At 45.3% G+C, this 569,387-nt stretch overlaps 29 protein-coding genes and 2 long non-coding RNA genes across 48 annotated transcripts; 19 read left to right on the top strand and 12 right to left on the bottom strand.

Moving 5' to 3' along the window:
• Nucleotides 1-5,544: 5,544 nt before the first annotated feature.
• Nucleotides 5,545-37,103, top strand: LPCAT4 (lysophosphatidylcholine acyltransferase 4). Of its 2 annotated transcripts, none has more exons than XM_081884676.1 (14): nt 5,545-5,865; nt 25,697-25,839; nt 25,960-26,175; nt 28,495-28,607; nt 28,706-28,766; nt 30,018-30,076; nt 30,503-30,537; nt 30,662-30,716; nt 31,413-31,495; nt 32,269-32,394; nt 33,283-33,424; nt 34,520-34,618; nt 35,435-35,591; nt 36,478-37,103. In XM_081884676.1, the coding sequence occupies exons 2-14, from the start codon at nt 25,701-25,703 to the stop codon at nt 36,633-36,635; spliced, it is 1,443 nt and encodes a 480-aa protein (XP_081740802.1). In that variant the 5' UTR covers nt 5,545-5,865; nt 25,697-25,700; the 3' UTR covers nt 36,636-37,103. The 2 variants fall into 2 exon arrangements, with proteins under 2 accessions (XP_081740802.1, XP_081740801.1); XM_081884675.1 differs by having other exon boundaries at nt 25,955-26,175.
• Nucleotides 37,104-38,754: 1,651 nt separating this feature from the next.
• Nucleotides 38,755-48,346, bottom strand: LOC309354710 (uncharacterized protein; the record flags this gene model as incomplete). Its single annotated transcript, XM_081884975.1, has 6 exons — nt 47,642-48,346; nt 45,856-45,984; nt 45,613-45,752; nt 43,720-44,009; nt 41,894-42,010; nt 38,755-41,067 (listed from the first exon to the last, which is right to left on the bottom strand). Exons 1-6 carry the CDS (start codon nt 48,130-48,132, stop codon nt 38,755-38,757), a joined length of 3,480 nt encoding a protein of 1,159 aa, XP_081741101.1. The 5' UTR covers nt 48,133-48,346.
• A 3,275-nt stretch (nt 48,347-51,621) lies between these two features.
• NOP10 (NOP10 ribonucleoprotein) lies at nt 51,622-53,275 on the top strand. Its single transcript, XM_081885409.1, has 2 exons — nt 51,622-51,784; nt 52,876-53,275. The coding sequence occupies exons 1-2, from the start codon at nt 51,731-51,733 to the stop codon at nt 53,014-53,016; spliced, it is 195 nt and encodes a 64-aa protein (XP_081741535.1). The 5' UTR covers nt 51,622-51,730; the 3' UTR covers nt 53,017-53,275.
• Nucleotides 53,276-60,360: 7,085 nt separating this feature from the next.
• SLC12A6 (solute carrier family 12 member 6) lies at nt 60,361-104,997 on the top strand. Of its 5 annotated transcripts, none has more exons than XM_081885383.1 (25): nt 60,361-62,312; nt 88,666-88,710; nt 91,499-91,596; nt 93,912-94,043; nt 94,739-94,885; nt 95,274-95,328; nt 95,814-95,944; nt 96,155-96,396; nt 96,717-96,931; nt 97,238-97,396; nt 97,824-97,922; nt 98,079-98,136; nt 98,892-99,066; nt 99,149-99,267; nt 99,344-99,442; nt 99,755-99,874; nt 99,988-100,092; nt 100,299-100,467; nt 101,012-101,207; nt 101,294-101,463; nt 101,565-101,696; nt 102,284-102,391; nt 102,472-102,671; nt 103,216-103,349; nt 103,480-104,997. In XM_081885383.1, exons 1-25 carry the CDS (start codon nt 62,066-62,068, stop codon nt 103,569-103,571), a joined length of 3,447 nt encoding a protein of 1,148 aa, XP_081741509.1. In that variant the 5' UTR covers nt 60,361-62,065; the 3' UTR covers nt 103,572-104,997. The 5 variants fall into 5 exon arrangements, with proteins under 5 accessions (XP_081741509.1, XP_081741511.1, XP_081741510.1 ...); XM_081885384.1 differs by having other exon boundaries at nt 60,362-62,312; nt 102,487-102,671; XM_081885387.1 differs by lacking the exon at nt 60,361-62,312 and adding an exon at nt 81,256-81,434.
• Nucleotides 104,998-106,717: 1,720 nt separating this feature from the next.
• On the bottom strand, nt 106,718-110,818 carry EMC4 (ER membrane protein complex subunit 4). The gene is made up of 6 exons (XM_081885408.1): nt 110,685-110,818; nt 109,080-109,171; nt 108,836-108,950; nt 108,509-108,662; nt 107,345-107,505; nt 106,718-107,010 (listed from the first exon to the last, which is right to left on the bottom strand). Exons 2-6 carry the CDS (start codon nt 109,163-109,165, stop codon nt 106,975-106,977), a joined length of 552 nt encoding a protein of 183 aa, XP_081741534.1. The 5' UTR covers nt 109,166-109,171; nt 110,685-110,818; the 3' UTR covers nt 106,718-106,974.
• Nucleotides 110,819-111,007: 189 nt separating this feature from the next.
• On the top strand, nt 111,008-117,987 carry SDR39U1 (short chain dehydrogenase/reductase family 39U member 1). The gene is made up of 6 exons (XM_081885404.1): nt 111,008-111,209; nt 113,336-113,442; nt 114,349-114,431; nt 114,754-114,875; nt 115,585-115,728; nt 116,371-117,987. The coding sequence occupies exons 1-6, from the start codon at nt 111,194-111,196 to the stop codon at nt 116,784-116,786; spliced, it is 888 nt and encodes a 295-aa protein (XP_081741530.1). The 5' UTR covers nt 111,008-111,193; the 3' UTR covers nt 116,787-117,987.
• A 28,100-nt stretch (nt 117,988-146,087) lies between these two features.
• On the top strand, nt 146,088-169,917 carry KHNYN (KH and NYN domain containing). Of its 3 annotated transcripts, none has more exons than XM_081885392.1 (8): nt 146,088-146,183; nt 158,440-158,736; nt 160,163-161,991; nt 163,698-163,828; nt 164,928-165,024; nt 166,834-166,941; nt 167,789-167,890; nt 168,953-169,917. In XM_081885392.1, exons 2-8 carry the CDS (start codon nt 158,518-158,520, stop codon nt 169,272-169,274), a joined length of 2,808 nt encoding a protein of 935 aa, XP_081741518.1. In that variant the 5' UTR covers nt 146,088-146,183; nt 158,440-158,517; the 3' UTR covers nt 169,275-169,917. The 3 variants fall into 3 exon arrangements, with proteins under 3 accessions (XP_081741518.1, XP_081741519.1, XP_081741517.1); XM_081885393.1 differs by lacking the exon at nt 146,088-146,183 and adding an exon at nt 154,135-154,638; XM_081885391.1 differs by lacking the exon at nt 146,088-146,183 and adding an exon at nt 154,136-154,598.
• On the bottom strand, nt 165,852-166,826 carry LOC309355031. The gene is made up of 2 exons (XR_014162405.1): nt 166,637-166,826; nt 165,852-166,590 (listed from the first exon to the last, which is right to left on the bottom strand). It is a non-coding gene; the product is annotated as an uncharacterized lncRNA (long non-coding RNA).
• A 2,334-nt stretch (nt 169,918-172,251) lies between the features above and the next one.
• Nucleotides 172,252-176,016, bottom strand: LOC309353940 (uncharacterized protein). 2 transcript variants are annotated; one of them, XM_081883550.1, is made up of 2 exons: nt 175,891-176,016; nt 172,252-173,628 (listed from the first exon to the last, which is right to left on the bottom strand). In XM_081883550.1, the coding sequence occupies exon 2, from the start codon at nt 173,509-173,511 to the stop codon at nt 172,498-172,500; it is 1,014 nt and encodes a 337-aa protein (XP_081739676.1). In that variant the 5' UTR covers nt 173,512-173,628; nt 175,891-176,016; the 3' UTR covers nt 172,252-172,497. The 2 variants fall into 2 exon arrangements, with proteins under 2 accessions (XP_081739676.1, XP_081739677.1); XM_081883551.1 differs by lacking the exon at nt 175,891-176,016 and adding an exon at nt 174,749-174,952.
• A 1,770-nt stretch (nt 176,017-177,786) lies between these two features.
• On the bottom strand, nt 177,787-181,013 carry LOC309354888 (uncharacterized protein). Of its 3 annotated transcripts, none has more exons than XM_081885149.1 (2): nt 180,945-181,013; nt 177,787-179,327 (listed from the first exon to the last, which is right to left on the bottom strand). In XM_081885149.1, the coding sequence occupies exons 1-2, from the start codon at nt 180,975-180,977 to the stop codon at nt 178,335-178,337; spliced, it is 1,026 nt and encodes a 341-aa protein (XP_081741275.1). In that variant the 5' UTR covers nt 180,978-181,013; the 3' UTR covers nt 177,787-178,334. The 3 variants fall into 3 exon arrangements, with proteins under 3 accessions (XP_081741275.1, XP_081741277.1, XP_081741276.1); XM_081885151.1 differs by lacking the exon at nt 180,945-181,013 and adding an exon at nt 180,809-180,944; XM_081885150.1 differs by lacking the exon at nt 180,945-181,013 and adding an exon at nt 180,800-180,903.
• Nucleotides 181,014-182,398: 1,385 nt separating this feature from the next.
• LOC309355631 (arylamine N-acetyltransferase, pineal gland isozyme NAT-10-like) lies at nt 182,399-184,394 on the bottom strand. The gene has a single exon (XM_081886594.1). It carries the CDS (start codon nt 183,857-183,859, stop codon nt 183,047-183,049), a length of 813 nt encoding a protein of 270 aa, XP_081742720.1. The 5' UTR covers nt 183,860-184,394; the 3' UTR covers nt 182,399-183,046.
• Nucleotides 184,395-187,690: 3,296 nt separating this feature from the next.
• LOC309354608 (olfactory receptor 2D2-like) lies at nt 187,691-191,320 on the top strand. Its single transcript, XM_081884841.1, has 2 exons — nt 187,691-187,751; nt 189,981-191,320. Exon 2 carries the CDS (start codon nt 189,982-189,984, stop codon nt 190,945-190,947), a length of 966 nt encoding a protein of 321 aa, XP_081740967.1. The 5' UTR covers nt 187,691-187,751; nt 189,981; the 3' UTR covers nt 190,948-191,320.
• Nucleotides 191,321-195,378: 4,058 nt separating this feature from the next.
• Nucleotides 195,379-196,323, top strand: LOC309356036 (olfactory receptor 2G3-like; the record flags this gene model as incomplete). Its single annotated transcript, XM_081887218.1, has 1 exon — nt 195,379-196,323. The coding sequence occupies one exon, from the start codon at nt 195,379-195,381 to the stop codon at nt 196,321-196,323; it is 945 nt and encodes a 314-aa protein (XP_081743344.1).
• A 4,116-nt stretch (nt 196,324-200,439) lies between these two features.
• On the top strand, nt 200,440-201,459 carry LOC309354599 (olfactory receptor 2D2-like; the record flags this gene model as incomplete). The annotated part of the gene is made up of 1 exon (XM_081884831.1): nt 200,440-201,459. The coding sequence occupies one exon, from the start codon at nt 200,440-200,442 to the stop codon at nt 201,457-201,459; it is 1,020 nt and encodes a 339-aa protein (XP_081740957.1).
• A 4,945-nt stretch (nt 201,460-206,404) lies between these two features.
• LOC309354600 (olfactory receptor 2J3-like) lies at nt 206,405-207,355 on the top strand (the record flags this gene model as incomplete). Its single annotated transcript, XM_081884832.1, has 1 exon — nt 206,405-207,355. The coding sequence occupies one exon, from the start codon at nt 206,405-206,407 to the stop codon at nt 207,353-207,355; it is 951 nt and encodes a 316-aa protein (XP_081740958.1).
• Nucleotides 207,356-211,571: 4,216 nt separating this feature from the next.
• LOC309355668 (olfactory receptor 2J3-like) lies at nt 211,572-212,645 on the top strand. The gene has a single exon (XM_081886656.1). It carries the CDS (start codon nt 211,656-211,658, stop codon nt 212,556-212,558), a length of 903 nt encoding a protein of 300 aa, XP_081742782.1. The 5' UTR covers nt 211,572-211,655; the 3' UTR covers nt 212,559-212,645.
• A 2,104-nt stretch (nt 212,646-214,749) lies between these two features.
• On the top strand, nt 214,750-386,546 carry LOC309355032. Its single transcript, XR_014162406.1, has 2 exons — nt 214,750-214,843; nt 384,827-386,546. It is a non-coding gene; the product is annotated as an uncharacterized lncRNA (long non-coding RNA).
• LOC309354887 (olfactory receptor 2D3-like) lies at nt 220,545-222,004 on the top strand (the record flags this gene model as incomplete). The annotated part of the gene is made up of 1 exon (XM_081885148.1): nt 220,545-222,004. One exon carries the CDS (start codon nt 220,545-220,547, stop codon nt 221,484-221,486), a length of 942 nt encoding a protein of 313 aa, XP_081741274.1. The 3' UTR covers nt 221,487-222,004.
• On the top strand, nt 231,720-233,424 carry LOC309353930 (putative olfactory receptor 2B3). Its single transcript, XM_081883543.1, has 2 exons — nt 231,720-231,794; nt 232,193-233,424. Exons 1-2 carry the CDS (start codon nt 231,736-231,738, stop codon nt 233,148-233,150), a joined length of 1,017 nt encoding a protein of 338 aa, XP_081739669.1. The 5' UTR covers nt 231,720-231,735; the 3' UTR covers nt 233,151-233,424.
• LOC309355024 (vomeronasal type-2 receptor 26-like) lies at nt 248,245-251,730 on the bottom strand. 2 transcript variants are annotated; one of them, XM_081885402.1, is made up of 3 exons: nt 251,467-251,730; nt 250,335-250,461; nt 248,245-249,538 (listed from the first exon to the last, which is right to left on the bottom strand). In XM_081885402.1, the coding sequence occupies exons 1-3, from the start codon at nt 251,482-251,484 to the stop codon at nt 248,607-248,609; spliced, it is 1,077 nt and encodes a 358-aa protein (XP_081741528.1). In that variant the 5' UTR covers nt 251,485-251,730; the 3' UTR covers nt 248,245-248,606. The 2 variants fall into 2 exon arrangements, with proteins under 2 accessions (XP_081741528.1, XP_081741529.1); XM_081885403.1 differs by having other exon boundaries at nt 248,245-249,388.
• LOC309356035 (olfactory receptor 2D3-like) lies at nt 283,449-284,384 on the top strand (the record flags this gene model as incomplete). Its single annotated transcript, XM_081887217.1, has 1 exon — nt 283,449-284,384. One exon carries the CDS (start codon nt 283,449-283,451, stop codon nt 284,382-284,384), a length of 936 nt encoding a protein of 311 aa, XP_081743343.1.
• On the top strand, nt 295,741-296,673 carry LOC309356034 (olfactory receptor 2D3-like; the record flags this gene model as incomplete). Its single annotated transcript, XM_081887216.1, has 1 exon — nt 295,741-296,673. One exon carries the CDS (start codon nt 295,741-295,743, stop codon nt 296,671-296,673), a length of 933 nt encoding a protein of 310 aa, XP_081743342.1.
• On the bottom strand, nt 298,998-321,407 carry LOC309355020 (ubiquitin carboxyl-terminal hydrolase CYLD-like). 3 transcript variants are annotated; one of them, XM_081885396.1, is made up of 15 exons: nt 321,311-321,407; nt 316,542-317,003; nt 315,383-315,712; nt 314,173-314,278; nt 311,029-311,426; nt 309,520-309,688; nt 308,623-308,767; nt 307,197-307,319; nt 306,491-306,582; nt 305,969-306,032; nt 305,473-305,605; nt 305,154-305,262; nt 303,671-303,789; nt 301,603-301,819; nt 298,998-300,633 (listed from the first exon to the last, which is right to left on the bottom strand). In XM_081885396.1, the coding sequence occupies exons 2-15, from the start codon at nt 316,968-316,970 to the stop codon at nt 300,449-300,451; spliced, it is 2,619 nt and encodes an 872-aa protein (XP_081741522.1). In that variant the 5' UTR covers nt 316,971-317,003; nt 321,311-321,407; the 3' UTR covers nt 298,998-300,448. The 3 variants fall into 3 exon arrangements, with proteins under 3 accessions (XP_081741522.1, XP_081741521.1, XP_081741520.1); XM_081885395.1 differs by having other exon boundaries at nt 321,331-321,407; XM_081885394.1 differs by lacking the exon at nt 321,311-321,407 and adding an exon at nt 320,994-321,172.
• Nucleotides 330,903-357,722, top strand: NFATC4 (nuclear factor of activated T cells 4). Its single transcript, XM_081885397.1, has 10 exons — nt 330,903-331,451; nt 338,485-339,472; nt 346,756-346,918; nt 349,786-349,985; nt 351,645-351,817; nt 352,769-352,909; nt 353,205-353,260; nt 354,202-354,328; nt 354,822-355,343; nt 357,160-357,722. Exons 1-10 carry the CDS (start codon nt 331,355-331,357, stop codon nt 357,225-357,227), a joined length of 2,535 nt encoding a protein of 844 aa, XP_081741523.1. The 5' UTR covers nt 330,903-331,354; the 3' UTR covers nt 357,228-357,722.
• LTB4R (leukotriene B4 receptor) lies at nt 335,566-494,744 on the bottom strand. Of its 2 annotated transcripts, none has more exons than XM_081885400.1 (3): nt 494,249-494,744; nt 490,252-491,955; nt 335,566-335,727 (listed from the first exon to the last, which is right to left on the bottom strand). In XM_081885400.1, coding segments are annotated over exons 1-2 (1,152 nt in total). In that variant the 5' UTR covers nt 494,251-494,744; the 3' UTR covers nt 335,566-335,727; nt 490,252-490,805. The 2 variants fall into 2 exon arrangements, with proteins under 2 accessions (XP_081741526.1, XP_081741527.1); XM_081885401.1 differs by lacking the exons at nt 335,566-335,727; nt 490,252-491,955; nt 494,249-494,744 and adding exons at nt 467,948-468,318; nt 468,359-470,843; nt 479,626-480,008.
• LOC309355022 (receptor-interacting serine/threonine-protein kinase 3-like) lies at nt 363,484-386,546 on the top strand. 2 transcript variants are annotated; one of them, XM_081885398.1, is made up of 13 exons: nt 363,484-363,764; nt 366,763-366,970; nt 368,636-368,993; nt 370,281-370,441; nt 370,829-370,878; nt 372,618-372,791; nt 373,896-373,978; nt 374,871-375,048; nt 376,786-376,871; nt 377,369-377,432; nt 380,315-380,397; nt 382,354-382,435; nt 383,462-386,546. In XM_081885398.1, exons 2-13 carry the CDS (start codon nt 366,825-366,827, stop codon nt 383,569-383,571), a joined length of 1,575 nt encoding a protein of 524 aa, XP_081741524.1. In that variant the 5' UTR covers nt 363,484-363,764; nt 366,763-366,824; the 3' UTR covers nt 383,572-386,546. The 2 variants fall into 2 exon arrangements, with proteins under 2 accessions (XP_081741524.1, XP_081741525.1); XM_081885399.1 differs by lacking the exon at nt 363,484-363,764 and adding an exon at nt 363,824-363,960 and having other exon boundaries at nt 366,759-366,970.
• On the top strand, nt 395,455-467,235 carry ADCY4 (adenylate cyclase 4). 3 transcript variants are annotated; one of them, XM_081885389.1, is made up of 26 exons: nt 395,455-395,644; nt 421,114-421,587; nt 424,716-424,913; nt 426,425-426,586; nt 427,869-428,018; nt 429,043-429,197; nt 429,340-429,451; nt 430,162-430,289; nt 432,897-433,055; nt 433,783-433,915; nt 434,364-434,546; nt 438,537-438,580; nt 439,689-439,775; nt 441,282-441,351; nt 442,358-442,455; nt 444,608-444,692; nt 445,894-446,031; nt 446,138-446,245; nt 446,503-446,687; nt 448,280-448,364; nt 451,918-452,076; nt 453,578-453,727; nt 455,881-455,988; nt 459,521-459,635; nt 463,444-463,568; nt 464,970-467,235. In XM_081885389.1, the coding sequence occupies exons 2-26, from the start codon at nt 421,417-421,419 to the stop codon at nt 465,120-465,122; spliced, it is 3,261 nt and encodes a 1,086-aa protein (XP_081741515.1). In that variant the 5' UTR covers nt 395,455-395,644; nt 421,114-421,416; the 3' UTR covers nt 465,123-467,235. The 3 variants fall into 3 exon arrangements, with proteins under 3 accessions (XP_081741515.1, XP_081741516.1, XP_081741514.1); XM_081885390.1 differs by lacking the exon at nt 395,455-395,644 and adding an exon at nt 415,467-415,912 and having other exon boundaries at nt 453,581-453,727; XM_081885388.1 differs by lacking the exon at nt 395,455-395,644 and adding an exon at nt 415,467-415,912.
• A 4,430-nt stretch (nt 494,745-499,174) lies between the features above and the next one.
• LOC309355027 (uncharacterized protein) lies at nt 499,175-507,639 on the bottom strand. The gene is made up of 6 exons (XM_081885406.1): nt 506,480-507,639; nt 504,424-504,462; nt 502,964-503,260; nt 501,708-502,004; nt 500,604-500,699; nt 499,175-499,613 (listed from the first exon to the last, which is right to left on the bottom strand). Exons 1-5 carry the CDS (start codon nt 506,508-506,510, stop codon nt 500,611-500,613), a joined length of 753 nt encoding a protein of 250 aa, XP_081741532.1. The 5' UTR covers nt 506,511-507,639; the 3' UTR covers nt 499,175-499,613; nt 500,604-500,610.
• Nucleotides 507,640-507,905: 266 nt separating this feature from the next.
• On the bottom strand, nt 507,906-517,069 carry LOC309355026 (immunoglobulin superfamily member 1-like). The gene is made up of 6 exons (XM_081885405.1): nt 516,828-517,069; nt 514,276-514,314; nt 513,548-513,844; nt 510,361-510,657; nt 509,405-509,521; nt 507,906-508,379 (listed from the first exon to the last, which is right to left on the bottom strand). Exons 1-5 carry the CDS (start codon nt 516,856-516,858, stop codon nt 509,412-509,414), a joined length of 774 nt encoding a protein of 257 aa, XP_081741531.1. The 5' UTR covers nt 516,859-517,069; the 3' UTR covers nt 507,906-508,379; nt 509,405-509,411.
• Nucleotides 517,070-519,228: 2,159 nt separating this feature from the next.
• LOC309354709 (vomeronasal type-2 receptor 26-like) lies at nt 519,229-528,556 on the bottom strand (the record flags this gene model as incomplete). The annotated part of the gene is made up of 5 exons (XM_081884974.1): nt 519,229-520,382; nt 521,553-521,679; nt 522,574-522,783; nt 526,037-526,214; nt 528,339-528,556. 5 exons carry the CDS (start codon nt 528,554-528,556, stop codon nt 519,481-519,483), a joined length of 1,635 nt encoding a protein of 544 aa, XP_081741100.1. The 3' UTR covers nt 519,229-519,480.
• Nucleotides 528,557-548,616: 20,060 nt separating this feature from the next.
• On the top strand, nt 548,617-552,270 carry LOC309354708 (vomeronasal type-2 receptor 26-like; the record flags this gene model as incomplete). The annotated part of the gene is made up of 3 exons (XM_081884973.1): nt 548,617-548,846; nt 549,356-549,482; nt 551,372-552,270. Exons 1-3 carry the CDS (start codon nt 548,778-548,780, stop codon nt 552,268-552,270), a joined length of 1,095 nt encoding a protein of 364 aa, XP_081741099.1. The 5' UTR covers nt 548,617-548,777.
• Between the last annotated feature and the right edge of the window lie 17,117 nt (nt 552,271-569,387).

The raw sequence follows: 569,387 nt of genomic DNA, 5'->3' as shown, positions 1-569,387 counted from the left end.
ACATAACTGGGCTCCTGAGGCTCAATGCAAGCTTCCCCACAGGGGAGCCGCAGAAATAATGTAGTTGGTCAACAGAGCCATGGACTCAAAAAGGTTGAAAACCTCTGACTTAAACTGAACTGCTTTGCATTTTCCTTTGGTCCCTGTTCCTGGCTGTTTTGCTTTGCTTTTTAAAGACTTATTTATTAGTGCTTCCTCCAGGAACCTCAAAGTGGTTTCCCATCAGCCTCTGGTACTTACCAGCCTGTGGATCCTCTAAGTGTTAACGCATCAGCAGCATCGCATCCCCTCAGAGGCCCCTTTTTACTGTTTTATTGATTGTACTATGCTCTCAGATCTGCAGGAGCAATGCATTATTATGGTGCCTTATGGCCGCGTGCCTGAGACAATATATTTCTCAGGTTGTCATATGGAAGATGTGATCTACATATGCAGCAGAGTCTGCATGTGAGGCCTGCTGGATCAGGCCCAAGCCCCATCTAGTCCAGCATCATGTTCTCACAGTGGCCAACTAGATCAATGTTTCCCAACCTTGCGTCTCCAGCTGTTTTTGGACTACAACTCCCATCATCCCTAGCTAGCAAGACCAGTGGTCAGGGATGATGGGAATTGTAGTCTGAAAACAGCTGGAGACTGAAGGTTGGGAAACACTGAACTAGATGACTGTGGGAAGAAGGACCTGAGCACAGCAGCACTCTCCTCACCTGTGATTCCTGGTGAAGGGTATTCAGCAATAGGCTGGCAATTGTGACTAGTAGCCACATTTTCAAAAGGAGAGAGATAAAGAATATTTGGGGTCATTTTTTGGAAATCACACCCCTTTGCCCTGAAAGTCTAATCCCTGGGTGAGTAAAGAAGGCTGTAGGCACTTAATACTGGCCAAAATTCACTCTGTGCATGCTCAGGGACATTTCATTTAAGCTGCTAGACAAGTCATCCCCCGGGCTAAGTACAGTCGTACCTTGGTTTTCAGAAGGAATCCATTCCGGAAGTCGGTTCGACTTCCGAAAACGTTCGAAAATCAAGGCGCGGCTTCCGATTGGTACAGGAGCTTCCTGAACTCAACCGGAAGCCATGTCAGATGTTCGGCTTCCAAAAAACGTTCACAAACCGGAACACTAACTTCCAGTATGTGGCGTTCAGGAGCCAAAATGTTCGAGTCACAAGGTATTTGAGAACCTAAGTACGACTGTACTGGTATTGAAAACCAGCTTCAGATCCTTCACCTTCCCCAGGCCACCAGGGTTAGTTAAGCCAAGAATTTGCCCCCTTCTCAGGGAGAGGGAGAGGGCTGGAGAGCCTGGCATGACACTCTGTGTAGACTGCAAAGGATTGGCTGTAGGCATGAGGATCACAGGTCCAGCATCTTAGGATTTAGCCATTAATTAATCATACATCTCCATTTTGCCCCCTGTGCTTCTGGGGCTGTGGGTAGGGCTGCCATATGTCCACAATTTCCTGGATATGGCTGGGATTCGTCTGGCGAAAATGGCACCTGGGCAGAATTTTAGAAAAGCAGGGGGGAAATGTCCCGGAAACCCTGGGTGTATAGCAGCCTATATCGGAAGTATTTATTTTTGGCTATTTGGTTTAAAACTTCCATTTGGAGGGGGGGAGATTTTGCAAAATCTTTTGTTACAGGATTTTCACTTTTTGAAATATGGCAACCTTAGCTGTGGGTGAAAAAGAAGAAGTGGGTAGTAGCAGCAACTACAGGAGAGAAGACTCAACTGCCTACACTACAGGGTTGTTGTGCAGCAGCTGGGAAAGGAAGGAGGTGTGAGAAGTTCTCCTGAGCATCCGTGCACACACAAGCACACACTGCACCTTTGTCTTTTTAAATTCTAAATAAATTCTAAATAAAGTGTGTGTGTGTGTGTGTGTGTGTATACTTTATTTAGAATTCAGCAATAACAAAGGAAAAAACCATTCATTACAATTAACCAATTTTAACAATATGGACAGATCGTGAAGCTAAGGCTCCAATACTATGGCCACCTCATGAGAAGAGAAGACTCCCTGGAAAAGACCCTGATGCTGGGAAAGATGGAGGGCACAAGGAGAAGGGGACGACAGAGGACGAGATGGTTGGATAGTGTTCTCGAAGCTACCAGCATGAGCTTGACCAAAATGTGGGAAGCAGTGGAAGACAGGAGTGCCTGGCGTGCTCTGGTCCATGGGGTCACGAAGAGTCGGACACGACTAAACGACTAAACAACATTAAATAGTAATAGAACAATTACACAACATCACTTTTAACTTACTGAAGTTTTCATATTACACTTTTATCTCTTTATCGCTTTCTTAACAGTGACAAAGGGGATGGCCTGTGTAGAAGAAGGAAATTCAGGTTTAATTTGTGTGGCAAGCTACACCTGTTGAATCTTCCCTCTTCTGCACAACTATTAAAGGTTCAGATCATCAGACATGCAGGAAGGAGAGAAGCAGGTGGAATGAGGAACAAACCACCAGACTTTTAGGGTGGGTGAAGGGTGTGAACGAAAAGCAGGATGTAATTCAGGAGCAAATATCATTAGGTCTTTTCCAAGAAACCTGTTTGAACGCTGGGACATTCAGCCAAGGCACATGAGTGATGATTTGCATGTGCTGAACAACATTTACCTTCCTGCTGCCCATATAGCACCTCAAGGCAAAAGAGATCAGGGTTTCTTCAACTTTCTTAGCTGTGTAAAGGACTCAAGTCCAACAGGTGCAGCTTGTAATGCAAGTTGCCACTTGCTGGCACTATTTAAAAGTGCAGGATGACTGGTTCCAGTATTGACTGGTTCCAGAATATTTTAATATTATCTAAAATCTGCATAGAATACAGTCTACTTTCGTAAGTAGTGGGATTGTTTCCAGATCTTTTAATTGTATTATTGTTTGCTTGTTTGCTACTGTAGGCTATTTTGGCAGGAAAGGCAAGCAAGCACCTTCATTACACTCAAGACCAAGTCCTAAAACACCTGCTCGGAATAAAACCCAGATTTATTCAAGACACAAAAAAATCTACTTTATGTAATTTTAAACAGTATTGGTCCAGTATACCTGAAGGAGCATCTCCTCCCCCATCACTCTGCCTGGACACTGAGGTCCAGTGCCAAGGGCCTTCTGGCAGTTCCCTCACTGCGAGAAGCCAAGTTACAGGGAACCAGGCAGAGGGCCTTCTCGGTAGTGGCACCTGCCCTGTAGAACGCCCTCCCACCAGATGTCAAAGAGAAAAACAACTACCAGACTTTTAGAAGACATCTGAAGACAGCCCCATTTAGGGAAGCTTTTAATGTTTAACAGACTATTGTATTTTAATATTTTGTTGGAAGCAGCCCAGAGTGGCTGGGGAAACCCAGCCAGATGGGTGGGGTATAAATAATAAAATTGTTGTTGTTGTTGTTGTTGTTGTTGTTGTTGTTGTTGTTATTATTAACAGCCAACATTGAATCTCATCAAACTGCCTCAGACTGAGATACCTCACCTGTAAAATAGGGTTTATAATTGGGGCTATCAATGAAATTTTGGGGAAGGTGGAAGAACTATTGTTCAGCACTTGTAAAGCTTTTGAACAACCGCCAGTCAGTCACAGAGTTTCCTTCCTCACAAGTGCTTAGTGTGGGGTGGGTGTTACACTCACACACAAGGTGCTTTCCCCCCCCTCCAGAGTCCATATGACAACATAGCAACAAAACTACAACCCCCCTCCCACACTACCCTTTGGGGGGGGGGCGGAATCCAGTAAAATTTTTAAAAAGGAAATTTAAAATGGGAAACACCTGATGCCAGCAAACAACTGCAATATTTAAATGGTGTGTTTGTAATATTAACACACACACACTCAGTTCAGAAGCACCCCCATTCTCCCCCATTGCCCTTCTGTTATTTTGCTATCTCCCTTGTGTCACTGCCTAGATTGTAAGCCCCTTGCAGGCAGGGACCTGCTCTCTCATTCTCTGCAAATAATAATGATATAACGCAGGGGTGGGGGAACCTATAGCCCTACAGTCGTTGCCAGATTCCAGTTCCCAACAACGCCAGCTAGAAGAGCCATTGACCCAATCCAGCAGTGCACTCCTATGCCCTTATGTACGCTAATTGCAGCCTGCAGGCTGTCTGCGTCTTTTATAGACTGAAGAACCCTATTATACATGTTGATGCTGCTCTGTGCATAACAACTTTAACCTCGTTTCCCCGCCCTTCCTGGTGCCGGCAACAAGCGCCTCTGCTCGTTCCTACCTTGCAAGGCTGTGACAAGGATCAGCAGATAGCTGCAATTAAAAAGCCGGCCTCATTACTTGTAAGAGGCATAGTAATGAGCTTCGGTGACCCAGAACTCGCAATGGGCACTGAGCAGCCTTCCAAAACGTGATTATTCCTAAATATATACAAAGGATTACAACTCCCAAAGCAGAAAGAAGAAAGTAGGAGGGAAATAGCCGTGCAAGGAAAAGAGCGGGGGGGGGGCAGAGAGAGGAGGTGCAGGGGGGGTCTGCATGATTTTTCCATGGGGGGGGGCAATGCAAGACATTAAAGTGAGGGAAAGCAGGCTACTTTCTCACATACACACAAATTGAGGGGAAATAGTGGCTGTGCACAGGGCCGAATTTAGGTTTGATGAGGCCCTAAGCTATGAAGGTAATGGGGCCCTTTATATGCCCAGCTGTCCTTTGTCAACAACAAATTCTCACTGGTTTTTGTGTGTTGAATATATGCTGTATGTAATTTATGGACCGAATAGGTATCGAAAGCCATTTGCATATAGCAAGATATGTATTTTATCAAAGTTTTCTTTTTCCTTTAAATTTTTTGGGGGCCCCAAAGAGAGTGGGGCCCCAAGCTATAGCTTGTTTAGCTTATACGTAAACCCGGCACTGGCTGTACATGTTGTTCCATGGGGAAAGGAATGGGTCTATTTGGGGGCAGGGGATCTGTATTGGTTTGTTACATAAAATCAGTTTGATCTAGATACATAATAGCGCGTGTGCATTCTGCCTCAGTTTTTGAGGTTCTGCAAATGCTACAACTTTAGTCTTCTCTGTGTGGGGGGGGGGCGGAATCTGAGGTTTATCGTTTTGGGGGTGGGGATTACAGGGACACACTGCTCCGTAGGAGCCCAACTCTTAGGGGACGAGGTCCCTTCGCCTCCCTCCTCCCCAATAAAACATTTGAGGGGGCCGCCCCAAAGTTGGTGGGCACTGCCATTCAAATAGTGTGCGTGTGCTGCGTCTTGTGGTCGATTATGTGGGGTGGGGCTTACCTTGCCGCCCCCCAATATGTTATACAAGTGAGCACCACTGCACTGCTCAGACGTCTCTGAGAAGGAGCCAATCGACGGGTGCTTCTCCCTTGCTTAAAACCCATCTTTTCTTGCTAGTGGGAAGATGCAGGTGCGAGAGAGAAAGAGGGAGGGAGGGACTGATGATGGAGAGATGGAGAGATGCTGGAGCCTGGGCCCTCTCTCTCTCTCCCTCTCTCCCTCCTTCCCTCCCTTCTCCATCCGGCCCCTCCAAAGCGAAAGTCCGTCCCCCAGCGGCGGTGTCGCCGTGACGACCGCGCCGTGGCCCCGCCTCTCCGCTCGCCTCGCATCCTGGCTCCCTCCTGCCGTGGTCCGGTGCCAGGGCGTCCGTCCAGCCGCCCGCCTGTCCCATCCATCCATCCTTTCCCCCCATCCTTTCCTCCCTGCCCAGGGCCCCGGGCTCCGGCCGCGGGGACAGCTCCCAGGCTGGAAGAAGGGCAGCCTGGAAGGGGGGTACGGCCATGGAGGAGGGGGCCTCGAGCCGGGCAGCCCCGGAGGAGGAAGAGGCTGCCGCCGCCGCCGCCGCCCCCAACCCCTTCGTCCACGAGCTGCGGTTGACCCGCCTGCAGAAAGTCAAGGTGAGCTGCGGCGACGACGAGCGAGGGAGGCTCCCCGCACCCAACGCGCGTTTTTCCGACGGGGCGGGCGGAGCGCAAGGGCGCGCCCGGGGGAAGGGAACAGCGGGGAGATGTAGCTGGACGTCGAGGGGTGGAAATATAGGGGGCCGCGGCGATCGGTCGGTTCTCTCTGGAAATGTGGGGTGCCGGGGGTGGCGTCGTCTAGGAAAGAACAGTCCCCTATTGGGGGACGGAGTTGCTGTGTGTTTTCCCCTACGGGTGGGGGCAGCGCTCCGTGGGTCGAAGATGTGGGGCTTTCTCTGAAGTGGCCTTGCTCGGCTGTGGGTCTCCTGGAAGTGAAGGACGCTTGGAGGGGAGGCCCGTGGGCCATCCGAGGAGACCCCTGGAGGGGGCGTTTTGGTAGTCTTGGCAGGGTTGTTGTTTTAAGACTGCGGACGATCTGTTCGTGCCTCCGTGGGCTGTCCTGTAGGAACTGCAGCGCATATGGGGGCTGGTGCGATTTCTTGATGGGTCTCGCAGGGAGTCTTCCCTCCCTCATCCCCAGGTAGCATTTTATTTTATGGAGCTTGACTTATCTTTTTTGGGGGGGGGGGGGGGTTGATTCTGTTGCTATGGTGTGCCCTTAGAAATGAAAGAGGGTTTTGCCAAGCTGCGGGTTGCCTTATATAGGTCTTCTGGAGTTGGGATGCCCTTAGTGGAGGGGGTGGCATGATGAGGGGGGGTACTATAGGGCTTTAAAGGTGATGACCAGTTGTATAAAAGGGTTTTTGTGCAGAGGACAAGGCATTTCTGGGTGGGTGGATGTGTGCAAGGTTTGCCTCCCAGATTTTTGCAGTTTTTGGGGTTCCAGCAGGAGTTTACTTTGAGCTGTGTGTGACACTGGGACCCATAGATTGCCGGAGTGTTTGTGTGTGTGTTTTTAAAGGGGGCTACTGTAGGCCTGTCATGATGATGGATGGGATTCCTCGAGGGACTGGAGTTTTAGCAGGGCGAGACAGCATGGAAGGGGGGGTCCCGTATAAGAGGGCCATATCGGGTTTATGGGACTGGAATAGGTCCAGAAGAAGCGCCAAGGGGGTCCAGAAGATCCTAGGGATTACTCTCCAGCAGGATCTCTGCAGAGCCTCTAAGCTGTTGGACAGGCGCTGTTTGTTTCAGAGAGGCAGCAGCAGATTCGGGAGTGCTTTATAGGGTCAGGAAAGGGCAAGGGCTTTGTGGGGGCCGCTGCAGTGCATTGTGGATGATTATGCAGTCCTTAGCGAGCGACAAGGTTGCTGTAGGGTCTGCCCCCTCTCCCCAAACAAGCAGGGCAAGTTTTACACATGCAGAAAAGACCCGCCCCCAAACCACGGGGGACAAAAAGTGGTAGAATAGAGGATTTCTATATAGAGCAAGTGCAGGGTGCCTCCTTATGAGGGTCACTTTTTTGGGGGGGGGGGTTCCCTCTTGGCTTTTGGAGAAAGGAGATGGGGGAGAACTAAAGTCAAAGTGATGACTCTCTGCTGCTTCCCCATTTTTTGCTTTAGCCATGCGGCATTGTTGAAAGGGGGGGGTGCGGAGGAGAAAAGGGAGGCAGTGGAGAATGGCTGAGAGGCCTATTGAAGCAGGAGTGCTGTGCGTCTTTCCAGGGGTTGCTGCACCGGGCTTGGATCTTGGTGCACCCCCATAGCGGGGGGGGGGGGGGAGAGAGAGAAGCCCGGTGGTTGGATTACACCGGCAGTGTGGCCCAAAAAAAGCAATACCACAGAGCGAAGGCAGCAGCAACTGATCTCTTCTTCCACCCCCACCACACACAGCCCTTGCCGTTTGCTGTCTTCCTAGTTCTGCTTCCGTGACTCTGTATTAGCTCTCGCAGTTGTTAAGACTCTCCTTGGCAACAACAGGGACTGTTTGGAGGGTGAGGGCAGGTGCCCCTCTTCCTCACATCCAGCCCCCTGCCCCTTCTCCCCTCCCCACGGTGGGTCGTATGCCCACTCCCCAGTATGCAAGCTCCCCCTGCCATCCTGCCCTGCAATAACTCTTTTATTATTCTATTGCTGAGTCCTCCTCCTCCTCCTTATCTCCTCCCCCCACTACCCGCCTGCCGCCTGGTGCTAAATATTCCCATTTGTGCTTGTCAGCTGGACAGATTTAAACTGAATTTTTCAGTTCCCATAGTGCTGAGAGTGCAGAGACACGATTGCCAAATTATATGTATAAACACACACACAGAGATCTATATATAAACCATCAAACATACATAAACAAACACACACACTTCCATGTATTTCGCTGTAGCTTAGAACTGTAGTTGGAAGGGCCCCCAAGAGATATTTAGTCCAACCCTCTGCAATGCAGGAATCTTCTGCACGGCATGGGGATCAAACCCAGGGCCCTGAGGTTAAAAGCCTCATGCTCTACTGACGGAGCTATCCCAGCTTAAGGCAGGGGAGGGGAACCTGAGGCCCCTGTGAGTCGGATGTGGCCCTTGAGAGATCTGTGGCCCCAGCTTCACACCCTGAGAGTCTATGTCAGGGCAGAACAAGTCCTTGATCTCTGTTAAGACCACTTGGTTGTCTGGATGGGAGATAAGAGAAGGGTTTGTTGTTATTTAGTCGTTTAGTTGTGTCCGACTCTTTGTGACCCCATGGACCAGAGCACCCCAGGCACTCCTGTCTTCCACTGCCTCCCGCAGTTTGGTCAAACTCATGCTGGTAGCTTCGAGAAGGGTATGTTTGTAGAAATCTGCCTAAGGAAGGGCAGTAATATTTACACTTGTCCCCACTCACTTTTGCTTCTGTCCCTGCCTGCCCGCCCAGTGGCATTGGTCCTTCACGTTGAAATGGGGCTGAGAGACTTCAAAGAAGTGTGACTAGCCCTAGGTCACCCAGCAGCTGCATGTGGAGGAGCGGAGATGCGAACCCAGTTCCCCAGATTACGAGTCTACAGATCTTAACCACTACACTGGCTCTCATTGTAAAAATGCTGAAAACTACTGTTTTTGGACTGCAACACCCACCAACCTTGACCATTAGACATGCTGTTCAGAGTCTGATGGGAATTGTAGTCCCAAACATTTTGAGTGGGGGCAAGTTGGGGAAGACTGGTCTGAGGTGCGGCAGACAGAAAACAGCAGAAGGGACAGGAAATGGAGGGACAATGTGCCATTATTTCAGTTCCCAGTTATTTGGCTTAGATTGCAATTGGGTATGAGGATTAGGAGGTTGTGAGAAAAGCTTCATGGAAAAAGTGGAATTTTTGAGGTGGAATTTGATAGAATATAGAGTCCAAAATTCTCTCTCCTCCCCCCACAATTAAAATACAGTGGTACCGCAGGTTAAGTACTTAATTCATTCCGGAGGTCTGTTCTTAACCAGAAACTGTTCTTTTTTTTTCTGGATAATATTTTATTAAGTTTCTTTTCTTACAAACACAAATATAAAGCTTAGAAGAAAGAAGAAAGAAGAGTAGATAAAGAAAGAAATATATAGATAAGATCCAACTTTCCATAATGTTTTTCACAATCCAATTGGACTTCCCCACATCCTCCAAACCCTGCGTTCCCTGCTGTGGTAGCGTAAATAAAGAAAGTTCTGTCCTTTTTTAACACTTTCTGGTCCACCATACCCAGAAGAATGGCCTCTGGTTTCTTGGGAAAGGTATACTTAAATACCTTTTTTAGCTCATTGTAGATCACTTCCCAGAAGGCCTTCACTTTTGGGCAGGTCCACCAGAGGTGGAAGAATGCCCCTTCAGCCTCCTTACATTTCCAACATTTATTGTCAGACAGGTGATATATCTTAGCAAGCTTGACTGGGGACATGTACCACCGGTATATCATTTTCATAATGTTTTCCTTCAAGGCATTACATGCTGTAAATTTCATTCCGGTGTTCCATAACCTTTCCCAGTCTTCAAACATAATGTTATGCCCAACTTAACCAGAAACTGTTCTTAACCTGAAGCACCACTTTAGCTGTGCCGCCGGAGCACGATTTCTGTTCTCATCCTGAAGCAACGTTCTTAACCTGAAGCACTATTTCTGGGTTAGCGGAGTCTGTAACCTGAAGCGTATGTAACCTGAAGTGTATGTAACCCGAGGTACCACTGTATAACTGAAATGGCAGGTGCATAAGGAATGCACACTGTCTTTCATGGCTAATCTCAACCAGATCAGACCCCCATTAGTGCATATGGGGCGGGAAACCACCGTGCCAACTTCATAATTGCGCATTGGTGGGGTCTGAGCAACTCTCTAGGAAAGTGATCTTGAGGTCATGGAGATCAGGCAATGAACGCAACAGCGAAAAGGGCAAATTCCCTGCTTGGGGATTATTAGAGAAAGATCTGAAAATAAAACAGGCGGTATTGTAATGCGTTTATACAGGCCAGCACATTTGGAACAGAGGGACAGAAATTATCAAAGCTGGGGGGAGAGAGAGATGGACAGAAAGAGAGAGAGACAGAGAGAGAGCACATCATTCCATATAAAAAGGGTAAAGCGTTGGGGCTTTTGCATTAGAAAAAAATGACTCAGGTGAAGGGAAGTGGCAATGTTAAGATTTCTAAGAGAGATAGAGTGGCCTGGTTTTCAGAGTGCCTTCCTCTAGCTCAGCCTTCCCCAGCTAGCACCTTCCGGATGTTGTGGGGTTCCCAGCTCCCATCAGCCCCAGCTAACGTGTGATCAGGGATGGTAGGAGCTGCAGTCGATCAATACCTGGAGGGCAACAGGTTCTGGGGGAGGCTGCTCTCTTTGCAAGTGGCTTCAGCATGAAGAGCAATCTGGTCCAAGTCTGGATTCAAGATCCTTAAGGAAGTGAGAGCAGGAGAAGCCTGGGCACTGCCCATCAGCAGCTAGCAGCAGACCGCAGATTCATGCAGGTCACATGGTCCTATGCCTTTTCCCTTACTCTTTCAAAATACTAGAACTAAGAGTCACCCAATAAAGTTAATGGGCAGCAGAATTGGGACAGACACCTTGCACAACACCTGAATTGTTTTTGTGGATCTCCCTGCTGTTCTGGATCCGTCTCAAAAGGGGAGGGTGCAAATTGGTTGAGGAGGGTTGGTCAACCAAAAGCTGCTAGCCAAGATGGCTAAATGGAGATTTCGTGTTCGAAAGCAGGCTACCTCCGAATACCTATTCCAGTGAGAGCCAGTGTAGTGTAGTGGCTAAAAGCGGTAGACTCGTAATCTGGGGAACCGGGTTCGCGTCTCCGCTCCTCCACATGCAGCTGCTGGGTGACCTTGGGCCAGTCACACTTCTCTGAAGTCTCTCAGCCCCACTCACCTCACAGAGTGTTTGTTGTGGGGGAGGAAGGGAAAGGAGAATGTAAGCCGCTTTGACAGTGGCGTAGCGTGGGTTGTCAGCACCCGGGGCAAGGCAAGTAATTTGCGCCCCCTAACCCGGTATGGTCAGAGAGCTGCGAGTGCGAGCGCCCCCCCCCCAGATGTTGCGCCCGGTGCGGCCGGCCCCCCCTGCACCCCCACGCTACGCCACTGCGCTTTGAGACTCCTTCAGGTAGCGATAAAGCGGGGTATCAAATCCAAACGCCTCTTCTTCTTCTTCTTCTTCCAGGGAGACAAAAAACAGGAAGGGAACCATTGCCTTCCATGTCCTGACTGGGTGTCATTGGGTTGGATCCAGATTTAGTTGTGTTCAGAGTAGACCCATTGAAATCAGCTGCCCTCTCCTACTATAGGTGCAGTACCATGGCATGACGAGGACCATAGCTCAGTGGCGGAGAATCTGCTTTGTATTACTGCGTTCCCAGGTTTGGTCCGTGGCATCCCTGGCTGAGGGAGAGCCCTGTCTAAAATCCTGGGCAGCTGCTACCAGCCAGTGTAGACAGTACTGAGTTAGATACACCAGTGGTTGAAAGAAAGCTTCATTTAATTTCAGCAGGTTGACACTAAATATGATGAGATGTGAATCCACCCCACTGTTGGAAGAGGGCGCTGGACTGGATCTTTGGCCTGATCCAGCCACTCTCTCCTTCTGGCCTTCATTCTTGCCTGCTTCATCCTGGGAGTTTTGATTTAATTTCCAAAATGAACAGCTGCTGGGATGCCGATCTGCCTGGGAGCCATTTATTGTGTGACCTGGAAGGTCCTGTTTCGTTCTAAATCCTCAGCCTGTCAGGCCTTCCTGTGGATGCTGTTCAGCACTGAAGGGTAGCAGGGCGGGGACTGAATTAAATCAGCGATTTAGATTATGATTCAAATCACTAAATGAGGGAGAAGCCGGTTTAAATCAGGTTTTCCAACGGTAATCCATATATATTCTTATTTTATTTTATTTTTAAAAAGACGCATATTGATTGGTTAATCTAATCCCTAAAGCCCGTTGACAGTTAAATATGCAGGTGAAATTACAAGGAGAAGGTGCACTGACAGAGAGCAGACTTCCTCTTTCATTTCTCCCATATTGAGTCACACTCCTGCTATGCAAACCGAAATCCAGAGTAGCTAAACCATAAAAAGAAACAACTCCCTGAAGCGTTTGTCTGTTTCGAGACAAAGGGCCCCGAGTCAAGGGGAGAGCTGCTTGTTTTATGCTTTCAGAAGACATAATGGAAACGTCCTTGTTTGCTTACGGAGAGTAAATATTCACAATTTAAGAACTGAGCAAATTGCAGGACATTTTTTTTAAAAAATGGGAGCATTCAAGTTCCACCTGGGCAGGAAATATCTCCCAGTGCCAGAAGGTGCAATGATTTGTGAGTCCCCAGTATCGAGCCCATGATAACAAAGCCCTATGTGATCAGTTCCTGTCATATTTAGAGTGCTTGATCTCAAGCCTGGAGAGTGTCTCACACCCACACTGTGTATTTAAAGCACATGGCTTCCCACAAATGAACCCTGGGAACTGTAGTTTGTTAGGGGCACCGGGCTTTGTGGGTGCATACTATAGTTCCCAGGATTGCTTGAGAGCAGCTGTGACTGTTGATGTGCTATAAATGCGCCTTAAATGGTGTGGATGGTTAGGTAAGGAAGTTCAGGGAGGAATATTTCTTTTACTGCACACCTTCTTTCTGACAGTAAGAGCTGTTCGGCAGTGGAACTGTCTCCCTCGGGAGGTTGTGGACTCCCCTTCCTTGCAGGCTTTTAAGCAGGGGTTGTATGGCCATTTGTCATGGATGCTTTAGCTGAGATCCCTGCACTACAGGACTAGATTACTAGCTGATCCTTGGGGTCCCTTCCAACTCTGCAATTCTAAGTCTATTATTCCTGCAGCCCTGAAAAGCCCTTCTGGAGGGTCTGGGGAGCTCCTGAATTGAGTGGGGTGGGGGGAAAGATCAGAAACCAGGAAGACCAAGTATTCTTAAAAGACTGGACTAACTTTTAAATTTGTTTGAGAGACCACTGTAAACAGCTGAAATCATTGGCAGGAACACGTGACACTTGTAAAGTAACACAAATTTTGTATTCTATGATAATATAATAGATACCGTATGTTCTGGTGTACAAGATGACTTTTTATCCCTGGAAAATCACCCCAAAAGTCGGGAGTCATCTTATACGCCAGGTATACATGTTGGGAAGGAGGAGAGGGAGCCGGTGAGCAGAGGCGCCCCTTCTGCCGTCGCTCCTCCTCCCTCCCCACAGAAGGGGACGCAGAAAGTCCTTCCTAGCGTGGCGCTCGCTCGCTCGCTCGCCTGCCCACCAAACACCTCACCTCAGGCTGCTGCTGCTGCGATGGCAGAGGCAGCGGAGGGGTGCGGGTTCTGCCCCTGGCGGCGCTCAAACTCTATAACTCTAAAACTCTAAAATTGAACAGCAAAAGTTGGGGGTTGTCTTATATGCCCAGTCACCTAATACACCAGAATCTACGTTAGATTAAAGTAAAAGATGCAGGAATAAAATTTAGAAATGGAACCCATGAAGGGAAGGGAAGAGGTCTGAAGCTTCAAAAGAACCCTTTTTAAAATTTTGAAATAGTTATGTTTGTTGTGCACAACTTTTATGTCAAACTAATTTAAAAAATATTTTTTAAAAATGAATTGGGTGGGATGGGGAATCAGGATCTATGTGGCGGGGAAGGATCAGAGGAGGCAGGAAATTTTCCTTCCTTGAATGTCCTTAACTTATTTTACCACCCAAGCCTGATTTTGGAACGATTTCTCCCCGAGCAGCAATCCCCATTCCATACCCCTCCTGCATTGTTCAGGAGGGCCCAGCCCCATAGTGGGCTAGAAAGGAGGGAAAACTTATTTCACTTAATGTCTCTTAGGACCCAAGCCATTTCCCCCCATGACTCTTTATCACATCCTTTGGCCCAGTGGCCTAATTTGGACATGCATTTGGACATGCATTTTCATTGCTAAGCCATTGTTGAGCACCTCCTCTGTGGCAGCATTCTGATCCTCCTTGCCTTAAACTACAGTTTCCTCTTATGTCCAAAATGGGGAACTCGGGTTTAGGTTGTGATTCTTATTTTCACTTACCTGGAATAAGTCCCATCGGTCTTGCATCTCAGCAGACGTGCATAGGATTGGGCTGTGAATGCATGTTTACAGCTTGCCCAGGTGAGCATTCCTCCTGGTTTGCTCACACAAAGTTGATGCGAAGGTTAGATTATATTCCATCTTTACTGATTAGTTTGCAGGGCGGTTATACAACAGTGAACACTGGTTCTGGGTTGTCCTCATTTGCTTGTGGGGCGCTCTTCCCTTTTGTCATTCATGGACCCCATACTTTTCCATGCATTTCGCGGTCGCTTTCCAAACACCACAGAGTCTGGTTCATTTTTTCAGAAAGTGAATTTGTTGCACTCAGGCGACATGGACCTAAATTTTTGGTTTGTGTTTGAATCCCTCCCACAAAATAGTAACAGTCCAAAGGGACTCATAGTCTCTGGTACAGTGGTACCTCGCAAGACGAATGCCTCGTAAGACGAAAAACTTGCAAGACGAAAGAGTTTTTCGTTTTTTGAGTTGCTTCGTAAGACGAATTTCCCTATGGGCTTGCTTCGCAAGACGAAAACGTCTTGGAAGTTTGTTTCCTTTTTCTTAAAACCGTTAATACCCAGGGAATCCATGCTTCGCAAGACGAAAAATTCGCAAGACGAAAAATTCGCAAGACGGAAAAACTCGCAGAACGAATTAATTTCGTCTTGCGAGGTACCACTGTATGAGAACATCGCCTTCGATCTTGGCCCAAGCGTGGCTTTGACTACGCATCTGTCCTTGGCCCATGGACTGAAATGCAACTGCTCCTACCTGTTTACCGCCTACCTGCCTGGATTCTTGCTAAGGCTTGAGGGAGGTTTTGCCATTGCTTGCTTCTCTCATCTTGTGGCAGTGAGTTCCTTCTATGAACTCTGTGATGTGTTAGGAAATATGTCTCAAAGCTCCCGTTAGTGAGTTTCATTGGATGGTTCCTGATTGGTTTGTTTATTTAGACAATTTATATACGGCTTAAACACAGCCATCTCTCAGCAGCATACAGGGAGTGCCATACAATGCAAATAAAAACCTGTCAAATCTATAAAATCAGAATTTGGTTTAGCATGCCCACTGGACTGGGGGTGTGTGTGTTGAGGTTTTGTTTGCTTTTGTTTATTTCTTAATTAATGGGTGTGATTCTTGCTTTGTTTATTATTTGAGTATGGAGTTTTCATTAATTAATTTTATAATGAATGATTTTAGAGTGTTGTTTGTGTTGTACTTTTGTACTGTTTTATTGTTGTTAGCTGCCCTGAGCCCGGCTTCGGCTGGGGAGGGCGGAATATAAATAAAAATTATTATTATTATTATTATTATTATTATTATTATTATTATTATTATTTGATGTTAAAAGATAAAGGGATCCCTGACAATTAAGTCCAGTCATGAAGTTCCAGGTCATGTGGCCAGCGTGACTAAGCCGCCTCCGGCGAAACCAGAGCAGCGCACAGAAATGCCGTTTACCTTCCCGCCAGAGCGGTATCTATTTATCTACTTGCACTTTGACGTGCTTTCGAACTGCTAGGTTGGCAGGAGCAGGGACTGAGCAACAGGAGCTCACCCCATCACGGGGATTCGAACCGCCGACCTTTTGATTGGCAAGCCTAAGCGGCACAATGGTTTAACCCACAGCGTCACCTGCGTCCTAAATTGATGTTACATTATATGAAACATTAATGTGTTATATGACACACACACACACTTTCCCCCCAAAGATATTATGTACTGTATGTCTTTTTCCTTTTTTTGGTTTATCTTCATAGTTTCCTTCGGGTTACAAGCAACTAATAAGTCGAATGAATGAGTGGGATTTCTCAAAAAGTTTTCAATAGATGCTGGAAGTTCAGCAGGCCTGCCGTGGAAGGCAATGCTGAATGCTCATTCTAGCATTATGAAGGAGAGAGAAAATGCCCAGTTCTCTTCTTGCTTCCCATTCCTGCCTTGCACATGTGGGGTGGAGCGGGAAGAAAACCACTTCAAAACAAAGGAATGTAGCAGCTTAAACCTGCTTGACTCACATCCTATTCTCTCTCCCTTTCTTGACCTCCCTGCAATCCAAACAGAAACGAGATCCCTGAGTCATTGTCCCTACCCACATTCACAGTTTACTGCTGCCTTTTTTTTAAAAAAAAAAAAACCTTTCTTTGGGATCTGTGCAGTGCCGGAAGGCATGAAATGAGACCTTATTTACCACCGGGGAGAAGCTGCGCATGTCAACGTTTTCAGGCGGTTTGGAGACCTCCACTTTAGAAATCCAGCTCAAAGCAAGGTCATTCCTGATGCTTTTCTGCCCATATATGGGACTATGGAAGAGTGGTGCACATTGGAACAGGCGCTTCCAAACCGTGTTCCACAAGCTTCCTTCAGGTGGTCTGAGGAGTGTCTGTGGATTCGTGGCTGAAGGCAGGAGAGAGAGCACACCCATTGCATTTAATATACATACTGATTTTTGACTGCTTCTTTTTTTTAATTTTGTTGCATTGAAATCCAAATTCTGTGGAAATCAATAAAATGCAATATATAAATGACAATAAAAAACACAGTTGAAAATCATACAGCATCTAGCACAGAACGTTATGATTTGCTACAACAGGCAAAAAAAAAAGAAGGAGAAATAGTTCAGTGGTCTGTGCAGAGACTCCACAATTTTTAGATGGGGTGTGAGGGGGGCAAGTTTGGAGACCACTGCTTTAGAATCCATTGCAGTGTTCAGGGGTTCCATAGCAAGCATTTGGGGGGGTTCTCAGGCTCAGAGACTGAATGCTATTTATCAGGCCCTCAGGATGCTTCCAGACCATGCCCCCCCCCCGGTCCTCCTCCACATCCCCCCCCCCAAGTGCTTTGGCCTGACTGAAATGTGTCCTTGAACTTTAAGTAACTCTTCTTGCTTTTCTGGATGGGAGGATAGGGACGGGTTTGTTTAGAAGAGAGAGAAAAGACATTTGTTTGCCTGGAATGTCAGCCGTTGCACAAAGCAAAGACAGAGAACCTGTGAGCCTTTAGATCAGTATTTCCCCAACTTGAGTCTCAAGCTGTTTTTTTGGACTACAATTCCCATCATCCCTGACTACTGGCCCTGCTATACATAGAGATGATAGGAGTTGTAGTCTAGCAAGACCCAAGCTTGGGAAATCCTGCTCTCGAGGTTGCTGGACTCCCAACTCCCATCAGCCTCTAGCCAGCATAACCAAGGGTCTGGGATGATAGGAGATGTAGTCCAACAATGTCTGTAGGGTGCCACGTTTCTCATCCCTGGTACACAGGTTAAGAGTCACATCCATTGTGCTACGCCCTGCCCCTTTGGCCCTTGGCTCCACCCACCACTGATATGTGCCCACTGTATCTCTTAACAATTTATTCCTTTTCTTTTTGTCTGCATCTGCAGTGGGTGTGCCTAGGTCACTTGGTCAAACCCAATGTAGCAGCAGCCTCAGGAAAGCCCATCCATGGAAGAGTCTGCCTGCTGCAACCCTGTATGAGTCACTGCCCTGGGCTCATCTCTACCCATTCAGGGGGCCTCACTCAGGACGCATGCAGAAGCACGGCTCCACTGAGAAAGGCAAATTCTTTCCTTTTCATACTCTAAAAGTAAAACCCTTAGGAGGGGGGCTGTTAAGCGTCCCTCTCCTTTTATTAAATAACAATTTCTGTGTGTTGTCTGACATTTGGAAAAGCACGGCTTTGTTTATCCTCCGCCCGTGCTGCTTCTGCCTTGCTGAATGCTTATTTGCCACCTGCTCCTTTCCAAAGATTGCTCTTCCATTGAACACACGCTGTAGATTTTACCGAGCTCCTCCTCTTACACACAAACACACCTGTCTCCTGCCAGATTTCTTGCTGCAGATCTGCCCACTGTCCTGCAGCCCTGGTACCATTCCATGCCTGCTTCTCCCGCATGCCTTCCCGTTGGCCCTCCAAGCTTCCCCTCATTTCCCCTTCCCACCCTTCAGCCCTCGCAGGCTCCTTCCCTCCTTCCCATAAACAACGCAGGCACTTCCCAGGGGAAAGGTTACTAGCGGTCAGTGCAGCGCGAGTTCTTTGGGGGGTATTTATGTCCAGAGAGGCCCGAGAGGGGAGTCCAGAGTTGGACCAGCTTCTCTGCAAGCCAGGAATTCCAGAGCAACGGCCACTGGGACACGGGGTAGGGTTGTTTCCTCCTGCGGCTGGTTTGTGAGATCACACAATATTAGCCTGATTCTTTTCATAGTGGGCTGGCCAGCCTATGCTAGTTAACGGATGGCTCATTTTAATTTGCAGACTCACAATTTAAGGCTGCTCCTTTATTTATTTATTTTAATTTTGGGGTTTCCCCACCCTCTCGCTGATTATCGTCATAGGGAAAGGAAAAGGCAATTCTAAAACAATATAGACTCCACAGGGAAGCTATTTTGTGTTCCGTTCCAAACCCTTCCCAAGGTCCCGTTATGAGGAGGTTAAAAGGGACACGGGTGGTGCTGTGGTCTAAACCACAGAGCCTCTTGGGCTTGCCAATCAGAAGGTTGGCCGTTCGAATCCCCTTGACAGAGTGAGCTCCCATTGCTCTGTCTCATATTCTGTCAACCTAGCAGTTCAAAAGAACGCCAGTGCAAGTAGATAAATAGGTACCGCTGTGGCAGGAAGGTAAACGGTGTTTCCGTGCGCTCTGGTTTCCATCTTGGTGTCCCGTTGTGCCAGAAGCATGCTGGCCACATGACCCAAAAAGCTGTCTGTGGATAAACGCCGGCTCCTTCGGCCTGAAAGCAAGATGAGCACCTCAAACCCATAGTCGCCTTTGACTGGACTTAGCCGTCCGGGGTCTTTACGTTTACCTTATAAAGAGGTTACTGTAATCTTTGCAACTGGTTGATTTTTAAAAAGAGAATTGAATAAAGTAGTCCTTGCCAACTTGCTCCCCCCACTCATTTAATTCCCACAACGACCCTATGCGGTAGGTTAGGGTGAACGGAAGTCACCCAGTGAGCTTCATGGCTGAGTGGAGATTTGAACCCGGGTCTCCCAAGTCCTAGTCTGCCACTCTAACCACTGCACTATACTGGCTTTGTTCAACTGTTCCAGACCTAGACCCACCTCTGACTCCCAACCTGAAACTGGAGCCCCCTTTCATGTTTTCACTTTTGATTCATACTTAATAGTGCACGCCATTAATCCCAAAACGGCAGTTCACTGAGCAACGTACATACTGTTACTTCAGCACTACTAAATGAAAACTAGTCCTGCAGTGTGTCAGTGCCCAATTTGCCCTAATGGACCAGCCTTCGCTGATTTCGGGCTTTCCCACCCTTCGTCCTGGCAGAATGAGGTGGTAAAGCAGAGCTTTCCAAACTGTGTGTCACAACATGTTAGTGTGTCGTCTGCAGTGTGCAGGTGTATGTTGCGAAGGCTCCCTGTGCTCCTCCCGGAGTTGGAAAGGGGTTAGTTTAACCTCCGGTTTGCTAGTAAAACTGAATTGCTATACAGTGGTACCTCAGGTTAAGAACTTAATTCGTTCTGGAGGGCCATTCTTAACCTGAAACAGTTCTTAACCTGAACCACCACTTTAGCTAATGGGGCCTCCCGCTGCCGCCACTGCACGATTTCTGTTCTCATCCTGAAGCAAAGTTCTTAACCCGAGGCACTATTTCTGGGTTAGCAGAGTCTGTAACCTGAAGCGTCTGTAACCGGAGGTACCACTGTACAGTGGTACCTCGGGTTACATACGCTTCAGGTTACATATGCTTCAGGTTACATACGCTTCAGGTTACAGACTCCGCTAACCCAGAAATAGTGCTTCAGGTTAAGAACCTTGCTTCAGGATAAGAACAGAAATCGTGCTCCGGCAGCGCGGCGGCAGCAGGAGGCCCCATTAGCTAAAGTGGTGCTTCAGGATAAGAACAGTTTCAGGTTAAGAACGGACCTCCAGAACGAATTAAGAACTTAACCCAAGGTACCATTGTATTGCGAAATGATGCGTGTCTAAAAAGTGTGTCACCAACACGAAAAGTTTGGAAAGTTCTGTGGCAAAGTCTCGAGGTTATAGAGTGATCTGTACCACTTTGGCTTTCAGGTGGAGAACTGAGTTTAAACATCCCCCCTCCCCCAGTGCTAACCTCTCCAGCAACAATTCCCTGCAAGCTGAAGAGAGAGAAACGCTCGCTCTGTCTTGTGCGGGCTTTCTGCTTATAGAGGAGTCTGTGAGCAGCGCAGGGAAGCATAAAAAAAATGTGACCTGTCAGCTGCAGTTTCAGTGGCGCAGTCCATTGTATCATCCTGCTCTGCTGCACGTGCTGAGCGAGGGCTGGATCCCATTGCGTTCAGGGGGTGCTTACCCTCAGGTTAGTGGTGCGGAGAACTGCAGCCTCAGGGCCAAAGCTCGACGTGACACTATTCGTGCAGTTAGCAATGGTGTCAGTGGCGTAGTGTGGGTTGTCAGCACCCGGGGCAAGGCAAGTAATTTGTGCCCCCTAACCTGTGGATTTGCGCCCCCTAATCCGTGGATTTGCGCCCCCTAACCCTAACCCCCAGATGTTGCACCCGGTGCGGCCGCCCCCCCTGCACCCCCCATGCTATGCCACTGAATGGTCTCTTTGTCAGTAGATATATCGGGAGAGACAGATCTGAATGGAAAGGTTCTTCTTGTTTTTAAGCAACATCCAGCCTGTTCCTTTTGCCCTCTTCCTTTCTGTTTCATTCTTCACAAACTTTATACCATTTGGCTGTTCTGGGACTTGGGTGCATTTGCGCCAAAACTGTCTCGCATGCCTGGTCACTCGGTTCATGCTCTGTGTCTGTATTGAGTGGAGTTTGTATGGAGAAAATAAAGCTACCGTATTTTTCGCACCATAGGGCGCACCGGACCATAGGGCGCACCCAGTTTTTTTGGGGGGAAATAAAGGGGGGAAATTATTTTTCCCCCCAGGCGCGGGGCTGGGGCAGGGGAAGCAACTCTCCGCAAGCAGCGGGAGCGCTCCCGCTGCTTGCAGAGAGGTCCGCGAAGCCTGGGCGCGCTGAGCTCAGTGCGCGCAGGCTTCGGCATGCAGGCAACTCTCCGCAAGCAGCGGGAGCCCAGCGCTGGGCTCCCGCTGCTTGCGGAGAGGTGTGCGAAGCTTGGAGAGCGTGAGGGGTCGGTGCACACCGACCCCTCTCACTCTCCAGGCTTCAGCGAAAGCCTGCATTCACACCATAGGACGCACACACATTTCCCCTTCATTTTTGGAGGGGTAAAAGTGCATCCTATGGTGCGAAAAATACGGTAATTTAGCCTGGGGGGCAGGGGCAGGGGCAAGGGGCAGGGAATCTGGATGCTACTTTGGCTTTGCCTTGTAAGTATATGTCTAGTCTTGGATCCCTGGAAAGCACACATTGCCTAAGATAATGACATACCCATCTTAAGTGCAATGCAGAAAAATACTTTCCTGGTTGCTCGTTCTGCCTTCTAGCCATGTGGGAACAAGGGACAACTGCCATGAAAACAAAGAGTGTCTCTGTATACAGTGGTACCTTGGGTTACAGACGCTTCAGGTTACAGACACTTCAGGTTACAGACTCTGCTAACCCAAAAATAGTAACTCAGGTTAAGAACTTTGCTTCAGGATGAGAACAGAAATCGTGCTCCGGCAGCGGGAGGCCCCATTAGCTAAAGTGGTGTTTGAGGTTAAGAACAGTTTCAGGTTAAGAACGGACCTCCAGAATGAATTAAGTACTTAACCCAAGGTACCACTGTAAATGCATGGAGCTAAAACTATATGTATATTTTATTTACTATTATTATTATGGTTGTCAGCAATGCATTCCAGAAGCAAGGGCTCCCTCCAGACATTCTTTCTGTTGTGCATTCATGATTATTTGTGCTCATGATAGTATCAGAGTGGCTAGACATGACCCTGCTTTCAATAGCATTTGGTCCTGCAGAGGTTTCAGGGAGGATGTGACGCTTTGCTTCTAGTCAGCGCATGTCCCCATACCTCCCTGCTGAATTCCTGTAACTTTTCATACCACAAATGCTCCAGTTTATTTTTTTTGTGGCGCTTTTGTTGCGCAATAGCACCGCAGGAGTGATCCTCTAGGCAGCAATAGTGCAGTGCAGTTGAGGAAGGATTGCAGAACAAGAAATAACAGGGAACACTGTGTGGACCCTCCAGTATTAATCCACCCCTAATTCACTACTATTGCAGATCGTCCAACATGGCACACAGAAAAACCGGGATGCTGTCTTCCGGGGCTGCACTCTTGTGTGAGATCGTGGCCCCGATAAAAGCACTTTTTCTGGGCACAGTGCCCCAAAACACACAGTTTGGGATGCTGCACAAGATTGTGGCCCCGGAAAATCACTTTTTTGGGGGGTGAGATTGCATCCTGAAATTGCACGAGAGCACAGCTCTTAAATTGGCCGTTGTTTTCTCATGGGGAAAAGCAGTATGTTCTAGTTTGCCCAGGACAGTTGTGGGGTATGCTGTGGTGCCAATGACATGTTGCAGAATACATCTGCTTTAAAAGCACCAGTTTAGAGGGCCCCAAGTCCTATTGGGCTCAAATAAATGTGCATGGGATGGTTGCCATACCAGTAAATTCTAGAGTGAGCCTATGTTTCCTCCTCAAAAGTAAGCTCCACGTGGGAGTTCACTTCCTAGTAAGTTTGCAGAGGATCACAGGATTTAAGACCTATTAGGCACAATCAAATATACTTCAAAGTAAACATATAGGACTGTAACATATAGGACTGCATGCTAAATCAGTTAAATTTGTTTACACTAAAATATTAATGGAATAAGCATTTTGTTTTCCCCCGCTTTGTTAATAAAGGATGTACGTATTTGTCACAGTGGGAGCTATCTTAGAAGATGCATGCCATCCTATGTGAAATAGGGTGTTTTCAGGGACGGGGGGGGGGGGGAATTTGCCTTTTCAGTGATGGAGCCTGCCACCTACAGATTTTTAAAGTTCTTTTATTAGAAACAATTATATAAAAAATGTGTTGCCCTTTTAATCAAGAATGCTTTTATCAGAGTTAATTGAAAGGGTTTTCATGGGGGTTTCATCTAGCCAATTAATTAGCTAAACATTCCACCCTGCACTGAAGTCTGGAGTTCTTGCAGAAATTCTAAATCCAGTTTTGCAGTGTTATTTTATAGCATTACAACAATCGCTAGGGACTCTACAGACTCTCTCTCTCTCTCTCTCTCTCTCTCTCTCTCTCTCTCTCTCTCTCTCTCACACACACACACACTCTCTCTCTCTCTCTCTCTCTCTCTCTCTCTCTCTCTCTCACACACACACACACACACACAACACCAACACACTAATCATTAGTTCCATGATTGTGCCCCTGAAGTGTGGAATTTGTTGTTGTGCATAGCAAATTCAACATCTTGGGAATCTCTGCCTTAAGTTTTGTTGCTGTTTTGTTAAACAGAAATAGGTCTCCAGACCTTAAGACTTCAGAGAAACACTTTGGAGTGTGTGGCTGAGCACGTATCTCACAAACTGGTAGCAGGAGGGCAGGTTGAGAAAGCAGATGCAGAATACATTTTAACACTAAGGAAATATCCTGGAAACTCTTCTTAAATTGAATAACTAAGACCGGATTTCAGAATTCAGCTTCTCTGTTCGCAAAATGTGGAATCGCTCGCTCAGACAGACAGTTTTCATGAGGCTCCGTGGATTGTCCTTTTGTCAGCAAGCACGGAATCAGGCCAAAGAGGAGGAAGGATTGAAATCCAGTCATTACCGGGTTCCAAAGGGACAGATGAAAAAAGCCGGGCTGGCAGTATGGCTCACCATCAGGACACTGAATAAATCTAGCATGTGCCCTGGCAGATGCCACCGTTTTGCCGGGGCTGTAATCCGTGCAAATCAGGGCTGGTGGTCCCTGCAGAGTACACGTGATTAGCCTAACTCGATGCCAACCGCACAGCCTGCCTGCAAGTCGGAGCATGAGATATTATTAGAAATAATTTCCTATGGCTCACAAAGTGAAACAAGGATGGTTTTGTTAATGAGAGGTCAGATGCCTGAGCTGGGCTGGCGGCAGCACCCAGCACCCTTGGGTGGCTGCTAGGAGCCAAGCGCCCCGGCAGCTGCCCACCAACACTGGCACCGGTTTGAACCTGCCTGCCTGCCTCCTGCCCCTTGGCTGGGAGCTCCTCTGGTATCAGCTAGCTGGGTCAGCCACTTGCCATTGTAAGGCCCAAGTTGTGTGTAATGCAAAGCCGAACCATAGTTTAGTGTGAGCTAGCAGGTTCCTGGAGAGGAGATTGTAGCTACTTTGTTTCTCCCTCCATTGCACTGCTCTAAGCCATGGTTTGCCTTCCCATGTTGACTGATTCTGGGCTCATGGTTCAGCTTTTTCCAGGCTACACATCATCCACCAGCTACCCTGCTTCAGCTGTCTTGTAAAGATGTACAGTGGTACCTCTAGTTGCGTTCCGCTCTTGTTATGGACTTTCAGCTTACGAATGCGGCAAACCCAGAAGTGTTTACTTTCAGGTTCGCCACATGTGCAAAAGCGAACTGTGCACTTCACGCATGCACAGAAGTGATCTGCGCTTTGTGCATGCGCAAAAGCACTCGATTGCGCTGCGCACATGCACAGAAGAGGCACTCTAGTTGCGGACTTTTCGGGGTGCAAACGGCACCGCAAAATGGATTAAGTCCGCAACTAGAGGTACCACTGTATCTTTTTGCCCAGGCTTTCCCTGGACCCACAAGATTTGACTCTGTTGTTATTGAATTCCTGTTGTTATAATGCTGCCTTCCTTTTTCCTTTTTGGTATCTCAGTGTTACTATACAATTGTCTCGTTTTATGTTGTATTTAAACAGATTTTTAAAATATTAAGCGGTGTGGAAACGATTATAAATAAAAATAAAAATAACTGAGAGCCCTCTTGGGGAAATGCCTTGTTTCAAAATGTGGCATTGAAATTCTTGAGTAAAATAAATTCAGAAGTCTTTTGGGGGGTGTCTTCTGCAGTTTGCTTTTAGCACCCTCTATATCCCAGAGGTTTTTGCAGTTTCTAATTCCTTTTTTTTTTGTTTTGCTTACTTTTTCAAGTGTATTTCACAATGTTGTATATTATCATATTTTTTATGTATGTAATCAACGAGCAACAGAGCAAAGCCACCCCCCAATAATTATTCCATTTTACAATTTTAAATCTGGAGAGATCTAAATAATAGATTTAATAAGCATATTAATATTACACCCCCACGCCCACCCTCATCTTTGTCCCAGACTTAAGGTGTTGGCTATCCCTGAGGTGGGTTCCTCATGCAGAGAGAAAGGCTGACCTGAGGCTGGTCTTTAGGACCTCTTGGTGTTCTCTCCGGTCTTACGATTTTCTTATATTCTCCTAAAAACAGCCCGACACAAGGGACTTGACCTGGGCTGCCTTCTTATGACGTGTCTCCCTCTGACTTTGCCGCTTTGCAGTTCTATGTGCTGGGAGCTGTGCTGGCCCCGATCCGTGTCGCGCTGGCCTTCGTGGTCCTGTTCCTCATCTGGCCCTTTGCGCTGCTCCAGGTGGTGGGATTGCCGGAGGAGACCCTCCAGGAGCCCTTTTCTGGTTGGAGAAAGTAAGTAGTGGGCCCCGCTCCGTGGGTTGCCTGGACCTTTGGACCCTGCTGTGCTCAGCTCTCCTAATGCCCCTTCCTTTTGTTTCCTGCCTCCCCATTTCTCCCCCCTTTTCAGCACAGTTTCTCACGGTTCTGTCTACTTCCTGAGCCGCCTAATGTTCTTCTTGCTGGGCTTCATGAGGATACGGGTCCGGGGTCAAAGGGCTTCGCGGCTGGAAGCTCCCATCCTGGTGGCGGCCCCTCACTCGACCTTCTTTGACCCCATCATCCTGCTGCCCTGCGACCTCCCTAAGGTGGTCTCTCGCACCGAGAATCTCCACGTGCCCGTCATTGGAGGTGAGTGACTCCAGCACAACAGACCAGGGCTGTGGGGAGGGAAGGGAATGGGGCGGCCTTGCAAGGCAGGAAGAGGTTGCTCTGCAGCCCTCTCGGAGCGATGCCTCTGAAACGAGGACCCCATCTGAACTAAACATTTGAAGCTGTACTATGCCACTTTCGATAGCCATGACTTTCCCGCAAAGAATTCTGGGAACTGTAGTTTGTTAAGGATGCTGAGAGTCATAGGCGCAAACTGCTAGGGACCAAGGTCCCTTTGCCCACACCCCAATAAAATATTTGAGGAGGCCTCCCTCCCCCAAGTTGCCATTCAAATGGTGGGTGGGTGCCATATCATGTGATCGATTATGTGGGGTGTGGTTTACCTTTGCGCCCCCCCATGTTTTATTCTGCACCCCTGCAGAAAGTTGTTAGGAGACCCCGATTCTCCTCACAGAGCTGCAATTTCTAGAGTGCCCTAAGAAGAGCGGTTGGCTATAGCACCACTTTGTGAGGGGAATAGGGGGGTCTATTAACACTTGATAAACTACATTTCCCAGGATTCCTTGGGGAAAATAATGGCTGTTTAAAGTGGCACGATACCGTTTCAAATGTGTAGTACAGATGGGGCCCAGGTCTTCCCATACCTAAGTCAACATTATAAATGCTACACCCATATCAGCTTTCTCATCTTCTAGCATTTTATTACCCAGGATGGGCTGAAGCCTCTTTTTTTCATGAAATGATGTGTATGGGTTAGCAGGAATAAACCCTATGTGCTGCCCTGCCCCATGTCATTCCTACTGAAGCAAATTTCTCCTCAGTCCGGCTAGCTTCTAGTCTCATTCCTGGGATTTAGGGGTGGGGGGAAGCGCTTCAAATTACAAAGCATATTCAGGTGAGGCGAGGAAGGTTGGTTTGGTCTTCCCAATCCATTTCCTGTTCAGGGAAGTGTCCAGAGAAAGGCCTTTAAATGTAAACACAGCAGATACGTGAATGAATGCATGTGGCTTCCCTGTGACAATTTGTTTGGCGCTCTCTTTAAGACAGTTTTGTATACTCATCTGATTCTCCCCAAATCTCAACTTTTTCAGGGTTTGGGGAGGGGGGTTGGCAAGGGGGTGGTTTTTACTGTTGGATAACTCCATGTTTGTGTCAAAGCTTTGATGGCAAAGACTTTACTCTCAACAGACTTAGGAGGGAAAGGTACTTGGGAAATCAAGAATGTCTCGTAACGTTTGTGTCAGTAAAGCACCGTATAATAATAACCAAGGGGCTGAGAAACAATGGTGGGTGGTGGACGTCCCTTTCCTGCCTCGTGGTGGGCTTTCGATGGGACCACCTCCATGAGACTCTCTAAGGTGTTGAGACCACACTGCGTGCCACTAACTTGGGAGGCTTGAAAAAGAGGATTGGACCAATTCATGGAGAAATTGGAGACCAATTCAATGGCTGTGCTCTGCCTCCACAGTCAGAGGCAGCAGTGCTTATGAATACCATTGGCCTAATCCAGGAGGCCCCCCTGATGTTCTTATAATAGACAGCTCTCTTGGCAGTTCTGCCACTGCCAGAAGCATGGGAAGTGGCGACCTGGAGAGTCCACCAATTTCCGAGGGAGACCGTTCCATTGTTAAACAGCTCCGGCTGTCGGAATCTCCTGCCTTGTAACTTGGAGATTACAGTGAAGTATTTACAGTGGTACCTTGGTTGTCGAACTAATCTGTTCGACTCCCGGAACCGTTCAGAAATCAAGGCGCGGCTTCCGATTGGCTACAGGAGCATCCTGCACTCAATCAGAAGCCGCATTGGACGTTCGGCTTCCAAAAAAAACCGTTTGCAAACTGGAACACTCACTTTTGGGTTTGCGGCGTTCGGGAGCTGATTTGTTTGGGAGCCAAGCTGTTCAGGAACCAAGGTACCACTGTACTGGGATGTGCTTCTTTTGTTGAATCTACACTATTCAGGTTGGAACAAGTTTATTATATTGTGTGTGTTTTTAATACATTGTTTTGCTTTTAAAGAATAGATATATGGCTGTGTCACCATGACCTCCCCTGGGACCTAGTGGCTAAGGGTGGGCCAGAGATCTTAAATAAGTTGATTAACTTAAAACAAGACTTCTGGGGAAGCTGGGAAGCTCTGCTAGACGGGCCTTTGGTCTGATCCAGCTGGGCTCTTCGTATGAAACACTCGTTTAGATCGCCACAGCGATTTCAGATTTAGGGAAAGCTTCCTTAGGCCAATTACCAGGATTGAAGTGTCTGGCGACGACCCAAGGATGCCCCGAAGTCCACCCTGCTCTTCCAAATCCCATTTCTCTTTCTCTTCCACCCCCACTAGCCCTGCTGAGGTTTAACCAGGCCATCCTGGTCTCGCGTCACGATCCGGCTTCTCGCAAGAAGGTAGTGGAGGAAGTGAAGAAACGGGCAACTTCCCAGGGGAAATGGCCGCAAGTAAGGTTTTTACAGGAGCTGCAGTTTGCATTCCTGAGTTACCGGTTTGGGTCCCTGAGTAAGATAATCTGCTTTATTTCCCCTTCTCTTGTTTGCAGGTACTCTTTTTCCCAGAGGGAACCTGCTCAAACAAGAAAGCCTTACTGAAGTTTAAACCAGGTAAGAGCCTGTGGGGAGTTGGGCAGATGAGCCTGTGGACAGAAGTGGGTGCAGGGCATTTTAGCTCTACTCCTCTCATTCATGCTGGGCAGGTAAAGGTAAAGGGACCCCTGACCATTAGGTCCAGTCGTGGCCGACTCTGGGGTTGCAGCGCTCATCTTGCTTTATTGGCTGAGGGAGCTAGCGTACAGCTTCTGGGTCATGTGGCTAGCATGACTAAGCTGCTTCTGGCGAACCAGAGCAGCGCACAGAAACATCGTTTACCTTCCCGCTGGAGCGGTACCTATTTATCTACTTGCACTTTGACGTGCTTTCAAACTGCTAGGTGGGCAGGAGCAGGGACCGAGCACTGAGAGCTCACCCCATCGCAGGGATTCGAACTGCCGACCTTCTGATCGGCAAGTCCTAGGCTCAGTGGTTTAACCCACAGCGCCACCTGGGCAGACAATCCAGCAAAAATGGGGGCACAGCCTGGGTTTACCTTCAGCCACCCATAGGATGACTTGCTTTTATTTTCATTGATTATAGTTTGTTGTTGTTTAGTCGTTGAGTCATGTCCGACTCTTCGTGACCCCATGGACCAGAGCACTCCTCCTGCAGTTTGGTCAAGCTTTTTGTCCATGGAGTTTTCTTGACAGTTTAGCAATTCTTTATTGTACAGTCGTACCTTGCAAGTTCAACTTCCAAAACGTTCGGAAACCAAAGCACAGCTTTTGAAAAGATCCTGCAGCCAGTCAGAAGCTGCGGAAGCCGCCCGATGTTCAGCTTCCAAAAATCATTTGAAAACTGGAACACTCATTTCCGGGTTTCAATTGTTTGGGAGCCAATTTGTTTGGGAGCCAAGTCATTTCAAATCCAAGGTACGACTGTAATCTTAAATGTAAACTGTGTAGGTGCAAATAATAATTTAATTTGCAGACATTTAAGTGTTAAGTGTAAATAATAACTTAAATTGCAGACATTTAAGTTTTCTGTTTACTGTTATATTCCAGTGGATTATTTAATATTGCTTTAATTGATATAAGTTGTTTATTTGTAAGTTACGTTTTTATTATATATATTTTTACAGTATTGGGTCAGATTGCTATGAGGTGTGTGGCCTTTGCTATCTATTTTGCTGTTTCTTCAGCTCGCAAAACCGCCTTGTGTATGGCAATACGAAAAGGCGGTACACAAATTAAAAGTGACTTGAAAAGAATGAAACGAAGGACACAAGAGCAAGTCTTGAGGGTGTGTGTTCTTCATCCTCAGGTGCCTTCATATCTGGTGTCCCCATCCAGCCGGTCCTCATTCGATACCCAAACTCTCTGGTGAGTCTACAAGAACATTAGGGAAGGGTGGGCAGAACATCTGGTTGGCAATAATAATAATAATAATACCCTGCCCATCTGGCTGGGTTTCCCCAGCCCCTCTGGGTGGCTCCCAACAGAATATTAACAACATGATCAAACATCAGACATTAAAGAGCTTCCATCCCTGACATCTCCAGGTAGGGCTAGGAAATATTCCCTGTCTGACACCCTGGAGAACTGCTGTAAGTTGGTGCTAAGCTTTATAGACCCCGTGTTTTGGCTTTGCATCGTTCCATTGCTAATGTTCCTAAAGGTACTGATGGTGAGGCAGCTGAAGAGGCTGTATTTCAGTTCCTCCGCACATGCTTACAGCTGCGCACCTGAGTTCGATGCCATGACAAACCTCCCTAAATATTATTTTAAAAGTGCTTCTTTTCTTTATAGGATTCGACGACATGGGCATGGAGAGGACCTGGAGTGTGAGTAATTGACATGGGGGCATCAAATCTGTGCACTGATGTGTGGGTTGGGGTGTGCTTGTTCTGCAGGCTGATGGGGGCTCAGTTTGTAGCCAAGCGTCACCTTCCATTTTTGTCCTTTCAGGTTAAAAGTCATCTGGTTAACAGCATCTCAGCCCTGCACAACAGTGGAAGTCGAGGTAAGGAAATGTCTCTTTTTCCTTTCCTTTCCTTTTTGCACCGCAGCGCCCCCTACTGTGCCACGCTTCCTAATGCAAAGTCCCAGATTGCCGGAACGCTTTAGGATTCAGAGTCAGAATCCATAAATTCAGATTCAGTTAGCTACCCACTCCACTTTTTGAAGGGACTAGTTTTTCAACACCCCTCATCCCCACCACTAACATGGTAGAATTCTTTTTATCATACACAATTATGGGAATTTCTGGAAAATTTGAAGCCGTAGAGAGAGAGAAATGTTTTGCTGCTGTTTTTTTCTAGGGAAAACAGGGTGGAACTTTAGAGGGGAATTGAAATATATGCAATACTCATTTGCCAAAGGTGAACTCATTTTACTACTTTAACAGCATAGAATGCACCATTTAGCAGCAGGGACGGCATGCAATGTACAGAGCAATCATAAGGATGTTTACTCAGACACAAGGCCCACTTTTCAGTGGAGCTCACTCCTAAGTAAAGGCTCCCTGAAATTTCTCTCCTACTGGAAAAATGGGGGGTGGGAAGTCCTAGCAGAGTGGGGAAAGAAAGTAGGGGAAAAGCTGTGGGTTTTTTTCCTTCCCAGGAGGTTTCGTGGACCATCACAACTCTTAATCACATATCAGACCCACAGCAAGCCATCTCTCCCCGATTGGGCTCATAATTCTTCCTGTCATTTTCAGTTCCTCCCAGTTTATCAGCCCAGCGCTGAGGAGGCTGTGAACCCCACACTGTACGCTAACAATGTCCAGAAAGTGATGGCCAAGTAAGTGTGGAGCGGGAGCAGGTCTTCATAGTTTTGGGGGAGTGAGGGACTTTGGTAGGCTGGGCATGGGGCAGAATCCTGTTTAAAGTTCTTGCTTCCCCTCAAAGAATTCTGAGAAGTGAAGTTGACCCTTCAACAATTCCTAGCACCCTTAACAAATCTTTGGAATTACAGTTGCCAGGAATCTTTGAGGGGAAACGATGTGCTTTCTGTGTGTGGCACAGATACGACCAAAGAGGCCCAGAAATGAGGAGGAGAGGCAGTGGCTGTGTGGAAGAGATGAGGCGGAAAAAGCTAGACCCAGGCCCCAAATCAAGGGCACTCCCCCCCACTACAGCCCCACAGATTGCATGGACACAATCCAAAGTCATCCATTCCACTTTATTACAGTGTGGAAACTTCTGCTGCTTGAAAGCTGTCAGAAGCAGCCGCAGGGACTGTGAGCATTTAAACCTGAGGGAAATGGGGGACGTGGTAGCTGTAGTCAGAACAAGAAGAAGTAGCAGGTAAAATAAAGAGAAAGAGAGAGGCTTTTCCGCTAGCAGGAAAAACCCCATCACCCTTAAGCAGCTGATTCAAGTCCCTGGTGGTTAATGTCTGGGGGAGACAATCAGGATGTTTGTGGGCAGGAAGTGTGCCTGCAGCATTGGCCCTTGACGCAGGTTGATGGGAAACCCCTCCTCTTATCAGGCGAGGCCTCAATTTGATACTTATACCTTTTTCCCCCTCTCCTTTTCTTTGCCTCTTGCCCCTTCTCCCTTTTTTTTGGCCAGAGCCCTGGGAATCCCAGCTACAGATTGCGAGTTTGTGGGCAACCTTCCAGTCACCGTCGTGGGGCGCTTGAGAGTGGCCCTGGAACCACGCATCTGGGAGTTGGGCAAAGCGCTTCGGAAGGCCAGGTGAGAGGCCGCATTTGTGTGCAGGAAGGTTGAAGGTTCAGCTCCAAGCATCCCCAGTTAGAAGGATCAGGAAGTAGGGGCTGGGAGAGATCTTGGCTGGAGATCCCGGGAAGCCACTCTGAGCCAAAGAACACTGGTCTAGATGAGTCTGTTCTCTAAAAAAAGAGGACGGAGGGGCTGGGAACACACAGGAAGCAAAGGAAGATGCCTCATATCAAACTCTTGGTCCATCTAGCTCAGTGTTGTAGACTGGCAGCAGCTCCCCAGTCTCTCCCAGCCCTGTCTGCAGATGCTGGGAATTGAACCCAGAACCTTCTATGTGCAAAGCAGATGTTCTGCCACGGAGCAAGGGGCGTGCGTCACTGGCAGTAGAAAGCCACTAGTTCAAGAGTGCATGAGAGGGTCCCACATCAGGGCCAGCCACAGCATGATGGTCGAAGCAGCTGTGGTGCCCAGGATGCCATGTTGCCATTTTCTGACGGCAGCTAAGTTTCCCTTCGGTCTCCTCTCGCGACGGGCAGACATGTCCCCTCATCATCTATGGCTGAGTGAAGCATGTGGGGAAATCCAAAAGAAGGGTACAGTGGTACCTCTGGTTGCGAACGGGATCCGTTCCGGAGGCCCGTTTGCAACCTGAAAGGAACGCAACCCATGTCTGTGCCTGCGTGGGTCACGATTCGCTGCTTCTGCACGTGACGTCATTTTGCGCCTCTGCACATGGACAAGCGGCAAAACACGAAAGTAACCCTTTCCGGTACTTCCGGGTTGCCGCGGGACGCAACCTGAAAACGCTCGACCTGAATCAAATGTAACATGAGGTATGACTGTACTTGTTACGGTAAATGTGAAAACCTTGCTTTCCTTATTGGTTCCCCGCCCTTCCTGCAGGTGCCCGACAGGGGGAGTCAAGAGCCAGCTGGATTCCTTGCCTGCTGGTGCATCAGGGCAGCTAGGGCCGAAGGAGCTGGCTCATTGGCTGGGGCTGGCCTGCCCTGAGGATGTCGAAGGGCTCTGCACCTATTTCCAGCAGGTAAGTGGGAGCAGGAGGGAAAGCACAGAAGTGGTTTGTGCAATCGCAAGTCAGTGTTTTAAACGCGAAATGTCCTTGAGGGTTTTGGCAGGGCGGCGGTATGCAAATGTAGCAAGTACAGTGGTACCTCTGGTTAAGAACTTAATTCGTTCTGGATTTCCGTTCTTAACCTGAAACTGTTCTTAACCTGAGGTACCACTTTAGCTAATGGGGCCTCCCACCACCGCCACACAATTTCTGTTCTTATCCTGAAGCAAAGTTCTTAACCCGAGGTACTATTTCTGGGTTAGCAGAGTCTGTAGCCTGAAGTGTCTGTAACCCAAGGTACCACTGTAAACGTGTTGGGGTTATTGTTTTTTGTTTGTTACTATGGTATTTTTTTTTTGTTTTAATACTGTAAACCAGCCTGTGATCTTTGGATGAAGGGCGGCATAGAAATTTAATAAATAATAATGATGCGTTTTACTCTTTGCATTTATATCCCACTTTTTCTCCATGGAGATCAAAGTGGTTCTCCCCCTCCTTATCTAATCCTCACAACAGCCCTGTGAGGTAGATTAGGCTGAGAGGCCATGACTGGCCCAGCGTCAGCTTCATGGCCAAGTGGGGATTTGAACCCTGGCCTCCCAGGTCCTAGTCCTAGTCTAACGCTCTAACCACTGCACCACACTGTCTTTCCAAAATAGAAAGGACATGGAAAGATGTGGTATTCAATGAATATCCTGAAACAAGGGGAGATGCTTTGTGAAAATGGCTGCAAAAATTCTAAATCACTGTTAATGTGCTCCCTGATTGGCTAAGATTGGCCATTGTGATCTGCATGGGAAAAGCCGCCATTGTCTTAGCTACGTAGGCCTAACTTGCCCTTTGTTTTGCCTGCACATAGCCAAAATCTTATGGGAAACAGAATGGGGGAAATAACAATGAAACAGGGGTGAGCTATGGCTGTGAACAGCTTCACAAAAAAGGTGATTTTAAGGTAATCCAGCTCCCTGCCCAATTTGTCGCTACTTTTTGAGGTTAAAGTTGAGCCAGGAGAACATCTGGTTCAGTGTGCAATGCATTTAGTCATCTCCTTCTTATATCTCTTCCCAGGATGCCGATGGCAACATGGACTCCCGGGAAGTGGCCCTAGCCCTAGAGGCATTGGAAGGAGAGCACAACCCACAAGAACTGACGTTTCGTGCTTTTAAGGTAACCATTGTGGTTGAGTTCGATGGAGAGAAAGTCAAGCTAGTGATTTGATGGAGACAGAGAAACCCAGTTCTCTGCTAAACATCTAAACAATGAGTTGGATGGCACTGGCTAGAGGGTATGTGGTGATGCCTAGCCCTTCTGGCTTGTTCTGGCTTGTTCTAGAGTAGTCCCTACAGGACTTCTGTCTACATGAAGCACAAGTGGGATTGTGAGTTTAGAAAGGGGTTAATCCGAGTGATGGAAGTCATGGATGCGTGCTTATGTGGTCTAAACCACAGAGCCTAGGGCTTGCCGATGAGAAGGTCGGCGGTTCAAATCCCCGCAACAGGGTGAGCTCCTGTTCGGTGCCAGCTTCTGCCAACCTAGCAGTTCAAAAGCACGACAAGTGTAAGTAGATAAATAGGTATCACTCCAGCAGGAAGGTAAATGGCATTTCCGTGTGCTGCTCTGGTTTCACCAGAAGCAGCTTAGTCATGCTGGTCACATGACCCGGAAGCTATCTGCAGACAAACGCCGGCTCCCTCGGCCTATAGAGCGAGATGAGCGCCGCAACCCCAAGTCATCCACGACTGGACCTAATGGTTAGGGGTACCTTTACCTTTAATCCGAGTGATGGAAGACATGGCTGCGTGTCTCTGTCGGTCTGGGTGGGCTATAGAACGAGAGGGGCCGGGATTGGGGCAAAGTGGACCGAACCAAAGGTTTAAAGGGGAGGAGCCTCTGCTGTGGCGGGAAAGAGGGCATTATATGCAATGTTGCATTCAGAGTTCATATCTGTGTTCCTGACATGCACACCCCTCTTTACAACGCCAGCTCTTCACGGAGACAGACGGTGAGACAGAGAACAGTCGGCTTTGCCAAGATGGATTCTGTGCCATTCTGCGCCTCCTGCTGGGCACACCAGGTGCAGATGGAGCCGAACTCTATAGTCGACTTTGTGGGGACCACAGCCAAGATGGACTGACCCTTGGTGAGATCCCTCATAAAAGTGGGGCATGGAGTGTCGTATGTCGAGTAAATGAAGGGCACGTTAACATCAAGTTTTGAGGAAGAAGGGCGTTGGGTTTTGAAGACTCCTAGGAAGTGGGTACAGATCAGGGTCTCATCCACACCATATATTTTAAGCATATGGCTTCCCCTAAAGAATTCTGGGAACTGTGGTTTGTTTGTTAAGGGTGCTTGGAATTGCACAACAACAGTGAACAACAGTTGCCAGGAGTCTTTGAGGGAAGCCATGTGCATTAAATATATATTCAAAAAGAAAGAGGTTGCTGATTGGGTAGAAATGAAATGAGAAGTGTGATGTGTTGATTTTGGTCAGCTCAGCTAGGGAAAATGACGAGGAAGACCCTCTGGAAATGTGGAGATTGAGGGTTATGGGAATGATTATGGAAAAGGATTGGGGACAGCTATGATTAGGGGCAAAAAGTAAGGAGGTTGATAAAAGCTGCAGGAAGAAGTGTCAACCCCAGGGTGTCCAACATGGCATCTGTCGCTGGCGCCTACAGAGTCATCTCCCTCCCTGCTGAACTTTGTTGTGAAAGATGCATTCTGCTGTAGCTGGTAGAATAGCTGCAATGTTTGTCAGCCCACAAGAGTTTCTCAGGTTTGCAAATGGGCTCATGGATCCCGAAAGGGTGTCAGCGCCTGGTCCATACTGATGCAACTTCTGATGCCAAGGGATTCTCCTAGGGCTACCCATACACCACTTTTACACTGATGTTCCTTCTTTGTGCTTTTTATCTCGTGGTTTTTATCTTGTGAACTGCCCCGAGATCTTTAGATGAAGGGTGGTATATGAAGCTAATCAATGAAGTGAAATATTCACCCTGCTTTCCTTTTTCTCTCTTACCCAGATGAGTTCCAAGACTTCTCTCTCCGCCACCCTGACTATGCCCGCCTCTTCAGCACGTACCTGCGCCCCCCTGTGGCGTGCACTCTGTCCAAGCCTGGCCTCCCACCCACCTATGCTAATGGCGTTCCTGCCTCCCCTCCCAAGAGCAAGGCAGACTGAAAGCCCCCTGAAAACTCTTTAGCCATGTGTATACAACGAAACACACACACAAACACAAACACACACAGCCATGCCACATCCTTGGCCACGCAGACCCCGCCCCTCCTGCTCGCTTGCTCGCTCTCTGCCGCCACGGTGGTTAGGCAAAGGGGGGCGGAGACACCCCCATCTCAGGGCAACCGTAACCGGGGAATCACAGCCGCAAGTTCTTTGGGGATTGGGGCTTCTCTCCGTTTATTTTAAAAGTTTTATTTTTGTTATGTTTTAATTATATCATTTTATCTTACGTTGTTGATATTCTGTTCTGTTCGTTTGTCAATGGGAAGGGAAGGACGGAAGGGTGAGATACTGTTGCTTTTCGTTTTCTTTTCTGTTTTGTAAAATATAAAAAGTGCTATTTTATATATAAAATAAATATCTATATCTCTATAATAAAAAAAAGATATATGTATTAAGTTTTAAAACAAAGGTGGTTCCTGATTTTGTTTGCTAAGACAACTTATGGAAGACTGGGGGAAGGAGTTTGGGCTGTGGGTGCAGATGATGGAGGCCACACCTTGAGTTTCAAGGTTTTTAGTTCAAGGTTTTAAGGTTTTTAGTTCAAACGTTGGAAGTTGGTCCATTTGGGCAAGTGGAACACTGACCCAGCATACACTCTCTCTGCTTTCAACCACCCCCCATCTGCCTGCCTTCTTACTTGCAACCATTCCAGGGAGTGGCACTGCCAGTCACTGCCTCAGCCACTGTCCACTGCCTCAACCATTGTCCAACGGCTGGCATAATGGGACACCATCACTGCTCACCTGATCTCTGGTTGGTTGCATCGCTACTGTATGCTAGGAGAAGGAAGGGCAGCACAACAGCACTAGCAACCACAGCGCTGTGCAAACACGCTGGCAGAGCCAATCTTGGGTTCCTGCTGGCACGTTTGCACCGCACCAACCTCCCCAACCTTCTGCCCTCCTTTACATCCCAGTAAGCAGTGGTGGTGAGCAGTGACATCCTACCTTGCTGCCTGCTACTGCTGTAGTCTTGGTGTTGCCTCTGTAGAAATCAATAGGGAGGATGGGGACAAGACTAGAATTAGTCGGCTCTGACTTGAAAATGGGTTTGGCTCCAGCTCCTGTGGGTCTCCTTGCCTTCTGCCCTACCAGCCCCAGTGGCCACCAGCCTCCGTTGAACTCAAGTGAGATATGCATGTTACGTGCCGAGGTTGGATTCAACTTGGCTATAAGACGAGAGCAAAAGGTTGCGCTGTGTCGCCAGCCTCTTAACAAGAGTGATTCTATCCAGGGCTCTGTCCAGCCTGAAACTGGACCATTGTAGCATTATTCAGAGACGGGGAAGGGGGTTAGATTTGGGACTGGCTGCCAGCCCTGAACCTGTCAGATAGCCAAGAGGTTCAGGACGATGAGAAAGGGCAGAAGTATCATGTTTTCTTCCCTTTGCTTCCTGAAGCCTGCCTGTGTAGTTCAAATAGGGGGATTTTTAAAAGCTCATGTCTCCTCCCTTCTCAACCTTAATGCTCGCCTCCAGGATGCTATCAGCTGAAGAAGGCAAATCCCTATCCCTGTTGTTTTTAAACCAAAGTGACCATTTCAAAATTTTATAGGCTTGGAAACCACTGACTGCAGGCCTGTCTCAGGCTGGGGTTGCTCTTCTGTTTTATTACACACACACGCACCCTATTTAATTTTATTTTTAAATCAAATGTATACGTTTCCACAGGTATGCAGAAACAAGCACTGCCTTCCTTTTCAATTCCAAAACAGATCGGCACAGGATAACATGAGTTCAATATTAGGCAGGCTAGTAGTCTCTAAGGTGGAGCTTTCAGAGCCAGGCTTGCAGCCAAGCAAGTTGGATTCAATATCTCTTTTAATTTGCTAAGAAATTTGAACAAATGCAGGGAAGGGGGTCTCTGTCAAGTCCCACGGGAAGCGTATCTAGGCAGATCGTGACTTGGTCAAGGTATTTTGGTGCAGTCTTTTTCCATGTTATTTTGAGTAATGGCAGGGCTCTGAAATCTCAGCACAGGTGTCAGCTGCCAAAATGGGGACTTTAAGAGACTTTACCAGGGTTTGCTAGAGTCAGCCTCCATTGAAAGAAAGGAGCTCTGCTACTGGTTGCGAAGGCGCTTGCTCCTACGTGTACCTGAGCCATTGTTCTTTCTCTTGTGACTGTGCTGGGCGGCTGTGCTGGCTTCTGGACTCCTGTTTGGTGGGGTGGTGGTATTCTGCGCCCTCGTGGAATGCCTTGTCTTAGCACCTTGCTTCCCAGCATCCGTGGATGAGGAGGACAGGGTGTCCCCTTGTTCCCTTGCGAAAGGTGCAAGGGCACTGTGAGGGGAGAGGCTGAGCTTAGAGGCAAGCAAGGAGGAGAAGCTAGATAGCTCCTCATCCTCCTCTTCGTCGTCTTCTTTAGCGCCATATTTAAGGATGTCTTCCACGCTTCCTCTGGGGAGTTCTGGAAGCAGGCCTTTTGCCACGGCGACTCTCTCAAGCAAATCTTCCCCTTCCCCCTTACTCGAGTTCTTTGTGTTACTCTCTGAACTGATGAGCCCCCTGTGGGCTTTAGAAGGGAGCAGATCACTAGACTCAGATCTCTGACTGGGCTCATCATTTCCAAGGCTGCCTCCACTGCTTCTTCCACCTTGTTGTAGTGGAAACGCTGCTCCCCCTTTGCCAGAACTGGCAGCCACAGGAGTGTGAGCTCCAGCTGGACTGCAGCTGCCTCCATCAGCTTCCACTGTGGCAACGTAGCCTGAAAGGTTTGGCGTGGGCTCTGGGTTCTGCTTGTCATCTGGAAGGTTTTCCACCCAAGGCGTGACTTTGCACTGATCTGTGAGTGGCCACTGAGACTTCTGGAATATCTCAGGGCACTTCTGGATGCTTGGAGATTGAGGCTCCAGTACTGAGAGGGTGAAATATGGCACATGCTCAGAATCTGTGCCTGTGGGCTGCTCTTCAAGCAACCCTATCCGACTAGAATTGGATAAAGTCAACTTCTGTCTGTTTCCCTGGCTGAGTTCAACATGTGACTTTTTAGTTCCTTCATCTGTTTCCAACACGGGTGAGTCAATGGACTGTTGGCCATCTTGTCTGGTGGAAATTGGTTGTTTGTCTAATGATATATTATCTGCAGGCAGCTGTACACAGACTGATGCTGTTGTCATTTGCTTCCAGTTAGCCTCTGGCTTCTTCTGAGATTTGACTTGTGTTTCTTGGCCATTGAGGTGATTCCCATGTCCAGAGGGGCTCAATGCTAGACTGTCTTGCGCTGCTGAGCTTTTCCCACATGGCTCGATGCCTCCAAACTGAGTTACAGTTACATTAGGGGTAGGTTTTGCCCCTCTATAAATGCCTTGGGACTGGAGTTGATCTTTGGCTACTTCTCCTTGACAGCCATTTAGCTTTTCACATTCAACCTGCAGGAGTTCCTGTTTTATCTGGTTGTCTGGGTGAGATGTCATCTCATTACCTTGACAGTCAAGTTCTCTTCTACTGGAGATTTCCTTCGGCCCCCTATTACTTTGAACTAGGAGTTGATCTCTGGCCTTTTCTGCGGAGTCAACATTTTGTCCCCCATGCCCATTCAAAGTCATCCTAAGAGTCCTTTCTGCTGCTATGCGATCTCCTAATAACATTTTGTTTAGGCCTTGACGATCATGGTCGGTCCCTTTTGGATCATCTTCCTGTATTTTCCAGACAGCATGAGCCTTCTTTAGACATTTGACCTCCCCTCGTTGGATACCATCTTGTTTTCCACATTTATTATGGGGTGGTTCTAGATTATTCCAAACCAGCTCCATCCCATTATGGAACTGTCCTTTGACAGCAAGGCTGCCTTGCCCTGTAGCATGCTGCTTGACCTTTCCTTCTTGGCCGCCATCTTGTTTTGAATGTTCCAAAGCATGGGGCCTTGCAATACCTTGCTTGGCTTTGTTGACCCCTTCAGATGTTAAGTTTCCAGTAATGCTGGCATTTCTTCTTAGACCAGGAGTAGCTTCCAGTGTGGCCCACTGGCTATGAGAAGAGCTTCCATGACTTTGATCCTGGCCTCGTCCCTGTGAGTTCTGGGTTTCCTCTTCATCTGTGCTCTTCAGGGAGAGTAGCAGGTTTGCTTCTTGAGAGTCCTGGATGCCACATTTGTGAGAAGAACTCTCTGCTTTTGGCGGAAAGCCTTGTTGCTGCGAATGATGTGCCAGTGGGGAACTGGTGGCTGGCACAGGCAATTCTGGCTGGTTGCTTCTAATGACTTTGCTGGTCAAAGGCCTCTTCAGGGCATGGCACGATGCATCTTCTCCTTTTCCATTACCACTAACCTCGTCCTCTTCCTCAGACTGTGAGGGGGTGGAGTCAGAATGGGATGTAGGGTAGACAGAGGGCTCCCTTTCTTCTTCCGACAGCGCCAGGAGTCTCTTCTCTGTCAGCTGTAGACAGAAAGGAAAAAGGAACAATTCAGAGTAGCTATGGGGAAAGTCTTGCCAGTACTGCCTCTCAGCCCAGCCCTGTAGTGGGATAATTCTGTGCCTCCACAGCCATGTGCAGGTTCAGATCCTCCAAGTGTCCCTATTTTCCAGGGACAGTCCCAGATTTACAGAAACCATCCTGGTTTCTGATTTGACCCCAGAATGTCCCACTTTTCCTTACGATGTCCCTATTTTCATTGAAGGCCATTAGAAGACATATTCCCTTTACAGGGAAGTTTTTAAATGTTTAATTATGTTTTAAATACGTTGAAAGCCACCCAAAGTGGCTGGGCCAGTCAGAAGAGCACAGTACCATCATCATCATCATGAGATAGGATGTGCCTATTTTGGAGGAAATGAGTTCTGGTCTGCCAATGTCACTTTATGGGCACTGATGTGGCAAAAATAGGATTCCATGCATGATGGGAAATATGCTATGTCCCCATTCAGTGTTATGGTCAGTTTCCAGTTGCATGGGTAGTAACCAACACAAAATGGTTGGGACAGTCTTGACAGTGGTGAAGGGGAGGAGATAGTCCTCCAATTTGCACCATGGCCGTTCTGACCAAACAGCGGCTTTCAAATGGAAACAGAAAATGAGGCCTCTTTGTCTTTTCCACATGTTTCACATACCTCTCTGCACAAGACTTCCAAACCACAGGCTGCTATGGCTAAAGGGCACAGTGGCGAAGCTGACATAACCACGGCTGCCGTGGTCTGAACTGGCCACAGCCTTGAAACTCCCTGTGTGTCCCTATTCCTACCCCATTCTCATTCCATGTGTTACCTGATTTGGTGTTAAGTTTAGCTCCTCCGCCAATTCCTCCATCAGATCTAGAGGATCCTGGCTTTTCTCTGGAGACAGCAAGTCAGCCATAAACTGTGGATGAATGACAGCTTCAACCTGTCGGGGAGAGGAAGGGGAAGCATCATGGCTTGTGGTATTGAGCCTGGCTGAAAAGGAGCAAAAGTCTGCATGCCCAATCCTCACCCGAGAGATAATGTAATAACTCGTTTGTTTAAAAATACTGTTAAAGATCTGGGTTAGGGGAGAGATCCCCCTAAAACCTAGGAATGAATAAATGCTAGGATATTGATTCATTGGGAAATGGATTAAAACATAAACTGCAAGGATTTCCTGGGCTGGCTTATGCAAACCAACCTTGTGAGATGAGATACAGCTAAAGGTCCATTAACTTCTTCCCCCCAGGTGTGAACAGAGGGATTGGAGAGGCTGCCAGGGTAATGCTGGGGGAGGGCAAAGGGTTTTATGGGATGAAGAAGGGGAGAAAGGAGCTGAAATCGATCTTGGAGAGAGGTTTCCTGAAGGTTTCCTGCGCTGCTGCCTATGGAAATGTCTATGCAGTAAGATCTGGACTCCCTCCACACAGACTGGAGGTGTAAATAGGTGAATAAATCATATTTCTTTAGGCACAACAGCCTCCACTGTGTCTTCTATTCTCCAAAGGGACACAGACCCTGTATGTGTGCCCGGGACCCTATGGGCTCTTACCATCACTCAGCAGAGAGAGGAGTAAGATGCTGGCTTTGGGGAAGTGAGGCTTTGTCAGCAGAGGAGTTTCCGACCTGCCATGGATGGATAAGACCAAAGTGGATTCTGAATTCTAAAAGGGGAAGGGTTAGTGGAGCTAAGGTGAGGTTCAGATGGTGGAGACATGAAGCAGGGAAATGAAGTGGCTTGATGAATGGATAAGGAAGACAAACTCAGCATATGGAATGCTGTGGTCCAAGGCACGGGTGTGGATTGAGACTAGCCTTCCCCAACCTGGTGCCCTCCAGATGTGTAGGACTCCAACGTCCATCATCCTCTGACAGCATGGCCAGTGGTTGGAGATGATAGGAGCTGCAGTCCAAGAATCTCTAGAGGGCAGCAGGCTGGAGGAGGACTACAAATATCTGTTTATGATAAAGATTAGTAATAAAGGGAGGAGTAAAATACAAAGCTGCTTTGGATAATTGCTTAGCAACACTCAGTAGTACGTTAAAGCTGGGCTTGTGCTGTTATAGCTACAAGACACAAAAGTCAAAGTTGGTGGTGGATGCTAACCATGTGTTGTGTGTTTGGCTGCCACCTTTTAAACATCAAGTAAGATTTACCCTGATGATAATGATCATATTATGGCCCCCTCCAGGCATACTTTCTTATGGTGCATTCATGATAATTTGTGCCCATGATAGTATCAAGGCACTTATACATGATTCCGCTATCAATGTTGTTTGTACTTACAAAGGTTTCTGGGTGGACATACTCCTTTATCAGTACATGACCCTCCTGAAATCCTGTAAATTTTTCATTCTACAAATATTCCGGTTTGTTTGTTGTCCTTTCGTTCCGCTACAGTGCAATAATGCAGTAACACAATAGACAGCAATAATGCAGTAACACTGGGGAAGGATTGCAGAACAACTAATAAATCAGAATGATGTGTGGGCGGTCCTGTATCAATCTGCCATTAATGCACTATTATTGCATTAGTGACTTGTTGCAGAGTATACATGTAAAAAAACCAACAGCCTGGAGAGGGGCTGAGAGAAGGGCTGCAAGATTTACATTTGCTCCATTCCCATGAAGCAAACGCCACTGCTGTTTACCTTACAAACAAATTCTTCATCATCACATAACTGATCGATATACTGCAGCAGGGCAGGATCTGGGAAGGCCCCCTCTTCCTGCTCTTGGGGGTTGCTGCACACCCCTTGTTCTTTCTTCTCGTCCTCTTCCTCCTCCCAACTCGTGTCCAGGCCTTCCATGATCTCAGCATACTGGTGCACCGCCTCGGCTGGGATCTCCCTGGGCGCTCCTGGGGTGGAAGTGCTGGGCGGACGCCGCTGGCGACGCCGAGGCTGGCGGCTCTTGGAAGCTGACTTCTTGGGGATGTAGACTTTGGGGGAAGCAAGGAGATCATGGAGTCAATCCTACATGAGTACACTGGGCTAGGTGAACTCGAAGGGCGTGTGCAACTCATTGCTGACCTATCACAGTAGTTCAAATGGAGTGAAGGCATTTCCTGATGGGTCCAAATTTGCTCCACTTTTGGGAGGAGATGGGCTGCCATCAGGCCCCGCTTTCCCCACCCACCCTTTTTTGCCTTTGGGTTGGCAACTGGGAGAACAGCTAGCACTCCGCCAAGAGGGCCTGCAGCAGCTGATCTCTGCCTAGGCCTGGAATGGGGAGATGGTACCCCCCCAGCATATCCTTACAGGCCTAAAATGGATGGTGACCCCTGCTCTCAGTATCTTTTTGCTAAGAGGAAGTGCTCAAAAATATGTTGGCAATGCCAGACGGTGTCTCAGAAGCCAAGGCTCATGGGGAGAGAAGCATAAACAAGAATTTGTGGGCTCAGTGCTGCTGCATTGATTCCGGGAACCGGAATCAATTGCACAGCAAACAGAGTTAAATGTATTGAAATCTGCATATATATATATATATATATATATATATATATATATATATATTTGCTTTCGTAGATTTTCACGGGTACAGGAATGCAGGTTTTGGTGTCCTCGGGTGTCTTCCCGTGTAAAAGTTGGGGTGTCTAGGCGACGTTTCGACGAGGTCTCACTCGTCATCTTCAGGCTGGTGCTTTCGGCTTCTTGTTACTGGAAACAAGCTCTGTTCCAGTAACAAGAAGCCGAAAGCACCAGCCTGAAGATGACGAGTGAGACCTCGTCGAAACGTCGCCTAGACACCCCAACTTTTACACGGGAAGACACCCGAGGACACCAAAACCTGCATATATATATTTATATATATATATGCAAATAAAATGTATTGAAATCTGCATAAAGTCAGGTTTTCTCGTAGCAGAAATTGGCTCAGAGTTGCGATTTTAAAACAAACACCACACAGTCTCCTGGGCATAGGGAAGAATTAGCACATGGAGACGGTGTGTAAAATGAACCAGGAAGTCTTTTCCATGTGGGGTTTTATGATCAAAGGCGTACTAGCTGCCTGGGGTGAAAACATGCCAGCCGGGGAAGCAATATAGAGTGGCTGGGGAAACTCAGCCAGATGGGCGGGCTATAAATAATTAAATTAATTATCATTATTATTGGGAGGAAAGAAAAGGAGCTCATTAGCTATTTGCATACTAGTTCCCCATCAGGTCCTCTTCCTATTGGCCTTGGATGCTGATCCATTAGGTCAAAATGGGGCACTGCCCCACCAACCTCTGTCTGCCTTCAGCCAGCCCTCACCTGCCTGCCTTCTGACTTACAATCAATCTAGCGGGTGGCTCCAGCTGCCATCTTCCTTCTCCTTAGCCCCAGAGTTGCCCCTTGTAGAATTCAGCAGGGAGGAGGAAGTGGAGAGGAAGACACTAGAATTGGTTGGTTCTGCCGTCTTTGGTTCTGCCTCCACCTACCATTGAATTCTCTGCCTTCTGCCCGACTAGTTCCTAGGAGCCACCCCTGTTGGCCAACAGTTGGTCTAGATGGGTAAGGGTTTTGTTCAAAGTGCAGAGGATTGTGGGAGGAAGACACTACCTTGCTGCTGCCCAGACTCAGGGGCAGGGGACGGAGGTGGCTTGTTGGGTTTGGGAGCTGGGGCCTGGAACTGAGAGCAACTGGCCAAGAGCTTCATCTTCTGGATCTGTTGCTCCTCTTCTGCTTCGAACTCCATGAACCTGAGAAAGGGAAGGGCAGAAGAGGGAGGGTGAAGTCAAAATGAAGGGACCCTCTTCACCCGCTAGCCACCCATAAGCCCATATGTGGGTGGGGAACTCTTACTTTTCTGCCATTTCGTAGAAGATCATGCGCTCAAAGTTGCTGCTGTGCTCCCATTCTTGCACGGCACGGGGAACCCCATCCTCCAGGGTCATGTCGGGACGCAGGCGTGCCAGTGAGCGGAGGACGGGGCTGCAGGGACAGGACGATGATGTCACATCAGTGAGAGCAAAGCTTCTAAAATGTGGACAGCAACCCTTGCCTCTATGGTCACACCCACACCAAAAATCTAAAGCACATTTAACACACATGGCTGTGGCATAACCGTCCTCATATAACCAGCATGCTTAAGTCAAATTCATGAAGGGGTTAAGACCATAGAGTAAGATGTGCTGTCAAGCTTAGATAGGTCACGCCCCCTCACCTTGGGGAAGGTTTATCAAGCTCAGATCACATGGCTCAAGCAAGCCATCTTTGTGTTTCTATGCAAATAAATTAGAATCATTCACCACTTTGGAAACTAAGCTTGACAGCCTGTGTTTTCTTACTGCTGTATGGGAAAGCACATGAATCTGACCTTTGAATAAGTAAACTTTTTTAAACTTACCATACACGTGGTCTCTTTCTATGATAGAGGGGGATGTTGGAAGCAATTTAGAAGGGGATATTTTAAAGCAACCTATATTTCCACACTTTTGTGGTTTTAAATTTCTCCAAACCTGGATCTAGGCATCCAGGGAATTCTTCTTTTTATTTACCATATCTTTTGCTTCCCAACAATGACTTTCTCCAAAGAATCCTGGTAACTGTAGCTTAGCCCTCACAGTACTACAATTCCCCACACCCTTAGCAAACTACAGTTCCCTAGTTCCTTTGGGAGAAGCCGTGTGCTTTAAATGTGCTTTCACATTTGGGTGTAGTTCATAGCCGTTCACCACCACAACCACCCACAACTTTGACCATCATGAGATTTATGGAGCCGTCTCTAACCCCAATTTAGCTCCTTAACCTCACTTGACAGTATAGGCAGTATAGCCTAGTGGTTAAAAGAAGATGAGGAGGAGACCTTCAAATAGGTGCCAAGGAGTGTTGTTGTTACACTGGTACATGGGTTTGAATACTTTGGAAAGCACCCTTTCTGCCGTGGAGGAACCTTGAGCGGTTGTAGCAACCCCTGATTGCAATTTGTCAATACTTTCAGCTTATGAAATGAGCAGAATTAAGTGCTAAAGCTACATCACCCCACTCCCTGGTTTTAATTATACCACTTCAGGTTGCAGGTCCTGGATTGCATGTCTACTCTAACTGAAATGTGTTTTTCACAGGGGAAGGGGCATGCATATTCAAGGGCAGTGTGGTCAGGTAGGGGGTTACTTCTTAATTCTGCTGATAAACAGGAAAAACTAGCCCTTAAGATGATGGCAGTGTGAGTTGATACCGCACTTCAACAATTTCCCCAGGGTATAAAATGGGAATTGCCATGAGGTCCTGGGTTGACAAAGTTAGGATTAGTGTTCAGATTTCAACCAGGGCTTCAGGGTTCATAAAGAGAAACATTCAGAACTCCCAAATCCTTATTTTGTGTGCAGAGTTCTGCCACCAAACTCTTTTTGCTTATGACTCAAGGCCTTCCCTCTAACTTCAACCATTCTGTGTGCTGGATTCAGTGCCTTTAGAAAACAGTGGGATCCCACATCTCAGTACCAATGCTTTTGCTGTCTCAATCAATAGTAACCCAGGGCTGACCAATCCCCCTGTCAATCCTCACAGTTTGTTATCTGCTTACTATCCCCACTCTAGGTCACCCTTGTCTCCCAAACCAAATGATCCTTGCCACCAAGACCCTCACATGAAAAAACAGGCGAGAGCTTCGGCATCAGGCGTGGCAGGGAAATGGCGCCTGGCCAAGGCCTTGTAGCGTTGCCAGCGCCGATAATTCTCATAGACCCCCTTGGAGGTACAGGCAAAGGAGGCATCACTGGGAGGGGGCGCTCGGGCAGATGGCATGGCCTCTGGCACTCTCTGTTTTCTACCACCTGGCTCCTCGCCAGCTTTGGCCAGCAACACTGTGCGGATGCCAGGGCCTGCTGGCCCATCCCGACGCTGGGTGGCCCAGCCCAGTGGCATCCCTGTCAGAAAGAAAGTCTGGGTCCGGGGTATTTCCTCGGCGCCCCCCATCATTGGGCCTTCTCTTTTTAACTTGATGATCAGCTTGCTCCCCGGGGCATCGGCTGAGGTCACGAGGAGAGCCGTCCCAGGGAAGGCGGGCAGGAGCAGCGAGGGGGCGCTGGGTGGGCAGGAAGGTGGGGCAGGGCCCGGGGTGTGGGCCTGAGAGGCCATGGCCCTATGGGAGAAGGAATATGGAGCAAAGAGAGCTGTTCAAAGGAACTGGGGCCCTGTCTCTGTTTGCTCCGTGAAGTCCTCTTGTGGGATCGTTGACGGAAACGAATCGGATACAGGTCCTTCTGGGAGGTTCACAATGATGCCATTTGGTTTCCAAGAAGATCCATCATTGTTGACTCAACTCTAGGTGCGAAGGTTGAAGGATAACAATTCCAGAACCTAGACACCTTGGGGGTTCCAATAAGGGGGAGGAAGTTAAAGTTCTAACCTGCAGGTCTGATCTCTATTCTGCATGCTACGTCTGATTTCATCTTCATACTGTTTCCTGAGTATCCGCATGTGCAAGGGCTGTTAATGGATTCCACAAGGAGCAGGTGTTCCACTCAATCTTAGCATTACCTCCAACGTGGGCTGTCAACCTTTCTATTGGCTCCCGCTCCTGGGTCTTTAACAACAGCAGGATCTGCAGAGATAACAAAACAGGTGACAATCTCCATGCTGCAAAACACTTCTCTTGATGATGTCTCCAACCCATCCTATTATTATAAATAAAAATATTATTGTTGTTGTTGTAAAGATTGGGCATGATTTTTCTTGATTATCAATTGCTCACCCTACCTCTGTCTATAAACATTTGAAAATGAAAAAGCAACAGGGGGAATCTGACCAGCATCGGTCCACAACAAAGATACACACCTCTCCCAACCCACATCCCCAGAAATGATGCAAGAGGTGCTACCTGCCCAAATCCAGCCCAAATTAAAATAGCAATACAGTAGTTGTTTGTGAGGTGCCTGTTGACTTGTTTTGTGTCTACTCTGACATCGGGCAGCAGATGCAAGCACAGGGTTATGCCACTTGAGGGCAACAAGCAACAAATCTTGACCAGTTTGAAACTGTTTAACTGCCATGGCTTCCCCTGTGGAACTTTGGGAAATAAAAGTTTTGAGAAGGTACTGAGAATCTGAGAACTGGGGAGTTGGAAGAGACCAAAAGAATTCTCTCTCAGGTGTGATGATTTGACAGAAGTTTCACCTAGGCAGTGTATGTGTGTGTGTGTGTTTTCTGCTTTTTTCTGCAAAGCAGGAATTGTATCCAACCAAGTTCTTTCCAGAGCAAACCCTTAGAATTGACCCATAGAGAAGGTGTCACAACTGAAAAGGCTGTCTTCCTGGTTGCCTCAGTAAAAAATCTCTGCAGTTTACGCCACAACCAGGAGACCCTCCCCTAATGAGATTCGTGATCGGGTAAGCAAATATGGACAAACAGCCTGGTCCAACATTTGGGAGGATTTTATTAAGTCAATGCTAAAACCTTAAACCTGCCCAGCAGCATATTATTATTGCCCAGCACAGCTGCTTTAAGACTGGAGTAAAGTCGGTGTCATAGGATGCCCCATTCTTCAACCTAGCTGCTGCATCCTCCTGCACTTCTGGATTAGCCTTCAGGGCAGCCTTACACAGAGCATGTTACCACAGTCCAGCCTTGACATTAGCAACCCATGAGTCACAATGACAAGGCTATCCTTGTCTAGGCTATCCTTATCTAGGTCTGGAGGCCCTCCTAGACACTGTGACCTCTTGTGCCTCCAGCAATAAAGATGGATGAAAGAGTACTCCCAGACTATACCTTCTCCTTTTGAAGGAGTGCAACCTTATCCAGTTCTGGAAGACCTTTCCCATTCCCAGACATGTGAACTACCTGCCCATAGGACTTCCATTTTGCTGGGATTCAGTTTCAGTTTATCTACCCTGACTGCATCCAGGCAATGATTCAAGAATTGCACAGCCACACCTGACTAAGATGTAAAAGAGAAGCCCAGGCAGGTATCACCAGCAAACAGATGCCACCATGCTCGAAATCCCCAAATGAGAGCTTGATAGATCTTCTTAAATTATCGCCTCCTGTTTTATCTCCCCTCTTAATTCTTTGGTTTAACTATTCTATATGGCTTGGCTCTGAGGCTTATTAGAACCCCATTGACATACAGCCATCCCCACAACTAGGCCTATCTCTTGTCCTCTCCTCTGCATGTAAAACTTTGTTTGGCCATCCATGGGCTCCTGCTTGTACTGCATGCTTAACATCTGGTTTGAATCAAAGAAATGTAGAATTGAAAGTGACCACGAGGGTCATCTAGTCCAACCCCCTGCAAAGCAGGAATCTTTTACCCAACATGGGGCTCGAACTCACAACCCTGAGACCTCAGCACTTCAGAAACTCCTCCTTTGCCCTCTCCTGCTGGGATCCTGTGCCTGCTTCTTGACCACTTAGAATCAGGCTACTCAGCTTGCCTTTGGGCCCTTCGAGATGTTTGTTTGTCATGACAGGGAAATGCAGAGGAAAGGTTGGGAACAGCAGTTGCTTGAAGCAACATGATCTAACCTCCTTGCAAACCGATCAGGATGAATGCTCCCAAGGCGCTCCTTGTCTCAGTAGGCCACACCTGTCCTCGCTTAACACCCTCTTTGTGATTTCACCTGGCAGGTATGTGTCCTTGAACTCTGACGATACCTGGAGGGAGGATAGATCAGGGTACAAAAATAATTCTACTTTAAATATGCAAGCCTTACATTTATTATTCTGCACACTTTTGACTCGTGCCCTGACCACTGATGGCATATGGCCCCTGGAAGGCTGCTCACAAGGTAATGTGGCCCTGAGCCTGAAGAAGTCCATGCAGAGCTTGTCTGAGGCCCTGGGCAGGAGTCCCCAGTCAGCTGGGAGGCACAGAGCTTTTTCGGCATGACAGTGTTAAGTCCGGCAGGCCTCTGGCAGGGCCCTCTGGGTACCTGCCCCACCCCTAACCCCCAAGCATGTTTACCCACCTGCCCACCCCCTTCTGCAGAGGTACAGGTCAACACATTATTTGTAGAGGTGCTTTTAGTATAGTAGAGAAAGATGCAGACTTTCAACAGGGAACTCTGGGTATGTTTAGCTTGGAAAAGAGGAGACTGAGAGGAGAAAGGATAGCTATCTTCAAATATCTAAAGGGAAGATGGAGCAAGCTTGTTTTCTCCTGCTCTGGAGGACTGGAACCAATGGATTCAAATGGCAAGGAAGGAACCCCAAACTCAACCTTAGGAGAAAACTTTATGACAGTATGAGCTGTTTCACAGTGCAGAGGTCTCCCTTGGGAGGATGTGGGCTCTCCTTCCTTGGAGGTTTTTAAACAGAGGTTAGATGGCCATCTGCCATGGATGCTTTAGCTGAGAGAACTGCATTGCAGGGGGTTGGACTAGATGACACCGGGAGTCTCTTCCAACTGTACAATATAATTCTAGATTTGACTCTAGTGTGTGTGGCTAGAGCAGATAGACTACAATTCCCACAATGCATTGAACCAACAATGACTCCTGGAGCGGAGTACTGTACAGTATGAGACTCCGGAATTCTGAAGCCGAAAGACTACAACTCCCAGAATGCCCGGTTTCTTTACGAGCTCCTTCATTGGCAGATTAAGGCATCCTGCTGGAGAGGAAGCGGGTGGGGCTAATGCGCACGTGGGTTGTATGGACGCGCGTGTATATCGGGAGGAGGAAGCTCTTTTCATCCGTCTGCAGGTATAGTGCTAACGCTTTCATAACCCGCAGCAATGTTTCTGCAGTACTACCTCGATGAGCAAGGAAATAGGGTCTACACTCTCAAGGTAAGGATTTCACTTTAATGGCGTTTGTCTCTCCGCCCCCCCCCCAAATTCTTAGTCCCTTTCTTCTTCCGGATGCCCCCCAAATCCAGATGCTATGCATATCAATTCTTGTTATGCTCCATCTAATACTAATACACTAATAATTTGATTATTTATACCCCACCTATATGGCTGGGTTGCCCTAGCCACCCATATCTGGCTGCAATTAATCTTCTTTCCCCATTGTTTCTTTTAAAGATCGTCACTGGTTTAAATGTGGAATTATCTGTGCAAAATCTGCATGCTACTTTGATACCCTGGTCATAATTTAACATTGTGGTAATTGCATGGCTTTCGTTTGTGTATCCCCCCCCCTTAAGTTAATTAAATACTTGGTTTTGGTCCTCGTGAATGGATTGGGGAGAGGTGTAGGAGGAAAAAGATTGTACGGGTCTAAGTGGTCTGTTGAAATCTTAAGAAAAGAGACATGTGTGAGTTCTCGCGATCATGAAAAATTGTATTTTTATTAACTTGTTTGTTTCTTAGAATATAAGCACGTGGGTAGGCAATGCCTTGTTTTGATTTCATGAAAGGACATGAAGAAAATAAAAGTGATTTTAAGATGGAATGTGTAGCTTTTAGGGCTGGTTTGGTTTTTCTAGGATTGCAGTTGCTCACATATAGACTGCCAATATTAACATACACATTTAAGCCAAGATTGGTGGGATATTGTTGTTGTTGTTCTTAATGTCAGCTGACAATGTTTACACACATACATATACAGTGGTACCTCAAGTTAAGTACTTAATTCGTTCCAGAGGTCTATACTTAAACTGAAACTGTTCTTAACCTGAAGCACCACTTTAGCTAATGGGGCCTCCTGCTGCTGCCGTGCCGCTGGAGCCTGATTTCTGTTCTTATCCTGAAGCAAAGTTCTTAACCTGAAGCATTATTTCTGGGTTAGCAGAGTGTGTAACCTGAAGCGTATGTAACCCGAGGTACCACTGTGTACACACACACACACACACACACACAAATACACACACATACATATTTAAAACCAAGACTTGTATGCTCACAAATTGCTGTGCCTTCTCCTCCCTGCTTTGCAGAAGGCGGATCCCACTGGCCAGCCAACGTGTTCAGCTCATCCTGCCCGCTTTTCTCCAGATGACAAATATTCCCGACACAGGATCACCATCAAGAAACGCTTTGGAGTCTTGATGACCCAGCAGCCTCGGCTCGTTGTGTAAACTGCTTGCCATCCGTTCTGGTAGGGACCTCTGCAGCCCATGGAGACGAGACAAGCTTCCAGCTCCAAAGCAGCCTCGAAGACGTTGACACAGAAAACAAAAGCACCAGATCTGCATTTCTTCATTCCACTTTATCACTCGGACTTCTAGAGAGCCACTAATGATGTGCGAGGAAACTCCTGCAATCTTCAAATGAGCTTGAATTCCTTCAGTTGCACCTGCTTGCCCCCTTGATTCTGGAAATAAAACAAATGAAATATTTCATTTCATTCCTTTAACATAAGAATGCTGGTGGTGTTGTCTGAGTAGGAAACCTGGAATCTAGCAAAGCATCTGATATTGGGGGGGGGGGGTCATGTTGTGTAGTGAATCACAAAGCAGAGGGGGCTTCTCATCTGAAAAGGGAAGAAGCACTTGTATATCTCAGAAGTGGGGAAACTAGTGCTCCAAGTGTCCCAAGCAGTGGTGTAGCGTGGGGGTGCAGGGGGGAGCGGCTGCACCGGGCGCAACATCTGGGGGGGGGCATGCTCGCTCTCTGCCCCTACTAAAATCCATGGGTTGGGGGCGCAAATTACTTGCCTTGCCCCGGGTGCTGACAACCCACACTACGCCACTGGTCCCAAGAGGAGTGCTCATGTTCAGGGTCTCTCCTAGGAAGGCATTCCACTCCTCTTTCTGTTCCCTCTTCCACTTTTCCAATCTCCTTTCTATAGCCACTGTTCCTCATTGGGCTCTTTTGGAGAAGATTCCCCACCCCCTTAGTTTGTTTAAAACAAAATGTGCTTCTGCAAACATCTGGGTTCTCTGAACCATGCCAATAGCTCTGTCTTGTTTCTCATTAAGATTGCTTTGATTACAGTCCTGGCAGCACTCACTAGCTGAGTTTGCTTGGAGAAGGAGCAAACTGATACTGCCTCACAAGCAATTCAAATCCATCACAGATGTTCAGTGTAGGATATTAGAGCAGGGGTGCCCAAACCTTTTTCAAAGAGGGCCAGATTTGATGAAGTGAACATGTGTGGGCCGACCAAAGTTGTTGAGCTCTTTTTTTTAGGATTGAAGTTGGTTTTTTTACAATTTTACTACCCCACAGTTTTCGAGCTTTCTAGGATTGGAGTTGCTGGGCTTTTTAAAGGGATTTCCCCCCAGGACATATACTGCCTCAGGGGCTGGATTAAATCAGATTAGGCCCCCAAAACAAACTTTAGACATGCCTGTATTAGGGTAATATTTGCCAACCTAGCACCATCCAGATGTTTTTGGCCTACAGCTCCAATGTGCTACCTGAGGCTGATGGGAGTTGCAGTCCAAAATACCCTCAGGGTGTTAGGTTGGTGATGGATGTACTAGATGATAATAATAATAATAATAATTTATTTGTACCCCGCCCATCTGGCTGGGTTTCCCCAGCCACTCTGGGCGGCTTCCATAGAAACCAGAAAACACTAAAATATCATACATTAAAAACTTCCCTGAACAGGGCTGCCTTAAGATGTCTTCTGAATGTCAAGTAGTTGTTTATCGTTTTGACATCTGATGGGAGGGCATTCCACAGGGCGGGCGCCACTACCGAAAAGGCCCTTTGCCTGGTTCCCTGTAGCTTTGCTTCTCGCAATGAGGGAACCGCCAGAAGGCCCTTGGCACTGGACCTCAGCGTCGGGGCAGAACGATGGGGGTGGAGACACTCCTTCAGGTATACTGGGCCGAGGCCGTTTAGGGCTTTAAAGGTCAACACCAACACTTTGAATTGTGCTCGGAAACGTACTGGGAGCCAATGTAGGTCTTTCAAGACCGGTGTTATGTGGTCTCGGCGGCCGCCCCCAGTCACCAGTCTAGCTGCCGCATTCTGGATTAGCTGTAGTTTCCGTGTGCATGACAGACTTTTTTGCCCCAACAGATGAAGACAGAAGAAATGAAGCACGCAACCCCAGAACAAGATGGCTGGGTTTTTGTGTGTGTGTTCTCTCACGCCTTCTGTTCCTTAGTCTCATTTTCTTTTGGTAGTGCTTTTAAGCAAGTTGTTGCTCTCCACTTCCCTCTGGGAGGCAGTATGTAACCAATACTAATTAGCATTGGTGTTCTGTGGAGGAGAGTGATGGCTCAAATTTGAAAGATCAAATACAAGCTTATTTGCCTGACAGAGAAGAATAACGACACCAATTCCTACAGATAGACAATACCAGCCTCTTTAATGAGTGGTTTACATGGCTGGCAACATAACTGGGCCTAATAGCGCACCACAACCTATGTCTGTCAAGGGACTAAGCCCAGTTTGCTGTCTGCCTGGGATTGCAGATAGGTTATGAATCACCTGGCAGGTCACTTACATAGCTGCTAGGCAACCTTGGGTTACAGGCTGGCTGTAAGCTATTGTGTTTCATTTATCAGTCACAGTGGGGAATCCAGCAAGGAGATCCAGTCTCCTAGCTCCCTGTGTACTATTGGACACCGCTTTCTAATCGGAGGATAGGAATTCTTGCTGAACAGAAAAGTCTTCGGAAAGGAACATGTGCAGAAAGGGAATTATTAGGGTCAGAGCATCTGGTCAAGGATCTCTCGGATGGCATTTTAATCAAGAGGTCTTAGAACCGCTTGCCTATAGTGATTGTGATGACTGGGTTAATTCCTAAGATAGCAGGCTTCAACTTTTCCAGACCCAAGATCACCTTTAATCCAAACATGCATTTTGGGACCCATTTCTTATTTTTTTACCACCTATTTCTATGGCTGCTGCTGTAATCAACCTTCAGTTTGGCAACGATACAGTAGTGGGTGTTTATTCACCAGTTGAAGTCTAATGATGTAAATTAAGCAAGAATTGGATGCTTATTAGCAACCAGACTAAATTCATGGTGCTGGTATCCAAAGCCCAAACAACTTCAGACCAGGGTGTCTAAAATAATATTCTTAATCATTTTTCCCTTTTTTGCATTTACTCTCATTGATTGCTTGGGGGAAAAACCCTATTTTATTTTTGATTTTACAGCACTCAACAATGAATATAAATCTACACAAATAAAATTTTCTGCAACTTCCCTTCCTCCCCTTATGCGGATTTTTATTTTTTTGTCATTTTCTTACTGCATATCTAAATAACCTTTTTACAAATTTATCCTTTATAATTCCTTTAAATTTCTTACTGCTCATGTTTATATTAATCCTGCTAATGTTTTTCTTTGTTTACAATTTGTTTTCATATATTCAATAAATCCCCCCCCCCATTCTGTTACAAAAAGTATCACTAGATCTCTTAATCTTCCAGCAAGTTTCGCCATCTTTGCGTATTCCATCCATTTTAATTGCCAATCATCTCTTTTGGGGGTCAGTTCCTCTTTCCAATTTTGGGCATATATCATTGGGCAACCATGTCTGCATACAGAAATAGATTTTTTCTGTATACTAAGAAGAAAAGCTACTGTTTTTTAACAGATTATTTTCAACATTACCCCCATTCATTATGGATCGTTTCCCATAAGGCTTTTGCAATCTTACAGGACCACCACATATGAAAAAGGTCTCCTATTTCTCTTTACAATATTCTTATACCTTATATACCCAGCTGATCGCTGCACTCTGCAGGAGACAGCTTTTTTCAGATAGCATCCAGGGGTTCATTCAATATGATATAGGAATAGGGCCTTTAGTGGAGGAACCTACTCCTTGGAATTACCTCCTGTTAAATATTAAACTGGCACCATCTTATTGTCGATTTGGCATTACTGAAGACTACCTGAGGAATAGCTCAATTGGTAGCTCATGAGACTTCTTCATCTCAGGATTGTAGCTTCGAGACCCGTGTTGTGTGAAAGATTCCTGCATTGTAGGGAGTAGGACTAGATGATCCTTGTGATCCCCTCCAACTCTCTGATTCTAAGGTTCCTCTTTGAAGAAGCCTTTTAAGTAGATTGATTTATAAAAATATTTACATATACTGTTCATTTAAAAGATCAGGCTAGTTTACAACAATCATTTTCATAAAACCATGCAATTAAAAAAAATATCAACTAACACTTGCAGAATGATATTTTATTAATTGTCAGCATAAGCTTGGTGGCAGTCTGTAGACTACATGGGTTGGTGGCTCAACCCATATAGCCTGGGTCAGGTTTCCTGCATTGCATCCCTTGGCATCCCTTCCAACTCTATGATTTTTAGATGTTTTCATTGCACTGATATGTTTGCTGCCCTGGACTCCTTTTGGAAGGAAGGGTGGGATGTAAATTTAATAATAAGTAAATTTGCCTGAGAGTGGGATGCTGGAAAAAATATTCTATGAGTAATTTTGATGAGCTCCTCTCCCTTGTTGCTTGTGATGTGTCTTGGACGTAGCTTGGGGGAATCTGTGGTCCTCCAGATGTTGTTAGGCTCATTTTCCTTCAGCTCCAGCCAGCATAGCCAATAGTCAGGAATGACTGGAGTTGCAGTCTACCATCCTCTATATGGGCACAGATTAGCCACTCTTGGTTTACCTACAAATACACAGTGTCCCTTTCTCATCACCATCCTTAAAGCCATGCTAGCCCTTATGGTCAGGGTTTTGTCCTAAGAAAACGGAGTAGCGCCTTTTTCTTAATCCCAATGTACCTTAATTTGTTATGTGACATCATTCAGTGACCTATAGAAGCTGCAAAATAGTTGAACATCAAAGGTGCTTTGGTAGGGCAAGCCCTGGCAGCTGCCAATTCGGGGTATAATGAAAGGGCAGAAAATTGTTTATTAATACTGCATTTTTTGCGGCAAGGGAAGGGGTACTTATGGGCTTTTCTGTGTCAGGTGCCAAAATAACTTGTCTTACTGTGCATTTTAACCTTGGGAAGACCATTTGCTGTGAAGCCTCAGGTAGAAAACCACCTAGGCTTAGGCCCTGTGCTTTGGGGAGGCAGTTAGCCACATGTTCCTGCTGAGACGCATTTTCTGCTCCTGGTTAGCAAACATATAAGCAGGAATTCAGAGGGGGAATATTAAGATTTCTCCCTCATTATAAATTTTATGCTCTGCCATTGTGTTACCTCACTCTATTTCCCGTCTCAAAGCCGAGATGTTTACAGCTGGTCAGAGCCCAAGGGCAGCTCTTTTAAATGCCTCTTGCTCGCTCACATCCTGCCACTGAAACCACAGCAGAAGTAGGGGAAACCAATCAAAAAGCTGTAAATGGAAAGGCTTCTGTTGTTTGTTCTCAAAAAGCAGAAGGGCTGAATGGAGGCTGTGCATAACGAGTTAACAATTTCCAGATCAGCCCCCAGCCTTGCAGTTTTCTTGTGCTGTTCAGGCTGATTCAGCCATTTTGCTGGCAAGGGTGTGTAAATGGAAATAATTTTGTGACCTCAAGCATGCATAGCGTGAGCTTGGGATGTGCAAGAAGCAGAATGCACATGACTGACTTTGCTGGAGGGTGGGAACCACCATAGTCAGGAATATTCCTTAGGCTCATGTAACCATGTCCAAAACACAGAATCCCTCTCCATGTTTCCCCTAACACCCAGTTAGGGTTATACTCCAAGGCAATGTGGTGCAGTGGTTCGGGGAGCATAGGACTCCATTGGGCAGGACCCAGGCTCAAATCCCCAGCCAGTCTTAATGCCCACAAAGTAAGTTTGGACCACTCTCAGCTTAACCCAGCTCACAGAGTAGTTGTGAGGATAAAATGGAGGGGAGAACTGTGCTGCTTTGTGCTCCTTGGAGAAAAGGTAGTATAAATAAGCATGATAAATAACTCAAAAAGTCAGTTTGTTATTTAAGATGTTTTAGGGCTTAAAAGCCCTGCTCTGTGTCTCTTCTAGATATATTTTTTATACAAGTTGTGGTCATTCTGTGTTCAGAAGAACTTTTTACTTTTTACTCTGGCAATGAAAGCAGAACATATCCCTAATTGCTAGCTAACCTTGATGGCTAAACCACTTTTAAAGCCATCCAGGTTGGTGGCCATGCTTAATTTTCTCCCCTGCCAGCTTCTCATATCCCTCCTATGAAATACTGCCCTCCCTCTCCCCACTTATACTTTCAATATAGCAAGGAAATCCTATACAGGTCAACAACTGGATATGGTTGAACTTCTGACAAGGCGATATGACAATGCAGATTATCAGTTTTATGGGTACTGGCGCTCATATTTTACATTTTCCAGCGTGGGTAGCTGTACTAAGCAAATAACAAGCCAACCATCAACTGTATTTGCAGTAGCAATCTATCCTCACAGGGTTGTTTGGGATTACATGAGGTGGGAGGGAAAAACCAGGTACACTGCCTGGAGATCCTTGGGAGAGGAAAAAGGTGCAATAAATATTAATTAAATGAAAACTGGAAAGTGCCTTGTGGCATCTCAACGACAGACAGCAAAAAAGAATATTTTACAGCATAAAGCTTTTGTGGTGTGCAGCCCACTTCCTCAAATTCACACAACTGCAGCAGTCCATGAAAGCTTATGGCACAAATAAAATACGCCACTTGCCTCTAAAGGTGCCAAAAGCCTTATATTTCACATGTGGAGATACAGTGGTACCTCAGGTTAAGAACTTAATTCGTTCTGGAGGCCCATTCTTAACCTGAAACTGTTCTTAACCTCAAACACCACTTTAGCTAATGGGGCCTCCCGCTGCCGCTGCACAATGTCTGTTCTCATCCTGAAGCAAAGTTCTTAACCCGAGGTACTATTTCTGGGTTAGTGGAGTCTGTAACCTGAAGCGTCTGTTACCCTAGGTACCACTGTATGTATGTATGTATATATATAATAAACTATATATATATAGCGTTGGGGTGCTTTTTGTGTGTGTGTGTGTGTGTGTGTGTGTGTGTGTGTATAAAGGCGCAGTCTTGCCCTGAAGCCACACTGCACGGGGCCAGCCATACAAAAAAATTATTTATTTATTTTATCATAATTTTTATTATTTCTCTCCCCGCCTCTCTCCCGCCCCCGGTTCTTCTGAGGAGAAGATGAAAGCCCAGCAACAGCAGCCGCTGCTCGCTCCTGCGCACGCGCGGGGAATCAACTGCACGGACGAGGAGGAGGGGCACGGGGGAGGATGAGGACAAGCGAGGAGAGTTACACGCTTCGCCAACCCCACCTCCCCGCCCCCGCCCGCCCGCCCGCTGCCCGCCTCCTCCTCCTCCGAGCCGGCATCTGAGATAGCGGCAGTGGAGCTGCGCGCGCGGGCAGGAGCTAGAGCTGCCTGCAAGCTGCCGCCGGCGTCACCGCAGCGGCGATCGTAACAGCGGCGGCCGAGGTGGCAGCGCGCGCACGCACGCGCGCGAGGGACCCTTCGGAACGTTCCGAGAGCAGCAGCGGAGCGCGCGCCTGAGGTAAACAATTAACGGTCACTTAACTGCCGCTTCTTACTTTCTCGGGGGGCTCCCATCGACCCAGGGGCTAGTGGTGGCGGTGGCGAAAGAGACAGGGCTGCGCACGCGCAGTTTAAACATCACCCCCTCCCCAATTTCTGCACAGTGACCGGGGCAGGTGTGGAGCGCACACCTCTTCTGCACCTCCTTTCCCTCCCCATCTTTTCCAAGAGTTATTGTACCTTCTCACAGTGGCTCACACTTCAGCTTTTTGGGGGGTGGGGGGCTAATAATTTATGTGGGGCAGGCTTGCTTGCTAGGGTGAGGGAGAGCTTCCTCGCCCCGCCTACCCTCGCCCTGCACACCTGGCGCAAGCTGGAGAGGTCTTTGCATGCTGCCACTCGCACCGTTTGCCTCTCTGCCCTTGGCATTGCTCAGCCTCGCACCACCCTCTCGCTTGCAGTCCTTGGGTGCCTTCTCTGATGCGCTTGCCTCTTCGGTTGATTCGCAGAGCACCCCCCCCTTTGCCACCTCAGAAGACGTGCACCCCTTTGCGCTCTTGAGGGCCGTGCCAAATTGACACTTCCTCTTGCCTCTGGAGTTGCAATGGGTGGCGCATGCATGCTTCCAAACTTGGCTCTCCGGGAACAGTCTTGCCAACGCTGTCTTGAACCTGCCTCCGATCCCTTATGGCATAGCATGTGTGTGCCCAAGTGTGGGAACTTTGGGGGATTGGCGCAATACACACCACGGGGTCCCTGTGTGGAAATGACTCATCCCTGCAGTTTCAATTTTGTGTAAGACACTAGACTTACATCTATATCCACTCTTGTTTCTCCAGGACCTAAGAAACGTAACGTTCTTTTTCATGCTGTTGGGGAGCTGCAAACCCTTGTATAGGCCCCATCCAGGGGTTATCTTCTCATACCAGGACCTTTGAAAAGCCACCAGAAGCCTGTCAAGTAATTGTGCATTACTTTTACAAGGGACAACATCATAACAGCTCTTTGTGTTTGTTTTTGTTTTCAAAGTTCTTGCACTGGGACATTTCTTCTCCTTGGACTGAGATATGAAGGTTCTTTAATAATTGTTTCCAAGCCGGAATTCTAAGGGATATTAGCAATGAAGAAAACCCTCTTTCCTTGCATGTCACACTGGAAAACAAGTGGATTATTATTGAACTTTCACAAGGAACCCTCTAGCCTTTTTGTGTGCTTTGCAGATCTTTGCACTGAGATTTTCCCAGGCGGGAAGAAATTACCTCTATGCATTTTGCTGTGCCAAAAGATATTTGCCTCATAAACAAAACTTAACCGGGATCTGTGCGACAGTCTGTTACAACTCACGTTAATTCCAGGAGTTTGGCAGTGCGACCCTTTGGTAGACAAAGATTACAGTCACCGTTCCTTTAGATCCATAGGCTCCCTCTGAACAGGAAACTGCCTTACTTGCCTGATAAATGGGAATCTTCAGACTAATCACTCATGAAAATTGTTTTCTTGACAAAATCTTAGGTAGCATCTTCACTAAGTCTTCAGCTCTGCTTGTGGAAAATACATCTGATAATCATTGATATCTAGATACAAAGTTGTGTCTGACCATTTGTGAATAAATGCGAGACATGAATCTTTCTCTTGAGAGAGCACTTAGTAACCCTGTTGGTGTCTGCTCTTTTGGGTGGTCTTCTTCCTCTTCCTGCTTAGCACTCCGGGCAACTCTTGATTAAATTCACCAAGGAAGTAATTATTTCCCCCCTTCCATTCCTGCTGTCAAGATGGCTTCTGTCCGGTTCATGGTCACTCCCACTAAAATAGATGATATCCCAGGCCTGTCAGATACCAGCCCAGACCTCAGCTCCCGCTCCAGCTCCCGCGTCCGCTTCAGCTCCAGAGAAAGTGTCCCTGAAACAACTCGGAGCGAGGGTGCCAGTGACTTCTCTAGAGCAACCAGTTCACTGGCCACTGAAGCAGCTGAGCCGGCCACTGACAAGACTACCAATCCCCGCACAGATGCGGCTGAAGGTAGGTTGTCTTTGGCATATTGGGTGGGAGAGGGGACATCTGAATGGTAGAGGCAACCTTGTTAATGGAGAATTCTACCTATTACCACCTTGGGGACTTGATGGAGGTGCACAAAGCTTAAATAAGTTTTTACAGCTTAGAAGTTCCAGAAGGGACTGCTCAGATCTTGGCTGTGCTGCAGATACAAAAGGCTATCTTCTGTGATTTGGGTTATGCAAGGTGGGAGTGAAGGTAGAGGGGGATCTCCTGTGGGTCTGACAATTCATGCATGCGTTTTGAATCAACTGTTTTCTAGCAGATGGTGTTTTCAGACACGAGTGGATTTTTTTGATTCACCTCTCCAAAATACATAACCTTGATGTGGCCCCTTCTTTTATGTCAAGGGCTTGGCTGTATTGCAGACACTACCAAAATTTCCTCATCCCTCTTGCTGGGAACAGCTCTTGGCTTCCTATTTTCTAAAATGGGGAACATGCAAAGTAATTCCCTCCCCCCAGGCCATAGTTTCTTTCTGAGGGTATCTGTGCTTCTGCTTTGTCCAGCTTTTCAGATTATCTGTTCTTCAGTTTTGTTGTTGTTTTTTTGTGCCAGGAATTGCTGATCAAGACTCATGGGAAATGACTCTGGAGAATTTCAGTTCCCCTAATCTTGTTGATTTCCTTGTCTCATGCATTTTAAAACGACAGAATATGTCTGAGGTCAGACTGGTCTTTGCTCTGTCACCACTGACTTAGTCACATCTTCTACTGTGGAGTTTATGAATAGCAACATTAAACTATCAACAGTCTTTGTAGATTCAGCCAGATTCTGATCTGTAAGATTTACTAATCTTGTGATAGATACTTCAGAGACACTTTTTTTTTTTTTTGGTTTTTGAGATACGTGCACATAAAAGGGCATTGATAGGACACTCTATTCATTTACACACACCACACACACACACACACACACACACACACACACACCAACCTTATTCTGGATTGTGTTGGTTGTGAGACAGTAGCATGATCCTGGCCCCACCCCCAAAAAAACCGAAGATGAGAATGAAGAAATGCTTCACTAGATTGTGAAATAATAAAGTTGTTTGCAGTTGATATAAATTGGGATGGGAAAGTTTTTGAAAATGATATACACCCAGTAAAATGTACCATAGGTGGAGGGAGACCTGTAAATATCAATTTGCTTGCTCAGCTGTGATTAGCAAGAATGACCTCAGGGCAGTTTGGTAGGAAAGCTTCTGTAAATTTGATTCCTCTCTATTTATCCATATTTAGCTACCCAGCTAAATGTCCTAGTTTATTGCACCTATTTTCTTGATTAAGGCAGCAATCATATCAAGATCTACTGGAATGAGCAGATTTAGGATCCAGGGGATCTGTAGTTGAGTCAGGAGGTTCCCAGGACAGCTGGGCTATGCTGACATTGCTCCCCATCCTTGGCTCAGCCAAAGGTATATCTCCCATCCCAGCTCAGCCAGGGCCCAGCTCAGCTGAGCCAGGCCCAGTGGATCTTAAGCCAGCATAAGCCTTTAAAAAAACGAGGCATTCTGGGGTAGGACTAGGGGGTAAGGGGGCACTTAGACTGGAACATAAACCTGTTCAGCTCAGTTACATGACCTGGCTACCCAGCATAAATTAAGCTGACACAAGGGTGATGTAATCAAACACTAAACACATAATTTATCCTGCCTTAACTTTACACCAGTTTATTGTGTGTAGGATTACTTTCTTAGGGAGAACTATTTCCCATAGCTATCCTTCCACACCATAGTCACACTTCTTCCATAGACGTACTTGTTATTCAAAGAACAAAAACAAATTCCCATTCAAATACCCTCTGTGCTGTTTCCTTCTTTTCTACAGAAATGAATGCAGTACATGTCTTATATGCAAAAAGCCTGCACTCTACCTTGCATCTGGCTTCTGTAGGCAAAAACCAAGGGAATCTGTGACTCTGCTGACGCATGGTAATAAGATCAATGGTTATAAAATTAACTCACAGGAGTCAATACTAAAGAATATTTAATATCTGGTGGCGTCCTTGGTGCTATTGCCTTGCCAGTGGCCACCTTTTTTGTTTTACTGATTGTGCTCTTGTGCCTTTTAAACAAAGTGGACAGACAGAGATATAAAACAATGAAGGGTGTTATTATGGCCCCTTAAAGACAACAGATTTACTGTTACAGGACTAGATGGTTGGACAGTGTTCTCGAAGCTACCAACATGAGTTTGACCAAACTTCAGGAGGCAGTGGAAGACAGGAGTGCCTGCCGTGCTCTGGTCCATGGGGTTACGAAGAGTCGGACATGACTAAAAAACAACAAAAGATTTCATGAACTACAGTATATTTTACCAGAATAATTGTAGATAGGTGTGAGATTGGCTCTTCTTGAGCTGATGACTTCTAGGCTCAGGAGGATTCTAGTCTGTCATGTGGCTTGGAATCCCTTCAGTTCCTAATCTTATCATGTGTCTCTGAGGGGAAGGGAAATATGGGAATTAGTGTCTCAACCATGGGACTTTTACTTTGGGCTCTACAGTAGCATCCTGACTTGGTTAGTCACACCCTTGCCTATTATTAGAACTGATATTCCCCCAAGGGGAGCATCACTACTTTCAGGTTTTAGTTTCTGTTTCTTAGCAGTTAGGGCTAAATTATACATTGCTTTAGTCATGTAGTTTGGCTTAAATGCAGGATTTTTCTTTCACAAATAGCCACTGGAGATGCAAGCAGATTGGGGCCTTGATGTGGGAAGATAAATTACCCTTTGCCCACCGCTGTGGGTTAAGGCCTCTCCAGATGGTCCTAGGCCAATGCTCCACATAACCCAACCAGGGGTCCATTGCTACCATAGAGATAACAACATGGTCAAAAGTAGGGTGCCCATGGCTTGAGTTTTGAAAAACAGGGTCTTCAGGTAATTAGGAACCATTATCCTAGGCTGATTGATGGCTCCACCATGCTTGTGAAAGAAAAAACTTGCACTTCAGGGCAACCCTTGTAATTAATGCAACCTGTAATTTGTCCTTTGTATATGCCTGCCAATTTTGCTCCTTTTCTGCCACTATACGCTACCTCATCTCTACGCATCAGTCTTTGTTTTCTAGTTTGCTTTTTTACATCTTACCTGCAAAAAAGCAATTGATCTAAAATAACCTCAGGAAACAATTGGACTCATTCCCATCAAATCTAAGAGTTGGCTTACATCATAATATCAAAATAGTATGTGGGCTTTCGCTTCACCTCTCCTTTGGTTTTAGGGCATTACTGTAAGTCTGGAAGCTTAGTTTGTAGACCTACGTGCATGTATGCAGGTTCATGTGCATGCTTTAGTAGGTCTTCCATAGCTGATGGTGTTTTAGGCTGTGACTCTAAGCTCAGCCTGCACAGCTTGTGACCCAACAAGCTGGATGCAGCTCACTAGGCGTGTATTGTGGCCTGCCATATGCTCAGTATCTTCTTCCCCACTTTTTGAAATCCTAGCAGTAGAAACAGGAGATTAATGACCCCCCTCAATGCATAACTGGTGGGCTGTGTTCAGCTTGGTGGCTCACAGCTTCTGCATGTGTGTTTTAAGGACAATTAAATGAATTTAAATCCCATTACTTGCTCATTTCAGTTGCCTGATGCTCTTATACTCTTTTGCTCGTTCTTCTTCTTTCTTTATTGGGTTAAAACATTGTGTCATAGGTTGCAGGGGCATTGACATGACCTGTAAATGGTCCTGACTTATATTTGAAGCATTGGACAAGGTAGCATTTAAGGTTTTGTTTATTTATTAGAAAACGTGTACCTCACCTTCTATTGCAGTCAGAACGCTGAGGGCACCTTTTCCAGTTTATTGCAGCCCTGCAATAATTGCAATATCTTTGGGATTTCCCCCCACAGGTAAATGCATTTAGGTTAGGGCTGTAAACAGTTTTGAGGCATGTTAACAAGTGAAAGTTGGTGGACCAGCTTTTGCTTCTATCTTAGCTGAACATTAATGTGCATATTTTCTCCCCTGCATATTGTCAATGTCTCAGAAAGTCTAACCCTTCAGGTTTAAGGAATCATTTGCTGGTACTACATCAGCCAATCACTATTTCCTCCCCCACTCAAACACTTGATTTTCTAGGCATCAGTTTACAGCAGTCATTTATACTCCTACCCCCTCTTCCTTTCAGATCATGTTGACATTATATGCAGACCCACGCTGTAAATGTAGGTCATCCTGCAAAAAACATGTTTTGCTCTTTGGATTTCCCCCCAATGGACAGAGTGCCTGCTGTTTTGTCATTTTTCTCTTCTGGTTAAATGCCCTATCATTGGAGACCCAACCCTTCTGAAGTTGTAAATGAAGCCAGAAAGCCTTCTCTCCCCCAAACTCCAAATGCACATGTATCAGACTAGATACGTTGTATAGCCAGCCAGCCAGTGCTTCAGGGACTCCATGTCCCTGCCGCCTAGGCTGGTTTATCTCCTCAGAGATACCGGCTGTCGTTTTCAAATGGGAAACTGCTCTCTGCTGCTGTGTCCTTGTTGTGAAAATATTTGTGATTTGTAGAGGTTGGCAATGATGGTGATGGCTCCTCAAGTCAAGGATGTGTGTAAAAGAAAGCCATATTCTATGTAGGTGGGAAAACAAATTCTTTAGTCTTGGTTGAGTATTGCTCTCTCCCCCCCCCCCACACCCCTGCCCCAGTACATCTTAATTTACATTTGTCAGCTCCACCCCCCATATACTCTTGGGACTTATTTACATATGCAGAATTTGGTTAACATATAATAACTTATATAAGCATATGTACTCAATTAGGGAAGGTGTGCACATGTACACACAGACGTTGCAAAGCTTGGTTTTCAGGACACAAAGACCCCCAGGTTTCCAGACGCAGGTTTGTAAATTTGTATGTAAAGGTTGCTTTGTTTACTTTTGTTCTTAATTTGCACTTAGGTATGGCCCTGGATATTTCTATGGGCATTTTTCTGTCATGAGCAAACACCTTAGCCTACCATTGCTCACTATTTTTTGTATTCCGGTCCATAATACTCCCCATTTTCTCTGCACAAGATGGCTTGTGTTCAGGGTTAGTCATATTGGAATACTCTGAGGACCCTGTTGTGCTTCTAAGAGAGGCAGTACTAATTTTATCCTGGTGGACACCTTGGGAAAGAATGGAGAGTGCCATTTCCAGTAATATGTCTCTTTGGCAGATAGGTGCAAACAGATAAGTGCTAAGTTTCTTTATTAAATCTGAAAGCTGGAATTCTGCTTTTTTGGCTAGCTCACATGTTAAATGCCATTTTGTCTATGACCTAATCATGTCCACACAGATTTCCCAGACAATAACATCTGGTGTCCGTACTTCTTCTGTTCTTTGTTTCTACCAGATAACAATCTGCTTTCCTCCCCCATTTTTGTTTTCTCCCCCACTTTGATCCTGTAACAAGAAGCTCTTTGGCTGCTGCTGCCTACGCCTGTTTCATTTCATATGCTCAGCAGAACCCCAGAGTGGAGAAAGCTGTTGTTTCTTAGATGTGCACTTTAGCCCCCAATCCCTACCATTAGATCAGAGAGTTCACATGCCCCTTTGGTGCTGCCTCTTGTGAGGGGAATGCCACATCCCTGTGAGCTGTGGATAAAGAAGTATTCAAAGCACATGAAAGGTTAGCCCATCAGCCTGTAGTAACTTGGAGAATATGTCCTTAGAGTTTTATGTTTGTTTTATTCTCTCTCTTACCTATCTTACACTTCTTAGATGAATGGATGCCTTTTGTGAAATATGAATATGGTGCTGTTGAGTAAATGTATGCAAGTTGCAGCATAATTTCACTTTCCCATACATTGTCTATCATTGGATATCATCTAGATTTTCACAAAATAACTAGTTGCAAAATTATGGAATTGAAACAAGTCCAATAGACTGTATGTGGATGTCCTATATACCTAAGGAAGAAGGACCTACAAAATCCTTGTTCTTGAAGCTAGAAGATGAGTATGCAGGGACAAAGCTCACACTCAGCTGAAGATTCCTAACTATAGGATGCAAAGAAGTGATGATGCTCCTGGGAGGATTGCCTGGGTGGGAAAACACATGTAATTTGGAGGGCTGCTTTTCTTTATACTTGAACCTGCTCAGTTAAGGGTTGTCTCTCTAGTAGTAAGAACAGCGCCTCACCTTTTTGGCATGTGCGTATCATGTGTTTGGATCCAGGTATAGTTAAGAAATTGTTCTTAATGTTAGACTTAAATCAGTCTTAGAATATTTTATGGCTTTTTGGCTTTTCCCACCATGTTTTGAATGAAAAATGAATCCCTTCCCTGAGAACTTATTAAATATTTGTTTTGAGGATTCAGCATACCTTCTCCCCTCCCCAACAGACAGACTTTTAGCCTTTTCTCATACAATCTACTGGGTAGACCCTTATTTTCATCTTCACAGCTGAATCTTTTTCAATTTCATAATACTGTAATAAAACTGTAGTATAGGCTTAATGCTTTGAAGGGTATCCACTGTCAAAATATACTACCTTAGGGGCAGGAAATCCTTTTTATTCCAAGTGCCACATTCCTTCATAGAGAACCTTTTGGGGGGGACATACCAATGGTGTATAAGGCCACAGGTAGTAGTGGGTGGAGACAGGGATAATAATAATAATAATAATAATAATAATAATAATAATAATAAATTTTATTTATATCCCGCCCTCCCCAGCCTTAGCCGGGCTCAGGGCGGCTAACAACAATAAAACAGTACAAAAGTACAGCATAAACAACACTCTAAAATCATTCATTATAAAATTAATTAATTCAAGCCACTGGCAGCCATTGGGTCAGAGCTCCGTGAAGATTGCCAAGGGAGGGAGTCAGGCTGTGCCCTTGCCAAAGGCCTGGTGGAACAGCTCTGTCTTGCAGGCCCTCCAAGATAAAACGCAGGCAGACCAATTGTTGACTTTTGTATAGCAGGCCACATTCCAGCCACACAAAATTCAGAAGTTTCCACACCTAAACACATGCACACATCTCTCCATCCAGGCAAGCAAGATACATTATCAAGTTCAAGGACTCACTGCAGCTAGGCGAAAGCACCTGAGGGAGGGCTCAGAGCACAACTTGTGAGCGGTGTGGTTTGGGGAGGAGGCATGGCCTGAGGAAAGTGCTCAGAGTCAGATAAGGAGACCTAGAGGGCTACATTTGACACCCCCCCCCATTCCTGAGCTTTCTCCTTTTCTTACTATCTTGTCTTTCTGTTTTGCCTGCCTCAGAATAGCAAGCTGAAATCAATTAATTGGATTTCCTTGTACCAGCTCCATTTGTGGTTTTTTGGTCCCCCAAATTACTGAATTGGTTGGAATGCATTTGGAGACCTAAAGGGCTTTACATTTGATGCCTCTGCTCTAATGTAACTGATGCTGATGCACTTAGACTCAGGGAGTTCATTAGTAAATGAGTTACTCTGGACTTCTCCAAGAACCAAGATTACGTTCTGTCCTGGTTTTGCCTTTGGTCTTTGTGCTCCTGGATTTAGCCAGATTTAGTCAGAGTGGGAAGTTGGAAGGGCAAAACTGAAACTGGACACTTAAACATTTGGTGGCCATCTATGTATTTACTTTAGGAAGCTAGTTTGTTGAGCCATTAGGATTCCTGTGGGTTAGTAAGAACAAAAAGCTCACCTGTTGCAATCAGAAGTAAATACAGGGCCCTTTGTAGTAGTCTGATGCTTTCTGTAAAGACTCTTGGAGAACTAAATAGATAAGACAAAGAGCTTTTTAATATTCTGAACAGTAGTAGTGTTGTTTCATCATTAATAAATGGGCAGCTATAAATCCAAATGCTTTCTACAAACAGAAGAATGACCCTACGCCTACGCCTAAAATTCTAGTATCTTAACTAGAATCACAAATGTACCTGCAGTTCTAGGATAGCGTGGGCTGGGGATGGAAAACAATACATGAACAATGTAGTGGCTGTGAATCTCACTGCTTGACATCCTTTGGAAGTAACTGTTAGCCTAACCTAATTTACAGGGTTCTTCTGATAAACAACACTCTGAGCTAATGGTTACAAATGAAACAAATAACATGATAGCTTATGAATTGGTACAGCAGTTTTAGTGGCTTGGCTGATGTGGATCAAATGGAAATGTTGCAAATGTATATGGAGAAGCAGTCATGCAAGTGTCATGGTTCAGTAGAGTGAGTGAATCCCCCCCCCTTGTTTGTGTCACAGACTGATTTCACTGCCCAGCACACAGCAGGTACTCTTGAATGTGTCCATTTTGTTAACATGTTGATGTGTGAGTGTTCCTGTAAATAGGCAAAATGACAAATGACAAGACTGACTTCAGTAGACACTCAGGAAATTGTAATGGGCATCTCTTCTTTTTAGCATTTCATCCTGCTTAATCTCTTCTGTGGCCAAAACTTACAGAAAGGCTCTAGTCCAGTGTTTTCCAACCTTTTTCTGACCATGGCCCTCTTCCAACCTTGTTTCTTTCCTGTGCCCCCAATAAGTACAAATCAATACAAATCTGAGATTCTGCCCCCCCCCCCCACAACAAAAATCCTGGCTATGCCCATAACCTGCCCTCCACGTCCAACTGGAAGAAAGGTAGCTATTTAAATGTTTTGTTTGTAAATAGAACATGCTTTATTTATAATTTTATAATTTATACAAAATACAATAACATAAAATTCTAGGAACATAATGAAATATTGTTGAAGCAGAAAAACATAAAATCATGGAGCTGGAAGGGACCCCAAGGGTCATCTTTCTAGTGCAACCCCCTTCAATGTAGGAAAGTCAGCTAAAGCATCCATGACAGATGGCCATCCAACCTCTGCTTAGAAACCTCCAAGGAAGGAGAGCCCAGAACCTCCCAAAGGAGATCCATTTTCCATATGTTATAAAAAGTAAACCACTTATTTGACCCCAGTTATTTGACACAGAGGGGGAAACGTACAGATACAGTCCAAAAGGCACACAGGAAGTTCTGTATATATGGGAGAATTTTAAAAAGCAAGTGGTCCTCACTGACCTGGTGCAAAAAGATCTTGTCATCTGGAGGAGCCTAGGCTGCCTAGATAAAACACTATAGCCCCACATATCCATACCTGGGAGTAAGACCCACTGAACCCAGTGCGGCTATCTTCTAACTAGACACTGTGTTATTTACTAGATGCAAGTCAGCAGCACCAAATGACCCCGTTTGGCTAGGCGCTGGGGTGGATTTCCCCCTGCGCCTTGCAGAGCCAGGCCAACGATGCCGATGGGCCCTGTGCCCCTCAGCAACATCCAAAGGCGCTGATCCACTAGGCGCTGGAGTAGATTGCCCAACGGGCCCAGCAGTAGCGGCAGCAGCAAGCAGCTCTGGCTTGTCCAGCCCTACCCATTGCTACCACACTACCGCACTTGCCTGACCTGGGGGTTCTGGATCATGGGCTCTACTGATCAAAATGGGAGCCTCAGCGATCACCCTCTCCCGCTGGAAACAAACCAGGACTGCTCAAAGAAAATGCACATGGCAAAAAGGAGTGCTAGGCCCTGGTGGGCTAGCCCCTTACCCACTTGTGACTGGCCAAGCAGGTAGCCACCAATCAGGATTCCCCCCCCCCCTCACTTCTCACTTCCCTCTGTGGCCTCCTAGCCTCTTGCCCCCCATTTACACACTTTTCACCTGGGGCCCCCTTAGTATATCCCGGGGGGAGGGCAGAAGGCCATATGGCCCCTAGTTGGGAATCACTGCTCTAGTCTTTCCTCATATTAATCTAGCCTTTCTAGCTTTCCAACATTTGTCATCAACTGTAGCAGTCCAAACTGCTCTGGTTGTGGTTTAATAATAAAATTAATCCTAACAATTGTAGACTCTGAGAGATTTAGACAAGCTTAGTAATTTTGTGTGTGTGCATAAGTAACTTGGGAGGCATTCATCCAGTATTTTTGTATGTGAGTGCCGATAGCAGTGAAACGAAAGAGAATTGTGACAAAGGAGGAAGTAGGTATTGATAAAATGTTGCAAATTGATAAACTATTTTTATAACGGTAACATGTTTGGATAGGTGTGTTGTACAGTGCACATTTGACAGGAATAGAGGTAAATGAACAACTATCAATAACTTTTCAACTTAAGAGAATAATACCCTTTTCATCGTTGGAATTTAACCTTTGTGAAGATGCCAGTTTTAAAGTTCTGTTATATTCATATCTAATAAATGAAAATAATAGAAAATAGCTCTATGCACTGGTGAGTGTATGACATACAGTATCTCAATTATCAATGAAAAATTAATGACTACATTTCAGGACTTTAAATGTTGTCAGGAGATGGGATGTGTCAGAGCTGTTGAGTCTATACCCAGGTGAAGAAAAGAAAATGAAGAAAATAGTAATTAAGAAAGATATGTAAGAGAAGATGAAAATAGTTTGATATTCTGCTAAACTGCGGCAAAAAACTGATTGTGGCTACAGCCCTCTATCTACATACTTGAGAATAATTTCCACTGAGTGAATGTGTAGAATTGGACTGATGATGGTCCAATTTTTAAAATGCCAAGTATTTCTATAGCAAAAAATGAACATTCTTCTTAAATTTCTTTTTTTTTCTAAATAGGTTAGTAAAAGTAGCACGGAAGGATGTTATTTACCATATTTTTCGCTCTATTGTACGCACCGGACCATAGGACGCACCGGACCATAGGAGGGGGAGAACGGGGGGGGGGATTTTTTCCCCCTTGTTCTCCCCCTCTAAAAACAAGGTGTGTTCAACGTGCGTTCACCTGAAGCCTCCGGTGGAGGCTTTGGGTTCCTTTCAACCTGCTCTTTGGGCCTGCTCCCCCCCCCGCCAGCCTCCAAACCAGGTCGGGGAACAGTGGGAAGGCGGCGCTCTGCCTCCCCGCTGTCCCCCGAACGTCTGGGGCTGGCGGTGGGGAAAGCAGCGCTTCTCCCCACCGCCAGCCTTCAAACCAGGTCGGGGAACAGTGGGAAGGCGGCGCTCCGCCTCCCCGCTGTCCCCCGAACGTCTGGGGCTGGCGGTGGGGAAAGCAGCGCTTTTCCCCACCGCCAGCCTTCAAACCAGGTCGGGGAACAGTGGGAAGGCGGCGCTCCGCCTCCCCGCTGTCCCCCGAGCTTGTGGGGCTGGCGGTGGGGAGAAGAGCTGCTTTCCCCCACCGCCAGCCTTCAAACCAGATCGGGTTTGGAGGCTGCTATCTGCAAACCTTGGGAGCCTGGTGGGAACTCCCGCCGGGCTCCCAAGCCTTGAGGATATCTGCCCGAAGCCCGGTGCGACTGTGCAGTGCTCCCTGGGCTTCGGGCTGCAGGCTGCTATCCGCAAGCCTTCGGAGTGCGGCGGGCAATCCTGCCACGCTCCAAAGGCTTGCGGATAGCTTCCTGAAGCCTGGAGAGCAAGCGGGGTCGGTGCGCACCGACCCCTCTCGCTCTCCAGGCTTCAGCGAAAGCCTGCATTCGCTCCATAGGACGCACACACATTTCCCCTTCATTTTCGGAGGGGAAAAAGTGCGTCCTATAGAGCAAAAAATACGGTAATCCATTATACTGGATATAGTATTTTTCCCCATATAAAACAACAAATCTAGAGTAAAAACAAGTAAATTGCAGCAAAATGTTAAGGAAGGATAGCTGGCACATGTGAATATTTCCATCTGCTATATTAACTGTGCCAGGTCATTAGTGGGAGTAAAATGATGATAATGCTAGGTTGTGGAACAACCTGGCACATCTACGTCTTTAAAGGTACTGTCCTATACACACTTACCTGGGAGTCTCACTGAACTCAATGGGGCTTCCTTCTGGGTAGGCAAACGTGTAGGATTGTAAGAAAATATTTTTGATATGGGGAAGAAATATCTGGGATGGATGTTTTAAAGAAGTTTTTTATCATCAAGACTTACCGGTAGTTATTGCCAGGTATGTTAGTGTTCTTAGGAAGTGGGAAAGTACCATCAATACGAGATTTTAAGGATTTTATTTAAAATAATTTACCTTTCATTGTAAAAACAAGTCAGTTTACAAAATAAAGTCAATAAAATAACAACAAACCATACAAAGAGCTATCCAAAGTTCATTAGATCAATACTAAGGATCATTGCTTGGGAGTGCCAACATGAATGAACACCTGCACCATAAATAGGTGCCTGCTGTATTACCAACATATAGGATATTAATTTATGACACTGCATTCAGTATTTGCAGATACAGTTTTGATGTTACAAGAACATTAAACGAGACATATTAAACATAATAACCAGAAGTGAGAAGTGGTTGTAAAATAACTAATTGTGAGCAAACATTTCAGAGTCTCTTCTCAAAGGTTTACACTATTTATGGTTACAGAGATATAAATACAGAAGGCAACGGGAGAGAAACTTGCAGACCAGCATTCCTGCTGCACAGTGGAAATATATTTGTGCCACAGGGGACTTCAGTTTCAACAGATGCAGCAATAAAGACAAATGTTTACAAAACAGTAAACAAGAACCATAATTAGGAGTTTTAAAACAGAACAGCACATTAGAACATTTTGTTATTTTTGAAGCCCACTGTTTTAATTTTTGCTGAACTCATGGTTCTTGAGCAATTGGAGGTAATGACATAAAACACGGTGGTGACTCTGTATTTAATTTGTAATTAATAAAGAGCAGGATCTGGCCCTTGCTTCCTTGAGTCCTGAGAGTTAAGAGGGTCACTGAACTCCATACCGTGGCAGAACTTACTCAGACCTGTATAGTATAGCTCCCCTCAGCATGTGACATGCTGACCTCAGTCTCCTTTCATTCCACTTCGGGGCATTAGCTTGGACCCACATGCTTATAGAGCTGGAGTAAAGATCAATGGAGGAATAACTGGAACAGCCAGCACTGAAATAGTAGAAGAAGATACAGCCAGATTATAATCAGAGGGTATATGTAGTGATTTGCAAATTGTTGGTTAGAATAACTTGCCAAAGGATCACAGGAATTTTATGAGTTCTGAATAAAGAACATTCTTTTTGGAGATATATTTTGGGCTCTAGTCTCCAAGCTGGACTTCTGACTCCTTTATGCTTTCTGAGGATGACGTTTTCCTCCAGTTCTGATGAGCTCTGTTTTGATCTTGAACAAATGCTTACATTTTATAAGAAGAGGGGATGTGTGGGATTCAAACCTGTTGAAGATGCATGGCACTGATATTGTAACCATCATAGCGTCAGAGGGGATTCTTATTTGCAGGCACACTAGATTCCAAGGATGTTTTGAAGTGTGCAGTGTACATGCAAGTCTACGGACCTCATATGCAACCTTAACGCTTAGTTTTCTGACCTTTTGACGTTGAACCTCGCTGTGCTCTGGAATTTGGCTCCCGAGGGTTAATGCAGTAAAGGACAACAAAGATAAAATTCAAATATTTTATTATATCAAAAAGAGAATTAGAATACCTATTAAAAAGTGTTGGCACATGCTTTCATAAGCAACCCACCAATAGGCTAGTTTTAAAGATTTAGCATAAATAAAACATTGCATAGAAATACATACCATAGCTGGAATGAAGGGAAATTGTTTAGGAAAATTGATAGAAAACCAGCCAGAATTTTCTCTGAAACTAAAATATGCAGAAAACAAGAAAGTGTAATGATTCTAAAAGCTGCTTTAAGAGCACAACCTCCTACAAAAAAACAAAACAAAACAAAACAAAAAACTACAGGTGTGCATGTGTGTGTGTGTGAGTGAAGGAAGGAAGGAAGGGGGGAAGGAAAGAATCCAATTTGGTGATATTGATAAATGAACAAAGTTCATTTATCAAGTGAACAGGGAAAAGGTCTGGCAAAGAGTTGGCTTCTGAAGGTGTTAAAGCAGCTTGCAATGTGAGCTTTTTGACTTTATAGGAATAGTGGAGAGAGAAAAAGTAATCGGCTGAGGCAAGGGTAAAGAAATAGTCTTTGGCGCTGGTGAGAAGTCCAGTGAAAAGACATGAAATGGACTGTGAGCACATGAGAGCCAGTGTGGTATAGTGTTCTTAGACTGTCAGGTTAGGACATGGGAGGCCAAGGTAAAATCCTGTCTTCCTGATAGTTGCATATGATGGTATTCAAAGTTTTTTAAAAAAATACTACCAGCCAGGAAGTGCTTGTTCTAAATTTTTGATAATTGGTTTCTAAAATACATCTTTTGCCTGCTGTCCAGCTGGCTGGCTGGCTGACTAGTTGAAAATACATACATGCATACAGGCATCATTTTATTTGTATGCTGCCTTTCCATTTAGAACCATGTACAAGGTGGCTTGCAACATGAAAAAAACAAACCACATAATTACTAATGTAACAAAAGTAGGCATAAACAATAAATAAAATATCAAAAAGTACACAACCAAATTAAACAGTTCCCACCTAAACCATAAGATCTAAGATAAAGATACAAAAAATGATATCAATAACAGCAGCAGCATTACCCCCAAAACAAAACACCCTAAACAATACTCCACCCCAAGAGACTGTTTTGCAGCCTCAGCTTTGTAGCTGGAGTCAGTCAGTCGGCCCCAACCACCCAAGCCAGGTGGGAAAAGTCCTGCAAGACAAGGAATCATATCTTCCAGGACTCGCCAAGTAGCATATATTTTGCCTCAAGCCATTGAAACATCTTGGCTAGTTGAGGGAAGAAGGAAGGAGGGGTTTCCATTAACATTTTAGCTGATTATCTCCTGGCTTAACACTTCCAGAAGGAGTTTACAAGTGATAGGGGGATGACAGGATGGCAAAGATTTTCAGAGGAGGAGACAGCAATCAGTAGAATTAGCAGGAAACTGTAGCCTGTACCTGAGAAAGGAAGCTGGGTTTCAGCTTCAAGAGGCAGCGAAGGAGCCTTCCTTATGGATTTCAAGTTCAAGAAAGCATTGTACCAACTGTCACTTCTGTACTAGAGCTTGAATTCCATAATGGAGGCTCCTTTGCCTCTTGAGGCAGAAACAGAGCTTCCCTTTTCAGGTACAGACTACGTTTCTTAAAGCAAAAGCTAGATTTTAAGAGTAATTTGTAGCAAGGGATTTGCCCTGAGTAATTGCATTCTAACATACAGTTTACTGGAATGAATTATGAAGCTCATTGTTGCAGTCATTAACTCAACCTTTAGGACCACCAGCCTCCATGTGTTCCTCCCTGCATGCTCCTTTAATAATCCGAGGCCCTTCTCTGTATTCCTCAACTCCCCAAGGCCTGGCAGATGGCAACAAAAAGTAGGGCACACCTTGTGGAATGCCCTCCCAGTTGAGATTTGCCAAATCCTGACACTTTATGGTTTTAGGCATTGGCTCAAACCTGAGTGTTTTTAAAGGACCTCAGCTAAAAAACTACTTTCTCTGTGCCTTCACTTTGGGTCTTTTTGTTTGTTTGTTTCATTTTTTTTGAGGGTTGGGAGTTATGAGTTGCTTTTTGTTGCTTTTGGAAATTTTGGGTTGCCACTATGCGGGGGTTTTCTGATGGTTGTCTTAGTTCATTTAATTAATTTGATTTCATGGTGTGTATATATATGCTGTAGTAAGTTGCTTTGGAGGGACGCGGGTGGCGCTGTGGGTAAAACCTCAGTGCCTAGGACTTGCCGATCGCTTGGTTGGCGGTTCGAATCCCCGCAGCAGGGTGCGCTCCCGTCGTTCGGTCCCAGCGCCTGCCAACCTAGCAGTTCGAAAGCACCTTCGGGTGCAAGTAGGGATCGCTTACCAGCGGCGTTCCGTGTGCTGCGCTGGCTCGCCAGATGCAGCTTGTCACGCTGGCCACGTGACCCGGAAGTGTCTGCGGACAGCGCTGGCTCCCGGCCTATAGTGTGAGATGAGCGCACAACCCTAGAGTCTGGCAAGACTGGCCCGTACGGGCAGGGGTACCTTTACCTTTAAGCTGCTTTGAGTTTCTTTCTTTCTTTCTTTCTTTCTTTCTTTCTTTCTTTCTTTCTTTCTTTCTTTCTTTCTTAGTTTTTTTTTTGAAATATTAATAAATAAACCTGGTTCATTGTGTTCACCCCTGTCACCTCAAAGGAGGTGACCACGCCACACTTCTGACCAATGACATCTGGCAAAGACAGTGCTCTGCTCCCCACTCCGACCCCCACTCACTGGGTGGCATCTTTCAATTTGAAATATTTCTCTCTAAATCCATTCTGAAAGCCATGAGTGATGGAGATGATTCCAGTGTCACTGATCCTGACAAGCCTGTGCTGGGTTGAGTGTTTGCAGTACTGGCCTCACATTCCCAGTTTAGCTGTCTTTTAAGCTGATTATGGCATTGGTCCTAATCTCAGCATCTTGAAGGTATAAATAGCTTGGGTGAGATTTCTGAAAGTAGAACTGGAACAACTGGACTTTTCTAGATTGGCTGCCTGCCTGAATTATTTTAGCCCACTAGAGTGTGGCTACTTTTACTAAATGAGTATTTAGAGCAGGGGTCAGCAAACTTTTTCAGCCTTGGGCCGGTCTACCATCCCTCAGACCATGTGGTTGGCCGGACTATATTTTGAAAAAAAATATGAACAAATTCCTATGCCCTACAAATAACCCAGAGATGCATTTTTAATAAAAGGACACAATCTACTCATGTAAACACATGCTGATTCCCAGACCGTCTGTGGGCCGGATTGATAAGGCGATTGGGCCGGATCCATCCCACGAGCCTTAGGTTGCCTACCCCTGATTTAGAGTGCTAAAGGCTATATATAAAGATATAAAAGTATTGCAGTCTCTGTCCAGTAGACTTAAAATGTACATCAGTTATACAGAGCAGGTTGTGAACCACAGATATGGCTGCTAGGTGGTTGTGTGGAGTCAGAAAAGAAGAATTAAAAAAAAATTGCTGAAAACTTGTATCTTGAAATACAGTGGTACCTCAGGTTACAGACGCTTCAGGTTACAGATTCTTCAAGTTACAGACTCCACTAATCCAGAAATAGCACCTCACGTTAAGAACTTTGCTTCAGGATGAGAACAGAAATTGCGCGGCAGCGGTGCAGCAGCAGCAGGAGGCCCCATTAGCTAAAGTGGTACCTCAGGTTAAAAACAGTTTCAGGTTAAGAACGGACCTCCGGAAGGAATTAAGTTCTTAACCCGAGGTACCACTGTACCTGGGAAGAGGCAAAAATATCTTAACCTTTCACCCACCCATTCCATTATCTTCATGTTTTTCAAACTTAGGTCTCCAGCTATTGTTGGACTACAACTCCCATCATCCCTGACCACTAGTCCTGCTAGCTAGGGATGATGGGAATTGTATAACAACAGCTGGAGACCCAAGTTAAAGAAACACCGCTTATCTTTCTTCCTCTTCTTCTCTCCCCTCTATTCTTCTTTTTCTACTCTTTTCCGAGAACTGGAGGTTCTACCCAGGATTTATAACTCCCAGATATTTTTTTCTTGGTTGAACCACCTACCGTATTTTTTGCTCTATAACACGCACGCGACCATAACACGCACATAGTTTTTAGAGGAGAAAAACAAGAAAAAAAATATTCTAAATGAAACAGTGGATATATGATTTTTGTGGTTCATGCTGTGGCCACAGACATGTGATCTGACAGTGAGTTTGGAATAGCCCAATGCAAAAATCCTGAGGATCCTTTGTAACCACGTTTTAAGTGGGGAGGGAAGGAAAAGCACTCAAGGGACAAGGAGCATGCGTGGGGTGGGTGGAGAAGGATGCTGCTAATAATGAAGAAGAGGGGTATAAGGGGAGAAGGCTCCTCTCCTCTCCCGCTTTGCTCCTTTAAAGCAAGCAGGCTCTGCTTTTCTCCCTCCTCCCTGCTCATCCCCGGCTTAGCAAGCTGAAAAACTTTGCTGCTATTTAGCTAGCTGAGTGGGGAGGAGAGAGGGACAGAGAGCCTGCTTGCTTTAAAGGAACCAACCGGACAGGAACCGCTTACACTTGTGTAAGTGGCTCCTCTCCTCTCCCGCTTTGCTCCTTTAAAGAAGCAGGCTCTCTGTCCCTCTCTCCTCCCCACTCAGCGGTCCTTCTCCCGCTTTGCTGTTTCAAAGCGAGCCACGGAGGAGGGAAGGAAGGGGAACCATGGATCTTCTGCTCACGACTGCAGCAGATCCCCCCCGCGGCCCGTAGGCATTCCCTCCATAACACGCACAGACATTTCCCCTTACTTTCTAGGAGGAAAAAAGTGAGTGTTATGGTGCCAAAAATATGGTAAATGCTGTTCCAGGAACATCACAACACCAGCTCCGATTCTCTACTGCCCACAATTCTTCTATAACCTGGGAGGATTTTCTCCCTGTACTAATTGCTCAATGCTTCTGGGAATATTTAAAAGCAACTAGGGACCCCTCTGCATTCAATTGCCATTGTCATGCAGGCATATGCACTGTGAGTCACATTATGGCTTTGGGCGAAGGCATTTTGCCCAGATTAGACAGTCTTCTGGTAGGGAGTAGGCTTGCTTTGCTGAAGTGCTTAAATTTGTTTTGTAGAGTACATTTCTTGTCCCACAGGCACCACTAGTATGGCTACACCTAAGTCACTCCTATTCTTTGCTTTATAATTGATAATTACTCATAGTTGGATTCTTCAAGTACATGCTGGTTCCTGGCCCTCTGTTACATGACCTTTACAGCTCCTCCCAGCTTCATCCTTACCTAGTACCCTGTGTGTGGTGTTTGTAGAGTTGCCAACCAGCTCTCACGCCTGCAGGCATGTTGTATTTCCTCCCCAGCCCACAATGGAAATGTTTCTCTGTGGCTGTTACTTCATTGCTCTAGCTTAAAGGTAGCTGCAAATCAATGCTCTGGAGCTGTCTGTCTCCTATCTCACTGAACTGAAGGCAGCAGTAGAGGAGGGTATAATCCTCTTAGCACCAATGTGGTAAATATGCTTTCTGGCATGCGTACACCAGGACGCATCCACTCACATACTGGTGGAGGTGTGTCTTTCTAACACGCACACAAACCAGCACACACCCTATCCCTCCCATTCCTCAGGGGTTGCCTGTCACCTGATCTACCAACGATTTCAGTTCTTCCGTTTCTGGCCTGGGAAGAAAGTTTTGCATTGAACATGCCTCAGTTCACCGTGACAAAGGTAGAAGATGATGATGAGGGGGAAGTGCAGGAAGGCATGCAGAAAAGAGCCAGCACAGGGCAGATCTGGAAACCTAATGAGACTGCCGGGTCAGGTAAGCAAGTTAGCTTGGATCTCTTTCTTTGAGATTTCTCCCTCTTCTCTCTCTCCCCCCCCCCCAACTTTTTACTTGGGAAGCTTTGATACGGAGAAGTAATGTTTAGTCCATGTTACTAGACTCTCCCTTTCTTGTCTGCTAGTAGGCAGCCTTTGTGACTTCTCGAGTTTTGTTTCCAGCTCTAGATATTGCCAGATTTCCCTTCATCACCAGTAGCATTCCCAGTGTCTCTGTTACTTTAATTCACATTCCTCCCACCTGACCTTCTATAATCCAATGGTAGACTCTTTGTTAGAATTCTCTGGTTTGACCTTTAGTCAAACAATAACTGAATGCCAGGGGGCTGATTACTGATGTGGAACAGAAATATAATCAAATGGTTAGAGGAGGCTATTGAGGTTTGGCGCCAGGTCTGAGCTCTCTGTCCCACTTTCGGAAGGAAATGGGGATCCACGCAGTAGTAACAAAGAGCCAGGACGCCTAGGTGCTATTTTCAGCTCTCGGATAGGAAAGCTGTCTAGAACAATGGAAAACTATATGTTCTGATTCCCAAGCAATCTTAGGAATATCATCTAGACGTTAGAGTAACGTTGAATTAGGCAACAACATTTTCTAGTACCATAAAAAACCCTTAAAGCTGCTCTGCATCTCACCTTCTGAGCAAAGTTTCAGGATATCTCTTTAGGCTTGCATTCATTCTAGCATTCACAAATGTTGCATGTAGCTGGTGGCCAAATATCCGTTCCAAACAGGTGATACCTGTGTAACATTTTCTCCTAGAGTAGGTTTCTCCTAGAGTAGGTTTGCCAGGCACCTTGCTGTCTTTACACTCTTTTCTATCCTGCACTGTCTTTCTGCTTTCCAGTATCAATTTTCTTGTGATTCCTGTTTAACTGTATGAGTAGGAATTGCAACCACACATTTGCATTGTGGAGTGCTTCTGTTTGGGGTTCCAGGCAAGATAACTCTGTTCTATTACCCTTATTGACTGGTGGTTTTCCATCCCTGCCCCTCCAAGAGTCAGCCAGCATTCTGTGACAACTGAGCATGTCATTGTTAAGCCATTTTGGGTGTGTCCCCCCATTCCCATTTTATTTATTTATTTCTGCAAATCTTGGAGTTCTGCCAAGCCTGCAGATAGCTCCCTCTGAAGAAGGTGCTGTTCTAGATACATAAGGATCCACATGTTTTGTTGTTGCTTTGAGTCTTGAGATATAAAGAAAGGGCTTATTGGTCCCAGCTTAAGAGTGGTTGTATATCTGTTCTTTTCCATTATCTTCTCCATCCCATTATTAGTAAGGCCTTGCTTTTGCCGGGTGGGAATTGGGCTGAATAGTTTATCTTCAAAGTGTTATCCTTCTCTCAGCACCAGCAAGACCTTTGATTTGTTAAACTAAAGTTTTTTCTCACAGCTTTGTCTCTTATTTGTTCTGTGGATTAAAACCACTTTATGTGGATTAAAACCACTTTGTAAAAGTCTCACTGGTTTTGGCTGTGGTTTTTACTTCTGTTAGAGTGTAGTTAGAGTGTTGGACAATGACCTGGGAGACTAAGGTTCGAATCTCCACTCATCCATGAAGCTTACCTTGGGTTGTCTCTCAACCTAACCTCACATGTTTTTTGGTGAGGATAAAATGAGAAGGAAAGAACTATGTTCACCACTTTGCGATCCTTGGAAGAAAAGGTGGTATATAAAATGGATGAATAAAAGAATGAAAGGAATCTTACACGAAGTGGATGTGATGATGTTAGTAATACAACAAGCATTTATTTATCACCTAATATTGCTGTTGGTCTAGAAATGGTTAACATTGATCTGTAAAGTGGTCTGTCTCATTCTTCTTTCTCCCTATCACCCAAAAAGGTAACTCAACTATTATTCCCATTTATTGGGGCTTATTGGGTTGTTGTTTTTATTTTGATTATGTACTTTGTGGTTTTATATTCTGATTTTATCCTGTGAACCCTGAGACCTGCGGGTATAGGGCGGTATATAAATTCAATAAATATTAATTATTTTATAAACTTGGACAAACGGCTTGCTTAATGCCACCCATTGATTTTTCTTATACTAATAAAGTAGGGATCTGAACCCAGAATGAAGCAGGACTCCAGGCTGCAGAAGATGGAAAATTAAGAACATAGACTCCTGGGCATTTTTCTTACTTAGGAAGGAATAAAGTGGCAAGTAGATTTGTCAGTTAGGAATTTCTTAGTTACAGGATTGACAATAGGCAGCAACCTACTTTAACATTCTTTGTGTGTTCATCTTTCCTCTGTATGATCAAATGTACTGTACTTGAATTATACACAGTTGCAATTGGAAAGTGACATGTGAACAAGAGGTGGTACCAGTGCTACTGATCTGCCAGCTACATAGTTGGATACCAGCCCTATTCATGAAAATATCATTCAAATTTTGTCAATGACTATGGTAATGAAAGGCTGTGCATTTTGCTGTCTGCAAAACCAGCTGCTGTGTTTGAGAGGCCTGGAAATGGCATGTGCTTTTGTGGTTTTGCTCTTAGTACTGACAGTGGGTAAGGTTCTTGTGCTGCATAATGGCCCAGATGATTTGATTTAGGTTCTGTCTGAGAGAGTTGACTGTGATCTGGCAACCCAGGTTAAATAAACTCTTGGTGCCCACCCTATTCATCTTTCTGATGCTGCCTCACTCATCAAAAGGCATGGTGTCTGTGTGCTCAGTCCCTGTCTACATGCGCAGAAATAGCTACAACCATGGGATTGTTCAGTTTACTGTTTTTTTTATTGGGGACAGGGTGTTACATCACACACTGTTCCCCCAGTGAATGCCATTTAGCAGTTCCTTGTTGAAGAATCAGCAGGGCATAGTCTGATGCCTTACGCTTCACCCTCTAGCCTGCCAGCGCCTTGAATTCCTTCCCAGCCCCTTCGACCTTCTGGGCTTTGGGTCAAATTGAAACTCCATTCAGGCCCTATCTGCCCCCACCTTTCCTCTGCAGCTAGTGGGAACTCTGAACCATCCTGCCAACAGCTGCACCTTTCCCATCTGTTCTCTATCTGGCTTAGTTCCCAACTGTTCTCCACCGGCAATCTCTGCTGACCAAGGACCTGATCCTGCATTTCCAAGGAGGGAGGGAAGTGTAGGTGAGCAGTCCTTCACATTGGGGAAGAGACTTTTCTTTATATGCCAGCTTATTCCAAGAGCTCATAGTAGGTTGTAGCAGCTGCTAAACGGACACAAGAGAGTCATCCTAGGTGTGCTGTTTTCACTGCCTACTTAGCCTCCTACTTGGCCTGCTATTCGTACACCTCAAATACCTTACACACATCTCTCTATATAATTTGGCTTTGTATACATAATAATAGCCATAACCAAGCAATTTCATTATTATTTCTGTTGAAAGGAGAGAGAAAAAAGAATAAAAAAGTGAAGACAAAAAACAGAACAAAAATAAGGAGAGACAGAGAAAAATCCCCTACCACATTAGCGTTACATAACGAAAACAAAAAACAGATTATCCAATTTAACTAGTTTTGAAAATAAAAACAGAAAAAATAATCCAAATGGAAAAAGAAAAAGAATGACTTCCGGAGTGGGCTGAGCTCAGTTTCCTCCTCCTCCTCCTTTCTTATCAGCTTGACTCTGACTTGTTAATATTTTATTCAAAAGCGGTGGAGACTTTTGCTGCTTCACTAGTCAATAAAGTAGATACAGAACAGGCATAGGCAAACTCGGCCCTCCAGATGTTTTGGGACTACAACTCCCATCATCCCTAGCTAACAGGACCAGTCTCAAAACATCTGTAGTCTCAAAACATCTGGAGGGCCGAGTTTGCCTATACCTGATATAGAACATTCTCTTGTTGATTTTCACTGCTGACTGTTTGTACTCCAATCTACTGGCGGAATGCCCATACTAGCAAAACAATATCTTCAACAGTGTATCCTCTTATTAGTTAGTTAAGGGAGTAATTCAAAGCTTTGTGAGTTTGACCTGAATATGAAATACAAAACTTTGCCGGGAACTGAATGTAGTATTTCACATTCTTTGTCCTAGGAGTGCGCTTAAATCACATCCTTGGAAAAGTCCAGAAAGAAAGATATATTCTTCTGTTTCCTCTTCACTGGGGCTTCCATTGATTTTTGGCAGAATTTGCTCAAGAGCTCATCTGTATATTGAACACGCACAAACTTGACAATTACTATATTTGAGGGAGCCCACGTCCTTTGCCTTTTCACTGGGATTTTGAAAACGCGTTCTATGTCAAACTGATGTTGAGCTGGCAGAGAGAGCACCTCTTTGACCTTGGGCAAATAACATTGTTCTGTCCCTCTAAATAAAATAAGAATCATAAAGACCTCCTTTCACCACGCGCACAGAGAGGGAGAAAATGTATACTCTTCAAATCACTTTTTTATTTTGGATGTAGTGGTTCTGAATAACTATCAGCCCTTGGATCCATAATTTTTGCCATTTGCACAGATTAAGGTTGTCGTTCCACACAAAACTTTGCTTTGAGAAACTCCCTTTTTGTGGCACACCTTAAAGCATTTTAATGGTGTCTTTCACCTCTTGGTAAAATGAGTCAGAATTGAAGGGCAGGGCTTTTTGAAACCTGGAAGTTAAAAACTACTATGGATTTTAGGGGCTAAGGTTAACCTTGGAATGGAATATGAAGGGCAGAAACAAGCCTCTTAACATTAGACCTCCCAGGCTGAGTAATGCAATCGCATGCCCTCAGCATGACAATCCTAAACTCAAACCCTTTTTCTGACCCTCCAAAATACCAGAGTCTCAAAAGGATTTGCTCATTATTGTGCTGCTATCAAGATGGAAAAAAACAGAAGTGCACTTCTAGTCAGACCTAGGCTATGTACACACATCCTTCCTGGTCGGAAATGTCCAAATCCCAGGATTCTCCATATAATCTCTATTTATCCCAGGCAGTTTGAATCCCTTTATCCAGACAATGAACAGAAACAATGCCTTCTGTGTAGGGCACTGAGTGCAGACTCAACAAACAAAGGGTGCTTCTGCTGCTGGAAGTTGAGTGGTGCCAACAGGACTGGGGAAATTGCCAAGACTGGGGTGGCTGACAAGAGCAAAGATAGGTTGTTGAACAGAAACACATCATTTGTGTTTGATCCCTCATCAACAGACTTTGCTTCCATCTGTCTGTTCTGAATGATCTGCTGTCTACTCTGGCATCCCCCACATGTTCACTTTGCAGGCCTTGATAGGTGTGATACACTTCACTTACCGTATTTTTTGCTCTATAAGACTCACTTTTTCCCTCCTAAAAAGTAAGGAGAAATGTGTGTGCGTCTTATGGAGTGAATGCAGGCTGTGCAGCTATCCCAGAATCCAGAACAGCGAGAGGTGATCCCTCTTGTTGCTCTCGCTTCTGAGATTCAGAATATTTTTTTTCTTGTTTTCCTCCTCCAAAAACTAGGTGCGTCTTATGGTCTGGTGCATCTTATAGAGCAAAAAATACGGTAATTTGCTGGCCTCCAGCTAGACCCATGGCCTCCCCACCCCTTTCTCCTCTTTTAAAAATAAATAGTTGCTTCTAGCATACCTTCCCTTGTTATTATTTTTGCACCTTTTTGCCAATACCAGGCCCACCCACAAGGCATAAGGTGTAAACATGCACAAACAGTAAGCAATATAAAATATCAAAATAATAAACAAACTAAGCTGCATCAGCACACTTGTATTAACAAAACTTATTGAAACATAAAAAATTGCAAAAGTGAGTCGGCCTGTGTCCTCCTTGGGAGAGCAAGTTGGGAGTCCCTTCAAATTACTTTATGAATGGTTTTGTGCTGCTGTACACATTCTGCAAGTACACAGAATGTGTCAATGGATTGGTGCAAAAGCACTGCAACTATCCCCTAAATTGAATTGCTGGGTCTTCCTTTAGGATTCAAGTCAATTTTAACCCATTCCCGATTTTTCATATACTTTTTGGAGATGAAAACCCTATTCCTACCGTAAAACGCACTGTGCTGTCTCTAGTCTCCTTCCCTTGGTTGTCACAATCCATTATTAAGGTAGGAAAATGAAATGATTCAAGCAAATCAGTTTGTTGTGATTTCCCCCCTCAAAAATTCATTGTTAAATGGTTTGACACTGCTACACCTATATATTACCAAATCTTTGCCTTCTGGGTCTGGAGTGTTTGCATTTTTATTACAAGAAACCTCTCTAGAGAATTTAAGGCTCAATTTGTCACAGAGTCAGGCAGGGAGACAGTGTGGCATTCCCTAAAGGGAATTTGTTTTATTTTATTTTATTTGTTTTATTTAATTTAAGGGAAGACTTTGGAAAGTAAAACCAAAAGTAGGGAATTAGTCTCCTGCATTATTTACTGTGTCAGGTAAGGACAAACATACATAGAATGATGTTTATCTGAATAAAAAAGAGGGTGGGTAGAGATTCCCCCATAGCCCAGTCAACAGTAATAAAATTCAGAGGTGGAGAAGATATTGGGGAGAAGTCAACACCCATCTTGCATGTCTAAACTGTAATAAGAGTGCTGTTGATCTTTCCCACCACCATTTTCACAACATTGAAGGACCCCAGAGTTCCGGCCATACTACTCCCTACCCCTACAATCTTATCACTCCAGCAGGCCAGCCAAGTCATAAGCTATAGAAAACCACTCTGTCCTGGGGAGGGGAGAGGATGCTAGCTAGTGACCACAAGTGACAACCACTATGCACATGAAACAAAGCTCATTCACAGAGACTGAATCAACATATCTTAATAGTGGTAGAGGGTGGGGGGAGATATTGATATGATTCTGTCCTGTTGATTTTGCTGGCTTCCCTTCTCAACACAAAAAATTACTCCCTTTCCCCAGTTGTCCATTACCATAAAGCCTGAACAAAGCCTGGTGGGGGAAAAGCCCTCCTCTCCCCTTTGAGTTACAGAGTGTTTTCAATGGTGTGTGCAAGGGAAAGGAGATAAATCCTTTCTATGCTACTTGAAAGGCTTATGAATATTCTACATTTCATCCCCCCACCCCGTTGCAGCTATTCTTGTTTTGAAATCACAGCTTAATACTATTATTTTTTTACTCCTTACCATTTTTGTTGCTGATTGTGATTGCGGGGGAAGAAAGCCATTTTTGAATCTTGGGGAAGTGGGAGAGAGAAATTTTAGCCCATCATTTTATTCCCTCATTCTCCCTTTATTTTGCTATTCATTTTCTTTCCCGATTTCTGTTTGATTTTTCAGATGTGAGTCAAACTTCCGTCACAGGGGAACAGTATCAGCTCTTAGGTACAGTATTACAGGACTTCCGTGTGTGTGCAGTATATATGTCTCCTGTGTCTATCAGTGTTGCCCATTGTTAGACAAAGGTGTATGTGCCCCATTGCTAGGGGACAGGTGAAAAATAAGTTCTCTGTGTGAATGCATGTGTGAGAAAGAATGACCAATAACGAAAATGGTATATGGTGTAACCATCTTATGTTGAAGGCACAAATGTCCCTGTGTGTGTGTGCTCTAGGGCAGACCTGTAGATAGCCACTCTACTGGTTGCCTGTGGCAAGTATTATCCAGATGAATAGGGCACTTCACAGAAGTTATTGTTTAAAAGCCATAAATTGCTAGCAAGTACAGACTTGCTGGTAATTTTTGTAGGCTGTTGAAAAACTGCTTTAGGCAAAAACCTTCCTGGAATGCTCTTGTTCAAACTAGATTTTTATAGCATTTAATTTCAGCCTAAATTCTTTTCACCAAGGGATGGTAGCCGTCTCTCTGTTTACAGTGCTCTTGTTTGAAGATCAAGGTGACATTGAATTCAGACCTGTATCACATCTAACACTAAGAAGTGTTGTCCTAACAGGGATCTGCTTTACTTGATTGTTCCAGAATAACAACCTTTGAACTCACTGCTGTATTTTATACATTTGAGGAAGTGATCCTTGATGGTTTAAAGACAGCCAATGATCTTTGTAAAGATCAAGGATTCTTGACTTGGAATAGCCGATTGCATAAGTAGTAGCAGGATTGTTATCTCTGGTATGTCATAGTTAGTGCATTTAAGGTACCCTGGAGACATAGTAAGCAGGGGTAAGCTGCTGAAGTACTCAGGAACTCCTTGTTCCTATACACTGAGGATGCTATCTAATAATAAAAATTCAGAGAAGCCTCACACTTGATTTGAATAATGGATTCTGCATCTTTTTTAAAGAAAACCCCAGAAATAATTTCCATTAATTTCATTTGCCTTTTCCCATACACAGCTGGCCTGTTGCCATGATTTGTATGAGTGCTTTCTCACTCCTGTAGCCAGAACTGGATGAAACATCTCCTGAGCTTTATTATCCGCTTTGTTCTGAAAGTTGAGGGGAACAGGGTGGGGTGTTAATCCAGCACAGCCAGATGCCAAGATTCCATGCCTCAGGGTTGTTGGGTAGGCCCCAGTAATAAATGTTGTGGTTCCTTGCTTGCGGACAAGCCTGTCTCTATGATTTACTAATTTTTTGAAGAGCACCCAGCCCTAGAGTATTCACTTACATATCTGCATTCTGTGAGATGGAGCTGGAGGGGAGAGAGGGATGTTTTCTCATGTGGCCCAGATAGATTTAGAGTTCAGGGGCTAGCATATGCTGATGGTTTAGAGAATGGGCACCAGGTCTCTGCGGTTCTGTTTCTGGATATATGGATCTGATGGGGTAGGAGAGAAATGAAGGCAGCTAGTAAAGCAGGGTACAAGTAGAGATTGGAATTCCTTATTCTCAAACTTTGAGACAGTTGGTATAGTTTTTAGCTTTCATGGTTGCACATAAACTTTGGAAAGTATGGTAAAATTTCAAAAAGGACTGTAAACAAATAAAGAGGCAGCTCAGCTTAGGCTACGTGTACAACATACATGTAAAGCACCTTCCACACACACAAAAATAATCGGAGCCATAGGTTTTAAGGATGCTGAGACTTGTAGCTCTATGAGTGGTAACCTATAGTTCCCAGGATTCAGGGTGGAGGGTAGCTTTAAATGTGCTTTAGATGCATGATGTGTACATAGACTTTGTTAGCATTTAAAACTGCTGTGATTTTTAACCTTCATTCAAGGACTGAGTACAGCTTTTCACACCTGAAGCACTTATAAGAACCTTACAGGAGGACTACAATGTGCCCCTCTTTAATTTGGAACACACCCTGTTCTTGAAAATTACAGGCAAACAGCTTTCAAGTACATGCAATTTAAATATGCAAATTGCCATTGCCGTGGTGCTTGTTAGCCTTTTCCTTACTGGTGAATTCAAACTATTGCATTTGAGGGAACTTTTCCTCCATATGAGGCTGTAGCACAACCATGCATGTAAGTTTGCTAAACTTGGCTGCTTGCCTGTCCGTCTGTCCTTCCAAACACCGGGGGGGGGGGGGGGGGAGAACCTCCAAAGCTGTATGGGACTCCCTTGCCTATCCCCTCTGTCTTGGCAATGGTATAAGGCAAGGAGACGTGAATGCTTCACAGCAGTATTACCCAGATGATCTTTCTAGCCTCAGATTCCTTATGTCTGTGTAGCGTATTTCTCCCCTAAACCCCTTGCCTGCTGCTCACCACAGACCCCACTCATATGGGGACAATAGTAAATGCCCTGTGGTAAAAATTAGTGTCAGCAACTGAGCAGGCAAGTAGCTCATGATCTGAAAAGATCTAGGGTAAAGAGGGGGGAGCAACTTTTCATACCAAGTGGACTGCAAGAGTACTTTGACAGGGAACCCGTAAGCCGCGTACTGCCTTGTGCATGGTACCTTCCCAAGGCCCGCTAAGTGAGGCTCTGGGCTTTGGAAAGGGGACACAAAGTCCTGTCAGAGTCCTTGAACCTTCACTCATCCCTTCCCAAAGCCCGCCACCTTTCTTACCTGCTTTCTGAAGGCAGCGCAAGGGCTGTGGCTGGGTGTAGGCCACCAAAAAGGCTGTGATGGACCGCCTTGATATAGGGTGTTTCTCTTTTCCCACTGCCCAGATAGAGCTCCAATAATCTAAATGTATGCACAGCACTAACTCTTTGCTGGACTACTCCTTTCCTTCCATTTGATCTCTCTTTTGTTGCAGATCCTGGTCACAAGAAGGATCCTCATAATGCCTATCTCAACAATATCAACTACGAAGATGGCGATGAATTCTTTGACAAGAATTTGGCACTTTTTGAGGTAAGATCATTGTTGGTGGGTTAGTTTTTCCTGCCTTTTGCCTTCCTTCCTTCCACTATGTGTGTCCATATATGTATTAATTGGTGTTAGAAACAGATATGAAAACTAGGAGCTAAATGGTACCTTAAACCTAGGTTATGGGCGCAACAATGGAATGTCTAGGCACAATTTTTCAATAACAATAATACAAAGCTGAAAATTAATAAACTGCAGCTAAAATATTATGTTCATTTTTCACATGGTCTAGTCCTTCCCCTGCCCACTCTCCTAATAATTCTTAAGAGGGTCTCTGCTCCAGTTTCCAGAGAGTGGCTGGAAGTGGGGAGGCAGAAAAAGGTCCTCTTTTCCTTCCCCTCAGCAATTTTAATCTGAAATCTTAGGCACAGTGCTGTGCCTAGAGCTCAGAAACTGCCTGCACTAATGAAATTCCCTATTGGAAAATGCACCTAGAACAATGGGAGTTTCAAACACTGGTTTAAATCATACCTTATAGCCTTTCATGATAGCTCTGCTCTGTTTCCCAAGGCTATGCATGGTTGTTGTTTTTAATTTCGCAAAAACGCAGAAAAAGTTGCAAAGGTTTGGGAAATGTGACATGGGAAACTGCATCTTGGAAATCTTACGTCTCTTTTTTATTTTTTAAAGGTTATTTTTTAACTCTCATAGCTGCAGCGATGGACTTGAAAATGTATAGGCAGGGGTGAGAAATCTCTGGCCCAGGGGTGAACAACCTGCAGCCCACCAGATTTTTCTGGACTACAACTCCCATCAGCTCCAGTCAGCTAGCCAGTGATCAGGGCTGATGGGAGGTGTAGTCCAACAACATCTGAAGGCCTGCAGGTTGTGCACCCGTGCTCTGGCCCATGGGCCAATCTTGACCCACAGGGGGTCCAATTTGGCCCATCAGACCTGTTCCCCCAAGCTGCACCTACTTGCCAATCAGCTGACATTACTGGGTGATGAGGTTCAATCCTGATGGAGGCTGCTTGGCTTTACTGCAGTGAATGCACTGGCAATGCAGACTTCTCACCCCACCCCTGTGGCGAGTGAGCTAGCAAAGCAGGCCCCTGCAGAGAGCAGGATACAACCCTTTGCTCATCAACTGGTAATCAGAGTATTGAGTCCTGCTGGACTGAATGCATTGGCAAAACAAATGCCCCTCCCCACCAGCCCCCAGCTGATTTTGACAGGTGGGTAGGATGGCCTTGTTAGTATTTTTACTGTATTTGTTAGAAGATGTGTTTTACAAAAAATAAATTGTACTGGGGAAAGAAAACCAATATACAGTGGACCTCTGGTTACGAATTTAATTCATTCCGGGGGTCCATGCACACCCTGAAAAATCCATATCCAGAGGTGGCACTTCTGTGCATGTGCGAGTGGCGAAACCTGGAAAAATACTTCCGGGTTTGCCACTTTCGCAATCTGAAGTTTACGTTACTCGAGAGTAATGTAACCCGAGGGTCTACTGTAATGTAATGTAATGTAACAGCTGCAAAATCTTGTGACTCCAATTAAGGTCACAGAAACGCTGAATCGTTGATTTGTTAATTGGTTAACTCCCTTTAAAAATGAGCCTGTATGTGTCTTTGGTAGTGATAGGAGGGGTGGGAGTTGAAGGTTGGTTGCTTTGCTGAGTGTGGAGACTCCAACAACATACTGCTGGAGGAGTGGTAAGGACAGAGAAGCTATAATTTCTGCACTGCTTAAAGGAGTTTTAGAAGCAAGAAGAGCCTCTCATGGGTTCAAGAGAGTGAGATACAATGCATCCAACTCCGTATATATGTATAGTAACTTGTAATAGTAGCCATCCTGCCAGTAAAGAGTCACCTTCAGAGTATTGTGTGTGGAGTCTACTTCATCCCTAGGGCTTTGAGGGTGAAACCTCTGTATCACTCTGCATAAATCAGAAAAATAGCTAACAACCCCACAGCATCACAATGACAGAAGTTCGACAAGGGTGGCCCTGCTTACCTGTCAAGGTGGGCCCACGGGGGTGGGGAGAAAGTTGTCCCACCCCTGTGGCAGAGGAAGGAGGTACAAATTGATCAAAGATTGCAAATTTGCCTAATTTAGCAAAATGTACTATACAGATTGCAGAATTCAGAATTTCTTGGCGTATAAGTTGTGGGGTTTCTTTTTTTAATGCTAAGGTTATACCAGCCTGCTTGTACCCAACCCATTTCTGTCATATTCTGCTATCCTATTCTTCATTCCCACACTACTATAACCATGCTAATGACTAGTGGTTTTTTGCCTTAGGAAATTTTTCATATTAAGTTTTAATGTCTACTGCCATCCTTTCTACTTTGCAGGAGGAGATGGACACCCGGCCCAAGGTGTCCTCCCTGCTCAACCGCATGGCCAATTACACCAACTTGATGCAGGGAGCCCGTGAACATGAGGAGGCTGAGAATGTCCCTCCAGGCAAGAAAAAAGCTATCAAGGTAAGGAGCTTCGTGATAGTGAGATACTAAGGCAGTTAGAGGTGGTAAGCATTTGAAGGTAGTGAATGAGTTGATATCCAAAACTGAAAGGAGTTGATGCTTTCGCCATGGCTGCCCTACAACTATGGGGCTTCCCTTTCCTGGAGATTTTCCAGAACAAAAAACTGTGCTTCTTGAAGTTTAAAACACCTTTTTGTTTGAGATGGATTTTAGCCACTGGTCTTAAGGCAGCATGAGGTAAACCTCAAAAAATATTTTTGATTTCTTGACATTTTTTTGAAATTTGTAGGAGTCAGTTAAAAAATAAATACATCAGATCAAATAAAAGCCCTGCTCAGAGTTATGCAAAATGTTCAGATTCCTAAGCCACCAAATCAAGCTCTGAGGTATCTGAGTAACCAGGTACCCAGGATTTTCCCCTAGTCCTATGAGCAGGGCTTTAGTTTTTATGTGTTGCCTATTTGCAATTGATTTTTAATATGACTTACTATATGTGCAGTTTAGTGCTGTTACCTGTTCTGCACTTGGGGGCTGGGTTTGTCTGGGAATTCAAACAAAGGGGTGGGGTTGTCAAAGAGAAAGATATCTGAAGGCCGAGTAGCAGAGAAGTCACAGGTATGCAAAGGATGAAGAGCAAGCTAGGGGCAGCAAAGTGGAGTAGGTTTGGTTTTGAGAGCTTGTCCTTTTCCTTCCAGTCTCCACAGATGGGCACATTCATGGGAGTCTATCTGCCCTGCCTGCAGAACATCTTCGGGGTGATTCTCTTCTTACGGCTCACCTGGGTGGTGGGTACAGCTGGCGTGTTGCAAGCCTTTGCCATTGTCCTCATCTGCTGTTGCTGTGTGAGTTCCTCTCTCCTACTGTCTGAATCATGTCCTGGTTTAGGGGTTTTAATGTCTTAGATAAGAAGATTGGAGTGAGTAGTCTGGATCACAGCATTGAGATGGGGGCTAAATCATACTTTGTGACTTTAGCAGGCCACAGCTGAGATCCTAATGTAAAAGTCATAAGATTACCCTTCTTCCCACATGCATCCAGCTGTGTCATGAGGCCAGTGATAGATTTTATTTCCACAACTTGTCAGATTTTCTTTAGCTGTAGTTGTATCTTATGGGAAATTGCCTATTGTCCTATCTAACAAGAGTATAATTGCACAACCAAATGAATGAAAGCCCTTTAAGATTGTGTGTTTTTCTTCTAAATCCTCCTGTGGTCTTTTCTCGTCCTCAGACTCTGCTAACAGCCATCTCCATGAGTGCCATTGCCACCAATGGAGTTGTGCCTGGTGAGTACTTAATATCTAAAAAGCCATCTTCTCCCACACTTCACTGCCCACCAAATACATTCATCTTCAAAAGCAGCCCTGAGTGCTCTCGCCATCAGAACTTAACCAAGTAACTACTTGGGAAAGGTCCTTTTCTGAGGTGGTGCCCAAATGGTGGAATTCTTTCCTTAAACTTGTTCACCAGATACCAATGCTGTCTATGTCAGATGACGTTCATCTTGTCATAAAAACACAATGCCTCCTTATAGTATTTGAGATCCACATAAATCACTGCTTTGTTTTGTGCTACTCATCGGCTAACTCAGTTGATCATAACCTTTTGGTTTGTTTAATTTCATTTGGGTGCTGTCCTGACAAAATTCTAGAAATAAAAAGTTCCTCTACAAGCAGATGTTTAGGATGTGTAGGAAGTGCAAATGATAACCCTTTTCCCTGTCTGCAAAGTCTCTTGACCTCCTACCCACTGCTTTATTTCCTCTTCACAGCTGGGGGTTCATACTTCATGATCTCACGAGCTTTGGGGCCTGAGTTTGGAGGAGCTGTTGGACTCTGCTTTTATCTGGGCACCACCTTTGCTGCTGCAATGTACATTTTGGGAGCCATTGAAATCTTCCTGGTAAGTGTTCTGCTCCCCTAAAATTAATGATATGTGGTGCTCCATAGTTGTGAAACAGGTGCTATTCCACATAGCTGTGGCCACTTCCAAGCAGCCTGACAGCCTTGAGCGGAGTGAGTACTTCTGCTAATCTTGCAAAATCCATGTTTTTCCCCTCTTATCTGCTGACCTTTCTCAAAGTGACATGTGTCTCTTTCCTCCCTCTCTCAGATGTACATTGCCCCTGAGGCAGCCATCTTCCATAGTGAGGATCCCTTGAAGGAGCCAGCAGCCATGCTCAACAACATGCGGGTGTATGGCTCAGCCTTTCTAGTGATTATGGTTCTGGTGGTGTTCGTGGGTGTACGCTACGTGAATAAGTTTGCCTCTCTCTTCCTTGCCTGTGTCATCGTCTCAATCCTGGCCATCTACGCTGGTGCCATCAAGTCCTCTTTTGCACCTCCCGACTTCCCGTAGGTTATCAGCATACTTGGATATGATTCATTGTGACTTCTCTTTTAATCAGTCTGGGATGTCGCAGATCCTACGAGAAGTTGTTGGAATATGTAGTTTTGTGAATGTGCATAGAGTTGTCTGTTCTGTGGAAGGATTAGGGATCTTTGGTCACAGTTTTTTTACAAGACTGCAACCATCTCTCCATAGTTAGATAACTTCAGTTTCCCATGCCCTTGGGCAGCTTAAGGGTTGGGACTCTCAAATTTGTTTCTGCATGCCTTGGCCTCTTTATAGCCTAACGGGTTTGTTCATCTTTTTGTGTCTCCTCTCCATTCAGTGTGTGCATGCTGGGGAACCGCTCTCTTTCCCGGCACCACATTAATGACTGTGCCAAGACGGTGGAGCGTGACAACATCACCCAGCACACTGTCCTCTGGGAGTTTTTCTGCAATGCTACCAAGCACCACAATGCCTCCTGTGATGATTATTTTCAGCACAACAATGTCACTGTTATCCAGGGTATCCCAGGGCTGGCCAGTGGCATTATCACTGGTGAGAGATACCTTTCCTTCCCTGTCAACAGTACACTTGATTTTCCCCATGTTGGGACAATCCAAGAGGTGTCCTACACACTGTCTAGATAAACAGCCATTTCCATTCCCTCCCTAATTGAGGGTCTGTGTTGTGTAGTGGCCATATAAGCAACTGGGTGTCCTTGGGGCAGTCACCACCTCTTAGCCTAACCTATCTCATAGGATAGCAAGAAGTTTGTAGACCACTGGAGGAAGGGTGGGATGATGATGACAGCAATAATTGTGGTGGTTCTGGTGGTAATAATAATGATATTGATAATTGCAGAGAATCTTTGGAGCAGCTACTTGGTGAAAGGTGAAATAATTGAGAAACCATCATTGCATTCAGCTGACGTGTGGGGAAGCCTGAATCAGCAGTATGTGCTGGCTGACATCACCACTTCCTTTACCCTTCTTGTGGGCATCTTTTTCCCTTCAGTCACTGGTAAGAGCTACATTGTTGCTATGTATTGTTCAGAGGTGTCTCCAGAGGCAAACCGTTCCAGAAGTGTAGATAGCCAACTTTTAATCTGGGATGCTTATACTTAAAACACAGGTCTTTCTATGGACTCTTGCAGTTCTCAGCAAAGCACCCTCTTTCAGCCTAGGAGTAAGGACTTAATATTGCCCCAGCTGTGAGCTGGACTGGATGCAGTTTTGTTGCTGCTGTTCCCCTCTAATGGCGCAGTTTGATGCAATATCATCTTTCTTCATATTGCCCAGCATAAGATCAACTATTTTCTTTTACATCAGGGTAATAGATCATATGCAAAAATTATTCAAAGGTTCAGTATAGTTTCTTAGCAGTACCTCCTTTGGTCACAGAATTTTGTTTTCTTGCCCTCAGAAAATCTATTTTTTTGTCTTCACAGGAATCATGGCTGGATCAAATCGTTCTGGAGACCTGAAGGATGCCCAGAAATCCATCCCCATTGGTACCATCCTGGCTATTCTCACCACCTCCTTTGTGTGTATCCTTCCTGGCAAATGTAGGGTCAAATAAGCAAGGGATGGATAAGGGTGGGATGGAGGAATTTGGTGCCTGTGTGGGAAGGATGGCTGCCCTTTTGCATCCTTCGCTTTCTTGCAAGAACATCTTACTGCTCCTTGACCATTTGACACATCAGATCTTAGCAACGTAGTGCTGTTTGGGGCATGTGTGGAAGGTGTCGTGCTCAGAGATAAGTAAGTAGTAACTTTCCCTAGTGCCACACTATATTCTCAGATATAAATCAGATGTGAAATTTCTATTTTGGATTCAAATTTTAAGCTGTGTTCTTAAAAGGCAGTTATGGCTACTTACCTGGATGGCTTTAAAAGCAAATTAGACAAATTCATAGAGGAGAGAGCTGTTAATGGCTACTAGCTACTATGGCTGTGCTTTGACTCCACAGCTGTAGGCATTAGTGCTTTTGAATACCAGTTGATGAAAGCCACAGGATGGGAGATTGCTCTTGTGCTTGAATCCTGCTTGTGGGTTTCCCACAGGCATCTGGTTGGCCAATGTGAGAACAGGATGCTGGACTAGATGCGTCATTGTGACTAAAAATGTGGGGCCCTTTTTAGGGGCAGAGTCTCAACCCTTTGGCACATATTTCTGGCCCACTCATTTCTCAGCCATGCTGGGTACATGCTGTTAGCCTGGATCCAACCCACAGAAAGGAAGCTGGAGAGAAAACTAAGGCTGCAATCCTTTATCTGCTTTCCTGGGAGCAAGTCACATTGAACTGACAAAACTTATAGGATTGTACTGTTAAGTTAGTTGCATCTATTCCTTTTGAAACCAATGGAACAAATGCAACTAACCTAGTTTGGATCCAATCCTGCATCTTCTGATTTCTCTGTGTGCTGGACCATTTGTTTCTGCTGGATCTTTGTACTTCTCCCTATTAGCCCTTAGACAGATACCTAATGGCCTCACTTTTGCTTCCATTGGATAGGTTTGGTGATACAGTGAAAGGGAATCTGGTGGTCGGGACGCTGTCCTGGCCCTCCCCTTGGGTCATTGTCATCGGTTCGTTCTTCTCCACGTGTGGAGCTGGCCTGCAGAGCCTCACCGGCGCACCCAGACTGCTACAAGCCATAGCCAAGGACAACATTATACCCTTCCTGCGGGTAAGAGTGACAACCGCTTATTGACTTGCTGCTGAAAAAACCTTGGTTTGTCCCAAGTAACCTGTTTCCTTATTCACTCTAGGTATTTGGCCATGGCAAAGCCAATGGAGAACCCACGTGGGCCTTGCTTCTGACAGCAGGCATTGCAGAACTGGGAATCCTCATTGCCTCTTTGGATATGGTAGCACCCATCCTTTCCATGTAAGTGCCATATTTATCATGGGTTAGAGTCTCTAGGAATTGTACACAGCTGAGACTATTTTCTGTTCTCCCCTAGGTTCTTCCTGATGTGTTATCTCTTTGTCAACCTAGCCTGCGCATTACAAACTCTGCTACGCAGCCCCAACTGGAGACCCCGCTTCCGATACTATCACTGGTAAGAGGGCCACACTACCTAGTGAGTTGGAGGAGGAGGGACATTGGCAAGTTCTACAAACAGAGGGGGGAGAGAGGGTGCAAATACAGACTCCCGAGTTCTATGTCCTATTGTACAAAATGGGTTTAGCATAAAATGAGGGAATTGGGGCTGGACTCCTGGCCTGTGTATTTGGTATGTCTGCTGACAAGTACAAAAGGTTCTCTTGAATGGAATCCAGCACCCTGAGACTCTGGGCTCACATTTTAAACAGCAAACGAAATAAACAATAGTCTGCATGCTTTCCTCCCTTCCCCCTTTCTCTTCTTGTAGGGCACTCTCCTTCATGGGCATGAGCATCTGTGTGGCACTCATGTTTATCTCCTCCTGGTATTATGCAATTGTTGCCATGGTGATAGCTGGAATGATCTACAAATACATTGAGTACCATGGGTGAGTGTCTGTAACCTTCCAGAGCTCTAGCATTCTAGCCCTCTGTATCCAGCCCACTGAGTGACTTGGCTCTCCTTGAGCTCATTTGGCTGAACATTTTCTGCGTCCCCCAGGGCCGAGAAGGAGTGGGGCGATGGCATCCGTGGCCTGTCCCTCAGCGCAGCCCGCTTCGCCCTGCTGCGTCTTGAGGCGGGGCCACCCCACACCAAGAACTGGAGGTAGGAAGAGACTTGATGCTTCTTTGTTTTGCCATGGGCTGTGTGTGCCACATGCAGAGACCTTGTGCATGCATACCTGTATTTGTGTGCATGTGCTGTGGAGTGCTCCAAACATGCACACAAATACGCTCTTCTGGGTGGCAGCCTGAACCCACCTGCTACTTTGCTCCTTGTATGTGCATTTTGGACTTTCTTTTCTTTCTTAGGCCACAACTGCTGGTGCTGCTAAAGCTGGATGAGGATCAGCACGTGAAGCATCCGCGCCTGCTCACCTTTGCCTCTCAGCTGAAAGCTGGAAAGGGCCTCACCATTGTGGGCTCCGTCATGGTGGGCAACTTCCTGGAGTGTTACAGTGATGCACTGGCTGCCGAGCAGGTGAAGCCCACTGCTACTCACTGGATTTCATAGGTCAAATAGGAGGTGTAGGCACTGGGGTTGATCTGACAGTCAGGCCATCAGACTTAGAAGCCCTACTTCCTGATCCTAAATGAAGAGGACAGTTGTGGTCATTCAGGCATAATGAAATGGGATTATTCTTTTCCAGTATTCAGCAGATGCAAGAAATGTAGGAAGCTGACTTATACTAGTCAGACCATTGTTGCCTCTAGCTCAGTATCATTCACACTGACTATAGCAGTGACTCTCCAGAGTTTTAGACAGGGATCTCTCCCTGCTTTACATGGAAATACCTAGGATTAAACTCCATTGCCGTATTAATTCCTGCTGCAGAAACCTCCAGTATTTTAGAGACCATTTTCTCAGTAATATCCCGTCTCCATAATGCCTTCGACCCTGAAGGACAAACTTTTAAATACTTAACGAACTTAAGTGAGTTGGAGTTCAGCAACACAGGATTTCACTGTGGCAAAGCATTCACCATGCTAGTGCCCTCTAGCAGCCTTAATGTTTCTTGTTTCAGACTATCAAGCACCTGATGGAGGCAGAGCGGGTGAAAGGCTTCTGCCAAATCGTGGTGGCTGCCAAAGTGCGAGAGGGCATCTCCCACCTCATTCAGTCCTGTGGGCTGGGTGGCATGAAGCACAACACGGTTGTCATGGGCTGGCCCAACGCCTGGCGCCAGAGTGAGGATGCCCGTGCTTGGAAAACCTTCATTGGTAAGGCCTCTCCCATAGGGAGGTGAGAGCGAGGGCTTCCTGGTCAAGGGATCCATATTGCATTACTCTCTCTTTCTACCCTGCAGGCACTGTCCGAGTGACTACAGCTGCTCACCTCGCCTTGCTTGTGGCAAAGAACGTGTCCTTCTTCCCTAGCAATACAGATCCTTTCCCCGAGGGGAGCATTGACGTCTGGTGGATTGTTCATGATGGTGGGATGCTGATGTTACTCCCTTTCCTCCTCAAGCAACACAAGGTGCTGGCGGCGGGGGGGGGGGGGTATCACTGGGGGAGATGAATCAGAGGGGAAGGTAAATCGGTAGATGGGGCTGCTAACTCTCTTTTCCCACTTTAAAGGTGTGGCGTAAATGCAGAATCCGCATCTTCACTGTAGCCCAGCTGGAGGATAACAGCATCCAGATGAAGAAGGATTTAGCAACCTTTCTCTATCACCTCCGCATTGAGGCAGAGGTAGAAGTGGTGGAAATGGTGAGAGACAAAACAGGCAGAGAAAGCCAGGAGGGGTTAGGGGCATTAGTTGGTTTTGTTTTTCCTGTGGTCAGCAACTTAGGCGTCACACAGTCAAGGGCAGGACTTGGAAGATTGATTGGTTAATAGAGAAATGAGGCAAGGGCTTGGACATATGTTGGATATAAGAAGCTCTTCCCTACCTACTAGAAACCATACCCTGATACCCCCTGTTTTTTTCAGTGTTCACCTATAACTTCAGGCAAATTGTGAATTGTCTTCCTGTCATCTCTCCCCTCCCCTCCCCTCCCCTCCCTAGCCACAGGGCATAGCTACTCAGATCTTTGTTTTACCTGTTCTCTGCTTTTCAAAGAAACTACTAGTTCTTGCTTTGTAAGCCACAAAATTCTGTTGCTCAGAGCATATCTACAATTGTGCAGATTCCAAAGAAAGGCACACAGACTAATGCATGCATCCAGTTCTGCCATTTTGTTGCACTAGGAAGAAATCTGGGCATTTTTGTGCGCTCTGAATGTACCAGAGCTGGCCAGAGGACAGATCGCCTTGGCCGCACTCTGTGTATGAGTTTACACTTTGTCTCCCAACAGCATGACAGCGACATTTCTGCCTACACCTATGAACGCACGCTGATGATGGAGCAGCGCTGCCAGATGTTGCGGCAAATGCGTCTCTCAAAGACGGAGCGGGACCGAGAGGTGAACTGGGCTGGGACAAGTGGGAAGGGAAGGGCTGAAAGACTAGCACTTCCTAGTTGCTTCTTCACTGATCTTCCTAGGTGCTCCCCACACAGGCGCAGCTGGTGAAGGACAGAAACTCGATGCTGCGGCTGACGAGCATTGGCTCAGATGATGACGAAGAGACTGAGACTTACCAGGAAAAGGTGCACATGACGTGGACCAAGGACAAGTACATGGCATCCCGAGGGCACAAACCCAAGACCTTGGAGAACTTCCAGGATCTGCTCAACATGCGGCCGTAAGAATCTGCCAAGTCCCAGGACACTTCAGCCCATTTCTGTTCACTTAACTCTTTCCTGAAGTTCCGTCCTGCATTTTATAGCTTCCTGAATCCTCTTGGATAGTAACAAATCTTATTCTTTTTTTTTTGTTCAATCCTAGCATGCTTTGGGGTCACACTTCTGCTTCTCTGTGGCAAGACCACCTTTGACACTTTTCTTTACGGTTAGGAGTCAAGAGACAAATGTCCTTTCTACTTCTTCACAGCTCCAGCTGCTTCAATAACCATACCATCAAATGTTACATTATTTCCACTGCTTCTATTTTGGCAGCATAAGGTCATTCAGTTTGTTTCCCATCTCCAGTGTGGTCCAAACCCTGTTGGCATCTTAGATTGCTGCAGCTGCCATATTGTATCCATTCCCTCCTCCAATCCATATGTGTCTTAGTGCTTTCTCCAGTTTTCCAGAAGCCAGATCTCTGAGCCAAAACTTCCTGCAAGTGTACATCCATAGGCATGCCTGGTCTTAGTGACAATTTGTCTCTTCCTTCCTACGACCCAGGGACCAGTCCAACGTGAGACGTATGCACACAGCTGTGAAGCTCAATGAGGTCATAGTCAACAAGTCCCACGATGCCAAGCTGGTACTGCTCAACATGCCAGGCCCACCACGTAATCCTGATGGTGATGAGAACTGTATCCTTTTCTACAGGGTCCTGTCTTATGCTGGGATGCAAGAAGGATTGGAGGTGGCAGCAGGACTAGGATATGTGTGTATAAGAGAGAGAGAGAGAGTGCTATTTCCTTGACTGCCTTCTAACTGCAGATATGGAATTCCTGGAGGTCCTAACAGAGGGGCTGGAGCGTGTGCTGCTTGTGCGGGGTGGTGGCAGCGAAGTCATCACTATCTACTCCTAGGGGAACTAGGAGGGCTTCCTCCTGATAGACTCTGTTCTGTCAAATTGACATCTGCTTCCTGCCTGTCACCACCTGCAACTTGATCTCCTAAGGAGAGCAGCTATCAGTGTCACACCTCCTATGCTTTCTTTTCCCTGTGGCAGTTTGGGGTTCTTCAAATGGGGTGATTTCCCCTATTTGGAGACTAGAGTTGACATTTCCCCACGCCTTCTGTAAAGGTACATGCCGGAAACTGCATAAGCTTGTCACAAAAGGAGATTAGACTGGATTGGGCTGGAAGATGGCTGGATCTTCCCTTTAGAAAGCGTAGGACTAGTGAGGCAAGTATTACTTTGGAGGGATTAAACAGAGCAAAAACGTAGGTTGCTTCCACCTTAAGAGTTAACTACTGCTTCTGCCCTCTGGTGGGCATGACAAAAATGGAGCAACAGGGTCCTCCTACTGCAGAGACTGTTACATTTCATTGTTGAATCAAGAAGAGGAGAAATGATTGCTGCTTGGAGGACCTAGAGGGAAGGAGATGCAGCCTCCATTGTGCCACTTTCTTCTGGTCAGTGCCAAAGTCTTTCTGCTTTATTTCCCTTGAAATCAAAGGGAGGGACAGCATTTAGGAAGATGGAACTGACTCTTACAGTACTTATCTCATACCCTAATCCCTTGAGGGATTCCAAAACTCAAACTAATTGTTGGCTGGGTGTGGGGGGAAGAGTTGACTCTTAAGCCAGGCTGCAGGTGGCATATTGATGGAGGGACATACATAACTGTTCTACTTTCTTTTCTCTATGGTCCTCACACTCCTATCTGGGCAAGGAAGCTAGACCAATTTGCCAGGTCCTTCACTGTAGCATCTGGTTGCTGTTACAGGTTGAGAGGAAAAGGAGACGGCAGCCTCTCCTTTCTAAACCATAGAAAGAGAAGTAGAGCAGCAATATCTCCTGACCTTTGTAACATGCCCTCCCTGCTCCCAAGTGGCTATCCTTCTCTTCCCTCAAGCTTGGGCCAGAGAAGGCTATTGTGACCCTACCTGTGTCTATACTGAGGACCCACAACTTGCTGTATTTTGTGAGTGTTGGGAAATAAGTCCTTCCTACCCCTACAGAAGCAAACACTGGAAAAGGTGCTGTGCTGTTTTGTCCAACCCAATTTCAATGACGGATGTCTAATTCTCCTCCTCCTCCCACCACTTTGCTCAAGTATAGTATGCAGGGACCACTCCTCTTGGGGGTAGCCTTAAAGCAGATTCAGCTCCAGCCTCTCCTCCACTTTTCTTTTAAAAGGGAAGTTCATGTTAAGTTCCTCACCTCTTATTTTGGGGGAGGTCTTTTAATTTATTGGGGGGGATGACCTTGTTTACATACAGCATCAAGTTTTGGGGTGTGATTTTTTGCTTCCTGAATTATGTAAAGAATAAACTTTTTATATATAATTCTTTTTTTGAAGTTGTGATGATTCATTATGTCGCATTCATTCAGTCTATACTCGCTATTTTCGTGAAAATGTTAACTGATTAGCTTCTGGTATATAGACCTATACTTGGGTCCATTCCAGTCTGGCTATGGCACTGAAACTGCCTTGGCTGCCCTGGTTGATGACATTTGCCAGAATAAAGGCGATGCATACAAATGGCAGCGGCAGTCAGAGCAATTGTAGGCATCCCCCCCCCCCACAATAGCCCAACAACTCTGGGCAATCTCCCATTTACTTAATTTGGGGTCCCAAAAAATAGGGGTTGTCTTTATACAAGGAAAAATACGGTAGTTATGGGAGGGTACTGTTTAGCACCATGGGAGGTGTCATGTGGTGTCTCACAGAGTTCTATCTTCACCTGCACGCTGTTTAACATGTATATGATGTTGGTCATTATCAGGAGAGCTGGAATGAAGTATCATCAATATGCAGATGAAACCTAGCTCTCTTTTACAACAAACAAAAAATTTGGATTTGACATCCCGCTTTATCACTACCCTAAGGAGTCTCAAAGCGGCTAACAATCTCCTTTCCCTTCCTCCACAACAAACACCCTGTGAGGCGAGTGAGGCCGAGAGACTTCAGAGAAGTGTGACTAGCCCAAGGTCACCCAGCAGCTGCATGTGGAGGAGTGGGGAAGCGAACCCGGTTCACCAGATTACGAGTCTACCGCTCTTGACCACTACACCACACTGGCTCTCACAGTTATATATTTATTTATTTATACTCCATCTTTTTCTCTGACGGGACTCAAGATAGCATACAGCTCTCTCTCCCATCAGGATGAGGCGGCAGCTGAGGTATTAGACTGGTGCTTGGAACGGGTAACAGATTGGATGTTGAGCAGTAAGTCGAAGCTTAATCCTGAAGACAGGTGTTGTGTCCAGAGTTCTTATGTCATAGGAGGTGGGGAGACTGTCTATTCTAGACAAAGGAGATGCAGGGCCATGCCTCTGGCAACACAGAGACCCTCCCAATATTGCTGTCAGGTTAGGGACCCTTTCTGCACAGGCCTCTACATGCATAGCTTTCTCCAGAAGCTGGAACTATGCACAATTGGCAGGCAAAGGTGGAGTGCTCAAAGGCATGGTTTTTCTACATATTTTACCTTTTCATCTGACTAATATTTGAAGGGGCCCCCTGTGTGCTGTGTATGAAACAATAGTGCCCAATTGTGAATATTTTCAAGGCATTTAAGCGTCACCTCTCACCCCAAGTGCCTCATGCCCTTTTCCAGACTATTTTGGAATCTTAAGAGCCAGGAGCACCATATTTACTTGAATGTAATGTGCCATTGAATCTAATGTGCACCCTCATTTTCATGACATAATTTGGCAAAAAAGGTGTGCATTGTTGTTTAGTCGTGTCCAACTCTTCGTGACCCCATGGACCAGAGCACACAGGTGCACATTACATTCATGTAAATACGGTATGTGGAACAGAGGAAGCAGCCTTCCTTATACCAGCTCTGTACTAGCTACTGTCCTTGGCTCTCCAGCACTAGAGTTCACCTGGCACCTGCTCTTTTTCTAAATGGAGAGTGTAAGAACCTGAATGTGTGCCATCACAAAGTATGATCAATACATGTACACATTATGTAACATGAAAATGAATGCTGAATTTATCAGCATGTAAAGTGTCCTGTCCCCATTTTCAAGAAAGCGGTGTAAACATTGAAACACATGTGCATAACATTTTATTCTGCTTTCACCACAACGGGGAAGGTGAAAAGAACATGTCAGGATAAGCCTTCTGCTCCTCCCTCGGCAGAGAACATCAGTCTTTCACATTCTGTCTGCATCTTCATCTGCTATTCCACATAACACCACCACGTAATTAGGACCCAGCAGTCTTATTAGGAGTGATGGCAGACGAGTATTCTACAGTAGCGATCCAGACATCTAAAGCAGCAGTTGGTTTCTGGAACTGGGTTGGGTCATAACACTAGACCCCCACCCGTGAATTCCATGCGCTGGCCATAAAAAGAAGGAAGTGTTGTCAATAAACCTGAGCAAGCATCATCATAGCTTCATGGTCCTTAAAATAAGGCCCCCAAGCACTGGGACAAAGACTATGTTAAACATCCTACCATCACTGCTTTAGTTTTAAGCACCGATATTTTGTAGCAATAAGAATCCAGAAGGGACTGAAGTGCTGTTCCATGGACATTGGTACAAAACATCCCCACCCCCCAGCCTTTAGAGTACACCATGGACAGTTAGAACATGTCATCTGAGTGGGGAGGGAGAAGATCACCTCCATTCATAAACACATATTCTTCAAAATGTCAGACCCTCCATACTCACCTCGGGTGGCTCAATAAAAGCTAGCCAATCAGAGGCGTGAGTTGGCAGCAGCCCCATTGATTGGCATTTGTAAACCGCCAAGGCCAACCCTAAAACGTTGCCAATTAGGTATACCAGGCCCTGCAGGAACTTCTGGCTTGAACTCTCAAGTAATTTGAAGGCTGTGGGGACAGCAGAAAATAAGTCAGAGGCAGACCACAAACATGCAGCACAGGTCCAGCTTGCTAGCCTGTTTTCACTTCTGAATATTTAGTCAAGCAAGGCACAGTACTGTACTAACTACAACAGAATTAACATCTGTTAGCATGTTAGAAAACTATCCACACCGAGACAGAAAAGATACCTAGCCATGAATTTCTACCCTAGAGGGTTTAACCGTTCAGTCGCATGACAATGGATGAACCCAGTTAAGCATTTCCTACTGTTGAGGAAAGTTAGTGAGCAGAAGGTTCATCAAGCATTAGGTATTTAAACTGAAGAATCCACTTCTGAACACCCACACTTCAGATGAAACTGGCTGTGTATGAATTCTCCAGGCCTATGTATAGCATTTTAAAACAAACTACACAGTGCATAGCATTCTCCACTTCTATTGGCGCTAGATGATTGCTTAACTTCAATAATAGATTTGCAAGAACCCCTGAGATCTGCACCTTTTACCTGGTAAGTCCAAACCACCACTACAAATGTACATTTATACATTTTTGTATTACTTTCTCCTAATTACTTGTTATCCTCTAGAGGATCGCAGGGCCATATACTGTATATAAATTCCCACCGCATTTATTCTTGCAGCAACCCTGTGCATCTCTAGTGGATAAATTCATGCACACATACCTCATTCACACAACTGTTCCTGGGTGACCATTTGGGGATTGTATGAAAAAACGGGAATAACCATTGCTTGCACCAAACCACCATACCTTGCCCCTTATGTCTAGCTATGCATGTGCAAGAACCCTCCCTCACTGGAGGAATCCTTCAATTCCTCATGTACACTGATGCAATCCAAACTGGGAGCAGTTTTACCATCCCTTCTGTTGGTGTGTACAGGACTATTTTGCATTTTCCTCAAATTCCCAGAATGCAGTCTTTTCAACTGGGATCACAGACAAATCCCATGAGGCAAGAAATGAAGAAAGCTTGGGATTAAAACACACTTACTGGCAGAGATGGACATGAGTGCTTGGATGGGCCTCCAGGCCATCATACAGACCATCATAGTGGGGAAGATGGAGATTGTGTTGCCTGCCATGTACATGATAAATAAGTTCATAGGGATTTGCTTCAGGGGGCCCAGAGCGATATCCCAGCAGCGCTGAAAAGGTGGAAGAGAAAAGAAAGTAGAATCAAAGAGCAAACTTTATTCACATTCACCTTGCCTTTTTCAAAACTCACATGAAGAGGGTATCTGGCTCCAGTGTTCTGCTCAGCACAGAAAACCAAGAGATCCAGTGGCCACCCCACCCCCCAATTATTGCACTGCACTACCTTTTCTACTAGGATGCGATCCGTTTCCTGGACGCTTGTGTCTGGCACCTGCTTGTCTGAGTAGCCGATGGGATAGAGGGTGTCTCCCTGGCCACTGCTCCGATCACTCCGGCCTCTGGCAAGAGAAAGGCATGGGTCATATCTGAGCTAAATCCATATACCTGCCACAGACAGAGCTACCCCTGGAATCACGCTAACTGCTTACACCAGGAGACGATATAGAGATCTCCAGTTCAGTACATACCTGCTCCCACTGCCTGGACCACTCAACTCAATGGCCCATTTGAAACGCCGTCCGCGGTTGGTAACTAGCCCCCCAGGGGTGCTCATCGCTGCCTAAGGGAGAAAAGAAGGCGTAGACAGATACTAAAAGAGAACCTCAACCAGAGGTTGAAGACCTAAGCAGCTTGACCCTTCTACATACTTCCAGTGACTCCCAGGAAATCACAAGCTTCTCCAATGCACCCTGCCTCCTTCCAGCTCTGATAAAACAATCATTTCTCAAGTTAGGGGCTAACACTGAAATGGAACCCAAGAGGACCCTGGGTTTGTAGATCATGTCAGCTAAAGATTCCCGGAGTGGTTTAGGATGAATTGCAAGGTCTCAGCCTCAATTCCTTATCTCCAAAACAACGTGAAGTGCATCATATAGAATGCAGGATGAAATGTCAACAGCAGCCTAAGACACTCTTCTCTGTCCCAATCCCACACAACTTGCACACCCTGATAAAACTATCCATTTCAATTGTGTAATAGTATTTCTGATCATCTAACAAATCCACCTTCACACTTCCCTGCTTCTCGTTTACCTATTTCTCTGTATCCTCAAATCAATTTGCCCCTCACAATCCACATAGGAATCTTACCAAATAGCCCTTTAAACCAATAAATGCCCTGTCTCCCACCTACAGACCTGATAAAACATTCAGTCTGCTCTCCCAAACTACAGTCTCTGAGCTGTCATGGGGCCTCCCCTGACACCTTCGAAGCACCCCCATTCTCAGCTTCCCTAACAGTTATGAAAGTCTGATCCTATTCCTTTCTCAGGATTGTCAGTACCATTAGGCAGAAGTAGCTTATTGTCAGCGTTGTGGCAGCCCATTGTTGTTGATATCTGCTGTACTATTATATGCAATGATTATTGGGGACGCAACACGCAGGGTCTGCTAACAGATTTATTATTATGAATTATTATTATTTTACTGATTGCAGCAAAACATCTTAGGCCAGCCTGGCCCTCCTTTCAATCCAACTCATGCATCCCATGACTGCATTCTTTTCTCCTTCTCTTCCCTTGACCCACAGACCCCATCGAAGGCTTGGGGAGAGGACACTTTCCACCGTCAAGCTTTCCTAAGCCACCGCTGCTACGTATTCCAAATAACGTTCTTGCTGGGTTGATCACGTATCAGCTTTTGCTCACTGTCAAGCCTGCTTGGAGGCCTGGTGTCAGGTCTAAAGGCAGGGTGCTCCAAGCACGAAGAAGAGCTCATTTTCAGCATATAATCGGCATTACATGCAGCACATTGTTTGGACCGACGTGAGGGAGAATCAAAGTAATAATGCGCATTGTCTCTTCTCCCCAGAATAATAATAGTAACAACAACAACAACAACAACAACAATAATAATAATAATAATTATTATTATTATTTTGAGGGGGAGAAAAATATAAAGGAACGATATAATATCTGGACTCGTTGGTGTTGTCACTAAGAGGGGAACTGCAGCTTCAGGCGAAGGAGCCAGTGGGGAAGGACAAAGATACCACCCCCTCCAAATCAGAATCGTCCTTCCCTGCAACAAAACCTGCTGGGCCCTCGGAACAGCCCCTGAATAGGATCGCCTACCTTTGACGTCCTCGCTGCCTCTTCGGAAACACTCTCGCCCCGCTGCCTCTATGGCCCGGGCCGCTTCCTGTTCCTGTTTCCGGTGACGTCACCAAGAGTTAAAGCCATGGCAACCCCTCTCCCCAATCACATCGCCCTTTAGGAGAGAAAACGATTCTCCAATAGTAAAAATAATTTGCTTTGCATACGTGTGCGTGCGTCTTTATAATACGCTTCGGGCCCCCCCCCCCCCGGATATAGAGAAAAGGAAAACACAAGCCCTTTTTCACTCTTCCGGGTTGACATTAACCCGCTTCCCTCGCGTTCCGCGGATGCCACCATAGAGGTTCCGAAGAGCAGAGCGGCACCATTTGGTTACCTTTCGGAAGCGAGCCTTTGCCGGAAGTGAAGTCCGGGCTGCTCGTTTGTCTAGCCGCTTGCCTCCCCTCCATCTCTATGGTCTTGATTGATCCGTGGGCTTGTTGAGCGTCTTTCCCCGCTGCGCGCGCGCGCAGCCAGCTTCTTCAGCTATGAGAGTCTTAGTGGGTGAGTTAGGAAGGGGCCTGGGCGGGGAGGGGAGCGTGGGTGGGGGTGGTCCAGAAGACCTTGTTACTGTTACTGTTGCTGTTATATGATTATGATTATGCAAAAGAGGTTTGACTAGCTTTTGTTGCAAAGGAAACCGGGAGTTGGTTTGCTGTTTGGAGGTTGCGATTTGCAGCCAGCTTTGAGTTGCTGGCAAGCAGAGTCCAGGGGCACGAGCACCACCAAACGGGACCCAGTGGAGAGCGTGTCCTTCCTCCGGGCGAGCAGACCCCTGAGCAGAATCTGTGGGTTACATGCCCATTATCTCAGGATGTTGCTGGCTCTCCTTCCTGGTTGGTTTTTATGCAGAAGTTGGGTGGCCATCTGTCATGGATGCTTTAGCTGAGGTTCCTGCATTGCAGGCGATTGGACTAAATTCAGCGGTCAGCAAACTTTTTCAGCAGGGGGCCGGTCCACTGGCCCTCAGACCTTGTGGGGGGCCAGACTATTTCTTTGGGGAAATGAACGAATTCCTATGCCCCACAAATAACACAGAGATGCATTTTAAGTAAAAGGACACATTCTACTCATGTAAATTCCTGGACCGTCCACGGGCCGGACATACAGTAGAAGGCAGTTGGGCCGGATCCAGCCCCTGGGCCTTAGTTTGCCTACCTATGGACTAAATGGCTCTTCAAATTCTACAGTTCTATGATCTGGCTGTCTAATTTATCGTTATGCTTCTTCCAAAGAGGTGGTGGACATGGTCCTCTTCCTCACAGCAACTTTGCAAAATAGCTTAGTCCAAAAGACAACTTCTGGCCCATGGACACCCTGGCTGAGTGGAGATCTGAACCCACAGCCCCATGCCCAGAGTTCTTGACGATTTCACCAAAGCCGTGTCGCCTGAATAAAGGGCAAGCGTCTTTACCCGGCAAGTGAGGAACAATAGGGTCTTCCACCTGCAATGCTTGTTTTAGAGGCTACCACCTTTCCCACCCAGCTTCTGAAGGAATGAAAGGGACACGATTCCTTTACTTCTTAATTTATTATTTATGTATTAAATTTGTTAGTCGGCCAAAGGGATCTACAGTGAAGGAAACAAGCAGACAACATCCTCCACACCAGCCCCATACAATAGATACATTAAAACCAAGAGGAAAAAGAAATGCATCTCACCCACTTCAAAAAGGTCACAATTAGTTAAAGTCCAAAGCTTGGTTATAGAAGAAGGGGGGGGGGGTTTGGTTCTGGTCAGCCTGAAACAGACACATTGCACGGGGTATGTGCAGACATGTTGGACTAGATGACCCTTGGGTCCCTTCCAACTCTATGATTCTGCAGTGAAATATCTCCATTGCCCACCTGGCCATTGGTTTGCCTCAGATTCTCAGTGATATTGAGCATCACTCACACAGCTAGTGCATTCATCTGTAATCTTATGCATACATATAAAGTTGGAGGAGGTCCTGTAGAACATTCCCTTTATGGTTCATCAGAGGCATCCCCACACTACTTCACAAGCTGTTACTTTTTAGGGTAGGAGGTACAGTGGTGCCTCGCAAGACGAAAAGAATCCGTTCCGCGATTCTCTTCGTCTAGCGGTTTTTTCGTCTTGCGAAGCAAGCCCATTGACAGCTTAGCGGATTAGCGCTACAGCTGTCTAGCGGCTTTTCGCGATCAGCTGTTAAGCGGGTTATCAGCGGAACAGCTGATAGGCGGCTTAGTGGCTTAAGAAAAGGGGGGGGGAGCGGGAAAAAACCCGTGGGGACGCGCAAGATTTTTTCGTCTTGCGAAGCAGCCCCATAGGGAAATTCGTTTTGCGAAGCGCCTCCGCGACGGCAAACCCTTTCGTCTAGCGGGTTTTCCGTCTTGCGAGGCGTTCGTCTTGTGGGGCACCACTGTACTCTGTACCTGCCTAGGACTGGGCCACCTAAGCACATCTACTCAGCAGCAGGTCCTATTAAATTCAGTGGGACTTACTCTTTGGTAAATGGGGTTGGGATTACAGCCTTACTCACTTTGAATTACTCACTCTGATTGCCTGGTGAGCTGTCCCATTATCTCTCTGTATATAGCCATTACTTACAAAAATAAAATCCTTTATATAAAAAATGCAATTACATTTTTTTCCATATTGAAATTAGGTGGTGGGACTGGATTTGTTGGCAGAGCCTTAACCCAGTTGCTGAGGAGCCGAGGGCATGATGTCACCCTGATTTCCCGCCATCCCGGAAAAGGGCGGACTACCTGGGTATGTGATGAGGGCTTATTTTAAGCATGTGCAGAATTTCCACAATTCCCTGGCTCTGCTGCTGTGCTTTTAACCAGGGGGTGGCTAACCCTTTTCATCTCCGAGGGCCACACCACCACCTTCCAACTCCTCCAGGGGCCAAATGCTGGTACACTGGACGTGACCAAAAAGGCACAAATTACACTGCCAAATTACAAGTGGCCTCCAGAACAGGCTTCAGAGAGGCAGTAGGAGGGGAGCCACAATTAGCCATTTGTTGTTCTTTTAACTTAAGGGTGGGTACCTCAGGCCAGAAGCCCAAATGTGGCCCTCTGAGGTTCTCTCTTAGGCCCTTGGGTTTCTCCCGAGGCCACATCCTCTCCCAGACACACATATGCTAAAGGTAAAGGGGCCCCTGACCATTAGGTCCAGTCGTGACCGAGTGGGGTTGCGGTGCTCATCTCGCTTTATTGGCCGAGGGAGCCGGCGTACAGCTTCCGGGTCATGTGGCCAGCATGACTAAGCCGCTTCTGGTGAACCAGAGCAGCACACGGAAATGCTGTTTACCTTCCCGCCGGAGCGGTACCTATTTATCTACTCGCACTTTGACGTGCTTTCGAACTGCTAGGTTGGCAGGAGCTGGGACCGAGCAACAGGAGCTCACCCCATCACGGGGATTCGAACCACCGACCTTCTGATCGGCAAGTCCTAGCGCCACCGCTAGTCCCAGGTAGTCCTAGGTAGCTGTAAAGTATTGGGGCCCGCAGTCCAAAACAGAAAAGACAGTTTCACTCCTACCCCTGGATGCCGAGTTGCATATCGGTAGAGATAACCGATCAGGAGTGGGATGGGCAAATTTGAGTGGCAGGGGAGGCGCTTGTAGCTAGAGAGACTAATGCTACACATTCCTCCTCCTCCTCCTCCTAGGATGAAGTTTCCCGCTTGGGGCTCCCTCCTTGTGAAGGTGTGGTCAACCTAGCTGGAGAAAATGTCCTTAACCCCCTCCGTAGGTAGGTCCCTGGACGAGATCACTCAGGGTGATTAATACGACTTTGCATCTGACCCTGATACCTGTATTCCTAGCTGCAGTATCAAAGCTGAACCGAGGGGAAGGAACAAGCGGTTGACAGGACAGGGCCAAGGGACAGTTGTCTGAGGTCTAGTGGACAGAATCAATTCCACCTGATCGGTGGAGGGTGGAAGGGATTGCTCCCACTCAGGGTGGTCCAGACTGTGGGCTGCATGTGGGGAAAAACTTAGCAAGCTGCTCAGAGACTTGTGTAAAAGCCATTATGTATAGAGATACAAGGATAGTGTCTTCCAATGCTGCAGGTGGAATGAGTCCTTCCGCCAGGAAGTGGTTGCCAGTCGGATAGAGACCACAAATACTTTGGCGAAAGCCATTGCAGGAGCTGAGCGCCCACCTTCTGCCTGGATCCTTGTCACCGGCGTAGGTATTTACTTCCATGCTAGCTAAAACTGTAGCTTCACTTGGTGGTTTCTGGTAGCGAAATAACTGTGGGGGCAGAGTGCATTCCCTGAATCTTGGGAGCTTGTGAACATGCAGTGTCTTATGACTCCACAAGCAATTTTACAAATATGAAAAGAAAATGGTATGCCAACACCTAGGAGTCTGAGGAAGGATGCCGGCTGCAGCCTGTTTCAATGTTCAGGATGCTATGGAATGCCCACAAACATTCTGTGTGCTCAGGTGAATGTGTCAACAGTAGAATGACCGACTGAGAAGTATGTAAGTGGGTGAAGAATAACTCCTCAGAGGACTTGGGGACAAGGAGGGGTGATGTGCTGTTGGCAGTGGGGGGAACACATACGCAGGGAAGCTGGGAGGTCCCATGAGGGCAGGAAATCCAGAGCTGGCTAAAGGCAGAGTGGGCTTACCAAGGATTTAAAGTGATTTTTAGAAGGGCTTAAGTGAAGGATGTGTCAGAGAGATAGAAGCCTACGAGAAAGACATGAAACTGGGAAAGAAATAAAAGGAAACAAAAGGGCCCTTCAGGATTGTCACTTCCGAAGTTAAAAGCAGTTGGGGAATTTAGGAAGCCTTAATACAGGTTTATTGTGACATAATTTTTCAGGGTTGGCTGGTTAGGTAAAATCTGGGTATAAGTCACACTATTGGTAAAAGGTGTGTCCCAACCCCAGGTTACTACAGACCCAGCCCCACCACTGAATACACAGAAGAGAGTCCTGGCGGAGACTTTGATTTCTTTTCTCGCCTGGTGACCCGTTGGGAGGCAGCAGCGAAAATCCCCGGTGACGCCACACGCCAGGTGGTAGTGAGATCTGGTAAGTTGGGGGGGTAAGGGCCGTCAATGGAGAGAAGGGCATCTTTGGAGACATGGGGTCAGCTTGGATGTGGCTTGTGAAAGCCCAGAGACATGAGAGGCCGAGGGTGAGATCAAAGCTCTCATAGCCTCAGCGTCTGTGTGTCCGACTCTTGAGGCTGATATTCCTTCATACAATGTGGGTGAGAGTAGCAGGCGCTTACAGGCTCCTGTGCCCCAATTCAACTGTCAGAACTCTGGTCTGAAGGCACGATTTGCAGCGATCCCACTGAAGCCACAGGCTTGAGACCACATGGCAACCCCACCAAAACCACCATTCCCCTTTCCCAGATTCTGTTAAGGATTTGCCACGAATGATTGTACACTTCGAGGCAGATGGGAAGGGCAAGCATCCTGTTCTTCTTGCTGAATCAGCCATCTGGCTCCAATAGGGCCAGCACGCTTTTCCTCTTTGCTCACTGTGAGTGTGATTTAACTTCCAGACCTGTGTAAAGCCAAGCCCAGGAGATGCTTCTGTATAAGCTTGTACAAGCTATAACCCTGTGCAACTCACCTGCATGGCTTCCCTATAAGTGCTTTTTGCCAGTAAGCTTGCACTCCCTGAGCAATAATTTTTATTTGTTCTCCCTCTCTTTGCCTCCAGGCGTGGTGCTGGGCAGAGAGGGCGGGGCTGTTGCCCAGATGTTGTGGCCTTTTCGCCTCGGCCTGGGAGGCCCCATCGCTTCTGGCCGCCAGCCTTTTCCCTGGATCCACGTGGCCGATTTGGTAGGCATCCTGGCCCATGCGCTGGAGCGGGAGGATGTCCGAGGGATCCTGAATGGCGTCGCACCATCCGCCGTTACCACCACCAATGGGGACTTCGCCCGGGCTATGGGGTCGGCCCTCCATCGGCCTGCCTTCTTGCCTCTGCCAAGCTTTGCTGTGTCAGCCATCTTTGGCCCTGAGCGGAGTGTCATGCTGCTTGAAGGACAGCGCGTGGTACCCAAACAGACTCTGGAGAGCAACTACCGCTTTGCGTTTCCTGATCTTCCCTCTGCCCTCCAGAATATTTTAACCTGACCCAGGAAAAAGTGTGTCTAGTAGTAGTAGTACCGTATTTTTCGCTCAATAAGATGCACTTTTTTCTTCCTAAAAAGTAAGGGCAAGTGTCTGTGCGTCTTATGGAGCGAATGTGTCGTGCCTGGAGCCAAATTGCCCAGGGGCAAAAAGCAGATCATGCTTTTTTTTCTTTTTTTGAAAGAGGGAAGTGGGTGTTGAAACAAAGCCTCTGATCGTTTGCCGATCGGGGAGAGAGATAAGCGACACTAAAGATAAAGGAGGCTGCCTGGGAGGGGGGAGGTAAAGACAGCTAACTTGCAAAGGGGGGAAACAGGAAGACTAAAGCAATAAGGAGTGAAATTAGAAGAAAAAGAGGAGCAAAAAACTTCTCCAGCTACGGAAAAGACACTACACTAAGGCAAACAAGAGGGAGGGGAGTGTTGAAAGGAAACAGCTGATCGGTGGGATCGGAAGAGAGATAAGGGATGCTAGCAAAGGCTGCCTGGGAGCAGGGAGGTAAAAGCCCATGGATCCTTAGGATTTTTACATTGGGTCACCCCAAATTCACCATCAGATCACATAGCATGCCCATGGCTACAGCCTGCACCCAAAAAATCATGCACACACTGTTTCATGGGGCCACAATGGCACAAATATGTGGTTACAAAGCACGGATCCACATGGATCCTCAGGATTTTTGCATTGGGTCACTCCAAATTCACCATCAGATCACATGTCTGTGGCCACAGTATGAACCACAAAAATCATACATCCACTGTTTCGTTCAGAATATTTTTTTTTCTTGTTTTCCTCCTCTTAAAAACTAGGCACATCTTATGGTCAGGTGCATCTTATGGAGCGAAAAATACGGTAATTCCTTGGTAGATAAAATCTTCTGGTTTCCTCCCACCCCGCTGCTTTATTAAGTTTCGGTTCTGTTAGTTTTTGCTGACAACGCACACAGGAAAAAGAAGCTCGTGGGCACCTTAAATATAGATTGTTGCAGACGCTTTTGTTAAGTTGTTAAGGTTCCCCCAGATCTGTGCATGTGTGTGTGCACATTGTAATAAGCCGTTCAAAGGCTTTTAGGTGCCTGTCTCCTTTGGCAAGAGGGGGTTCAAATGACAAAAGGCACAGCCACTTACTCAGGGTGTGTGTGCGAACATGCACAAATATAAAATTTGTTTTCTTTTGTAAGAATAAAAGCTGCTGATAGTTGGAATAGCATTGTGGAAAGAGGATTTGTTTGCACTGTTGTTTGTTCTTGGGTGGAAAGTCTGCCACACAGCAAAACAATGCCCCCCCCCCTACCTTCCCACAGACACATTTAAAAGGCTGTAGAATATTAAGCAGCCCAAGGCCTGGATGAAGAGGAACACTTTCGTCTGGCAACTAAAAATAGATAATGAAGCGCCAGGCGAGCTTCCCTGGGGAAAGTATTCCACAGACGGGGAGCCACTACAGAGAAGGCTCCGTTCTCATGTTGCCAGCATTCGGACCACTTGAAGAGGAGACAGACGAAGGAGGGCCTCAGACGATGAACGCAGAGTCTGGAAGATGGGCGGTTCTTGAGGCACTGCAGTCCTGAGCCGTCTTAAGGCTTTATAGGTCAAAACCAGCACTTTGAACTGGGCACAGAAGCTAACTGGGAGCCGGTGCAGACGGTGAGTTTTTTTTACCTCTGCTGCACAGCAGTTGCTGAAATCTCAAAGGTGGACTGCACTGCTGCGCTCAGGTCCTGAGGACCATTGTGAGAACAGGACGCCGGACAAGATGGGCCCAGGGGCGCCGGGTATAGGGAACGCAAGGGGTTTCAGGCCCCTCAATATTTTGAGGCAGGGGGCTGAGCCTCCCCGCCAATATTGAGGGGGCCGTCATCCCCCGCCGCCTCTGGCGAACGCCAGCACTGCTGGGCAGTTTTGGGGTCCCCAATGTTGGGCCCAAGTCGGATAGGCCTTGGGTTTGGTGTGTGTACGCACACACACACACACACACACACACACACTGGGCCAAATTCCAAGTGTTTATCATTAGTACACGAATCTCTTAGCAGCTTGGACCCAGATTCCTTAAGGGATCACCATGTTCCTTATGTGCACATTGACATTGAAGCTCTTTGGTCAGCTGAACATGTCCTTTTGCAAGTGCCACGTCATGTTGCTCCTCGGGAAGTCGATCTTGCGTGGAAGCCCATCTTTTGGGACGTCCTGCCGTCCAACCTTGGGCAGGTACTTTATTATATATTTTAAGTGGCCTCCACTTGATATATCAATATCAACAAGTCTATATGGGCACACAGTTCAGTCATGTGTAATTGCTTGGAAATTATGTTGATTTTACATGTATTCTATTGGATAATTCATGTCTGTTTCACGTCCGTGATGTGGAGATTTTTTTTGAAAATTAAGCGTTTCATAGCATTTCTTAAATAAATAAATAGCTTGTGTCAGCATTGGATATACAAGACACACACAAATATTTCCCCACCTCTTGAAATGATTTATTAAGTAAATATAAGTAGAGAAATAATTAATAATTGCAGTTGTACCGTACAATTCAAGGAACAACGAACATATTAGCATATCTTGTAGGAATCAAGAGTTGTCTCCAGCTAAGTTTTGCTCCGAGTGACCGCATAGAAATTATTGGACCTAAGTCAGTCATGCCCATTTATTTCATGGGGCTGCTCTGAATCGGGCTAGCATATATATGTGTGTCTTTCAAAAACAGAAAATATCTTACTTCACTTGCCCAACTCAATTTTACCACTTGTGTTACTTTTTTTGATAATAAACTAAAAACCAAACGTGACTACATCTCAAGTCTTTACCAGCACTTCCCATTTTTTAAAAAGAATAGTACCGATTTCAAGGCATGTTTTCCCTCTGCCAAGCTGAGCCTTGCTTGCCAACCAGGAGCCCACTTCCTTATACTACTTTAGATATATCCTAATATTACCCCGACAACATTGGCTTCCTGTGCAAAGGATTGCCCTGTTGGAGTCAGCTTCCCCTGTTTCTTTTATTCATTTTTAACCAATTGTGTAAACCTAAAATTTAGTATTTGGGGTTTTTTGCCATTCATTAGCAGAGGCCGTGAACTTAAGTTTGTTTAAATCGAGCATAGGCTCTGGCCTTGCCATTCTCCATCCTTGGGCTGACCACAGTAGCCAACTGACACAGTAAGAATCCAGAAAACTGAACACCCCACATTTAGCTGATGTTAGCTACTTCCAGACAACAGCCTTGTGTTGTCTGAAACCTTTGAAGGACACCCAGAGATGATTACCGTATTTTTTCCGTGTATAAGACTATGTTTTTGGCTAAAAAAAAGAGGCAAAAATTGGCTGTCATCTTATACACGGATAGTGAATACGGGGGGGGGGTGTCATGTGATTAATGGCAGCAGCAAGCAGGAGATTGGCAGCGGCGATTGGGCAGGCGATTGGTGGATATTGGCGGCTGCGGTGAGGTGTGTGGTCAGCAGTGGCTGTGGCAAGCGATTGGCAGTGGCAGGCAGGCGGGTGAGCGATTGGCAGAAGTGACCTCCCCCACCCCCCAAAAGCTAAACAATGTCTTAATTTGGGGTTAAAAAAAATAGGGGTCGTCTTATACATGGGGGCGTCTTATACACTGAAAAATACGGTAAATCCCGCCAGGAATTTTAGCCCTCCATGGGTCAGCGCCAGGCAGTATCCAAATGTCTGGATATTTATGAAATGCCCACCAAATATTTGCTGCTTGTATTTGGCATCCTGATGGCACCCAATGTCAGTGAGTTGAGATTTGCCACTAGTTGACCTCCAATGGCATTTAGTATTTTAACACCCGAGAGTTTATGGGATTTCTAGTTTGATTTCACTAGGTCATGTTCCTCCTTGGATCCCTTGCTTGGCTTCCCATCCCATATCCACCACAACTTCCTTCTACTTATATTTGCAGCAGGGGTTGGGAACCTCTGGCGCACCGGTCCAATAGAAACCTGAGCTGTGTGAGCAAGTTTCCTAGGGGGAATGGCTCACACTGCAACTCAATCTCTGCAGAAGGCAAGCTTTGGGTCTGCTGCCTATCAGCGGATGAGTAAACAAACAAACCCCTGTGTTGCAAAATATGAGTCAGTAATATCCAAAGCAACACGATGGCCAGAAACAATAACAATGTGAAAAACTTTATGGAATAATTGTTGTTGTTGTTTAGTCGTTTAGTCGTGTCCAACTCTTCGTGACCCCATGGACCAGAGCACGCCAGGCACCTCTGTCCTCCACTACTTCCCGCAGTTTGGTCAAACTCATGCTGGTAACCTCGAAAACACTATCCAACCATCTCGTCCTCTGTCGCCCCCTTCTCCTTGTGCCCTCCATCTTTCCCAACATCAGTGTCTTCTCCAGGGAGTCTTCTCTTCTCATGAGGTGGCCAAAGTACTGGAGCCTCAGCTTCACGATCTGTCCTTCCAGTGAGCACTCAGGGCTGATTTCCTTCAGAATGGATGCGTTTGATCTTCTTGCAGTCCATGGGACTCTCAAAAGTCTTCTCCAGCACCATAATTCAAAAGCATCAATTCTTCGGCGATCAGCCTTCTTTATGGTCCAGCTCTCACTTCCATACATCACTACTGGGAAAACCATGGCTTTAACTATACGGATTATGGAATAATATAAAACATCAAAACTAACAAACTGAAGTCTCTGAAAGTCCTTAAATGAATCATGGTGCCAGACTTTACCCGGCAGAGAGCAAGCTGTGAAGCTTTGTATAATCAGCAAATGTCCAATTCTGATGCCCAGCTCTGAACTCCGCTGAACAGTGTTTCCGGCTAGCAACTACTGTTTCGCTGAATTCTTCAACAGCCAACAGTGATTACATAATTGCATGATCACTGTTCCAGAGTATTTTTATTATATCTATTCGAAAAAAGATTGGTTAATGAAGAAATTACATATCTTTCTACTTACGAGTCTTGAACTAATTGGCTGGTGAAGAATTCAATGAAACAGTAGTTGTTATCCGGAAACACTGTTCAGCAGAGTTCAGAATTGGGCATCAGTTGGTTTCCTCACCCCCTGCCTCCTTGCAGAAAAACATTTGGTCACTTTGGGGGTCAAAATGGTTTCAGGACGGTCTTCCTGTGCTGCTCCAGACATGTGGTCCACATATCTATGTACGTGCTTGGTTGGCTGGTGTGAGTTGGAACAGCATCATTTTGGCTACCAGAAGATTAAAGCTTTATTCAGGAACCTGGCAACAAATTTAGAGCCCATGCATGGTTTAGCGGTTTGTTCTAGAAAAACACTGGTATTTTATTTATTTATTTCACCAACTACAGAGACGCAGAATGTTATTCATCCTCACAACAGACACGAGTTCAACCGTAGTGCAGCCTGCTCGACAGCACTTTTTGTAGAAACCACTGTTTGGTGGTCTTCTCTTTACAGCTCTCTTGGCTTGGGCGTGTTGTTCCACTTGCTTTCCTGCACCTCCTTCATTAAAAAAAGAAAACAAAGTAATAGCATAAGAAATACACGAGGTCATTTCATAAGAACTTTGAGCAAGATTCTGGATTTGATCCAGCAGAACTTCTCTTAAGTCGGGGGTGTCCAAGTCCTGGTCTTCCCACCTCAAGAAGCGCTGGAAAAGGTTTCCAAAACGATCAGTAGGGTAGAACAACTGCCATATGGAGAAAGCTCACAACCTATGGGGCTGTTTAATTTAGGGGAAAGGAAACTACAAGGAGATGTGATAGGGGTTTAATTTTTAATTTTTTTTAAAGGTAAAGGACCCCTGACAGTTAAGTCCAGTCGCGAACGACTCTGGGATTGTGGCGCACATCTCGCTTTACTGGCCGAGGGAGCCGAAGTTTGTCTGCAGACAGTTTTTCCGTGTCATGTAGCCAGCATTACTAAGCCACTTCTGGCGAAACCAGAGCAGTGCACGGAAAGACCATTTACCTTCCCGCCGGAGCGGTACCTATTTATCTACTTGCACTTTGAGGTGCTTTCGAACTGCTAGGTTGGCAGGAGCTGGGACCGAGCAACGGGAGCTCACCCCGTTGTGGGGATTTGAACCACCAACCTTTTGATCAGCAAGGCTCAGTGGTTTAGACCACAGTGCCACCCGCGTCCCTACTTTATAGTATTATGCATGGTGTAATAATATCAGAACTTGGGGACATCGAATGAGGCTGAATATACCCCACCTTGAGCTTCTTGCAGGAAAGGAGAGACATAAATGCAATGAAATCAAATAGAAACCACATATTCCTAGCTAAATTAAGCCCTGGTCAACCTGCCCTTTAAGAGAGAAAGCACTGTTTTGGGTTACCGGAGACATCTTGAGAGTCAATGCTCAGAAGGTGCCTCTGGAGATGGACTCTATGGCAACATTTGAAGACAGCCTTCACGAACTCTCTCCTACATAACTTCACAGGCGATTCTTCTGTGATGGAAGACACGGCCATCACAAGGCATAAGAGAGAGGAACCCAGCTGTGGCAACTTTCTTTGTGGTTCAGAAAGAGTGGTGCTGCAATCAGAGTGTTTGCAGGAAAGTGAGCAGCTAATCCACAAATATAGAGCTGCACTTTCTCCCCCGCTATAATAGATACAGGACATCCACTCATTTCATTAGATAGGCACCATGGTCACCACACATTTATTACATCAGCTTTGCCTTGTAATACCTTTCAATAAACACACAAGACGTAACCAGATGTACTTTTAAATAAATAAGGTATACTTCATAGTATCAAATTGTAGATTTCAACGGAAGTGTCTGTTCATAGAATCCAATAATTCACATGAAGAGTTGTTACAGTTCCACAGAATCCTTTCACAGAGTCTAAGACAAGGTTTTCCGGAATATTGACCTTGTTTCGCCATCCTAGGCTTCATCAGATCCACTATCCTGTAATATTACATATGAGCCTGTACTACTGATGAAGCCTAGGATGGCAAAACAAGGCTAATATTCTGGAAATCCTTGTCTTTGTGGAAGGATTCTGTGGAACTGTAACAACCCTTCATGTGAATTATTGGACTCTATGAACAGACACTTCCGTTGACACTTCCATGGTTCCTGCGGGAACCATGAGCTACATCCAACTAAGTTTTACTCAGAATGAACCCATTAAAGTTAATGTACCTAAGTCAGTCATGCCCATTAACTTCATGGGTCCGCTCTGAATAGGTACAGCATTGGATGCAACCCAATGTGAGTATTATTTACATATTTTTTATTTATTTTTAATGTCAGATTATTATTATTTTATGTGTGTGTATTCCTTAACTTGTCCCCAACTTAATCTTGTGTTATTTTTTTCCATAATAACTGAAAACCAAACCTGATTATACCACACCTCTTACAAATTATCACAGAAGGCTTCCTATTCTGATCATTCATGCTAGTATTAATTGGTATTGGAGCTTTTTTATTTATTTAAATGAAATCAGTATTTTCTTCATGTGATCCATTCTACCTGTCTCCCCAACAGTACTAGAGAGGCCACACAGGCTCTCCAAATGTCCCTATTTTCCAGGAACAGTCCTAGATTTATAGAAGTCATCCCAGTTTCTGATTTGATCCCAGAATGTCCCGCTTTTCCTTAGGATATCATCGGAGAAATGTTGGAGGGTATGGAGTTATGAGACCCCTGAGCTAAGGAGATCAGCAACTATGCAAACTCTTGAAGACATCTGAAGGCAGCTCTGTATAGAGAATTAAAAATAAAAATGTTTTTGTGTGTGTTTATATATACTCCCTACAGCATTAATGTCTCACATCAAATATAATTGATCTGTAGGAAGATTTTCATGATCTGAAAACAGAAACGATGTATCAGGTATGTGTTTTGGTAACCTAAAAATCTTTAATCAAAACAACAACACAGGGAGTGAAGAATATAGTCCCACACTTTATAACTGAATCACATTTTCATCTTTAATGCCGGGCATTGTTCAAAAACTTTCCAATGGCACCCACCCAATATTTCTTGCTTGTCCTTGCAATAAAATATTCTCACTACATGCAGGAAGTCCCAGGTTCAAGTCCCAGCAACTCCAGACATGGCTGGGAGAAGCTTTTGGCTGAAACCTTCAACAGCCGCTGTCTCCCTGGGCAAGCAATACTGGCCTAGATCGGCCAGACACAGTATAAGGCAGTTTCTTATGGAGGTATTGTACAACACATAACACCTCTTCACCAGAAAACCTCCCTTCTGCACCACCTGTGCAAACAACTAACAAAATTACGGGCCCATTAGAGCACACATTTCCTTTCCCCCGTTCACAAATCTGTTATGACTAAGATGTCCACCTGGCTCATGAAACGGCTTTTGCATCTTCTATTGTGGTTTTATGAAAAGCCTTCTGCATTACTCCCTCCACAAGCCCTTTTCATTACTCGTAACACTGACGCTTCCCCCTTTGCATGCACTCGCTCATGATAAGCACATTGAACGCCATGAGGACGGCCCGTCTTGGACGGGGAAGTTTCCGGGAACGCAAAAACTGGCGGTGAGATGTCTTTGTCATAAACAGAGGCATCCTTTGCTATAAGCAAATAATAAAACTTCCTCTATTTCACATCAGCAAATGGCTGTACTGCCTACTTTGCTCACAGGCAGAAGAGACTGAAAGCACCCTCAATTCTAGACCCACTGGATTGGGGAAGAAGAGGCAGAGGAAAATCCTTCTGTGTCATGTCTGTCCCATGAGTGGTTAACTTTTGACCCTCCGGGTATTACTGGACTACAAATCCCATCACCCCGATCACTGGCTATGCTGGCTGGGGTTGACAGGAACAGGAGTCCAAACAATATCTGGAGGGCCACAGATTACCCACCCCTAGGCTGCCATTCCATATTTCCTACATTGCTCCTGTTTCCTTGTCTTTTTTTAAAAAAAGATTTTTATTTATAATTTTCATTTATAACAATTAAACATTTCAAATGGAATAAAGCAATCCTTACATATAATACCTTGACTTCCCTCCCCGTCTTTCTGCGGTTCCTTAAATTTACTCTGGTCAAACGCCATTAATTGGAGAGTATTACCCGCAAGATCGTAGATGAGGCAGCAAACTATTCTCTCGTCACTTTTTGATTTTGGGTCTATCAACAGCAGGGAGGAAAGTATGGCTTGTGGACAAGCCTCCCTGTGTTAACAGTAGCACAATTAAGGGCCCATCCAGACATAAAAACAAGATTCCAAGGAATCTCCTGGACTTCCCTCCTCCCCTTTGTGGATCTTATTGTTAATCATTTCCTCCTGCATCTTTTATAATAATCCAAATCTTTTACCTCTCCATTGTATCTAAAATTCACCATTAAACTACAAGTGATATTCCAACTCTACTAACAATTTTAACTGTTTACAATGGTCTTTAAGATAAGTTATAAATTTCCCCCATTCCTTATAAAAATTTCGGTCTGCCTGATTTCTGATTGTTCTGGTCATTGTAGCCATTTTGGCATAATCCACCAACTTGAAATATATATAAAAACATAATAAAAATATCCAGTAGCACCTTAAAGATCATCTAAGTTTGTTCTTGGTATAAGCTTTCATGTGCATGCACACTTCTTCAGATACCAACGGAAGCTTATACTTCGGATATGCACACGAAAGCTTATACCAAGAACAAACTTAGTTGGTCTTCAAATGTTTTCTGAATGTCAGGTTCCATAGTTGTTTATCTCTTTGACATCTGATGGGAGGGTGTTCCACAGGGCGGGCGCCACTACCGAGAAGGCCCTCTGCCTGATTCCCTGTAGCTTTGCTTCTCGCAATGAGGGGAGCACCAGAAGGCGCTCGGCGCTGGACCTCAGCATCCGGGCAGAACGATGGGGGTGGAGATGCTCCTTCAGGTATACTGGGCCGAGGTGGGTGGCTTCTTCCAACAATACCAACATGCTCACTTCACGCACAATGGAGGAGTTTTCATTTGTGACGTGAGACACACACAATAAAAAACCCATTTATCGGCAGCAAATATACGTTAACGCCACCGCCTAGGTTTGCACCCTGTAAATTCAGAAATCTGTTGCGATTCCATCATCGTAAGGGCTGAACAAATACACTTTAATGATCATGGTAAAACCAGCATGGGGGAGGGGGGAAATCCCCCAGCACTAAAGTTATTACAAGGAAAAGCTGATGTAATACATGGTGACCTTCGAAGTGTGGTGACCATGGTGAATATCTAATGGAGTGAGTGGATGTCCTGTATATATAATAGCTGAGGAGAAAGTGCAACCCCATATTGTGGGTTAGTTGTTCACTTTCTTGCCACACTCTGATTTGAGCACCGCTATCTTTCTGAACTATGAAGAAGGTCACTGCAGCCGGGTTGCTCTCCCTATGCCTTGCGATGGTCGTCTCTTCCATAGCGCAAGACTCGCCTGTGATACTGTGTGGGAGAGAATTCGTGAGAGCTGGCATCGCTGCTTGTGGTGGAGTCCGTATCCAGAAGCGCCTTCTGGCCATCTACTCTCGAGATCTCTCAGGTAACCCCAAAACTGTGCTTCCTCTCTTAAAGAGCAGGTTGAACAGGGAATCAGGCAGAGGGCCTTTCTGGTAGTGGCACCCACCCTGTGGAACGCCTTCAGATGTCAAGGAGATGAGTAACTATAGAACCTTTAGAAGCCATCTGAAGGCAGCAGCCCTGTGTGTTTTATGTTTTTATATACGTTGGAAGCCACCCAGAGTGGCTGGGGCAACCTAGTCAGATGGGCAGGGTACAAGTAATAAACTTATTATTATTAATGCTTAATAATTTAGCTAGGAGAATGTGATTTCTATTTTGTTTATTTCATTACATTTCTATATTCTCCAAGGAGCTCAGGTTCCAGTGTAATGAGAAAGGGAGAAAACAATCTATCCTCTTTTTCTACAACATGCAGAATTTTATGCACCTCCATCATGTCTCCTCTTACTTGCTTTTTCTCTAAATTGAAAAGCTGCAAATGTTGTAACCTTTCCTCATAAGGGAACTCTTTTTGGTCACCCTTTTCTAAACCCTTTCCAGTGCTAGAATACCCTCTTTGAGCTGAGGCGACTAGAACCCTTCGCCCTTGACTTAAGAAGAGTTCTGCTGGGTCAAGCCCAACACTCTGTTTGAAGTTCTTATGAAATGACCTTGTGCTTTTCCTTGTGTTTTAATGAAGCAGATCAAGGAAACCACCTCCAGAATGAAGATGTGATTTTTGACCAAGCCAAGGGAGCCGTAGGGAAAAGAGGGCTTCATTCCATGGAAAGAAGAGAGAAAAATCCCTCTACCCTCTCCATAACGTGCTGCACTGATGGCTGTACTTTAGATGATCTCCGTTTGCTGTGCTGACATCGCATGCCTCTGTACCCAGTGAAATGAAAAATCAAATAGCATTGTTTTCTTGAACAAACTGCTAAACCATGCGTAGACTCCAAAATTTGTTGCTGGGACCCTGAATAAAGCTTTAATCCAGGGCTAGCCAACGAGCTGCCCTCCAACTATTGTTGGACTACAACTCCCATCAGCCCCTGTTGACATGGCCAATGGTCAGCAACGATGGGAGTTGTAGTTCAGCATCATCTATGGGCTCCACATTCCCCCGCTCTACCTAAATCAGTTTCATTCAATGAAAGCTTTAGTTGATTAACCCATGTGGGACAATTTTAATCAATGAAATGATAAAATTAAGGGCTTCCTTGTGTTTTGTGTGTGGCTATTTTCATCCTTGTGTGATTGAAATAGGTGAGGAAACTAATACAGAATATTAAACAAAGCTTGGCCTCCTGATTTTTGCTTTTGATAGCTTTTGCTTGTTAAGTCTCTGTGTTCAACGTGGGTCGAAGTTGGCTTAATTCTTCTGAAACTGTTAAACCATGATCTCCTAGTTAAGGAGAAAATGGTAAACCATAGTTTACGGAGGGCTTCCTGGTTTATCGCTTCCTGCTGCAAAGGGCAGAGAGGTCAATTTATATTTCAGTCTTTTAAGACCTGGATGTAACTCATGCTCAGCTTCATGTGTATATGCACCTCTGCTCCCTGAAGGTTGAAAGTTACAACATGACTCAGGATGTAGGACCAGCCAGCAGTCTGGGATCCATGATCAAGCGGCAGATAGTTCAGTATCCTAGAGGACATAAGAGGGAAAGAAACAGACAGATAGACAGACAGACAGACAGACAGACAGACAGAGGAGATACTAGCATAGGTCCAGGGCATGGAGAAGTCTAGTTGGACAGGAGACTTTCAGGACCATGGACAGATCACTGGGCCTGAGCAACTACAAACTGTCACTATTTTCCAGGGCCATCCAAAGTTCTCCTTATCCCTCCACTTTCCTCCAGGGAAATCCAGTCTTTACTACTGAACCAGAGCAAATGCCAACTAGATTTTCTCTGGATGGATGTTTTGCACCGATTTATCACTGAAAAACTGGGTTTTCCCAGGGAAAGCTGTGAGGAAAGGGCAAACTCTGGCTTAGAAAGTGAGGGGCAAGTGGGAAACTGCCTGAACCCGTGCTCTTTAGACAAGGGGCAAGTGGCAAAACACTGAACAGAAGTTGATTTGGCACTCTTGAGCAACAACCTCCCACACCAAAGCTGGACTTGAGTGAGGTTCTTGTTTTTTTTGTTTTTGTTTTTTGTTTGTAAGTTTTGGGCGGTTTTAAATTTGGAGGTTTAAGTACATATATGTTGGTATGGGAAATTGTCGTGTAACGGGCCAATGGCCGTAATAAATATCAAGTCAAGTCAAGTGAGGTACGTAAGGGGGAAATGCACCAGGAAATGTGGAATAACAGCTTCCTGAACCTAAAAGGTAAAGGTAACGGACCCCTGACAGTTAAGTCCAGTCACGAACGACTCTGGGATTGTGGCGCTCATCTCGCTTTACTAGCCAAGGGAGCCGACGTTTGTCTGCAGACAGTTTTTCCGTGTCATGTGGCCAGCATTACTAAGCCACTTCTGGCAAAACCAGAGCAGTGCACGGAAACACCATTTACCTTCCCGCCAGAGCGATACCTATTTATCTACTGGCACTTTGAGGTGCTTTTGAACTGCTAGGTTGGCAGGAGCTGGGACCGAGCAATGGGAGCTCACCCCGTTGTGGGGATTTGAACCACCAACCTTTTGATCAGCAAGCCCAAGGCTCAGTGGTTTAGACCACAGTGCCACCCGTGTCCCTACTTTATAGTATTATACATGGTGTAATAATATCAGAACTTGGGGACATCGAATGAGGCTGAATATACCCCACCTTGAGCTTCTTGGAGGAAAGGAGAGTCATGAATGCAATGAAATCAAATAGAAACCACATATTCCTAGCTAAATTAAGCCCTGGTCAACCTGCCCTTTAAGAGAGAAAGCACTGTTTTGGGTTACCGGAGACATCTTGAGAGTCAATGCTCAGAAGGTGCCTCTGGAGATGGACTCTATGGCAACATTTGAAGACAGCCTTCACGAACTCTCTCCTACATAACTTCACAGGCGATTCTTCTGTGATGGAAGACACGGCCATCACAAGGCATAAGAGAGAGGAACCCGGCTGTGGCAACTTTCTTTGTGGTTCAGAAAGAGTGGTGCTGCAATCAGAGTGTTTGCAGGAAAGTGAGCAGCTAATCCACAAATATAGAGCTGCACTTTCTCCCCCGCTATAATAGATACAGGACATCCACTCATTTCATTAGATAGGCACCATGGTCACCACACATTTCTTACATCAGCTTTGCCTTGTAATACCTTTCAATAAACACACAAGACGTAACCGGATGTACTTTTAAATAAATAAGGTATACTTCATAGTATCAAATTGTAGATTTCAACGGAAGTCTCATAAAGTTCAACGAAAAAAGCAGAAGACCCAGTGGATCAGTTCATTCTCTAGCCAGTTCATGCATAAGGTCCACACATGTATAAGCGTCTATTCCACCTGTGTGTTCATAGAGTCCAATAATCCACATGAAGAGTTGTTACAGTTCCACAGAATCCTTTCACAGAGTCTAAGACGAGGTTTTCCGGAATATTAGCCTTGTTTCGCCATCCTAGGCTTCATCAGATCCACTATCCTGTAATATTACATATGAGCCTGTACTACTGTGAAGCCTAGGAATGCAAAACAAGGCTAATATTCTGGAAATCCTTGTCTTTGTGGAAGGATTCTGTGGAACTGTAACAACCCTTCATGTGAATTATTGGACTCTATGAACAGACACTTCCGTTGAAATCTACAATTTGATACTATGAAGTATACCTTATTTATTTAAAAGTACAGCCGGTTATGTCTTGTGTGTTTATTGAGTATGTTTCATGTAACCATAGGTTTGTTGTTGTTTTGTAATACCTTTCCCCATTTTTTGTTTTCCTCAAACAGCCATTGAAGTGTATTTATCTGGCCCTTAAGACGATGGAACCACAGCAGATTTATGACTTTACAGGGTGCCAGCAGAGGTGTTAGTGCATATTTGTTGCCAATCATTATTTTACTTTTATTTTTGTATTGTATGTTGTGTGTGTCTCACGTTGCAAAATGCAATCCCTCCTGCGTGAGAGAGGAAGTGAGCATTTGGGTGTTGTTGGGAGAGGCTATACACCTCTGTTTTGTTGCTTGGACCAAAATTGTAACCAGGAAGATGTTGTGATGGTTCTTTGTTTATTTTAAAATTCAAGCAAGGATGAAATCTTGCCTGTATTAAGAGCCCCTCCAGACTAGTGGGGTTTTCTTTGTGTGTGGCTGCATCCTGCAACATGTCATTGATACAATAATTGTGCATTAGTAGTGGATTTATACCAGGCAGCTGACACAATATTATTTACATTATTGCTCTCTGGATCTTGCTTTGTAGAAGAAAAAAGAGGGATGAAACAGACGGGGGGATTTCTTATTTTGGGGATTCTTTTTTTTTAAAAAAGAATCTGATATGAAAAGAAAGGCTGTACAGCACAATCAACAGGCGGTGAAAAGGCAGAAATTTAAAGGTCTGAAATTGTAGGTCTGCCGTTGTAGTTGTACAGTTTAAGGGACAGCTTTTTTTCCAACCGGAACTTGCCGGAACTCAGTTCCGACACCTCTCAGGTGGGCACCGTTGCCATTCTCAACTCTTCCTAGAAAAATGGCACTGGTTTAAGGACTATTAAACATACCAAGTATTAGCCTATCCTGCGGGAACCATGAGCTACATCCAACTATGTTTTACTCAGAATGAACCCATTAAAGTTAATGTACCTAAGTCAGTCATGCCCATTAACTTCATGGGTCCGCTCTGAATAGGTACAGCATTGGATGCAACCCAATGTGAGTATTATTTACATATTTTTTATTTATTTTTAATGTCAGATTATTATTATTTTGTGTGTGTGTATTCCTTAACTTGTCCCCAACTTAATCTTGTGTTATTTTTTTCCATAATAACTGAAAACCAAACCTGATTATACCACACCTCTTACATATTATCACAGAAGGCTTCCTATTCTGATCATTCATGCTGGTATTAATTGGTATTGGAGCTTTTTTATTTATTTAAATGAAATCAGTATTTTCTTCATGTGATCCATTCTACCTGTCTCCCCAACAGTACTAGAGAGGCCACACAGGCCCCCCAAATGTCCCTATTTTCCAGGAACAGTCCCAGATTTATAGAAGTCATCCCAGTTTCTGATTTGATCGCAGAATGTCCCGCTTTCCTTAGGATATCATCGGAGAAATGTTGGAGGGTATGGAGTTATGAGACCCCTGAGCTAAGGAGATCAGCAACTATGCAAACTCTTGAAGACATCTTCAGGCAGCTCTGTAAAGAGAATTAAAAATAAAAATGTTTTTGTGTGTGTTTATATATACTCCCTACAGCATTAATGTCTCACATCAAATATAATTGATCTGTAGGAAGATTTTCATGATCTGAAAACAGAAACGATGTATCAGGTATGTGTTTTGGTAACCTAAAAATCTTTAATCAAAACAACAACACAGGGAGTGAAGAATATAGTCCCACACTTTATAACTGAATCACATTTTCATCTTTAATGCCGGGCATTGTTCAAAAACTTTCCAATGGCACCCACCCAATATTTCTTGCTTGTCCTTGCAATAAAATATTCTCACTACATGCAGGAAGTCCCAGGTTCAAGTCCCAGCAACTCCAGACATGGCTGGGAGAAGCTTTTGGCTGAAACCTTCAACAGCCGCTGTCTCCCTGGGCAAGCAATACTGGCCTAGATCGGCCAGACACAGTATAAGGCAGTTTCTTATGGAGGTATTGTACAACACATAACACCTCTTCACCAGAAAACCTCCCTTCTGCACCACCTGTGCAAACAACTAACAAAATTACGGGCCCATTAGAGCACACATTTCCTTTCCCCCGTTCACAAATCTGTTATGACTAAGATGTCCACCTGGCTCATGAAACGGCTTTTGCATCTTCTATTGTGGTTTTATGAAAAGCCTTCTGCATTACTCCCTCCACAAGCCCTTTTCATTACTCGTAACACTGACGCTTCCCCCTTTGCATGCACTCGCTCATGATAAACACGTTGAACGCCATGAGGATGGCCCGTCTTGGACGGGGAAGTTTCCGGGAACGCAAAAACTGGCGGTGAGATGTCTGTCATAAACAGAGGCATCCTTTGCTATAAGCAAATAATAAAACTTCCTCTATTTCACATCAGCAAATGGCTGTACTGCCTACTTTGCTCACAGGCAGAAGAGACTGAAAGCACCCTCAATTCTAGACCCACTGGATTGGGGAAGAAGAGGCAGAGGAAAATCCTTCTGTGTCATGTCTGTCCCATGAGTGGTTAACTTTTGACCCTCCGGGTATTACTGGACTACAAATCCCATCACCCCGATCACTGGCTATGCTGGCTGGGGTTGACAGGAACAGGAGTCCAAACAATATCTGGAGGGCCACAGATTACCCACCCCTAGGTTGCCATTCCATATTTCCTACATTGCTCCCGTTTCCTTGTCTTTTTTAAAAAAAAGATTTTTATTTATAATTTTCATTTATAACAATTAAACATTTCAAATGGAATAAAGCAATCCTTACATATAATACCTTGACTTCCCTCCCCGTCTTTCTGCGGTTCCTTAAATTTACTCTGGTCAAACGCCATTAATTGGAGAGTATTACCCGCAAGATCGTAGATGAGGCAGCAAACTATTCTCTCGTCACTTTTTGATTTTGGATCTATCAACAGCAGGGAGGAAAGTATGGCTTGTGGACAAGCCTCCCTGTGTTAACAGTAGCACAATTAAGGGCCCATCCAGACATAAAAACAAGATTCCAAGGAATCTCCTGGACTTCCCTCCTCCCCTTTGTGGATCTTATTGTTAATCATTTCCTCCTGCATCTTTTATAATAATCCAAATCTTTTACCTCTCCATTGTATCTAAAATTCACCATTAAACTACAAGTGATATTCCAACTCTACTAACAATTTTAACTGTTTACAATGGTCTTTAAGATAAGTTATAAATTTCCCCCATTCCTTATAAAAATTTCGGTCTGCCTGATTTCTGATTGTTCTGGTCATTGTAGCCATTTTGGCATAATCCACCAACTTGAAATATATATAAAAACATAATAAAAATATCCAGTAGCACCTTAAAGATCATCTAAGTTTGTTCTTGGTATAAGCTTTCATGTGCATGCACACTTCTTCAGATACCAACAGAAGCTTATACTTCGGATATGCACACGAAAGCTTATACCAAGAACAAACTTAGTTGGTCTTCAAATGTTTTCTGAATGTCAGGTTCCATAGTTGTTTATCTCTTTGACATCTGATGGGAGGGTGTTCCACAGGGCGGGCGCCACTACCGAGAAGGCCCTCTGCCTGATTCCCTGTAGCTTTGCTTCTCGCAATGAGGGGAGCACCAGAAGGCGCTGGGCGCTGGACCTCAGCATCCGGGCAGAACGATGGGGGTGGAGATGCTCCTTCAGGTATACTGGGCCGAGGTGGGTGGCTTCTTCCAACAATACCAACATGCTCACTTCACGCACAATGGAGGAGTTTTCATTTGTGATGTGAGACACACACAATAAAAAACCCATTTATCAGCAGCAAATATATATTAACGCCACCGCCTAGGTTTGCACCCTGTAAATTCACAAACTGTTGTGATTCCATCATCGTAAGGGCTGAACAAATACACTTTAATGATCATGGTAAAACCAGCATGGGGGAGGGGGGAAATCCCCCAGCACTAAAGTTATTACAAGGAAAAGCTGATGTAATACATGGTGACCTTCGAAGTGTGGTGACCATGGTGCATATCTAATGGAGTGAGTGGATGTCCTGTATATATAATAGCTGAGGAGAAAGTGCAACCCCATATTGTGGGTTAGTTGTTCACTTTCTTGCCACACTCTGATTTGAGCACCGCTATCTTTCTGAACTATGAAGAAGGTCACTGCAGCCGGGTTGCTCTCCCTATGCCTTGCGATGGTCGTCTCTTCCATAGCGCAAGACTCGCCTGTGATACTGTGTGGGAGAGAATTCGTGAGAGCTGTCATCGCTACTTGTGGTAGAGAACGTATCCAGAAGCGCCTTCTGGCCATCTACTCTCGAGATCTCTCAGGTAACCCCAAAACTGTGCTTCCTCTCTTACAGAGCAGGTTGAACAGGGAATCAGGCAGAGGGCCTTTCTGGTAGTGGCACCCACCCTGTGGAACGCCCTCCCATCAGATGTCAAGGAGATGAATAACCTTTAGAAGACATCTGAAGGCAGCAGCCCTGTGTGTTTTATTATGTTTTTATATACGTTGGAAGCCACCCAGAGTGGTTGGGGCAACCTAGTCAGATGAGCAAGGTTCAAGTAATAAAATTATTATTAATTGTCAGGGGCTCAGGAGCAGAGGCGCAGGGGAGAGAGGAAATGGAGAGCGAAGAGGAGGAATCTGAGGGCAGCGGAGGGCAGAATGACAGTGACCCGAGAGATTCCATGAGCCTCTCCAGTGAATCAGAAGATTCCGAGAAGGGGGCGCCGATGGCCAGGGCAAGGGGGGGTCCCAGGGGGGACACACCAGAAGCAGGGGGCCAGCGGAGACTCCCAGAGCAGTGGCTGGAAATCAGGACCAGCTTCCCCACCGGAGCGTAGTGGAGGGGAAGAGTCCCATAGGTCAGGGCCAGCGTCTCCTCCAGCAAGCAGGGAGGAGGAGTCGAGCCCAGCTAGCATTCCCGAAGAGGGGAGCAGTGACAGGAGCAGCATAACGGTCAGAAGGAAGGTGGCAGGCTGGGCGCGCGCGCAAAGTTCAAATGTGCAGGCGAGCGGGACAGCAGGAAGCCAGGATTGGGAACCAGGTCCTAAAGCTCTCTGGAGGGAGGGGGAGGACTCGGGAGAGTCAGCGTCGGAAGAGTCTAGAAAGGGGAAAGCCCCGACGGACAGGCGGACCCAGAGGAAAAGGGAGCAGAGGAAGAGGTGGAGCAAGGCTAGGGTCTTGAACTGGTGCCTGGGGGGAGGAGATTCAGATGGAGCTTCGGCGGTCTAGGTTCAAGACGTAGAGCTGCGCGCCGTGGGTGTAAATGAGAGACTGAACTTTAATAAAGACTATTTAATATAACAACGGACTGGCGTTGGTCCTCTGTGAGCTGGGACCTGAGGCAGCCCTGACATTAATGTTTAATAATTTAGCTAGGAAAATATGATTTCTATTTCATTTTTTTCAGTACATTTCTATATTCTCCAAGGAGCTCAGGTTCCAGTGTAATGAGAAAGGGAGAAAACAATCTATCCTCTTTTTCTACAACATGCAGAATTTTATGCACCTCCATCATGTCTCCTCTTACTTGCCTTTTCTCTAAATCGAAAAGCTGCAAACCTTTCCAGTGCTAGAATACCCTTTTTGATTTGAGGCGACCAGAACCGTTCGCCCTTGCCTTATGAAGAGTCCTGCTGGGTCAAGTCCAACACTCTGTTTGAAGTTCTTACGAAATGACCTTGTGCTTTTGAGAGCCAGTGTGGTGTAGTGGTTAAGAGCGGTGGACTCATAATCTGGTGAACCAGGTTCTTGTCTCCGCTCCTCCACATGCAGCTTCTGGGTGACCTTGGGCTAATCACACTTCTCTGAAGTCTCTCAGCCCCACTCACCTCACAGAGTGTTTGTAGTGGGGGAGGAAGGGAAAGGAAAATGTTAGCCGCTTTGAGACTCCTTCGGGTAGTGATAAAGCGGGATATCAAAGCCAAACTCTTCTTCCTCTTCTTTTCCTTATGTTTTAATGAAGCAGATAAAGGAAACCACCTCCAGAATGAAGATGAGATTTTTGACCAACCCAAGGGAGCCGTAGGGAAAAGAGGGCTTCATTCCGTGGAAAGAAGAGAGAGAAAACCCCCTACCATCTCCACATCGTGCTGCACTGATGGCTGTACTTCAGATGATCTCCGTTTGCTGTGCTGACATCTCATGCCTCTGTACCCAGTGAAATGAAAAATCAAATAGCATTGTTTTCTTGAACAAACTGCTAAACCATGCGTAGACTCCAAAATTTGTTGCTGGGACCCTGAATAAAGCTTTAATCCAGGGCTAGCCAACGAGCTGCCCTCCAACTATTGTTGGACTACAACTCCCATCAGCCCCTGTTGACATGGCCAATGGTCAGCAACGATGGGAGTTGTAGTTCAGCATCATCTATGGGCTCCACATTCCCCCTCTCTACCTAAATCAGTTTCATTCAATGAAAGCTTTAGTTGATTAACCCATGTGGGACAATTTTGATCAGTGAAATGATAAAATTAAGGGCTCGTTTGTGTTTTGTGTGTGGCTATTTTCATCCTCATGTGATTAGGTGAGGAAACTAATACAGAATATTAAACGAAGCTTGGCCTCCTGATTTTTTGCTTTCGATAGCTTTTGCTTGTTAAGTCTCTGTATTCAACGTGGGTTGAAGTTTGGCTTAATTCTGAAACTGTTAAACCATGATCTCCTAGTTAAGGAGAAAATGGTAAACCATAGTTTACGGCAGCTTCCTGGTTTATCGCTTCCTGCTGCAAAGGGCAGAGATGTCAGTTTATATTTCAGTCTTTTAGGACCTGGATGTTGTTGGGATACTGCCAGGGAGACAAAGGCCATCATGCCCCCACACTGTCTCCGGACAATCCATCAATCTCCCGTAGAAACACAGTATCAGTCAATTAGCGACACAAGCCTCAGAAATAGCTTTCCACATTCCAAGGACTGGTGCACGCTCTATCAGCAGAGTTCGCACAACGAAAGATGCACTCAGGAGAGCATATTTACAACTTTATTCAGCGTTGGTCAGAACAAAGAAAAAACATGACTGCCTGTCTGTGTGTTCAGGCACAGAGAGAAAACAACAGCTAGATACAAAACGGTAACTTCCTGTGACTCAAACAACAGCCTGCTCCCTGTTTAAGGTGGAACGGAAATATCCTAACATCCTCCCCCTTTCCGTGCAACCTGTAGTACCTGTGGTTCAACCCAATTTCAACCTCTGTACATAAACCTTAAGTTGTTCTCTGTTAACAACCTTAGACAACAGATCAGCAGGAATTTCATTTCCTGGCATGTAGGACACCTGAATGAGTCCTTTCTGAATACACTCTCTTGCACGATGTAACTTAATCTGCAAGTACTTGGTTCTTTGCTTGCAACTCTCTGAGTTCAGCAAAGCCAAACAGGATCTATTGTCTTGATACACTTGTATAGGACATTTCACAGAAACTCTGATGTCTGAAACCATTCACAATCCATGAGTGAAAATGACAGAGCATTGAGTTCTGCTTCACAGGAACTTAGGCTAACTGTCGTCTGCTTCTTGCACAGCCAGTCAAACAGACAGTGGTTGTACATGTAGCATACTCCAGAAGTGCTTGTACCAACCGTGGTGTCACTTCCAAAACTAGCATCTGCAAAGATTTCAAGACCTCCAGTCTTCTGACTGGTGAACCTCAGCCTGTAGTGCAAAAGTCTCTTTCAAATAGCGGGCTATGCGCTTCAGAGCTTTCCAATCCTGAACAGTAGGATTGTTGGCATGTCTGCTAAGCAGGTTAGTGCTTACAGCTATGCCAGGTCTTGAGCATCTAGCAATGAAATTCAGCTTGCCTAGAATGCATCTGTACAGCGTAGTGTCAGAAAACGCTTCAGCAGTACTATCTACCTGGTAACCTGTCACCATCGGTGTGTCTGCTGGGTTTGCATCAACCAAATTCAACCTGGTTAATACATCAGCAATTTTCTGTGTTTGGTGTACCAGAAAATTACCTGCTTGGTCCCTCTCCACCTGCAGAGAAAGATAGTTGGATACCTCACCAAGATCCTTCATGTCAAAATGCTCCTTCAGCTGAGCTAGGGTGCTTTGGTACAAAGCCTGATTCTTCCAAAACATCAGAAGATCATCAACAAAACATAAACAATACAGTTTGTTTTGCCCCTCCTCCTTGACAAACACACATGGATCAGCTTTGCCTTGGTGAAAACCTAGAGAAAGCAATGTCTCAGTGAGTTTTGTGTTCCAACACCTGGCACTCTGCTTGAGACCATATTAGGATTTCCGAAGTTTACAGACCATTCCCTTCTGTATCTGCATCCCGTCAGGTGGAAGAATATACAGCTCCTCCCCCAAAACCCCGTACAAAAAAGCTGTATTAATGTTATGATGGGAAACGTGTAGTTTCTCCTCTGCAGCAATCTTGAGCATCAGCCGAATGCTCTCATACTTGACGGTGGGTGAGTAGGTCTTGTGGTAATCCTGTCCTGGTACCTGTGAAAAACCTCTGGCAACCAATCTGGCTTTGTGTCTGACAACCTTGGCATTCTGGTCTGTCTTGGCCTTGAAGACCCATTTGCTGCCAACCAGTCTCATTCCTGGGACTACCGGTACCAGCTCCCAAGTTTGGTTCCTATTCAAGGAATCAACTTCAGCCTTCATGGCATTAAGCCAAGGCTCAGCATCTTTAGAGGTTAACTCCTGAACCTCTTTGAAGCTTGAAGGTTCCCACACCTTCTCTGAGCTACTAAGAACAGCAGTTGCCATCTTAGCAAACTCATCAGCAAATCTCTTTGGAGGTCTGCCTTTGGTGGCCCTTTCAGATCTGCATACTATACGCAAGTCTTCTTCACTCATCTCCTCCTACTTAGGAGAAAAGTGACCAATGGTGAACAGTGGTTCTTCCAGTTCATTGTCAGACGCATCAGATGGTCTGACTGAGGCCTTTGTGCTCTTGTAGTCTGCTGAGTCATCACTGTCGCTGACACCAGCAGCAGCGCCGCCCACTGAGCTGGAATCCGAACTCTGATCATCATCATCATCCTCAGCTTCCTCTTCTACCTCAACATCAGCTGCCTTTTTCACATCTTCTTCATCTTCCTCTGGGTAACTCTGGAAAATTCCCACATTTTCCCCCCATTTAGGATTGTACTCAACACTCTTTGTGAACTTAATGGACTTAGAGTCAGTCATCCATATCCTGTATGAACCTTTTTCGTACCCCATGAACAAACCATGTGCCCCACGCTTCCCAAGCTTGTTGCTCTGTGGGGTGTGTACCCACATGCCAGAACCAAAGATTCTCCTGTGCTTGACGTAAGGTTTCTTACCAAACATCTTATAGGGAGTACAACCAAGAGGTGATGACAGTCTCCTGTTAAAGGTATAAACAAACGAATTCAAAGACTCCCCCCAAAACTTCTCAGGGAGATTGGCATCATGCAACAAGGTTTTCATGCCTTGAAGCAATGTTTGCTTTGCTTGCTCACAAATCTCCCATGGAGATCCAGGACTTGAGAGGCTATGCTGGATTCCCTTCTCGGTCAGGAAAGCTTCAAACTGCCGAGAAGTGAATTCAGCCTCTCGATTAGTAAAGAAACAGCCAATGTGTTTACTGTGAACATTCTCCAACCATGCACAGAATGCCTTGAACCTAGGAAATGCTTCCGATTTCTGCTGGAGCATAAGCACATGAATGTACCTGGAAAAAGAATCAATTAAAACCATGAAGTACCTTGATCCACCCACAGAGGGCGCAAGTGGACCAACCAGGTCTGCGTGGACTAGCTGGTAGGGTTTGGAAGCCTGCCTGCTAGACTCCTTGCCTTTTGGGGCAACCTTCACCTTGTTCTCTGCATAAGATACACATTTCATGTGAAACTTACAGGGCTTGATGTTCAAACCCTGAACTAATCCAGGCATCTTGGCCAGCGCCTGCCAAGACATGTGACCAAATCTTCTGTGCGCCCTGTGAATGCATCCTGCATGAAGAACTTTGTTAGTTTGTGCAACACAACAAGAATCAACATTAGACACAGCAACACCATTGTCACCATAAGTTATACAGAACAAACCATCTATAAATTTTGCATGCAAAATGTCCTCTTTGCCTTTCCTGATGACACAGACGCTCTTCTTGAAGGAAATCTCAAAGCCATGCCCAGTCAGCTGTGAGACACTGAGCAAATTGTCTGCAGAATCTGGAACATAAAGTACATCTCTGATGGTTGTGTGCAGACTTGCCAGTCTCACATTCCCAACTCCTGCAATTCACAACGTCTTTCCATCAGCCTGGTGGATCTCACCATCTTGAGGCGTGAAGGAGATAAAAAGATGTTTATCTTTCGCCAAATGCCGTGTGGCTCCCGAATCTACAACAAATCTGGCTTTGGCCTTTGGAGCAGCTTTTCCAGCAAGCAAAACCTTGTCTTCCACTGGCTTGGTCTCCTGCTGCTTGCCACCCTGCTCCTGGCCATCAAACTTGCCTTTGGCTTTTGGTGAAGCAGTGCCAGCTTCACCCTGCTCCTGGCCATCAAACTTGCCTTTGGCTTTTGGTGAAGCAGTGCCGGTTTTCCACCGGCGTGGGCTTTCCACCCCCCTTCCGCTTTGGGCCATCTGAAGGCATCTGTCTCTGTTTACTTCTGGCCTTCCGGTATCTGTGAGGATGACCTTGGCTCTCATGAGAAACAGAGCTCTCAGCTGCCGACTCCTTGGCTCCCCCTGGAGGCTGGAATGCTGCCTGGGATGACATCACAGTCAGCTCCCCCTGCAGCTTGCAACCGGTGCCCTCGGCATCCCTGCAATCACTCTCGATCTGGGAAACAGCCAGAACCTCCAACACAGTCAAACTCTGGGCTGGGATGACTGGCAGATGGGCTACTTTCAAAGCATTCCACATCTGACGTGCTGTGGTGTTGCCAGCCAGTGTTGCTATTTCCTCCAGAGAGACGGACAAGACTATTACGTCTATGGCCTTTGAATCTTGGGCCTTCCATCTATCTGTCAGAAGAACTGGAGGGGCTTCACACACAGTATGCCACACTCCAAACTGTCGCAGCAAGCTCTCACAGCAACTTGCCCAAGTCTCATAATTGTGCCGATTTAACTTTGGGCACTGAGTGCCTTCAGAGGCTTGGAAAAACTCCATTCCAGCTCTTCACTTGAGCCGTGAGACTTATTTCTTTCAAAGGCTCCTTATCTTGGCAACTCATAAATCTTGAAGCCTCTGGCTTGGCTCCCAGGCTAATTAGCCGGCCGGAGTTCTTTGACTCTGCCGCGGCAACAGAAAAGCCTTACTTTCGCTTTCCCCCACATACCTCACAGCAGTCTTCCGCAGTCTTACTCTCCTGTAAGTGCCGTGAATCTGGGCCCGAAACCTGTTGTTGGGATACTGCCAGGGAGACAAAGGCCATCATGCCCCCACGCTGTCTCCGGACGATCCATCGATCTTCCGTAGAAACGCAGTATCAGTCAATTAGCAACACAAGCCTCAGAAATAGCTTTCCACATTCTAAGGATTGGTGCACGCTCTATCAGCAGAGTTCGCACAACGATAGATGCACTCAGGAGAGCATATTTACAACTTTATTCAGCGTTGGTCAGAACAAAGAAAAAACATGACTGCCTGTCTGTGTGTTCAGGCACAGAGAGAAAACAACAGCTAGATACAAAACAGTAACTTCCTGTGAGCAGGAAATACGCAGACTGTGACTCAAACAACAGCCTGCTCCCTGTTTAAGGTGGAACGGAAATATCCTAACAGATGTAACCATGCTCAGCTTCATGTGCATATGCACCTCAGCTCCCTGAAGGTTGAAAGTTACAACTTGACTCAGGATGTAGGACCAGCCAGCAGTCTGGGGTCCATGATCAAGAGGCAGATAGTTCAGTATCCTAGAGGACATAAGAGAGAAACAAACAGACAGATAGACAGACAGAAAGAGGAGATACTAGCATAGGTCCAGGGCATGGAGAAGTCTAGTTGGACAGGAGACTTTCAGGACCATGGACAGATCACTGGGCCTGAGCAACTACAAACTGTCACTATTTTCCAGGGCCATCCGGATTTGTCCGTATCCCTCCACTTTCCTCCAGGGAAATCCAATCTTTACTACTGAACCAGAGCAAATGCCAACTAGATCTTCTCTGGATGGATGTTTTGCACCGATTTGTCACTGAAAAAAGTGTGTTTTCCCAGGGAAAGCTGTGAGGAAAGGGCAAAACTGCCCAGACCCCGGCTTAGAAAGTGAGGTACAAGTGGGAAATTGCCCGAACCCGTGCTCTCTAGACAAGGGGCAAGTGGCAAAACACTGAACAGAAGTTGATTTGGCATTCTTGAGGAACAACCTCCCACACAAAAGCTGGAGTTTGGGGAGTGAGGAACGTAAGGGGGAAATGCACTAGGAAATGTGGAATAACAGCTTCCTGAACCTAAAAGGTAAAGGTAACGGACCCCTGACAGTTAAGTCCAGTCACGAATGACTCTGGGGTTGTGGCGCTCATCTTGCTTTACTGGCCAAGGGAGCCGACGTTTGTCCACAGGCAGTTTTTCCAGGTCATGTGGCCAGCATGACTAAGCCGCTTCTGGTGAAACCAGAGCAGTGCACAGAAACGCCGTTTACCTTCCCGCTGGAGTGGTACCTATTTATCTACTTACACTTTGACGTGCTGCTAGGTTTCGAACTGCTAGGTTGGCAGGAGCTGGGACCGAGCAACGGGAGCTCACCCCATCACAGGGATTCAAACCGCCAACCTTCCGATCTGCAAGCCCAAGAGGCTCAGTGGTTTAGACCACAGCGCCACCCACCTACCCTCCCTGTAAACAGATCTGAACAAATGCTTGGTCTAAGCTCTCTGCAAACAAATGCCCAAAATGAGCAGGATCTCTAGAACAAACCCCAACCTCAAATTATGCCTCTCCTTCCAGGCCCTGACTGTCAACTTCTATTGGTTTAGGGGTGAAACCATAGAAGGGCAGCCCTCAGACTTGGAACTGAGCACTCTGTCTCCTCTATTGCCTGCCTATTATAAGAACAGAAGAAGAGAGGCCTGCTGAATTAGGCCCATGGCCCATCTAGTCCTGCATTCTGTTCTCACAGTGGCAGACCAGATTCCTGTGGGCAGCTCAAAGCAGGACATGAGCACACCAGCTCTTGCAATTCTCTGCAATGGACGTTCAGAGGCATCCTGTCTCCAACAGTGCCCATTAGGGCTGGGTGATATCTGGCTTTCAACATGGTGATATATCACCAGCTAAGCATCACGATATACTGATATATCACAGTGTCTGAAATAAGGATGGTGCTATAGAGAGGCATTGGCTGGCTTCGCGGTTTTCCCCACACTGTGATTTTTGCATAGTGCACGCACCCTCACAGACATCGTGATTCATGATACATTGCCAGGAAAAACTATGAAACCAATATGACAATGTGGATTTCAAAATGGTTTGGGGAGGAATACAGCCGTACCTTGGTTGCTGAAAGCCTTGGAACTCATACGTTTTGGCTCCCAAACAATCAGAAACCAGAAGTGAGTGTTCTGGTTTTCTTTTCTTTCTTTCTTTCTTTCTTTCTTTCTTTCTTTCTTTCTTTCTTTCTTTCTTTCTTTCTTTCTTTCTTTCTTTCTTTCTTTCTAAAAAGGTAAAGGGACCCCTGACCATTAGGTCCAGTCACGAACGACTCTGGGGTTGCGGTGCTCATCTCGCTTTACTGGCCAAGGGAGCAGGCGTACAGCTTCCGGGTCATGTGGCCAGCATGACTAAGCCACTTCTGGCGAACCAGAGCAGCGCACGGAAACGCCGTTTACCTTCCCGCCGGAGCGGTACCTATTTATCTACCGTATTTTTCACTTTATAGGAAGCACCCGACCATAGGACGCACCTTGTTTTAGAGGGGGAGAACAAGAAGAAAAAATTCTCCCCCTCTCTGCTCAGCGCCCCTTCAGCGAAGCGGCAAGAGAAATGGAGACCCTTCCATTTCTCCTCCCGCTTCGCAGAAGGGACGCTGCGCAGCTCTCCCTCTCTGCTGAAGCCAGGAGAGTATTTCTTTCCCGGCTTCAGCAAAAGGAACCTGAAGCCTTCGGAGCACAGCGCGAGTTCCTGCTGCACTCCAAAGGCTTCAGATGGCTATCCCTGAAGCCTGGAGAGCAAGAGGGGTCGGTGCGCACCAACACCTCTCGCTCTCCAGGCTTCAGCTAAAGCAACACGTAGCCTCCAGAGCGTGGAGGGAGCTGTCCCTCTGCGCTTTGGAGGCTTCGTGTTGCTATTGCTAAAGCCAAGGAGCCTGCATTCGCTCCATAGGACGCACACATTTTTCCCCTTAATTTTTAGAGGGGGGAAAGTGTGTCCTATAGAGCGAAAAATACGGTACTTGCGCTTTGACATGCTTTGAACTACTAGGTTGGCAGGAGCAGGGACCGAGCAACAGGAGCTCACCCCGTCGCGGGGATTCGAACCGCTGACCTTCTGATCAGCAAGTCCTAGGCTCTGTGTTTTAACCCACAGCACCACCCGTGTCCCTTCCAAGTGTTCTGGTTTTCAAATGATTTTCAGAAGCCAAATGTCCGGTGTGGCTTCCAAAGCTTCTGATTGGCTGCCGGAGCTTCCGGCAGCCAATCAGAAGCCATGCTTTGGTTTCTGAACATTTTGAAAGTCAAATGGACTTTCGGAATGCATTCCGTTTGACTTTCAAGGTACAACTGTATTGATATATCACCCAGCCTTGCCTTCCATTAACTTGTCTAGCTCTCTTCTAATCACCCAGGTTGGTTCCCAACGCTATCCCTTGCCAAGCAAATTCTATAGCCGAACTATCCACTGTGTGGAGAGGTACTTCATATTGTCTTGCCTTGAATTTCTAACATCTTGCTTCACTGAATATTCTTGAGTTCTAGTTTCATGAGAGGCTGGAAAGCATTTCTCTATCCACTCCCCCCCCCCCCCAGCATGCAAAATTGCACCGTACGAAAAGTTAAGGCAGCTGTGTTGGCACGTGAAGGGAAAACAAATTCAAAACCCCTCTTGCGTGAAATTGGTCACTAGGTGGCACTAGAGTTTCGGACTTGCCTGGAGCAAGGTCGGGTGGGTGGGCAGTGAGTTATGAAGGGGAATTTCCCACAGAAAAGGAACAGCGTCAACTGTCAGCCCCACATCTGCTTCGGTTTGCCGCATTGCCAGTGCGCAGAAGAGAGGGGATCCCAAAGAGACCTCAGCTGTCGCTGGTAAGAACGCTGGGACAGAAAGTAGAAGACCCAGAAATCTGGGGTGATGGCAAAAAGGGGGGTGGGATTTTCACTCCTCATAAGATTGGCTGTGTTTACGGCTGCCCGAATTTGATTCAAGGCTTTCCCCAAACCTTAGCTTTGGGGCCTGTTTCCAGCGGCCCTGGAGTGAGAGGAAGCGAGGGAGCTTCTGTGCATGTGCAAAGCACTTGGGGGGGGGGCGAATTCAGGGAGGAAAAGGTTATCAATGGCTTATGAGCTTTGCCTCCACAGTCGGAGGCGTTGATGGTTCTGAATACCAGTTGCAGGAAGCCACAGTGGTAAACAGTGCGCTTGCCCTGGGGTCCTGCTTGTGGGTTATGCACGGACCTCTGTTTGGCCTCTGTGAGAACAGGATGCTGGACCAGATGGACCACTGGCCTGATCCAGTAGGCTCTCCTTACGTTTCGTTCCCTGGTGACAAATCCCAGAATAGTAGCCTTGTAGGGATGCGGGTGGTGCTGTGGTCTAAACCATTGAGCCTCTTGGGCTTGCCGATTGGAACGTCAGCAGTTCGAATCCGTGCGACGGGGTGAGCTCCCGTCACTCTGTCCCAGCTTCTGCCAACCTAGCAGTTCGAAAGCACGCCAGCGCAAGTAGATAAACAGGTACCACTGTGGCGGGAAAGTAAACAGCGTTTCCGTACAACCGGGCACTTGTCACAGTGTCCTGTTGCGCCAGAAGTGGTTTAGTCATGCTGGCCACATGGTGCAGAAGGCTGTCTGTGGACAAACAGTGCCTCTCTCAGCCTGAAAGCGAGATGGGCACCGCACCCCATAGTCACCTTTGACCATGGGTGTAGCCAAGGGGGTAGGGAGATAAAACTGTCCTCCCCAATCAATAAAAATAAATAAAAATAGATAGGAAATTGAGGTCCTTGCCTCCCCCAAAGGCCTCCCCCCTCTAACAAAAGGCCTGCCCCCCTCCCCCAAAAATCCTGGGTACAGCCATGCCTTTGACTGGACTTAACTGTCCAGGGGTCCTTTTCCTTTTTACCTAGTACAGTGGTACCTTGGGTTAAGAACTTATTTCGTTCTGGAGGTCTGTTCTTAACCTGAAACTGTTCTTAACCTGAGGTACCACTTTAGCTAATGGGGCCTCCTGCTGCCGCCGCGTGATTTCTGTTCTCATCCTGAAGCTGTTCTCATCCTGAACCTGAGGTACTATTTCTGGGGTAGCGGAGTCTGTAACCTGAAGCGTCTGTAACCCAAGGTACCACTGTAGTCTTGTTTTGTCTGTCACAGTGCAAACAAAAGAAGAGCCTTGCAGGACTTTAAAGCAGAGAAGGAACCTCAGGCGAACTGCATTTCCCCGGGGCTTCTCTATCCAGCCCTCAGGACTCTCCTCAGGATACGGCCCCCCTTCCCCGTTGGTTCTTCTTCAAACCCTCCTTGACTGTTGTTGCCAGGAGAGAACGAGTCCTTGAACTCAGATAAGGCTGCTTGGTTGCCTGGATGGAAGAGAGGGGTGTGTGACTGTGTGTAGAAACAAAGGAAAAGTTCACATTTGTAGTTCCTCCCACTGCTGGCACCAGGCCCCTGGGAAGGTGCCTGGGAAGGACTGTGTCCCCTGTGTTGATAAAGGTTCCCAGCTTCTGCTTTAGAGATTATCAGCTTTGTTGTGAGAAAAGCCTTTGTGGGATAGATGCCAATGTTGTGAGAGCCTGCGAGTGTAGATCGAGTAAGCCTGGTTCTGTGTTTTTAGGCCTCAATTCAAGCAAGGCTTTTTCCTTCCCATTACAGGTGTAAAGTTAGCATATAAGGGGACCCTGTTAACACGCATTCTTGCTGCCGTTGTGGGTGATCATTGCACTTATCCAGTAGCAATCTAGGCATCTAGGCATCTCTCACCTTCTCTGCCTGCCTGCCTATATCTGCTATGCCAACTGAACAGTATAGGACTTAATTTTAAGCAAGCATGCCGATGATTGGCCTGTTAGCTCTCAGAAGTCTCCGGGCTTAGCCACACTTAACTTTTGCCCTGTTTTTTCTAGGCGGAGGTCTGTGTTTGTTTGTTTGTTTCCCGTGAAACCCAGCTCTGTAAAGCTGAATCAGAGCAACCATCAATTTGAATTTTCCGTGGATAGACATTTGTTCCGATTTAGCTTTAAAGAGCGGGTTTTCACGAGGAAATCTCCGAAGCAAAAAAAGAAAAGAAAAGCAAAAAGCAGGGGGAGCTCAGATATGGATCTTGAAATCGTGTAATGTGGTTGTGGATAAGCCCTCAGAAGAGTTTTTCACCCAAAGCATTTTATTTAAAAAATCTGATTAAATTTTTTAAAAAATAGATCCTATTTAAATTAAAAAATTTGATTATTATTATTATCCACCCTGCACAAGAGATAGTGATGGCTGCCAATTCGGATCACTTTAAAAGATGATTAGATGGATTCATGGGAGACAAAGCTATCAACAGCTGCAAGCAAGAATAGCTGTGTTCCAGCTCCACTGTCAGAGGCATTATGCATCTGAATACCAGTTCCTGGGAATCTCAAGTGGGAAGGATGCTGTTGTGTCCAAGTCCTGCTTTTGGTCTTCTCATTGGCATCTGATGTCAGATGGGTCTTTGGTCTGATCCAGCATGGCTCTTGTGTTCTCAGATGAAGGCCAGAAGTAAACCAGTGCCTAAGGCTGTGTACACACCATAGACTTTAAGCACATTCTCCCCACTAAAAAGAACCCTGGTAACTGTAGTTCAACCACAATGGAGCTACATGTCCCAGCACCCTTAACAAACTACTTTCCCCAGCATTCTTGCGGAAGGGAGGAAAACGTGCTTTAAATGTATGTTGTGTATGCAGCTTCGGCTAAGTTTTTGTGGTAAAAATGGGGCTGTTTGGGTGCTGCACCAGGGGCAACAGCAGGGACCCTTGAAATCTGTTTGTGGTTTACATAAACAAAAGTGAGAGGCTCCCCATAAGTAGCCGAAAGTGGGGAAACATGAATGTGCAGTACAGGGACTGTTAACGGAGAAATCTGAGGGCTCCCTTGGACAAAAAAAACAAGGACACCAGCCAGGAATACCAGAGCAAAACAGCAGCCAGCAGGCCTGGTTTTTACTGAAGACTGTCGTGACAGGACTCCCACCTGCCACCAAGTGAAACAAGATGGAAGCCCCAAACAAAAAAGAACCCAAACTTTTATTAGCTGCCAATCCCAATGTCACCCCCCCCAAACTACATCACGGTTACATCATGAAAGGGGAGGGCTGGTGGCAGTAATCTGAGCATCCTGGACCCTGCCCCACGGTTCCCCTTGCCCTCCACCAAACACCCATCAAGTGTAACAAAAGAGTTTCCCAGCCAGGTTAATCACACCCTTTTGTCTTCATCTGGGTTTGTTTTTTCTGGAATGGCTACCTGTCTGGCACTCAGGTATCAGGATGCCAGGAATTATCACTCAGGCAGAGGGGCTGCTGAGTAGCTGAGCTCACATGTCTATATGAATTTCTGAAGTTTTCCCAGTGAGCCAGTACACAGATATATTTATCAGTGAATTGTTACATTTGGTACAGTGGTGCCCCGCAAGACGAACGCCTCGCAAGACGGAAAACCCGCAAAACGAATTTCCCTATGGGCTTCCTTCGCAAGACGAAAGCCCATAGGGAAATCTCTGGGACAGCGGGGAAGCGCAGCACGTCTTCCCCACTGTCCTCGGACCTCCTCCGAAGGCTGCTCCGAAGGCTGGCGGCGGCAGGAGGTCTCTCCGCCCCACCGGCAGCGTTCCGAAGGCTGCTCTGAAGCCTGGTGGCGGGAGGAGGTCTCTCCGCCCCACTGGCAGCCTTCGGAAGGCTGCTCCGAAGCCTGGCGGTGGGGCGGAGAGACCTCCTCCCGCCGCCAGGCTTCGGAAGGCTGCTCCGAAGCCGGGCGGTGGGGCGGAGAGACCTCCTCCCGCCGCCAGGCTTCGGAAGGCTGCTCCGAAGCCGGGTGGTGGGGCGGAGAGACCTCCTCCTGCCCCCAGGCTTCGGAAGGATGCTCCGAAGCCGGGCGGTGGGGCGGAGAGACCTCCTCCCGCCGCCAGGCTTCGGAAGGATGCTCCGAAGCCGGGCGGTGGGGCGGAGAGACCTCCTCCCGCCGCCAGGCTTCGGAAGGATGCTCCGAAGCCGGGCGGTAGGGCGGAGAGACCTTCTCCCCGCGCCAGCCTTCGGATGGCTGTCCTGAAGACTTGCGGTGGGAGGAGGGTTTTCCTTCCCACCGCCAACATTCAGAATGCTGTTCTGAATGTTGGCGGTGGGGAGGAAAAACCCTCCTCCCACCGCAAGCCCCGGGAACAGAGGAAAAGCGCTGCGCGCCTTCCCCTCTGTTCCCGTACCTGTCCTGAAGGCTTGCGGTGGGGAGAAAAGCCCTTCTCCGCACCGCCAGCCTGGCAAGTGGTCTCCATAGGAATGCATTAATTGATTTTCAATGCATTCCTATGGGAAACTGTGCTTCGCAAGACGGAAAACTCGCAAGAAGAAAAAACTTGCGGAATGAATTAATTTCGTCTTGCGAGGCACCACTGTATTGTGCAGCAGAGGCCCTTTGAATAGATGGGAAGAAACTGTGATGAAGTGTTTTGTGGGGACAAATCACAAAAGTGACAAAAGCGATTGTGCTGATTTTGGTAGTGGGCTGCATGTGCATGATATCTGCTGGAGGGGCACGCCCCCCCCCAAAGACCCCTATACATGAATTCCTGCAACAGGACATACTTTTAAAACAGCAGCAAGCTCCAAGCTTAATGTGTCAGAGTTTCCTTTCACTGACTTAAAAAAAGAAAAGGAAAAGACTGAGACAATGGTTATGACGAGAGAAAGAAAGGAAGGGGGGAAAAACAACAGCCCTCAGCCAGCTGAGTGTTACTGCTGGAGCCACACCTACCTCTTGGCCAGAGGATTTTGCAACCTGGAACTTCCCCAGTGAGCTCTGGGTCTGTAGGGCAAAGGCATGTATCTGCGGAGGTGTGAGTGTACATGGGTGGAAGCCCGGAGCGAGAAGAAAACAGTCCATGGAGAAATTTAAAGACTATTTGCAGAAATATTGTAAAATTAATGAATGTTAAAATGATGTTGGATTGAAATGAAACGGCTTTAGCAATAAGGTTAAAAAGAATATGTAAAAATGGATTGATAATTAGATGAAAATACGAAGTTATAATATGTTAAGATATAGAATTAAGATAAAAACAAAGAGGGAAAGGATTTGCTGAATTAACCATGTGAACTGGAATACAAAAAAGGGAGGTGTGAGGAGGTCAGGAAACAAGTAAATGAAATATAAGATATGAAAATACTGATTTGGTTTTTTTTTTTACTTTCTATGTATTTTGTATTTTTTCTGTTGCATTTTTATACCTTTTATTTTTTTCCTTCTTACTTTTTTACTTGCTCCTTTTTAATTTTGTAACTCATTTTTGTCTGTAAAATCTTAATAAATATCTTTTCTTTTCTTTTTTTAAAAAAAGAAAACAGTCCATGGAAAACAGCCCGTGCTTACTCCTTCCAATAGTCTCCAAGAGCAGGGCATCCCTTCCATGTTCCTTTTATCGGCCCCCGCTATTAACAATGTCCGGGTGCAAGAGACATTCCTTCTGTAGCCAAAACAGCACCACCCACGTACAAGGGGGCAGGTAGTGGCACAAAACCTTAAGGTTACAGAAGGAATGAGGGGGGAACTAAAACCCACCTAGAGTACAGGCACTGTTTTTCTAGAAAAAGAGGTGCCAGAACTCACCACGAATGCCTCCTTTGTTAAATGGCAATGGCATCCATCTGAGAGGTGCTGGAACTGCTCAGTTCCAGTGAGTTCCAGCTGAAAAAAAATCCCTGAATACAAATTGAAGGGAGGGGAAAAACCCAAACATTGCCCAATGAGGACTGAGTAACAGGGGTGCCCAAACTTTTTTCAAAGAGGGCCAGTTTTGATGAAGTGAACATGTGTGAGGGAGTTGTTGAGCTTCATTTACAATTTTACCCCAAAGTTCTTGAGCTTTTTATACAATTTTACCCCAAAATTCTTGAGTTTTTTTTTTTTTTTACAGTTTTACCACAAAGTTGTTGAGCTTTTTGGGGGATTTTACCCCAGGAAATAAACTGCCACAGGGGCAAAGGAGTAAGACAAAGGAGTTGACTAACTGTTGGGGACAGGTGGGGACCGGGCCAGAGGGGCAATGGAGTGCCGTGGATATTCAGGAACAGCAGAGAAGGGCACTGCACCCTGCAACATTTTATTGCCGTTTCCTCTTGATATTACTTTCTCCACACATTTTAGCTGGCCTCAGTAGAGGTATGGTCGTCAGGGTCCTTCTCCTTCCTGCAAGTGTGTGTATGAGTGTATGCAGGGGTTACCCCTGGCTCTGCATTACGCCTCAGGAATTTCATGTTCAGAGCTGGGGAGGGGAGAGTGGTGGACCTTTCCCACAATCACAGGCATGCTTTTGAGAAGTGCTGCCCCTATCCCTAGCAGCATAGTGCCAGTGTGCGGGTGATAATGCCCCCCCACCTGACCCTAAGACAAAGAGGAGGCTTGTCACATGGCTGAGATTTGATTGGGGGGGGCACTTAGCAGGTGGCTCTGCCCACCTAAACATTTCCCATCTTGCCCTTTTGCGACCACAGGGCAGGAAAAGGGGAGCAGCCGGCAGAAGCCTTGCAGGTCTTTTATGTTCAGAACTCAGGAATTAAACAAGAAGAAGAACTTTCTGGGGGCAAGAGCTGTTTGGCGGTGGAACGGACTCCCTCAGAAGCTGGTGGGCTCTCCTTCATGGGGAAACTTTTAAACAGAGGCTGTGTTACGAGTGTGTACCTGGATTCACACATGCACAGCTGACACTCATGTTTATTCATGTGCACACTGCTGAGAGGTCTAGGATCTCCTGCTGGAGTTATGATGTGCGCTTCTTGTTATGGATGTGTGCGTCCACAAGGAACTCTCACACAAAGAAAGAAAGAAAGCTTGGTTTATTATAGAAAACAGGAGTGACAAAATATATAAAACTGCTGCTTTGGATGGCAAAGTTGCAGTCTAAGCAGGTAGCAAATTGCAACACATACACACCTCGATTAAAGAGTAAAATATTCCCTAACTATTCTAAGAGGTCTACAGAAATGTGGGCATGAACTACAAGACCTGTCCTTAGCGCTGGGATAAGCATTGTCCTGTTGGAGCCAGAAGAGCCAAATGATAACCTTTGAATCTAATGGCTTTTAAATATCTTTTTGCCAGGGCATGTCAATGGAGAGGGGGAGGGGGGCTGTGAAATGAGCGGTTCCTACAATTTCCATAATCCCTTCCAAGACTTTCCTGCCTTCGTTCTCACCTTGACCATCTTCAGTCATCCTGTTCTTGCTTGCTTAAAAAAAAGGGGGGGATGAAAGACTTTTGATAATGGTAATGGCAATCCCTTGTCTGAGACCTGCCTTCAAATCACCATCATTGTGGGGATGGGGATCTCACTGAGTGTCCTGTACTACTTGACAACTCAATTTGCATGTGTCAGATGTGTGTGTGAACTCAGGATATTCCTGAATGCCTTTCATCTCTCTCTGGTTTTGGTTGCCTGCCTATTTGTTTCTGGGTTCGGTGTAAGAAGTGTTAATGATCTTAACCATTTAGAAGATTAGAATTTTAGATTCTAGTCCAACTCCCTGCAATGCAGGAATCCTTTGCCCAAAGTGGGGCTCGCTCATGCTGTAGCTTCAAAGCTATCCCAGCAGAATTTAAAGCCCTGGTCCCTGGTTTGGGACCAGGTTACATGCACAGAGGCCTTTTTGCAGTATTTAGAAACATAGGTAGGGCGTTGCTTGAGTTGATAGACCATTGGTCCATTCTATCTTATGCCTGCCAACACTGACTGGCAGGGGCTCTCTGGCGTCTTTCAGACAGGCTATTTCCCCCCAGCCCTAACTGGAGGTGCCAGGGACTGAACCCGAGATCTCTTGCGCGCAAAGGTCGTGCGCCACCACTGAGCCACGACCCCTTTCAGCAACGGTCCTTCCTCCTCCAATAATTTCTGGTTGCGCAGAACTCTCCCCATACTCAGAGGCCGGCTATTCCTCACAGCTCCCTCTCCTAGGGAAGAGAGGAGGAGGAAGACCCCCCCCGTCCCTGAATTTCGCAAGTAACGCACTTCGCACTGCAAGGGAGGAAGTTTAAAAACTTGTACAGGAAGCTTTTTGCAAAGTGAAAGCCCTCCTTCCTCCCTGGACCGAGACGCGCCGCCCAGCAGGGAAACTCCGCGGCTGCTCAGGCGTTTCCGCATCGCTCCAAAATGGAAGCTGAAACTCGGGTCGAGAAGCGATGAGAAACAAAACCAAAACCGAGACGAGGCGAGAGATGGGATTGGCTGGATCCTCACCCTCGGCCCGGCGTTGCTGGGACTCCCTCGCCGACTCCAGCGGGTAGGAGACGGAGGAGAGCTGCCAAGTGTCGGGGAGGCGGGTGAGGAGGGGTCAGGGGGATGGGTGTCCCGGGATCGAGGGAAAAAGGAGAAGCGGGGCAGGATCCTTCTCCCTGTCACGAGTGGGAAGGATCAGGCGCGGAATCGCCCCTCTGCCCCAAAATGATTACATGGTGTAAAAGGACGCGTAGCTATGAATTTTAAAAAGGGGTGTGTGTTTTGGAGGGGGCGCATTCAAGAGGAACTTTTTTTTTTACGCTTAGGGCGCAACAGGCGCTTGGTCAACAGTGCGCAGATTTTTAGGCTGGGAGGGAATCGGTTGTAAACAGTGGGCGCTGTCAAAGGCAGGAGAGGGTTTTCCAGGAGCAAAGCTCGTTCCGTTGTTTGCAAGGCCCTTTCTGCGTGAAAAGGCATGTCACGGGGGTGTGAGCTTTTGTTTACGTACATCCGACTGTTTCCTGCCTCGGTGTTTTGTCTCAAAGCTTCTTTGAGAGAAACCAGCGGTGTTGTTTTGCCCGATGGATGAGCTGCAGGATTTCACTTCGCTTTTAAGGCTTTGCTGTCCGTTTAAATATTCGAGCTGTTCTCTTTCCGCTGAAGGATAGATTTCACGTTTATTTTACAAAATAAAAATGGAGATCTATGTGTTTTTCCCAGGGAGAATAAATTGTGGCTTTAAGGTGCAGCAAGGCTCTCTCTTAAAGTTTGCCTACAACAGGCTAACTAGCCTTTTGCTCCGGGTAGACATTGATCCTTTTGATATTGGTTGCATTTATGTCCTGTGGCGGTTCAGATGTTGTTGCAATCAACTGTCCCCATCCCTGACCATGGGGTAGACTTGTTGGGATTGTTGGGAGGTAGAGTTGAGCAACATTGGAGGGCCACAGGTTTTTCCCCTCCTTGACTTAGATGTTGTTTCATCTTTTAGCAATGTTTCCTTATACTGAGTCACTCTATTTTCCCATTTAGCTGACTCAGCGATTCTCCCGCTTGTTTTAGACAGGTGTGTCCAGCCCAACCTGGAGAAGCCGGGAATTTAAACTGAGACCTTCTGCAAACAAAGCAAATAGCTTCCATTGAGCTATAGCTCTTCAGCATTTATTTGCGAGCACAACAATTTCCTATAACCCCTGTCCCTCTTATGTTTTCCCTGCTCCGCATTAAGAAAACTTTATTTATTTGCTCCATTTTTGGCTCTCACGCTTCTCTATTTTATCCTCACGACAACCCTGTGAGGCAAGCTAAGCTAGGAGTGACTGGCCCTAGATCACCCGGTTAGTTTCGTGACTGAGTGGAGATTTGAACCCGGAGCTCCCTGTCCAAAACTCTATACCACACTGGCTATAGGGACGTGGGAGGTGCTGTGGTCTAAACCACTGAGCCTCTTGGGCTTGCTGATCAGAAGTCGGTGGGTCGAATCCCTGCGACGGAGCGAGCTTCCGTTGCTCTGTCCCAGCTCCTGCCAACCTAGCTGCTCAAAAGCATACCAGTGCAAGTAGATAAATAGGTACTGCTGTGGCGGGAAGGTAAATGGCGTTTCCATGAGCTCTGGTTTCCCTCATGGTGTTCCATTACACCAGAAGCAGTTTAGTCATGCTGGCCACATGGCCTGGAAAGCTGTCTTTGGACAAACGCAAGCTCCCTCGGCCTGAAAGCGAGATGAGTGCCGCAACCCCATAGTTGCCTCTGACTGGACTTAACCATTCAGGAGTCCTTTAACTTTACCTTTACCACACTGGCTCTACCAATAACAATTTTCTAATCAATTCTGTCCAATCCCTGGCTTCTTTCTAGTGTAATTATCTGGCCTGCCCTCACTACAGCCCTGTAGGGTCAATCATTAATGAGTGTTCCCTGTTTACACAACGCAGAAATGTGAGAGCAGGTTTATGCCTTATTAAGAAATTAGGTACATTACTGCCAGTACATACCCCCACCCTGTTCTTTTTAACAGGACTAGAAACTTAATTTAAAAAGAAGAAAAACCCCAAAAATTCAGGAAAGAAGCCCAGAATCTATCTGTGGGACAAAGTCCGAATACTGTATTGACTATTAGTTAACTTACTATATGCACATCCTGCATTATTGAACTGGCTTAGGGCTTGCAGTTCATTCCTTCCTTTTCCACCTGTGGCCTTATTCCTAATACACAAATGCTGATCAGGGTGGCACATTAGAATCAAAGACACCACTGGCCCAGGCTGCTTTCCCTATATTTTTTCAGCTTTCACTTTCAAATAAATAGTTTTTCGCCCTCTGGATTGCGGAGAAGTAAGTAAAGAGGTATATATAAGCTGAGACCCCCCTGTTAGTCCTGCCGGCCAATGTTGGGCCCATAAGTCCAAAGGCACTGGATTGGTTGACAAAGCCCTAGGTGCCTATTTTTAATTTTTTTATATATAAACATAAAGTTGATTTTATGTATGCATTTGTTATTGACTTAAAATGCTAGGTGCCCAAGAGGAAAAGTGCTTGGGTCTCTCTCTTTGTATGTGTATTGTATAGTACTTTTGACCATGTTTATTTTTTGGTCGGGACGCGGGTGGCGCTGTGGGTTAAACCACAGAGCCTAGGACTTGCCGATCAGAAGGTCAGTGGTTTGAATCCCTGCGACGGGGTAAGCTCCTGTTGCTCGGTCCTTGCTCCTGCCCACCTAGCAGTTCGAAAGCATGTCAAAGTTCAAGTAGATAAATAGGTACTGCTCCGGCTGGAAGGTAAATGGCATTTCCGTGTGCTGCTCTGGTTCGCCAGAAGCGGCTTAGTCATGCTGGCCACATGACCCGGAAGCTGTACGCCAGCTCCCTCGGCCAATAAAGCGAGATGAGCGCCGCAACCCCAGAGTTGGTCACGACTGGATCTAATGGTCAGGGGTCCTTTACCTTATCTTTTGGTCACAATATTTCTGGCTGTGAACCTCTTGGTTTTGCTTCTACAATATGCAAAGCAGCCCTAGTACATGTTGCTTCCAATTACGCTCTTCCCCATGTTTTAAAATAAAACCAAGCACCAGACCTCGCTATCTCATAGCCCAGGGCCATGTCAGCTCCACGCTAGAAACGTATTAAAGGACTCTAGCAAAAATGCATGCTTCAGGTAGGTCAAAGGATTTGGCAAGTCATGCACTGCCTAATTCCTCTTGCATTGCATTTTTAAACAATCCTATTTTTGCGTGATTTTTTTTTTACATTTTTAATGTAGTTATTTTCCCCCCACAATTCATTCTGAATTTGCTAATCTTGGAATGGCGTGAAAACGTTATTCTGCAGCTTCTTGGGCTTTTGTGGGCCTGGCCTGGCTACTTCTTAACTAGGACCTTGGTTGCTTTATAAAAAGAAAATCAAGAAGAATTGGAAATAAAGGTCTTTAAGAGGCTAAGTATTGCTTTGCAATCAGTTCCACATTCTGTGGATTTTCTGTGTGCTGCTGAATTGCAGCTTGTGTTTTAGCTCCTGTGAATCTTGTGCTGATGAGCCAGTGTGGTGTAGTGGTTAAGAGTGGTAGTCTCGTAATCTGGGGAATCGGGTTCGCGTCTCCGCTCCTCCACATGCAGCTGCTGGGTGACCTTGGGCTCGTCACACTTCTCTGAAGTCTCTCAGCCCCACTCACCTCACAGAGTGTTTGTTGTGGGGGATGAAGGGAAAGGAGAATGTTAGCCGCTTTGAGACTCCTTCGAGTAGTGATAAAGCGGGATATCAAATCCAAACTCTTCTTCTTCTTCTCTTCTTCTTGTCTGCTGTCTTCTTTTACCTGCAGAAGTTGCATCTTCTCCCTTGCTGCATTTCAAATTCAGGTTTCGTCCAGAAGCTTCATCCCCCCATTCAACCTGTGCTTTTGTTCTGCAGTTCGTTATCCACGTAACGGCCTGCCTCATCTCCGGAACGGAAACGTGGCCCTGCGGCCGGTGGTCGTGATCTCCCGCCATGACGAACAGTGGCAGGACCCTGGACGAATTTGCCGTCTCCGAGGAGGTGCGGGAGTTGGTGACCCAGCAGCGCCCCAGGATCGAGCAGCTCTTTGGGGTGGAGCTGAATGTCCTGGGGGTCCTGGGGTCGGCACAGAGCCCCAGCGAGGACCCCCAGGGAGAGAGGAAGATCTGGCTGCAGCTGCAAGGATGCAGAGAGAATTTGCAGAGGGCAAAGGTGCGAGAGGGCAGGAGCGGGAGGGAGGGAGACGGTAAGGGCTTCTGTGGGTCTCCATGAACTAGCCCAGGTGCCAGCAAACTTTTTCAGCAGGGGGCCGGTCCACTGTCCCTCAGACCTTGTGGGGGGCCGGACTATATTTTTTGGGAAAAAAATTAACGAATTCCTATGCCCCAAAAATGGGACGCGGGTGGCACTGTGGGTTAAACCACTGAGCCTAGGACTTGCCGATCAGAAAGTCTGTTGTTCGAATCTCCATGACGGGGTGAGCTCCCGTTGCTCGGTCCCTGCTCCTGCCAACCTAGCAGTTCACAAGCATGTCAAAGTGCAAGTAGATAAATAGGTACCGCTCTAGCGGGAAGGTAAACGGCGTTTCTGTGCGCTGCTCTGGTTCGCCAGAAGCGGCTTAGTCATGCTGGCCACATGACCTGGAAGCTGTACGCCAGCTCCCTCAGCCAGTAAAGCGAGATGAGCGCCGCAACCTCAAGTCGGTCACGACTGGACCTAATGGTCAGGGGTCCCTTTACCTTATGCCCCACAAATAACCCAGAGATGCATTTTAAATAAAAAGCACACAGTCTACTCATGTAAAAACAAACTGATTCCTGGACCATCTGCGGGCTGGATTTAGAAGGCGATTTGGCTGGATCCAGCCCCCGGGCCTTAGTTTGCCTACCCATGGAGTAGCCTTTGGAATCCAGGACAGAGACGCCACCCACTGGCCCCTTCTGCTGTTAAAATAAGCACCTAGCACATCTGGAATATACGAGCATAGGAAGCAGCCTTATGCTGAGTCAGCCCATTGATCCAGCTAACTAAATATTGCCTGCACTGGTGGGCAGCAGCTCTCCAGGTTTTGGGGCAGCCCTATGTGGAGATGCTGAGGACTGAATCTGGGACCATCTGCTTGCAAACGAGATGCTCTCCCACTGAGCCACAGCCCTTCCCAAAGCACGTGGCTATATATCACCATATGAAGTAGCCTTTTACTGCCTTAGACCATAGATCTGTCCTGCCAAGTAATGTCTTTTCTGGCTGGCCGGGGCTTTCCAGGGTCTCACATGGGGGTCTTCCTTTGCTGCCTGCCTTCCAAGATCCTGGAGATTGTGAGGAACAAGTCTGGGACCTTCTGCATGCAAAAGCAAATGCTCTGATGTTGATCTATGGCCCCTTGTAAAGAGCAAAAGTGATCATTATACCCTGCATGGGAATGCCACCATGGCAAAACTCCCCTGCAAAGGTCATATCTTCCAGCACCATTGTATTCTTATGTACACAGGCCTTCAGCTGCTAATGACAGGGAGTGGAGAAACTCACTATGTCATAAAACCACCTTGCATGGTATGTGTTCCCAAAGGTGGTGGGGTGGAGGGGTTGCTCATCATGGGGATACCAACTGCAATATCACATATGCTCTATTTTCCAGGAATACATCAAAGGTCTCTGTGCGCCGGAGCTGAGTGAAGAGGTTTACTACCCCAAAGACATGCAGTGCATCTTTCTGGGAGCCCAGGGGTTGTTCCTAGACTGCCTCACCCAAGGGACATCTGCCAACCTTACTTTCCTTCGCCCTGGCACTCTGTTAGTCTCCGGCTTGGCTGAATCCTTCGTCATGGCGCAGAGCCGGATCCAGGACTTTGTGGAAAAGCACCAGAAGAACCTCAGGCTGCCCGAGGAACAGGAGACCCGAGTCAAACGGGCCTTTCTGGAGCTGGTGGAAACCTACAATGACAAACATGCTATGGACCTCTTGATCCTTCCCACCTCGGTCAAGGAGGAGTTGCTAAGTTTGGTGAAGGAGATTCAGGAAGAAGCTGGGGTGCACAGGCAAAGGAACGGATGTTGGGCACCAAGCCTCGGGCAAGACCATTTGGTGGGCTGGGAAACTAACATGGGTGGTGGCGGCAGGCCTCAGTCTCCAAGTAAAAATACCTTTGGCTTGCCCATGGGACTCAGTAGAATCCAAGAACAGAGTAGAACTGGAGACTCTACCATTGATTTGCCTGCAGGCTTTGCTAGGCCTGAAGCATCTCCTCACAAGTCCCCACAAGAGGCTACACAACCACAGTACTCTGTCAGGCCTCGAGATGTTAGGACTGACTTGCCTGTCACGGTTGGTAGGCCTCAAGACCATACTCTACCTCAGGTGTCAAGGGTTGACTTCTCCAGAGGCTTTGGTGAGCCTGAATTCCCCAGTAGGCCTCAGCACGACCTGTCTTGCTTGAATGGTCCTCAGGGTTGGCCTGAGGTAACAGCCCCCACGAGGCCAGTACTTCCCAAGAGTTCCCCTAAACCTATTCCAAATGCACAGGCTCGGTTTCTTCCTGGTTACGGAGGCCAAGCTGAGTCTTTGCAGGATCGTCACGAGGGGAAGGATGTTCTTTGTGCAAGGGACTCGAGCCCTGCCAGCTTGCCTGAGGAAACCAGTGAAGAGGAGCCATCGTCAGATGTCCTGTTGTCATCGTGGACGGAGAAGGAGTTCAAAATGAGACTGAACTTCTTTAAAACCATGGGCTATGAGGAACGGGTGGTCAAGAAGATACTTTTGGAGGGTGGGGTATGTGAGGCACCTTCAACTATCCTGGACAGGGTCCAGATGGCAGAGGCGTCCCAGAAAGAAGGGGTTGTCCTCCCTCAGACGGAGCCTGGGGGAAGAGAGCGCTCTCTTTCTCCACCAGAAAAGAACCAGGATGAAAATGAGTATCTCCGGGAACTCATCAAAGCAGCTGCTGCCAACTGTGGCCACTCGCCAAGCGAGATCCCCACAGAGATACAGACAGGAGCCCCATTGGCAGGTCTGCTGAGGCGGCTCAATGAGAAGGGGGAACACCAAGAGGAGGCTGAGGCTGCAATGGGGGCCTCAGCAGCAAAGCTAGAACATGGAGGACACCTTGGTGCCCGGAGGGCAGCCATCTTGAATCACAGGGAATCTTCTCCTCAGAGGCCTCAGGAGAGAGGGGGGAACAGTGGGTCCCCTTTCCACGAGGGCATCAGTTTGTCACCAGTCAACCCAGAAGTTGCTGCTTTCTCTCCTTCCCCCAGTGGTCACCTGTTCTCGACATCGGATTCTGAGGGGAGCCAGTCGGCAGAAAGCAGCAGCTTAGGGCTCCCCCACCAAGGCTTTGTTCCTACAGTAACCGGAGCCCAGCGCTTTGAGGAAGCCCTCCAGACTGAGTTCAAGCTCAAGTTGGCCAACACGCCAGGGAAGAAGAACCTACGGATGATCATCATTGATGGCAGCAATGTGGCCATGATGTGAGTGGTGTGTTTGTAGGGAGCCTGGGAATGGGCTCTTCCTATTGGTATGGGCTGTGGTACATGAGGTTGTTACAAACGAGAGGTGGACATTTTTTCAAATGTTATTGGGTTCTAGTACCTGGCCATCCAAGCCAGCCTGGCAAATGGTCAAGGATGATGTGAGTTCTAGTCTAGCAACTTCTAGAGGGCATGCTGGGTTGTGCAACTCAATCATTTCTATGTTGCTCCTTCCTTTTCTTTAAGCACATAAACAAACCAAGGAGGGATATAGCCTAGTGTTATGTATGAACCTGACATGGTGGTTTGTTTCCCTTTAACAAGGCTTAAACAATGGTTTGTATTGGTCTATGGGTTGTGGTTTGTTGGAGGGTCCTAGGTTCAGACAGAACGTTAAGAGGTGGAGAACCTGTAGCCCTCCAGATGTTGCTGGACAGATGTTCCCCATAATCCCTGGCCATTGACCATGGTGGTTGAGGTTGATAAGAGTTGGAGTCCAACAACATCTGGAGGATGCAGGACCTCTTATCTCTGGTTTAATCCAAGGAGATTGTCTTACCATAATGTGTGACCTCAACCAATAAGAAAACGAATAATGGTGAATTTGTTGGGGTGTCTTTTAAACCCCATCTGCACATAACTGCTTTAAACAGTTTCTCACAAAGAATCCTGGGGACTATAATTTGATAAGGATGTTTAGAGTTGTTAGGAGTCCTTTGTTGCCCTCATAGAGGTATAATCTCCAACGTGGCTGTGGTAGAGTATACCATCCTGAAGGCCCCTTGAGCCCCTGTTGGTTGCTGTGGCTTTCCAGATGTTAAGACTCCAGCTCTCCAACTATTGGTCATGCTGGCTGCTGCTGATGTGAGTTGGGAGGCCCAACAGCATCGGGAGAACAGGTTCTCCATCTTGGAGATACACACACACACACACAGTTATAGTAAAAAATGTACCTTCTAGGAATTCTGCCTTGGCTGCCCAAGGAAAGACTCATCTACATTTGTAGCTCACCAGTTCTCTAAAACAGGGGTTCCCAAACTGGTCCATGGACTACCTGTGGCCTGTGAGCTTCATTCAGTTGGATTTGTGTTTAAAGATGGGAGATGGCACATCCATCATATTAAATATTCATATTGACTTTTAATTGTAATTTTAATGCTACTTTTATTTCATATATATCTATATGAGAAATAAAAGTAATAAAAAATAGAATTGAAAATCATACCGCATTTAGCATAGCACACTGAGTGGTTCTCCAAGATCTTCAGCAATTTTGATGTGATCTGTGGGAGGAAAAACGTTTGGAAGGCACTGCTCTAAAATACACAATGCTGCTAACCCCAGGGTTATCCACGCTTCCTCTTCTCCCACTGCTCTCCCTTGAGAAAACAGCTCTTTAGTATTCATTCGGAGCAAATAGCATTTTGGGTTTTCCCCGGATTGCCTTTTGTTCTGATCTGTCGCTAAAGAGTGGTTTTTCCCTTTGAAAGGAGCAGGGCAAGGGGAAAACTGCTTGGATCTGTGCCTAGAAAGTGTGGGTCAAGCGGAATACAGCTTGGACCCATGCTTTTTACGCATGGCCCAAGCAGAAGTTTTCCCTTGATCTGCTGTGTATCTTGCTTCCTTTGCTGGGATAGCCAGTGGATTCACCTAAGCGATTCTTCTTATAGTCCTGCCATTTTGAGTGTCATCTTCTGTCCTCGTAGGCATGGTCTGAACCAGTTCTTCTCATGCCGGGGCATCGCTCTGGCCGTACAATATTTCTGGGACCGTGGGCACCGGGAGGTGACCGTCTTAGTACCTGCACATCGGATGGAAGAAGACTCCAATGTGAGAGGTGAGAGATGGCTGGCTCCCACCTATTGGGTGAGAACTCAGACGATATTTTTTGGGGGGGGGGCAGTGCTGTTGCTTTTTAAAAGCCATTAACTGATTATTTGGATTGATCTGTGTGTTATTAAGAAAGATAGGGTGATCTGGTTTTAATTGATTCATAGACAAGTGGCCTCAGGCCCCCTCGCTGTCAGAGGGAGTGAGCCTCTGAAGACCAGTTGGTGAGAATCCTAAGTGAGGAGAGTGCTGTTGCATAGGGCTTCCTATGGGCTTCTGGTGGGCCACTGTGAGAATAGGATGCTGGACTGGACGGACCTTGGTTCTGGTCCATCAGGGCTCATTGTATGTTCTCATGTTATGCTCCATTCTTAAAAGAGACATTCCCTGCTATTTCCAAGATCAACTAGAACACCTCTTCTAAGATGGTGCCAGATGCATCCATTGTAGCTTTAAGTGTGCATAAGTATTTTCATTAAAAATAATTAGGGATGGGAGAAACCTATGGCCTTCCAGATGTTATTGGGCTCTAGCTCCTATCAGTTCTGAATATTGACCACCCTGGACTGAGTTGTTGGTGGCTGGGGTCCAACAACATTAGGCGGTCTAGAGATTTCCCCAGAACTCATGCCAGCACGAGAGTTTTAATCTATCAACATAGAATCATAAAATTTGAAAGGGACCCCAAGGGTTGTCCAGTGTCCCCCCTGCTATGCAAGCATTTGGAGGGCACTAGATTAGGGAAGCCTCCCCATACTTGGGGGAAGAACATCTGCCTTGCATGAAGAAGACGACTCCAGCATTCAATCCTTGGCATCTCGAGGTAGGACTGGGAGAGAACCCACTGAGGTTGATGGACCCAATGGTCTTGCTCAGTTTAAGACAACCTCCTGTGTTCCTCATGAAAGGCCACCTACCTACTGAGGAGTAAGTCTTAACTGGAACCAAGGACACTTACTTCCAAACAAACATGGATGAGATCAGGCTGCAACTGCCGCAGCCCCAATAAGAAATGAGGAGTCATTGAATGTGATGTTGGTGTCTCAGCTTCAATGCAAGTATCATTCCTCTTTGGTTTTTTTCCTCTCCCTTTTCCCCAACCACAGAGCAGCACTTTTTGATTGAGTTACAGAACCTGAGCATCCTCTCCGTCACGCCGTCACGCAAAATAGATGGGAAGGGCATCGTGCCGTATGACGACAGGTCAGCAGAGCTCTCTGAACTTACCATAAAGGCAATTCAGCGTTTCTCTGTATCAGACATAACACAGGTTCGCCTGTCGGCACCGAGTGGCTGTTCCCTGTGTGAGCGATCTCCCTGATCTCCCCCTGCCGTTGGTCTAACTCCTGCGAGATCATGGAACTTTCAGCTAACATTTTAAATATTGGTGGGGAAGGAGTGGAATGCTGGAGCTCAGTACAGCTCTGCTGGAGAGACGAAAGGTCTGTTTGGTCTGAGAGTTTAGCCAAAGGTTGGACAGAATTGAGGACCCACTTTTGTTTTTGGATGGAACACCAAGGTCCACCCAAAAAAATCAAAGGAATGACATTGGGGGCGGAGCCAGATGCAAAGTGGTGCTGGGTGGTGGTGGAGCCAATTATCTGCTACAGAACAAGAATTCAAACTGGCCGATTTGTGTGGGGAAGAGAACTCTTAACTCAGGCATAGGCAAACTAGGCCCTCCAAATGTTTTGGGACTACAACTCCCATCATGCCTGACCACTGGTCCTGTTAGCTAGGGATGATGGGAGTTGTAGTCCCAAAGCATTTGGAGGGCTGAGTTTGCCTATGCCTGCCTTAACTGTTGTTAAAACAACTGGGTGTCAGAAACCTTCAGCCATCGAAACTCCTTCCTGCCCAGACCTGTTTTAGTCAATCAGAACATTTCTGTGCGCCTGTTTAGTCGGTAGAAGGGTTTGATCTCTTCTAAACCGATCAGTCAATAAAACATTGCTGTTTCAGTTTTTCGCTTTCTTCAAGGCGAGCGGTGGTGGGTTTTTTGCGCGTGGCGGAAACTGATGAAAATATCCTCTCTTTTTTTTTTTTTTGCTTCAACTTGGACCTTCCCTGGGATTTCCCCCAGGTTGGGCTTTCCAGATGTCAAGTCACCGGATATCGCTATGCTTTGATGAGGTCACAAGTACAAGGGTTTGGGGCAGAAGTAGGAAATGACTCTGCCAGCAGATGGGCCCGGGGTGGGGGTGGCAGGCATGATTTTTTAGTCATGGTGTAACTGACAAGATATGAAAGGGTGGTTATCACAGAAAGGAACTGAAGCATGTTGTGGCTACCAAGACACAGAGTGAAATTCTGAAGTGATGTCAGTCACACCACAGAGAGTGATATTCCAGAACCAAATTCTCAAATGTGTTCCGTTTCCTTGGTATATTTTTATCCTTTTTGTTCCGTTATTTCCTCACAACAATCCTGTGAGGTAAGTCAGGTTGAGAAAGGGGGCTAGGGATGGGGGAAGCTGTGACCCTTCCAGTGTACTGCTGCACTCCAACTCCCATCAGCCTTAGCCAGCATGGCTAAATGGATGATTGTAGTCTGGTAACATTAGGAGGGATTTGAACTCTGGTTTCCCCGGTTGAAATCTAACACACTAGCTACTGTGCCATCCTGGCCTGGAATGGAAGATGATGTCATCGCAGTAGGTTTTCATTGGGTTCCAGTTTTTGTGTAAACTTGTAGCTTTATCAGTAAGGAGATCAGTAATGGCAGACAAGGTTCCTTGAAAGATAGCATTGTTTTCTTTTTGTTGATCTGCTACACACGCACACATGCACACGCGCGCGCGCGCGCACACACACACACACACACACACAAAGTTAGGGTGAACCCTTGGTTTAAGAGAGACAGCCGATGTCTAACAGGCTTTGCCAGTGACAGCATTAAGCCCAGCCTCTGTCCCAGAACCCTTTGCAACATGGCTGTGGTTCTGTGGCAAACCACTAAAATTTAAAAAATATTCTATTTGACAGGTGTTTTCTTCCCTTTCTATGCCCGCAGGTTCATGCTCAAACTAGCGGAACAGACCAACGGCGTCATCGTCACCAACGACCAGTTCCGGGATCTTGCGAAAGAGTCAAAGAAATGGATCCGAATCATTAAAGAAAGGTGCTGTGGGAATTGGTGACAGAGTAGCCTTCTTCTCTTTCCTTTTGACCCCTCTCAATTGTGCTGGGCTTTCACCCTCAGTTGAGCAGGGCTGGGGAGGGTGGGAAAAGGATGGGGATATCGCCCACCTTCTCTGGAGAGCTTTGGTTGCTATTTGATCTGTGGCTTGGGAACTGGGTAGATGGGGGAAGTTGAAGAATTGTACTCTGGCCCCTGGGCTTAAGCAGAAGGGCTGCAGCTTAGTGGTGACAGATTCACTCCCTGGCATGTCCAGAAATTGCTTTGGGGGAAAACAACAACAACCTGCCTGTTGTTGTGTATTTTACTTACGTATTGGTTTTTTAGTTGCAAACTACCATTTTGGCACAGAAGTGACCTGTTAATTAATAAATGATAAAAACAACACCAAGGTAGATGAACCAATAGCCTAAACTTGTACACACCACACATTTAAAGCACGTGACCAAAGAATCCTGGGAATTGTAGTTTACCTCCTCACACAGCTACTTTTCCCAGCACCCTTAACATTGTTCAAACAGCTGAGCTGGCCTCCCAGAGCCACAGTTCCTGAAGTTCCCTAGGAAAGAGGGATGACGGTTCAAACACTGGGAATTATAGCTCAGCACATGTAATGAACTACAGTTCCCAGGATTCGGGGGGGGGGGGTGAGACCATGACTAATGAAATGGTGTGTAATAATGAACCGTGCAGATGTGGCCTGAATGCCACTTCTTCCTCTAGGCAATAGGAAGTGCCTGTCAAACTGGTTTGGATTAGGGCCCCCTTGCCTTAATACATCCCATCCATCTTTACCCTTCTTGACTCTCTCTTTTTGTGTACCATCCAGCCTTCTGCAGTACATCTTTGTGGGGAATATTTTCATGGTTCCCGATGACCCCTTGGGACGAGACGGGCCCACCATAGCAGAATTCCTGAAGAAAACCCCCAGGTATGCACCCACACGTGGAACAAGTGATCTAGCTTAGCTGACTGGAGCCGGGAAAGGCATTTAACATGTTAAAAAGTCTCCATGGACCGCAACAAGCAGCTGTCCCTAGGAAAACACCCTTTGTTTGTGTCCCCCGCTTTCCAACCACAAAACAGAAGTATATATATTTCAGTGCATGGGGACACTGCTCCATCTTGTGGCCAGAGAAGTACGTGGGATGGAGCTAAAACAAACCTGGGTGAAAATTATACTGCTGCATATCCTTCCAAGTTCAGCTTGGTTTGCAAAAGGGTTCAAACGGCAGCTGATATTTTAGAATAGTAGCATTGAGATTTAAGATACGAAAGGGAAAAAATAGGGAGTGGAAGGTAAACATAGTCAGGTATTGGATATTTTATATTGCTGCATAATGGCCAGGGGCAGCTCTTGGGACAAAGTTAAACCAAATGGCAACTGGTCCCAGGGAGGTTGATTCCGTGGGCCTCGCTTTCTCACCTCTCTGCCTGAGGCAGTTATGAGGAATGGTCAGTTATGGAGGCAGTTCTGGGAGGAGAGGAGCTAAATAGCAGTTGGGTCTCAGAAAAGTCAAGGCAGTGGGCCTTGCTTTTTTCTTTTTACCTTGCCCTCAAAAGCTGCCTTGTTTAATGGCCAATGATGGAGGCAGCTCTGGGAGGAGACGGTCAAAATGGCGGGTTGGACCCTGTGGCAGAGAACGCCTCATTGTCTTGCCCTGGTGCCTTCTGCAACATGGGTTTCTCCCCCCAAGACTTGAACCTTTTACAGTGGTACCTCTAGTTGCGGACATGATCCGTTCTGGGGTGCCATTCGCACCCCGAAAAGTCCGCAACTAGAGTGGTGCTTCTGTGCATGTGTGAAGCACGCAGAACGTTTCTGCGCATACAGCGTAACCCGGAAGTATACACTTCCAGGTTTGCCACATTCACAAGCCGAAAAGATGCAACATGAACCTAACGCAACACGAGGTATGACTGTAGTTAAAAGGATTGTCTCCACCATCTAAACCCTTCCTGAAACCTGCTTTATGTCCCTTCACCATCGCAGGACCAAGGCCCCAAACTGCCACTCCTTCGCTGGCCGGTCTGTGCCTGTGCCTGTCCCCGTGGGCCGTGCCTCGCAGACGGAGGTCCTTCAGCTTCGAGACAGGAAGCCACCTGGAGGGTTCCTTGCGGATCGAAGGAAGAGCCATAAACAGAACTCGCCAGAGGAGCAGCTCCGGCCCAAGGACGAGACCGAGCAGCTGAGGAGAGATCTCCTGGAGATCTTTGTGGGCCAAGACAAGAAGGTTGATTTTGTGCTCATGCGGGAGCCCTGCTGCCATGACCTCAACAAGCTTTCGGAGGCGATACTCAGCCTCAATTTCTGAGCCAGAAAACTTTTGTTGCCTCCCAAGGGGGTTGTGCATTTATCCATGCAGCTGCATCCAGAATGGGCTCGCCCTCGCTGGTATGACTGGTTTTTAGCGCCAGCTGTCTGTTCCTGAGGGATACAGAAGAACCTTTTGCTACCTAACACCGTGTGGTAGATTATTTTCCCTCAGAACTCTCTTAGTACGAAAATCACAGAGCCATTGGTGGTTCTCCTCATTAGCCAGTAGCAATAATGATCAGTTCAAAAAGCACCTAACATTAAGGTAACTCAGGGTTTAAGATGCATGCCGGGGGGGGGGGTAGCCAACAGTCCTGCTTACTGGATGTTGTTGGACTCATCCCTGACCATTAGTTGTGCTGGCTGGGGCTGATGGGAATTGGGAGTCCAACAATATTTAGAGGGCACCATGTCGGCAAGTCCATATGGCCAGCCGAAGCTACACAGAGCAATACGCCCCTGCCCTTCAACCTTCATGGTTGGGCAAGTCTTCACTGTGAATTTAAACTGCTTTAACTGTCATGGCCTCCTCACACTACCACAGAATTGTGGGAAATGTTCCATGAGGCAGATTCCTGACAGGATTCTTAAGCCTCCACACAATATTACATCGCCTAGGAGTCTGTGGGATAAAAAAATAACATGGCAGTTATATTAATTCCAGACCAACTTACGATGTCTTAGGGTTAGTCCAAGGACAGCTCCTTGGAAGGCCCTTGTACACCTTCCAAGTTACGGAAGAAATCATAATACGACACGCAAGGGCACTTATTCATAAACTGGAACTGTTTTAGATGATGTCTTGGGCTGAATGAAATGCCTTTTTACCGTTTAAAGAATCTGTCCCATAAACATTCTTGAGCACACTTCCTAAATTTTAAGACAGTAAATATATATACATATATAATATATATACTATATATATATATACACACACACACACACACACACACACGTTCTGAGATTTTAATTTCTTAAATTTAAACCCAACATGTAGATTATAGTGTGCTCTTTCAGTTTGAGATAACAAATTATTATTTTCATATATATATATTTCCTTTGAAAGATGAAATGAAAATTCTTCTCCGTTACTTAGAAAATGGCAAAATATCCATTTCCATTCCCAATCAAGGAAAAGAAGAAATTTTGTTTTGTTTTCCTGGGATGTTTTGTTTTTACAAACAAAACTGGACTGTTTTTAAAAGCTAAAAAAATAAACCTGTTTTCTTGACCTAGCTACATGTTTGTTGGTCATGGAATGACAGAATTTGAAATTTTACAGGATTCATAAAAATTATTATTAAAAAAATAATAAAATACAGTGGTACCTCGGGTTATATATGCTTCAGGTTACATACGCTTCAGGTTACAGAGTCCGCTCACCCAGAAATAGTACCTTTGTTTCAGGATGAGAACAGAAATTGTGCTCCAGCGGCATGGCGGCAGTGGGAGGCCCCATTAGCTAAAGTGGTGCTTCAGGTTCAGAACAGTTTCAGGTTCAGAACGGACCTCCGGAACGAATTAAGTACGTAACCAGAGGTACCACTGTATAGACACCTAGGATCCCTCATACCAGACAATGCTCAGGAATTCTAAGAAAAACCTGTGCTTAAGATCAGGGCAGTTTTGAAAGCTTCAGCCTACCATCTTCATTCAAAATGTCAAATTTTATCCACACATAGCTGACAACCCGCTCCTTGATTTCAGGAACAAACATGCACAACCTGGTTGTGTTATCTTAAGGGGAGGTGCCCAAATGCTTCCTTCTACTCTTTTGTCTGGCCCAAAAATATTTATCCTGCACTGGCAATCCCTGGGTCAGATGCAGACAAGTGTTCTTCCTTCCTTTGCTTCCTGTTCATCCTGCGGTCATTGCCTAAGAGAATGCCAGCCACCGGGACAGTTCTTTAGCGGCACATTGTCCACTATTAGGGACAGCAAGCAAAAAGCGTGAAGGGGGAGCACCCTAGAATTCCTCAGCACAACACAAGGGCACCATCGATATGCTCTCCACCCACAACTTTGAGGGCAGGGGCCATACTGCATGCTGCATTCGCTTTCCATGCAAGAGGCCCCAATTTCAACCCCCAACAGCATCTCCAGGGTCAGGAGAAACCATGAAGAGCCGCTGCCAACCAGCATCAAGAGTACTGAAGTAGATGGACCAATGGTCTGGCTTGGTATAGGACAGCTGCCTGCTTTCCTCCTCTGAACAGGGAGCTTCTGAGGCGGCCTTCTAAGAACGCTGTCTCAGAAGCTGCTGCCCCAAGACCTTCCTCACCCCAGTGTAGGAAGGTGGAGAAATCAGAGATGTTTCAGGGCCACCAGATCCTCAGCGTTCTGTAGCTTTCCAGTAGGAGTCTCTGTAACCCAGAGGGGGTCAACAGGAGCAGCCACATACCTGGCCCCATGGGATTCTGGGTAGCCTCCTCCCAGTACTGCATTCGCTTCCCGTCTCCTGCAGCAGACCCCGTTTCTCCAAGCATGGATGATTGCCATCACCTACACCCGGTGTAAGCTACTTGCTTTTGAAGGACAGTGACCTAAGCCTTCTCCTGGGGAGAATGTAAATTGGGGTTGAGGAAGCTGGCAGCCTTCCATATGCTGGCTCCCAACTCCCATCAGCCCCAGCCAGGATGGCCAGTGGTCAGGGATGATGAGAGTCCTCTGGAGGCCCCCATATCGTCCATCTCATGTAAAAGAGTTGGACTGTAAGGAGCCAAGTGCTGCACTTTAGCACACACAAACATCTCCTTCCTTGGAGGTTTTTAAGCAGAGGTTAGATGGCCACCTGTCATGGATGCTTTAGCCGAGATTCCTGCATTGCAGAGGGTTGGACTGCATGACCCTTGGGGTCCCTTCGAACTGGACAATTCTATGGTTCTAAGACGTTCTGAAAACAAGTAAGCAATCTGGTGTCATCCTCTGAAGAAGCGAAGCAGAGAGTGAACAGGGCACCAATTGAGCACCAAGACTTAATGTTGTTATCATTTATTATTATTTGAACAGTAGTGGTTTCATGACCTCCACCAAGTGTGACACAGGCCCCTTCTACATCAAGAGAACCCCAGCAACTTGTTTTACCGCCTGTGAAATGGGTGTAACAATGAAATAAACAGGAAGCACAGCTGGGGCAGGGCAGGGAGCAAGCAAGCAGCGCTCTTGTTTTATGCACAAGCCCAACCAAACAAACATCAGATTCTTGTCGCTTAGTCCTGGCATCAAGAATCAACCGGTGGCAGAGGTATATGGGTGGGTGGCGAGGGGCTGCGGGTGACCTTCAGGGACCGGCAGTAGAGGAGGGGCTCTTTGCCCAACCCCAGCTGGTAATGCCACCAGTACAGCTTCTGACGGGGTTGCAAGATCACCCGCAAAGCCTCTCCTTCCTCAGCTGCCTCCTCCCACTCTTCCTGCTCCGTCCGAAGCCCCAGACCACCGTAAGCGACGGGGAGGGAAAACTGGTGCTGGAGAAGTGAGGCGGCCAAAGACTCCGGATCTAGAGATCCAGAGACGCGGTATTTCTGACTGAACGCCAGTTTTGAGGAACCAACTTTGCGGGTGATTTCGTGGCTGCTGGGCATGGGCAGGTCTGTGGCGTTGGAGATCAGCTTGAGGCATTCCCAAGCGCCAAAGGCAGCCCCGTGGGTGTGGCCCAGCCCCCCAGGAAGGAAGGAGACCACGTCAGGGTGGACGGAGAAGGTCTCCTTGGGCCCCGCCGCTGCAAAAAGGTAGCCACAAAGGCCGTTTTCTTCATCCATCCTTAAGCAGGCGAGGTGGCTGGCGTCTGCACCATAGTAATACAGTCCGTTGAGAAGTGCTGGCTCCAAGCAGATCTCCTTAGCGGTGGCCCCAGTGGCCAGGTCGGCCACGGATAGGACCACTCCACGTGTCAGGAAAAAGATGAAGAACCGGCCCTCGCAGAAGGCATAATGGTTGCCTCCTTGGCAGCTGGGGTGCAGCGGGAGAGTACTGGAGGGCGGCTCGGAGCTCAGGTCAAGCACTTTGCAGAATGAGTCCCCACGGAGGAGGTAGATGGCGGAGCTGGTGGGGTCCCCCACGTAGTGGTCCGCACCGCGGCAGGCCGGGTGCAGATCCCACACTTGGAGGTCCTGCCCCAAACGGAAGTCGAGCGCTTGGAGGAAACAACCCAGGTCCGAGCGGACGACAAAGAAACCGTGGCGGGTAGCAAAGATGTCTGTGCCACGGGAGTCTGCCCGGGGCACAATGGCAGCCATGGATGTCCCGGGGCGGGGAGATGCGGAAAAGGTTCTTATTGACAGGTGTTAAGAAATACAGGTTTATGGAACCTCCAGGTCCAGAGGCAATCGATCACGGAATGTGAGTTGCTGTTGCTGGTAGAGAGGGAAAGGGAAATGAGAAATACATGTTCAGTTATACAAAGCAATGAGAACATCTTATTTTGCATTATTTTCTGCCCCTTTAAAAAGCAACAATGATATAGCATAATTTGTTCTGATTTGGCTCTAAGGTGCTGTGCAGAGCCCAGTGAAATGCCATTTGATTATTACCCACCTGAGATCTTGGATTTCTTCTGCCTGTGTGCTTTCTCAATGAAATCTTTGCAAACCTGTGGGCCACAAGCTCATGTGTGTTTGCAGTTACACTTATATGTAAAGCTGAAATTCTCAGAAAGCTAGATTCTGCACCTGAGCCCACCGTGTAAGGCACCCTAACGTTACGGCAGATTCAAGCGGGAGATCATTACCCTACATTATTCAACAAGTTCCTACTGAATACTTGAACAGCCTGCTTTGTCCCTAAGGTAATCTTGTGTACCCCTGTGTCTAGTTTGATTATGAGAAATAGGGCTGGCGATCGAATCTCAAATCCAGATAGGTGTGCTTTGTTGTATCTGCAAACACTGTGCCATGACAGATGTTTTAATTTCATTTTCCTTTGGAAGTCAGCCATAGTTTTTTCCTAGGGCATTTCCACTGTTTACATAACTTTAATATGCATTTGTGCCCAGGGCCTCATTTCCCAGAGATTTGGCTTGTTAGCAGCACCTGACTGGACAATGTTATATGCATATACGTACTGTTAAACGTTCCCCTGCCTAGATTCATAATGCTGTTGTGGCAATTTGAGTTGCAAATACTGAGTACGCTAGCGATTATCTATAAATCTCAACAAGACAGCTCAGTTGGTACAGCATGAAACTCTTAAGGGTCGTGGGTTTGAGCCCCACATTGGGCAAAAGAATTCCTGCATTGCAGAGGGTTGGACTAAATGGCCCTTGTGGTCCTTTTCCAACTCTACAATTCTGGGATTTCATAAGCAAATAGTGTGTACAAGCTGAATACTGGGAAAGGTCGCAGCTCAGAGGCAGAACATCTGCTTTGCATGCAGAAGATCCCAGGTTGAACCCCAGCATCTCCAGGTAGGAATGGGAGACAAGCACCAGTATGAAACCCTGGGGAGGTGCTGCCAGTCAGTGTAAACAATACTGACCCTGACAGACAAATGGTCTGACTCGGAATTAGACAGCCCCTTGTGTCCCTGTGAGACTGCGCTTTTAAGAGGCACAAAACCGGGGATCAAGGAGTGTGGTTTGCAATTCAGGCCCCTTGGGGTGGGATTATTCTCAGCTATGGAAGACCAATGACCACTGGATGTTTACAGGCGCCAAGTGTCCTATTAATTTATGAGATCTGGCACAAGAAGCAAAAACATAACAGGAAAAGCTTTCCCCGTGCTGTAGGAGGTCGGGGATAACATCATTGCCATTATCCTCTTCCTCCTCCTGCCTCTCTCCATATCGCAAAGAAACTGTGCCAGAATATTAAGAGAAAGTGGCAATCTTAAGAGAGTGTGGGGCATGGTTTCTTAAGCTGCAGAAGGCTAGGACCCCCCCAGGTCCAGAATCCTGTGGCATTTCTGCAGGCCATAGGAACGGTGCATGGGGAATTCTATTCCTGCAGGGTCACTCCTTGTGGGCGGAACTGGGCCAGGAACCCAGGAATCCTGGGCTTCTGTCACAAGGCCTAAATCCCAAGCCCAAGGCTTTATTTTCCACAGAGCAGGCTGAAACACAAGCTGTGAGCACAGAGTAACTATCACAACAAGTTAATAATCATCACAGCCCTTCTTCCACTTCCCAATGCAAAATTAAGTGTAGTGGAGCTTCAAGAAGGAAGATATTCTTCTCCCCTCTAAAGCCCCATTCCAGTCATTCTGCTGGGAGGGAGGGGACGGGGAAGGAAACTAACGTGCTTTTAGGAGTGATCTAATATTTTTTAGAAACCACCTGAAACTCCCCCCTTTTTTTTACAATCAAGCCAGGGATAGCTTTCATGAAAACAAACAAACAAATGACATCACCTCTCTCTCCTTCTCTTTCTTTGCCCCCCCCCGACTAATTTTCAAAAAATTAAGGATTCGGCCTTTCTAACTCACGGTTCTTAGCACCGCCGCCACCATGCCCCCCACCCCCAGGTAAGAACACCTAAAACTTCTCACACACCCCCACGGCACCCCGCTGCGTGGTGGAGGCAAAAACAAACACACAACACAGCATGAGAGGAAGCCTGCAAGCGAGTGACAACAAGCAGCAGAGGTCGGCTGGAGCAAATGCAGCTGCAGAAAATCCTCACCTGGTTTGCAGGCTCTCGCGCCAATTTCACCAGGGCGCAGCGGCTTCCCGGACTGCAGTCGCTGACAGTCGGGCCACGGCAGCTTCCCGGAAGGGGCTGGCGGAGAAGGCCGGGCTCCTCGGCTCCTCCCTCCCGAGGGGGAGGAGACCCAAAACCAAACACTGTAAAGCATGGGTAGGCAAAATAAGACCCAATCGCATTCTAAATCCGGCCCGGGAATCAGCATGTTTTTACATGCGTAGAATACGTCCTTTTATTTAAAATGCACCTCTGGATTATTTGTGGGGCCTGCCTGGTGTTTTTACATGAGTAAAATGTGTGCTTTTATTTAAAATGCATCTCTGGGTTATTTGTGGGGCATAGGAATTCATTCATATTTCCCCCCCAAAATATAGTCCGGCCCCCCACAAGGTCTGAGGGACAGTGGACCGGCCCCCTGCTGTAAAGACAAGGAAAGTTTGTGCGTAGGCGGGTGGGAAGCGGAGTTTGGATCAGGGAGGAGAGTTCTTTGTGCATCGTTTTGGGGGCATAGGGCAGGTGCCAAGGACGGCCTCTATTCCGACAGCTTCCATCCTAGGGGGGGATGTAGGGGGAGATCTGCTCCCCCTTCAGCAGATCTCCGCCTAGATCTGCTCCCCCTTCAGGATCTTGGCGTGAAGCGAAGCCGCGGAGCTGTCCGCGCCGAGCATAGGCGCAGGGGGGCGTGCAAAAAAGTTGGCCACCCCCCCGGCCACACCTCCCATCTTTGGGCGCCGCCGGAGAGAGGCGGGGGGAGTCTACGTAGTTCGGCTTGCGGGGAGGGCGGCAAGTTGGTATGTGCCATTGCCCGGTTGTGTGTACGTGGGCAAATTCAGGTGGCAAATTCAAAAGTGCAGCGTCCCTTCGCAGCCACGCCCCTTCTGAGGTTATACAACCGGCTGAGATTATGCAATGACTATTAGGCATGTGTATTGCAACAAACGAGACAGATCTCCACGCTGCCTTTCAGTTAGAGCTGTTATTTTCGGTGCAAATATACGGGTGAAAAACTTGGAGCTCCCTTTCGCATGTCTTAATTTGTGTTTTCACCGCGAAGTTCCACCACACGCAACAGAACTTTCACTCGATGCTCTTGAGAACGGAGCACTCCCTGTTTTGAGGGTTCCTGAGTGCTTAGCTTTGGAGCATGCAGTGGGCAAGAGACTCCATGTTAGGGTGCTGGAGACAGTGACCCTGCGGCAGAAATCCCAGGCTAGAATGGGGCCATAGCGGCTGGCTCAGTTTCCTCCAGTGAGCTTGAGGGCCCACACGAGTTCCTCCCCACCCACCCCGGTCATCCTATATTTGCATCTATGCAAATAAAGTTGCATATGCAAACTTGTGTCGTGAAACAATACCTCAAGTGTTTTACATACCAAGCGGCATCCCCTTGTTTTAGCTTTAGAAATGTGCAACTCAAAGGCTGGAAGACAAGTTAGCCCCACACAATGCTCTGTAACACAGTCATAGACCACAAATTCATTATTGTATGGTAAAACACCGGCATAGGGACAGTCTCCCCCCCCCTCCAATAAAAAAAAAGAAAGCCACTGTCCCTTTCTCTGGTGGTTTTGCTGTTCCAGGGTCCCTGGAGTTCATTTGACCCCTTGATGAGCTTGTAAACCAAGAAAATCTTTAATTAAAAAATACATTAAAAATAAATAAAGCTGTCAATCCCCAACCCAGATTCTTAAGAATGCATATGAAATAAAGCCAAGGAACATCATTATATAATCAACATTTATTAATCATCATCATCACTTAGGAATCATAAAACACAAAAAATAAGGAATACGGCTGTATTGTGGAATCATCAAATGCAGAGGTTCCTCACTGTCAAGGGAGGTGCACTCTGCACATGTCCATGTCATGTAATTAATTTTTGTGTGCTATTCCTCTATTGTTTTCTACGCCTGGGCCTTTACCAACCACATTTCAACCTATAGGTGTTTATTCACCCTCTGGATAAACCCGCCAACCCTAGAGAGTCAGGCCTGTCACTCTGGACAACTCTGCTCTAATTCCCTGCATCAAGGCTGGAGGGATGGGGAATCTATTTATTAAAACAACCACAGAAGGAATTCTCAATCTGTAGTGAGATTTGATGGGCCCTCTATTCAAGCAAGCATTAAAAGCATTTTATTAAGCTTTTGTACACACACACACACACACACACACACACACACGAGCACCCCCAGGAATTCTTTCCAATCAGGGATGAGGGACTTTTAGCCTTCTAAACACCCATCAATCTTGACCACTGGCTGGGGTTGATGGGATTTGGTATCTACTAACATTGCGAAGGCCACAGGTTCCCCCATGCCTGATTTGTTTATTTATTACAGCATTTATCAGTTGGTAGTGTACAGAAATACATCTAAGGGGAAAAGGGTGGAAAGTAATGGGGAGCTGGAGCCAGATGTTATTTAGGATGAAGAAGGCAGGGGGACCTTAGTCGGTGGGTCGCAGCCAAGAGTGACCTCAATATCCCTGCAAAACAAGATGACCTCCTTCCCTAGCCCTAGCTGATACTGCCACACATAGGCAACATCTTCAGGCTGTAGTATGAACTTCAGGGTTGTCTCCACCTCACGGGCTTCCCCCCATTCCTCCTGCTCTGTGTTCAGGCCCACACCGCCATATTCGGTCGGTAACGCAAACTGGGCCTTGGCCAGCGCCATGGCGACGGAGCCAGGCTCAGGAGAATCTGGCAGGGCTGCTGCCACCCAGCTGCACCCAACGTCAGCCAGCTTTTCTGTGGCGCAGCCCACTTTCCGGGACACTTCCTGTAACCTGGAGACAGGGATGTTGGAGTAGTTGTGGAAAATGTTCAGCAGTTCCCAGGCCTTGAATGCGTCCCCTTTGCTGAGGCCGAGACCTCCCGGCAAGAAATTGAGAACGCTGGGGTGGAAAGAAAATACTTCTCCGCTGAAGTTATCCCACAGCTGCCAGTAGAGGTAACTGCGATGGCTTCCCATCTTCTCGTTGGACCACTGATGGTGTCCTGGCTGTGCGTCTGGATCTGGTTCCCCTGTGGTCAAGTCCTTGACTGCCGTCATGGTGCCCGGGCTTAAGATTATGCCAAAGGAGCCACCAGAAACAATGAAATAATGTTGCCCAGTGCAGCAGCTGGGGTGCAGGCGGCGGGGCTCTCCGCTGGGCTCGGTGTGAAGGTTTGGGGTTTCCAGGAGTTTGTTGTCCCGGATGACATAGATGGTGTTGTGCCAACGGGAGCTGAAATAGTGTTCGCTGCCGCGCAGGGAAGGGTGCAAGGGCCAGAGCTCAGCGCAGGGTGAGGTTGGCAAACCGGAGAGGAGCAGGTAGCAGTTCAGATCAGGGCGAAGAATCACATCTCCTGCCCTGGTGCTGAAAATGTGGACTTTGGGGGCTTCCTTCTGCAGAACCATCGCAGTCAAGACCTTCAGGGGGCAGAGAAGGAGAAACGGGTAGAGAATGAGAAAGGAAGTGACTTCGTTTTTAGAAATACTAATACTACTACTAATAATAATAATTTATACCCCACCCCACTGTGGCTCCCAACAGAATTAATGATGATGATGATAACAACAACAACAACAACAACAACACATCATACATTAAAAACTTCCCTAAACAGGGCTGTCTTCAGATGTCTTCTAAAAGTTAGATAGTTGTTTATTTCCTTGTCATCTGATGGGAGCGCATTCCACAGGGTGGGCGCCACTACTAGGAAAGTCCTCTTCCTGGTTCCCTGTAACCTCATGTCTCGCAGGGAGGGAACCACCAGAAGGCCCCCGGAGTGGGACCTCAGTATCTGGGCTGAACGATGGGGGTGGAGATGCTTCTTCAGGTATACTGGGCCAAAGCCATTTAGGGCGTTAAAAGTCAGCACCAACACTTTGAATTGTCCTTGGAAACATACACCTCTCTGTGTCTTGATTTAATCTATTCCAAAATAACTTATACAATTGGCCCACTTAGCTCAGTGCTCTCTACTCTGACAGGCAGGGGCCCTCCAGGGTTTCAGACAGGAAGTCACTCCCAACCCTTCCTGGAGATTCCAGGGATTGAACCCAGGACTTTAGACATACAAGGCCGGTGCTCCACCACTGAGCTACCGTCTAAGATTGTGCTCCCTCCTTTTCACACACAGTCCTCCTGTTACAAAAGACCCAAACTGCACCATACTTTCACATGACGTGAGCAAATTCATCTCCCAATAAACCAAAAATTTATTTGCATATTGGATGTTACACTAATGGCCCAATGAGCAACCACCTCCAGGTTTGGTGTGTGTTGCAAAATTCCCATTAACAGCAAGCCAGCAGATCTGTCGCCTTGTAATCTAGTTTGCCCAATATGCATTTGAAATATCCACCTTTCCCTTCTGTGCAATGAAGAGTTCTGTGAAACCAGGAGGCCTGCATATTCCTACCTCAGTTAAGACAGTCCAATAGAAAGATTTTGCCCACCTCCAATTCTTTGCAGACCAATACAGTACAGCCCACTAGGTACTTAACAGCCACACTTTCCTGCCACAGATTCATAGTTGGCATGAAATAAACCCCTCTATTGAGGACAATGCATATTTTATTTTGCCAATAAAGGGCTGAATGCCCTCATTCCCAAAAAAAACCACTTTTTTTTTTCATGGCAGGGCTTCTGTATGTCTCCGATGCAAGGCAGAAATTTAACAGGTGCAGCATTTGAAGACAAAGTGGTTGGGGAAAACATCACCTGTTCAGTTTTTGCCTGGCATGTAATTGTTTAAAACACAGGCAACCTCCTAGCAGCAAACCCTATGCAATCCTAGCCCCACCCGTCTGAAAATTATTCAGTATATTCTATAACACCCCCATCTCCCCTTCCTTTTCTATATTCCATCCCCTTTCCCTCCATTCCATATGCTCACAGCTCTTACGCCAGGCGAGTTGCAGTCGGGGAAATCCTGGGTTAATGCAAGTCAAAAAGGCTTGTTTATTTCTAAGGGCTTTGGCTCCTCCCCTCTCAAGTGACCCCGCCTCCCGAAGCCTCTCTATGCATGAACTCAAAGCTACCTCAGCATTTGTCTCCCGCAGATCGTCACTCATTCTTGCCTCCCCAACTCCACCAACTACGAAGCGGTGACTCCCTATAGGCTGGCTCCAAGATTCCCCCTTCCCTCACCACCCAATTTTCTTGAGAATAAGGCGGACCTCCTTATCTGCTTCATTCATATGCCAGAGGGTTGCTATCAGAGTTTTGCACAGAGCTGGTCTGTTGTGACTCTGATGTGTGTGGTTTTTGGCTCATCCCTCCCATCCCTGAGCCTTGTTGGTCTTCGGTGGGGACCTGCTAGTCTGGGGCTGATGCAGCAAATCTCTCCGTTTCTATTGGAACCCCAAACTTTGCCTAGGAGTGTGTTAAGTTGTGGGTGAACATATCAGACGACACAGCAATTCTTCAAACAGCTCTTGTTTATTCACAGGCCAGAACAGAACTGAACTGAAGGGTTCAGCCAGCCTGCTCCACTACAACGCAACTGTAACCACTTTCTGTAACTATCCAATCACTGAACGTCACTTTCAATCCCTATTTGCTTATGTGGACCTGAGTGAAAACTATCTACAATATCTCCCCGCTGGCCCAGGGTGAGAACTTCAGTACATAACAGAGTGTGTTAAGAGGCATATGAACAATCTATAAATGAAACACACAAATTTCTAATGCAGGGAAATGGATAGTTTCAGATTATGACCAAGAGGAGGCACAAGTTCAATAAGCCACTCAGTCACGCAACTCTCTGGTTGAACTTGGGCCAGCTAGGGTCTCTCAGCCAGGCCAACTTTGCAGGATCATGGCAAAAGAGAGGGGTGACTCTACCAAGCTCCCACCTGCAAGGATTGTATCATCAAATTAGTCATCTGAGGGAAGAACTGTGTGTGGCAGCAACTGCCCTGTTCTGGATGTTGTTGCCTCCTGGGCTCTAGGTTCTGATCTGGGGCAGGGAATAATATTTTTGAGGAGAAAATGTTCTTTATCAAGGGGAATCAGCCAGAACTGCCACTGACGTTGGTTGCAGCTTTGAAAACTTGTGATCGAGTTTGCTTCCTCCCTCCCACTGCTTTTTTCCTCAGGTGTCATGTACGGTATTTTGAGACTGAGCCTGAGAGCAGGGACCATCTTAAAACTGATTTTTATAAGCAGCTCTATGAGCCTCTTTTGGCTAAAGGTCATGGGAAGCAGGTTTGTTGTGCAAGAACTCCAAACTGCACAATCTGTTGTAATAAATGTAAAACTGCCCTTCTTCCCTTATGGGGGACACAAGAGCCCTTATAGAGTCCTTTGCAGGTTCTCTATCGGTCGGAGAAAGTAACAGAGGCCAACCAGAGAATATTGAGAAGCAAAGCAGATAGTAAACTTGATCTTTATTGAACCGTGACAACAGGGTGCCCCCTTCACACGCAGAAGGAAGAGGACCCAGAACCAAGGTGTGCCCGCCCTTATATATTTTAAATTGCCCGCCCTGGAGTCCAAGACCACCCCCTGACACATCATACCTACATCACAGAAAGGGCAGTCTACAACAGAAATCTGAGTGCGTTGTTTACGTCCTGTCTGGCAAGTTACCTGTTAATGCTTACTTGATTGGATACCCTGGGGAGCCTGGCCAGTCTTTTGTAATGATAAATAATTAGTTCCTGAGCCAGGTCACAGGCTCACCCTATTCATACACAGACATACATTTAAGACAGGATTTGTGAATGAAAAGACAATGGGGAGGCTTTTCCATTTTCCTTGGCCTTGCAGATAAATCATTTGGTCAGTTTGGGAGTCAAAATGGTTCTAGGGCCGTTTTCCTGTGCTGCTCCAGACATGTGGTTTATATATTTATGTACGTGTTCGTTGGTACATCTATGAACATTTATTATATATATAAGACCTTAATTTTTTTATTTCACTGCATTTGCAAAATAGCAAGAGTGTGGAAGTTAACAGACAGGTCCGGGATTGGAACAAACAAATGAAATTTCCCCTTTCTTTGGAGATTAGAAGGTTTGTGATGCTTCCATGACATCACGGCACTTAACCAATGGCTAGGAGCTGCACCCTGAGAAATTATTTACGAACCATCTTTTAGGCTATTATCTGGATTGGGAGCAATTTCCACCATCCCTCATTAAGCTTCCTCAAGAGGTGGCAGGATTTCTTCATCCTTTGGCTTGAAATCCCCGCTCAGATTGATCCCAAATTTCTCACGGAGCACCACTGGGATCTCGTTGCTCTGCAGGGTGGTCTCTGTACGCTCCTCTCCCTTCCTGGAAATGAGACGCCAACCCATGTAGGTGAGGCGCCCGCCATTTTCTTTCTGCAGGGAGCAGAAGGACTTGCAAACGAATATGGAGCTGGGCGAAGTCTGGTGATACAGACACATGCCCGTAAAATCGTCCAGTTTCTTCTCCTCAAGGGTGAACTGATATAAGGGCCTCCCCTCCTTCCCAGAGACTTCTCGGCGTTCCAGCACCCAGATGCCCCCATGGAGGCCCAGCCAAAAGATGCCACCTTCCTGGACTTGCTCCACAGAGGCCTTCAGCTCTAATGGCTCTATGAAACCTTCACCAAAACCCACGTCGCAGAGCAGCTTGCGCCCACCCAGCTGCACCAAAATCACCATGTGGTCCAACGGGGGGCCGTAGCAGCCGGTGAAACGGTTCCGGACACGCCCGGCCGCAGCTTTGGCATCAAATCCCAATGCCTGCAGCAGCCACAGGAAGAGGCCATTCAGCTCAAAACAGAAGCCACCCCGATGGTGCCGGACGATCTTGTTGTAGAGGGAGGACACTTCCAGGACGATGGGCTCCCCGGAATGGATACTGAGGCTCTCGAAGGGCACGGAGAGGAGGTGGCAACGGTGGAGGCCACACAGGGTCTCCAGAGAAGGCTGCATGGGGCCCTGGTACCCGATCCGTTGCAGGTAATGTCCAATGTCCATTCTGGACTGGACTCAGGAAGTAGATGAGGAAGGATGAGGAGGTAGATCGGGATTCCTATTCTTTCTGCTCCCAGAGTTCACGGGTGGGAGACCTTTTCCACACAGAGGATTATATTGCCTTCCCTGCAACCTTCCACATGTGTAAGGTGGAAAAGCAAATGTGAGCAGAGCCAGAGATGGAAAGGGGCAGAATTTATTTCGCTGGCTGGTTTCTGCACACACTCCTCTCTCTGTGTGGCAGCCTCACATGCAAGAAAGAGGTATTAAGCAGAGTTCAAGGGAACATTCCAGCGAGGTTAAAACCCGGGGAGGATCCTCACCCCTGAGCTGCCATGAATGGATCTTCCGATTCTTCACATCCTGCTCCGAACCCCATTTCAAGCTCAGGGAACCCAGGAATCCTGGCTCTCACCACATTCCTGCTTGCTGGCCTGGCTTAGCTCAACTTCTCTGGAAAAGCACCTCGGTTAGCTGTCTGTCCTATGCAAAAGCCAGCAGTTGTTTAGCTATGTGGAAAGAGAGAGAGAGAAAGGAAATGAGGGATATCATGTGACCACACATTCACAAACACACAAATACAGAGACAGAGCATCTCCCACTGGCTCCTGTTTCAACTCTCTGGCAGGATCTTAACCCTTGCCAGCCTTTCTCCAATTAAATCCACTTTAGGAATTAAATCAAAAGTATAGCATAGCCATGAAAGTGGTGACTCTCTTTTTCTCTTTTTCTCACCCCACTCTCCACTTAAAATATTTTCCCCACTTCTGTTTCAGCCTTTAGATGACTGTAGAATTAAATGCAGGCAATTAAGAAAACATACCTGAAAACGATTTACAGATGCTATTTAGCTCTGAGTAGACTTGTTAAAATGTATAAGACTGAATCAGATAATTGCTGGAGATGCAACGAGGCTGAGGGTACATTCTGTCATATGTGGTGGACTTGTAAAAGAGTATTGGGAAATAATTTATAATGAATGTTTAAAAAATGTTTAAAAGTTGTTTCCCAAGAGAACCAGAGTCCTTTTTGTTGGGGATAATTCAGATGGAAATTCCCAGGTGTCAAAAAAGATTATTTATGTATGCCACTACTGCGGTCCGTGTTTTGTTAGTTCAAGAATGGAAAACAAACAACGAAGGCAACTTAAGCTGATGGAATATGCGCAGCTTGCAGACTTAACATATAGAATAAGACAACAAGAAGAACATACGTTTAGAGAAGACTGGAAAATGTTTATTGAATATATGGGTGAAAATTGTGTACATTTGAAAACGTTGGCAGCATTAAGATAAATTCAACAGTGTAAATAAGTTTTGATGGATGTAATAATGGAATATTGAATGGTTTAGTTTATGTAAAATATGCAGGGATTTATGGTATGCAAAATGAACCATGAAAAGAGGAGAAGGGAAGTCACTGATATTTTAAGGTTGTTTAAATGAATATTCTAAAATGTAAAATAGAAAAACTTAATAAAAATATATATATAAAAAAGAAAACATATTTCTATAATGCTTGATTGATAGTCTTCAATTTTAATTTTATGTGGTTTTTAATTATATACAGTACATGCATTTTTATGCACACTTTACCACAATAGCTGCCATTTTGTACACAATACTTGGCTTCAGACCTGCACCTGTAAAATTTGGAGGCTTGAAAATTATGACGGGTGGCTGTGTTTTGGTTTGCATATTGTTTCAGAAAGTTCAGATTTGGTAGGTTTGCCTTCAGCGTGAGCTGAATCAAAATTCTCCACTATCCCTACTCATGGCTAATTAAGCTTCTTTGGCCATGGGTGCATCTAATCTTTGCCACAGTCGCATCATCTTTCAAATACGTCCTGAGCATAAAAAGCAACATTCCCAGATGACAAAGGCAAAAGTCACACGCAGGGGGATTTAAGTGCAATAATTGGTTGTTTATAATCCAGATGGAAATAGGGGAATGGTCTTTGGGGGCAAGTTGATGGATCCCACACGGAGCAGAACTAGAAAGTTTATTATCGCACCGAGCTCTTAAATAGATGAGAGTAATACATTAGGCAAGGAGCCATGGAAAGAAAGCGTTCATTCTGTTCTAAATTCATGGGTCAACAATGGGCCAGTAGAATCCATGACTGGAAACAGACGGTGGTCTCCATCCCTTTAGAAGGCTTTAAGAACTCGTCATAGAGATATCTTGAAGGAGCTTGAAGCTTAGCGAATCCTGGCAGTGCTCGGCGACATTCTCCAAGGTGCAAGGTGTGGTGGTCTCAGGTGGGCTGATCCGAATGCAGAACTTGAATGAAATAAAACAGTGCAGTGACTGCCTCTTGATCCTTACGTTTGATCACCTCTCTCTGTTATATGTATGCTTCTCTTCTATGCCACCCTTCTTACAAAAATGGCTAAAAGTAAAATTAGTTTTGTGGCTAATGTCCAGGGCTGCGCCACAGTTTCTGTTCTGGGCGCCACAGTTTACACCTCACAGAGCAACAATTCCATTAGCAGAATTCCAAGGGGGGAAATGTGCTTCGTAGTCTAAGGCACCACCTTTGAGGATTCCGGCCCATCCTTCTTTAGAGCATTTCAAACTGTTGAGTCCATTGTATCTCCATCCTGGGTGGGAAGACACATCTCACGAGTTTTTCTCTCTAGTGTGAGGGATGCAATTGTCTTGCAAGGAACTGGGATTGATCTGAAGTGCAGCTTTTCAAACTGTGTGCTGGAAGAACCCTGAAGTTCTTGAGAAGCTTTGTGAGGTGTGTGTGTGTCTATTAATGGGAACATCTGTCAACAGCAGATGAGGTTCCCTGAAAACGAGATTTCCCAACAACGCTGCTGATCTTCACCTTGCAATGTGTCACGTGCATTCTTGGTTCTACTCTCAGGTCATGGGTGGAAAGGGGTAGCGGTGAGGTCCGAACGGGTCTGCTCAGTGTGCCTGGCATGAAGAGGGTGTGCACATGAGAACAGACATCTTCAGCCCTTTCAGGCTCGTTTTTAACCCCAATATGCACTTGGGAACAGATTTCTAAGTCATTTACCATATATCTGCATGGTAGTAATGCTCGAACCACCACAGGGGATTGAACCCAGGGACCTTTTGCACATAAATCAGAGCTACAGCTCTTCGTCACATCAATGTAGGAAATACAAGTCCAAAGTAGGAAGGATTCCCTGAAGGTCTCATTTCAAGCAACATCTGATGGGATTCTTACTGAGTGTAAAAAGTGGAGAGTAGAATCTTCTTGGGTTTAGCCCCCTCCTCCATACTGCTGTGCAGCACACCAGCCCTCCATATGTGTGGTTTGTGAGACTCGCGTGATCCATTTACAATGGGATCCAGGAGGAACCAGGATCTGTAAATCAGGTCTTTAATGTGTACTACAAATCCACACTCAATCCAGACAGTTGCTATTGAAGCATCCTTTGGTTACTGCTTATTCCCTGCAAGTCTTACTATCCAAGGCAGGGTTATATAGGGAAGGAGCCAAACAATACCTGAGGTAGGGAAAACCAATATGGTGCCTCCAGATATTGTTGGACCACAGCTCCCACCATTCCTGACCATTGGCCATGCTGGCTGGGGCTGATGGGAGTTGTAGTCTCGACAACATCTGGAGGCCATAACACTGGCTATCCCTGAGTTAAAGGATCACCTTAGAAGTTATTCCCCATTTGATTAAACATGTTCTTAGGCTCACCCCTAGGTCCCTGAGGAACAAGAAGTTCCAGAGGTCCATTGCTTAGACCAGGTTAAGTTTCCTGTGGAAATAGATCACTGAAGGCTTATGGGATTGAGTAATGATTGTGTTTATTTACAGAGTGAACTTATTTACAGCTTGAACTGTCCAACAGCACATCCCAACTAGAGAAGCAGTCAGCACTCCTAAATACACTTTCCAGAGGTTACAGAGCCTTATATGGATTGCTTCCACTTGGCCTATTGAGCATTTGTCCTGATTTGTTTGCACAAAGTTTGCAGGGAGGTTAAATGGCCACAGCTATTTACTGAGCATTCGATCTGTCTTGTCTGCGGGAAGTTTGCATCAAGAAACCACATGTTTCTCCCTTCACTTCCCTGTTTGCAAAAAGTCCGTTTTGCAGTGAAGCAGCTTTGTTGCACTGGTGATAAATCATCTTTAAGTGAGCAACCTGAATTTGCCAGAAACGGCAATGGCCTGGGAATGCCCTCAGTCTCACTTCCCCATTCAAACAGCTGTTTCTTTAAAGAGAGAGAGAGACCTAGATTATGCCACCCTTTTGACTATGTCATACTTGAAAGGGGAACATATGCCTTTATGTTCCATTCAGAAGATTTGGGGAAGTCCTTGCTATTGAGATCAATCACCAGCAGCTTCCCTAGCAACAGATGTACTTGGCAACTTGGCAACATACAATTAACAAAGTTCCATCTGGCTGTGTTATGCCTCTGCTGTCCAGATTCCCAGTCTTACAACAATACCTTTTCCTCCCCAGTAGAACCGAACTCTAGAAATGAGCATCAGGGGGTGCGAGCGGCAGGAGCGGGGAAAATACCCCACAGCCCTACAAATTTGCAGCATATCCTATGATGAGCACTGCTGGGCTAGCTCCCATGACGTCAACTAACCATTCACGGCTTCTTTGCTCTGGAGCAGTTCTGCAATTTAACGAATGCCTCTGGCTTTCTCCCGCTGCTCTGGCTTTTCACTGATTTGTTTGTCTGCCATAGAAGCTGCAAAACCTGGAAATGCTAGATTCACATCATGGATGAAGAACCTTCCCTTATGGAGAAGGACCATGACTCCATGTGCTTTGCATGCAGAAGTTTCCAGGCTCAATCCCACCTCTTTTGGGCAGGAGAGCTGTTGTCAGTCACTGCAGGCAGCCCTGAGTTAGATGGACCCAGACTCTGATTCGGTGTAACACAGCTTTCCATGTCCCTGTAACTTCTGTTAACTATAAAAGCCCATATTTTTATCTCAGCTTGATTAAATGATCTGCCCTATTGGGACCACACATGGTCATGGATTTGGGGGTGGAAACGTTGCTTTCCGAATTCTACACACATCATAAAAGCCCTAACTTCCGATGCTGAGTGGTTTCTGTGGAATTTCAAATTCCACTGCAAGCCATCACTGCTTCTTCATCACTGTGAGAGCCAGTGTGGTGTAGTGGTTAAGAGCGGTAGTCTCGTAATCTGGGGAACCGGGTTCGCTTCCCTGCTCCACCACATGCAGCTGCTGGGTGACCTTGGGCCAGTCACACTTCTTTGAAGTCTCTCAGCCCCACTCACCTCACAGAGTGTTTGTTGTGGGGGAGGAAGGGAAAGAAGAAGAATAGCAGCATTGAGACTCCTTAAAGGGAGTGAAAGGCGGGATATCAAATCCAAACTCTTCATCTTCTTTTTCTTCTTCTTCTTGTGGGAGTGAGTTCTGTCGTTCAACTAAGGGCTTGTCCACACTTACCCCGGGAAAGCCTGCTGTTTACCACTGTCAAGTGGGTTTTGCACCAGACTGATGTTTGCTTCAATTTAGCACTAAATAGTGGGTTTCCCAGGGGGAAGCAGCAGGGCAAATGGAAAACCACTCAGACCCAGGGCCCCCAAAGCATGGGACAATGAAAAACCACTAAGGACAAGCAGAAGTGTAGATGAGCCATATGCATTGCATGAAGAAGTACTTTTATGTGTTCTGGATCTTCCAACATTCAGATTCCTTGGACGTCCAGAAGATCTAGAGTTATGAAAGATGGAGAAAAACTTTTCTATACCCACTTCATTCATGCCATGTATAATTTTCAGCGCATTTCTTCTTCACTTTCCTAATCATAAAAAGTCTATTTTTATTTTGTAAAGTAGATTTTGTTGCTTTAGAGCAACAAAATTTCCTGGTATGTGTTTGAGTCCCTTTTGCAAAATACTGACAGTCTGGAGGTGACCCAAGTATTTGATATCCAATTGGCCTCCCACTTTGTGGGTGTCATTTTTCTTGTCCTTGGGGCCCTGCCATGGAGGAAGGCTGCCCTCAAAGCTGGTGGAATGTGGAGGGGCAAAATCAACCAAATACAACACAAATATACCAGCCAATCCTGTCCAGTTATGGCATCTGGGAACTTGTTAGTTACCCCCCCCCCCGTTTATCTTTTCTCTGCAGGATGCAAGACAGAACATTACCTGGGAACTACACCATGATCACCCAGGTCTACCTGGTGGGACTCACCAGCCACCGGAGAACACAGCTTGCCCTCTTTGTGATTATCCTCGTTGCCTACCTGATCTCCATGGCGAGCAACCTCATCATCATCCTGCTGGTCCAAATGGACTTCCGCCTCCATACCCCGATGTACTTCTTCCTCACCAACCTCTCACTCTTGGAGATGTGCTTCACCAGCACCGTTGTGCCCCAGATGTTGGCTCACCTGCTCGCTGGGGATGGGAGGCTTTCGTTTGGGCGCTGCGCCTTCCAGATGTACATGGCCTGCTCTCTGGGTTGCACCGAAGGCCTCTTGCTGGGAGCCATGGCCTACGACCGTTACATGGCGATCTGCTGCCCCCTGGTGTATGCTGTAGCCATGAGCCGTGCACGCTGTTTGATGCTGGCGGCCATCTCGTGGGTAGGAGCCTTCCTTCTTTCTGGGCTCATCACAGCTTTTATCATGCAGCTCCCAGTCTGCGGCCCCAATGAGATCAACCATTTCAACTGCGAGTTTGTCATGGTGATAAGGCTGGGATGCACTGACACGAGCTTCACAGAGGCCATCATCTTAGGGGTGGGGGTTTTCATACTAATTGTCCCTCTGGTCACCATCTTGATCTCTTACGGACTCATCATGGCAACTGTCGTGCGCATGAGCTCGGGCGAGAGCCGGAGCAAGGCTTTCTCCACGTGCGCCTCCCACCTGATGGTGGTCACCATGTTTTATGGCTGCCTCATTGGCCTGTACATGAGGCCTCGGTCAGGGACAGACCCCAGCCATGACAAACACGTTTCCATCTTTTATGTTGTCATCACCCCTCTCCTCAACCCGATCATCTACACGTTGCGGAATAAGGATGTCCATGCCGCAGTGGCTAAAGTCTTCAGGATAGAGCTGATAAACACAAGGCCTGAGTGGTCTTGAGAGGCAGCATTGTGTTTAGCAAACTGTGGTTGTCCAAACAAATCTATGATGTTGAAGTATGAACAGGACAGAGTGGGGGAACTCACTGAAGCTCATAGATTTATAGGACCTCAGAAAATCTGATAGAAAGTATCTCTTGATCTCCAATATTTAGCAATGACAGGATAATTCAAGGACCTGAGGGGAGGAGCAGGGGTTGGGGTGGTGATGGTGAGAGTTGCATGAAGAGCTGCCTACCATTTAGTTTCTGGTGTTCCAATTGAGGTGGGTCCTTTCATTCCAGACTAGCACCAAAGGGCTTCTTAAGAACTGACCTGCCTTAAGCAGAGAAAAGAACTGGCTTTCAAAAGAAGAAGCAGCAGAAGAAATTCCTAGTTGGAATCATGTCTTTACCATCGTATTATATAATTGTTATTTATTCTCTCTCTCTTTTAAATGTAATGTGTTTTGTGATGTTTGCCTGAAACACAGGTATCTACACCAAACTTTAGAATGCACCTTTTTTCAATGGTTTTTATTGGATTTTACATTATATTTAACACAATTTCCCAGTAGTTTTTAATTATTTTACAATTCCACCACATATGAAGAAATGTACCTTCCTTTTCTTTACATTTCCAACACTTATTAGAGCTTGTTCTATACATCTTTGCCATTTGTACAGGTGTAATATACAATTGGTACATCATTTTCATATAATTCTCTTTTAACAATATACAGTCAGTAAATAGTTTTCCCCAGTAAATAGTTAATAATTTTTAGGTTTTTTTAGTCATTAAATAGTTTTTCCCAGTCTTCCATTTGTATGTTGTGTCCTATATCTTGTGCCCATTTAATCATTACAGATTTAACCTCTTCATCTTTGGTCTCCCATTCTAACAATAGATTATACATTTTCTTTAAGAGTTTATTATTATCATCTACAATTTCTCTTTGGAATCTTGATATGGTATAGCCAAATCCTTTCTTTTTGTCTTCTTTAAAAACCTCATTTAATTGACAATGTTGCAGCCAATCATAAACATATTCTCTTATCTGACCATAATCCTTAAGTTTTAATTTGCCTTCTCTTTCTACCAAAAGCTGTCAATATGTAGGCCATTTTCCTTCTATATTTGTCCTTTTAATTGAAATTACTTCTGTGGGGGCCACCCACCATGGCACATTTTTTTGTTTTAATAGGTCTTTATATATTTCCCATACTTTTATTAATGATCACCTAATTGTATGATTATGAAATCCTTTATGTACCTTCCCTTTATTATACCATAAATATGCATGCCACCCAAACTTTAGAATGCACCTGGTTCTGGCTGCAGGCCAGAATAATGTTTGGCAAGTTATGCTCCTTTGTTGCTGGAAAGTTCTCTCAATTTTCCTAAATTAACCTCTCGAGACCCAAGATGATGAAGTAACTATCGACAAACTGATAATGATCCAGAGGTAAACTCCGAAGAGATGAAAGCAATCCCTATGGTGTGCATCCACACTCTTCATTGCCTTACTGTCCCTCAGAGCTTTGGCAAGTTACAGGGGGAGAAAGCAAATCTGTTGTTTATCTTCTTTTGATAAGAATAGACAAGAATGGTTGCTTTGAAAGCTTTATAGATTTGCTTGGTAGAGCTTATGTCAAGGTGGTTGAAGAACCAGCACTTAGTGACAGTGTACTAGCATTGCATCCGAAATATCTCCAATATCTATAGTTAAAGGACCTGCATGAGCAAACCTGGAAGGGCATCTATGTGAGGCTCCAGAAAGCAAGACCCATAGAGCTAGACACAAACGGCTTTTTAACTAAGAGTAAATTCAGGGCTTTTTTTCCAGCCAGAACTCACCAGAACTCAGTTCTGGCACCTCTCAGGTGGGCACCATTGCCATTATAAGAGAACAAGGAAGGTGTTTATAGTGAGTTCCAGCACCTCATTTTCTAGAAAAATAGCACTGAGTAAACTAGCTCCAATCCCTATACTATACTAGCATCCAGGGACTTCACTGGAAGATGCCAGGCATGATTATTTCCTTCCAAACTCTTCCTAATTGAGACTATAATGGGCAAAAATAACCAGCTAAGATGTCCATTTCCAACCAATACTACAATGGCTCATTGTGTCTGTGCCCATGCAAAGTCTATAATTAGTTCAGGATGATATTGGGACCTGGACATTTCACAGCTTGGAAAAGCTACATGGTTCCAGATTTCAACTTCCAGGAAGAAGCCATTAGACATTTGACTATGAAGACCCTGCCTTGGGTGCGGAGCTTTCCAAATCTGTGTAGAGAAACATTCCATCAGCTGCCCTCATTCGAAACACAGGTTTTCTCCTGAAGTCACTGACAGTCTCTAGGAACCTTCTGTATGATTTCCCAACATTTTGCATTAGAGAACGGCCTTAATTAATCCAACTCCTAATGCACACCTTCCTATAAGGCAGTGCCACGCAGGAACTCGTCAAGAAGGAACATTTTGGAGAGGCACAAAGGTAAGATGATATTCTGTAATAAGGGTGTTAGACAGGAGCTCTAACCCACCCAATTTGCACTTCCCAAACCAATTTCCTTCAAAAATCATAGTTCTCTGAACTGTGTTCATCCTCATCTTCCAGTCACTGACACTGTGGGCATTTACTATTTTGAAAAGTTACAGATTTTAACACATTTGGTCACATGTGCAGAATATCAGCAATTCTGCCTCTTCCCTTTTAATTTGTTTCTAGTTTCTTGTCTGATGTATCTAATCCTCCCCCGGGAAGCTTAGGGAAGTTCTGTTGGTCTACAGCAGGGATGGAGTACCTTTGACCCTCTAAACATTGTTGAATTTCAAAGTCCATCAGCCTCAATATGCATGGTCAATGGCCGAAGAGTTGTAGTTCAGCAAGGACTGGAGGACCAAAGGCTCCCCACACCTGGTCTACAGTAAAACCTGGCTGTACACAGTGCTGATTGTGATGTGGGAGAGTGTGGAGAAGAGAAAACAGGACCTCCTATTGGCATAACTGCAATGTTTAGTTTCAGTGTAGATCTTAAATATATATTGTGTAGCTAAACCTGCTTGGTATCCTATCCAAGTTGACAAGTTGCCTCATTGGTGTTTTTTTAAAGGCAATATTTTATTCTTTAGATTTCAGGTCTTTTGGCAATTCCCTCAGCACCTCTTTTCCAGCCATTGTTGCCTTCTCTGGTGGGTTAAACCCTTATATCTCATGCACACACCTGTCCATTCAACAGTTGCTATGAACAGGGAGTCCTGTTAAAGTTCATTTCCTTTTTGCTCAAAACATTTGCTCCTGAGACGCATCTGGAGAGACAATGCCAAAATTGGTTTAAATGGCTTCCTACCACAGCCTAGAAACCTGGGCAGAACTATTGCAGATATTAATACTGTGAAGTTTGAAATGACTGGATGCATAAAAAACTGGGTTCTTTTGGAATGAAACATTGTCCAGACCCATTAAAATATTATTCAAAATTTACTTGCAGAACATTATTCAAAAACAGAACAAAAGCATAAACAATATGTCCATACAACATCTTCTGCTGTCCAGCGCAGGCTCAGCATCTTAGAAATTAAGCAAACTTATAATCAAAGCTGACAAATATAGCTCTGTTTCTCACACACAGGCTTCATGGCCTGCATTCCAGTCCCCAAGACTGTGTGCCCTTGGAGAGCAAAGAATCCGGCCACCACCATTCCAAGATGGTGAATTGGCAACTCAATAGCCTCATCACATGATCAAAGGTTGCATTCAGTTTAGAGAACAACCAACAGGTAATTATCAACCCATTAAGAAATTCAGAGACCACTTAGAAAACTACTGTGGAAAAACCACAATGTTAGCAATACACATCTCGCCATTCTCCACGTTAAACCTTTGTTTACACACATAGGCATTCCCATTTCAGCATCAATTAAACAACTATACTTAACAAAAGCATCCAGAAATAGCCCTGTTTGTCATGGGGTCTCTTGCTGCTGGAGGTTCCCCAATCCTGGTTTAAGAATTGCATATTAATGAAGTAAACGTGGCAAAGGCAGTTTCCTTGCCATTTTCTGCTTCTTGGCTTGTAAGGTGAGAAGCAGATGGAGCTGTTGTCTCTCTCTAGCTGGGACTTGTATGGTCTGTTCCATCACCTTGGGCTGAATAATGGAAGAAAGGCAGGTTATAAATGGAACAATTGAAATAAGCAGTGCTTATGTGCTTTGAGATAAAACCTTCCAGAAGTTGTAGTTCCAGCCAGCCTAGCAAATGGTCAGGGGTGTTGGGAGTTGTAGTCCATCAGTATCTTGCTGCTGAGATGATTATGCAAAGTTGATTGGTTTGGGATTTATTCTAGTGTTGAAGGAAGTGAAACATCACCTGTTTTTAAAGTTGTTCCTATTCCCAGAGAACATCTCTCTAAATGTTGCCCTTTCTCTTCAGGCAGGAGACTGGGATGGGCTTGGCGAACCTCACCACTATCACAGAGTTCATCTTGGTGGGACTAACCAGTCACCGCAAGACACAGATTCTACTCTTTGTGGTCATCCTCATAATCTACTCCCTCACCATTATGGGGAACCTGGTGATCATTATGCTTGTGTGGGCTGACTCTTCCCTCCACACGCCCATGTACTTCTTTCTAATACAGCTGTCAGGCCTGGAGATCTGTTACGTCACCAGCACCTTGCCTCAAATGTTAGTTCACCTCCTTTCCGGCAATGGGACCATCTCCTTTGCCCATTGTGCTATGCAGATGTACATTGCACTGGGCATGGGCGGCACGGAATGCCTTCTCCTAGCTGCTATGGCCTATGACCGCTACCTGGCCATCTGCCACCCCCTGCTGTACACCACTGCCATGGGCAGGTGGCGTCAATTGCAGCTTGCCTTAGTCTGCTGGATGGGTGGCTTCCTCCTGGGTTCAATAAACGTGGCCTGCACCTTCAGGCTCCCCTTTTGCGGTCCAAACCGCATCAACCACTTCTTCTGTGAGCTGCCCGTGGTGCTGAAACTTGCGTGTGCCGACACGCACCTTACACAAGCCATTCTTTTCGTTGCATCTGTGCTGGCCCTGCTAATCCCCGTTTCTGTCATCCTAACATCTTATGGACTCATTCTCTCCTCAGTGTTGCGAATGCGGTCAACTGCCCGACGGCACAAGGCCTTCTCCACCTGCGCCTCTCACCTGGTGGTGGTCACCTTGTTCTATGGCACTGTCATGTCTATGTACATGATCCCCCAGTCAGGGTCAGCTCCTGACCGGGACAAGCAAATTGCAGTCTTTTATGTTGTGGTCACTCCCTTGCTCAACCCCATCATTTATACTCTGCGGAATAAGGACGTTCATGGGGCAGCAGCCAAGGTGCTGGGAAGATGGAGCTTTGAGCAGCGAAACTAAATGTTGCTTGTGATATGAATGGCGTGGCTCAAGTGTTGGTATTCACCACATAGTTACACAAAGAGGTGGCAGATATTTCTCCCGCCCCCATCCCCTAAGCAGTGGTTAGATCTTTCTTAACATCTCACATTGATTTTAAATGATTAAATTGAATTAGCTCCTCCAAATTTTGAGTGGTCCCCTTATGGGGACTTCTATCCATGGAATTTGAATTTTTATTCTCCAGTGATGTGAGCAATTCATATATCTAAATATGTTATGAGAATTCTCTATGGAAATTCCACCCTACCCCGTTATGTCCTTTTGATTTTGGTATGCGGTATCAAATCCATTCTGATTGTTGTAATTTTATTTTATAACCTTCGAATTTGGCAAGATAATTTAAGTAAATTTAAAGCAATTTCAAATGGCTCACCAGGATCCTTTAGTATTAATACATCATTTTCACATACACTTCCACCCCTAGAGTTTTCTGTTCTTTTCTAATTGCTTCTACAGGTGGATTTGGTGAGAAGCCAGACAGTACCGGAAACCATGATAATCCTTGCTTTGTGCCTCACAAACATAGCTCCAACTGAGAATTGTAGAATTGCGGAGTTGGGAGGGTCCCAAAAGGCTCATTTAGTCTGCAATGCAGGAATTATAGCTAAAGAATGTCCATGCAACCTATGTCTGAAAACCATCAATGAAGGATAGTCCACAACCTTACTTCTCTGATAGTACCTTATTAATGCAGATTGTAGCAGTTAGATCAGAATAAATCAGCTTAACCCACAAGATTAAGAACTGTAGAATTCAGAACACTTACACTATCAGCATTCTAAACTGTGCAAGTAGACTTTGCGCATGGAGCAAGCTCCATGGTGAAGACCTTTGGACGCCAACATGTAGCAGGTGGTGGGACCAGGCAATGAGGAGTGACAGTGGGGGGACGACGACACAGGATCAGCCAATAAAGAAATACCAAAATTCTTAAATAAACACCAAAATTAATACAGTAGATACAGCCATGGACGTGAGTTTTACCTTTGTACAATAAGTTAATTTCTACACATGCTAGTGTGCCTCTCTATATCCTATTAGGCTATCTGACGTTATGATTTTTTATTATGTTTTAATCATTGTTGCTCTGTAATGTGTTTTTGGGACACGGGTGGTGCTGTGGGCTAAGCCACAGAGCCTAGGACTTGCCAATCAGAAGGTCAGCAGTTTGAATCCCCGTGACAGGGTGAGCTCCTGTTGCTCGATCCCTGCTCCTGCCAACCTAGCAGTTCGAAAGCACGTCAAGTGCAAGTAGATAAATAGGTACCACTCTGGTGGGAAGGTAAACGGTGTTTCCGTGTACTGCTCTGGTTCGCCAGAAGCGGCTTAGTCATGCTGGCCCCATGACCTGGAAGCTGTACGCCGGCTCCCTCGGCCAATAAAGCGAGATGAGCGCCGCAACCCCAGAGTCAGCCACAACTGGACCTAATGGTCAGGGGTCCCTTTACCTTTGCCTTTACCTTTACATTCTTCACTGTCATCAATAAACTGTTGGCTATGAAAGGCTACAGTTTCTGCTCTGCATCAGAAGTCCCAGGTTCAATCCCATATATTTTCAGCTGTGCCTGGGAACGTTCCTATTCTGAAATTCTGGAGAGCTGCCGACGCTCAGCGTAGACTTGACCTAGATGGACCATTGGTCTAACTCACTATAAGACAGGTCCCCATGTTCCTATGAGAATACCTTGCATCATAAAAGCTAAATAAAAGGTAAAACCTATGGATGTGCATTTAGATATACTCAGTTTGCATGCATTCAAATAATAGAATGAGGAATGTACCGGTATTTTGTGTTTTTTTTTAGATTAGAATGCATAGAACTCTATGTTGAATCCAGCATGGACTCATCTTTCCATATTTCTATGCTAAGAGCTTGAATCCCCATGAGGTTCAGGAAATAAACAACTATTAATGGCTCAGAGAAAGGCACCAAGGGAGTCCCTGTGGTGTAGTTGATTCATCTTAATAAATCTCAAGCAACAGAAAAACAATGCAAAAAATCCTAGAGACAATAAAAACGATGCTACGCTGTATAGCTTTTAATGTTGGGATTAGGCAGGCAGTTGGGCAAACCAGGTTGTGGTGAACCTCACCTTAGAAGGCATTGAAACTTGGTTGGAGTATCATCCACAATCTGGTAAAGCAAGCAAGACCTTTGTTTGTGGTCCCTGGCATCTCCAGTTAAAGGATCCCAGTTCATAGGACAGGGAAGGACAACCACCGATGTCCTGCCAACATACATACAGCTTTCTCTTCAGGATGGAAGGCAGGGAGAAGATGCATTTTCCTGTTTGAGATGACTCTAGATGTTCACAGCACTGACTGGACTTTGTATCAGTCATAGATCAACCTGCCTCGCTTGCGCAGAACAGGGAGGCACAGCACTGATTGGTTGGGCCATGTGTCGATCAAGAGGTTGATTTCCTCCCCAACCAATCTGATTCTTTAAAAGTGGGAGAAATCTTTAACAAACAAGCACTAAATAAGGCCAGAAGATTGCGTGTGTGAGAGAGACAGAGAGCAAGAGAGTGAGAAAATTCTGTGGCCCAGCAGGAAAGCCAGTCGGAGAGAGGAAACAGCTTTAATTTAGGAGCCAATTGTCAGCATAGCAGCAAAAGCAGGAAGAAGCAGATTTTGGCAGAAGGCAAGAATGCACACAGTGGCTCCTGTTCTTTTTCAGTCTGTACCTTGCATTATCTAGGAAAATCTACCTCCTTCTTGTTCATAATTCTGGGAGGAAGTAAACTGCAAGGCATTAGTCTACTGAGTACCCTGCAGCAAGCAGTTTTTCAAAGCAGCTCTTCCTCAGTGGAAGCCCCTTAGGGAGAGGTAGAGCAGGTTTTTCCTTGAGATCACTGAAAGTTCATTTGGTTGTTCAACGTCTCACATGAGAAAGCTGATTGGAGCCCACTCAGCTATAATTCACAGTTGCACAAGAATGAAAAACTCCTTTGAGGTTGCTGAGGAGCAAGAAAGTGAAGTGCAAAGGTAAGATCATATTCTTCAACTTGGAATTGGGATTTTGCCTGTGTGTGAATGTTGCGCATATCTATCTATCATCTCTATCTATCATCTATCTCTCTGCTAAAATTTATCCCCATATGAATAACCAAAATTAAAATGAATGTGTGGCAATGTATGATAAATAATAAAATGTGAGAACAGAAAAACACACACCACACAATAAAAATTGGTTAGAAATCTGGACAAAGAAAGCAGTACTACCAGCTTTAAGGAAGTAAGTAATGATCCATACCTCTCAAAATCACTGTTTTGCCACAGTCATATTTGATCCATCATTTGATAAAAAAGAAAATGGTCACAGTCAGGAATTGACAAAGTTGTCGATCAAACTGACGACACCCAAGTAAAGAGGGTTGACTGAATGAGGCGAAAAATTACAGATATAAGACCTGTGTAATCATGCTTTACTTATCTTAACCCTGATTGCACATTATGGGTGAAATTCAATTAACTTTTATTCTGAGTACCTATATTGATATTAATGAACATGGCCAAGTTAGGCTCATGGGTTTCCATAGGTCAACAAAAAACTAAAACAGCACCAATGTTTGGCTGTTACCTCTAATGTGAACTCATGATTTAGACTATATTTATCATGGGTAGGCAAACTAAGGCCCGGAGGCCGGATCCAGCCCAATCGCCTTCTAAATCCAGCCTGCGGATGGTCCGGGAATCAGTGTGTTTTTACACGAGTAGAATGTGTCCTTTTATTTAAAATGCATCTTTGGGTTATTTGTGGGGCATAGGAATTCATCCCCCCCCCAAAAAAAATATAGTCCAGCCCCTCACAAGGTCTGAGCGACAGTGGACCGGCCCCCTGCTGAAAAGGTTTGCCGACCTCTGATATTTATAAACCAAGCTTTGCATGAACCTGGTTTAAGCATTGCATGTTAATTGGTTGACACAATTTTATTGCCTTGGAAGGTACAAGCAGATGGAGCATGTGTCACCCAATTCATGCCTTGTAGAAAGTTTTGCGTTTATTTGAAATGAGACACGTATGCACACGCGGGGTTGGATTGGTTGGTTTGGGGATTAACTGACATTGTGATGTGCAACACATGGCTTTCCTTAGACTCACTGTTGCCCTTTCTCTGTAGGGAAGAGGTTAGGATGGGGGACGAGAACTTTACTTCGATCAAATATTTTGTATTGGTGGGACTGTCAAATGACCGAAGGACACAGATTTTACTCTTTGTGGTGGTCTTCATCATCTACTCCCTCACCATTATGGGGAACCTGGTGATCATCATCCTTGTCCGACTTGACTCTTCCCTCCACACACCCATGTATTTCTTCCTGACACACCTGTCAAGCCTGGAGATCTGCTTTGTCACCAGCACTTTGCCCCAGATGCTGGCTCACCTGCTGTCTGGAAACGGAGTCATTTCTTTCACCCACTGCACTCTTCAGATGTATATTTCATTGTCCCTAGGTGGTACCGAATGCCTTCTTCTCAGTGCCATGGCCTATGACCGCTACTTGGCTATCTGCCACCCTCTATTATATGCTAGCATCATGGGCTGGGGGCGCCAAGTCCTGCTTACTTCACTCTGTTGGGCAGGTGGCTTCCTCCTAGGTTCTATAAATGCAGGTAGCACCATTCGCCTCCCCTTCTGTGGCCCCAACCGCATCAACCACTTCTTTTGTGAGCTCCCGATAGTGCTGAAGCTTTCATGTGCTGACACGCACCTCACAGAGGCTTTCATATTTGTGGCATCCGTACTATTGCTTATAATTCCTCTGACGATTATCCTTATATCCTATGGGCTTGTTCTCTCCTCAGTATTGGAAATGAGATCAACCACTGGACTGCGCAAGGCCTTCTCCACATGCGGCTCCCACCTGATCGTGGTCACCTTGTTCTATAGCACCGTCATCTCTATGTACATGATTCCACGGTCAGGTTCAACTTCTGATCGTGACAAGAAAATTGCTGTCTTTTACATTGTGGTCACCCCTTTGCTTAATCCTATCATTTATACTCTGCGGAACAAGGACATTCATGGTGCAGCAGCCAAGGCGCTGAGAAGACTGGCTATTTTGCAAGAGTTGAGAGTTGCCTACTAGTATGAATAATGTTCAAATGTTGCCCAAACATTATGTGTGTTGTAGCTAAAAGCGCTGGCAGCATTAAGATAAATTCAACAGTGTACACAAGTTTTGATGGATGCAATAATGGAATACTGAATGGTATCGTTTTTGTAAAATATGCAGGGATTTATGATATGTAAAATGAGCCATGGAAAGAGAAGGGAAGTCATTGACATAAGGATGTAAAATGAGTACAGTGGTACCTCGGGTTACATACACTTCAGGTTACATACGCTTCAGGTTACATACGCTTCAGGTTACAGACTCCACTAAGCCAGAAATAGTACCTCGGGTTAAGAACTTTGCTTCAGGATGAGAACAGAAATCGTGCTGCAGCGGTGCGGCGGCAGCGGGAGGCCCCATTAGCTAATGTGGTGCTTCAGGTTAAGAACAGGTTAAGAACAGGTTAGGAACGGACCTCCAGAACAGGTACCACTGTATTTTAAATTGTAAAATAGAAAGCTTAATAAACTTATATACAAAACCCCCAACATTTCACTTGTTGTTGTTGTTGGCTTGCATAGTCTTTTTTCCAATTTTTTTTCATTTTCCAAATTATTACAAATTAAACCAAATTAATTTATTTAAATATTTTTTAAAAAAACCCTATGAGCATCATCTCCTTGCATAGCCACATCATTTCTTATTTAGAGTCCAGTTGACATCCTTCACTTGCCATTAAACCATTCTTCCAGTTGGTCGCTTTTTTTGTCTTACAGACAGCACCTCTGTTACATCTTATGTGTAGTCCTTCATATACATTATTTTCATATACATTATTCTTTGCAGACAATGTCACATTCCATTCCTCCCGCTGTTTACAGACTAGTGTATGAGCTGCATCCATAAATAACTGACAGAGTGAATATCCAAACTCCACCATGAAAATTTCACTCTGGAGTTCTTCCTCAGCAAACAAGATCTTTCCTCAAATTCAATCTCTTTGCCAGATCTGTTCAGCAGCAGTTCATACTTTTTAAACAGTATTTCTCCAACAGCACGCCTAGTCCATTCAGCCTCAGTTGAAGGGGGAGGGCATAGTAAAACCTTGTTAAATTCATTGTTGAGCATAAATCAAAACCCTTCCCCCTCTTCTCTGAAGTAAGAAACAGAATAACAAGGGAGGACAGGAAAAAGGAGACCATTTGAAAACCATAAGAAAGCACAAAGCACCTTGTCCCCCCCTTCTTTCCTGTCTGTTGTAAGGATTCTCAAGCTTCAAGGAAAACATTCAGATACCTTCAAGGAGCCAAACCCAGTCCTTTTGGCAGCTGACTGATTGCAGCCCATTAGCATATGTTGGTTCAGGAGCGCCTCTTGATTAATGCCAATTGTCCAAATTATGGAGCAACCAACCACAAATCATGCTGGAGATGGAAGCTCGTCTATGGGAGGGACACATTCCCAGGTCACACCCGCTCTGCCTTTCAAGGTGGCAGACACAGGCTTGAGTGACACAGCAGGATGCAGTGAGCTCCCCAGACCCCATTCAGGCACCTGCAGGCCTTCTTCACCAGCTCACAGTCTAATTTCCCAAGGCCTCCTCCTTCACTGGTCCTACTCTGCACCCTCCTATACTTCCTTTCCCAGCCTGGAATGCATCCTTAAAGTGTGATGCAACATCCTCCTTGCCTTATATTGCTGTACACAACTCTGATAGTTTGCAAGAAAGCTTCAAATAAGTCTTTTAAAATCAACACATAATATGGAGTCCTGATATAGGGTTGTTTTCAAACCACATTTGCAGTTCTATACCTAGTTTGTTCACCTCTGATGGTGGGTGCAGTATCATTTTCTACATTACCAGTGTTTGGGGTATGAATGCCAATAATTATTTATGCAAAATGTTGCTTCCCATAAACATGAGGAAGCTATTGACCAGCTTGTGGAAAATCCAGCTCTTGCAGGAATCCACATATTTTTTTGTGTGGAAGGGAAACAGGGGTGGGGGATGGGAACATAAGCCCTAAAAGAACCTGACACGGAGAGAGCATGCTTAGTTTTCACAGACTACTGAGTATTTGTTGGTGGCAGGAGAGAAAAGATTAGGTGGAATGCAGTACAGTCATACCTCAGGATAAATATGCTTCAGGATAAGTATTTTTGGGTTGTGCTCTGCGGCGACCTGGAAGTAAATGAGCGTGTTACGTCCGGGTTTCGCCACTTGCACATTCGCAGATGGTGAAAATGATGCCACGCGCATGCACGGAAGCGGTGAAATGTGACCCGCGCATGCACAGGCGTGCTGTCACATCTTACGTTCTGTTCAGGATGCGAATGGGGCTCCAGAACGGATCCCATTCGCATCCCGAGGTACCACTGTATTCTAGTAGAGGACATGGCATAGCTAGGTTATTAGAATATTCAATTCCATTCATTTCTTGGGAAATCTTTCCCTTGTGTCTTGTTAATCGCTATGTTAAAAGTTTCAAGCCCAAGTGGCTGAAGGCAAAGGAAAATAATTGTTAATGAGCTGAGGGACCAGAGATACAAAAGAAATTGGAGCAGATCCAGTGTGGGAGATTCACAGTCTTTATTAACTTAATGAATCACCATGCCTTTGTAAAATGGCAGGGAGAAATCATTCACCACTGCTGTCTCTGTTTTAAACCTGAGAAGAGTTAGGTAGTGAATAAGCTAGGCTGTGATTAACCCTCATTTTGGAAGACTTTCCAAACTTGTTGGGGCAGCACCCAAGAAAAGCGCTGACCATATTTATATTCTTTTCCCCATAATTGATTAAGCTGTCTCAATCTCTTGCCTCAGGAGAAGCTGGATTTTTGCAGGGCTGAATGGCTGATTGGCCAGGACCTTGAGCTGGTTAGTAAGCCACCCCATGTTCCTCACATTACTCCACTTCCCCAAGACAATGTGAATGTGCAAATGAGAGGTGGGGGGAATCTATATCTCTAAAGTGCCCAATGAACGTTTAGTCAGATAACCATAACAAGCACTTGTGTACATACAGAGAAGACTACTGGAAGTATATCAGAAAAGAGATGCAAGCAGCTGCTGTTCCAGAATCTGTGTTCCTGTAAAAGAAAGAAGGCAGGGAGAGGCAGATCTTACTCCAAAGCAAGAGCCCTTTCGCTGGCTCTCGTTCGTCTGCATGCAGCCCCAGCTGAGTAAGATGGTCTTCCATAAACACGGTTTTAACAATGAGTCCCTAAGTGACTGTGGAGGCCAATTCTGGATCCATATGTCCTTCCACAGTGAGGACATTGGTTTCCAGGTGGGAGTTGATCACGGTGTGGATTTGCCAAGTGTACCTTCCTCTTGACATGTTTCTCCCTTGCTTCCTGAGTTTGAGTGTCTTCAAAGCCCATTAACCACCATTCATCCTCCAACCGCCTACAGACACTCACATAGGACATTCATTGGTTTTGTTTTAAAGGAGAGGTAGAACTGGGTATCATCTGTAAAAGAGAGAAGGCAGAGAGAGGCAGATCTTACTTCGAAGCAAGAATCCTTTCACTGGCTCTCATTTTTTTTTGTTCATCTGCATGCAGCCTCTGCTAGGGAAACCAGAAGCTATATGCAGCTTTCCTATGAAGTCACCAGTATTATAGTGAACTTCCTTGCCGTTTTTTTGCAGCCCTCAAGAGAAAACTATTCAGCTTTCATATGCCTTAAGAAAACACTGCTGCAAGAGAAATTTCTTAACAGCTGCTGGTGAACCCTGTGCAGCATACAAAGGTCAGATAATATTGAGTAATTTGTAAGTCAATTGGTGGTGGGGTGGGGAGGAAACCCCTAACGTTTGTGGGTACAATCCATTCTTGAAAAGTTGCTCTGCTGTATGCAGAGAATTATATGTAGTTTTGGGTCTGTAGTTTCTTCTTTAAAGGGGTTCCTCTTTCTTTTTTCTTTCTTTTTTTAAATTTCTCAAAGGCATCACTCTGAAATTCATTTATGCTGTGTTTGGGAGAACAGCAGCCATGAAGACTGGTCAGTTAGTTGAGTATTTCTATTGTTTTATTCTTCCTCCCCCTTGGTTAGTCTTAATGTTGTCCTTGTAAAACTTATCTAAGAGGAGGTTGGGGACAAAACTAGAATCAGTTGGTCTCCTATTCCTGGTGCCCCTGCCTTCTACCTTATTAGACCAAATCACCACTACTATGAATGAGGAACCATTTTCTTTCCACTCATACCCTTCCACATAGCCCAAATAGACCCTCAAAGAAAATAAAACTCTCATGTGTTTCTTTATCTCATTTGCACAGTTCTTTTCGTAAAAATAATTTGTAAGTCAATAAATAAATCCCAGGGCAGTTCTTGCAACCATATACCACAAAAAATAACAAATGCACAGAACTAAAGTCAACGTATCAGCGGGATGTTGATGTCACAAAATAAGATGGTGTCCCAGCACTATGATTCCTGTAACACAGGCACCCCCCAATCTCAGCCCTCCAGATGTTTTGGGACTACAACTCCCATCATCCCTAGCTAACAGGACCAGTGGTTAGGGATCATGGGAATTGTAATCCCAAAACATCTGGAGGGCCGAGTTTGAGGATGCCTGCTCTAACATAAATAAGTAAATAAAACCATGAACATCAAGAAATATATACTTTTATATAAATTTATACAGCATTTATTGTAAGAAAACCCAAAGTGGTTTACCAAAAAAATAAAACAATAAAATTATCTATACTTCAATAGATAAATAAATAGTTAAATAAAGAATAAACAAGCTGTTCTCACAATCACAATGACTCAAAGACATGCAGTAGTGAAAGGAAATTTCAATTAATGGGAAACTAAAGACACTTGCTGGGATTTTTTTAAAAAATGAAGTTGAGGCTCAGGGTTGTTCATGGTTTAACCCCAGTCTTGTAGGGCCCCAAACAAGGCTATACTTATAGTTCTCAGATAATTTCTCTGGTCTCCCCTGTTGCCCTTTCTCTGCAGGAAGGAGATGAGAATGGGGAAAGAAAACGTCACTTTTGTGAAAGAGTTTATATTGGTGGGATTCTCCAGTGATCAAAGGACACAGATTCTTCTCTTTGTGTTAGTCCTCATCATATACTCCCTGACCATTTTGGGGAACCTGTTGATCATCTTGCTTGTGTGGGTTGAGTCTTCACTTCACATACCAATGTACTTCTTCTTGAGCAACTTAGCAGGCCTAGAGATCTGCTATGTCACCACCACCTTGCCCCAAACGATGGCAAGCCTCGTGTCTGGCAATGGAGCCATCTCCTTCACCCATTGTATGGCACAGATGTACATCACATTGTCCCTTGGATCCTGTGAATGCCTTCTTCTAGGTGTAATGGCCTATGATCGCTACCTAGCTATCTGTCATCCTCTAATATATACTAGTGTCATGGGCTGGTGGCGACAATTTCTGCTTGCCTCAGCCACTTGGGTTGGTGGCTTCCTCCTTGGTTCTCTAATGGTTGGCAGCGCCACTTCTCTCTACTTCTGTGGCCCAAACCGTATCGACCACTTCATCTGTGAGATGGCAATGGTGATTAAACTTTCATGCACTGACACCTACATTACAGAGGCCGCCATCTTTTTGGCAGCTTCACTTGGGGTCATACTTCCTCTTTCAGTTATCATGACATCCTATGGGTTTGTTATCTCCTCAGTATTGAAAATGAGGTCAACTGCTGGATGGCGCAAGGCCTTCTCCACGTGTGGCTCCCATCTGATTGTGGTCACCTTGTTCTATGGCACTGTCATCTCTATGTACTTGATTCCCCGGTCGGGTTCAACTTCTGATCGTGACAAGAAAATTGCCATTTTCTACCTTGTAGTCACCCCTCTGCTTAACCCTATCATTTATACTCTTCGGAACAAGGATATCCATGATGCAATAGCCAAGGTGTTGCAAAGATTGGACATTAAGCAGAAGAGTTGATCATTGCCTACTAGTATGAATAATATGGAAATGTTGCTTGAGCATCAGGTTTTGGCACAAGAGATACATATCTCCTGGGACATGGAGCTGTTTCTGGAGCAGGAGCTTCTAAGAGAGTTGTAGAGCAAGTTTATGCCATTGATTTATTTATTTTATGCCCAATTTTTCCTCCAAAGAAGTCAAGGTGGCATAGATGGTTCTTTCATTCCCCATTCAGAACAACTCAGCATCCTCTGCAGAGCACCATATTGTCTTCCCATGCCCTAAAGGACCAACCCAAGAAAACTCTAGACAGCATGGAACTCTTAGGCCAGGAAAAATCAAGGAGAACCGAACAGCTTCTGTTCTCGGTGCCAGCTCCTCGACTTGCTAGTCCTTTCACAGGTCATTGTTCACAGCCAAATCTTTATAACTTCTCTCTTTTCTGGAGCCAACACTGCTGCTGAGGAGATCTGAGCACCAAAGCCTCATGGAAGGGAGACAGGGATGCTGGGAATTCCCACCAGATCCTCCTTCTGACTTCAATATTTTTCTCCCCCCACTACAACGAAAATAATTTATTGGAACACCAAAGCCAAGGTACGGTAGCCAAGATAGAGGGCTGTTTTCAGATTTCATTTGCAATGCTATACCCACTCAGGGCTTACTCACACTTCTGCAAGTCCCATGCCTACAAAGCACAGGTTTGGAGAGTTATTAAGGCATGCTTTAATATCTTGTTTGTGACCCATCCCAGGCCTGCAGAATTGCATTGCTGATGCCCTCTCTTGGTTCCTGTTGGAGCTATTCTGGGAGCTGGAACCCAGTGGATTCTGTGCGTTCTGTGGAACTTTGGAATTTGACATCCCAGTATGCCATCACTTCTGCCCTAGTGGGTTTAGGGCACTAGGTGATCTTACCAGCAGCACCTGCAGAAATTCAAGTATTTTAGGGCCAAGCTAGATCTTCCCTTCACAGTAGTGAAGTTAGCAATTGAATTTAGGTGTGTATCTTAACTTTTGTCTCTTCAAAGAAGAGATGAGGTATAGACATTTCTCCCTTTTGGTACCAACTCAGTCTTCTCTTTAAAAAATAATCTCACGCTTGTATTCCCAGGTAATTAAATATATTTGCTTCAACTCTACAATTGAATACACTTGATTATATTGCCTTATTTTTGTATTCCCTTGTCAGGTGATATATTCTATATGTGATTGATTAACCTTATTTCCCCCCCTCTTCTGTAACCCTGAACTATATTGGCTTAAGTAAAGAAATACATTGGCTAAAAATAAGATACCGAGACTCTTCGCTAAACCCTCAATATTATGTGTGCTGATATGGAGGGTGACCATAGACAACCCCCTCCCCCAACATGGTACATGATTCTGGGATAATCTAAGATGCTACGTCAACCATTGAACCAAAGGTTTTGATACATAAAAGATCCTCTTAAAGTTTTATCCGGAAAAGGGCAATGTTAGTCACAGATGCCATGCCAGATAGGACATTGTGGATGGAGCTTAAGAAAATAGTTTGACCCTCCCAAAGGGAGAATTTCAACTATAAGTGCTTGCATAGAAAGGGAATTTATGGAGAACCAAAATAACTCAGAATATTAATAAAAGGTTCATTTTTGGAGAGCAGCACTGACAAGGAGAATGTCATATTTCTGAAGGCATCTGGGGAGACTGAGGGATGCGGGTGGAGCTGTGGTCTAAACCACTGAGTCTTGCCGATCAGAAGGTTGACGATTCGAATCCCCGCAATGGAGTGAGCTCCTGTTGCTCAGTCCCAGCTCCTGCCAACCTAGCAGTTCGAAAACACATCAAAGTTCAAGTAGATAAATAGGTACTGCTCCAGTGGGAAGGTAAACGGTGTTTCCATGCACTGCTCTGGTTTTACTTAGTCATGCTGGCCACATGACCGGGAAAAACTGCCTGCGGACAAACACCGGCTCCCTCAGCCTGTAAAGCGAAATGAGCGCTGCAACCCCAGAGTCATTCGTGACTAGGGTGCCTTTACCTTTACCTTTACCTTTAGGGGGATTGGGTTGAAGGAGAATGCTTACACAGTGGCAGAATCTACCTTCACAGATGCTTTAGGAGGAAATCTGGACCCTCCTAAATTAGAATTGGGTGAATGCGAAGGCGATACTCATGCCATACCTGTCTGGCACAAATGCTTGCAAGGCCGACAGGGAGTTATAGTTGGCAGTAGCAAATCATAATGGAACATGCTCCCACAATGGTTTTAAAGGAGGATTGGACAGATTCATAGAGGATAAGGTTATTGATGTCTGTATTACGTACATCTCCATTGTCAGAGTCACTGTTCCTCTGGATACCAGTTGCTTGGGAACTGCAAGTGGGCACAGCATAATTGATAAATCTGGATTGGACTTGGTCTGGTGTGCAGCCATTACAGTTCACCCCAGAGCCAAATCTGGATTGCAACCTGCAAACTAAAAATTTCTGAAAATGTTCCCTTTCTGAAATTCTGGAGAGCAGTTGCTACTCAGCATAGGCGACCCTGAGCTAGTTGGGCCAATAATCTGACTCAGTATAAGGCAGCTTCCCAAGAACATACCATGCGCCCTAAATGCTAAGGAAAACATGAAACCCACAGAGACGAATTCAAATATACTCAGTTTGCATACATTCAGATACCAGAATGTGAAATGTGCTTTTTTTTTTATTACAATGCATACAATTCTGATTCAAAGCCAGCATAAAATTATTCTTCCATATCTGTGGTATGTTAAGAACATGAAGCCCCATGAGGTTCAGGAAATAAACACCTATTAATGGCTAAAGAGAAAGGCACCAAGGGAGTCCCTGTGGAGTAGCTGCACTGTCCTCATTATCGTAATGAATAGCAAGCAAGGGAAAAAGAATGCAAAAAGTCATAGGGAGAATACAAATACTGGTGTGCTGTCCAATTTCTAATGTTGGGAATAGGCAGTTGAGCAAGCCAGGTTGTGCTGAACCCCACCTTAGTAGGCATTAAAACTAGGTTGGAGGTTCATCAAGCATCTGGCCAGGTACTTGAAGAAGCATATCAGAAGGAGAGCAAGATTTTTTCTGTGGTCTATCTGTGGTCCATCTCCAGTTAAAGGATCCCAGTTCACAGGACAGAGAAGGACAACCACCTGATGACCTTTAGGATGAGAGGCAGGGAAAACATGCATTTTCCCGTTTGAGATGAATCTAGATCTTCATAGCATTGATTGTTTGGACCTTGTGTCAGCCCTAGACGCCCCACTTGCTCAGAGCAGGGAGGCACAGCACTGATTGGCTGGGCCATGTGTTGTTGAAATTCCCCCACAACCATTTTGATTTCAGAAAGGTTAGCAGAAGCAAACAGCAAGTAAACCACAAGGCATTAGACTACTGAGTGCCCTGCAACAGGCAGTCTTTCCAAGCAGCACAGAGCTGCCCTCCCTCAGCAGAAGCCCCTTTAGGAGAGATGCAGCAAGTTCCTCCTTGAGATTACTGACAATTCCTTTGATTGTTCAACGTCTCACGCTAAGACAGCTGACTGGAACCCCCTCAGCTTTCATTTACAGTTGCACATACCAGTGACATGGATAACTATTTGGGGGTTGCTGAAAAACAACAAAGAGAAGAGCAGTGGTAAGATCACGTTCTTCAATTTGGAAATGGGATATTTTTGTGTGTGTGCGCGCGTGCACACACACACGTGTATGTGTTTGTGTGTGTGTTTGTGTGTGAATGTAGCCTATTTTCTTGTTTTATTGGATATTGTGAAGAAGGGCTACATACATACAATGGTGGTCTCCCTTAAAACATCTATTTTATCCCAGTAAACTATTCTCTCCAGGGGTGTCAACTGGAATAAAATATTGGGGAGGGGAGGTAAGCTCCACCCTTCATAATTCATCTCATGACATGGTTTATACACACTATTTGAATGGTAATGCCCATCAACTTAGGGCTTGTTGTTGTTTAGTCATTTAGTTGTGTCTGACTCTTCGTGACCCCATGGACCAGAGCACGCCAGGCACTCCTGTCTTCCACTGCCTCCCGCAGTTTGGTCACACACAAATGGGGTGAATATCTCTCTATTCATGCTCTGAGGGAAGGTTTTCATCTGTTTGGAATGAGACAATTGTGCACTTGCAGTCTTAGATTAGCTTGTTCTGGGATCAATCCGATATTGCGATGAGTGGAACACAGCTTGTTTGAGACATGCCCCGTTTCCTGAGTGTGCTGCTGCTCTTTCACTGTTTCCCTTTCTCTGCAGGGAAGAGGTCAGAATAGGTGATGAGAACTTGACCTCTATCAAATATTTTATATTGATGGGATTCACCAATGACCGAAGGACACAGATTCTACTTTTTGTGGTCATCTTCATCATCTACTCCCTCACCATTATGGGGAACCTGGTGATCATTATGCTTGTGTGGGCTGAATCTTCGCTCCACACACCCATGTACTTCTTCCTGACAAACCTTTCGGGCCTGGAGATCTGTTATGTCACCACCACGTTGCCCCAGATGCTGGCTCACCTCCTGTCTGGCAATGGTGCTATTTCCTTCACATGCTGTATGACACAGATGTACATCACATTGGCCCTGGGTGGGACTGAATGTCTTCTTCTCAGTGCCATGGCCTATGACCGCTGCTTAGCTATCTGCCATCCTCTATTATATGTCAGTATCATGGGCTGGGGGCGTCAAATCCTGCTTGCCTCGCTCTGTTGGACAGGTGGCTTCCTCCTTGCTTCGATAAACGTGGGGAGCACCCTTGGCCTCCCCTTCTGCCATGCCAACCACATCAACCACTTCTTTTGTGAGCTGCCGGTGGTGCTGAAACTTTCATGTGCCGACACACACCTCACAGAGGCTTTCATATTCTTGGCATCAGTAGTATTGCTATTAATTCCTCTGACGATTATCCTTATATCCTATGGGCTTGTTCTCTCCTCAGTATTGCAAATGAGATCCACCACTGGACTGCGCAAGGCCCTCTCCACATGTGGCTCCCACCTGATTGTGGTCACCTTGTTCTATAGCACCGTCATCTCTATGTACATGATTCCACGGTCAGGTTCAACTTCTGATCGTGACAAGAAAATTGCTGTCTTTTACATTGTGGTCACCCCTTTGCTTAATCCTATCATTTATACTCTGCGGAACAAGGATATTCATGGTGCAACAGCCAAGGCACTGAGAAGACTGGCCATTTTGAAAAAGAGTTGAGAGTTGCCTACTTGTGTGAATAATGTGCAAATGTTGCTCAGACTTCATGATTATTTGCATTGTCTACTGGGTCATGAAGTTACTTCTTTGTCCATGATGAGGAGCTGCTTCTGGTTCACGAACAGGCAAGAGAGTTCTAAAACAAGTTTATATAACTTTTGTATTATATTTCTACCCTGACTTTCCTCCAAAGAATACAAGGTTTTATATTGCATAATACAAGAATATTTAATGTTTTTGATATTATACAACAATAGCACAACATAATATATTAGGAAAGATCACAATAAAATAAGGTGGGAGAGGGAAGGAAAAAAGAGGGAAAAGAAAAATACTGTTATCATTCGTTTTCTAATGAAGTTCAATAAATTGAGTGTAGCATGCAATCTCAAAGCCTCCCAGTAATGCATATGGATTTATATTTTCCTGCACCTTACTACCCCAATATACAATAATAATAATAATTTTTTCAACAAACTGATCATAATCCTGTCTGCCTTCTCTCACTTAAATCATATTGGTCAATTGGTTACATACTTTATTTAGCCAGTTGTCTCTTGTATGAAACACTGGAGATTTTTCTAGTTACAGGTGAATGTTGTGTGAGTTGCACTCATTAAGTAAAGAGGCATCTACCTGCCACCCATTAAAGCTGAATCTTTGACACAGACTAGCAAAAGAGTTAACAAGCTGACTTCAGTCTTGGGGTTCAGTGGAATGAAGTAGGGGAATCAGCAAAGGAGGGAGATTTCAGGATGTGGCTAGGGGGACAGTAGGTAAGAAGTTCATAAGTACAGTAGAAGACTAGAGTACAGCATTGGTGACCCACATGCATGGGCGATGGATGAGGCCCTCCAAGGAGCTATTGGTTTTCTTGAAAAGCTGGGAAAACCCAGCTTTTGCGTGCTTGGACCCAGAGACCTCCCCCCTAAATAAATTCACGATGGTGGTGCAGCTGGGCGAGAACGATTTGCTGGAAGCTCCCACTTGAGCCTGCGGACTCGCATGCAGGAGGACTTGGAAGAGTTGAAGGCAGCTCTTGCTGGACTCAAAACTTTTTGGTCGCAGTTGCTGAAGCGACGTGTGTGGTGTGGTAGCCGATGCCCAGCTGCCACCGAGAGGACCAGGAGGAGCTTCCAGAGCATTGTGGTCAAGAAGGTTCTGGCTTTGGGCGGGACGGTGATGCGTCCCTTTACAGACTTGATGGGGTTCATCTGTCTGTAATTGGGAATGACTTGTGGCTGACCTCCATGTCAGCGGGGATTGGTTGCAGGTGGCGAGCACGGTGCTCGTGTGGTGGATAGGCTCTGGTTCAGATGATAGGAATGGGAGAACGCTCTCGCCATCCCTATGTGAAGGTTATTCTGTTAAAGGAATCCAGGGACTCGATAGTTGGTTAACACCTGAAAGGGGGTTGTGCCTGTGCCTGAGTCCAGGGGGGACATCTGGGTGGTGGAGATAGCCTGTTCCCGGCTTTCTGCTTATCCAGGTGTTCACCCTAGGTTGATCTATGCTGGTGCCCTGGGTCTGTACTACCGGCAACGGTGCAGGGAGCTAGTTGAACCAGAGCCTACGCAACCACTCACGTGCTGTAATTGATAAAGTTGTGGCAAAAATTCTGTCAAAAACCAAACCAAAATTTGAGTTTATTTAAGGGGAGGTTTTAAAGGTCTGAACACACAACAGGTCCAAGTTATGCTTTTCTTTGGTGTATTTTTATGTGTGTCCAAAGGACTTTACAACTAAAAGGTGTGGAAACTCAACACCATATCTGTATTCTTTCCCCCATAATTGATTGAGTTCTCTCCATCTGCTGCCTCAGGAGAAGCTGGATTTTTGCAGGGCTGGATGACTGATAGGCCAGGCCTTTGAGCTGGCTAGTAAGCCACCTTATGTTCCTCACATTTCTCCACTTCCCCAAGACAATGTAAATGTGCACATGAGGGGGAGGGATCTATATCTCTAAAGTGCCCAATGAACATTTAGTCAGATAACCATAACAAGCACTTGTGTGTATAGAGAGAAGACTATTGGGAGTATATCAGAGAAGAGATGCAAGCAGCTGCCATTCCAGAATCTGTGCTTCTGTATAAGAGAGAAGGCAGGAAGAGGCAGATCTTACTCCAAAGCAAGAACCCTTTCACTGGCTCTCATTTCTTTGTTCGTCTGCATGCAGCCCCAGCTGAGTAAGATTGTCTTCCATAAACACGGTTTTAACAATGAGTCCGTAAGTGACTGTGGAGGCCAATTCTGGATCCATACGTCCTTCCACAGTGGGGACATTGGTTTCTGGGTGGGAGTTGATCACGGTGTGGATTTACCAAGCGTGCCTTCCTCTTGGCACGTTTTCCCCTTGTGTCCTGAGTTCGAGTGTCTTCAAAGCCCATTAACCACCATCCATCCTCCAACCGCCTACAGACACTCACACAGGACATTCATTGGTTCTGTTTTAAAGGAGAGGTAGAACTGGGTGTCATCTGCATACAGGTGAGCACCCAGCCCACCCACCCTGATGATCTATCCAAACAGCTTCATATAGATGTTGAAAAGCATGAGGGAAAGGACAGAGCCCTGAGGTGCTCCACAAGTGAGCACCCAAGGATCCGAATACTCATCCCCCAACATCACTTTCTGGATGTGGTCCAGGAGGAAGGAGCAGAACCACTGCATAACAGTGCCTGCAGCTCCCAACTCCTCTAGACAATCCAGAAGGATACCATGCTCAATGGTATCAAAAGCCACTGAGAGACCCAGCAGAACAAGGAAATAGCTTTCTCCTCTGTTCCTAGCCTACTGAAGATCATCAACCATGGGGGGAGAGATCACCAGAGGGTTTGGTATAAGTGGGATTGCACCAAAATAGATGGGAGGAGGCATAGGGGTGAAAACAAGGGTGTGAAATGGGGCTACATAATGTAAGAGGGCTACATAATGTATTGGGACGCGGGTGGCGCTGTGGGTAAAACCTCAGTGCCTAGGGCTTGCCGATCGTATGGTCGGCGGTTCGAATCCCCGCGGCGGGGTGAGCTCCTGTCTTTCGGTCCCAGCTCCTGCCCACCTAGCAGTTCGAAAGCACTCTTAAGTGCAAGTAGATAAATAGGTACCGCTTTATAGCAGGAAGGTAAACGGCGTTTCCGTGTGCTGCGCTGGTGCTGGCTCGCCAGAGCAGCTTCGTCACGCTGGCCACGTGACCCGGAAGTGTCTCCGGACAGCGCTGGCCCCCGGCCTCTTAAGTGGGATGGGCGCACAACCCTAGAGTCGGACACGACTGGCCCGTACGGGCAGGGGTACCTTTACCTTTACCTTTTAATGTAAGAGAGAAATGGCTCCAGAAATGGAGTTGGGATGGTGAAAAGTGAGCTTAGTAGGAAGCTCTAGGGCACCGGTTCTCAACCTGTGGGTCCCCAGATGTTGTTGGGCTACAACTCCCATCATCCCTGAGCTCTGGCCTTGCTAGCTAGGGGTGATAGGAGTTGTAGTTCAACAAGTAATGTTAGTTGCAGGGCTAAATGTGTGGCTCTGCTCCTGAGTGACTCCGAAATTGCCGTACACATGAATAGTGCACAAACATGGCTCATGAACAGGTATGGAAGGGGAAAGTGATTTTGAGAGGAGATCCAGGGGAAAGCTGGGAAGATGGCTCCTAAAAGTGAGGGGTGTGGCTACCACCCCACGTGGGTAAGTAATTTGTGGTGACTCTCTGTAGAATGTATATTTGGAATGGTGGACCCCTCCCTCCTAGACTCATATATTACTATTTTATTTATATTAGTCATTATTCTCTTTCATATTTGCTTTTGAACTGCTAAATTAGGTTAGCATATTTCTATTGTTTTGTTTGCATTGTACTGTTTCATATAATACTGTATGAATTCATTTTATTTTCATACTTATTGATATTATGATTTTCCCTATACATTCCTAATATGAATGGTTATACTAATTGGTCTGCTTTAGGCACAATTTTGCAGGAAAGTGGCGTACAGATCAACGGATGAATGAATTGTGTGTTACATTCTTCATCACAACTTTCTGTGTTGAAAAGTTTGAAGAATGTTTCCCCCCTCCGCATTTTGCTATGTTAATTGCTTTGGGACCCAGAAGGCCCAAGAAACAACAAGCTGTTAATGATCCACAGGAAACCACCAAGGGGATTGCAGAATCTGCAGAGTATCTGCAGAGTAAAATAAACATTTTTATTTTCTCACTGGAACCTCAGACCTTTGATAAATTGCAGGGGGGGGGGGGGAAGCAAGGGTGGTGTTCGTCTTCTGATACCATAAATATAGGCAGATGGAGGTGGTTTTGTCTAACCACAGAGATCTTCAAAAATTAGTCGGCAGAGCCCTGTACAGGTAGCTTAAGTGTAAGAGCACATGTTTTGCATGTCCAATGCATCTGGCATTAATAAAAAGAAATCTACCTGAGGTCATGGACAGCTGTTGCTAGCCAAAGATGGAAAGATTTCTAGGCTAGATTGCCTATTCATCCAATTCAGCAGAAAGGCATTTCTTTCCATCTCAATCTTATAGACTAAGGAACTCATTAGAAATGTGGACTGTCACATGCTTTTAGGGTGCATGGGATGTTAGTGGAGGGGTGTTAGGGGAGGTGGGGGGACACGTTGTGTTCCTTCTGGGGTAGTTTGTCTACCTTTGGTCCCCACCCTGCACTCCGTTCCCATCTGTGGCTCCTAGAAGCTGTCACTGTCATGTGACAGTGGCTACAACCCAGGAATGGATTCAACTGGCTATAACAGATGAGGATCGCCGATGGGTCTCATGCCCTCAGTGCATTAGGGGCTTCCCCTGCACTTGAAGACAGGCTCTGGTGGATTGAACATACAAGGCCAATTATGGGTCCAACGGTCAAGAAAACACTTACTGCATGTGCAGCAGAGGCAAAGAAGGGGCAGATGGGGCTTGTCAGCCTGGGAAGGCAGCTCATCTAGGGGAATGAAAACTCTGATCTAACCTGCCACTGCCTTTCTCATTCATAAGAAAGACTTCCGGAGTAAACCCGAGGAAAAATCCATATTCAATGCCTTGCAGGACACCTTTGAGAGAAGTAAAGGCTAAGGAGTAAAGCCTGCAAAAATTTGGAGTAGAGTCCATAAGACGGCTGGATGACCAGGTCCCTTGTATGCCTCCTTCCGGCAACTCCTGCAGCCTAGCTGGTGCTAAATTTATTGCTCTGCTTCCTTTGGACCACATCAACAAGGCCAAGAAAATGGGGGGTCTTCTAGTTTGGGCAGCCCGGGACCTCCATACACACTGCCTGGGCTTGTGCCCTAGGAGGTCTCTTTAGTGCTGCTAACACAGTAAAACCATGCAGCAAGCAGGAGTTGTGAGTTACCAGCCACAGCAGGTGCTGTGATTCTCCAGGAGTTTGACTTCACCCACGAAGGCACAAGAAGAACAAGAACAACAAGAAGCTTTTTGCTCTTTAAACTGCAGTGTGAACACCCCTTTCATCAGAAGCCTAGATGTGATCACAAGCAGACTTTGGAATACCTTACCCAGAGAGCTCCACTTTTCCTTTTCCTTGATGCTTTTCTCGCATGGTGTAGACACTTCCCTTTGTTGGATAGTTTTCAGTTGTTAGTAAGGTGAGGCTAATGAATTTTTACTGCTCTTCTTACATTTTTGACTTTGCTTCCTTGTATCTTCTGTTATGTAATAACGTTTTCATGATTTATTACATTGTGATTGTATCTTTACTGTATTCTTTATCTATAGGCATGTTTTTGTTTCTTCATTAAACCACCTTGATCTTTTTGGAAAGGCAGGATATAAATGTTCCCCACTCCCAGTTTTGGTGGTTGGGATGAACTTGTGTTCTGTACGTCAGGTGTGAGGAAACCTTTGGCCCTCCAGATGTTGCTGAACCACAACTCTCATCATCCCTGACCATTGGCCATGTTTGGTGTAGTCTTGGTGTAGTTTGGAGCCAGTGTGGTGTAGTGGTTAAGAGCGGTAGACTCGTAATCTGGTGAACTGGGTTCGCATCTCCGCTCCTCCACCTGCAGCTGCTAGGTGACCTTGGGCCAGTCACACTTCTTTGAAGTCTCTCAGCCCCACTCACCTCACAGAGTGTTTGTTGTGGGGGAGGAAGGGAAAGGAGAATGTTAGCCGCTTTGAGACTCCTTAGGGTAGTGATAAAGCGGGATATCAAATCCAAACTACTACTACTACTACTACTACTCCTCTTCTTCTTCTTCTTCTTCTTCTTCTTCTTCTTCTTCTTCTTCTTCTTCTTCTTCTTCTTCTTCTTCTTCTTCTTCTTCTTCTTCGGCTCATATAGTTCAACAACATCTGGAGAGCCAAAGGTTCCCCACACTTGACCTAAGACAGAGAGGGAAGTAATATTGTCCAGGATGAGCCACACATCCTGTAGCTCTGGGGAAGCCAATGTAATGCCCTCCATTTGTTGGACTAGAACACCCAGCATTCCTGACCATTGGCCATGCTCACTAAGGCTGGAGCCCAGCAACATATGGAGGGCACCATGTTGGCTACCCCAACTGTAGGTGATATATATCAAAGAAGTTTCAGCTGAGAGCTATAAGTGACATCAAGTGGTGTCATGTGACTTCATCTATTACAGTGGTACCTCGGGTTAAGAACTTAAATCGTTCTGGAGGTCCGTTCTTAACCTGAAACTATTCTTAACCTGAGGTACCACTTTAGCTAATGGGACCTCTCGCTGCCGCTGCGTGATTTCTGTTCTCATCCTGATGCAAAGTTCTTAACCAGAGGTACTATTTCAGGGTTAGTGGAGTATGTAACCTGAAGCATCTGTAACCTGAAGCGTCTGTAACCCGAGGTACCATTGTAGGTCTCTCTTGTAGCAGACTGATTATTTCAGTCTTTCTTTTTAATTTGTTTTTCATGTTCTTAGGTTGGTACTGCTGTCTAAGAAATGTCTGGCGTAAACCCTGTTGTGAATCTCTGTCTGAAGGGTCAGGATAGATGCTGTTGTATTGCATGACTTACCTGTAGACAATGGATATTGTGGTGTGTTCTGGGTGGAAACTGGATTCATAACAGTATTACAGACTTCCAATAAGAAAGTTTCCAATATAAAGTGGTCGTTACAGTGGTAGCTTGGTTCTCAAACATCAAAAAACCCGGAATTAAGTGTTCTGGTTTTTGAATGTTTTTCAGAAGCCAAACATCCGATGCGGCTGTCAGCTATTGTTTCGGGGGCACCTGCACTAATCAGAAGCTGCGCTTTGGTTTTCGAACATTTCAGAAGTCAAACAGACTTCCGGAACGGATTAAGTTTGGCACTTTTGTTTTTGCTATTTGTTTTGCGGTTTTGTCTTTGATACTTTTCCAATTAATTTGTTTTTGTGACTGTGTGGAACCCAGTTCAGCTACTGGTTGATTGATTGTGTGATTGTGGAAATCGATTAAAAAAACTACCCATACAAATAATGACTATCATCACTGCAGGTAAGAATTTTTTTAAAAAATATTTTTTTATCATCTATGTACGATACTTATTTATTTTGTAGTAGAGTACATTGATTATTGCTTTCATTTTATGGATCGTTAGATAGTAAATTTCATGTTAAATTGCTGTTTTAGGGGTTGTTTTTAAGTCTGGAACTGATTAATCCATTTTGCATTACTTTCTTTGGGAAAGTGCGCCTTGATTTTGGAATGCTTTGGTTTTGGAATGGACTTCTGGGATAGATCAAGTCTGAGAACCAAGGTACCACGGTATAGGTCCATTACATAGTCTCACAATAGTATCTGTTTCCAGAAATTGCACCTGTTCTTTAAACTGGTACTGGCTCAGGTTGATAGTGGGGATGAATACTGTTGGTTCCTGGTGAAACCAAGTATGTGTATCTCATAGGAGAAAAAACTACACCATCACTGTTTTTGTTATTTTTTAGAAAATGACTGCATTCATCCTAACTGCTCTTTCCTTATTCCATCCATCCATCCATCCATCAATGTAGGTGGAGAAGCCAGAATGGAGGCTGAGAACCTCACTTCTATTACTGAATTCATCTTGGTGGGCCTCACCAGCCACCGCAAGACCCAGATTTTGCTCTTTGTGGTCGTCCTCAACATCTATTTGCTTACCATTGTGGGAAACCTGGTGATCATCATGCTTGTTCGGACTGACTCTCACCTCCACACACCCATGTACTTCTTTCTGACTCACCTTGCAGGGGTGGAGATATGTTATGTCACCAGCACTTTGCCCCAGATGCTGTTCAACCTCCTGACCAGAAATGGTGCCATTTCTTTAACATGTTGTGCACTCCAGATGCACCTGGTATTGACCCTGGGTGGCACTGAATGTGTTTTGCTTGGTGCCATGGCCTATGACCGTTACTTGGCCATTTGCCACCCCTTGCTTTACGCCATCCTCATGGGCAGGTGGCGCCAACTGCAACTGGCTTCGGTTTCCTGGCTGGTAGGCATTCTTCTTGCAACGATCAATGTGGGCTGCACTTTCAGCCACCTTTTCTGTGGCCCCAATCGTGTCAACCACTTCATCTGTGAGCTTCCTGTGGTGCTGAAACTTGCATGTGCCAACACTCACATCACTGAGTTTGTGGTTTTCACGACGGCTGCTATCATCCTCCTGGGCCCTCTTTCTGTTATTTTGACCTCATATGGGCTCATTTTGTCCACTGTACTGAAAATGCAGTCAAGCTCTGGCAGGCAAAAAGTCTTCTCAACATGCACCTCTCATTTGATGGTGGTCACCGTGTTTTACGGCACTGTCATCACTATGTACATGAGACCTGGGTTGGGCACAGCCTCTGATTTTGACAAGAAAATTGCAGTGTTTTATATTTTGGTCAGTCCCCTGCTCAACCCTATCATTTACACCCTTAGGAACAAGGATGTCCATAGGGCAGCAGCTAAGGTTCTGCAAAGATGGGGTTTGAAACACAAATGAGTGTCACCACCTTGCTTAAAGAGTCATGTTGACTAGGAGCTGCCAGTTGCCTTTTGGGGCACATGGGACTATTTGCAAAATGGGGAAGCTGTCGGGTAAACCAATAAGACCATCTTATTGCCGTTGCATTTGATTCTCAGAAAATTTGGAATTGAAATTTGTACCACTGCCTCCGTTTGCCAGATCCAGCTCTCAGCCCAGAGGAGTAGATTGAAATGGAAAGACTCACATAGACCTTAACTACAGCTGGGGCAGAACTGATGACACAATCTAAGGATGGATCTGTACATCCAGCAGAATGAGATGGAGAATGGGATTTGGCTTATACTGGGTCAGTCCAATGGTCAATCTTTATGTATATGAGATCCTGGTCAGGGACAACTCCAAATCATGACAAGAAAATTGCCATCACTTCTCAACCCAATCATTTACACCCTGAGAAACAAGGATGTCCGTGGGGTAGTGGCCAAAATGCTAAAAAGAGGGTCTTGGAAGAAAACAGTATGGCTGTTGATGTTCTGCTTCAATGTTATTTAAGGGTTGCATTGGTCTGATTCTTGCGTTTGGCATTAAAACAACATATCAAACCTCTGTTCAGCCTTGAAGTCCAGAAAGTGGCCTCAGGTATTGTCAGGGAACTGACATCGGAGCTAGGAGTGGAGGCAGGGCTCCCAAGCGATGCCGGAGAAGGGCCCAGCAGGGAGAGAGGAGATTCAGCAGCTGGGGAAGGAAATCAGCGTAACACCAGGGATAAAGGGGGGCGGAGGGGGGAATCGGAGAGAGGGCTCCAGGACTCTTTGGCGGAGACCAGCGGGGAGAGCACAGGTCTTCCGCTACCCACACCCACCCTGCGCAGAAGACTTCCGCGCAGGGAAAGTAGGTGTAGACTTGGCGTCAAAGAATTTCTTCTTTGCTGGAAGAAATTCAAGAAACGCCCACTGACGGATTCTGCTAGCGACTGAACAGCCACGAATTGAATTGAATTGATCTTTATTACGGCCATTGGCCCGTCACACAACAGTTTCCCATACCACCATAATGTACTTGAACCTCCAAATTTAAAACCGCCAAAACTTACAAAAAAAAAAAACAGACAAGAACCAAGCAAAACAAAAACAAAAGACCAACATCATACATTACAACAAATTTGTAGCATAAACATCGCCCTCTGCTCATAAATTGATAGAAGACATCAATGGTGATATCACCTAATTACATCCTAAAGCATAGATCATGGTTTAAAGGGATTATCCGAGCCACACAGGAGTCCGTTTCTCTTCTTTAGGGATAGGACGCTGATCAAGAATCTGGCAACCATGAGTGATCTTAGGGGGTCATCATCATTTAATAGATATCTCAATTTGGCTTCAGTCGTATCATCGGCAATTCCCTTAAGATATTGAGCAAGAAACTTGCTCCTGGCCGATAAGTGAAAAGCACAATCAAGAATTATGTGATGCAACGATTCTGGTGCCCCACAATTACAATCACATAAGAGCGATATCTGTCCATTGGAGAATCTATTTCTCAGCACGTTCGATGGGAAGGTGTTGAATCTTGCCTTTACAAAGGCATATCTATGAGCTGAGGAAGTTAAAGAATTCAAATAGTTTGGGAGCCTTAAGAGGGGTAATAAACCAAGATTTAGAGGTGAGCAGGTACCATTGCCCAAGATCATTTTCTGCTGCAAGTCCATCTCCTCTAGCTTACAGGTTACTGTTCTTTTAGCTGGAACTATATCCTGCTCTAGTAATTTGGATGGGGAGATTCCCATTGCCATTATTTTCAGCTGTAATTTTTTTACCCATGGGCTCTGGAAATCATCTCTCCACATACATTGTATCAAGTACAAGTTTGGGAGATTGTGCCATAGAGATAACCAGTGACAAAGTATGTGCTTCCACAGAGCATTTTCCAGGGATACAATATTAAGTTCCATGCGTAACGCTGTATTACTTACACAGTTGGGCAGTTTCAATATCCCTCTTAAAAACTGATTTTGAATGACCTCCAGGTGAGATAGGTTGGCAAAAGTCCCCCAAATTGAGATGGCATAAGCAATCGTCGGGATCACCTTGGCCTTGAAGACTTTCAACGCCGATGGGATATGAAGGGCCCCATCGGTGAAGAAGAATCGCAAGATCGCCAAGGAGATAGATTTGGCTCTATTTGTAACATAGGCTACATGGGCCTTCCATCTGAGGTTATGTTGTAACCAGACTCCCAAATATTGGAATCTATAGACTTGTTCGATGACTCTCCCATCAATTCTCCAATTATGGAGTTTCCGGCTCTTTGAGAAAATCAGGATCTTAGATTTTCCATAATTAATTGTAAGGGAATTTGCGTGACAGTATGATCCAAAAATTTTTAGGGCCCTCCTGAGACCTACTCTAGAAAAAGAAAGAATGACTGCGTCATCCGCATATAGTAACAAGGGGCAGCGATAAAGTGCTAGGCGGGGTGCATGAATCCTTTCTTGGGCCTCTATCAGGGGAGTCCTCATGTCACTTATGAACAAATTGAACAGGAGTGGAGCCAATATACAACCCTGTCGGACACCTCTGTTAATGGGAATTGAATTCGTGAGATCACCCTCCGGGGTGAATCTCACTCTGGCCGCTGAGTTCTCATGGAGTTTGATTATTAGCCAGAGAAGCCTTCTGTCGATGCCCCAGCGGGTGAGTTTTTCCCAGAGGATGCTCCTGGGGATACTATCGAATGCTGCCTTCAGGTCAATGAATGCCACACAGAGTTGGCCACCTTTTGGGGTGGAATATTTCCAGGCAAGATGCTGTAAAATTAGAATATGATTAATTGTTGACTGTTTTGGGCGGAATCCGGCTTGTTCGGGCCCAATTAATTTTTTCTCTTCGGCCCATTGGATTAGTCTGTTCAACAGGGAGCGGGCATACAGTTTCCCCACTATTGAGAGCAGGCTGATGTTCCTGTAGTTCCCCGGGTCATCTGGTGAGCCCTTTTTGTGGATTGGAACGATAACAGCGTCCTTCCATACTTCCGGAATCATTCCAGAGTTGTTAACTGCATCGAAGATGTTCGCCAGGACCTTGGCCCACCAGTCTGCGTGGTATTTTATAGCTTCTGCTGGGATCAGGTCTGGCCCAGGCGCTTTCCCTGTTTTAAGGTTGACGATCAGGTCATGGATGTCTTTCGGATCGGTAGGGGGCCAGAGGGGAAGCTGATCTTGAAATTCGTCTCTTGTGTTGACGATACAGTCAGTTGTGGCAAAGTAATTTTTTAAATAAGATTCCCAAACTGGGGCGGGAATAATAGTTAAAGGGTATCTTTTAGTTCTTTTATTTACCAGGAGCCAAAATTGTCTGGTGTTCCGTGATGATGAGGCTTCTATAATTGCCCGCCATTGATTCGCTTGCCATTCCAGTCTGGCACCCTTTTGAATTTGCTTGTAGGCCGATTTTGCTTGGAAATATTCTTTTGGCAAGACCGTTGCCCCAGAGGCTTTATACTCTTTGTAGATGTTACCAAGAAGTTGTCTAGCCTGTTTACAAGCACTGTTGAACCACAATGCACCTGTCTTCCTTTGTGTTCGATTTATTATATGCGTCGGGACAGAGAAAAAAGACGTTAGATCTTCCGACAGATTCGAGAATAGTCTTAGGGTTTGGTCGTAATCATGATAATCCTCAATTAATCCTGAATATGCTTGTTTTAGTCCTAGTTGTAAATATGCTGAGAATTTTTGAGCATGAAGTTCGGACCATTTTACACTTTTGACTTGCAGTACTGGGTTCGTAACCAAATGTGTTGGATGTCTGTCTCCATCTGGGGTCCAGTCTATAGTCATTGTGGCGACCAACGGTAGGTGGTCGCTCAGTTGAATATTTTCAACTTTAAAATGGGAAAATTTGGGGAATATATCATGAGATACCAGCATATAATCCAGGACACTGTTTGCAGAGGGGCTTATGTATGTGAACTCACCCGGTATGTCAGGTGGGCAGTTCCCGTTTAGAATCACTAAGTTTAGACGTAGTACCAATTGGTAAAGAAGGGTTCCTGCTTCATTTACCCTTTCGTCTTTGGAGAGTCTTTGATTGTGGAGGGAGAGGTCATTAATGAATTCAGGGGTTATCCACCATTTGGCTTTGGTTAAGGACTCCCAGTTTGTTGCAATGCGAGCATTGAAATCCCCTGCTATAACATTGGGTATATTGGGGTGTTTGGAGTGACAAAGAATAAGATGTTCCTCCAGGATTCCCCATTTATTGTATAAGTCAGCAATGTTGCCTCCAGGAGGAAGATAAACATTTGTTATAGCAAGTTCGAAGTTTTTCCCCGTAATCAGGGCTGTAATTGCAAGGGTGGAAGCATTTACAAGCGTGAGTTTTGCCCGTATTTTCAAGGAAATTGCTATGACTAATCCTCCACTAGGCCGGCCTCCTTTAGTGGACGGGCATGCTGGTAATGATATAGCATCAAACCCATTAATATTTACTCGAAGTGAAGGGCTGTCCAGCCAGGAAAGGTTTAACCAGGCTACCTAGCCAGGAGTGGCGGCAACTTACGCACGAGCAACCCCATATAACCATTACAGGTATGATGGCTTATATCTCAAGTTGGGGACCTTTACTGGGATGATAGCATACTCCAACCTCTGCTCTTTGGGAAGTGTTGGGCAAAGAAGGGAAGGATATTAGCACAGTGGCAGTAGCTCATGTTTTCCACACACAAGTTCAACCCTGGGTATTTCTAGTCACAGCTGGAACCCTTGAGAGCTACTGCCAGTATGGCTTAGAGCAGCCTTCCCCAACCTACCACGCTTCCGATGTTTTGGAGTCCAACTTCTATCAACATATCCAATGGTAAGGGAACTGGAGAGCACCAGGTTTGGTAAAACTTTCTGCAAAACTTCTCCCTGATGGATGTGGCAATCCTTTAAGTGCTGCCTGTCAATCAAAGCCTACCTGGGTTAAAGGTAAAGGTAAAGGGACCCCTGAACATTAGGTCCAGTCGTGGCCGACTCTGGGGTTGCGACACTCATCTTGCTTTATTGGCCGAGGGAGCCAGTGTACAGCTTCCGGGTCATGTGGCCAGCATGACTAAGCCGCTTCTGGCAAACCAGAGCAGCGCACGGAAACACCGTTTACCTTCCCGCCGGAGCGGTACCTATTTATCTACTTACACTTTGATGTGTTTTCGAACTGCTAGGTTGGCAGGAGCAGGGGCCGAGCAATGGGAGCTCACCCCGTCATGGAGATTCGAACCACAGACCTTCTGATCGGCAAGTCCTAGGCTCAGTGGTTTAACCCACAGCACCACCCTCGAGAACCTTTAAAAGATGGACTGCTGCCAACACTGCCGCTTGTCCCTTAACCTTCATCTGACACACAATGCTGCTTTTGTTTCTTGCGAGGAGACCAGTAGCCTGTTTGTAAGGCACTGCAATAGGATACATAGACATGAAGTAAATTGTTTTCTTTATGTTCTTAAACCATCATTCTCCCAATTCCCTTTTGGAACGTAATAAACTTCTTCACATTGATAGATGTGGTTCTCTGTGGTTTTTGCAAGGCTGAAAGGGCCATTACCCTTTCACACAACTAGTATTTGGTTTCATACTTCATATCCACATCAGTGGGGAAAATCAAGCTACCCTTAGGCTGCAGTGACTGGCAAGTGAGCTGAGTTATCTCTCTTATTCCTCTCATAGTTGTTTGCCTTGGTCCCTCAAATTACACTTCTGTTCCGGATTAGAGGGCTCTACCTTAGAGCCCTTAAATGGGTGGCCTTCAGAGACTGGCAGTTGTTGTTTTATACCTTCATTTCAGCTTAGAGATAAAAATAGGAAACACTGAAAACATAGAAATCACAATCATTTAAAAACAATTAGTGGCAAGAGTTAAAACTATCCTCTTCCATTTCCATTAGAGGTCTATCCACCTTATCATCTCAAAATTCTACCACCTCCTTTTGCTCTCTGCATATATAAGACCAATGTGTGCAGCAATGGAATCCAGTAGATAACATGCTGCCTGCTGTAGGCATAGGAGGCTCATGTCCAAAATTCTTCCTTCCAACCATCAAGCTAATCATAGCATCATAGAGTTGGAAGGAACTATAAGAATCTCTAACCCAACCACCTGCAATGCAGGAATATTTCATCCAACGTGGGGCTCAAATCCATGACCCTTATATTAAGAGTCCCATGCTCTACTGACTGTGCTACTGTTGGGTAGGAAAGTGGAGACTTCAAATTCAAATCTATCCTCACCTATGAAGTCTGCTTGATGGTTTTCAGCAAGTCTCTATGACTCCTCTAGACTGGTGTGCAGGTGCATTCTGCTACATGTTCTTGAAACAATAAGTTGGTGGTGGTTTTATTCTGCTTTAGTTTGTTCTGAGATGTTTCTTTAATTCTACCACAGTATTGCTGTCTGGAGGGGCTATAGCACAACAAAAGTGGGCAAAAATGAAACCAGAACATTTGTGGCATAAAATGTTATAGTTGCTGACTGGAAGTTAAGGGTTGTGCACTGATCGGAATGGAAAGTGTGGCTGTTGTAAAAGTTTGGCAGGCACAAATGGTATTGAAAGCGGGACATATGTGATCACTCCAATAACCTCATGAACACAAATTATCATGGATGTGACATAAAATGATGTCTGGTAAGGCCCTAACTCATAGCTTAATCTACCTCACTGGGTAGTTGGTAGTTCAAAAGAGATGAAAAGTATGAAAATGAGGCTGAAGATTCTGCCTGATTAGAAGAGAATCCTTATGGATGCAAATAATGTATTTATTCCTCTTCATGCTCCTCCCCTATTTGCTAAGAAATTATTAACTATTTCTGTATATGAAAAACATAAGAAATGCACTGTGAATACTTTTCAGTATGCATGCAACATAATTTGCTTAAAAACAATGATCCCTACTCAAATGCTTTCCTGCTTTGGAATGTACACAACCTCACTTGTAGGCTACAAAAATGTAAATTACTGCCTTTATTTCCACCATCTTTGTTACCTGTTTCAAAGAGCCTTCTTTCATTTTTGTATTTTAACTGCTTGCAGCCCAAGAGATAAGGGACTATTACAAATCCTGAAGAAATCTCCAAAGGAATCTGAGGAGTCTCTGTGGAGTAGACTCACAGTCTTCATTATCGTACCGAATCCTCAGTCTCTTGATGTGTTCAAGGGGAAACAGCAACAACAGCCACCACCTAACACTTAGAACAGGGAGTTGAACAAGCCAGATGATGTTCATTTTCCCATTTAAAGCATTAAAAAAATTGGCTGGGGGAGCACCTGTCCAAATGGATTGGAAAGCAGGAGTTTAGCAGAAAGGCACATGCCTTGCAGGTCTAAGATCCCTGGCATCTCCTTTAAGTGGCAATAGGTCATTTGTCTGGAGATTGGCTGCCAGTCGAGATACCCAATGCTAGACTTGAGCAGACACCTCCCAGGTAGGGCAGTAGAAGATGCTTCAATCAAATTTGCAACACCACAGTTATTTGATGGACCAGTGATCTAACCTGATACAAAACAGCTTTTCTCCCAACTCTAGAGTTCAGGGAATCTACTTTAAAAACCTGGACATCACGATTTCCTTCCAACCTCTTCCCAGCAGAGACTCTAACAGACAAGAAGCTAAGGGTCAGTAGCATCCCTGATCTATGTGCTACATATGTTTCTTTCATGTGCCCCCCAGTGTACTTAAAGATCAGAGTATCTTCAGACAGTTCTTGCCACTTCAAAGCTAGTAAAATCTAGATTTTCCCTGCCTCTTCCTACTGGAGGGATTAGCCATGAGAAGTATGGCCACCACGATTGTGCCACAGGCATCCATTTCAAAGCAGCACAGAGAAGACCTCCACCAATAGCCCCTTGACACTGCAATATCCATCTTTGTGAACCTTCTATATGTGGCGTTAGAAGCTTGACCCTGACTCAGCCAACTGTTGTACGACTTAACATAAACTCACCACATCAGGAACATCTGGGAACACCATGAAGGTAAGATTATATTCTGTAATTGGAGGGGGGAAAAGGAACTCATTTCACTGCTTAAGGTGAAATTTACCTGCTTGGTAGTACTATCTGCTTCAGAATTCTATGATTCTAGTCTGTCTTGTATGATCTAGTTGTGATTCCTGCATTTCAGGGGGTTGGAATCTCGTGGTCCCTTCTACCTCTGCAATTCTATGATTCTTTGGTATGTCACTAGTGTTAATATTTTCCACCTTGAAAGCTTGTTACTTTCAATTAGTACTGAATGAAAGGGGGGTGTATGATTTGTTTGGACATGCAACTTTTCATCTTCCCTTTTGTTTTCACCTTCAGGAGGGTTCTAAAAAGATATCCTTCTATTCAGTTTCTCAATTTTCACTTATTTTCACTTCTTGTGAGAGAGACAACGTGCCTCAGTGCAAATCTCAAGGAAATTAACTTTGGAATTTTCTCATATTCCTGTTTTGTTTTCACTTCTCTTTTTCCATGTGAGAAACTGGTGATTGGTGCCCATTAAGACTCTTAGGGTAGAAGGTAGGGAGGGCAATGGTATATGGAGCCAGGGCCAATGACAGGCAGAGCCAACTAATTCCAGTTTTGTTCCACCCTTCTCTCTTCTGCATTCAGGGAAGAAGCTGACAGGTAGTGAAATCCGCTAGGCTGGTTGTAAGTAGGCAGGCAGGTGCAGACTGGCTGAGGACAAAGGAAGGTAAGCTGAACCCTTGGTAGAATTGTTGAGTTGGAGGTACAGCTTTGCCAAATGCTTTGGCACAGGTTCCCCCCCCCCCCCCAGAATTTCATGATAGGTCAGGGGTTGGACTAGATGATTGTTGTGGTAGGGTTGCCATATTTCTAGAAGTAAAATTCAGGACATAATGCACCTTTTCTTTTTGGAAAATGAAACTCAAAGTTGTTGAGCTTTCCTTAGGCAAGCAACCTCAAAATCCTGGACATTTCACCGATTCCCACCCCCACCCCACATCTTGTGGGCCCTGCCAATTCTGTGATCTATCATTCGATGTTCTTGGGGCAGTAGGCTTATATGAAACCAATGAAATTTTTCTACCCTTTAAATCGGGGTTGGGGAATGTGTGGCCCTCCAGATAGACCCAGGCATGGGAGTAAAGGCTCTTCGGAATCTGAGAACTATAAAGGGGACAATGTAGCCATGCAGTTAAATAAATCCCACAGAGATATACTGTATATGTGCTAATGCTTGTCCCAGTACTTTAGTACTCGAAGCCCCACCACTAGGGAAAGTGTGCTCAGGCAGCACATTATGAGAGTGGTGATAACACCCATCACCCTTTTTCTTCCAAGTCACTGAATCAGTGTGTGTGTGTGTGTGTGTGTGTGCGCGTGCACGCACGCACGCGCGCACACACAGACACACACACACATCATATACATATATATGAATGAGTAGGCTATGAAGAGCAATCTTGGGTAGATCGACTCTAAGAAAAGCACCACAGAGTTCAGTCAGATTTGGTCCCTATGTATATTATTTCAACTTTAGAACGGAAGAAACCAGGGACAGATGAAAACAGGAATTGGATTACCCAAATCTGGAGGGCCCCCAAAATAGAAACTGTTAAGTGGCTACTCACACCTCACAGTGGGAAAAAGAGGGGAAATACATCACCCCCAAAAGGACACATGTTTGTATTGGCGTTATATGCTGAATAAGTCTTGCCCATGTGAGCACTGGCTGCTGAATTCTGCACCATCTGAAGTTTCCAACCTATCTTCAGAGGCAGCCCCACATATAACATGCTGCAGTAATCTATACTAGAGGTTACCAGAGCATAGATGGTAGAAGTTAGGCTATCGCCTATCCCAGACAGGGACACAGCTGGACCACCAGCTGAAGCTGATAAATACACTCTGTGCCATGGAACATAACAGGCAGCTCAGGGGGTTAAATCTAAAACAATTCCCAGTTATTTGGTTTCCATTTTTCAGGGGGGTTTTTCCTGCGAAAACAGGCAGCAGTCCTTCCTCCAGATCTCCACTGTCCATTATGGACTGGTATTGTATCTAAAGATTTTTGGTCTGTAACTTAAAATCTTTACATTATCTTTGTTGACCTTCCATATTGCTGTTTCTTTATCTTCAATATTCCCCCCCCCCATACTTCATGTGCATTTAGAAGCAGCCCTGGAACTAAGTGTACGTCAAGTTTTGTTATAGGTGTCTTGTTTGTTATTATGTATTTTTGTTTACCTGAAATGTTTCAAGTGAAATAATAAAAGGAGCAATGCTAGCCATGCCTACTCAGATGCAAGCTCAACAGAATAAAGTGGGAATTACTCCAAGGTAAGTGGGGTTGGGATTGCAGTCTAAATCTTTCTCTTCACATAATCAGCATCATGGTCCAAGTTGTATTACATGGTACCTTGGTGCACAGAGCTTAAACTATCTAAATCATCATGCAAAAGAATAATACCTAAGAATATTTGAGAGTCAAATGGGGGGTGGTCCTCACAACTAAGAGCATTCACTTGATATGTTGTTGTTGTTTCAGTTTCAAATTATATACCACCCTTTATCCCAAGGATCCCAAGGCAGTGTACAACATTAAAAACACATTACAGAACACCAATGATAAAACATATTATTTAAAAACATATTAGAACCTTCTGCTTTGTGGGAGAGATGATAGTTGATGGTTGTCCCATTGTGCCTGGTCTCTTACATTTGTCCTTTCTCTACAGGGAGGAGGCAAGAATGGAATCTGAGAACCTCACTTCTGTCAGAGAGTTCATCTTGGTGGGGCTCTCCAACCACCGCAAGACACAAATTCTCCTCTTTGTGGTCATCCTCATATTCTACTCATTTACCTTTTTGGGGAACCTGGTTATCATCATGCTGGTGCTGGCCGACCCCCGCCTCCATACACCTATGTACTTCTTCCTGACTCAACTCTCTGGCCTGGAGATATGTTATGTCACCTGCACTGTGCCCCAGATGTTGGCTCATCTCTTGTCTGGGAATGGAGCTATCTCCTTTGCCCGTTGTGTGACCCAGATGTACCTTGGGCTGTCCCTGGGGAGCACTGAAGCTCTTCTGCTTGGTGCCATGGCTTATGACCGCTATGTGGCCATCTGCCAGCCCTTGGTCTACGCTGTTGCCATGGATAAGTGGCACCAGTTGCAGCTTTCCTCGGGCTCCTGGGCAGGTGGCTTCTTGCTCTCCCTGATAAATGTGGCTTGCACTCTTCGCTTCCCCTTCTGTGGCTCCAACCTCATTAATCACTTCTTTTGTGAGATGCCAGTAGTGTTGAAACTTGCATGTGCTGACACCCGTGTTACGGAGGCTGTCGTTTTTGGAGCAGCTGTGATTATCCTTCTAGTGCCCCTTTCTGTTATCCTGACCTCTTACGGACTCATTCTGTCTTCTGTGTTACAAATGAAGTCAGCTACGGGTCGGAGCAAAGCTTTCTCTACATGTGCTTCCCACCTGGCAGTGGTCACCTTGTTCTACGGCACTGTTATTTCTATGTATATGAGACCCAGGTCAGGGACAACTCCAGACAGTGACAAGAAAATTGCTTTTTTCTACATTGTGGTCACCCCACTTCTCAACCCTATCATTTATACCTTGAGGAACAAGGATGTCCATGGGGCAGTGGCCAAATTGCTACAAAGGGTGTCTTGGAAGAAGAAAGGATGAATGTTGCCATCCTGCTTTTTGGCTTGGATGTTATCCAAGGGCTGAGAGGGATTGATTTTTACAGCTGGCATTCACATGTCATATCAATTCTCTGTTCAGCCTTGAAATCCAATTAGTGGTCTGTTGGGCAAAGAAGGGAAAGATAGTAGTTCATGTTTTGCATACACAAGGTCACAGGTTCAGTCTCTGGTATTTCCAGTTACAGCTGGGTTCTTGTCTGGAACCATGGATTGCTACTGCCAGTATCGTGTAGAGAGCCTTCCCCAGTGGTGTTTTGGAATCCAACTCCCATCAGCCTCAGCCAGAATGGCTGATGATTAGGAATAATGGCAGTCTAAGTCCAAAACATCTGGAGAATACCAGGTTTGGGAAACCTTGTGCAGATGACAGATAGATAGGTAAATGATCAGACTTGGTGGAATAAGAAACAAGTTTTATAATATTGCATAAAAAGTTTTTTATAGCAAATTATTTGTAATAACAAGAGACTTAGAGGGAGGGGTGCACAATGTCCTTGGTCCCAACACCTTTATCTCAAAGCTGGGCTATGAAGGATCTCCATCTGAAACAATGGAGAGCCATTACCAGTTAGTGTAGACAGTACAGAGTCTGATGAACCAATGTTCTGGCTTGCTATAGGGCAGCCTCTTATTTAATGGCCATCAAGAAGAGGCCATCAAGTCAAGGAGGCCTTAAAGTAGGGAAGACACTGGCATAAAAGAAGAAAAGTTTTGCATAGTTTCTAGTTCTATACATGGCATGAAACTGGGCAGAATTTCTAAATCAGGCTGTTGGCAAAAGAAGGAGGTTCAAAAAGCAGACAGAAGCTTCCAGTTCCATAGAGTAGTCAGTCCATAGAGTAGCCAGTGTGGTGTAGTGGTTAAGAGCGGTAGACTTGTAATCTGGGGAACCGGGTTCGCGTCTCCGCTCCTCCACATGCAGCTGCTGGGTGACCTTGGGCTAGTCACACTTTTTTGGAGTCTCTCAGCCCCACTCACCTCACAGAGTGTTTGTTGTGGGGGAGGAAGGGAAAGGAGAATGTTAGCTGCTTTGCGACTCCTTTGGGTAGTGATAAAGCGGGATATCAAATCCAAACTCTTCTTCTTCTTCAACATTTTCCCCATCTTGTATTGCCAACTGAAAAAGGTGGCATGTTTTTCTTCAGCTTTGCAGAATAAAGTTGTAAGTTGGTATCCTTCCTGGTGGATAGCCAACTATCTTGGCAAACTCCACACCATAGTACTTTTATGGGGAAAGGCAAAACAGGGTCTTCATGAAGATGTCATGCTAAACCATGTCTTGCTTTTTTTAAAAAAGAAAACCATCTGTAATGCACGTCCATGTGTTCAGCAGCACCTACACAGCCTTAGAAGCACCCGACTTCTCACCCAGGGCTGAGAGTGACAAAAGGAACCTCTGAGTGTGGTGCCTGATAGTACAAGTGTGCCCACCAGTAGCTCCAGTGGCAAACAGAGGAAGTATGAGTAAATATTCCCTGGAAAATCTGCACTGCTGGAGAAATTGATTTCAGCTTATGTAGTGTGAGAACAAGGATAAGGTGCTTGGAGGACATTTGGCCCTCTTGATCCTTTCATAAAATAAACCACAGGAGACTGGCTGAATAAGATCAGGGTGTGCTTCCTACTCATCATAGCAAGTGGTGCTAGGCACCTTGAAAGTGATAATCATGCACCCAAGGCTTTGGGTCCGAGGTGTCCTTAAAATATATGGTGACACTTGCTCCATTTCTCAGTGTTAGTTTTGCTTTCAGCAGGGGTCGATCGCAATGTGGAACTCCCCACCCAAAACTCAGCAGTTCAGCCAATACCAGCAAGCTTGAAGTCAGTGCCTATCAGCAGATCAGGACTAATTTGAAGCTGGTAATATGGACAATATGGATGGATATAAAATATAGATTATGTAATAATGTGTACAGTGGTACCTCCGGTTAAGTACTTAATTCGTTCCGGAGGTCCGTTCTTAAACTGAAACTGTTCTTAACCTGAAGCACCACTTTAGCTAATGGGGCCTCCTGCTGCTGCCATGCCACTGGAGCACAATTTCTGTTCTTATCATGAAGCAAAGTTCTTAACCTGAGGTACTATTTCTGGGTTAGCGGAGTCTGTAACCTGAAGCGTATGTAACCCGAGATACCACTGTAGTTGAAAATGTTCACATTTGGACCCATGGAAGGGATGAGAGGTGTCGTGAGATTCAGAGAAATCTCTTTATATGGATATGTATTTGGTATTGTTATAAACTCATTTTTGTAAAATCTAATAAAAATCAATTTTTTAAAAAAGGGCTAATTGGCAGCTATAAATGATAATGTGAAACAATGATTTGAATTGGATTGAAAAAAATGGGGTGCATTACCAAGATTTAAACATTGCATGTAGATTCAATAAAGCATAGCTAACACAATCTATCTTTATCTTTACTGTATACATGATAAAAAGAAGAAGTGGTTCTCCCTCAAAACCTTTCACATCAACAGAATAGGCCTACAAAGTTCAGGAGGCATTTCAAGCCCAGCAATAACTAATATCACAATTAGGGGTTATTAGTTTCTAATGCCTGAATTATTTCTTCTCACCAGTTGCTCCCTGTTGTTCAACTCAGGTTTAACCAAAATGATATAGCATTTAGGGGCAAAAATGCAGCCCAGTAACCCAGCGCCAGAGGCCAAGATGGAGAAGATCTCCACAGCCACCATGTATTTCCCTTTTGTGCTAAGGTAAGTTGGGACAAAGGTCACCCAAACACTGTAGAAGACCAACATGCTGAAGGTGATAAACTTGGCTTCATTAAAACTGTCAGGTAACTTCCTGGCTAAGAAAGCTATTGTGAAACTGACAGTGGCCAAGAAACCCATGTAGCCTAGGACAGAGTAAAACAAGATGGCAGATCCTTCATTACATTCCAAAACAATCTCTTCAGCCATTGTGTGCATATCTACATCTAGGAATGGAGGAGAGGTTGCTAGCCACACAGTGCAAAGAGTGGCTTGAATGAGGGAGCAGGAAAGAACAACAGAAGCAGCCAGTCTTTTCCCTATCCATTTCCTCATAGTGGACCCTGGCTTGGTGGCCATGAAAGCTAGAACCACAATGATGGTTTTGGCCAAAAGACATGAAATTGCAACGGAAAAGACTATGCCAAAAGTGGTTTGTCGAAGCAGACATATCACTTTCTCAGGTCGGCCAATGAATAGCAGAGCACAGAGGAAGGAGAACAGGAGGGACATGAGGAGAGTGTAGGTGAGGCTCCGGTTGTTGGCTTTGACTATGGGAGTGTCTTTGTGCTGAATGAAGATTGCCAGCACCAAAGCTGTGATAGAAGAAAGGAAAAGAGTAAAAGCAGCTAAAGCGATCCCCAAAGGTTCTTCAAAGGACAAGAAACTGATATTCTTTGGAATGCATAAATCTTGGCCTTTGTTTGGATATTGACCATCTGAACACATCAAACAGTACTCCATGTCTAAGGAAAGAAATATTTTTTTCATTGCAGTGAAGTTTGCATTCAGTGCACTACAGAAACATCTCTTTGAAACTGAATGAGAACTGCTAGCTCAAAATCAGTTCACATAATTTTCAAGCAATGTTACTTTTTCTTTTTTTAAATATCGACAAAAAGCAATGATTTAAGAAGAATCCAGAATTTAGGGGTATGAAGACAGGAAAGGTAACCTGAAGCTCGGTAGATGTCTGGATTTTGGTTTTTTTTAAAAAAAATATATCTAGTTTTTCACCAAACTTTTATTAGACATTACAAAAAGAATTAGCATAACCTCCATTCTGATGTTTGGATTTTTTGCAATTATTTTCATTTGATTTCATTTTGTCCTGGTGAAATTGGGTGCTGTGCATGAGAGCACACTTGCCATATTCACTTGCCATATTATACTCTATCCACTGAACTATTCCTTTTAAATATGAAGGAAATGGGGGTCTGTAAACACGAATGTAAAACGAATGTAAAACTACCGGTATGTCCTAGAGGGAAAAATAATATGGGCATGACTTCTCTTACCTGTCTGGTTTGAAATCTTCCCTTCTGGACATAGAAGGCAATCATAGCAGCAAAATGGCTTCCCTTCCTTCTTTCTCTTGCTATAACCTGGTTGACAGACATCATTACACCATGAAATGGGTTGTACCTGTACAGAAGTGAAATTGGTTAATGTCTCAGCATTTAGGCCATATATTTCTTTGGTACTGGCATGGCAAACTGGTAATACTTTAGAGAGGCCTCCTGACAAAGCTTTCATTAAATCATGTCCACATATCAAGATGGTGTTGTCTAGGGTTTCCATATGCCCTTTTTCCCCAGGACAAGTCCTCTTTTTCATGATAAGAGTCGTCATAGTCAGTGGTGTAGTGTGGGGGGTGCAGGGGGGGCCGGCCACACCGGGCGCAACATCTGGGGGGGCGCGCTCGCGCTCGCAGCTCTCTGCCCCCTGCTAAAATCCACGGGTTAGGGGGCGCAAATTACTTTCCTTGCCCCGGGTGCTGACAACCCACGCTACGCCACTGGTCATAGTGATCCAAAGTTACAAGTAGAAGTTGGCAAATGTGTCCTCTTTTTTGCTCTTCAAAACATGACAACCCTAGAATGCCTGTACGGTGGTACCTCGGGTTACAGACGCTTCAGGTTACAGACTCCGCTAACCCAAAAATAGTACCTCAGGTTAAGAACTTTGCTTCAGGATGAGAACATAAATTGCGTGGAGGTGGTGCAGCGGCAGCAGAAGGCCCCATTAGCTTAAGTGGTACCTCATGTTAAGAACAGTTTCAGGTTAATAACGGACCTCCAGAACGAATTATGTAAGTTCTTAACCCGAGGTACCGCTGTAATCACAATTTTTGGTACAAATGGCAATCATTTTAGTCACATCCAATTGATGTGTGATTGATGATGCACAGATCCTTTTGGAACCAGAAGGTGGCAGAACTGGGGCAGAACTGGGGATGTAATGGGGCTGGGCACACTTATATGCACTCCACTGATGCACATGGGGGCCTAATGAAATGGTCTCAGCCTGTATATGAAAATAGTTCTCAAGGAAATATTTCCACTCCCTCTGTGATTTGGCCAGTGTCTTTCCATCAGAACACTTGACAAACAGAACCTCACTTGACAAATTTCTGACAGTGTGTGAACGAGCATGGACCCCCCTCCCATGTTTAGAACCGCCCACCAGCATGTGGTCCCAAACCATGAATCATCTGTACCTGGTTAAAAGCACTAGGCCATCTGATGCTATTAACAGAAACGTTCAATTCTTTCTCTTTGGAAGCAATGGGGTCTATCTCTGCAACCTTGACTCTCAGGAAGGACAGGTTTGGAAATGTGACCCAGCTGATAATATCAAATCCAGTGGCCAAGTATCCATTTTGGTCAAAGGAAACTTCATCCCCGGCACTGTTGTTAAATGAGACTCCTTTCAGATAGTGCTGAAGCTGAATCAAAAGAATAAAGAGAATACCATTTCCCCCCCACAACAGTCCCTTTAAAAGTCATGGTGTTGCTACTCCTGCAGCCAACACAGACACAGCTTAGCCAAGAACACTTTTGTCCAGAGTTGTGGGGGGTTCTGTCTTTCAAAAATATATATTTTAACTTCCCTCTGCCATTTTGTTGTACAATTTTTAATCTATCCTAATTTGTGTTGTCATCATCACAGCCAATGGGTGATCTCTCTCTTGCCTTTGCACCATGGCTTTCTGATGGGGGAGCATTCCACTAGGCTTCACTGCCACGGGCAAGTAGGCAGGAAACAGGGAAGTGCCTTCAGAGAGCCTTATTGGAGGGCTGCCCCTGCCAACACCATGCATAATTTTACACACACCTACCATGTCCCCACTTTGCTTGCCTCACCTGACCAGCACCAGATCTTGTAATCAGTGCTATTTTTCTAGAAAAAGAGGTGCCAGAACTCACCATGAACACCTCCATCACTCTCTTAGAATGGCAATGACGCCCACCTGAGAGGTGCCAGAACTGAGTTCCTGTGAGTTCCCCCTGAAGAAACACCCTGCTTGTAGCCTTTACTTATAGGGATGTTGCCCCAGTCCCTTGACCATTTTGGCAGTCCTTTTCTAAGCCTTCTCCAGTTGAGCAATATGCTTTTTGAGGTGGGATGACTGTAACTGTGCACGACATTGCGAATGTTTATTTTCCATCTAGATGCCTAAAATAGAATTCACCTTTTCTTCACAACTACAACCTGTTGGTTTCTCCCCATTTATCTATGAATTCATAATGTAAGGAGGGAATTTAAAAGAAATGAAGGTCATATACAAAAAAACCTACACACTCCCTCCTTATATTCTCTCTCTCTCTCTCTCTCTCCACAAACGCACACACAGTGTCTGCATGGCTTCAGGACTGTTGTTCCTCACACAGATATTGTGAGCCAGTGGTAGCTTTGAAAGAGCTCTGAGCAGCATGCCCTAGGGTATCTACAGCATCATCCTGGTTGGTGTCCCACAAGGTTAGCAGATTTGCTATGCATGTAAAATGGGAAGTAGAACAGCACTGTTAAGACACCGATGAAGTAGTCAACACCATCTTAATTTTCCAAGAAAATGTTGGGGTCCATAAGCACTCAGTGGAGCTTAAATTTATTACTGCAGCTGCTTTAGCCAATGCTTTTTATACCATGTTCTACAATGTACAAAATGAAGCAAAGCAAGAGAATGAACACTCCTATATTTTTTGCTGCAGACATTACCTGCCATGGTTGTTGATTCGGAAGCTTCCATCTCCTTCTTTCCACTGTCACTCTGTTTTTTAATTTGGAGGACCGCATGGATTGCAAAGCATGTGCCACAGCATAGACTGCATTGTACATGCTGTAACTGTGGCCAGTCATGCTCATGTCAAAAACAGATCCAGGAAGTGCTTCCAGTTTCTCATCCCCAGTGCAGAGGTGGGGAACTCACAGTTGAATGCCTTCTGCCAAAAGATCTTGAGAAAACCATCTCCTTTTTCCAAATTGGGATTTTTCAACTGAAGAAATGTCTGGAATCCTGACACCTCCTTTGAGTGAATCGCCAAGGACATAGCACCGTGGATTACGTCTATGTCGAAACCTCTTTGAAAGGAAAGTGAAACGAACTCCATACGACCTATCATAATCCAGATTTTACCTGCTGTCTTCATTGCTGTGTCCACAATGCCTGAAGTAACAGGAAACATTCTCAGAAATATCATGGTTTGAATTTCGCCATGTACAAGCACAACAGTGGCAGTGCTCCTCAAAATAACCATGTATGTTTCCATCGTATTCTCCAGAATTTCTCCAAAGTCAGTTGCAAAATGTGCCAGTTTGTGATAAAATTCAATAAATGCAAAGCAGATGCCGCTCTGGGAAAACTTGGGAAGAATGGCCTGGACAACCCTTTCTCCGCTGTCAGCATGTAAAGTAACTATCCCAATCCAGGTCCATTTGAAAAACAGCAGCAACTGGAGAATCCCAAAATACTGGTGGTACCAATCAGGGAACAATTGCAGAAAGAACGCTCCTTGTTTTTGATCATTCGTCACTGAAGCAGAGCCATATCCAAGCTACATGGGAAATAAGCAGAGAAAATAGCAACAATCTACTTCCAAAACTCTGTTCATTTCCATTCATTCATTTTTTTTGTTTTTTGTTTAATGCTTTTTATTCGATTTTTCATTTGTTAATCATTTACATATTCCAATCCTTTTTTTATTTTTACATATACTGTATACATAGTTAAACCAAACAACATCCATAATTCTTCACCAGTGACTTCCCACCACCTCAATGCAGCTTCTTCTCTCTTATTTTTCTATTAACAATAATGTTGTTTATCTTTATTATCTTTTTATTACATAATATAAAACTGATCTATGTGAATTTTGACTTTGTGAAATTTATTCGAAACATATCAAGGGTATGATTTGCGAACAATGTTTTTCCAAATATTCTTTTGCACTTTTCCCACTTTTTAAAAAAGTTTTTGGTTTGGTTGTTGTCTAATTGCCGCTGTCATTTTTTGCCAATTCCATATACTCACACAGCCTGTTTTGCCATTCTTCCCTTGTTGGTATCTTATCCCCTATCCAGTTCCTAGCAATCAACATTCTAGCGGCAGTTGTGGCATACCAGAACACCTTTTCCTTATCACTGCGGATACTGGTTGTCAGAAGCCCAACAGAAAGGCTTCAGGGTTCTCCCCTGAATGTTTGTCTTAACATTTTTTTAAACTCATCATAGACAGTGTTCCAAAATTTTATTTGTATTCTGCTTTGCCACACACTCAAATAATGCTCAAAGTGGCATGCAAGAAGGAAACGGAAGCATTTCAAACAAACACTACAGAAACTACAGTATTTTTTGCTCTATAAGACTCACTTTTTCCCTCCTAAAAAGTAAGGGGAAATGTGTGTGCATCTTATAGAGAGAATGCAGGCTGCGCAGCGATCCCTCTTGCTGTTCTGGCTTCTGAGATTCAGAATAATTTTTTTCTTGTTTTCCTCCTCCAAAAACTAGGTGCGTCTTGTGGTCTGGTGCGTCTTATAGAGCGAAAAATACGGTATTTCATAATCCAACATAACATAGCAAAACAGAAATATGGTAACAAACAACCCCTCCCCCCCTTACATTTCAACGCATTAAAGACAACAAGATTTCTTAAACACCAGGCAGTATCCAGAAAAAGGGAGTTTCACCTTTCCTAGAAGCACCCCTCCCATGATGTTGCTCACAGTACTTCTTCTGCAGCAGCTTCTTATAAGTGGCAGGTCAGAACTGCCTCTAGTTTGCTACTTTCTGTCTCCAAAGCCTGGCTAAAAGGCAAGGGAAGCACAGCTGGTTTGTTAAAGTCTTATGCTCCATGCGCAAAACGTACCTGTGGAATCTTGTAGATGCACAGAATGTCTGCCATGAAGAAACACACGTCTGAGTTAGGACCCCCAATGACAGCTACTGCATTACCCTGGAGATCACAATTGTAGTTTGGGATGAATCTGCCCCATGTAGAGAGAAGTTCCATAGAGGCCAGATACATCCTACTTGCCAAGAATTGACTGTTAATAATGTGGAAGCCCAGGGTGAGGTTGGATAAGATCCTACCATTTTCGTTGATCTCCGTTACAGCAAATGTGAGGGCCACAATGTGCTGGTATATCTGCGTCATAAATCTGCAAGGTATTTAAATCCACTCTCAGAATTTTTGCTTCAGAATATGCCATGAGACGTATCTACAATAGATGTTTCACTCATATAGTGAACTAAAATATATTTTATTGCCCTCAGTTCCAGGAAGTTTGATGGAACACTGGCACTTTGACCAGGACATTTGTCATATGAACGTCACTTATTTGGAAAGTATGCACGGACACTTCTATGCAACGTTAAAAACCCAACTTTAAATGTTTAGCATATTATTGAATCTGGCTTCAGAGGCCTTTCTTTGTGTGCCTCCCTGAGACATTTGGAGGACGGCAACATGAGAAGAGGCCTTTAACATCCCCCCTGCCATCACTCCCCATATAGCAATTGGGGCTTTAAACAAACAGCTCCTCATGGTGCCAATGGAAGCTTTTTTTATGTCTATTTGCAGCATCTGCAACAAAACATGTCTCTATCTTTCTGTACAGCCACAACAGGCACTGTAACCTTCCAAGCATTTGACCACACCCGCAAAGGCACACTCTTCCATTGTCTCCTGAGACAGATAGCATGGGGTTGCGGCTGAGGAGAGAGGGGTTATCCTTCTGTTTCCCACATGTTGTGATTTCCCTCCCCTAACAATTGTTTCCAGTGGAGAGATGAGGTAATTTGAGAGGTGAGAATGAGAGAAAAATGGGGAGAGGTGGGAAATCAGAGAGGTGGTGTGGGGCAGTTCCACCTACTTTTGTCAGCAGACACCATGTGTGGTGCCCAATAGATTTATCCCAAAAGATTATGGCTGCGTCTATCCAATTGGAAAGGCTCACTTAGATCTCCTTCCTCCTTCTCCTCCTTTCAACCTGCAGGGTGAACATTCTACTATCACTAAAGCAGCCTCCCTTTCTCCTTACATATAATTAAATGGTCAGTCCATGAGCACTTAGAAAAGGATGCTGTGATTACTAAGACCCAGCATAGGTTTCTCAAAAACAAGTCATGCTGGACAAATCTCATTTCTTTATATGATAGAGTTACAAACTTAGTGGATCAGGGGAATGCTGTAGACATAGTATATCTTGATTTCAGCAAAGCTTTCAACAAAGTCTCCCATGGGATGAAGTCACTGTTAGATGCACTTGTAGCTAGTTGACTGACGCAACCAGCTGCACAAATATAAGATAGGAACACCTGGCTTGTCTGTAGGACATGTGAAAAGGATCTATGTGTCTAGTACAACACAAGCTGAACATGAGTCAACAGTATGATGCAGCAACACAAGAAAAAAAAGGGGGAGCTAATGTGATTCTAGTGAAGTCTAGTGCCCCAATCAAGGGAAGTCATAGTACTGCTCTATTCTGCCATGCTTAGATCACACCTGGAGAACACAATTTAAGAAGGATATTGACAAACTGGAATGTATGCAGAGGATCACAACCAAGATAATCAAAGGTCTGAAAACCAAGCCTTATTGGAAAGGAAAAGTTGAGGGAGTTGAATATGTTTAGTCTGGAAATAGAGAAGACCAAGAAGAGATATGATAGTCTTTTTCAAATATCTAAAGAACTGTCACATGGAAGATGGAGTAAGCTTCTTTTCTCCTGCTCTGGATGGTAGGATCCAAACCAATGGCTTTAAGTTACAAAAAAAAAGAAAGAAAAAAGAAATTCTGACTAAACATCAGGAAGAACTCCCTGATGGTAAGAGCTGTTTGACAGTGGAACAGACTCTGACAGAAGGATATAGGTTTTCCTTCCTTGGAAATTTTTAAGCAGAGCTTAGGTGGCCATCATTTGTGCATCATTTCATTGAGATTTCTGCATTGCAGGGGGTTGGACTAAATGATTGTTGGGGTCCCTTCCAATGCTACAATTGTATAATTCTATGAACTCAGAGAGAATGTTCAAGGAAAAGGCCCCCTGAATGTGACACAAGAACATCTTAAACACTAACCATTTATTATGGCACATAAGCTGGGGTGGTCAACATGGTGTCCTCCATGTGTTAGACTACACTCTCTTCCTTCCTGACCACTGGCTAGGCTTGCTGGGGCTGATGACAGTTAATGCCCCACAGGGACATGGTTGGTGCTGTGGTCTAAACCACTGAGCCTCTTGGGCTTGCTGATCGGAAGGTCGGCGGTTTGGATCCCCGCAATGGAGTGAGCTCCCGTTGCTCTGTCCCAGCTCCTGCCACCCTAGCAGTTTGAAAGCACGCCAGTGCAACAAGATAAATAGGTACAGCTGTGGCAAGAAGGTAAACGGTATTTCTGTGCGCTCTGGTTTCCTTCATGGGGTTCCATTGCACCAGAAGTCATGCTGGCCACATGACCCGGAAAGCTGTCAGTGGACAAACATCGGCTCCCTCGGCGTGAAAGTGAGATGAGCACTGCAACCCCACTGGACTGGACTTAACTGTCCAGGGGTCCTTTACCTTTACCTTAATGCCCCACAATACCTGGAGGTCACCATGTTGTCTACTCCTGGCATAAACGTTTGTGGACTAGAGTCCACTTCAGAAAATGCTAAGCTTTTACCATAATTAATCAGTCATTAAGCTGCCACAAGACTCCTTATAGTTGCTGCTACCCCTCTGGAAAATGATATAATTAAAAATCCAGTTGCTTACATGGGGTCATCAATAAGTTCATGAAGTGGGTGCCTGTTGAAGTCCACAGAGCTGGACAATCTGTAGCTCTGGGAAATAATGGCAGCAATGTTGAGGTCTCCTGAATGATAATACTTCTGATTTTCTGGAAGAGCACCACTTATATTACACCGAGCAATGGGAACTGCACACACATCTTGAAGCAGTAGTAGTAATACCAGGAGCATGAATAATATCACCATGCATGAACATATTTTTTCTCGGAACCATTTCACCTGTTTCCTCATTGTCATTCAAATGTCCCTGAGCCTGAATTGAAAGGCTACTCAACCAACTTATTCAAACCCAGTATTATGTGAAGTATTGGCAGGCTGTTTAACCCTGCCTGTCTTTAAACCCTGATGTGAATTTCACAGGTGACCTTAATAGAATCTGTTTTTCTCAAGTCATGGTTTTCTTAGTGGTTACAGAAGCTCCCTTGGGATCTGGAGAAGTAGTAATCATGGACAATTTTGATACTTACAGGGGAGATAGTCACTTATTCAGAATTAGAGGTTCTCCGCAACATTGCAAAAGAAAACAGGTTGATTGCACTTCCATCAATCCTTTTCTCTGATCCTCTGCAGTGTGAAAGCAAATTATGTGTAATAGTAAGATATTTAGGGGGAGGAGTCTAGCTCAGTGGGAGAGTACATGCTTAACAAAAACAATGTCCCCAGCCAGAAATGCCAGAGCCAAGGAATCAAACTATTTGTTCTACTCCCAAATGAGAATCAAGGCTACACCTAGAGAAGTTGTTTACTTCAATTGCAACAAAGAAGGACATGTAGCCACACTTTGCAAAGCCTCAAAATTGGGGGATTCCCCTGCATTTAGGCAATCAAACCAAAATAAAGGATACAAAGAAAAGTATTTTTTTTTTTTGCAAGAAAAGAAACTATCTGTTAACAATTATGGCACAAAGTCATACAAATAGTTAATTGATTCAGGAGTGTCTTCTCACAGGAAAATTCAGTTGAAGAAAGTAAGTTTAACTCCACTGTGGAAATGAGAAGATGCATATTAAAGGGTGCAGCTCACAGGACTGCCAGCGACAGATCTTCATTGTCTCCCAGTGCATTTCCAAACACAATGCAAAGTGTTAGTGTTGACCTTTAAAACCCTGTATACCTGAAGGAGCATCTCCACCCCCATAATTCAGCTCAGACACTGAGGTCCAGTTCTGAGAGCCTTCTCGGTAGTGGCACCCGCTCTGTGAAATGCCTTCCCACCAGACGTCAAAGAGATAAACAATTATACAATTTTCTGTAGACATATGAAGGCTCCCTGTTTCAGGATGTTTTTAATGTTTGATGTTTCACTGTTTTTTAAAAAATATTCTGTTGGAAGCTGCCCAGGGTGGTGAGTGCAACCCAGTCAAGATGGGCTGGTTACAATTAATAAATTGGCAAATAGAAGGGGAAGAAATGGTGGCAGTGAGAGATTTTACTTTCTTGGGCTCCATGATCACTGCAGATGGTGACAGCAGTCACGAAATTAAAAGACGCCTGCTCCTTGGGAGAAAGGCAATGGAAAACCTAGACAACATCTTTAAAAGCAGAGACATCACCTTGCCAACAAAGGTCCGTATAGTAAAAGCCATGGTTTTCCCAGTAGTGATGTATGGAAGTGAGAGCTGGACCATAAAGAAGGCTGATCGCCGAAGAATTGATGCTTTTGAATTCTGGTGCTGGGGGAGACTCTTGAGAGTCCCATGGACTGCAAGAAGATCAAACGTATCCATTCTTAAGGAAATCAGCCCTGAGTGCTCACTGGAAGGACAGATCGTGAAGCTGAGGATCCAATACTTTGGCCACCTCATGAGAAGACTCCCTGGAAAAGACCCTGATGTTGGGAAAGATGGAGGGCACAAGGAGAAGGGGACGACAGAGGACGAGATGGTTGGACACTGTTCTCGAAGCTACAAACATGAGTCTGACCAAACTGTGGGAGGTGGTGGAAGACAGGAGTGCCTGGCGTGCTCTGGTCCATGGGGTCACGAAGAGTCGGACACGACTAAACGACTAAACAACAACAACAACAACATTATAAACAATATATTGTTTCCTAAACATTATAAACAATATATTGTTTCCTAGAATCTAAACTCAATTCTACATCAAGGGGAGTCCACAATCTCCTGAGGGAGTCTGTTCCACAATCATCCAATTTTAACTGTCAGAAGGTTCTTCCTGATGTTTTGTTGGAATCTGCTATCTTGTAACTTGAAGTCATTGGTTCAGGCCCTAACGTCAAGAGTTCCATCTTCCATGTGACACCCCTTTAGACATCACATGTCCTCCAGAGGTGCCAACTTGAATAAAATAATGGAGGGAGAATAAGCCCTGCTCTGCATAGTCAATCCCATGATGGGGTGCAAGGACACCATTTGAATGGCAATGCCCATCAACTTTGGGGGCCCCAGCCCCCTCAAATATTTAATTGGGGGGCCAAAGACCCATTGGCCCTAGGAGTTGGCTACTATGATCTCCTCTCAGTCTCCTCTTTTTCCAGGGTAAATATATTCAACTCCCTCAACCGTTCCTCATAAGGCTTGGTTTCCAAACCCTAGATCCTCTTGGTCACCCTCTTCTACACACATTCCAGTTTGTCAATATTCTTCTTAAACTGGGGTGCTGAATAGAATAGTACTGTGACTTCCCTCGGTCAGGACACTAGACTTTTGTTGAATCATCCTAGAATATCATTAGCTTTTTTGCTGCTGCATCACACTTTTGATTCATGTTAAGCTTGTGGTCCACCAAGACCCATAGATCCTTTTCACATGCAAGCCCAGTGTTCCTCGTCTTAGATTTGTGCACCTGGTTCTTCTTGCCGAAGTGCAGAACCTTACATTTGTCCCTGTTGAAATTCATTATGTTAGCTAGCTTGCACCCAGTTCTCCCATCTGTTAAGATCATTTTGAATCCTGATTCTGTCTTCTGCAGCATTAGCTACCACTCCCAGTTTGGTGTCATCTGCAGATTTGATGAGCATCCTCTCAGTTCCTTTGTCCAAGTTGCTTATAGAGACATTGAACAACAACTGGCCCAGGAGAGAAGGAACACTCTGCACCATGGCACTTTATCCAGTTCCAATGCAAATCTTATGTATGCCTCTATGTATGAATAAAAGAAGGTTGCTTTATTCATGTAGCTGAATAAATGAAGCTTCTTAATGGTCTTTTTATTATATTTGTTTACAAATTTATAAGCCACATTTAATAAGAAACGAAAATGCAGAATACGACATAACAATTTAAAAAATCCATAAAAATGAGCAATTGGCCGCCAAATTCTGCACCAGCTGAAATTTCCAAAGGATCTTCAGAAACAACTCCACATATAACGTGTTGCTGTAATCTAACCTAGAAGTTACCAAAGCATAGACAACCGAAGTTAGGTTTCCCCTGTTCAGATAGTGGCAGCGCTGGGCCACCAGCTGAAGCTGATAAAAGGCACTCCATGCCACGGAGGTCACCTGTGCCTCAAGCAAGAGCAAAGGCTCAAGAAGTAGCCCCCACCTATTTACCCACTCCTTCAGAAGGAATGTAATCACATCAAGAGCAGGCAACCTCCCATCCATGCAGTCTAGGGAACTGTCCACCAAAGGTCCCTCAGTCTCATCTGGAATGAGCTTGAGTTTGTTGGCACTCATTCAATCCAACTTTAACTAGATTGGGACTTTCCAATTTGTGATTTGTTCTTTCCTCTCATTAGCTGTCCCCTGTTGTTCAACTCAGGCTTAATCAAAATGATATAGCATTTAGGTGCAAAGATGCATCCCAGTAACCCAGCGCCAGAGGCCAAGATGGAGAAGATCTCCACAGCCACCATGTATTTCCCTTTTGTGCTCAGGTAGGTTGGGACAAATGCCAGCCACACACTGCAAAACACCACCATGCTGAAGGTGATGAACTTGGCTTCATTGAAACTATCAGGCAACTTTCTGGCTAAGAAGGCCACAGTGAAGCTGATACTGGCCAGGAAGCCCATATAGCCCAGGACAGAGTAAAACATGATGGCCGATCCTTCATTGCATTCCAGAACAATCTCTTCAGCCATTGTATGTGCATCTAAATCAGGGAAAGGGGGAGAGATTGCCAGCCATAGAGTACAAAGAATAGCTTGAACTAGGGAGCAGGAAACCACAACAGAAATATCCAGTCTTTTCCCCATCCATCTCCTCATACTGGACCCTGGCTTGGTGGCCATGAAAGCTAAAATGACTGTAGTCGTTTTGGCCAAAATACAAGAAACTGCCACAGAGAATATCATGATAAAAGCAGCTTGTTGAAAGAGACACATAACTTTATGCGGCTGGCCAATAAACAGCAAAGCAGAAACAAAGGAGAGCAAGAGGGAGATGAGGAGAGTGTAGGTGACGTTCCGGTTGTTGGCTTTGACTATGGGAGTGTCCTTGTGCTTAATGAATATCCCATGCACCAAAGCTGTGATAAAACAAAAGGAAAGAGAGAAATTAGCTAAGATTATCCCCAACGGCTCTTTGTATGACAAGAAGCTGATCTTCTTTGGAACACACAAATCTTGTTCTTTGTTTGCATATTGATCTTCTGGACATTGAATGCAGTATTCTGCATCTAAAAAAGGAAACAGATTTTGTTTTATACATGGATGTACTTCTACGTACAGTACATTGCTGAATTCAATAAAACTGAGTGAATTTTTCTGTGCTATTTCTGGGTAGGGAAACGGAGCAGAGTGCATTTTGTCATATATTCTTTAGTGAGATAAAATTATCCAACAGTTTTTCTTTCCATGAACGAAAAAAATAAGTCAGAAATTTTGGCTCACTGAATACTAAATAAAATTCTATTTTTAGCTTTTATTGTTGGATGAAGAGTTGGAAGTAGTGGAGGCATTGCCCATTTCTTCTTCCATGAATAAAATGATTTAAAAGAACATTACTCTTAAAACTGGATCCAAAAGTGAAGTAAAAACTCATTGACCTCTCAAAGATTTGTTAGAAAATTCTTTTAGCTCAGGGATATTTGCAAAGCTCTGTATGGTGATACCTAGCTCAAAACCAGTGTACACAATCTCAGTTACTTTTGCATGACTATGCGCATAGCAGATCCCCTCACTGATGGTATTTTAATTCCTGGAACATCACAAAGCAAGAGTTTTTGTGAACTACATGTTCTTCTTGTCCTGTTATGCTCAAATCCTGTTTACTTCTAAATTTCCTTTCCTTTCCTTTTCTTCTGAGAAGCTGAACGCTATGCTAAACAACAAAGGAATGCTGTGGGTATCACCACCGGCACTAAATTTGGAATATTTAAATATGAAGTAAATTCTTGTCTATAAACAGTGTTGAACAAGTGATTGATAGCAGTTCATAACCTGAGGAAAATGCTATGAATAAAATGTATTTACCTCTAAATTTAGAAATCCTCCCTTCTGGACATGGAAGACAATCATAGCAGCAGAAAGGTTTTTCTTCCTTCTTGCTCTTGCTGTAACCTGGATGGCAAGCGTCATTGCACACTGAATGCGGCTGTACCTGTGCATAAAGGAAATTAAAAGGTAAAGGTAAAGGTACCCCTGCCCGTACGGGCCAGTCTTGACAGACTCTGGGGTTGTGCGCCCATCTCACTTAAGAGGCCAGGGGCCAGCGCTGTCCGGAGACACTTCCGGGTCACGTGGCCAGGGTGACAAAGCTGCATCTGGCGAGCCAGAGCTGCACACGGAAACGCCGTTTACCTTCCCGCTGGTAAGCGGTCCCTATTTATCTACTTGCACCCGGAGGTGCTTCCGAACTGCTAGGTTGGCAGGCGCTGGGACCGAGCAGCGGGAGCGCACCCCGCCGCAGGGATTCGAACCGCCGACCTTTCGATCGGCAAGTCCTAGGCGCTGAGGCTTTAACCCACAGCGCCACCTGCGAAATTAGTGGGTGTTTAAACACTGAGATCCAGCTCCAAGGGCCTTCTGGTGGTTCCCTCACTGCGAGAAGCGAAGTTACAGGAAACCAGGCAGGGGGCCTTCTCAGTAGTGGCACTCGCCCTGTGGAACGCCCTCCCACCAGATGTCAAAGAAATAAACAACTATCCAACTTTTAGAAGACATCTGAAGGCAGCCCTCTTTAGGTAAGCTTTTAATATTTGATGAATTATGGTATTTCAATATGGTAGCTGACCAGAGTGGCTGGGGAAACCCAGCCAGATGGGTGGGGTATAAATAATAAATAAAGAAATCATCATTACCATCATTATTATTATACATTCAAATTTTGGGGAGGAGAAGGGAGTTGTATGACAATCTCTTGCAATAAAGATAGAAGCAAGGTAATTCTTTATAACCAGCAGTAAAGTATTGCACTTATGTGAAAGGAGAACCTGTGGCTACTTATCCCCTGCCCAGTGGGTCAAAGTAAGGATGAGGTACTTTTGGGATCAAAATTAGAATTTTATTTATGTACATTTGATGAGGGCTGTAACTTGATATCCACTCTCACAAGGCACAATACTTTGTATGAAATAAGCACACTGTACAACTGAAAGGTTCTTACAATTCTAACTTTAAACATGCCTCAGAATAGACTGTTTTCTTCTAGAATGGCCATTGGTCTTACACTTCGAGTAAAACACTTCCAGCCCCATCTAGGATCTTCATTTTCCCCTAAGGGAAAACAAACTGGATTGCCATGTCTAGCTAACTCCTAATTCAGACCTACTATCTGACAGTTTTAACCTATCTAGTATCTAACCAGGCTCTATCCAAGCCCTTTCTAGGTACTTTCCAAGCCCTAAAGCAATCCTATCTCCACTAACTGTCAGACAGGCCCTATTTGACCATTTAACTGTCAAGTTCTAACTTCAAATTCCCTACTGTCTCTCCTGATTGGGTGACACTCAACCCATTGTCTGGATGCTCAAGTTCCATGCATCACAAGTTATATTTCTCCAGTTCTCCTATCAAAAGGATTGTGCTACCAAAACGATGGATGGACAATTATTATTTTATCTTTATTCTTATATATTTATTTATACCCTGCCTTTCCCCCTGACATGGACTAAGGGCTGCTTACAGATGAAATGGGAACAGTTAAAAACCGGCTTGAGGGGAGGTCATAAAAACAATTAAACATTAATAAAAATAAAACTATACAGAAGCATAAATTATCTAATAACAATGTACAGATAATTAGAATACCTGTTTAAATGCAGTTGGCCATACAACGTCTTCCACAGAAACACTCAGGATTTTGTCTTCAGGAGCTAAGGGATCTATCCTTCCAACTTTGGCTCGGAGAAAGGAGCGGTTTGGAAATGTCACCCAATTGATAACATCAAATCCAGCAGTGATATCGCCGTTATGATTAAAGGAAACCTTTTCTCCAGCACTGTTGTTAAATGAGACTCTCCTAAGGTAGCGCTGAAGCTAAATTGAAACAAGAAAAGGCAAATAATATGCATATATAAGATGCTTCAAATAGACTAAAAGGTTTTCATTTCCCACAAGCTACTTTTGGCTACTTTTTATTTTATTTATTTATTTATTTATTTTATTTTATTTATATACCATCCTATATCTGCAATGTGCATACTTCTCACAGTGTTGCAAATTTCCTATGTCCTCATAACTTTTGCAACCAATCTATTGTCATCAGTAACAAACACAAGTCAGATAAACACAAGGCTGGACTTGACACACATATAAAAAACCGTTCTGAAAATGCTTTTTAAAAAAGCGTGTGTGTTTTTTTAAAAAAATACATTGAATTTTCCCTAAGGCTCACCATGGCCATCTAGTGTCACATTGCATATTGCACTTAAAACACACTTACAAGGTTTTATTTGCAGCTGTCGAGCTGAGTCCAAGGAGAAAGAGATCCAAGAGGCAAGGGCAACACAAGGTTGTTTGCGGGATTGTAAATAAATGCAAACATTACAAAATACCAACAAGCCTCTAAGGACCTCGTTCCAAATAAGACAAATATAGGGTAACCCCTAGAAGGCCCAGCATGATTCTTCTTAGGGGTGGGGTCTAAAACGGTTTTTAAAGTGAAAGCAATTAATTTTTTTGTTTGTTTGTTTTTAATGAAGGAAGTCATTTGAGCACCAGCCCTTAGTGGCCTCTCTGGGGCTGCTGGATCTGGGCATTTACCTGCCATGGCTCTTGATTTAGAAACTGCTGACCTCTTCCTAGCACCATAGTTCCGGGTTTGAATATGAATGAGTGCATGGGTTGCAAAGCATGCGCAACTTCATGGGGGAAACAGGAAAGCTATTGCTAACATTCAAGGCAGATATAGACATTCTCCAGAAAGAAATGCATCATGGGGAAGAACAGGGGGAGAAGACTATTGCCAGAATGTCCTGTTTGATGGCTTCCCCAAGCTGTCTGGTTGTCTGCTATAGGAAGGCCTTTGACTGAGCCAGCAGGATCCTTCCTTTGTTCTTAGTGTATTCAGGACATTACCTTCCATAACTCTTGATTCTGAAGTTTTATCCCGTCATCCACTATCACTCTGCCTTTGTATCTAGATGGATGCATGGCCTGCAATGCATGTGCTACAGCAAAGACTGCGTTGTACACACTGTAGCTGTGGCCAGTCAGGCTCATTTCAAAGACAGATGCAGGAAGTGTCTCCAGCTGTTCTTTCCCGCTGCAGATGTCTCTATCGTCCCTTTCTATATCAGTTTTAGGGAATGAACAGTCAAAAGCTGTTTCCCAAAAGACCCTAAGAAAAGCATCTTCTTTCTCTGAGGTAGGATTTCTCCCCTGAATAAATTTCTGGAATCCCACAATCTCCTTCGAGTGAACTGCGATGGATAGTGCACCGTGTATAATGTCTATTTCCCAATCTCTTTGAAAGGAAACGGATGTGAATTCCATCTGTGCTGTCATGATCCAAACTTTTGTCTTCATTGTTATGTCCTCCAGTTCTGAAAGCCGGGGAAACATTCTCAAAAATATCACAGTATTTATTTCACCTTGTAATACCACAACGTTGGCAGTGCTACGAACAATAACCTTGTATGTATTGACCCACTCGGTCACCATATCGTTCGTGCCAGTGGTAAAATACAGTGTTGGCAAATTTTGTATAAAGTCGAAGCAAATACCTTTCTTGGAAAATTCAGGAAGCACAGTCTGTACAAACCTCTCTCCATTGTCGCCATTGATAAAAACCACCCCAATCCATATCCACCTGAAAAGCAGCAGCAGCTGGAGGATTCCTGCAGCCTGATGCTCTTCGGCAGGAAACATCCTTTGGAAGAAGGCTTCTTGGGTTTGGTCATTTATTATTGGAGCAGAGCCATATCCAAGCTATAAGAAAAATAAAAGAAAATCCAGAGATATGAAATGTTAAGAGTTATTTCCAAAATCCTGTTTACTCTTCACCCTCTATAATGACATTTCCTAGACATGGAAAGTCTGATGCCATCCTTTTCATTCATAAATATAAATATAAAATATGAAAAGCAAAATTTTATCAGAGGAGAAAGAAAGAGTAACATAATTGGTTTGTTTCAATCCATGGATACACATTACCTGCGAAATCTTGTAGGTATATAGAGTCATTGCCACGAAGAGACACACATTTGAATTAGGACCCACAATGAAAGCTACTGCATTATCATGCACATCACACTTGTAGTTTGGGATGAATCTGCCCCTTGTGGAGAGAAGTTCCATTGAGGCCAGATAGGTCTCTCTTGCAGTGAAATGGCTGTTATAGATGTGGAAGCCCAGGGTGAGGTTGGAGAAGATCCAGAGATTTTCATTGATCTCATTTACAGCAAATATGAAGGACAGGATGTGCTGGTAGGTCTGAGTCATATATCTGCAATCAGATTTTCATGCTGTGTCAGAGCATCTCTGCTTCAGAATATATGCATCTCTGAATTTTACCCTAATCTATTTTGAATCCACACATACACATTCGCCCTGCTTCAAATCTGCAGTGATATCCACTTTCATTTATGGATCTGTACGTCTCTTCTGCTAATATTATTCTAGTAATGCCTGTTACACTGATCTGCTCTCACAGGGTGGGGCGACTAAATTGATTGGAGGAATTTGCATGTCTTAGAAAATGGATCTTTGATGGGCAGGTAATCTAAGTCATAGTGATTTGAGGAGAGGTCTGAAAGGGAGATGTGTACTGCCTTGTGAACAAGATCTTCAGGTGAGGGAGCTGTGTGGTCTTTCACACATTGGAATAAAGGTGCATACCCTCCAACATTCTTCAGATGAAAAATGGGGACATATCTCACTCCCCCAACTAACCCTTCCTTGACCCCCCATTTCTCTCCCCCCCTCCCCGCAGAGTATTTTCTATCAGGAGAAGCAAGTGACACCACCACCACACCAATGGGACACAGCACACACCCTCTCCGCTGTCCTGAGAAAACCCCTCCATCCTGATTTCATTTCATTTCATTCTTTGTTAGATTTATAAAAAGAAAAAAACACACCCCAATGAAGAAATTTTAGAAAGGGGCATGCATTGGGTGGTTTTCGTTTAAAACCAATACTCCTTGCACTCTACCAGGGCCGTCTTAAGCATATGCGGTGCCAGGGTGCAAAGATCCATCCGACGCCTCTAGGTTGCCCAGAGTTGTCGACCTTTTTTTATGGAGAGAACCCCCAAAGTTGTTGTAGACCTTTTTAGGAAATAGTTGTTTACCTTTAAAACAGTTGTGGGATGCAGGGTCTCACAGCATCAACTAGCCGGGGTGCCAGCATACAAAGGTGGCTGTGGGTTCCATGGGGGGGGGGAGGATGTCAGGTGGCACAGTCCCTGCCCTGTCCACCTGCTGCCTCCTCCCTGCTGCATGGCGGCTAACTGTTTTGGCTGTGCGCACAGCGCCCGGAGAGCCGTAGTAGTAGGCACTGTGCAATGAATCCTGTAGCTTGCGCCAAGCTGCGGGTTTCTTTGCTGGGTTTTCCGCTGTCAGCACATGGCCCGGAGAGCCGTAGTAGTAGGCACTGTGCAATGAATCCTGTAGCTTGTGCCAAGCTGCGGGTTTCTTTGCTGGGTTTTCCGCTGTCAGCACATGGCTCATCCTCCTCCCCAGGTTTGGCAATGGTTGCTGCTATTATTATTGCAATATCCATAAATATATACATGAATAGGTCTCAAAATCTATCCACAAATCTAAACTGTGCAGAGGTGGCTAGCACCCTTCAGATGCTGCCGTACTGCAACTCCCAACATCTCTGACCGTTGGCCACCATGGCCTGCGTCAAATGGGAATTGAAGTTCAGCAACATCTAGAGGACAATAGCTTAGCCACGTCTGTCTTAAGAAAGCGACTGAAATGTAGGCATCATTCATCCTAATCAACACTCTTAAAAATGAATGAGAGTTGGAAGAAGATGCTTTGGATATAAGCACCGGAACTAGACAATAACACCACCACCACCCACTACCACCAATGCACATTGAGATGTAGAGAGCGATGGCATCCCAGTAATTTTACTCCTAGTTTATTCTAAGAATCTTACCTGGGCAGAAAATGGTTAAAACCTCAAACTAACAAATGTTTTATGGCATAGAAGTTTTTGTGCTTAAGTGCATTTCATCATAAGTAAACTCTAACCCATGAAAGCTTATGCTAAAATAAGAGTGTCCCCCCCCCCGCCATTTCTCCTTTTTTTGCTGCAACAGAATAACACAGCTAGACCGTCTGGAAAATGATATGATCAAGAAATCAATTCCTTACACAATTTCATCAAGGAGTTCGTGAGAGGGATGTTTTTCGAAAGTTATAGGGCTGGAAAATGTGTAGATCTGAGATATGATGCCAGCAATGATGAGGTCTCCTGACTGATAATACTTGTGATTTACTGGAAGAGGGTCACTGATACCACATTGAGCTACAGTTAGACTCCACACAGCCTGAGGAAGCAGCAGCCACACCAATAGCATGAAACATACCATCTTGAACACACATCTGTCTTAGCGCTTATTCTCATGTTCCCTGAGCAGCACTGAATGGTCACTATTTTGACTTATTCACAGCCAAGACTATACACTGCAGAGTATCAGCAGTCAGAGTGACCACCACCTGCCTGTCTTAAGCACCTGCTTTGGATGCTACAGGGAATGTTAATAGCACCCATCTGTCTTGGGCCTTTGTTTTTGCTGTGGCTAATGGAACTCCCTTGGGACGCATTGAAGAAGACGAAGTAATCATGGTGAATTTGATAATTATTTGGTAGCAGTGCTATTTTTCTGGAAAAAGAGGTGTTGGAACTCAACGTGAAGGGCTCCCTTGTTCTCCTAGAATGGCAATGGCTCCCACCTGAGAGGTGCCGGAACTGAGTTCCAGTGAGTTCTGGCTGGAAAAAAGCCCTAATAAAAAAGCCCATATATATGTACTTTGTAGCAAAAAAACAACAACAAACAACAACAACAAAAACCAGGTATGGCTTGAACAGTGAGGCTGTATTTAAACATACCATTATGAGGACCATCTGCACTATGCATTTAAAGTAGCAGCATACTAATTTAAATAGTCATTGCTCTCCATCCCATTTTTTTTTAAACTGCAGTTTATTAAGGGTCCTCATGGATGTTAGGAGACCCCCTCTCCCCTCACAGAGCTACAGTTCTCAGAGAGATTGATTGCTATACCACTCTGGCAATTGTAGCTCTGTGAAGGGAATATTACAGAGGACCAGAGTTTTATAATCTTCTCTTCCAGGTCGATCCAGGTTTTCATTAGCTCCTGATATAATGAAACTCGGTTGTTTCAACTGAAAAACCCCATAAGACAGAGACCAACTGATTTTATATAGTTTCATTTTATAGGTAATCTAAGCTTCTTCTTTCTTTCCCATATGGTGGCACTGTATGAGACAGTTCTTCAAGTTTCCAGAATGTAATGTCCTTTTGATATACAAGCTTTCAAAACAGAAAACCTTCTCTTCTTTCATTTGTGGACAGGTGCAGCCCCGTTCTGTTTGTAATGATAAATGCCCTTTGGGTTACCATAAAGCAAAGAAGGAAGGGGAGCCATTTTGTTGCTATGACTGCATTCAATGTCCTGAAGGGAAGTTTTCCAACCAGATGGGTAAGAGACATCATGCACAGAGCCTTTCAAATGAAGCGTCACTCAGGTATTCAGAAACCCATTTCCCTTGTGCGGAGAAAATTCTTCAGAATTCAGTGAAGGATATGGTTCTTGATATGAAGATATAGCATGATATACTCAACCATTGCAGTCCTAAGTCATTGAGAGCTGGTCATTATCTACACCAAAAAGTAAAAAAACCGCCACTACTCTCTCAGAAGAAGTTATAGTGTTTATTCAGAGAAAATCTGAAGATTGCAGAGTTACAATTTTGGAGGGAAAGTTAAAGTTATAACAGCCTTTCCATCTTAAGGAAAAGGCACAAAGAGGGCTCAGCATGCTCAGTTACCATAGAAAAGGCCAAGGGAAATACAAAAATAACTTTCAACTCATATTTATTATTTTGTTATTTTAATATTTATTATTTTAGTAGAAAACAAATTGTGCTGCACTGCATAGAACCTTGAATTTTATTTTTCAGACATGGATGACTGCCTTCAGTGCCCACAAGATCAATATCCAAACATGGAACGGGTTTCGTGTATTCCAAAGGACATCAGTTTCTTGTCTTATGGATCTCTTTGGCAGTTCTTGCTCTTTCCCTTTCTTTCATCACAGCTTTGGTGCTTTGGGTCTTCATTAAGTACCAAGACACTCCCATAGTCAAAGCCAACAACCAGAACCTCACCTACACTCTCCTCATCTCCCTCCTTCTTGCCTTCCTTTGTGCTTTTCTATTTATTGGTCAACCAGAGAAAGTGACGTGTCTCCTTCAGCAAACAGCATTTGGCATGATCTTTTCATTGGCAATTTCTTGTGTGTTGGCCAAGACAATCATTGTGGTCCTTGCTTTCAGAGTCACCAAACCAGGTTCCAGGATGAGAAAATGGGTGGGGAAACAGCAGGCCACCTCCATAGTTCTTTCCTGCTCCCTGATTCAAGCCGTTCTTTGTTGTGTATGGCTGGCAACGTCTCCCCCATTCCCAGATTTGGATATGCACTCTGTGTCTAAAGAAATTGTTCTGGAATGTAATGAAGGGTCAGTCACCATGTTCTATAGTGTCTTGGGGTTTTTGGCCTTGTTGGCTGTTGTCAGCTTCACAGTGGCCTTCCTAGCCAGGAAGTTACCTGACAGTTTTAATGAAGCCAAGTTCATCACCTTCAGCATGCTGGTTTTTTTGCAGTGTGTGGCTGTCCTTTGTCCCCACTTATCTGAGCACAAGAGGAAAATATATGGTGGCTGTGGAGATCTTCTCCATCTTAGCCTCCAGTGCTGGTGTCCTAGGCTGCATATTTTCCCCAAAATTCTACATTATTGTGTTGAGACCTCAACTGAACTGTAAGGAGCAACTAAAAAGAATAAAGGATTGACATATCTGATATTATATAGCCCTTATCCATCTTAAATCAGCTTTGATAAAGCAATCAGATATTTACAATCATGTTGGTTATTATCCCGTTCCTTTGATAGTCATCATGTCATATTTTGCAGTTTTATCTCCTCAGTAAAATGTAAATGCCATGCAAATTGTTATTCTTTATAAATGTTTGATATATTTCTGTTAAATATATGGTTGCTGTAGAGAACCAGGCCTCCAATGCTGGGTTACTAGACTGCACATGTTCCCCAAAAAGTTTTATTTTTGTGCGTGAATGGAACAACACAGAGCAAAATAGCTGAATAAAGAATTGACACAATAATCTTGTTTATTATCATATTCAACTGGGAACCATCATCATGTTATATGTTTATTGGAACTGAGGTTTATGATACAGTTTTGATTTTTTGTGTTATTTGCTGGACTTTCTTTGTGCCTTGTTTGCAGGACAATTGCTTTGTCCTTTCAGTAGGCTCAACATTTAACTTGCATTCTTGTTGTGAAGTGTATGAGAGTGTGCATGTGTGAATTCTGCATTCTGCTCAACCTTTCCCCAATGCTGTGCAGCCTCCCTAGCCTTCCAATTCGATCCCAAAGTTCTTCATCTAGTTTCTCAACCAAACGTTTCCCAACTTTAATCATAGTGTGATGAGAGGAGGAGAATGTGTCTATTATGACTATTTAGGTCATGTACTGCCTGATCACATATACTTGGCTGTTTTAGAAAGTGCATGACCTGCACATCCTAGCCAGCTACAGCATACAGTATATCTAAGACCAGAATTTCATTGGCATGCTTAACAAAAAGCTCTGTCATCTGTAATCTGGGTGAGTTACTTTAGTATGCCACAGCTGGCTGAGTGATCATGGAAAATGCAAGAGGAAGAAGGAATATTACTGAGCAATGACCACTCAGGGATGCTGGGCTCTGAGAACACCCCTCACTCAAATGGAAAGGTTTTTCCTTTGGAAAAGCATTGGGCTCAATATTTGTTCTAACATGGGAGACAATGTGGGGAAAGTAATAATAGAAAAATGAAAACAGTGGGGATCTAGTAAAAAAAAAAATAGATGTAATGTAATAAAGCATAGAGAGAAAACGGTGGTGGGAAGGCCCATTTAAGAACATCAAGTACTAATAATGATACTAATCAGTGCCCGGACCCACACAGTCAATCCTCTATGATATGCCAAGTTGGGCCAGGGTCAAGGGAGCAGACTTATTTAAGCAGGTTTTCTACATGCTAAAAGGAATAGTAGAAAATGAAAACAATTGGGATCTAGTGAAAAAATTATGAGTTATTGATAGACGTAACAAAATAAAGCATAGAGAGAAAACTGATGGGAAGGCACAATAAAAACAACACTGGAGAAAAAATTGGGATCAAGTAAAAGATCATTATTTAGTCTATCAATTTGTAATGGTACGTCAACAATTGCAATTTGTTTTACATGTGAACAAGTAAAACAGTTTAAAAGATGTAAAAATTAAAAAAAAAGTTAGAAAAACAATACAAAATAAACATCTAAAGCTGAGACCATTCCACCTGGCTGAAAATGCTTGTTGAAAGAAGAATTACTTCCATTATTCCTGGAAAGCACCAATGGTGGGTGCCTGTCATATCTTAACAGTGCAGAAATGTTTCTTCACAGGTGGACCAGATGAAACTTCTTAAAAAACACACAATAGGCTTGTTTGCACCTGCAACTTGCAAAGAACCTCTAATTCTGCATCCATGATTATCTACCTAAGAATTATCCAATTGACCATGATTACTTCAACTTTTTCTGTAAGTCCCAAGGGAGTTTCAGGAGCTAATATGAAAACAATGACCCAATGTGGATGGGTGTGATTAATATCCAGTGTGTTATTCAGAGCAGGGCTTAAGACAGGCGGGGGACCATAACTGGTATTGTAGTATTGGCTGCCAAAAGGTCAACTGAGTGGCCATTCATGTTAGGCTGTGTTACTTAAAGACACATAATTGAATAACAATGAGGGCATAGGAATATCGATATTCAGATAGATTTCGTGCAAAATGAGGGGTCTTAATGTTGCTCAGTGTAATATGAGTGAACCTTTCACAGTAAACCACAACTATTATCGTTCCGGCAGCCTAACCATTGCTGCCATTATTTCTCAGATCTACACACTTTCCAACCCTATAAACTTCAAAAAACATCCCTCTGAAGAACTCCTTGACGACATCTTGTAAGAATTTGATTCCTTTAGAATCAAGAAAATGTACCTGTGGTTTTTTTTTTGTAGTTAGAACAGCCAAGACTCGATGACTGGCCATGAGCTTAAGACATATTTTAGAGCTGTGACTAGATTATTATCAACCTTTATAATATTTTGCATCAAACATATTGCAACTTATGCTATAGCTGTTTAGAGTTACCTTTGTCACTCAAAATTATATATTGTCAGGTGTAAACAATGTTGTTCTTGTTGTTAAAAATCCATATGTAGAATCCATACAAAAATTATTTAATATATAGAAAGACACCACAAAAGAGTGATCTGATTATAAATGAAAATGGAATTGTATGCACATCTTTTCACAATTAAATAGGGCATTTTAAATCTTGAACCAGCTTTCTCCTGGTAAATAATTTTCTTCTATATTCACAAGAGGTTTGCTGAAACTGGATTTGCTATTTACGTTTCACCATAATTGTGTTGGATTTTCTGGACTGGACCACCCCTCCACTGCAGGTTCTATGGTTTCCTATTTAACTTTGCTTTGCCTTCAGGTTTCTTTATAGTCTTTGATCAATTTTAGTAGCATTTATATCATTGTCATCTCACCCTTTGAGAGCTGATCAGTCTAGTAGAAAGTATAAGAATATATATACTCACATCTGCATAAAACAAATTTTTATATCAATAGCATTTACATGTATGAACCTGGCTTTTGAACATGAATGCATATGTCTGGTTTCTGAATAAAGTAAAAAAGGTAAAGGTAAAGGACCCCTGAATGGTTAAGTCCAGTCAAATGTGACTATGTCGTGCAGCTCTCATCTCACTTTTCAGGCTTAGGGAGCCAGCATTTGTCCTCAGACAGCTTCCCGGGTTATGTGGCCAGCATGACTAAACCACTACTGGCACATGGAGGACTGTGACAGAAGCCAGAGCACAAGGAAACCCTGCTTATCTTCCTGCCGAGCGGCACCTATTTATCTACTTGCACTGGTGTGCTTTTAAACTGAGACTGGCAGAAGCTAGGACAGACCTCAGCCCGTAACACAGCACAGAGTGCCACCCACTCTCTAGCTTTTAAACATTGCACATGAATGCATATGTCTGGTTTCTAAATAAGAGGCATTTATTGGGGTAAAATTCAGAGATTTGTTGAATAGAGATGCACCACGTCCTGTATTCTAAATGTGAAACACTCTGACACAGCATAAAAATCTAATTGCAGGTTGATTACTCAGAGCTACCAGCACATCCTGGCCTTTGTATTTGCTGTAAAGGAGATAAATGAAAATCTCCAGATCTTTTCCAACCTCACCCTGGGCTTCAACATCTACAATAGCCATTTTATTGCTAGCAGGACTTATCTGGCTTCACTGGAACTCATTTCCACATGGGGAAGATTCATCCCAAACTATAAGTGTGATGTGGGGGATAATGTTGTAGCTGTCATTGGGGGACCTAATTCAGATGTTTGTTTTTTCATGGTAACCATTCTCCATATCTTCAAAATCCCACAGGTAAGATTTGCTCCTGAAGTCCTGGACTTTAAGAATTCAGTCATGCTTCTGATGCCTGTTAGGGGGACTTTACTGATTCGGAGATGGAAAGCAGCATGCTAGAGAAACTTGTTCTAAAGTTCTTATTTACAAAGGAAATAAATAAAATTTTTGTAAAACAACATTCTTTATGCATATTTATAGGTCGGATATGGCTCTGCCCCTGTGATTAAAGGTCATGCTCAAGGAGCTTTCTTCCAGAGGATGTTCCCAAATGTGGACCGACAGAATGCTGGGATTCTACAATTGCTCTTGTTTTTCAGGTGGACGTGGATTGGGGTGGTTTTCATAGATGATGACAATGGGCAGAGTTTTGTCCAGACTGTGCTTCCTGAGTTTTCCCAGAGTGGCATCTGCTTTGACTTTGTAGAAGCTTTGCCATCACTCTATTTTACTGAGGATGTTGATGAAACGTTCTTTGAGTGGATTAAAACATATAAGATTATTATAGATAGCACTGCCAACGTTGTGATTCTACATGGTGAAATTCATACTATGATATGCTTGAGAATGCTTCCGCAGGTTTTAGAAATAGAGGATATTACAAGGAAGACAAAAGTCTGGGTTATGACCGCCCAGATGGAATTCACATCAATTCACATCCAAAATACTTGGGACATAGACATCGTCCATGGTGCTTTATCCATTGCAGTTCACGCCAAGGAGGTCCTAGGGTTCCAGAAATTCATTCAGATGAGAAATCCTTTCTCTGCAAAAGAAGATGTATTTCTTAGGATCTTCTGGGAAAAGGCTTTTAATTGTATATTCCCCCCAAGTGAGGTACAATGGGAGGCTGGAGAAATCTGCACAGGGGACGAGAAGCTGGAGACACTTCCTGCGTCTGTCTTTGAAATGAGCCTGACTGGCCACGGCTACAGTGTGTACAACGCAGTCTTTGCTGTAGCACATGCTTTGCAATCCATGCAGTCATTCAAATTGAAACATGCAACAAAGATGGATGGAGGAAGAGGGAAGCTTCTGAATCACGAACCATGGCAGGTAACTTCTTGAGCCCAGAGATTCAGGAGAGTTCATGCATGCCATCATCAGCACATCATAAGTTCAGGGTTGATGCTGGCATACTTTTGCTATTGTTTGGGGGAAATAATGGTGTGTTTCAACTTGTTACTTTTAAAAACATTTTGGAACCCAACTCCAAAAAGAGTTCACATGCACAGTGTTTACCTAAGGTTTGGCAAAATACCACTAGATCCTTATTCATATATTAAAGTTGTTGAAAACCACTCCCAGCCACTAAGGAAACCTGCTTCTCCAGCAACACAGTTTGATCTAGGAGCACCTATAGTCTTCACTTTGTCCTTCAAGAACAGGGAAACTGAATTCACACCAGATAGCTGACTGCTTTCTCAACACTTATGTCACCAGGTCTTTCCCTCATGTGATTTTTTATGACATGACAGATATCCTGATGATGGGGATATAGCTCATTAAAATCTGATGGGTGATGATGATGAAGATGTTAATATAGGGTAATCAGATTTACTACATTAGCAGGGTGTTTTACTATGATTATGAGTGAATATGAACTTTCAAGGGGGGCCGCTAAAACGTAGTTTGTTGACTTCCCTGTTGTTTCAATTTAGCTCCATGACTTCCTTAAAAGAGTCTCCTTTAACAACAGTGCTGGGGAAAAGGTTTCCTTTGATGAAAATGGAGAATTAACAGCTGGATTTGATATTATCAACTGGGTAACATTCCCAAACCACTCCTTTCTTCGAGTCAGACTTGGCAAGATAGATGTCATTGCTCCCAAAGAGAAAACGTTGAACATTTCTTCTAATGATATTGTATGGCCTACCAAATTTAACCAGGTATGGTCAATACATACCTAAATAACTGGAAGGAAAATTACTTTGCAAAATCTTGGACTCTAAGGCTCTCATTCTGTGAATACCTACTTAGTGGTTAGACCCATTTAATACTAAACTATTAACCTCCAGTTTTGAATGTCATTGGATATTTTAAAAATATAATGAAAGATTAATCCACAAGTACCCACACAAAATGCCCCTTTGACATAGTGGATACAATTGTCTCAGACTTTCACTGATTTCATGTCTGTACAGGCACAGCCCCTTTCTGTATGTAATGAATTCTGCCATCCAGGCTCTAGGAAGACTAAGATCGAAGGGAAACCATTTTGCTGCTATGGCTGTGTTTCATGCCCAGAAGGGAAGATTTCCAACCTGACAGGTAAGGGATGCGAATTTTAAATTGAGAGCACAGAGGAATGTAAAGCGATGAATAAGTGGTAGAGGAGGCAAGTCATGAAGAAGGAAAAAGCAGATTGGTTTTACTAAAGCCTGTTTTTCTCCCCAGACATGACTGACTGTTTACAATGTCCAAGCGATCATTATGCAAACCGTGAGCAGGATTTATGTATTCCAAAAAATATAATATTCTTGTCTTATGGAGAACCTTTGGGAATAAGTTTGGCCATTGTTGCTCTTTGCTTTTCTTTCATCACAGCTTTCGTGCTGGGAATCTTCATTAAGCACAACAGTACCCCCATAGTCAAAGCTAACAACAGGAACCTCACCTACAGCCTCCTTGTCTCCCTCCTGCTTTCCTTCCTCTGCCCTCTGCTATTCATTGGCCAACCCGAGAAAGGGACGTGCCTCCTTCGACAAACTGCCTTTGCCATTATCTTCTCAGTGGCAGTTTCTTGCATTTTGGCCAAAACTGTCATAGTGCTTTTAGCCTTCATGGCCACCAAGCCAGGGTCCAGCCTGAGAAGATGGGTGGGGAATAGACTGGCCATTTCTGTTGTTCTTTTTTGCTCCCTGATTCAAGCCAGTCTGTGTGTGGTGTGGCTGGCAACATCGCCCCCGTTCCCAGATGTAGACATGAACACAATGGCTGAAGAGATTGTTCTGGGCTGCAATGAAGGTTCAGTCATCATGTTCTACTGTGTCCTGGGCTTCCTGGGCTTCCAGGCCACTGTCAGCTTCATTGTGGCTTTCCTAGCCAGGAAGTTGCCAGACAGTTTCAATGAAGCCAAGTTCATCACATTCAGTATGTTGGTCTTCTGCAGTGTTTGGGTGACCTTTGTCCCAGCCTACATGAGCACTAAGGGGAAATACATGGTAGCTGTGGAAATCTTCTCCATTTTGGCCTCCAGTGCTGGATTACTGAGCTGCATCTTTCCCCCTAAATGCTACATCATTCTGCTAAAGCCTGAGCTGAACAGCAAGGGGCAGTTAGTAAGAAGAAGGAATGAACAAATCTGAAAGTACAAAGCCCCAGTTCAGCTGAAGTTCATGCTCATTCGAATGTGCCTCTTTATTTTCTTAGCCCCGGTCACCTTGGGTACAATCTCACTTCTCATGGAAAGAATCAATGCCACTTCCCAAGTAGGAGAACTTGGGTCATCTCAATCCAATTTTCTAGAGGACCTCTCATAACCACCCACAAGCTGTGCAGTGGCAAAATTGTACAGCTATATATTTTTCCAGCTTACTACCTCTTCAATTTAGGCAGAGACCTTTTCGTTTTCTCCTCTTCCCCTTTTATCCATCTTTTATACTTTCTACGAGTTTGTTAGGACCAGGAAGCACAATTCTTCAGAAGTGTACCCCTACAAGGAAATATATTTTGTTTTTAATTGGGAAGTCTCTCTCTCGTGAAAATATTTCTACACACACACTTTCTTGATTTATTGCAAGGAACCCCAAACACAGCTGCAACTTCAATCTCTCACCCAAAAGTTACTGTGAAACTCTCGTTCTATTACTCTTCCACCCCCAGGAGAGGAAATTTTTAGCTTCCAGTTTCCCCCTCCTATCTGTACCTTTTCATTTCCCAGTTGTTTCCATTTAGCCATGCACTGCAACTCCTGCACTGCCCTAGTGCTTGGTATGCTATATATATGTAAGGCAGCTCTGCACGGCAATTCTATCTCTGCATTAGTATCTGTATATAAAACTCTTAAATATATCCTAGGGGGAACAACCACAACATAAATAGATTTTGAATCACTTTCTGCCAATGTTCCCCATCAAGATGGATTGCAAGTTATATCAAGCATTGTTCCTGAGCAAGCACCCTATTGCTACTACCAGTACACTGTCAAGCTTCTTCATTACTAACTTTATATCTTAAATTCACAGTCACTTTATACCTCTAAGCCATGTTCCGCACCCAATAAGTGTGTGATGCCTTTGCCTGGCAGTGCTGGTGGCCCATAGATTGCAGCAAAATGCTGGGCAAGGTTTTGCCCAGTACCTTCTCCGTGCAAAAGACTCATGGGGAAAAAATGTCCCATGAGCCCTTGCAAAGGGAAGGGAAAGCCTTTATAATGCTTTTGCTGGAGATCAGGACCAATCAGACTGCTGGTTTTGAGGTATAAAACCTTCAATGGATCAGAACCACAATACCTCAAAAACTGCATTTCCTCGTATGAACTAACCAGGACCCTGTAATCATCATCTGAGGCCCATCTTCACGTTTCTCCTCCATGAGAGGTCCAGAGGGTAGCAACACGAGAATGGGCTTTTACTGCTGCAGGAGCTGCTTGTTTGTGGAATGCTCTCTCTAAGGAGGTGGCAGCCCAAAATTTTCTTCCATAACCAGGCCTTTAGCCTTTAACTATTTGTGGCCTTTTAGAAGTGGGCGGGATGTTTTAAATGTATTTCTGTGTCCTCTTGGCTTCAATGTATCTATGTGCGGGAGTGGTAGGCTGACTGTTTGTTTGATGGTCAGTACTACTACTACTACTACTAATAATAATAATCAGTGCCTGGTCCCACACAGTCAGCTCTCTATGATACGTTCTAGGAAGCCAAGTTGGGCCAGGGTCAAGGGAGCAGGCTTATTAAAGCAGCTTGTCTACATCCCAAAGCTGCAATAACCTAAACAAGCATGGGATTTCATTAAACACTTTTGATTAGGGTTATAGCTTAATTGTTACTCTGAAACACTTTGTTTCTGCCAAAACACTTTACAGAGACAATAACTTAAAACTCTCATTTTAACGTGTTCGGGAATAAACTGATTCATATTCTAGGTTGCCCTGCCTAACTAACCCCTAATCTCATCCCAGTTATTAGCTGATCCAACTGCAGTCCTGAAAAATCTTCTGACTCTCTGGTAGTACTTTCTCAGCCACGTTTGTGCTAGTTGATCTCTACACTCAGTGCAATAAATAAATATTATATATGCTTTTGTGTTACGTTTTGTCCATCTACATGAAAATGAATTGAATTGAATATTGTATGGATAGGAATTTAGGGTTGGATCTAACTAAATTCTGCTTCAATAAAATTCCCGAAAATGCATGGAGCTTATTTAATCATGACTATTCATTTCAGTTGATCTAATACGGGTTTGGCTGATGTTAGAGACAAACTGAATTTTGTAGTTCTTAGAATATGCAGACCAAGTTATTTCTATCTGTAAATATTGCCGAGTTCCCCCATTCTCTCTCACTGCTTTGGACTCAAAATCTGCTGAGAAGAAAGGGTTTGGAATAGGTGGACTTTGGAATGCTCTTGCTGAGCTCTGCCAGAACAATATTCTCACCCCAGATCAGTCAGGGCTATGTAGTGTAACCTCCTCAACCTGGTCAGCTACCTCAACTGGGGACCCGGAAGCAGATGATTGTATAAGCTCGACAACATACAAATGTTTTCAGAAAAAATAAAAAAATTACAGACTGTGGAAGAACTATTGAGGGAGGGAGGAGTTGGAAAACTGGGTAGGTTAGGAACATGTTGGAAAGGAAACTCGTGGTTGATACTAATAATATAAATCAGTTCCTAGACCCACAGTCAACCCTCTATGACAAACTCTAAGGAGCCAAGAAGGGCAAGGGTCAGGGGACACACTTATTTAAGCGCTTAGTCTACATCCTAAGGCTGAAATAATCTAAACCAACCTGGAATTTCATTTAAACAAACGTGGTAAGGGTTATGACTTAATTGTTATTCTGATAAGGCACTACATTTTGTTTCAGTCAAAACTCTTTACAGAGATGGTGAAGAACACTACTTAGAACTCACTTTTTTAAAAAAAAATTATTTAATCATTTTTTCGATACAAACCACTGCAAAAGACACATAAAACAAAAACCATAACAATAATAACACAATTTGACAATTAAGATTTGAATACACTGTTATACCTATGACTACACCTTTTTAACAATATTTTCCTACCTCTCTCTCCTCCCCCTACTTCCGACTACTATCCACCTTATCGCTTAAATATTCATTCCAGATTTCTTCATATTTATCCATTTGTAAAGTCTTATATTCCACAAATTTGTAATTTTCATCAATTAATTGATTCAATGTCAAAATACCTTTTTTATCCAATTTTGTCAAATTATTGCTTGATTTCCAATTTTTAATTTTGGGTTGCCCCATATTGTTAATTTCTCAAGCTGATAGGAGTCATCCTTATTATTTTTATTTATATTAATCCAAATTTTTATAGGTGCTTTAATAGTCTCCAGGATAATAGGATATTTCATAAAATTGGAGCCGAGTTTAGTCCACCCTTAAAACTGTCACTTGAAATGTTCAGGATTCAACTGATTTCTCATAATTTTTCTCTAGTATGCTTCATGAAGCCAGGAACCCACTGGCAGCCCCTTCTAGGAACTTTCATAATCGATGTTACCCTGCCTAGCTTGCCCCCAATAAAGCCCTTTTGAGGCTCTAATTTAATCCCTGTCTGAGCCATATCTGACCTTTAAGCTCTGTCTAAGTGCTCCCCAATTCCTATTTGACAGTTTAACTGTAAGGGTCAAACTCTAAACTCTCCACTCCTTCTCGATTGGTTGATACAACACTCGGCTCAGCTTGGAATCTGTGTCCTGAGGGCTTTAAAACTTTTTGTTTCTACCCCTTTGTTTTGTTTCTATGTGCCTATATGCCTTCTTTATTATTGCAAAAATAAAGATGGAATAGTATTAATGAATAAATGAATAAAATGTCAACTTTGAAGCCAAATGAAGACTTCTCTTGTGGTACTATCTTCTTCTGAATATCTCATTATCCGGAAGGCCTTTTGTTGATGTGAATCAGTAGACGCCTCAATATCTCTTGCTATCCCGGGGAGATACATGGTTTATTCTGCAAGGTCTCACAGAAATTGTAATTCTGAATAGGCACTTATCTCCCTTATAATTATCTAATTAATTTTGATTACATGCTGCTACTTCTCCGAGTCTCAAGGCAGTTGTAGTAACCATGACAAAAACTACAAGACACAAGGATTCCATAACTATCCCCCATCCAGTTTGGTGTGAGGGTTTTGTAAATCTGATCATGGACATATTAGATGACACATCATCCTGTGTGGGGCCTTTCAAATCAGGCTGTGGGACTCAGCACAGAACCCAGTTAAGTATAATGTGGAGGCAACAGAATGGGTGTAGTGAAGGAATTCTTTCACAGAAGCTACTGCCATTGGCAGTCCTGGTCTTTTTGCCTCTGGTGGCATACAAGACGCCTGACATCAAATGCAGTGTCAGCAACTCTCTTCCTATTCTCCACAAGTTCTACCAACCAGGAGACTACATCATTGCCAGCATTATAGCTCAGATATATAGATTTTCCATTCCAATCTCTTTCAGAAAACTGCCTTCTAATGACATCTTTGAAGACAGTGTGTAAGGCTCTCTTTTTTTTAAGTTCCTTTGTAATGCCATGTATCTGAATGTCATGTTTCTGTCCTAGCTATGCCACATTGCCCTTCAGCATTGAGATGATAATACTGCTTAGGAGTATTTAAGAATTTCCAGGTTGTAAGGAAGAAACCGTGAAAGAGCAGTGACTGGAGATGAGGATTATTTTTTGATTTTGGTCCTTTTTTCTTACTATGTTTATTGCTTTCTCTGGAATGTTTCTTATTTGCTGTGAAAGTATTGATAAGTGGAAATTGCTGTCACTTCAACATAAAGCATCTTCATTGTCCAGAGGAGGTCACTGTTTCAAATCCCTGACATCTTGAGGGAGGGGAGAGAAAATGTCAGAGACCCATGACCAGTTAGTGTAGACACTTCTGAGCTAGAGGGCAGCTTCCTATGTTCCTAAGTTATTTTTCATTATGTTTGATTTTATTTATATTTAACCCCGTTTTGAAGAACAACACTAAAGGTGATAGTCAGCTAAGTCATATTCAGAGAAAACCCATTGAAATGAAGGGAACTGGGTTACTTAGTTATTTCAGTGCGTTTACTCAGAGTATGATTTATGCCGGATATCATGGTATGTAATTAAATACCTTGAAAATTTACAGAGCTATTGGACTGTGAGGAATCCCCAAGATGTTCTGAATGCTGTATCAGCATTGTGCTGGTAAGCACAACTGCATGTAACAATAGTTCCTCATGCATACTTAGATCTGAACCATTATACTATAATGTATTCAGTAATAATGCATGGAACCTAAGAGAAGCATATGTTATATTTGGCAGCAAATCCACTCTCACAGTGCTAGTAACTCTATTTGCAGGGTGATGACTCACATCTACCAACATATCCTGGCCTTGATATTTGCTGTCAAGGAGATCAATGAAAACCCACACATTTTACCAAATGTCACCCTGGGATTCCATATCTATAACAGCTATTTTGATGCAAGGTGGACCTATCATACCTCACTGGAACTCTTCTCCACACTGGGCAAATTAACCCCTAACTACAAATGCAATAGACAGAATAATCCAGGAGCAGTCATTGGGGGACCTGTCTCTGAAGTCTGTCTCCACGTGGGAGATATCCCAAGCATCTATAAGATTCCACAGGTAAGATGTATGAATGCAGTAGAAAAGGTGAACAAGGCATTTGCTCATCCATTTACATGTAAACAGTTTCCTTTCCGAAGTTTTATTTGCAATGTTTTGTCATGTGAGGCTTCCAGAAGTCAGAGTATTAAAAAACTCCTTCTGCATCAAGCCAGGAGCCTATCTAATCCTGCATTCTGTTCTCAAAGTGGCCAATCAAATGCCTTTGGGAAGTCCACAAGCAGTACATGAGCACAACATCATTCGCCACACTTCACAGCAACTGGTATCCAGTATCTAATTCAATATCCTGTGTGATTGTGCATAAGGATTTAACATTTCAAGGTATGACCTTGCATAACGTCAGACATATAAAATAGATAATTGAAAATGAGATATTTCATGCAACACTGTCAAATAAGTAACAAATTCCAACATATAGTAAAAAAGATTACCTAACTCCAAATGATCAGCAAATATATTGCTTTCAGTCAACTTGTGTCCAGTCGAGGTTGCAAGTGTTCAAAAAATAAAATAGAACATTAAGAATAACAAGGAACAATATCCAAAGGAACTTAAGCGGAATTCCAATGTAATTATTGAATCCTGTAACACAATAATTAAATTGCGGTAGCCTGTAAAGGTACAACAGTAAACTGAAGGTGAGAAAGCCAATAATAGATGATAATTTTGAAACTGCCCTCCTCTGCATAGTGGAAGTAAATCATATTATTTCTATGGATTGCAGGATGAAATAACTGCATTATATAAATAACATTTTGTTATAAATTTGTCAAAGCAAAAAACAATATCAGGAGAAAATACTGCACTTATTTTGTTTGGAAGCTAGACTGCTATGAACAATTTCTATACAGTATCTTACTGTAATGAGGACTTCTGGAATTTCTGTTGCTCATCATGTTATTAAGAATTTTTTTTAAATCTCCTGTTTTATCTTCTGTAGTGTCTTAGAATATTAAATCCAATGTCTCCTCCTATTTTCTTAGTGATTAAGGAGGTCAGTTAACTCTTTGTTAGTTTGTGGAAGGATTTTCTTTTCTTTTTCATACTCAGTACCGTAGCTTCCTTTTTGTTTTTCTCTAGATGGTTTTCAATACTGTCAAAGGCTTTTTCTCAAATGCAGAGTGTGGATTTTGTACTTTGTCATTAACTGCTTCCTTCATCGCTGTTGCAGAAGTGACCTCTGTCTTCAAATTTCTCTCCATTGATGGTCATTCTGTGTTCATTGTTCTTACTCTATTTCTCTGCGTAAGATTGCAGCAAATCAGGAGGAGGAGATGCATAGTTATTTTGTCTGATGCATCTCTTTGCAAGTACAAATAAATCCTTAGAATCAGAAGTTCTGTTTAATTTGATCAAATCAGTTGTAAAGACAGGGGTCAGAGCTGCTTAGCTAAAAGCTAGTAATACTCAATTTAAATTAAGGGGGAGATCAAAGGAGAAGGAATTCCTTCTCCATCAGACAGCTTGTTATACATCCTCTATGTACGACCCATCAATCCTGCTCGATCAGTCAATCACAGGGTTGATCTGGGTCGATGGCGGCCCCAAGGCAGCTGGAGCACAGCATGCTCCTCAACAACCAGAAAGACAACGGCTCCAAAGCTGGGCTTGAAAGAGCTCTGCAGCCCAGCTGCTTTGAGAAGAGACAGAGAGAGAGAGAGGTCCTGGGGGGGGGGGAGCGGAGAGAGGTGAGAAGGAGCCAGGTCTCTGATGAGGGAAAGCGGGATCAGGACCAGCAACAGCATCACCTGCACAGAGATGGAGGGAGGCAGGAGGAGACGACAGGCTCTCTTTTTAAAAAATATTTTTATTGAGTTTTACATTATTGTTTTTTCCATAATCACATCATGACAAATAATAACTAATTAAATTCCCTGCATCCCCCCACCAGACTTCCCTCAACTTCCCCTTCTGGTTTATTACATTTAAACTTGTCTGCAATACTTTCTTGCTTTTTGAAGCCTAAGATTTTGGGGTGAAGAAGGCCTACCCTCAGTTTCCCATCACTGCTCTCATTAATCACCACTTTATTACATCTGTCAAGAGCTCATGACAGATGCAACCAACCTGCTATGGCTTCTCCAGGACCTGGCTCCAATTCCAACCTGATTGCTTCCTGCCAACCACCATGCACTCCTCAAAATAGATCTTAAATAGCTGGAAGGAAAGTGCTAATATAAAAATGAAAATGTTAAAGTGTCATCTAAAGTATCATTCACACTCTGTGGCCTGGTGGAGCAGCAACCAGTAACGGCAGGGTCAGATGGGGTGCTTACCTAACCTCCCTGAACTGATGTCATTACAGTGCTTCAGATGGGGAGGCAGGAGTGTCAGAGAAGTCAGCCTGATACAAATGCAATAGTGGGATTGTCATATTGACATCAACAGTGTATTTGCACTACAAAGACCTCACTTCTGCATCACCACTCCTACATGCCTTTCCAAAACACCACAGAATCTCTGAACACACCTGACTGGTCTTTTTCTCCTCACATAACTTTTAAAATTTCCATTAGATCATATACGGCTCTCCGGCAGTGATAGATAAGAAAACCCAAGCTGCTTTCTATCACCAAATGTTCCCAAATTTGGAGCATCAATATGAGGCAATTGTCCGGATACTGCTATATTTCAAGTGGACATGGATTGGAGTAATTTCTGGGCAGGATGACAATGGAGAGAGATTTGAACAAAACGTGATCCACAAATTTGCCCAGAGAGGTATCTGCTTTGATTTCATAGCGAGAATTCCCAAAATGTCTTTTACCAGTGATATTGAGAAGATGGTGGAAGAAGGATTTGCAATGAAAGAAAGCATTATGAGGAGCTCTGTCAATGCATTGGTCATGCATGGTGAAATTGAAACCATGCTCATCCTGAGGGCATTCTCCCATATTTTAGCACATGAGCTTCCCTCAACAAAGAGAAATGATAAAGTTTGGATTATGACAGCCCAGATGGAGTTCACTTCCTTTACTTTACAAAGAGATTGGGACCTAGGCATCCTACATGGTGCTATATCCTTTGCTGTTCACTCCAGTGAGGTTGTAGGATTCCAGAAATTTCTTCTGTTGAGAAACCCTTCTTCAGAGAAAGAAGATGGCTTCCTTAGGGTTTTCTGGGAGCAGGCATTTGGGTGTCACTTCCCCAACTCTATGGTAGACCTACAGGATAAAGACATCTGCAGTGGAGAAGAGAAGTTGGAAAATCTTCCTGCATCTGTTTTTGAAACGAGCATGACTGGCCACAGCTACTGTGTCTACACGGCTGCCTTTGCAGTAGCACATGCATTGCAGGCCATGCATTCATCTAGATACAAAGGCAGAGTGATAGTAAATGGAGGAGTAAAACTTCAGAATCAAGAGTTGTGGAAGGTAATGTCCTGAATACACTAAGAACAAAGGAAGAATCCTGCTGGCTCAGTCCAAGGGCTTCCTATATCAGACAATCAGACAGCTTGGGGAAGCCATCAGGCAGAACATTCTGGCAATAGTCTTCTCCCACTTCTCCCACTTACTATATCTACGATTACCGGGCATAAAGTTTTTCAAGAGTTTTGGAATGAAGCGGGAATGATCCACAGCCTTTGACATATCCATTGATTGTTTTTTTCTTTATCCCTGCTTTCTTTAGCTTAACCACTTTGTTAAGAGAATAGTATTTAATAACACTGTTGGGGAAAAGGTTTCCTTCAATGAAAATGGAGAGCTAGAGGCTGGATTTGATATTATAAACTGGATCACATTTCCAAATCAGTCCTTTCAGAGAATCAAAGTTGGAAAGATAGACTCCATGGCTCCCCAAGAAGAAGTGTTGAGGATTTGGGAAGAAGACTTTGTGTGGCCCAGCAGTTTTAACCAGGTGAGGTCCATTCGTATTTTGCACCATATCCATTACTTCCAGAGTTATTCATAGTTCCCAATGTTGACATACAAGCTTGCAAAAGAGAAAACCTTCTCTTCTTTCATTTGTGGACAGGTGCAGCCCCTTTCTCTTTGTAATGATAAATGCCCTTTGGGTTACCATAAAGCAAAGAAGGAAGGGGAGCCATTTTGCTGCTATGATTGCATTCTGTGTCCACAAGGGAAGTTTTCCAACCAAACAGGTAATGCATATCATGCCTAGAGCCTATCAAATGTACCTTCACTCAGGTATCAAGACATTCATTTTCATTATGTTGAGATAATAGTTAAGAATTCAGTGAAAAATGTGGTTCTTGATATGAGGTAAAGTCTGATAAAGTTAACCATAGCAGTCCCAAGTCATTGAAGTTGTTATCTGCACCAAAAAGGAAAGAAAAAACCATCACCCTTTCAGAAGAAGATATCATGTTTGTTTGAAGGAGAAACTGAAGATTGCAGAGTTATGAAAAAGAACTTTTTGGAGATAGCTAGAGGTGTATTGATCCTTCCCTTTTATTAGTATTATTTTTAAATACTCTATTGACAATCTTATACAACAAATATAGTCGAAACAAAATAATAAAAAAAAATCCTTCCAGTAGCACCTTAGAGACCAACTAAGTTTGTTATTGGTATGAGGTTTCGTGTGCATGCACATTTCTTCAGATACTGAATTTTTTAACAAACAATAAACTTAATTTATATTTCTACTGTCTCTTGTTTTCTTCTTTATTTATTAACATAGATTTAAAAAACCACCACATAACTGGACTTCCTATCATTTTCCTGTGTATATTTTCTGATTGTGAATATACCTAACATTATTAGCTTATCCTTTGTTTCCTTTCTAATACATTCTTAGAACAGTACTTAACCTTTCACTTATTTCATTTATATTTCATTAATCCAGGATCAATCAAATGCTGCTATAGACTTTATACCACTGTTGTAATTTCATAAATATCTCTTATATTTTCCCCATTTTTGCGCAAATGCTTGCCTTGTGTTGTCTCTCAAGCTGTTAGTCACTTGCACCATTTCTACATATTCCTGTAACTTGTTTTGCCAATCCATTATAGTTGGAGAATTTTCTCCTTTCCAGTTCATTGCTATCAATGTTTGGGCTGCTGCTGTTTCATATAAAAATATTTCTCTTACATTTATCGGAATGTCATTGCCTATGATACTTAGTAAAAAGGCCTCTGGCTTTTTTAGAAAGGTTAACCCATTTTTTTTCCTCACTTTGTCATAAACAAGACACCAAGTAGATGTTTACAAATTTGTACTCTATATTAAAAGAAGTGGTTGGAATAATGTGTGGGTGGGAGCAAAACTAAATATAGAATTTTTCACTTCTCTGACTATGAAACACAGTACTCACCAGTTTAGACCTATCAAATGACACTTTTTGACAGAAAAACAACATATTCCACAATTATTTTTAGGGATCAATTGATCAATTATTTCTAGTCAATGAAAATCTGGCATATATGCAAGTAAAGAGCAAGTAAAATTCTCAAGAATTTTCATGTTAAGTGATAACACATAAACTGAGTTTCACCCAAAAATCTTGCATTGAGGAGTGTGAGGGGAGAAGGGAGCAAATCGTCACTGAATGTGGCTAAATCTTGCTTACAGGAAAAGGAAACAGAAGAATCTTTTGGATTATACCTTTCAAATCATGTTTAATATTTTGTCATTATTTTGGATTATTTTAGTAGAAAACAAATTGTTCTGAAATGCATAGAAGCTAGAATTTATTCATTTTACAGACATGGATGAATGCCTTCAGTGCCCACAAGATCATTACCCAAACATGGAACAGGATTCGTGTATTCCAAAGGACATCAGTTTCTTGTCTTATGGAGAACCTTTGGGGATCACTTTGACTGCTTTTGCTCTTTCCCTTTCTTTCATCACAGCTTTGGTGCTTTGGGTCTTCATTAAGCACAGGGACACTCCCATAGTCAAAGCCAACAACCGGAACCTCACCTACACTCTCCTCACCTCCCTCTTTCTCGCCTTCCTTTGTGCTTTGCTATTCATCGGTCAACCTGAGAAAGTGACGTGTCTCCTTCGACAAACAGCATTTGGCATCATCTTTTCAGTGGCAGTTTCTTGTGTGTTGGCCAAGACAGTCATTGTGATCCTTGCTTTCAGGGTCACCAAACCAGGTTCCAGGATGAGGAAATGGGTGGGGAAACAACAGGCCACCTCCATTGTTCTTTCCTGCTTCCTGATTCAAGCCATTCTTTGTAGTGTTTGGCTGGCTACGTCTCCCCCATTCCCAGATTTGGATATGCACTCTGTGACTAAAGAAATTGCTCTGGAATGTAATGAAGGCTCAGTCACCATGTTCTACAGTGTCTTGGGCTTTATGGGCTTGCTGGCCATTGCCAGCTTCACTATAGCCTTCTTAGCCAGGAAGTTACCTGACAGTTTTAATGAAGCCAAGTTCATCACCTTCAGCATGCTGGTTTTTTGCAGTGTGTGGCTTTCATTTGTTCCAACCTATCTGAGCACAAGAGGAAAATATATGGTGGCTGTGGAGATCTTCTCTATCTTAGCCTCCAGCGCTGGTTTACTAGGCTGTATATTTCCCCCAAAATGTTATATTATTCTGATGAGGCCTCAGCTGAATAGTAGGGAGCAACTAAGAAGAAAGGATTGACAAATCTAACATTCTGTAGCCCATATCCATCTTAAGTTAGTTGTGATAAAGGAACCTGGTATTTCCAACCATTTTGGTATTATCCCATTCAATTGATAGCCATCATGTCATAGTTTAATCAGAAATGAGAACTATGTAACTTTTGCATTTTTCTTCCCTCAATAAAATGTAAATATAATGCAAATGGAGGAAAAGATACATTCAATGCTCCTTGGCCACCTCAAAAATAAGCATTAAAAAAATACTCACACAGCAGCTGAGGATTACTGCATAACCTCCCCCTCCCTTTAGATAATTTTTGAATGCAATTTATTTTCTTAAGACAGAATTCTTGAATAATTTGCATAATTTTTGGAACAAAACTAACAGCTTCCTTCAGTCTTCTCCTGCTAACTGGGATCATAGCCACATTACACACCCTTTAGAAGTTTATTTTAATTGCTTTTAATCTCAGTTAACAATGTAAACATGCAAAATGATGTCATTATTTCAGTGAAAGGGAATACAGAGCTTCAGAAATGGTTAAGGTAAATATCAGCTGGTGCTTATAGTAATGTTTCAAAGTGTTGTTGTTTAGTCGTTTAGTCGCGTCCGACTCTTCGTGACCCCATGGACCAGAGCACGCCAGGCATTCCTGTCTTCCACTGCCTCCCCAGTTTGGTCAGACTCATGTTTGTAGCTTCGAGAACACTGTCCAACCATCTCGTCCTCTGTTGTCCCCTTCTCCTTGTGCCCTCAATCTTTCCCAACATCAGAGTCTTTTCCAGGGAGTCTTCTCTTCTCATGAGGTGGCCAAAGTATTGGAGTCTCAGCTTCAGGATCTGTCCTTCCAGTGAGCACTCAGGGCTGATTTCCTGAAGAATGGATAGGTTTGATCTTCTTGCAGTCCATGGGACTCTCAAGCGTCTCCTCCAGCACCATAATTCAAAAGCATCAATTCTTCGGCGATCAGCCTTCTTTATGGTCCAGCTCTCACTTCCATACATCACTACTGGGAAAATCATAGCTTTAACTATACAGACCTTTGTTGGCAAGGTGATGTCTCTGTTTCAAAGTAGGCAGGCAATTAAAGCCGTCCTATTTTTAAAACACTTTCTCAGGTCTTCACTGAGGCTGAACCAAAGAGCAAACTATTTCAAATTTGATCCCAAAGTTGTTCAACTATTTCCTCTCCAAAACTTTCTTCCACTTTAATTGTGTTGTGACGAGGAGAGGAGGAGCCCATTGTGTGAGAACTTTGAATATTTGAGAAATAATGTCCTTACCTAGAGGCTTGGACCTTTCAAGAAGTTGTTCAAATCTATTTAGGTTACATAGTGCCTGAGCTCATATACTTGTTTGGTTTAGAACATGCATGACCTGGTATATCTATAGCCAGCTACAGGCTATGTCACTCAATATAAAGTTAATTTCTGAAATAGTAAGAGGTTTGTGATTATTTTCTTTAAAAATCAGTTAATTTGTAGAGTCCCATTTGAGTGTGCTGATGCTGAGTTTCAACTTCTTGTATTTTATGAATTAAGTTGCTATTTACTATATGTTTCTCTTTTAAAATTCCATTTCTATCATTTATGAGTGTTTTCCCTAAGAAAACTGGAAGCAGATTGTAAGGGTCAAGTTTCCAAGATTTTATTCCAATCCTTGGGGAAAATCTGTGTGCCAATATCTCGTTCCTATATCTTTTTAAGCGGTCCCATAAATCCCTAAATTGCCACTCAGCAATATAGTGTACACTTTAGAACATGGGTAGGCAAACTAAGGCCCGGGGGCCAGATGCGGCCCAATTGCCATCTAAATCCAGCCCATGGATGGTTCAGGAATCAGCATGTTTTTACATGAGTAGAATGTGTGCTTTTATTTAAAATGCATCTCTTATGGGGCCTGCCTGGTTTAAGAATTTTTTTAATTGTGTTAATGACCTTAGAGCTTCTGGTTTTATATGTTTGTAAATAATAAAACTAGGAATTGAAAGAAGAAAAAATCAGTTTGTGTTATGGTTTGGGGCGAAATTCCTTTGATCAACAGATGCACGTTGATTGAAATTCCTATTTCATAAGGTAACCAATTTTATTCCCTCCATATGATGTTGGACTACAACTTCCATGACCCCTGACTTAATGACCATGCTGCTTAGGGTTGGTGGAAGTTATCAGATTCGGTATGCCTCTCAATGCATCATCCTTCCTGTTCTGAAAAAAGAAAGCCCCAAAGGTGTATCCCCATATATTTCCCCTCCAGTACAGCACCCTGGGGTGCACCTTGCCTCTGGGCAGCTCAGGATTAAGAGAGCTCTGGCAACCCCTGCTTGCTCTCGCTCTCGCTCTCCCCTTGCTTTTGTGTTCATTGACCCCCCTGAGACAAGAGGCAACAACAACAACAGGTTGATAATGATGCAAAGGGAAGCACCAAAGGGGGTTGGAGCAGTCCCCATGGCATAGGTCCCCTGCCTTTCATTATCTTACTGGATCCTAAACCTTCATACAATAAGAAGGTCAGAGAGAAAATAAAAACAGCCTGCAGCCCATCTCCATAATTAATTCCAATGGGTCTTCAGTAGGAAGCTGAAGATACTTCACACTTCTGTGCTGAAGAAAGAAACCACGAGGCACAAGGCTGCCAAGATCCTGCCACAAGCCGTCTTTTGGTAGCAGCAAAGAGATCACTGCCCTCCATCATTGGTGCACGTTTGGGCAGAAAAAATGGCACAGGTCTCACTGCATAGTTACTGGTAGTTTGACAATCAGCTTTACTGTTCAGTATCCTGCTTTGGAAAGTGAAGCGAAGCATGAAGGTAAAGTCCTGTTCAGCCATTTGGAATTGAGATTGGTGTGCATGGGAGGGAGGGAGGTAGGTCCATCCCTATCATTAGGCGTAGTGACAATGGGCCACAGATGCTGGGGAGCAAACAACAGTGGTGAGGTGCTGGAGAACAGCTGTGTGTCTTGTGCCCCCTTGCATTGCTGTCCCATCTCTAATGTCAAAATCAGATTCAACCACTGGTCTAGTTGATTTCAGTACATGGCAGTACACTTAATTAAAGAATTTGTCACTTTTTAATATATAAAAGTTCTTAAATAGTTTATATAAAATAATACTAAACATTCCGATAGAAATACGTATACAATTTACCAGCCTGATCTTTAGCTGATTGAAATTTGATGTTCAAGAGAGCCAGTGTGGTGTAGTGGTTGAGAGTGGTAGTCTTGTAATCTGGGGAACCGGGTTCCCATCTCTGCTCCTCCACATGCAGCTGCTGGGTGACCTTGGGCCAGTCACACTTCCTTGAAGTCTCTCAGCCCCACTCACCTCACAGAGTGTTTGTTGTGGGGGAGGAAGGGAAAGGAGAATGTTAGCCACTTTGAGACTCCTTAAAGGGAGTGAAAGGCGGGATATCAAATCCAAACTCTTCTTCTTCTTCAAGAGTCCTGAACAGTGGTGGAGGAAGGGGGCAGTCTCCTCCACATTTACTTCTGTTTCTAAAAGGGGAAATGTGAGGGGACTTGGAGCAGCAGTGCTTGGAGCAGCAGTGCAATAAATTCAGGGTGGGCAGGGGAAGGGGAGCCAGGGAAAGAACTGAAGGTTTCAGCTGCGGTGGAAAAATATTGTCAAACGGCAAGTCTGCATTTCACTGATCAGTAGGTCTGCCCATCAAGAAATAACAGAGTGGGAGAAATATGATTCTCAAAGGCAGTCAATATTCAGCTTAACAGACATGGTCCAGGCCTTGCCACCACATTTTGTACTTTGCTGCATCTCTCCTGGAAAAAAAAAAATCTTGCAGATGCCCGAGTTCTTACATAGTCAGACTACTGCTGATCCCAGGTTATTATCATCCAGACTTTGAAATTTTTCATATATACAAGAGCAGGAACCTTTTTTCTGATCTACGGAGAGTGAGGGAAAGATCAGTCTTCTCCTTTTGGTTTCATCTTTGTAAGAGAGAATCTTGCCAGTTAAAGGAGAAAGAACATTCTCTCAAGTCAGTGGGCACGACCACCATGCGTACAGCCTTTGCGTACAGCCTTTGGCTGAGTGGGAGACTGAGACTGGAGTCACAGGGCGGTGTTCTCTGAACAAGTTCTCTCCTTCAGTGGACAGCCAGATGCCGCCTTTCATTTAAGACCAAGGCACACTGGTTTGGGGGGGGAGGGGTGCCCAGGTGATTTCTGTAGCCCAACTGGTTTGAGGGGAGAGAGAGAGAGAGAGAGAGAGAGAGAGAGAGAGAGAGAGAGAGAGAGAGAGAGAGAGAGAGAGAGTGGTTGGGGGAAGAGGAGGGAGGCGAGAAGGAGCAAAGTGGGATCAGGACCAGTAACAGCATCGCCTGCACGGCTTTCATTGGGGGGGGTTGGCTCTCTTTGACAGATTTCAATTTCGGGGGGGGGGATTCCACACCGGGTACCACCTAACCTTGCTATGCCTCTGGTCCCGGGGAAAGGCTAATTGTTCAAAATATGTTGGGCCTTAGTGACATATAGAAATACAATGGTACCTCGGGTTACATACACTTCAGGTTACAGATGCTTCAGGTTACAGACTCCGCTAAGCCAGAAATAGTACCTCGGGTTAAGAACTTTGCTTCAGGATGAGAACAGAAATCGTACGGCAGCAGCGGGAGGCCCTATTAGCTAAAGTGGTACCTCAGGTTAAGAACAGTTTCAGGTTAAGAACGGACCTCCAGAGCAAATTAAGTTCTTAATCCAAGGCACCACTATATAGATAGATATAAATAGTGCTTTTTCTGGGGGTACACATGGGGTACACATTACTGGTACCTTCCCTCCCCCCCATGTTAAAAGTGTACCTACTGTAATATCTTCATGGTGAGTACCGGCACCTTTTTAATTTTTTTAAGCTCTGGATATAAATCTCAGTGTTCTAGCAACCTCACCCCTCTAAGTTCCCAAAGAATGCTACAGTTTCTCATTGTCACTGCTTTCCCTACCATTTTTTTTTCTGCCAGTAGGAGACCAACATGGGGAAGGAAAACATCACCTCAATCACTGAGATCGTCTTGATTGGACTCACCAACCACCGAAAGACGCAGATTCTGCTCTTTGTGATCATCCTCATCATCTACTCCCTCACTCTTATAGGGAACTTGGTTATCATCTCGCTGGTGTGGACCGACTTGAGGCTCCACACACCCATGTACTTTTTCCTCACCAACCTCTCCTGCCTGGAGATCTGCCACATCACCTGCACTTTGCCCCCGATGCTGGCAAATCTCATGAGCCAGAATGGGACCATCTCTTTCACATGCTGTGTGATCCAGATGCATGCCATTGGGTGCCTGGGTGGCACCGAATGCATTCTCCTGGGTGTCATGGCTTATGACCGCTACTTGGCTATCTCCCACCCACTGCTATATACCATCCTCATGGGCAGGTGGCGCCAGATGCAGCTGGCCTCAGCCTCCTGGGCTGGTGGCATCATTGTCTCTACAACAAACATCATCTGTGGCCTCCGCCTCCCGTATTGCGGCCCCAACCACATCAACCATTTCATCTGTGAGCTGCCGATTGTGTTGAAGCTGGCATGTGCCGACATCCATTCCACAGAGATGATTGTTTTTGGAATGTCTGCGGTGGTGATCCTGACCTCTCTGGCTGTCATTCTGGCCTCCTACGGGCTCATTTTGTTCTCTGTGCTGAAGATGCACTCAATCACTGGACTGCGCAAGGCCCTCTCCACGTGTGTGTCCCACCTGGTGGTCGTCACCCTGTTTTACAGCACAATAATTGCCGCGTACGTGAAACCCCCGTCAGTCACAGACCCCGACAGCGACAAGAAACTCGCTGTCTTTTACATCGTGGTCACCCCTCTTCTCAACCCAATCATCTACACCCTGCGCAACAAGGATATCCATGCAGCAGCAGCGAAAGTCCTGCGCAGAAGGGGCTTGGAATAAGATGCTAACGTCTTGTGTTATTAGTCCAGGTGTTGTCCAGTTTCTGCCAGTTCCCCTTGAATGCTGGGCTAGAAAGGCTAATGTGCTTTGTATTTGCATATCAAGTCTCTGCTCTGCCCTGAAGCCTAGTCAGAAGACTTAGGTTTTGAGCAGTCTCCCTTACTCTTTTGTTCCCATAGAAGCAAATCACAAGCCTTATTTGTATCTTCAAAAGGTTGTGTGGGGGCATACAGGGTATCAGGGTCATAGCTCAGTGGCAGAGCATGTGCTATTCATTCCAAAAGCCCCAGGTTCAAACCCTGGCATCTCCAGGTTGCATTAGGAAGGACTCCTGCCCGAATCCCTAAAGCGCCAACGGCAATACACCATCAGCAGTACTGATCTTAGTGGACTAATAGCTTGACTCAATACAGAGGAATAGTGGAGGGGGGGAGGTGCATGATTTTGAGGGGGAGTGAACCAGACACCCAAACACAGGGATCCCCATCCTGCCCTGCCTACCACTGGGCGTCTCTGGGCCCCAGATCCCAGCTTTGCCTTGCCACCGCATCCCTGGCCTCCTCGCTGAATGGCTGCCTGGCAAGCCTCAGGGGGATTCACCTGCCAAGGGCTGATTTGACTGGCCAAGCTCCCCACAGTGTGGGTGGGCAGACATCCAGTGTGGATCCACATGGCACTGGTGGTGGGTCTGTAACCCAAAGCATCTGTAACCCTAGGTACCACTGTACACTTTAGAACATGGGTAGGCAAACAAAGGTCTGGGGGCCGGATCCAGCCCAATCACCTCCTAAATCCAGACTACAGATGGTTCGGGAATCAGCATGTTTTACATGAGTAGAATGTGTTCTTTTATTTAAAATGCATCTCTTATGGGGTCTGCCTGGTTTAGGAAATTTTTTTATTGTGTTAATGATTTTGGAGCTTATAGATTTTTTATGTTTGTTGATAATAAAACTAGGAATTGAAAGAAGAAAAAATCAGTTTGTGTTATGGTTTGGGGGGGAATTCCTTTGATCAACAGATGCACGTTGATTGAAATTCCTATTTCATACGGTAACCAATTTTATTCCCTGTACATGATGTTGGACTACAACTTCCATGACCCCTGACTTAATGACCATTAGGAACATTAGGAAGAACTTCCTGACAGTAAGAGCTGTTAGACAGTGGAATTTGCTGCCAAGGAGTGTGGTGGAGTCTCCTTCTTTGGAGGTCTTTAAGCAGAGGCTTGACAACCATATGTCAGGAGTGCTCTGATGGTGTTTCCTGCTTGGCAGGGAGTTGGACTTGATGGCCCTTGTGGTCTCTTCCAACTCTATGATTCTATGATTCTATGACCATGCTGCTTAGGGTTGGTGGAAGTTATCAGATTCGGTATGCCTCTGAATGCATCATCCTTCCTGCTCTGAAAAAAGAAAGCCCCAAAGGTGTATCCCCAAATATTTCCCTTCCAGTACACCATCCTGGGGTGCACCTTGCCTCTGGGCAGCTCAGGATGAAGAGAGCTCTGGCAACCCCTGCTTGCTCTTGCTCTCCCCTTGCTTTTGTGATCACTGACCCCCCTGAGACAAGAGGCAACAGCAATAGCAGGTTGATAATGATGCAAGGGAAAGCATCAAAGGGGGTTGGAGCAGTCCCCATGGCATAGGTCCCCTGCCTTTCATTATCTTACTGGATCCTAAACCTTCATACAATAAGAAGGTCAGAGAGAAAATAAAAACAGCCTGCAGCCCATCTCCTTAATTAATTCCAATGGGTCTTCAGTAGGAAGCTGCAGATACTTCACACTTCTGTGCTGAAGGAAGAAACCACGAGGCACAAGGCTGCCAAGATCCTGCCACAAGCCATCTTTTGGTAGCAGCAAAGAGATCACTGCCCTCCATCATTGGTGCACGTTTGGGCAGAAAAAATGGCACAGGTCTCACTGCATAGTTACTGGTAGTTCGGCAATCAGCTTTACTGTTCAGTATCCTGGCTTAGAAAGTGAAGTGGAACCCACTTTCTTGAGGAGGAAGATCAGAAAGAAGCATGAAGGTAAAGTCCTGTTCAGCCATTTGGAATTGAGATTGGTGTGCATGGGAGGGAGGGAGGTCCATCCCTATCATTAGGCGAAGTGACAATGGGCCACAGATGCTGGGGAACAAGCAAAAGTGGTGAGGTGCTGGAGAACAGCTGTGTGTCTTGTGCCCCCTTGCATTTCTGTCCCATCACTAATGTCAAAATCAGATTCAACCACTGGTCTAGTTGATTTCAGTACATGGCCAAGGAGAGACACCATCATGTTCTTTGCCTTAGGCAGCAAAACGTCTTGGTCCAGAAATGCCAGAGGAACAGAGGAGCACATCTCATTGTTTTAGCAGAACTTAACTAATTACTATGCCTCTTATTTAAGTTGCTAATACTGTGGGCCTTTTGCTCAAGGAAAGCTCACCCATTTCAATTCAATTTATAGATTGGGGATTAGAATTTGTATGGGTTCAGGGTTGTCCCAATCCCAGAGAACGGAGGACAGAAAAGTGGGACGGAACCAATCCTATGGAAAGGAAGGGGGGGAGCCTCTAAGTGCCTAGGAGTTCACTGGAGCTTTCTCCATCTTTGTGATTGCAGGACCCATCCTCATGGTCCTCCCAGTAGTCTTGGCAATATTTTATAATGTGCAAAAAATGTCTTTTTTAAAAAGGGAAAATCATTTGTCTTGCACATAACCATCTGACATGGTACAATGCAGGGCAGCTTTAACTTCTTGACTTAGTAGGTTGTAAAAACTGTTCAACAAGCAACCTGTGAGCTAGGTGGGATTAACTGCTAGGGGGTGAGGAGGTGCTGGAAATAGTTGCAGCAACATACAGATACCACATATTAATTTTATTTAATGTCACTTAATTAAAGTTTATGGCACTCACACTCACACACACATTCTTAAGTAGTTTATATAAAAGAATACTAAACATTCATATAGAAATACTGATAGAATTTACCAGACTGATCTTTAGCTTATTGAAATTTGATGTTCATGAGTGTCCCTGAGAAAGGAAAACTGTTCAAAATATGTGGGGCTTTAGTGACAGAGATAGCGATAGACATGGAGATATATATACAATGCTTTTTTAGGGGTACTCTCATTTTGACTCAAGAAAATCACCGTTTTATAGTTGAAATCAGGAAAAATAAATACAGTGAATGGAGAAAAGTACAAAGATTCACAAAATGTTTAGAAGTATGCATACCCCTGTCCCCCCCCAAAAGCACTGGATCTATAGATAATATAAAGTGTTTTTACTGGGGATATACATGGGGTGCACAGTACTGCCACCTTCCTCCCCTCAAAATGTTAAAAGTGCACTTACTGTAATATTTTCATGGTGAGTAAAAAGGTAAAGGGACCCCTGACTATTAAGTCCAGTTGTGGGCAATTCTGGGGCTGTGGCGCTTTACTTTCCGAGGAAGCCGATGTTTGTCCGCAGACAGTTTTTCTGGGTCATGTGGCCAGCATGACTAAGCCACTACTGTCGAAACTAGAGCAGTGCATGGAAACGCCATTTACCTTCCTACTGGAGTGGTACCTATTTATCTACTAGCACTTTGGCGTGCTTTCGAACTGCTAGGTTGGCAGGAGCAGGGACTGAGCAACAGGAGCTCACCCTGTTTAGACCACAGCGCCACCCGCGTCCCTCTTTCTTGGTGGGTACCAGCACCTTTTAATTTTTTTTAATTTTTAAAGCACTGGATAAAATCTAAATGTTCCAGCAATCTCACCCCTCTCAGTTCCCAAAGAATGTTGCAGTCTCTCACTGCTGCTTTGCTTCCCCTTCCCCTTCCCCTTTCCTATTGCTAAAATGAGTTGTCATTTTCCTGCCAGTAGGAGGCCAGTGCAGGGATGGAAAACATCACCTCGGTCACTGAGATCGTCTTGATTGGACTCACCAACCACCGAAAGACGCAGATTCTGCTCTTTGTGATCATCCTCATCATCTACTCCCTCACTCTTATGGGGAACTTGGTGATCATCTCGCTGGTGTGGACCGACTTGAGGCTCCACACACCCATGTACTTCTTCCTAGCCAACCTCTCCTGCCTGGAGATCTGCCACATCACCTGCACGTTGCCCCCAATGCTGGCAAACCTCCTGAGCCAGAATGGGACCGTCTCTTTCACACGCTGTGTGATCCAGATGCATGCCATTGCGTGCATGGGAGGCACCGAGTGCATTCTCCTGGGTGTCATGGCTTATGACCGCTACTTGGCTATCTCCCACCCGCTGCTATATACCATCCTCATGGGCAGGTGGCGCCAGGTGCAGCTGGCCTCAGCCTCCTGGGCTGGTGGCATCATTGTCTCTACAACAAACGTCATCTGCGCCCTTCGCCTCCCATATTGCGGCCCCAACCGCATCAACCATTTCATCTGTGAGCTGCCGATCGTGATGAAGCTGGCATGCGCCGACATCCATTCCACAGAGATGATTGTTTTTGGGACGTCTGCGGTGGTGATCCTGACCTCTCTGGCTGTCATTCTGGCCTCCTACGGGCTCATTTTGTTCTCTGTGCTGAAGATGCACTCAACCACTGGACTGCGCAAGGCCCTCTCCACATGTGTGTCCCACCTGGCAGTCGTCACCCTGTTTTACAGCACGGTCATTGCCGCGTACGTGAAACCCCCATCAGTCACAGACCCCGACAGCGACAAGAAACTCGCTGTCTTTTACATCGTGGTCACCCCTCTTCTCAACCCAATCATCTACACCCTGCGCAACAAGGATATCCATGCAGCAGCAGCGAAAGTCCTGCGCAGAAGGGGCTTGGAATAAGATGCTCACGTCTTGTGTTATTAGTCTGGGTGTTGCCCAGTTTCTGCCAGTTCCCCTTAATGAATGCTGTGCCAGAAGGCCTAATGTGCTTTGTATTTGCGTATCAAGTCTCCACTCAGCCCTGAAGCCTAGTCAGAAGTCTTAGGTTTTGAGCAGTATCCCTTACTCTTTTGTTCTCACAGAAGCAAACCACAAGCCCTATTTGTATCTTCAAAACATCATGTGTGGGCTTTGGGAATGTTCAGGGTGGCAGGATAGGATATATTGTTTATTAATATCCTTCCTAACTTGCGCTAGCAAGTTCCTTTACTTAGCAGAGTGCATTCCTCTTTACACAGCAGAAAACTAGTTGCAAACTCATGTGAGTTTCTTAAGACAAAATGCAATTCAATCTGGCTTGTCCAGATTGAAAGATGTTTGAACATTTTCCTGGTAAGGTAAAGGTAAAGGGACCCTGACCATTAGGTGCAGTCGTGGCCAACTCTGGGCTTGCGGCGCTCATCTCACTTTATTGGCTGAGGGAGCCGGCGTACAGCTTCCGGGTCATGTGGCCAGCATGACTAAGTCGCTTCTGGCGAACCAGAGAAGCGCACTGAAACAGAGCCCACTTTATTGGCTGAGGGAGCCGGCGTACAGCTTCCGGGTCATGTGGCCAGCATGACTAAGTTGCTTCTGGCGAACCAGAGAAGCGCACGGAAACAGAAGCGGAAGCTGTTTACCTTCCCGCCGGAGTGGTACCTATTTATCTACTTGCACTTTGATGCGCTTTCAAACTTCTAGGTTGGCAGGAGCAGGGACCGAGCAACGGGAGCTCACCCCATCATGGGGATTCGAACTGCCAACCTTCTGGTCCTAGGCTCTGTGGTTTAACCCACAGCGCCACCCGCGTCCTGTGGTAAGACCCCCTTGAATTCCTCCTAAAAGAATGAAGATGACAGTGTCTTTATTCATAATCAATAAAAAGAAAGCTTGCTCACGATCAGGCAGAGCAGATCCCTGAAGGCAGGCTTTAGGCTTAAAGTTACAAACGTATAAAAACAGTTTTACCCCATGAGGGAGATTTACCTAGTGACTGCAGGCTAGCAGTCCAGCAGTTCAAAGGACGAAAGGAAGATGGAAAAGACACACAGTGGCAGCATGCCTTGGCCTTTTACCAGGTCTAGAAAGGTCACGCCTACCCACTAGTCACCTGCCAAGGGCTGATTTGCCTGGCCAGTGTGGGCGGGCAGACATCCAGTGTGGATCCACGTGACTCTGGTGGCGAGGGCTGGGCTGGAGCAGTGGACTCTGTGAACGCTTCGTGCCCTTCCCTCACTCGGTGCAAGGTCTGGGCTAGCATGATGGGTTCTGTTCATCCTCTGTGCTGCACCCCACCATGGCACTATCCATGTTTAGGATAACCTCCATTTTTGGACATGATTTTTGAGTCAAAAAACCTTGTCTAATACACCAAAAAATACGGTATTTAGACTTTTTTTTCATAATGATGACGTACCTATAGTTTTCAGCTCAATTTAAAACGATTTGAGAAACATTTTTGCATAAGATTATACCTTGTTGCTTGCTTTCATGCAAAAGGGTAACTTCTAGAACACAGTTCCCTAGAACAAGTTATTAGTGGAAATCGGCAGTTTGACATTCTGCGTGGATTTTAGCCATGTGTATTGTTGTAGGATTAATGATCTCTTCACTGTATGAAAGCCTAGGGAGAGCATTCTCTATCCAAACCTTTCCAGTTATGTAGCTAGCTTGGTGTTAACATTTTTTAGTTTAGAAAAAGACCAAGATCTAATGTGTTTTTAAGGTGTTGAAATTAAACATTAGTGCTTATTTTGGAAATGCATTGAGTGCTCTATTCCTGACAGCTGTTCAGATGAGATTGGATTTCATCAGTCCATATCATTTATATATATATATATATATATATATATATATATATATATATATATATACCCTGTACTCATTACTCGTCTGTCAGTTGTTGTTTTTCTTGGATTGAACTGTACTAGAATTCAATGTGACATTAAAAAAAATGCAGATTTTCTATTTAAAAGAAAAAACATATACAGTCAAAACACAATTTCATATTTTCTCTTATTTTTTCGACTTCCCACCCCTTGCTGTTTCTCCCCTTCTGCTGCACCCCATCTATCAAATCATAACCACAATATTATAATCTAATTATTTCTGCTGCGCATAGCTCAAATCCTGCTCTCCAGTTCATCATACTGCAATATTTATTTAAATAGTCTAAAAAAGGCATCCGTTCTTCCATGAAACACGATTAATTTTGCTGTTAATTTTGCCGGTTCTGGATAGTCCATTACTGCATCTTACTTATCCATTCTTCTTTTGTTGGAACTTCTTCTTCCTTCCATTTCTGTACATAGAGAAGCCTAGCTGTTGTTGTTTAATATTTATGGGGAGACTTCTGCTCCTTTAATCCCTGACAGAAATGCTTTGAGCTTTTTTGATATACTCATTTTAAACATCTTTTTTAAAAAAAATCTTATCTCTCTCTCTCTCACACACACACTCACACACACACAAAAGGTTGCCCAGTAAGGAATGCATCTCCACCCACCAGGGTTCTCTTCACCCTCCACACATCCCAGCATGTTTTGCCCATCTGCTGCCCCCTACTTGCTGGGCAGCAGGGGGAATGCCACCCCTAAGTATTAGGGGGACTTGCCCCCTGCTCAAATATATTGAGGGGCCTGAAGCCCCTTCCACCCCCGATAGTTGGTGCCCCAGTTCCTTGGGGGGGGGAGCCCTCCTCCCACACACAGTACACATATGCACTGAGTCCCAGCCTGCAAAACCAATAGCGATTTCAATTTATACTTGATTCCACACATCAATGCATTGTCTTCATTTGCAATTTGTTCCCACTTTGCACCATGGGCAGGTGGCTCTCCAGATGTTGCGTGTCGAGACCCCAAAACCACCCCTCCTTTGAAGAATAACCCACACTAGGACACAGACATTAAGTTAATGTTATTGGGCAAAATTTGGCCACAACTTTATTGAATGATTACAGAATGTGAGCGGTATTGGCTTAGGCATTGTTTGGACCCAACTATATCTGACTCCTGCCCATTGCGCACAGAGTTCAGTAAGGGTAAACCACTGGAAGGGGGAGCCCTGTCGGTGCATACCAACTCGAGCTCCCCTGGGTGTTCCCGTCGGGGTTGTGTCATGGCTGTAGCCCCGCCCCAGGCTTCGGACAAGATCCACATCCCCGGATTTCTTTAATGGAATGCCCTTAAGCTTGGAGGGGCAGGTGATGGCCACACCTCCCCTCCCCCATTATAAGGTCAAACAATGCCTAACCACCGCCCTAACAAAGTTGTGACTATTGCTACGAGGTAGGCGAAAACCAAATGGCTTGTGCCAATTTGCCAAGTGGAAAAATTCCTACCAGGCCCCTCAACAGCAACCAACCAAGCTCCATAGCAAGGCCAATGACATGACTAAAACCTGAAAAATAGGGAGGGAGGATGGGAGATTGAGGAAGCAAGCCAAGAGGAAGCCCCTGGCTCACGCCTCAGCCTAAATGGTCGTGGCCACACCCCCACCAGCCTGCGGATTGGCTGGCTGGCTGGCCGCTGACGTGGCCGGGATCCCCGGGCAATGCGGGACTTCGTCCCTGCCTCCAGAGGAGAGTGGGTGGCCACGCGCTCCACCACAACTCCTCTCCATGTTGAAGTGGAGTGGATCTGTCAGACTGGGTTACTGCAAAGTTTAAAAGAGGTAAAGGAATGAGTCTCATTGCACTCAATTAAACGTAACTCAGAGTAGACATGTACAGGACTGCCATGCAAGCGATAGAATTTAATGACCAGATTTGAATGGACGCTCTATGTATTAAAGGGGCATATCAACCGTGTTTGCAGGCCTGCGTAGTGTTGGGGAAGATGTGCCACAGGATTCTCCTCATCCCAGCAATCTTTTGTTTGAAAGTTCAACGACTCTTTGTGTGGCAATCCTGTTGCTCTTGGGATACCCAAACAACATAACAAAACAACACACTCTTAATGAAGCAGAGGAAAGCCCCAAAGGGATTGGAAGAGTCCTTGAGTGATAAAACCCACAGCCTTTATTATCTTGCCTTTATTACTATATCCACAAACCTTTGGGAATCTGGGGAGCAAAAACCTGACAATTAAACCATGCGGTGACTGTGGCCTTAAAAGGCTTTGAAGATTGGAAGTGGTATTGTTGTCAGGAGAAAATGCTGTAGCACTAGGGCTTTTTTCATAGCAGTTGAACCAGAGAACCGGAATGATGGCTCTTCCCTGCTTTGGCAAGTATAGTTTTATCTTTGTTTATGACAGAATGGTGTACTATGCAGGAAGTCAGAGAATTCAGTAGCCCTTGAGTGTCCAGCACTCAAATAAAATAAAAAATCACTACTTGGGGGAAACCACTGATCAGAGGAAGAACAGAGTTTTTGCACGTATGAAGTCTGTGACATCCCCATTTAAGGGACCACAGGTTAGAAGCCATAGAAGGTCATCTGCCCAAGACTGGAGAACAGTGATAGAATTTGTTTCCATGCAAAGCAAGCATCTCACAATGTGGCTTGTTTACTATTGGGAAGTACAGTAAGATTGTGGAGCAGTGCTTTCGAAACTGTGTCATGACACGCTAGCGTGTCAGCTGTAGTGTGTAGGTGTTTGCGCAAACCCACCTCCTGGGGCTGGAATGGGGTTAGGTTAACCTCCATTTTGCTAGTAAAGCTGAATCACTGTGTTGTGAGATGATGCATGTGTAAAAAGTGTGTCACCAACATGAAAAGTTTGGAAAGCTCTGTTGTGGAGGAATGGGCTCATCTTGTTTTTGTTTGTTTTTTAGCTCTTATTCTTTCAGACTGGTGGAACCTGGACTGGTACCTAGGGTTGCCACCTCTGGTCAGGCAAAAGATGAGAAACGTAGAGGGAGGAATTGGGCTGACTAAAGATTACTTTACCTAGTGCAGAATGTAATGACTTAAAAGCAAACCATTACAAAGGGTTGTTTCCAATACTGGTCATACTCATAGAGTAGACCCAATGAAATTTATGAATCTAAGTTAGCCATGAACATTAATTTCTATGGCTCTCATCCTCTCTGCCTGCTGAATTTCTGCCTGTTAGAAGAATGGTAAATGTAGAAACCCAGTCAAAGAAAGAGGTGGAGATAGCAACAAATTCTGTTTCTCTTCCTAACAGAGCTTTCTCTCTACCATCCCTTTCCATATAGCTGCTAAGACCAATTCATTCTCTCTCTCTCTCTCTCTCTCTCTCTCTCTCTCTCTCTCTCTCTCACACACACACACACACACACACTCAGACAAATTCATCCAAGCACTAGGGTTACATCTTTTCTTGTCACATATTTGAGATGTTTTAAAAAGAATTCATCAGTTATCTATAGGCATTCCTAGAATCGTACAATTTCTAGAGTTGAAAGGGACCCTGAGAGGTCCAACCCCTTGCAATGCAGAAATTTTAACTAAAGCATCATTTAAAGCACCGTTATATCACTTTTATACCCCCCCCCCCCAAGAATCCTACTTTGTTTGGAGATCACCTATTCCTCTCCCAAAGATATAATCCCGAGTCTTCTGGGAAGAAGGGTTGATTGCTCTACCACTGTTCTTTCTCAGGTAGCAAAATGTCTTTGGCCAACTCAGCCCTGCCTATTTAAACAGACAGGAATGGCTTCCCTGAGCAGGTCACGGTTTGGAGTTTCAGCATTTGCCTAGAGGACAGTCACAAAGTTCTAGCTATTTTGCCAGTCTCTGCTTCCTCCCTCTGCATTTGTAGTGTAAGAGGTCACAAAGTTGGCCTGCAGGGATATAAGAAGTGCCAGGGGGAGGGAGGGAGAGACTTATAAAAGAAAAACCACCCACAACCAATTCTAACAATTGTAGGTGGCATGCGCCATCATAAAATAAGCATTTAATTCAGTGTGTAAGAAGCAGGGGGGAAGCATCTTTCAAAAACAGTTACGGTAATTGGCTGCTGCTTCTGGGACAAAACAATAATAATAAATAGGTAGTGGATCAAAACAAAGAAATCACCTTCTTGACCATTTGATCTACTATTGGTCCCATCCACTCAATCCACCAGAGCCTGTCTTCACATGTAGGTGAAGTCCCTAACTTACTGAGGGTTTGAGACCCACCGGCAACCCTCACCTGGTTTAGCTGTCCAGTCGAAGCCATTCCTGGGGTGTGGCTGCTATTGAATGACAGCTTCTAGGAGCCACAGGTGAGAACTGAGTGCCCAAGAAGGTACCCATCATATCCCGTCCCTAACACCCCACCCCAGAATTATAAAGTGATACTAATAGACATAATTCAAGACACTAAATGTTAACTTGCAGTAATGGAGCACTGGAAAATGAAGTCTTCTATAGGAACCAAATTCTCTCTCTCTTATCTTCATAGATTGCTTTGGGATTCATTATGCCCTTTCAGGAACCAAAGAGTAACTTTTCATTGTTAAGGTTATCTCCAAGAAAATCGGACTGTCACCAGCGTCTGCAGCTAAGCAGAGCAGAATGACACCTGAAAACCAAACCTCCGTCCGAGAGTTCATCTTGGTGGGACTCAGCAGTCACCGCACAACCCAGCTTCTCCTCTTCTTCATGATTCTCCTTGTATATTCACTTACCCTTATGGGGAACCTTGTGATCATCATGCTTGTGCAGGCTGACCCTAGACTCCAGACGCCCATGTACTTCTTCCTGACTCACCTCTCCGTCTTGGAGATCTGCTACACCACCAGTACCGTGCCCCAAATGCTAGCTCACCTGCTCTACGGAAATGGAGCCATCTCCCACACTCGTTGCGCAATCCAAATGTACACCACCATGACGCTAGGCGGCACCGAGTGCTTCCTGCTGGCTGTCATGGCCTATGACCGCTTCCTGGCCATCTGCCATCCACTATTATATACCAGCGCCATGGACAGGAGCCACCGATGGCAGCTTGCTTCCGCTTCCTGGATCATTTGCTGCCTCATTGCAGCACTGAACATAGGCTGCACATTCCAACATCCCTACTGTGGCCCCAACCACGTCAACCACTTCTTCTGCGAGCTACCATTGGTGCTGAAGCTCGCATGCGACAACACCTATGTAACAGAAACCATCGTTTTCTGGACCTCGGTGGTGGTCCTCCTCTGTCCTCTCTCTGTTGTCTTAACCTCCTATGGACTCATCCTGTCGTCTGTGTTACAAATGGGATCAAGGGCTGGTTGGCGCAAGGCTTTCTCCACCTGTGCCTCCCACTTGGCTGTGGTCAGTTTGTACTACGGCACCCTCATCTTCATGTACTTGAAGCCAGCCTCAGCCAACGCTCCCAACCAGGACAAGCAAATTGCTTTCTTTTACATTGTGGTCACCCCCCTGCTCAACCCGGTCATTTACACCTTGCGTAACAAGGATGTCCATGGGGCCGTGGCCAGGGTGATGAAAAAAACCAAACTTTAAATTGCAAAGTATAGCACTGGTGTCTTTCTTAATCAGTCCTGCCGTTGTCCCAGGGGTCTGTCCGTCACTTGCCATGACGATTACATCACAATTGCTGGATTGAGAGGGTATTGATTCTCTGCTCAGATGTTCACACACTGGACTGGTGACAGTGCGGTATTATAATATTATCCCTGACTTACCCAGGTGGTCACTGCCTTCCGCAGGAGGGCTTCTCCTTAAATTCTCCAAAATGCAAGAAATCCATTCCACAGTAACTCAGAGAAGCATTCATAAGACAGTGCTCCTTTGCAAAAGGAAACAAAGCTGGCTAACTCTTATCATATTTGTTAAAACAGAAACAACGTAATAATTTGGTCCAAAAAATTAAGACCAATGAGGGTAAGTTGATTGCAAGATCTGAAGATGTTGCAAATGATTTTTTTAAAAAAATCTGAGAAATTATGAAAAAATATGGAAAATTAAATTTCATGTCTAACCTAATCTGAATCTGATAAACTCCAATCTCATATAACAATCTCTAAACACCACAGAGTGGTCAATAAGCTTTAAAAATGCAAAGTCCCCAGATAAGATAGTTTCACAGCTGAGTAGTATAACTAATTTTTGAATGAATTAAAACACTCTTTGTCAGAGACATTAAATGAAATTATGGTAAGTCATGTTTTTGCTAAAACATGGGAAATGGCAAGAATAGTGGTAATAAATAAGGATCCTTCTAAATCCAGTGGTACTATCATATAGCACTCCTGAATCAGGACTTTAAAATATGGAGCTCAATTCTAGGAAATAAATTAGAATCATAGAGTTGGAAGAGACCACAAGGGCCATCGAGTCCAACCCCCTGCCAAGCAGGAAACACCATCAGAGCACTCCTGACATATGGTTGTCAAGCCTCTGCTTAAAGACCTCCAAAGAAGGAGACTCCACCACACTCCTTGGCAGCAAATTCCACTGTCAAACAGCTCTTACTGTCAGGAAGTTCTTCCTAATGTATAGGTGAAATCTTCTTTCTTGTAGTTTGGATCCATTGCTCTGTGTCCACTTCTCTGGAGCAGCAGAAAAACTTTCTCCCTCCTCTATGTGACATCCTTTTATATATTTGAACATGGCTATCATATCACCCCTTAACCTCCTCTTCTCCAGGCTAAACATGCCCAGCTCCCTTAGCCATTCCTCATAAGGCATCGTTTCCAGGCCTTTGACCATTTTGGTTGCCCTCCTCTGGACACGTTCCAGTTTGTCAGATTAGATACAGTAATGCATAAATAGCAGAAGATAAAACCCGGTTCATTAGGGGACATAAACGCTCTTCAAACATACATGTGTTAAATATTCATGCTATATAAAGAATGAAACCAAAACATTCGGCAACTGAGCCATTTCCAGATCCAAGGTACGACTGTAATATGATGCCACAATGTTACCACACTTACTATGATGGTATCATCCAGATCGTTCAACTGTACTGGAACGGAGTCTACAGAGTTAAGCAAATGCATTGTCGTATTGCTCAGAATTAGACAAAGGCATAATTAAAACCAAGCATTGTACCAAAATACCGCTTGAAATTTGGAAGAAATTCCAACCTATGAAAACCTGCAGAGCATGACTGAGAGGCAAGGGTGAGTTGGAGAATGGAAAACTGGGTGAAGGGAGAAGTCACAGCAATCAGCAACACCCCAGACTGCAGTATGTATGGGAAAATCCAACCGGAAGACCAATTATATATCGAGGAGGTAGTGATTCTAACATGGTTACCCTTCCTGCCTCTGCTCCTTCCCCCTCCCTTGCAGTTGCTAAGTTTTTGAAGGTGTGAGAACCTTTTCTGGTGTCAAAATCAGTTGAGAATAGCTGAAGCCCCACTCACAGCTACCTGAATCCGTTTAGGAAAACAATGCTGGGAACCTTCTCTGATGTCAGAAATTGTTACCGGAGGGAGGGCATTGAACGGAGGTGGCTATAAAAATCAGATGGTTTGAGCAGAGAAACTTAGAAGGTCGTGCACGGACTGATTGGCTGCAGGGCAATGCAATCCAAGGCTACCTGAGGGAGTCACTTCACCACTTCTTTGAGGGCTTCCAAGTGACAGATAGAACTGCATGTCCTGGTATGTATATATATATGTATTGCTTGCTATTTAGGAATAAAATCCTCTTCTCACCCACTTGTGTTTCGTATTGCTTCTGAATCTTAAACAAAACAACCACCTTGCATTTGGCAAGATGCATTCTTTGTATCACACTAGTGATATCACACTAGTTCTATTAAATACTCATGAGGAAACAGCCACAGCCAATTAAATAATAGAAATACTTCAGAAGGCAGAGACAGCTATGTGTTTATTTTAAAGCTTATAAACCACCCTTTCAGCAAAAGCTCTCAGGCTAGCGTGCCTTGAAAGCAATGCACACAAATACATTGAAATTCAAATGTACAGTACAAAAATGTTGGCCTTTACACAACGACAATAAAAAATGCACAGAAACCTGAAACCCCAGCTACACAAAATGCTGGAATACCTGCACAATTCTGCCTCAGCCTAGTGCTGGGAGGACAAAAGTGGTATCAGGCAAGCTTCTTTGGAGAGGGAATTCTAATTATGAGGAGCCACAGGTGAAAGACGCCCTCCAGTCAGTTCTCATCTGAACTTCAGATAGTGGGAAGACTTGGTCAATGTCCACCAACTAGGACAGCAAGGTTCACACATATTTGTGTGGCACGAGGGTGTCCTTCACAATAATTCAGGATCAATGAATACATACTATTCAAAGTGGGCAGGAAGGAGGAGAGCATGGAGGTGGCCACAGGTAACATAAACAGAAGTCACTGACACACAAAGTGCCGCTGTCAGTGGAATGTTTCAAGCAGCTGTGAGGAACCTGTGTGGCCCTCCAGATGTTGCTGGTCTCAAACTCCCATCAACTCCAGCAAGTCCATGACTGGGGATGAAGGGAATTAGAGTAACAACATCTGGATGGACCACAGGTGCCCTGTTCCTGGTCTGAAGGGATGACAAGCAGTTTTTCTGTCCATGTGTAGTAGCTACCACCAATACTCTGGAGCGGGGGGAAAGACTCCAGTGATGTCTTGTCTAAATCAGAAGGGACAGGACTCAGGCCCAATGGCTGAATGCGTTCCTCTGGTCCTGGCTATATGGCCCTCAAGATGCCCCCACCAGGCCGTGTCTTTTTCTAAGGCTGCATTACATCTCCCAAGCCACAACCCTCATTGGCCAGGTTTCACTCCCTCATGTGCTTCTTACTGTCTGGAATGCACTTCTGAATTTCTCAGGCTGCTTCTCACATGAGTAGTGTGAGTTATGTGTGTAGCAACCTCCCAAGGCATGGCAAAAAATAATAATTTGTGAATGAGAAAAGTGCTCCAACTACTTTTGCCTAACCACAGACATGTGGCCCCAGAAAATTTGCCCATGAGGAAATGTAACCCTTGGGACGAGAGAGAAAACACCGCCACTCCCAACCTAAATTAAGAAGTTTGCATAGGCCTGTCTCAAAAAACCAGTGTGCAATGCATCCAATCCAGGTAGGGATTACTGCAAGCCAATCAGGACAGAGAATGTTCCTGAAGCAGGAAGTGGGCTCTGTGAAGCTATAGCGCACATTTCCGCACTGTTTGTTGCGGGCTGGGAATCTGCACAACTCTGGTTTGAGACTCAGGTTCCCAGCCACATCTACAGCATAACCTGTCCAGGCATGGGAATCCTAGAATTCTGTATTTCCATCTCCTGGAACCTCACATTCTTCACCCTGTATTATTTGTACAGGCCAAGGGAAGGGCTGTGGTAAAAGCACATGTAGGCATCACAAAGCAGCCGGCGGGCATACGTGGGCAAGGATTTGGGATCCAGGCCTTGGAGTGCCTCAGGGGGCATTGCCAAATAGTCCGCTACTTCCGAGCAGGGCGTGACTTGGGGAATGTTAAAGCCATTCAGCCCACCTGGAAAAATAAGGAAATTAATAGGGTTAGGAGGAGGGGAAGAAGATAAGGAGAAAAAGAAAGCAAAGGGCTCCCCAAAAAGTGTATCTACATGGGGGGAAATAACTATTAATTCGTTCAGTTTACAGTGGTGCCCCGCAAGACGAACGCCTCGCAAGACGAAAAACCCGCTAGACGAAAGGGTTTTCCGTTTTGGAGGCGCTTCGCAAGACGAATTTCCCTATGGGCTTGCTTCTGAAGGCGGGTGGGCGGCAAAAGTCTTTGTCCCCCCTGCCTGCCTTCCCGGGGGCTTTTAAATCGCCCCGGGACAGCGGAGAATTCCTCCGCTGTCCCGGGGGCTTTTAAAATGCTGGGGGACGGCAGCGAAGCCTTCGCTGCCCGCCCGCCAGCATTTTAAGATCGCCCTGGGACAGCGGAAAAGTCTCCGCTGTCCCGGGGGCTTTTAAAATGCTGGGGGACGGCCGCCCGCCAGCATTTTAAGATCACCCCGGGACAGCGGAAAAGTCTCCGCTGTTCCGGGAAGGCAGGCGGGGGGGGGAGCAAAGACTTTCGCCCCCCGCCAGCCTTCAGAAGAGGTCGGGGGACAGACTGTCCCCGGACCTGGTCTGAAGGCGGTTTCCATAGGAACGCATTAATTGATTTTTAATGCATTCCTATGGGAAACCGTGCTTCGCAAGACGAAAAACTCGCAAGATGAAAAGACTTGCGGAACGAATTAATTTCGTCTTGCGAGGCACCACTGTATATCCCACCCTTCAAGCAATACGCTCTGTTGAAAGCCGCTCGGAGTGGCTGGGGAAACAAGTAATAATAACAACAATAACAATAACAATTATTATTCTGATCAGCAGGCCCAAGAGGCTCAGTGGTTTAGACCACAGCGCCGTGCCACCCACACCCCTTTTTCCGTGTCTATGACAGGAAGTAGCTCTGGGTGTTCTTCCAAACAGGCAGGATAAGGCCACTCACCCTCACGGTCAGCCATACTGTCAAAGAAGAGCCACTGGTGGACATCTGGGCCATGGCGGGTAAACGCTACGTAGTGGCTGGTCTCGATGCAAAGGACGCCGAAGAGCTGCATGGTCTGGCGGGGGATGAAGTCCGGCAAGGAGGCCAAGCGGGAAAGCTCCTCGGGGAGATGCAGTTGGCGAGGTTGGTGGCTGCGCCGGGCATGGTGTTTGTGGACCTACAGAGGGCAGGAAATGAGGTAGAAAAAAGAAGGAAAGTCTTCTCCCTCACTCATAATGCAGTGGTACCTCGGGTTAAGAACTTAATTCGTTCTGGAGGTCTGTTCTTAACCTGAAACTGTTCTTAACCTGAAGAACCACTTTAGCTAATGGGGCCTCCCGCTGCCACCGCTGCGCAATTTCTGTTCTCATCCTGAAGCAAAGTTCTTAACCTGAGGTACTATTTCTTGGTTAGCGGAGCCTGTAACCTGAAGCGTATGTAACCTGAAGTGTATATAACCTGAGGTACCACTGTACTAGAAACTCGGACATCCAGCGAAGCTGCATATTGGAAGTTTCAGAGCAGGCAAAATAAAGTGCTTTTGCACACAGAACGTGTGGATATGAGATTCCCGAAACTGCAAGAAAGGAGAGTGTTCTTGTGCTCAGTTCCACAGGCAACTGGTTGGCCACTGCAGGAACAGGAAGCTAGATTAGATGGGTCATTTGCCTAATCCAGCAGGACAAATTAATAATAATAATAATAATACTAATACTAATACTAATAATAATAATAATAATGTATTTATACCCCACCCATCTAGCTGGGTTTCCCCAGCCACTCTGGGTAGCTTCCAACAGAATATTAAAAGCATGATAAAACATCAAACATTAAAAACAGGGCTGCCTTCAGATGTCTTCTAAAAGTCAAGATAGTTGTTTATTTCCCCGACATCTGGTGGGAGGGCATTCCACAGGGTGGACGCCACTACTATTATTTAGGATGGAGCCTGAGAGGTGGAGGGTCACTGAGTTTTGGCGTTGCACAGGGCATAACTGAAATTAGAGACTCCAAATTCTATCCCCGACCCCAAGCTGGCACTCTTTTATCACACCGTTAATGTGGTGGGCTGAGAATGCTAGTGATAACTTAAGACTGGAGCATTTGAAAGTTTTCTCAGGAGAGAGAGGGGTGGCAAAGAGAGGCAATTTAGCTTCTTTCAGAAGAAGCGGCGACATGCTGAATGGCGCACTGGCCTGTTGGGAGGGAGAGCATGGCTGACTTCACCCTAAACAGGAACACTCCTGCTAGGAAGCGAGGGTGTGCTGCAATATTTTGTTCATGTTGATGGATTAAACTCATCCTTAATCCACTTGGCTGCCCAATCCCAAGATAATAAATAAATAATATTTTGTTTGTTTGTTTGTTTATACCCTGCCCATAATAAAAACACAATCAAACACCAGTCATTAAAAATTCCCTTAAAAGGGCTGCCTTTAGTTGTTTTCTAAAAGTCAGGTTTATTTCCTTGACGTCTGATGGGAGGGCATTCCACAGGGCAGGTGCCACCACGGAAAAGGCCCTCTGCCTCGTTCCCTGTAACCCCACCTCTTGCTGTGAGGGAACCGCCAGAAGTCCCTCAGCGCTGGACCTCAATGTCCAGGCAGAACGATGGGGGTGGAGACGCTCCTTCAGGTATACTGGGCCGAGGCCATTTAGGGCTTTAAAGGTCAGCACCATCACTTTGAATTGTGCTGAGAAACGTACTGGGAGCAATGTAAGTCTTTCAGGACCGGTGTTATATGGTCTTGGTGGCTGCTCCCAATCACCAGTCTGGCTGCCACATTCTGGATTACATTCTTCAACTACCCAATACATATTTGGGCTATGGATTCCCAGGTCTCAAAGGGTTTGAGGCGACTGGACTACAATCTCCCACTCCCCACTATAACTCATTTTCGCTCAAAGATATTGCAGAATTCTCTGTGAACTCCTTAAAAGACCATTTTTGTATAAGCGGTATACAGATAACATGAAATCAATGAAATTCTGTCTTGCTTTGATAAGCTGGTGACCAACCCCACGGTACCTGCTGACTGCAAAGCTTGCAAAACTGCTTGATGTGGTGAGCCCCAAAGCTGTGGTCCCTGTAGCAGTCCAGACACTCAGTCACAGCCAGCCCTTGGCAAATGCAGCACTCTCGGGGGCCTGCAATGGGTGGATTGGACACATTTGGGTCAGTCAAAGAAGTGGAAGTCTTGGGTTAAAGACACAAATAGCCTAAAAAACCACACACACACACACACACACACACACACACACACACACACACACCAACTATAGTGATGGTAAACTAGAAGCACTTCCACTGCACACATTCCCAAAATGCCTCCCCCCCCCCCAAATTGGAACTCTTGAAAAACCTTTCTGTTCTGCAAGTTTGACTAAGAAGCCTTTTCCCCCTAACAGATAAAGCGAAGTCCCTTCTTCACCCAACTTTATTTCTAGAACTCAATTATCAGCAGTGTGTGTTTTCTCTGCTGGAGGAGACTCTTGAGAGTCCCATGGACTGCAAGAAGATCAAACCTATCCATTCTTAAGGAAATCAGCCCTGAGTGCTCACTGGAAGGACAGATCCTGAAGCTGAGGCTCCAATACTTTGGCCACCTCATGAGAAGAGAAGACTCCCTGGAAAAGAGCCTGATGTTGGGAAAGATGGAGGGCACAAGGAGAAGGGGACGACAGAGGACGAGATGGTTGGACAGTGTTCTCGAAGCTACAAACATGAGTCAGACCAAACTGCGGGAGGCGGTGGAAGACAGGAGTGCCTGGCGTGCTCTGGTCCATGGGGTCACGAAGAGTCGGACACGACTAAACGACTAAACAACAACAACAACGTGTTTTCTCCAAGGAGTTCAAAGTGGCTGAAATATAGTGAGGGGGTTGTTGTTGTGGTGGTGGTAATGTTTCCTCCTTCTCCATTCCTGTCCACTTGTAGTTTTCTCCCTACAAAGTAGACCTCTTTATTTCAGGGGCTGGAAACCCATTTTTCTAACCCAAAGGCCACGTTCCTTTGAGTAACCTCCCAGGGGCAAAAAGCCAAATGCCTGTGGCTTTATTCCCCACCAGCCCTTCAGTGACTTTCTTTTCCAGGGGTAATACACCTTCTTTGTTCTTTTAACCACCAGTCTATTCATTTATTCTCTCTCTCTCTCTCTCTCTCTCTCTCTCTCTCTCACACACACACACACACACACACACACACCCTTCCTTCCTTCCTCACACTCATGCACCAGCCCCCAGGATCTTGCCCACTATGGAATGTGTCCCTTGGACTAAAGAATGGCTTCTCATCCTTTCTGTAAATTATTGCTTGGCTTCCAGAGGGCATGGAGATACAGCGTTGTTTTTTTTTAAAAAAAGGACAGGTTCCTCAAATCCATCTTCATTCCCACTCCTCTTTTCTTTCTTAAACACTTTCTGCACCATCCCCTCTGAGACAGTCCTCTAAAAAAACAAATCATCATCACCCTTTTCCCTCTTCACTTCTGCCTCTCATCACCACCACTTACTGTCTTCCAGAAGGTCAGTCAGGTCAAGTTCCAGGCTGGGCTGTATGGTGCGAAAGGCCTTGAAGTTCTTCCCATTCCGCGGCATCTGCAGGATGAGGCAAGAGGGGGCCTGCCAGGGAGTAAGGAAGCACGGGGAATGGGAGGAGGAAGAATGGATGGGAGTTATTGATAGGGCCCTTTCCATAACATTCACCACAGAAATGAGGTCTCCTTAAACACAGGTGACCTCCATTTTTGGAACCTGTTTATGGTCTCCTGCAGGAACATGCATGGTGGTGGGAAACTTGATCCCAACCATCTTTCCAGTCCTTGAACTCACCTCTGTGAACTTGAGGTCCCCAGTGACCAGAGACCCCTCCAGAAGCTCCTGAACCGTGGGCACGGCCCGAGTCAGGTGATCCTCAATAAATATCTGGTAGAAAATGCAGCCGTGGGGGTCCTGACCAGCAGAGCTTCATGGGAAGAGGATAAAATAAAGGTGAGAAGATATCAACATCTAACCGAGCCACCTATCCTATCTACTCATAGTTCACTCAACCCTTTCCTCCAATCTCCATCCCTTCACAATTCACCCACAATTCCCTTTCAAAGGAGGTGGAGAGCTAAAACACTGTGCAAAGTGTCTCCCCACCTTCCAGTCATGCCTGGGCAACAGGCCACCTCTGCTGCTTCTGCCAGTTGGTGCTTATGCTGGAGTTGGAAGTGGCCACTTACTGACAGCCATGTGAGCTGCAGCATGACAACAACCTTACATTTTTATGTCTATAAGAAGATATATACACACATGTAGCACATGGATGGTAAGCCTAACTCACCGAATCTGGAAGAGTGGCTCCATTTTCAACACTCGGAAGAGCAGGGTGAGAAATTCCTCTGGGTCTGTGAGGGGAGAGGACATGAAGTAATCAAGCCCCACCAGCAACACCTTTTATTCAAACATATCAGTTTCCCACCCGTCACATCAATATCTTAAAAACAAGCAAAAAAACCTAACTAATCATGCTGCCTGAGTTATCAAGTTGAGAGTTAAGATCCTCATCCTTTCTGACAACATGTTTTATACTGCAAATTGAGAACTGGATTTTAATGTAGCACTTTGAGGGCTCGTTTGTTTGATGCACAAAGAATGGGGATCTGAAGAAGTGTGCATGCACACGAAAGCTCATACCAAGAACTAACTTAGTTGATCTTTAAGGTGCTACTGGAAGGAATTTTTTTTTTGTTTTAAAGAATGGGGAAACATTGCTCTGAGGTTCACAGAATCCATCTCCCTTCCTAATTCATTATACAGTTATCCAAAGTCCAACACACAAGCACACCACAGGCTGCCATCAAACCTTTTTCTTCATGGGTAAAGCCAGAGGAATGTCCAGCCGTCTCCAGAACCTTCCGCAAGGCCATAATTTTGGTGGCACAGACATATCCATTCCTGTCGCCGCAAAAAAACAAAACAACAACGATGGTGTTATCACCAGGTTAGATTTGAAAAAGAAAGTGGTGGTGGTGGGGAAATGCAGCAGCAGCAGTATGTAACACATGCTTAAAAGCAATACTACATTTTCTGCAAAATCAATTCTACTGAAATGGGAGCATTTTAACGAAATACAAGGCTCAGAAGAAACCCAAGTAGCTCAGAGGCTTGGTCAAAGAGGCTTCACTTACCTGTACTTATTTCTTAAGGTTTACAAAGAAATGGATAAACAATCTTCTGGAACTCCCCCGCCCCCCATTTTCTATTTATTTTCCATTACATGTTCACCAGCAGAAAATGTAATGGATTTCTTGGGAAGCGACTCAAAGTGTGGGAAAGTGAAAAAAGCAAAGAGTTTTTCTGCAAGACCCATCAAATTTTATATATCTTAATGTAACTTTGCCTTCACTTCCCCTCAGCGATGTCATCACAGAGCCAAATCCGATTAACTATGCCATATTGTGACATTATCCTATCCGTTACATACGGCTCCTGATGGCATAGGCCTGATCCAAGGAAAAGGAGGAAGTAGCCGAGGCATTTTAGCCATGGCTAGGGCGACACGAACTTACTTGCGCAAAGGGTTGACGATCTCCGTTCTCAGCAGATCCCGTGTTTCAGTGTAAGACGGACCATCGTTCTTGTCTGCTGGGCGCAGCAGCATCGAATCCAGCACTGAGGTAAAAGTGAACATACTGAAAGCGAGAAAAAGAGAAAGTGTGGTTATTAAGATGTCTGAATTCTGTCCCTGCCACCTCTTAGGAGCAGCTTCTAGCATTTAGTCCAGGGAATGAGAATGGAGAAGAAGATATGTATGTCTTGTAAGCCCAAAAGAGGACAGAACCAGCCTTTTATATCTACCTACCTACCTCTCTGTGTGTACAAAGTTAGTAAAGCGGATGTGGGTGGCACTGGGGTCTAAACCACTGAGCCTCTTGGGCTTGCCAATCAGAAGGTCGTGTTTCGAATCTCCATGACAGAGTGAGCTCCCATTGCTCAGTCCCGGCTCCTGCCTACCTAGCAGTTTGAAAGCACGTCAGTGCAAGTAGATAAATGGGTACTGCTGTGGTGGGAAGGGAAACGGCACTTCCATGCACTCTAGTTACTGTCACGGTGTCCCATTGCGCCGGAAGCGGTTTAGTCATGCTGTCCACATGACCTGGAAAGCTGTCTGCTGATGAACGCCGGCTCCCTTCACCTGAAAGAGAGATGAGCGCTGCAACCCCATAGTCACCTTTGCCTGGACTGGACTGGTCCAAGGCTCCTTTACTTTTACCTAAAGTTAGTATATATGTTCCTGTGATTTCAGCAACAAAAAATCCCTCATTCAGTTTTCTTAAAGAGGAAAAACATTTCAGCTTCTGCCTTCATCAGCCGCTCTAACAAAAATGAAATATTGCTTCCAATCTGGCAGTTATAGAGCTTTGCTGAAGCTCTTTACCACCCTCTAAGATAAGATCATGCAACATTTACATGTCCAGTTATGCAGAAGTTGCTAAAATTGTTGGATCTGTTGGCATCTCTGCAGCAAATACTGTGGTTGTCAGAACGGATATGTTTAATCAACTTGCCAAGCCACGTTTTGGTCCCAAGTGACAGATTTGCGATTTCTAAAACATGTGCGTATATTCTGGCATGTCCAAGTCCCAAGAGACTGTGATCTACTCACAGTATAAAAAGACTGACTGTGATCTACTCATTGTAATTGCCAGGAGTTGTTGAGTTTTTTTTATGGGAGGGTTGGCCAAAGGTGATCACTAAACTTCATTCCGCAATCTACCTGCAACACCCCCGCCAGTAGATTGTAATCTGCCTGTTGGACATGCCTGTATCTACATGAAATAATTTTTGTGGGGTGATATCCAACACTCATCCTGTTCACACAAGGAATTTCCCTTCCCTCTCCTCCAAGATCTGTTCAGAGCTTCCACCTGCTCCAGTCTTAGGAAGCTAACTTCTTGGTCTCTGCATCACATCAGCTCCCTGCTGCAACCTTACCAGAAGAGAGTGGCATCCAGGTAGCAGGAGTTGCAGTGACCTTGGATCCCCTTCTTCCATCCCGAGAGATGCTCCATGGCCTGGTCACCCAGCGGCGGCGGCGGCGTGTCCTCTTCCACTCTGCTGCTGGCGTACCCATGGAAGTCTTTGGGTGGATGGGGAGAAAGGGAGAACAGGTGAGGGACAACACAGGGCCTCCTGGCGTCTTGCTTTACCCCTCTGCCTGGTTGCTCACGGATTTGACCTTGTGCTTTATAAGCAGTGGAGATGCCTCTGGGGTTCCCAGTGAGCTGTCAAACATTAGAAGTGACAGGGAAAACAGGTCGGTCTTTTTCCTCCACTCCCTAGGATGAAATCACTGTGTACACATGGGAAGCTGCATGACACCAAGTCAGTCCATCGGGCCATTTAGTTCATTATTGTCTACACCAGTGTTTCCCAAACCTGTTGTTGGACTACAACTCCCATCATCCCTAGCTAGCAAGGCCAGAGGGTCAGGGGTGATGGGAATTGTAGTCCAAGAACAGCTAGAGACCCAACACTGGTCTACACCAGGCATGGCCAAACTTGGCCCTCCAGATGTTTTGGGACAACTCCCATCATCCCTAGCTAACAGGACCAGTGGTCAGGGATGATGGGGATTTGCCGTGCACGGATCCCAAAGTTTACGTAACCAGAGGGATACATAAACGGAAGTACAACTGTAGTAGGAAGACTGGGGTTTGAATCTCCACTCAGCCACAAAGCTCACTGGGTGACCTTTGGCCAGTCACCACCTCTCACCTAACCCACCTCACAGGGTTTTTGTGATGATAAAATGGGGAAGAGGGATAATCACATGCTCCTCCCTAGAGGAAAGATGGAACATAAACATATTTATAACGATCTATGCCATACCCAAGGGGTTGCAACGCAAAACGGGGTTCTCCATATTCTGCAGAGAGCCGAAGCGCGAGTCGGGACGACAGTGGCGCAGCTTGATGAAGAGTGCTTTGTTGGGTTGGCAGTGGAAGTAGCGGGCCCCTCTGTACTGGCCGTCTGTGCATCCTGAAGGCAGTGGCTCCTCCTGGAAAACATACAAGGCCCATCCTTAACAAGATTCTGTAGCTGTGGCTCCTGCATTGGGGGCGGGGGTGGGGTAGATGAACCTTTGGGTTCCTGCCAGCTCTACACTTCTATGATTTTATGACTTGAACCCTTCAGCTTGCGATGGCACACGTCATCTTTACATACCAGCTGGGCCTCCGTTTTTAACCGATAGCAAGACAAGACTCATCGCACCTAAACAGGTAGTAAATGAGTACCGCAGAGCGGTTAATAACAGTGCTGCAAGATTTACCGTATTTTTCGTCCTATAGGGCGCACCGGCCCATAGGACGCACCTCGTTTTTTGGGGGGGAAATGAATTAAAAAAAATTATTCCCCCCCCCAGCCGCGGCTGTTGCCCCAAGCCTTGCACACACCTGCCCAAAGCACGGGGCACCCTCTGGAGGGCTCCGCGTGCTTCGGGCTGCAGGCTGCCGCCCCAAGCCTCACGCGCCCAGCGGGACCTACCGCCCCAAGCCTCGCGCGCCCGGCGGGACCTCCCACCGGGCGTGCAAGGCTTGCAGACACTCGCTGGGGCTGCAGGCTGCTGCCCGCAAGCCTTGTGAGCCCGCGGGAACTCCCGCCGGGCTTGCAAGACTTGCGGATAGCTTCCTGAAGCCTGGAGAGCGAGCGGGGTCGGTGCGCACCCATGCCTCTCGCTCTCCAGGCTTCAGCGAAAGCCTGCATTCGCCCCATAGGACGCACACACATTTCCCCTTCATTTTTGGAGGGGGAAAAGTGCATCCTATGGGGCGAAAAATACGGTAAGTTCAAGCACATTTCACGTAAAATGTTAAGATAAGCCTGCTGGATCAGGCCAGAGTCCAATCCAGCATTCTGTGGCTGATCGAATGCATGTGGGAAGTCTGTAAATTGGACATAGGCACAACAGCACCTGCAATTTTGAGCAAGTGGCGGATCCTTCATCCATTACAGCAATGGTTCAATCTTCCAGTGCTGAAGCACTGTTTGTTTGGCTGGCCTTGCTGGATGCATGAAGTGTATAAATTCATGGCTTTTGGCAATTTCCAAAGGGAAGGAGAGTAACGGAGCAAAACAGGTGCATCTTTGAAATGTGAAGCCTCCAAGATTAAATTAACGATTACCAATAGTTCACCCTAACAGAGACTTGCAATTAGGCGGCTCAACATCAAACAGATGACGGACCAGCGTTCTGGCCCCACAAACGAAAGATAACTATTTTTGGAAGAGCATATGGAAATTCACTGCACAGATTTTATACTGAAGCCATCGTGTGCAACAAAATGAGCACGTGATTCAGGTGGCACACCCCCCAGCCTGCCACAACCTTGTTCTCACCAGCTCCAGCCCAGCAATAGCTTCATCTTCATCAGGGGGCTCCCCGATCCATCGGATCACCCCGTAGATCGGCGGATCGTTCACCTCCACCACAGAATTGATCTCCAAGAGGTGGTGGTTATACTGCTTGTCCTCCTCTTCCTCTTTGTCTTCCTCCTCCTCATCATCATCATCTTCCTCCTCCTCCCCATTTTTCTTCTTCTTCAAAACTCCCAAGTCTTTGGTCTTGTGGTCCCCCAGTTCTCTGGAAGGAGCCAAGCTTCGGGGCTCCTTAGGTGAGCACTCTTCCAGTTTGGGGGGATACCTGATGGATGAGGGGGACGGGCAATCTTCAAATTCATCTGAGTTGGGTGAAGAGGAATTGCTGGGCAAAGTCTCAGGGAGTCTGTCAGCTTGTTCTTTAGAGAGGGAGAGAGAGAGAAACAACAGCAGATTACATAATCCAGCACCTCAAGCCTAAAAATATGCTTCCAATTTGGCCGCTAACCCTCCCAAGTGCCAGTTCTGGAGTTCAGGAGAGAATCTCAACTTTAAAACGGAGGGGCAGGGAAACCTGAACAAGTTTCTAGCCCTTAAGGGTATGCAATTGGTAATGTGGGGCAATACCTAGGAAAAATTTCGAAGGCCAACAGGAAAAGGGGAGGGGGCTGGTCTCATTGCCTGGTCCCTCCCACTAGCTAGAAGAAGAAGAATTTTGCAAAAACACAGAAAACTATCTGGATTTGCATAAAATTCATAAACTGTCATTGGTTAATTTTGAGAGGTGTTTACATAGCTTTACTGAGTTCCTGTGACTTCCGGCTGCCAAAAATCCCCATGTAAAGCTATACCTTTGCTTTACTATTGGCTGGGTAGCAATATATACTTTTTAAAAATGATGTTTGTTATCAAAATGTCATAGAACCTGAGCACCTGATGCTTTTCATTGTTCTATTTATTACTACTACTATTATGCAGTGGAAGACAGGAGTGCCTGGTGTGCTCTGGTCCATGGGGTCACGAAGAGTCGGACACAACTAAACGACTAAACAACAACAAAAACTACTATTATTATGAAAAGTTGTCAAAAATTGAATAACACTTCTTAAAATCCTTTCTTAATCCCTCTGTAGCCAGCCAAGTAGTTACATGTGCCTGCTAACAAAGGAGGAGGAAGAGGAGGAAGAGGAAGAGGAGAAGAAGGGAAACCTCAGGCCCAAGGCTCCTCTATTTGGCCCTTGAAACTCTGCCCTCACTGGTCCCAACCTGCACTCCTGTTCAATGCCTTTGCCTGGCTGGAATTTGTCCTTGAATTCCGATTATGCCTCTTTCTTTTCTGGACAGAGGATAGGGAGGGATTGTGAGCATGTGTAGAAACCAGCTTGCTACGCAAAGGTAAAATTAAGGTTCATTGGCCTGCCCACATTTGCCTCTCGCCCCAACCACCACTGGGATTTATACGTATGGCTAAACTACTATAAGTGGTAGTGGCGGCCACAAACATTTGACAGCCTTGTCTTCCATGAAATTGCCTAATCCTCTTTGAAGTTAGTGATCACCCAGTTCTTTCTCTGCTGGTGGAGGCAGCATGTTTTGGGGATTGCTGCAGAGCAAGGCAGAGATTGTTATCTATGTTTAGTCTTTGTGTGAAGCAAGGTCACTGGAATGAAGCCGTGCTCATGCGCAGCTTCTCTGGGACTGAAAAGTGAAATTTATGTTCTGGAAGAGGTTTGTGACTAGCTGAAGAGTGGATCAGTGAGATCGCTGAGTAGCAGTGGATCAGTGAAGCTGTGCAGAAGCAAGGACACTCTTGATAGACTGTGGTTCTTTTGGGACAGAGAGATAGTAATTCTGTCCAAGTGTGTCTTTCTCCAAGGAAATGTTTAGGAACCTTGTATATACTGCAACCAATTAAGCTGTAACGTGGGTGACACTGTGCGTTAAACCACAGAGCCTAGGGCTTGCCGATCAGAAAGTCGGCAGTTCGAATCCCTGCGACGGGGTGAGCCCCCGTTCCTCAGTCCCTGCTCCTGCCAACCTAGCAGTTCAAAAGCACGTCAAGTGCAAGTAGATAAATAGGTACCACTCCGGAGGGAAGGTAAACGGCATTTCCATGCGCTGCTCTGGTTAGCCAGAAGCAGCTTAGTCATGCTGGCCACATGGCCCGGAAGCTATACGCTGGCTCCCTCAGCCAGTAAAGCAAGATGAGCACCGCAGCCCCAGAGTTGGTCACGACTGGACCTAATGGTCAGGGGTCCCTTTACCCTTACCTTTATCCTTCATTTCTTGTATTTTTAAATTGAGTGCCAGAGCTATGGCCGTGGGACCCACCTTGCCTCTATCCTCACTGAGAAAAAGGCAGCCTTGGTAGCCAAGCACATTGCCACATACCAGAAAAATCCAAATAATGTCTTGATTGGGCTCCAAGATCCCCGTCAGGTGAGTTGTCTTCTCTTATTCTATTTCAGGCCATTGTCAGTGACGTAGGAGCCAACTCCTAGGGGCTGAGGTCCTAATGGTCAGGGGTCCCTTTACCTTTATGTCTGAGTGCTGGTCTGTCATGTGGATTAATTGTTTTCCATCTGTGCTTCGGTATTCCACCCACACAGAGTCTCTGCTACCTGGCAACTCTGCTGGACTAGTGCCCACTGGGGAACCATTACTGGACCCACTTGGCAGTGGGTTATGATGGGTTAAATCATAAACCCCACAGTATGCTGGAATAACCTCAGTCAGCAGAGCAGGAGACCCTTCATTTCAGGGCAAAATGTTGGGCAAAAGATTCCTGCATTACATAGAGTTGGATTTGATGACCTTTGTGGGCCTTTCCAACTCTACAGTTCTATGAATACTAACTGATGGGACTCACGAGTGTGGAGGACGCTGCTGTTTCCAGGCATCCTGTTTCCAGGTTTCCCATAAGTATCTGGGAAGAGCACCAGACCAGATGGACCATTCAGGGGGGTTGGACTCGATGGCCCTTGAGGTGTCTTCCAACTCTATGATTCTATGATTCATTCCTGGGCTCTTTTTATGCAGCCTCCAAAAGTTTGCACAGGTGGAAATGAGGCCCTTGGGCTGATATAGGTCCCTCAGACCTGCTACATAAAAAAACAAACAAAAGACCAGACAACATCCAAGTATTTTCATTATTGTACAACTCACCTTTGTGTACTTTAGAGATGGGCAGGAGCATCCCATACTCAGGAGATGGGATATGGCACAGGACACGGTTTCTGAAGAGGCCATCCCAGGACCCGACTGGTTTATCCTAGAATGAGACAGTAAAAGAGAGTCTAGGGTCTCTGGACTGTCTGTTCATCCCCGTCCCCTAATCACAACGTGGCACGGCTGGGGTAGGCACTAAGGCGGACATTGCCAGCATCTGCAAAGGGCCCACACCTAACAGAAAGCCCACGGATTTGCTGCCGTAGGGAGGTAGACTTATGGAAGGGCTTGCTGAATCCATGGAGAGTGTCTTGGTCCTTCAAAACCTGGACCCCACATTCAGCATACCCAGAACAGTAGGTTGGAGTGAGGTGTGGAGGCCAGGGTGGGGAATTGAGGGAACACAAGAATCTGCCTTATTCAAGTGTTCCTCTTCCTTTTCTGCCTCCTTTCCCTTGTGTTCCATGTTTTGCCTGTGGGTGAGGCCTGTCTTGTTCTGACAGCACATAAGCTGCTCTGGGAGCCTTTTTTAGTTCAACAGCAGGGTACAAATGCTCTAAATCTGCGGGGAACCCTGTTTTTTCAAAAGCCAACCCATGGACCCCCTACTATTGACAATGTTGATATTTCTATGGTAGTTTTTGTTATGTGAACGGTGCCACGGACCCCCCTGGGTGGGTTATGCAGTCGCCCTGCCATCCATGGAGCACCGATTGGGAGCTACTGTACTAAATCAATCCATTAATACTGAATCAGAACAACTGGTCCATTTAGCTCAGTATTGTTTGCACTGACTGTGCTTAAGAATTCCGAACAGGGAATTTTTCCCAACCTCACCTGAAGATGCCAGGAATTGAACCATGGATTTTCTGTATGCAAAGTAGATGCTCTACCACTGAGCCAGGACTCAGGGGCGGACGAGACACAAGAAGCCATCGCTAAACATGTTTCCTGAAGCACCAGGAGATTTAAAGCACGTTGGCTGGCATTAACATGGGAATATCTAACCAACAGCATTTTTAAGGCCACAATGCCCATCATCCCTGACTTTTAACTCACTTTGGGGGATCTAGTACTCAAAATGGGTGTGAGATTAAATATTGCTTGCAGTATGGAGAGTGGGTTCCTTCAGCCTGACCCCCACACCCCCAATTCTTCCGTCTGCCTCTCAGCAGAGGGCAGTAGAGAAGGGTTGACACCTCCTTACCAAGTGTATCCCCACGAACACCCCAGTCTCCTGTTTCTTGGGGAGGTAGTCGCAGTAGACCACCGTGCCGGTGGGGGTGCTGTCATCCATCTTGAAGAAAACACGGTCCCCAATCTCCAGTTCCGGAGTCGACAAGGGATCTCCCGTCGTCAGCTGGATCCGCGTGCATTCCCTGATGCTGCCTCTCGGGGGCGCTGGTGGGCTGCCTTCGGGCAAGTCATCCGGCTCAATTCGGTTGACAGGGACAAAGACTCCACAGTTCTCCCGGCAGGAGAAGAACTTGTGGCCTTTGAAAGTGCCGTCGGTGAAACCCTTCCCGGCTGCTGAGCCCTACAAAAGTCAAGGAACACGGCTCATCTCAAAGGTGCTCCCTCCTTTATTTCTCCCCACCCCTATTTTATCCTCACCACAACCCTGTGGGGTAGGCTAGGACAACAGACCAGGACTTGCCCAATATTACAAAGTGAACCGTGTGGCCAAAGAGGAATTTGAACCCGGGTCTCCCCAGTCTCCATCCAGTGCTCTGAACACGTACTTTCTTCAATATAATTCCTTCAGAGTTCCCTACACCATTTTTCTTTCCTTGTGTGAGAGAAAGAGCTATACAGGTTGAAGCAATGCATGTGTCCTTTTTGTGTTTGTTGTTTTTTGCAATTATATTTTGCCCATTGAGTTCAACGTTGAAATAAATTACGACAATGTGGGGCAAGAAACAGATGGGCAGATAAAACTGTGGTGCCTGTGTGTGTGCGTGTGTGCGCACAGGTCTTATCTTCCTTGGAAGAAGGAACTAAAAACCTGTGCGCTAAGAAGAGAATATACCGTATTTTTTGCTCTATAAGACTCACTTTTCCCCTCCTTAAAAGTAAGGGGAAATGTGTGTGCGTCTTATGGAGTGAATGCAGGCTGCACAGCTATCCCAGAAGCCAGAACAGCAAGAGGGATTGCTGCTTTCACTGCGCAGCGATCCCTCTTGCTGTTCTGGCTTCTGAGATTCAGAATACTTTTTTTCTTGTTTTCCTCCTCCAAAAACCAGGTGCGTCTTGTGGTCTGGTGCGTTTTATAGAGCGAAAAATGCGGTATTCTGCACAGAGATATTTTTTTGCAAAAACAAACCTGCTAACAGACTCCATAGAAGATGCCCTTCCCACCAACTCACCACAAGCTCAACGCCAAAGATGATGCTGGTATTGTGCTTGCTCTTGTCTATGGGCCCACGGTATCGAATGATGCCTCGAACTTTCTTCCCGGAGGCGGAAGTGATCTGGACCCTGACTTGGTCCCCCTCGCGGAGGGCGCTGAGCCGCTGCATCAACTGCTCCTTCTTGAACAGCGCAAGGCGCTCGTCTCCGTTGGTCACAGCTTCCAGGAGTCCAGAAGAGGCGCCCGTCAGTTCCACGGCTACCCGTGGAGGCAGCAGAACCACTTTCTCTGTATCCATGACCCTGACCCAGAAGGTTCCGTCTGGCGATGCCCCACGGCCATCCTCTAGGCACAGCAGGCTGCCTCTGGCCACCTTGACCTCCCGCCCTGCCTTGCTGGGCCCAGCAAAACTTTTCACAGCAATTAAGAGTTGCCGGGGCTTCATTGCTGCTGCAGAGGTGAGAGACAAATCAATTGCCTGTGTGAGGAGAAAGGAAAAAGAACAAGACAGTTTATTGACTACAGTATTCCCTCTATTTCTGACATTCTTGCCATGAGCAGGGCTGGGCGATATCTGGTTTTCAACATTGCGATATCTCACCAGCTAAACATCGCCCGCCCTGTGGAACGCCCTCCCATCAGATGTCAAGGAAATAAACAACTACAGTGGTACCTCGGGTTAAGAACTGAATTCGTTCCGGAGGTTCATTCTTAACCTGAAACTGTTCTTAACCTGAGGTACCACTTTAGCTAATGGGGCCTCCTGCTGCCGCCACACCGCCGCCACACGATTTCTGTTCTCATCCTGAAGCAAAGTTCTTAACCTGAGGTACTATTTCTGGGTTAGTGGAGTCTGTAACCTGAAGCATCTGTAACCTGAAGCACCTGTAACCAGAGGTACCACTGTATCTGACTTTTAGAAGACATCTGAAGGCAGCCCTGCTTAGGGAAGTTTTTAATATTTGAGGTTTTATCATTTATTAATTATTATTATTATTATTATTATTATTATTATTATTATTCTGTTGGGAGCCACCCAGAGTGGCTGAGGAAACCCAGCCAGATTGTTGGGGTATAAGTAATAAATTATTGTTGTTATTATTATTATCGCATTATACCGATATATCACAATGTCTGAAATAAGGATGGAGCTATATGTAGAGGCATTGGCTGGCTTCACGGTTTTCCCCACATTGTGATTTTTTGCATAGCACACAAACACACACAGAGAGAATCATAGTACCGTAGAATGGTAGAGCTGGAAGGGACCACTGAGGTCATCTAGTCCAACCCCCTGCAATGCAGGAATCTTTTGCCCAACACGGGACTCGAACCCACAACCTTGAGATTAAGAGTCTCATGTTCTGCGTACTGAGCAGCAATAATCTGTTTGGGTGAAGAGGAAGAGCTGCGTCATGGTTCGCGGTATATTGCCAGCTCAAAAATTATGAAACCGGTATCACTATATGGACTTCAAACCGGTTTTGGGAGATGAGTGCTGTTCACTATGCAACACCAAAAGAAAGGACTGCCAGGCTGAAAAGATTACCCGCTCTGGAATCCCACAGCTAATTCTCCCCTGGTCTCCTCGCTGGCCCAAATAGGACTAATTTAGCCAGCTAGCCCTGGGGATCATCTGATGTTTATTGGATGGATTTCCCCCCTAAATTGATTTTTGAATTCTGAATTTATTGTTATTTCATGGTATTTTATGCTGTTTTTTGTTGCATCAATTAAGTGTTTTAAATTTGTTGTTAGCCGCCCTGAGCCTGGTTTTTTTGAACCGGGAATGGCGGGGTATAAATAAAAATTTATTATTATCAAGGAACTGCAAGGCTTTCAGAAGTACAGGCTTAGAGGCACAGCATCTGCTCTGTGTGGAGAAGTTCCCAGGTTCGTTCCCCAAAAACTCTAGGTAGGGTTGGGACAGACCCCACCCCACCCCACCCCACACCCACACCCACACCCCCGTCTGAAAACCTGGAGAGCTGCTGCCAATCAGTATAGACAATACTGAGCGAGGTGGACCAATGGTCTGACTCAGTAGGAGACAACTTCCAATGTACCTATATAAGGAATTTTCAAGAGGGGCCCATAAAGCCAACAAACTACAGTACTCTGGTTTTGAGGCTGGGGAAGGGAGACATACTCAAAACAGCCCTAGGTGCAATGTAGTGGCGATTTGAAATGGCAGTATTTTTTCCTCCCATTATCTACCCCAGTGTGGATAAAAATCAACGATTTTTAAAAATATAAAAAAATCAGATTTGGTTCATTTAAATCAGATTTTTAAAAATTTAAATCGGATTTTTTTAAATAAAATGCTTTTGGAGGAAAAATCTTTCTAAAGATAGTTACATTATAGTTACATTAGTTACATTATAGTCCATCAGGAAATAAGGATTTGTTTTTGGTTTTTCATGTGTGCTAAAACTTCGTCTAAATGTTGTTTTTAAAAAATTGTTTGACCACATCAGTTAACAAGCATGGATACATTTGCTATAATGTTGTTTCAGTTAAATAAATTGTTATTAAGGAAGTGATTATTTTTCTCCTTCAGCAACAGAAAAGTTGTCCAAATATAGTTAACTTATTAAACCTCACAATAATTTCATAATTATCTATGTATTTCTAATAGTATAACAAAATCAGTAATTTTTGATTTAACTGTAAAAAGTAATCTGAAAATTTATTATTCCAAAAATGAAACCTTCATCTGGTTGTAAATATTAAGATTATACCAGCAAGAATGAGTCTTTCTGTAAAAAAGAAATGATTTTAATCAAGTGTTACTGACTAGTGATTTAAATTGGTTTGATTTAAATCAAATCCACACCATTTAGACATTTGGGGGCCATCTCTAAAAACCACGGCATCTTGTCACCCATTTTGTAGTGCACTGTTTTCAGTGGGACCTACGGTACATCTGAGTAAGTGTATGTTTAGATTTATTTATTTTACATACACCTCCCACGAACTAAGGAACTCAAGGGGCTATACAGGGGTACCTTGGGTTAAGTACTTAATTCGTTCCGGAGGTCTGTACTTAACCTGAAAGTGTTCTTAACCTGAAGCACCACTTTAGCTAATGGGGCCTCCTGCTGCTGCCGCGCCGCCGGAGCACGATTTCTGTTCTCATCCTGAAGCAAAGTTCTTAAACCGAGGTACTATTTCTGGGTTAGCGGAGTCTGTAACCTGAAGCGTATGTAACCTGAAGTTTATGTAACCCAAGGTACCACTGTACATGGTTCCCGCTTTTCAGTTTATCCTCACAACAGTGAGGTGAGAGATCATGACTGGGCCAAGGGCACCCAGAGAGCTTCATGCCCAAGTGGGGATTCAAACCCTGGTCTCCCAATGCTCTAACCACTATACCACACTGGCTCCAGCTAGCTGGGGTCTGGGTGTATAAAAATGCCCAGGAACCTTGCAAATTACCAACGGCATATACATAGAGACACCCCCCACCCTTTGCTCACACCCACACCAAACATTTATAGCATATGGATACGCCCCCAAGTAATATTGGGAACTGCAGTTTGTTAAGGGAATTGCAGCCCTGTGAAGTGTAAACTACAGTTCCCACGAGACTTTGGGGGAAGTTGTGTACTTTAAATGTATGCTGTGGGTGTGACCTGTGCTTTTCTGGTTTAGGACCAGGTTTCCTGAAGCACCAGCCTTCCCCAACGTGGTGCCCTACAGATTAGAACCGAAGCAGTGTGAATGACCCAAGCACAAACAGTATTGAAAGCTGGGAGGCATGTGACTTCCCTATTAGCATCATGTGCTCAAATAATCATAAACTTGCAATCAAAACCACATTTGGAGGGGTCTTCTCTCTACCACTTTGTGTTCAAACATACCTTAAAGCTGAAACTCCTTTAATTGAACCAGGGTATTGTCCTACACTTGTTGTCATAATACTGGATCCAGTATATGCAAGTAAGATATAACTTGGTATGCAATTGCCAATATAAATAAAATATATGCACAGAGGACTAATATATTTTTCACTCGCCTGCGCCTTTAGAATTAAATTGCAGACTTTTCTAACCCACAGATAAAGTAAAATAGAAAGAGAGGAAGGGGAAATAAATGCCCCAAGAAAAAAATTAGTCAAACTCAGGAATTTCCCTGTCAACACCCTGTTTCCTTCCTTCCGCCACAGGATTGCAAACTTTAGAAACCACCCCTTTTAACAACAGCTTGAATCTAAAGACTCATAAGGCTCATCAACTTTGTCTGCCCCAAAAAACTTTACTTGGCTGTAAGCTCTGCACCAAACTGGAACAGGAGCAAGCCAGGTTGGCTTTTGTCTGGTCAGTTGGCAATCTCAGGGCCCTCGAAGTTCTTAGCAACCTAGTTATCCGACTGCTTTCCTCCATGCATGCAAATTTCTTAATTTCTGAAAGAATGCAAAGGTTGTCAGGCTTTAGGCCTAATTAAAAATCACCCCCCCCCGAACTACCTTGCATTCAACACCCGCTGTGGAATGTCCCGATCTGCGAGCCCTGGGACACACTCTGCACGTGCTCAGATGCCTTCCTCGCATCCCAAGACGTTCCCATCACGGTTAAGCCTCTGGCTGACACTGACCCACGAGCGCAGACACACCCCGACCTGGTGAGCCTCTTACAGGTTGCAAAAGGGAAACAAAAAGGAACTATTCGCTTTCCGAAACAAGTTAGCAATCAAAAACAAACAAACAAACGTATTGATAAGCATATTCTTGCCTGTGTGCGAAAAAAATCAGCAAGTCAAAGGCTGCCCCAAATGCAAACTCACCTCTCCCCTTCAGCTCCTACCTGGAGGCGGTGACTTAACTTTTTCAAGCGCATGCAACAAGATTTCCCCCTACTGATGTTGGAACCACGTTTAAGGAAGTTGCTTTTAAAGGGGCGGAAGGTGAGAGCCAATGGGAAGCGACGCGAAAGGGAAAGGCGACCAATCGTAGCGGAGATTGGGGAGGAATAGAAGCAGATGTAAACGAGGAAGGAGAGAGAAATGTATGATGCTGGGGATGGGTGGAGCTTAGCTGAGGTTGAAAGTAGCTTTAACATCACCTCTGTACCCTGATATAGATGTATAATGATGACCTGTCTCCCACCTTTCATCAGAAAGTTCCAGGGCGGCTTACAGCAAAATACAGCATTAAAAACAGTTTAGAATTATAATCACAACTGGAGGGAGACAAGTCATCACCACCCGGCTGTTTGCATAAATTTACAGTTCATCATGCCAACTTCAACTGGCTGGTTTGATAAAATCTTGGTTAAATGGGCAGCAACAGGCAAGCTTAGCTATCCTACCCCCCCCTTCTGTTTGGTTGGCAACCTCAGTTTAGTCCCAGGACCTATTATTACCACCGCTAGTTGCTGTAGTGAAGTGTTAAGTGCAGTAAAATATCTGAACATAAGCGGAAGATTCATTGGTTTTGGAGGAAATATTTTGCAAAGGTCTATATATAGCTTGTATATTGTCTTTTTCTTTTTCCTTTATTTTCTCTCAGTTTTCTGTTTAAAAATGCTTGATACTTGATGCTAACTATTTTTGTATATTGTGTTTTCTTTGAAATATATAAAAATAATAATAAAAATTGTCCAGTAGCACCTTAAAGGTAAAGGGACCCCTGACCATTAGGTCCAGTCGTGGCCGACTCTGGGGTTGTGGCGCTCATCTCGCTTTATTGGCCGAGGGAGCCGGCGTACAGCTTCCGGGTCATGTGCCCAGCATGACTAAGCCACTTCTGGCGAACCAGAGCAGTGCATGGAGACACCGTTTACCTTCCCGCAGGGGCGGTACCTATTTATCTACTTGCACTTTGACATGCTTTCGAGCTGCTAGGTTGGCAGGAGCAGGGACCGAGCAACGGGAGCTCACCCCGTCGCAGGGATTCAAACCGCCGACCTTCTGATCGGCAAAGTCTTAGGCTCTGTGGTTTAACCCACAGCGCCACCCACATCCCTTAGTAGCACCTTAGAGACCAACAAAGTTTGTTCTTGGTACAGTATACGCTTTCGTGTGCATGCACACGTCTTCAGATACCAGATACTGTTTTTTCTTTGTTTTTCTTTAATTTTTATATGTATATAAAAAGCTTACATTTATAAATAGGAGATTCGTTGCTTTTGTTCCACCATTGCACTCACTGATTTCTTCTTCCCAGCCAACAGGGCCAAAAGTCGGCAACGATGGGAGCTGTAGTCCAGAACTACTTAGAACATATAACTTTGTGTGAGTAGCTATACTCCTCAATTTTCGCTAGAGGGCAGGAAAAGTTAAGTAATCTGGAAAGCCAGAAAATTTCATTGTATTTCACCTGTCGTTTCCAGGCTGGTGCTAAGGCTAACTGCTTACCCGGTTCTAATTGAAAACAGCAATTTCTTCCATATGTGGTGGACTTGTGACATAGTGAAAACGTATTGGGAAAATATATATTACAAATTAAAGAAGATTTTTAAGTATATGTTTTTGAAAAAAACAGAGTCATTCCTGTTGGGAATGGTGGGAGAAGACATTGACAAGAATGACCAGGAACTGTTCTTATACACAACAACGGCAGCAAGGTTATTGCTGGCTCAGGTATGGAAACAGCAAAAATTTCCTACAATAAAAGAATGGCAGTATAAGGTTATGGAGTACGCAGAAATAGCCAAATTAACAGCAAAAAATCGACATCAGGGGGATGAAACATATCAAAAAGAATGGGGAAAATTTATGTTATACATAGAGAAGATGATGTGAAATAGGGAAACCAGTAGAATTAAAATAATATCTCATAACGGGAAAATACAAGAAATTTACTGGATAATAATATCAAAATGAATTTAAAATGTATATTAGGATTATTACTGAACAATATTTGTAAATGAATATAGACAGACAGCAAGAATTTGTATATAGAGAAATATTTATTTGTTTACAGACATTTAATGGAAAAAATGAAGAAGAACAATCTTATGGAAAATGGACAAAGAGAATGCGAAAAGTCAAAGAGGACACAAAAAAGCCAGAAGAAGGAAGGAGGGAAGTCATCTCGGGAGAGCAAGAACAAATGTGAAGTATAATGTATGTGTATGTATAGTATGTAACTAAAAATTCAATAAAGATCATGGGGGGGGGGGAGAAAAGGAAAAAAAGAATAATAGAATCATAGAGTTGGAAGAGACCACAAGGGCCATCGAGTCCAACCCCCTGCCAAGCAGGAAAACAGCAATTTGGAGTTCCAGCAGATAAATTCTCTTTTGTTTCTTCAATCTTGCTTAGCCACTCCTTCGCTTAAGCATGTGCATTTGATGCTGTTTTATACGGAAACAGAAACTATTCCTTCCATCAGGAGGCAGCAAGTGTGCAGGTCAATATTCAGAGGCAGGTGGGGTGGGGGTGGTGCCTTGTTTTCTTCAATACCCAACCCACCTTTCTCCCACCCTCCCACCTTTCCCCTTTCTTCTTCTGTCCCAATTTCTAAAATGAAAAGTTCCTTAGAACACCCTGCTCAGAATTAACTCTATTCTAGCACATCATGAAGGGATGCGGGTGGCGCTGTGGGTTAAGTCACAGAGCCTAGGACTTGCCGATCAGAAGGTCGGCAGTTCAAATCCCCGTGACAGAGTTAGATCCCGTTGCTCGGTCCCTGCTCCTGCCAACCTAGCAGTTCGAAAGCACGTCAAAGTGCAAGTAGATAAATAGGCACCGCTCCGGTGGGAAGGTAAACGGCGTTTCCGTGTGCTGCTCTGGTTCACCAGAAGTGGCTTAGTCATGCTGGCCACATGTACGCTGGCTCCCTCGGCCAATAAAGCGAGATGAGCGCTGTAACCCCAGAGTCGGTCACGACTGGACCTAATGGTCAGGGGTCCCTTTACCTTTACCTAGCACATCATGATTTCATATTTTCAGGGCATGGCACAGTGACTATGTGTCTCTAAGTAACACTTGACGGGCATGACCAAATAGCGGGGGGGGGGGTGTATCTTGCTTCCATCCTCTGCTTGCAGGATTACTAGAAGTATCTGAAAGCCTGCGTGAGGTAGTAGCTACAGCTCTGGGTGAGGCCTGGGGGTGAGAGCCAATTCCCACTCGGCCCTAAAGCTCCCACTGGGATATCTTGAGCCACTAACCCATTTCACTGGGTTGTTATGAGGATAACATCAGGGGGAGGGGCAGAACATATACAGTGGTACCTCGGGTTACATATGCTTCAGGTTACAGACTCCGCTAACCCAGAAATAGTGCTTCAGGTTAAGAACTTTGCTTCAAGATGAGAACAGAAATTGTGCTCCGGCGGCACGGCAGCAGCGGGAGGCCCCATTAGCTAAAGTGGTGCTTCAGGTTAAGAACAGTTTCGGGTTAAGAAGGGACCTCCGGAACGAATTAAGTACTTAATCCGAGGTACCACTGTACACTGTCTTGAGCTCTTTTTCTTGGAGAAGAAAAGCAGGATATAAATGAAACAAGTTGAAATCTGACTAAACACTCTTGCTGAAGGCAGGGAGGCTGGAACAGATGGACGATGGAGAGGAAGGGCTCAGCCAGAATCTAATTTGGGCCACTAGCCTACTGTACAGGGTTGCCAGTCAGATGATAGGTTTGTAGAAAAAGGGAGCATGTTCATACCATATTGGAATGAAAGGATACAGGAGGTACCATAGCTCCATGTAAGGTAGTATGGGAGATATAGGCTTAAGTGTACAGGAACTTTGACTATATATGGAATACGCATTGCCAGTTTGTGTAGACCAGAGATGGGTTCCTTCAGAAGCTGCTGGATTGAAGATCTTAATTCAGCCAGACCATTGACCATGTGGACTGGGGCTGATGGTTCCACAGGCTCCCCATTCCTAGCCAGACTGAGCTAGGTGGGCCCTTAGCCTGATTCCCTATAAGACACCAGGGTGTGTTCATTTTGGGGGAAGAATCCTTGGTGACCTTCTAACAAACCCCGTCTTTTTCTGGGAAACATTTTTTTGGGGGGGAAATATGTATAATTAAAAACAAACTTCCTTGGGCCACATTGCACAAATTTAACCCAGTCTTGTCACAGATCATCAGGGCTGTGTGACCACGCTGCTGAAAACTGCTACGATCATTTGTATTGACAAACTCTGGATTTCGGAGTTTGTTTTTAATGATAATCTTTACAAAAACAGCGCTGTTCAACTCCAAGCAGGGCACGTTGTGAACCTTCACTCTTGTCTCCCTTTTACTTTGATTGAGCCAGGAAGAAAAGTACGAACTGTCTATTCCTCTAAAAGCAAAATTGGTGTAACTCCCTATTTTAAAAAAACTCCCCCAGGGCCCATCCCTTTAAATAGTTCCCCTGTCGATCTGTCCATCTCCATGTACTGTAAGTAGGACAAGAATCAGTTCTGGTGGTCAAATCCCCTGTGTTTTGGCCAGTCCTGATAAAGCCATTTTATAAAGAGGAAATGTGGTGTAGTGGTTGGAGCGTGGAGTGCAGGAGACCAGGGTTCAAATCTCTACCTGGCCATGAAGCTCACTAGATGACCTTGGGCCAGCTGCTGTCTCTAAGCTAGTTTCCCAAACTTGGGTCTCAAGCTGTTTTTCGACTGCAACTCCCATCACCCATAACTAGCAGGACCAGTGGTCAGAGATGATGGGAACTGTGGTCCGAAAACAGCTGGAGACCCAAGTTGAACCTACCATACAGGGTTGTTGTGAGAATAACATAGAGAGAGGGGGAACTTAGTGTTGTGCTCTACCTTCCACCTTGAGCACTGGGAGGAAAGGTAAGGTGGGATATACACGTGGCAATAATAATAATCATAGTAATGGATTTTGCAGATGTTTTTTTAATGGACCTACACAGCTATCTTTGATCTTTAAGGGATCATTTTCTCATTCTTTCTTTCCATCAGAAAAATATGTGGTGGAAGTCCTGGGATTGCCTGGCTTGTTTAAAAGAACTTCTTTGAAAAAGGAGGAGGAGGAGGAGGAGGAAGGAAAGAAAGAAAGAAAGAAAGAAAGAAAGAAAGAAAGAAAGAAAGAAAGAAAGAAAGAAAGAAGACAGGGGGATCTCACTGAGAAACAGTTTCCGTGTCTGGCTGCTGGGAATGCAAAGTTTTTATAGAGTAGGCAGACAGATGTTGGACACTGAAAAACAGTGTGGGCTGTGAAAGCTTTCGGGGGTTCATTTGGCAGGGCCAGAAAGACAGGAGTTGCAGCATCATTGGAGACAATGCTGAGAAGTTCTAAGGCCTCCCCCCAAAGTCCAGCTTGGAGCAGGAGCTAGGAAAAGATTTCAAACTTGTCCCGCCCTGTGCGCTGCGCTTTGGCCTAACTCTGCACGCTAACAGAGGGATGGTTTTGATTAAGTTAAGGAAGGAGAAGAAAAGAGCGGGCGTGGGGGGGGGGAGAGAAGGAGGACACGTGCTTTGGCCTGGGACATCTCTCTGTTTTTGCAAAGGCCACATGCGTCACTCTCCCTCGTGGGCCATGGAAATGGGAAACGAAAGAATGTTAACCCCTTGGAGTGTGGACTGATGGGGAACCTGGGGAGCTGGCTTGCATGGGTAGAAGTTGTAGGCGGCTTCACAGGGTTTTGCTCTAGGGGAAGATGGGTGGTTGGGATTGCAAGAGTGGGGCCTGTCGATCTGGAATGGGGTACACATTCAATTTTGTTTGCATCTCAGTGAGAAACTACTTATTTTGAACTTCTCGAACCAATATGTGAACCAAAACGCAAGTGGCCTTTGAAATTCACCGCCCCTCTGAATTTTGCAATGCACTGTGTACAAAAAATGCATATATTAGGAGAAAGTGTGCATAAGAATGCATTCATTTGTGAAAATATACCAAAGCATACGGTTTTGCAAAAATGTATATATCAATCTAAACTGCATACAAAAATGTGCATATTAGGAGAAATTTGTACCAAAATACTGGCAGGTTTTTTAAAATTGAAATTTGGTAAATTTCTGCAGAAATGTAGAGAAGAAAATTTAAGAATGGAAGAATGAGAAGGAAGTGAGAAACCAAAACTGACAAAATCATCGAGTCTTAATCTGAAGCAATGAAGATCGCATTTGGTGTCTGCGCCAAAGATCAAAGTTTTATTAGGAGGAACTCACTATGATGAACTCCAGAACTACTTTTGAAAAGCAGCTTTTGCCCATCCCACTTGCTCTGATCAGTGTCACATTCCAATGACAGGAGAGAGATTCCCAGCCAGTTAAAGAACTGCACTAAGGGCTGCCACAGGGAGGAGGGAGCAAGCTTGTTTTCTTCTGCTCTGGAGGACTCGAACCAATGGCTTCGAGTTGCAAGAAAGGAGATTCCGACTAAACATTCGGAAAAGCTTTCTGACAGTAAGAGCTGTTTAGCAGTGGAACAGGCTCCCACGAGAGGTGGTGAACTCACCTTCCTTGGAGGTTTATAAACAGCAGTTGGATATCTGCCATGGATACTTTAGCTGAGATTCCTGCATTGCAGGGGGTTGGACTAGATGACCGTGGGGTCCCTTCCAACTCTAAAATTCTATGATTCTGTCCCTGCCAAGTTAGTTGTCCAGTAACCTGGATAGTAATTATCACCATTTATTTCTATGGCACTTTCCTATAGAAAACCATACCCAAAGCAGTTCACAACATCGAGAAATATTACATTCAGTAACAATTCTAGGTTGTCTCGTGTTGGACTAGAAGCTGGGATTGACACATAAACTACATGAGAAGGACAGTCGTGACTTCAAGGAAGATTGGGAACTTTTTACAAACTATTTAAAAAACCCACACAAAATGATTTGGACTCCTTGGCAGGTTTTGAATAAACATCCACAAATTTATTAACAGAATATATGACAGACAAGGTAATGATATGTACAATTTTTAACATGTAGAGAATAATATGTGCAAACAAATCAGAGAGGGGAGCTGAGGAAAGACCTTGGTGGGAGAGGGAGGGGTGGGGGGAATAAAAAGGGGAAAAATTAATGTAATGGATTATTTGGACTGATAATTTGTTTTATTGGATTTTTTTTTTAAGGAAGAAGCTGGGCTACCAGGGCTCAAATCCATACTCAGCCATAGGAATGTCTATGAGTTCAGTTGCCTTGTACAGATGGATCCTTACCTTGGTTTCACCCTACAGACAATGGGTTAGTCAGGGAAGTGACAAAAGAATGCCAATGATCCTTAATGACTAGGGATGGCTTTGTTAGTGACCTGGAACTCTTGCTCCCCTGCCTTTGGAATGTGGCACTACTCAGAGCTAGTGGGAGGGGCAGGGAAATACTTTATTATACCAAGTCTGGAGAGGAGAGAGAGAGAGAGAGAGAGAGTCAAGCTGGACTTGATGAATTGGTAGCAGGATTGTGGTGGTAGAAACTGTTGCTCTTGGGGGACGGGAATCATATTCAGGATCAGCAATATTGCTGCCTGCTATAGGGACGTGGGTGGTACTGTGGGTTAAACCACAGAGCCTAGGACTTGCCGATTAGAAGGTCGGTGGTTCGAATCCCCGTGACGGGGTGAGCTCCCATTGCTCGGTCCCTGCTCCTGCCAACCTAGCAGTTCGAAAGCATGTCAGTGCAAGTAGATAAATAGGTACCGCTCCAGTGGGAAGGTAAATGGCGTTTCTGTGCGCTGCTCTGGTTCGCCAGAAGCGGCTTAGTCATGCTGGCCACATGATCTGGAAGCTGTACGCCGGCTCCCTCGGCCAATAAAGCGAGATGAGCGCTGCAACCCCAGAGTCGGCCACGACTGGACCTAATGGTCAGGGGTCCCTTTACCTATAGGTGTCTCTTGCTTCCAATATTCTCTGCCTGCATATATATAAAACCAATATTACAAGTTGAACATCTAAAACCAATATATAAAACCAATATTACAAGTTGAGCATCTCTTCAGTTGCTCAGTGTCATCCAAAAGAAACTAGCACCACTCCAGAGCTGGAATCCAATAACATTTGAGGAAGTCAAAATTCCCCATCCTTGTAATGGTCTATTCTGGTCCTCCCCCCTCCCCCCCCCGTTTATCCCAGCTTCCACTTCCTTCCTCCTTCCTTTGTAGTTTCCTTGCTACAAAATCTTAGACTGCAGTCTCCTTGAGACAGAGACCTGTTCCATCCTATTCTGCACAAATAATAATAAAGCTGAGCTGTGCATACCTGCCCGATTTCAGTTTGAGCAGGGTCCTAGTGTTTGCTCTTCTTATAACATCAAACCCAGGCGCAGCCAGAGGTAGATCCGCATGGGTTTGCGGGACAAGGCCGGTATATGAGGGAGGCCCCTAGAATTTTATATCCAGGACAAAGCACTACATTTAAGCTGACTTCAAATAAACAGCTTTTGCAATGACTGCTCCTAAAGCAACAGATTAAATATAAAACCCAGCCAGACCCGTATTCTTCCCCTACTAAATTGGTAATCCTAGTCCAGGAAGTGGCAGTGCCTCTGAGCACACACAGAGTACCATATCCCATCTCCATGCATTTAAGATAATTGGGTGAGCTTAGATTCTAAGTGTAGTGTTGGAGGAAAAGAAGCCTTCACCAGAATACTACCTTCCAGATGTTTTGGATGCATCTCCCACCAGCCTCAGCCAGCACAACCACAGTAATCCAAAATAGCTGGAGGGAACCAGGATGGCAGAAACTGGGTTAGAACAGGTTGGACCAGGACCTGGCTCAAATCACCTGCTCAGTGTCAAATCTCAATGGGTGACCTTGGGCCTCCTAATCTTACTGAGTTGTCATGATAATAAAATGGGGGCCCGGGAGCAAAAATATTGCACTGTCCTGTGTTCCTTAAAGGAATGGCAGGACGAAACCCAAAATAAACCATTTTAAAGAGAAAGTTTCAACATTGTCAAGAACAGATCCCCACAAGAATGTGTTTTAAGCAGACTCAATGCCCATTGGAAACGCATGACTTCCAAATCACCCTGGAAGCCGCAGCTTTTTAAGGGTAGTTTTGTGAGGAGGAACTGCAGCTCCCAGGATTCTCCGTGCTTTAAATGCGTGTCGACTTGTTCTGACGTTCATGTTTTGCATAACACCGATGCAAGCACCAAACACGCAGCTTTCCGGGTTGGGAAGTGGGGTGGGTTGAAATCCACGTTATGTTCCAAATGTTGAGTTTTGGAGCATCAAAATATCCGGAGCCGCATGTAGGCAGCTGCACCATTCTTGCGTGTGCTCATATAGGCTCTGTCACCCCCTCCCTGCATGGTTGAAAAAAAACTGTGCACACCGCACACACTATAATCAGAATAATCGCAGCGTAGCTCTCAGCAAGCGCAACGCGTCCCTCTGCCTTTAACAGCCTGTCTGGGTGTGTCCAACCCGTGCATAATAAGCAGCCTAAGGAGGGCGGGCCCTGCTTGGGCTGCCTTCCAATGGGCTCCAGGTAGGCTGGTCCATCTGGAAGGACAAGAAAGGGGGTGGAGCAGGTGGTTCCTTTTTCATTTTCGCGGGGAGCGTGAGATGGGGGATTATAGAACTGCCCAGTTCGGGTTCTCTCCCCCCCTCCCCTCTCCCCTTCTTGGTGGGCGTGGCTTAAAGTGACATATGGGGGCATGGTTTGGGTTTTCCGAAGAGCCAATCAGCAGTGAGGAAGGGAGTGGGAGGGGGGCAGCTGGAGGAGAGGGAAAAGTTTGTTTGGGGAAAGTTTTTCTTTATTATTTTTTAAAAAAAATATTAAAGGGGGAGAAGGCGCGGAAAGAGGTATTGCGTTAAAAGGGGGAGAGCAGAGGTGAATCGAACCAAAACCTCCTCCATCTAGCCCCCATTTTTTTGAGGGGTGGGGGGAGAGGGAAGGGGCTTGCAAGCCTATTAAGGCTGCATTCACCGATTCTCTCCCACCCCCTGTGAAAAATGGGCGCAGCGAACTGCGAAGACGAGGACTTAGAATTCAAGCTGATTTTTGGAGAAGAAGAAAAGGAGCATCCAGAAATGGGGGTCCCCTTGGAAGGTGAGATGCGGGTTGTTATGGGGGCTTGTGATGGTTGGCTACAAGGAGGGAGGTGTGAGAATATATGGGGAGGGGGAGAGAATCAAGGGTTTTTTGTGCGAGTGTCTGGAAAAAGTCCCCCCCCCCTTTCCTTTTTAGGGCAAGCGGGGAGGGAGATGGCACGAATGTTCCCATCTCCCTGCAGGAAGAGTCTGTGTGTTTTTTTGCTCCGAGAGTGAGTAATCGTATCCCTAAAACACGCGGCCCACGCAAATGGTTAATACTATTTGCAATCGTTTTAAAGATGGGTGTTGCGTTTCTGCCCATGCTGGTGAGGAAAGTGCGTGAGTGAATGAGAGAAGAAATCGGTCTCGAGTTTCACACACGCCCTATCATGCTGCTGTGAAAAATTTGGAATCTGAAAACTTTCAGGTTGCACTGAACTCTGCATAGAATGTGGGTTGTTGTTGTTTTTTTGGGGGGGGTTGGAGTTTCTGAGTTATTGGGACCAATAACTGGTTAACCCTTTTAAAATAATAATACAGAAATTCGTATTGATCAAAAAGAGTTAATGTGTGTGCTGCAATGTGTGGAAGCTGTGAGCTGGAAAATCTTTGGTTCAAATTGTGGTTTAGCTGTGAACACATTGGTTAATCTGAAACAATGATGGGGGCTGCGTGGCCCTCATGATGTTACTGGATGATTATTGGTGTGTTTTTAAAATTTATTTTTCACCCTCTTCACCCTAGGGTCCCTATTTTAAATTTTAAAAACAGCTGATAAAATTTACAACCAGAAAACTAGCACGAGTCCTAAAAGATCTGCATCCTAAGTGTCAAAAGACCAGTTTGAAGTGGACTGCAGCTCAGACCATTGGCCTTGCAATGCCTGATAGTAGCTTGAGTCCAGCCATATCTAGAGCAGAACTTGGGTCTCCAGCTGTTTTCGCACTACAACTCCCATCATCCCTAACTAGCAGGACCAGTGGTCAGAGATGGTGGGAATTGTAGTCCAAAAACAGCTGGAGGCCCAAGTTTGGGAAGCACTGAGGGTCACAGGGTCCCCACACCTGGCCCAAGGTGACCTAGGATTTCCAGCCTTGGCCACAGTGCGTTTAATGGTTGCCTACCTTATAGGGTTGCTGTAAGTACAGCTGAGCTCCTCTACATTAACTGCAGTTAAGTCAGTGGTTGTGAACCTGGGGGTCTCCTTCCCTTTGGGGCAACTTCCCCCAGGCCATAGGCAGAAGCTCATTATACAGTAGGCTAGTTTCTGCAAGCATACACACCTCTCTCTCTCTCTCTCTCTCCCTCTCCCTCTCCCTCTCCCTCTCCCTCTCCCTCTCTCCCTCTCTCCCTCTCTCCCTCCCTCTCCTACATCCAGAAAAGCAAGGGGCATTTATCAGAGTTCATGGGCATGTTCTAACAGGGCAAAAGCTCTCAAGGAGGGTCTGAAGCAGGGCAAGTCAGGAGTGTGGCCTGGGGAGAATCGTGAGGGCCAGGTAGAGGAACTTTGAGGGCCACATTTGGCCCCTAGGCCTAACACCCCTACTCCTATGTTAAGTCCCTCTGGTGAATGTACTCTTCTCCACCTAGTTGGCAAGAACAGGCTTTGCCTCCCCCCCCAAGTGGGGCATAAACTAGCTTGGTAATAATTGCAGGCAGAAATATATATCTGGCAGAGGGTATCTAGTGACAGGTGGTGCAAAATGCCCAAGAAGAATGAAACGAAACTATAAATCCTTTCTTCTGCCAAACCCTCCATCAGTTTGAAACGTAGGCTTCTGCACGTTCAAAACGGCATAATAATAGTATCCTAGTGGTAATTCCTATGTGCCCACACACAAGAGAGGCTGTAAACAGGTGTTTGTTCACTCTATAGTTAGTGACTGCTTTATCTCCAGTTAAGTCATCTGGATGCTTAACCGCTTGCAGTAGGACATGTTGGAACCAATGTGTTCTTAGGGGCTAGCACCATAGTTGCAAACGTTTCTTCAATTTTCATCGTGAATTAAGAGGAATTTTGGTATTTCCCCAAGCTTCCCCCCCCCTTTCGATCTCTGAAACTTGTCTCATGCGCACAGAAACACCCCTGTCAAAACCAAACTTAAACCCCAATCCCCCAGGATGAACATTCACCCCAGAATAATTTAATTTCTGTTAGCTTGTTGTCGCAGCGTAGGGTAATCCCGGAGCATAGCGGCACCTTTAACCAATTTATTGGGCCAGGAGCTTTTGTCGGCCAAAACCCTCTTTCTCAGATGCTTGAAGTGGTCACGTCAGAAGGAAGAATTCAAAACTCAAAATATCACATTTGCAAATCCAGGCTTTGAATCCTGAAATGGAAAAATGTGGGTTGCGTGACATGCATTTCCACAGGCATATTTGAAAAATGAGAATGGGAGGTGGGGGTGGTGATGGTGATGGTGGGGGGAAACCCTTCCCCCTTCTTTTATTTTCTTAGAAGAAGTTTGCAACTCCCATTCCCCCCACCCACCCAATATCTGTCTCAGAAGCTGGTATAGGGGACATTCTTGGCCCTGTAGCCCCCTGAACTTGTGGGGGTGCTTCTGGAAGGGGTTCAGCTAAAAGCGGGCTGGCTGCCCCAAAATATATCCACACCCTGGCTGAGGGCGCTGCTGTGAGGAGGAAGTTGGCAGCCCCCTGTATGAGCCAGCCTCTGAGGCGGAGGTAGGAAACTGGGGTTTTTTTCCAGAGAGAAAGGTCAAACTGTCTCTGGGCAGGCGGCGTCTGGTTCAAATGAAATCCAGATGGGGTCTGAGAGGGCCTCGGGATCCCACAGAATCCAGCCCCTCCGCACTGGCTCCTATCCAAGGCCTTCAAATCCCGGGTGTAGGGGAGCTGGGGTTGTTGGGGGGGGGCTTTTGAGATGGCGGCAAGTGGGGAAAGAAGGGGGGGCAGACACACTTCAAGCCTCCCACATACGGTTTCAACTAGCTGCCTGCAACAGTGCAATTTTCCTTTTCGTCTTTTGGCCTGCGCCCCGTTTCCTTGGCAACGGGGGTCCCTGCCAGTGGAGCCTGGGGCTTTGGGAAATGGCCCTTTAATTGGGTTCAGATGGCGGCCCCTCCCTGACAGTCTCTCTTATTTTCTCTCTCTCCCCACTTTTCTCCTCCATCCAACTGGATCCTTGTCTCTGGCCCACAAAACAGGGTGGAGGCCCCGAGAAGACTAGGCCAAGTTCAGGAGGAACTTTCTAAGCCCACGTCCCCCCACCCCACAAAAAACTTTTTCAGAAGCTTTTGTCTCAAAAAGGGAGGTGAGCCTTTGGCTTTCTCCCTCCACCTGGCCCTCAACCCAAGTCGGGTGCAAGCTGGGAGGGCAACTCCTGGTGGCAAGATGGGAGCCACCCCACACTTTGGGGCTTTCGCTGCAGAGCAAACCAAAGCCCATCTTAGCCCAGGATATCCTGCTTCCAACAGAGGACAGCCCGGTGCCTCTGGAAAGCTCCCAAGCACAGCAGCTCACCTTGTTGTTGTTCTAAAAAATCCTAGGCACATGGCATTCAAAGATATACTGCCTCTGTTCATGGGGTTTTTATTTAAGTCGCAAAATGGCAATACAAAAAATAAAGGATGCAATCTGACCAGGTGGGTTGCAAGCTTCCTTTACGACCCATCGAGAGCAGTATTGTCTGCTGCAGCCTTTGCAAAACTCATGTTTTGGATTACAACTCCCATCAACCCCAGCCAGCACCAAAGGCTCACCGAGCCCAGTGCCCAGTGCCCAGTTCTCAGCAGCTGCCAACCAGACACCTATGGGAATTTCCATGGAGGCAGAACATTGGGATAGAGTGCCTCTGAACCTGCAGGTTCAGTTTCGTCACAATGCAACAGTCTCAGTTCGAGCTTTGTTTGCCTTTTTGCCTTCCCAGATACAAGGCTGCCAGTCTATTTGTGTGTGTGTTTGTGTTCTTGACTAGGGACGCGGGTGGCGCTGTGGGTTAAACCACAGAGCCTAGGACTTGCCGATCAGAAGGTCGGCGGTTCGAATCCCCGTGACGGGGTGAGCTCCCATTGCTCGGTCCCTGCTCCTGCCAACCAATGAGTTCGAAAGCACGTCAAAGTGCAAGTAGATAAGGTGCAAGTAGATAAATAGGTACCGCTCCGGCGGGAAGGTAAACGGTGTTTCCGTGCGCTGCTCTGGTTCGCCAGAAGCGGCTTAGTCATGCTGGCCACATGACCCGGAAGCTGTACGCTGGCTCCCTCGGCCAGTAAAGCGAGATGAGCGCCGCAACCCCAGAGTCAGCCACAACTGGACCTAATGGTCAGGGGTCCCTTTACCTTTACCTTGTGTTCTTGACCTACCACCTTCATTCTTGCCCTGCCTTCCGGTTTTGCCAATTTCCCATAATTCTCTCCCACACAACCACACATGCATTGCCCTGCAAATACCGCACAACATCTTCCAGCCGCATCACCCAGGCAGGGAACAGTTGCAGCTCATTCCCACTGAATACTGGCAGAAGGTGGAGCAAAGCAGGGTGCTGGGCTGGGTGTGGGTTGTGTAGTGCAGTCTTCCACCAGCCTGCAGCTCCCATCAGCTCAATTTTTGCAGTTCAGAACACCTAGAAGGCACCAAGTTGGCAACAGCTGGTGTGATGTGACAAGACTGGGTTGGATGAAGAGTTGAGGTGTGAGCCATTTGGGTGCTGTGATCCACTCCCTGCTGTGATCCACTCCCATCACTTTTGCACCACTTTAAGAGTCATGGAGGAAACTTGGGAAGTGTAATTTGTTAAAGGCGCTTTGTTTGTTTATTTGTTAGATTCAGATGAGGCTGAGCAGGGTTTTCAACCCTGGCCTTCCAGGTACTAGTCCGGCACTCTTAACCGCTATGCAATCGCTGGTTCTTGAAACTACAGTTCCCAGCACCCGTAGCAAACTCCAATTCCTAGGATGTGAGTGTGGCCAGAGAGAGAAACTTTAAATTAGAAGCAGCTGTCAGTAGAGAAAGGGTTGCAGGGCAGAGAGGAAGAAATAAACTTTCATCTTTCTTTCTTTTTCTCCTCTTTATATCTTTATCCAAATATTTGCTGTGTGTATGTATTTTGTTTATTCTTGGGGGGGGGGGAGAGGATACCTCTTCCTTTATTTGACTTGTGGGTAGTCATCCCACCCCCTCCCAGCCAGCTATATTTAATATCAATCCCATGGGGTTTGGGTTCTTTGCTTTCTCTCTCTCTTGACGTATGCAGGATGCCATAGGCGAAAGGAAAGCACGCAGTTGGATCCTCCTTCTAGGATTCTTTGTTGCTGAAAAACCTCCCTTTTTGCTGCTGGTGGTGGTGGTTCCCCTTTATTGCCCACGCCCTCTCTTGGATTAATTTGACAATCGGGTTGCATATTTGGTGCAATGAATTCAGCTACTGCTAGCTGTGGGGACGCGGGTGGCGCTGTGGGTAAAACCTCAGTGCCTAGGACTTGCTGATCGTATGGTCGGCGGTTCGAATCCCCGTGATGGGGTGAGCTCCCGTCTTTCGGTCCCAGCTCCTGCCCACCTAGCAGTTCGAAAGCACCCCTAAGTGCAAGTAGATAAATAGGTACCGCTTTATAGCGGGAAGGTAAATGGCGTTTCTGTGCGCTGTGCTGGTGCTGGCTTGCCAGAGCAGGTTCGTCACGCTGGCCACGTGACCCGGAAGTGTCTCCGGACAGCGCTGGCCCCCGGCCTCTTAAGTGAGATGGGCGCACAACCCTGGAGTCGGACACGACTGGCCCGTACGGGCAGGGGTACCTTTACCTTTTTAGCTGTGGGGAGGAGGAAGGTAGGAAGATAGCAACTCAGTAAGCTAGTTTATATTGAGTCAAAGCTTTGATCTGCCTTACACTGACTGGCAGCAGCTCTCCAGTGTTTCAGACTGGGGGGTGTTTCCACCTGTATCTGGAGACCTTTTGCAAGCAAAACATATGCTCTGCCACTGACCTATGACCCTCACTGCGCTCTTACTGCTAGATGTTCTGATCAGCCATCTGTTGGCTCATGGCTTCACTAGGGTGTTCTCAATTCATTCAGATCATTTATACCGGGGGAAACTCCCAATAAAAATAACTAATCCTTGCCTTTAGGTTTACAATCTAAAAAAAGGGCACAGCATGAAAGGAAAAAGGGAAGGAGAGGGAAGAGGAAAATGCATGTACCCTGGCACTAAATTCTTACCGTTACAAGGCTATTATAATGACCAATTGGTATAGAAATGAGCTGCTCACATGGCTCTTTAAAATTTAACTGTGTTATTCAAATGGAAACTTGCACATATCCCCAAATGCATTTACCGCTTCGTGAAACAGCATGCAAATTGAGGTCCTCTTCAGAGCCATAGAAGCTAGAAAGCTTTTGCTTTTTTTCAAAAAAGATGGTTCACAAGACATCACATTGGTGCGTAAGACAATCAAGGGATTTCATGCAGTTTAGCAAATTGTGTTCCCTTCTTCTAGTAGAAAGAGGTGCTCATATTACTTCCTGTCTGTGGTCTGTTGGCCTAAAAGTATATCTGCCACTTTTTGGTAAACTTATGGTAAACCTGCTTGCTTGGTTTTTTTCTATCGCTCTTGGGACAGCTGAGCAGAGAATCACGTGCACATTAGATTATCCTCTGTCACCTTCAAGGTCTCCAAATTCCATTGGTCACACCCACATTTAAAGCACTTTGATATCCCTCAAAGAGTCCTAGGAGCTGTAGTTTGCCTCTCTAGAGAGCTACAGCTCCCAGGAATATTTTGGGGGAAACCACATATTTTAAATATACAGTGGTACCTCGGGTTAAGTACTTAATTCGTTCTGGAGGTCCGTACTTAACCTGAAACGGTTCTTAACCTGAAGCACCACTTTAGCTAATGGGGCCTCCTGCTGCTTCTGCGCCGCCGGAGCCCGATTTCTGTTCTCATCCTGAAGCAAAGTTCTTAACCCGAAGCACTATTTCTGGGTTAGTGGAGTCTGTAACCTGAAGCGTATGTAACCCGACGTACCACTGTATCATTTTCAACCAACATGGTGGTTCTCATCTCTTTCCTTTCCCCCCCTCTCTCTTTTTACAGACCTGGATGCGGACAACCTCCCTGCCTACTGCTCACTTGCTCTGGGAGACCCGCCTCCCTACACCTCTCCCCTGGGAATCCCCTGCCCTCTGCATCTCGGCGGGGGCCGTGCAGGCATGCACTCCCCCCCACCCCGGCCGGCCGACTTGGACGGCGACACCTTTGAGAGCCAGCCCGCCCGGCGCGTCCGCCTCGGAGGCTCCCGTGTGCTGGAATGCCCCAGTATCCAGATCACCACCATTTCGCCAGGCCGGCGGGCCGAGGAAGACGACTGGGACTCCTCGCCTCGTGACTACCTCCTCCTGGAGGCTTTCGGGGGCTACCGCGAGACCACTCCATCTTCTGGCTTCTTCACCCCAAGCCCTGCCAGCAGCGGCAGCGTCTCGCCTTGGAGCTTCTTTTCGGACGACGAGGCCCCCGCCGGGGACGATGTGGAGCGGGAGCTGAATGAGGCAGCGGCCCGCTTTGCCCTCAGCTCCCCCTTGGGGTCTCCCCGGGGCTCCCCCAAGCCGTGGTCGCCCGCCGACGAGTCGTGGCAGCCTTACGGTGCCAGCTATTCCCCCAGCCGGGGCGCAGAGGATGGATGGATGCTCCTGGGCCCACGGCCATCTTCGCCCTGCGGCAAGCGGCGGTACTCCAGCTCTGAAACGCACTCCTCAGCATCCCCGTGCCTCTCCCGGAGGGGCAGCCTCGGAGAGGAGACCCCAGGGGAGACCGTGGAGGCAGGAGGCGACACGGCACCCTTCAACTGTACTGGAGCCCGACCGGCCGAAAGCATCCCCCAGAAAGCCCGGAAGACCTCGACCGAGCAGACGGTGGCCCTGACCAGGAAGGAGGAAGGGAGCTGCAATGGAGAGGATGGGGGCAGCGGCACCACGGGGGGCTACGGACTCGGCGTGGGGCGCAAGGAAGGAATGGATTACCTGGCAGTGCCTTCCCCGCTGGCCTGGTCCAAAGCTCGCATTGGAGGTCACAGCCCTGTGTTCAGGTAAACCGAAACTCTAATGCTCTTCAGAGTTTGCATAAATGCTCCCCCTCTTCCTTCCTTGCAAGGATGTCAAGAGTTTGGGTTGGAACTGTGGCCTGAGAGAGGGTTTCTAAAAGCGGTCATCCAGGTGGCTTGGGACGATTCCCAAGCAAGGCATGATGGGAATATCTGTCTTATCTCTAGATCTTGGTAGCTGGAGGTGGATGGCTTTGCGAATGTGGAGTTAGAATCATAGAATCATAGAGTTGGAAGAGACCACAAGGGCCATCGAGTCCAACCCCCTGCCAAGCAGGAAACACCATCAGAGCACTCCTGACATATGGTTGTCAAGCCTCTGCTTAAAGACCTCCAAAGAAGGAGACTCCACCACACTCCTTGGCAGCAAATTCCACTGTCGAACAGCTCTTACTGTCAGGAAGTTCTTCCTAATGTTTAGGTGGAATCTTCTTTCTTGTAGTTTGGATCCATTGCTCCGTTACAAGTTGGACAGATCCCTAACACACACATATTATTAAACCAGTCTGGGAATTGTAGCTCTTTGAAAGGAGCAAGGATCTCCTAACAGCCTTTAGCAAACTACAGTCCCCAAGATTCTTTGGGATAAGCTGGAGCTGTTTAAAGTGATATATTATTTATTTTATTTATTTATTTATTTCCAGCCACTCTGGGTGGCTTCCAACAGGATATTCAAAACACAATAAAAGATCAAACATTAAAAACTTCCCTAAACAGATGTCAGATGCCTTCAGATGACTTCTAAAAGTCAGATAGTTGTTTATTTCCTTGACATCTGGTGGGAGGGTGTTCCACAGGGTGGGTGCCACTACTGAGAAGGCCCTCTGCCTGGTTCCCTGTAACCTCACTTCTCACAGTGAGGGAACCGCCAGAAGGCCCTCGGCGCTGGACCTCAGTGTCCGGGCTGAACGATGGGGTTGGAGACGCTCCTTCAGGTATACTGGGCCAAGGGCATTTATGAGCTTTATGAGAGTGCTTTAAATGTATTATGTGGATGGGGCTTTGCTTCTTATCTTCCTCATGTGTAGTTCTTTAGTTCACCTCTGGACTATCCGTAGTTTACAGGCAGGATTGTGGAAATTTAGGTTTGTGCAATTTAAAGTGCTCTGGAGCAGCAAATCCACTTTTTAAAAATGGACTTTTGGCAGGTTCACAGGGATGGGGGAAATGCGCTAAAATGTGTAGTGTGAACAAATGATCAATGAGGAAATGCTGGGCTCCCCCCCCCCAGCAGGAGCTTACTAGAGCTCTGCTCTGGCACCTCTCAGGAGGGCACCATTGTGATTCTAAGAGAACATGGGAGAAGTTCGTGGTGAGCTCTGGCACCTTTTGCCCCCCTAGAAAAATAGCACTGAGGAATTGTATAACCACTGCACAAGCAAATCAAGATGAACCCTCATTGTCATATAACCTGCCCACAAACAAATTAGAAGGAATGCTCAGTAAAGCACAGGCGTCTAGCTTTTTCGTAAGCTTTGCGCAAGCTAATCAGGACGAATGCCCAATTAGCAGGGCATCTGGAGCAGCCCCAGCGATAGCAGATTCTGCTGCCCTCCTAGCGTGGATCCTAGCTATCTTCCTCTAGCATCCAAAGACCTTCACCTGAGCATGCCGTTGTCGGGAACTGCGGGTGGGGGTGGAAGCCATGGCTCCCTCCCTCTCCCACCCTTAAGCCAGCCGGTTTGAATTTGCCAGCGCCATTGCCGGCTCTGTGGTTTGGCTGCCAGAGTTTCTGTTGTATAAAAACAACTTGTCAGACCAGACCAGGCAGAAGGGCTGGTGTCTCCAGTTACACATCCCAGACCCCAGCTCTGCATGCGGTGCTGGGGGCGGGCGGGTGGGAGCTGGCGTAAACACACAGTGCCTTGTTCCCTGTTAAGGTAAGCAGCTGGATTGGAAGAATTTCTCCTGCATGGTGGATCCACGTCATGACCTTTGAGTTCGGGGGCAGTGGCTCCATCCATTCCCTCCTCCGCCCCGTTTGCAGTTCCAAAGCCCATAGCCAGCAATATCCTGCCAAGCCAAGTCCCCCATTTCTTCAAAGCAGAACTTAGCATCTCTTAAGCCAAGCTTGCGAATGCAATGGGTTAGCCTGCGACAACAACCCCACGAGAACTAAAATACAGTGGACCTTGCATATTTTGCCTCCTCGTTTGCAGAGGTTTCTATAAGGGTGATACCGGCAATTTAGGTCAGCCTTGCAAAAGCTGAGCTGCTGCATTAAAGGGACTAAATTTGCAAGTGCCAAATTGCTGAATCAAAGAGCCCTTGGGTGCGTACACAGTACCAGCTTAAAGCAAATCAAAGCACACTATTTCATAAGAAAGAACAAGACAGATACAGGAGAGAGATGGATTTTGGCTGACATTCATACACCACTTCCCAAAGTAGCAGTGGGAGGGCACTGGATACAGAGCAAATAGGAGCGTGTAGACAGCTTTCCCCCTTTCTTTTGGGAACTCTGCTTCTGCACGACATGTACAAGGGGGAAGGGTTTTGCAGGAGTCCTTGGTCAAACTCCCTCTGCATGCGAATTGAAAGAAGTCTCACAGAATAAGACACCCAGTTTCATAGCCTCTCTGTATGTAAAATCTATGGCAGGCTTCCTCAACCTCAGCCCTACAGATGTTTTTGGCCTAAAACTCCCATGATCCCTAGCTAGCAGGACTAGCGGTCAGGGATGATGGGAACTGTAGTCTCAAAACATCTGGAGGGCGGAGGTTGAGGAAGCCTGATCTATGGTGTGGCCACTTCTTGGATACGGCGTACTCAGAAACCCGGTCTCTGAAACCGGTCACAGAGAAGGGCAACCAAACACATGGAACACTCGGTGTTTGGAAATGGCCTACAGCAGGAGTCTGCATATGTCTCAGGCTTGTATGGTCCACTTTGTCTACCAGCCAGAGCCAGGTGCAAGACTGTGGGCCAGCCAGGGGAGCATATGCTGAGAGCAGAGTGGCTCTGAGCATATGCCCGATCCAGGAATTTGAGACCTATATCTAAACAAAGCTCACAAGTCCTTTATCTCTCTCACACACCAATCCTGGTTTCTTCTCTGCCACCATTCTTTCATCGCAGAGTTTTTCCAAACTGTGTGTTGGCTGCAGTGTGAATGCTCCTCATGCTCCTACCGGGGCTGGAAAGGGATTGGTTTAACCTCCGGTTTGCTAATAAAACTGAATTACTGTGTCACAAAATGATGCATGTCTAAAAAAGTGTATCACCCATATGAAAAGTTCGGAAAGCTCTGCTCAGGGCTGTCTTAAGCTTATCTGGCGCCGTGGTGCAAAAATCCCTCCGGTGCCCCCTACTTTTCCAGGGTTGCTCTTCCGGCAGGGAAGAGGTGGAGGCTAGACGTGGCGCCTCCCAGCTCAGCTGGCCGCTTCATGCCGCGGTGGCCACTGCAGGCAGCAAACCGAGCAAGCGGGCCTGCGCCGAGCTAGAGTGCGTACGCCGCTCCCACCAAGCATCGGCTAGGTTTTTTTCCTTTTCGCCTTCTGGTGCCCTGCAGAATTTGGCACCTGCAGGCTAAAAGGGAAAAAACCTAGCCGATGCTCGGCGCACGCACCCTCGCTCACTCAGCACACTCATTTGGTGTTCCCCGGACTCTCGCTTGGCGCCCTCCAGAACTTGGTGCCTTGGAGCCCTGCGCCACTAGCCTCTATGGGTAAGACGGGCCTGGCTCTGCTTTATAGCAATCTCACTTGTTGCTGCTAATAGTCAACTGGGAGTCCAGAATGCTTGCTGAATTAGTTCAGATCCCCAAGAGGTAGCTCCTGATTTGCCTTCCGTCCACCCCGTATCTAAAGCATTTGAAGCCTTTCAGTTGTTGTTTTTAAAATATATAATTGCAAGGGCAGCTTCATCAGATCACACGTGGTGTAGAACAGAGGTAGCCAACATAGATGGTCCTTTAGATGTTCCTGGAGCACAACCCCTGATCATTGGCCATTGTCCATGTTAGCTGGGGGCTGATGGGGAATTCAGAGTCCAATAAACATCTGCAGGGACACCCCTGGAGGAGAGAAGGCCAATAATAAGGAACTGCCTTTTCCAACATCTCTCCCATAACTCTGGGCTGCCTAAAAAAACATGGATTGGCTGACATTTGGGACAGGCCAGAAGGCTTCTTTGTACAACGCACAATTCATTTGCAAAGTGCGGCAGCCTTTTGTGTTTTAAGCGCACTAGCCTGCTAGCCAGTGGTGGCAAGCAATTGCATGCAGGAGGCTGCAGAGCAGGGATGGGGAAGCTGCGATCTTCCAGATGTTTGCAGGAGTAGAGCTCCCATCATCACTGAGCATTGGCCATGCCAGCTGGCACCGATCGGAGTCCAGTATCGGCCAGAGAGCCACAGGTTCCCCTTCCCCATTCTGCCTGACCTTTAATTTGAATTCAGCCTGATCTTTTATTTCCCTTCTCTTCCCTCCTCCTCCCCTTTTATGAAGATTACCTGCTCTGAGACCCCACAGCTAATTCTCCCCTGGCCTCCTTGCTGGCCCAAGTAGGACTAATTCAGCCAGCTAGCCCTGGTGACTATCTAATGCTTATTAGATGGATCTCCCCCAAATTGATTTGTGAACTTTGAATTTTATTGTTATTCATGTTTTTATACTGTATTTTATGCTGCTTCTACAATTAAGTGTTTTAAATTTGTTGTTAGCTGCCCTGAGCCTGGTTTTCTGAACCGGGAAGGGCGGGGTATAAATAAAAAAATTATTATCATTATCATTATTATTATTACCCCTGCTGTACAGGCTAGTGAGCTGTATCACTCCTCTGCAGCCAGCATAGAAACCGAGTCCATTGCCCTGGGTTGGCGAAAGGCACTTTTCTGACTCCAGAATGTTGTAGGAAGCACAGAGAGCTCTCTGCAAGGCTAGTAATTTTGTGGAATTACATATAAGGCAGATTGAATTTGAGACCACATGGTGGCCACTGGTTTGTTTAGATAAGGGCATAGGTAGAGCCTGTTTGATCAGGCCTATGGACCACCTGGACTCAGCATCCTGTTCTCACTGTGGCCAGCCAGGGTCCCATGGCCAGCTCACAAGGAGGACCTGCATGTAACAGTGTCTACTTGTGATCCCAGTAACTAGTATTCAAAGGGATACTGCCTCTGGCAGGAAAGCGAAGATAGTCATTGTGGCTAGGGGCAAACGGATATCCTTATCCATGAATTTGTATGTTGTTGTTGTTTAGTCGTGTCCGACTCTTCATGACCCCATGGATCAGAGCATGCCAGGCACTCCTGTCTTCCACTGCCCTCTGCAGTTTGGTCAAACTCATGCTGGTAGCTTCGAGAACACTATCCAACCATCTTGTCCTCTGTCGTCCCCTTCTCCTTGTGCCCTCCATCTTTCCCAACATCAGGCTCTTTTCCAGGGAGTCTTCTCTTCTCATGAGGTGGCCAAAGTATTGGAGCCTCAGCTTCAGGATCTGTCCTTCCAGTGAGCACTCAGGCTGATTTCCTTAAGAATGGAGAGGTTTGATCTTCTTGCAGTCCATGGGACTCTCAATAGTCTCCTCCAACACCTCCAATTTGTCTAATCATCCTTTGAAGCTTTCCAGGATTGTGGGCATCACTATTTCTTGTGGGAGAGAGTTCCACAGTTTAATGATGTGCTGAATGGAGAAGCACTTTCTTTTGTCTGCCCCGAGTCTTGCAGTGTTCAGCTTCGTTTGAGGAAAAACTTCTCTCCATCCACTTCATGCTGTCCATTTTATAAGCTTCCATCATGCCTCTTCGTACTTGACTTTTCTCTATCTAAGAAGCTCCAATTCACAGAATCGCAAGAGCTGTAGAACTGGAAGGGACCCTGAGGATCATCTGGTCCAACACCTGTCCCATGCAGAGATCAAACCTGCGACCCTGGTGTTATCGCCACCACACTCTAACCAATGGAGCTACCTCAATTTCTGAGCTACAAACTCAGGTTGCAACCTTTCCTCATGGGGTAATTCCTCCATCCCCTTGATTGTTTTGGTTGCTCCATTCCGAATGCAATGGACCAATTCACGGAGAATTGATCTAGCTATGGCAGTTAGCTATGATGGCAAAACAGATCATGTTTTGAAGCTGCATATCTCTAGATACACTAACATGAGTCTGACCAAACTGTGGGAGGCAGTGGAAGACAGGAGTGCCTGGTGTGTTCTGGTCCATGGGGTCACGAAGAGTCAGACATGACTAACAACAACAAAATCTCTAGATACAAGCTACTGTGGACAAACTGCGAAGGGAAAGACTATAGCTTGGTGGTGGAGCATCTGCTTTGCATGCGGAAAGTAATCCTTGGCATCTCCAGGTAATCCTTAGGAGAAGCCCCTTTCTGAAACCTTGGATATCTGATGCCAGTATCTATAGACAGTAATGAGCTATACTGTATACAATTTGACTTGTACATCTTCCTATGCTTTTATGTTCTCCTTGTGGTCTTCTGAGGGCCTCTGATTGGCCACCACGTAAGAGAGGATGGTTGCATGATATGGTGCTTAAATCTGAATCCAGCAGGGATCATGATCCAGCACAAGAGAAGTGTGAAATGCGTACTCATCAGGAGTGTGCTCTGGATGAATGCCAATGTGAAAAGTTATCTGGCCTCTGACTAGCCCCTCAGCTACGGCAAGCTCATAATTGGTGATGAGCAAGCCAAGAGAAAAATATATATATATTTGAAATACATGAGGGCTAGTAACTCATTGTAGATCCCTTTGCAAGCCTTGCAATTTATGTTCTTAAATATTACTAACTGCAAACTCGGGAAAGGAGGCTGGAGGTTAGGGTTAGGGTTAGCTGGTCAAATCTTATGTGCCTTTTTAATACTGTAGTTGTTTTGAAGCATGAGCTCTGGTAGTGCCATCTTCCCCTGCCATCCTTTTGCAGCCAGGATGGGGGGAGCTTCACCCACCATCCATTGGAAGAGAAGCCACAGCATCATGGTAGATCGCATGCTCTATGTGTGTGATGCTCCAGGTTCGATTCCTGACATCTTCAGTTCAAAGGAGCAAGTGCCATAAAAGACCGCTGCCTGAGATCCTGTCAGTCAGAGTAGAAAATGCTGAGTGAGCTGGGTAGACAAATAACGTGGTTTGTTACTTAACAGCTTTCTGTGTTCCAGTTTCCTCTTTGGTGCAGCTATGTATTAAAGGTACACGAGTCCCCTGCTGCATTCCTGTTTGTGTTGCCAGCAGGAGGAGGTCGGACGCGGTCACTTCCAGTGCCTAAGTCGTCAACTTCATGGTCCTTCCTTTTATCCATTCCCCAGGTCTTCTGCTCTCCCCCCTCTGGACTGGCCTCTCCCCAGTCAATACGAACAGTATGAGCTGAAAATCGAGGTGCAGCCCCGAACTCACCACCGAGCCCATTACGAGACGGAGGGCAGCCGGGGTGCTGTGAAGGCCGCTCCAGGAGGACACCCTGTGGTGAAGGTATCTGAGGGGTGGGAGGAGCTAACAAGAACTGGGATAAGAATGGGACCAGGGGGTTGGGTGGGTGGGTGGAGGGACAATGAACTAAATAAAAGTTCCCACTTTGCATCTCTCATGGAGGAGCCAGTGTGGTGTAGTGGTTAAGAGCAGTAGTCTTGTAATCTGGGGAACCGGGTTCGCGTCTCCACTCCTCCACATGCAGCTGCTGGGTGACCTTGGGCCAGTCACACTTCTCTGAAGTCTCTCAGCCCCACTCACCTCACTGAGTGTTTGTTGTGGGGGAGGAAGGGAAAGGAGAATGTTAGCCGCTTTGAGACTCCTTCGGGTAGTGATAAAGCGGGATATCAAATCCAAACTCCTCCTCTTCATCTTCTTCTTCTTCTTCTTCTTCTTCTTCTTCTTCTTCTTCTTCTTCTTCTTCTTCTTCTGCAACCACAGTCTCACAAAACGACTGTAGGCCAGGCACAGAGAACTCATGGCCTTGAAGTCATTGGACAACAACTCCCATTATCTCATGAACTTTGGCCCTGCTGGGTGGGGCTGTTGGAGCTGGAGTTCAAAAACTTCTGGGGCATTGAAATGTATGGTAATGTAGAAAAGGCAATAATGCATTCTCCTATGTATCATGATTTCGTCTTGAAAGTGGGCCGAGTACACCTGAGCATGTGTAGAGTATATTTATTCTCACCACATAATCACAGGCTCCACCTCCATATTTGGGACAGGCGCTAGTAAGGCTTTCAGGCTGAGGCTTGGCTGCCACCTTTGCCATTTAGCCAGGTAGAGCCAGCTTTGCTTTCGACACCATTTACTCCGTAAGAGCTCATATGCATTTTTGATTTTCTGGTATTGTTGTTATTTTAAAAAGCCCTCTCCTCTGCCCCCAGCCTCCAGGGAGCTTGTTGTCAACGTAGTTTTTTTAAAAAATACATATATAAATATCTCGGCATTTTCAGCCAAGCTAATCCAGAAGGGAAACTTCCTTTTTTCTTTTTCTTTTAATTTTCTTTTCTTTGAGGGCTGGTTTGAAAGTCTCCATCCAGAAATTTGAAAGATGAAAACTATTCCCACTTCAAAGGCTGCTTGCGGAGGCCAAAAAAAGGAAAAGAAAGAAAGACAAATGTCACGGATTTTGTTTGCAACAAATTGTGAAATAGCTGCCCGCTAAATATAGACGAGTGCCTTTTAAATAAGTGGGAAGGTGGAAACTTTTTTTAAAAAAAACAACAACACGAAACCCACGACTTTATGAGAGTGAGGGGGTGATATTTGGCTTGTTCTTATAGTGACAGGAAGGTTTGATCAGTGCGTGCGTGTTTTTGTGCTGTGACTGCAACTTTCCCTATACTGTACTCCATCTCTTTGTATCCTAGTTTCCTCAAATTACGATGTGGAGATCTATATGTACATTTTCCTAGGACTGGGGTGGGGGGAGGTTGGCATGAAAAGCCGAGGTCCATCCTTTCTCTCTTCTCGTTGCCTCCGTCCCCCCCCCCAACTCCCATTTTTTGTGTGTGTATCCTTCCCCTTCCATTCCCCATCACATTCCCCTGTAACCAGGATCTCGGGGCTGCCCTTTCCCACGCTCTCGTTTCAGATTCGCAGCGCTGGTCTCCTCCTGCATCCAGCCCCTCTGCGTCACTCTTAGGGATAGCAAGTCGGAGTGTGGAGTGTTTGTATGTGCGCACGTGGGACAAATACCCCCACCCCTTGCTCCATATGCTTTCTGGCAAATTCCACTCCTCTTCTGCCGGCGTTCAGAACTTGCCCTTCCTTGCAGAGAGGCAAACCCTTCGTTTCCTAAAGCTGCGCCCCCTTCCCCCTTTCTCCTACCATCTCCCTGCTTCCCATGCCCCACCCCGCCCTTTCCAAAAGTTGGCATAGGTTTCGCCAGGTTCCAAGACCGCTTCCACTGCCCCCACAATCCTTCAGGCCTCAGATCCTTCCATCTTCCATGGCATGAGTGGGGAGGGGAGAGGTAAAAACGGAGCGTTTTCCTTTAAGGCTCAAATCGACTGCAGCTGGAAGTCTTGGCCTCTGATTGGAAACATCTGGGTGTCCCTGAGGCAAGACCACCGATGTCTCCAGCTGCAATGGCCTTTGCCAAAGAGGGTGGCTGGTAAGGAGGTGGTGGAGACAGGGAGTAATCAATATGTAAGACACACAGAGCTCTTTTCATGGAATAGAGGCCCACCTTCCAGGTCTGTGATTGCAGAACTTAATTTAAGACAGGGATCAGCACCCAGAATTTTTTATTTTTTAAGACTGAATAAAGTCTCCGGAGAATTTGAAGCAAGCATATTTCATATCCAATGCAGTGATTTTTTTTTTTAATGACAGCCGAACCTTCCCCTTCAGCTGCTAAGTGTTTATGAACATTCTGTGACATCATAGCCACAGGGTTTTGGACAGACTGTTTCCTAGCCCTGCTGTCTCTGAACCTTCTGAAGTGGTGATGGCCAGGAATTTGAAACTGGGACTTTTAAAACATGCAGATCCGTGACCACCCATTGCGGGTTCTTCTCGCAAGGAAATGAACCAGGCCACCCCTTTGCCACATACAGAGCATCTGCCATGACGCAGCGTCACAGAATGTTCAGAAGTGGACGGGGAAATTCACGTGTGAGATGTCCCATTACAGAATGCATTGGCTGGGGGCCAGATCTTAATGGGGATGATCGCTCAAGTCGCTTAGGCCGTGCAGGAAAATGTCTGGGGTGACTATTTTCTCCTAGAGGGGCGGCAATCATCACACTGCTTTTGCCACATCCTCAGACGAACTCAAAAGCTTGGTTCATGGTCATGGCAATGAGATGAGATGTTTTATTTCAGAGAAGCTTACCATTCTCCTTTACTCCCCACCCCAGCTTTTAGGCTATGATGAGAAGCCCCTTACCTTACAAATGTTCATCGGCACGGCGGATGAGCGGAACTTGCGTCCCCATGCCTTCTACCAAGTGCACCGCATCACTGGCAAAATGGTTGCCACCACGAGCTATGAATCCATCATCAATGGCACCAAGGTCCTTGAGATGTCCCTGCTGCCTGAGAATAACATGGCTGCCAAGTAAGAATTGCTTTGCAGGGCTTTCAAAGGGGGGGGGGGGTTGATGTGGTTGGCAAATATGCCCAATTATAAAAAAATATGGAAATCCCTCCTTACGTAGTAGCAAACCTGATTTTGCAACTAAGTATAGATGCTTAATGGGACGTGGGTGGCGCGGTGGGTTAAACCACAGAGCCTAGGGCTTGCCGATCAGAAGGTTGGCAGTTCGAATCCCTGCAATGGGGTGAGCTCCCGTTGCTCGGTTCCTGCTCCTGCCAACCTAGCAGTTCGAAAGCACATCAAAGTGCAAGTAGATAAATAGGTACCGCTCTGGCGAGAAGGTAAACGGCGTTTCCATGTGCTGCTCTGGTTCGCCAGAAGTCGCTTTGTCATGCTGGCCACATGACCCGGAAGCTGTACGCCGGCTCCCTCGGCCAGTAAAGCGAGATGAGCGCCGCAACGGCAGAGTCGGTCACGACTGGACCTAATGGTCAGGGGTCCCTTTACCTTTATAGATGCTTAACAGGGAGTAGGAACCAATCCTGTGTTGGATGAACATACTTAGTGCGTTTACAACACATAGGGAGGTGGGTTTGGGCAATTTCAGAAAGGTAATATATTTACAGGGCAACAAGGTAGACCCTCCCCCAGGTTCCATTCCGTGCCACTCTCAAATTGAATGCACCCATTATTCTTGTTTTGTGGGTTCTTTGGGATTAATGAGTTTTAGAAAGGAGTACTGGATCGTCAACAGGCCCTAGCACCCATCATGGTCAGGCAAGTGCCAGGGCCCAGTTGAGCTTTTGCAGGTCTCCAACTTCCTTTTCATAAAACCCAGGCAGCTGTTGCCTGCCATGTTCTTTTCCACCATTTTCTTCACCCCATAATGCCTTTGGGTTTGCAGTGCAATGGGGTTCAAGGCGTTCTGGGGGAAAGAAAATGTTGGGTGGCTGTACTTCGCCAATGTGTTCTGATCTACCCATTGAAAAGAAAGAAGAAAAGAAAAGAAAACCCTGTGTTGGGGGAATAGAAGAGGGCACTTGCAGAAAGTAACCCAAACCTGTCAGTGACCCTGATTTCCCCCAAGGCAAAATGTGTCCTAGTTATCAAATGCCTGTGTAGTTTCAATTCAGCTCTAGGCAGGATTCTGAGGCTGGTAGGAGACAGAAGCTGATGATCTAAGAGACTCTTCCTTCTCTACTATTCTCAGGGGGGGGTGAGGGACTCTTTTAGCCCAAGGGCCATATTTCCTTCCAGGCAGCCTTCTGGAGGCCACATGCCAGCGGTGGGTGGAGCCACAAGCAAAAGTGGGAGGAGCTACCCTCTGGGCAGGTCCCAGATCTGGAGGGCAGATCCGGAAGGAAAAACGGGGAGGAGCAACAAATGCAATGTTTAGCTTGGTACAGGAGCCATGTTTATTGGGATCTCCATCCAAATAAACAAGAAGCATCACCAGAGTTCAATGGAACATTCTGGCCAAGCAAAAGCACTCAAGGAGGGTTCAGAGCAGGCCTGGGAGAAAGGGCTAGGGTCCCAAGGGCCCAACATTGGCCTTTAGGACTTAATTTAACCCATGGGCTTGAGATTTGCCATCCATGTTTTGAGAAGGAGGTGCATAACATGAACAGTGAACTGCCGTGGATTCATAGACAACTCCCCCCCCTTTCCCCCCTGCACCAGTATTGACTGCGCAGGGATCCTGAAGCTACGGAATTCGGACATTGAGCTGCGCAAGGGGGAGACGGACATCGGGCGCAAGAACACCCGAGTGCGCCTGGTCTTCCGGGTCCATGTCCCGCAAGGAAATGGCAAGGTGGTCTCTATCCAGACTGCCTCTGTACCCATCGAGTGCTGTAAGTGCCCTCTGGGGGTGTTGTGGGTGGGTGGGTGTTTATGGGAGAAGCAAGCCTCCATGTAGCTGCAGGTCAGCCTGAATCCTAAGGTCGCATCCACACCAGACATTGAAAACACTCTAGTACCGCTTAACTGTTTCGCCCTCCTAAAAAAAAAATAGCACGGGAGCTGTAGTTTGTTAAGGGTGCTGTGGAATTGTAGCTCTGTAAGGGGTCTCCTAGCAACTCTCTCAGCACCCTTAGAAAACTACAGGCCCCAGGATTCTTTGCACAGAGGGAGCCATGACTGTTTGAAGTGGTATAATGCTACTCTAAATGTATAGTGTGGTTTAGATATTTCAGACGACTTTACTTGATCAGTGCAACAGTGCCCCCTGGGGAAAGCACAAAAGTGGAGTCCACAGACCTGTGAGTTACACGGACTTATATAGAAGTGCATGCATACATAAAGGGCGATACGGTGGTGTCACGCACCGTGCACTGGTGTGAAAGAAATAATTTGGCATGACTTGGTGGTGTATTGATCATGGTGCAAGACGTAATGTGTTGTAAAAGGAACTGTTAGAAATTGGGACGGAAGCGTTAGCGTTATAAACGCAATAATCCCTTCATCTGAATGCACCCATCTCTCTGGAGATCAAGAAAAACAAAGGTGGGAAAAAAAGGTGATTTCCCAGAGCGCAATGCTGATTAGGCCAACTTATGCTGATCCAGTTGTGAGCACATAATGGCGGCTGATTCATAAGAGGCTAGGCCAGAGGTATCATGGAAAAGGTGGATTTTAGAGAGAAAGAGGGTGGGTGGGTTTGGAGAGGCAGTTCCCTTGTACACTGGGTGTATTCTGTTATTCATTCCTCTTAATGGAGCACTGCCTCAATTCCTCTTAAATGTGGCTGTGCTTGTGCAAGGTGATCTCTCCTTTGTGACCCCCCTTTCCTCTCCTGCGTGCAGCCCAGCGCTCAGCTCAGGAGCTCCCCCAAGTGGAAAACTACAGCCTCAGCGCATGCTCGGTACATGGCGGAGAAGAGATGGTGATCACTGGTGCTAACTTCCTGCCCGAATCAAAAGTTGTCTTCATTGAACGAGGCCCCGGTAAGCAAAGTGCAATTTTTAACTTGTGGCGATGGGGCGGCAGCTTGGCCTTTAATTCTTTGGAGCACGGGTCGGTCATGACAACTGAGAGATGGAGCATCCATCTTCTGGGGCAGTGTACCAGATGCTGGGGACAAATAGCAGATGATGGCTGTCTCCTGCATGGCCAGTTGGTGTGCTCTCCAGAGAAATACAGCAAGCCTTTCAAATCCCCTGCCCTCACCATCCTTGTTAATAGGCCCTCCCCTCCATGTGATATTGGTCAATTGCTTTTGTTGTTGCTGTTTTGCTTCAGATGGAAAACTCCAATGGGAGGAAGAGGCAAATGTCAATCGGCTGAAAAGCACAGAGGTGAGAATTCTGGACAGTGATCTCCTCATGTGGGAAGTGAATTTGCAGCTTGGCTTTTTCCTGTCGGGTGTGGGGTTAGGTATATGAAACACATTTAGTGGGGAACAGGGAAAGACTTTTATTGAATGTGGATGACAGCAGGGAAATCCTGGGCTGGACCAGTACGCTGATCACACAGAGACAAGTAATGAGTCTTTGCTATTGGAGAACAGCTGGTTTGTTTTTAAAAAAACCTCCTTGATGGTAATTATTATTGCCAGGAAAAGGTATAAAGACTCCTAGAGATTCAGTTCAGGGAAATAAGTCCTGGTGGTTTTTCTACTGCTATATGCAACGTCCAGGAAGGGGAAACTGTCTAGGTTCTGTTGGATTATCACTCCTATCATTTGTGGCTGGATTCCAGTGGCATCTGAAGGGCCTCAGGATGCCCCTCCCCAGCACGAGTCAGATTTATTATTATTATTAAAACAATTAACATTGAAATAGATGGGATATAGAAGGGATAGAGAGATAAGGTGGGAAGGAATCAAATCCTGCTAAGTGGAACAGTCACTGACAGAGGCTGGTCTGGAAATGGGGAGTCCAATGGCAGTTGTTCCCGGATGAGCTGATGGAGTTGGCCTTGCCATTTCATCTTTAGTTCATCTGCGGCCCAGTGGAATGGCTGACGGTGGCATCTGCTTTGAGCTTGTATACAGAGCTGGATTGAAAGTGTGTATATCCTCTCAATCTGGAATTGGAAACAGTCAGGTTTGGATTTTTTCATGAGGAGCAGGAAGATGATACGAGGGAACCCAGAAATGATTTTGAGAAGTGCTTCTGTAAATGCCTGCTCATGAACTGTGGCTGGTTGTATAGAAAGGCAAACCTCCATTTGGCAATTTTTTACCTGAATAAGGCCATGCAACACATCATCTGCTGCTTTTTTCCTGCTTCCACAGGCCTCGCTGACCCTCACTGTCCCCGAATACAGCAACAAACGAGTGTCTCGGCCTGTTCAGACCTATTTTTACGTCTCCAACGGACGCAGGAAAAGGAGCCCTGCTCAGGCCTTCAAATATTTACCTGGTACGTCAAAGTGCAAACTGGAAATGTGGGGGGGGGAATATTGAGGGGGTGTATGACTGCTAAATGGGACGCGGGTGGCGCTGTGGGTTAAACCACAGAGCCTACGACTTGCCGATCAGAAGGTCAGTGGTTCGAATCCCCACGACAGGGTGAGCGCCCATTGCTCGGTCCCTGCTCCTTCCCACCTAGCAGTTCGAAAGCACGTCAAAGTGCAAGTAGATAAATAGGTACCACTCCGGCGGGAAGGTAAACGGCATTTCCATGCACTGCTCTGGTTCGCCAGAAGCGGCTTAGTCATGTTGGCCACATGACCCAGAAGCTGTACGCCGGCTCCCTCGGCCAATAAAGCGAGATGAACGCCGCAACCCCAGAGTCGGCCACGACTGGACCTAATGGTCAGGGGTCCCTTTACCTTTATGACTGCTAAAAGTGATATTGATGGCTTTTCTTTCTCCCCCCTCCCTTTCCTCTTCAACCCACCCATCTCCTCCAGTCATCTTCAAAGAAGAAGCACTCCCAGATGCCCCCCACCGTGGTTTCGCCCACACCGCTCAGAGCTCTCCTTTCCCACTACAGCCGGCACAGGGTGCCATGGATTTCTCTCCCTCCAGACCCCCCTTCCCTTACTGCCCCGAGCGCTCCCCGCCGTGCTCCCCCTACGGCCCCGACTGGAACCCTTGCTCCTTCTCCTCCCCCAGCCGCTACAACCCTGCCTTCCGCTTCCCTCAAAACGAGGCCTATAGGGGCGTCAACCTCTCTGTGCCCCTCCTGTCTCCACCGGGCCTGTCCCATCTCCATGCCCTAGAATGCCGCCCGCCCCACTTCCAGCCTCCCAGCCCACAACTAGGCCCTCAGCCACCGGGGCGGGGAGAGAACCGCAGCGGGGAGAGGACTCCGGAATGGACAGATCCAGAGCTGGGGTCCCAAGAACATAGCACCAAAGAGCTGGAGAAATCGGGGTTCGATGGTGGCTTCCGGGATAACTTGCCCATTCATGGGATCACGCTGGAGGAAGGTAAAGCTAGAGCTGTGAAGGGGGGGGGGCACAAAAACATGTTTTTGCGTCTTCTCTTGAGATATTTACAGGTGATAGATAGATGGATGATAGATAGATATAGATAGATAGATAGATAGATAGATAGATAGATAGATAGATAGATGATAGACAGACAGATAGATATTGTCAGAATCGTGGTAATCTATGGACCTCCCCAGGATGCAGGTGGCACTGTGGGTTAAACCACAGAGCCTAGGACTTGCCGATCAGAAGGTCGGCGGTTTGAATCCCCGTGACGGGGTGAGCTCCCGTTGCTTGGTCCCTGCTGCCAGCCCTAGCAGTTCTAAAGCATGAAGTGCTAGTAGATAAATAGGTACCGCTCCGGTGGGAAGGTAAACGGCGTTTCCGTGCGCTGTTCTGGTTCGCCAGAAGCGGCTTAGTCATGCTGGCCACATGACCCAGAAGCTGTACACCGGCTCCCTCGGCCAGTAAAACGAGATGAGTGCCGCAACCCCAGAGTCGGCCATGACTGGATCTAATGGTCAGGGGTCCCTTTACCTTTTTATGGACCGCCCCAGACTAGTGGTTTATTGTGGATGCATTTTTCATTACAGTCGCACCTTGGAAGTCGAACGGAATCAGTTCCGGAAGTCCGTTCAACTTCCAAAACATTCGGAAACCAAATTGCTGCTTCTGATTGGCTGCAGAAAGCTCCTGCTTCCAATCAGAAGCTGCGGAAGCTCCATCAGACGTTCAGATTCTAAAAGAACGTTCGCAAACTGGAACAATCACTTTCGGGTTTGCAGCCTTTGGGAGCCAAAACGTCCAAGTTCCAGGGTGTTCGGTATCCAAGGTACGACTGTATGTTCATGACATAGTAATAGTGTATTTTTATGGTGGGTTTCGTCTGCTTTCGTTTGTAACTGCTGTCTGTACAACAAAAGCAGGGCAGAAAAAAGCAGAATGTTTGTGGTATTCAGAATTTACAGGATTTCAGCAGGAGGTTATGAATACGCACTGACTGGAAATGAAGCTTTTGCAGGCACAAACAGTATTCAAAAGAAGGATCATGTCTAACCACTCTGATAGCATTGTGAGCATAAGTCATCATGTATGCACAGTAAAAAAAATGGGATTGCAGAGGTGAAAGGGAGCATGCAAATTTCACCTCTGCTTTCCCAGGCCACAATATTCTGCAAGTTCCACCTGCTGATCTGCCTCACCAGTCCTAGGCCACAAGTGGCCCCTGGGAAACATAAACTCAGCAGCACTGCTGGTGGTGTTATTCTCTTATTGCAGATGTTGAGTAGAGAAATTAAGAAATTTCAATTTGCCTAGGTCATGAACTTGCTTAGGTGAGCTTTGGGTAAGGATAGGCTGAGCAACTAATTCAGTCCCTCTTTTTGTCTCTCAGGAGGTCAGCCATAGGTCTATTCCATTGTGCGTGTTTTAGAGAATGCACAGATTAGCCTTTTAATTGACACACTTCTTACTTAAAACACATGTTTTAAGGTCAAAATATGCACTTTTCAGTCATTCACATGTAAAAGAAACCCACACGTTTTGCACATCTTTTACATAAAAGGCGTAATTTTGTGCACACTTTTTGCGCATCACAAATGCATAGCAGAATCCAGAGAACTGCATGATCTGACTAGGAGTTGCACACCAACCCACAAGCAAGCTCAAGAGGACCAGATCCGCCTGCCGTAAACAAACAAATTCCTCCCCAAGCTCTAGAGGGGACCTTGAGTAGTTTGCCACTGAGCTCCTAAGGCAGCACTTACAAGGCTTCTCTCCATCTCGCCCACATTGACCTTTTTTCTCTCCACAGTAACCGAGATCATCGGCAGGGACCTAAGCGACTTCCCCGAGCCCTCCTGCGAAGGCAGGCGGAGCTGAGATGCCGCTGGATTGCGGGGCGCTCAGATCTTACAAGAGAAACCTGGAGCTTTGACCCAGAGAAAGTTGGCAACACCAAAGATCACCCTGAGTGGCCACTTTTCAGGGACTCTCTGTGTCCATGAGTTTTGCCTTTGACATTTTCCTGCCTATCCTTTTTATTCATTCATTCCGCCACTCCTTTCCTTTTCCTGCCAATGCTTCCATAAAGGGCAAAGTCAGCCTCAGAATGGCCATGGGTGGGTCAAGGCAGTGGCTCTCCGTTCTTGGACGTCCCAGCAGAAGAAGCCTCAAAAGAAGCTCACCAGCAGAGCTACCACTGCGGTGGCCACCTGTTCATCCATAGTATCTGGTCTCAAAGATATGCAGCATTCTGGACCGAGAAGTGGGCTTGCACATCTGGCTGTCATGGCCCAAAGCGACCTTATCTTGTGACTCCTTAAAATATTGGCCAGTGTGGGGCCCTGTTGCAATGAATTCCATAGTCCAGCCTGGCCCTTTCCCTTCTGCTCATCCGTCCAGTCTACTGTCCAGTCTACTGTGCATTTTCTCCACTTGCTCTTGGCCATGTCCGTCCATCCAAACCACCTCCCATCTTCCCTTGGCATTGAGAAGGGCTCCAAGTTTCTCCTTGGTGGTGATGTCTAAACGACTTCCGAAATGGCTTGTGCCATAGGTTCCAGGAGACAGGGCTGGCCCGAGACATTTTGGCACCTGAGCTGAACCACAAAATGCCAGGGAGGAAAGGACTAGTGAAGATCTACATCAGGGAGGGTGGATAATGATCTGTGCTGGGAACAAGGATGGAAGGAGACCAGCAACACCTCCTATTCAACAAGAGGGACTGAGGAAGTGATAGATCCGGCCTACAAGGAGTAGCAGGCGATGCATTCCTTGGAGGCCAGATCTGCTGCCCTTGTGTACCTGAGGTGGTTGCATCCCCTTGCCTCATGGGTAGGCCGGCCCTGCCTGCAGAACCTTATCAGAAGGTTCCTTGGCTAGATGAGTAGGAGCGCAAGGAAAGTTGCTCTCGAAAGGCAGAATGCCCCTGATTCCTGATCTTGCCTTGCAGTGGCAGGGAAGTGTCGTGTAAATTCTCCTGCATTTGTTCAGTTGCTTCAGGGCATTGTCAAGGAGTGTTAAGCCTGGAATGTGTCGCCATATCAGGGCTGGGGAATCTCCTCCAGATGTTGCTGGACTCCAGCTCTCATCAACCCTGACCGTTGGCCGTGTTGGCCAAGACAGACAGCAGCTGAGTCCTGACAACTTCTGGACGGCCCCAAGTTCCCTATCCATGCCAGTACATTTCCCAGGCTCTGTTGTTTGCTTGCAGGTATTCCTTGTCGAATGCTCTTTGGCAGGCCATTCTGTGGGTAGGAGAAGCCCATGGCTCTCCAGCTGTTCTCCCATCAGCCCCAACCAACATGACCTGTGGTCTAGGGTGATGGATGTTGGAGTTGAACAGCAACATATGGAGACCCCTGATGTCCCACCCTCTCCACCCCCTCCACCCGTCATCTCCTGTGGTGCAGTGATCCTTCTGAAGAACAGTCGTGACGAATTTTTTCCTCGATGGTTGCCAGTTTCCTTGTTCTGGAATTATTTTATAATTGTGCCCTTGCTGAAGAAGCTGCTGATGTGTGTGGAAGGGGAAAGGAACCATACCACTGTTGTCCTCCCACCTTTAATATATATGCTTCCAAGTTGGTCCGTGGGGAGGGAAATCGTTTCCAGTCAGGAGAAAAAGCCATAAGATGTGTCACTGGTGCTAACAGGAGTCCCTAGTCCTCATGAACACACTCCCTTACAAGGGTTATTGTAAAAGGTGAAGAGGCACATGATGTTCTCAGAGCAATGGGCTGCTTTGCTTTGGAAATGGCCTTCCTACCTTCACTCAAAAGAGATGTGTATTCCTCTCCAGAGTTGACCAGGTGAGTGGGAAGCGGAGGGAAGTATTCTGTGAGCTTGCAGCAGGAACTGGCAGTGCACAGTGCTGATTGGCTAGTGCTTGTGACGCAGCCAGGAACCTCTTGCATCCTCAGAGCAGTTTTACACATTCACTTTTTTTAAAACAAAAAAAGGGTGTTGAATTAAAAAAAGGTCAGTCCAGTACCTTTTTATAATAAAGTAGGTAAGCTGTCTGAAGTGGCGGCATAGGAGACAGACAAGCCTGATATAATTCATCCAGAATTTTGATTGGCCGGTAGGCACATTGGTCACTTCAGTTGGGAAGCTAGGCTTGCTCTGCAGCTGAGAGTCCTGTGAGCTCTTTGTGCACCCTTACAATCACAGGGATTTTTAAAAAAATCAAAGTTGTAGGCCTTAAGCCTACGAAGACTATTCTAGAAAATGTGAGGGTGCTGGCTGCCTTGCACAATCTCAACCGTCACCGTGACTCCATTCTCCACATTTAGCAGAAATGGGATGTTTATGCAAAACGCACCAAAGTATTCAAAATTATTTCTTTAACAACATTTATTCAGGTTTTGGAATCCCAGCTTTTCTGAGCCAACAGTTTGCATTATCTGGGTGATGAGTTTTCAATCAAGTGGAGAATACGCAGTTAGGCAGTTTGAGAGAGGGTGCTGCCACCGAACTATAAACTGAGGATTGGCAACTCAGAGTTGATAGCAGCTGTTTTTAAAAGCATTCATCTCCACCCCTCAAAAAATAATTGGGCATCTGTGTGAGGCTGGTAGAGAGCAGAAAGGTCTAAGAAGGAAATGAAGTGTACCACAGTAACTTAATTGGGTGTTTTGAAATTTGGAGAGAGTAGTTACGCCTAAAGTTGATTCCCACCTTCCTTAAATCCTGCTCCTTGAGATCGTGATCAGAGACTCAGGGATCGGAAATGGTAAGGATTAATTAACAGCCCCCCAGCGTTTTCCTTGTTGCGGAGGAGTGGCTGGCATTTTATATTTTTGATATGTACTTTGGGGGAGTGGTGGGAATGTTCTTTTGTAATTAAACGCATAAAAAAGGCCTAAAGGAAATAACCCTTGTTGTGCAATGCTGTCTTGTGTGTGTTTCTGTCACGGAGGTATCTGAAAGAAAGGGAAGTTCTAGCAAGCAGAGAAGCAGCTGGAGGAAATGCCGAACTGAAGTTTATTGTCTGGTGGTGGTTATCTTTCCCCTCTCTTGTTTGTGATGTCCATGCGTGAGAGCTGTTGCTTTGCAGCTACACTGGGGGGTGGGGGGTGGGCTGGGGCATGGAGGGGGACACACCAAGGGGTTGCAGAACTGAAGAAGTCTATGGAGGGAGGGAAAACAGAAGTGGGGAGGTTGTGTGTGTGTGTGTGTGTGTGTGTGAGAGAGAGAGAGAGAGAGAGAGATGGATGGGAAAGGGAAATGAATAGAATCCGATGGATGGTGGGCTGGCACAATGACCAGGAACTATCCACGCTGCACCATTTTGTTGCAGGTTGCACTTTATCCAGGATTCATCCTTTTCAACTGAGCTATATGCCTAGCTAGATTTCTAGCAGTTGTCTATCACCATCCTCCCTTCCCTTAGGGCTGCCATATGTCTGGACATTACCTGGATTTCAAAGGCGGAATTGATGTCCAGTGGGAATTTATCCAGCATCTTTGGCAAGTCAATTGAAAAATTTTGGGGTTTTTTTTTTGACATTTTTGTAAAAAACAACATTGGAGGTTTGTCTAAAAAAAATAAATAAAGCTCAACTGTCCTGGTTTTTTACTTTTTGAAATATGGCAACCCTACTTCCCTTATTCTCATTTTCATATTGTACCCTGAGCTCTGTGGGCTGAGCTTTGGCTATGTCAAGGAATGTCTAGAAACATTCCCAACTGTTAAGTGGGAATGAATATGGAAGTGGCTGCATGTAGAACTGGTGCCCCACCTCGTCCTCCACTTCAGCGTTCCTTGCATCAAATTGTAGAGTCGGAAGGGACCACAGGGGTCATCTAATCCAACCCTCTGCAATCCAGGAATCTTTTCCCCAGACGTGGGGCTCAAACCCATAACCCTGAGATTAAGAGTCTCTTGCACTAGCAACTGCATTTGTCATACATTCCACACCTACTCAGGTGTGGAGCTAAGCATGCTCCCGCCCAACTCCTGGTTGCCTGTGTGCCAACCCTACATGCAAATCGGTTGATTCATGCCACCAGGACACCAGGTTCTTGCATAGGAATGCCTGTGGCTGTTCTAGAGTCACAGAGTTATGGAATGATGCAGATTGTGGTGGCAGCCACGACTGCTGTGGCCTAGTTTGGGGTGTTTGATTTTTGTGTGTGTGCATTTGCTGCCCTGGGCTGCTTTGCGGGGAAAGGATTGGATATGAATAGTGATCATCAGAACTGGAAATTGCCAGAACTCATCCAGCACCTCTCAGTTGGCGCCATTGCCATTCCAAGAGAACGAAGGAGGTGTTCGTGGTGAGTTCCGGCGCCTATTTTTCTAGCAAAATAGCACTGATGGTGATAATGGAATCTCAATCAATTCCTCGGGCTTGGAGAGGTGCTCTGTTCTGCAACGCGGCTGAAGGATGACTAGCTGAGATGATGGGGGCGGGATTCAGGAGGTGGACAGGGAGGTCCTCTTCTACAATGTCTATGGCAGGAGTCAGCAAACCTTTTCAGCAGGGGGCCGGTCCACTGTCCCTCAGACCTTGTGGGGGGCCAGACTATATTTTTGCGGGGAAAATGAATGAATTCCTATGCCCCACAAATAACCCAGAAATGCATTTTAAATAAAAACACACATTCTACTCATGTAAAAACACACTGATTCCCGGACTGTCCGCGGGCCAGATTTAGAAAGCGATTGGGCCAGATCCAGCCCCCGGGCCTTAGTTTGCCTACCCAGGGTCTATGGGCTGGAGGTGCACAGCACACCTGATGTGGTGTAGTGTTTCCCTTGTAACAGACTAGGGAGGCCTGGATATAAATCCTCACAAAGTCCACTGGGTAGCTCCTGGGCTAATTGGTACCTCTTTGCCCAAGGCAGAACAGCAAATGACATAGCTTTATCTGTGCTCACAAGACACACATCAAGGTTCACACCTGGTCAGGTTTTGGCACATGTGGTACACACTGCGTGCCTCTGTTAATATGCATCGACAACAACTTAGATAACTAGCCTTTGGCTGCTCTTTCACAGCATCCAAAACCAGCTGCCTGCAATGGGCACATCACTGCCCAATGTTAGGGCCGGCCCTGTAAGCAGACTTGTGGTGAAGTATACTGCCCTGAGCTCTATAGGAGGGGCAGATGAGAAAGGACATCAATGGACAGCCCAGTAGCCTGGGAAAGAGTTCATCCCCTATACATGTTTTGATATCAGCGGATTCATATCTTTGAAAACAAGATGCAAACCGAAACACAGCATGTTTTGAAATTTCACTTGTCCAGATTGGGCAGTGTCCTTTTTCAGATAAGTACTGTGCACAAAGGTGTACACATTAATGCAAAGTGAATGTTAGTGAAAATACCACACAAAAATACATCAGGGAAACATGCTTTGCAAAAAAAAAAAAAAAATGTGTATATTAGGGGAATTGCATAGGAAAATGTGTGTTTTAGGAGAAATTAGCCCTCAAATACAGATGACTTTTCCTGAATAATAAAAATGCAAACTGACGTGAAAATGTGGAGAGCCTGAATTTAAGACTGGAAAAACGAGAAACTCAGAGGAACCAACATATTGACATATTCACCCACCCCTAGCAATGAGACATGCACACACACACCCCAACAAAATTTGCCACGTTTTATGGGCTATCCGAAAAGGCAGAAATCTACTTCCAGCCATTTCTCCCATTGCCTTCTCTCTCCTGGACTTGAGGGTAGACTTGAGGTTCTATGGTTTTGAATTCATGCAGAACAGTCATCCTCTGATAATATGCCGGTGGAGGCTGCGCTGTCTACGAGGAGCGAGAGGGGAAGAATTGCTCAGCTGCCCAGGCTCTGGCTGAGAGAAGAAAGCGCTCTCCGCACAGGCTCAAAGCCACGCTGTCCTTTCCTACCACGGTCCGGTTGCTGAGCTCCAACTTTGATTTCAAAGCCTGATCTATTCTGTGCCAATCATCTTTTATTTTATTTTTTTGAGTTGTAAGGTACCCAAGGGGTCAATTCGGGTCAGACCGCTTGCAATGCAGGAATCCTCTCCGTTCTTTCTAAAAAGAGACGGGCAGCACTGGAACCTGGCTTTTAAATATTGGGGTGGAGAGCGGCTGTCCACTGAACGCGCCCCTCCCATTTATTCGCTGCTTGGTGTCATTAGCCAGAGATGGTAGGACTTGAACCTGGAACCTGCTGCTCGCTGAAGCTCGAGGTTGTCCGTCCTGAGAGTCTCTTCCACAGCGGGGAGGGGAAGCGGAAAAGGGGGAGAGAACAGCAAAGAGGTTGTGAAACAGAAAGTAAAGGGGAAGCTCCTGGCAGCGCTGAATCTGCTCCTCGCCCGGAAGGGAAGTGGGATTAAGCTTGCAATGTCTGCCGAGGGTGAGGCCTGAAATTGAGAGGTTTCCCTGCTGCAAGGAACGCTTCCAGAAAAGAGAGAGAGAGAAAAAAGAGGTAATGGAGGGAAGGGGTTTGAGTTGAGTGGGCTCAGTCTACCTGCAAAAGGAGTAGCAAAAGCGAGGGAGAGAGTTTGGATCCTCAGGCTCCTTTCTGCCTCTCCACCCTGCACCCCCGCCAGCCCATAATGATCGCTGCGACTTGGTCCAGGATTTCCAGTAACCGTGGCTGTCTAATTCTCAGTCCTAGGCAGGTAAGGTTTCCAAAGCCACCGAACACGCCTGTGCCTATATATAGCAGGAAATAAGGCACCCACGGGCTTCTCCCACGTGTTCCCTTACTCTCAGACAGCCCTAGGCCCATCGCACTTGGTCAGGGCTCCAGGTGCGACCCAGATAACAAGCATCGGATGCTGCCCTGTCCTGAGTCCCCTTCCGCTCAGGTGCTCATTGTGTGATTGGCACCTTTCTATCCCATGTGGGATGCGGGTGGCGCTGTGGGTTAAACAACAGAGCTTAGGACTTGCAGATCAGAAGGTTGGCGGTTCAAATTCCCGCGAGGGGGTGAGCTCCCGTTGCTCGGTCCCTGTTCCTGCCAACCTAGCAATTCGAAAGCACGTCAAAGTACAAGTAGATAAATAGGTACCACTCCGGCAGGAAGGTAAACAGCGTTTCTGTGCGCTGCTCTGGTTCGCCAGAAGCGGCTTAGTCATGCTGGACACATGACCCGGAAGCTGTATGCCGGCTCCCTCGGCCAGTAAAGCGAGATGAGCGCCGCAACCCCAGAGTCGGTCACGACTGGACCTCTCCAATTTCTATCCCAGGAGTTCCAGGTGGTGTGCCTTGTTTTCCTCTTCCCCCTCCTCACAACAACCCTGTGAGGTGGGTTGAGGTGTGAGCAAGTGGCCCTAGGGCAACCAGTGATCTTCATGGCTGATGGGGGAGGGCGGGATTTGAACCCAGGTCTCCCAGGCCCAACCACTGGCTCCGTTGTGTAAATGCAAAAAGAAATCCTGGAGAATGTGCCAAGAGAGCTGAACCCTCTCCAAGGATCTCAAACTGCCAAAAATTCAACAAGGCATCCCCAAAAGGCAAGTGGGGAAAGGGCAGGAAACCTTTTCAAGCTCTGATTAGAGCAGGGCTGGCCAACGCAGGGTCCTAGAGTCCTCCCTTCTGAGTTTTGGGAAGGAGGTGGGAGGCAGTGTTTGAAATTAGCCAGGTGCCAGGTGCACTTAGCACCTGGCTATTGACCACTTGAGACCAAGTGAGGGATGACTGGGTGCTAGGATGGCGCCTGACACCTTCACTTTCTGGAGGTGCGTGCCTGGGGATCCTTGAATCTTGACTGATTTCACGCGCTAACCCTGTAGGAATAGAGCAATATATATGTGGAATGCCCCTGGATCGAGTGACTTTAAGTTCTCAAAGCCCTTAACCTCCCTCAAGGACCTTCTGATCGGCAAGTCCTAGGCTCTGTGTTTTAACCCACAGTGCCACCCGCAAATGCAATAAATAAAATTTAAAATAAAAATAACCCCACACTATTGGATCATGGATGGGTAGGGATTCAAACTCACACTTGCCATTTTGTCTGCTCCTCTTTGTCTGCCTCTGCCTTTCCACTTGCTCTTATAAGGGCTTGGGCTAGACCAGGGGTCAGCAAACGTTTTCAGCAGGGGGCCAGTCCACTCTCCCTCAGACCTTGTGGGGGGGGCCCGGACTATATATATATTTTTTTTTTGGGGGGGATGAACAAATTTCTATGTCCCACAAATAACCCAAAGATGCATTTAAAATAAAATGGCACATTCTACTCATATAAAAACACGCTGATTCCCGGACCGTCTGCAGGCCAGATTTAGAAGGCAATTGGGCCAGATCCGGCCCACCGGGCCTTAGTTTGCATACACTTGGGCTAGACGGACATGTAAGCACATGGATGTTTTTTAGCCCAGAGCTGGAAAGAAGACAAAGTCCCTACTAGAGAAGAATGGCAAACCAAGCTAATGGACTATGCCGAGATGGCAAAGCTGACTGGAAAACTCAGAAACCAAGAGGATAAAAACTTTATAAAAGAATGGGAAAATTTTTAAGTTACTTAGGAGACCACTGTAAGCAGATGGAAACAAAAAGCAGGATTTTGATTCACTTGTAGTGTAAAAATCACTGTGGACAATATGGTTTGATATAAAAACTGGAGTACGGATGAATATGCAGTTGTGGATGTTTAAAATGAGACCCCATGGAGGGGATGGGGGGAATTCTTGAGATTCGGAGAATCTCTTTATACAGATATGTTTTTACTACTGTAAAGGTAAAGGTACCCCTGATCATTAGGTCCAGTCGCAGATGACTCTGCGGCTGTGGCACTCATCTTGCTCTATTGGCTGAGGGAGCCGGCGTTTGTCCGCAGTCATGTGGCCAGCATGACTAAGCCATTTCTGGCGAACCAGAGAAGCAGACGGAGATGCCGTTTACCTTCCTGCCGGAGTGGTACCTATTTATCTACTTGCACTTGATGTGCTTTCAAACTGCTGGGTTGGCAGGAGCAGGGACTGAGCAATGAGAGCTCACCCTGTTGTGGGGATTCGAACAGCCAACCTTCTGATCGGCAAGACCTAGGGTCTGTGATTTAGACCATAGCGCCACCCGCGTCCCTATTTTTTACTACTTTTTATTACTGTACAGTGGTGCCCCGCAAGACGAATGCCTCGCAAAATGAAAAACACGCAAGACGAAAGGGTTTTTCGGTTTTTGCGTCGCTTCGCTAGACGATTTTCCCTATGGCCTTCTTCGCAAGACGAAACGTCTTGCGAGTTCTTGCGAGTTTTTTTCCTTTTTCTAAGCCGCTAAGCCGCTAATAGCCGTGCTTCGCAAGACGAAAAAACCGCAAGACGAAGAGACTCGCGGAACGGATTAATTTTGTCTTGCGAGGCACCACTGTAGTTTATGTTTATTTGTACTTTGTATTTGTAAAACCAATAAAAATGATTTCATTAAAAAAAAGACATTTAAGGTGCCTCTTTTTCTTCCCCCTTCGCTCACCTTTAAGGCAGGCCTTATAGCATGAGTCAACGCTGAGTGAGCTTCGCTGCTGGCAGATGACCCTTCAGGAAAAATGGCTGCTCCAAACAAGTTCTATGAGGAGATCACTGACCAGCACCTGAGGGACTGGCAGTGTATTGGCCGGGGAGCCTTTGGGACCATCTACCGAGCTCGACACGAAGACTGGAGGATCGATGTTGCTGTGAAGATTCTCAACAGGTACTGGGAGCAGGTGGAGGTTGGGTGGGTGAGGAGCGAGCGAGTTCTGTTCCTCTCCCCTTGTACGATGGAACCTCGGTTGTTGAATGTAATCTGTTCCGGAAGACTGTTCGACTTCCAAAACGTCCAACAACTGAGGCGCAATGGGCGGTCATCAAAATCCATTGAAAAAATGGAGACATGCACCTCGGAAGCCGTTTGACTTCCAAGGCGCGTTCAAAAATGGAAGCATTCACTTCCAGGTTGTCGCCATTCGAGAGCTGAAACGTTAGACTTCTGAAGCGTTCAACAACCGAGGTTCCAATGTACATGAATTTTACTAAGGTAGATTGAATAAAAGCTTTTAGGAATGCAAGTCCTAAATGCTACGGATGAGGAATGTCAGCACTAGGGGGCAAAATGTGCCCCCCAGCCCTCTCTCTGAGGCCCTTGGGACTCTCCCCAGACCACATCCTTCATGCAAATCCTATTCTAGAAAGATTAAGTTTACACTTGTTTCCCAGGCCAATTTTGCCTCTGTTTCCCACTCCTCCTTTAAAGCAGATATTTCTGAAGGCCGTGCAGTAAATAATGGTGGAATGAAATGATGATGGTGATCCATTAGAGAATTCTGATTTGTGACAATGCAATGGACATTCTTTTCCCCTTATCTAAAACCCCTCTCTCACACACACTACTGTTAGACCATTTTTTTTGGGGGGGGGGTGGACATATTGGTACTATTCAGGTACCTGTGTTTATTTCTCCACTAGGGAGAAATGGGGGAGAGGTATAATTTCCCCCTTCCTCAGATCCCGCTGCTCTGATCAAAATCTCCCCACCCCCAATGAAGTGTTTTTTTAAATAAACAAGGTGGTCTTGCTCATCAAGAGCAGAATAGGTGGGAAGAGGAAAGAGTTGAAGGTTCTCCCAACCTTGCTTTCTCACCTGAGTCCATTTGACAGTTCGGCAATCACTGGAGAAATGCTTAATCGAAAGAACACACAACAACAGAGACAGACAGACACACACACCACCTTGCAGGGATCACAAGGTCGGTTCAACTAAGGAGAGCCTGCAGGATCAGGCCAAAGGCCCATCTAGTCCAGCATCCTGTACTCACAGTGGCAGGTGCCTGCTGGAAACCAGCACACAGGATTCAACCCTCCTGTGGTTTCCAACAACTGGTATTCAGAAGCATGGCTGCCCACAACTGTGGAGCCAGATCATAGCCATTGTGGCTAGTGGGCCCATCAATAGCTCCCTCTCCCATGAATTTATCCATTCCTCTTTTAAAGCCATCTAAGTTGGTTTTCAATCACAGCCTCCTGTGGGAGCGAGTGCCATAGTTTAGCTTCCTTTTACCTCCACGCTCAACATGATTCTAAAGAAATTCTAAACCGCCTTGAGGCAGAGGCTGAAAAATGGAGTCCCCTTTTTTTCAGGGGAAGAAACCTTTCCAGAGATTGTAGGATTGGTTTCATCACAGCACACTGAACAGTCCACAAACAGCCACCCCTCTTGTGACTCCAGTCTGGACAGGTTCAGGGGCCGTGAGATTTATGAGGTCGGTAATCCCAGTTTGGAGCCATTCTCAGAGTAGCTTCAGTCTCCAAAGCCTTTCTCCTCTTGCTATTCCACCTTCACTTTTGACCCTTTTACCCCCCCCCCCGCCATTTCCTGCAGCAATACATCGTTCACCCGGGAGGAACTCCTGAAAGAAGCCCGGGCCATGGAAGAGGCGCGGTTTACCTACGTCCTGCGTCTCTTTGGCCTCTTTGTGGGCAGAGTGGAAGCGGACACGAAGCTGGCGGGCTTCGGCAGTGCTGCTGGTTCGAATCTGGGCCTGGTGATGGAGTTCATGGAGAACGGCACCCTGTCCGCCTTGAGATACCGAGTCCCTTTTGTGCCTTGGGCCCTGCGAATCCGCATCCTCCACCAGGTAGCCCTGGGGATGAATTTCCTCCACAGCCTCAAACCCCCGCTGTTACACCTGGACCTCAAGCCAAGCAACGTTCTACTGAATGAGGAGCTCCACGTCCGGGTGAGTTGCATCATTCCCGTTCCGTAAGGGGAGTGGGCAGTTCAGAGTCATTGCCTGTGCGCAAACTTCTGGGCAGGCTGATATTCTCTGCAACCTCTGAGTGAGTTTCAAACTTTCAGTGAAGCTTATGGAGGGGTACAAAAACAAGGTAGAAGACCTGCATGGAATATAAGGACTAAGAACATGTTTTGTTGCAGCTGAGCCATCTAGTTGTGCTGCTGTAGATGCACCATGATCTGCTTTGGAAAGTAGAAACTGCAACTCATTTCTCGTGCCGGATCAATCCCAGAGGAAGACAGACAGGGCGGTTTGCTCTTAGAGAAAGTGAAGCTTATAATTTCTACAAACGTTAGCAAAGTGATCCAGACCGGGGATTAGACGTGTACGAGGACCATCAGTTGACTTCCTGTAGGGTGGGGAACTTGTGAACTTCCAGATGTTGTTGGGCTCCAATTCCTGCCAGCCCCAGTCAGCAAGACCCAACGGCTGGGGAACATGGGAGTTGTAGTCAAATGACGTCTTTGGTGGAAGAGGCATGGGTTCCCTGTCCTTGTCTTAAGGGGACAACTGTTTGACATAGAGCAGTGGTTTCCAAAATCCAACCTGCAGAACTCCAAGGTCCCTCAGAGGGTTAGCAAGAGCGCTTCAAAGATTTGATTTGATTTTAATTACATTTATATCCCATGTTTATATCCCACTTTCCCCAAATGTCATCCATGTAACAACCATGGCTGGCTGAGTGGGGATTGAAACCTTGGTCTCCTAGGTGCTAGTCCAAAACTCTAACCACTATACCACACTTAGCTCCCTAAGATCACTAAAGAGACATGTAACAGCAGCTTGCTTTAATATATTCAGGTGGGTGCCCTTGATAAGAGAACAAGGGAGGCGCTCATGGTGTGTTCTTTTTTTAATAGAAAAATAGTATTGAGTATATTGCATTACAGTATATTGTACTATAAAGGCTTTTGTTTAGTTTAAAGCAATATACAAGCCTCATAAATCAAAGGTCTTCTTAGCTTTCCAATTGGTGGAAGTGGGTAGGTTGTTATTTATTTATTTTGTTTTATGAATTGCTTCTGCATGAGGCAATCCCAGCTATCACGTAACAGAAGGTGGAGTCGGTCTTCTGCAATGTATAATTGCGTGGGCGGATGACTCAGGTTGTTGCCTACAGGTTGGATGACTCAGGTTGTTCCAATTTCTTTCTGTGAAATGGGTGCATCTCGTTCTCCAGCCACTGCTTACATCACCTCCCCCATCCCCCCCCACATCCTCTTGGTTCAGGTGGCTGATTTTGGGCTCTCCAAGTTCAAGCGAGGGACCACTCGGAACGCCAGCATCAAATCCAGGGAAGAGGAAGAGTATGGCGGGACTCTGGAGTTCATGCCCCCTGAGGCTTTCACCAATGTGAACTACAAGCCAACCCCAGGCACAGATGTCTACAGGTGAACATGGGTTGCATTGCCTGTGTTGGGCAACAGGGGGCACTGCAATTACGTGAGCGGCATAGAGTTGAGGGTCATTTGGCATGACAAGCCAGTTTCTGAATGAAAGCTACTGATATCTACATAGGGTAATCCAGTAGTCCCATAAATTCTACTGTGCTCTTTTCCATTTTGTCTGGCATTGGTTACCAGCGTTCAGTGGTAGAATCTCAGCCTGTGTGACCGTAGCCCTTTAGTATGCAAGCTCCCTGCTCATAAACACTGGATAAGCTTGTGAGATGGAGCAAGGAATGGGGCTATGGAAAAGGTTGGTCTACATAGGAAGAGGATCTTGTGCAGGGCAGTCTCTCCCGAGATCCTGATTCTCTTGTTTTTCTCTCTCTTCAGCTACGGGATTCTCATGTGGTCGTTGCTCACTGGCGAAGACCCTTACGCAAGTGAGTCTTCTTCCGGTTTCTTTCTACCTGTCAGAGATTTCGCAGACAATTTATTAATGGGAACAGGCACCGAAGAACCATCGCAAGAAAGGAAAAGAAAGTAGCTGCCTATCAGAGAGCTGGGATGCGAGCGGCACTGTGGGTTAAACCACAGAGCCTAGGACTTGCCGATCAGAAGGTCAGCAGTTCGAATCCCCACGATGGGGTGAGCTCCCGTTGCTCGGTCCCTGCTCCTGCTAACCTAGCAGTTCAAAAGCACGTCAAAGTGCAAGTAGATCAATAGGTACCGCTCCGGCGGGAAGGTAAACGGCGTTTCCATGCGCTGCTGTGGTTCACCAGAAGCGGCTTAGTCATGCTGGCCACATGACCCGGAAGCTGTACACCAGCTCCCTCGGCCAATAAAGCGAGATAAGCAACCCCAGAGTCGGCCATGACTGGACCTAATGGTCAGGGGTCCCTTTACCTTTAACAGAGAGCTGCAAAGTCTGTGTGTGATCCGGCCTATCCAGTGATTAGACATGGATTAGCTAAGGCAGCCTTTGCCAGCAACAGTCCATATGTTGCTCACTGTTGTAGGCAATATGCTTCTGTATACCAGTGAGTGGGACTCACAAATGGGGAGAGTGCCATTGCGCTCAGGCCATGCTAGCCGGCTTCCCATAGGCATCTGGTTGGCCATTGTGAGGATAGGATACTGGACTTGGATGGGCTCCCAGTGTGGTCCTTCTTATGTTCTTCACCTGCATCCCTGAGATGCTAGCTGGATTCAGGGGACCATTCAGATAGGGTCTCCATCCCTGCATTATCATGTGGTGCACGCTTCTCAAGAGGACCGTACCACATGCTTTTTTCCTCAGCTATTAAATTTGGCCCTTGACGATGTGTGACGAAACCAGGAGAAGCCTTTGGAGAAGAGCAGTAACTCAGTCGTAGAGCATCTCCTTTGCATGCACAAGGTCACAGGTTCAATCCCCAATGGGATCTGCAGGTAGGAAAGGACCTTGTCAGAAATCCCGGAGAGCCATTGCCACTCAGTGTAGACAATACAATGAAGCAGCTTTCTTTGTTTCCACACTAAGGTGCCATGTGCTGTTTAAATCCCCTCCCTTCAAACTGCTCAAAATTTGGCCTGCCCCCTCCCCATTTTGCAATTTGCTAATTAATCCACAAATTGTCATGTCTTGTAAAAGAGCCAGGAGGGAGTAGTCAATACTAGTTAAAAGGTAAAAAGGTAAAGGACCCCTGGGCGGTTAAGTCCAGTCAAAGGCAACTATGGGGTTGCGGTGCTCATCTCACTTTCAGGCCGAGGGAGCCGGCGTTTGTCTACAGACAGTTTTCCGGGTCCTGTGGCCAGCATGACTAAACCACTTCTGGCACAAGAGGACACCGTGACGGAAACCAGAGCAGCGCCCGGAAACACTGTTTACCTTCCCGCCGCAGCGATACCTATTTATCTACTTGCACTGGTGTGCTTTTGAACTGCTAGGTTGGCAGGAGCTGGGACAGAGCGACAGGAGCTCACCCCGTCGTGGGGATTCGAACTGCTGACCTTCTGATCGGCAAGCCCAAGAGGCTCAGTGGTTTAGACCACAGCGCCACCCATGTCCCTAGTCAATACTACTGGGACTCGGACTCCGGAGAACTGCATATGAATTCCTCTATTATACTGGGCCTTGTGCAAATCTGCATGGCCCCTTCAGAATATTTTGCATACAACCTGTGTTTCCGTGTCTGCTTAGATGTTCCTCCTGGAAATATGAGCTCCATCATCAAGTCACTGATCCCCCAAGGCCAAAGGCCCAGTACTGAGAAGCTGGAGAGTATGGCCAGTAGAGTGTTGAAACTAGAAGACTTGATCAGGCTGATGAAACTCTGCTGGCATCACAACCAAGACCAAAGGCCGTCCTTCCGAGGTAATAAATGTGACACCCCCCCCCCCATGAGAGTGCTAACATCAAGTGGAATATAATGTTTACATTTCATTTGAAAAGGTGATAGTGGTTCACGACAGATAACTTAGTCAAAATGGGAAACGGTACCAGAAATCACATCAGTTCATATGTCCCTTTGCAAACAGGAATAGAAATCAGGCGTTCGATTACAAGTAGTATTCACTGTTATCAATTCCCCCCCCCTCAAAGTCCACTATTTGCTATCATTCCACACACACACCCCCAGTACATTACTGATGACTTTACTCTCTGCTCAATTAGAATGAATGGTGTGGAATTATATAGCAGTAATATAATGGATTACATTATTAAATTTAGCTACAGTGAGCCAAATAACATCTTTGCAGAACCTGAACTGCAGCGGAATGGGAACAGCGCTGCATGCATTGGCTACTAGGTAGAGGGTCTTCTCAGCCAGTGGCGTAGCGTGGGTTGTCAGCACCCGGGGCAAGGCAAGTAATTTGCACCCCCTAACCCGTGGATTTGCACCCCCTAACCCATGGATTTGCGCACCCTAACCCTAATCCCCAGATGCTGCACCTGGTGCGGCCGCCCCCCCTGCACCCCCACGCTATGCCACTGTTCTCAGCGGGTGCTCCTAGGCTTTGGGGCTCTCTCGCTTGTTCTTCAGCTGGTTGGTAAAGACTTTTGCACTGGCCAAACTAGGGTGCTTCTGCTACCTGTAACTGTGGTGTGATTCTGAATGCACAGCTCCCACCCTACCCCTGGGTGCGTAAATGGCTTGAGGTCTCTGCAGTTCCTTCCCTGCACACACACACACACACGTTGGTTTTTTCTACCAATTTTCCATTGTAATAACAGCCTAAGACTTCCCCCAACTCCTCCTAATGGTTTTCTAAATTCCTCTCTATTTTTGCATTTTATAACTATACTTATTGCTCTAAATCCTCTCTTACATCATCTATTTTTAATCCTTCCCACAATAATTTATAAAGTCCTCCTTACAAAACTTATTGTAACCATACAAGCAATGTTGAATAATTACAATTGTCTTTCAAAGCCTTTCCCTCATTCTCATTCTCATCCCCCCCCCATTTTGATTAGAGTGCAGCGAAAACACAGAGGATGCCTTTTCCCAGTACAAACGTCACATTGTGGCCGCCGTACGCAAAGTCCAGGATTGCTTGGTAAGCTGCACTTCTTCAGACAGCCACCAGGTGGTAGGAGTCCTCTATTTTTTACCTTGCATAGATAATACTGAGGAGAAATAATAGAATCATAGAGCTGGAAGGGAACACGAGAATCATCTCCTCCATGGCAGGTTGCTGTTGTTTTTAAATTCTCCCTTGTTATATCCCCTCAGTAAGCTGCAAAATACAGTAATTTTAAACACACACATGCACACACCGTCTGCCTGGTCTGTGGTAAAACAGCTCCCAGTTGCGACAATGTGGACATTCTCCTTCATTGGTTAAAAAGTCCGTTTAATCAACAAAACGATCATTTTTAAAAACAATTTTATTGAAATTTTCTCAGACAAATGAGAAATACGTAACAACAAACACAACATATGTAAAAATACTTGGCTGTGAATTTAGTCCCGGTAATACTTGTGCAGAAAAAAAGGTGATACAACAAGAGGACACAATAATACCTAAGTATAGAAACAGCAATCTGGAAGACCAAAGGAAGTAATTTATACATTTTAAAGCTAAAGGTCAAAAATGGTTAGGTATAATAGCAGCCCACAGTGCTTTTTTTCAGGGGGGGGGGTGCAGGGGTATGCATGCCCCCAAACATTTTGTGAGTCTTTGCACTTTTGTCCATTTACTGTATTTATTTTCCCTGATTTGAACTATACAATGGTGATTTTCTTGAGTCAAAATGAGAGTACTCCTAAACAATTTTTTTAAAGGAAAAAAAGCACTGCCAGTCCATAATGGGTGATGAAGACCTGGGGGTGGGGGAGAGACTGCCCCGTCGGAAACCAAGTACGGTACCTGAGAGTGGTGCTTTTGGATTTAAGCCCTCTCAATTGTCTGTCACATGGTATTCTCTCTCCTCTGGTCCCATTTAAAGATGGAGAGCTCTCCTTCAAATGAAACCAGGGTCAACTTGGATACGATATCAGGAAGAGTCAATTCTGCCCGTCAGGTATCGAAGCCCTTGGACTACAAGGTCCCGCTAACCTCTTCCTATGAAGTTGAGGAGCAACTTAGGACTTTAAGACTGGAAGAGTTTCCACACAGACAAAATGGTGAGTGGGGTTTGCGAAATGGGTCTGGGAGCATTTTCTACTTCTAAGAGAGTAATTGGTTAAAGGAAACTTCAGCACAAATCTTGCTGAGATAATGGGTGTGCAGAAGTGAGAAAGAGTTTTATTTATTATTATTATCACACACACACAAACACATTTTCAGGTAGGTAGCCATGTTACTCTGACACAATTGAAAAAAATTAAAAAATTGTCCAGTAGCGCCTTGTTGTGTTTAGTCATTTAGTCATGTCCGACTCTTCGTGACCCCATGGACCAGAGCACGCCAGGCACTCCTGTCTTCCACTGCCTCCCGCAGTTTGGTCAAACTCATGCTGGTAGCTTCGAGAACACTGTCCAACCTTCTCATCCTCTGTTGTCCCCTTCTCCTTGTGCCCTCCATCTTTCCCAACATCAGGGTCTTTTCCAGGGAGTCTTCTCTTCTCATGAGGTGGCCAAAATATTGGAGTCTCAGCTTCAGGATCTGTCCTTCCAGTGAGCACTCAGGGCTGATTTCCTTAAGGTTTGATCTTCTTGCAGTCCATGGGACTCTCAAGAGTCTCCTCCAGCACCATAATTCAAAAGCATCAATTCTTCGGCGATCAGCCTTCTTTATGGTCCCGCTCTCACTTCCATACATCACTACTGGGCAAACCATAGCTTTTACTATACGGACCTTTGTTGGCAAGGTAGCACCTTAGAGACCAACTAAGCAGTTCTGGGTATAAGCTTTTGTGTTCATGCACACTTCTTTAGATACACAGGCTTCTTCAGATCTGAAGAAGTGTGCATGCGCATGAAAGCTTATACCCAGAACTACTTAGCTGGTCTCTCAGGTGCTACTGGGCATTTTTATTATTTTTTTTGACTGCGTCAGACCAACACGGCTACCTACCTGAACGTGTGAAAACAGTAAATGCTGTCCTCTTCCTCACCCCCAAGTCAAGGTGAGCGCCAAGGGTAGCCATACTGTTTGGGCACCTGAGGTAGAAAATGCAGCAGGTGCCTCTTCCTAACTGTAAAAAACACAATAATAAGAAATTGGACAACCTGATTCCCTTTCATGAGAACAATTATCAGCCACCTCAGACATCCACTCCCTCTTCCTAAAGGAAGGGGGCTAGCAGGTGTCTTTTCCTGCACTCGAGGCTTCATAGCAAAGGCAGAAGTAATGGCTCTTGCTCTGAATTGGATTGTTGGTGGCACTGTAGTATGTTTGTCCAGTGTTTTGCCTCATCTCTGCTCGCCCCTCCGCCAAAATTCTACCTAATTTTGCATCCTGGAGGACAGGAAGCATTTTGGCTTGGTCTTCATAGAAAAACTGGAATGTGGGGTATGCGTGGGTCAATGGAGATGAGGAGCTGCCACAACAAACCTCAAGTCTCTCCTCAGCCAGCCCCACCTGCCTGCCTTACATTTAGGAGGTAGAACTACCTGCCAGCTTGCTTCTCCTTTGTGATGTTTTCCTTGTAGAACACAGCAGGGAAAAGGTTGGGGGACAAAACTAGAATTAGGTTTCTGCGCCTGCCATTGTCTGTGGTTCCAGCTACTTCCTTCCTCTCCACCAGCCCAAATGGGCACCAGCCACTGCTGGCCTATGTGTGGATTTAGGCCTCATTTAGCCCTTTTGTTACAGGCAAATCATGAGGGAATGTCACCTTGTGATGCCATGTCCTCTTCAAAATGTACTGTGTTCACTTGCCTTTATTCCCACCCACCCGCTTTTCCTTTTCCTTTCAGAGGCTGTACCCATGAGAGACTTTTCCAAAATAAACCGAGAAGGGAAAACTGGACTTCACCGTAGTCACAGTGCGCGGATCATGAAAGTAAGGCCACTGCTATCAATGTTACCCATCGAGGCTGAGGAGAGTTGGATGGGTTGGGGAAATGGAGTGGATAGCACAAGCTGGGGGCTTTGGCGAGAAGCCATTGGTTGGGGTTGCTGTGGGAACTGTGGGGTGGAAATGGACAGTGAGGGCTCAGTGAGGGATGGTGAAGGGCCACCAGCTCTAAACTGGTTTCTAGCCAAGCTCTTACACAAGCACGAAAGGCTTGTATCCCCTGCACACACATGCAGGGGCTGTGCCACTCGTGTTTGATCTAATCCAAGATGGCGGCTGTGCTGGCATCTGCCCTGCCAATTCACCTTGGAAGGATCAACTGGGACACCAGCCTTTTCTTGACTGGGAAAGATTACAGGGTTTGCCTGTTTTGAGATAATTAAAACGATTCAGCAAGTCACTGGTGTGAACAGAATGCTTAGGGTCTCAAATGTGGGGCCAATTCCAATTACGTTAACGCTTTACTCTTCAAATTTGCTGAGGACCCGAGCTATGGATCGCCTCCTCACGAAGGGGTGAAGATTCGAAACTGGCCCAGGCATGCAGGTATTTTTTCTGCCTTTCTAAAAGGGAGTAGATCTTCTTTCTGCTGCAGCAGGGATGGGGAACTGTTCTCACCCTAGGGGCCCATTCCTTACAGGAAAACCTTCCAGCGGACAGATGCCAAAGGCAAATGTGTGTGTGGTGGACAGAATCAAAATGTGGGCCGACCTGGGCCTGGGGCTCCCCACCCGTGTATTACAGGGATACAGAGTAAAGATAAGACACAGACATGCCACCCTTGGGCAGCGAATCCACTTCAGAACCATACTCACTTCATTTGGACAGGTATACAGGCTTCCAAAGTGAATCCTACTCATTTTGGGCATCTAATACATCCTCTCCAGGAAAAGCTAGCCATTCCTGCAGAGCACCAATTGGAGAGGTTTTTTTTTAAAAGTGTATTCTATTAAATTTTCAAAAGTTGAACATTGTACACCCCAAAATAAAATCTCACAAAATGAGAAAGTAATGCAAATCTCTCGAGACTATTGGTAAACTCTGAGAATTGGCCATCTTCCACATGACAAAGACTGCACCAGCAAAAATCACACCAACAAAAACCATCTCTGACATTATTATTGTGGAATATAGCAGGCTGGCACATAAAACCGAGGGTGCCACTTTTCAGGACTCCAGTATGCCATGAATTTTTCTTTTGTTTTGTCGACCTCTCAACCCATTTCCCATGGGGTTTTTTTCCTCCCCCTTTGCTGCACCCTATCTTCTATCTTTTATATACCATAACAACAATACAATAATATCTCATTCCTTCTGTGACTCATAATTCAAATCCTACTTGCAAGTTCATCATGCTATATTATATCTTTAATTAACCCCACCCAAAAAAGCTTCCATTCTTCCACAAAACAATCATAATTCTTCTCTTATTTTGGCTGCTAGCTTTCCAATTCCGCATAGTCCAAATTGGCAAGTGCTTTTGACCTGCGTGGAGCTCTGACTGCCTGGACTTTCTGACAACTGCGTAGCCATCTCCCTCCCACCAGTCCAGCCATTTGATTCTGGGGGGCTTGTCCAGTGAATGGGAAGGGGTAGAAATATGTGCTGGAGCCAGAGCAGCCAGATATGTGTGTCATTAGAAGAGTAATGGTGGGAGAGAAGCAAAAGCTCATCCCACTTTTTTTGGGGGGGGGGGTGAGAAACACCACACCTGTTCTTAGTGGGAAGTGCATCTGTCATCAGACTAGCTTGGCTGCCTGCTCTCATTTTAATTATCACTTGCAGTCCCCAGGAAGTCTCTGCAGTACCGCTGTGGCTTTTTGCTCCCTTTCAGAAAATTAAGTGCAGCCGAGCGCTTCCTCATTGTAAAAAAAAGGGGATTTTAAAAGGGAAATGCCTTGGGGAATGAAGGTCAAGGTGGATGAGAATTAGAACTCTGTGTAACTGGATGTAACACTGGCATGTCTGAAAGAGAATTTTGACAGCTCCTTCCAACTTTACCACCCTGTTCATAAGCTGTGAAGTTGGGAACTGGCAACATTTTTTTAAGGGATTGTGTGTGTGTGTGCAAGGGCACAATGAGGGGCAAAGCATAGTGCAAATTTAGCAGCAGCGATCACATTCCCTGTTGTTGGAAAGCGCTTCCCCAATCCACAATGCCCCGCTTGTTCCCCCCTTTACCCACAATGCTCCACTGCTGCTTCTAGAATAATCTAAAGTGGATTTTAGAACCTACAGCTTACGGCCACCACCACATTTTGTACCGATGAGTTCCTCAAATTATACACTGCATGGCAAAACTTGTTCTTGTCCTCTAGCCTTAAAACGTCCCACCCAAAAGTTTCATGAGATGAACCCAAGTTCTAATATGATGAGGGACTTCCTGCTTTAGGCAAAGGAGGGAGAAAGCTTGGAACCAAAATGAGGCACAACATGCTGTGAACTGGGTTTTTCCACACTGGAGAATGGTTTGGGGCTTTGCATCCCATAAGTGGAGAAACGTATCAAGGGAATATAGCATGTCTTGTAGAATAACAGGCTGAAGTTCACCTCCCAGTTGTAGATTGTGAACAGTTTGTCCTTGAGAGCATAAGAAGAGCCTTTCTGGATCAGACCAAAGGCCTATCTAGTCCAGAATCCTGTTCTCACAGTGGCCAGTCAGATCCCTGTGGGAAGCAAGTTTCAGCAACAGAACAGAAAAGTTGGCGGGGCTGAGGTTTTTCCCCACTCCAGTTTACATCAGAACCATTTTTTATCTTGAATTAATTTGAGCATCGGGATGGGGAGAGGACAAACAAGTTTATCCTTCAAGTCCCGAACCCTTGACTGAAAGTGGGGGGGAAAGGAGTTCCAGAGGAAGCACAGATAAAAGGCTTGTGATGGCTAGCTTCCTGCCACGGTCCCCTCTCAGGCACATATTTGGCATCCATGTAAAGAAGCTGTGTGCCCATAAGGCTCTCCTGTATGAGGGGGAATCCTGAGCGAGTCAGGAATTCCTTTCACATGGAGGAGCACCTACAAATGTATGTTGCGATGCACATGCAAGCTCTTTATGTGGACACTGAATGTCTGGCCTGGAAGTTTGTGGCTTGTCACTGTGGCGGCTAGACACCAGAACCTTGTGAACCCGTCACACAATGTTTTCAGTGCCTGAGGGAGTTGATGTTAATCCCCATCTTCAGTCAACTCTCAATGGGGCACTTGCCACAAGGCCTAATGATGACCTAGCATAAGGTGGGCCAACATGGCACCTTCAAGGTGTTTTAGTCTACAACCTCCATCATCCCCCAGCTGGCATAAGCAATAGTTGTGGAGGAGGCGAGTTGCAGTCCATACATATGTGGGATACTGCGTTGGCTGACCCTGGTCAAACATGGGAAACTACTTTCTTAAAGGGAAAAGTGAATTGCTTTCTTGTCTTTTTAAAGAACCCAAGCGACGCCCCCTTTCAGACTCGTATACCGTCCCATCGTATCCACCCTACCTGCCTGGATTCTGGCCACAACCTCAGGTAAGGGAACTGGGGGATACAGGGAGGTAACAAGGGTAGGAGAATGGTTGGAGGGGGGTTGGGGTTGGGAAAGAGATGAAAGGATTCCTTAACCCAGGGGTAGCCAGCGGGTGGCCTCCTAATAATAATAATAATAATAATAATAAATTTTATTATTTGTACCCCACCCATCTGATTGGGTTGCCCCAGCCACTCTGGGCTGCTTGTGACAAATTTAAAAGCTTAATAAAACACAAAACATTGAAAATAATAATTATGTACTACAATTCCCATCAGCATCAGCCAGCAGTGGTCATGGGTGATGGGAGTTGGAGTCCACCACATGTTGACTCCTCCTAAACTGTGTCATATGTTGGATCGGTCCATTTCAGCTGGAGACACTTGGCTTTGAGTGGCAGCATCTCTTTCAGCAGTGAAAATGCAATAGTGATAAACTGAATATGTAGCAATCTGCTGCTGTTCCCCAGTGCCCACCGTCAACTGCTTCACTCTGCTTAATAGTAGAAATGCCCCTAGTGTACTGTTCCGGGTAAAATATTGGACAGTTGGGACATATGACCTTATGACTCACTAAGTCCAATGCAGTCTCAGCAGCACCCAGCCAGCCTAACAGAATGATATCTCCAGGGTGGCAAAACCAGAAGGTTTGATCAAGCCCTTGGCAGACCACCAGATGTAGGTGGTGAGCCTACTGGTTGTGCAGCCATCGCTGACGTCATGTTGCGATTGACCAGGTTTATATGGTTGTCCTTTTTAAGGCAGCCATTGCTAATTTAGATAATGAATGGCCTGGTCTGTTTTCAGGGACCACTTTGTTCTCCAGGCACTAGTCCAGGGCTGGAACGTTCCCGGCTATCTCTTGGCCAAGGTCCTTGGACTGTTTTACGGCATCACTTAAGCAATAAGGGGTTGAGAGATAGGCAGCTTCTGTACTTGGACGAGGCGAGATCATCGATTGCGTTGGGCTTGGGGAAGAAAGGAAGATGGATGTGTGCTTCTTGAGAAATCCCCTGCCGGAGAGGAAGACTGACAAGCACACTTCAGGCTTTCCAGAAGACGCAGCAGAAAACAATACCATGTTGTTTGGATGGTGGAATATATAACAGATACTCACAATGGCTTGAAATGGTTTTTTTAAAAACAAAAACAGAAAAAACAAGATTTCAAGTTGGGTGCTGAAGGGGGTGCAGCCCTGAAAACAGCCCTGTGTAGGGAAGCTTTTTAAGGTTTAATGTTTTATTCCGTTTTTATATGTGCTGGAAGCAGCCCTGAGCGGCTGAGGCAACGCAGTCAGATCGGTGGGATACAAATAATAAATTCCTGTTGTTGTTACATCCAAAAGGTAGCTTGCTCCAAGTTGATTCCCTTTTGACATTTCATGTTTATTTATTTGACAAGCATTCTTTACCCCACTCTTCAGCCCAAAAAAAAGAGGCTCGCAGAGCCAGTGATAAGACAGTGCTTGCCCTCGGTCTTATAGTCTAAAAGATGTAGCAGAAAAGGAAAGGGGATTGGGATGGAGGAGTGGAGGGGAAACAGACTCTTTCCCCCTGTTTTAGATGCACCATACATCTGAAGCACATTCGACAAACACTTAAATCACATGGCTCCCTCCGAAGTGGGAATTGTAGCTTACTCCTCACAGCTAGGATTTGCAGCAGCCTTAACAAACCACAGTTCCTGGGATGCTTTGGGGGAAGAATTGTCTGCATTGAGTGTTGTCAGTATGTCAAATGCATAGTGTGACACTACTTGTATTGATCAGCTAGAAATGGAAAGCTTTCAAGGAGGAGGAGCCCTACGGTGCTGGTCTTTCATCAGAGGTGATGGAAACACCCTGCAGGGATATGTTTCCTTCGGGGGGCACTGTTTTCTCTCTTTCCATACTCATATGCCCATTTATTTATCTCTCTCTCTGCCTCTGTCTTTTTTTCTCCTCTTGGCACCGTGTTCCAGTCATTCTACCAACCCCAGCAAGATGTATTCCAGGACCACACACTCTTGCCACGCTTTAGTTCTCCTAGAGCTCCACAGGAATGTGAGTACCTAAAGGAAATGACAAAACCCAACCACACCATTGAGTGGTACAACCAACTACGGCCCAGAATAGAGCGGTTCAGTACCAGCTTGAGTGTTCTGAGGATCACAACCTCAAATGACTTGAATCCTGATTATCTCTGGGATGTCTCTTTCCATATGCACCTCCCCCCAAATTTGAGGTCATTTGATGAGTTCCTGCTTCAGATTCCATCTTAGAAAACGTATTTAGGAGACCTCTGAAGGTAGCCCTGTATCAGGATATTTTTAATGTTTGATGCTTTTTTAATATGTGTTGGAAAGTCTCCTGGAGTGGTTGGGGCAACCCAGCCAGATGGCCAGGGTATAAATCATAAAACTATTTATTAGTTTTATAAATAATAAAACTGTTATGATCATGAGGATTTCAGTGGTGTCAGAATGCCATGGCTGATAGATGAGTTTCTGCATATACAGTGGTACCTCGGTTTTCGAACGCAATCCGTTCTGGAAGACCGTTCCACTTCCGAAACGTTCAAAACCTGAAGCAGTTACTTCCTGAAGCATTTACTTCTGGAAAACTGACTATAGAAGTCGCGTGGCACATTTGACTTCCGACAAGCATTCAATAACCGAAGCAGTTACTTCTGGGTTTTCGGCATTCGAAAACCGAAACATTCGACTTCTGAGACATTCGAAAACCGAGGTACTGCTGTAATTGAAATCTTTTGGAATACTGCAAATTTTTTTGGAAGGATGTAGTTTGAGATGCAGGTTTCTGAATGCACATGTGAGGACTGGAGCAAAGATCCCCCCTTAAACAGGAAGGAAGAAAGATAATAGGGAAGTGACTTAAATCAAGTCAGAAAAAGACAGACAGGCAGAGAACTCCTGTGCAGGATCAGGCCTGTTGCCCATCTCTTCCAGGTCTCTCACTGGCCTGTCAATCAGAGATTGTGACTCTCTTCTCTCCCTACCTTGTTGGAAAGTTACCTCCGTTGTTGTTAAGGTGATAACTAACAGCCTCTTCTTCTCCCCCCTACCCCAGATGGTGGAATCACTATCACAGGCCATGGCATCTCAGGAATCCAAATTGGAACCCATAACACCCTGGTCCTGGAACAGGTTCATGAGAGCAAACCCAGGAATGAGCATTAATCGATGCCTGCCGTTTGTGGGAAGTTTCTTATGGACAATTCTGTTTCCTCCGCTTCAAGAGACAAATGCACATTCCAAGCATAAGCTTCTCTACGCAATTCTGATCAGGACACAAGAAAACTCTTCCAGAAGCGTGCCGCGAGGCCCATACACGCCCTCACCGCCTAATCCAGAAGCGGCACTGCTTTTGACTTGGTTGCATAAACCCAATCTGGGATAAATGAATGTTTATTTGCATCAGCCCATTGGCCATAGCAGTAAAACAAGAATGCAATATACAATGAATAGAAATAAAAGTCATTTATATAAAATGCATTTTGGGATTTGGAATCAATATTCAGATGGTGGATCTTATTCTGATTGCCCCAGCTGAAAACCTTGCAACCTTTGCTGTCACCTGCTCATCTTGATCTGCAAAGAGAAAGGACACTGTGGTGGTGGTTGGGCGACCCGGAATGGACAATAAAAGAGGAGTGATAATCTCATTCCTCAAGTCTTTATAAAGAGTGCAAGCCAGCCACCGATTTGGGGCTGCTAAAGGACACCTGAAGCGAGTTTACTGCAAATCTCCCCCCTTATTTACTGCATATATGTCCCTCAGACAGAAGTATAAACTTCTGAGAAAATGGGAAAAACAGAAAGCAGAAAGAAATGCTTGGCATATCTTAATAAAGGCCTTGCACGATAAGGACACCTTCCTCTTCTGGCAGACTATATCAGGCCTCCTGGAGAATGATCGCAACATGCCAGTCTGTACTGTTGAACCCAGTCTGGAAGTTCAATGCCAAACCTCATCTCACCAAAACAGTCTTGCTGGGTCATCACCCCCATTCACTCAGCATCCTGCCTTGTGTGTGGCAGTGCTCAGGGGCGGAGGTTTCGGGGAGCTAGGTACCCAAAAACGCAGGCGCAAGAATAGAATTGAAATCGCTGTATTATTCCAATGCGTGTGGATTCTGGAGGGCAAGCTTATAAATTGGAGCCTTACATTAAGGGGCAGAGATACAGCAAGAATTAAGGTGGATGCTCGTAGGTGTTAATTCTGCCAACTCAGCTCTCCCCTGCTTCTTGCAGGGGGCCAAGAATCACAAGAGCAGGCAAACCATGAAGCCAGCCAATGTCTCCATACTTATTTCATCTTTCTTCTTTGGCAACCGCTTGTAGCCGAGTAAGATTGTCTTCCACAAACACCGTTTTAAAAGTGACTGTGGGGGCCAATCCTGGATCCACACATCCTTCCACGGTGGGGACATAGGTTTGATCATGGTGAGAGTTTGCCAAGCGTGCCTTCCTCTTAGTGCATTTCTCCCTTTCGTCCTGAGTTCGAGTACCTTCAAATCCCATGACACCTTTGGTAAAGGCTGTTCTCCAATTGGAGCGCTCACAGGCCAGTGTTTCCCAGTTGTTGGTTTTTATACTACATTTATTTCATACATTGTGATATATCGTTATATCGGGATGTGTCTCTCCCCCCCCCCCCCGGTGATATATCACAATGTTGAAAAGCAAATATTACCCAGCCCTAATGGGTGGGTGTTTTCATCGGATGTCTCCCCCCACCCAGTGTCCTAGGACATATCAGGAACAGACAGTCCATTCCCTTTAGCATCTTGGGTGGTGATTAACGATACCCTTCCAGGAAAAGTTTTTGCTGGATGGCTAAGCAACACATTAAGTCACGGAGAATTAAGTTTTTATAGCCTGAGGGACTGCATTCCCTTTTTGGGGACCAAATGCCAGCCATGGGTGCAGCCAGGAGCAAAAATGAGTACAGCAACCAATGCAGATTTTGCCTTTGTACATTAGGCTTGCTTGACATCCATGCACCCATGCACCTCTACTCTCCACCAAGGCAAGAAAGACACATGAGCAGAGTTTGAGGGCACGTTCCAGCCAGCCAGAAGCATTCCATGAAGGCGCAATGCAGGGCGAGTGAGGGAAGTGTTGAGCTCCAGCCACACACCAGCAAATTCAAGTTGCAGTGTTACAGTCACTAGGGTGCCATTGTGCCACAGTGCTGCTTCTCCAGAAATCTGACATTTTTTGCAGGAAAGAAAGTGATGGGGAAACGCACTGGAAAGTGTGGAGTAGCCACTCATTTATCGTAGGTGTTTTATTACTTTTCCAGTTTCTTGCAATTAAGATCCAGGCTGCTACTGTCATGTACATAAGGGGTCTAGTTTCTTTTTTGATTTCTGGTGGCATTATACCTAGGAGGAAGGTTTCAGGTTTTTTCTTAAACGAGAACTTAAATAGCTTTTTAAATTCATTGTAGATGTTATTCCAGGCAGGTCCAAATGATAGAATATCTGCAGCCGGCTGTGATGACAGGGAGAGTCAAAGGTTATCCAAAGCAGAAAGTACAGAAATGATGGAAAATCTTTAAAGAACATCTGAAAATCTATTGTAACAATAAACATCTCCTGGCAGAACTAGGATGATTCTTGTAAAATAATGTTTTTGGTGTCTGATGAAAACAAAGAAAGTAATACAGTAATCTGGAACTGTGTTATATATATAGAAAAAATTGTACAATGAGTCTAATTGGAAGTCAAGTGTTTTTATTTTTTCTTTCTTTCTTCTAATTCTTTCTTTAAATCTCTCTCCCCCCCCCCTTCTTCTTTTTCTTTCTACCTTTTTTTGGTCCTTTTTCTTTTTGATCTGCTAAGAAAGAGATAAAAGTTAAATATGAAAATTTGAGCAAGTTAAAGTGATGTTCTGTAATTTTTCAACTACTGTTAAAGATGGTCAATTGTAATGAACTGATGCAGTCGTTATTGTGGATTTTTTGTTATCGTTGAATCTTAAATAAAGTATTAAAAGGAAAGGAAAAAAGTGTGGAGTAGCAACGGCTCCATGCAATGTTGTATAACCTCCCAGCAAACAATAAATGGAATTAATACTGGATAAGCAGCCAAAGTTGTCTGAAATCCCTGAAAACTTTGTGCTCAATAAAACGGGTTATCTGGAAGCAACCATTACCTCCTGTGATTTCGCCACTTGAAATATCAGGAAAGGATGTTTAAGTGTGCATGCAAGTGTGTGATGTACCTCCTGGCTGGCGCTTCATTTTGCTGCTTGAAATGCCAAGCTGGAGCATCTCCCTGTCATCAGAGTTCCTCTGTTTTGAAATGGCACCTGGGGTGCTTTGTCCTCTTTGTAAATATTTAGTCTACAAATCTGCAAAGAGAAGCACACGCTCCCCAGAAAGCCACGGGTGGCACTAACACCTTGTTGCTGGCATCCGTCTGAACCGGGAGAAACATGGCAACCATTGTTTTTGTTCTTTTACCATCTGAAATTTCATTTTTTAATTTTTTTCAAAGGTTTTTTTTTGGGGGGGTGGGGAATGAGAGAAAGAACAACATGTTTCACAGATTATAAAAAGAACAGTCATTGGGGTGTGGTGAGAGGTGGAACTACATCATAAATTTTAAGCACATCCAGCACACATTTAAAACAAAGTATCCTGGGAAGCGTAGAGTCTTAAGGGTACTGGGAATTGTAGTTGTGAGGGGGCAACTAAAGTCACATGCTCTAAATGTGTGTTGGATGTACTTTAAAAGTACAGTGGTACCTCTGGTTAAGCAATGACAAACCTACACAGCATCTTAAAAAGCAGAGACGTCACCTTGCTGACAAAGGCCCGTATAGTTAAAGCTATGGTTTTCCCAGTAGTGATGTATGGAAGTGAGAGCTGGACCATAAAGAAGGCTGATCACCAAAGAATTGATGCTTTTGAATTATGGTGCTGGAGGAGACTCTTGAGAGTCCCATGGACTGCAAGAAGATCAAACCTATCCATTCTGAAGGAAATCTGCCCTGAGTGCTCACTGGAAGGACAGATCCTGAAGCTGACACTCCAATACTATGGCCACCTCATGAGAAGAGAAGAGAAGACTCCCTGGAAAAGACCCTGATGTTGGGAAAGATAGAGGGCACAAGGAGAAGGGGACGACAGAGGACAAGATGGTTGGATAGTGTTCTCGAAGCTACCAGCATAAGTTTGACCAAACTGCGGGAGGCAGTGGAAGACAGGAGTGCCTGGCGTGCTCTGGTCCATGGGGTCACGAAGAGTGGGACACGACTAAACGACTAAACAACAACAACAACCTCTGGTTAAGAACTTAATTCATTCCGGAAGTCCGTTCTTAACCTGAGGTACCACTTTAGCTAATAGGGCCCCCTGCAGCCGCAGCACGATTTCTGTTCTCATCCTGAAGCAAAGTAGCTCCTCCTTCAGCTATCATTGTGACACACAGGTATGAACAACTGCAAACAGGGAAGGCTGTTCTATGAGGGCAAATGGGGCACTGCCCACCGTCCAACCAAAATCTGCTGTCAGCCAGTCCCCATTGGCCTGCCATCTTCCTTACAATCAGTCCAGAAGGTAGAACTGCTTGTCAGCTTCCTCCTTATTAGTCTCAGTGTTGCCCTGGTAAAACTCGCTGTGAGGAAGATCTATCAAAAGCAGTGCCAGTCCTACCATTGGGCAGACTGAGGAAGCTGCCTCAGGCCGCAGATGCTGGACGTGTTGCTGTGCCGAAAATTATCCCACGTTCCTGCCACCAATTAATGAGAAAACAAACCCATTTGAAAACTACCATAGGAGAAACAATAAATAAATAAATATGAAATTCTCATAAGCAGGGGAAAATGCAGCAGAGAATCTTGGGAATTGTAGTTTGTTAAGGGTGCTGAGCTACCACAGCTACAATTCCCAGCACCCGCAACAAACAACAGTTCCCAGAATTCTCTGTGACTATTAAAACAGTATAAGAACAATTCAAATGGATAGTGTGGAAGTGAGTTTCAACTGCAACTTATTGAAATGGTGTGTTGTACCTTTACGGAAAATAGTTTGGGAAAGACATGGGAGAGGCCGTATTTTTCTGTAACTCCCATTCTTGTGAAAAAAGAAAGCGACTGGGTTTTCCTTCCCTTTCCTTTTCTCAATGGTTTGCAGGAGCAGAGTTTAGTTAGTTGCAAGCACAGCTCTGTCAGTTAATAAAAGAAACCTGTGTTGGAGAATTCAAGCTTCCACAAACCATCATTCCTAGTAAGACAACCTTAGGTGTTGCAATAAAACTTGCCAATCTGGTCAGCTTCCCTGTGTGGAAAGTCAGTGGGCGGAGAGGATAGAGTCTTGCCTTTTGCTTCAGGCTGCAAAAAAGTGTCCTGGACCAGACTTGACTAGAAGGGAACAGCTTCTGCCTGCTGCACCTGCCTTTGATAAGCAATGGTCTGGGGCAGAAAAAAATCACCCTTCCCATCCTTTGCAAGGAGCAGACTTTCAGAGAGGGTGGGTGCTGGATCTGAGTGTGCATAGGATCTCGATCAGGGGTCAGCAAACTTTTTCACCAGGGGGCCAGTCCACTGTCCCTCAGACCTTTTGGGGGGACGGACTATATTTTGAAAAAAATATAAAACAAATGAATGAATTTCTAGGCCCCCACAAATAACCCAGAGATGTGTTTTAAATAAAAGGATACATTCTACTCATGTAAAAACATGGTGATTCCTGGACCGTCTGTGGATTGGATTTAGAAGGCGATTGGGTCGGATCCGGCCCCTGGGCCTTTGTTTGCCTACCCATGATCTCAATGATGATGGTGGTTGATCCATTAGGGCATTTTGCCCCCAACCAGCCCTCCCTTACAATCAGTCAGGAGTTGGGCTCTGTTTATCACTGCTGTTGACTCTTTACTGCCGGTCTCTCTGCCTTCCCTGCTAGCCCCAATGAACACCAGCTACCACTGCTAAGACATTTGTACCCCACTTTTCTTCCAAGGAGCTTTCCCTCCACTTTTTCTAATCCACGCAGCAACCCTGTGAGGTAGATTGGGCTGAGAGACTGCAATTAGCCAGATGTCACCCAGGGACGAATTTCACCGGTGAGCTTTGAACCCTGGTCTTCCAGTCCCAACACTCAAAACCACAACACCACACTAGCATCCAATGTGAGAGGCAGTGTGGTGCAGTGGTTAGAGTGTCAGACTATGACGTGGGAGGCAAGGGTTCGAATCCCCGCTTGGCCGTGGGCACCTCAAGCCAGTCAGCCTGACCTACCTCACAGGGTTGTGGCGTGGATTAAACGAGGAGGCAGGGAACCATGTGTGCCGCCTTCAGCTCCACAGAAGAAAAATGTAGGCTTTAATGTACAATAAAATAAAGTACAGTGGTACCTCAGGTTACATACGCTTCAGGTTACAGACTCTGCTAACCCAGAAATAGTGCTTCAGGTTAAGAACTTTGCTTCAGGATGAGAACAGAAATCGTGCTCCAGCGGCGCGATGGCAGCAGGAGGCCCCATTAGCTAAAGTGGTGCTTCAGGTTAAGAACAGTTTCAGGTTAAGAACGGACCTCCGGAACGAATTAAGTACTAAACCCGAGGTACCACTGTAGGCAGTTCTCCTTCCACAGGGCTCTTTCCCAACATCTTTCAAAGACCTGAAGAACAGGAGGGAAGAAATCGGAAGCGCACTTGTGCAAATCTCCTGTCTTGGCCCTTGCTGGGGGTCCACTTTTCTTCTTGGTCATTTCAGGCTGCCCCACCCCCTGCGATTTGGCTCTTCAGACAGGAAAGCCTTCATTGTCTCAATTCCTCAGCCCAGGCGCTGGGTCAGCCTGCAGCTTGCCTTGGGCTGGGCTACAGGAAGGAAGTGTGGAGCCTTCGGTCTGAGCAGCCCTGGCCGTCCACGCCAGAGCCAAGTGAATGGGAGAGCCCTTATCTCCTGGCGAAGGCTTTCCTGTGATGCAAGCAGGGGGCGGCGGGGAACGCTTCTGTATTGGCCAGTAAATCTCAGCCCACAAATTCCACACCGCCCGGCTGGCATCCTCCTCTTGTTCCTGAAAGGGAGGGCACACGTTGGCTCGCAGGCAGAAATTCAACAAGTTATGGCTCACTTCGTTAGTATACCACAGAAACTCTGCACCTGTTGATCCCTGTCTGCATCCTGTCAGGCAGGGGTGCCAACTTGAATAAAATATTTGAAGGGGGTAGGTAACTCCCACATAATCACACGACACAGTGCACACCATTTGAATGACAATGCCCATCAACTTTCAGGGGCCCCATCACCCTCAAAAATTTTATTGGGAGAGTGAAGGGCTCTTGGCCCCTAGTAATTGGTTCCTATGCCATCAGGCAGTTGTTTATTCTTATTTCATCTGTCTTCCGAGGAGGTCAAGGTGGCATCCATAGCACCTCCGCTCGCAACAACCCTGTGAGATGGGTAAGCTTGAGTTTCATCAACTGGCCCAAGGTCACCCAGCAAGCTTGGTTGCTAAGGATGGAGAGGAATGGGGTTCAGTGCTCTCTGGTCTAAGTCCAACATCCTGATCCACTACACTTCATCTTCAGACTGTCCAAGATACATAGAGTCTAGACTAATTGGCTAGACATTGGCTAGACTAATGTTGCCTACTCTGATTGTCAGAAGCTCTACACCAGTGTTTCCCAACCTTGTGCCTCCAGATGTTTTTGGCCTACAACTCCCATCATCCCTAGCTAGCAAGACCAGTGGTCAGGGATGATGGGAATTGTAGTTCAAAAACAGCTGGAGGCACAAGGTTGGGAAACACTGCTCTACACAATCTCAGGCAGAAGAGCTGTGCTCCTCCAGATCTTGGGGTGAAGTTCAGCAAGTGATCTTGAACCAGCTGTTTTCTTCCTCTCAGCCTAAAGCCCATCACAGGATAGCTGACATCGTGCAGTGGATGGCAGAGATATATTTCCCCACTTACATTTAGCGAAGCTAAGGCCTCTAAAGGGATGCGGGTGGTGTTGTGGGTTATACCACAGAGCCTAGGGCTTGCCGATCAGAAGGTCGGCGGTTCGAATCCCTGCGACGGGGTGAGCTCCTGTTGTTCGGTCCCATCTCCTGCCAACCTAGCAGTTCAAAAGCATATCCAAGTGCAAGTAGATAAATATGTACCACTCCGGCGGGAAGGTAAATGGCATTTCCGTGCGCTGCTCTGGTTCTCCAGAAGCGGCTTAGTCATGCTGGCCACATGACCCAGAAGCTGTACGCCAGCTCCCTTGGCCAATAAAGCGAGATGAGCACTGCAACCCCAGAGTCGTCCGCGACTGGACCTAGTGGTCAGGGGTCCCTTTACCTTTAAGGCCTCTAAAACTCAGACCCAGGGGCCAAATGTGGCCCTCCAAGCCTTTTGATCTGGTCCTCGGGACTCATCATGCACTGCACACCTGCTCCCCCATCACACCCCTCACGGGCCTTTTGCATCATGGGTATTTTTGTCTGGCTGGAATGTGCCATTGAATCCTGATTATGCCTCTTACTTGCCTGGAAGGAGGACAGAATCAGGTTTGTGTGTGTTTGCGTATGAACTAGCCTACTGTACAAAGGTAATGCTTGTGGTCCATGCCCCACCTGATTTTATCCCTGATGCCATCCACGTGGCCCCTGGAAGAAGGGAATGTGGCTCAAACAGGTTCCTCACCCCTGCCTTAGTCCACACTTTGGATATGCCTTCCTGGGCCCCTTTGAGGAAAAGTAGCAAGAAAAAGCATGCAATGATATAGCAAGTCAATAAAGAAACAGTAGCCAGAGGTTGAACTTGAGACTTTTCATTATACAGCACACAGGCTTTACCTCTGAGTGCCTGTTAAATTCCTGCCAGGTGGAAATAATAATAATAATAATAACCTAGCAAGTCTATTTCTCCCCTCGCCGCCCCCGTGAATGCACAGACGAGCCGTTCCGACGTGCGTTGGTCCTCCTGACCGCTGGTCCCGGCGAGCGAAGGGTTAACTCCCGGCCCACTGGGGCTGGTGATACACGCCAGTCTGTGAAGGGCGGTTCATTAGAGAGCCTCATTAGCTCCTGGAAGGGCAGGCAAGGGGAACTCTCTGGGGCCTGTGTGTGGGCAGCGAGGAAGCTAATTAGCGACACAAGAAGATGGGTGATTGATGGGAAAGGAGAGAGCGTGGGTGGCCGCGAGAAAGGAGCAGGCAGGGTTGGGTGGGAGGCAAATCTGTTGAGGGGTGCACCCTGCTCCCTACTTTAGCAACCATGCCTTATATTTACATCACTCTTTGAATAATAATAATAATAATAATAATAATAATAATAATAATAATAATCCTGCCTTCTGGGCCAGAGGCGATTTTGACATCCAGCTGGCATGCTTCTTATCGAAAAGTACGTACCAACTAAAGAAGCTGAAGTGGGTATTGTGGGAAGCTGTCTTCGGTACATCTAGCCATTATTGTTTACACTGACTGGCAGAAGCTCTCCAGGGTTTCAGAAGGGGGCAGTCGCAGCCCTACTGGGAGATGCCAGGGATTGAACCTGGGACCTTCTTGCAAGGCTCTACTGCCTCATGGAGGCGAGGGCTGTCGATGGCCATTATCCATGATGGTAGAAAAAGGTAAAGGACTCCTGGATGGTCCAGTCGAAGGTGACCATGGAGTGGTGGCACTCACCTCGCTTTCAGGCCGAGGGAGCCAGCATTTGTCCACAGACAGCTTTCCAGGTCATGTGGCCAGCATTACTAAACCGCTTCTGGTGCATCGGAACACCGTGACGGAAACCAGAGTGCATGGAAACGCCGTTTACCTTCCTGCCAGAGTGGTACCTATTTATCTACTAGCACTGGTGTGCTTTTGAACTGCAGAAGCTGAGCAACGGGAGCTCACTCCGTAGCAGGGATTTGAACCGCCGACCTTCCAATCAGCAAGCCCAAGAGGCTCAGTGGTTTACACCACAGTGCCACCCGCGTCCCTATATAAGGTGAAGGATCCCCTGGATGGTTAAGTCCAGTCAAAGGCGACTATGGGGTTGTGGCGCTCATCTTGCTTTCAGGCCAAGGGAGCTGGCGTTTGTCCACAGAGCTCACTCTGTCGTGGGGATTTGAACCGCTGACCTTCTGATTAGCAAGCCCAAAAGGCTCAGTGGTTTAGACCACAGTGCCACCTGCGTCCCAACATGATGACCATGCTCTGTCTCCACAGAAGGAGGCAGCAATGTTTCTGAAGACCAGTTGATGGAAACCACAGGAGAAGAGAGCACCCTTGTGCTCCAGTCCTGCTTGCTGGTTTCCCACAGGCAACTGGTCGGTCACTGTGAGAACCGGAGTCTGGGCCTGATCCAGCAGACTCTTCTTACGTTCTTAGGTTCAGGCTAGATACTCCATGCAACCAATGAAATGCTTGGCTCAGGGGCCTCCAAGAGATGGCCAACCGAGTGGCAATTTATTATGTGCTTTCAGCAAGTGGGCAAAGAGCAGCTGCGACCACGACAATAGCTGCCGGCCCTATCTTTGACCATTGGTTCTGTCTGTACCCGATAGTTTACTTTAAAATTTTTGCCTCTGAATTTCTTTCTGCGGTGGCACAGGCTCTCTCAGAGCCAGAGTCCTTCACCCTGAAAAGGGACACATAGACACACACACTGCTTGGTCTTTTCTAGAGCAAGTCATCCAGGAGGTGGAGGGGCTGGCAAAAAGATTTGCCAGGTGGGATGGGCAGTTGGCAGCAGTGGCAGGCAGTGGTGGCTGGTGCCACAGGGCACTGGCGTAGGGAGGGGCCCAAATGTAGGGGGCACCAGAGCCAATGAAAGAGGGTTCTACAAGGATAATACTGAGGCTAAAGAGGAGGAGTCTGGCGCCCGCTGGAGATGGGCAGGTCGCAGCAGACTGAAGGCAGACTGAAGTTGGTGGAGCTTTGCCCCATTCCTAACAGACCACTCAGCCTGGCAAAACCATGAGGCAAGCAAGGCCTAGGGGCACAAATTGGACACAGCTCTGCAGTTGCTGCCTGAGGCAATTGCCTCAGCTTGCCTAATGAAAGGGCCCGCCCCACAGCCAGGGACAGAAAAGCCTATGGCCCTCCAAGTTGCTGCTGGACTACAATTCCCATAATTCCTCCTGCCCATTGGCCATGTTGGCTGGGGCTGATGGGAGTTGGAGTCCAACAACATCTGGAGGGCACCATGGTTGACTGCCCCTCCTTTAGACAATGTTGAGCTAGATGAACCAATCATCTCACTTGGTGGATACAGTGGTACCTTGGTTCTCAAACTTAATCCGTTGCGGAAGTCCGTTCCAAAACCAAAGCATTCTAAAACCAATGTGTGCTTTACAAAAGAAAATGGATTAATCTGTTCCAGACTTTTAAAAACAACCCCCGAAACAGCAATTTAACATGAATGTTACTATCTAACGAGACCACTGATCCATAAAATGAAAGCAATAAACAATGTACTGCAGTCACACAATCAATCAATCAATCAATCAATCAGTAGCTGAACTGGGTTCCACACAGTCACGAAAACAAAACAAAAGGAGTCTCAAAAATGCCAAATAAATAGCAAAAATAGACAGCGTAACACTCAAAACAGAAGTGTGGCACTCAAAATGGAGCATGTTCAACTTCCGAAAAAAGTTTGCAAACCAGAACACTTACTTCCTGGTTTGCAGTGTTTGGGTTCCAAGTGGTTTGAGTACCAAGGCGTTTGAGAACTAAGGTATCACTGTAATGTCAGCTTTCTAATGTCAGAGAAGGTGCAGTAGGAATTTGTGGATGCACGGTGGTTCTCTGGACATGGCTTGGTATGATGTCCCCATGTCTTCCAGAGTTTATTTCTCTCTCTCACCATTCCACAGCAGAAATCCAGGTTGTGTTTGCTGATCTCCCACTCAGGCACTGATCAGGTCTGAGCCTGCGGAGCTCCTGCAAGTTTGCTATATCCGTTGCTCTCTGACCTTGCCCTGGAGCCAAGTCACCCAATCTCATGTGGTGGTGGTGGTTTCTCTCTGCAGGAATCCTCCAGCCCCTCTCCTCCGTGGGTGGAACTCGCCAAACAAGCTCTCCTCACCTCAAGGCCCCCTTCATAGAACCAGGGCAAGGACATGAACGGGAGCCTGCCTCTGCTTCCTACTCCTCCCTCACCCAAACATGCTGCGTTTGTGTTGTCTAGTGAGAGTTGCAGCGGAAGCAAAGAGGAAAGGAATTTGAGAGGGAGAATGTGGCTGAACTGAGCAGCTGGAGAAGGCAGGCGTCTTCTGGACTAAAGCCCTAGTGGGAATACAAAAAGCAGGAGAAGAGGAGGTAAGAGGCTGTCGTTTGGTGGTCTTTTGGGGCACTAGGGTGGGGGACATGCACTGAGTGAAAACTCATATAAGGGAAAAGGGTGTCTTCTGTCTTCAGCTTACCATCATGTCTCCTCCGCGCTTGGGGCATCCTGGAAATGCCTGTGTGGGCAAGAGAGCAATACTGTGGTACCTCGGGTTACATACACTTCAGGTTACATACGCTTCAGGTTACAGACTCCGCTAACCCAGAAATAGTGCTTCAGGTTAAGAACTTTGCTTCAGGATGAGAACAGAAATCGTGCTTCAGCAGCATGGCGGCAGCAGGAGGCCCCATTAGCTAAAGTGGTGCTTCAGGTTAAGAACAGTTTCAGATTAAGTACGGACCTCCAGAACGAATTAAGTACTTAACCTGAGGTACCACTGTACAGACCTAGAAGAAGCTTGCGGATTTGGCAGAAATTCTCTTATTTGACTCTGCCAACAATCTCGCCGTAGGCAAGGGATTCTGGGAAGCTGTCTGGGCTAGGGAGATGATGCAGGAAGGCGAAGAGCAGGTGTTTCACCTTTGCTGTGCTTCTAATTGGTGTTCTGCATTTTGAAATGGCTGAATCCAATGCAGGTTGCAAAATGAGGCCAAACCCTTACCCTGCCAATATACTTCTGCAATGCTTCCAGCCTAAGGCGGTGATGTCTTTTTAGCATAGCACAGCGATGCCCTGAAGGCTCCCAAATTATGATCTGGCGGAGGGACTGCTGCCTGCCCTTGCTTCATGGAGTGGGGGACCTGTGGCCCTCCAGATATTGCTGAACTCCCATCATCCCCATCCAGCATGGCCAAAGGTCTGGGATGAGGGAAGCTGGAGTCCAGGCGCACTTGGAGGACCACGGATTAGCTGTTCCTCATCTACACAATGACCGCTCCCCGCTTAAAATGGGGGTGCCCTTTGCGTGGACGCGCGCAGCCCCTAGATCTGGAGCGGCTCCAACAGCATAGGCTTGGCTTTGCCTTCCCTCAGGTGGGATACCTGGAGGTCTCTGCCTACCTCAGTCAGTTGTCCAATCCCACCTGGGGGAAGCGTTGCCAAGGAGACCAGGCCAGGTAGGGGAGGGATTACCTGCCCACACAATAGAGGGAGGATCTTACCTGGGAATCCTCACTTGTCTCCAGAGCTTCTCCCACCCTACCCACCCTCAGTTAATGTCTTATTTTGCAGGTTAACTTTTCTTCACAGGTTTTGCAGGTTAACTTTTCTTCACAGGTATGCGGGCGCTGCTATGTTAAGGTCGCTGTTAAAGGGCTGGAAAGGAATTTCCCTGCATTGGCAGGTTTCGCCTTTCCCGTAGCAAAACGTCACAACTTTGGCAGTATCAGGCCTTGGGCAGAATCCTTTAGTCCATCTTCCTCTTTGCGGCGGCGATACCAGGGCTCCCCGTTAAAGGGGTTTTATGAAGGGAGGCTTTGACCGTACGCCGAAAGGTCGTCATTGCTCTCCCCTGCGGCAGCGGCGTTACGGCGGCGGCTATCTCTGCTTGAACATATGTTCTCCAGAGCCGGCCCATCCCCCCCCCCCCACACTGGATAACCCTGATGCTCCCTAGGTCCCCGGCTGGGGACTGGGGAGGGAGAACGCCCAATGCCTGACCCAAGGTCTACCCACATTTGAAATTTAATAAAGTTGTGGCCAATTTAATCCCATAGCACGTTGTCTTGAGTCGTTATTCCACATGACGGGGGGGGGGGGCGGGATCTGGGGACTCCGCCTGTCCACACAAATGAAAATTCAAGGCTCAGAGCTTGGGTTTTCCCATTTAAAAGGCTATGAGTGCCACGAGCATGCAAGCCAATGTGGGCTTGTTAGTTTTGTCCCTGTTCCTTAGCTGTTTTCATTGTAATTGTGTTGTTGTTTTTTACAGCGCCTTGTGACATTTGTGACTGGGTGGGGCGGGTGATCTCCACAGAAGCTGGTGCCTGGGGGGGGGGACAACTCATAATTTTCCACCCGGGGTCACAGCTCCCCGCCCCCCCATGCCATGCCAAGTGTCCCTATTTTCCAGGGACATTCCCCGATTTACAGAAGCCATCCCAGTTTCTGATTTCATCCAAGAATGTCCCGCTTTTCCTTAGGACGTCTCTATTTTCACCAGAGAAATACAGGAGGGTATGGAGTACAGTGGTACCTCGGGTTAAGTACTTAATTCGTTCTGGAGGTCTGTTTTTAACCTGAAACTGTTCTTAACCTGAAGCACCACTTTAGCTAATGGGGGCCTCCTGCTGCCGCCACACCGCCGGAGCACGATTTCTGTTCTCATCCTGAAGCAAAGTTCTTAACCTGAAGCACTATTTCTGGGTTAGCGGAGTCTGTAACCTGAGGTGTATGTAACCTGAAGCGTATGTAACCTGAGGTACCACTGTAATGCAACCCTCAAGCCAAGGAGACAAGTATCTATGCAACCTTTAGAAGACATCTGAAGGCAGCCCTGTATAGAAAGTTTAATGTTTTATTCTGTTTTTATATCTGTTGGAAGCCGCCCAGAGTAGCTGGAGTGACCCAGTCAGATGAGTGGAGTATAAATAATACAATTATTATTATGGGATAGTTTGTCTCTATTGTCATTTGAGAAATTTTGGAGTGTATGGGATCATGCGATCTATTCTGTACCCTGCTACATGTGTGTACGCCGAGAGTGCAGAACCTCAGGAATGGAGGCTGAATGTGGCCCTCAAGGCCTGACTACCTGGCCCTCAGGACTGCCCCATTTCCCCCCTAGCTGGAATGTGTCATTGGATTCTGATAATGCCGCTCGCTTGTTTGCATGGAGGATAAAAAGGGGTGTGAGACTAGGTGTAGAAACTAGCCTGCTGTACAAAGGTAACGTTTACATTTGCTTCTCAGCCTACTTTTGCTTCTGACCCCGCCTACCACTGGCATGTGGCCCTGGGAAATCTTCCTAGATAGGAATAGTGCCCTCAGGCAGAAACTGGTTCCCCACTGCTGGTATAGGCTGTTCACCGGAACTTGCTCCGTGTAGGCTACAGATCAGATCTTGCAGGAATTGGTCCATAGACCTCAATAACAATAACCTGTTCCATTCTACTTTTCTGCGTCCTCAGCCCGCATTGGCACTTACAGTGTTCAAATTTAGTTCCGATAATTATCTCTTTGGCTATGAGTGATTGACCTTAGGGTGGGATTGCCTGGTTCAACCAGTCGATCCAGTCTACTGGTTTGTTCTGGAACCTGGCCTTATCAGTGGGCACCTCTAAAAGGTGAAAGGACTTTGCATCGGTATGCCTGTGTCTTTGGGGTAAGGAGGGAGGAGGAATTTGAACCCATCTATATTTGAAGATGAACCTAACCTGGGGAGAAAACAGTAAAGACCTGATGAAGAGAGCACAGGTTATATTTTCTGAGAATCCTCCGGAAAAATAATCTCTCAAAGGACCTGTTGATGGCATTTTACCATTGGACTGTTGAGAGTGTATTAACTTATGGTCTCTGTGTGTGGTTTGGGAGCTGCACGGTCAGGGAAAAAACAATGCTGTCCAGGGTTGTAAAAACTGTGGAGAGAATAATTGGGTACACTCTTCCCACCTTGGATCAAATCTATGCTTCCAGGTGCCATAAGAAAGCTGCAGAGATAGTGCAGGATAGTGCGCACCCCGGAAATGATCTCTTTCAGCTTCTGCCTTCTGGAAGAAGGTACAGTGGTACCTCGCAAGACGAATGCCTCGTAAGACAAAAAACTCGCAAGACGAAAGAGTTTTTCGTTTTTTGAGTTGCTTCGCAAGATGAATTTCCCTATGGGCTTGCTTTGCAAGACGAAAACGTTCAATGCATTCCTATGGGAATGATTTTCAATGCATTCCTATGTGAATCCGTGCTTCGCAAGACGAAAAATTCGCAAGACGAAAAAACTCGCAGAACGAATTAATTTCGTCTTGCGAGGTACCACTGTACAGGGTTATAAAGACTAGGACTAGCCGCCTGAGAAACAGTTTCTATCCAAATGTGATTTTGGTTTTAAACACAGTGTAAGGTTGTCTCTATGGGAGTATGTTGTATTTAATTATGGGGTATCAGAGTTTTTAGAGGGTTAACCAGGCTGGGATAGCTGGGATAGCAGGCTTGTTGGTTTTTGAATGTCTGGTGTAGATTTTTTTTCAATTTCGTTGTTCTGTATGAGACAATGACAATAAAGATTATTGTATCGTATCGAACCTGCATACTCCGCACTTCCCAATGCAATGCAAAAACGGAAACACAGCCGTCCTTTGGCAATGCCAAAATTTATTTCTGGTCAAGTAATGTACGCAACATTTAATATACTAGGTAGGGTGATGTGTTGGGTAATGCATGTATTGGTGAAAATGACATACCCCAAAATGCATTATTTTAGGGGAAACGGAACATGATGGATCAGGCCAATGGTCCCTGTTCTCACAGTGTCCAACTTGATGACTCTGTGGGACCACTTTGTCCTCCTGTGTTCTCCAGCAACTGGTATTCAGAGGCATTCATGCCTTCAGCTGCAGAGGTAGAGCATAGCCATGATGGTTAGTAGCCATTGATATCCTTCTCCTCCAAGTATTTGTCCAATTGTCTTTTAAAGTCATGCCTCCTGTGGCAGTGAGTTCCGCTGACTATATGCTGCATGAAGAAGTACTTTTATTATCCTGAGTTTTCCAACATTCATAGGATGTACATGTTCTAGAGTTATGAGAAGGGTGGGGGTGGGAGGAATCCTCTATGCCCATTCTGCATGCCGTGCATAATTTTGAAAACTTCTAGTGTGTCACCTCTTACTTAGAGAAAACGAAAAAAGTCCCAAAAGCGGCAACCTTTCTTTGCTGAGAAGTTTCTCTGTGCTCTGGATCCAACTTGAGAATATCCCATTCGTGGGGAGGTGACCAGATCCGTACACAATATTCCAAATGCAGTTGCGCCGTAGATTTGTACATTGACATTATGATATCAACAGTTTTATTTAAAATCCCCTTCCTGGGGATACAAGCTTTTCACAACTGCTTTGAAAAAAATACATGCTTTAGGCAAGATTGCATAGGACTCGCACTCTCCACCACCCAGGCCCAGGCCACAGGAGAAGCTGGATAACAGTGAGGACCAAGACTGCATACAGAAATAAGTACAGTGATACCTCTGGTTAAGTTCTTAATTTATTCCGGAGGTCTGTTCTTAACCTGAAGCACCACTTTAGCTAATGGGGCCTCCTGCTGCCGCCGTGCCGCCAGAGCACGATTTCTGTTCTCATCCTGAAGCAAAGTTCTTAACCCAAGGTACTATTTCTGGGTTAGCGGAGTCTGTAACCTGAAGCGTATGTAACCTGAAGCATTTGTAACTCAAGGTACCACTGTAACTTAAGAGAGATTCACATTCAAATGCTTGCGAATTTTCACGAGTTTCATTTTCTCCACGTTGCTGTGGAAATACAGTGGTACCTTGGGTTAATAACTTAATTTGTTCCAGAGGTCAATTCTTAACCTGAAACTGTTCTTAACCTGAGGTACCACTTTAGCTAATGGGGCCTCCTGCTGCCGCCGCGCCGCCAGCGCACAATTTCTGTTCTCATCCTGAGGTAAAGTTCTTAACCCGAGGTACAATTTCTGGGTTAGCGGAGTCGGTAACCTGAAGCGCCTGTAACCTGAAGCGTCTGTAACCTGAAGTGTCTGTAACCTGAGGTACCACTGTATGGAGAACTTAACTTCAGATTTGGGAAGAAAACGAGAAACAGTGAGAAACCCACAACTGACAGATTCGCTCACGCCTGCTTGGGGATGTGAGGCCAGTTTCCTCCTCCAGGTTAAAAAAGGAAGGTGATCCAGGATGGGGGTGGCAAAGCAGCATCTTGTTCCATTACGGAATTCCCTGGGCAGCGAATTTCCCATCAGCCCTTTTAGTATAGCTATTCTGCGGTTCCCCTTCTCCGTCGCCTCCAAGCCAGCTGGTTTCTCCGCAGGTCTCCGTCCAAGAGCAAGCAGCTCTGGCGGCCCCGAAGCACTTGGGTACGACTTGGAGTCAACAGTGTAGTAATAATGAGTTTTCTGGGCCTCGGCCAAGTGCCTAATGGCATCTGCACCGTGGCGTCTTTATTGACTGCGATGAGTGCTGCTGACTTATATATAGGAATGGCGGGGAAGGCTGGCGGAGGTGAAGAGAGCTGAGTATTGGGGGAGTTCAGAAGAGGAGAGAGGAGGGCGAGGCTGGAATTATGCGAGGCGGGTGGGTTGGGGTGGAAAGGGGCTGAGATCTTAGCCTTTAAGTTCCTTCCCTGCTCAGTTTAGGTCACAGGAGCATTCTCCATCAGATGTCAAAATACTGCCGTCAATCATCTTTAGTCCCCACTCAGGCCCCATAAAACATCACTGGCAGCAGCAGCAGCAGCAAAGAGGTTTTTTTTTGAACCATAAAGACCAAAGCAGAACGGGGGGACTCTCAGGTTAAATGCAGTTCTCCAGGCCTCTGTTTCAGCCCTCCAAAGTCTCCTCAGGCCGCTACTCTGACAGGCCCTGATTTAAGCACTTCTTGCACATGTCTGCCTGCCTGGAATGTGTCCTTGAGCCCAGTTCATTCCTCTTGCTTCCTAGAATAGAGGCTCAAGAGGAATAAGTGAGTGTGTGGAGAAGGTAGCCCACCGTGCAAAGGAAAAATTACATTCCCTGCTCAATGTGCTTTTGTCTCAGGCCTCATCCAACTGCTGGCATGCAGCTCTCGTAAAAAGATATGGCCTTTGGGCTGAAAAATGTTCCCCCGCCCTGGATAACAGCACAAGCATTTGTGTAAGCAAACAGTCTAGGGACTAACTATATTAAGGGATTTGAATGCACAACACCAGATGGCGCCAGAGAGCAGGAAATTCTAAAACACAATTTTCCATAGGGATTTTTTTTCCTTTTGTTAAAGCGATCTAATTTCTGACTTATTTATAGCATTTTGCCCACCTGTGTTTAGATCCACCCTAGGTTTAACAGATGCATGAATGGATATTGGGATTGTGTCATATATCTCTGAGGAAGTGGGCTCATGCCCACAGAAAAATGATGCCGTAATACGTCATACTTTCTAAGATTTCTGTCTGCGTTAGGAGGATTGCTAGTTTGTGCTTTCAGAAAGCGCTTGTTTAGTATGTAAACCTGGGAGCAGCATGGGAGCTTTCCAGGGGGCGAGGAACCAACCCGGCCCCTGCATTTATCATCTGAGGCCCTTCTCACTGTGTTCCCTCCGAGGGAGGGAGGTGCAGAGAGTATCAACAGAAGAACAAGCCTTCTCAGTGGTGGCTCCTCGCTTATGGAACACTCCCCAAGGAAGCACATCTGACACTATCACTTTAGGGGCCAGGCAAAAATTTCAGCAGGTCTTAATTATTTGTAGCCTCCTTCAGTGGGTGGGATGCATTAGCCTTGCGTTTTTACAAATACAAATGCATTTTTAGCTTTTGCTCTCTTTTAGTTTGACCTTGGTTTTAATGTATGCACTATTTTTGAGTTACTTTAAATAAAAAGTGCAATAAGTAACACAAACAACCACATGCCCTCCACCATGTCTCCGGTGAAAATAGGGACGTCCTATTCCATAATAATAATAATTTTATTATTTAAACTTCACACGTCTGACCGGGTTGCCCCAGCCACTTTGGGCAGCTTCCAACATATAGAAAAACATAATAAAACATTTTTTAAAAACCTACCCTATACAGGACTGCCTTCAGATGGCTGGGGGCGTGTGTGTCACATAACTCCATACCCTCCAACATTTCTCCAAAGAAAATAGAAACGTCCTAAGGAAAAGTGGGGGGACGAGGGTGGCGCTGTGGGTTAAACCACAGAGCCCAGGACTTGCCGATCAGAAGGTCGGAGGTTCGAATCCCCGTGACGGGGTGAGCTCCTGTTGCTCAGTCCCTGCTCCTGCCAACCTAGCAATTTGAAAGCATATCAAAGTGCAAGTGGATGAATAGGTACTGCTCTGGCGAGAAGGTAAACGGCATTTCCATGCGCTGCTCTGGTTCGCCAGAAGTGGCTTAGTCATGCTAGCCGCATGAACCGGAAGCTGTATGCCGGCTCCCTCGGCCAATAAAGCGAGATGAGCGCAGCAACCCCAGAGTCAGCCATGATTGGACCTAATGGTCAGGGATCCCTTTACCTTTACTAAGGAAAAGTGGAACATTCTGGGATCAAACCAGAAACCGGGACAGCTTCTGTAAATCTGGGACTATCACTGGAAAGTAGGGACTCTTTGAGGGTCAGCAACTACCTCAGGCCTGGAGGCCAAGTGTGACCCTCAGGCCTCTTGATTTGACCCTCCTCCTTAGCCAACCCCACATCTCTCCCGGCCCCACTCTCGCTCACCCTCCTTGCATGTTTTTGCCTGGCTGGAATGTGCCCTTAAGCTCTGAGAATGCCTTTTGTTTTCCTGGATAGATGGAGAAGGGTGTGCGAGTGTGAGCAGAAGCTACGTATGCAAAGAGGCACACATCCCAGGGCAGGTGGTGTAATCTTTCTTCTCGGAAGGTTTAGGCTTTGTCACTTTTTGATTTAAAAGCAGAGTCTTGTAGAAAGGGTGAGATGTTGATTTCTCCTCCTCCTGCCTCTGCTGTTGTGAATCAGCAAGGAAAGGGAGGGGCAGGAAATATCACAATTTCCTCTCTCATCTCAGGCAATTTCTGCAGGGAGAGGGGGCTGGGGTCAGAAAACAAGGGGGCAAGAGAGTGGGATGCAAGCGTCTTTGGTGTGAGTTTAAATATTATCATTATTTTTTTCCTCAGGAGGGAAGGAGCAGTAGACGCTGCCCCACCACCACCTACCTGTGTTTTTTACTCACAACAACCAGCACTGCCTGTCAGTTTCCTCCTCCTCAGGCTGTGTACACACACCAGAGTGTCAATGCACATGTGAGTCACACAGATCTGATTTTCCCCACGTGGGCTTTTGGGGAAGTTTGTCCACAAAGGATCACTTTCCATTGAACTCTGTCTCAATGTTTCCAGTCCATGCAAGTGGGCAATGCTTGATGGGTTGCCATCAGTGCCAGATATTACGTATAAGCTAAACAAGCTATAGCTTACAGCCCCACTCACTTGGGGGCACCCAAAAAATTTAAAGGGGAAAAAAACCTGGACGTACGTTTCCAAAATATAAGATAAAAAAATTACTTTGATAAAATACATACAATGGTACCTCAGGTTAAGAACTTAATTCGTTCTGGAGGTTTGTTCTTAACCTGAAACTGTTCTTAACCTGAAGACCACTTTAGCTAATGGGGCCTCCTGCTGCTGCTGCGCTGCTGGAGAATGATTTCTGTTCTCATCTGAAGCAAAGTTCTTAACCCGAGGTAATATTTCTGGGTTAGCGGAGTCTGTAACCTGAAGCATATGTCACCCAAGGTACCAATGTACAGTCATACCTCAGGATAAATACGCTTCAGGATAAGTATTTTCGAGTTGCGCTCTGCGGCAACCCAGAAGTAACGGAGTGTGTTACTTCTGGGTTTCGCCGCTCGTGCATATGCAGACGGTCAAAATGACGTGACGCGCATGCGCGGAGTGGCGAAACGCAACCCACACATGTGCAGACGCACTGTCACATCCCAAGGTACCACTGTATTTTGTTATGTGCAAATGGGTTTAGATACCTATTAGGTCCATAAATTACCATATAGCATATATTCAACACAAAAAACGACAATTTGTTGTTGACAAAGGACAGCTGGACATATAAGGAACCCCATTACCTTCAGTAGCTTAGGGTTTCATCAAACCTAAATCTGACCCTGGTTGTGACACCACTTTATGGCTCCCCCCAAGTCATTCTGGGGGCTGTGGTGTGTTAAGGGTGCTGAGAGTTAAGAGGTCCCCATTCCCCTCACAGAGCCACCATACTCTTTGCCAATTCCTTTCCAGGTTGCTAATTCAAGATGCTGATATTAGGGTTTACTGAGGCCCCAAATCTCTGGAAAACCATCTCCTTCCCTACAAACCCTCTAGGTGCCTTCAGAGGCTTGGGGTGGAGGCAGTCCAGAAGAGGGCATTCTCTGTTGTTATAAGAAAGAAAACTACTGCTCCTTTTCCCTTATGGGGTATTCAAAAGCCCATACAGAGTCCTTAAGTAGGTTCCCTATTGGTAGGAGAAAATAACAGAGGCCAACCAGAATATATTGAGAAGCAAAGCAGCTAGTAAGCCTGATCTTTATTGCAATAGAGAAGCACTGTTGCAACAGGGTCCCCACTCCCCACACGCAGGAGGGAAGAGAGAACCCAGAACAATGGCGTGCAAGCCCTTATATAGACATTTGAAATTGCCTCCCCTGTAGCCCAAGACTGCCCCCCTGAAATACATGTATCACAGAAGGAGGTGGTCTATAGTAGAAATCTTTGCCCAGGATACCTGATAATGGTCACTGATTGCTTTACCTGGGCAGCCTGGCCATTCTTTTGTGATGGTAAATACTTTAATTCCTGAATCCACAGGCTCACCCTATCCATAACAAACACTCCCTTAAGACAGGATTTGTAAGCAAAAGGCAATGGGGAGGCTTTCCCATTTCCTTCCCCCTTACAGAGAAATATTTGAGGTCAATTTGGGAGAGTCAAAATAGCTTCAGGTATGCTCTCTTGTACCATTTCAGACATGTGGTTTATATACTTAGGTATATGTTTGCCTTGTACGTTGTTTTGAACTGTATTTAATTGTTGCAATCTGCCCTGTGACCTAGGATGAAGGGCAGGTAATTAATAATAATAATAATAATAATAATAATTCACAAGGGGTCTTAACAATCAATCCCTCTTCCCAGGAGCCTATAGAAATTGTAGCTCTGGGAGGGGAATAGGAGGTCTCCAAACAACTCTCAGCATCTTTAACTAACTGCACCTCCCAGAATTCTTTGGGGGAAGCCATGTCTGCTTAAAGTGGCACCATGGTGCTTTAAATGTATGGTGTGAATTATGCCTCTGTGTTGCTGTGCCCTCCCCTGAATTTGTACTTGCTCACCCTCCCTGAGTTCTGGAAACCTGAGGTCTATTATGAGCATTCAAACAGGAATGTTTACCTGTTTGTGTGTCCATTTAAGTCAGGCGTAGGCAAACTCAGCCCTCCAGATGTTTTGAGACTACAATTCCCATCATCCCTGACCACTGGTCCTATTAGCTAGGGATGATGGGAGTTGTAGTCCCAAACATCTGGGGGGCCGAGTTTGCCTATGCCTGATTAAGTGGGGGTTTTTTCCTGCCATACCAGGCTTCGTGGAATCCAGCTACCAATTGGATGAGGACAACATTGTGTGGATGAACTAAGCAAGATGCAGATATGAGATGCATCAAATCCACTTTAAACTACAGTGGTACCTCGGGTTAAGAACTTAATTCGTTCTGGAGGTCTGTTCTTAACCTGAAATTGTTCTTAACCTGAGGCACCACTTTAGCTAATGGGGCCTCCTGCTGCCGCTGCACCTCCGGAGCATGATTTCTGTTCTCATCCTGAAGCAAAGTTCTTAATCCGAGGTAATATTTCTGGGTTAGCTGAGTCTGTAACCTGAAGCATATGTAACCTGAAGCACATGTAACCCGAGATACCACTGTACTTCATGTACACAGTCTTGGTCTCAGGTTTCCCCTTTGTACAACTCCGCAGGGAAGAAGATGGGGACAAAACTAGAATTAGTTGGCCCTGCACTTGTGGTTGGTTTTTGGCTCTGCCTGTCACATTCTTGGGCTCCACCTCCTGTTGGCCTCCCAAGCCTTTCCAGCTACTTGTCCCAATCCAGCCGCCGCCTCCACTGGGAGCTGGCTAGGAATTGTGGTGATTCCATACCTTGGCTTGTCACCGTGTCCTATTAAGCCCTAGTTCCAGCATCATCAGATGCAAACGAGGGTGACCAGATGCAAAGGAGGCTTCGGCTCTCTCACAATAACCTTTCGTTATCTTGCAGAAGAGGGGAAATGTGCCAGGTACGGTTTGCGGTAAAGGTCAAAGGTGAGAGAAGCCTGCTTCTACTACAACCCTTAACCGACTCATATTCTCGTGTATGTATAGGAAGGGCTGATCTTGTCCCTCTGTGTTTTTTTAAAATAGAGTTTCAGGTTTCTGGTTCTCAGAGTTGCAAAGAATGTCCAAGACAAAAAAAACCCCCATGGTTCCCCCCTTTAAAAATGTATTTCCTTCTCTCTCTCTCTCTCTCTCTCTTTCAATTGTTTGTTCATTTGTTTGTTTTCAGGGAAGATTTATTTATTTATTTATTGTTTTCAAGTTTATACATTTCACTAATTTTATACCTTTCACTAATTTTACAATCATTTCGACATTTAAAAACTTGACTTTCCTTCCCCCTCTTTCTGCAGTTCCTTAAATTTATTTTTAATATCTTCTGCATATCCAAATTAACTTAATTTACTCACTTATTCATCTTCTTTAAATATATACTCTTTTAAAACTGCAGGTGCCAATGTTTTCATCTGTTTATAATTTATCTGTAGATATTCAATAAACCATTTCCATTCTTTTGTTTTTTTTAAAAAAAGGAAAGTCATCTGGATCTCTTATTCTTCTGGTAAGTTTCACCATTTCTGCATGTTCCATAAATTTTTGTATCCATTCTTCCTTTGCTGGGACTTCTGCTTCTTTCCATTTTTGGAGAAGTAACATTCTTGCCACTGTAGTAGCATACAATGGTACCTTGGTTTAAGAACAGTCCTGTTTACGAACTGTTTATGAATTCCACAAAACCGGAATTAGTGTCCTGGTTTGAGAACTTTACCTCGGTTTAAGAACAGTCCTGTTTACGAACAATTCAGTTTAGGAATTCCACAAAACCGGAATTAGTGTCCTGGTTTGAGAACTTTACCTCAGTCTAAGAACAGAATCCGAATGGTGGAATGGCACCGGTGGCGTGAGGCCTCATTAGGGAAAGCTTGCCTCAGTGTAAGAATGGTTTTGGTTTAAGAATGGATTTCTGGAACGGATTAAGTTCGTGAACCGAGATATGTTCTCATTTTAGCCTCACAACAGATTGCGAAAGTGTAACTGAATCCAACCATTACATCCCAACAGCTTCCCTGTTGGTGCCACCCTTGCCATCAGGATGCTAAGAAAAGTTTCCTCTGTTGAATTTCTGCTATTACTAGCATTAATTCTTGAAAAATATATATCTAATCATCATCATCATTTTTATTTATACCCTGCCCTCCCCAGCCAAGGCCGGGCTCAGAATTTGAATGGCAGGGCCCTTTAGATCTGGCAGAGCTCAGAACAGGTCTGGTGGGGGAGGAGGCAGGAAACAGAGACTAACCATTTAGGGGCAGATCTGAGGCTGAGATTTGTTCAAGCTTGAGTGGTGTAGCTCAGTACAAAATCTGTCTAACAGCAGATTTTCTTTTAAAATGCAATTTTTCAAAGCAGAAACTGGATGGTCACTTTATCAGGGATGACGCTGTGGTGGGTTTTCTTCATCGGCAATGGCCTGTACCATATGATTTGTGGGTCCTTTTCATCCCTAACTAGAGATTCTTATGTGACTCTAAGCTTGGTGGTATATTTCTAGCGACACATGTAATAAGAATTCAAGAGCGCAGTCGCGCGGCAGTAGTTTGCATGGCTGCCCACAGGTGGCGCTGCGAACCATAGCAGCTTTGCTTCTCCTAGTCCTCTGCTGTTGGGGCCCAAATGGCTTCATTGGCCTGAAGTGGTTGATACGAGTGTGGGGGGAGGAGGCCCAAAGTGGAGGGTGGTTTGAGCAAGCTATAAGGGAGGCAGTTGGTAAGGAGAGTGAGCAGGTGTCAACACCTCCCCAATCTCTGAGGAACGAGAGATTCCATGGCTTCCAGGTGCTCACCCAGGTTCAGTTTCCTTGGAATGAAGGTCAGCGGATACTGTGAGGTCTTTAGGATATACGTATATAGAACCTGAGCATAAGATGGAGGGGCTCACAGCATCAACACCCCAAAATATCTTGCTTCCCCACTGGCTGCAGCTTTGAATGCAGCACAGATCAATAATGTCTCTGTGTCAACATATTACTTGACTTCCTCAAATCTCTTCCATCTGAGTTTCTTAGTATATTAGTTTCCAATATCATTATTTCATAAAACCATATCACAGTTTTGTCCTATTTCCTAACTTTTCACATCGTACATTTTCTTATTTATTTATTTAATCCCAATTTGATCCTAGGCCTAATTGATTCTTTCAAGTGATTACGTATCTTTAATATTACAATATTTACTCAAATAATGTTTAAATTTCTTCCAGTCTTCTCAGTCTTCCTCTTCTTTCTGGTCACGGATTCTCCCGGTGAGATCAGCCAGCTCCATAAACTCCATCATCTTCATCTGCCATTCTTCTACCGTTGGTAGTTCTTGTGTTTTCTTTTTTTTGGCTAGTAAAATCCGTGCAGCAGTTGTGGCATACAAGAATACTTTAGCATCTTTTTGGGGCAGTTCGGAACCTGTTATTCCAAGGAGAAAGGCCTCTGGTTTCTTCATAAAAGTATATTTCATCATTTTTTTTTAATTCATTATAATTTTTTCCCCAGAAGTCTTCTACCTTGGAGCAAGTCCACCACATATGATAGAAAGTACCTTCCTTTTCTTTACATTTCCAACATAAATGATCACAATTAAGCTCAGCTCTCCACACACTCTGCCTATTTTTCTTCTATCTACACGTCACGTGAGGTTGGGCAGCGTGGGAGAAGGCCCACCCGTTTGTTTTATGGCACAGAGAAACTCCTTTGGTTATGCTAACTCAGGGGTCGGCAACATTTTTTGAGGCCAGGCCGGTCCACACCCTGGCAGATCCCTCGGTGGGCCGGAGTGTGTGTGCCCAGTATTTCTGGCACACCTCCAGGTTGTAAGAGCACTGGAAATAGCGTGTGCGCATGCGCATGGGTGCTCCTCTGTTCTGGAAGTGCGCTGGAAATAGAGTGTACGTGTGAGGAGCATCCATGAGCGTGCACATGCACTATTTCCGGCACTCTTCCAACCCAGAAGTTGGTCCCCGCTGTGAGGAAAAAAAATGGTGCTGCAGAAAAAAACATGGAATCCCCATGCTGATCCATGGAACAGCCGTGGGTCAGTTCCAGGAAGCTCATGGGCTGGAACCGGCCCATGGGCCTTAGGTTGCAGACCTCTGTGCTAACTTATGGCACTTAACTAGCCAGCCACAACCTATTACCTAGTGATAAGCACTGGTTGGGTGACCATGCTCTCATACCTTCTGCCCTCACAGAAACAGGGCCCCAAGAAGGAACTCAGGACATCATCCAGACCAGGGGTCAGCAAACTTTTTCAGCAGGGGGCCGGTCCACTGTCCCTCAGACCTTGAGGGGTCCCTCAGACCTTTTGGAAAAAATATATGAACGAATTCCTATGCCCCACAAATAACCCAGAGATGCATTTTAAATAAAAGCACACATTTTACTCATGTAAAAACACGCTGATTCCTGGACCGTCTGCAGGCTGGATTTAGAAGGCAATTGGGCCGGATCCGGCCCCTGGGCCTTAGTTTGCCTACCCATGATCCAGGTTGAGCCTGCAAACCTACACCACTACTTTTGTAAGACCATCATGGCTATACCTGGAGTTTTAGAAAGCAATGAAAGAACAGAGAGACAAATGATCAAATATGAAAGCCTGGCTGGAGACAATATTAAAAATAACACGAGCAACGGTAAACCGTGTAAGAAAACAGCAGAATAGAAGAAAGACAGGCTCTAAGATGGGGAAGAGCTTCCTGATGGTGCCAGCTATTTGAGAGTGGAACAGTCTGCCTCAAAAGTGGTAGACTCTCCTTTGTTAAGCTGAGGTTGGATGGCCACTCTGTGCTAGATTTCCCTAGCTATGGACACTGGAGCCCTGCAGAGCGAAAGAGGTGGCAGTATTCCTTAAAGCTTAAAGGTTCTTCTGTGAAACGACTGTTTGTTGGTTGTGTGTGGAGAGGGGCCTGCGTTTGGGGAAATTGATGGGCCATCTAAATGGGACGAAACTGTCTTGTGACTGCGAGGGACAGGATGACAAGCGTGAAATGACATTAGCTGGACAGCTCATTAGTGGCTCTAAAGCTGTCAGGAAGCTGCCGGTTCCCTCTGGTCTCATAAGCAGCCTGATTCATGCAAAGGTTTATTATTATTATTTTGCTTTCCTGTTTCCAGCCTACTTTCCCTTTCTTCTGGCCCCCTTCCTCCTCACCAGCTTCCTGGTGGGATTGTCGCAAGCATACACATACATTACAAAACCCGTTTCAGCAGCTGAAACAGGCTCTGCTATCCAGTATCAGTTTTTCCTTTGTCCCAATGAGGCAAGCGGAGGAAACAGATGCTTTTGACGTCTCGGCTCCCAAAGGGGGCTCCAAAATGATCAAGAGGACTAGAATTCTGAGCCGAGAGTAAACAATGGGAATTCCGCAGCCGATTCTGTGACTAAGCTTCTGTTGGGTAAATGGGTGCAATTCAAACACTTGATTTCTTTGAAGTACTGAATTGGAAAAGAACAGCTGAGACACTGTGTGACAACTGCGTCATGAGTTACATGGCCGTTACGGACAATACAGCCTCCCTTTTAAGCGTTTTGTCGGAATTGCTTGGTCTTTGATGTGGGACAATGCAGAAAGCTCTAATGGATGTTTGTTTGCTCCAAGCCCTTGGGATGTGAGTCACACCTGCATTCTATTTCAGGCACGGTGAATGTAGCTCGCGGGCACCAGTCCCTGCTCCTTTCTTTCCATGATCTAGGGCAGAGGTGGAGAATCCTTCTCAGCCTGAGAACCATGTTCCCTCATGCAGAAACTTCCGGAGGCCGTACGCCATTGGTGGGTGGAGCCAGAGGCAAAAGTGGGTGGAGCAATAGCTGGGTACATGAAGCTGCATTCCAGACAGGCAAAAGTCAGAGGTCTCTGCACCTCAGCCCTCACAGCTCTCCAACCGTTGTCCAGAAAAGCGGGAGGTGTTAACACAGTTCAAGGACACATTTCAGCCAGACCCAAACATTCAAGGAGGGTGTGGAGCAGGACTAATGTAGCCTGGAGAGGGGGGTATCCTGGAAAGGGAGAATGGCCTGGCAAAAATCTCGAGGGCCAGAGAGAGAGAGAGATCTGAATGGCCACAGTCAGGGCCAGCCCACCCATGAGGCAAGGTGAGGTGACTGCCTCAGGCGGCAAGATCCATCAGGGAAGCAGATGCTGACTGTGATCTCCACCTACCCCACGTGTTCCTGATGTAGACCTTCCCTCACCCCTTTTTCTTTGGCGGGGAGCGGGGTGCCATTTTGGCAGTCAACATTTGGGCCTGAGATTCCCTCCCACCAACCTAGGCCAACCCCTGCTGCCAGGGAATTGTAATAAACCCTGTTTAATAAGCCTGCTTTGTGAATAACGCCTACACATGGAGCCTGAATGATGAATCTGGGGTCAGAACAGCACAAGAGATACTTATAAGAGGGTGAAGCTGGTTCACCAAGTGGGAAGAGAGCCATGAGGATCCGCCTTGGATTTTGTTCAGAATTAAAGCTCCCTCGATTAAAATATGCAATAAAACAACCAAACAAAAATAAGGCGGAATATAAAGTAGTGCTGAGAAGAATGTCAGCGTAATTTCGGCTGGCCTGATGGAAAAATCTCTCCTCTCCCCCTCTCCTCTACAGGTGCTGCTCTGGGGCAGTGTGTGTGTGTGTGTGTGGTGTGTGTTTCTCCCACCCCACAGAGACAATTGCAGGGAGGGAGAATTGCTCTAGTCTAGCAGAACTTGTTGCATTGGTTTGTGGAACTATTTAGTTAAATATGGCTCTTCCCATTAAAACAGGGGGCGGAGGAATGCAGTTTAAATGATAAAACCATAAGTTCAGTTTAAGGGTATGCTGGTCTAAACGTGTATGTCTTCAGGAGTGAGAAGTAAGTGTTGTTATAAGTCTTCAGTAAAGAGTTGGATGAACGTGTAAAGTAGGCATTGGGGGAAAAAAACCCTGCTATGTTTTAAGAATTTGAAGGGAACATTTAGAAAGTAAAAGGCTAGGGCTTGTGACTGTTTACTGCTGCAGGTTTTATGAGGTCCGAAGATGGAAAATTAAAACAAAATCAAGTGCTCTTGTGCAATGCAGTGTTCTTCAGCCTTGGGGCCCCAGATGAAAAAAGCCTCCATTTGACAGTGGCAAAGGCAAGAAAACTGAGCTCCTTTGGATCAAGGTCCTGTATGGGCCATAGTGAATCCCAAAGGGCTTCCAAGGTGTTGCCATTTTGAGGTGGGATTCCATTGCATAAGAGTAAATCCAAGTTGCGCGGCTATACCCTCCCCCCCCACTAGTGAGGCAAATAAAGACACTGGACACAAGTATTTGGGTTAATGGGCGAAAAATGGCCACAACTTTATTGATTACAGGTAAGAGAGGTATTGGCTTTAGGCATTGGCCCCTAACCGACTATCCGGTCTAACCGGGAAGGGTTAAACACCGACAGGGGGAGCTAACCCGAGATGCATATCCCTAGGCGCTCCCCGAGGGGTTACCGCTCGGGGGCGCACTTTAGGCCCTAGCCTCCGTAGGTTTCGGACGAGGCGTCGCCCCTCGGAGTCCTTTAACGAACTACCCTTCAAGCATTGGGGGAGGTGATGGCGTTCCTCCCCCCCATCCTCATTTGCATAACAATACCCCGGCCAATGCCTACCGCCAAACCGAGGGAGTTGTGACGATTTGCTACGAGGTAGGCGAAAAAACCAAGTGGCTTCCAAACCAGCCAATTAGCCAAATGGAAAAACTCCTACCAGGCCCCTTGCGGCGACCAGCCGAAGCCCATAGCAAAGTCGATGGTGAAACCTAAAGGGGTGGGTGGGTGGGAAACCTCGCTGGCTGCGAAGGAGAAAAGGGGCGAGCCAAGGGCTGCCCCGACCTTAAGTGGCCTCTTGAAGGCCCGCCCCCGTCGCCAGCCGATTGGCTGGCGCTGCGGGGTATGCTAATTAAAGGGAATCCCCGCGGGAGTGTAGGCGGGGTTGGGAGCCCGCAACCCCCCCTCCTCCTGATGATCGGAAGGGGCATTGTGCCACTAAAAAGTATTTCACACACTTGTGCTACCCTACTTTCCCCCAAAGGTAGGTCACTTCCAGCTGACCTATTTATTGAGCATTCAGCCTGATTTGTTTGCTGGGAGATCAGATGATGTCAGCTATTTTAACAAACATTCAGTCTGTTTTGGGTTTTTTTTGTGGGGAGCTTAATAATAATAATAATAATAATAATAATAATAATAATAATAATAATAATTTTTATTTATACCCCAGCCAAGGCTGGGCTCAGGGCGGCTAATAAGCAATAATAAAAACAAGTTGAATGAATACAGCTTAAAAACAAAATTAAAATATTAAAATGTAGCCTCATTGCAGGAGGAGAAAGGAAAAGAAAAAAGAAAGAGGGGGAGGGAATCAAATTGGCTCTAAGCCAAAGGCCAGGCAGAACAACTCTGTCTTACAGGCCCTGCGGAAAGAAATCAGATCCTGCAGGGCCCTGGGGTCTCATGAGGCAGAGCGTTCCACCAGGCTGGAGCCAGTGTTGAAAAGGCCCTGGCTCTAGTTGAGGTTATTCTGACTTCCTTAGGGCCTGGGACCACTAGGGTGTTGCTATTTATGGACCTGGAGGCTCTCCGTGGGGCATACCATCTAATGTTGCTTAGATGATGTTGCATCAAGCAAGTGCTATCCCACGCTTGCCGGTGCATTTTCTCCTCTCTTTCCTTATTGCAAGAAGTCCAGTCTTTTAAGAAAGCGGGTTTGTTGCAGCCAGCTTTAATTGCACAACCTGGATTTGTCGCTATGTGATTGACTCCCACCCACCCGCAGATTGCGACACCCAGGAAGCACAATCAGACTTTTTACAGATAAGGAAAGCAAGGGAGAAACGCACAGGAAAGTGCCGGGTAGCCAGTCCTTGATGCTTCATCTTCGAACCTCCCTGCAAACATATTTGAAGCAAACATATTCAGTGAATAGCTGCTGGTGTCCAGCCTCTCTGCAAACTTTGTGCAGGCGAATCTGGATGAGTGCTGAATAGAACAGGTCACCTGAAAGCAGCCCAGGAGGACTGTGCATGCCCTGGCCATTGAATTCCACCCCCTGCCCCTTGGGGATGAAAGTGTTAATCTTGCCGGGGAGTTTTTAATCTCAAATTGAGCTGGCTGGGCTGTGGGGAGGCAGGCAGACTGACTTCCTGCAGCTGCGTGAGAGAAGTCGGAGCATGGTGAGTAAAGGGAGAGATTCCAGGCTCCCTGCTCCGAGGATGGAGCTGCCGGTGGTTGTTGGAGCAGGTAAGAAGCTAAGAAGCGCCCGCTTCCTCGGCGTTTGCCTACTTTGTGAGGTGGCGGTTGCCTGTTGTGTGTCCAAGCGAGGGAAGGCTGCGCAGGGGAGAGATGGGAGACTGAATGGGTTTTTGCATCTTGCCCTTTAAAAAAACGTGATGATCGGTGGAGAGGCAAGAGGGGGTGGCCAACTCGGCATGGGAACAGCGATCCATCGTTCTTGGGTCTTTCTTCACCTGCACAGAATAAGGGAGGTGAATATTTGTGGCATGGGTGAGTCCTGGATTTTGTGAAATAGCACTTTCTTAGAGGGAACTGTTCAGAAATATATGCGCTCACCAACGAGAGTGTGTGGGAAGTGTTTGCATGTAAACTCTACAAAGGAGCACAGCAGAGGTTGACGGATGCTTAATTTTTTGTGGCACTTTGACAGTTTATTTCAAAGATTTCCCAAGTGGGCAAGATATCTATCTATCTATCTATCTATCATCTATCTATCTATCTATCTATCTATCTATCTATCTATCTATCTATCTATCTATCTATCTATCTCTATCTATCTATCATCTATCTCTTCTATCTATCATCTATCTATCTATCTATCTATCTATCTATCTATCTATCTATCTATCTATCTATCTATCATCTATCTATCTATCTATATCTATCTATCAGTGGGGGCACTGTCCTACAGTGGTTCCGCTCCTTCCTCCTGGACCGTGTTCAGAAAGTGGTGGTGGGGGATGAGTGTTCAGACCCCTGGGCTCTCACTTGTGGGGTGCCTCAGGGTTCTGTCCTCTCCCCCATGCTTTTCAACATCTACATGCAGCCACTGGGAGAGATCATCAGGAGGTTTGGGCTGGGTGTTCATCAGTATGCAGATGATACCCAGCTCTACCTCTCTTTTAAATCAGAACCAGTGAGGGCAGTGAAGGTCCTGTGTGAGTGTCTGGAGGCGGTTGGAGGATGGATGGCGGCTAACAGATTGAGGTTGAATCCTGACAAGACAGAAGTACTGTTTCTGGGGGACAGGAGGCGGGCAGGTGTGGAGGATTCTCTGGTCCTGAATGGGGTAACTGTGCCCCAGAAGGACCAGGTGCGCAGCCTGGGAGTCATTTTGGACTCACAGCTGTCCATGGAGGCACAGGTTAAATCTGTGTCCAGGGCAGCTGTTTACCAGCTCCATCTGGTACGTAGGCTGAGACCCTATCTGCCTGCGGACTGTCTCGCCAGAGTGGTGCATGCTCTGGTTATCTCCCGCTTGGACTACTGCAATGCACTCTACGTGGGGCTACCTTTGAAGGTGACTCGGAAACTACAACTAATCCAGAATGCGGCAGCTAGACTGGTGACTGGGAGCGGCTGCCGAGACCATATAACACCGGTCTTGAAAGACCTACATTGGCTCCCAGTACGTTTCTGAGCACAATTCAAAGTGTTGGTGCTGACCTTTAAAGCCCTAAATGGCCTCGGTCCAGTATACCTGAAGGAGCGTCTCCACCCCCATCATTCTGCCCAGACGCTGAGATCCAGTGCCGAGGGCCTTCTGACGGTTCCCTCATTGCGAGAAGCAAAGCTACAGGGAACCAGGCAGAGGGCCTTCTCGGTAGTGGCGCCCGCCCTGTGGAACGCCCTTTCAGCAGATGTCAAAGCAATAAACAACTACCTGACATTCAGAAGACATCTTAAGGCAGCCCTGTTCAGGGAAGTTTTTAATGTGTGATTTTACTGTATTTTTGGTTTTTATGGAAGCCGCCCAGAGTGGCTGGGGAGGCCCAGCCAGATGGGCGGGGTATAGATAATATATTATTATTATTATTATTATTATTATTATTATTATTATTATTATTATTATTATTATTATTACTATTTATCATCTATCTATCTATCTATCTATCTATCTATCTATCTATCTATCTATCTATCTCTATCTATCTATCTATCTATCTATCTATCTATCTATCTATCTATCATCTATATCTATCTAAAATATTTATGTTTGTGTGTAATGGAGGGAGAGGGGAAAGAGAGATGTATTTCACTTTTTGTTATCATCCCTGAACTTCATCCATCCACCTGACTCGGTTATCATTTTGTATCCCTAAAACTCAGATCTGCCTCATCTATCTCATATGGGCTAGGTGAACAGATAGTCAAGCTTGGCTTGGGGAGAGGTAGCTCTGAATTCAAATTCCAGCCCAGCCAATAAAGCTCTCAGCACTCCTAGCTCCACTTTCATGGGAGTAAGCCCCACTGAATTTAGCAGGACTTACTTCTGAGTAGGCATGGTTAGGATTTCACCATAATCTACCTCGTAGAGTTGTTGTGAAGTAAAATATGATAGAGCTCATTAGAGGAAGGTGAGATAAAAATATGGTAGTTCATGTTTTTGAGGGGAAGAATACATAAAATTTCTAGTAGCCAGCCTCATGTCTTTTAGTCAGTCATCTATCTTCTTCTCTTCTCTTCTCCCCTCCCACCCTTCACACTTTTATCTCCAGACAACTTTTTCTGACTTTTCTATCCACTCTTTCTATCTGACCATCTCTGCACTCATTCACTGAGGATGTGAATTCACACGAATTCCAGCACGGCTGTTTCGCATATTATTAATACTGTATATCACTTGCCAGAGCTCATAGTTTAGATGATGAGAGGTTCTTTCTTTGTTTCTCCTTTCCTTTCCTTAAGGCCACAATTATTAAATCATTGTGTTCAAAACAGCCCTTACAATAATTAATAATAATGGTGGTGGTAGTGATGATGATGGCAATTACATTTATATCCCACCTCTCAAAGCTCAAGGTGCTAGCCACGGGGTGCTTCTCAGTCATATCCACACTGTATGTTTAAAGAACATTTGAAGCACCCAGATTTCCCCAAAGAATCCTGGGAACTGTCGTCTATTCCTCACAGAGCTACAAATCCGAGAATCCTGGTGTGGAGGTGACTTCCTTTTTTATCCTCACAGCAACCCAGTGTGACAATTCAGGCTGAGAGAGACCCAATGTCATCTAAGGAGCTACATGGCTGAGTGGAGATTGGAACCTTGGTCTCCCAGGTCCTAGACCGACACTTACCACAGCACCATACAGACTCGGCAGATGATGATGATGATGATAAAAACAAAGGCACCAACTTTGGGTCCCCAGATGTTGCCAGACTACAGTTCTCATAATCCCCAGCCAATTTAGCTGATGGTCAGGTGTAATGAGAGCTGTAGCCCAATGACATATGTGGTCCTAAGGTTGAAGAATACTGATAACTCCCTTGGTAGAGCATAAGACTCTTCATCTCAGGGTGGTGGGTTTGAGTTAAACATTGGGTTAAAAAATAATAATCCTGCATTGCAGGGGGTTGGCCTAGATCAGTGTTTCCCAACCTTTTTTGGGCAAAGGCACACTTGTTTGATGAAAAAAATATCGAGGCACACCACCATTACAGCCCCGTGACGTCAGCGCGCAGCGTCACGCCGGGAGGGACGCACGAAAGTGTAACTTTTAATTTTTTTCCCTCCCCCTTGCCGGGGAACCTCCAAGCTTTGGGGGGGGGAGGAGGCAGCAAAGCGAGGGACTGAGGGACCCTAACCCTAACCCTAACCCTCACCGATCACCCGGGAAAGCATGCGAACGAGGAGCCCCCGTGTCCTGCTCCCGGCAGCGGACGGCACAAAGCGAGGAGGCCTGGACAAGGCAGCACGTTCCCCGCTCTCGCTGCATCGGGGCTTTTCTCCTCCAGGCCGCTTTCGAAGTCCCCTTCTCCGCTCCCAAGAGCCGGAGCCGCTGCTTCCAGGCCCTGTCCGAGCCCCGACTTGTGGCCTCACTTCGAGGAGCGCCTGTTGCTGGGGACGGGGCTGCATCCCCCTCAGCCGCCGCCTCGCTTCCTTCCAGGAGACCCGACGGCTCCCCCTCTCCCGCTCGCCCTCCTGCGCCCGCAGCAGACCGAGACCTCCCCGCCCGGCTCGGCCCTACCTGGGCGCCTCCAAGCCCGGCCGGTTCCGCGTCGCGCTCCACGCCGGGCAGCTGCAGCAGGGGCTGCGCGGGGGCGCTCGGTGGCCCGGCTGAGCGCGCCCCGGAGCCGCCGCGCCATCGCTCGCGAGTCCCTCTGAGAGCCCGCGGGACTGACTCCGGAGTCGCGAGGCGGCGCGTCGCCCAGGGAAGGGGCGGCTTCCCACAAGCACGACGACCGAAAAGAGCCCAGCAGAGCGCGCGCCCCGGAGGACTTGGGGGGGGTCTGTAGGGCATCAGTGGCCCCCAGAATTCTGCCCGCCCCTCGCCCCATTTGATCCAGATTTACCCTCTGGGGAGAGCGAGCCCCGGCCCAGCAGGGGGCGCCCTCGCTCCGTCCTCCGGGAAGCAAACGCCCTCGCCCGCCTCCCTCTAGGCAACATCTCGCGGCACACCAGGCAACATCTCGCGGCACACTAGTGTGCCGCGGAACACTGGTTGGGAAACACTGGCCTAGATGACCCTCGTCAACTTGACCATTCTATGACAACATTTGTCTTTTCATGAATACTTATGCATGTAGCTGAAGAAACAGATTGTGGAATTATAGAGTTGGAGGAGACCTTGTAAATCATTTACTCCAACCACTCTGGGGTTCAATATATGAAGTTCAGAGCTAGAGTGCCCCCTACAGATGTCCCTTCAGTTTCTGCCTGAAGACCTCCAACAAGGTGGAACCTTTGTACCCATTATTACTAAGGAGGAATAACCAAGACAGCAATTCTCTGGGATTTTCAGTACTAAATTTATGTTTTACATTTTAGAACATTCACTTAAACAACCTTAACGTATCAATGACTTCCCTTCCTCTCTTTCCATGGTTCATTTTGCGCAACATAAATCCCTGCATATTTTATATAAACTAAGCCCGTCAGTATTCCATTATAACATCCATAAAAAAACTGATTTACACTGTTGAATTTATCTTAATGCTGTCCACTTTTTCAAATATACACCATTTCCCTATATTCAGTAAACATTTCCCAATCTTCTTTAAACCTATGTTCTTCTTGTTCTCTTATTCTGTATGTTAGGTTCGCAAGCTGCGTATATCCCATTCCTTTAAGTTGCCATTTTTCTTTAGTCTTTTCATTTCCCATTTTGGGGCTAACAGAACACAAGCAGTACTATTGAAGTATTCAATATTAATCTATAAGTGTGAATAAGGACCATTTGTTACCTATTTTTAATTTCTTTCCCCAGGGCCTCGTGTTTCAGACTCTCTGCACTGACGATGCCCGCCTCACCTGACTTAGCTGAGAACATCGTTCCATACTGAGATCATCCACCCCAGGTTTCATGCTCACTGCTCAGTTGGATTTCTCCATGTCCTCTGTCTGGATTAATACACCAGTTTTCTCAATGATGGGGTTCTGCAGCCTTGAAGTACAAATGGGTACCCTCGACAGCTTCAGCAAGAGGTGCTGATTGACTTTCCCTTACTTTCCTTGGGAGGAGTGAGCTCTCCTCCCCTCCAAGGCGGCAGTTTGTGGGAGCAGGAAAGCCATGCCCTGCCAGCGTCGCCCGCAGTCAACCAGCAGCGACACCCCACGGGAGGACCTCTACTATCAAACCTATTACAGCTTGAGCCAACAGTACCCCCTCATCCTCTTGCTCCTCTTCATTGTGTTGGGCATCTGCGTGGCTCTCATTGTGACATCCTTTGCCAGTGGCCGAGTAAGCATGTTTGCAAGGAGAGAGAGAGAGAGAGAGAGAGAGAGAGAGAGAGAGAGAGAGAGAGAGAGAGAGAGATGGGGTGTCTATGGGAGTCAGGACAGAAAAAAATTGCTCTCACAAAAGGCCACCAACGGGATGGCTTTAAAAGAGGATTAGACAAATTAACAGAAGATGTGGATCTCAACAGCTCTTGGCTCTGATCATTTTGTTGCATGTCCTTTTTCGGAAGTATTGAGTTTCCGAATACCAGTTGCTGGGAACCACAGAAAGGGGAGAATGTTGTTGCATTCAGGTCCTGCTTGTGGGGTTCCCACTGTTGTCCACGGTGAGACTATGCTGGACTAACCTGATCCAGGAGTCCTGTTCTTAGGTTCTAAGAACTTGGTTATGGGTGGGAGAGCTTGTGGCCCTCCAGATGTTGTTTCAACTCTCATCATCCATTCTGATGGGGTTTTGGAGCCCAAGATCATCCAGAGGACTATGCAGGTCCCCCATCCTTAGATGAGGTGGTTGGGAGAAAAGTTGAGTTTGATGGAGGGACCATAGCTCAACGGCAGAAAGTCCTCAGTTCAGTCCCTGGCACCTCCAGTTCAGAGGATCTGGCAGCAGGCAATAGAAAAAGCAGAGTAGATCTTGGTGGGCAGACTTCAGGCTTGCAAGATCCTTTTTGTGTCCCTCCAGACATCCTCTTTATTTTCCATGATTTGCAGTCATGATGGTTCCAGGAAGGATATATGTCATGCTGCTTTCGTTTTTTTTATTAAGTTTATTTTACAACACACACTGATAAAAATGCAGAATAAAAAATAATGAAATACAAATAAAACTTAATAACATATGCAAACTTACACAGGTCAAATAATCATAAATTAATATATATATAATTTCAATTCTTCTTTTCTTCCAGTTGACTTCCTTCATCATAAACACGGTTCTCTTTTCGTTTTTGGTAAACTGTCTCCTTAGTTTATTATTACCCCTTTTTCTTTCTATTTTTAGCTTTTATACTATAATTTATTTTGCAGAAGTTAGTTGAAACAAATCCAAGTATTAATTTGAGGACACTGCGTTTTCAGGTATTCTCTATATTTTCCCCATTCTTTTTGAAATTTTTGCTTGGGCTGACCCATAATGGCTCCTGTCAATCTAGCAAATTCAATATACAGTGGACCCTCCAGATATGAACTCAATTCATCCCGGGGGTCCGTACTTACCCCAAAAAGTCAGTATCCAGAGGCACCACTTCTGTGCTCGTGCATGCCTTGATAGAGCGCTTATGCCCACGAGGCGAAACCTGGAAGTATACACTTCTGGGTTTGCCACGTTCGTAACTCAAAATTACGTTACCCGAAGGTAACGTAACCTGAGGTACTACTGTAGTCAAATAATTTATCTTGCCACACTTTTTGTTGTTGGAATGGTTTCTTTTTTCCAATTTTTTCCAGTTAGTGTTCTCTCATCTCCTGTAGCGTAAAGGAATATTCTCTTGTTTTCTCTGGCTATATCTGTGTCTAATATCCCCAGTAAAAAAAGCTTCTGTTTTCTTAACAAAGTTTTGTTTAGCTCTTCATACACCATGCTGTCAGTCTGCTTTCAGTACCATTAGTGCCTGCAAAAGTTTTGAGGGAGACAAACTGCTTTGTTTTCAATTGGTGCATGTCCCCATGAATTCCTGCTGTAATCCTCTAACTCAGGGGTCAGCAGACTTTTTTCATCCAGGGGCTGGTCCACTGTCCCTCAGGATGGACTATATTTTGAAGGGGGAAAAATGAACGAATTCATATGCCCCACAAATAACCCAGAGATGCATTTTAAATAAAAGGACACATTCTACTCATGTAAGAACATGCTGAGTCCCGGACTGTCTGCGGGCCAGATTTAGAAGGCGATTGGGCCAGAGTTGCCTCCCGGGCCTTAGTTTGCCTACGCATGCTCTAACTTCTCATATCACGAAAGATCAGGATTATTGTTGTTCCCACTTGCACTTTTGTTACGCTACGGCTCTCAGCACTCTTAACAGACTACAGCTCCCAGGATTATTTGAGGAGAAGCCACCATGCTGCTTTAAATGTGCAACACATTTGGGGGCCTCGTTTACCATCAGTGCATGTCCTGTAACTTTCTGCTGAAAGCTTCCTGGGCTTTGGGGAGGATTGCGCCAGTAATCTGACAGGATGCTGGAGCCCTGCTGCCTCCTTCTTAATGTTGGGCCGGATTTGGGAAGGTGGAAGAAGGGCTCCTGGACCCTTTAGGGGACTAGCCTAGTCCACTTAGTCCACAAACCGCACACCCAGGGTCGGATTTAGGTTTGATGAGGCCCTAAGCTACTGAAGGTCCCTTTATATGTCCAGCTGTCCTTTGTCAACAACAAATTGTCACTGTTTTTTGTGTTGAATAGATGCTATATGGTTATTTATGGACCTAACAGGTATCCAAAGCCATTTGCACATAACAAAATATGTATTTTATCAAAGTAATTGTTGAACTGAAATACAAGTAAGAACATAGCTGTCAATGTTTCCCTTTTTTAAAAGGGAAATTCCCTTATTCCGAATAGGATTCCTCGCAAGAAAAGGGAAAAGTTGACAGCTTTGATTAAGAAGAAGTATATTTTGGGGGGGGGGCAAGAGAGTGGGCCCTAAGCTGTAGATTGTTTAGCTTATATGTAAATCAGGCACTGTGCACACCACTGACCCTGAGATTAAGAGGAGGTGCCAAACTCTGGACTGTTTGAAAGTACAGGCAGCTGTGGGAGGCAGACTGAGGTGATGGACACCATTTCCTTTGTGCTAATGGGCCAGCCTACATTGAGCCGTAGCACAAAGTCTAAACCTCCAGCTGCACCGCTCTGTTTGCTGCTGCATTGAACATACAGAGCTGCATTATACTGTGCCTGAGCACTCCTGCATCTGCCCGGGAATTCTGTGCTCCATTCAGAGTCTCTAGCACTGATGTTTCCCATCCTGGTGTTCTGACTCACTGACAGGGGGTGCTGGCCTAAATCTGAGATTTTTCCTTTTTTGCGTTCAAAGCATTTGCTCTACTATTGACCGCAGTGGTATAACTCAAGCCAATGCTGGAAACCAGCACAAACGGAATGGCTCGTTTAATTCCCCTTTTCTCTCCAGGATTTCTCCTCCAACCTTGGCTTCCTGATTACATTATTCGTTGCCCTGGCAATCTTCAGCCTCATTCTGATCCTCGTGTGCATAGAGAGCTTCTTCCAGCAATGCACCCGGATCTTCTCTGCCATCATCTGGACCTGCCTGATGACCATGGGCTATGTCTTTGTCTTCACCGGAGGGGTGGTCAGTGCCTGGGATCAGGTGAGGGGCTCAGGCTGCATCCTGAAAATTAAAATGAGGAATAGGAGGAGCCTTCGGAGACCTGGGTGTAAGCTTGAGGTGGTCTCAGCATAGTGCTCTTTGAACCTATCCCCCCCTTTCTGCATTGACAGCCCTCTTCTGATTGACATCTGGGAGCATGCCATTATACCGTACTGGCCCGAATATAAGCCTCACTTTCCCCCAAAATTCAAACCATGAAAAGTTAAAGTGTGGCTTAAATTCATGAAAATTGGCTTTTACCATATCGCTGTTGAAACAGACATACAGTAAAATGGAACGGGTGTGAGTGCCTGTGAAATTTTAAGGGCACGGCTTATATTCAGGTATTACAAGAAAACCAAAACACGAAACCGGCTTGCAAATATAAAGGACAATTTTACGTAGTTCAGCAAATTAAAGAGCAACGGTCATATCAAAGCCTGGAGATACTTCTAGACATACAGTCAACCAACGGCACAACTCTGCCAATAATGTATACAGTGGTACCTCGGGTTCAGAACTTAATTCGTTCCGGAGGTCCATTCTTAACCTGAAACTGTTCTTAATCTGAAGTACCACTTTAGCTAATGGGGCCTCCTGCTGCCGCTGCGTGATTTCTGTTCTCATCCTGAAGCAAAGTTCTTAACCCGAGGTACTATTTCTGGGTTAGCAGAGTATGTAACCTGAAGCGTCTGTAATCTGAGGTACCACTGTATAATAATAGTGTCATAGCACAGCTGAAACAAGCAAATCGTTCTACAGTTAGTTATCTACTGGAAGCTCAAAGTCATGTAAGGTTGTAAGAAAGGGTTCTTCACATGGCCATATGTAGAGGCAGGGGTCATGTTCAAAGAATATCTAGACAGGAATTGCGCAACTTGGACTGGGCATCCGGGGGGGGAGGGGCACCGGGCGGATCTTTGCACCCCGGCGCCACATATGCTTAAGACAACCCTGCCTCCGGGGTATCAGGCAGGGAACATTTACAGCCCTACTTGTAGATTGGTGACTGATATGGAAGAAACAGATGGATATTACCGGTATGTGTGGAAAAACTGGGAGTAGGCAAGTTCTTGACAATGGGTCTGAGGGATGCTTGTTCCAAAATCAGCATGAGCGTAGTAGAAACCATTTTAGAAGATTCTGGCCCATGTAGGACCAGTCTGGATAGTTAGCCTTGGTGAAGACTTGATGTTTTAATCCCCCCCAAAAGATTTTGAGTTTCTGCTGAAATGAGGTTGCATTTTAATGTTGCATTTTAACCTTGTTTTTAAGTTGTATTTCAATCAACTTGTTTTATATTTGGTGTTAGCCACCCTGAGCCCGGTCTTGGCTGGGGAGGGTGGGGTATAAATAAAATTAATTATTATTATTATTATTATTATTATTATTATTATTATTATTATTATTCCCTGACCCCCGATTTTCTTTCACTGACTAGTGGAATTTACACATTCCTAACTTCCCTCCTGTCCCAAGGAGAACTGATGCCATGTTCTCTTCTCCCAAAGGTCTCCTTCTTCCTCTTCATCATCTTCACCGTCTACACCATGTTGCCCGTTGGCATGAAAGATGCCGTGGCTGCTGGCCTGGTCTCCTCCCTCTCCCACATCGTCATCCTGAGCGTCTACCTCTCTCTGGGGCGTGGCTCGCGGTCAGAGCTAGCACTGCAGGTAAGTGGGGCCCTGTCACCCCATCCGTGCTTCGTATCACAAGGTGGGCCGATGGGACATTCCTGGGAAATCCTGTTGTGTGTGGGGAAATTCACTTTGAGGGACGCTCACAGCAAATTCAGCATGAGTCTGACCTCATTCGGTAATACATTACCGGACAGAGTCCAACAGAGTCTGTGAGAGCATTTCCATTAGCACACACCCTATATAGGAAATCATCTTAGCTCCTTCATCCTCTAGCCAACCAGCTTCTGCCACCCTGGCATCTCGCCATCTCTTCATCCAATCACAGTCTTTGAAATCGCTTATTCGACCCAAGCTTTTTGCTGTACATTCAGTGCCTTCCTTGCACTTTTTCTGGAGTTGCTTTTCACTCTAACAATCAGCGTTGGGCTCCTCTTGAACCAGATCTGTGGTCAGGCTGCACTCTTGCGTGGTGACGCTGGCCTTACTGATAATGGGCCTTGCAGAATTTCTACCCTGAGGTATTATTACATTTGTATCCCACATTCTGTCCAAGGAGCTCTAGGTTGTAGACATGGTTTTCCCCTTAATCCCCACAACAATTGTGCAAGGTAGGCCAGGCTGAGAGTCAGTACTGGCCCAAGGTCACCCAGGGAGCTTTGTGGCTGAATGGGGATTTAAGCCTTGGTCTCCCACAGTCCTATAGCTCATCCAGACCTCCTTTTGTGCCATGCTTTCCATGTCTAAGCAGGGTTTGTTTGTTTGTTTTTGTTAAGTTGTGGGTGAACATATCAGATTCTTCAAACAGCTCTTGTTTATTCATAGGCCAGAACAGAACTGAACTGAAGGGTTCAGCCAGCCTGCTTATATAGAGCTCCAGTACAACGTTACTGTAACAACTTTCTGTAACTATCCAATCACTGAATGTCACTTTCGATCCCTTATTTGCATATGTGGACCTGAACTATCTACAGTATCCCCCTGCTGGCCGAGGGTGAGAATTTCAGTACATAACAGTTTTGGTCCCTGTGCTTTCACTGGGAAAACCCACGTTTTACTGCTGAAAACCTGATTGTGATTAAGCAATGAAATGTGGGTTTTCCCAGGGACAGCTTTGGGACCAAATAAAATAAACACAGAGCTTTAAAGCCCAGATCTGGGCTTAGAAACATGGCAGAAGAGGAAGTTGGATGAGCCCCTCGTCCAACACACACACAAAAAGTACACCACACTGTCTTCTCTTTCTAGCACTGCACTGTCACGATCGTCTCCCAGTCTTTCTTTGCCTTACGTCCTCTCTTTTTGCACCTGCCTTCAGCTCCTGGCCAATCTCGTCATCTTTGTCTGCGGGAACCTGGTGGGTGCCTACCATAAGCACTTGATGGAGGTGGCCTTGGGGGAGACCTTCCACGAGACCTTCAACCTCATCCAATCCCGAGTCAAGCTGGAGTCTGAGAAGAGGCACCAGGTGAGTACGGAGAATGGCTTTGCGCACAGAAGGTTCCATTCCAGGTAGGGCAGGGAAAGGATTCCAGCCCAAAACCTTGGACAGCAGCTGCCAGTCCGTGAAGATGAGCCTCTCCCAACCTGTGGCCCTCCAGATACTGCTTGACTACAACTCCCATCATCCCTGGTCATAGGCTGTGCTGGCTGGGGCTGATGGGATTGTAGTCCAAAACACCTGGAAGGCACCAAGTTGGGGAACACTGTAGATAATATTGAGCAGGATGGGCTGACCATCTGACTTGGTAGAATAGCTTCCTATCATCCTATGTCCTGGATCAGGCCCTTCTGGCCTGCATCCATTCCGTCAGGCCTTTGATTTACGCACAGGAGAGATGTCAGAGCTTAAACCTTCCTGGAGGTTACCAGTAAAGGTTGGACGTTCTTCTGCCCATGCACAGATGAGCTATTTTCTTCTCCAATCATAGACAAAGAAAGGCCCCTTCGAACTCATTGCACGGGGAACTCCCAGGTTCTGACACTTGTAAAAAGAGTTCAGCAACAAACCAATTAATGCTGAAGGTAGCATAGCATTCATTCAGTTCAGTATTGGAAGGGTACTATAAACTGACTTAGGGACGCGGGTGGCACTGTGGGTTAAACCACAGAGCCTAGGACTTGCCTATCAGAAGGTCGGCGGTTCGAATCCCCGCGACAGGGTGAGCTCCCGTTGCTGGTCCCTGCTCCTGCCAACCTAGCAGTTCGAAAGCACGTCAAAGTGCAAGTAGATAAATAGGTACCACTCCAGCAGGAAAGTAAACAGCATTTCCGTGCGCTGCTCTTGTTCGCCAGAAGTGACTTAGTCATGCTGGCCGCATGACCCAGAAGCTGTACGCAGGCTCCCTCGGCCGAAAAAGCGAGATGAGTGCCGCAACCCCAGAGTCGGCCACGACTGGACCTAATGGTCAGGGGTCCCTTTACCTTTTTATAAACTGACTTGGTTGTTCCTAATTCCTCCCACCACCACCTTGCTGTGCTGATCCTCCTAGGAGCATCTGCTTCTCTCCATCCTTCCTGCCTACATTGCCTTGGAAATGAAGGCCGAGATCATCGAGAGGCTCCGGGATGGAGGCCAGGCCCAGCACCGTCACGAGGGCACCAATAATTTCCACAACCTCTACGTCAAGCGCCACGAAAACATCAGGTACTTCCTTTTGACGCCATCTGTCATCTACAAGATTGCCTGACCTGATGGCTGAACAATTGGGAGCTGGTTGGGGGAATCCCACTCCACCCCACGGTTCCCCACAACATCTTTCGTTTCTCTCTGCCTCACCCTCTCGCAGCATCCTATATGCCGACATTGTTGGGTTCACGCTCTTGGCCAGCGAATGCTCCCCCAAGGAGCTAGTCCTCATGCTTAACGAACTCTTTGGCAAGTTTGACCAGATCGCCAAGGTGAGTAAGAGACTATCTCCCCTCCATAAATACCCTTCCCGTGCCTTAAAACAGTTTGTTCTCCTTAGATTGGAGTCGGGGAACCTGATGTGGTAGGAATACAGCTCCCATTACCCCTGGTCATTGGTCAGGGGCTGATGGGAGGTGGAGTCCAGTGACATGCAGGGAAATCTTGTACACAAGAAGCTGGTGTGAAATTAAGTTAAATTGGCAGAAGAGTGTGCTATATCCAAACTCCAATCTGGAGCAGATCTGCTGGCTGAGCTGGACTAAGCTTGGCAGAGAGAAAACAAGCCTTTAAACAGAGATAGAGGACCCTTTTTGCAGACTTAACTTATACCAGGTTCCCAGGTTACATGACCCAGGTGAACAGGCTTAGGATGCAGCCTTAACTCCCTTTTCCAGGATTTATGCCAGCCCCCCCCAAATCCTTGGTGGTGCAGTTGTGAAGGGTGCTGTGATTTGTTAGAAGACCCCCCGCTTCCTATTCCCCTCCCAGAGCTACAATTCTCAGAGCAGATTAACAATCAGTGCCTTTCTTCAGGGAAATTTGGGGAAATTGTGCTGTGGTGGACATAGAAACATTCTACCCCTCTGTGCAGAAATGGTACCCTAGCTGAGCAGCAGTGAGTCATGATGTGTACGTTGCCAAGGAAACCGAGATGTTGTCTCAGGTGGCAAACTTCATCCTCAACCCTGTTCCCTCCCAGGATAACGAGTGCATGAGAATCAAGATCTTGGGCGACTGCTACTACTGCGTCTCTGGGCTGCCTGTGTCGCTGCCCAACCACGCCCGGAACTGCGTCAAGATGGGCCTTGACATGTGCCAGGCCATCAAGTGAGTGGAGTGGGGGAGGCAGTTGGCAGGCGAAATGAGAGGGAGGGGGAGGAAAAACTGGGGGAGGGATCTCAAGTCATGAATGAGGTCTGAGCAGCAGCAACATTGGGGAGCTCTGGTTTGGCACATGTGCCATTCAAGATCTACAACTCCATCCTTTAATGTTATATAACATATTGGTGGGACACGGGTGGTGCTGTGGGTTAAACCACAGAGCCTAGGATTTGCTGATCAGAAGGTTGGCGGTTTGAACCCCTGTAATGGGGTGAGCTCCCATTGCTCGGTCCCTGCTCCTGCCAACCTAGCAGTTTGAAAGCACGTCAAAGTGCAAGTAGATAAATAGGTACCGCTGTGGTGGGAAGGTAAACGGCGTTCCGTCTGGTTCGCCAGAAGCGGCTTAGTCATGCTGGCCACATGACCCGGAAGCTGTACGCTGGCTCCCTCGGCCAATAAAGCGAGATGAGCGCTGCAACCCCAGAGTCGGTCACGACTGGACCTAATGGTCAGGGGTCCCTTTACCTTTACCTAACATATTGGTAAGCTATATTGTAAGCTATATATGTTTAAGGAAGTTTTAAATATTTAATGCTGTATTGTTTTAAACGTTTGATTGGTAGCCGCCCAGAGTGGCTGCAGAAACTCTGCCATATGGGTGGGGTATGTATGTATGTATGTATGTATGTATGTATGTATGTATGAATGAATAAATAAATAAATAAATTCCACAGATAATTCACCTTTAAAGTCCTAAATGCCCTGGGCCCAGGTTACTTCAGGGACTGTCTCTCCCAGTATGAGCCTGCAATCTCTAGATCAGTGGTCTCCAAGTTTTTCAGGCCATAAACTCATCCCCGGTGCTTCCCTACCCTACAAAAATATATTATTTAGAATAGTGCTTTGCATGGCCCACTAAGGAAGACAGTAACACAATAGAATTCAAAACAGTAACAATGAATTGCACGTTTATTCAAAACCCCGTTAAAACTATTTGGTTTAATTAATTCAACAGAATCAATGAACTCGATACAGCGATTCCAGCCATTACTAATGGCCATCTTTCAACAATTTAGAATCGTACATACAAATGTGACCAAAGGAAAGAGCTCTGGAAGCAACAAGAGCCATAAAACGTTGCATATGAACAGAGGAAGGTGTTTTGCTCTAGCTCTAGCCTGGCCAATCATGAATAAGAGATCAAAGGACTGGGAGGGACCCACTTCCAGTGCCCCACTGCCATCCCTTGCCTTTTAGTGCCCGCTAGGTAATCTCACTTCTGGGGTGGGGACAATACCACCTACTTTGGGAACCGTAGCTCTGGATCAGACTTCCTCAACCTGGTGCCCACTTACCCATCTCAGATCTTGTTGGACTCCAACTCCCATCAGCCCCAGCCAGCATAGTCAACAGGCAGGGTTTATGAGAGATGTAGTCCAGCAACACAGAATCATACAATTGTTGAGTTGAAAGGGACCCCATGGGTCTTCTAGTCTAACCCTCCCTGCCCAAGGTGGGCTTGAACTCACAACCCCGAGATTAAGAGTCTCATGTTCTACCAACTGATATTTAATCACTCCCTGACCTCTTTTAAAAAAGGCTGGTAGAATGTTACTGACTTGCTAGGAATGCTGGTGAGCCTCTTGGGCTTGGCGATAGGAACGTCAGTAGTTCGAATCTCCGCAACAGAGTGAGCTCCCGTTGCTCTGCCCCAGCTCCTGCCAACTGAGTTTGAAAGCATGCCAGTGCAAGTAGATAAATAGGTACTGCTGTGACAGGAAGGTAAATGGCATTTCTGTGAGCTCTGGTTTCTGTCATGGTGTTCCGTTGCGCCAGAAGCAGTTTAGTAATGCTGATCCATAACCCGGAAAGCTGTCTGTGGACAAACACCAGCTCCCTCGGCCTGAAAGCAAGATGAGCGCCACAACCCCATAGTCACCTTTGACTGGACTTCACTGTCCAGGGGTCCTTCACCTTTTACCTTTTGTGTTGTTGTTTAGTCATTTAGTCGTGTCCAACTCTTCATGACCCCATAGACCAGAGCACGCAAGGCACTCCTGTCGTCCACTGTCTCCTGCACTTTGGTCAAACTCATGCTGGTAGCTTCAAGAACACTGTTCAACCATCTCGTCCTCTGTCGTCCCCTCCTCCTTCTGCCCTCAAATCTTTCCCAACATCAGGGTCTTTTCCAGGGAAACTTCTCTTCTCATGAGGTGGCCAAAGTCTTGGAGCCTCAGCTTCAGGATCTGTCCTTCCAGTGAGCACTCTGGGCTGATTTCCTTAAGAATGGATAGGTTTGATCTTCTTGCCATCCATGGGACTCTCAAGAGTCTCCTCCAGCACCATAATTCGAAAGCACCAATGCTTCGGCATTCTTTATGGTCCAGCTCTCACTTCCATACATCACTACTGGTAATACCATAGCTTTAACTATACGGACCTTTGTCGGCAAGGTAATGTCTGACTTGCTATTTTAATTTCTGAAATACAGTACCGAGGTGTGTGTCCCTCCCCCCACTTTTAATCGCTTCCATTTATTTCGTTACTAATTTGGAACAGGCATTTTTAATAAAATGCAAACTTAAATTGTCCTGTTTGTCCTCTCACAAATAGGAAGCTGCGTGATGCCACGGGAGTGGACATCAACATGAGAGTCGGAGTCCATTCAGGGAACGTCCTGTGTGGGGTGATTGGGCTCCAGAAGTGGCAGTACGATGTCTGGTCCGATGACGTGACGTTAGCCAATCACATGGAAGCAGGAGGTGTGCCAGGGTGAGGGAAGCGACATGGTGAGAGGGAATGCTCCCACTTTCGCCCAGCAAAGCATTTGGTTCTTGCGTCTGCAAGATTGGATGCTGCCCCTAGTGGCCTTGCAAGGAATCTCAGCAACAACTCAACAAATACAGGGGTACCTCCGTTTATGAACTTAATTCATTCCGGAGGTCCGTTCTTAACCCGAAACCGTTTTTAACCTGAGGTGCGCTTTCATTAATGGGGCCTCCTGCTGCTGCCACGCCGCCGGCACCCGACTTCCGCTCATATCCCGGGGCAAAGTTTGCTACCTGGAACACCTACTTCCGGGTTAGGGGAGCTCGTAACCCGAAGCATTCGTAAGGAGGATGGTACGTAACCCAAGGTTCCACTGTAACTGATGATACACATTTTTTACTGTGTTGCTATTTGTGGGACAGAGTGCCCCTGAGTTACTGTATAATGAACAAGTGGCCTCTTTCTGTCCATTCTGTTGTACAGTGGTACCTCGGGTTACATATGCTTCAGGTTAAGAACCCAGAAATAGTTAACCCAGTTAACCCAGAAATAGTACCTCGGGTTAAGAACTTTGCTTCCGGATGAGAACAGAAATTGCGCGGCAGCGGCAGCAGGAGGCCCCATTAGCTAAAGTGGTGCTTCAGGTTAAGAACAGTTTCAGGTTAAGAACAGACCTCCAGAACGAATTAAGTACTTATCCGTCTACATTCCCATCTCTTTTCCCTTTCAGGAGGGTTCATATCACGGAGGCCACGTTGCTGCACCTGGGTGGGGCCTACGCTGTGGAGGAAGTTTGTTTCTGGCCACGAGACTCTTACCTGAGGGAGAACAAAATCAAAACCTTCCTGGTCGTTGACCCCAGGGTGAGGAAATCTGCTTTGAAACTGGAGGTGGTGCATCCACTTTTTAGGGGGGGGGGAAGGAAAAAAGCTTGACCTGGGCTTCCTAGTCTGTGATAGATAGTTATCAGCCAGTTTCCCTCAAGACCATAAGGGGAGGGCAACATAAGGGTCAGACTGAGTCCAAACCAAAGGCCAGGCGGAACAGCTCTGTCTTGCAGGCCCTGCGGAAAGATATCAAGTCCCGCAGGGCCCTAGTCTCTTGCGACAGAGCATTCCACCAGGTCGGGGCCAGTACTGAAAAGGCCCTGGACCTAGTTGAGACCAATCTCAGGGCTCACTTTTGTCCCCAGTGCTTTGTAGCATCTATGTGAAGCCGTTGAGAGCTGCCATTAAGGGATATATGGATGCTGCTGGCTGGAGTTTGTCACTCAGGCCTTCCACTTGCTCTTCTGGTTCCTGTTGTCTTTAGGCTGAAGAAGAGACCTCCAGCGGCACCCTCTCACCTGCGCCAGGTGAGGGCTACAAGATGAGGGCTCCAGCACGGATGACTCGCTACCTGGAGTCGTGGGGGGCAGCCAAACCCTTTGCCAACCTCAAACACCTCGACAACCTCCCCACAGAACCGGCAGGGTTTGTCAGGAGCAACTACTCGGTACGTCCAGCAGGTTGTGCTCATGTCAATGCAAGGACATGTGCTGAGAACCCTCAAGCCGTTTGAGCTGCCCCTTTTCTTTTCTTTTTATATATTTTTATTAATTTTTAAACATAATTTCATATCATATACAATTTTTAGACTTCCATCAACCGCATCTGAAGATTTTTCAATCTTTTTCACTTGATTTACATTTCTTAATTTCTCTGTTACTTTTAATAATCTTTAACTAATAACTCTCTTCATAATCTTCCTTGCCATATTTCATATAGTCCTCCTTACAAAACTGCTTGCATAATCTGCTGATTACAGTTGCTTTTCAAATAGTTTGCATATTTATTCCAGTCTTCTGAGAATCTCTGGTCCCACAGGTTTAGAATCCTTCCTGTCATCTTATCTAATTCTGCATAGTCCATTAATTTCATCTGCCATTCTTTTTTCGTCGGTAATTCTTCTTGTTTCCTGAGCTGCCCCTGTTCAGCTGCCATGTTTATTTTGGCAAAATGGATTATGGAGAACCTTCTACTGCTCTCTCTAGTGCATCTGAGCTTGCGTGCAAAGGTTCAAAGGCATGTTTTTAGAAAGGAGAGCAGAAATGAGATTATCTTATCAATGGCACTCACACATCTTTGAAGCAAGATACAAAATGCAGTGTGTGTTAAAAGCTTACAGGTTTCTTATTATCATTGTTTCATTGCATGCCTATTCCTTATTTCCTTGTTTCATTGCATGCCAGTGTGGTGTAGTGGTTAAGAGCGGTAGTCTCGTAATCTGGTGAACCAGGTTCGCTTCCCCACTCCTCCACATGCAGCTGCTGGGTGACCTTGGGCCAGTCACACTTCTCTGAAGTCTCTCAGCCCCACTCACCTCACAGGGTGTTTGTTGTGGGGGAGGAAGGGAAAGGAGAATGTTGGCCGCTTTGAGACTCCTTCGGGTAGTGATAAAGTGGGATATCAAATCCAAACTACTACTACTACTACTACTACTACTACTACTACTCTTCTTCTTCTTCTTCTTCTTCTTCTTCTTCTTCTTCTTCTTCTTCTTCTTCTTCTTCTTCTTCTTCTTCTTCTTCTTCTTCTTCTTCTTCTTCTTCTTTCCTCCAAGGAGCTCAATGTGGCATGCATCGTTCATCTCCTCCCTGTTTTATCCTCACAACAGCCTTGTGAGGTAGGTTAGGCTGAGAGTGAGTGAGTGGCCCAAGGTCACCCCGCGAGCTTCATGGCTGAGTGAGAGATTTGAACCTGTATCTTCCACATCCTGGTGCAGCACTCTAACCACTTGTGGGCCAGGACTGACAGACACAAAGTGCTTGTCTGCTATTTGCAGTTCTGCATTCAAGCACAAAATGCAGGGTTACCCAGGAAGGGGGCGGGGGAAGGTGTTAGAGTTCACAAGTACTGTACATTTTACATGGGGTGGGTATTGATAGTGCAGGATAAGAAAACCATCTCACTGCCACACATGGTTTTCGGAAGCATGTCTTAAAACCACAGTTGCTTTGCTGGAAATGTCGCTCTTTGGGGGGAACCCAGGTGCCACCATTTTCTCTTCTGCACTTTGAGAAAAATAGGGAGGAGAAGGTGAACGGCAGAAGTTTCAAAGCACCTTTCCTACGGCCATTGAGATCTGGGATAAAATAACCTCCTCACCTGCTCACGTGCTTCTGGGAACCTCTGTTTTTTTGGGGGGGGGGAAGGGCTGTAGCTCATCTAAAGGGGGGGCACATTCAACCCCTGGCTTCTCCAGGTAGGGCTGGGAGACACTCTTGTCTGAAGCCCTGGGGGAGCGTCTTCCACCCACTGCAGACAATACTGGGCAAGATGGACCAATGGTTTGACTTGGTATAAGGCGGCTTCCTAGATTCCTAAGTTCCATTTAAGCACACAGTGTAAAGATAGAGCAGGGGGAAGCAGTTGTGTTGCAGATTCAAGGCGGAAATGGCAGAGGCTTCAACTAGAAACACAAATTGGACCCAATGTACCGTTTTGGCCCGAATATAAGCCACACTCCCCCCCCCCATTCTGATCATTAAAAGTTAAAGTGCGGCTTATATTCACGACCTTACGCTGCCAACAAAGCGGCGCAGCTCCCCCCCCCGCCAAAAGCAGCCTGGGAGCATGGGGCAACTATGCCTAGCCTGCCCGCCGCTCCCAAGCCTCCCCATAGCTGTCAGAACAAAGGGGGGAAGAGGGGGGGAGGCTGCTGGCAAAGCGGTGCAGCTCCCCCCCCCCGAGCAGCTCAGAAGCGCAGGGCAATGGCGACCATCCCTTCCGCAGCTCCCAAGCCTCCCCCCAAGTCACCAAATTTTTAAGGTGCAGCTTATTTGCCGGTGCGGCTTATATTCGGTATTTGCAGGAAGTGTGGAAAATGAGGGAGGAGGTGCATTAGAAGTGTCTTTTTCTAGACTCTCACCCCCCCCCAAAAAAAGTCAAAGGCATCCACAGAAAGCTGCCTGCAGATCTCTTTCCAGATTTTCCAAGGACAGGGATTTTGCAGGAGAAAGTCTGGGACAGCAGCTGTTTCCGGTGAACATTGTATGGACAAGGGGGGGGGGTTAAAAGGCACATGAGGGATATGCATTTCACATTAAGTGGAGGTGTGGATGGGCCCTTAGTCTTTTTCTTTCTGCTGCTAGATGCTGCCAGTTGCATGAGAATCAGGGCCTAGCTAGATGCCATGCCCTAGCTGCATGAGAGAGCATCTGCTTTGCTTGTAAAAGGTCCCTCCCCAGCTTTTCCTGGTGGGTCTGGTAATTTCCCCAGCCTGAAACCCCAGAGATGCATTTCCAGTTAGTGTCAAGAACACCAATCTAGGTGAGCCTGACTCAGTATAATACATCTTCCTGTGTGTGCCAAATGCATGATTAGCAATGATGTCAGAGGAATTTGCAAATGAGTGGCAAGTGTGGGCGCCCATCTCCTGCTGCAGGAGGAAGGACCATGGCTCAGTGGTAGAACATCTGCTTTGCACACACAAGGTCCTAGGTTAAATCCTCAGTGTCCCCAGATAGAAATGGGAAGGATTCCTTGTCTCAAAACCTGGAGAGCTTTTTCCAGTCAGTGTAGACAGTATTGAGCTAGGTGGTCTGACTTAGCATAAGGTAGTTTCCTACTTTCCTAAATACACCCTCAACTAAAGGCAGAACCTTTAGCAGTCCCTCTGTAACAGGCACCCCCAAACTCGGCCCTCCAGATGTTTTGGGAAACAACACCCATCACCCCTAGCTAACAGGAACAGTGGTCAGGGATGATGGGAACTGTAGCCCCAAAACATCTGGAGGGCCAAGTTTGGGGGTGCCTGCTCTATAATGCGAATGTGCTCTAGCTGTGAGATGAATATTGCAGGCTGTCCATTTGGCAGCACTGTCTAAGGGAGCTTCCAGGCTGTCATTTCAATCACAAACCATCAAATTCAGGTTTCCAAATTAAAGCTGATCTGGAGGATTTGCCCCACAAACCTACCCTCCCTCTCCGCAAAAAAAGAGAAAGGATTGTATTATTATGCCATAAGGAAAGTGATAGGAAAATGCACTGGAAAATGTGGGATACGGTTTGCTTGATTTAGCAGCCTCTTGCTTCCCTGCAAACAATTTGCTCAATAAATACCGTATTTATTGCTCTATAAGACTCACTTTTTCCCTCCTAAAAAGTAAGGGGAAATGTGTGTGCGTCTTATGGAGCGAATGCAGGCTGTGCAGCTATCCCAGAAGCCAGAACAGCAAGAGGGATATTTCTGCACAGTGATCCCTCTTGCTGTACTGGCTTCTGAGATTCAGAATATTTTTTTTCTTGTTTTCCTCCTACAAAAACTAAGTGCGTCTTACGGTCTGGTGCGTCTTTTAGAGCAAAAAATACAGTATTTGACATTGTCTAGCTTCCGTGCAAACAAATTTGGATGGAAGCTAGGCAAAGAGGCTCTCTGGGAGCATTCAGGCTCTCAGCTGTGTCCCTACAGTTGAAGGCCACTAGTGTTTCTGTTTCCCTGCAGGAAATCTCTCTGGGGTCCTTGAACCAGCAGAAGACCTTGGAACGGTAACAAGGGGGGTATCTTGTTTAGAGGGGGGAGAGGAGGAAGAGGCCAACAAGCAAATAGATTACTGAGAAAAGAATGGGGTGGTGGGGAGAGGAAGAGATAGAGCAAAATGTACATTGTGTCTGGTGTTATCACACTGTGGATTGGAGCCAGGATGTTGCGGTCTAGCTTCCTTCTGCGGGTGCTGTGATGTTCTGCAGATCTGTGGGGCTAGAGTTCTTCCATGGCTAGAATTGCATGTTAAGCCTGTGGTTCCAATGACTGCAGAGCCACCCTGAGATGGAATGGGAGTCTCATGGAATCTGTCACAATTCCTTAGGCTTCTGTTGTCAGCTAGGTAGGTCTCTCAATGTATGTGAGCCCTAGAACAAGGCAAGGATGCTCTGGGGCCACCTAAACCACCCCTTGTCTGCAGTAAGTTTAGTGGCACAGTGGAAGGCTGCAGAATTAATACTGGGAGGGGAAGCAGTGGAAGGCTGGCAGACAGCTGGGTGAATATCCTGAATTGACCAGACACCTCATGGTGTGTGTTTTTGGAGTGGAACCTAATGCTGGTGTTGGACCATTCTACACCTCACCTGATTCTGAGATGCTAAGCCACCCTTTCCCAGCAGTGATGAGCTCCAGAGGTTGCTGGACTCCAGCTTCCTTCATCCCTGGCCATTGACCGTGCTGGCTGGGGCTGATGGGCGATGGAGTCTAGCGAAATCCAAAGGGTACCAGATTGTGGAAGGTTGTGCTAAACACTTCCTAACTCCTATTTCCCATTGAGTTGAGGGGAGGAATGTTGTTGTTGACTTAAGATCCCTGCCAGAAGTGGGGTTTGCAAGTTGTGCGGACCAGTGTGCCATGGTGATGCCAGGTGATGGACAAGTGAGTGGCCCCACCCATCTCTCAAGATATGGGTGTTGGGAGAAGTGAGGACCTGGCCTACTAGCTGGTAAAATACCCCCCACTTTCCCATCTTTCCCAGTTGCTTACTCAGTCGTGCCCTCTGCTGTCTGTTTTATTCTCTCTCTCTCGGGCATTTCACGCTGCATTTCTTTGATTTCTGTGCGATTCCTCAATACCCTGCTCACTCTTTCTCCTCTCCTGGCTGTATTACAGCGGGCGTGTCCCCAGAAGCCCAGATGAAGACCTGGAAGGAGTGGACGAGAAGTTCTTTCAGCTCATCGAACAGCTTAACTCGCAGAAGTGCGTCAATGAGACTGTGAGAGGGGTGGGGTGGGGAGAGGAAAACGGAGGCACAGGAAAGAAGCAGGGATAATTACAAAATCAGATGCAACAGAGGAAATGGCTTCTGCTAGCATGAAATAATGGCACACAAGAGGGCATTTGGGTGAGTGCAGCTTGCGTGGCGATTCCCGCCCCCCACCAGTTGGAATAAAATAAGGACACAGGACACCAGAATTTAAGGTTAATGGGCAACAAATGGCCACAAATTTATTGGTTACAGGTAATAGCAGTATTGGCTTTAGGCATTGGTCCTATCAGACTAACCGGCATAGAACCGGGAAGGGTTAAGCACCAATAGGGGGAGCACATCCCTAGGCGCTCACCGAGGGGTCACCGCTCGGGAGCGTGCTTTAGGCCCTAGCCTCTATAGGTTTTGGACAAGGCAATGCCCACCGGAATCCTTTATCGGACTACCCCTATATATTTGGGGGAGGTGATGGTGCTCCTCCCCCCCAACTCATCAGCATAATAATACCCCTACCAATGCCTAACCGCCAAAACCAAGGAGTTGTGACGCTTTGCTACGAGGTAGGCGAAAAAACCAAATGGCTTTAAAAACAATGCCAATTAGCCAAGTGGAAAAACTCCTACCAGACCCCTTGCGGCGACCAACCGAGGTCCATAGCAAAGTCAGAGGAAAAAACCTCGAGGGAGGGTGGGTGGGAAACTGCGGCTAAACTGAAGAGGAAAAGGGGCGTTCTTGGGCCGCGTTGTCCTTAAATGACCCCGCTAGCTCTGCCCCTGCAGCCAGCCGATTGGCTGGCTCAGGGAGTGACGTGGCCCGAGGATTTCCCTGATCACGCGGGGCTGCAGCCAGCCCCCTGCGGATGTTAGTGGGCGTGAGCCCGCAACCCCCCCTCCTGATGTTGGGAGTGGCTTTGTCACGTCATTGCATTGCAGGAATAAGAGGAGCTGCATCTTCGAAGTTTCTGCCTCCTGCACCACTGCTACAGGAGTCCTGTTTCCTGTTGCAGTGGATCATTCCACTTGGCTAATAGCAAGAAAAGCAAAAAAGCAAAGGAAAGGAGTAAAGGAAAAGGAGAGGATAACCTACCTCTTCTCCCCCAGTCACAAACAGCGCTAGGAACCAGTTTGCCTGCTGTTTGTTTTTATTGAGTTTTTCATATTTTGTTGGGAGCCTCCCAGAGTGGTTGGGGAAACCCAGTCAGATGGGCGGCATATAAATGATAAAATTATTTTATTATTAAATCATTACTATTGACTGTTTGCCAAGCCCTTTACCTATCTACTATTACATGAGATACCCAATGCCTCCCGTACGCCACATTCACTACTGTAAAACAACCATGCCCGTATCCCTGTTTGACTATGAGTTTGTGGGTTGCAAGGGAATCTGGGGCCAAATCTAATCTGCATTTTAAAGAGAGGTAGATGGGCGGAAGCAGGTGGGAATGTTGCCCAAGGAAAAATCTCCCATTTCCCCCCTACACTTCTCCCCTGCAGACAATGGAAGGAATCAGAAGATTTGAATCGCATCACGCTGTACTTCAAGGAAAAATCCCTTGAGAAGGAGGTAAAGGACTTGGGTGTTCTTTTGTTTGTCGAGTGCTCCAATATGAAGTCAGGCTCGCCCCTAGCATTAGGCAGAGCGAGGCCTCAGGTGGCAAATGTCGGAGGGCAGCAGGGGCAGCCCTCCTTTTGCTTCTTGGTACTGAAATAAGATTTGGGATTCACTCCCGCTAGATGTAGTGATGAACGCCAACCTGAACGTCTTTAAAAGAGAATTAGGCTAATTCATGGGGGATGAGGCTAAGAGTGGCTACTAGCCATGATGACTATGCTCTGCCTCTGCAGAAGGCTGAAAAAGTGGGATGTAACATAAGCAGTCAAGTACAACACTTCCTGTTTGCCCTGAGTGGACACACAAGGGCATGTTACTGCAGCCAGGAGGACTTTTTGTCACACCTGTCTGGAGCATCCTCCCTCTGCGTGTGACCAGGTAGATGGGTGTTATCCTGGGTGACCCCATAAAAGGGCTGGTCACGCGGCCATCTTCCCTTCTGCTTCTCTTGATTCTGTTCTCTTGATGATTTTGCTGTCTGCTGGCCCTCAGCCAGCAGCACATGGGCTCCTTTCCCTACATGGGATGAACCCACTCTCTTTTCTGTAACTACAAGCTACAGTCTGCCTTCAGGGAACCTAATGTGAACTGAATGTAAGTAAATTTCTTATCATTACTTTTAAGAAAAGACTATTGTGTCGTTATTCTTTTTGAGAGGGAACAAAGGGGATTTACCAGGAATAAACTCAATCTGGACAAGCCAGATTGAATTGCTTAAGTAAAGAGATTCAAACGAATCTACCAACTAGCTTCCTACAATATATTGGGGAATGTACTCTGCCACTGATTCACTAGAGTGAGTGAGGAAAGATAATATTTCATCAATATATCCTCTCCTACTATCCACAACATTCCCACAGAGAATGATGCAGAACAAAGTGGGGATGTTGTGCTGAGCAGCCCTTGCCCTTGTTTTCACAGTTGCTCACCCTGGGTTCTCTCTCTTTGCCTTCTCCAGTATCGCCTCTCCGCGCTCCCATCTTTTAATTACTACACGGCCTGCACCTTCCTGGTTTTCCTCTCCAACTTCCTCATCCAGATCCTCGTGGTTTACAAGTAAGCAGGAAGAGGGTGAGGAGAGGATGGGTGGGTGTGTTATTTATGTAGGCAGAACTGGACCCCAAAGCATATGAAGACTTTGCCTTTTGGGATTAGGGATTTAGAACTACCCCTTGTTTGCATAGCTGGTTACTTTTTTAAGGGTTCCCCTAGATGACCTGTTTATTGAGCATTCATCCTGATTTGCTTGCACAAAGCTTATGCAGCGGTTAGACTACTTGGCCCACCAGATGCCTCTTTTAATTGTGCATTCATGATGCTCAGGGTGGTATTGGGGTGGTTATATACTGTATTATCCAGCTTTCAATACTGTCTACACCTGCAGAAGTTTGGGGGAAGAGATGCCCCATAACTTTCTGAAATCCTGTGTGATTTTGATATAACATAACTGCTTTGGTTTATTTTTCGTACTGCTTTTTGTTGCGCAAGAATTCCCCTCCAGGCAGCAAAAGCTGGGAAAGCATTGCAGAACATCTCACAAAGTGAAATGAAGTATAAATCCACCACTTATGCATCAATGACTTGGGGCAACAGCTCACCACCCCAGCAATCCAGAAGGACGCTGCATCCAATTATTATTGAACATTCCTTTTGATTAGTTTGTGGGGGCATTTATAAGACAATAAGATTTGCTTGCAGGGTGTTTAATCATTCGTCCATCCCACAGTTTCCAATGCATTTCCCAATCACTTTCCTAACCACAAAAAGTCTGTTTTTATTTTCAAAGTGGATTTCTTGGGCTAGGGTGACAGAGCGCTTTAAACCACTTCCACTGCGCAAACCTCTGTTTCCTGGTATGCGCTTGAATTCCTCCCCCAATCGATAGCCAGCATGGAGGGGCCTGACTTGGATTGAGACAGGAATGTGATAAGAGGGAGAGATATCACCCTTTGCTCCTGTTGCGCCTTCCTGCCTGGTTGGAATCCTCCCCCCTCCCACCCTCACCTGCTTTTTGCAGTGGGATGAAAATGGTGTGCAGGCTTTCAGGTTCAGCAGAGCTCTTCTTCTGCTTGAGTGATAGCTAATGGTAAACCAAAGCAAACTCCCCATGAAAGTTGTAGAATGGGGATTGTAGAAAAGAGGGTTGGAGGGGAGATGTTCCCTTTGGGCACAATGGAATTGCCCATCTGTTGCTTGTAATGGCTGTAATAGGAATTTTTGTTTACAACACAGCCTTAATTTGGAAAGAAGAAGGTGCTTTTCTTTTTAAGTTGGGCACCATACCCATAAGTGTGTTTACTTGGATATTATGTGCTACAGAGATCTGTGGGGTTTACCTTCTAGTAAGTATGTTTAGGTGTTCACCCCAAATTTGATTAGACCAGGGCTGGGAACCTGTGTGTTTCCAGACATTGGACTACAACTCCCATCATCCTTGGACCATTGGCTGTGCTTTCTGGAGCTGATTGATGGGAGTTGGAGTCCAACAGCATTTTCTTGGCCTAGACTATTTGAGGCAAAAGGTTGTCATGCGGCTGCAATGATCAAAGCCTTGCTTGGCTTTTAAAACATCAAAGCAGGCAGCTCATTTGAATCTAGCACTGACTGGAACCAAGAATGAGTTTCTAGTCCTCATAGAGGCACAGAAAAGTCTGGAAATGGTGAGCAGTGCCTTGTGGGAAATGACACGCTTGTAGGATGCTGAGTATGCCAAGGGGTGTATATTTTTGTGAATGGGGTTCAAACTGCAAGAAAGGGGATTTCTGCTAAATATTAGAAAGAACTTCCTGGCAGCAGGAGCTGTTTAATAGCAGTGGCAGACAACTTTGGGAAATGATGGACTTTCCCTTGTTCGAAATTTTTAAAGTAGAGCATGAATGGCTACCTATCAGAGATGGGGAACCTGTGGCTCAGTCGGTAGAGCATGAGACTCTTAATCTCAGGGTTGTGGGTTCAAGATTCCTGCATTGCAGGGGGTTGGACTAGATGACCCTTGAGGGCTGGGGCTTGGAGGGCAACAGGCTCTCTATCCCTCCTAACAGCGCACATCATGTGTCTGAAAGATGCTGGATGATGTCTTCTGCATGGTCCATTCCAGCTCTATGGGTCTAATGCCTGGCTCCTTCCCAGAATCAGCAGAAGGGGAACAAAAAATTTAAATGCAAAATGCATGCCATGTTTAGTTGCCTTGTCTGCTCTTTCCATCCAGGACAGAAGCGTTGGGGATATCCTATGGAATTTCCTTCTTCCTCTTCTTCCTCCTCCTCCTCACCTGTTTTGCAGGCCACCTGGCAGTAAGTCCTGCTGATTTTACTTCTCAATCCCCCCCCCCATTGTTATGTACTGAAGTTCTCACCCTGGGCCAGCAGGGGGATACTGTAGATAGTTCAGGTCCACATATGCAAATAAGGGATCGAAAGTGACGTTCAGTGATTGGATAGTTACAGAAAGTTGTTACAGTTACGTTGTACTGGAGCTCTATATAAGCAGGCTGGCTGAACCCTTCAGTTCAGTTTTGTCCTGGCCTGTGAATAAACAAGAGCTGTTTGGAGAATCGCTGTGTCATCTGATATGTTCACCCACAACCTAACACCCATCATGCAACTTTCCCAGCATCCCTAAGGAATGTGGGATGCAGCCTTGCACCCAGTCAACCCATTGGCCCATCTAGCTCAGTATCGCTGACACTGGCTGCCAGCAGTTTCAGCTGGGGTGTTTTTCTATGGATGGAGGGAGGAATAGATGGATGTCAGGGAACAAATCACAGGACCTGAGCTATGGCTCTTTGCCACTTCTCTTTTTTTTCCGGGCTGTCAGAGCACGGATATGATGAAACACTGTGGTTGGAGGATTCCTGGGGTCCTGCTGCTGCTACAAGGAGCTTGGTAGCCCTGCTTGCAGGAGTTATTTATAGGGTTGAAGTTTGCAACTGTATTGTCAGTGCTAAGAGAGGACACCATTGAGAGGAAGCAAAATGGCTTGACCTCAGCTGTTTCTGCCAGCAGGATTCTTCGATCAAAATTAGCCACCTGTGAAACCAGCAGAGCGGAAGAGGTTTTAAGGTGCAAAAGCAGTGTTTGAGGGACTGTTTGCTGCCCACACTGTGCTTTGTGTCACCTTACTGCAGAGTTGGGGAACCTCTTTTTTTTAAGCCCACCTCTCTATCCTCCATCCAGAAGGTGGCACTACCAGAATGCAAGGACACAGCCAGGCAAAGCAATGTATCTGGTTGGCCACTGCGAGAACAGGATGCTGCGCTAGGTGGGCCATTGACTTGATCCAGCAGGCTTTTATTATGCCCTTAATAGAGCTTATTAAATCGGCACAACCCAATTTTCCTCCATTATGTTTAGGTGGCTCCTAAGATGCAATAGAAACTCATAGCTATCTGATTAAGAATCTAACGTTGGGAGCAATTAGAGGGTGGAGAAGTAAGAAAACGGGACAACAGATGTTCTTGACTCTTTTTTTGCCCCACTCCTTCTTTTGCACCAGAAGTGCTTCCTGAAAGGTCCAAAAGCCTTATCCTGGGTCCCATCCATCTCAGACAGCATCTGCACCCAGCCGTGGCTGCGAGTCTCTTTGGGCATCACCACCATCCTGGTGGTCCTCACCATGGCGGTGCTGAATTTGGTAGGAGACATTTTTGGCTCATTGCTACTCGTGTGTCGCCATCCTGTGCCTCGCCTTATCCCTTCTAAAACTCTCCTTCTCTCTCCTTTCCTGGGTTAATTATTAGTTCTTCATGCCAGAGACATCCTGCTTTTCGAAAGCTCAGAATTTGACTACGGGGGGCTTGAACGCCACACAAGAGTTTGCTCGCTTTAACTCGCTCTTCAGTGTGCCAGTAAGTATGTAACCCTGGCATAGGCAAACTGGACCCTCCAAATATTTTGAGACTACAATTCCCATCATCCCTGACCACTGGTCCTGTTAGTGAGGGATGATGGGAGTTGTAGTCCCAAAACATCTGGAGGGCCAAGTTTGCCTATGCCTGATGTAACCCTTTGGATGCAATTGTTTTTCCCTAGCTGTTGCTGGTGAGGTCTAGCCCTCTATTTTAACCACTTTGTTTTCTACTGCCCTGCTCTCTTCCCCCTCCAGTATTACATCTACTGCTGCATCTTGGGGTTCCTCTCATGCTCCCTCTTCCTGCACATGAACTTTGAGCTCAAGCTCACCATGCTGACCCTCTGCCTCGTCGTCTACAACGTGCTGTTCCTCCACACCCACTCATGGCTCTCCGACTGCTACGTCTCCCGCCTCTACCCCAACCAGACAGCTCTCAGGTAACTAGTCCTCATGGAACCGGCGGCAACGTCCTGGCATAAAGGGCAGAAACCAAGTGGAGGCTACCCAAGCCATTTGCAACGTTAGCGAGGATCTTTTTTGAGTGAGTGTCATGGGTGCTGCTCCCTCTGGACTCCATCTCCTCACCCTCCCCCCAGAGTAAGAAAGCCATTTCCGACCTCTGGAAGGAGAGGGGGTTGCGGGCGGAAAACCCCTCCCCACATGACTCATGCGGGAGCTGCCCTTGCTCCCGCGTGATCAGGGAATCCCCGGGCGTGTCGGCGACCCGGCCCGCCAATCGGCGGACCGGGGAGGCGTGGCCTGGCCTATTTAAGGCCAGGCTCGCCCGGGGACCGCCCTCTTCGTCCCTACTCAGCCGAGCGGTTTTCCCATCCCACCCACCCTTTAGGTTTAGCTAGCTATGACCTTGCTATGGACTTCGGTTGGTCGCCGCAAGGGGCCTGGTAGGAATTTTTCCAAGTTGGCGCAGTTTGAGCCTTTTGGTTTTTTCGCCTACCTCGTAGCAAATTGTCACAACTTTTCGGTATTTGGTGGTTAGGCATTGGCAGGGGTCCATTGTTAGGCAAATGAAGTAAGGGGGAGGAGCGCCATCACCTCCCAAAAGGAATGGGTAGTCTGGTAGAGGACTCCGGGGGGCGTTGCCTTGTCCGAAACCTAGTGAGGTAAGGGCCTTCGGCACGCTCCAGAGCGGTGACACCCGTGGGATCCTAGTTGGCGTACTTCAACAGGACTCCCACGGCTTGTGGACAACCCTTCCCGGATCATGCCGGGTAGTCGATAGGAGCCAATGCCTAAGGCCAATACCTTCCAATTCTGTAGTCAATAAAGTTGTGGCCTTTTACGCCCATTAAACTTAAATTCTGTGTCCAGTGTCTTCATTTCACATGGGGGAGGGTTCTTGCCACGCAAATAGAGAAGAAGTGTGCACAGTGCTTTTTTTCTTGGGGGGGACACAGGGGTACGCATACCCTTAAACATTTTGTAAATCTAAGTTTGGCCTCATTGAGGGCCAGTATTTCAAAATGAGTAGGAAAATGAGAGTACCCCTAAACATTTTTTTTTAAAAAAAGGACTAAGTGTGCATATACACTCCATCTCTCCTATTGATCTGGGTTGGTTACAGCATGATCAGTCTGGTTCTGGATGAACACATGAGAGCTGAAAGAGGAAGTGGGAAATAGAGCCACTCTACCAACTTCCTCCTTCAGCTCTATGTGCTTTTCAAGGGAGAAAAAAGTCGCCACCTCAAGGGGCTGTGTGTGCTTGCGTTTAAAAACTTTGCAGGCACCAGGGGAAAGACTTAAAGGCACTGTTGTATCTGTGGGCACCGTCTTGGCAACGCCTGGTGTCATTTGTCCAGAAGCAGCCCCACCTGACCCACCCTAAATAAGATGACTCGCCCTTGTTCCTGTGAATCATGCCTGAGGAGAGTGCTTCTTATTGTAGCTTCCCATGGACATATTTGGTTCAGATGTGAGACCTTGAGGATTATGGGAGAGGGCTTACCCAAGAGTGATGTTCTCTTCTTCCCCTTCTTCTTCTTCTTTTTTTAAATCCCCCCTGCCTCTAGACCTGGGGTGCTGAAGGAGCCTAAGGTGATGGGAGCATTCTCGTTCTTCGTCTTCTTCTTCACTCTCTTGGCTCTGGCCAGGCAGGTAAATTGGTTTCCTATCAGCTCTGAAGAAATCGAGTGTCCATTTCAAGAAAAGCTTATTTCTCTGTCCTTCATATGTTCTCCACAATCATCTATCCATACAGCTTACTATTAACTTTTTTAAAAAAGGAGATGTGGAGATCACACTCTATACTGACAGGCTTCCAATCGAACAAGACAACAGCAGGAAAGGAAAATGGATTGGGAGGGATGAGGAAGTAAGCAAGCTCAGGTTCAAGTTCTTAGCCCAAGCTTTCAAAGATTGGGTGGAAAAGTTCAAGGAGGTTTCCCAGTTGTACTGTTGGGGGTGGTCCTTCATTCCCATCTACCTCCCTTCTCTGCTACAACCATAATGTAATAACTTATGCTAGGTAAGAGTTGGTGGAGGGTGGGTTCTGGCCTTCTGGCCCGAATTGCCTGCATGTCTTCCATGGAACAACTTGTGCATTGCAGAGGATTCTCTGTGCATTGTCCTATATGGGCTGTGAGGGATAAGCAATTTTGCAGACGAAGGATGGCATTACTTAGGTATTGCATCCTTCACAACCATCTGCTGTGGGTTGGGTGCCTGTTTGCTTTGCTGTGCCATGCAAGAAACCACTGTTTCCTGTGTCGCCTTCTAGGTCATCTCTCTCTTTCTCTTCTCTCTCCCCCCCACATCTCAGCCCCAGCAACTTCCCCTTCTGATTGTGGTTTGATTGTTTGCGGTCCATGCCTATGCTAGTCAAGCAGGGTTTGACAGCATTTTTCATGTGGTATAAGTGGGAAAGAACAGCAAAGGAGGCCACATCAACACTGTGCACTTAAATCACTAATATGCTACTTTAAACACTCATGGCTCCCTCCCCCCAAAGAATCCTGGGAATTGTAGTTTTCTAGGGGTGTTGAAAGTTGTTAAGAGACCCCTAATCTCACAGAGCTAAATTTCCCAGAGTTCTCAGAGTTCCTAGAGATAGATTATTAAACCACTCTGGGAACTGTAGCTCTGTGGTTAATTGTAGCTCTCAGCACCCTTAACAAGCTACAGTTCCCATGATTCATGGAGGGAGGGTTATTTAAAGTGGTGTAACAGCATTTCCGTGCGCTGCTCTGGTTCACCAGAAGTGGCTTAGTCATGCTGGCCACATGACCCGGAAGCTGTACGCCGGCTCCCTCGGCCAATAAAGCGAGATGAGCGCCGCAACCCAGAGTCGGTCACGACTGGACCTAATGGTCAGGGGTCCCTTTACCTTTACCTTTAACAGCATTTTAAGTAGAATGTCCAGGTAGAGACTCTTATCGTTTTACCCAAGGTGTGGTTTTATCACTTTGCATATTTGATTTGGAAAAGAAGTGCAGCTCAATGGAATTACTTTACCTCATGTGATTTTGTTGTTGTTGGGGAAGGGTTTTTGCAGCAAACCAAGATTCAATCTCTGATATCTTCAGATGGGACTGGGAAAGGTTTCCAACCTAGAATTATGGTGAGCGGCTGCCAGTCAGAATTTACAGTACTGAAGTAGATCGACTGACTTGGAATAGGCAGAGGTTTAGTGGTCTGGTGTCTCAATAGAGTATCTCCTAGCAGAACCTTTTAGCCACTGAGAATAAGTCTTTTCACCCTTTGTGATTATTGGAGCCAATCAGAGCGAAAGGAGGAGAGGCAGCCACTGAGGATTGGCTCCTAGGATCACTCTGGAGGAGGCATGTAGGAAGTGATTTGTTCCATATGTTTCAAAAGTGAGCATTCGGGAGCAATGAAAAGACACGGTGCTTCCCTTTCAAGAGAAGGGTGTTCAAGTTCTGGAGCTTCAGGGAAAACACAACTTAAATCACTCCAAAAGAAAATATTTAATATGATAGCCATCTTCAAATATCGAAAAGGCTGTCACATGGAAGTCGCAGCAAATCTGCATGCTCCAGAGGAAAGCATCCGCACCAATGCATTCAGATTAAAAAAAGGAGATCCCGACTAAACATTAGGAAGAACTTCCTGACATACAGAGCTGTTCGAAAGTAGAATGGGCTACCTCGAAAGGTGGTGGAATGTGGATGACCATCTCTCAAGGTTTCTTTAATTGTGCTTCCCGTCCAATTCTATGATTCTCTTCTCTTCTGTTGCATGTGGAGTGTTCCACATAATTTCCCCATGTATGTGCACAGATCTAGCTGAAAGGCAGCACGTGAGGATCTGCGTTGATTGTTGCAATGCATCACAAATTATGATTATCGTCTCATTACGAGAGTATTGTATACTCCTAGAAGGGTGTGTGTGCCAGTGGGCATGTCTGTGACTAACATGAAGGGACACTTCACTTATGAGTTTGCTGCTACACTCAGGGCCAGCCAGCCCAGTGGGCAAGGTGAGGCAACCGCCTCAGGCAGCAGGATCTACAGGGGCAGCAGATCTGGCCTCCAAGGAATGAACTGCTTGCTGCTGCTGTGGTGGCAGAGATGCCAGCTCTGCTACCTCCTTGGCAGCCCCCCGGTGCCATCTCTACAGCAGCCTCTTGGTGAATAGAAGACACTGCTGGTCCCCTCCTGCCCTTGTTCACGATGTAGATCTTCACTCGCCCCTTCTCCCCTGGTGGCAGTGGAGAGGAGTGTGCACGCCTTTTTGTGGTTCTCCTCAGGTGTCAAAATGTATAGGCCCAGCCCTGACTAGACTACTGGGTAAAAGGCAGCTTCCTATGTTTCTGTGTAGCACTGGGCGAGGTTTCAGGCTTACTCCATATTTAAAAGTGAATCAAGCTGGCACGACTTTTTGCTGGGAAGCGCATTGCATACCTGAAAGAGTGTCTCCACCCCCATCATTCAGCCCAGACACTGAGGTCCAGCTCCGAGGGCCTTCTGGCAGTTCTCTCCCTGCAAGAAGCGAAGTTACAGGGAACCAGGCATAGGCCTTCTTGGTAGTGGCACCCACCCTGTGGAATGCCCTCCCATCAGATGTCAAAGAAATAAACATCTGACTTTTAGAAGACATCTGAAGGCAGCCCTGTTTAGGGAAGTTTTTAATGTTTGATGTTTTAAAGGTAAAGGTAAAGGGACACCTGGCAATTAAGTCCAGTTGCGAATGACTCTGGGGTTGCTTGCTCATCTCGCTTTAAAGGCCGAGGGAGCCAGCGTTTGTCCGCTTCCGCAGACAGTTTTTCCGGGTCATGTGGCCAGCATGACTAAGCTGCTTCTGGCGGAACCAGAGCAGTGCATGGAAACGTCATTTACCTTCCTGCCAAAGTGATACCTATTTATCTACTTGCACTGTGTGCTTTCGAACTGCTAGGTTGGCAGAAGCTAGGACTGAACAACGGGGGCTCAAACGGGATTTGAACTGCCAACCTTTCGATCAGCAAGCCCAAGAGGCTCAGTGGTTTAACCCACAGCGCCACTCACATCCCTATGTTTTACTGTGTTTTTAATACTCTGTTGGGAGCAGCCCAGAGTAGCTGGGGAAACCCAGCCAAACGGGTGGAGTATTAATAATAAATTATTATTATTAATATCAAAGGGGTATCCTTCAGCTTTCCCCTCCCTTCTTAATCTCCCTTTGTCTTTCTCTCCCCATCCCTATCTCTCAGAACGAATATTACTGCCGTCTAGATTTCCTCTGGAAGAAGAAGTTCAAGGAAGAACGTGAGGAGATTGAAACCATGGAGAACCTCAACCGTGTCTTGCTGGAGAATGTGCTTCCCGCTGACGTAGCTCAGCAGTTCATTCGCCAGAACCGGCGCAATGAGGTGAGTCTTGAAGCTTGATGGCCAAAGACCCAAGGGGAGACGACTTGTGAAAGGAGGTCTTACTAAAGAGCCCACTCTGGGAGAATAAATAAAGGGGTGTCTAAGCCCAAAGACCAGAAATGCTTTGGTACTGCATCAGTCCAATCCAAAGGGACCTCTGAGAAAATCAGTGGAAGTAATAACCCTCTTTGCAGTACGAGTGACTAGGTTGCAGTGCTTATCACCGCATTTCAAGAGGAGGTCCACGAAAATTTAATATTTAGGTCAATTGCAAACTTACAGATATAGAAACTCTGCATAACCTCAAAAAAATCACTCTGTGATAATTTCCAAAACTTCAGACTGGGTCCTGAACAAATAAAAAATGAAATGTAAATATTATTTTCCTGAAGATAATAAATGAGGTGAGGACCCAACTGCAGTTTGTTTGTTTGTTTGTTTAATTGGCAATATTTAAGTGTCACTGTATCAAAAGAATCTATGTGGTTTGCATGAAATAGTTTAGAACAGTCATTTAAAAATAGCTTTTGGTTGTCACTAAAATGACAGTAACACAGATGGTCTTTTCCATTGAGAATTGAACTGGCAAAATTGTATCTGGCATTGATGGAGAAGCTGACTCATAATGTAAGCAGACATGTATGGAAATGTGTGGTTTCCATTTCTGACTTAAAAAAAAGATTCTACCTCTGAAGCTTTAAAACCCTCTGCTTCATATGCTGGTTTTTTGAAGAGACTCTGTGAATTGACATGACTTGTTCCTCTTTTTCTTTTCATGAATTCTGTATACAGATATATAATCTCTGTACTTGTATGATTTTCTTTCTTTCTTTCTTTCTTTCTTTCTTTCTTTCTTTCTTTCTTTCTTTCTTTCTTTCTTTCTTTCTTTCTTTCTTTCTTTCTTTCTTTCCTTCCTTCCTTCCTTCCTTCCTTCCTTCCTTCCTTCCTTCCTTCCTTCCTTCCAATTTCATTGAAAAACTATAGAGACAGATCTATAGACACAGATATAATAAATTATATAGCCAAATACAGAACTTCACATAAGCCATAGCATTTTGTCAGATGGCCTTCTATGTATTCAATGCAATATTTATTTTATGTGATAAAAATTCACATATTCTGTATGTTGCCCCCTGTTACCTCCCACTACCCACCCTAGAGGAAAGAGTTGGTTATTATAAGGTTGCTTGAGACCACTACATGCCCAAATGCTGGAGCAGTGGCTAGAGTGTAGGACTCGGGAGACGAAGGCCGAAGCCTCCACTCTAGGGCCAGTCAGTCTGACCTACCTCACAGGGCTGTTGAGAGGATAAAACAGAGAGAGGGGAGAACTATGTTTTGTGCACCACCATGAGCTCTTTGAAGGAAAAGTGGCAGAGAAAAGTAATGTATAAATGAACAGATTGGGTGGGTGGGGAATGTGCCTCCATGTCATGAATTTTTAAGGGTTGCCCTGTCTGCTAAGGTCTGATAATGTCCCCTACCCTACCTTTCTCCCCAGCAGGATCTTTACCACCAGTCTTATGACTGTGTCTGTGTCCTCTTCGCCTCCATCCCAGACTTCAAAGAATTTTACTCTGAATCCAACGTAAACCATGAAGGACTCGAATGCCTTCGACTACTCAACGAGATCATTGCCGACTTTGATGAGGTATCAGGAGTTCTAGTCTTTATTTAAATGTTGTTGTTATTGTTGCTTGAACAGCTTTTCTTTTCTAATTTTTTTTGTTTGATTTTACAAGTGTACAGTTATAACAAGACAAAACAGGTTTCCTATATAGAGATTACTCCGAACCTCTGGGCTTCTCACCTTCCCCTCCATGGGTCCTACTGTCAACCTTTTCAACTGCATATTCTCCAGTAATCCATATTTTATGTCTCTCCATTTTGTCCATAATATTTGCTACATTACAAGTGTTATTGCAATCCTGCTAATGTTTTCATCTGCTAACAGTGGTCTCCCAGGTAAATTATATTCTGCTTGCCCCTTCCACTTCCTAGCTATCATAATTTGTGCAGCTGTCAATAAATTTGTGAGCAAGTCCTTCATAGCCTGCAAACCCTCCACCCCATCGTAAATGGATTACAATGCTACCTCTGGACTTTCGCTCAGCTTTAACCCAATGATTTCTGTTATCTCCTTAAACACCCTTTGCCAAAAAAATTGTACATATTTCCAGTCCCACCACATGTGAACATAATTCCCTGTTTCCTGGCATTTCCTCCAATATAATACCAAATATCCCTTGTTTATTTGATTTAATCTGGCTGGTGTTAAATACCATCTCCAAACTAATTTATAATGATTTTCTTTTAGACAACATTTTCAACGTACATTTCTCCCATATGAGAAAAACACATTTTAAGACAGTGGGATGTGGGAATGTGCTCTAAGTGACCTAAGCATCATAACATTGCCAGTCTCTTCTCCCTCCTTTACATCCTATGGTGTGGATGTGATCACAGACAAAATTCTGGACTAGATGGAACAGTCTTCCCCAACCTGATTCCCTCCAGATACTGTCAAACTGCAGTTCCCATCAGCTCCAACCGTCCGGGCTTATATGCTGCCTATATGCCAAAATGATATCTGATTGTAGAAGTTGATGGGAGCTGACGTCCAAAATGCCTAGGGGGAAAGTTTGCTGGGGGAGATTGAGAAAGACTTTTGATGTGATCCAACAAGATGTTGAGATGCCTCCCACCTGCCTGGAAGTGGGTGCATATGATTCCACAGTAAAAACAAGAGTTTCATGTCCAACCACAAAAGTTACAGACTTTCTGTTGACAAAAAGGATGTGCCACTCGATAAGCAACTTTTGGGAACTGGATAAAAGTATGTGTTGAAGTGCCAGATACTTATAGTCCTGTTGTGGGATTATTCTTATATTAGTTGCCTTTGTCATACAACCTGCATATATTTAAAAACAACACTTTTTCTTATTTTTCTTCTTTTAAAGAGAAAATCTAAAAGTTCCCTCTCCCTCCCATATATTATGTTTTTATCAGCATTGCTGGAAAGTTGATGCGAATGGTTAGGAGACCCCTCCCAGAGTTACAATTCCAATGCCCATCACAAACTACATTTCCCTGAATTCTTTGGAAGAAATCCATGACTACTAAAGTGTTATAAAAGTGTTTTAAATTATGCAACCTGCTTTACTGCTTTTTGCCACCTCTGCTACATTAAAAAAACACCGTCAGCCCCAGAGGATGAACATTTGTAGGAACTGTAAACAACCTATCAATTCCCTTTTCCCTATGGCCATTGCTCTGATCAAAATCCCCCCACACCCTGCCCCTTCGTCAAGTGAAGTGTTTTGCAATAAACAACTAGTCTGGGTCACCAGGAGTGGAACAGATGAGGAGAGGAGAGAGCTGAACCACCTCTCATTCACACTTTCCCACCTGAAGCCCTTTGTATCACCTAAGTGACTTAAGCAGCATAAAGTTGTCCCTCTCCTCATGGTCACTCCCAACACTACAATTCTATGATTCTTTCACAGGATTGAAGGTGTGGATGTTAACATTCTGGACTAGATAGAGAAGATTTTTCCAAATTGGTGTCCTCCAGATATTGTTGTCCGCATTAGCACCCGTTAGCCCCAGCCATCATAGCCAAGCGTCAGGGCTTATATCCTGCTTTTAGGCCCAAATGCCTTCTGATTGACAGGAGTTGATAGGAGTTGACATCCAAAATGTCTGAGGGGAAACCGTGTTGGCGAAGGCTGTTGTGATCCAACAGGAATGTTCTCAAGTTGATAACCATTGAAACAAGCCTTCTTCCTGTCTCTCTTTCAACAGCTCCTCCTGAAGCCCAAATTCAGTGGGGTGGAGAAGATTAAGACCATCGGCAGCACTTACATGGCAGCCACTGGCTTAAATGTGGTGGCTGGACAGGAGAACCAACAGGTGAGGGCCACCTTTCTTTGGCATGACTCTTTTGTTCACAAATCTGCCTGTGGCACCCTGATCCCATACTCCTCAACCCAGTCAGATTGGAGGTGGGGTAGGGTACAAATGTAACAACAACAACAACCTGTCCTGGTAACTGGGACATCCCATTTTTTTCGTACAAGAGCATGGTGGCCATTTTGGGGCGCTGTGCTCTCATGCAACAGCATGGTCCCGAAGAAAGCACATCATCTTGGGGGCCACAATCTTGCAGGGGTCATGTGAATCACATGGGAACACCCTCCAGAAGATGTGCACCACAGTTTTTAACACTTCCAGGTTGGAGGGTATGTAATTCCATGGGGTGGCTCTGCAAGACCACCTACACTCACGCTAACTATGTACACTGCGGGTCACCAGTGTGGCTCTCATGAACCCAGTAGTGCCATTGAGGTTGCCCTCCAATGCGCATGAACCCTCCCCTGCTCTTTAGTTATGAAGTTGTGAGGGTGGTTACCTCTTTGTTCCTTGATAGGTACATCGTAGTGCTGAAGGAGGAACTTGGAAGGCTGACATTCTTTCCCATTGCCTCTCTGAGCTCCATGTACTTTTCAAGACATATTACAGTGATACCTCGGGTTACATACGCTTCAGGTTACAGACGCTTCAGGTTACAGACTCCACTAACCCAGAAAAAGTGCTTCAGGTTAAGAACTTTGCTTCAGGATGAGAACAGAAATCGTGCTCCGGTGGCGCAGCGGCGGTGGGAGTCCCCTTAGCTAAAGTGGTGCTTCAGGTTAAGAACAGTTTCAGGTTAAGAATGGACCTTTGGAACGAATTAAGTACTTAACCCAAGGTACCACTGTAATTCTGTTGGATCTGGAATCTGTTGGATAGAATCAAAGAACCGTAGAATTTGTGGGGTGGTTTACTTTAGCAGAGTTAAACAATCCCCTTTATAAGTTTATGCAGCGATCAGCTTGTTGCTGACTCCTCTGAGTTCTACTAATAAAGTTGCCTTCCTGGTTTAAGATCCCTTTGAATCCCTCTTAAAGAATATACATATGAATCTGATTCATGTTAATATAAAACTATTTTACTCTCAGATTCATTCAGGTTTACAGAACTGTACCTGAAGGCAGGCTTAGGTTAAATAACAAGCAAATAAAACTATACCAGAGGGAAGTTGGTCCTGAGGTGACTGCAACGGAGCAGTTATCTTTCAAAACTACCAGCAACTGACAAACTAGTTGTCACAGCAACCGGTGAGAAAATGGAGGCCGTTAGACTTGGCTGCACCTTTACATCCCACATGCCCCTTCTCAGGTAGTACAATATTAACAAAAGTAAACAACTTTAATCAACCACGAGTCCCAGCTTTACACGTAGATTCTGGAAACTTTCTTTGGGCAGGGGCCTTGTCAGGATGTCAGCAGTCATCTCTTTGGTGCTGCCATAAGATAGTTCCGTAAGTCCACTCTGAATCATTTCACGAATGTAGTGGTACTTCACCCCAATATGCTTAGTTCTTGGTGGAACTTCTCACTCACAGATAGCTTCAGGCAACTTTGATTATCCTCTAGCAGCTTAATAGGGACCTTGCTCACCAACCCAAAGTCCATAATGAGTTGATCCAGCCAGGCAACCTCTCTGCATGCTTCTGTAGCTGCAACATACCTTCCCACAGAATTGTAGTATTTGAAGGGATCTTGAATTTCAGCAAGTCCAACCCTCTGCAATGAAGGAATCTCAGCTTGATCATACATGACAGATGGCCACCTAATATCTGCTTAGATTCCGTAGAAAAGCAAAGTGACCAGAGTTTGTAACACCAGTGGTACTTGATTAAAAATCTAAAAGTGCTCATAGGCCTCAGAAGACAGGCCTCCTGACAAGATGAACATCTTCATTTTATTGTTTGGGGGCTAGAGAACGCCCAGTTTACTAACGCTTCCACAGTTTTCCTCCTGTGGTCCTTGGCCCCCTGATTGATTTTATATACTTGAGTTCACTGCAACCAAATTCCAAGGTTGTGTTGTCTCCCAGCTGCTGGGAAGTGAGTGTCTTTGTTCCCACAGCTTAATGAAAATAATGAAAATGCAGTTTCATGTCAAACCACAAAACCGGCTTTCCGCTTGACACAAATGATGTGTAACTTGGTAAATAACTTCCGCAGATATGATCAAAATATGCTTTGCTGTGCCAAAACCAATAGGCGTTTTTTTGTGAGATGATGATTTGTTGCCTTTGTATGTTTTTGAATATATATATATATGATTTTTTACCCCCTCCCATGCATCACAACCCATATCAATCAATCAATCAATCAATCAATCAATCAAAGAGAGTTTTAACCAAATGCTATAACAATTTCCTTACCATTTGACAAACGGCAAATCCCAACATGCAGCATACAACAATTACACAACACAAGATCTCAAGGGTTTAACACAAGGGAGATGAGTCGGAGTTCAAAAGTATCATCTGCTAACTCATCCCCAGCTAAACTTCCGTTAGACCTCTGAATCTCCAGCACAACTTGTTGCAATATTGTCTATCTCTCCCTTTGTTATCTTTCTTGCGACCAAAGCATAAAGCCCCACTTTATACGTCACAAAACAGCGTAACCCAGAAGAAAGTGAGACCGTTTCTGTCGTAGTAAACCTTCCAGGAATTAGCAAAGGTTTCAGGAATCAGTCCCTAAGCAAAGGGCAGATTAACAAGGAATGTGTATTGTATTCCACCTTCTGTTGGCCACATATATAGATTCTGTCATCATATGAAACCCTATTTTAGCGGCCATCCAAGACTTTTGTGGGTATCACCTGAAATGCTCTATTTTCAGAAATGGGCACCATGGTGAAAATATGGATACACAGCTGGATCACAGTGCCATATCAGCATTGACACTACATACACAAACACACACACAACCCCCCTTTTTTTTGCTGTTTTGTAACAATGCATGTTTGCTGAATTGGTTCCTGTTCTGGAGATAATCATAAAGAATATGAGGGTAGTTTGTTTTTTTGTTTTTCTCCTATCGTTTACATTTCGTTTTTTCTTTGGGCCACGCTATACAAACTGCCATTGATAAGGTTCCCACAAGTCCCTGAGCCAGTCCTTACCCCTGTATGAAATATCTCATGTTCTTCAACCCAGTGCTGGCGATATCTGAGGAGTGCCGCACTCGGCATCAGTCTGTCCTGTGAATGGCATGAATTGGAGTGGGCCCTGCTGCCTCACTCCTGATGCAGTTGGGATGGCTGCCAATGGAGACAATTCCGGAAGGGGAGGAAGCCAACAGCTGTTAGTTCCAGCCAGTCCAAAAGCTTTGTTGTCTCAAGGCTGAGGACTTATTTCTCCGAGTCAGAGGAAGCCAGGTGGAATGTCAGTCAACTTTTCTTGTTGTCTGAATTTGTATGGTCTGTTTTTTTAAAGACTGTATCAGCGAGGCTCCTCTCCTCTTAGTAATTATGGGTGGCATCTTTAATTTTGCCTTCACCTATTGACACATGTTTTTCTTTTCTTTTCCGGGTGGTCCCTGCAGGACACTGAGCGGAGCTATACCCACCTGGGGACGATGGTGGAATTTGCCATGGCTCTGGCGGCCAAGCTAGACATGATCAACAAACACTCTTTCAACAGTTTCAAGCTTCGTGTGGGTGAGTGGGACAAGCAGGAGCTGAGAAGACTCCTCTTCAAATACCACCTCAGTCAGAGGTGCCAACTTGTGACGGAGGTTGGAGCAAGGGCAACATCATGTGTGTAGCATTGCAGTTGATGTCACATGCATGACATCATGACGTCGTGTCAGGACATTGGAGGAGCCAGGGGGCAGAGCCGAGCATGGTAGCAATATGCCTTCAATGGCCGGAAGTGGCTCCTCTTTCGCCTCCTTCTGCCACCTCCACCGGCCATGGGCTGCTTTCCCCTCCTTCCCCTCTGTGGCAGGAGGAGAAGGAGTTGGCCACTGATGCCCTGCCACACACAGCTCTGCACTTGGCCCTGATTTTTTTTAACGTGGGGGGCCTGACCCCCCCAAAAAATTATTGCCCCCCTGAAATGGTTGGACCCCAGGAATTTGCACCCCTGACCTCAGCCACGAATTCAGCATGTGACAGAGACAAATTATTACGTTTGATAAAGACAAACACAGTATATATATATATATATATATATATATATATATATATATATATAGGTTTTGGTGTTCTCGGGTGTCTTCCCGTGTAAAAGTTGGGGTGTCTAGGCGACGTTTCGACGAGGTCTCACTCGTCATCTTCAGGCTGGTGCTTTCGGCTTCTTGTTACTGGAACAGAGCAGGATCTCAGTGTTTGTCGCCTAGACACCCCAACTTTTACACGGGAAGACACCCGAGAACACCAAAACCTACATTCCTGTACCCGTGAAAATCTACGAAAGCATATATATATATATATATATATATATATATATATATATATATATGCAGGTTTTGGTGTCCTCGGGTGTCTTCCCGTGTAAAAGTTGGGGTGTCTAGGCGACGTTTCGACGAGGTCTCACTCGTCATCTTCAGGCTGGTGCTTTCGGCTTCTTGTTACTGGAACAGAGCAGGATCTCAGTGTTTGAGTTCCTATAAATACTGTTGAGGGGGTGTGGTGTATAGCCTCCAATGTTCTGGGCAGAGAGGAAGTTCCCAGGCTAGTGTGCCTTTTCTTCTTTTGTTCCTTAATTACTTGAGGGATATCTTGAGTGATTTCTTGAGTGATATCCTGAGTACCACTTAGGTGGGTCATTAGGTGTGGATTAGTTAGAAAAACTCTTCACAAAGTTCAAGAGGTCAAGACACAAAGACTTTAGCAACTAATCCACACCTAATGACCCACCTAAGTGGTACTCAGGATATCACTCAAGAAATCACTCAAGATATCCCTCAAGTAATTAAGGAACAAAAGAAGAAAAGGCACACTAGCCTGGGAACTTCCTCTCTGCCCAGAACATTGGAGGCTATACACCACACCCCCTCAACAGTATTTATAGGAACTCAAACACTGAGATCCTGCTCTGTTCCAGTAACAAGAAGCCGAAAGCACCAGCCTGAAGATGACGAGTGAGACCTCGTCGAAACGTCGCCTAGACACCCCAACTTTTACACGGGAAGACACCCGAGGACACCAAAACCTGCATTCCTGTACCCGTGAAAATCTACGAAAGCATATATATATATATATATATATATATATATATATATATATATATATATATATATGCATTTATATAGCATTTAAATGCACTTATTCTTCTCTTTGATGAGTTGTTGTTGATTTATTTATCATTCACTCTCCGGTCCCAGAACAATCTGCAACAATTTACAACCATACAATTAGGTGGCTCCTAAAAACATACACCTGCAAACGTGGAAAGCCAGGGTAAAGAGGCATGTCTTCAGCATTCTCTGAAAGCTGTATAATGAAGGCTCCAGATGCACCGCTGTGGGGAGGGAGTTCCACATCTATGGGGCTGCCACAGAGAATGTCCTCTCCTGGGCTGCCTTGAGGATGGAGGAACTACCAATGGGGTTTCCTCTGTCAAGCTCAAAACCTAAGAGGGTCTGCAGGGAAGCAGGCAGTCTTCCAGATATTTGGGGTCCGCATCGTTTAAGGGATTTAAACATCAACTCTAGTACTGGGGTGAGGAACATCTGGCCCCAGGCCCATTTGTCCTGCCAGGCCATTTTGACCAAGTCACACCCACTTTCCTCACACCTCTGAGGTCTGTGGCAGGTAAAGTTGTGGCTGGACCAAGAAGGGTGAATGCAGCAAAATGATTCAAAGTCCAGATTATCAGTTGACTATTGAGGCTTCAAAGTGCCAACAATAGTCAGTGGTTATAGAGAACCCTGCACAGGCAAAGCCCCAACCATCTGATGGGATCAGAGGATTCCCCATTGGAAACCCCCTTGTGCAACTGAGAGGGCTGCAGGAAACATTCGAAGAGCTTCCTCCAATGCTTTGAGTGCAAGCTGCTTTCTGAGAAAAGGGGAGGAGTACTAAAATCTCTCCCCCCGCCTTTCCACAGAAAGCAGTATCCATTCAAAGCACTTCCCCCAGGGCTTAGAATGCAAACTGTTCTTTTCTGCAGAAGGAAAAACGTTCTGCATTTCAGAGCATTTCCCTCCCTGCTGACACTTCAAACCGATTCCTGGAACTGCTGACCAGCTGATCAGCAACGACAAGGAGCCTCTGTGAAGATATGCTCTCAGCAACAATCAGCTCTTTGGCGCATTTCTGGCAGCAGTTGCTGCGATCACCAATTGGCTGATTGGCAGCTTACAGCAGCCTCCTTTGAACCGTGTCAGTCACCTGACATCATTAGGGTATCAGGTGACTGAAAGGTGGGCGGTTTGCTGGCCAGGTCCAGGTCCAGTTCCCCGATCCCCGTTCTAGCAGAAACTGGCTGTGTGCACAGCACTTACTGGCTGGTGCCTATGCTGTCACCAAGAAACCTCCCTTCCCCAACCCAGCACTGCAAAGTAAAGTAATGAATAAACCGCTAAACCAGGGGTGGGTTTTGGGAAACTGCAACCCTTCAGAAAATGGAAGGGAGGCATTCCAAACACAATACGGAGGCTATAAACTGTTTTGAACATTGCTCCACAGGCCTGGTATAACCTTCCTCCAACCGGAGGCCTCCAATTGTGTTGGACTATGGCTCACATTATCCCTGTCATTCTAATTTGGGGTGATGGGAGTTGCGATTCAACAGCCACAATGCAATTTTAAGGATTCAAGGAGGGGAGTGTGCAGGTCTCTCCCTGAGAAGATGGGGAAAGGGCAGGATTAATATATCAAACAATGTTTGATTGGCTGGCAGACTTGCCTGTCATTTCAGTTATGAAGGCAATGGAGGAGGCAGCAGCAGATGTGTAAAGATAAAGGTAAAGGTAAAGGGACCCCTGACTGTTAAATCCAGGTCCAAATAACTCTAGGTTTGCGGCGCTCATCTTGCTTTACTGGCCGAGGGAGCTGATGTTTGTCCACAGACAGCTTCCAGGTCATGTGGCCAGCACGACTAAGCCCCTTCTGACAAACCAAAGCAGCACACGAAAATGCCGTTTACCTTCCCGCCGGAGCAGTACCTATTTATCTACTTGCATTTTGATGTGCTTTCGAACTGCTAGGTGGGCAGGAGCTGGGACCGAGCAATGGGAGCTCACCACATCACGGGGATTTGAACCACCAACCTTCTGATCCGCAAACCCTAGGCTCTGTGGTTTAGACCACAGCACCACCTGCGTCCTAGCAGATGTGTAGGGCCACACAAAAAGCCAACTTATTACAATTGGCCCAGAATGACCCACCACCCCTTGCTGAATTCCCACCAGCCCCACCCTTAAAAATAATTAATTAATAATACTTGCTGACCACAGGTATGCAGTCTTTAATCCACTGTATATCTGTGTCCCCAACCTCTATGGTATCTTTTTTTCAGGTATAAACCATGGACCAGTTGTGGCGGGCGTGATTGGAGCCCAGAAACCCCAATATGATATTTGGGGGAACACAGTGAATGTGGCCAGCAGGATGGAGAGCACGGGAGTGCTGGGGAAGATACAGGTAGGGCTTTTAAAACACAGCCTGCTGTTTCTTATGTGGCCCCCAGCACCACCTGAAGCTTCCCTGTGCTTCCCTTCTATCAGTATTCCTCACCTATTAAAAAAAAAGTTTCCTCTTTCTAAGTAGTTTCTGAATGATAGTGTTTTATTTGGATGGATTCTTGGGCGGTGGGCAGCAGGGGGTGTGAGTGGTTATATGGCTTGGGATAAAAGATGTTTTCCCCCTAGCTTCCTGAGAACAAACTTGTGTAGGGCACTGAAGTCAGAAAGGAAATACATCCAGTTGCTTTTCAGAATAGTAGCTGGCTGTTGTCAGCCACGGCAGGTGTAACAACAACAACAATTTATTTATTTATTTATTTATTTATTTATTTAATTTATTTATTTATTTATTTATACCCTGCCCATCTGGCTGGGTTTCCCCATCCACTCTGGGCGGCTCCCAACAGAATATTAAAAACATGATAAAACATTAAACATTAAAAACTTCCCTAAACAGGGCTGCCTTCAGATGTCTCCTAAAAGTCAGATAGTTGTTCATTTCCTTGACATCTGATGGGAGGGTGTTCCACAAGGAGGGTGCCACCACTGAGAAGGCCCTCTGCCTGTAACCTTATTTCTTGCAGGGAGGGAACCTCCAGAAGACCCTTGGCGCTGTACCTCAGTGTCCGGGCTGAATGATGGGGGTGGAGACACTCATTCAGATATACTGGGCCAAGGCCATTTAGGGCTTTAAAGGTCGGCACCAATACTTTGAATTGTGCTCTGAAATGTATTCGCCGGGTTCTGGGAGAAGGGGGGTCTGGAATGTTCTCCAGTGATAATGTGTCAGCCAGCTGCTCTGTCTCTGTCTCTCCCTCTTCTTCTTCTCCCATTATCTCTCAACTACTCTCTTCATCTATGTCTGAGCTGACCTCAAACCACTGTTGTAAATCGACACTGTCTCCCTCTTCTCTAGAAGGTTCAGGAGGGGGAGGGGGAGGCGGTCTCCACCATTCCTCATCCGATGTCCACTCCCTGACACACACCTGTGTGGGAGAAAGATTTGGCCCACCAGCAAATATCTGGTACCCACCCACCCCAATGAAATGAAACCTCCATATTCAAAACCAGTGTGACTTTGCATACCAGTCACTGGGAGCCAAGCAGCAGGAGAAAGGTTTGTCTTTTAGTATATGCACCTTGACTGAAGAGGTTTGAGGGGGCATTTCATCTCAAGCAGCATATGGTCTTAAACATACCCTGGAATAATAACCTGTCATAGGTTAGGAATTATGACATCTACTAGTAAAGGACTACCAATGAACAAAATAAAAATTAGGGGAGTAACCAAGAGCAACCAAGTTTTGACCAGATTTTTGTATTCTCTTTAATGGTTTCCTCCTCTCTTCTTTCCACACAGGTCACAGAAGAAACAGCCAAGGCCTTGGAGACACTGGGTTACACTTGCTCCCTTCGTGGGGTTATAAAGGTGAAAGGCAAAGGTGAACTTCGCACATACTTTGTCTGTACAGACACGACCCGGCCTGGCCCCCAAGCACCTATGCTGAGCTGAGTTTCTGGGAACGAAACTGTGACAAGCACCGGATTTTTTTGGGGGGTGGATTCCCTGGAGACAGCTGCAGGTGCTTCTTCCAGCCACTTGGGGGGCAGCAGGAGGCTTGACTCTCTAGCACTGGATTCCCCGCAAGTCTTTGTGCTCCATGCTTGGGGTTCATGGGCTCTCACAAACTATGTGTGTCATAAATGGACTGGCTGTCGGAGGAAGATTGAACCCTGGGGGCTGGGGAAAGACCCCCAAGGACACACCACACATGTAAAACTACTGTGAGCTGGAGAAAGTTGCTCAAGTACATTTGCCCCTTTTGAAAAACAAACAAAACCAAAACCCTACCTCTGCAATCAATGACCAATACACCTCCATGTTTTCCTGCTGTGACAAAGACACACACCTTGCTGTTGACTCACCTAGAACTCTTTAAGGGCACCTCAAATGGCCAAGTACGGCTTTATCCCACTTCACAGAAGGAAGACAGCAACTCTGCAATCAAGTTGGATGCTTCCCAAACCTTATTTGAGGAACCTTCAGTCCAGCTGCTTGATCTAAACCAGTGGTCTAAGGAACACCTTCAACCCTCCTTTAGCAAGGCTGCTAAACTAAACTAAGCTCAGCTCAGCTCAGCTCCCAAGCCCAAAATATGGTGTCCAGTCATTTTATGAAGGTGCTTAATCCCCACCCAGTCTGTTAAGCGGGGGCCAATAACAGTGTGGCTTCTTGAAACCATGGGGTTTGGCAGGGACTGGGTGTGGGTTGGGAGATGTCTGAATGGGCATGTATCAGCAATGAGAAGCTTTCATCCTAGAGGCCTAATCAGACCCACCAGACCTCTCCATTTGGCCTGAGAGGCTGTTTCAGCCAAGCTGGACACAGACTGGCAGATGTCCGAACATTGAGCATTGCCCTCATCACTCATCTGGTTCCTTTAGGTTGTCACACAAGAAACCAATATTCCCCCAGTTTCTTTCTAGGCCAGTTTCTCTTCTGCCCTGCCCTGCCCTCTTCCTCTCCTGATTGTGGCATGTGTCTGTACCCTCCTTTTCAAGTGCAGGTGCTGCAGGGTTTGAAAGTGACGTCATGTTGAGGAACAGTTTCCCCCTTTTCATTCAAGGAATGGATTCCCACCCGTGGTCAGTTTTGATTTTGTGGGAAGGGAGAGGGAAGCATACAGTACACAGCTTAAGGCCTTAGACCTGAGACCTGGGACACAGATGTTGCCAAATACCTCAGAGGGGGCCTAATTCAGCTCTCCTCTCCTCTCCAGTCACTTTACTAGTTAATGAGTCGACACTTCGACCATGCTTTCCGCCAAATGGGAACCCTTTATAGTACAGTATGCACCGCATCTCGCACATTGCTCTAGTGTTGCACTGGAAGCAGCATGTGTGAATCAGGTGGGGGTACGTCTTGTCCACAGGCCAGATTTTGCCCTTCAGGTCTCTCCATCCAGCCCTTGGGACTTTCCTTGGGCCACACCCCTCTGTCCAGGCCACACCCCTCACTGGTCCTGCGCCACACCTTCGACTGCTTTTGCCTGGCTGGAATATGCCATTGAACTGTGATCAGGTCTCTTGCTTCCTGGATAGAGGAAGGAGAGATTTAGGGGATAAAAGGAATTTAGAGTGCTGTATAAGGGCAAGAGTCTCACCCATGGCTCCACTCTCTTTTGCTCCTGGCCCTGCCCACCACTGGTAGGTCCCCCTCCAATGAAGGTTACCCACAAAGGAACGTGCTCCTCAAGCTGCGAAACATCTGCACCCCCTGTGTGAATCCTATTCCCCAGGATCTGACCAAAACCAGAATATCTTACAAGTCCAAAGGCATGGCTGAAAATCGTCTGTGAGGTTGCAAGCGATTGTGGACTGGACTGGAGCGATGACTCGTCAGGCCATCAGGTGCCTTTTCAAGAGATGAGCTGCTCCCTTTCTGCTTGCAAGGAGGAAGAGGTGCAAGTGGAATCAGAGCCGACCTATTTAAATTCTTGCATAAATAAACAGCGTGGTATATATTTTATTTGTAAATAACAGTGTCTCTTAAGTGTTTCTTTTGTTGACTTTGTTCTGCTCTTTTAAAAGAAAAAAGAAAACACTGACACTTTCAAAGTTGTAAACTTTTGTTCTGGTGTTAATTTTTGATCCTGCCTGCCACTATTGAATTCCCAAACTGTAGGGCTGGAGAATCCTAGAGTGCCGAGATAAGCTGAACATGCTAAGACGAATAATAGAACGAAAGTCTGCTGGAGTAGAGAAGAGCCGTAGCTAGGTGAACTTGTGCCCTTGGCAGAACAATGTAGATTGTGCCCCTTAGCCACAGACAAATTAGCTCTTCTTTCTGCCTCTCCTCTAACTCCCCCCTCCACCCATTCAATTCCGTATGCACTTCACCTTGTAATGAATTCTTTCACAGAAAATCCAATGCTTAATTATATTTCTTAGCCGATTTTGCACCCCCCTGCCTGTGCCCCTGGTGGGGTCCTTCTTCGCCACCCCCTAGTTACGGCCATGGGGTAGGGGCTTCCTTGCCTCTGAGAGGGCTGGAAAGGTCTTGACTTTTCCAAAACTCTATTGCCACCTTTTCAATGTAGGGATCGCATTTTTTTTGAAATTTTGTGAAATTTTGTGAAATTTGTGAAACAGGTTTTTGTTGCACGTACCTTTCTTTCAATAAGGGATAGATGAGAAATTTGTTCATTCCATGCATTAAAGTGAACTGACCACCACCTTTCCTCACAGACTAATAATATGGATATACAAATACTTATTTGTCAGAATTTGCACCTCTCCAAATTTTGCGACACAGATAGCAAAAAGCCCATCAAAACATGTTTTAAAATACATATTTTATTATAAAATGTGTTCAACAGTGTGTATATTGAGATAAAATATGTATTTAAATATGTATTTTTTGATACAATCATATTTAAGTGTGTATTCAAATACAGATTTCCATACAGACTGGTTGCTTTTTTTAATGCCGATTGATGCGGACACAGCATAGAAAGGATTTATGAATTAGCACATGTAAAACTGAAAACAGACTCAAAATTAATGGTTCCATCCATCCCTATTTCAAAGGGACGGAGGGCTGCTTGTGAGTGTCCCTGCTTTCATTCTAGAAATCCACTCTCTGGGGACCTGCAGTTTATAACCTCCCCAGATGCCAGCAATTCCTGAAAGCCTTGTGATGTCCTCAGCTAGGCTTTCCTCTAAATGTGCAAAGCAGAAGTGGCTCACCAGGTGGAACTATGCATCATTCTGGGCAGGTGCATCACTGCTGCTTATGAGGAAGGAAAACGGGGAGGAAGTGAGACAATCGGGGCAGGGCAAACTCCCTCCCAGTCCCCTGGATTTTGCCTTATATACAACAAATACAGTCACATAGGACTCCCTCTCCGTGGTACAATGGGAAAACTGGTTTTCCTAATGGTCTTGAGTATTTGCTGGGGCTGCTATACACCCAATATTTCCCATACATAGCTGGGATTTGTCTTTCAAAAATGGGTGAAATTTTCGCAAAGCAGCTGAAATGTACGGGGAAAACAACTTTTGTGTCCGAATTTTCACTTTTGGAAATATGGCAAGTTTGAAATAATAAGTCTCTATTGGATGTACTGCACTGGTTCTTTTGTGCCTCTATTATGCCTATTGAATTGATGATGATGATTTTTAAAAAGCTTTTATTGAAGTAAATCAAACAAACCTAATTTTTATTCAGCGTAGACTCACTGGAATTAATGAATACAACTAATTTAGCTCCATTAATTTTAATGGGTCTGCTCTTAGTAAAGCTTAGTTAATACTACCCACAAATACATCTTTTCACCTTTCACTGCTAAGGTAAGCTTGACCCTCCATATACCCACTGAAATCGTAAATTCTAAAGCACCCTGAGGATGAGATAGAAAAACTGAGGCATATTTAGTGAGGTAAGAAAAACTTTTAAAAGATTGGAGGCCAGGTTTCAGCATGCGCAAAGAGAGAGGAAGTACCAATACAGCAATTCAGGTTTGTGACCAATTTGAGTCATATTCAGAGTAGACTCGTTGAAATAAATGAGCATGGTTAATTAAGGCACCTTCGTTTCAGTTGGTCTAATCTAACTTAGAGTACAGCTACAACCCCTAGATGCTTAGGTGGGCTAATGTTGTATGTGAGACACTCCATATGTTCAATGCCCTCTCTTTGGCTACCTGTAGACCTTGCTTTTTAACCAAACAGTGTCCATTTATGGTGCCTAAATGTTTGTACTGAATAATGAAAAAACTCTATGTAGTTTCTGTAATGCATTTTCAGTTAGGGCGTCACAGTTTTGAGGTGCTGGGCGCACAATATTTTGAGGAAGCTGGTTGCTAGGCCTGAGAGCGAGTGCTTTGAGGGAAATCTCAATACGACAGCTGTGTGCCTCCAAATGAAATCTTCATGCCACACAGCAGATTACAGATGTGTGGGACCTGCGTATCTCAGATAAAGGGTAACTGGGGGGGGGATGGAAAGAGAGGCAATTTCTAGCACACAATATGAAACCACGATGGGTCAGACAATCCATTTGTGCATGCACAGAATCCACTCCACTCCACAAAACAGTAGGCTTTCAAGGTGACTTGAGAGGTTTAAAAGTATCTTCATGTTCTCGAGATGATCCATTCTCCACTGGGTTAGTAGACATGGTCATAGACTCGGGACTCACATTATTTAAGGTGGCCAACTTGGCGTCTGCCTGGTACTGATGGTCCCGGCTGGTACCACGCCTGTAGCTGGACACTTCTGAGGCAGTTCCTTCAAAGAGTTTGGCCATGAATCCGAAGCCGGCTGACCGAATGAAAGAGCTGCCGCTGAAGGCGTAAAGGATGGGGTTGACGCTACTGCTGAAGAAGGCAAGAGCCACCAAGGTCGGCCTAGCCATCTTAGCGGCTTTTTTGACATTTTCAGAGCCACTCCACACAGCAGCCACATCCAGAAGGTTCACCGTGTGATAAGGGAGCCAGAAAATAGCAAAGGCCAGCACGATAAGTCCAATGAGGTGGTTTGTACGGCGTTTCCGACGGAAACGGGTCTCCTTCAGCCGTAGGCCGATGGTTCCATAGCTGTAGAGCACGGCAACAAAAGGCACCACAAACCCAGTGATGGTTTCGAAGAGATTGTGGAAGATCAAATGATTGGTTGTGGGATGAAGGATTAAACAAATATACCTATTTTCCCAAAAAATCACCTTTCTGTAGAAAAGTACAGGGATGGCCAAGAAAACAGCAACCACCCAAATTGCCAAAACCAGAAGCCATGTGGTACGTTTGGTGCGTATCTTCTGTGAGATGAAGGGCTTGGAGATAGCTAAGCAGCGATCCAAGCTCATGAGGGCAATGAGAAACACGCTGCCGTACATGCTGACCCCACAGATGTAATGGCAGGCTTTGCAGACCACCTCGCCGAGTTCCCAGTTCCCAGCGCTTAGAAACTGCAGGAATACGGGCGCCGTGAGCAGCACTGCCAAGTCAGCTATGGCCAGGTGAAGGATGAGGAGGCACGTGACCGTACGCTTGCGGACAACACAGCCTGCGCTCCAAACCACAAAAGCATTGCCAGGGAAGCCCAGAATGAAGGCGAGAGAGAGCACAGTTAGGCCAACTGCCGCGCCTGGCAAGGGCGATAGCGCTGATGTTGCATTCTGGGTGATGTTGGAAGCGCTCATGGTCCTCTTGGGTGGCAGACAGCAGTGGAGGAACTGTGTAAGGAAGAAGAAGGGAGAGAAACATCAGCAGAATTTTATGACTGCGGGCACACATTTTATTCTCGAGTCAAACTTGGACCAGAGCTTGATTAGCATTTTTCTAATGCATTCTATCTCATCAAGCAGCTTTGAGACTATTTTCCCTTTCGTGCAAAGCGGCTGCTAAGTGTAATCATGCACATGCTAGTGTTACCAGACAAAAGTCTGTTTTCCTCGGTTCCCAAAGCCGGTTAAGGATGCACAACAAGTGGAAAGGATCGAGTCTTTCTTGCTGTAGAGATAGTGGCTCAGTTTGGTTTGCTCTCCAAAAAGACTGAGCAAAACAACACTCGAGGCAGAAAACATTTCTACAGGGTTGCAGAGCATGACCGCACCCATGCCTGATTCCCCCCCCCCCCATGCCTCCCAAGCTTGCTCTTGACACCAGGTTCTAATTGCTGATAAGCTAAAAGGCTTGCCTGAAGCCCTATCTGATTTGGTTGTGGCTCTCTACTTGCAGAGCATTGCTTTTAATATGAACTTTCAGCTTGCTGATGGGCCAAACTGGTGGTGTTTGGGCTGGAACCTGAGAAGTTAGCCCGCTCGATAGAGCCAGACCACTGGGTTCACCCAACCTGGTGGTGTGCACACTGACCAGGAGCTCTCCATACTTCAGAGCTAGGATGTTTAAACAGGAGCTTCCTTGAGGTTTTTTAGCCCTGTTTAGGGAATCTTTTAATGTTTAATAGACTATTGTATTTTAATATTCTGTTGGGAGCCGCCCAGAGTGGCTGGGGAAACCCAGCCAGATGGGCGGGGTATAAATAAATTATTATTATTATTATTATTATTATTATTATTATTATTATTATTATTATATTCTTCCAGCATGGGACCAGTCAGGGGGGCATGTTAAGCTGTTTCACTCTTTGATACTGACTTCTCCATCACAAGTTCATACAGCGTTCACAGGGGAGGGAGAGTTGTTTCCTTATTCTCTGGGTGTTAGCAGGCTAATCAGAGTAGCCAAGGGGGCACTTGCACTTCACCTGCTGCCAGCCAGCCAAGCCGAGGAGGTCAGGGACTTGCGGGATGGAGGCTTGATGCTGTCCAGTGGGGTGTTGCTAGAGTGTCGGATTAGGACCTGGGAGACGAGGTGTTCAAATCCCTGCTGAGTAGGGACAGCCGAAGATATTTTGGCACCTAAGGCGGACCACAAAATGCAAATTCCCTCCCTGCCAGGGATGAAGGTGTGAGTGAAGTTGTACAATAGGATCAAGCGGGGAACAAAGATCTACATTGGGATTTGCTGCCGCCTGAGGCGGTTGCTTCACCTTGCCTAATGGGTGGGCCGGAGCTGTTTCTCAGGCATGAAGCTCACTGGGTGTGACCCCGGGTTGGTCACCACCCTTCAGCCTAACCTAATTCGCAGGGTCGTTGTGAGTATTAAATGGTGGGGAGGGAAGAACCATGGATATTACCTTGAGCTCCTTGAAGAAAAGGTGGGATAGAAATGCAATGCATAGAAATAAATAAGTACAGTGGTACCTTGGGTTGAGAACTTAATTCGTTCCATTCAAGCTGAATAAACAAAAAACTAAAGTTTTAGCAAAAAACTTGACAACTACTGAAATAGAGGAGTTCAGAAAAGAAACAGAACTAAATGTGGTTAAAAAAGTAAAGTACCTAGGGGTGCACTTGACCTCCAAAAATTTGAATTTATTTAAGGACAACTATGAGAAATGTTGGTCAGAGATTAAAAGAGATCTGGAAACATGGTCAAGATTAAAACTTTCCTTGTTGGGCAGAATAGCTGCTATAAAGATGAATGTATTGCCGAAAATGCTATTTTTGTTTCAGGCCCTCCAGATCGTGGATAAGGTGGAATGTTTTGGAAAATGGCAGAGGGATTTATCTAAATTTGTCTGGCAGGGCAAAAAGCCCCGAATAAAGTTTAAAATACTAACAGATGCGAAAGAAAGAGGGGGGTTTGCCCTGCCGGACATGAGGTTATATTATGAAGCTGCAGCCCTCTGCTGGTTGAAGGATTGGATTTTATTGGAGAACACCGATGTCCTTGACCTGGAGGGATTTGATAATGCTTTTGGGTGGCATGCATATTTGTGGTATGACAAGGTTAAAGTTCATAAATTGTTCAAAAACCATATTGTCAGAAGGGCAATTTTCATGGTCTGGTCAAAATATAAAGACTTATTGGAGAGTAAAACTCCGAGGTGGCTCTCACCGATGGAGGCCAAAGCACGTAAAAGACTCAATATGGAGGCCCACTGGCCTAAATATTGGGAAATAATTGAAAAAATTGGAGATAAATGGAGGTTACAGAGTATGGAAAAGTTAAAAAACAAGGTGCGAGATTGGTTGCATTATGCTCAAATCCAGGAAGTTTTTAAAGCAGATAAAAAAGTGGGTTTTCAGGAGGAAAAATCGAAACTAGAAACAGAGTTGCTTGAGCCAAAATCTAAGCTAATTTCGAGAATGTATAACTTGCTGCTTAAATGGAACACACAGGATGAGATTGTCAAATCCTCTATGATAAAGTGGGCACAGGACTTGGGGCATAACATTATGTTTGAAGACTGGGAAAGGTTATGGAACACCGGAATGAAATTCACGGCATGTACTGCCTTGAAGGAAAACATTATGAAAATGATATACCGGTGGTACATGACCCCAGTCAAGCTTGCAAAGATATACCACCTGTCCGATAATAAATGTTGGAAATGTAAGGAAGAGGAAGGGACATTTTTACACCTCTGGTGGACCTGCCCGAAAGTGAAGGCCTTCTGGGAAATGATACATAATGAACTAAAAAAGGTGCTGAGATTCACCTTACCTAAGAAACCAGAGGCCTTCCTTCTGGGCATGGTAGACCAGAGGATGGTCAAGAAAGATAGAACTTTCTTTATGTACGCTACTACAGCAGCAAGGATTTTGTTGGCAAAGCACTGGAAGACACAAAATCTACCCACATTGGAAGAATGGCAGACGCAGCTGATGGACTATATGGAGTTGGCTGAAATGACTGGCAGAATTCGAGACTCGGGAGAAGAAGAAACGGAGGAAGTTTGGGAAAATTTTAAGGACTATTTGAAAAAGCATTATAAGTTGTATGAATGTTAAAAAATGCTCCTTTCTAGGAAGGTATAGCTTCAGTATCGGCAAATTTCTGAATTGATAAATAAGACACTATAAGACAGAAGTGAGGTAATGAAATATTTTTATTGTGTGGAAATTAAAAATTAATGCAATTGTATTGAAATGTTTACATCAGATAACACGATAAAATGGAAGATATATTGTTATGTATAAAATAAGTTAACAAATTGCTGAGGTTTTTGTTACACAGGGAATGCAGTGCTCGGGAGATGGGGGGAGTCCATTGGATTTATGGAAGTATGTATTTGAAAGTGGAAATTTGTTTATTAAAAACCTAATAAAAATATTTATTAAAAAAAAAAAAGAGAACTTAATTCGTTCCGGAGGTCTGTTCTTAACCTGAGGTACCACTTTAGTTAATGGGACCTCCTGCTGCCGCCCTGCCACCACCACACAATTTCTATTCTCATCCTAAAGCAAAGTTCTTAACCCAAGGTACTATTTCTGGGTTAGTGGAGTCTGTAACCTGAAGTGTCTGTAACCTGAAGCATTTGTAACCTGAGGTACCACTGTAATAGAATTGCCCATTGATCTGCTCTTTCTGTTGTACTTGGAGCACAAAACTCTTAAGCCATTGAGCTTCGCTTCAAGGGGGCAGGCTTCAAATCTAGCAGAGCAAAATATTTCGTGATTGCTGCCCCTGTCCTGCAGCAATGGACTTTCATAGAGGATGTGCCACCTGAATCGACAGTGACGTCCGATGCTCCCTTCGACTAAAAGAACAAAGACTTCTAGTTTCTTTAAAGCCCATGAAGCAACTTCCTTTCAGTTCTTACATAAATGGTGGGGCAACTGTTTTGCGATGGGAGAAAGGGGGAAGTGTGTGTGTGTACACACACAGGAGTGCATAGGGGTGTGTTTGTGCATGCCCCTCTACCAAGAATCTTCTTGGAGAGGAGCTCCATCGTTTCCCATTTCCCTTTCCGTGTTTGCCCTGCAACAATGGAGCAAAAACGTTGCATCAGTGGTGCCTTTTCCTCTTGGAAGATAAAAGCAGCTGGGGGGGGATCTTGTTGGGTATAGATAACCCATAGATAAAATATTAAGTTCAAACAACCATTCTGGTCAGTGCTAGAACCTCAGTAGGTGTGTCTCTCTCTGTGTGTACAGACAGATAAATACAATAGACATAGATATAGATTGGAAATCTATGTATCACATTTGATTTGCACCATAATGGTTTGTTTGCTCATAGAACCGATGTTCCAACAAATATGTTGGGTTTGCCTTGATAAGGTAAAGGTAAAGGACTCCTGGATAGTTAAGGTCAGTCCAAGGCGATTATGGGGTTGCGGCACTCATCTCGCTTTCAGGTCGAGGGAGCCGGCGTTTGTCCACAGAAAGCTTTCCAGGTCATGTGGCCAGCATAACTAAACCACTTCTGGCACAACGGGACACTGTGACAGAAACCAGAGCGCACAGAAACACCGTTTACTTCCCTGCCTCAGCAGTACCTATTTATCTACTAGCACTGGTGTACTTTCGAATGGCTAGGTTGGAACAGAGCAATGAGAGCTCACCCTGTTTGCGGGGATTCGAACCGCTGAGCTTCTAATTGGCAAGCCCAAGAGGCTCAGTGGTTTAGACCACAGTGCCACCCGTATCCCTGGATAAGGGCTCCATGAGACATAGCATGAGTCAAACACATTCAGACAAATACAAGGCATTATCAGAGCCCAAGGCTCAATGAGGGTTTGAAGCAAGATTGGTGTGGTGTGTGTCTGGGAAGGATGTGTGGCCTAGAGGGGTGTATTTGGGCCCAGTGCCTGAGGTTGCCCACCCAGGAGAAGCGTAGCGTACACCAAACACCTGTAGCAGAACTCAAAAACTGGTTGAATGCTGTTTCTAGGGTCTATCTGTCCCAATGCTCTATGAGTCAAGACTGCTCTCTAGCTGTTTGCTGGAAGGAAAATTGTAATATTCATGGCATGTAAATTCCCTGGGGTTACGGTATGCCACGTCATGTGGTTCTTGTCACATCCGTTCTTCTTTCTCCAAAATGTGTGGGCTTTGTGGTTTCTCCATGCAAGAACCAAAAATTCAGGGCATCCTCCCTCACCCCCAAACGATACCTGTCAAAGCTGAAATTGAATCAGGTTATTGTCACCTAGAACCTGCTTTTATAAAGGCTAAGCCTTGCCAGCCCTGTGACAAGACTGCACTAAGCATACACAGATGGCCTTTGCCATCTCCTATTTAACACATGGGAGTACTTCTGATGTTTATTCCTTTGCGTGAAAATGCACATGAAGATGTTGGACTTTAAGTGAGGTGAGGTCAGACTAGCAATATTACTGATGGTCAGTTCCTTTTATTATTATTATTATTATTATTATTATTATTATTATTATTATTATTATTTACAGGCAAAGGGCCTTCTTGGTAGTGGTGCCTGCCCTGTGGAACACCCTCCCATCAGGTGTCCAGAGAATGAACAACTATCTGACGTTTAGAAGACATTTTTAGGGAAGGTTTTAATGTTTGCTTTTTATTGTGTTCTGTTGGGAGCCGCCTAGACTAGCTGGGGAAACCCAGCCAGATGGGCGGGGTATAAATAATAAATTAGTATTAAATTATTATATTATTAAAAAGAAAAGAAAAGTAGCCTCTGAATTAAAAGCAGCCTCTTCAATTAAAAGTGGAGGGTTGAGAGTTAGTAGACTTCCTTTTTACCCTGGCTTTTGACAGCTGAGATGTGTATATTTCAGGACCCACCCTATTTTTGTCACTATAGTAAAAGGTAAAGGTACCCCTGCCCGTACGGGCCAGTCTTGACAGACTCTGGGGTTGTGCGCCCATCTCACTTAAGAGGCCAGGGGCCAGCGCTGTCCGGAGACACTTCCGGGTCACGTGGCCAGCGTGACATCGCTGCTCTGGCGAGCCAGAGCTGCACATGGAAACGCCGTTTACCTTCCCGCTGGTAAGCGGTCCCTATTTATCTACTTGCACCCGGAGGTGCTTTCGAACTGCTAGGTTGGCAGGCGCTGGGACCGAGCAGCGGGAGCGCACCCCGCCGCAGGGATTCGAACCGCCCACCTTTCGATCAGCAAGTCCTAGGCGCTGAGGCTTTAACCCACAGCGCCACCTGTGTCCCTTTTTGTCACTATAGGTTGTATTAATTGTTGTTAGCCCTCTCTGGGACCTTAGGGTGGAGAGGAAATATAATAAAAACACAAACAGAAACAAACAAATACAGTCTAGGGAAGGGAGCATGAGATTTCACTCATTTAGGACTACAGGGATGTGACTTTAGTAGCATGCCAAATCCTCTCCAAGGACTGGCCTGAGAGGAAGACAACAAGAAAAATGGGTGAAGACAGAGCTGCTGTGTCTAGTTCTGGCAAATTAAGGAAGAGGTAGACAAATTGGAATAGCTTCAAAGGAGGGCAATGAAGATGGTCAGTGGTATGGAAACAAAGTTCTCTGAGTTAAGGGTGACAGAACTGAGCTTATTTAGCCTGGAGGAGGGAAGACTAAGTGGGGAGAGGACGGTACTCCAGATCCCTGAGGGTCTAGGGATGAAAAGGGAAATTCAGTTTGGTTCACATTTAAATCTGAATTCATCAAATTGGCACTTTCTGAAATAATACGCAAAACACAGCCAGCCTTCAGAATTCTCACTTATACAAAATGCACCATGCAGTTCTCCAACCAAAGAACATTCACAACAATGCATACAGTACGTTGGGGGGGGGGGAGTATGGAGACGAATGACTATATTAATGAAAACAAGATACAAAAGTGCATCAGGAGAATTTGCATGCAAATACGAGTTCATTAGTCAAAACTGCATACAAACATGTTTATTAGAGAAAAATTCACACAAAAATGCTGGAGAATTTTCCACAAGGACTTAGTAAAAGGAAATAGTTAGCAAATTTGAGGGGGGGTTGGGGGGAAGAGAAGAGAATCTGACAGATCTTTCCACCTGTGCAAAGGAGAGGTTGGTCTCTGCTAATGCAAGAGGCTGGAGCTGGATTGTCATGTGCTTAAAGTTGCAGGAGGATAGATATCAGTTGAACATTAGGAGAAACCTCTTAATGGCTTAGAGGGGTGATGAGTGAATATGTAAATTTTTGTTTCTCCCAGTTTCTCTCTTTTTTTCAGTCTTAAGGTCAGTTCTCCACATTTCCTTATCAGTTTAAAATATATATTTTTATCCCACCCAAAGGAAGTCCTCCTGAAAAAATTTCAGCATTCTTGCCTGAATTTTTCAATCTTGCTTAATATTCACATTTTTGCAAAGCAATTCCCCCCAATATGTGTTGGGTTCATGAATATAGGCATATTTTATCCTAGCACATACACCGACGCACACATTATGTGGCTGGATAATGACTTGCTAAATCTGAAGAGGTGTGAATTTTGGAGGATGACTGTGGTTCAGTCTGCATATTGTTTCGGAAAATGAAAATTATGTAAGTTTGGTTTTAAATGCAAACAAATGAATTTCTCCACCATCCCATCTCATAGGCATGTGTCAGTGGTCCAATCCACACCATCCATGTAAAACACATGGACTCCTGGGAACTGTAGCTTTGGCCTCACACAAAGCTACAATTCCCAGCACCCTTAACAAACTACAGTTCCCAGGATTCAAGGTGTGTGTGTGAAATCATGTGCTTTAAATGTATGGATGCAACCCAGTGTTTGTTGGGGTTAGGATATATAGGACTGAAGCCACAGTACAGATTAGTCAGTTCATTAAACCACAGATTAAGCCACTGAAAATAGTGGGAAAAAATCCCACAGCAATTAAATTTAAAATATTTTGGTCAGATACATTTTGGTCCAACTAAGCAGCAGATGAATTTGTTAAAATTATGGTTCATTAATTTTCCAGGTGGTGAGAACAACCGGGGTGTGTGTGTGTGTGTGTGTGTGTGTGTGTGTGTGCAAAAATCTAGCATGCTCGTCCCCACAACCCCTCACCCAAATTGCTACTTTATTTAAGGCAATGTAAGGGGGGGCTGAGAAAGGACTAAGGAGAACTATTCTAGTGAGTTGTGGTAAAGTGTTTCAGATCCCTACATAGCCATGGGTGACTATAGCTCTTTGTCTCAGCAGACTGTCCTACCACACAGGGTTGTTGTGGAGATAAGGATGGGAGACTATCTTGCACACACCCTTTGTGCACTTGGAGAAAAGGTGGAATAAACAGTCTAATCAATCAACCAACCAACCAACCAACCAACCAACCAACCAATAATAATAGATGCATGCCAGACATGGTCAAAGGAACCCTTCACTTTTTGTCATGGCTTCACTCTTCCAGAACCGCACCTGCCATTGAGAAAGGTCCCTGTAAATTCCCACTGCAGCGATTCTGCCTGGCTTAAATTATGCCCTGTTAAGGATGCCTCCTGCTTTTCACTCTTTGATTGTTGTCCCATTACAGGGACACCAAAGGAAACACTGCCTTATACTAAATCAGACAATCTATCTCAGTCGGCTCTCCACTGACTTGCAGCCTCTTTCCAGGGTTTTTGGGGACAGGGGAGTCTCTCCTATCCCTACCTAGAAATTCCAACGGATTGAACATGGGACTTTGTGCATGCAAAGCAGCTCCTCTGCCATTGACCTACAGTCCTTCTCCAAAGAACCCGCCAGCCCCTCTTACCCTTTCGGACTTTGAAATCTCTCTGTCTGCCACCGACCTCTCCAGCCGTCTGTGCCCCGAGGCTCGTCTCGTTTCTATATTTGCATATCACCACTTGCGGAGGTGGTGAATGTGGGTCTGTTTGTTTGTTGCCTCGCTTTCTTTCTTAATGACTTCCACGGACCCCCCCAAGAGGAAGTGAACTGACAAGTTTCACAAGAGTTGAGTAAGTGATGGGAGGAAACGGTTCTGGCGATGGGGTTAGCCACCGGGCCGGAAAGGTGAAGAAGTGAGAGGGATGGAGGTAGAGCCACCAGTTTCATTCCTCCTGCAAAAGAACGGGCTCGCAATCTTAGATCCAGCTTTGTGACTAGATAATCGGGCAGCCTCAGTCATATAGTGTGCATTTCACCAACTTCAGCTGGGGCTATTTCTGGGCACATTCTGGTAGCCTCCAGGTTAGATGACTGCAGTGTGATCTGCATGAGGCTGCCCTTGATGATGATGATGATGATGATGATGATATTATTATTATTATTATCATTAAAATAATATTTATTATTTATACCCCACCCATCTGGCTGGGTTCCCCCCGCCACTCTAGGCGGCTCCCAACAGAACACGTTAAAACAGCAAACATTAAAAACTTCCCTAAACAGGGCTGCCTTCAGATGTCTTCTAAAAGTCAGATAGTTGTTTATTTCCTTGACATCTGATGGGAGGGCATTACACAAGGAGGGTGCCGCCACTGAGAAGGCCGTCTGCCTGTAACCTCACTTCTCGCAGGGAGGGAACCTCCAGAAGGCCCTCGGCGCTGGATCTCATATTATTTGTCTCACTATCTGCTGTGGAAAAAATACATCACCTACATAATTATTTGTGTCAGTTACTTTGTCATTACATTATTCTGCCCAATTCATTACAACGCAAACACAAAGCAAATTTTGGGAGTAATCAATTATGTATCATTTGCAGACTGAAAAGAACAGCAGCAAATGCTGATTGTATTCACTAGGTTGGTTTCTGTTCTGAACTTGGGATGAATAAGCAAACTTTGGCGATTTCTGCTCATGTTTCCATTTTCATCAGATTTCTCTGACATTGCTACGCCTAGGGCAGCAAAGACTAGTTTTGGGTCAGCCCTGCAAATCTGGATAGCATCAATAAATTGTAGAACAGAATACAGTGCTCCAAATAAAATAGCGCTTTCCAACATCACTTATGCTAGAATGTGCTAAAAATTTGCGACAAAACAGACACAGCATTAGGCATTGAGATGTTATTGGTTGACAATGTTGCTTATCAGTTGCTAACATACCTGAGTCAGATAAGATAATATGTTTCCAGAGCAGTCTGATTAAAAAGGGCACAGTTAGAGAGCCGTTGTGCAAAACATGCTAGGCAAGTGCAGGAAATAAACAGCAGTCAATATAAGGCATGCTAAATTGCAGAAGTGTCAAAACAATAGGTTTCTTAAGCACAGCAGCTGGTGCAAAGAGTCTGGGAGTTTCCAAATCTAACACATTCTTGAGGGTAGGGCCTTATAAAGCAACCAGGCCTCTCACAGCAGGGGCTCCAAATACCTAGACTGATCCTCCCCCTCTTACCAGGTGGGGTTGATGGGAGTTGTAGTTCAAAGCATCTCGAGGGCACTAGGTTGGCAAAGGAGGTACCAGTAATATCCCTATTTCTAATGAAGATAGCAGAGCACATTTGCTTCGGCTTCTCACCATGATATTAGCAATTGAAGAACGGGGGCTATTAGGTGCAAAGTCTCTCTGCCTGTGTTTTGTGAATGCTGTATGGAAAAGCACATGAAACTGACCTTTGAAGAATTTGTAAGTAAACCATTTTTTTAAACTTCCCAAACGTGTGGTCTTTTTCTCTGCTAGGGGAAGAGAGGAATTTTGGCAGGAACTTATATGGGCATATTTTAAAGATCTAACAGCCTATATTTCCATACTTTGCTGTGCTGCATGTTTTGTGATTTTAAATCTCTGCTGGGGTTCTCTTACTTGGATTTTGGCATAGTTTTTCCTTGCCACCAACACCTTTAAGTATATATTATATTCCAGATTACTATGAAGTGCAAACTAGATGTGATCTCTTGTTTTTTACTTATTTACTTTTGAAAAATAGCTACTTGGGGTCTAAAATCAAAATGGGGGGTGGCTTTCCCCTTACCATTCCAATCAGATGCACCACAACCCAGCTGTTTTTCTCCTTCCAGAGGAAAAAGCACCCCTTATCCAATACTTTTGCCTTCATTGTGCAGGACAAATTAGGAAGAAAGAGAGAAAGAGAGAAAGAGAGAAAGAGAGAAAGAGAGAAAGAAAGAAAGAAAGAAAGATTAATGCACTCCTCTCCAAGCAGAAACTTCTAATATGAAGTCCCTTGGTAGAGCCAGATGTTGGTGGCAGTGTGGGCACACTGACAACCTTTGTATGGGGGGGGATTCTAAATCTTCCAGTTAAAGGCACAGCTACAAAGCTAAGCAGCGGAGCCTGACACCTCTTGGGTCTGGTAGGGTGGAGGGCACAGAGGCCCCCCCCAAATAGATGGGGCCAGAGTCCATGACAGGCAGGGCCAAGTAATTCCAGTTCTGCCCACATCCTCCTCTCTATGGGCTTCTATCATGACAACAGTGGGATTAAGGAAGAGGAAGTTGACAACCAGTCCCTGGACTGGGTTTAAGTAAGAAAGCAGGCAGGTGAGGGCTGGCCGAGGACAGTTTGATGTTGGTGGTGCAGCCAACATATAGCTAAAATAATATGAAGTCTGTGCCTCACACCAACTTCTCTTTCTCATTCCACTGCAGTCCCGACAGGTTCTAGCAGTGTTACGGGACACGGGTACACCTGTGTGTGTGATTTTGTCAGTCTCTTTCCATGCCCCGGATGTGGAAACGGTTCCCTTTGCAAATTCCTGCCTGTGAGGCAATACATGTATATATTTAGGCCACCCAGTTTGTTTCAACAGTGTGAATCTAATTCCTCTTTTTGTCACACAAGCCTTTAGGCAATAAAGATTAGGAAACATTGTCCCTAGAATGACCCAACCTTGAAATCCCTTTGCTGCTTGCAGCAACGCAACCCGTTGTCCCTCCAGACGCTTCTACTACAGCACCCCCTGGTGCTGTGTCGGGTCTCTGCCAACAAATACCTGACTCACAGCTGACTCATTTCCTGTTCCCTTGACAAGAACTTGAATTTTGTTGTGATCTAAGCAGGTTTATTGCCTGTGGAGAATTCTCCTGCTTTCAAGTGACACCAGAATCTGAGAGCCAGACTACAGAAGGCCTTTGAAATCAATGACGGGATCTGCTGACATTTTCATCTTTAGCTTAAAGATGCTGGTGTAATTAGGCAGTTTTAGTTTCTGGACCAGGGCTAGAGTCAGCACCTGGTACCTTAGGGCAGCTGCTGGTGGTCCATTTTTGGGGAAGCTTCACCCCTACCTCTTAAGATGGACTTCGACTGAAACTTTTTGTGGTGCTCTGATGGTGCTGGATGGAGGACTCTAGATGCCATTATAATCCCCCATAGTACCACAGTGGCATTATATCAGAGGTCTTGTGAGAATTCAGGTTGGGCACTAGACCAATGCTCAGAGCACTAGGACACACTAATAGAAGAGAAGGCCCACAAGACTGCCCTGAAGAATGTAAGAAGAGCTCACTTAGTCTATCGTCTATTTTATTGCACTTCTATCTCACCTTATCTTAAAGGAGCTCAACGTGGCACACATGTTTCTCCCTTTCCACATTTAATCCCCGAGACAACCCTTTGGGGTAGGTTAGGCTGTGAGGACGTGACTGGCCCAAGGTCACCCAGTGAGTTCTGTGGCTGAGTGGGGCTTTGAACCCGTCTTCCAGGTCCAAGTCCAATACTCTAACCACTATACCACACTAACTCTGTTATTTATTTATTTTTTAAAAAGCCCACAAATTTTGATTTGAGTTTACAAAGAGAAATACAAAGATACAAATATTCTTTTTTTGGGGGGTGGGGGGTTTCAAACTAAAACATGAATCCAGAGGCATAAACAAGAAAGATAAGAGAGAGGAGTGAAAGGAGAGAGAAAAAGAGATAAAGAAAAAAGAATTAAAAGAGAGAAAGAGAAAGAAAGAAAGAGAGAAAGTGTGTGTGTGTGGGGGGGGAGTTAAGAAGCTTAAATAATTTTTGATTCTAAGTTTTGCTGGCTGTAATAATGGAATACTGAATGGTTTAGTTTATATAAAATATGCAGGGATTTATGCAAAATGAACCATGGAAAGAGAAGAAGGGAATTCATTGATATTTTAAGGTTGTTTAAATGAATATTCTAAAATGTAAAACAGAAAATGTAATAAAAATTATGGGAGGAGGGGAAATAACTTTCGATTCTTCATCTGTCCACTATATATAAACATTATTCATGGATAGCTCAGTTGGTAGAGGATGCAAGTCTTAATCTTAGGATCATGGGTTCAAGTCCCATGTTGGGCCGGCTGTACTTGAGCGATGATTCCAACAGATTCCACATGAAAAACGCTTATGTCCCTGTGGAGATGGCAGTACCGAATCGGTGGCGCATGCCCTTCTGGCTTGCACTCTTTATAAAGACTTGAAGAATGAGATTATCCCCCTTCTTTTATTGTCTATTCCGGGTCACCCAACCACTGCCATAGTGTCCTTTCTATGAGCAGGTGACAGCAAAGGCTGCAAGGTTTTAAGCTTGGGCCATCAGAATAAGATCCACCATTTGACTATTGATTCAAAACCCTAAAATGTATTTTATATAATTGACTTTTTGTTTCTATTCTTTGTATATCATATTGTTGTTTTATTGCTATGGCCGATGGCTGACGCAAATAAAGATTCATTCATTCATTCCCATATTGGGCAAAAGATTCCTGCATTGTACAGGACTGGACAATATGACCCCCGTCATCCCTTCCAACTTTACTGTTCTACGATTCTGTGATTCATTCATTCCAGTATAACACCCAGTAAAGGCACAGTGACCTTGTTCTCACACTGGCGCTCCTCACACAGCAGTCATGCAGATGCTTGCGAGGAACCTGCAAGCAGGATGTGAGTGCCATAGCGCCCTCCCCATTTGGGATTCCCAGCTGCTAGTACTAAACGCCAATCTGCCTTCACCAGTGGAGTTAGAATATAGCCATATGCAGCCTTTGTGCATGTACCCACCATGCACACCATGCCATGGGCTGTGAATGGGACAACACTCCTTCTTGCAAACTCTCACTGATCTTCTCCAAGCACCAGTTCACCAACTCACATTTGAGACACTCTGCAAGTGCTCTGCCCAGTGAGGTGAGGCTCCTTACAGGCGCATTGCTAAAAAGAATGCAAATATTTGATGGTGCCTCATCCCTGCTTGGGATGGGGGAGAAATCCTATTCAGTTCATATGAGAAAATAATGAATTACATATGAATTACTTAATTCATACGTTCCAAAGCAAGAGGCAGATCACAAGCCAGTCTTCAAAATTCGCTTTTTTCCTGAATTTTGCAGTGAAGTTCTCCAGCTACATTTAACGTACAAATGTGCATATATTGGGGCACTGTTGCCCAGAAATGCACAGATTAATGAAAATGACATAAAATCGCATTATCTTTGGGAAAGCTGCTTTGCAGAAATGTGCATACACGTATTGGGCAAAATTGCACATAAAAATGTGTGCATTGTCAGAAATTTGCACTGAAATTAAAAATCAATGAATTGCAAATTGATGCTACAGAACTGAGCAACTACAGAACAATTGGAGAACTGAGCTTCAGACTGCAAAACTTAGAGAAACTGAAATCAAGATATTTGCCCAGCCCTAGTTGTAGCAGGAATGTATTGCTTGTATTTCATCGCTCAGATTTGGAGTAGGGTCGAAATGTAAGGGCCGTAGGTGAAACCAACGAACCCCATGTAGCTGATTCAGTCCAGTTTTGCCAAATCATACATTTCCCTCACCCAACCACATGCTTCTAAAGTAGCCAAGGGAACAGATCCCTCATCAATCTCAAGGGGACCTGCAATGGGAAGAACGGGTAGCATGGAAGCTGAAGGAGTTCTGTAGACAGCATTAGATCAGGCAGACCCTCAGCTCAACGTAAGGCAGTTGCTTAAGCTTTGCTAGAACATATCAAAGTCCTGTTTCCTACATAAGCCAGCAAGTCACCTAAGGGAAGCCAGAGCATGAAGGGAACCACTGTCCTTTGTCCTCAGTAGCTGATATTCACAGATATACTGCCTCTGTCCCTGGAGGTTTGCTATATGGCCATTTAACTGCATGTTCAAGGGACGCGGGTGGCGCTGTGGGTTAAACCACAGAGCCTAGGAGTTGCCAATCAGAAGATCGGCGGTTCAAATCCCTGCAGTGGGGTGAGCTCCTGTTGCTCGGTCCCTGCTCCTGCCAACCTAGCAGTTCAAAAGCACGTCAAAGTGCAAGTAGATAAATTGGTACCGCTCTGACGGGAAGGTAAACGGCGTTTCCGTGCACTGCTCTAGTTCACCAGAAGTGGCTTAGTCATGCTGGCCACATGACCCGGAAGCTGTATGCCGGCTACCTCGGCCAGTAAAGCAAGATGAGCGCCATAACCCCAGAGTCAATCACCTTTACCTTTTAACTATAGCTTTAAGCTCCTCTATATGCATGTGTGTCTGTGTTGATGGGATATGAATCTTGACAGGAAAAAATGGGTAACGTTGATGGGCATACCTTCCATAAATGAGTCTATTCCTCTCTTATGAATAATCCCTTTGCAACTGAAGTACGTCTGTTCAAGCTTTTGAGCCCAATAAATTGTGATCTGTGCCAGCTGCAACTGGAAGGTCTGAAGAAATTGAGGCAAACAGTAGGTGGCGCCAGAGTCAATGGCAAGCAGAGCCAATTCGTACTAGTTTTATTCCCATTCTCTTCCCTGCTGAGTTCTACTTGGGGATCAACACTGAGACTCAGGAGGAAGAGGCTGACAGCCAGTGTCACCCACTGGGCTGAGCTGGATGTAAATAGGAAGGCAGACAGTGAGGACTGGTTAAGGGCAGACTGAGAAAGGTGTAGCAGTACCCCATTCAATCTAACAAAGCAGCCTCCACTTATTTCAGTTAAAGCTGTCCAAGACATTTTGCTGCCTGAGGCACACTGCAAGGTGACAACCTTCCCTTCCACGTACAGAGGTACCTTGGTTCTTGAACTTAATCCATTCCAGGAGTCCGTTCGACTCCTGAAACCATTCAAAAACCAAGGTGTGGCTTTCAATTGGCTGCAGGAGCTTCCTGCACTCTTGCAGAAGCCGAGTCAGATATTTGGCTTCTGAAAAACGTTTGCAAACCAGAACAATTACTTCCAGGTTTGCGGCATCCGGGAGCCGATTTGTTCAGCAGCTAAGCCGTTCGAGTACCAAGGTACTACTGTACAGAAGTTGATCAAACTGACAGCTGAGTCTTACACTGTCAACAGTACCTGAAAGCATCTGCCTCACTCTGCCTAACAGTAGGGCCGACCCCAATTCTAAAATCATCCATATTTTTTTCTCTCTCTCACTCTGCTTACAATACCTGAAATTTTCACCGACGTTTCATTTAAAACAACAACAAATGGGCACATCTCAGCAAGAAATCATTAGTTTATTATTGCAAACAATCCGACACAAATAACGATGGACTGTTGATGTACTTTGGATTTTTACTCCTCTTCAGCATATGGAAAGGAGGTTTCACATGCAGAATAACTGTTTAAAAGTGAGACTTGTGACAAAATGTGTGACGTGGAGTGCTGCTGTTCACATCCAAATTCTGATTTCCTCCCATCCTCCAGTAATCAGCTGGCATTCCATGGCCACTGAGCATGCTTAGACCTCATTGGACTGATTTTGGAGTTTCCCCATTTGGAGTCCCCCCCCCAGCCCTTTTGAAAACCTTGGATTGCCCCCTGCTTGTTGGCTATAGCTGCATCTTGGCTGTGCCCATTCGGCTGCAAAAGCAGTGATGCTCACAGCATGAACTTTGGAAATAGAGATGTGTTTGTGTGTAGAAGCCCCTACTGGATCCTGCTGCCTTCAGAAAACAAGAATGAATTCACCACTCTTAACTTCTAAAAATGGGCACATGTGCTGCAGGCAGATAGTGAAGGAATGCTATGCAGGTTTTGTCAGAGTAGATCCAGAGATCTCTTTCCTTGTGGGAACACCCTAGCCCATTTTAGCTTATTAAAAAAACAAACCCTGCCGTAAGATTAGAAATATTCCACATCAAGATGGATAACTTGCCCATTTAACATACAAGAGAGGCAGAGGGAGAGAAACTATACAGAGAACAACATAACTTACACTGAAATATATAAAAAAATCAGTTCATCCAACCACCTTTGGTTTCCAAGAAAAAAACCTCAACAACAACAACTTGGTAAAATATGGCAACCTTAGTTGAGTCGCTGATTAGACAACACTGATCTCCTTCACACCATAGCAAACTTCAAAAATGTGGGGTCTCCTTTGTCATCTTTGTGACCGCAGCCCCAAGGAGCAAAGAAAGATTAGAAAGGGGCTTAGAAGGAGAGATGGCTTTAGAATTAAGGAACATCTGGGCTCATCTGAGCTGAGGAATTTGTTTTCAGTACCAGAGCTGAGCTCACATTTCTTTTCTGCGCAAAACCTGTTGTTGGTTCCCCACCTGCCCCCAAACTTTCCTCATTTCAGCAGCCTATTCAAGCCTGATTTCATCAGCCAAATTTGGGGAAGGGCTTTAGCTAAATGGTGGAGTATATCCTTTGCTTGAAGAAAGTCCAGGATCCCCAGCTTCTCTTGGTAGGACTGGGAAGAGACTTCTGGTCTGAAACCCTGAGGAGCTGTTGCCAGTAAGTGTAGACAATACTGAATGAGATGGACCAAAGTCCAAGGCAGCTTTCTATGTTTCCTGAGGTTTCCAATGATCTGACTCAGTATAAGGCAGCTTCCTATGTTCCCATTTTACTTAAAACTGGTCTGGAAGGTCTAGCTGGTGCGAAATTTCAAGGCTAGACTTAAACGTTTGCACTGGTTGACCATATGCTAGTGGGCCAAGTTCACGGTTCTTGGAGTAATTTACAAGGCCTTTAGCAATTTGCGTCTACGATACCTCAAGAACCATCTGATACTTTACATGCCTCCCTGGTCACAGAGATCTTGGAGGGAGTTGTTGTTAGCAACCCCTCTCCCCCATGGCTCTGCATTCAGCATTGTGCATCCATTTCGGCAGAACTTCTTCCTGACTGACAGGCCCCTTCCCTTAGTGAAACATTTAGTGAAGACTATTTTAGCAGGCATTTTGAGGAGGCTTTGCTGATTTTATGGTTAATTCTAATGGATCTTGTATGTTTCCTAACCCTGTTGCAAAAGCCACAGTGCTCATGCAGTGGGGGTGTAAGAAATCTAGGGAATATTGAGGGAAATAAAAAGGATGCTAAGGATGTCACCCCCCCAGAGATGTTCCTTTTGGGTCTAATAGAGGGTGAGATACCTAAGAATGTATTAAATCTTTTTCTTTAAGCAACCACTGTGGCCAGAATAGCCTATGCACAAATGTGGAAGGACAAAAACAGTCCAATAAAATAGGACTGGCAGAATAAGTTAATAGAACATGTGGAGTAAGCGAGGCTGACTGCAAATGTAAGAAACCAGGATGAACATACCATAAGAGAGGAGTAGGAAAACTTTGGGGAATATTTAAAGAATTATAACAGTTACATAAATCTCCAAGTAGGACTGGATATAGGAACAGCAGCTAAATCAGTTAGAAGGTGTAGAGAGACATGTAGCACAACTAAGAATAAAAAGGAACCCATGGGAGGGTGTGTGGGGAAGTGGAATAATGTAGAAGGATAATGAAGAATATTGTGAAATGGATGTACCAATTTACTGTTAAAGCACAAATGAAATGGAAAAGAGAGCAAAGGCCACAGTGCTAAGTGGTATAATAACTCTTGTAATAATAGAATGATAATAAAAATTTGGAATAAGAAAGGCTGTTGCTATTGTTAAACAAATGGGACTCAGAAAACCTTGTTGATCTACAGCAAATCTACCAGCAGTTCTTCACCTACATTTCCCCCACTTCTATACAATTTGCCCTCCAACATTTCCAGAATAGTAGTTGTACTTAATTTAAGAACTAAGAGGTGTAGCTCTTCCCTGCCTCTAATCCCTCAGGTGTAAATTATTTATTGAGGAGGGAGACACTCTGTATACGCCCAGAGTCACCCTTTGTTTTATAAGTTTCACATCTTGCTCTGAAGGTGGAAAAATATATATTTATATAGGGATGCAGGTGGTGCTGTGGGTTAAAACACAGAGCCTAGGGCTTGCCGATCAGAAGGTCGGCGGTTCGAATCCCCACGATGGGGTGAGCTCCCGTTGCTCAGTCCCTGCTCCTGCCAACCTAGCACATTGAAGGCACATCAAAATGCAAGTAAATAAATAGGTACCGCTCCAGTGGGAAGGTAAACGGCGTTTCCATGCTCTGCTCTGGTTCGCCAGAAGTGGCTTAGTCATGCTGGCCACATGACCCAGAAGCTGTACACCGGCTCCCTCGGCCAATAAAGCGAGATGAGCGCCACAACCCCAGAGTTGGTCACGACTGGACCTAATGGTCAGGGGTCCCTTTACTTTTACCTTTATATATATGACTAAGCTTAGTGCACTGAGTATCAAATTAAACCTGACGGGTTGAAGGAACAATAGCTGTGAAAGTCATTTAGCAGCTTTGTAGTGTGCACATGGTCTCAATGAGTTTCCTAGAAGCCAAGTTTCCAAATAAAGAGTAGCTAAGACAGCCAGGCCTAGCAGATGGAGATGGCTCAGCAGTAGAGGACATGCTTTGTGTAAAGAAGGTCCCAGGTTGAATGCTGAGCATCTCTCAGCCAGGCTGGGGAAACACACTGCTTTAGACCCCAGGGAGCTTCTGCTAGTCTACTGGTCTTCAACTTGTGGGTCAGGCCCCATTAGTGGGTTGTGGCTCGATCCAAGATGGATCACACCAGGAGCACTCCCACCATGCAAATTTATGGCAAAAGGTGAAGAAACGGGTCCCCCAATGCATGTTTGCATTATAAGTTGGTCCTGAGTCTGAAAAGGTTGAAGATACCTGGTGTAAACAATACTGAGCTGGCAGGACTGACTCATAAAGCATAAATTACATCTTGTGTTGAAACCTGGCATGATTCAGTCTAGGAGTGTCTGTATCCGAGTTGCTCTCTTGTGCCACCAAGACCCGGCCCGCCGTCTTCGTCCTTGTCCAGCCCGTCACAACTCTCCAGGGGCTGCTGGTCCATGCCCATGGCAGCTCCTGCCACCACCACCAAGTCTTTGGCTAGGTTTTTGTGGGACTGGGATCGTCTGCCGAGCCCATCAGATGCCCCCTCAAAGAACTGGGCGATGAAGTTGGCCCCGGAGGTCTTGATGAGGTTCCCAGCCACGAAGACATAGAGCACAGGGTTGATGCTGCTGCTGAGGAACGCCAAGGCTGTGGCACCCGCTCTGCCACTCTTCCAAGCCTGCCCCAGTCGTTCCGCCGTCCGCCCTGACGACAAGTTAGAAGCTACCTGGAGCACGTTGACGATGTGGTAGGGCACCCAGAGGACAGCAAAGCAGATGACAATGGCAACAATGAGCTTCTCGGTCCGAGCCCCCTGTCTCCGCTTCACTCCCCTGAGGCGGATCAAAACGGCAGAATAGCAGCCGACGATGATGGTGAAGGGTATCACAAAGGCCACCACGGTTTCCAAGGTGAAGTGGAAGATGGTCAGGCTCGGCCTGGGGTGGCAGGGCTCACAGATGTACCTCCCTGAGGGATCCTTGACTACTTGTCGGAAAAGGAGGGCCGGGATGGATAACAAAATGGCCGCCACCCAAATCCCTGACAGGATCTTGACCACCAAGTGCTTCTTGCGAATGGCTTGGGAGAAGTAGGGCTGGTTGACTGCGAGACACCGGTCCACGCTCATGAGGGTGATGATGAATATGCTGGCAAACATGTTGATGCAGCACAGGTAGTAGACCCCTTTGCAAACTGCTAGGCTGAATAGCCAGTTCTTGAAGATGAGGAAGATGATGAAGAAAGGAGTGAGGAGAAGCACAACCCCATCGGCCACTGCCAAATTAACGACTAGGAGGCAGGTGACTGAGCGGTGACTCGGCTTCATCTTCCAGAGGATACTCCAAATGACAAAGAGGTTTCCAGGCAGCCCGATAAGGGCAGCCAGGAGTAGGAACACAATGCCAGTCACACTGGAGGTCGGGGAAGACAGGAGGGTGCTGTTTCCAGAGGTGTGGGTGCAGTTGTTGGTGGCACCACTGGAGAGAGGGGCTGGGGATTCCCTGTCAGGAAGGAAGAAGAAGAAAAGCTTGAGCCAGGAGGAACTGAACTGCCCCTTAACCCCTGTCAACCTTGGCTGCCACAAAAATCTATTTTGCTCACAGCCATCTCGTGATTTCTCTGCATCTCTCTTTCCTGCTGTGGTCTATTACACTCCCTGAAATTGATACTGTAAGCTCACTGGGGCAGGGGCCTCTCTCTCTTATGTATGCACTGTAACTTTCACAATGTTTTGATTATTGAGTGTATTTGTATGGCTTGCAGTAGAGAGTCCTGGGTTCCTTTAGGAAGAATGGCATGAAGACGACAATTATAATATCAATAATATTAATATTAGCTTATGAAGTGATGAGGGGATGCGGGTGGCACTGTGGGTTAAACCACAGAGCCTAGGACTTGCCGATCAGAAGGTTGGCGGTTCGAAACCCAGTGATGGGGTGAGCTCCTGTTGCTTGGTCCCTGCTCCTGCCCACCTAGCAGTTTGAAAGCACATCAAAGTGCAAGTAGATAAATAGGTACCACTCTGGCAGGAAGGTAAACGGCGTTTCCATGTGCTGCTCTGGTTTGCTGGCCACATGACCCGGAAGCTGTACGCTGGCTCCCTCAGCCAATAAAGCGAGATAAGCACCGCAACCCCAGAGTCGGCCATGACTGGACCTAATGGTCAGGGGTCCCTTTACCTATGAAGTGATGATGGTGATGTTTTTACTACTCCATCAATAGGGAAGAATGACAACTAGAGGAAAATGTTCCTGTCCTGAGGAAATTGCAAATTGGAATTCGGCAAAGCTGGGGCAACAGAAGGAAGGGAGGAAGATGATCTAAGCAACTGCCAGTGAAGCTTCAGAATCAGGGGCAATGATTTGGTGTCTGTGTGTGTGTGTTAGAGAAGGCCAATTGTATTCTCCTCCCTCCCTCCTATTCACGGGTCTCTGTGCCTGAGCTGACTGGCTGCGGAGGATGGAGCTGAACTGCTTCTCTCCCTGCCGTTTTTTTTTCATTGACTTTGTGGGCGCCTGGCCTCCACAATTATATTATTGTGGGTAGCCAAACACCCACAGCTCCCTTATGCTCCTATCCCTCCCTTGGTTCTGTCTCCTTCCTTTCAGCTGTGTCCTCGCCTTGCATTTTATTCTGTTTATGGTATTATAGCACACAACGGCTCCCACCCTCTAGGCAACATGGTCCACCCTTTTCACCTGCACCACTGTCCTTGGTCCTGTTTCTTGGTCACACCCTATGTAAGAACGTAAGAACGATCAGGTCAAAGGACCACAGAGTCCAGCATCTTCCCTCTCCCAACATTGGCCTGGCAGATGTCTTATGGAAGCAATCAAGCAGGGCAGGAAGACAACAGCCCTCCCTCACTGTTAGATCCCAGGAGCTGTTATTCAGCTGCAACCGAACATGGAAGCTCCATTTAACCATCAAGTCTAATAATACCGATGGACAGACCCACCCTCCATTAATTTGCACTATCTCCATTTCAATGCCCCCTGAGGTTGTGGCCCAGTGTCACTCCTTTCTGTGGCAGCAACTTCCATTCAAAAGTCATCATTTGAAAAAGTTTTCTCCTGTGTTTCCTGAATCTCCTGCCAATCAATGTCAATTGATTCCCAAGCTCCCCAATTTCTACTGGAGAGAGAGAGAGAGAGAGAGAGAGAGAGAGAGAGAGAGAGAGAGCGCATGCCTCTCTCTAACCACATTCCCCAGAGGGTGCAAAATATTTTTACAAAAGCCTCCCTCATGTTTTCCCTCCCTTAGTGGCTTTCAGTCTTCCCTCAAGGGCAAGATGTTCTACCACCACATTCCCTAATCATTTGAGTTGCCCTTTTCTGTCCCTTTTCCAGTTTTATGATATCCATTTTATCATCAGTCGACTACAACTATAGACAGGTTTCCAAGTGCGGCTTCCCCATGGATTTGTACGAGGGCATTATCATCCCGGGCAGCTTAACTTTCATACCCTTTTCCTGATAATGCCTGGAATTTTCCACTGGAATTTTCCAGAGTGGTGCAATGTTTCAGTTCCTTTATTTTGACAACAACCACCATGCAAAATACGCAAAACAATATTTTGTCTTGTGCAACTCAGAAAGAAAGAGTTGTGGGTGTGTTTTCTTTCCTGGCATCCTTCTCACACATTACCCCACATACTTCCAAACCGCCAACCTTGATTTCGGTCTATCCCAGATCTGGGCTACTTCCTACCCACTTCATCTATCACAATGTGGTCTTCTTCTGGATCTGCTTATAGTTCTTCGCCCTGACTGAACCTGCAATGCAATGACTTACATGGGTGAGTTGGTCTCTGACTGGAGCCCACGAAGCTTCTCTTGCTCAGTCTGCCTCCGTCTTTCCTTCACATCCTTTCCCTGGGCTGCAAATTATCTCCTTCTCCCAGAGCTTCTGAGCTGCTGCTTCTATTGCCGCTTCGCATGTCCAGACTGGAAGCTGGAATGAGGTTGAGTAATGGAAGAGGAGGGAGTGGCAGAAGGACTTGCCTTCTGCACACAACCCCCCCCCCCGCTTCTTCACTAGATCTCCAAGTTGGGACTTGCTGGCACTGAGGAAGACCACACCCAAATACATTTGTGCCAAGAGGACCCTGGTTTTCTCCGTGTGTTTCTTCTCTTACTCTCTCCCCCTTGCCTTCTGGCCCCTCTGCCATCCTTTCCTCCTTGTCTCATCCTTTCATTCAGAGAAATCCGCCTGGACGCTGCTTAAAAAGGAAGCAGCTAGATGGCACGAGGCTGGCTGCGGAGCGCAGATAATGGAACCCACAAAGCCTATCGAGGAAGAAAACCTCACATTAGGCAACAGCAGCTCCTCTCGCAATTTTTGTTTCTGCAGGGGGAGTGACAGAAACATCCTAGAATGGCTGATTCTTGTAATTTACCTACACAATCTCTCTCCCCCCTGTGCCCCACAAATAGGAAGGCAGGAAGCTGCCTTATAACTCAGTCTACACCTAGCTCAGTAATGTCCACACGGACTGGCAGTGACTCTCCAGGTGTCTTTCCAATCCCTTACCAGAAATGCTGGAGACTGAGACAGGGACACAAAGGGACTCTTACCACTGAGCTACAGCCCCTTTCCTGCTTAAAGCTCATTCTCTTTGACGCCAAGTTCATGGCCTACCCTGGAGCTGTTACTTTCTGAAATGAAGTGTGCTGGGATAGGAGCTGGTTTGGTGGAAGTTACCCGCTCTGGTCTGGGAGTGCCTAAAGGGTTCCATTTGAGCTAGGTATTCGGCTCAGGAGCCAATTCTTTTTCCAAGTTTGCAAATATCTAATTTTAAAAGGTGTGGGGGGGAATCAAAGAGTTGCATATTTAAAGTGTCTTCAGCTTACAGAAAAACAATAACCCATTGGGAAAACCCCATAGTGGGACTGAAAGCTGCACCTCTTGAATTTCCAGCTGCCATGACTAGTGAAAGAAACGGAGCCTTTTCTTTGGGGGGGGGGGAATGAGCCAGCAGAATAGTTTTCTATTTTTGACATTTTGCATTGAATTGGGTGAGGTTTCTAGCATGAAAAGTGTGTGTGTTTCTCCACCAGCAAATGGGGTAGCAAAACAAGACGACTTCTGCTTAGTGCTAGGCCTGTGCCGTGCGGTTCATATCAAAGGTCCATTGAATCCAGTATCCTTTTCCCAAAAGTGGACACTCAGACACCACCGCAAAGCTCACCAGCCAGGCATGAAGGAGATACCCACCCATTGCTCCTTGTCCCTTGCCCCCAGCATCTGGTAGTCAGAGGTATACTGCTTATGAACATGGAAGTTCCATTTAGTTGTCTGTATCTGTTTCAAATGTGTTACTTATTGCATTTATATTTTTAATGAGGATGCTTCTCTCTCTCTCTCTCTCTCTCTCTCTCTCTCTCTGTGTGTGTGTGTGTGTGTGTGTGTGTGTGTGTGTGTATAAAGGTAAAGGTAAAGGATCCCCGGATGGTTAAGTCCAGTGAAAGGCAACTATGGGGTGCGGCGCTCATCTCACTTTCAGGCCGAGGGAGCTGGTGTTTGTCCACATACAGTTTTCTGGCTCATGTGGCCAGCATGACTTAACCGCTTCTGGAACAACAGGATACAGTGACGGAAACCAGAGCACACGGAAATGCAGTTTACCTTCCCGCTGCAGCGGTACCTATTTATCTACTTGTAAGGTAAAGGGTGGCGCTGTAGGTTAAAGCCTCAGCGCCTAGGGCTTGCCGATCGACAGGTCAGTGGTTCGAATCCCCGCGGCGGGGTGCGCTCCCGTTGCTCGGTCCCAGCGCCTGCCAACCTAGCAGTTCGAAAGCACCCCCAGGTGCAAGTAGATAAATAGGGACCGCTTACTGGCGGGAAGGTAAACGGCGTTTCCGTGTGCAGCTCTGGCTCGCCAGAGCAGCGATGTCACGCTGGCCACGTGACCCGGAAGTGTCTCCGGACAGCGCTGGCCCCTGGCCTCTTAAGTGAGATGGGCGTACAACCCCAGAGTCTGTCAAGACTGGCCCGTACGGGCAGGGGTACCTTTACCTTTACCTTAAGGTAAAGGTAAAGGGACGCCTGACCATTAGGTCCAGTCGTGACCGATTCTGGGGTTGCGGTACTCATCTAGCTTTATTGGCCGAGGGAGCCAGCGTATTGATGGAGTAGTAAAAACATAGCACGACTAAGCCGCTTCTGGTGAACCAGAGCAGCGCACGGAAATGCTGTTTACCTTCCCGCCGGAGCGGTACCTATTTATGTACTTGTACTGGTGTGCTTTTGAACTGCTAGGTTGGCAGGAGCTGGGACAGAGCAACGGGCGCTCACTCCGTTGGACAGATTTGAACTGCCGACCTTCTGATCGGCAAGCCCAAATGGCTCAGTGGTTTAGACCACAGCACCACCTGCGTCCTATGTTTATATAATGTTTTTAAATATGATACCATTATGTATTTGTTTTAACCAGGCTGTGGGTTTTAGTTGTCCTTTATTTCCAGTTTTCTTTGTATATCACTCAGAAACATTTTGATCAAGTGGGTTAGTGATTTCCCCCCTCTAAATAAATACATTTACACCTCAAGCCTCATCAACCATTGGTAGCACTCTCCCCTGTATCAACTCTCCTTTATGTGAGCAACCAGCTGGTAAGATGACTGCCTTCTCTTCTCTGCTCTCCCTCCCTCCACCAATCCTGATTGCATCCTGCTCTGTTTGTTATGCAATACATAACATTAGTGAAATCGGAGAGATGACTGTAAGGCGTGACCTTGGATGGGGATTCTTTTTCTGCTTCATCATGGCTCTAGTCACACTCTTGAGACACGGCTGGTTCCAGTGTCACTGTCTATCCCTGTCTCAGAAAAAGGACTGTGAGCTGTCCGTCTGCATGCTGGCCAAAATATCACAGGGTTGAAAGGCGAAAGGGTGCATTGGAGGTCATCCCCCCTCCAGCAACTTCTTCTCCTTTAAGGCAGGTAGATCCATCTGCCACCCGCTCAACATACACCACCCAGATGGTCAATTGTGGCCGAGCCGTGTATTATTTCCCTCCCCCCTCTGTGATCTTAGCTCTCAGTGGTGGTGGTGGACCTAGCTAAATGTGGCTATGCCATTGGTGATGGAGGGAACCCAGAACCTTCAGCAAAACAGGAGTGAACTCCTCCCAAGATGTACTTTCTCTACAATATGCTGAAAGCTGTCTGTTTCACTTTTGTGTGGGCATCTGAAAGTGAAGCTGGGTCAAAGTTCCCTCTCCCTTCTTTTGGAGGACACTTCAAAAGTGTACAGTGGTACTTTGGTACTTGAACGGCTTGGCTCCTGAACGGCTTGGCTCCCAAACTCGGCAAACCCGGAAGTAAATATTCTGGTTTGCGAACGTGTTTTGGAAGCCAAACTTCCGATGTGGTTTCTGCTTGAGTGCAGGAAGCTCCTGCAGCTTCTGCAGCCAATTGGAAGCCGCGTCTTGGTTTTTGAACAGTTTTGGGAGTCGAATGGACTCCAGGAACGGATTCAGTTTGAGAACCAAGGTACCACTGTATATGTATGTGGCAACTTTTGGCAATGCCTGCAAATTTCAGGTATTTTCGTTTTACCTTAAATACATGGTGGCGAAAGCTGCCTTCTCCTTCTCCTTCTTTTTCTCAAGACAAACAAAACAAAACCTGGCTCCCGCTTGAAGGCCACATTCCTGGGACAGAATGCCCTCAGGAATGATGCTGAGTCACACATCCAGTCCTAGGAATGTGGACAGAGCAGCCAAACTGCCACTTGAACTGACCCGGTCCTACCGTTGGACACAGATAGGTGGCCAATTCAGATGGCAGGTCTGTGGGGCAGCACCCCCAGAGACCTTGCCCATTCCTCTCTGTTGTCACACAGCTGGACCTGGGCTTCATATTCTGGCATGCTTTTAGAGTTGAATTCATATTCAACTTCCAGTGTGGCTAGTGTCAGACTAGGACCGGGGAGATCAGGGTTCGAATTCAACTTGGCAATGAAGCGTGACCCTTGGGTCAGACACATTCTCCCAGCTAAGTCTACTGCACACATTTGTGGTGAGAAACATTTATGTCTCCTTGAGCTCCTTGTAGAAAAGGTGGGATATAAATGAAAAAAATAAAATATAAAAAACAATCGCCAGTCAGCTACTGGAGACGGAGGCGACATCTTATCCTTCACCTCAATCAGCCAAATGTCTTGGGTCGGCCCTGCATTTGAAATAGCGCTGTGGCTTTTTAAATAGTTATTTTTAAGAAAGATGGACTGCATGTTTAAGCTAAGTCAAGAAAGGGGGGGCATTTGCCTACCTCAAAGGTTAATTCAGTCACAGACAGGCATTCTCTACCCCATGTTGTTCTATGAAAGCATCGAAACAGCAGGTTTAAACACTGTGACTCAGCATTAGCTGAAATCCATGACTCAGAATAGACCCATTTCAATGAAGGAACATGACAAATGTAAGCCCATTGAATTAAATGGGTCTAATCTGAGCATTCCTTTGTTGGAGACAACTTTCCACACATGACTTGGTGGCCAGCATAGCAAGTCATACAGTGGCCCAGAGCAGTTTCTCCCTTAGGCACAGACCAGCCTTGGCTTGTGAAGGATTTGCAGGGGCAGAGAGGAACCCAAATAGAAATCCTGAGAAAAGTGTGGGGCATCTGTGTGTTTACTTTACACTCTTTCACCCACCTTGTGATGGGAGCAGGTTAAAAACTGGATCACCAGTGGCAGCCAGGAATGTATCTCTGATTGTGGAATACAAACTGTATTTATTAGTCTGCAGATTTAGAAATAATTCATTAAAAAGAAGGGTTTGATTGAAAGAGAGCATGCTAGTTTCCCATAACAAAGCTCAAAATCTATTTTAATTGAAACTACTGTGGTGCTGTTGATTTTTCCTCTCTCTCTCTTTTTTAAAAGAATATTAAAATTGTTTTGCTCAAGTTAATGGAATCGGTAATATGTGTTTACAAATGTAATAATGTCCGTAAAATGAAACACCATCAAAACAATCTCTTTTCATGATGGGAGGATCCAGGTTTCCCCTCTGTGAAATGTGATTTGTGGGGGAAGTGAGTTCATTTGATGAATGAAGCAATATATCGCAATCTGATTGAAGAGAAGCTGATAAGGGTAGAACTGCAATCAGCCAGGCAAAGGGGCTATTTCAGTCCTCTGCAGAGGAGACCTGAAAATAATTTTTAAAAATAGCAAAAGATGAGAGACTTTCCTGGATGATAACATCAGAGCAAAAATTCAACCCAGGAAGACCCTTTCCTTCCCCGACTCCAAATCCCGTGACATTTGCAGTGGAATGAGTTCAGAATCGGACCAATTCAGACAGATTTTGACAACACACAGTAGCAAAAATAATAACTTGAAGCTAGAGAGAGAGAGAGAGGCTAGTTTGGAGCCTGTGGTTTTCCGGCTACAGTCAACCTCGGATCCCGAGCACCTCCATTTTGGAACGGTTTGGCTCCCAAATGCCAAAACCCCAGAAGTAAATGCTCCGGTTTTTTAACGTTTTTTGGAAGCCGAATATCCGACACGTCTTCCGCTTGAGTGCAGGAAGCTCCTGCAACCAATCGGAAGCCGCACCTCAGTTGTTGAACATTTCGGAAGCCCTATGGGCTTCCGGAACGGATTACGTCTGACAACCGAGGTTTGACTGTATTACTGGGTTTCATCAGCCCTAACAACTGGCCATGCCGGCTGGGGGTTGGTGACGGATGAAGTTCAACTAGATCTGGAGGGATTCCAGGTTCCTCACACCTGGTTCAGGGCTCTCCGCATCAAGACCGCCACTCTGAAATGGCCCTGGAAATGAAGAGGCGACCATGGGAGACGAGACAACGCCACACTGTATCCTTTCTATCAGGTAACAATCTGGCTCCTACGTTCTGAAGCAACTGTTCCAGACACCTGGAAGCCAGAGTGCAGTTTCCAGACTCAGTAGCACATGCTACAGTGATATAATCTGGAAGTTACGAAGATCTGAATGACTGTTGCCACGTATGTGTTTGGACTGGGGTGGCAGTGACGCCATTCTCTCCCCCGCCCACCCCAACCATAAAAAATGTTTTGGGCCACACCTGTCCCAAAGTACTCTTCCTAAAGTGTGGGGGGAAAGGAAATCCTTTAATCCATGGGGATTTTCTGCAGAAAGTGCATTACTTACCTGTGGTTTAAAAACAATAGTGGGAGATGAGGAAGATGAAGCTGTTGATGGTGAAGAAGGACCCGCCAATAGCCAACATCCGGCCCCATCTGGTGCCTAAGTAGACAAGGGGAAAAAGAGCTGTTGGCTACAGAGTACAATGAAAAGTTGCCACATTTTGCTGAGTAGGTCGGGTGCCATTTTTTCAGAATCAGATAAGGCTTCGTAATTCCGGTTTGGGCCTCAGAATGCCTATTAGTCATTTTGGCAGACTCCTATCAGTGAGATTGTTATCAAATTGCCCTGTGTGATTCATTGTTCCTATCTAATCCTGATCTCAAAACCTGAGAATTACATGAGCATGAGAGATAGCATTACGCATGCTTTCCCCAAAGGCTGCCTGAGAAATTCAAGCAGCAGAAGGGAAGTGTTTATGAGGAATTACGGTTTGGTAGGAGCTACTCCTTCCTCCTGGATGGAACATGGTCACCTGCTCTGCTCCTGGGTCTGATCTGGGGAGGGTAGATTGTTTTTTGGGAGGCCAAAACCACCACTGACATAAGTAAGGGAGGAGGGTAAATGCATTATATGAATATGAATATTATTATTTATCTGTCTAGCAAAAGCCATTATGGAAAAATACAGAAAACAAATGCATTACAAAGAATAAAATACACTGCACAGTTAAAATAATTATTAAAGGCAGGCATTCTGTCAGATAAGATTTTGCTTCCCTGAAGAGTTTAGCTTACCCGTCCCACAAACTTTTCTCCTTATAACTGCCACCCTAAATGCAAAACAAGCACTTTTTCAGAAGTGTAGGGGGACCTGTCCCCTAATAAACAGCTAATCAAACACCTCTCACCTGGGATATTTAAATTTTTGAACAATGCTGCTCTTAAGTCCTTGTAGACTGGGCAAACTACATTATAAGAGCTGCAACTTTAGGAGTGTTTGCTTAAGCTTGTTTCCCCCTTCTCCCTCCCACTCGCCCCCTTTTAAATAGGTAAACCTGAGGGCAGAGAGGGTGTCAATACTGCCCCCTGCCTTCCAAGCAGCTCTGAGAGTGTTTTTTTGGTGAAAGGGTGTAAATACCATAAATTAATAAACAAACCCAAAGATTACCTGGTCCAACGACAGTGACAGGGTTACTCTTCTTCGAAATAACCTTCCGTCCAGAAAGATGCACTATGTATCCACACCTGAAGAGTCCCACATTCTTGAGCTTCACGATGCTCATGTTGTAGATGTAGATGTGGCCGTATGACGCCACGGCTGAGACGCTAATCCAGTCGCCATAAAACTGGAACTCCTTGAGATTTTTCGTTTCAGGTGGAGCTGAGCACACAAGGCTGACCGAATCTCCCAGGTTGTCCTTGATGAGGTCGGGGTTCAAAGAGAGGACGGGGGCTTCCGGGGCTTCTGGGAAAGAAAGATAAACACTCAAGGTTGAGATTCCTTTATGTAACAGAGCCAGCAGCTATACTAACTCCTCTATCCTGAAATATGCTTGCAATGGTTGGGTGGGAAGAGGGAAATTGAGAGAGGATGCAGATTCAGATGTCTGTTTTTAGGTTAAGTTTTGACAGGGTGAAAGGACGCAAAGGTTGGGGAAGAAATCTCATCCAGTTGCATTTTCTGAAACCACATGCTAACCGAACCTCTCACACCCTTTGAAATTTGCAATGCAGTTCTGAAGCCAGATATTCCATCTACATTCAGTTAATGGCTTGCCCAAAAACAGGCCTCTCAAATAACTTTACAGTCAGGGAACTGTCAAAACAAGCACAGAGACTGCATAAATTGGTATTTTCTGCCACCTGGTGTGGTTAGGATTTGCTGCTGCAGTCCAGGAAGTTCTGGCCAGGTTCTGCTGATCAGAGTTAATGTGATGACGATAGCAGAGCATCCAGGCTGGCCCAAGACAATTTGGAACCTGAGGCAAACCACAAAATGATGTCCATTTCCCTAGCCCTAGTGAAGATCTACACAGGGAACAAGGGTGGGAACAGCACCTCCTATTCATCAAGAGACCGCTGTAGAGTTGGCATTGTGATGGGGCAGCCAAGTAAGCGGCAGATCCAGCCCGCAAGGAGCATGCCACAGCTGTCATTGTGACGGCAGCAGTGACTGACACATTATTGGGAAGCCAGATCTGCTGCCCCTGTAGATTCTGCTGCCTGAGGGAGTCACCTCACATTGCCTCATGGGTAGGCTAGCCCTACAGAGCACCCCCTCTGAATACAGGTTGAATCTACCATGCAGGTCCAATACTTTCCCTAGAACTGCTTCCCTGATGAAAGTAGAAGTCAGAAACTATTATATGCCCCAAGGGGTTTTCTGGCATAGAACCACTGATGTCCTAGGGACTAGAAACCTACCATTCACTTGTAGAGAGATGGAGTTGCTTCGGGCAGATGTGACCTCTGTGTCAGCTTTCCCCATCCAGGAACCACAGCTGTAATTTCCCGTGTTGTTCGTTTCAGCCCTAAAAACCAGTCTGCCCTTTTGATAAGGGTCGGCAGCCATTTTGAGAATCTGTTGCCCGTCCTGACTGAAGAACCTGTATCCCTCCACCGTCTCATTTGGGTAAGCTGAGCATATGAGCACAACCCTCTCCCCTTCAAAGTATTCGGGATAATTTGGCTGTACCAAGAGTTTGGGTGGTTGGAGAGCCCCTGGAAGAAAAGCATAGGGATCTCAGTGGCATGCACAGAAGGGGAGCCTGAAAAGAATTGTCACAGTGTGTGGGGTGCTCTGCTTTAGCCTTGTTCTCTTCCAAGTTACTCCACCCCACTCCCACATGCTTCTAAAAAAATCTGCAAACCATGAGATAAGACCAGATACCTTACAGAATGCTCCATTCCATTTCTCCCCCTCAAGCTATTCCTGAAATATTTTATTATACTTCTGCAAATATGAGGTTCCCCCAATGCCTGCTGGTAACTTCCCTTTTCTGCCCTGATGGTATCGTTTTCGCTATATTAGGACCCACACGTGGAGAGTGAGATCACTGTCAGCATACAGAATTCTGTTACGATACATAAGCCGTCCTGGGAATTAGAAGCTTACTACAGTCTCTTCATGGAAAGTTGGAGCAACATTGCACAAAAATGAGGAGGAAGACTTAGGTGGTGGGATTCGGGACTGTACCACTTCAGACTACAGGTGCGGACAGTCATATTTTTGAATATCCCCTATAAGCACTCGCTGAATGTACTCATCTAGGATTCAAGAGGGAAAACTGTGGTAAACCAGTTGAGCATACACCACACTTTTCCTCACCTCACAACAACCTTGTAAAGTAGGTCAGGCTGAGAGTTAGTGCATACCCTACAACATTTCTCCAATGAAAATAGGGACATCCTAAGGAAAAGTGGAACATTCCAGGATCAAATCAGAAACCAGGATGGCTTCTTTGAATCAGGGACATATCTGGAAAATAGGGACATTTGGAGGGTCTGTTAGGGATTGGCCCAACATCATGCCCTGAGCTTCATGGCTGGAGAAGGGATTTGAACCTGGATATCACAAGTCCTACTTCCAGGGGTCAGTGGGAAACTTTCTGGCATCACAGGCCAGATCTTTATCAGTATCAGCCTTGTGGGTCACATTTGACAAGTGGAATTTGATTTTCCTCACAGTGTGATTTCTGCAATAAAAATGTTAAAATTCACAACTTTTATGCTGAGGATAATGGAAGTTGTCGTCTAAAACAGCTGGAGGGCAGCAGGTTGGGGAAGTTGGCTCTAAGAGTTGAACAAAAGAAAAATGTTATTCTTTAGAGACACTCTTGTCTTCTCCACATCAACAACTCATTGTGGAGATGTTGGAATGTTACCTGCAGATGATGCTGGCTGTAGAACAACATGCAGGGAAACTGAAAGAGAGAAATAAAAAGGAGGAATGAGGCATGTTAAATAGACTTGGAAGTCCGAACTGATTTGATCTGAAGATTATTTACATGTTATATTTATCTCAAGGGAGTACATGTGAGGTTCATTGGTAGGCTCCCATCCAAGCACTGACAAGACTCTGAGACCTGCATAGCTTCAGGAAGGCTGCAGCATCAAATCCCTATGATTTTATTAGCCCCCACAAAACAAAACTATGTTGTCAACATTACAGGGAAAAATATCATTATGGCGAAGAGCATAAAATGAACAAAAATCACATTCTTGAAATAAGTACAAAACACATCACAAATCAGTAGGTCTGAAAAATTAAATGTCAAGTGTGCTGGATCATCCTCAGCCCCCCAGGAAAGCTGGATGAGTTCTGATGATGCTGGAGGTGTCTGCCTGATGTTTCCTGGCACTTCAAAAGGACAGGTGCTACCACACTCACATGCCCTTTTCTCTGCGCATGTAAGGTGAACCTCTTGAGCATAAGGCTCTACTAAGAGGGCCTCTCCCAAGGATCGAAGTGACTGGACATGATACAGGAATGGTCCGACTGAGAAGTTCAACTTTGCAGACTTTGGCTGCACCATATGGGCTACGTTAAAGCACATACCCAAGTCTTATCCACCAAGGCAATCCTTACACACGTTTGCTCTGATGTTCCTTAAAAGAAGAGACCTCTAGCCAGGCTCTCAGTTTTCTTTAGGAGGGATGAGCAAAGCTCCCACAGCGCCCCCTTATGGACTCTATCTCCTCCTAGATGGGAAGAGGGTGTCTCTCAGTGAGCTCCCTTCTTCCCTCTGCCCAAATCACTGGTACCCATTCCAGTTGCCTCTGAGCCTCATCCACATTACCACCGAGAGGAGAAGCACAAGGCAGGTGGAAGGCGCTGCTGCCAATCCCTCACTGTTGTTGTTGCTTGCTTGTACAGAGATAGTGGGTGAAGGCTGGCAGTGATAGCAAGGCAGAGGAGGACCAGGTATGCTGAGCCCTAGAGAATGTCAAGTGTAAGAGGCTACATAGCCCTCTCTCTCTGTGTGTGTGTGTTTATTATTTTGACAGAAAGGATGATGAGGGTAGAAATAACAGAGTTGTATATTTGCATACACACCATGACATAATCTAGGATGAGAGATGAGCATTTGTGGTTACTAGCTGCTTCTCATTACTCGGCTATTAAGTTCTGCTTTGCACATTTCCACATCTGTATCCAATTAACTTAATATGCTTTTTTGTGGAAAACAGTTTTCAATAATATGATACATTTTGCACGATTCCCCCCTCCATGTATATTTTTATATACATGCATTCATAAGAATGCTTACAAGCATACTTCACGCATGTACTTTTGCACGCGTAGCTTGGCTGCAGAACTGCGCTTCAAAATTTGGAAAATGTGAATTTTGAAGGACGGTTGCGTTTCTGTTTCGTGTCTTGTTTGGGAACATGTGAATTAGGTCGGTTCACCTATTAACATGAACTGAATTTAAATTCTCAGCTATCCCTAGTGAGGATGCAACTGAGAAGTCTGTTTGCCCACCTTGGGTGGCCTGGCACTGTATCTCATTGGTTAACTGGCCTCTAGCAGGCTGGATCATCCTCCTGCTGCCGTAATGGCCAATTTAGGGAGCAGGAATTTAGGGGGCATTCTGCTGGGCGCAGTGCCAACTGGCCAGTAGTGACACTTGGCGCTATGCCGAGGGAAAGCTTAAATACCTGCAGGGCCATGATATTGTGCATTCACACCACTTGAATGGCAATGCCCATCAACTTGGGGGGGTGGCCCCCTCAAATATTTTTTTGGGGGGGTCCAAAGACCCCTCACCTCCTAGGAGTTGGCTCCTATGGTTCAGAGCGTGTTCTCAGCAATTGCTGAAAGCCAGTTAAAAAATTTATCAAGATGATTCTTTTATGGTGGATCAAAGCAGGAATTAAAACCCAGGAGAAAGGAGTGGTAGAAGAAGAGGTTGGGGAAGAAAGAAAGTAGCAACATACCTAGCATGGGAACCAGAAGAATAACCTCCATGTTGAGAAGGATCTCTCTCCACCTGGATTGCACCTCCTTGGAAACTTGGTATCACCAGTTTTTATATCACCCTTCCTCTCCAAGGCAGACCCTTAAAGTGTCTTTACAGAAGGGTGGAGGAACATCAGTGAAGCCCATATTTGCATAATCGCCCAGAGGGGAAATGCAGTCATTATTGAGGAAAGAGCCATTGGACTGAGGGACTTTGCTGCCTAAAATAGAAAATGGAAATAGGTCTGGCCAGACTAGAGGAGTCAGCACTTGACCTGCTAACTGTGTTGATATTCCTGTTTTGTTCGTATGCTCAACACATGATCTGCTCCAGCCAGCAGAAATGCAGAAAGAAGAGGTTTTGTTGCAGGAGAAAATTGGAGCCAGTGGAGCCTGGTGCATTGGGGCAAATGGGTCACTGCCCCACCAAACTCACCTTTTGTTAGCCAGGCTTCACCTGCCTGCTGCCTTAGTTCCAATCGATCCAGGGGGAGATCCATTTTTGATAGAGGACTAACTCAGTCGGAGACTTCCAAACTTGCTTGTTTCAGTCCAGAACACAACCCCCAGTCAGATGACACATTTTCCCAGATTTTTCTTGAGTGAGCGTGTGTGTGCATAGTTGACAATAGAAAGACGGACAACATAGTGTTCGGTGGAAAGTGAACTGCTGCAGAATGCTAGCAGCACTGAGTGTGATGAAGACAGGGCAGGCATTACTTTTTAAATCTTTTCATACACAATGGAAATGTGGAGTGAAGTGTGGATCACCAAATAGCAGCCAGGAATATGTCTCTGATTGCAGAATACTATCTGTATTTATTAGTATGCGTTGTAAACTACCCTGGGATCTTTGATGAAGGGTAGTATACAAATGTTAATAATAATAATAATAATAATAATAATAATAATAATAATAATACTTAGAAAGAATCCAGAAAGAGATGTGTTTGATTGATAGAGAGCATGCTCATTTCCCATAGTGACACTCTGTCTAGTTTTATTGCAACTATTGTGGTACTGATTTTCTTTCCTTCCTTCCTTCCTTCCTTCCTTCCTTCCTTCCTTCCTTCCTTCCTTCCTTCCTCTCTCTCTCTCTCTCTCTCTCTCTCTCTCTCTCTCTCTCTCTCTCTCTCTCTCTCTCTCTCTCTTTCTTTCTTTCTTTGTGTTATTGTTGTTTTTAGCAAAATGATTATAAAAATAATGTAAAAATTGTTCATGTTTATTGAAGGAGTGAAATATATTTGCAAATGCTAGGGCTGATCTAGGTGTATCAGACAGCCACTAATACTGAGAGGAGAACGTTGAAAAGAAAAGTACAAGTTTCAAAGCAATTGTCCCAAAGGTTGAAAGGACCTGAGTTGTTGTTTCGATGAATTGGTTTTTCGTTTTTGTCTTTTCATTTTTAAAAAAGGAGTGGGGGGGAGGTCCGCATGTTAGAGCAGGGATCAGGAAACTGACTGAAGCTGATGGAAATTGAAATTCAGAAACACTGCAGGGCCAGAAGGTCCTCATTCCTGTGACAGGTTTACACAACAAAATGATTGTGTGAAGCCATCAATCCCCCCCCTCCCCTAAAACAATTGCTGCAGCAAGTCACTTATAATATGTGATAAAACCTATAAAGACAGAGCAATCAAAATGATTTCCACTGCAAATGTTTCCACTGCAAGTTCTGGAAACCCAGAATTTGGTTTCCAGCCCTCTGTTTGTGCTCTTTTGTGGACGATGGATCCAGATTTTTCCTCCTGGTTATGTGATTTATGGGGGAAACTGGCTCATTTGGTGAATGAATCCAGAATCGGGTTGATGAACAGCTGAGGTCGGACTGCCGTCAGTCAGGCAAAGAGGACTATTACAGTCACCTGAAGAGGAGACCTAAAAAGGATTTTAAAAATAGCAAGAGATGAGAGGCTTCCCTGGATCATAACATCAAGGCAAAGATGCAACCCAGACCAACCATTTCCCTCCCTAACTCCCAGTGTTGTGATGCTTGAGGTGGAATGCTTTGGGAATGGGACCAGTTCGGATAAATAAATAAATAAATAAATAATGTGAAGCTTGCTAAAGAGGTGGTGGGACCCAGGCTGGTTCAGATATAAAGGTAAAGGGACCCCTGACCATTAGGTCCAGTTGTGGCCGACTCTGGGGTTGCGGCGCTCATCTTGTTTTATTGGCCGAGGGAGCCATCGTACAGCTTCCGGGTCATGTGGCCAGCAGGACTAAGCCGCTTCTGGCGAACCAGTGCAGTGCACGGAAACGCCGTTTACCTTCCCACTGGAGTGGTACCTATTTATCTACTTGCACTTTGATGTGCTTTCGGACTGCTAGGTGGGCAGGAGCTGGGACCGAGCAATGGGAGCTCACCACGTTTCGGGGATTCGAACCACTGACCTTCTGATCGGCAAGTCCTAGGCTCTGTGGTTTAACCCACAGCACCACCCACGTCCCAATGGTTTAGATATAACTATCCCTATGTCATGATCCTGAATCCTTTGCCACACAGAAAGCCTCAGAGGCAATGCCCCCACTCCCCGCAGCCTGCACAGGTGGTGAGAAAGTGATCTGGAATATCATGGCCAATCAAGGAAGACAACTCTGGGCTCAATCAGAGATGGATAACCTGTTGCCACCCAGATGTTGCTGGACTTCAACAGCTAGCAAAGCCAATAATCTGGGATGGTAGGGGACATAGTCCAGCAACAGTTCCTCATCTCTGCTTTGCATGATGGAAGGCTCAAGTCTCGGAAAGTCTCAAGGCCACCATCACACATCTAACACCACAGTGGTTTTCAGTGAAACTGAATGATCTTAAACCCTTACTTCAACCACAAAAAAATGTATTGGGCCACACCTGCTCCAAAGTACATGTTCAAAAGGAAATGTTTACTCATTTCACTTACCTGTGGTTTAAAAACACAAATGGGAGATGAGGAAGATGAGGCTGTTGATGGTGAAGAAGGAACCACCAATGGCCACCATCCGTTTCCAGCTGGAAAAGTTGACTAAGTTCCCGTTGACTAAGAAAAAGAGTTTCTGGTTACAGAGTGTAATGAAAAGATGCCACATTTCACCCAAGTTGGGTTCTCTTATTCAGAATCAGATAAGACTTTGTGGATATTGGTTTGGGCCACCCAATGCTTCTTAGTCATTTTGGCAGACTCTCCGAGTGTTATTTCTACAGAATCTCACCATGTGATTTACCTATCTTATCAATTCCTGATCTCGCAACCAAATCTATGGAAGATAGATTTGCAAGAGAGATAGCATTGCCCCATTCCCTGCTTTCCCCACAGCCAGCTAGAAAAATCCAGTCAAAGGTTTGTGCATCTGTGATGGAAGGAACCATTTCCAGTGGGGGTTGTCAGATGCAACTCAAGCAGCATGTCTGGGAAATAACTGTGTGGTAGAAGCTGCCCTGGCTCCTGGCTGGGCATTGGCTCTGCTCTCGCATGTTATCTGTGAAGGAAGAGTGCTTCAAAACAAAGCATGTTCTTTATCTACAAGAAGACAGCAAGGAGCCACCAGTGAAGAATTCCTTTTGTTAACTTCGCAATAAGATCTGCAACTTTAAGAACCTTTACTTCAGCATGAATTTCCTTCTCCCTCTGACTCCCTTTTTCTTTGCATGTCGTGTCTTTTTAATTTTTGGATTGTAAGTCTGAGGGCAGGGCCCATCTTAATATTGATCTTTTATTTTCTAAGCAGCCCTGAGAGCCTTTATTGGCTAAAGGCAGGTAAATAAATATATTAGATAGATGACAGATAGATGGTAGATGATAGATAGATAGATAGATATAGATAGATAGATGATAGATAGGTGATAGATAGATGATAGATAGATAGCTCTAGAGATTACCTGTTTGAACAATGGTGACAGAATTACTCTTCTTTGAAATAACTTTTCTTCCAGAGAGCTCCACTACGTAGCCACACGTGAAGCTTCCCACATCTTTGGGTTCCATGATGCTCATGTTGTGAGTGTAGACATTGCCATATGGAGGCACAACTGATATTTCCTCTTTGTCGCTATAGAACTGGAACTCCTTGACCTCCTTTCTTTCAGGCGGAGCTGAGCACACAAGGCTGACATTATCTCCCAGGTTGTACTCAAGGAGGCTGGGGTTTAGAGAGAGGGAGGGGGCTTCTGGGGCTTCTGGGAAAGAAAGATAAATGCCCAGGGTTGAGATTGCTTCGTGTAACACAGAGACAGCGGCTAGCTAAACTCCTCCACCCTGAAGTATGCTTGCAATGGTTGGGTGGGTGGAGAGAGAGGGTGGGAAGAGAGAGAGATAGGGTGAGGGCAGGGAAGCATTTTTAGACAACAGATTTTAGACTTGCAATGAAATAACTGAAGAGTGGAGGAGATATGTGATTTAGTTCCCATTTAAAGGTGAACCTAACTGATTTGCATTTTCTAAAACGACAGAAAAACTAAAACACAGCCACACTTCTCTGAATTATGAACTATGCAGAACTGGCCAAACTGACATCCAAACTGTGAGATAAGGACAACTGTGACTTTAAAGAAGAATGGGAACTTTTCACAAATTACTTAAAAAGACAACAAAATGAATTGGACTCCTTGGCAGGTTTTGAATATACATACACAAGTTTATTGATTGATAACATGGTAGATAGATAATGTGAGGATTTGTATAATTTTATAACATGCAGAGAATAATATGGGTTGAGAAATCAGAGAGAAGAGCTGAGGGAAGTCTTGGGGGGGTTGAGGGGGGGAAGGGGAAAAATAATGAATATGATATGTTTTGATATGTTATGTTGAAATTACTAATAAAAACATTTTAAAAAATAAATAAAAATAAAGGTGAACATAACTGATTTGCACTTTCTAAAATGACAGAAAAACTAAAACACAGCCACACTTCTCTGAATTTTGAAATGTGGTTCTGTAGCCAAGAGATGTGTACAAAAATACATAGATTAGGGCAAAGTGTGCCTAAAGACGCAGATAAAGACCAACGTCTTGGGTCAGGATGTTGCCAGCACTCCATGCATCAGCACTGGTGACCACACACTTGAGATGGTAGACAACGTTGGGTTCCACCATAATCAGTGTATTGGCAATGGCTCACCTCTCCAAAAGGGTATGGGAGAACGTGATGCTAGCATCCAATACCAAGATAAAGGTCTATCAGGCTTGAGTGTTGAGCATGGTGCTTTATGGAAGTGAGCCGTGGGCAACTTACAGCTGTCAGCAGCGGTGCCACAGCGCCTTCCACATGCACTGTGTCAGGAGGATTTTGGGTATTACATGGGAGGATAGAATTCCAAACAAAGATTTGTTCTCCCAAGCCCACATTCCCAACATGTTCACACTCCTGCACTAAAATGTTCCTATCCAACTTTGTACATACGATGAAAGGGATCTGAGGGTTTTATTCAAGCTAGCACTACTCAGAATAGCTAATTAACACGGCTTATTTGGGCTCATTAAATAGTTGGCAACAAACAACCCGGAAATTTGAATTCAGGTTGCATAACCTAGCCTTTGCTGCCACTTAGTGGTTTTGCTGCTCATTTCCAAATTTACCCAACAAGTTTAGTTTCTTTTCACCAAAACTGATAACTAAGAATGAAAGTAATTGCCTAAACATTTTTTATTTGGGTGGCCGGGAAACTTTCTGCAAACTCGGTTTCTCTTCTCTGCAGTAAAAAAATTGAAAACATAAAAAGGGTCATTCAGCTAAGTCATACTCAGTATGCAGAGGCCATTGAGCTTGTTCCGGTTAGAGAAGCACACACACATATATATACAGCAGAGCTTCCTCCCATCCATCATATTGACGGGGGCACCTTGCAGGCACAACACTTCTGCACTGTGTTTTTTTTAAACACAGCCACCTGAAGCTATAATTTCTCCAAAAGGTTATTATTATTATTTTGCTTTATTTTTTGCAGCAAATGAGTGCATTTGCAATACGTTTGTTCATTCTACACTTTCAGGGCTACAAAAGTACAGAAAGGGTCCTCCTTATAGTGTGTTAGATAACAGTGAGAGGTTCCCCCACCTGAAAGCTAATATGTGTGTTTGCCTGATTTTTGCTGAGATTGTTTCTAGGGAGGGAAAGATTAAGCTGATGGCTGCCACCTCCCACCCAAGGCATTTATTTTGTTCTTTATTTTAAAGCTGTGATTTGCTAATCATGTCATTTATATTCTGCATACTTATCCACTCCTACCCTGCCCTGGGATGGGGGTGGCGCTGTGGTCTAAACCACAGAGCCTAGGTAGGGCTTGCTGATCAGAAGGTCGGCAGTTCGAATCCCCGTGACAGGGTGAGCTCCCATTGTTCAGTCCCAGCTCCTGCCCACCTAGCAGTTCAAAAGCATGTCAATTGCAAATAAATAAATAGGTACCACTCCGGCAAGAAGGTAAATGGTGTTTTCATGCGCTGCTCTGGTTCTCCAGAAGCAGCTTAGTCGTGCTGGCCACATGACCCAGAAGCTGTCTGCAGACAAACACCGGCTCCCTGGCCTATAGAGCGAGATGAGCGCGCAACCCCAGAGTCGTCCGCGACTGGACCTAATGGTCAGGGGTATCTTTAACTTTACCTCAACCTTTACTCCACCCTGAGCAAGGCTGTAGTTTTCCAACACTGGGGTCCCCAGACTTTCTGGGTCCAGGCTCACATTGGGAAATGACAATTTCTTAGTCATGAGCAGCAGCAGCAACAACAAATCCCATTTCACAGGGGAGGAACGGACAATGTCTAGAAACTCTACCCCCCCCAAAAAGGCATGCAGAATATCTACTTGTGTAGATAGCACAAACAAAAGAAACAGGCCACCATCTAGCAATGAGGACACCCCCAGCCAAACAACCCACTTAAAAAAGAAAGAATGATAAAACTGGGAGGGCATGGGCCCTTGTCAGTCATCAAGAGGGGTGTCAGAGGACATCAAATTGGGGGCACCAGATGTAGCAAGTGGCAGACGAGAAGAAAATGAATCAGACAGACCATCTCTAAGGCTTTTCAGCATTGGAACAGGCCACCAACGTCCCAGGAACTAGAAACCTACCTTTCACTTGTAGGGAGATGGAGTTGCTTCGGGCAGATGTGACCTCTGTACCAGCTTTCCCCATCCAGTAATCACAGCTGTAATTTCCCATCTTGCTTGTTTCAGCCCTAAAAATCAGTCTGCCCTTTTGATAAGGGTCGGCAGCCATTTTGAGAATCTGTTGCCCATCCTGATCGAAGAACCTGTATCCCTCCACCATCCTGTTTAGGAAAGCTGAGCATATGAGCACAACCCTCTCGCCTTCATAGTATTCAGGATAATTTGTCTGTACCGAGAGTTTGGGGGGAGGGAGAGATCCTGGAAGAAAAGCAGAGGGATCTCAGTGGCAGGCAAACAAGTGGAACCCGAAACGAACTGTCACAGTGTGGGGTGCTCTGTTTTAGCCTTGCCCTGTTCCAGGTTACTCCACCCCACCCCACACATGGGTATATGTTTCATTTTACCTACATAAGGATTCACACTTGGAGGGTGACTTCGCTTTAATAATACACAGTGGTGTTGCAAAAGGGGGGAGGAAGTGGCACTGGGATTTGTAAGTTTGGTACAGTTTGCTCCTGGAAAGTACCCATGTATAAGAGTGAAGTTACTAGCATAATTGGGGGAACCACAAAGCAGCTGGAGGGGGTGCTGGGTTGCTAAAAGAGCACAAAAGTGACAAGGATTCTCCTCTAGAGACACTCTGGTCTTCTCCACATAAACAACTCATTGGGAAGAAGTTGGAATGTTACCTGCAGATGATGCTGGCTGCGGAACAAGATGCAGGAAAACTGAAAGAAAGAAATAAAAAAGGAGGGATGGAACTGGTTAAATAGGCCTGGAAGTTTGAACTGATTTGATCTGAAGATTATTTACATGTTATATTTGTCTCAAGGGAGCATATTAAGTAGACTCCCATCCAAGCATTGACCAGTCCCCAGACCTGCATAGCTTCAAGAAGGCTGCAACGATATATCCCTTTAGACCTTAGGCTTAGGTCTTCAGCCAGTGGGTCTGTACCCACAGGTCGGCTGCACGGCCACGCCAGGCGGGTCACAGCAAAACTGCCTTCACCACGCAAACCCTTCAGTCCAACCTGGAGGTTGCAGTCTTTTATTCCCCTTTCTTATGTCTTACCTTCCAACTTCTTCTGATGCAAAACTGGAATGTGTATCTTCCAGGACGTGTTCCTGGGAGGCTCACATGACATGCGCCTCGTGAGATATTGTACAGTGCCTCCAAAGCATGAGTTTTGGGGAGCTGTGTGGGGTCGTGGCCCCGGGAAAAGTGTTTCTTTGAGGTGAGAGTGTGACAGATCACGACACCCAAAATGGCCGCAGAGGTTGTGTGAGAAAATACGGGATGTGCCTCTTTTTCCAGGGCACTTGGAAGGTGTGTTATGTGAAAGAGTTCCCTCTTCATTTTGCACCAGCCCAGCCTTGCTCCCACATAGTGGAAACACGCTGCCTGGCTTGAGAAGAGGCTATTTACCTGACTATTGCAGCCTCACTGAATCATATAAAGCTGTTTGTGGTGTGAAGCCTAGAAGCCACAGGACTCAACTGTATAGAAAAGAAGCACTGGAATGGTTGCAGCTGCTGGTGGTGAAACACTCATGGAGCAATGAATCCAGGCAGCCCCAATTCTAGAGATGTGAGGGTTTATTCACCAGTAAGGACTGCTATTCAGCGTCTTCTATTTGCTTGGAACAGAAGGATTGGGCTGGAGGAAAATGGTGTGGGGATTCTAGCTGAACTTAATAGGCAAAAATGCCTAAAATACTGGATAAGATGAAATGTGTTTGTTGGTTTGTGTAGCTATGCCTGAACTCTACCTATGTTCAGTCCTATTGCAGTTTTTATATCTCCTCCCCTCTTCACTTCTGCCTGTTTTATGTTGTGAGGGTACTGAGAGAGAGAAAAATCAGATTTATTTTCTGTACATCTGAGTTCAGGAAAGTTGATACATGGAGAGGGCAGGCAGACCGGCAGTTGTGAGAAAGGGAAAAAAAGGCATCCACAGAAGGTGTCAAAAAGAAAATAAAACTTACAGAAAAGGGAAAGGAAATGCAGCTGACCAGGGAGAGAGAACCTTAGTTAATCATAATTAAATTAACATACAAATCCTATGCATGTCTACTCAGAAGTAAGGCCCATTTATTTTAATTGGACCTGTTCTCAAGTAAGTTTGCATCTTTAATATTTCAGTGTTGATTTGGAATGGTTAGCTTTATTTAGTTGCTTTAAAAAGAATTATAAAATGGCATTATGTAGAAAAAGAAAAAAAAGAAAGAAAAGTGTTTAGTTTGTTTGTTATGGAACTACAAGAATATGTTGCTTCAGTATAGCAGAATCTGGGAAGTTTCCTCAAACGTCAACCAAGGAGCAACAAATAGCAACTGGCGTCTGTATTGGTTGCTGAGGGTGATGAACTTTCCCAGAAACCCTGTGCATTTTTATTTCAAGAAAGCTGATATTAGGAGAGGACCTAAATGACAGATAGGTGAATTAAAGGCAGCAGTGAAGATGACACAAGATGGAAGAAAGTTAGCAAAGAAAGAAGAGGGAGATAAAAAGGCAACAATGGCAGGTGAATTGAAGTAGAAGGCTGAAGTACAAAAAAGTTTGAGAATGTAGAGAGAATGTAGAAAACAGTATGAGTGGAGAGGAAGAGGAAACAGGAAGATTGTGAAAGTTGAGATGACCGTAAGTGACAACATAATGCAAGCATAAATGCAGACAATGACTTTTCCTCTTGTTCAATATAAGCCACAGCTTAATTCAAGAGAAAACCTCCAGGAATCAAAGAGATACTACTAAGTATAAATAAGAAATGAACATGTGAAAGCTGGTCCCATGTTCCTGGCTCGGATTTTCTGTCTGGACTAGTTGAAGACCACTGCTTAAGATCATGTCTTGGGGCAATGTATTTGTTTGCAAAAAAAATCATATACAGCCAACATTAAAGAAAATAAATCATTGTAGTTGTGAAAAACATAAAAGCAACAATAACATCTCATTCCTGAAATAAGTACAAAATGCATCACAAATCAGTAGCTCAGATTAATTATACATCAATTTACATTACACACACACTCTCTCGCCTGGCCACACTGATGAGTTTTTAGCATGCAACTATACAAGGCACCACTGCCCACACCCTTTTCCTCTGAAGCAGCTGGTGTGTTTGTTGCTGCTGTTATCGCTCATTCTTGCCAATGCTTCTCTATTCAGATATGGTAAGTGGACAGAGCAGAGGAGAGCAAGACCAGAGGCTGGGGTTATCAGAAAGTATCAAGACATACCTAGCACAGGAACGAGAAAAAGGACTTCCATGTCAAGAGGGGTCTTTCTCCACCTTGATTCCACCTCCTTGGAAACTCTCCTTCGATATCTCTAGCTTTGAATATGGTCTTCCCCTCCAAGGCAATCTCTACAAGAGTCTTCTACAGAAGCTCAGAGCAGGGAAGCACGTCTTTTCACAATCACCTTACTGGGAAGTCTAAACTGATCTCAGCTGCTGGACCATGGGAACTTACTGCTCAAAAGAGAAACTGGAAATGGCTTGCCCAAATTGGAAGAGTCAGCAGACAGTATGAGCTGTCAACCACTTTAGTATTTCCTGTTTTATTGCTACACCCAGTAAACTGGACATTGCTCCACCAAGCTCAGCTTGCCATCAGCTGGCTGATGCCTTACTTCCAGCTAGCTGTCACTGGCTGTCAGCCATTACCTCCTTAGTCTCAATGTAGTTATCACCATCTATTATTGGCTCTGGCTTCTCCAGCAATAGACTCTGACTCCACCTACTGGTGGTCTCCTTGCTTTCTGCCCAATCAGCCCCAATGGGCACCAACCTTCACTGACTGAGACAGTTCTACATAACAGCTGTAGATCCAGGGCATGTGAGAATGTCAAAGTGCTGGATCAGACCAAGGTCAACCAAACCTTGCACTTTGGAATGGAGTAGGAATTTGTTTGACTTGTTTTCCCACAGAGGACGGCCTTAATCCTATGCTTCCAAACATGCTTGTTGTGGATCAGAACACAACCCCCAGTACGATGATGCACTTCTGTAGACTATGGGATGTATTTTCAATGCACAAAACATATAGAAGATGCATACAAAATGCCTGTTTTAATGGTGAATGCTTTGAAAAGTGTATACCTTGAAGCTATTAACTGTGAGGATATGCAACTGCTTTTACATGCTTTAATTTGATTATTTTAAAATCTGTGTTGTTTTATCGCTGTGTTGTTTGCTGCCCTGGGCTTCTTTGGAAGGAAGTGCAAGAGAGAAAATTACCAACAGTGACAAGAATAATAAACAGGGATGCTTAAGGGGAGGATAATAAGCCGTGACAGAAGCCCCACCATAAGACTGCAGCAGGGAAGTATGCAGAAGGAAAAGGCACCCAGAACCTATTTCTATTTCACTATAGTCATGCTTTGGGACTGCATCGATTTAAGTGCTTTGAGACCTGAGATTTGACTTGAGACCTTGTTGGACTTCAAATGAAATTAATAAAGGTACATATGAAGAGGAAGCCCATCACACACACACGCACGCACACACACACACACACACTTAATACCTGGCTGTCAGTGTTTCCCTGCTTGGTCTTTTACATTCTGTTTTATGTTAGGATCCAGGTTCCTCCCCCACCTCAGGTCCCAACACAAATTCTTTAGGTCTTGTATGGTTTGGCTCAGACAGTATTGCTGTAGGTTTGGAGGGGTGAGTCTGTATGATACCCTGAATTCCTTGGAATTCTTAAGGTCTAGTATCTAGGAAGAGTTAAAAGCAGATAGAGGATTATATTGTTAAACCAATGGTCATTGCTGGCCACTTAAGTACCTTCATCAGCATAACCAAAGAAGTTGCTCTGTGCCATAGGGCTTCCCCCCTCTCACCTAACTGCCAGCTGGAGAGAATTTTAGGAGATTGTGTTGTGAGTGAGCTGAGCAGAAAGCAGGCTGAGAAGCTGGAGAGGCAGAGACATGCTTGATCTGTGCTAGATCCTATTGTTGTCACCCGTCTATCTTGGGAGACAATGGATCAAAAGCTGGGACTAATCAAGAAGCAAGATCTGTTGGGGTGTTAATGCTGAGAGCCCTTCCATCTTAGCTAGAGCTGTCCCCTGTCCTGTGTAATACAAGATTGTCCCATATTGCAATGTAAAATGATAAGTCCTGTATTGTTGCAGTTTTGTCCTGTATTTCAGGTCTTCTCCCCCCCCCCCCATGCCAAGTTAGGGATCCTCTCCAAATGCAGGTGTTTGAAAGGATGTGTGTATTTAAGCTCTGGGGAGCCAAGCACAGACAGAGTTATAAATTCGTGTGTGTGTGTGTATGTGACAAATTCTAGAGGGGCCATCCTGTTAGAATGCCACAGACTGTAATGGATTGCTTTGAAGTCACTTCAGCACAAGATGGAAGCAATAATAATTGTTTGTTAATTATTAGGGTTGCCATACATCTGGAATTTCCCAGACATAGCCAGGATTCAGCTGTCGGAAACTGTTTAAGCAGGAATTGTCGAGATGTCCAGGAAAATCCAGACATATGGCAACCTGTGTTGGTAGTGTAGATTTGGGCGAATTTCCATCCAATTTTGTCTCCAGTCCTGCTGACCACTGATGAGTGGCCCCCAAGAAGGAGAGCAAATGAGGGAATATGGCCCTCCTCCATTGTGCTTTAAAGTTAGCTTATGAAGGTTAGCTGACAATAAACTGAATAATACCAAATTTGAGAGGGCAGCATTGGCTCCCTTGGTCTGCCCTAGATTGCTAAAAAGTGAAAACTTCTGGTACCAGAGGAGGAAAGTCATCACAGACTGCCTAATAGGGCTATAGTCTGGGACACCTTCTCTTGGTGCTGTGCCTAACTGCAGTGTTTTTGCATCATGCTTCTTTCTGTGTGAAGACATGACAAGAGACAGGTGGCACTTCAGGTCATTTATTTATTTCTCTTTATTAACTGTTCTCTATTGTTCAGCTCAGGCCTCATCATAATGACAAAGCATTTGGGGAAAAAGATACAGCTCAGCAGTCCAGCCCCAGAGGCCAAAATGGAGAAGATCTCCACTGCCACCATGTATTTCCCCTTAGTGCTCAGGTAGGTTGGAACGAAGGATACCCAAACACTGCAGAAAACCAACATGCTGAAGGTGATAAACTTGGCTTCGTTGAAAGCATCTGGAAGCTTCCTGGCTAGGAAAGCCAAAGTGAAGCTGACGACAGCTAGCAAACCCATAAAGGCCAGCAGACAGTAGAAGAAGGTGGCATAGCCTTCATTACATTCCACTATGACCTCACCTGCCAATGAGTGCATGTCAAAATCTGGGAAGGGGGGAGCCAATCCCAGCCATGCTGTCGAAATGCCAACTTGAACAAGGGAGCAACAAAGAACAATGGAAGTTGCTAGCCTTTTCCCCACCCATTTGCTCATTCTGGAACCTGGTTTAGTGGCTAAGAAGGCCAGAAGCACTGTCATGGTTTTGGCCAAGACTGATGAAACAGCCACAGAGAAGGTGATGCTGAATGATGTTTGCCTGAGCATGCAAATCACTTTCCCAGGTTGGCCAATGAATAGCAGCGGACAGAGGAAACAGAGCAGGAGGGAGACAAGGAGAGTGTAGCTGAGGCTCCGGTTATTGGCTTTGACAATGGGCATGTCCCGGTGTTTAATAAAAGTTCCCAACACTAAGGAAGTTACCAGGGAAAAAGAGATGGCAAACAAAGCCACGCTGATCCCCAAAGGTTCTTCGTAAGAGAGGAAACTTACAACCTTAGGGATGCATCGATTTTGAGCCTCGTTTGGATGCTGATCTTCAGAGCACTGGAAGCAAGAGTCCGTGTCTGAGAAAAGGAGGAGTTGAAAAGTCTCAGTGACAATTCATATATTTACATCTTTGTAGAGTTGACCAGGGACTTCCCTGGTTGTTACAAGCATAGCTGTAGGGTGACTGGGATAGGGTGGGAATTCCTGCCTTCCTGCTAACTTGATAGATAACTTGCTAAATCCAGCAGGATAACCCATGCCAGAAGAACTATCCAATTGCCGGTGGTGTGCTTACGTTGGTTGATTTGTAAAATCCATATAGAAAGAAACCTCGTAGTGGTTTACACGAAATATAATCAGGATGAGGATGAATGAAGTCATATTAAAATACAATAAAATAAAACTTCTTAAATGAAAACAGAAAGCCAATATTTACCTTAGATTTCAAAAAAAAAGGAATCTGACACCAGGAAAGCCTATGTAAGAATATGTGCTTTCAAAGAGGCATTTAAAGCTGGTTACTGTAGCTGCCTCTCAAACCACTCAGGGGAGGGTACAAGGGTGGGTGCTGCTACCAAGAAAGTCCACTTCTGTGTTGCCACCAAGAAGAGCTGGCCCAGCCATTAGGCAGGGTGAGGCTGCTGCATCTGGTGTTAGAAGACCCCCACTTCTATGGGTGCCCCACTTGCCTCGCTGCCTTTGCTAGCAGTGGAAAAGCGCTACCACCATTGGTGCAGATTTTGGGCCAGATTGCATCCATTTGGGGTGAGATCTCACGCAAACCGGTGCTGCCTGGAAGGGCACACAGCAGCAGAGAGCGGGCAGTGTTGGCAGCACTTCCCGCTTCACCTCTAGTGGCAAAAGAGGACACTATGCCCCAACCACCAAGTGACAATCAGCTGCCTGTGGAATAGCCAGCATGGTTTCCTTGGAAGATCTTAAGGCTGAAGATCTTAAGACTACAACACCCATCACCCCTGGCCATTGGCTGTGCTGGCTGGGCCAGATGGGAGTTGGAGTCCAGGAGGATCTGGAGAGCCACAGGTTCCTCATCCCTGCCTTACCACATGTCTTCTCATGATGATGATTCTGATTTGACAGGTGGGAGTTCTGGGGTTGAGGAACAGTGGCTCTCTCTATGCAGAGGTGAGATTTGAGTGCCTGTTCAAATTCAACTCTCCTTTCTCCGGACATCTTTGGTTCTCACTTTTCATTTGCTTGAGAATACCGTGCTCTTTGTTCCTTACCCTCCAGAGCCGAAATCTTCCCTTCTTGGCATGGAGAACAGGTGTAGCAGCAAGATGGCGCACCCTCCTTTGTGATCTTCTGATAACCAGGTTGGCAGCAGTCATTGCACAATGAGACAGGGGGCACCTGTCCATAAACGACAGAAGACTGGGGGAAATGGTATTTTGTTTTCACCAGCTGGTGTTTATTGTTTTTTTTTTAAGATTTCTTGGTTTATAAAAGTATATGCAGTTTCTCTTTTTTCAAGTTACATTTTTTACAGATCAGTTTCATTTGCTGAGACATTAGTGGTACATTAGGAAGAAAAGGGGGAAAGGGGTGGAGTGGGGAATGGTGGGTGGGGTGGCAATGCTTCTATTCTACTGAGTGTATGTGTGGGGTTTTGTGTCAGTGTCACTTCTGTGGGTCCTTTTTGCTATTCGCTTGTATTCCTTTGGTGGTTAGAGAGGTTAAGCAAGTGAATTGCTGCTATTAAATGATGGCATTTTATCTTTTCTGGTTGGCAGGTCAAATGGTTATTTCCCCACTCCTAGCAGGCCAAATGGGACAGGGTGACTGTCCATCTGTCAATCAAATGTGGGTGCGACTGTCCATCTGTCAATCATCTAACATCATAGCGATATCAGATGCTGATGGTGCTTTTCAGGACACACGGATGTTTGAAACCCTTTTGCAAACAGCCTCACCCTGCTCGTTTAAACCTCCTAATTATTCTTTCTAATCCTTATTACCTTGTAGTTCTCTTCATGATCATCACCGCTAGTTGCCACCACAACATTCTGTGCTACTTAATTAAGAAACAAACAAACAAACAAAATTTACCTGGCAAAGGTAAAGAAATGCTTCATTTCACCCACTTTAAATCTGTTGTCCACCCATTTTACGCTGTAATTCTCTACTCACTGACCTGAGAATGAGCCCCATTGAACTTGGGCTTAAATCTGAATAGATTCATAGATTGTGCTGCTGGTGGATAACCTTTCTTTTCATATTAGAGAGGGAGTGTAGCTATTGTCTTACTTTGGTGAATTCTCCATGCCACTGGATTTTTTCCTCATCAATGGTGAACACTTTCTCTGGAGGAGCCTGAAGATCCAGACTTCCTACTTTGATCCTGACATAGGATTGATTTGGGAAAGTGATCAAGTTGGTAACATCAAAACCAGCTTCTAATTCTCCACGTTCATTAAATCTGATTTCATCTCCAGCACTGTTGTTGAATGCGATCCTCTGAAGAAACGAGTGGAGCTTCGCACGAGAGAATTGAAGAACCTTTTAAGTCTTGGAATACACTCAATGATATATTTCCCCCCAGTTAATTTTGTAACATGGCACGCTAGTCATAGGGATGGGGAATTCAGTTTAATTTGGGTTTTAATGCGAATCTCCCTAAATCACACTTCTTAAAATAACATGTACAGTGGACGCTTGGGTTGCGAACGTGATCCATGCGGAATGCACGTTCACAACCTGCAGTGTCTGCAACCCACAGCGGCGTGTCTGCGCATGTGCATGTTGCAATTCGGCATATCTGCGCATGCGTAAAGCGCAATTTAGCGCTTCTGCGCATGCGCGACTGCCGAAACCCGGAAGTAACCTGTTCCGGTACTTCTGGGTTTCGGCGGTCCACAATCCGAAGAAACGCAACCGGAAGCATCTGTAACCCAAGGTATGACTGTAATTCGAAACACAGCTTTTCTTCTAAATTTGCTCTTCCTTGAATTTTGCAATGCGGTTCCTCCCATAATGTACATTAGGGGAAAGTATGTGCAAAAATGAATATATTTGTGTACATTACTGTCAGGGAACTGACATCGGAGCCGAGTGGAGAGGTTAGGCTCCCTAATGATGCCGGAGAGGGAACCAGCAAGGAGAGAGAGAGAGCTTCCGCTGGGGAAGGAAACCAAGGTGACACCAGGAAGAAAGGAGAGGCTGAGAGTACTTCGGAGGGGAGGCTCCGAGACTCTTCCAGCGAGGTCAGTGAGGAGAGTGCAGGACCACCGCTTGGCACACCCACTCTGCGCAGAAGGCTTCCACACGGAGAAGCGAGGAGGAGGTTGTCTGTTAAGGAATTCTTATGTTGGAGGAAGTTTAGGAAACGCCCACTGACGGATTCTGCCAGTGACTGAGACAGTCGTGTTTTAGGGCTGTCAAACCGGGGAAAGGTCTAGCTATACTACCAGCTCGGAGCAGTTTGGAATTTACGCACAAGCAACCCTAATTCCCATTACAATTACATACAGAATGCATTCTGTCAGGGGAAATCATTTGCAAAAAAAGGGGGGAGATGCATGCTATAATGCTGATTAACTTTCATGAAGACTTTTTTATTATTGCAAACTTATGGTGAATGGAACTTAAGACTGGAAAAATGTGCATCTGAGAAAAGGTGAAATTGATGGATTCTCCCATCCCTAAGCTGAACATTTCACACCAAACCACATGACATTCAGGGACACTGGGGAGACATTACCTTCCAGGGTTCCATATTTAGATGTCTCAGGTTACCTTCATATTTCATTGCTCTGTGACTGGATCTAGATCTGTACATATTATGTATGGCATGTGCCAGCGCATAGACTGCATTGTAGATACTGTAGCTGTGGCCAGTCATGCTCATTTCAAAATAAGGTGCAGGAAGATTCTCCAGACTCTCTTCTCCGGTACATGTGTCAGTGATGTTTGGTGACTCAGAGGAGTTTGAAACAGAGCAAATAAATGCTTGTTCCCATAGATCCTTGATAAAACCATCTCCGTATGCATAATAAGGGTTTGCACCCTGAACAAATTCTTGGAAACCTTGAACTTCCATAGAGTGAATTGTGAAGGAGATTGAACCATGGAACATTTGCATATCAAGAAACCTTTGGAAAGGACTAAATGTGAAATCGATTTGGGCTGTTGTAATCCACACCTTTCCTGCAGAATACATCTCTACAGAATCAGGACGTATTAGAGGAATAAACTCCATTGTCAACCACACAATAGTTGCGACCCCCTGCATGGTTGTAGATTCTCCATATACAACAATAGCATTGGCTTTGCTTTTCATGAAAAGTGGGGTATCATTAAGAATGTGCTCGAAAAATTTTGCTATGCTGGCCATCCTCATATTCTTTTTAATTCTTTCTGTGAAGGCCAGACAGATTCTTAAATGGGAAAGAACTGGTTCCAAAGCATCCAAGAAATGTTCTCCACTGTCATCATCTATAGTGATGAGACCTACCCATCTCCACCCAAAATGCAAAAGTAGGTGGGCAATTCCCTGATATTGAAGTGCTTCATTGGGAGCCATGAGGTAAAAGGAAGGAAAATGAGATTCGCTACTCACTCCTGGTTCAAATGAGCCATATGACAGCTGGGCAGGGAGGAAAGGGGAGATGGCAGAAATTTCAGAGGTGAAATAGAAGAAGCACCTCATCACATATTATACTTTTGATTATTTATTTATTCTTATTACTCTATTTTTAAAATAGAGCCACAAAATGATGTGGAGGCTCTATTTTGGTGATGTCAAAGGAGATAGTAGAAGGCTTGGATAGACTCTGTCAGTGCGTGCAGGAACCAGGCCCTGTGACTGGTAGGGCTTTGCAGGACTGGGGTCTTCCTGAGTTTGGCCTGGAAGGGCAAGGCGTGGCTGCACAGGTGAGGCTTGACAGAAAACTCGTAGCACCTGGTGGCAAGGGCTGGGAGGGGTATATAAGACAAGCATTTCCCTCTGGCTCTTTACCACAGCAACACACTACCCACCTAACTGTGCTTTGGCTTCCTGACTCCTGGTTTCCTGACTCTGGTCCCTTGGCTTCCTGACTCCTGGTTTCCTGACTCTTGGACCTTTGGTGTCCTGACTCCTGGTTTCCTGACTCTTGGACCTTTGGCGTCCTAACTCCTGGTTTTCTGATTCGTGGACTCTTGGCTTCCTGACCCCTGGACTGCTGACCCTGGACTGCTGATTCCTGCTTCCCGACATACCAAGCCGGGACTCTGACTGCCTGTAACCTGGACCGTGACAGACTCCAAGGTTTACAAAAGAACAAAAACCTTCAGGAAAAGACATGCGATGGTGGGAATGAGGAGCTTACCGTGTTCTGGCTCTTACATTGTTCCAGGAGTTGCAGAGCAGAACGCATACAACCCTGGAATTATTATTATCTGTTATATATACTCTAGAGTAAGCATGCATACTGCAGCCTAAGTTAACATCAGGACAGCAAATTTCAGTTTGCCATGAACCTCTGTCAGATAAAGCAGGCAAGACAGTTTTCTGGGATGAATATGAATATTAAACGGGCAGCCTTGAGATCCCCTTTATAAAAAGACATATGCTCAAAGCTCCATTTTGTGCCTCTCTGCAAATATCTCATTTTCTCTCAAACCCCACCCAGCATTATTCTTCCTCCTGCTTCTAATTAATGAGCATGCTACCAGAAAGAAAAGGGAAGGGTATGAGATCAGAGGAAATCCCCACAGCCGAATGCCCTACCTGGGGGATCTTGTGAAGGCTCAAGACCTTTGCCATGTGTGCGGTCGTAGTAGAGCTAAGTCCTCCGATGACTGCCACAAGCTTTTTCTGGATGCCACAGTTATAGTTCGGGAAGAACTGGAGTGAATTGCAGAGCAGGTCCAACGTGGCCCGGTAGGTCATCCTTGCAATGGAATTGCTGTCATAGATGTGGAATCAAAGAGTGACATTAAGCAAGATGCTGGGATTTTCATTGATCTCTTCTACAGCAAAAACCATGGCCAGGATGTGCTGGTAGAACTTTGTCACCACTCTGTAAATAAAGCCATACAATAATTCACCATGGTACCACAGAAATGGTTCGTTGTGCCTCTAAGACACCCCTTGCAGCCTGATGCCCTCTGGATGCTTTGGACTACAGCTCCCATCAGCCTCATATAGTATGGTCAGTGGACAAGGGTGGTGGCAGTTGTGGTCTGGAGGGCACCAGGTTGGGGAAGGGTGCTGTAAGAGATTCAGATGCCTGAACCTAAGGTGGTGATGAAATGTAGGAGCATCGTTGAAAATGAGGGAAAGGGACAATGGTCATCTCCTGCTCAGTTATGCCCATATAGTTGCATAGTGTGTGCCGTACTGTGTGCTTTTGTGCAGTAAGAAATGACAAATATTATTTATAGTGGAGTTTGCTTAAAAATAATAATCCCTGCCTCCTTCTCCTTATTTTGAGATTTGCCAAGACTGCACCCCTAAATGGGAAGAATCCCAAAACATGTGTTGCATTCAAAAAGTCTACTCCCTAACATCTCCAGTCTTAACAGCATTGCAATTTTCTGTTATTGTAAGGCACCTTGAATATCTGCTGTTGGGCAGAAATATGACACTTTCTACTGACTAAATAATAAAAGGAGTGGTTACTGATTTTCCAAGCATTTTTTTTTAAAAAAACCCAACTGGAAATGGGATAGCCCCAACCTACTGGAACTAGCCTGCTTTGTGGGCAGGGGGAGAAAAAATAAAAATACGAATTCCTCAAAATGTTCCCCAGAGAGCAGTCAGTGTAATCCTTAAGAAAAGCTTTTATAAGTTATTGTTCTTAACACCATCAAGTCATGACCATATATAGCGAGTGATGCCTATAGGAGGTGCAAAGAAGCAAATGCCAGGTTGTAGCATATTCTGGATGTATCCTAAAATCAGAATATATATATATATATTTTGGGGGGGGGATACAATAACTGACATTAAAGTAACAACAAGTTCTATCTTACCAATGGACCCTCTAACTTTGTTATTTGGATATGATAAAGATCTTGCACTAATAGAGGATTAGGTATTGTCACGATAAGGTTCAGCATAACGTAAACCCTTTTTCATTACTCAGAACTTCAATGTGCTCTATTTGATTTTGGTACATAGGTGACAGCAAAGGTGAGGCAGGTTGGGGAAATGCTACCCCTCTCCAAACAAACAAACAAACAAACAAACAAACAAACAAAATGAATTCTCCCTCCCACTCGCCTTCCTCTATTGCTGGGCTCCTGTCATTAACATATACTGCTATTTTTTTCTTTCAGAAATATTAATATGGGGGGATGGGGACTCACACACCTAGAAATACACCGTACTTTACCATGTTTTTTTACTGTAAAATAATGTTTAAAAAACGGGGCTTGTCTTATACACAGATAGTGCCGGGGGGGGGGGGAATGAGTGATTGGTTGCAGCTGTGAGCAGGAGCTTGTCAGCGGCGATTTTGTTGGTGATTGATGGCTGTGTCAAGTGCTGCTTTTTATTGGCTGGTGCTGCAGAAATTGGGTGGGTGATTGGTTGCTGCGGCAAAGGTTGCTTAGGATTGGCTGCCTCTTCAGCAAGGGGCGTACGATTGCCGTCTCCTGTTTGTGAGCGGGCAGGCACATGTTGGCTTCGTCAACGCGAGCGATTGTCAGCATTTTTCATTTGGGTTAGTGATTTTCAGCATTCCCCCACCCCCGAAGAAAGCTCAACAACTCTGGGCCACCCCCCCATTTTCTTAAATTTGTGTCCCCCAAAATAGGGGACGTCTTATACATGGGGGTGCATTATACATGGAAAAATACAGTACTTTTCTGGCCCCACCACTGATTTGTTATGGAAACCTGTTCTTTGATTTCAGTCCTGAATATCTGTTTTCTTCTCTTTTGACACTTGTTAATTTATTCATGTTTTTCTTTATTCTATATCCTTATTTTTTAAATAATAGGAAGAAGAAGAAGAAGAAGAAGAAGAAGAAGAAGAAGAAGAAGAAGAAGAAGAAAAGAAGAAGAAGAAGAAGAAGACGACTTACAATGGAAATTTAACCCAGTCTTTAGAAGGGTGTTCCTTGAAGGACACATTGGGCAAAATGTAAACTGTGTGAGAGGCAATCCCACCGATGAGGATTTCGCCAGGTTGGTACCACTCCGATGGGACATGAATGGGATTGTTTCCAGTGCACTTCACAGAGTTTCCTTTGTGCACCATCTGAGAGAGCAGCAGCAGCAACAGCAACAACAGCAGCAACATCGCAGAACCTCAGCTTCCTGGTGGTAAAGGCTCCTGTAAGATGTGTCTCAGGACAGCATCACCCTGGGTTGAAATGACATGGCTCGGAGGACAGCTGATTCTGCCAATACATGTATTAAAGTGGCATGTATGCACTTTACTTTGAGCATCAACTGGAGAACAGAAGCACACATTGGATACTAATCTAGTGACACTTATCTGAAGCATGGCCTGTCCTACTTAAAGAAGAAACTGCCCAGTTCAGAGAGACAGAGCTCTGGAACCATAGCTCCAAGTGACACTGTTAGGGGTTTATATAACAATTTCAGATTTGTTTTCAGACAATTTTTTATGTGCTGTAAGCCAGATGGATGGGGTATAAATAATAAAATTGTTTCTTGCTTTTTTCCCTTTTCTTTTAGAGACGTCTGGGGCTTTGTCCAGGCAAATAAATGACAATGATTTGGATAATTACAGGGGTGCTAATAGCTAACCCTGATGGTTATGTTTCACTTCCACTATCAGGCCCCATCTGCACTATGTACGTAAAGTTGTATCATATCACTATAAACAGTCACGGCTTCCCCCCAAAGAGTCCTGGGACCTGTAGTTTGTTAAGGGTGCTGAGAGTTGTTAAGAGATTCCTGTTTCCTTCACAGAGCTACAATTCCCAGAGATCTTGTCAACCACAGAATTATTTGGGGGAAGATTGTTTCGAGTGGTGTAAGGTAAAGGGACCCCCTGACCATTAGGTCATGTCATGGCCAACTCTGGGGTTGCGGCGCTCATCTTGCTTTATTGGCCAAGGGAGTCGGCATACAGCTCATGTGGCCAGCATGACTAAGCCGCTTTTGGCGAACCAGAGCAGCGCGCGGAAACGCCATTTACCTTTCCGCCGGAGTGGTACCTATTTATCTACTTGCACTTTGACATGCTTTTGAACTGCTAGGTTGGTAGGAGCAGGGACCGAGCAATGGGAGCTTACCCCATTCAAACTGCCGACCTTTTGATCGGCAAGTCCTAGGCTCTGTGGTTTAAGCCACAGCGCCACCCGCATCCTTCGAGTGGTTACTGCTTTAGATCAGGCATAGGCAAACTCGGCCCTCCAGATGTTTTCAGACTAAAATTCCCATCATCCCTGACCACTAATCCTGTTAGCTAGAGGTGATGGGAGTTGTCGTCCCAAAACATCTGGAGGGCCGAGTTTGCCTATGCCTGGCTTTAGATGAATAGTGCAGGTTTGGCCTCAGAGGCCGTATGCCTCTGAATGACAGTTGCTGTGAATCACAGGCAAGGAGAATGCTGAGGTGCCCATTTCCTGCTTGCACGCTTCCCACAGGCATCTGGCTAGCCATTGTGAGAACAGAAGGCAGATCTAGATGGGCAGTTGGCCTCATCCAACAAGGCTTTGTATTGTTCTTAAAGGTAAAGGGACTCCTGACCAATAAGTCCAGTTGTGGACGACTCTGGGGTTGCGGCGCTCATCTCGCTTTATTGGCCGAGGGAGCCAGCAGAAAGGTAAACGGTAATGTTCTTAGCTCTGCATTATTTTTTTGGCATTTTGGTGGCATTGTTGGTAGCAATGTTCCTTTCAGTGGTAGCAGAACCACTGAAAGGAACATTGAATGGCTAAGAGGAAATGCATCACTTTGAAAAAGAGAACACAGATTTGCATAGGAATAACTTGATTTATATGTCTAGAAACAGATCTAACTCCAAGATCTAACTTCTGGCGGTTCCCCTCTCTTCAAGAAGTGAGGTTGCAGGGAACCAGGCAAAGGACCTTCTCAATAGCGGCAGCCACCCTGTGGAACACCCTCCCATCAGATGTCAAAGAGATACGTAATGATACAACCATTGGAAGACATCTGAAGGCAGCCCTGTATACAGAAGATTTTAATGTTTAATGTTTAGTGTTTTATTATGTTTTTGCATATGCTGGAAGCCAGCCAGAGTGGCTGGGCAACCCAGTCAGATGGGTGGGGCATAATAATAATAATAATAATAATAATAATAATAATAATACAGTCAAACCGTGGTTGTCAAAAGTAATCCGTTCCAGATGCCCATTCTGCTTACAAAATGTTCTACAACAGAATCGCTGCTTCTGATTCATTGCAGGAGCTTCCTGCACTCAAGCAGAAACCACGTCGGACGTTAGGCTTCCGACAAACATCTGAAAACTGGAGCATTTACTTCCGGGTTTTACTTCCCTAACTGAATCATTCAAAAACAGAGCCGTTCAGGAGCCAAGGTTTGACTGTACAATGATTTAGATAGAAATACCTCACCCTCCAACATGTCAGAGGAAAATTGGGATGTGCACCTTTTGGTGTCACGCTGCCAAAGGTTTGTCAGTGTGCTGAGAGGGGCAGGGGGCAGACAGCAGCACACTAAATGGTGGATGAGAGTCAAGAAGAGGGATGGATATAAAAATAGGAAAAGGTGTACAGTGACAATACAACCTAAACTTCTGGTAAACAGCTAAAGACTCTGAATCTCTATGGCTCAGAACTGTGCCACTCTGACTCTTAGCCACTCAATGATGAACCCCCGCCTCCTCCTCTATGGCACACTTTTGTGCTGAGACAGCGGAAAGCCAGTTTTTTCCCCCCTTTAAAATCATTTTTTTATCAAAAGATTTCAACATAAAATACAAAAAAGGCCAACCTAAGCTAAAGAGAAGGAAAGAATAAAGACAGAGCCATAGAAAGCATTGAAGAAATGAATAAGATAACAAAGGAAGAAAAAAAATAACAGAAATAAAAGAAAAAGGTAAAAAGGATTCCCAACTATCCATCTGTTAGTTAAATATACAACAGTTCTTCAAAACAGCTAAATATTCAGTCCAAATTAGTATTCAGATGCTCCCTCTCTGTTAGGTAATTTCCCAGTCTTTGATCCAGGGTGCCCCAGTTCATTATTTTTTTTCAGTGTGAAGTCCAAGTAAAATTATAATAGTCTACAATAGTTCTCCTCTGGTCCCGCGTCACAATGTTACCTGCAATATTAAGAAACATTCAACCCGTCTTATTTCCTCCAAGATTTCTTCGCTGTGTTTATGTATTAGAGCAACAGTCCATAATTATTTGAGTATTATACAGCCCTTGATCCACACACAGATCCATTTATCCTAGTCTCTTTTCATGCCAACCCTACTTATCCGTCCTTACTTGAAAAATTCAAATTTCCAGTTTTTCGATCAGAGGCCGGGAGTGGTGTTTGGTGTACTTCCACATTGGGGTGGGCAAGCACCAGGGAGAGGTAGGCAGTGGGCCAAGGAGAAGCACCCACGTTCTGTAGTTGTAATGAGAACATGCTGATGGGGGGGCTGACATGATGGGGTAGCGTGGAAGACAGGCCTTCCCAACAACAGTGTTGCTGCAAGACAAGACAGGGCAGTAGTGAGATGGGGCAGGGCAAAGCTGGCACTCTTGACAGTTTGCCTGTGCAGCTGCAACCTTGCTGCTACTCTGCCATATCCCACCATCATCCAGATAAGGGTAAGCAAAGCTATTATTAGGGTGGCTCTGGACACTACCCTGCCTTGCCATCTGGTCTTGGAACACACAGTTTTGCTAAATCCTGTACTAAATCCTATACTGCAAACTGCCCTGTGTTCCTCAAAGGAAGGGTGGTATATAAAACAAACAAACAAACAAAAATAAATAAATAAAAAAGGGAATCTTCTTCCTCCTCCTCCTCCTCCTCCTCCTCCTCCTCCTCCTCCTCCTCCTCCTTCCTTCTTCCTTCTTCCTTCTTCTTTCTCCTTCATTGATGAATTTTCCAAAGCAGTGTACCATGAATTAAACAAGGCTGGGAATTCAAATAAAAACCCATCCTCTTTTTAAATTAGTTTTATTTTTCTTAAATGCTTAAATGTGGAGAAATGACAAAATGTCAGTTATTTGCATAACTCCCTCCACTTTTAGCTTGGAGAAGAGGAGACTGAGAGGAGATATGAAGATAGCCATCTTCAAATATCCCGAGGCCTGACACACAGAAGCTGGAGCAAGCTTGTTCTCTCCTGCTCGAACCAATAGCTTCAAGTTACAAGAAAGGAGATTCCAAATAAACATTTAGGAGCTGTTTGACAATGGAACTGATTTCCTTGGGAGGTTGTGGACATTCCTTCCTTGGAGGTTTTTAAGCAGAGGTTGGGTGGCCATCTGTCATGGATTCTATAGTTGAGATTCCTCCATTGCAGGCGGTTAGACTGAATGACCGGTACACTCCCATAGTCAAAGCCAACAACTGCAACCTCTCCTAAACTCTCCTCATCTCCCTCTTGTTTGCTTTCCTTTGTGCTTTGCTATTTATCGGTCGACCTGAGAAAGTGACATGTCTCCTTCAGCAAACAGCTTTTGGCATCATCTTTTCAGTGGCAGTTACTTGTGTGTTGACCAAGACAATCATTGTGGTCCTTGCTTTCATGGTCACCAAACCAGGGTCCAACATGAGGAAATGGGTGGGGAAACAACAGGCCACCTCCATTGTTCTATCCTGTTTCTTGATTCAGGCTGTTCTTTGTACTGTGTGGCTGGCAACTTCTCCCCCATTCCCAGATTTAGACATGCACTCAATGAGTAGAGAAATTGTTCTGCAATGCAATGAAGGGTGAGTCACCATGTTCTACTGTGTCTTGGGGTTTATGGGCTTGCTGGCCATTGTCAGCTTCTCTGTAGCCTTCCTAGCCAGGAAGTTACCTGACAGCTTTAATGAAGCCAAGTTTATCACCTTCAGCATGCTGGTATTTTGTTGTTGTTTTTTTAAATGATATTTATTAAAAGTTTAAAAATTACAGAAGGGAGAAAAGGAGAAAACAACAAAAAAATAACAAAACATACATTACAATACATAATTTTTGGATAATTTATCTTAACAGTCTAACCTATTAATTAGCTCAGCAAATCCTTTCCATCTTTCAGCATGCTGGTATTTTGTAGTGTGTGGCTGTCCTTTGTTCCAACTTACTTAAGCACAAAAGGAAAATATATGGTGGCTGTGGAGATCTTCTCCATCTTGGCCTCCAGTGCTGGTTTACTAGGCTGTATATTTTCACCTAAATGTTATATTATTATGGTGAAGCCTGAATTGAATAGCAAGGAGCAACTCAGAATGAAGACTTGACATATCGAAAATTCAGGGTCCCTCATCCATGTCATATTTTAATTAGAAATGGGGTCTATGTTACTATGTATTTTTTATTTCCTCAGCTAAATGCAAATGTAATTTAAGCTGTCAGTGCCATATTGGAGTAATCCTTTTCAAATCTGTGATATATTCTTGTTCAATTCTCCTTGCCAAATAAAATGCAAAGAGAGGAGGTGTACATCTCTTAAAAGGGGTGATCCAGAGTGTGGCGGCACGGGGTGAGGCCAGGAGGGACACACCTGTTTCATGCCTCTTGTTTAGTTACATGAGCTGGTAAACCCATGAAACTCAATAAAGTACGTAATAAACTACGTAAATTGTCATTTACGTAGACTCCAGTTCTCCATTATCATCACACTTTTGTAACGGGAGATGGGTGCTGCGAAAGACTTCTAAGGAGTGTGCCACAGTCATTGCTGCCACTGTGGCAGCAGCAGCAGGTGATGCATTCTTTGGGTTCCAATTCTGCTTCCCCTGTGAATCCTGCCTTTCGAGGCACTTGCCTCACCTTGCCTCATGGGTGGGCTGGCCCTGCCTCAACCAGAGTATCAAAGTAATGATAAGGCTCTTTGTAATTTTATTGAAATACACTTGGTGAGGCTTACAGCTTAATTGTTATTCTGATATGGCACAAGACTTGGTTTCAGCCAAAAACTCTTTACAGAGAGGTGATGAAACTCTCACTTCAACAAACAGTGGAAAAAACTGATTCCCCATAGAATGGCTATTTTTTTTTCTTAAACCCGAAACCCACTCCAAGCCCCTTCCGCGAACTTTCATAATCTACGTTGCCCTTCCTAGGTAACCCATAATAAAGCCCTTTTCAGGTCCTAAGGTAATACCTGTCTGAGCCATATCTGACAGTTAAAACTTATCTAAGGGCTTCCCAACTCCTATTTGATGGTTTAACTGTAAGAGTCTTACTTTTAACTCTCCATTCCTTCTTGACACACCAAAATAAAAATGCAATAATATTAATGAATGCATGCATGAATAAATAAATAAATAAATAAACAAACAAAATGAAAACTTTCAAGGCAAATGTGGTTTCTATTGTGGTACTCTTCTTTTGAATATCTCATTATACTCTTTTACTCTGGATGTCACATAATCATACAATTGTACACTGGGAAGGGACCCCAGGGGTCAATCTGTCAGTCCATAGAGGCATCAGTATCTCTTGCCAATCCAGTGAGCTGGATTATAGTTTCTTCTGCAATGTCTAACAGCAAGTGTAATTCTGAATAGGTGATTATCTCCCTTATAATTATCCAATTAACTGTGATTACATGCTATTTCTTCTTCAAGTCTCAAGTAACCATGAGTAAAACTACAAGACAGTGTGAGTCTATAACTACCCCCTGTGCTACTCAGTGCTGGAAATTAAGAGGGTGAGGGCTTTGTAAATCTGATTGTGGACATTTCAGATGGCACATTCTGAGTCACATATCATTCTGGCTGCGGCCCTTCAAATTAAGTTGTGAGACTCAGCACAGAACCCAGTAAGGTATAATGTGGAGGCAAGAGAATAGGTGTGGAAAAGGAATTCTGTCATGGAAGATAGTGGCATTTGCCATTGTCCTTTTGCCTCTGGTGGCATTGAAGATGCCTGACATCAAATGCAAAGTCAGCAACTCTCTTCCAATTCTTCACAAGTTTTACCAGCCTGGAGACTTCATGATTGCCAGCATTATAGCTCAGATATATAGAGTTTACATTCCACTAAGTTTCGAAAAGCGCCCTTCTAATGACATCTTTGAAGACACGGTGTAAGGCTTTCTTTCTTTTTTAAAAAAAGTTATTTTGCAATGTCATATATTTGCCCTAGCTACACATTACCATTCGGCCTTGTGATGATCATGCTGTTTTATGCTTAGGAGTATTTGAGAATTTTCTGGTTGTAAGGAAGAAACTGCGAGAGAGCAGTGACCGGAGTTGAAGATTAATTTTTAATTTTGGTCCTTATTGGTTTTAAGGCAATGGAGTGTAACAATATTTCATCATGCTTACCTAGATCAGAACCATTATACTATAGTGTATTCAGTAAAATTGCATTGAACTGAATGGAAGTATATGTCATATTTTGTAGTAGATACACTGTCATACTGCATGCAACTCTATTTGCAGGGTGGTGACCCAGATCTACCAACATATCCTGGCCTTGATATTTGCTGTAAAGGAGATCAATGAAAACCCCCAGATTTTACCAAATGTCACACTGGGTTTCCATATCTATAATAGCTATTTCACTGCAAAATGGACCTATCATGCCTCAATGGAACTCTTCTCTAGACTGGGCAAATCAGCCCCCAACTACAAATGTGATATTCAGAACCACCCAGAAGCAGTCATTGGGGGACCTGTCTCTGAAGTCTGTCTCTACATGGCAGATATTCTGTCCATTTATAAGATTCCACAGGTAAGATGTAAGCGTCGAGGAAGAGAGGTTAACAAGCCATTTGCTCATCTCTTTCCTGGTAAACCTTTCTTTCTATCAGTTTTATTTCCGATGTTTTTTTTCCCCAGAAGCTCCAACAATAAAGTATTTGAGGTTCCTGAGATTTTTCTGTAGCAGGTTCAGGACCTGCCTTTTTCTCAGTGTCTCTGTACTTAGATCTCGCAGCAAGATCATGTTGTTGTTGTTGTTGTTGTTGTTATACACAGACCCCACTTTCACATTGACGGCTTTCTTAAATTTGCCATTAATGAAAAATCTGTCAAAGCAAATAATAATATCATGGGAAAATACTGCATTTTTGTTTGTTTTGTTGGGAGCTAGATGACAATGAACAATTTTTATGTCTGACTATTATGAGGATTTCTGTCATTTCTGTTGTCCGTCATGTTAGTAAGAAATTTATTAAATCTGCAGGCTCAGAATTTAAAATTCAAAGTCGTCTCCTATTTTCTTTGTCATCAAGTAAGTCAGTTAATGGTTTCTGACATTGTAGAAGGATTGTGTGTTTTTTCACACTCAGTTCTGTAGCTGCATTATGAATGTTTCCTATTTTTTGTGTTTGCTGGATTAATTGTTCTAGATGATTTTTAATAGCAATAAAGGCCTTTCCTCACTCTGTAAATAAGAAGTGTGGATTTTGTACTTTGCCATTAACTGCTTCCATCATCGCTGTTGCAGAAGTGATCTCTCTGTGTTCAGCTTTCTCTTCCTTGCCGACCATTTTATGCACATTGTTTACAATCTATTTCTCTGCATAAGATTATAGCAAATTTTACAGGAAGAGGAGACTCATATTTTTGATGTTTGATGTATTGGTTGGCAAGAACAAATAAATCCTTAGAAAGAGTTAAAGTTTTGTTTCATCTGATGAAATCAGTTATAAAGACAGGAGTCAGAGCTACTTAGCCAAAGACTGGTAGTAATAGATTTAAATTAAGCAGGAGATCAAAGGAGAAGGAATTCTTTTCCTATCAGATAGCTTGTTGAACACTAATATATGCCATTCAAGAACTCAAAATACAGAAGAGAAATTAAATCAAGGCAAAACTAAAGCCTTAAAGAGAGCATGGGGACATATTGTATCATCTGATTAGGGAGAAACCACATGGCAGACTTTTACCTTTTATTACAAAAGCTACTTAAATTTGCAACTTGGAAAGAAAGTGCTAATATTAAAGTATTTTCTAAACGCTAAGTCTACACTCTGCGGGCTGGTAGAGCAGCAACTGGTAACAGTAGGGTCAGAAAGAGGTGCTTACTTGATCTCCCTGAACTAAAGTCATTGCAGTTTTTCAGGTGGGGAGTGTCAGTGAAGCCAGTCGGCTACAAAAGCAATGGTGGGAGCGTTGTATTGATTCCACCAGGGTATTTGCAGTGTACAGACCTCACTGCTGCCTCACGCCTTCCACTCACCTTTCCAAAACATCAATGAATCTCTGAACACACTTGCTCTACCCTGCTGGCCACTACTGGCAGCATCATATGTCTTCCCTAGGGAAATTATATGGGATTGGTACCAACCCCCCTTAACCTTTTCTAAATTTCCTTTAGATCATGTATTGCTCTGCTGCGGCACTAGATAAGAAAACTCAAGCTGCTTTCTATTACAAAGTGTTCCCAGATTTGAAGCTTCAATATAAGGCAATTCTCTGGTTACTGCTATATTTCAAGTGGACATGGACTGGGATTATTTCTGGGCAAAATGATAATGGAGAGAGGTTTGAACATAATATTATTTCCATGTTTGCCCAGAGAGGTATCTGCTTTGATTTCATAGTGAGAATTCCCAGAATGTCTTTTTTAAGTGATTTTGATGACTTGATTGGAGAGGTATTTGAAATGAATGAAATTATTATGAGGAGCACTGTCAATGCATTGGTCATTCATGGTGAGATCGAGACCATGATCATCCTGAGGATTTTTTCCAGGGCTTCAGCATATGAGCTTATATCAACAAAGAGAACTGGTAAAGTATGGATTTTGACAGGCGAGATAGATTTCACTTCCATTCCTGTTCAAAGAGATTGGGACATAGACTTCCTCCATGGTGCTATATCCTTTGCCATTCACTCCAGTGAGGTTGTAGGATTCCATAAATTTCTTCAGGTGAGAAACCCCACCTTGGAGAAAGCAGATGGCTTTGTTAGAGTCTTCTGGGAACAGGTCTTTGGGTGTTTGTTCCCCAACTCCATGGTAGACCTACAGGATGAAGACCTCTGCAGTGGAGAGGAAAAGCTGGAGACTCTTCCTGCCTCTGTTTTTGAAATGAGCATGACTGGCCACAGCTACAGTGTCTTCACAGCTGCCTATGTGGTTGCACATGCGTTGCATGCCATGCATTCAACTAGCTTCCAAAAAAGAATGAAAGTGGATGAAGGAGTAAAATTCAAGAATGAACAGTTATGGAAGGTAATGTTCTGAGCATGCTAAAAGTGGAGTAGAAATGGTGATGGGTCAGTACTAAGGTTTCCCAAGGCAGCCAACCTGATACCTGTGGGAAGTGCTCAGTCAGGACATTATGACAATAGGCCACTCCCTACAGTCTGGTGTTCAGAGCAACGATGCCCCTTTTTCTGGAGCAAGTATATAGTCATTATGGCTAATAGCCATAGATATCCAATTTCTTCCATGACTTGTCTAATCTCCACTGCTCATCAGAGGCAAAGGAATAAACAGAGAATCTAGATTCTTTGGAAGTTCAAAAGGTGATAATGATAAGCATGGAGCAGGCTTTTTTCTGCTTCTGCCCTCCACCACATCACAGTTATAAATGTAGTTGTGGCTATACCATTCTGACCTGTTCCACTGCTGCCCAGTCACTTCCTTCATTGGTACCACTGTTACATTTTATTATTGTAGTTTATTACTGTATCTGTTTATTGTTGTACGTATCTCTCAACGTTCCTGCAATAAGCTCAAGGTGGCCTATAGGGCTCTTTCTCTCTACATATATACTTTTACTTAGTATAAAGCTTTTATACACTTCAGTATACAAGTGGGAATGATAATCAGTCTTTTGTATATCCTATGCATTGACTTTCTTTTATTTTCTCTGTGGTTCTATCCATTTTTTTCTAAACAGCTCAACCACTTTGTTAAAAGCATCTCATTTAATAATAGTGATGGGGGGAAAGTTTCCTTCAACCAAAATGGAGAGTTAGAGTCTGGATTTGATATTATAAACTGGGTTACATTTCCAAACCAGTCTTTTCGGAGAGTGAAAGTTGGAAAGGTCGACCCCATGGCTCCCCAAGAAGAAGCATTCAGCATTTTTGAAGAAGCCATCGTGTGGCCCAGCAGGTTTAACCAGGTGAGATAAATTCATATTTTGTAGCCTATCCATCACTTCTACAATGATTCGCGGTTCAGATACTGACCTAGCTCTGTGCTATGTTCATCCATGTGCTCAGTGTAGCAGTGAGGGCATGGGTGTGCAGATCTTCCATGTTTTGCCAGTTCAGTGACACTCATTACATCCACTATTGCACTACTACCACCAAATTTACTACTTGGAAAAAAATAAAACTTGATAAATTTACAGAGGGTCATATTCATGTAGGGGAAAGCAGCCTAAGGATTCCTTTTATCACAACGGGGCTTGCTTGTTTCCTTTCACTACTCAAACCTGTGAAATATGGCTCTGCTTTCCTTTGGACCACATCAATGAGGCCGGCAAGGGTGTCTTTTTGTCCTGGTAACCCAGTGCTTGAGGCACACTGCCCAGGTTTCGTACTGCTAATGCAGCAGTTCAACTTCTCCCCCAGAGGTGCACTACATTGGATGACAATAACAAAAACAGTTGCCTCCAACTGTGGAGAAGAACCAAAGCCATCAGGGCAAGTAGCCCTTGATTGCTCCTTCCTACTTGTCTCTTGCCTCTGCTACCATACTGTAAAAGGAGATAGTTCAGCAAGTTAACAGAATATAATACATTGTGAATACACAATATTGTAAAATAGAAAACATTATCCTTTTACATTTTTGGACAGGCACAGCCCCTTTCTCTTTGTAATGCCAATTGTCCTTTGGGTTATCAAAAAACAAAGAAGGAAGGGAAACCGTTTTGCTGCTATGATTGCATTATATGTCCGGAAGGGAAGATTTCCAACCAGACAGGTAAGAGACATCATGTAAAGAGCCTTTAAAACATACTAACACTACCGAGGTGGCTGTCACCTTTGGAGGCCAAGGCCCGAAAAAGACCCAATATGGAGGCCAATTGGCCAAAATATTGGGAAATACTAGAAAGGGATGGAGACAATTGGAAACTGCAGAGTTTAGAGAAAATGAAAGATAAAGTGCGAGACTGGTTACACTATGCTCAGATTAAGGAAGTGTTTAAGATTGATAAAAAGTTAGGATTCCAGGTGGAGAAATCGAAACTGGAGACAGAACTGCTAGAACCTAAGACCAAGGTACTTTCAAAAATGTATAACTTGCTGCTGAAATGGAACACACAAGACGAATTGGTTAAATCGGCTATGATAAAGTGGGCCCAGGATATTGGGCACAACATTATGTTTGAGGACTGGGAAAGGTTATGGACTACCGGGCTGAACTTCACAGCATGTAATGCTCTGAAGGAAAATGTAATGAAAATGATATATAGATGGTACATGACCCCAGTGAAATTGGCTAAAATATACCATTCGTCTGATAACAAATGTTGGAAATGTAAGGAAAATGAAGGAACATTCTTTCACCTCTGGTGGACCTGCCCTAAAGTGAAGGCCTTTTGGGAAATGATATACAATGAGTTAAAAAAGGTATTTAAGTATACCTTCACCAAGAAACCAGAGGCCTTCCTTCTGGGCATGGTCGGCCAGAACGTGTTAAAGAAGGATAGAACATTTTTTATGTACGCTACAACGGCGGCAAGGATACTTATTGCTAAGAGCTGGAAAACCCAAGATCTTCCAACACTGGAAGAATGGCAGATGCAGCTGATGGACTATATGCAACTGGCTGAGATGACTGGCAGAATCCGCGACCTGGGAGAGGAGAGGGTTGAAGAAGACTGGAAGAAATTTAAGATTTATTTACAAAAGTACTGTAATTTGGTTGAATCCTAACAAGGAAGCCAGAGCAGAAATAACTGTCTACCATTAAATTATAATTTTTTATTTGAGTTTAACCTAAATATTGCACTTAAGAGTATAAACAAGATGATAATTTGCTTGGAAAAATTCGTTTTTAATGATGAAAGTGGAAGCGGGAGACGTGAGGGAGTCCGCAATAGAATGAAAAGATGTTATGAAACCTATTTTGTTTGTTAAATATGTATCTGTAAAAAATCTTAATAAAATTTTTTATTAAAAAAAAAACAAAAAAACATACTAACACTTATATATTCTGACACTCCCATCCCTTGTGGTTTTCAGTTATTCAGACAATTCAGGAAAGTTGTTCAGAATTCAGTGAAGGTTGTGGTTCCTGATATGAGGATACAGCATGATATATTCAATAATATCAGTCCAAGCCATTGACAACTGCTAATTATGTAATATATATATATCACCCCAACTTTTACACGGGAAGACACCCGAGGACACCAAAACCTGCATATATATATATATATATATATATATATATATATATATATATGAATGAAATGAATCACCACTCATATGATGGAGGTATCAAAAGTTGAAAAAACAGAAACCTTCAGATATATGCAAGAACCTCAGGGAGAAAGCTAAGGTTGCAACAGCCTTTATTAAATGCAAGACCCAAGAACCATGTTTCCAAATTCAGAGAAGCGCTAAAACGGAAATGCAACCTTGTTCCAGTCAACATATTAGAATGGGAAGTTCAAATCATGTTGGGATGTTTAAAAATGTGAACAAGTAAAATCTGCTAGAATCCTGACGGTAAATGATAACACTGAGCTTCAGAAGTCGAGTTAGGTCCTAACATCTGGGAGTGGGTGGGAATTGAATATGGCATGTTTCTAATAATATAATTACATGAGAAGTGTGGCAAATTGTTTTTCAGATTTCAACCAGGCAACCCTTATTTAAGGTTTTGTTGCTTCTTTCATTTTGAATATTTTAGTATTATGCATGTAGTGGTGCTCTTACACCCTCTCTTTTTCAGACATGGATGAATGCTTTCATTGCCTACCAGATCATTACCCAAATGTGGAAAAGGATTCTTGCTTGCCAAAGAACATACAATTCTTGTCTTACGGAGAACCACTGGGGATATCTTTGGCCTGTTTTTCTCTTTCCTTGTCCTTCCTTGCCGCTTTGGTGCTTTGGATCTTCATTAAGCACCGGGACACTCCCATAGTCAAAGCCAACAACCGCAACCTCTCCTACACTCTCCTCATCTCCCTCTTGTTCTCCTTCCTTTGTGCTTTGTTATTCATCGGTCGCCCTGAGAAAGTGACATGTCTCCTTCGACAAACAGCTTTTGGCATCATCTTTTCAGTGGCAGTTTCTTGTGTGTTGACAAAGACAATCATTGTGGTCCTTGCTTTCATGGTCACCAAACCAGGGTCCAACATGAGGAAATGGGTGGGGAAACAACAGGCCCCCTCCATTGTTCTTTCCTGTTTCTTGATTCAAGCTGCGCTTTGTACTGTGTGGCTGGCAACTTCCCCCCCATTTCCAGCTTTAGACATGCACTCAATTAGTAAAGAAATTGTTCTGCAATGTAATGAAGGGTCAGTCACCATGTTCTACTGTGTCTTGGGGTTTATGGGCTTGCTGGCCATTGTCAGCTTCTCTGTGGCCTTCCTAGCCAGGAAGTTACCTGACAGCTTTAATGAAGCCAAGTTTATCACCTTCAGCATGCTGGTATTTTGCAGTGTGTGGCTGTCCTTTGTTCCAACTTACTTAAGCACCAAAGGAAAATATATGGTGGCTGTGGAGATCTTCTCCATCTTGGCCTCCAGTGCTGGTTTACTAGGCTGTATATTTTCACCTAAATGTTATATTATTATGGTGAAGCCTGAGTTGAATAGCAAGGAGCAACTCAGAAGGAAGAATTGACAAATTCTGAGTCCTTCATCTATGTCATATTTTAATTAGCAATGGGGTCTATGGTACTTTTGTGCTTTCATTTCTCCAGCAAAATGCAAATTTAATTTAAACTGTCAGTGCCATATTGGAGTAATCCTTTTCAAATCTGTGATATATTCTTGTTCAATTCTCCTCACCTAATGAAATGCAAAGAAAGGAGGTGTACATCTCTTAAAAGTGGTGTTCCAGGGTGTGGCGGCATGGGGTCATGCAAAATAACTGGAAACAGCTACGGTGTCTTCACAGCTGCCTATGTGGTCGCACATGCTATGCATGCCAAGCATTCAACTAGACGCAAAGGCAGAATGATAGTGGATGAAGGAGTAAAACTTTCAAATCAAGAGTTGTGGAAGGTAATGTCTTGAATATAGCTTTGGGACACCCTGAAGTAGAGTTTTCTTGCAATAGCCTTCTCCCACATCCCTCCCCCCAATGCCTGGTATTCAGAGGCATGATGTCTCTGTTTCTGGGGAATGACTATAACTGCCTTGAATACTAGATTTCGTTATGTCTCCATGAAGTTGTCCAAGCCCCAGGGCTCAGCAGATAGAAATGAGTAGAAAAAGAACTCTGTGGAAGTTCCAAAGGACGTGATGATGAGCAGGGAGTATTTTATTTTATTTTTTGATGTCTTTGCCTTCCATCAGGGGTTTACAATGCATTTTCCAGAAATGCTTCTTTGATGTGTCTAGATGCAGCCTATGTCACGACAATCCAGTAATTACTGCTCAGTCAAATTTACAACCCAGGGTTGCTGTGAGAATAAAATGGGAAGCAGGAGAATGATGTAAGCCACCTTGAGCTCCTTGCAGGAAAAGAGGAATAGAAATGCAATAATGCAAACATGATAAATATGCAATCTACCGAATGCTAAAAACCTTTGGTATTCTATTTCTATGCTTACGAGTATGTTTATAAATTCTTTCTTAAATTATGTTTGAATTGTCATAAATATTATTCAGAGTATGTAAACATTTCAGCTTCCACAAAAAGCAATATGGAAAACAGCTTTCTTAAAAAGTCTGGCTCATGCAAGGCTTATGATTTCCACATTCATTGGGTGATATACATCTTAGTCCTGTTCAGAGTGGAACCACAAAAATATATGGACCTAAGTAATTCATATTGTTAGGCAAGCACTCCCCTGAACTGAATTTGTGAATCTGTGGTTTTAACTGTTTTAAAACTATTTTAATTATCATGCTTTTAATTGTTCATGTTATTGTATACTTTCATTAAGAATGTTCTAGTGTTGTTCTGTAGTATTATTATGAATTGATTTTAAAGTTTTAAACCACTTGGAAGCCATTTTGGCATTTAAGCGGTATATAATTAAAAGTAAACAAATTGGCAACTTTTAAGGCAAATGCAGACTTCTTTTGTGGTACTTTTTCTTCTTAGCTTCTCTCTATTCTGAAGGCTTTTTTAAAAAGTCATTTGTTGTAAGGCTCTGAATCTCTTGCCATCCAATTTAGGTGATCTAGAAGCAGAAGTGATAAACACTGTTATTTCTGCAATGTCTCAGAGTAAGTGTGTATTTCCAAATTGGTGATTATCTCCCTTGTAATTAAATAATTAGTCATGATTACCCTACTACTTCTTCATGTTTCAAGGGAGCTGTAGTAACTACCAGCAAAACTACAAGGCAAAAGGATGCTATTACTATGCTCCTTGCTCTTCTTACATGGAGCTGAAGACAGTGAGGGCTCTGTCAGTCTGATCATGCACATCTTAGTCTGCACAGTGTGAGACACACCTCATACAACAGTGTGCACCCCTTCAAATCAAGCTGTTCTGGTCATCACAAAACTCAGCGAAGGAGGATGTGGGGACAAGTGAATGGGTGTAGAGACAGAATTCTCTCAGGGAAATTGGTTGCATTTATAGTCCTGCTTCTAGTCTTTTTGCGTCATATGGTGTGCAAGATTCCTGACATCAAATGCAACTCCCTTCCCATTCTTCACAAGTTTCATCAGCCTGGAGACCTCATCATTGCTGGCATTATATCACAGATATATATATTCTCCAGTGAAATGGCTTTCACAACATGCCCTTCCAATGACCTCTTTGAAGATACTGTGTAAAGTTCTTCTTTTTTGTAAAAATGCTATATATCTGTCCTCTCTTACTCTACCCTTCAGCATTGTGATCATGATAATGTTCTCATTTTAAGACTCTTAAATATTTAAGACTTTCCTGGTTTTAACAACCAGGAATTGTAGCAGGGATTGTAACAGGGAAAATCATTTGTCATTTTAGTCCTCAATGACTTTTGGATTACGGTACTATGATTATTGCTTTCTTTCAGTAGTTCCTGCTCCCCCTGGCCATATGTTCTCAACAAGTATTGATAAAGAGAAGGGCTGTAGTTTAGGGGTAGAGGATCTGGTTTTAATGCAGAGATTCCTAGGTTTCATCTCTGACTCCTCCAAAATCTTAGAGAGAAATTGGGGTGAGGAGTATTTCAGAGACGTTCTGAATACTGTATCAGTACTGCGCTGGTGAGCACAGAGGACAAAACCCTGCGTAACAATATTTCATTGTTCTTACCTAGATCATGTGTTTTTCATGAATGCTTTGACCCGCATGGAAGTATATGTCATATTTTGTAGCAAATGCACTGTCACACTGCATGTCACTCTAATTACAGGGTGATGACCCAGATCTACCAGCATATTCTGGCCTTGATATTTGCTATAAAGGAGATCAATGAAAATCCCCAGATCTTACCTAATGTCACTCTGGGCTTCCATATCTATAATAGCTATTTCACTCCAAAATGGACTTATCATGCCTCATTGGAACTCTTCTCTACACAGGGCAGATTCACCCCCAACTATAAATGTGATAGTCAGAACAATCTAGTAGCAGTCATTGGGGGACCTATCTCTGAAGTCTGTCTCTACATGGCAGATATCCTGTCCATTTATAAGATTCCACAGGTATGATGTATGCATGCAGTGGGAAAGGTTAACAAGCATTTGTTCATCTCTCTCCTTTTTAACTGTTTTTAAAAGTTGCATTTGCCATGTCTGCACCTTTGAGGCTTCCAGAAGTAAGAATGAGAGTTTTCTAAATTTTAGAGTTCCTCCCTGTTTACAAAAGAACATACAACAATACTTTAGTGTGGTCCAAAGACCTACAAAACAATTTCAAAACTAGATACATTTAAAATGACCAGACATACAGATTGGAAAAACCAAGGCAGTCCTTTGGTTTTATCTAGGGCATAATGATCTTTGTTTCTTAATAACCTACGAAGAAACTTTGCCACGGCCAGTGTAATATCATTTGACCTGCCTTCCAAAAGATATTTAATATGGGAGGCTTCAGATTTTCCCAGCAAATTTGGCAGTAAGGGTTTGATCAGTTGATCCCTTGCTAAAAAAAGAACATAAGGAGAACCTGCTGGATCACCTCCCAACCCCACCTGAGACTCGATCTTGACTAGTTGGATGGAAAACATTAATAGACAAAGAAAAATTAATGAATGAAGTAGGTTCTAAACTCTAGGTCAACATTCTGTGGTCATATCTATTCTGCTGAGGTATCTCTGCTTGTAGAACACCAAATAATATTAGTTAGGGGGGGTGTAGTCTTTACCTGACCTTGCCAGACTGGAGTCACTTCAGTGCACCAGGTAAGAGAGGGGGTAGGTAGCAGTATCTATGGAAGGGCCAGATTGACTCCAACGGTATATTTGCAGTATATTACACTAAGCTCACAGCTGACTCACACCTACCACTTGCCTTCATGATGCGCCACAGAGTCTTCAGTGCTGGGCATTCAGGTGAATACCACTTGCCTGCTACCCTGATGGTTAATGGAATCAACCTATGTCTTCCCTGGAGTAATGATAAAAGATTGATCTTTTCCCCCCTCATTTAATTTTTAATCATTTCCTTTAGTTCATATATGGTTCTGCTCCAGTGATAGATAAAAAAACCCAAGCTGCTTTCTATCACCAAATGTTCCCAAATTTGGAGCATCAATATGAGGCAATTCTCCAGATACTGCTATATTTCAAGTGGACATGGATTGGTGTGATATCTGGGCAAGATGACAATGGAGAGAGGTTTGAACAGAATGTGATCCCCATGTTTGCCCAGAGAGGTGTCTGTTTTGATTTCATAATGAGAATCCCCAAAATGTCATATTCCAGTGAAATTGGTGACATGGTGGAAGAGGGATTTGAAATAAACAAAGTTCTTATGCAAAGCACAGTAAATACATTGGTTATTTATGGTGAAATTGATAGCATGATCATCCTGATAATGTTCTACAAGGTTTCAGAACATGAGGATATACCAATAAAGAGAAATAGTAAGGTCTGGATCATGACGGCTCAGATGGATTTCATTTCCATTCCCCTTCAAAGAGATTGGGACATAGACTTCCTCCATGGTTCTATATCCTTTGCCATTCAATCCAGTGAGGTTGTAGGATTCCATAAATTTCTTCAGGGGAAGAACCCCACCTCAGAGATAGCAGATGGCTTTGTTAGAGTCTTCTGGGAACAGGTCTTTGGGTGTTTGTTCCCCAACTCCATGGTAGACCTACAGGATGAAGACCTCTGCAGTGGAGAGGAGAAGCTGGAGACTCTTCCTGCCACTGTTTTTGAAATGAGCATGACTGGCCACAGCTACAGTGTCTTCACAGCTGCCTATGTGGTTGCACATGCTTTGCATGCCATGCATTTAACTAGCTTCCAAAAAAGAATGAAAGTGGATGAAGGAGTAAAATTCAAGAATGAACAGTTATGGAAGGTAATGTTCTGAGCATGCTAAAAGTAGAGTAGAAATGGTGATGGATAAGTCCAAAGGATTCCCAAGGCAGCCAACCTGATACCTGTGCGAAGTGCTCAATCAGGACATTATGGCCATAGGCCACTCCCAATAGTCTGGTGTTCAGAGCAACGATGCCCCTTTTTCTGGAGCAGGTATATAGTCATTGTGGCTAATAGCCATAGATATCCAAATTCTTCCATGACTTTGTCTAATCTCCACTGCTCATCAGATGCAAAGAAATAAACAGAGAATTTAGATTCTCTGTAGAGTCCAAAAGGTGATAATCATAAGCATGGGGCAGGATTTTTTTCTGCTTCTACCTTCCACCACATCACAGTTATAAATGTAGTTGTGGCTTTACCATTCTGACCTGTTCCACTGCTGCCCAGTCACTTCCTTCATTAGTACCACTGTTACATTTTATTATTGTAGTTTATTACTGTATCTGTTGATTGTTGTATGTATTTCCCACCGTTCCTGCAAGAAGCTCAATGTGGCCTACAGGGCTCTTTCCCTCTCCATATCTATTTTTACTTGGTATAAAGCTTTTATACAGTTCAGTAAACAAGTGGGAATGATGATCAGTTTTTTGTATATCCTTATGAATTGGCTTTCTTTTATTTTCTCTGTGGTTCTATCCATTTTTTTTTCCTAAACAGCTCAACCACTTTGTTAAAAGCATCTCATTTAATAATAGTGCTGGGGGGAAAGTTTCCTTCAACCAAAATGGAGAGTTAGAGTCTGGATTTGATATTATAAACTGGGTTACATTTCCAAACCAGTCCTTTAGGAGAGTGAAAGTTGGAAAGATCGACCCCATGGCCCCCCAAGAAGAAGCATTCAGTGTTTGTGAAGAAGCCATTGTGTGGCCCAGCAGGTTTAACCAGGTGAGATAAATTCATATTTTGTAGCCTATCCATCACTTCTACAACGATTCACAATTCAGATATGCTTTGTATATCCATGTGCTTAGTATAGGAGTGAGGGCATGGCTGTAGAGTTATTCCATGTTTTGCCAATTAAGTGACACTCGTTAAATCCACTCTTGCACTACAACCACCAAATTTACCACCTGAAAAAAAGTAAAACTTCATAAATTTACAGAGGGTCATATTCGTGGAGGGGAAGGCAGCCTAAGGATTCCTTTTATCACAACGGGGCTTGCTGGTTTCCTTTCCGTACACAAATCTGTGACATATTGCTCTGCTTTCCTTTGGACCACATCAGTGAGGTCAAGAAGGATGTCTTTTTGTCTGGGTAACCCAGGACCTCCATATACACTGCCCAGGTTTGGTGCTGGTAATGCAACTGTTTAAGTAGATCTTTCAGCAAGTATACATTGTGGACACACAATATTGCAAAATAGAAAACATTATCCTCTTACGTTTTTGGGCAGGCACAGCCCCTTTCTCTTTGTAATGCCAATTGTCCTTTGGGTTATCAAAAAACAAAGAAGGAAGGGAAACCGTTTTGCTGCTATGATTGCATTATATGTCCGGAAGGGAAGATTTCCAACCAGACAGGTAAGAGACATCATGTAAAGAGCCTTTAAAACATACTAACACTACCGAGGTGGCTGTCACCTTTGGAGGCCAAGGCCCGAAAAAGACCCAATATGGAGGCCAATTGGCCAAAATATTGGGAAATACTAGAAAGGGATGGAGACAATTGGAAACTGCAGAGTTTAGAGAAAATGAAAGATAAAGTGCGAGACTGGTTACACTATGCTCAGATTAAGGAAGTGTTTAAGATTGATAAAAAGTTAGGATTCCAGGTGGAGAAATCGAAACTGGAGACAGAACTGCTAGAACCTAAGACCAAGGTACTTTCAAAAATGTATAACTTGCTGCTGAAATGGAACACACAAGACGAATTGGTTAAATCGGCTATGATAAAGTGGGCCCAGGATATTGGGCACAACATTATGTTTGAGGACTGGGAAAGGTTATGGACTACCGGGCTGAACTTCACAGCATGTAATGCTCTGAAGGAAAATGTAATGAAAATGATATATAGATGGTACATGACCCCAGTGAAATTGGCTAAAATATACCATTCGTCTGATAACAAATGTTGGAAATGTAAGGAAAATGAAGGAACATTCTTTCACCTCTGGTGGACCTGCCCTAAAGTGAAGGCCTTTTGGGAAATGATATACAATGAGTTAAAAAAGGTATTTAAGTATACCTTCACCAAGAAACCAGAGGCCTTCCTTCTGGGCATGGTCGGCCAGAACGTGTTAAAGAAGGATAGAACATTTTTTATGTACGCTACAACGGCGGCAAGGATACTTATTGCTAAGAGCTGGAAAACCCAAGATCTTCCAACACTGGAAGAATGGCAGATGCAGCTGATGGACTATATGCAACTGGCTGAGATGACTGGCAGAATCCGCGACCTGGGAGAGGAGAGGGTTGAAGAAGACTGGAAGAAATTTAAGATTTATTTACAAAAGTACTGTAATTTGGTTGAATCCTAACAAGGAAGCCAGAGCAGAAATAACTGTCTACCATTAAATTATAATTTTTTATTTGAGTTTAACCTAAATATTGCACTTAAGAGTATAAACAAGATGATAATTTGCTTGGAAAAATTCGTTTTTAATGATGAAAGTGGAAGCGGGAGACGTGAGGGAGTCCGCAATAGAATGAAAAGATGTTATGAAACCTATTTTGTTTGTTAAATATGTATCTGTAAAAAATCTTAATAAAATTTTTTATTAAAAAAAAAACAAAAAAACATACTAACACTTATATATTCTGACACTCCCATCCCTTGTGGTTTTCAGTTATTCAGACAATTCAGGAAAGTTGTTCAGAATTCAGTGAAAGTTGTGGTTCCTGATATGAGGATACAACATGATATATTCAATAATATCAGTCTAAGCGATTGACAACTGCTAATTATGTACACTATATATATATGAAATGAATCACCACTCAGATGATGGAGGTATCAAAAGTTGAAAAAACAGAAACCTTCAGAGATATGAAAGAACCTCAGGGAGAAAGCTAAAGTTGCAACAGCCTTTCTTAAGTGCAAGACCCAAGAACCATGTTTCCAAATTCAGAGAAGCGCTAAAACGGAAATGCAACCTTGTTCCAGTCAACATATTAGAATGGGAAGTTCAAATCATGTTGGGATGTTTAAAAATGTGAACAAGTAAAATCTGCTAGAATCCTGATGGTAAATGATAACACTGAGCTTCAGAAGTCGAGTTAGGTCCTAACATCTGGGAGTGGGTGTGAATTGAATATGACATGTTGCTAATAATATAATTACATGAGAAGTGTGGCAAATTGTTTTTCAGATTTCAACCAGGCAACCCTTATTTAAGGTTTTGTTGCTTCTTTCATTTTGATCATTTTAGAATTATGCATGTAGTGGTGCTCTTACACCCTCTCTTTTTCAGACATGGATGAATGCTTTCATTGCCTACCAGATCATTACCCAAATGTGGAAAAGGTTTCTTGCCTGCCAAAGAACATACAATTCTTGTCTTATGAGGAACCACTGGGAATATCTTTGGCCTGTTTTTCTCTTTCCTTGTCCTTCCTTGCCGCTTTGGTGCTTTGGATCTTCATTAAGCACCGGGACACTCCCATAGTCAAAGCCAACAACCGCAACCTCTCCTACACTCTCCTCATCTCCCTCTTGTTCTCCTTCCTTTGTGCTCTGCTATTCATCGGTCGCCCTGAGAAAGTGACATGTCTCCTTCGACAAACAGCTTTTGGCATCATCTTTTCAGTGGCAGTTTCTTGTGTGTTGGCCAAGACAATCATTGTGGTCCTTGCTTTCATGGTCACCAAACCAGGGTCCAACATGAGGAAATGGGTGGGGAAACAACAGGCCACCTCCATTGTTCTTTCCTGTTTCTTGATTCAAGCTGCTCTTTGTACTGTGTGGCTGGCAACTTCTCCCCCATTCCCAGCTTTAGACATTCAATCAGTGAGTAGAGAAATTGTTCTGCAATGTAATGAAGGGTCAGTCACCATGTTCTACTGTGTCTTGGGGTTTCTGGGCTTGCTGGCCACTGTCAGCTTCTCTGTGGCCTTCCTAGCCAGGAAGTTACCTGACAGCTTTAATGAAGCCAAGTTTATCACCTTCAGCATGCTGGTATTTTGCAGTGTGTGGCTGTCCTTTGTTCCAACTTACTTAAGCACCAAAGGAAAATATATGGTGGCTGTGGAGATCTTCTCCATCTTGGCCTCCAGTGCTGGTTTACTAGGCTGTATATTTTCACCTAAATGTTATATTATTATGTTGAAGCCTGAGTTGAATAGCAAGGAGCAACTCAGAAGGAAGAATTGACAAATTCTGAGTCCTTCATCTATGTCATATTTTAATTAGCAATGGGGTCTATGGTACTTTTGTGTTTTTAATTTCTCCAGCAAAATGCAAATTTAATTTAAACTGTCAGTGCCATATTGGAGTAATCCTTTTCAAATCTGTGATATATTCTTGTTCATTTCTCCTCACCTAATGAAATGCAAAGAGAGGAGGTGTACATCTCTTAAAAGTGGTGTTCCAGAGTGTGGCGGCACGGGGTGATGCCAGGAGGGACACACCTGTTTCATGCCTCTTGATTAGTTACATGAGCTGGTAAACCCATGAAACTCATGCCAGCAAAAATTGTCATGTATGTAAGTTGACTCCAGTTTCCCATTATCATCACACTTTTGTAAGGTGAGGCGGTTGCTGTGAGAGACAGCAACCTCATAGAATGGCTATTCTTTTTTCTTAAACCCGAAACCCACTCCAAGCCCCTTCCAGGAACTTTCATAATCTACGTTGCCCTTCCTAGCTAACCCATAATAAAGCCCTTTTCAGGTCCTAAGGTAATCCCTGTCTGAGCCATATCTGACAGTTAAGACCTATCTAAGGCTTTTCCAATTCCTATTTGATGGTTTTATCGTAAGGGTCTAACTTTTAAGTCTCCATTTCTTCTTGACACACCAAAATAAAAATGCAATAATATTAATGAATGCATGCATGAATAATTAACAAAATGAAAACTTTCAAGGCAAATGTGGTTTCTGTTGTGGTACTCTTCTTTTGAATATCTCATTATACCGAAGTCCTTTACTGTCACATAATCATACAATTGTACACTGGGAAGGGACCCCAGGGGTCATCTGCAATGCAGGAATATGACAGTCCGTAAAAACATCGGTATCTCTTGCCATTCCAGTGAGCTGGATTATGGTTTCTTGTGCAATGTCTCACAGAAACTGTAATTCTGAAAAGGTGATTATCTCCCTTATCATTATCCAATTAACTGTGATTACATGCTATTTCTTCTTTAAGTCCCAAGTAACCATGAGTAAAACTACAAGACAGTGTGATTCTATAACTACCCCCTGGGCAACTCAGTGCTGGAAATTAAGAGGGTGAGGGCTTTGTAAATTTGATGGTGGACATTTTAGATGGCACAGTCTGAGTCACATATCATTCTGGGTGCGGCCGTTTAAATTAAGTCGTGAGACTCAGCACAGAACCCAGTAAGGTATAATGTGGAGGCAAGAGAATAGGTGTGGAAAAGGAATTCTGTCATGGAAGATAGTGGCATTTGCAGTTGTCCTTTTGCCTCTGGTGGCATTCAAGACGCCTGACATCAAATGCCAAGTCAGCAACTCTCTTCCTATTCTTCACAAGTTTTACCAGCCTGGAGACTTCATCATTGCCAGCATTATAGCTCAGATATATAGATTTTACATTCCACTAAGTTTTGCAAAGCGCCCTTCTAATGACATCTTTGAAGACATGCTGTAAGGCTTTCTTTCTTTTTAAAAAAAGTTATTTTGCAATGTCATGTATTTGCCCTAGCTACACCACATTACCCTTCGGTCTTGTGATGATCATGCTGTTTTATGCTTAGGAGTATTTGAGAATTTCCTGGTTGTAAGGAAGAAACTGTGAGAGAGCAGTGACCAGGGTTTCAAGATTAATTTTGTCCTTATTGGTTTTAAGGCAATGGAATGTAACAATATTTCATCATACTTACCTAGATCACAACCATTATACTATAGTGTATTCAGTAAAATTGCATTGAACTGAATGGAAGTATATGTCATATTTTGTAGTAGATACACTGTCATACTGCATGCAACTCTAATTGCAGGGTGGTTACCCAGATCTACCAACATATCCTGGCCTTGATATTTGCTGTAAAGGAGATCAATGAAAACCCCCAGATTTTACCAAATATCACCCTGGGTTTCCATATCTATAATAGCTATTTCACTGCAAAATGGACCTATCATGCCTCAATGGAACTCTTCTCTACACTGGGGAAATTAACCCCCAACTACAAATGTGATATTCAGAACAATCCAGGAGCAGTCATTGGGGGACCTGTCTCTGAAGTCTGTCTCTACATGGCAGATATTCTGTCCATTTATAAGATTCCACAGGTAAGATATAAGCATGCAGGAAGAGAGGTTAACAAGCCATTTGCTCATCCCTTTCCTGGTACACTTTTTTGCCCCCTGCCTCCAGCTCACCTGGCTGGCACTTACGCCCCCCCCCGGTGGCCGTCCAACCAGGTGCCATGGGGGGCGTGTCCAGCAGCCTTTATGCTGCAGTGACTATTATGAGGACTTCTGGCATTTTTGTTGTCCATCATGTTAGTAAGGAATTTATTATATCTGCAGGGTCTCAGAATTTTAAATTCAAAGTCATCTCCTATTTTTTGTCATCTAATAGGTCAGTTAAGTAAGGAGAGTGAACATATTACAAGTGTCTGCAGAACATTACATGTGTCTGCAGCCACATCTTTGGTGATCAAGTGCCAGGGACTGGGCAGAAGAGGAATGGTGGAGACCCTCTTCGCAGCCTGACCTTTCCAGAGAAGAAGACAGTTCAGAATTGCAACAGGGGTTTGAGGGAGATCATAGCTCAGAGGCAGACAAGGGGAAAAGCTGGGAAGTAATGGGAGAGGAGGAAGAAGAAGCACCAGAGTGGGGACCGCTAGTGGACACAGTGTCTTTAGAAAGCATTCCAGAACCCTCCTCTCCCAGAACCTGGCGGGCATTGAAAGCAGGAGAGCAGGGAGCTCAGAGACAGAAGGCACATGTCAGTACCCGTAATGAGGACACATAATGGGAGAAAGGGAGGGAGTGGAGACTCGGAGCAACCCCATTATTCTGAGGGACCACGTTCCCAAGCCTCTCTGTGTGAATATTGAATAAAAGCAGATGGTAAGGACTTTCTCTTGTTCTGGAAACCTGCCATGGGGGTTGGTTCCTCTGCTACCTGACATCAAGGTGTTATATGGTTCTCACACTATCCAAACTACACCATAAGACATTGACTTTCTGTATAGGTTTTGAAGTATTTCATGTTTGAAAACAGGCTCAATATGAGTATGTATACCTATAGAACCAGTATGGCACTAGATGTCGCTGTCGAGTTCCATTTTTGCCAACGCGATTTCTCACACAAAGTTTACTACGCATTTTCCAGAAATGCTTCTTTGATGTGTCTAGATGCAGCCTATGTCACGATAATCCAGTAATTACTGCTCAGTCTATTGTACAACCCAGGGTTGCTGTGAGAATAAAATGGGAAAAGAGGAATAGAAATGAAATAATGCAAACATGATAAATATGCAATGTACCAAATGCTGAAAACTTTTGGCATTCTATTTCTATGCTTATGAGTATGTTTTTAAATTCTTTCTTAAATTCTGTTTGAATTGTCATAAATATTCTTCAGAGTATATAAACATTTCAGCTTCCAGAAAAAGCAATATGGAAAAGAACTTTCTTAAAAAGTCTGGTTTATGCATTTCCACATTCATTGGGTGATATTAATCTTAGTCCTGCTCAGAGTGGAACCACAAAAATATATGGACCTAAGTAATTCATATTGTTAGGCAAGCACTCCCCTGAATTGAATTTGTGAATCTGTGGTTTTAACTGTTTTAAAACTATTTTAATTATCATACTTTCATTAAGAATGTTCTAGTGTTGCTCTGTAGTATTATTATGAATTGATTTTAAACCACTTGGAAGACATTTTGGCATTTAAGTGGTATATAGTTAAAAGTGAATAAATTGGCAACTTTTAAGGCAAATGCAGACTTCTTTTGTGGTACTTTTTCTTCTTAGCTTCTCACTATTCTGAAGGCTTTATAAAAAAGTCATTTGTTGTAAGGATCTGAATCTCTTGCCATCCAATTTAGGTGATCTAGAAGCAGATGTGATAAACACTGTTATTTCTGCAATGTCTCAGAGTAAGTGTGTATTTCCAAATTGGTAATTATCTACCTTGTAATTAAATAATTAGTCATGATTACCCTACTACTTCTTCATGTTTCAAGGGAGCTGTAGTAACCACCAGCAAAACTACAAGGCAAAAGGATGCTATTACTATGCTCTTTGCTCTTCTTACATGGAGCTGAGGACAGTGAGGGCTCTGTCAGTCTGATCATGCACATCTTAGTCTGCACAGTGTGAGACACATCTCATACAACAGTGTGCAGCCCTTCAAATCAAGCTGTTTTGGTCATCACAAAACTCAGCGAAGGAGGATGTGGGGGCAAGTGAATGGGTGTAGAGACAGAATTCTCTCAGGGAAATTGGTTGCATTTATAGTCCTGCTTCTAGTCTTTTTGCCTCACATGGTGTGCAAGATTCCTGACATCAAATGCAACTCACTTCCCATTCTTCACAAGTTTCATCAGCCTGGAGACCTCATCATTGCTGGCATTATGTCTCAGATATACAGATTCTCCAATCCAATGGCTTTCACAACATGCCCTTCCAACGACCTCTTTGAAGATACTGTGTAAAGTTCTTCTTTTTTGTAAAAATGTTGTATATCTGTCCTCTCTTACTCTACCCTTCAGCATTGTGATCATGATAATGTTCTCATTTTAAGACTCTTAAATATTTAAGAATTTCCTGGTTGTAACAAAGGTAGCAGTGATTGTAGCAGGGAAATTCATTTGTCAATTTAGTCCTCAATGACTTTTGGATTACTATGTTTATTGCTATCTGTCAGAGCTGCCCAAGGTCCCAGCTCACAGAGGACCAACGCCAGTTCTTGTTATATACAAAAGTCTTTATTAAGGTTCAGTTTCGATTCCAAAGCCGCGGCGCGCAGCTCTACGTCTCTACCCTAGACTGCTGAAGCTCCGTCTGAATCTCCTCCCCCCAGACACCAGTTCAAGACCCTAGCCTTGCTCCACCTTTTCCTTTGCTCCTTTCTCCTCTGGGTCCTTCTGCCCGCCGGGGTGTTGCCCTTTCTGGACTCTTCTGATGCTGAAGAGTCTCCGGATTCTTCCCCCTCCCTCCGGCGTGCTTTATTATTTTTTAAAAAATAATTTTTATTCATTTTATAAACACATAATAAAAAACAAACAAGACACAAGACAAAAACATACAAAACTTTTGAATCATAATCTTATTTTCATAACCCTTCTTTCCTCCGACTTCCCCATACCTCCCTTTCGCTGCATCCTTATTTTACAATTCTTTAGCAACCCTTTAGTCCATTTATCTATTAATTCCCTTTCATTAAATTTCCTTAGACTTATTAGTTACAGCTGTAATTCTCTAATTCTTACCCCTTGACATCTTAACATTCCTCAATTTTGCAACAATTTTTAAGATATATTTTAAATTTCTTCCAGTCCTCTTCCACTGTCTCTTTCCCCTGGTCGCGGATTCTGTCGGTCATCTCTGCCAATCCCATGAAGTCTCTCACCTTTGTCTGCCATTCTTCCAGAGTAGGTAGTTCTTGCATCTTCCAATACTTTGCCAGAAGAATTCTTGCTGCTGTGGTAGCGTACATTAAAAATGTTCTATCCTTCTTTGACACCAATTGGCCAACCATGCCCAGAAGAAAAGCCTCAGGTTTTTTAGGAAAAGTCCACTTAAGGACTTTCTTGATTTCATTATAGATCATTTCCCAAAAGGCTTTAATCTTTGGGCAGGTCCACCAAAGGTGGTAAAAGGTACCTTCAGACTCATTACATTTCCAGCATTTATTATTGGGCAAATGGTAAATTTTTGCAAGCTTGACTGGGGTCATGTACCACCTGTAGATCATTTTCATTATATTTTCTTTTAAGGCATTACATGCCGTGAATTTAATACCAGTGATCCATAACAGCTCCCAGTCAGCAAACATAATGTCATGACCGATATCTTGTGCCCATTTAATCATAGCTGATTTCACCGTTTCATCCTGTGTATTCCATTTCAACAGCAAGTTATACATTCTTGACAAATTTTTTGTATTGGGTTCTAACAGTTCTGTTTCTAATTTTGACCTCTCCTTCTGAAATCCTATTTTCCTGTCCTGCTTAAATGTCTCATTTATCTGATGGTAATGCAACCAATCTCGGACTTTGGACTTTAATTTCTCATAAGTCTGAAGTTTAACCTTCTCACCGTCTTGTTCTAGAATTTCACAGTATTTTGGCCATTTAGAATCCATATTAAGTTTTTTCACCGCCTTAGCTTCCATTGGTGACAACCACCTGGGAGTTTTACTTTCCAACAAATCTTTGTATCGAATCCAAACATTATATAATGCTTTCCTGACAATATGGTTTTTGAAACTTTTATACACCTTTGCCTTGTCATACCATAAATATGCATGCCAACCGAAGTTATTATCATACCCTTCCAAATCCAAAATGTCTGTGTCTTCAAGAAGTAGCCAGTGTTTCAACCAGCAAAAAGCTGATGATTCATAATAGAGTCTTAAGTCCGGCAGGGCAAAGCCCCCTCTATCTTTTGCATCAGTTAAAATCTAAAATTTTATTCTGGGCTTTTTGCCCTGCCAGACAAATTTAGATATGTCTTTCTGCCACTTCTTGAAGCAATCCATCTTGTCCAAAATCTGTAATGTCTGAAATAAAAATAACATTCTAGGCAATACATTCATCTTAATAACAGCAATTCGGCCTAACAAGGAAAGTCTCAACCTAGACCATATTTCTAGATCTTTCTTTACTTCTGTCCAACACTTTTCATAATTGTCCTTAAATAAGTTCACATTCTTAGATGTTAAGTTCACCCCCAGGTATTTCACTTTTTTCGTTATTTCCAAACCTGTTTCACTCTGAAATCTCTCTCTTTCTTCCATTGTTAAATTTTTTTCCAGCACTTTCATTTTCTGTTTGTTCAGTTTAAATCCTGCTACTTGACCAAATATCTCAATTAGTTCTAATACTCTTTTAGTACTAGTGTCTGGCTGTTGCAAAGTTAGCACTAGGTCATCTGCAAATGCCCTTAACTTATAATTTTTAACTCCGACCTGAATACCTTTGACCAACTGGTCCCTTCTAATCATATTTAACAAAACCTCCAGGACTGATATAAAAAGCAATGGGGATATTGGGCATCCCTGTCGTGTACCTTTTTCTATTGGTATTTCCTCCGTTACCACATTGTTTACAATTAACTTTGCTTTTTGTTTAGAATATATTGCACCTATACCGTTTTCAAAACCTTGGCCTACCCCCATCCCTTGGAGATTCTTCTTCATAAAGCTCCGGCAAATGTTATCAAAGGCTTTCTCCGCATCCACAAAAATCAAAACAGCTTTCCTATTAATGTCCACCTCTAGCAACTCCAAAATGTCTATAATGTTCCTCACATTATCTGACATATGTCTCCCTGGGAGAAAGCCTGTTTGGTCCTTGTGAATCTCCCCTAACAGCACTCTCTTGAATCTTTTTGCCAAAATGTCTGCAAAAATTTTATAATCCACATTCAGTAGAGATATAGGGCGGTAGTTCCTGACCTGGTTCTTTTCAGTCTCTATTTTCGGTATAAGTGAGATAAAAGCCTCTTTCCACGTTTCGGGAGCCTTTTTCCCCTCCAAGATTTCATTGCATACTTCCTTCAGTGGTTGTATTAACCAATCCTTCAGCGCTTTGTAATATCTAGCAGTCAAACCATCTGGGTCCTGGTGATTTTCCCAATTGCATATTCTGAATGGCACCCTCTATTTCTTGTTCTGTAATTTTCTCATTCAAAATCATTTTGCTTTGTTCTGAAATTTTTGGTAGTCCGTATTTTTTGATAAATTCTTCTATTTCTTGTTCGTTAACTGGCCCTTGTGCATACAATTTCTTAAAGAAGCTTTGAAAACAATCACTTATCTCATTCGGTTTGTGGATAATCTTTCCATCCATTTCTAGACTTGTCACAGTGTTCAATTTTTGCCTCTTTTTCAATTGCCATGACAGAAGTTTCCCACATTTGTCTGCCGATTCAAATGTCTTTTGTCTCATTTGCTTTATTTTCCATTCTATTTCTTGATTCATCAGTTCCATATATTGCATCTGATAGTACTTTATTTCTCTCAAAATCTCATGAGACTTTGGTTTAGACCTCAATTTCTTTTCTCCTTCTTTCATTTTTTCCAGGATTTTTTCTTTCTTCTCATTTTTCTTTTTCCTCTTTATAGAATTCTGTTGAATTAGGAAACCACGCATCACGGCCTTGCTAGCGTCCCAGATTGTTCTTTTCTCCACTTCTGTTCTCAAGTTTATCTCAAAGTAATCTTTCAATGCTTTTGGGGCCTTCTTATAAATCTCTTCATCTCTAAATAGGGTGTCATTCATTCTCCATCTAAAGGATCCAGTTGTTGTTAATTTCATCTCCATCTTTACCACGTTATGGTCGGAGCAAGTTTTTGGGCAGATTTCTATTTTTTTTATTCTTGGCGCCAGGCTGCTAGTAACCCAAATTTGGTCAATTCTTGTCCATGTCATTTTTGCTTCAAAGAAAAAAGTTCCCTCTCTCTCAAGAGGGTTCCTTGTTCTCCAAATATCAATAAAGTCCATAGTTTCAGTCATTTCAAAAAAAGTCTTTGGTAATCTCCCTTCTTTAGAAATCACTTGTCTCTGTGCTTTGTCCATGTTTGTGGAGACAACTCCATTCATATCTCCCATCATTACGATTTTATAGTCTAAAAAGTCCATTAAGGTCTCATGCAACTTCTTAAAGAATTCGGCCTTCCCTTCATTTGGTGCATAAACTCCAACTATCAAAACTTTTTCTCCTTGAATTTGTATTTCAATTGCCAGGTATCTTCCTTGTTCATCTTTAAATATCATTTTTGGGGCCAATTTTTCTTTTGCATAAATCACCACGCCTCTTTTTTAAACTTTGTCTGATGAGATAAATTCCTGTCCAAGTCTCTTATTAATCAAAAGTTTCCTGTGTGTCCTGGCAATATGAGTTTCTTGCAAACATATTAAATCTAGTTGTTCTTTCTTTAAAATATGAAAAACTTGACGTCTTTTTCGGGGAAGGTTCAAACCGTTACAGTTCCAGCTAAGAAGTTGCAGAGACATTTTGTTATTAGGTACCTTTTCCTCCGACTGCTCCAAGCTTTTGTTCTTCCTCTGATGGTACTGGGAGAAGTCCAAATGATAGATTTGCAATGTCAGTTGGTTCTTTCTCCCCTACAGTTCCTTTCTGTAGGTCTTCTGAGTATTTCTCCAGAAACTGTTCTTTGTCTTGAATTGTTCTTATTTTAATCTTCTTTCCTTTAAAATTGAAGGATAGTCCTTGTGGAAACTCCCACCTGAAAGGTATGGTATTTTTCTTCAGCAGGTCGACCAAATCTTTGTAGAAGGTTCTCACCTCCAAGATGTATTTAGGGACGTCCTTAAAAATCTGTATTTGACAATTCTGAATCACCAGTGTCTTTTGGTAATGCAGGTTCAATATTTTATCTCTTTCTTCCTTAGATCTCAGTGTAATTACACAATCCCTTGGTTTCTTACCCTGCCTCCTGCCCAGCCGAAAGGCTGTTGTTATTTCAAACTCATCTTCTTCCTCCAATTCTTCATGCCAAAATTCCGCAAAGTTCTCTGTAAGGAATTCCACAAGGCTGTCCCCTTCACTTTCAGGAACCAATCTTAATTTCAGGTTTTTCTCCTTCCTCTGCAGTTCCAGTAGGGCCAAAGTTGCATCATGTTCATTCACTTTTTTTGCAATTGGCACAAACTTTCCCCTTGTCTCCTCTGCAGTGCTTTTAGCACTTTCAGCAATCTTTCGTGTTTCCGAACTTTCTTGAATTAATTTATTAATAGAATCTGTATTAGATGTCACGCTTGCAGTATTCAAGTCCAATCTTGCTGTCAGTTCTGTCAATTTTTTAGAATTTTCTGTGGACAACTTTGTCAGTGCTTCCAAAGATTGGTTTATTTTAAGCGGTGCCTGTGTCATAGAATCCATAGATGCTGTTGTTGCCTTTTCCTGTGCAGCTGGTGTTATGCCTGATATTGAGCCCCTTTTCTTTTGTGCTAGCTTTGCTTTAGATCTGGTTGCTATCTCTTCTGCTGGGCCGCTCATGTCCTCAAGGTCGTTCTCACAGGAAAAGTTTACAAGTGGAGAATCCCACTGTTTCTTTTTCAATGTAACTGTTTCTCTTTAAACCCTCTAGAGGGAGCATTCAATTGTATCCAAATGGAAAAGGAAACAAAGGAGCAAGGAAACATAGAGCGATGAAAAAGTTCAAGAGTTACACTGTAAATCCTCACTTGTTTTTTCAATGTAGCCAAAAGTTCAGCAAAATAATTCCACTAAAGTCCAGTAACTTTGTTTCAGACAAACCCCCACTTTATATCCAATTTAATCTGACAGCTCACTTTCCCGGTGCCTTGCTCAGGCAGCCCGACCCAGGGGATTTGGCAGCGAAAGATCTTTTTTTTTCCATCCGATTATTTTCAGGCAGGTTAACAATGTCCAATTTTCTTCCCCCCTTCTCCTGCCTGTTGGGGGGAGGTCTAAGCCTGATGTCAGGTTTGACAGTTTACAAAAGAATTTTTTCTTTCAAATGCAGCTTGCTCTTTCGTTGCTTTGTTTATCATGCAGTTCGGGGAGGCAGACTTCCTTAATTTATGCCTTTCCCGTTTTCAGCCAAATTTTCAATTTTAATGTCCCGTTCAGTCCCTTGATCTTACTCACGGGTGTTGCAGTCAATTTTCAGTTTCAGGAAGGAATCGGCGCTCTCCGTTCATGGCGACACGGCTTCACTCCACGGGCTGGGTAGCGACTCTCAGCACCGCGCTCACACCCGATGCCGCTCCGGAGCCTTTAAAAAGGCTCTTTCACAGTACCGGGGGGCGCAAAGGTGCCCACCGAGTCTCCTTGTTCACAGGCTTCAGCGCCTGTGATTTTAGGGGTCCCCCGCTCGCCGTAGCGGGTCAGACCCGAACTCGTGGAGCAGTCCTGCTTCGGAGCTCAAAGCAAGGACCGCCATTAACGCTGGCGCCGACCGGAAGTCCGGCGTGCTTTAGGACCTGGCTCCCAGTCCTCGCTCCCAGCTGTCCCGCGCACCTGTGTATTTGAACTTGGCGCGCGCGCCCAGCCGGCAACTTTCCTTCTGACCGTTACGCTGCTTCTGTCACTGCTTCCCCCTTCGGGGGGGCTCGCTGGATCTGACTTCCCCTCTATTTCCTCACTCAGCGACAGGGGAGTGGTCAGCCCTGCCTCATCTTCTCTTTCCCCTGGAGTGGAAACCGGTCCTGACATCTGGGACTCTTCCCCCCCGCTACGCTCTGGTGGGGAAACTGGTCCCGATCTCCAGCTGCTGCTTTGGGAGTCACCGCTGGCTCCTTGCTCCTGGTGCCTCCCTCCCGGGAACCCCTGGCCCTGGCTATGGGTGCCCCCTTCTGTGAATCTTCCGACTCACTGGACAGACTCATGGAATCTCTTGCCCCACTGTCTTCCTCACCTACACTGCCCTCGGATTGTTCCCCTTCGCTCTCCGCTTCCTCCTTCTCCTGTGCCTCCACTCCTGAACCCCTGACACCATCTTTGAGTAGTTCCTCCTCGCACTGGAAATATGGCCTGCTCCCCCTGGCCATATGTTCTCAACAAGTATTGATAAAGTGAAGGGCTGTAGTTTAGGAGTAGAGGATCTGGTTTTAATGCAGAGAGTCCTAGGTTTAATCTCTGACTCCTCCAAAATCTTAGAGAGAAATTGGGGTGAGGAGTATTTCAGAGACGTACTGAATACTGTATCAGTACTGTGCTGGTGAGCACAGAGGACAAAACTCTGCGTAACAATATTTCATCGTTCTTACCTAGATAATGTGTTATTCAAGAATGCTTTGAACTGCATGGAAGTAAATGTCATATTTTGTAGCAAATGCACGGTCACACTGCATGTCACTCTAATTACAGGGTGATGACCCAGATCTACCAGCATATTCTGGCCTTGATATTTGCTATAAAGGAGATCAATGAAAATCCCCAGATCTTACCTAATGTCACTCTGGGCTTCCATATCTATAATAGCTATTTCACTCCAAAATGGACTTATCATGCCTCATTGGAACTCTTCTCTACACAGGGCAGATTCACCCCCAACTATAAATGTGATAGTCAGAACAATCTAGTAGCAGTCATTGGGGGACCTATCTCTGAAGTCTGTCTCTACATGGCAGATATCCTGTCCATTTATAAGATTCCACAGGTATGATGTATGCATGCAGTGGGAAAGGTTAACAAGCATTTGCTCATCTCTCTCCTTTTTAACTGTTTTTAAAAGTTGCATTTGCAATGTCTGCACCTTTGAGGCTTCCAGAAGTAAGAATGAGAGTGTGTATATATATATATATATATGCTTTCGTAGATTTTCACGGGTACAGGAATGCAGGTTTTGGTGTCCTCGGGTGTCTTCCCGTGTAAAAGTTGGGGTGTCTAGGCGACGTTTCGACGAGGTCTCACTCGTCATCTTCAGGCTGGTGCTTTCGGCTTCTTGTTACTGGAACAGAGCAGGATCTCAGTGTTTGAGTTCCTATAAATACTGTTGAGGGGGTGTGGTGTATAGCCTCCAATGTTCTGGGCAGAGAGGAAGTTCCCAGAGAGGAAGGAACAAAAGAAGAAAAGGCACACTAGCCTGGGAACTTCCTCTCTGCCCAGAACATTGGAGGCTATACACCACACCCCCTCAACAGTATTTATAGGAACTCAAACACTGAGATCCTGCTCTGTTCCAGTAACAAGAAGCCGAAAGCACCAGCCTGAAGATGACGAGTGAGACCTCGTCGAAACGTCGCCTAGACACCCCAACTTTTACACGGGAAGACACCCGAGGACACCAAAACCTGCATATATATATATATATATATATATATATGCACCAAAAGCCTGCCTAGTCCTTCATTCTGTTCTCAAAATGGCCAACACAAAGCCTTTGGGGATTCCTCAAGCAGGACATGAGCACAGCATCACTCTCTGCACTTGTAACACCCAGCAATTGGTATTCAGTATCTAATTCAAAATGCTTCCTGCTTATACATAATGGTCTGTGTTCTGGTGATCAGCATAGGCTGCTGTCTTGCAGAAGTTTAAGGCTTAAGCCAAGGGTACACCTTTCACTCAAGAGTTTTCTAAATGTTAGAGTTTCTCCCTGTTTACAAAAGAACATACAACAATACTTTATTGTGGTCCAAAGATCTACAAAACAATTTCAGAACTAGATACATTTAGACATTTAGACCAGACATACAGATTGGAAAAACCAAGGCAGTCCTTTGGTTTTATCTAGGGCATAATGATCTTTGTTTCTTAATAACCTCTGAAAGAAACTTTGCCACGGCCAGTGTAATATCATTTGACCTGCCTTCCAAGATATGTTTAATATGGAAGGCTTCAGATTTTCCTGGCAAATTTGCCAGGAAGGGTTTGATCAGTTGATCCCTTGCTAAATAAAGAACATAAGGAGAACACCAAATAATATTTGTTAGGGGGGATGTAGTCTTTACCTGACCTTGCCAGACTGGAGTCACTTCAGTGCACCAGGTAAGAGAGGGGGTAGGTAGCAGCACCTATGGAAGGGCCAGATTGACTCCAACAATCTGCTACACTGATGGTTAATGGAATCAACCTATGTCTTCCCTGGAGTAATGATAAAAGAATGGTCTCCCCCCCCCCATTTAATTTTTAATCATTTCCTTTAGTTCATATATGGTTCTGCTCCAGTGATAGATAAAAAAACCCAAGCTGCTTTCTATCACCAAATGTTCCCAAATTTGGAGCATCAATATGAGGCAATTCTCCAGATACTGCTATATTTCAAGTGGACATGGATTGGTGTGATGTCTGGGCATGATGACAATGGAGAGAGGTTTGAACAGAATGTGATCCCCATGTTTGCCCAGAGAGGTGTCTGTTTTGATTTCATAATGAGAATCCCCAAAATGTCATATTCCAGTGAAATTGGTGACATGGTGGAAGAGGGGTTTGAAATAAACAAAATTCTTATGAGAAGCACGGTTAATGCATTGGTTATTCATGGTGAAATCGATACCATGATAATCCTGAGGGTGTTCCCCAGGGTTGCAGAACATGAGGATATATCAACAAAGAAAAATGGTAAGGTCTGGATCATGACAGCTCAGATGGATTTCATTTCCATTCCCCTTCAAAGAGATTGGGACATAGACTTCCTCCATGGTTCTATATCCTTTGCCATTCAATCCAGTGAGGTTGTAGGATTCCATAAATTTCTTCAGGGGAGGAACCCCACCTCGGAGAAAGAAGATGGCTTCATTAGGGTCTTCTGGGAACAAGCATTTGGGTGTTTGTTCCGCAACTCCATGGTAGACCTACAGGATGAAGAAATCTGCAGTGGAGAGGAGAAACTGGAGACACTTCCTGCATCTGTTTTTGAAATGAGCATGACTGGCCACAGCTACAGTGTTTTCACAGCTGCCTATGTGGTTGCACATGCTTTGCATGCCATGCATTCAACTAGCTTCCAAAAAAGAATGATAGTGAATGAAGGAGTAAAATTTAAGAATGAACAGTTATGGAAGGTAATGTCCTGAGCATGCTAAAAGTAGAGCAGAAATGGTGATGGAGAAGTCCAAAGGATTCCCAAGGCAGCCAACCTCTGCTTCTGCCCTTCACCACGTCATGGTCATAAATGTAGTGGTGGCTATTCCATTCTGACATGTTTCACGGCTGCCCAGTCACTTCCTTCATCAGTGCCACTATTACATTTTATTATTGTAGTCTATTAATATATCTGTTTATTGTTGTACGTATCTCTCATTGTTCCTGCAATAAGCTCAAGGTGGCCTATAGGGCACTTTCCTCTCCATATCTATTTTTACTTGGTATAAAGCTTTTAAACAGTTCAGTAAATAAGTGGGAATGATGATAAGTCTTTTGTATATCCTTATGAATTGGCTTTCTTTTATTTTCATTTTTGTTCTATCCTTTTCCCCCCTAAACAGCTCAACCACTTTGTTAAAAGCATCTCATTTAATAATAGTGGTGGGGCGAAAGTTTCCTTCAACCAAAATGGAGAGTTAGAGTCTGGATTTGATATTATAAACTGGGTCACATTTCCAAACCAGTCATTTCAGAGAGTGAAAGTTGGAAAGATCGACCCCATGGCTCCCCAAGAAGAAGCATTCAGCATTTGTGAAGAAGCCATTGTGTGGCCCAGGAGGTTTAACCAGGTGAGATAAATTCATATTTTGTAGCCTATCCATCACTTCTACAATAATTCACAGTTCAGATACTGACCTAGCCCTTGATTCCCCTTTCCTATATGTCTCTTGTCTATTCTAACATAAAAGGAGAGTTCAGCAAGTTAACAGAATATAATACATTGTGGATACACAATATTGCAAAATAGACAGATCAGTCCAAGCCATTGACAGCTGGTAATTATGTACAACAAATAAATAAAATAAAATGAGACGAAGGAGGTATCATAAGTGGGGGGGGGGGGGAGGACAGAAAACTTCAGAAACATGAAAGAACTTCAGGGAAAAATCTAAGGGTGCAACAGCCTCTCTGTCTCTTAAAACAAGACCTAAGAACCATGTCTCATAATTCAGAGAAGAGCTAAAACTGAAATACAAATTGTCAGGAAATTGCCATTGGAAGAACAGGTGGCGGTAGGGCTCCAGGAGAATAGGAGAGACTCTGCAGCAGAAGAGGGAACCAGTAGGGGGGGAGCAGGAGCTCCAAGGGGAAGGGAATCGGAGGAGAGGCTCTGGGACACTTCCAGTGAAAACAGCGGAGAGGTATCAAGGCCCCCTTTAGGAACCCCCACCCCTCGCCGGAAACTGTCACGCAGGGAATCCAGGAGACATGTTTCCGTTAAGCAGCTTTTATGCTGGAAGCGTTTCTGCAGGCGCCCACTGTCGGATACTACCAGCGACTGACGGAGCCATGTCAAAGGGCTCTGCTCAAGGCAGAGCTTTGCTACGCTGAGCAAACTCTGAGGGACCAACCCTTTTACGCACAAGTAGCTCATTGTCCCATCATACAAATGTGCTTCGACCACATATTAGTCTGGAAGTTCAAATAATGTTGGGATGTTAAAAGATGTGAACAAGTAAAAATCTGCTAGAATCCTGACCATAAGTGATAACATTGAGCTTCTGAAACTGAGATAGGTCCTAACGTCTGGGGGTGGGTGGGAATTGAACCTGAATATGGCATGTTGCTATTAATATAATTACATGAGAAGTGTGGCAAACTATATTTTTCTTCACAGATTTCAACCTAGCAGCCCTTCTTTAAGGTTTTGTTATTTTCAATTTGATCATTTTAGTATTATGCATGTAGTGGTGCTCCTATGGCTTCTCTTTTTCAGACATGGATGAATGCTTTCAGTGCTCACCAGATCATTACCCAAATGTGGAAAAGGATTCATGCGTGCCAAAGGACATACGTTTCTTGTCTTACGGAGAACCACTGGGGATATCTTTGGCCTGTTTTGCTCTTTCCTTGTCCTTCCTTGCAGCTTTGGTGCTTTGGATCTTCATTAAGCACCGTGAAACTCCCATAGTCAAAGCCAACAACCGCAACCTCTCCTATACTCTCCTCACCTCCCTCTTGTTATCCTTCCTATGTGCTCTTCTATTCATCGGTCGACCTGAGAAAGTGACATGTCTCCTTCGGCAAACAGCTTTTGGCATCATCTTTTCAGTGGCAGTTTCTTGTGTGTTGACAAAGACAATCATTGTGGTCCTTGCTTTCATGGTCACCAAACCAGGGTCCAACATGAGGAAATGGGTGGGGAAACAACAGGCCACCTCCATTGTTCTTTCCTGTTCCTTGATTCAAGCTGCTCTTTGTACTGTGTGGCTGGCAACTTCTCCCCCATTCCCAGCTTTAGACATGCAATCAGTGAGTAGAGAAATTGTTCTGCAATGTAATGAAGGTTCAGTCACCATGTTCTACTGTGTCTTGGGGTTTCTGGGCTTGCTGGCCATTGTCAGCTTCTCTGTAGCCTTCCTAGCCAGGAAGTTACCTGACAGCTTTAATGAAGCCAAGTTTATCACCTTCAGCATGCTGGTATTTTGCAGTGTGTGGCTGTCTTTTGTTCCAACATACTTAAGCACCAAAGGAAAATATATGGTGGCTGTGGAGATCTTCTCCATCTTGGCCTCCAGTGCTGGTTTACTAGGCTGTATATTT

Source organism: Podarcis melisellensis (genome assembly GCF_964234715.1).
Source record: "Podarcis melisellensis genome assembly, chromosome: 13".
NCBI classification, from domain to species: Eukaryota; Metazoa; Chordata; class Lepidosauria; order Squamata; family Lacertidae; genus Podarcis; species Podarcis melisellensis.
Note: the sequence above shows the minus strand (reverse complement) of the source record. Positions and strands in the feature narration are given on the sequence as shown.

What these genes read in the sequence shown, in the direction of transcription:
- LPCAT4 (XM_081884675.1), top strand. Translation starts at nt 5,749, where the DNA reads ATGGAGGAGGGGGCCTCGAGCCGGGCAGCCCCGGAGGAGGAAGAGGCT. An exon ending in TTCGATACCCAAACTCTCTG is followed by an intron (nt 30,077 to 30,502) that starts GTGAGTCTACAA and finishes TTTTCTTTATAG; the next exon opens with GATTCGACGACATGGGCATG. An exon ending in GCATGGAGAGGACCTGGAGT is followed by an intron (nt 30,538 to 30,661) that starts GTGAGTAATTGA and finishes TTGTCCTTTCAG; the next exon opens with GTTAAAAGTCATCTGGTTAA.
- NOP10 (XM_081885409.1), top strand. Translation starts at nt 51,731, where the DNA reads ATGTTTCTGCAGTACTACCTCGATGAGCAAGGAAATAGGGTCTACACT. An exon ending in ATAGGGTCTACACTCTCAAG is followed by an intron (nt 51,785 to 52,875) that starts GTAAGGATTTCA and finishes CCTGCTTTGCAG; the next exon opens with AAGGCGGATCCCACTGGCCA.
- SLC12A6 (XM_081885383.1), top strand. Translation starts at nt 62,066, where the DNA reads ATGGCTTCTGTCCGGTTCATGGTCACTCCCACTAAAATAGATGATATC. An exon ending in CCGCACAGATGCGGCTGAAG is followed by an intron (nt 62,313 to 88,665) that starts GTAGGTTGTCTT and finishes TTGATTTTTCAG; the next exon opens with ATGTGAGTCAAACTTCCGTC. An exon ending in CCCCACACCAAGAACTGGAG is followed by an intron (nt 100,093 to 100,298) that starts GTAGGAAGAGAC and finishes TTTCTTTCTTAG; the next exon opens with GCCACAACTGCTGGTGCTGC.
- EMC4 (XM_081885408.1), bottom strand. Translation starts at nt 109,165, where the DNA reads ATGAGCACCCCTGGGGGGCTAGTTACCAACCGCGGACGGCGTTTCAAA. An exon ending in ACTCATGTCCATCTCTGCCA is followed by an intron (nt 107,506 to 108,508) that starts GTAAGTGTGTTT and finishes CTGTCCCCACAG; the next exon opens with CCTTCAAATTACTTGAGAGT. An exon ending in CTTTTATTGAGCCACCCGAG is followed by an intron (nt 107,011 to 107,344) that starts GTGAGTATGGAG and finishes TTTTATGGCCAG; the next exon opens with CGCATGGAATTCACGGGTGG.
- SDR39U1 (XM_081885404.1), top strand. An exon ending in GTCCTTAACCCCCTCCGTAG is followed by an intron (nt 114,432 to 114,753) that starts GTAGGTCCCTGG and finishes CCAATGCTGCAG; the next exon opens with GTGGAATGAGTCCTTCCGCC. An exon ending in CCAGGTGGTAGTGAGATCTG is followed by an intron (nt 115,729 to 116,370) that starts GTAAGTTGGGGG and finishes CTTTGCCTCCAG; the next exon opens with GCGTGGTGCTGGGCAGAGAG.
- KHNYN (XM_081885392.1), top strand. Translation starts at nt 158,518, where the DNA reads ATGACGAACAGTGGCAGGACCCTGGACGAATTTGCCGTCTCCGAGGAG. An exon ending in AGAATTTGCAGAGGGCAAAG is followed by an intron (nt 158,737 to 160,162) that starts GTGCGAGAGGGC and finishes TCTATTTTCCAG; the next exon opens with GAATACATCAAAGGTCTCTG. An exon ending in GGCAGCAATGTGGCCATGAT is followed by an intron (nt 161,992 to 163,697) that starts GTGAGTGGTGTG and finishes CTGTCCTCGTAG; the next exon opens with GCATGGTCTGAACCAGTTCT.
- LOC309353940 (XM_081883550.1), bottom strand. Translation starts at nt 173,511, where the DNA reads ATGGCTGCCATTGTGCCCCGGGCAGACTCCCGTGGCACAGACATCTTT.
- LOC309354888 (XM_081885149.1), bottom strand. Translation starts at nt 180,977, where the DNA reads ATGAGTGACGATCTGCGGGAGACAAATGCTGAG. An exon ending in TGCGGGAGACAAATGCTGAG is followed by an intron (nt 179,328 to 180,944) that starts GTAGCTTTGAGT and finishes TGCCCCCTGAAG; the next exon opens with GTCTTGACTGCGATGGTTCT.
- LOC309355631 (XM_081886594.1), bottom strand. Translation starts at nt 183,859, where the DNA reads ATGGACATTGGACATTACCTGCAACGGATCGGGTACCAGGGCCCCATG.
- LOC309354608 (XM_081884841.1), top strand. Translation starts at nt 189,982, where the DNA reads ATGCAAGACAGAACATTACCTGGGAACTACACCATGATCACCCAGGTC.
- LOC309355668 (XM_081886656.1), top strand. Translation starts at nt 211,656, where the DNA reads ATGGGATTCACCAATGACCGAAGGACACAGATTCTACTTTTTGTGGTC.
- LOC309353930 (XM_081883543.1), top strand. Translation starts at nt 231,736, where the DNA reads ATGCTAGCCATGCCTACTCAGATGCAAGCTCAACAGAATAAAGTGGGA. An exon ending in AAAGTGGGAATTACTCCAAG is followed by an intron (nt 231,795 to 232,192) that starts GTAAGTGGGGTT and finishes CTTTCTCTACAG; the next exon opens with GGAGGAGGCAAGAATGGAAT.
- LOC309355024 (XM_081885402.1), bottom strand. An exon ending in GAGGATTTCTAAATTTAGAG is followed by an intron (nt 249,539 to 250,334) that starts GTAAATACATTT and finishes TTCCTTTTTTAG; the next exon opens with ATGCAGAATACTGCATTCAA.
- LOC309355020 (XM_081885394.1), bottom strand. Translation starts at nt 321,077, where the DNA reads ATGCGAGGAAGGCATCTGAGCACGTGCAGAGTGTGTCCCAGGGCTCGC. An exon ending in CAGCGGGTGTTGAATGCAAG is followed by an intron (nt 317,004 to 320,993) that starts GTAGTTCGGGGG and finishes CTCCTCACACAG; the next exon opens with GCAATTGATTTGTCTCTCAC. An exon ending in GGGACCTCAAGTTCACAGAG is followed by an intron (nt 305,263 to 305,472) that starts GTGAGTTCAAGG and finishes ACTCCCTGGCAG; the next exon opens with GCCCCCTCTTGCCTCATCCT.
- NFATC4 (XM_081885397.1), top strand. Translation starts at nt 331,355, where the DNA reads ATGGGCGCAGCGAACTGCGAAGACGAGGACTTAGAATTCAAGCTGATT. An exon ending in GGTCACAGCCCTGTGTTCAG is followed by an intron (nt 339,473 to 346,755) that starts GTAAACCGAAAC and finishes TCCATTCCCCAG; the next exon opens with GTCTTCTGCTCTCCCCCCTC. An exon ending in GAGAATAACATGGCTGCCAA is followed by an intron (nt 349,986 to 351,644) that starts GTAAGAATTGCT and finishes CCCCTGCACCAG; the next exon opens with TATTGACTGCGCAGGGATCC.
- LOC309355022 (XM_081885398.1), top strand. Translation starts at nt 366,825, where the DNA reads ATGGCTGCTCCAAACAAGTTCTATGAGGAGATCACTGACCAGCACCTG. An exon ending in GCAAAGTCCAGGATTGCTTG is followed by an intron (nt 373,979 to 374,870) that starts GTAAGCTGCACT and finishes TCCCATTTAAAG; the next exon opens with ATGGAGAGCTCTCCTTCAAA. An exon ending in AAACTGGCCCAGGCATGCAG is followed by an intron (nt 377,433 to 380,314) that starts GTATTTTTTCTG and finishes GTCTTTTTAAAG; the next exon opens with AACCCAAGCGACGCCCCCTT.
- ADCY4 (XM_081885389.1), top strand. Translation starts at nt 421,417, where the DNA reads ATGCCCTGCCAGCGTCGCCCGCAGTCAACCAGCAGCGACACCCCACGG. An exon ending in GAAGCAGGAGGTGTGCCAGG is followed by an intron (nt 433,056 to 433,782) that starts GTGAGGGAAGCG and finishes TTTCCCTTTCAG; the next exon opens with GAGGGTTCATATCACGGAGG. An exon ending in TCTTGGCTCTGGCCAGGCAG is followed by an intron (nt 448,365 to 451,917) that starts GTAAATTGGTTT and finishes CCTATCTCTCAG; the next exon opens with AACGAATATTACTGCCGTCT.
- LOC309355027 (XM_081885406.1), bottom strand. Translation starts at nt 506,510, where the DNA reads ATGGAGGTTATTCTTCTGGTTCCCATGCTAG. An exon ending in CATCTCTCTACAAGTGAATG is followed by an intron (nt 502,005 to 502,963) that starts GTAGGTTTCTAG and finishes TTTCTTTCCCAG; the next exon opens with AAGCCCCGGAAGCCCCCGTC. An exon ending in TGTCACTGTCGTTGGACCAG is followed by an intron (nt 500,700 to 501,707) that starts GTAATCTTTGGG and finishes TTGTCTACTTAG; the next exon opens with GCACCAGATGGGGCCGGATG.
- LOC309355026 (XM_081885405.1), bottom strand. Translation starts at nt 516,858, where the DNA reads ATGGAAGTCCTTTTTCTCGTTCCTGTGCTAG. An exon ending in CATCTCCCTACAAGTGAAAG is followed by an intron (nt 510,658 to 513,547) that starts GTAGGTTTCTAG and finishes TTTCTTTCCCAG; the next exon opens with AAGCCCCAGAAGCCCCCTCC. An exon ending in TGTCACCATTGTTCAAACAG is followed by an intron (nt 509,522 to 510,360) that starts GTAATCTCTAGA and finishes TCTTTTTCTTAG; the next exon opens with TCAACGGGAACTTAGTCAAC.